The following is a 449,343-nucleotide window of genomic DNA, read 5'->3' as shown; positions in this document are numbered from 1 at the left end:
AATGTTCCATCAGCTGACTCCTTACTGCGCATGCGTAGCGGGTTTGCTAATCTGATAGAATACCTCCAACCAGAAGGTGGCAGCAAACATTTTACTACACCCAGCTACGTCCTGAATTTCACAGTCATTTTAACAATAAACTGAGCGTATATAAGTAAATATAGTGTATTGATATCTGTCATGCTGTTTTTAATGTTATATTGTGAAAGAAGCTGGACGTCAGCAGTAAGAAGGTGGCGGAGGCCATCTTGGTACACCTTGCACTGGTCAGCGCTAAACCTTCAAGCTTTGAAAATGTAACATGAAAGCAGCATGACAGATCTGAAAATAATATGTTTATTTATATACACTCACTTTATTGGTGAAATGACTGTGACATTCAAGACGTAGCTGTGTGTAGTAAGATATCCACTGGTGTTTTATGACTGTAGGTGTTCTGTCAGATTAGCAAACCTGAGCATGCACAGTAAGGATTCAACTACCGTTACCTAATCTGACAGGTGGCTGATTCTGATGGAACAGTGGCGCACCTGTGAATGCCTCCGCTGTGATGGAAGATGAGACTTGTCACCATGTTTTATGTTATACAAATGGGTATAACATGAAAAAGGGTTCCAAAGGTGAACAATGCCATTAAAATAGATGTGTAATTGGGTTCAAAGAAAGAAAGTTAGAGCAGTAGTAAAGTCATACCCCTTAAAGTGGAGGTTCACCCAAAAACCTTTTTTTTTAACATTAGATTGAGGCTCGTTTTGTCAAGGGGAATCTGGTGCTTTTTTTACAATCAAAGCAGTACTTACCGTTTTAGAGAGCGATCTTCTCCGCCGCTTCCGAGTATGGGCTGCGGGACTGGGCGTTCCTACTTGATTGACAGGCTTCCGACAGGCTTCCCTTGGTCACATACATCGCGTCACGATTTTCCGAAAGTAGCCGAACGTCGGTGCGCAGGCGCCGTATAGAGCCGCACCGATGTTCGGCTTCTTTCGGCTACTCGTGACGCGATGTATGCGACCGTCGGAAGCCTGTCGGAAGCCTGTCAATCAAATAGGAACGCCCAGTCCCGCAGCCTATACCCCGAAGCGGCGGAGAAGATCGCTCTCTAAAACGGTAAGTACAGCTTCGATTTTAAAAAAACTACCCGATTCCCCTTGACAAAATGAGCCTCAATCTAATGTTAAAAAAAAAAATTCGGGTGAACTCCCGCTTTAATTAAACAGGCTGGTGCCCGTGCAGGTTTAAGGCAAGACTTGAATGAATGAATGACTTGTATAGTGATACACATGCGAACTGAATCGCCTCTAGGCGCTTTTTGCAGCCAGTGTCTTCCTGGCTGGTGTGGTCATTTACCCCGTAGGATCTCAACACGCTTGGGACACACATATATACTGGGCCAATTTGGACAGGATCCAATTAACCTACCAGCATGTCTTTGGAGTGTGGGAGGAAACCAGAGTACCTGGAGGAAACCCACACAAACACAGGGAGAACATGCAAACTCCAGGCAGATGGTGTCATGGTCGGGATTCAAACCAACAAACCCTTTTGCTGCTAAGTGAAGGTGCGAACCACTACACCATTGTGCTTTACCAACCAACTTGATAAAGAATAACGTTTTTTAACAAGGAACATACATTCCACGTGAATAACTATGCTACCAAGATTAGTGCGTGCTGTAAATTGTCTCCAGCATTGCTCCTTTCCTTTTCTTCTTGCCGGAGGCAGCCATTTAAAGCCCAGGGCCCCAGCAGTAAATGCTAAAGCAGAACTAAACTCGTCAATTTATTGGTTTAAAAAAAAAACAGCTACATTCCTTGAATGCCAGGATTGCTAACAGTCACATTTGCTTGTGTCCTCAACCAAACTGTCAAACCATCAAATGGCTTATGTCATAACTGATCACAGCACCATGGCAGTTGCAGATCAAACAGAAGCAGCTTCCTTGGCTGTAAAGGATAGGATGGTTTAATTCCTCTTTAAGGCTGTCAGCAGATTGGCCTAAAAATCAAGAGCAACTGAGCATGTGCAGAGTAGGGTGAGACAGTGTTTTACTGGATTTTAAACAGTATAGACACTTATTGTTAATGTTATACTTAGATTTACCTGAAAAATTGGCCAGCCTGAAGTGATCTAGCAGGACTTCATTTTCTGACTAAAGTTCCATTGTACAAACATAATGTACTAGTATTCACCGCATACAAGTACAATGTGACAGACTTACCTGAAACGGAGACCTCCAGCGCAGCACTATCATGGCTCTCCCAGGGCTTCCATCGTCACCCAAGTTCCTTCCGGGTTTCATATCTTTGGCCGCTTGAATGGCTGGGCTGTGGTGACGTCACTCCAACTCATGAGCAGCACACAGCACACAGAGCAGGCTGTTAATGTGATGTGAACTGCACATGTGCAGCTCAAATCATGTTACCTGCTGATAGGTAGGAGGTACATTTATGACAGAAGAGACCACTAGGGTCTCTTCCGTTATAAAAACCCCTGCCTGTCAGCAGAATTTAACTATTTAAAGGGGTTGTAAAGGTTTGTTTTTTATTTTCTAAATAGGTTCCTTTAAGCTAGTGGCATTGTTGGTTCACTTACCGTTTCCTTCGATTTCCCTTCTAAATGTTTTTTTTCTTTGTCTGAATTTCTTGCTTCCTGTTTCTCCTCAGTAAACTTCACACCATCATCCGAGCTGTGGTTAGTCAGCCAGAACAGCTTACTGAAGAGGAACAGGAAGTGAGAAATTCAGACAAAGAAAAAAAAACATTTGGAAGGGAAATCGAAGGAAAAGGTAAGTGAACCAACAATGCACTAGCTTAAAGGAACCTATTTAGAAAATAAAAAACAAACCCTTACAGCCCCTTTAACCACTAGCCGACCGCGCACCGCCGTTCTACGTCGGCAGGTCGGCTCGGCTGGGCGAGAGCACGTAGTATAACGTCCTCTCTCTCAGCTGCCACTAGGGGCGCGCGCGCGCCCCGTGCTCGCCCCCGACTGCCGTGCGTGTGCCCGGCGGGCGCGATCGCCGCCGGGCACACGCGATCGCTCGGTACAGAGCGGGGACCGGGAGCTGTGTGTGTAAACACACAGCTCCCGGTTCTGTCAGCGGGGGAAACGCTGATCTTCTGTTCATACAATGTATGAACAGAAGATCAGTGTTTCCCCTAGTGAGGCCACCCCCCCCCCCACAGTAAGAACACACAAGGGACATACTTAACCCCTTCCCCGCCCCCTAGTGTTAACCCCTTCACTGCCAGTGGCATTTTTATAGTATTCCAATGCATTTTTATAGCACTGATCGCTATAAAAATGCCAATGGTCCCAAAAATGTGTCAAAAGTGTCCGAAGTGTCCGCCATAATGTCGCAATACCAAAAAAAAATCGCTGATCGCCGCCATTACTAGTAAAAAAAATATATTAATAAAAATGACATAAAAATACCCCCTATTTTGTAAACGCTATAACTTTTGCGCAAAAACCAATCAATAAACGCTTATTGCGATTTTTTTTTACGAAAAATATGTAGAAGAATACGTATCGGCCTAAACTGAGGAAAAAAAAAGTTTTTTTATATATTTTTGGGGGATATTTTATACAGCAAAAAGTAAAAAATGTTCATTTTTTTCAAAATTGACGCTCTATTTTTGTTTATAGCGCAAAAAATAAAAAACGCAGAGGTGATCAAATAACACCAAAAGAAAGCTCTATTTGTGGGAAAAAAAGGACGCCAATTTTGTTTGGGAGCCACGTCGCACGACCGCGCAATTGTCTGTTAAAGCGACGCAGTCCCGAATCGCAAAAAGTACTCTGGTCTTTGGGCAGCAATATGGTCCGGGGGTTAAGTGGTTAAAGACCAAGCCTCTTTCTGAGATTTGTTGTTTACAAGTTAAAAACATTTTTTTTTTGCTAGAAAATTACTTAGAACCCCCAAACATTATATATTTTTTTTCTAACACCCTAGAGAATAAAATGGCGGTTGTTGCAGTACTTTATGTCACACCGTATTTGCGCAGCGGTCTTACAAGCGCACTTTTTTTTTTAAAAAAAAAATACACTTTTTTTAATAAAAAAATAAGACAACAGTAAAGTTAGCCCAATTTTTTTTATATTGTGAAAGTTAATGTTACGCCGAGTAAATTGATACTCAACATGTCACGCTTCAAAATTGTGCCCGCTCGTGGAATGGCGACAAACTTTTACCCTTAAAAATCTCCATAGGCGAAGTTTAAAAAAATTCTAGAGGTTGCATGTTTACCGAAGAGGTCTAGGGCTAGAATTTTTGCTCTCTACCGATCGCGGTGATACCTCACATGTGTGGTTTGAACACCGTTTTCATATGTGGGCACTGTTCACGTATGCGTTCGCTTCTAAAACACGCGAGCTCAGTGGAACGGGGCGCATTTACATTTTTTTATCATTTATTTTACCTTTTATTTTTTACACTGTTCTGTTTAAAAAAAAAATTGTGTCACTTTTATTACTATTACAAGGAATGTAAACATCCCTAGTAATAGAAAAAAAGCATGACAGGTCCTCTTAAATATGAGATCTGGGGTCAAAAAGACCTCCGATCTTACACTAAAATGCAATAAAAAAAATGTCCCTTTAAGAGCTATGGGTGGAAGTGACGTTTTCACGTCGATCCTGCCCTGCTATGGTATGGAGACGGGTGGGGGCCATCTTCCCCTCACTCATCTCCATACCCAGCCCCCAGAAGGACCCGATCGCCTCCATCACTGCCGTAAGCTCCGGTAAGCGATGGAGGGCACAGGAGAGTGGCGGAGGGGCCCTCTCCCGCCGCCGATAAAAGTGATCTTGCGGCAAATCTTCCGCAGAGACCACCATTGTCGGAAATCGGACCACCTGCTGAAGAGGAAGATACCTGGGTTTTGTGGTATCGCCATATTCGGGAGTAATAGCAGAGTTGTGTTTTGGGGTGTAATTTGTGGTATGCATATGCTGTGTGTGAGAAATAACCTGATAATATGACAATTTTGTGAGAAAAAAAGAAAAAAAAAATCTTGATTTTGCAAAAAAATTGTGGGAAAAAAGGACAACTTCAAAAAACTCACCATGCCTCTTTCTGAATACCTTGGAATGTCTTCTTTCCATAAAGGGGTCATTTGGGGGATATTTGTACTTTTCTGGCATGTTAGGGTCTCAAGAAATGAGATTGGCCGTCAGTACTTCAGGAGTGATCAATTTTCAGATATTGGCGCCATAGTTTGTGGACTCCATAACTTTCACAAAGATCAAATAATATGCACCAATGTGTACTTATTTTTACCAAAGATATGTAGCAGTATACATTTTGGCCAAAATGTATGAAGAAAAATTACTAATTTGCTGAATTTTATAACAGAAACAAAGAAAAATTCATTTTTTTACAGAATTTTCAGTCTTTTTTCTTTTATAGCGCAAAAAAATAAAAAAAAACAACGGTGATTAAATACCACCAAAAGAAAGCTCTATTTGTGTGAAAAAAGGACAAAAATGTCATATGGGTACAATGTTGTATGAGTGATTGTCATTCAAAATGTGAGAGCACCGAATGCTGAAAATTGATCTGGTTATGAAGGGGGTTTAAGTGCCCAAGTGGTTAAAGTGTTTTTTCATTTAAAATAACAAACATGTTATACTTACCTCCACTGTGCAGTTCGTTTTGCACAGAGTGGCCCCGATCCACGTCTTCTGGGATCCCTCGGCGGCTGTCTCTGGTCCTCCCTGCAAGTACTGACCACAGTCATGCGAGATCGCTTGCATGGTGGTGAGTAATTGCACTCACTGTATGACTCGGCCCTGCCCCTTGGTGTGCCGCATCACTGGATGTGATTGACAGCAGCGCCAGCCAATGGCTGTGCTGCTCTCAATCCATCCGCTGTAGCCAATCAGGGGCCAAGCTGAGCGGCGAAGAGGATCTCGGGACCGAGCACGGGACTTTCGACGGGTCAGGTAAGCAAAACGGGGGCTCGGGGGGCGGTATACACTGAAGTTTTTTCACCTTAAAGGAACACTAAAGGCAGATTTTTTTTAAAATAACGAACATGTTATACTTACCTCCACTGTGCATCTCGTTTTGCACAGAGTGTCCCCGAATCCGGTCTTCTGGGGTCCCTAGGCGGCTGTCTCGGCTCCTCCTCGCAAAAGCTTTCCACCTTCATGCAAGCGAGCTCGCATGGTGGAAAGCTTTCGCGAGCTCGCTCCCGTGATACAGCGGCGGGCATAGCCGCCGACTGTATCACTCGGCCCCGCCCCCCGAGGCGCTGCGTCATCCGCTGTGATTGACAGCAGCGCCAGCCAATGGCTGCACTGCTATTAATCCGTCCAGCCTAGCCAATCAACGGCCAGGCTGGAAACCGAAGAGCATCACGTGGACGCATGCGGGACTTTCGAGGGATCAGGTAAGTAAAACAGGGGTTCGGGGGGGCGGTACCGTCGGATGTTTTTTCACCTTAATGCATAGGATGCATTAAGGTGAAAAAACATTTACCTTTACAACCCCTTTAAGCCTTGCAGTGCAGGAGAACTTTTTTGGAGTTAGGATTAAAATGTTTATTAAACATAACAGAATTTAAAGTGACACCAAAAAAAAAAAATGTATTATCCAAAAGTAATCCATACACATGCACTAAATAATGGCAGTGTAAACTATTTTTTATGAAAGTGTAAACATGTTTTCATGAAATGGTTTCTCACTGTGTTTTTCTGCCTCCATGAGCTCCTGAACTTCTCATTTTCCCCAGTTTGGAACGAACAGTGCTTGTTAATTGTGGTCATGTGCACTGCTCTATGCACGCTACAAAAGCCATAGCCTATAATCTCTAATCACATGGGAAAGTGATCACGTTCCTACATACAGTGGGACCATGGACAATAAATGTAGCCATCCTCTAACAGCAAGTTGGACCAAGATCACAAGGGTTTTTTTTATTTATTGTAATCCTTCATCCTATCCAAAAAGCCAACAGATGGGAATTCTGCCAGCACATTCAAGTTATCTTTATAGTTTTCTTTGTCTGACATGGCTAAAAATTCACTTTAATGGCTTTAACTTCAGTGTTTGATAAATACCCCTACAGACCAAGATCGGAGTAAGCAGAATTTCAGCAAGGTCAGGCAAAGCAAAATTGGCTTTGCTTGACCTTTATACTTTTCAGTAGTAGTTTCTATAAAAGTAACAGAATTACAGATTTAACATTGTACTGTATTCACATTTTTGGATACCGGAATGCAATTTAATGTTTAACATTGTACTTCATTTCAGACAAGAAGATATGATGTAACCAAGCTGAGAGGAAACCATAAAGCATACTACCCATAACCCTTTTATATACATATACCTTATAACTAAAGTAGTTTGTTTTTGTTGGTTTGTAACTTCCCTTTACAAAGTTAAAAGGACACAATAGTTACTTAAAAAAAATGTCTACAACTGAGCATTGTTTCTTTTGCTTGCAATTGTTTTTTAACGTATTGTCTTTATAGCGCACAATAAAAACAATGGTGACCATAAAACACAAAAGCACATAAAAAGCTAAACTAAAAAAAACAACATTATCTATGTTACATTTGAATACACATTATCATGCATTGTGCTTTCCTAGTGCTGTGTGGTGTGTAAACAGCCACAACTGATGATCTAGTCCGGCATCAGCCAGACCTTGTTTTGGCTTCACAGAAAGTGTGCTGGCAATGTTTTGTATACGCTGGTAAGATATGTGTTCATTGGTCAAACTGTATTTGTTCATGAGCCCTTAGGGAAGCCTAGGGAATGAGCTGAGGATAAGCTAGTGAATTCCTTAAAGCAGAGTTCCACTCACTTTTACAATTTTATCTTAAAGGAAAGATCACCCCTCCACCACTCGTTTTTGGATAACATTTTTTTTTTCCTTTCTTGCCCTTTCTGAAGTACTGAGTGTACTTTTGTCCTATCTCGCCACGGACCAGGGCATCATTTCCTCCTGCTTCCTTACTGCCTTCTGGGACCTGTGTGTTCCAGAAGACGACGGGGCCATTAAGAAACCGGTTTCCCTGAGTTAGAATGGTGGCGCCTGCATCAGATTCAATGAATTGAATCTGCTGGAACACCGCTTTTTCATTCTATCCTGATTGTCCTATGAGGCTGCATGACCCCTGACTTTCTGTCTGGACAGTGCTGATTTGCCCTGTGCCAGGTCCTCAGACACTTTTTAGGACAATAACTTGCATTTCTCACATTTGAGTCCCATAGACTTTAACCGTGTTCTAAAGTTTGCGTGAACTTTTGGTCTGTTCGCATGTTCTGGATGCGAACCGAACCGGGGGCGGGGTTCGGCTCATCCCTACACAGAATGTATTTTAAAATGACTGTCTTGTATGTACGTTTTTTCAAAGGTTTTGGCATGGCCCAGAGCCTTGTATGACAGTGCTTTGGCCTGGTCATAGGTCGTTTAGGCACCAATTGTAGCTTTGGGAAATTAGGTATGTAATACACAGTTTGTGCATTAACCTCTCCTACACCGAGATTCTGAATGCCATAGACAAATGCATGATGAAAGATCCCAGTACCAAGGTTCTGGCAACAGAGACTCTTGCTTAAAGTGGATGCAAACCCAAAATTTGTTTATCATATGTTATGTTATGTTTATCATAATATGAGGTGATCCACAGTATAACAAGTGAGAAATCCACCCCTCCCCCACATAACACATCCTGGTAATATACAATGACATGTGGATCACCTCATATTATGATAAACATAACATAACATATGATAAACATGTCCAAGCTAGATACAGTCCTGATCAAAAGTTTAAGACCACTTGAAAAATGGCAAAAAATCATATTTTACATTGTTGGGTCTTAACAAGGTTCCAAGTAGAGCTTCAACATGCAACAAGAAGAAATGAGAGTGAGACAAAACATTTTTTGAGCATTCAATTAATTGAAAATAACGAATAAACTGAAACAGGCTGTTTTTCAGCTGATCAAAAGTTTAGGACTACATGTCTTTAGAAAGCCAAATATGTGCAAAGATGTGGATTCATTGTCATTTTCTGTCAGGTAGTCACACGTTGTGATGGCAAAGACAAAAAAACTCTCCCTTTTTGAACATGGTCGGGTTGCTGAACTGCATAAGCAGGGTCTCTCATCAAGACACTGGACGATCCTTGACCCAAATTAAGGCCCTTACTGGTGCTGACTGCAGACCCATAACCATCAGACAGCATCTGAGACTGAAGGGCTTCAAAAACAAAAAACGTCTTCAAAAACCTTGTCTCCTTGAACGCCACAGAACTGCTCGTTTGGACTTTGCAAGAGAGCACCAAACATGGGACATTTAAAGGTGGAAGAAAGTTTTATTCTCTGATGAGAAAAAATGTAACCTTGATGGTCCTGATGGTTTCCAACCTTATTGGCATGACAAGCAGATCCCACCTGAGATGTTTTCTACGCGCCACAGTGGAGGGGGCGCCACAATGGTCTGGGGTGCTTTTTCCTTCAGTGGAACAATGGAGCTTCAGGAAGTGCAGGGGCGTCAAATGTCCAGATGTTGCAGAGAGCATTCCTAATGACTGAGGGCCCTCGTCTGTGTGGTAACGACTGAGTTTTTCAACAGGACAATGCTACAGTACACAATGCCCGCAGGACATGGGACTTCTTCCAGGAGAATAACATCACTCTTTTGGCCCATCCTGCGTGTTTCCCTGATCTAAATCCAATTGAGAACCTTTGGGGATGGATGGCAAGGGAAGTTTACAAAAATGGACAACAGTTCCAGACAGTCGGACCCCGTCGCCGACGCCTGCATCGACCATCTGGAAGGATTAGGTCTGCAGCAACTAATACACAGGCCCACTCATGCCTCAGGTCATACGCTCGATCTCATTTTCAAACAAGATTTGGAAATCGACGTCCTGGAAAATGAGCCACAACCATGGACTGATCACCATGCCATTGAATTCACAATTACCAAAAACGCCCCCCCCCCCCCCCAAAATGATAAAACCGGTGACAACTCACTGGACTAGGTCTCAGAAGAAGCTCCATTCAGAACTCTTCAAAACAACACTAGGGAACAAAATAAAAACAATCCAACAACAGCAAACAGTCACAGAAACACTGGACGCCATCAACAAGGTGCTACTACAGACAGCTGACTTAGTAGCACCAAAACGCAAAACTTGCATCCGGGAAAACAACACCAGCTGGTTTAATGATCAGCTGTCGTTGCTAAAGCAAGAGCGTAGAAGAGCAGAAGCTGCTTGGAAAAGGAGCTCTTCAGAGGAAAACCACACCACTTATAAGATAATAACCAAGAAATACAACAAAGAAATCTTTATGGCCAAAAAAAAAACACTTTTCCAACATCATCGCAAATGCCCTAAACTGCCCTTGCGAACACTTCAAGCTGGTCACTATGAATACTGCTTGTTTAGAGGCCCCCAATTCTGATTCACAAGAATTTTGCAACGAATTATCGGATTATTTCATTTAAAAATTTAAAAAATCTGTGAAAGTATTCAGCAAAATAGAACCGTCACCAACTCCCCCCCCCAAAAAAAATCACAAACCTAATACCCACATAAATCCGCCGCAATCATCAAAATTCACTCTAAAACCCATTTCCATCGATGCCACTAAAAACATCATCGGTACTCTGCGAAACAGCACAGCGCCCAATGATATCATCCCCACTAAACTGCTGAAAGAATGTGTTGATATATTGGCATCAGCTATCATGCAGCTCATAAACCAATCATTCAAGGAGGGCATGGTGCCCACCTTGTTGAAACAAGGTACAATAAAACCAATTTAAAAAAAAAACACCCTCGACCCCAAAGATCCAAACAATCGTCGACCCATAACAGGCCTAAATGTCTTCTGCAAGGTAATGGAGAAAGAAGTTGTATAACAGCTTCAACATCATTTAGACACCCATAAATTACTCGATCCGTTTCAATCAGGTTTCCGTCCGGGTCACGGAACAGAAACGGCACTGCTCAAAATATGGGATGACGCTCTAGAGGCCGCAGACAAAGGAGAATCTTGTCTCCTGATACTGTTGGACCTAAGCGTGGCTTTTGATACTGTAGACCACGGACTCAGCTAGCTGAAGTAGCCAGAGTCGCGGAAAGTGATTTACCCTGGTTCTCCTTCTTCTTGGAAAACCGATCACAAATGGTGAAACTGGGGTGTTTCACTTCTGAAAAACGCACGGTATCATGCGGAGTCCCTCAGGGATCCCCTTTGTCGCCCGTTCTTTTCAATATCTATCTCCGCCCTCTCTTCGAAATCATCAGCAACCAGAAGTTACTTTACCACTCCTATGCAGATGGCACACAACTGTATTTCCGCATCTGCAACAAAAAGGATCATTATCTCGGACTAGAGAAATGCCTTACTTTGATAGATAACTGGATGACAAACAGTTATCTTAAACTCAACGGTTCGAAAACAGAACTTCTCCTGTTTCACGCCAACCGAAAAAATCACCCCGCGACAACCTGGACACCCCCGCCCATTCTGGGTAAAACTATCACCCCTAGCACCAAAGTCAAAAGTCTCAGAGTCATTTTCGACACCAACATGACAATGGATGCACAAATAGGGTCAGTAGTCAGCGGATCGCACCATCTGCTGCGCCTACTACGCAGACTCACCCCCTTTATCCCGAAAGAAGACATTGCAGTCGTGGTGGGAACAATCATTAATTCCAGACTTGACTATGAAAATGCCCTCAACCCCAATCGCATTCTGCGATCCACCAATCAAAACCTACTCCAGATACCCAAAGCCAGATACAAGTCCAAAGGAGATCGAAGATTTGCAGTCCAGGGACCTCGGCTGTGGAACACTCTGCCAACCACCATCCGATTGGAGTTGGACCACTTGGCCTTCAGGAGAAAGATTAAAACCCATCTCTTCTGAGGTCAAAGGGTTTTTCCCAGGGAATGGATACAGCGCCCAGAGGCGATTCAGTTCGCATGAGCTGCGCTATATAAGTTTTTCACTCATTCACTCACAGTAGATGGCCTTCGTGCGGCTGTCTTCACCAGGAGAAATGTTCCCACTCACCTCATGGAAACGCTTGCATCAAGCATGCCGAAATGAATTTTTTAAGTGATCAACAATAACGGCGGAGCTATTCATTACTGAGTTCATGTTTGGAAGTTGGATTTCTGTTTTGGGGGGGTTTAGTTTTTTTTTTTTTTTTTTTTGGAGGTGTGGTCCTAAACTTTTCATCAGCTGAAAAATAGCCTGTTTCAGTTTATTTGTTGTTTTCATTAAATTGAATGCTCAAAAAATGTTTTGTCTCACTCTCATTTCTTCTTGTTGCATGTTGAAGCTCTACTTGGAACCTTGTTAAGATCCAACAATGTAAAATATGATTTTTTGCCATTTTTCAAGTGGTCTTAAACTTTTGATCAGGACTGTACTGTATGTAAATAACCTGTCACTTAAAGCAAGGAGAGAGGAAAGGACTTTGTATTTAGACAGGGTTTTATCTGGAAGTCTGTTAATTTTCACTAAACAATAAAAGAGGATTGCTCAGAGCTGGATTAACTCTGTGTGGCAAGACTGGGCACAGATGATAGGAAATCTTATACTCTATTATTGTGACATAAAAAAAAAAAATTGTGGGTTTACATGTGGATACATTAAAGTGGTTTAATGTATCCTTTCTTTATAACAAAGAAAGGATATTGCTACGCACCCTCTATTATACCCTTCAGGTTTGCACACACCATGGCCCGCATTTTTGGGCCCATTAAAATGCGGGCTTTAATGTGGAGCTTGTAGTGCACTTAACTGGATTTGGACTCTGAAGCCAGCTTAATGCACATTTGTAAAGCACACTATTATGCTTTTTAAATGTGCAGTAATTAGTTTTACTTAAAATAGAAGTACAAGTTCTTAAAAAAAAAAAAAAATTATATATATATATATATAATTTTTTTTTTTTTAAGAACTCGTACTTCTATTTTAAGTAAAACAATAATAATATATATTCACCTAGGTGGATGCAGCATTGGTTCCCTGCTGCTTCTAAGACTGAGAACTTAGCAAGCAAAGACCGCTGATCACTCAACTCTCAATCTTCAGTGTTCCCTGCTCTGCCACTCCAGCGCTCAATAGATAGGCTCTCAATGGATCACTGAGAGGCTGAACATCTGTTGGTCCAGGCATCTGGGTGGATCCCCACATGTCAGAATCTCTTCAGAGCCTGGACTGGCTGAGTGACGTCAGCGGGCTTTAGTCCACTGTCAGCTGAAATCAGGTCACAATAGTGCAGAATGAACTGCATTCCTGTGATCCATAGAGGAAGTAGGTCCAAAAAAGCTTTGGCCATACTTCTCCTTTAAAGCAGGTTTATGGTTATGTGGTATACCATACCATTGCTTTTTTTTAATAATAAATAATTTATTATAACTAACATCTGTGATTTCAGTTCTTGCAATGCAGTATTTTGAGGTGCCCACGAACATGAGATAAGAGGCAAGCAATCTGACTACCAAGAAATTTTTCTTTCTTGCACACTTGAGCTAAAAAATGACAGTTTTACAGGCGTTTGATGTTTTGTTTTTTTGCCTCTAAACGCCCCTCAATTTTAGTGTTTAGAGGCAAAAAAAAACCTCACTTACGAGATCAAGAGAGGAGTGTTTTGGCTGCAAATTGTTAAAACACGTGTAACCGCAGCTAAATGTACCTAAACTCTAGACACGTGTAGTGCTTGAGTGTTTGTTCATTTTCGATGGCCAGAACAAAATGAATATTCTGGTCAATGAAATTATCCTATCCAAGTGCTTATTCACTGTTTAGTGATGGCAGCAACTTACTCTTATCTATACAGTCTAAAGACCTTTTCACAACACATGCAGTCCACTGCAATAAAAATTCTGCATCAAAAATGCATGGACAGTACGTTATATGGTTGGCATAGTTCAAACCAGTGTGGACAGTTCTAGGGCATTCCAGTTCCAGAAAAGTAGTACATGCTGCATTGTTCCTGCACTGAAACACGGAAAAATGCATCAAAAATGCACCGGAATGCACAAGAAAGCATCACAAATGCATCAAAAACATACTGGTCCCCAGTACAATGAAAAAAAAAAAGAAAATAAAAAAGCATCTGGAATGCATCAAAAATGCACCAGAACATGCTAAAAACGCACATGCAGAAGTGAATGCGGCATTTTTGTGGTGTGAACCAGATGCCTTCTCAGGTTGTGCTCCTCACCCATTCAGTCTATGAAGAATAGACCACATGCAGTCCAGTCCACAGTTCACATCAGTGCTGTCAGTTCCAGGGCGTTCCAGAAAAAAAATAGAACATGCTGCATTTTTCTGCTCTGAACTGTACTGGAACGCGGTAAAAAGCATCAAAAATGAACCTAAATGCACCAAAAATGCACATGTCCTTATTTAAAGTGGAGCTCCGGCCACAATTACACTTTTTAAATAAAAATACCCCTATAATACACAAGCTTAATGTATTCTAGTAAAGTTAGTCTGTAAACTGAGGTCTGTTTTGTTAGGTTATTACAGCATTTTGAAAGTTTATAAACTAGCATTAGACCGTGGCCATCTTAAAGGGTCGATAAAGGATTTTTTTTTTAGCTAAATAGCTTCCTTTACCTTACTGCAGTCCTGGTTTCATGTCCTCATTGTTCGTTTTTGCTCTGATGTTGCTGTAATCCTTCTCTGTTCTGAACACTTCCTGGTTGTCTGTTTCCTGATGAAAAAAGTCATGGGAGCTTTCTCTCTGTGGTCACTAATCAAGGAGGTGTGATTACAGTGTGTCTAAACCCCCTCAACACCAATCAGTTTCGTTTTACAAACCATCACTGCTCTGTATTGGCTCTGAGTCTCTGTACATCACACAAGCAGGAAACAGCATGCAAAATCAAAACTGAAACTACAGGTACATTATATGATTGATTTTTATCTATTTTTAATCATTTTTAAAAGCAATCAGTTAACTATTATGTCTCTATACCCTGTAAACAGTCATTTCAGCAAAAAACAAATTTTCCTTTACAACGCCTTTAAGTGTGGGCATATAAAGCCAGACTGTATTACTTCCTGGATATAAGTGACAATGACATTGCCCGTTAGAAGTTGATAACTCAGGGGGGGGGGGGCCGATCGCTGAAAGTAAATAGAGAGAAACGTCAATCAACCGCCGATCACCGAATATAAATGACAATGACATTGCCCGTTAGAAGTTGATAACCCGGGGGGGGGGGGGGGGGTGATTGACGATGGTTGCCGCCGATCGCTGAATATGACATTGCCCATTAAAATTGTTAGGGGGGGGGTTGCTGATCCACGTTGAAGGTAGGTGACATTATAAGTTGATAAGCGTGGGCGGGGGGGGGGGGGTTGGGTGGTTGCCGCTGATCGCTGAATAAAAATTGTCCATTACAACATTAGAAGCCTAAATGGGGTGTTGATGTTTTGGTTACCGCCGATCGCAAAATCAAAAAATGCACCTGAAAAACATCCAAAATGCGCCAAAAATGCACATGCAGAAACGCATCCGTAATGCATCTGGACTGCGTTTCTATGGCATGAACGGGCCCTCAGGCCAGATGTCTTCTCCAGCTTTGCTCCTTGCCCATTCGGTCTATGGAGAATAGACAGCACCAGAGAACATTATTGCTCTGAGGATGTAAACATCATAGGAGGCTGCAACTGTCTGAAGAGGTAAGAAAGCTTCTGAGAGGGGTGGGTGTTTTTATTAAGATTAGGTTAGGGGGCCAGGAAGGTTAGACTTGGGTTTTCACTTTCAAAAGTGCAATCAAAGTGATCCTATCAGGAAAGTGGGAAAATATTCATTTATTTATTACAGCTACTTATATTGCTCTACCAATTTACATAGCACTTTATAAATGATACATTCACATCAGTCCCTGCCCTCAAGGTGCTTACAATCTAAGGTCCAAATTCACATTCATACATACTAGGGCCAATTTAGACAATTACCTATTAGCATGTCTTTGGAGTGCTGCTTGGAAGAAGTGCTAACCACTTAGCCACTGTGCTTCCCACTTCAATTTCTTTAGGTCTTAACAGAATTAGTACAGAAAATAGCAGCACTATACACTCCCTTTATATAATAAAGGTGACTAAAGCAAGCCATATATGAATTAATTTTCTTTCCTTCCCCCAAGGGTGGTAGTAAAGAAAATCACTCAATACCTTCGTCAACCCAGTCAGTGTAGATGGGGGAATGCGTCCCCTGGCGCTATTGTATTCTGTTGGCAGAATACAATTACTGCTAGTGACTATAGCTGCTGGCAGTAAGTGCATAAGTAAAATTGATTGAGTAAAATCAGCCTGCCTATACATAGATTTAAATGTGGCCGGTCCCTGGGGACCCAAACTAATTTTGACCCATGTATGCCCAGCTTAACTTTCTGAATGAGGTCATTAAAATAAATTTTCAACGCACTTCATCGTTTTTTTTTATTTTGTTTTAAAATTTTGGATCAGCTAGTAAGTTACAAACACACATCCACATTATACACTACACAATACTTTGGCACCTTAGTCCATATATTAGAAAGCAACAAACGAAGTATAAAGTATTTTCCAGTAGTAAAATAAAAATTTTAATGCCTGCTTTCTGACTGATATATAGAGTGGTGAATTTCTTTGCTAACCGGCATAAATCCTTGTTATGGAAGTCCAGCTGTGGTTGAATGAAACGTTCCCTGCTGGCGGTTCTTTTTAAATTTGATTATTAATTCACGCTGATCTATCAAGGGGGCTGCTTTGCCACAACTAGGTTTAGAATAACTAAATTCATTAGCAACAGATTTTCCTGAATTCCTCATCTTGAGTATAATAAAAGTGAAAGGTATTCCGTCAATAAATTGTATTTTTTCTAGACAACCATTGGGTCACTGTAGCAGGTGACTAAGGGCCAAATCCTCAAAAGAGATACGACGGAGTAACTGCTGTTACTCCGTCGTATCCCTGGTCCTAACTATGGAACTGATCCACAGAATCAGTTTTCCATAGTTAGGCAGAAGATCCGGCATGTGTAATTGAATTACACTGCCGGATCTTAGGATGCAGTACCGCATCCGCCGCTGGGGGCATTTCGTGTCGAAATGCCGCCTCGGGTATGCAAATTAGCACTTACGGAGATCCACAAAGCTTTTCAGCTTCGTTTTTTCTCCGTAAGTTTTAGTTTGCATACGCAAAATTAGGGCTGCTTTTACAAGGTGTAAAGTTAGTACACCATGTAAAAGCAGACCCTTCTGTCTAGCGACGCGTTTTTTTTTCGAATTTGAATTTTTTTTTCGCGCCGTATCTTTTTTTTTTCACGACGCAACTTTATTGACCCATCGCAATCCACAAAGCCCGGCGTAACGTAATTTCGCGCTATGCACGTCGGGAAAATGACGTCACGAGCATGCGCAGTACGGCCGGTGCGGGAGCGCGCCTCATTTAAATGGGAATCGCCCCCATGAAATGAGGAACGCCTTGCGTTGGCGGAATTTAAGTTACACGGCCAGAAATTTCTAGGTAAGTGCTTTGTGGATCGGGCACTTAGGTAGAAATTTTAAGGCAGTGTAACTTAAATTAGAATTTCGCTGTTACGCCGGGTCTTTGTGGAGTTGGCCCTAAGTGCTTCCACAGAGCCACAAATACAAGCTCCTGCTGCATTGTGCATTTGGATAAAAGGACAATTGTTATATCTTTTAATTATTGGTACAGAGTTGAAATCTATTTAAACAGTCACTGAGTATGTTTCTAACCATGTAAATGTAGCTCTAATTTTTTCCCCTCTCAAACATGGCAATTGCATAAGATGTAGATGTCCAGAATCCTCATTACACCTCCAGGACCAAATGCAGGCATACCCCACTTTTAAGTACACAATGGGTTTATTTACTAAAGCTGCAAAGTGCAAAATCAGGCTCACTTCTGCATAGAAACCAATGAGCTTCTAACCTCAGCATGCTCAATTAAGCTTTGGTAATGAAACCTGGAAACTCATTGGTTTCTATGCAGAAGTGAGCCTGATTTTGCACTTTGCAGCTTTAGTAAATAAACCCCATTGTGTACTTAAAGCGGTTGTAAACCGCATAAAATTTTTTTTTTCAAACCTGCAAGGCAAAAGGCATAATCAGCTAGTATGCACCGCATACTAGCTGATTATGAAATACTTACCTCGGAACGAGGTGAAGAACACTTACCTGGTCTACGCCGAGCGAGATGTCATCTTGCTCCGGCGTGTCTTCCGGGTATCCCCGCTCCAGCGCTGTGATTGGCTGGAGCGGTGATGACGTCACTCCCGCGCGTGCGCGCAGGAGATTTAAAATCGGCAAGGGTCGGCGGCTGCCGGTCCTTTCGCCGTGGATTCCCTCCTGCGCATGCGCCGCTGCAATTGCAGCGGCGCATTGCGAGGGGAATATCTCCTAAACCGTACAGGTTTAGGAGATATTCTTTATACCTACAGGTAAGCCTTATTATAGGCTTACCTGTAGGTAAAAGTCAAAAAGTGGGTTTACAACCACTTTAAAAGAGGTATATGCCTGGTAGTCACTTTTGGATATGTATTGTGTATGTGAGTGAGGGGACTAAATACCATCTGGAAAGCAACTTGATGTCTGCCTCCTAAAATCTGTTAGAGAATGAAGATTCACTGGCAACAAGTTCAACATGTTCAACAGCCCACTTCCTGTCTCTTGTCTGGTCATTAGCTTAGGTTTATGACATCATGTACAGCTCTCTCCCCCCTCTCTCTCTCTCTCTCTCTCTCTCTCGTGAGAGTTTGCCAGGATGGGAGTGGGGATGAGTCATAAGGGGGTCAATGAAAGCTTCAGGGCTGCTGGGCTGGAGGTGTGCCACTGTGTGTGTCTTTGTAAATCCAGGAAGTGAACAGGCAGCAGCTTAAGCTACCCACAGTTAAAGCGGAGGTTCACCCTAAAAACATGTATATACCATTACATTCAGCATACTTCCGACATGTACAGTATGCTGTTTGTTTTTCGCTGTACATACCGTATTATTGTTCTTTTCCACCCGACTTCCGTGTTCTCACACCCGCGGGAGTAGGCGTTCCTATGAAGCAGCGCAATGTCACCTGGGACTTAGCCCACATGATTGACGTGCTTTATAAAAACTTCCCCCCCGGCGGATAAGGCGCGTCACGAGTTTCCTAAAATAGCTGAACTGGGAGTCGGCTCTATACGGCGCCTGCGCATAGACTAGGAGCCGTGTAGAGCTGACTGCGCAAGGCGCCGTATAGAGCCAACTCCCATTTCGGCTTTTTACGGAACTCGTGACGCGTCTTATCCGCCAGGGGAAGTTTTTATCAAGCACGTCAATCATGTGGGCTAAGTCCCAGATGACATTGCGCCGCTGCATAGGAACGCCTTCTCACGTGGGAGTGAGAACCCGGAAGCCGGGTGGAAAAGAACAATAATACGGTATGTACAGCGAAAAAAAAAAAAAAACAGCATACTGTACATGTCGGAAGTATGCTGAATGTATATATATGTTATATACATGTTTTTAGAGTGAACCTCCGCTTTAAACTAGCTGCAGCCAGACTCAGTGGAGGGAGATTTCTGCAGCATATTTGGTAAGTACAGAATCACAGTATGCATAAAATAATATAAAAAAGTGGCTGAAGGGAAGCTTCAGAATGACAAAAAGATTTTATTACAAATTATGTGAGCAGACTGCAGTTCCTCTTTAATGATTCATACTCTGAATGGTGTAGGGTTGTTTTTGGTGTACAGTGTTGGTAACCTTACTTTTTAATATTTTTACAAATGATACAGAGTCAGTTAGGGTCAGAGTTATGCACCTGGGGGGGGGGGGGGGGGGGTGGCTGAAAATATGCATTTATCTTACATACTAGGGAAGTTATAACTGGGGGAGTCAATGGTTGAGAAGGATCTGGGTGTTCTGGGTATTCTGGTAGATCATTAGCTCAATAATGGCACGCAATGCCAAGCTGCAGTTTCCAAAGCGAGCAAAGTCCTTTCTTGTATTAAGAGTGCTGTGGACTGCAGAGAGAGAGAGATATCATTTTGCCCCTGTACAAATCATTAGTAAGACCTCATCTGGAATATGCAGTTCAGTTTTGGGCACCAGTTCATGACAGGGGCTAGTATATAGGAACAATGACCGGTCTCCTCCCCAAGTCAGTCCCATCCCCCTACAGTTAGAACACACATCTAGGGAATACATTTAACCCCTTGATCGCCCCCCCCCCCCACCAGTGACATTTATACAGTAATCAGTGCATTTTTTTATAGCACCGAACGCTGTATAAATGTCAATGCATATAATGGACACACAGAGTGTGGCTCAGACTTGCCCCTGCTCTATCCTCGCCGACTGTGATTGACAGCAGGGGGAGCCAATGGCTTCCCCTGCTGTGTCTCAGCCAATTAGGAGAAAGAGACCTGGGAGAGCCACTGCTCTCATGCAGATCGCTGGATCGGGATTGGGCTAGGGTAACTATTAGGCCGGGTACACACGAACACACATGTACGGTGAAACCGGTCCGTCGGACCGTTTTCACCGTACATGCCTGCCAGAGGGCTTCTGTACGATGGTTGTACACACCATCGTACAGAAGTCCGCGCGTAAACAATACGCGGGGCGTGTCCGCGTCGTCGCCGCGACGATGACGCGGCGATGACGTGGGCGGGCCTGCCATTTAAAGGCTTCCACGCATGCGTCGAAGTCATTCGACGCATGCGAGGGACGGCGGGCGCCTGGACATGTACGGTAGGTCTGTACTGACGACCGTACATGTCCGAGCGGGCAGGATTCCAGCGGACGGTTTTAAAACACGTCCAGGAATATTTGCCCGCTGGGAAAAGGCCCGGCGGGCAAATGTTTGCTGGAATTCGGCCCGCTCGCGCCTACACACGACCGAACATGTATGCTGAAACTGGCCCGCGGACCAGTTTCAGCATACATGTTTGGTCGTGTGTACGGGGCCTTAGGGGGGCTGTGGGGGGAGCTGCACATATAAGGTTTTTTACTTTCATGCATAGAATTCACAAAGGCAAAAAAACTTCACTCTTAACAGCCACTTTAAGCCTAACTTTGATCAGGAAGTAACTACAGATTATAGGGCCTCATAAAAAATGTTGATGGGCCCTGTGACATCCCTAATATTAATATTAACATTAGTAGCTAGATTCAGGTAGGCAGGCTTATCCTTGCGGCGGCGTAGTGTATCGTGTTTACACTACGCCGCCGTAAGTTAGTGAGGCAAGTACATGATTCACAAAGTACTTGCCTGCTAAGTTATGGCAGTGTAGCGTAAATGCGGCGGGCGTAAGCGCGCCTAATTCAAAATAGGCTGAGGGGGCGTGTTTTATGTTAATTTGGGTTGACCTGACGCAGGGCTGGACTGGGACAAAAATGTGGCCCTGGACTTCATCCAGACTGGCCCACTTTGACAGGTCTCTCCCACAGCGGCCGGACAACTCCCGCACCCCCCCCCCCTCTCTCCCCCTTCACTAGCCACTAGCCGTTTTACTTTATTAGAGTAGAACGGCTGGTACTGGTACTCTTATAGGCAGTACCAATGGGGAAGCTAGACATTATTTCTCCCGGGGCAAAGAATCAGTTTGGTGCCCCCCCCCCTTATGGGACAAGATTAGGCAGAAGTGGGAAACTCCCAGGCTGCTGTCACTGAAACCGGCCCACTGAGCCATCGGCCCACCGGGAAACTCCCTGTAGTCCCAATGGCCAGTCCATCCCTGACCTGACGTGATTGACGTTTTTTTGGAACGGCGCATGCACCGTCCGTGTACATATCCCAGTGTGCATTGCGGCTAAGTACGCCGCACTGTCCTATTGGTTTTGACGTGGAAGTAAATGACGTAAATCCCTATTCACGGACGACTTACGCAAACAACGTAAAATTTTCAAATTTCGACGCGGGAACGACGGCCATACTTAACATTACTATTCCAGCTATTTGATAGAATAACTTTAGGCCTGATAATGCGTTACGTAAACGGCGTATCTGTACTGCGTCGGCCCGGCGTACGTTCGTGAATAGGCGTATCTAGTGATTTACATATTCTACGCCGACCGCAATGGAAGCGCCACCTAGCGGTCAGCCTAAAAATTACACTTTAGGATACGACGCTCGTATCTGAGCCTAATTTAAGCGTATCTGGTTACTAGAATACGCTTAAATTAGCGCCGGCGCACATTCAGACTTAGGCTGGCATATCTACTGATATGCCAGCCTAAGTCTTTCTGAATCCACCTATAAGTATTTCTTAATCAAGAACAGATTTTTTCAGAACTACAAATAGCTGTAAGTTTTTAACTGAGGAGACACTCTAGGATTTTTATAGGGTTTATCTCAGTGCTGACCAGGATTTGTAGAAGCTCGAAGGCAGTCGGCTGTGTCCAGTCTTAGACATCTGTCCCTAAGGCCCCTTTCACATTGAGGCGTTTTTCATGCGGTACAGCGCTAAAAATAGCGCTGCTATACCGCATGAAAAATGATGCCCTGTAGTGTTCAATGTGAAAGCCCGAAGGCTTTCACATTGATCAGCGGTGCGCTAGCAGGAGCGCTCCAAAAGTCCTGCTAGCCGCATCTTTACTGCGGTATAGGAGCGGTGTGTTCACCGCTCCTATACTGCGCCTTCCCATTGAAATCAATGGGAAACCGCGGTATTAACCCTTTTTCGGCCGCTAGCGGGGGTTAAAACCTCAACCGCTAGCACCCGAATATCGCGGTAAATACGACGGTATAGCGGCGCTACAAATAGCGCGGCTATACCGTCACCGCGGCTCCACGCCTCAATGTGAAAGAGGTCTAACTTCAGCTAACCATTCTATGTGCACATGCACATATGTGTACGTACGAACAGCGACAGCCACTACCAGCCTATCATTAGTTAAAATAAGCTGAGCGGCTGCTGGTATGAGCATGCCCTGGTCATTCCAGCCACAAGCTGATTCTTTCTGCTGGAATCCCCTGGCTGCATGTAAAGGGTTGTGTGAAAGAAGCAGCTGGGTTAAATAAGTATACATTTTTTATTTTTTAGACAGTTCTCAGTTTTTTTTCTTTTCATCTAGTGGTATTACAATCAAGGCAGCATTGAAGTGAATAGGCAGAACGCTCATTCATGAAGACAACAATTATGAGTCATAGATTATGGCAGTGACGCACATGATCCATTGTACAAAAATATACTGCATATATCCCACATACACCACCCTCCTTGTCAAATGGCTTCTATAAAGCTTCTAGGACTAATGCTTCTAGGATGATGATTAGTATCTTGCAGTGGGAAATGCTGACCTTGAAAATTAGGATTTTTTTTTACTGCTTTTATTATTAATAATGTTCGTATTATTAGCTTGCAGCAAATCAATACCAAAGACTGCACTGTAATATTATACATTCATTGTATCGGACAATTTTACTGTGCCCTGTATGGGACCGGTATTTAAACAAATATGAAAGCATATAATACATAAGAAGAATTTAATACTGGGCTGTGAATAGTGTATTTCGGAATGATAATACTTTGTTTAAAAATTCAGTTTAGTACAAACAGTACTTTCAGCTGAAGAATATCAGTCCTTAGGAAAGGGCTATGTTTAACCACTTGCTTACTGGGCACTTAAACCCCCCTCCTGCCCAGACCAATTTTCAGCTTTCAATGCTCTCACTCTTTGAATGACAATTGCGCGGTCATACAACACTGTACCTAAATTAAATGTTAAAAAAATTAAAAAAGACAGAATAAAAAAAAAAAATACAAAACCGTTTAATATTTTGTTATAAAGTTTTGCAAAGGGTAATTTTCCTCCTTCATTGATGTACGCTGATGAGGCTGCACCAATGGGCTGCACTGAGAGGAGGCACTGGTGGGCACTGAGAGGTGGCACTGAAGGGCATTGATAGGTGGCACTGGTGGGCACTGAGAATTGGCCCTAATAGTTTTCACTGATAGGTGGCACTGATAGCTGGCAGTGATGGGCACTGATAGGTGGCAGTGATGGGCACTGATGGGTGGCAATGATCAGCACTGGTAGGTGAGACTGATAGGCAGCACTACTAGGCGGCACTGATGAGGCACTGACTGGCACCACTGGTGGTCATTGATAGGTGGCACTCGTGGGCATTAATAGGTGGCATTTACTGCACTGGTTGTGTCACGTACCTGATGGTAGAGCCCGATATGGAGGGAACGGCTACTCTTACTGACTCCGGAACCCTTGGTAGTGCAGATAGGGAGCTCAAGAGTGCAAAGTCGCACAAGCGCCTGACAGGAATGCTGGTGCGGGAGCTGAGCTGGACTTCCGGAAACTCTGGAGAAATGTAAGTGGTACAGGTGGTGACTGGAACAGCTGACAAGCTGGAGGTAGAGGTGCAGGAAGCTGGAAGCTGCAGCAGTGGGGAAGGTGTTCTGTAGTACAGGACACAAACAAGTCCAAACATGCCGGGTCATACACAGGCAGACAGATCAGGTACAGATTCGGAGGCGGAGGCAGAGTTGTGGTTCAAGCCAGGTCAGCAACAGGCAGAGAGCAGTCAGGCCAGAGAGAGAAGCAGAAGCATAGTCAAACAAGCCGAGGTCAAAGGCAGGCAGAAATCAGGAACAAGCCAGGTCACAGAAACGGATAGGCAAACAGGTTAAACGGGTAGCAGGTGGGTCTCAGGAACGCTGTAGACCGAACAGCAAGGAGCCCCTTTAAATAGCCCCGTTTAGCGCCAAAAGCCGTCACCGGGCGCTCCCGCGCATGTCTTTTGACTGTTCTTTTCTGCTTCCCATGGCTTAATATCTAGCCTGCTTAGTGCATCCATGTGAGAGCTAACTCATTGACTATTTATACACAGACACCAAATGCAATTTAAAAAGCCACAAATGTGGGGAATTTACCTTTAATAGCCATCGGTGCAGCCTTATCAGTGCAGTCCATCAGTGCAGCGTATTATTGCCCATCAGTGCAGCGTATTATTGCCCATCAGTGCAGCGTATTATTGCCTATCAGTGCAGCGTGTTATTGCCCATCAGTGCCCACCAGTGCAGCATACCAGTGCCCATCAGTGCAGCATACCATTGCCCACCAGTGCTGGGTATCATGCAGCCTCTCGTTGCCCAAAAGTGCACCCTCACCAGTCATCCGTGCTCAGCAATACACCAGGGATGAATCGGGAGGATTGAGCGGCCGGATGACACCGAGCGGGATCTCCCGCTAAAATGAAGCTCGTATATGAATAGCCACGCTGTCAAACGAAGTCCCACCTCCTGGAATCTAATAGACAGTATACTGGTCCAATGCCGGTCCGGAGGTGGGACTTTGTTTGATATCGGCCGGCTATTCATATACAAGCTGTGTCTCAGCGGGAGATCCCTTCTCTGTGTCCTCAGTATGCACGATCCTTCTGACCGTTTCCTGGCTAATCCCCTCTTCCAGAAGCGGGGCAGGCTTTTTTACAGGACATCAGAGCGGCCCAGTCGGCAGGGAACACTCCCTCCGGCAGCTCTGATGACCACAGCGCTTCTGCCAGAAGCGATCAGCCAGGAAACTGTCAGCCTGGCCCGCCCCTGCTCCTCACTTGCAAAATGCGAGCAGGCAAGTGGAATTTTTGAGAGCTGTATATACAGGGCCAGATTCTTAAACGAGATACGACGGCGTATCTCCAAATACGCCGTTGTATCCCTGAGTTGTGCGGTCGTATCTATGCGCCTGATTCTTAGAATCAGTTACGCATAGATCCGACTGGCGTAACTGTGTTACACCGTCGTTTCGTAAATGCATATTTACGCCTGCCGCTAGGTTCACGAACGTACGCCCAGCCGACGCTGTACATTTACGCCGTTTACGTTAGGCTTTTCCCGGCGTATAGTTACCCCTGCTATATGGTGGCGTAAGTGCGGCGTACCAATGTTAAGTATGGCCGTCGTTCCCGCGACGAAATTTGAAAATTTTACGTTGTTTGCGTAACTCGTCCATGAATGGGGCTGGACGTAATTTACGTTAACGTCAAAACCAATACGTCCTTGCAGCGTATTAGGAGCAATGCACACTGGGAGATTTCCACGGACGGCGCATGCGCCTTTTATGAAAAACGTCAATCACGTCGGGTCACACAACATTTACATAAAACACGCCCCCCTGTTCCAAATTTGAATTAGGCGGGCTTGCGCCGGCCGATTTACGCTACGTCGCCGCAACTTACGGAGCAAGTGCTTTGAGAATACAGCACTTGCCCGTCTAAGTTGCGGAGGCGTAACGTAAATCAGATACGTTACGCCCGCACAAAGATACGCGATCGTACGTGAATCTGGCCTAAAGTATACATGTATAAAGTCATTCTCATTTTGAAATGTGGAAACAGAAATTCAGATATTTCACAAGGTGCAATTTTAGCTGTTTGACTTCCCTATTTTACTGTGTTTCCAGCGAAAATCATGTATGAATGGTTTAATATTTATTTTAAAATGCTAGAATACAATCCTTCCTATTTAAAAACTAAGCAGCACAATCTCTCTAAATAGTAATAGTAAGATATTGGTATATTGAAGCATTTCTTGTTATAGCCCTATATTTTTGTATTCAGACTTGCTGGTAGATTAATTGTCTCCTGTCGAAACTGGCACTACTATGTGTATGTATCAATGTGAGTAAAGCTGGCCATAGATGGATTGAATCTCGGCCAGTTCAGCAGGGAGATTCTATCTATCCTTGGGAAGGCTAGTTGTATCGAAATCTCCTCGGGGGTGTATAGAAGAGTTGGTCATGTATCTATAATATATCAACAAGTGGGTTAAAGGGTCACTAAAGGATTTTTTTTTTTTTTAGCTAAATAGCTTCCTTTACCTTACTGCAGTCCTGGTTTCATGTCCTCGTTCGTTTTTGCTTTGATGTTGCTGTAATTCCTCTCTGTTCTGGACACTTCCTGGTTGTCTGTTTCCTGATCACCACAGTACTGGGAGATTTCTCACTGTGGTGACTAATTAAGGAGGTGTGTCTTAAACCCCTCAGCAGCAATCCAGTTTCGGTTTGCAAAACCTTCACTGCTCTCTATTGGCTCTCTGGCTCTGTACATCAGAGAACCAGGAAACAACAGCAAAAACGAAACTAAACTGCAGGCACATTATATGATTGGTTTTTATCTATTTTTAATTATTTTTAAAAGGAATCAGTTAACTATTATGTCTCTATACCCTGTAAACAGTCATTTCAGCAAAAAATTGTTTTTCCTTTAGTGACCCTTTAAAGACCTTAGTAACAACATAAAATGGTAACACCAGTTTTTGATAATAAATAACATCTATACTTACAGATTTAATGAAACTCTTATGCACAACATTTCATAATGTAATACTGTGTCTATTCATAACTGAAGCATAGTAAACTGTGCTTTTGAAAGAACAGGAAGCTGCTTAGCACAGAGCTGTTTAGATATTTCACCCAAAAAAATGATATTATAAAAAATGATAAGAAATATCAAAAACTACTGATACCATCTACTGCTCTACTGACATTGTCCATGTTTTATTAATACATGTTAAAATATTTGATTACATTCATTTATAAAAGTGTGTGTCTATGTAACCTTTGGGGTGCACACCCTAATGCAATAGGCTGCGCACACCTATGACAGCGACGAAAAATGATAAGTAAAACAGCATGTGAATCAGTGGCAGTGCGTCTATAGAGGGCGCAGGAACGCTGCCCCCACTCTCCTGCACCACTCTATCATCAATAGATAGATTCATGCATTGTATAAATCTATCTATTGTCGCCACTGCCGGCCCCTATTTAGGTGTCCGGCCCTTTGTCGGGCATCTCAATTACAGCGGCGGGGGTGTTTTTGGAAGCGCCTGATTAGAGCTGTTGGCTCTAATAGATGTCCTCGTTAGAGCCGTAGGCTCTAATAGGCTTTCACATTGGTAAACAGCAGGCGCAATGTCTGTTTACACAGTGTTGTGTTAGGGAATCAAATAAATTGCTTCCCTAACACTGACCCGCCTGTCAGCCAATCAAGTGCACTGGGTCTGGTTACCTGTCACCTGATAGGTGTCCAATCATAGCAGAAGTGGGGAAGAGGACGGGGGAAGAAATCGAGGACTCGAAGGGAGCGTGGAGGACAGTGCCGTGACCCGAGACAGGTAAGTGCTGGGCGGGGGGCACATTTGCAGCATTTGATGGGGTACATTGGCGGCAATTGATGGGGCAAACTGGCAGCAATTGATGGGGCACACTGGCGGCAATTGATGGGGCACACTGGCAGCAATTGATGGGGTACACTGGCAGTAATTGATGGGGCACACTGGCAGTAATTGATGGGTACACTGGCGGCAATTGATGGGTACACTGGCAGCAATTGATGGGGCACACTGGCGGCAATTGATGGGCACACTGGCGGCAATTGATGGGGCAAAATGGCAGCAATTGATGAGGCACACTGGCAGCAATTGATGAGGCACACTGGCAGCAATTGATAGGTACACTGGCAGCAATTGATGGGGCACGCTGGCAGCATTTGATGGGGCACACTGGCAGCATTTGATAGGGCACACTGGCAGCAATTGATGGGCACAGTGGCGGCAATTGATGGGCACATTGGCAACAATTGATGGTTACAGTAGCTGTGTTTGATGGCACAGTGGTGGCAATTTATGGGTACAGTGGCTTGGTTTGATGGGCACAGTGGCTGCACTTGATGGGCACAGTGGATGCGTTTGATGGGCAAAGTGGCTGTATTTGTTTTTTCTTTCAGTTTGTTTGCGCCCCCCAAAAATTTTGAGCACCAGCCACCACTGATGTAAATGGATTGGGTAATGGATGCTAAACTGGCCCCTAGCATGGGGTAGGTCCTGAGGTGGTCAGACCTGCATCTTGAAAAAGAGAGAGGCACACTGATGATAATAAATGAATATTTGTCCCTTTGTGTATCCAACAGCTACGGTATACAGAGGTAGTGAGGAGAGCACAGTGGGTCTACAGTAGGGTTGCCACCTCATCCCTTTAAAACAGAACACATATGAATTACACAGGTTCTGTGGCTGATTAAGGTGGTAATTAGACTCATTTGGTGCCTTATCTGCATTAAATTAGCCTCAGAACCTGTGTAATTCATATGTGTTCTGTTTTAAAGGGATGAGTTGGCAACCCTAGTCAACAGTGGTCTAGCAGAGGTAAATGGAGCAAGGAAGTACATTCATAATATGTGTATGACATGAACGCCATAAAAAGTATTTTAAGTTGAATTAAATCAATGTCCTGAAACCTCCCTCTCACTGTTGCATGGCTCAGGTCGATGGCACAGACTTGCGTGCAAAAAGTCAGCCCCGGTCCCTGATGGACCATGTGCATGTGCAATTGAGTCCCAAACAAAGGTAAGGTAGAGCGGTACTTATCATGTAGTGGATAAAGGGTATGATGCCAGTTAAGTGCCGATTCCCAGCAGGGCCTGCCAAGCATGAGAAAATATTTGTAGCTTCCAGTCACAGGGGCATGGTCGACAGAGAGAAGAGGAGAAGCCTCTCTACTGCCACTGGTACTCTCCTATGCAATACCATTTATGTTTGTACAAGATCGTTTTCACAGGTTAGAGCAGGGTGAACCTGGGGTCAGCATGCAGCTATGTCTAAAACTACACAAGGGGCTCCCTGACTGCACCCTGAGGGATTCCAAGTCACCTGCAATAGAACAAACAATTTCTCCAGAGCTCAGAAAGGACAGTCATCAGGGATAAACGCACGGTCCATGTTACCTCAGGAACAATGCAATCCCAAGTCACCTGCTCATACTTGAGTCCACAACATTCATATTTGTGACATTACATAGTTACAAAGTTAGTCAGATTGAAAAAAGACACAAGTCCATCCAGTTCAACCATTAAAAAATAAATAAATAAAATAAAAAATATTGTACAATCCCATATACCCAGTTCTATACCCACAGTTGATCCAGAGGAAGGCAAAAAAAAAACAGCAGAGCATGATCCAATTTTTGACAGCAGGGGAAAAAATTCCTTCCTGGTCCCCCGAGAGGCAATCGGATATTCCCCGGATCAACTTTACCTATAAATGTTAGTACCCCGTTATATGTACATTTAGGAAAGTATCCAGACCTTTCTTAACCAATTAAGGACTAGCGCACGACGATATACGTCGACAGAATGGCACGGCTGGGCACAAGGGCGTACATGTACGTCCCCTTTAAGAACCCAGCCGTGGGTCGCGAGCGCGCCGCCATGCTCGCGACCCGATCCAAAGCTCCGTGCCCGCGGGACCCGTGGACCCGATCGCCGCCGGTGTCCTGCAGTCTGTCACAGGAGCTGAATAACAGGGAGAGGTGAGTGTAAACAAACCTTCCCTGTTCTTCTCTGTGGCTTGTCACTGATCGTCTGTTCCCTGTCATAGGGAACGACGATCAGTGACGTCACACATCCAGACATGCCCCCCTACAGTAAGAAACACACAATAGGACACACTTAAGCGCCCCCTAGTGGTTAACCCCTTCACTGCCATTGTCATTTTCACAGTAATCGGTGCATTTTTATAGCACGTTTGGCTGTGAAAATGGCAATGGTCGCAAAAATTTGTCAAAAGTGTCCGATGTGGGGGACTCAACTTCTGACGGTGGGGTGGCTCTAGACATCTAATATATGGGGAGGGGAATGCGCTGGACATCTAATCTTACAGATACAACCGGCCCTTTTGAGGGCGATCATAATGCTGATGCGGCCCACGATAAAACTGAGTTTGACACCCCTGATCTAGATGTAAAGAGTGCCCCCTTGTCCTCAGTGTTGACCGTAAAGTGAATAACTCAACACCAAGTTCACTATATAGACCTCTTATATATTTGTACATGTTGATCATATCCCCCCTTATTCTCCTCTTCTCAAGAGAGAATAATCTTTTCTCATAGCTGAGCTCCTCCATGCCTCTCATCAGTTTGGTTGCCCTTCTCTGCACTTTCTCCAGTTCTCCGATATCCTTTTTGAGAACTGGAGCCCAAAACTGAACTGCATATTCCAGATGAGGTCTTACTAATGATTTGTACAGATGATATCTCCCTCTCTGGAGTCCATACCTCTCTTATACAAGAAAGGACTTTGCTCGCTTTGGAAACCGCAGCTTGGCATTGCATGCCATTATTGAGCTTATGATCTACCAAAACCCCCAACATTAATCCAGTCTGTGGTGAATGAGAAGAATCATATGAGACCTGTAAAGGAGGAGGGTACAAAATATCTCCCTGGAGATGACATAGTTGATAATGTCCATTGAAAGATTAGGTGACCCTCTTTGCAGAGCCTCTGAATCTACTATGGTAGTCTCACCTAATGTAAGCAATATTAATTCTTGACCGTTGTTCTGTAAGAGTTATTTCCCTTTTCTAAAGAGTAAAGAACACTGGGCCAGATTCATGTAGATCAGCGGATCTTTAGATCCGCTAGATCTACGTGTTTTACGATCCGCCGGTGCAATTTAGCGAGGCTAGTGCATGATTCATAAAGCACTTACCTCGCAAATTGCACCGTCGGATCCTAACTCCCCCCGGCGGAATGCACATTCCGCGGCTAGGGGGGGTGTACAATTTAAATCAGGCGCGTTCCCGCGCCGATTTAACTGCGCATGCGCCGCCGGCGAAAAAGCCCAGTGCGCATGCTCCAAATGACGTCGCTAGGACGTCATTGTTTTCGGCGGCTAGGTTACTTACGGCCATCCGTATTCCCGACGTACTTACGCAAACAACGTAACAAATTTAAAACTTGGCGCGGGAACGTCGGCCATACTTAACATTAGCTACCCCTCATATAGCAGGGGTAGATATCCGCCGGAAAAAGCCGAACGCAAACGACGTTGAAAAAGAGCGACGGGCGGGCGTACGGACGTGAATCGGCGGTTCTCCTCATTTGCATATGCGACGTGTAAAAAAAAGCGACGACACCTAGCGGCCGGCGGGAGATTACAGCCTAAGATTCGGATCTAAGGGAGATCTATGCGGAACTGATTCTTATGAATCAGTCGCATAGCTCCGACCGTGGGATCTCACAGATCCGACCGTCGGCTCTCACAGATACGACGGCGGATCAGGAGATCCGCCGTCGTATCTCTTGATGAATCTGCCCCACTGTGTTTTCATGATCTGTCACCACAGTGTGACAAAGGGTGAGCAGTGTAAAGTAGGAAGAAGCCAGGGGCTGGGTCTGTGTCAGACTGGTCATTTTTCACTGAGAGGCCCATTTAGAAAAGCTGCAGTATTTATTTTTCTCAGTTATACTACTGATTTAAAAGACAAAAAAAAATACAGAGGCACATTTACTAAGCATAGAGGTGTGCTGTGTGCCCTCTGCTTGCCCTTATTCATTTTAACGAATGGAAAAAAAATAAAGTGCTGGGAGGAAGAGAGCCCAGTCACATGATATGTCAAGGTGAATGTTGCCCAGCTGTCCTACTATGACAAAGTTCTCTGCATTATTCCGAGTGAACACTCCTATGGACACTACAGGTGCCACCTCAAAGCCCGCCTTGGAATGAATCTAAAATGCAGCATGGAAAAAATACTGTATTGATTATTGAAAAGTGGATCCACTCTTAATTTTAAAAAGACTGAAAAATCTGTGTAAAGCCTCATACACACGATCGGATTTTCTGCAGACAAAGCCTCTGACTTTTGTCCGAAGGGCATTGGCCAAAAACTTGTCTTGCATACAAACGGCACACAATTGTCGGCCAACAAACACGAACGTAGTTACGTACTACGTATTTGTTTAGCTCTTTAGCGCCACCCTTTGGGCACCTTCTGCTAATGTTGTGTTTGGTGAGCATTGCTTCCGAGCATGCGTGTTTGTACTTTGGACGTTTGTTCGACGGACTTGTGTACACACGCTCGGAAAATCCGACAACAGACCGTTGTTCGAGGAAAATTTAAAACTTGCCATCCAACATTTGGCCGCGGAAAATCCGACAATGGTCCGATGGAGCATACAAACGGTCAGATTTTCTGCCAACAGCCTGTCATCACACAATTTCCTCTGGAAAATTTGGTCGTGTGTATGTGGCTTAATACTTGCCACCTGCCTGTCTCCCATAGTTTGCCAAATGCTCCTTAGAAATAACACAGTGGATTTAAACACTGTGCTGATCATAGAGACCAACATTTCTGTACCCTGCTGTATACAAGCTCTTGTTATCAGCCAATCTGCCTTGTCATCATACCAACGTGCACTTGATATGAGTAGGTAGCCATCTATAATTTGTGTGGCAGTGATTGATCTGCTTTTTTGCTACCCTATATTAAAATAAGGCTGGCCATACATGATACAATTTTTTTATTCAATTTTCCTTTAAAGGGGATGTAAAGCCTTGTGTTTTTTTTTCACCTTAATGCATCCTATACTCGGCGGCTATGTATGCCGAGTGTATGACAAGGGAGCGCACCGGCAAGGTAACCCCATCGGGAGAGAGCTTCCCAGAGGGGGTCATCTATTGTGGGGAGGAGCTGCGAGAGGCGCCGTGGGACCCCAGAACAGGAGGATCGGGGCCACTCTGTGCAAAACGAACTGCACAATGGAGGTAAGTATAACATGTTTGTTATTTTTATTTTTTTAAACGTGAACCTTTAGTATCACTTTAACTATGTAGTGCAAGGGCCGGCTTCATTGCATACAAATTTGAAGTGTTTAGGTTTGACCTCATATTATATGGTTTTGGTTAGGGTTGTCCCGATACCGATACCAGTATCGGTATCGGGACCGATACTGAGCATTTGCGGGAGTACCTGTACTCCCGCAAATGCCCTCAATGCCAGATCCGATACTACCCCCCCCCGCGCCGCCGCCGCAATGCCGCCGCATACCGCAACGCCGCCGCCGCCTAGTTAATCAGCGTGCGGGGAACATTACAGCTTTCATTTGAATAGCTGTCTGTTCCCCGCCGCGCCGCGTATAGACACTCCCCCTTGCTCGGGATTGGACGGGTGATCTGTCTATCAAGTGCAGGTCACCCGTCCAATCCCGAGCAAGGGGGAGTGTCTATACGCGGCGCGGCGGGGAACACACAGCTATTCAAATGAAAGCTGTAATGTTCCCCGCACGCTGATTAACTAGGCGGCGGCATCTAGGTATGGGGAGACATGGCTGCATATGTGGGGGGACATGGCTGCATATGTGGGGGGACAAGGCTGCATATGTGGGGGGACATGGCTGCATATGTGGGGGGACATGGCTGCATATGTGGGGGACATGGCTGCATATGTGGGGGACATGGCTGCATCTGTGGGGGACGTGTCTGCATATGTGGGGGACATGTCTGCATCTGTGGGGGGACATGGCTGCATTTGGGGACACATTAAAAAAAAAGTATCGGTATTCGGTATCGGCGAGTACTTGAAAAAAAGTATCGGTACTTGTACTCGGTCCTAAAAAAGTGGTATCGGGACAACCCTAGTTTTGGTAAATCTAAAGGAAAATTGTACAAGACATTTGTATAATGTATGGCCAGCCTAAGGTTGTCATTTAATCTTTACAATGCCCATTTATAAATTACACGTATGATATGATTTGTCCATGCATTCTATAAATAACAGATCAATAAAAAAGCAATGACAGTTCTGTTCCTATAATGTTACTGATGCATTTTTCATTTACAGCAATAATACAATACTACAAAGCAATGATGAGCAACAGCAATGTCTATTTTCTGTTGACATTTATACTGACCAGTACAATAGTGACATAACAATGTTAGCTTGGTTTGCCATTCAAAGTAACCTCAGGTCATAAATTAATTGCAAGATAGAAAACTAGAGGACTGTCAATGTTTCACAGAGGGAAATATAGGATGACTTTTGTTTAGCAAGGAGAAAAATGCTGGATGATGGTCACGTTGCTGGTTGGAGAGCGCCCTCTGCTGTTTTGACGACATTTTAGATACTTATTCTAGCAGTGCTATAATACTGTATAGTTAGTTCCCTAAAACCAAAGTACCTAAAGAATGCACTTAAAGGGGTGTTCCAGTCATTTTTTATGTTTATTAAAAGTTAGCAGCTACAAAAAGTGTAGCTGCTGGCTTTTAATAAACATACACTCGCCTGCTCCACGTTCCAGCGACGCGCCGGCCGTAGGGTGACCACATTTCCAAACTGCCATTCAGGGACACCTTCCCTTCCCAAAAATCAGCTTGTGCTGTAACGAATCACAGCACAGTGATTGGACACAAGAGGCGGGATTTATGATTTCTCCAATCACAAGCAGGGGGCGGGATTGTGCTCCTCCAATCAATCCCAGCCAGGACAAGTACTGTCAGTGAGTAAAGCGGTGATGTGGCGGCCTTTTTTGGGGGGCATCATATTGGCCCGGGGGTGGCTGTGTCAGTTTCATTCCGGGACACTGTATTGTCCTGGAATGAATGTGCACGGGACAGACCTGCAAAATCCGGGACTGTCCCGGGCAATCCGGGACACGTGGTCACCCTAGCCGGCCGGGGCTCCGCTCCTCTCCCCCCCCTCTCCGGCCAGCGTCTTCATTCTAAGTGTGGGCACCCGGCTGTGACAGCTTTCGGCTTCACGGCCGGACACCCACTGCGCATGCGCGAGCGGCGCTGCGCAGTCCGATTGGACAGGCGATCGCCTGGGACCTGTCACGTGTCCCAGGCGATCGCCTACAGGGAGGGGCTGCCAAAAGGCAATCTGACTATTCGCCTTAGCAGCCCCTCGGAGGAAGTGGGACAGGAAGTCCCACTCCTCCTGAAGCCCCCACTCCCCCCCCAAAAAAAATATTACATGCCAAATGTGGCATGTAAGGGGGCGAGGAGTGGATTAAGCGGAAGTTCCACTTTTGGGTGGAACTCCGCTTTAAATGTTATAAAGTTAAATGATTGTATACTCTTTAGTAATTTTAGTTTTGGATAGAGTTTAGAGGGATTACAACACCTGTCAGGTCCTTATTGCTCTCTGAGGATCCACCCTCTCTAGTTGTTCTGGTGATCCCTATCACCAAAAGTGAACATTAAGACCCCTTTCACACTGGAGCGTATTGCAGGCGCTATAGCGTTAAAAATAGCGCCTGCAATACGCCCTTAAAAATCTGTCCCCATTCACCGAGGGGCTTTCACAGTGGAGCGGTGCGCTAGCAGGACGGTAAAAAAAGTCCTGCTAGCCACATCTTTGGAGCGGAGAAGGAGCGGTGTGTTTACCGCTCCTCCTCCACTGGTGCCCATTGAAATCAATGGGACAGCACGGCTATACCGCCCGCAATGCGCTGCTTCACCCTTTCTTGGCCACTAGCGGGGGGGGGGAGGGGGGTAAATGCGCCCCGCTAGCGAACGAAATGCACCGTAAATCCGCCCATAGCGTCGGCGGTAAAAATAGTGGCGTTTTACCGCCAACACTATGGGCGGCACAGTGTGAAAGGGCTTTAAAGGAAAATTCACATTTTGAGAAAAACAAGAATAGAGGGGAAATCTTCTGCTAGGGTTAGAATTTCTGGTGAGAACCAGCGATTTAGGGATCTCCCTCACTTCCTGTTCTAGCTACGTGACAGGAAGTAAAGGGAAATCTCTGCAATGGCACACAAAAACTTAACACTATCCAAAAAAATAAATAATAGTTTTGCCATTATTTCCACTGTAGAGCCTCCCACGAAAAAATCCCCTTCAAGTATATAAAGTATGTATATTTATATATATATATATATATATATATATATATATATATATATATATATATATATATATATATATATATATATATATATATATATATATATATATGGCTTTTTTTCAGGGGGAATGCAGTTCTAGCACCTCCAACACTAAATGTATGTAATGGCAAGGGGTGATGGGGTGTGCTGTGGGGGGGTCGATTGATGATGGCCACTGGGGGATCTACTGTCCCTGGTGGGGGGTCTATTTTTGTGTGGGGGGTTTGTTGCAGCTGGGGAGGTCTATTGTTGCTGGTGAAAGATTTATTGTTGCTGGGACGGGTCCTATATTCCGGGAGGGGGGGCAGTTGTTGCTGGGAGGGATCTACTGTTGAGAGAGAAGTCTATTGTTGTTGAAGGGTCTATTGATGCTGGCTGCTGGGAGATCTGTTGTTGCTGCTGGGGATATATTGTTGCTAGGGTGAAGTTTTGTTGCAGAGAAGGATCTATTGTTGCCAGGAGGTCCATTTTTACTGGCTGCAGGGGATCTATTTAGCTGCTTTTCTTGTTATAATTAAGAAATTCCATACAAATTACTTTGCACTCAGACAGGAGAGTTATTACACTTAGACCCCTTTCACACTGAGGCGTATTTCAGGCATTTTAGTGATAAAAATAGCGCATAAATAACGGCTGAAATACTCCTGCACCAGCATTCTCAATGTGAAAGACCGAGGGCTTTCACACTGAGGCGATGCGCTGGCGGGAGAAGAAAAATCTCCTGCAAGCAGCATCTTTGGAGCGGTGAGAGGATCGGTGTGTTAAAAACAATGGGACACCGCGGTAATACCGCCGGCAATGTGCCTCTGCAGAGGCGCATTGCCGGCGGTATTAACCCTTTTTTGGCCGCTAGCGGGGGTTAATACCGCACTGCTAGCGGCCAAATATCGCCGCAATTCCGACGGTATAGGGCCCCAAAAAATAGCGGCACTATACCGCCACCACACATACTGCCCCAGTGTGAAAGGGGCTTTACTCTCTGAGAAAAAAAATGTAAGCACTCCGTGAGAGTGTTCGCTGCGATTGTCTCACGGAGAGGAAGAACAGGGAAATGCTAATGTAAACAAGCATTTCCCCATTCTTCCCACTGATCACAGCTTCCTGTAATCGGGAGCGGCTATCAGTGTCGTGTCACACATAGCCTATCCCCCCTACAGTTAGAATACATCCCTAGAACAAACTTAACCCTTTCAGCGCCCCCTCTTGGTTAACCCCTTTACTGCCAGTCACATTTACACATTAATAAGTGCATATTTATAGCACTGATCGCTGTGTAAATGTGAATGGTCCCAAAACAGCACCAAAAGTGTCCAAAGTGTCCACCATAAAGTCACAGTCACGATAAAAATCACTGATCGCCGCCATTACTAGTAAAAAATAAAAATAAAAATATTAATAAAAATGCCATAAAACTATCCCCTATTTTGTAGACGCTATAACTTTTGCGCAAACCAATCAATGAATGCTTATTGCGATTTTTTTTCCCACCAAAAATATGTAGAAGAATACGTATCGGCCTAAACTGAGAAGTGTGTCTGCTCTTCTTCTTCCCCCATGGAGATCCTGCCGATGGGCAAGGGGAGCCCGGTAAGCATGGTGGGGTGCGGTGGGCAGAGCGCCGCTACCAGAGGTGTTTGAGAGAAATCGGGCTGCAGCGGAGCCGCACGAATGCTCTCACCTGACAGACTGGAGTTTGACTGTCAGTTTAACAAAAATAAATAAAGTTACACCCAAACACATAAAGATTAGTTTAACAAAAAAAAATAAAGATACACCCAAACACATAAAATCCCCCCAGAAAATGTTTGAGGCCCCCCACACATACACACACGAATGTAAACACATGTGTTGGGGTGCCTACGCATGAAAACGTTGATTGTGATACACATGTTATATATCGCCACATACGCCGGAGTGAGAGCAATGATTCTAACATCGGACCTTCTCCGTAACGCTAAACTTATAGGGGTCTTTTGAAGCATTGCCTATAGAAAATATATACTGAAGTTTGTTGTCATTTCATGGGCGCACATAAATTTAAGGTTTGGCATGTTGGGTATCTATTTACTCGGTGCAACCTCGTCTTTTATACTTTGGGTAATTTATTGCTTTTGTTTGCCCTAAAATTCATGTTAGTGTGTTTTTTACTGAAATTTTGTGGTAATGTCGTGTGACATAAAAAAATTCAACTACCACTATTTTATTCTCTTTATTTATTTATTAAATATATTCTTTGTGGGTTTTGTGTAATCTTCAGGCCTAAAATGATTTTTTAAACATGTGTGCAAAAAATGCAAAAACGGATCTGGGATTTTTTTAATGATTCCCTAGGCCATCTGGGACTCTCCTCCTGATTGGTTAGGGCACATCCACGTGCCATTGGCTCCCACGGCTGTCAATCAAAGTCAGTTGGCAAATCAGGGAAGAGAGGGGAGGGGGTCGGGGCTCTGTGTTGGAATGGATAGATGGAGCTCTAACTTGGCTCGGGTGCCTCCATAGCAAGCTGCTGGTCTATGGGGCACTCATCATGAGGGAGGGGCCAGGAGAGCCGAAGAGGGGCCCGGAAAGAGGAGGATCCAGGCTGCTCTGTGCAAATCCACGGCAACAAGGCAGGTAAGTATAACATGTTTGTTATTTTTTTTTATTTTTTAAAGCAAGACTTTACAATCACTTTAAACTTTTGGAGGAAAAGAAAGTATACAAAAATTTCAAGTTTATTCAAAATAATAGAACTAGACCGAAAATAATTGCAAATTTAATGTGAAAATGAATATAGGATTTTACATTTTGACCATAGATACGCTTTAAACCACTATAAGGGAGAGACTGGATATATACACATCAGACCCTGGCTCCTAAGGAGTTAAATATAGGAGTTAAATATTGATTTTTCCTCATGCACACTGGAAGTTTTTACAGCAGCTGTTTTTGGCTTCAGATGTTTTTTCCTACAGTCAAAAATCTCCCCATCATGTTATCCTATGTGTCCATGCACACGTGTTTTTGGCTGGGGCGTTTTTGGCTTTAAAAACCCCCAAAACTAGTGGGTTCTGAATATATATATATATATATATATATATATATATATAACAGAAAAAAGGGGGTTGTCATCCGGGGCCCTGGGGATCTCTGGGTCCCTGGTAGGGTTGCCACCTCATCCCTTTAAAAAGGAACACATCTGAATTACACAGGTTCTGAGGCTAATTTAATGCAGATAAGGCACCAAGTGAGTTTAATTACCACCTTAATCAGCCACAGAACCTGTGTAATTAATATGTGTTCCTTTTTAAAGGGATGAGGTGGCAACCCTAGTCCCTGGGGACCTCTGGACCTCTAAAAAAAAAAAAAAAAAAAAAAATTGGCCCTTTAATAAAAAAAAATTTAAAAATATATTAAAAGAAATTAATTTATATTTTTTTTATAAAAAATAAATAAAAAAAGGGGGGGTTGCCATCTGGGGCCCTGTGGGCCTCCGGACCTCTTACAGGTGTACTGCCTGTACCCCCCTGATGGCGGCCCTGCTTTGTGTATATATATTTTTTACAATTATTGTCAGTATTTATATATTTCACGGATATTTGTTGGTTTTGATTTCATAATAAAAAAACACAATGAAAAATAGGTGGATTCGTATAAAGGAAATGTTTTGTGTATCGATCCCTCTAGGTGTGAAGAAATATGGGATCACGAGTTTGCTGCAAACTGGGCTAGTGATCATGAGAAAGCACAATCTAAACTGCATTCAAGCAACTCAAATGTAAGTTTGACTTTGCTTTAAATAAAGTTGGTTGATCGATATTTCATTGGATCTCTGTTCCTGTTAGCTGTGGTTGCCCAGCAATGGGAAGGAAGTCTGAGACCCGAGCACTGTGGGTAAATGAAAGTGAGGCTTGGTTTCCAGGAAGCAGCACACAGAGTAACATTGTGGGGAAATGCAGCACCAAGACTGAGAGCAGTGTGAGAGTGATTTACAGTTCAGGCACCGTGTGCTTTCATTGTATGGCCATGTTTGCCATGAAGGAGCGCTGTGGATTTGTGGATATCATTATTAACCCTTGACACCCACTTTTGCAGTGTGCTTGGTGCTCTACTGGTGGTAAGCATGTTCTGTACACATGTTTCTATGTCAGTGCTTTCCTATAGAGTGATCAATAAAGCCTCATTCACATGGGACGATCACATCCATGCCCCGTGCAGGGCTGTGTGTACCGGGACGGGGATGAAAAGGTAACGGCAGTCCCAGAGCTGTTATTTGGGACTAGGGATGAGCTCCGGCGTGTTCGCACACCCCACGTTCAGAGCCCGCCAGGAAGTCGTCACTGCGCTAATCACAGGCAGTGAGACATTTCACGAACTCTGCAGCCGCGCATTGGGACAATGTCTCACTGCCTGTGATTAGTGCGGCACCGCCGACGACTTCCTGGCGAGCTCTGAACGTGGAGTGTGCGAATACGCCGGAGCTCATCCCTATTTGGGACACAGTGGCTGCCATGGACACAGCCTCTGCTCCCCATGTGACACCCATAAGGGTGCAGGTCTATGGTCCTGAACGCACCCGCATGGATGTTACATTAGGAGCAGCGACTGTGTCTGTGCAGCTCCTGCATCCCAATAGACAACATTGAGACTGTGCATCCCCCCGCCAGTAAAACACAGCTCTGCATAGGGCACAGATTAAATCACCCCATGTGAATGAAAGATTCATTTATCCCACTGTCTTAATGGTGTTAATTAACGTGACACTTAACTTTGGTTAAAAAAAAACGATTCCAGTTTGTATTGTGTATCTGACCATACATTACACAATTTTCTTATTCAATTTCCTTTAGATTTATCTTCAATGATGTGGTGCAAGGGCCTGCCTGATTTCATACCAATTGAAGGAGTTTAGGTTTGACCTCATATTAAATGGTTTTGGTAAATTTTAAGGAAAATTGTACAAGTCAATTGAATAACGTATGGCCAGCCGCAAAGGCAAAACATTTTTTTTTAAGTTTTGAATAGAGTAGAGAGGGATTAGAATACTTGTCAGTTTCTATTGCTGTCTTTACCCCCGTAACAGAGATTCACCCTCTTTATTTCTCCTGTATATTGGCTTCATGTACACGGGACATTGTTTAACCTCTCATGAATGATTTAAGCTAGAAACCGACATCTAAAAAGTTCAATTTAGGCATGCTTACATGCCGCGTTTATCTGCGTTTACGTAAGAAAATATATATATATATATATATATATATATATATATATATATATATATATATTTGTTTTTGTTAAAATGAAAAACGTTTGTAAACAAAATGCTGCTAAATGCAAGCTACCACGTTTATAAGCTGTTATAGGCATTTGGCGTTTCACTGTGCCCCATCATATGCAGCCACTGTGCCCCATCACATGCAGCCACTGTGACCCCCTTGCCTGCTCACTTTCTGACTGGCACTTACCCCATCCCACCATCCTGGTGATGGGTCAGGCAGTGGGTGAATATTTTGTGCTTAAAGCGGGGGTTCACCCTAAAAAATTGTTTTTCTTTATCTACCATCCCATCCAGCATACTAGCGTCAGCTATAGTATGTTTTTTTATTTTTTTTCGCTGTATTTACCGTTTAATCCTTTAGTTTCGTTTCAGACTCTGGCGGGGAAATAGGCGTTCCTATGAAGAATGGAACATGATTGACGTCCGGCTATGGCCGTGAAGAGCCGAGTCCTACTCCGGCTATTTTCGGAACGCGTGACGCGCCATAGCCGGACGTCAATCATGTTCCCCTCTTCATAGGAAAGCCTATTCCCCGCTGGAGTCTGAAACGAAACTAAAGGATTAAACGGTAAATACAGCAAAAAAAAAAAAAAAAACATTCTATAGCTGACGCTAGTATGCTGTATGGGATGGTCCATAGATGTTTTTTAGGGTGAACCTCCGCTTTAAAGAGGAACTGCAGTCTGCTCACATAATTTGTAATAAGAACATATTTGCCATTGTGAAGCTTCCCTCCAACCACTTTGCATATTATTTTTTATATACTGTGATTCTGTACTTGCCAAATATGCTGCTGACATCTTCCCCCACTGAGTCTGGCTGCATCCATTTTAACTGTGGGCAGCTGAATCTGCTGCCTGTTCACTTCCTGGATTTACACAGAGGCACACCTCCAGCTCTGCAGCCTTGCATCTCTCATTGGCCATCTTATGACTCCCCCCCCCCCCTGCCCCTCCCCCCTCCTGGCGAACTCTCACGAGAGAGAGCGAGGGAGCTGTGCATGATGTCATAAACCTAGGCTAATGACAAGACAAGAAACAGGAAGTGGGCTGTATAAGGTATTTACTGGCAGAAAAAAAAATGTTTTACTATCTAAAGTTAAAACAACAAGGGCAGAAGATTTAATAGATGGAAAGGTGAAAAATTTACTGGAGTTCCACTTTAAGGTGTTTGGATAGTGAGAACAATATCCTATCATTTTTTACTTTTTTTCAATAAAGTTATTATGGTAATTTCATAGAATGTGAAGAAAGGGAGTGGGGAATTGTTGCCTTTTTTTTAAACTTTATTATGCCACTTCTTTTCTGTTCCTGATCTGGAGTGGTACAAGACAGGGTTTTCCCTTGTCGCGACTTTTATTTGTACTCTGCATTGAGCCCCTGACTTCCAAAATTTGTATCTCCTTTGACATCGCCAAATCAACGACTGCTAATTTATCCCTTAACAGATATTTTATTAACAGTAAGAAAACCTTTAGTCAGTTTACCTTTTTTTTTTTTTTTTTTTTTTTACTTCGAGATGTGTACTCCTGTTTGTCGGGCTGCAAACTGAATCTTAGGAAAACTGAGGCTTTACCCATTAAAGGGTAACTCCACTTTGGTGACAAAAAAATAGTATACAATTGCGACTTAAGTCATATTGTAATTGAATGTTATTAAAAGTAAAATTTCCTTTCAATCTGCAGCCCTGTCATTTTCTGTACAATCCAATATGGCTACCTGGGGGTGTTCTATATACAGAATTACAACCAGACACATCGTTTCCTGCTTGTGCGATTGGCTCACTGATTTCCTCAGAAGTCTACACTAAGATACATGTCAGATATCAGGCATTCCCTGCCACAAAAATCTAATTTTTGGTGAGATGCCCTCAATAGGATATCACTTGTAAAGGGATAAAGACCCTACAATTTTCCTCATTTAGTGCCCTGCAGCTGGTTGATACTTGTTGTAAACCCACTTTTTGTACTTTTTACCTACAGGTAAGCCTATAACAAGGCTTACCTGTAGGTAAGGAGAATATCTCCTAAACCTGCACGGTTTAGGAGATATTCCCCTCGCAATGCGCCGCTGCGCATGCGCAGGGGGGTTCTACGGCGAAAGGACCGGCAGCTGCCGGACCTTGCCGAGATTTAAATGTCCCGCGCGCACGCGCGGGAGTGACGTCATCGCCGCTCCAGCCAATCACAGCGCTGGAGCGGCGATACCCGGAAGACACGCCAAGGCAAGATGAAATCTCGCTCTGCGTAAACCAGGTAAGTGCTATGCACCTCGTTCCGAGGTAAGTATTTCATAATGAGCTAATATGCGGTGCATATTAGCTCATTATGACTTTTCCCTTACAGGAGGAAAAAAAATAAAAAATTTCATGCGGGTTTACAACCGCTTTAAAGCCAAGCTTCACCCTAAAGTGAAACTTCCGCTCATCGTAACCCTTCCTCCCTCCGGTGTCACATTTGGCACCTTTCAGGGGGGAGGGGCCACACAGTCTGCGGGTAGACTGCGGACAGAACGTCAGATCCCGTCCCCCCGTTGTGTTCTGGTAAACTTGTCTCCCAGAACACAGCAGGGACCAGTGAGCACGGTGCAGCGCGACTCGTACATGCGCCGTAGGGAACCGTGCAGTGAAGCCGCAATGCTTCACTTCTGGTTCCCTCACCGAGGATGGTGGTGGGGGCAGCAGAGTGACGAGCGATTGCTTGTCTTCTTCTGCCGACGTCGCTGGACTCCAGGACAGGTAAGTGTCCTAATATTAAAAGTCAGCAGCTGCAGTATTTGTAGCTGCTGGCTTTTAATAATCTTTGTACTGTGGACATCCGCTGTAAGAAGACGCTCCCATTAGATTACCTTTTGTAAGATTGAGGTGATCAGACTCCAGCGGTAGGTGCGTTTTTCAGTGAGTATGCCAGTCTAGAACTGAGTTTTTAAGGGCCTGGTAGCCCACTTTTATTTAAAAGCACAAAAGTTCACAAATACATTAGCAGCCCTCGCAGGGGGGTTCCACCATTACTGTAGCTTGCAAACACAACAGTTTAGCCTCCTGGCTTTCATTCTTGCCATCCGGCTGTTTCAGGCCTTTAGCCTAGGCCTAAGTTCTGTTCCTCAGAACAAACAGTTTCCTAGAGATAAGCTCAAACCTAGCTTTCTCCTGATCAGCGCCTTGCTGCTCAATCACCAAACGACATCTGCCTCCTGCAGACATGCATACTCTAGCTGCACCCATGCAGCGTCTCTGACTCCTCTCAGAGGTTTGGGAATCCACCTGATTCCCAGGAACAGACTTCCTGTCTGTTGGGTGGGGCTCTGAGCCATGTCAGGTCAGAACTAAATAGCCCAAGACACAGCTGTGCAATTAATGTGTCTTTCTCTCCAAAATATGGTGTAAACCAGCAACCTTTTACGTAGCACAGAGTCCCACCATCACACTTTCCACATGGATACAGACAAACCCACAGGGATTTCGTCAGAATTACAAAAGGTAGGAATCTGTAACAACATATGTTAAAATCCTTGCAATATAGATTGATCACCCAGAATGGAATGTTTTCTTTTTTCAACAAAAAGTGGAGTTATCCTTTAACATACCAGCAAGTACTCTTTCTTTATCGTACATCACGGGACACAGAGCAGCATAGCCATTACATATGGGTTATATAGTGTACCTTCAGGTGATGGACACTGGCACTCTCCGACAGGAAGTTCCCTCCCTATATAACCCCCACCCATAGTGGGAGTACCTCAGTTTTTTCGCCAGTGTCTTAGGTGTTGGTGCACGTTGAAGGTTGTGCCTGCAGTTTGTCCTTGGGACCAGGGCCAGCCGACCGGATCCATCCAAGGTGCTTCATAGCCAAAGTGGACGGTACCCGGGCCCCAATTCGTGGATGGGGTTTTGCCTATAATGCCTCTCCTTGGAGGGCTGGACTCTGGGTTCCAGGACTGGGTTTTTTAACCTATGGATACCTGCTGCCAGTAGTGCTGTATAGGTCCAGGTGTGTGGTGTTCCTGACTTGGACCCCGGTCCCTGAAGGTCTATGACCATACCCACGGTGAAGGGGGAAGATTGGGCCTCTTGCGTGAGCAATACCCTGCGGCGTGGAAAGGTAAGCGGGGGGCCTACGGAACTTGGTTTGTCAGTGGGCCCCCCACAGGGGACTCTGGGGTAAAGCCTTTTCTATGCCTCTGTGCATGGGCTAAAAGAGAAACCACAAAGTCTGCATGACTGGATGGCTCAGACACCCAGATATACTGTTCCTCTGGCTGGGCTAATAGGCTGCTGCTGCTGTTACAAGGTGTTTTGCTCCATGAGATGTAAAAAGGGGCATGTCAGGTTTAAAGTACTTACTTCCTGATATCTGTGTGAAGCTTCCAGCAGCTCCTGGGCTCCTCTCCCACATGGTTTCCTGCTTCCTTCAGAGCGGCGTCGGGAGCGCGCGCGCACTGTTATAGACGGCGGGCACGCCAACGATGCGTGGAGGGGGCGGGGGACGCCCGGGGGGTCCCCTCCCCTCTGTACATCAGAGGGGGAAAACTCTATTTAGCCTGTCAGTCTGCTGAAGGCTGTGAAGGGACACGGAGCAGCGATGCTGAGCTGAGCAGGATAGGTTTGCCTATGTTATGCTGACACAGTGACACCTAGTGGCCGTTTTTTTGTACACACCTCACTAAAGAGCTGTTTAAGCTCATATTTTCTCTAGAAAGCCGGTGTACTAAGTAGCAGTCAGAGTACTTGTATTATTAGGTGCTCTCCTAGCCCAGCATTAAGGGAAGCAATATTAGGATGTGATTAAGCCCTTGGGGCACAATATTGTTATCTCTTGTTAGGTTTTGGGAAGTTTAGTTTCTGTCTAACATTACCCTAGCCTAATTTTTTTCCTCATTTATTTAAATGTGTGTTTTTTTCTCCAGCTATTACAGTTAGTTGTATATTAGCGGAGTATCTCAGATTTGTTTATTATGGCTCCTAAGGGTGCAGGGAACGCTAAAAATGCTAAAAGTGCTAAAAAGCCAAAGGGTTCCCCATCGGGCTCGGAGGATATTTCCCAAAATCCAGCTGCCCCTACCTCCCCGGAGGATCCGGAGGTTGCTGCCCTGGGTGAGCCATCGGGGTTGCTAGGTGCTACGGCTGGCCCTATTCAACCAACTCCTTCCTATGTCACGGAAGAGATGTTAGCCTCCACCTTGGGTGGATTTGAGAAAAGGATGGCCGCTTTTATTACGGCCTCTTTATCTGGGAAGAAGCGGGCTAGGTCCCCGTCTCCCAGGTTTGAATCTCCTGAGGAAGATGTCCTTTCCACTGAGGAATTGGAAGATGCAGGAGACCAGGCCGAGGATCACCTGGACCATTTAGGTTCTGAGGATTCTACTATAGAGGAACCTTTTTCAGCTTCTCACGCAGAAAAACTGTGGGTTCAGTCCTTAACGGATATGGTGCGGTCAGCTTTTAAAATGCCTTTGCCTCAGCCTCTGGCTTCCGCTGTGTCCTCATTGGGCTCCCTAAGGGCGCCCCAAGCCAACCTGGTGTTCCCGGTTCATCCTTTGTTAAAGGACCTGATATTTCAGGACTGGGTTAAGCCAGACAGGATTTTTTTGCCTCCTAAAAGGTTCGCAGTTATGTACCCTTTAGAGGAGGAGTTTTCGAAAAAATGGGCTGTCCCCACTGTTGACGCAGCCATATCATGTGTCAATAAAGCTTTAACGTGTCCAGTGGACAATATTCACATGTTCAAAGATCCTGTGGATAAAAGGCTTGAGACCTTACTGAAGGCATCCTTTGCCACAGCAGGGGCAGTGGTCCAGCCAGCCGTAGCTGCCATTGGCGTCTGCCAGGCTTTAAAGGACCAAGCAAAACAGGCCCTAAAGGACCTTCTGGCTCAACAGGCTCAGGACTTGGCCGACCTACCTAGAGCTTTATGTTTCGCGGTAGACGCTATCAAGGATTCAATCCAACAGGCGTCCCGCCTATCCCTGTTTTTGGTTCACATGAGAAGACTACTTTGGTTAAAGAACTGGTCTGCAGAAACCCCCTGCAAAAAGCTCCTTACAGGATTCTCCTTTCAAGGAGAGAGATTGTTTGGAGAAGATCTTGACAAATATATTCAAAAGATCTCTAGTGGTAAGAGCACCCTCTTGCCGGTTAAGAAGAGGTTCCGGGGTCCCTCTTTTAAGCGTCCAAAGGCCACAGGGGCAAGCTGCAGGGAACAAGAGACCGTGGAACCGTAAGCCGGTTAAGGCTGCCCCTAAGGCAGCCTTGTGAAGGGGCGCCCCCACTCTCTCGGGTGGGGGGAAGACTCCGGTTCTTCTCGGAGTTGTGGGGGGCCAAAGTTACCGACCAATGGGTTCTGTCCTCAGTGACTCAGGGGTACAAGCTGGAGTTTCGGGAGTTCCCCCCTCCTCACTTTCAAGCGTCAAGACTTCCAGGCGACCCTCAAAAGCAGGCATCACTTCTGTCTGCCCTAGAGCGACTCCTATCTCAAGGAGTGATTATGGAAGTACCAGCAGGGGAGCAGGGACAAGGGTTTTACTCAAACCTCTTCATTGTCCCGAAGCCAAACGGCGACGTCAGGCCTATACTGGACCTAAAGTCATTAAACCGCTTTTTAAGAGTCCGGTCCTTTTGAATGGAGTCCATTCGTTCGGTGGTGGCCGCCCTTCAAGGAAGGGAGTTCTTGGCCTCCATCGATATAAAGGACGCGTACCTGCACGTTCCGATTTTCCCAGGCCATTACAGGTTTCTGCGTTTTGCCCTAAACTATCGGCATTATCAGTTCGTGGCTCTTCCGTTCGGACTAGCCACGGCCCCTCGGGTTTTTACGAAAATCCTGGCCCCCGTGTTAGCCATCCTAAGGGAACAGGGCATTCTGGTCATGGCCTACTTAGACGATCTTCTGGTAGTCGACCACTCAGCGGCCGGCTTAAATCGGACAGTGTTGCTAGTAGTAAACTGCCTAGAGTCCCTGGGTTGGGTTCTAAACCGGGACAAATCGGCCCTACAGCCCACAAGAAGGTTGGAGTATCTAGGTCTGATTTTTAGATACAAGACGACAACGGATCTTCCTGCCCCAGTCCAGAGTGGACTCGATAAGGGAGTTAATCCAGATAGTCCTAAGCAGCACAAGGCCATCTATACGCCTCTGCATGCGCCTGTTGGGAAAGCTAGTGGCCACCTTCGAGGCAGTGCCCTATGCCCAGATCCATTCTCGGAGGCTACAGAGAGCAATTCTTACGGCCTGGGACAAAAGACTCCAGGCCTTGGATCTTCCCTTCTTTCTTCCCTATGCGGTAAGGCAGAGTCTGTGTTGGTGGCTAGTCACAAAAAATCTTCTGAAAGGAAGATCGTTCAATCCCCCCTCATGGAGGATAGTAACCACGGATGCCAGCCTATCGGGCTGGGGTGCAGTCCTAGACGATTTAACCCTACAGGGGAAATGGTCAAGGGCAGAATCAGCCCTACCCATAAATATCTTAGAGATCCGAGCAGCTCGGTTGGCTCTGTTGGGCTGGACGGAGATTCTGCAGGGCTCCCCAGTAAGGGTACAATCCGACAATGCCACTGCCGTAGCTTATATAAACCATCAGGGCGGCACCAGGAGTCAGGCAGCCCAGAGGGAGGTAGATCGGATCTTTTCATGGGCAGAAGCCCATGTCCCCTGCATCTCCGCTATCTTTATCCCCGGGGTGGACAATTGGCAAGCGGACTTCCTCAGCCGCCAACAGATGTCCCCAGGGGAGTGGTCCCTCCATCCCGAAGTGTTCCAGGACATCTGCCGGAAGTGGGGTACTCCGGAGGTGGACGTTATGGCGTCCAGATTCAATGCCAAAATAGCAAAGTTTGTCTCTCGAACGAGGGATCCATTGGCCTGCGGGACGGATGCCTTGGTGTGCCCTTGGCATCAGTTTGCGCTAATCTATGCCTTCCCTCCAATACGGATGCTACCCCGTCTTCTTCACAGAATTCAAAGGGAACGCAAGCCAGCGATTCTAGTGGCCCCAGCGTGGCCCCGAAGGCCTTGGTACTCCTTGATAAAAAGGATGACGGTAGAGGAGCCTTGGGTCCTCCCTCTACGTCCGGACCTCCTCTCACAAGGGCCATTCTACCATCCTGCCTTACAGGCCCTAAATTTAACGGCCTGGCGGCTGAGTCCCTGATTCTCAGAAACAGAGGCCTTTCAGGGCAGGTCGTTTCCACCCTTATAAGCGCAAGAAAACCAGTTTCCAGGTTAATATACTATAGGGTGTGGAAGGCCTATATTACCTGGTGTGAAACCAGGAAATGGGATCCCCGCAAATATACCATTGGGAGAATCCTGGAGTTTTTACAGTTGGGAGTGGAAAAAGGTTTGGCGGTCAGCACAATCAAGGGGCAGGTGTCTGCCTTGTCGGTCTTCTTCCAGAGACCTTTGGCTGCCCATTCTTTAATGAAATCCTTTTTACAAGGTGTTATTCGGGTGAATCCCCCGATTAAAGCTCCCCTGTATCCTTGGGATCTAAATTTGGTTCTATCGGCCTTGCAAAGGCAGCCCTTTGAGCCCTTGTCCGCGATCCCTTTGGTCCTTTTGACTAGGAAACTAGTGTTTCTGGTGGCCATGGCATCCGCCAGAAGAGTGTCGGAGTTGGCAGCCTTGTCATGTAAGGCACCTTATTTATTACTGCATAGGGACAGGGTCGTTTTGCGGCCGCTTCCGTCCTTCCTGCCTAAGGTGGTATCGAATTTTCACCTTAATCAAGATGTGATTCTTCCATCATTTTTTCCAAAGCCTTCTTCTAAGGAAGAGAGGTTACTGCATTCCTTGGATGTAGTTAGAGCTGTAAAGATTTACTTGGAAGCTACAGCCCAGATTCGTAAGACGGACGTCTTATTCATTCTGCCGGAAGGGCCCAAGAAGGGCCAGGCAGCGTCTAAAGCCACTATTTCTAAGTGGATTAGGCAGACTATTATACAGGCCTATGGCCTGAAGGGGAAGAGTCCACCCTTATCGGTTAAGGCTCATTCCACTAGAGCTATGAGTGCCTCTTGGGCAGCGTATCACCAGGTCTCTATGGCTCAGGTCTGCAGGGCAGCAACCTGGTCATCTGTCCACACATTTGCAAAATGTTATCAAATGGACGTTAGGAGGAACGCTGATTCAGCTTTTGGGCAGGCGGTACTCCGGGCCGCAGTTTAATCTCCTCTTGTCCGGTGGCACCTCCTGTTTGGTTTTTTTCTGGTTGTCTCCCTCCCCTCATGAAGCATTGCTTGAGGACATCCCATATGTAATGGCTATGCTGCTCTGTGTCCCGTGATGTACGATAAAGAAAAAGGGATTTTTATTAACAGCTTACCTGAAAAATCCTTTTCTTGTAGTACATCACGGGACACAGAGCTCCCACCCCTCTTATGGGGAATTTTGGGAGGCATATTGCTTGCTACAAAACTGAGGTACTCCCACTATGGGTGGGGGTTATATAGGGAGGGAACTTCCTGTCGGAGAGTGCCAGTGTCCATCACCTGAAGGTACACTATATAACCCATATGTAATGGCTATGCTGCTCTGTGTCCCGTGATGTACTACAAGAAAAGGATTTTTCAGGTAAGCTGTTAATAAAAATCCCTTTTTTGAACCTGCAATCTTGCTTAACCACTTAAGCCCCGGACCATATTGCTGGTCAAAGACCAGGCCACTTTTTGCGATTCGGCACTGCATCGCTTTAACTGACAATTGCGCGGTCGTGCGACGTGGCTCCCAAACAAAATTGGCGTCCTTTTTATCCCATAAATAGAGCTTTCTTTTGGTGGTATTTGATCACCTCTGCGGTTTTTAGTTTTTGCGCTATAATATAAATTAATATTTTTTACTTTTTGCTATAATAAATATCCCCCAAAAATATATAAAAAAATACATTTTCCTCAGTTTAGGCCGATACGTATTCTTTTACATATTTTTCATAAAAAAATCGCAATAATCGTTTATTGATTGGTTTGCGCAAAAGTTATAGCGTTTAAAATAGGGGATTCAAGGCTTTGTGTGTTATGTTCAGGGCCTTCAAACAACATGGCCCACTGTTCATTAATAACATGGCCATACATTACCACCCCCCCAGGGCACTGAGATCGGCCGATCAGGACTTTGCTGTCATCCCTCTAGTAAGGTTGATTTCGTTCGGTGGCCGATCCTTCAGAGCCAGAGCCGCCTCGCTTTGGAACCTTCTCCCGTTGCCTTTGAGGAAGTCCACTGTTCTTATTACCTTCAGAAAGGCTCTGAAAACCTTCCTCTTTGGGGCAAGTTGATTATGACCACGCCTATTAAACTGACCTGGCCCCTCCTCCCCTCACCCTATGTCCCCCTCACTCCAAACCCCCTTGCTACCGTTTGTTTTTATTGTTGATATTTTATATGGTTTCTCTTTCTTTTATGTACACGAGCCATCAGTTCGTCTACGAAGTCTTTTTTCTTTTTTCTCTTGGATTGCTTTTTGGTCCAGAATAGACCAGCGGACCTCCTTCCAGCGCTTAGACACACCCTTCAGGGTGTATGTGGCGCTGTAAAGAAATATTAAAATCAATCAATTAAAATCAATCAATATAAAAATGCCATTGGCAGGGAAGGGGTTAACACTAGGGGGCGAGGAAGGGGTTAAGTATGTTCCCTGAGTGTGTTCTAACTAAAGGGGGGGGGTGGACTGACTTGGGGAAATGACTGATCGCTGTTCATACATTATATGAACAGACAATCAGGCATTTCTCCCCCTGACAGGACCGGGAGCTGTGTGTTTACACACACACAGCTCCCGTTTCTCGCTCTGTAACAAGTGATCGCGGTTGCCCGGCGGTGATCGCGCCTGCCGGGCACGCACGTCGGTGTCGGGCGAGCGGGCGGTGTGCGCCTCCGGCAGCGTGCGCACGCCCATATTGGCTGCTCGGTGATATGACGTAGATCTACATGATCTCGCCCAGCAGAGCCGACTTCCCGCCATATAACTACGGCGGCTGGTCGGCAAGCAGTTAAAGGGGTTGTAAAGGTAGAATTTTTTTTCCTAAATTGCTTCCTTTACCATAGTGCATTCCTCCTTCACTTACCTTATCCTTAGATTTTGCTTTTAAATGTCCTTATTTCTTCTGAGAAATCCTCACTTCCTGTTCTTCTGTCTGTACTGTAACTCCACACAGTAATGCAAGGCTTTCTCCCTGGTGTGGAGTGTCGCCCCCTCCCTTGGTCTACAGGCGAGTCAGGATGCCCACTAACACACAGCTCTTTTCTCTATCTGCACTGTAGAGTGTCCTGACTCTCCTGTAGCCAGCTTTCCTTAGTAAACATGTATTTGTAGCTGCTGACTTTCAATTAAAGTCTGAAGTTCCCTTTTTAATAACCTTTTAACAAAGTAGAAAACTTTATGGCTTTGTTGGATAGGTGAAATAATTTCTATCTAAAAAAAAAAAGGGACGCGTTTAAAAGCAAAATAGCAAATGAAGTAATTTCCATATAATATGAAATATCTCAGTTGATCTGTACCTTGTTTGTAATGATGTACTTTTTTAATTTGCAGGCATTCAGCGTTCGTAGTTTGGACGGTTGAAAGTACCTTGGAATAAAAATGGCAGAAGACGCAGTACAGAGCATTGAATCCACTTTGTGTGATAAAGTTCTCCAGATTACACTTGGTCATTGTGACTCTTCTGATAATATTAGTGGTGATTCTTGCTCAATTGTGACTCAGGATTTAGGTTGCCAGGAGCATTCATCTGAAGAGTCAAGCAATGCTCTTTGTAATTTAGACTTAGAAGGAGTATTCAGGGATTCATGTAATACAGATGAAGCAAACGGGTTCTTATCAGATGAAGAATCAGCCATTCAGGGACTGTCTTCCCTTCCTGTAGAAAGCAGTATATCCAAAAGAGCTCTCTGTTCAAGATGCAGGTAAGATCTCTTTCCTTGTTTACTTTTCAGTTTTTGACCTCTATTCATGCTATTGATATGGAGTGGAGCTATAATATGAATCTGTCTCCTTAACATAAATTACAAACTGGCACAAACAGGTAACAGAGGGCACTATGCTCAATTTGTGTATTGTGTTCATCTGGGGTTTAGGGTAAAGGCCCTTCATGAGCGTTAGGGAAATGTTATATAGCAGTGCTCTGTTTTGACACTTTCTCTTACTATCTGCTAGTTTGTAATGTCAATTTTAGTGACAGGCTCTGATGTACTAAGGATTTAACGTAGAACTATACACAAAACTTTATTTTTTTATTTTGTATAGAGTAAGGGACGGTTGCAACCCCTGTCAATTTTTTCCGCCGTCTTATTTCCTATTGCAGAGATTTACCTTCACTTCCTGTTCCATAGCCAAACAGGAAGTGAGAGGATATCTCGACAAATTAAGGGAATTCCTTGGAGAGTGTCCCTTTTAGAAGATTTCCCCTCTTACTTTTTTCTTTTACTTTAATGGTAAACAGAACAATTGGAGAGGGCGAGTCTCACTAATGGGGACACAGACAGACAGCAGTAAAACCTGGCAAGTTTTCTAATCCATTTCCACTCAAAAAACGTTTTGCATTTAGTTTATGTGTTAGTACGACTTTAATAAAAATTGTTTAATTGAAAATGTTAGCATGAAAATCGCCACTGTTTAGTCCATGCACCCTAAAAAAACATTTGGAAAGAATTTGATCCTGACAAAGATGTAGTCTTCCCATCAAGGACTGTAGTCTTCCCATCAAGGACTGTACCTATCTCCTAAAACAGGGTTTTCGACGAAATACGGGCGCCAGGTCGCAATTGTGACTTGAATTACCGACCTGACGCCTGGGGAAGGAAGCATAGGCCTGCAAAGCCGCGACCTCAAATACCAGCCAACGCGATTGCGCGGCGGGGGGCCCACGGAGACACAGGATACCCCATCCTGTGTCTCCGTGCACCCCCGCCACGCGATCGCGTCGGGCCGTGTAATTGATACTGTGGCCTTCTGCAGGCCTATGCTTCCTTCTGTGATCTGGCATCATCTTGTGGTGGCCTTTGGTATGACAAGACAACCAGCAATGCTAATGGAGCTTCCCCTGTGTTTTCACTGCCATCTTCTTCCCTCTAATTAGAACCCCCAAACATTTTATTTATATATAATATAATTTTTTTTTTTTTATTATAACACCCTAGAGAATAAAATGGTGGTCGTTGCAATACTTTGTCACACGGTATTTGTGCAGCGGTCTTACAAGCGCACTTTTTTTGGGGGAAAAAATACACTTTTTTAATAATAAAAAAAAAACAACAGTAAAGTTAGCCCAATTTTTATTTTTATTTTGTGAAATATAATATTACGCAAGTAAATTGATACCCAACATGTCATGCTTCAAAATTGTGTCTGCTCATGGAATGGCGACAAACTTTTACCCTTTAAAATCTCCATAGGCAACGTTTAAAAAATTCTACAGGTTTCATGTTTTGAGTTACAGAGGAGGTCTAGAGCTAGAATTATTTCTCACGCTCTACCAATCGCGGCGATATCTCACGTGTGTGGTTTGAACACCGATTTCATATGCGGGCGCTACTCATGTATGCAATTGGTTGAGTGTCACCGGCGCAAAAGGAAATAAATAAATAAATGTGAACCGTGATCTGCTGCAGTACTGTGTGCCCTTAGTGGGGCTCAATAGTGCTCTAAGAAGAAAAATGTTACTGCGCTGATCTAATTATCCAGAGGTATTTAATCTCTGGGAATATGGACATAAGTGAAATATCAGGGCCACAATGTACCCAGTCTTAAGTGTGAATAACCTGAATACAAACAATAAAAAATATAAGAAATATATGAGTCATACAAATGTGACACAGTGATTTCAAACTTAAATCATATATCTAGATCAGTGTGTCAGCATACAATCCCTATGCCACAGTGCTTCTATGAGAAAAATGGCTGTTGCTGCTACTGACCAACCAAATAGTGAAAACAATACGAAAGATATTACAAAAAAAAATATTATATATATGTGTGTGTAAAAACACAATATGCAGTATGCCAACTGCACCGTGAGTTGTCCAATAACCGATATTGGAACAAAATAAAATAAATATCAATAAAAGTGAAATAATTATCAAACAACCATACAAATGTGCAATGTGCTGGCTGCACTTAAAAATAGTCCAAATGACAGGCAATCTTGCTCTTATACAATAGGTTCCAGCAAACACAAGGTTCAATGTTGGTAATGCTGTGTACAGGAAAGTGCCGCTATCTCTTCCACCCGACAAAGATGTGCCACCATCACCAATGGTTAAAATCAACACTCACCAGACCCCAGATATTATTAGGCTCCAAAGTGGTGTCTTTTCTTTGTCGGTCAGTGGGTGTTGCCTCCTTTTCCCTTTTACAAGGTGTCATCAATTCCTCAAAAACAAGGGGCTCATCATGGTGTAGTATATTAAAATATGTATTTATTTAAAAAAGGTAAAAAAATATAACACTTACAATATAAAGTGCCTCTGACCGGCACTGAGTGTCTTTGGCAGTGTCAACCGTTAAAAGCCGCTGACCAGCATTTAAGTGGCGTCCTAAGAGGTGTGCTTGCCCCGCTGTGCTCCGCATGTATTGCTACAAGGGGTCCGTGCGCGCTGGTGTACTGCACCCTCAATGTGTGTGTCCAAACAGCCTCAGGGGATATAGATATATGATTTAAGTTTGAAATCACTGTGTCACATTTGTATGACTCATATATTTCTTATATTTTTTATTGTTTGTATTCAGGTTATTCACACTTAAGATTGGGTACATTGTGGCCCTGATATTTCACTTATGTCCATATTCCCAGAGATTAAATACCTCTGGATAATTGGATCAGCGCAGTAACATTTTTCTTCTTAGAGCTACTCACGTATGCGTTCACTTCTGCTCGCAAGCTCGTCGGGACGGGGCGCGTTTCTGGCTCCTAACCTTTTTAGCTGGCTCCTAGATTCCAAGCAAATTTGTCAGACCCTGTTCTAAAAGCCTCTTGTTTAAGCCTAGTTAGAGTCAAGTGCAGTGAAAGCACTTCATGCACCAAATGTGCTTATCTAAGCCCAAAAGCAAAAATATAATATATTGCAGCATACCAGTCCTTTTTTTTTTTTTTTCAACTGCTGATACTGTAAATAACGCACTTTCTTTTCTTGGTTGGCTACGCTCACTCCTCCCACTTTTTCTACTGAAGAAACCATGGTTGTCACCCAGGTTGGAATTTAAACATACTGGGCCAGATCCACAAAGAAGTTACGCTGGCGTATCTATTGATACGCCACGTAACTTTTAGGTTGCTCCAGCGTATCTTTGTTTTGTATCCACAAAACAAGATACGCCTGAAGCTGGGCTAGATCCGACTGATGTACGTCTTAGTACGCCGTTGGATCTAAGGTGCATATTTACGCTGGCCGCTAGGTGGCGCTTCCGTCGATTTCCGCGTCGAGTATGCAAATTAGCTAGATACGCCAATCCACAAACGTACGTCCGCCGGCGCATTTTTTTACGTCGTTTAGGTAAGGCTTTTTTCGGCGTAACGTTACCCCTGCTCTATGAGGCGTACGCAATGTTAAGTATGGACGCCAGGCCAGCGTTGTTTTTTCTGTCGTGTACGTCGTTTGCGTAAAACGTTCGCGAATAGGGCTTTGCGTAAATTATGTTCACTTCGTCTAGGCATTGAGCGGGCGTAATTTAATTTGAAAATTCGACGTGATACTGAGCATGCACGCCCATGCGCCCTTTCGAAAAAAGCGTCATATACGTGGGGTCAAGCTTATTTTACATAAAACACGCCCCCCCTGTTCATCATTTGAATTCCGCGCCCCTACGCCGAGAGATTTACGCTACGCCGCCGTAACTTAAGAGGCAAGTGCTTTGTGAATACAGCACTTGCCTCTCAAAGTAGCGGTAGCGTAACTACGATACACTACGCCTGCCTAAAATTACGCCGCTGACTGTGGATCTGGCCCACTGTATCTGCCTTTGTTCATCTCTATTTGATTGATGGGACTAGTATTTTACGCAATAAACATAAGGATGTTTGTTCTTTCTTCTAAGCTCACAGGAAGTGACCAAGACAATGCATTTCTAGCTATGTTAACAGGTATTTTCTGTGTTAGCATGAAAAAAAGAAAATGAATGCCACCACCATATATAAGGATTGTTAAGCTACAATATATTACATTTTTCTTTGTGGATTTAGTTACCATTTAAATCAAACTTGCCAGTAGTGAAAAGAGGTAAAAAGATTTTTTTGCTGAAGACAAAAACTAGGGATGCACTGATATATCGGCCTCCAAAAATTATGGGTTCTTGGCGTATCCAGATAGGGAAAAAAAAGTACAGAAAAACATGAGATTTTTTCAGCGATTTTAATGCATTTCATTGGGGAGGTGCGTTTTTGGTAACTGACCAAATATGCACCGAAAATGTGGCAGTGGAAGCACAACCAGTGCGAAGAGATACATTGAATTCAAAGGGATGCATTTTTCTTGAGCTTGCACTTTTTTTTTTACACTAAAGCACTTCAAAAACTATTAATTAAAAAGTTGAATATAATACTTTTAATATATTTTTTAAAAACTGTCCATTTCGGTTTTTGGCAAGGGCATCCTGAATTTTCGGTTTCAGTGCAGAAATTTCATTTTGGTGCACCGCTAGAAAAACAATGCTCTCCAGGCAAGGTATTATAGCTACAAAGAATTTATCAAATACAGCACCCTTATAATGTACCTCACCAAAGATTAAATGCTTCATGTACATTTCTGGGGATACCTACAATTTTACCTTAAAGGATGTTGGTGTTAGTAAAAAAAAAACATATACAAACGAACATGCATCCAGATGACACTTAAGCTGTCTCAAATTGTCTCTATGACCACAGATCAGTCCGCTTGCAGTGGAGAGCAGTGAGTGTCAATCTCTGCACTTCCAGCATCGGCTGGGTAGATCCCAACAATATCTCAACACGTTTTGTCCCAAACATGGGACATTTTTCTTCTTGTCCATTGATAGCGGTCTACTGCCTCAGCTGACTCTGGGTCACAGAAGAATATTGGTACAGTGGAACCTTGGATTACGAGCATAATCCATTTCAGGAGAATGCTTGTAATCCAAAGCACTTGCATATCAAAGCGAGTTTCCCCATAGAAGCCAATGCGGAACTAATTTTTGTTTCCGTTAACTTCTATGGGGAAACTCGCTTTGATATGCGAGTGCTTTGGATTACAAGCATTCTCTTGGAACGGATTATACTCGTAATCCAAGGTTCCACTGTACTAATATTCGTCTGTGACCCAGAGTCAGCTGAGACTATGGCATGCAATACCGCATGTGGCCAGAGGTGGGGGGTGCCAGAGAGCCTCGGAAATATTTGAAAAGGCTCGGGGACAGCTCGGCTGAACTCAGGAAAGGCTCGGGAATTGAATATTTCTGAGTTTTTCCAAGTATTTTTGAACGGGTCTGCTCGGCTCGGGCACCCCCGCACCTCTGACCAAATGCGGTACTGCATGCCCCATTAGCTTGAATTCTGCTCGTTTTGCGAGACAACACTTGCAAAACGAGTCAGAATTAAGAAATAAAAGTCGCCCGTTATTCAAAATGCTTGTTAATTGCGTTACTCGTAAACCATGGTTACACTGTAAATGTAAAAGAGTTTGGCCTACTTCTCTATTTTAAGACCTGTGCAGCAAGAATTGAGATTGTATGATTGAATTGCTGGTGTGTTGTATATACAATAAGGGCTGGTTCACACCACAAAAAACGCACTCCAGATCCGTTCCTGATGTGTTCCTCCATGTGCAATTTTGATGTATTCTGGTGCATTTTTTTAATGCGTTTCCGGATGCATTCTAGATGGGGTTTTTTTTTTGTGCGTTTTTGATGCTTTCCATTGCATTCCGTTCTGTTTTGATGCGTTTTACTGCGTTCCAGTCCAGTGCAGAAAAAATGCAGTGTTCTACTTTATTTTTTATTTTTTCCTGGAACTGGAACGCCCTGAAACTGACCACACTGATGTGAACTATGCCATTAGAATCCATATAACCTACATTCCATGTGTTTTTGATGCAGAAAAAAAAAGCGCACTGAAATGCTTTTTGTACATAGAAATATATAAACCTGAATCTCTTTGTGCTCAACTGATACCACCTGGTGTCATAGGGCCAGATTCACGAAGAATTGCGGCCGTGTAACGTAAGCCGTTTACGTTACACCGCCGCAAGTTTTCAGTGTAAGTGCCTGATCCTCAAAGCACTTACCTGGAAACTTGTGGCGGTGTATCGTAAACTCGTCCGGCGCAAGCCCGCCCAATTCAAATAGGGCGGGCACCATTTTAATTAGGCGCGCTCTTGCGCCGGACATACTGCGCATGCTCCGTTTTGGAATTCCCGCCGTGCTTTGCGCGAAGTGACGTCATTTTTTAGAACGGCGACGTGCGTAGCGTCCATTCGTATTCCCGGACGTCTTACTCCAAAACAAAAAAAATTAGAAATTCGACCCAGGAACGACGGCCATACTTTAACATGGCTCGACTAAAATTAAGCCATGTTAAAGCAGGTGTAAAATTGCGACGGGAAAAAATTACTAGCGACGACGGGAAAAAACGTTGTGGATCGCCGTAAATCCTCATTTGCATACCCAACGCTGGAATATGACGCAAACTCCCCCCAGCGGCGGCTGAAGTATTGCATCCTAAGATCCGACGGTGTAAGTCAATTACACCTGTCGGATCTTGGGGCTATCTATGCGGAAATGATTCTATGAATCAGCCGCATAGATACTCTCAGAGATATGACGGTGTATCAGGAGATATGCCGTCGTATCTCCTCTGTGAATCTGGCCCATAGTTCTTTGTAAGAAACAATAACAATCAGCCAGGAAAATGTAGCAAGCAGCAGAAATGTTTTCTTCATATGTCGCTATGTTAGAACAAGTATGCCGGTAGTGAAATTGAAACCTCTGGGCTGTATTCATATTCCAGATCAATGCAGAATTATCATATCAACTAGCCAGAGTCAAAAATGTCTAGGACAGCGTAGGCTGTCTGGGGTCTATATGGCAGTTCATTTTACCTTTCACACTCAAACCTAATATATAATTAACTTTGAAATGACCTGGTTTGCCTTATATATAAGAGCCTTGCCCCCCTGACATTATTGATTTTAGTGATGTATGTCAGGAGTGATTAAAATATCTACTGCTTATGGTAGCGATTCAAGAACCTAATCTCTGGTTAAACGACACATATAGTACACTGAAATCAATTCAAATTCAATTATAAAAATGTTGAGAATTTTGTCATGCATGTAGGAGCATTATCAGGGCATCTAAAATAGACCACAAGCGACACATAGTGAGTAGAGTAAAAAAGCAAAGCTAGCAGAATATTGGCATGCATTAAAAGGGTATTTACTCAAGAGATAAAACTATAATTCTACAACTTTGCAAAACTCTGGTTTCTCCACATCTGGTGTCTTTGCTCAATTTTACCAACTATGTAACTATGCCCTAAAAGTCTGAAATCAGATGCAATCAGCACAAAAATATAGAAATAGAACCCCACTTCCTTCTTATGCAAGCTGAACACTAAAAGAATAACACAAATTCCAGTAACAAAGATATAACGAAAAAAAGTGCAGCGCAAAATATAAAACTATGAAATTAAATCTAAGCGTGAAACATCACTGTAATTAATAATAATAATCATCAGTGAAGTCCATGTAACAATCAAGTGTGAATAAATAGGCGATAAGCATGTAGCAAGTGAAAGATTCCATAAGAGATGATCCACCAGTGAGAAGATCCACAAAAGGTGACAATCCCTCCACCCAAGGCTCTCTAGGTACTCTCACCTCCAGAAACCGACTCCTGAATTACCAGGTAGTCATAACAAGCAGACAACCAGATCGACCAAATCCTCAAAAGAAATCCTCCTTTATAAAGGTTCCTTTAAAAACTCCTCAGAGACAGCTATTCACCGATGGGGAAAAAACTGATGGGGCCCACACACGATCGGTTCATCCGATGAAAACGTTCCATCGCTCCGTTTTCATCAGACGAACCGATCGTGTGTACAGGGCATTAGTGTTCGTCTAACCTGCCAGGACACAGAGCAACCAAGGACTCTACCAATTAGAGAATTGGAATAAGGACTCTAGAGTTGTTTTGCTTTATGTGAATTTGGGCCCCTTTCACACTGGGGCGGGAGGTGCGATGGCAGTAAATCGCCGTTATTTTTAGCGGCGCATTACCATCGGAATTGTGGCGGTATTCGGCCACTAGCGGTTCTGTTTCATCACCGCTAGCGGCCGAAAAAGGGTTAATACCACCCACAATGCGCTTGAAAGGTGCATTGCAGGCAGTATAGCGGCGGTTTCCCATTGCTTTCAATGGGAAGAAGGTAAACGCACCGCTCCTTCACCGCTTCAAAGATGCGGCTGCTCAGGCTTTCACACTGGAGAAACAGCAGCCGCTGTTTCAGGTCAGTTTGCAGGCGCTATTTTTAGCACAATAGCGCCTACAAACCGCCCCAGTGTGAAAGGGGCCTTAGAGTTCATACATTATTGGGACTGTGGTGCCAAGGGTTAGAACAGTGGTTCTCAACCTGGGGGTTGGGACCCCTCCGGGGGTCGAATAACTATTTGCCAGGGGTCACCAAATCCTGGACTGTCCCTGGAGCCCGCAGCCACCCACTTGGTCTCTTCACAGCCACCCATTCAGTCCACGGCATGGCTGGGGGGCAGAGACTAGAGGTCAGCTGACTGGTGAGGAATGTGAAGTGGGAGGGGCTGGAGGAGACCCCATCTCCTGATTTTGGCATAGGTGTCACTGCTACAAGACACCACAGAGCTGGGGACACAGTGAAGCCGGAGACATAGTGAGTAACACTTCCTGTGATTAGAGTTGCCATTAAAAGTCCCCACTACAGTTCTCAGATCAGCAGATGACCTTAATCAAGAGCACCTAAGTTGGCTGATCAGAACTCCTCCACATCCCCCCCCCCCACCAAGCAGTAAGAGTAAGAAAAAAGGGAGAATACAGTGAAGGGACAAGGAAAAGGGGGGGGGGACAAAGAAAAAAAGGAAAGATTAAGAACAAGAAAAAAGGCTAGAGAAATGAGGAGAAAAAAAAGAAATTAGGATAGAGAGGAATAAAGGGGAAAGAAAGGAGAGCAAAGAGTGGAACATCCTAAAATGTACCATAAGGGGTTTTAATACGGTACGAGTGGAAGGGACTCAGGGAGAGCTAAATGTCTGTGAGTTAGGGGTGCTTGTCTTGCCTTGGGTGCCGACAACCCACGCTACAAAAATGTTACTGTTAAGGGTCCCCACAACTTAAGAAATTTTATCAGGGGGTCTCGGCCCTAGAAAGGTTGAGAACCACTGGGTTAGAAGGAAGAGGTCTGACGGAAGTCTAGTCTTTCCTCTAAACTTTTTGGCCTGTAGCCATAGACCCTGTTCAGGGTTACATTCTGCTGGTTGTATGTTGTTAGATTGGTTTGTCTATTTTCTTAACTGGCTTGGTCGTCAAGCTTATTGACCTTATCTTTTCTTTTGCATGTCACAAATTCTCTGTTGCTGAATACATGTGACATAAATCTGCCAGTAAACAAATCTAACTGGTTCACTTTGCATCAGTGTGCCTTTTAAGTTTCTTTGTTTACAACAGAAATGTCAGAACCCAGAGTGTCAGAGTTGTCGGAGGCCTTGCAAGCTCAAGCCAACCAGTGGGGTACAGAATCTTTGAGCGCCCCTTACGTGAATAGCGCTACACATACCTGAATATAATTTTTTTTTTTATTTATTTTTTTAGTTTGGAGTTTAGTCACTTTAATGCTGCAGGAGGTTTACTAATTCTGACCATAATTATATAGTCCAGTGTTCATCTAAAGTAATAAAGATCAATTTTGTAGAAGCTTGCAAGGCTTACGTTGGTTTCAAATGTTACAGTAGTGCCAGAACCATTGACGTATCTCGGCGTATTGCCTACACATACTGTCAGAATGTTTATACTGAAAAATAAAATTATTGTTTTTATGGAAATATGTAAATCTGTGCTTTGGGAGATATACACTTTTCCTACAATACAAGAAATCAAATTCTTTTATCCGTGCTATTTTGAGGACAAGTAACACAAATAAATATTTAAAATATATATATTTATTAACTAAAGATATAGTGCAAAAATTAAAATCAGGTACAATTCGTGATAAAACAAATAATTGATATACTTCTACAATCAGAGATACATGATGGTTGAATGTTCAGATAATATTTACATTATTTGAGAAGATATATTCACAGTACCAAACTTAAATCATACTTGTATATTTAAAACCTTGTTAACTCTCAGTGAAATAACCTTCCCGTGATTTCCACGGACTCTAGGTAAACCGCTTTTGTCTACATTATGTTATCTCTTCTCAATACCAAACAGATCTCTTGCTTAATACTCCTTATATATGTGTACAGAACAAATGCCATATTGTACACAAGCTCTGCAATGCAGACAAGCTTATTTTAAATTTAGAGAGAATTTATTTTCATAGACATCACCCTAAAAACATAGTACAAATGTCGCTATTTAGCTTTTTAAAGACGAACATAATTTGCGTATGTCGCAAATATAATTATTTCATACTGCAGTTAAAAATAATATAATCCAAATTATTTTTGCCAAGTATATTTAAATGGTTTTAGTTATGTGTATGCGAAAAACCTCCAATTACCTAAATGGTAATAATTAAAATGATATATTACCAGTATTTTAGAGTTCTTTCTGTTTGAGAAGACTTCTTTCAACCCCCTACATCTTTGCGTTCCATCTCTCCTTCCAAAGATGGCGAGATAGCCTTCAGAGATAGAGAGTGAGAGCTGTCCCATCGGCGACCCTCAAAGATCCATCCAAGCTCTCTCCCAGAGATCCAGATCAGATCAAGATCTCCTGTCCTCTGCAATCACTTTTTATCTCCCCAAGAAGTGGGTGTGTATTTCACTATCACGTGACTGACGATGTCACATGACAATATGTTTTGATGGGTGACCATAGCAACTACTTATGCGGCCATTTTGAGTAATGCCACTATTAACCTGTAGGAGCGGTGTTGTATAAGGAATAATTCCTAATTTTAGGGTCGTCCAGTGTCAGTCTTAATTTATCATCCCCTTTGACCTCTGGCTTGGTATAGCACCATAAATTGTTTTATATGTCAAACAAATGACAACAAACCCAGACACTTCGGCAACTTCTCAAATTATGATTTCGATAAGGTTTATGGTCAACACAAATGGTCTGGGAAGTTCCTTTGAACTGATATTGGAATTTAAGCTAAGCAGTCTCTAATACTTTTAAGCTATTATAGGATCTTATACTTGGGACCCTAGTAATGTCTATGTATTAAACTGGTTTATATATATATATATATATATATATATATATATATATATATATATATATATATATATATATATATATATATATATATATATATATATATATATATATATATATATATATATATATAATTAGTACATAGATATACTGTGAAGGTATTATAAATAAACAATTAAGATATATAATCCCACCGTCATTGTGAATAAGCCCCTTTGGTCTCATTGTACAAAGACAATACCAGTTGTTTTGTGTCATGCTGTGCAAGGCCTTTGAATTCATATGAAACCAGAGCTCCTTACCATTCTCTTATCTTATAAGTGTCAAACCCAAAAGGGATATGACCTTAGAGATGGTACAGCCGGACTCCTTACAACCTAAGAACAATGTCTATTCATGCCTAAGGACCTAATTTAAACTTTAACAGGAAAAATGGCTGTCCTTCTGTTCATAATATATATGAATATGGAACACTATGAAAAATATAAAAAATAAAATGTGCGACTTTATATGTATTCTTTTAACCCCAAATGTCCTGACAGTAGTTTTCATTTTTGGATCCAGTTAGCTGTTTACTAACCGAGCACTGCTAATGTTACCTGCTGTCAAAGGGCACTTCTTTTTATAGTTATATTGATTTACATTATGTTGAAAATACAGTGAGACAGAAAATAAATATAATAGTGTCACACATCACTAATACAATCAGTGCATGCTGTGGAATGAAAATGATTTATTGATTTCTATTTTCTACATTAAGGAGAATCATTTCACGCTGCACAAAGGTTACTAATATTAACACTTAGATGATTATCTTGTAACCCGGAACATACAAAATAGGTTCTAAATTTACTAAATGTATGTGCTGACATTACAGTACATATGTGTCCTGATATTGTTAAAGTGGTTTATTATGTATTGTCTTTAATCTGTGACAGTGACATCCACACTCATTTACATAGTGGCATATAACCGCTTCCCTACCGGGGCAATTTAGAAATTTTTCACAAACTGGTAAAATCTTTTTTTTTTTTTTTTGCTGGAAAATTACTTGGAACCCCAAACATTATTCTGTATAGTTAGAAAAAAAAGGTTCCGGAGAATAATATGGTGGCTGTAGCAAATTTTTTTTATATCACACAATATTTCCACAGCTGTTTTTATTAAACTCAAGTTTTCAGGAAGACGTGCACTTAAATTTATTTTAGTGCACACAAACATGATATCCAAGCTCTGTAAAAGTAATCCAGTGACTGTAACGCTGCTCAGACCACTACAGTAAAGCCGATTGCATGCATAAAAAATTATACCAGGATCAAACCTGCAGCTGCAGGCATAATCCTGATATATAACTGCTTGCTCTTGAGGCTGTATATATATGTGTGTGTGTGTGTGTGTGTGTGTGTGTGTGTGTATGGTCTCTGGGCTGGGAATGATTAACGACACATTTATTTTCTCAATTTTCTTTTTCTTGTTTAATATTTTTTTACTGAAATAGTTACAGAACTTGCAGTAGAACTAGTAATGCTTACAAGTATGAAACATGTACAAAATACACATAAAAAAAGTCACAACAATTGAGCATAAAAGCTAACCAGACAAGAAAATGCAATAATGAATCAATTGGTCTCAATTAAAATAAAGAGCAGAGGCACAAAGCCTCCAAATAGAATCTCACATTGCATAAGTCCATAAAAATTGAGATTTTCCTAGCTTGTGACGGAAAATATTAGTTATATGAAGACAGGAGGCGAGTATCTTATGCATTATCTTTCCTTTAATAATGCCCACAGCAGAAATACAACTTTAGTGGATTTTGGTAAAAATAAAAGAACTTTTAAAACAAACTACAAGTCCCAGCAGCCCCTTGGGCCTATCAGCCAATCACGTGGTCCTTGCCAGTATATAAGGGGCTGCCCCTTTAATCACTTCCTCTTTCTTGGAGCGAACTGTCAAAGACTTGAAACCGCGAACTTCAATTCCAACTAGTCTTCCGACCATCAACGATTTGGGTTCGGTGACTCGAGTAAGTAGAGATCCCAACGGGGACAACAAAGGAGATTCCTCCGGAATAGCTCAGCCCGTGGCTCGCGTGTTGCGGTCCTCAGTAACCTGGAACAATATGAGAAAAAAAGACCATGATAGGGTTGGGTCGGGAGGGAAGATACTCGCCTCCTGTCTTCATATAACTAATATTTTCCGTCACAAGCTAGGAAAATCTCAATTTATATATCAGACAGGAGGCTCATATCTTATGCAAGTTCAAAGTCATACATAGATATAGATACAATAACAATCAAACATACATCTAATTAACAACCGAGTTATAGAACCGACATAGATACGTGTTCCTCCGGTCTAAAATAGAATTGGCGGAAAGTGGATTCGGAAGACCAGTCCGCCGCTCTCAGGAGATCCGAAAGCGAACCTCCCGAGGTGATTACCTTCGTGGCCATTGCACCCCTGGAAGAGTGTGCACCGAATCGTGTAACGTCAATCCCAGCCAAACCCATGGTGGATCTAACCCATCTGGCCAGAGTGGCCGAGGAAACCGGCAGGTGTGGGCCGACGTAAGAAATAAGAAGTTGGGATAGAGACGGAGACCGAAGCGGGGCCGTCTGTAATTCATACGTCTGTAAACAACGAACCACGCATAAACGTGGATGTGATGGGAAGAAGGGATAGAATACAGATTGTATCCCTGTCTTTGTTCTACGAACTACTGAAAACTGTACGCCCTGAGGTGAGAATTGGCGTCTGGAAATGTCCAGGGCTCTCACATCGGATATGCGTTTGATGGAGACAAGGCATAAAAGGACTGTGAGCTTGAAGGACAACAGTTTTAGCGGAAGAGCATCATTATCTTCCCATGTAGAAAACATGTTCAATACCCTGGAGACATCCCAGGTGCTTTGATATCTGGGGCGAGGGGGACGTTGGAACCTAACGCCTCGTAGGAGACGACACACCACTGGGTGTTTGCCCACTGGAAGGGAATCTACCGGGGAGTGGTAGGCCGAAATCGCAGAGCGGTACACGTTAATGGAGCTATAAGATCTCCCGGATGCGAAAGAATCTGCCAGGTAGTTAGCCACCATTGCTACAGGTGCGTGAACGGGATCAATTTCCCGTTGATCACACCAACGTACCCAGGTTCCCCAGGCTGATCGGTATGCCGATCTAGTCCCGGGGGCCCAGGCCAGGGCGAGAAGGTCCCTAGCTGTTCGTGAAAGGTCGTAATCTGCGCCTGACACCCCGAAATCAGCCAAGCGAGGAGATGAAGGTTGTGATCCACGATCAGAGGGTGGGGTTCTCCTGCAGGATTGGAGAGGAGGTGAGGGACCCGGGGAAGCAGTCTGGGGAGATCTATGGTCATTCCCAGGAGAAGGGGAAACCACGGTTGTGTTGGCCACCAAGGAGTGATCAGCACAACTGAGGCTTGCAGGTTTGCCACCTGCAATAGGAGTCTGAGGATCATGGAGAAGGGAGGGAACGCATAGTGTGTCCCTCGCGGCCAAGCCTGCCGAAGGGCATCTATTGCCAGGGCTTCGGGGTCCGGCCTCCATCTGTAAAAGCGAGGGAGTTGGCAATTGAGGCGGGATGCGAACAGGTCCACGGAGAGAGGACCCCATAACCGGAACAGAGAAAGGAATACCGTCCGATCCAGTCGCCAATCGCTGGAATCCGTGAGGTATCTGGAATTCCAGTCCGCGATCAAGTTCGAGGCCCCCGGGATGTATTCCGCCAGCGGAACGACGTTGCGTTCCAGGCAGAAGTGCCAGAACTCTTTTGCCAGGTTCGCCAGAGCTTTGGATCTGGAACCTCCTAGGCGGTTGACGTATTGGACTGCGGTCACATTGTCCATCCGCAGCAATACGCAACAATTGGAGGCGTTCGGAAGGAGACTCTTGAGGGCGAAGAAGGCCGCCATGAGTTCCAACGCATTGATATGAAGCAGGGACTCCCCTGCGGACCATGTCCCTCCTATGGTGGATGTTCCGCAGCGAGCCCCCCAGCCGTGTCGACTCACATCCGATTCTATAATATAATCCGGATTGGAGCTGAAGATGGTCTTCCCGTTCCAATCGGTGGCGTGACTCAACCACCAACGCAATTCTATTATCGCTTCTGCATCCAGAGGCACTTCGTCTGCATAGCGAAGACCCTGTCGCAGGTGGAGCGCTTTGAGTCTCTGAAGGGCTCGGTAATGGAGGGGGGCCGGGAAGATGGCCTGAATAGAGGCCGATAAAAGTCCTACTAATCGGGCCAAACCGCGTAAAGATACTCGCCGTTTGTACAATATGGCACGAATCTCCTTGCGGATAGTAGTTAGCTTGGCTTTGGGTAAGCGAAGTAGAGAGTGTTTGGTGTCCACTAAGAACCCCAAAAACTCCATCTCCTGTGAAGGGGTCAAGATGGATTTCTCGTGATTGATTATGAAACCTAGTCCCTGGAGCAGTCTGACGGTCCAGGTGGCATGGGTCATCGCTTGGTGGTGAGATCGGGCCATTATGAGGAGGTCGTCCAGGTATATGATTAACCGGACGCCCCTGCTCCGTAAGGCCGCCACCACCGGCTTCAACAATTTGGTGAAGCACCACGGGGCGGAGGAGAGTCCGAAGGGGAGGCAAGTGAACTGCCACAACCTGTCTCTCCAAAGGAACCGCAGGAGGTGTTGGGAAGCAGGATGAATGGGGACTGTGAGGTAGGCATCCTTCAAGTCCACCTTTACCAGCCAGTCCTCGGGGCGTAACAAGTCTCTCAAATAGTGGATCCCCTCCATCTTGAAATGTCGGTAGACGACATGTTGGTTGAGGGTCCTTAGATTTATGACGGGGCGAAATCCGCCATCCTTTTTTCTTACTAGAAAGAGGTTGCTGAGAAACCCCGGGGAGACAGGGTGAACCTCTATCACGGCCTGTTTGGTAAGAAGGGCCTGAAGTTCTAGGTCTATGAGTGTTGAACTTTTGTTTGAGAATTTGATGGGTTGAGGCATTACATTCATTTCTGGCAAGGAGTACAGTTCTATCTGATATCCTGCCACCGTGTTGAGTATCCAGGCGTCTGCCGTAATCGCAGACCAAGCGTGGATAAAATGTCTCAGCCTTCCCCCCAAGAGAATGTGACAAGGATTCGGGTGTGTGACACTCACCGGTATTGGGTCTTGAGCGGGGGTAGCCTCTCCCTCCGCGTCCTCTCCAGGGTCGTCCGCGAGGTGGAAAGAAGGGGGCTGGTTGCGCCACCGGGATTGGGTAGGATTGTGGAGCCTGGCTGTACTGAGCGGGAGCTCTAAAGTATTGCCTGCCTGCGGAATAGCGACCGGCAGAACGGCCCCTGTTTCTGCCGGCCCTAGGAAAAACCTTGGTTGACCCTGATTTCTTCAGGGATGATTGGGCTTTGTCCAAACTGGTGTATAATCCTACCATCTTATTAATGTCCTTAATAAGTGAATCACCAAAAAGCATACCTTCGGCTGAAGGGCCTGGTTCTGAGTCTGCGAGGTGGGCCAATTGAGGGTCTAACCTCATCAGTATGGAGCGGCGACGCTCCGTGGAGCAGATGGTATTGGCGGAGCCTAGTAGGCACACTGTTCTCTGGGCCCAACCTCTAAGTTGGTCCAGGTCTACAGGGGTCCCCGTGGAGGAGGCCTGTTCGGCAATGTTCAGTATTTTGGTGACTGGGCCAAACAGGTCAAGGATTCTATCCTGAATAGATCGGAAGGATCTTTCAATCCCCTTTTTGGAGTATTTACCTTGCTTGGTAAGGTACCTGAGAAGTACTGGGTCTACCTCTGGGGTGACTACCGTCTTTTTCGGGATACAGGGACGGGGGCACTCCGCCCTCAACTTACTGCGGTTATTCTTATCTACTGACCTACGGGCCCAGTATTGAATATATTGGGCTACCTCCGGGAGGGGGGCCCATTCGCCAGATCGGGGGTGAGAAATCCCTTCTGGGTCGAAGAAGGGTTCTCCCCTGGCGTCTAGGATAATTTTGCCCTGGGTTACAGGGGTGGCATTGTCAGGAGGCGCCATATGCCCACTACCCTCATAATCCGTATCTTCCTCAGACTCATAGGCGTCTGACGCCTCAGATCCTGTGGACGAATCTGATGTGTCCACAAAGGAATCTGGTTTAGTCCGTTTGGCGGACTTCTGCCTCTGCTTTTGCTGCTCCCCGAGGCTCAGGGGTCGGTGAGAGTCTGGTAGGGTAGTGGGTCGGCAGCCCGGGTTGGGTGCTGCCTGGGGCACATTATTTACTTCCCCTGCCGGGGAGTCGTGTGTTGTGGGAACATGTTTGCGCTTGTGTGTCGCTTTGCCCTTTGAGGGCGGTTCACCACGGCCTGGGGGTCCAGGCATGACAGGTGCATTCAATTGTGATACAGGGGCGGAAGCCATGGCTATTTGCACCGAGTGGTTTATTAATTCCTGTATCTGGGCAGCAGTAAGGAAAATAGGGTTCTGGGGGGTAATATTTCCCTCAGTTGGCATGGCAGAGAATTCAGAGCAATCCTCATCAGCCATGATGGTTTCTCAATTAAACTTGAAGTGCAGTTAAGGGAAGAATATATAATTATTTATGCCCTCTAGCAATAATCTTTCCGTGTATCAGTAGATATTGTGGATATCTGACACAGACTAGGCGCTGCAGGGGTTAATTGCTTTGTAGAAGAAAATTATCTCTTTTTATGGGCCGCAGGGGATACTCTAAACGTCCTACCGTACCGCCAGGTCACTCCACACTGGAGCCGTGGCGTACGATAGGAGGATCCCCCGTTCAGGAGAGCGTAATCTCGCGAGATTACGTCTCCTGCATGTTGATAGGTTGGAGCGGAGCTCCGCCGGGCACGCCCCCCGCAGCGCACTGGATGGTGATAGGAGGAAGTGTGACCTGCTCGACACGCCCCCCCCCAGAGACACGAGCAACTGAGGAGAAGCGCGCGGAGCATGTGAGGAGGTAGGGAAAAGGCGCCAAGCTAGAGAAATGGCGCTGCCTGGGAAATAAAAAGGTCTTGGTGGAAAAAAACAACTTAGGTTATTGTTAGCGCTGCAAACAGGTGTCTGAGCGATGGTAAACCTAGCGATTCACTACCTTTCCCAGAACAGTGATGATAAACAGAAATATATGTATTTTATCCTAAAAAGGAGGAAGACATAATATATATATACAATAGACAATATCTAAATAGTCTAGAAGCGTGGAGGGAGCAAGTCCCATCCACGAATCCTAATAATAATACAATCTCTGAATAAAGTAATGTATATCAACTAAAATAGTACTCATTTGAATAATACTTATCTGATTTCTTGCTGTGAGCAGAAAGAAAGAGGAAGTGATTAAAGGGGCAGCCCCTTATATACTGGCAAGGACCACGTGATTGGCTGATAGGCCCAAGGGGCTGCTGGGACTTGTAGTTTGTTTTAAAAGTTCTTTTATTTTTACCAAAATCCACTAAAGTTGTATTTCTGCTGTGGGCATTATTAAAGGAAAGATAATGCATAAGATATGAGCCTCCTGTCTGATATATAATTGGTGATTATAACACCAACAGGTTAGTCAGTGGTGGAAGGCAACAAGTAATATACTCATACTAAACATGCAACAAAAAGAAGAAAGACCACAAAGAGAAAAGAAAGGGAAGAAGAGATCATCAGCTCAGACCAGGTCGCGGTTGCAATCTACAACCTTGACAAAACCTCAAGCATCGGGGCTCAAGGAGAGAAGAGTCAGAGCTGTAAGGTAGAGGGCATGTCAAAAAATCCAATCTCAAGTATCATCCCATAAGTGAATATGGCATTTTTGAAACAAAAGTGTAGAGGGACTTTAAATATGCCAAATAAGAACAAAACCAAAATAAAAATCGATATAAATTGTATTACACATAAAACATTGCTATAGACACAATATTAAAAACATAGATATGCATAAAGAAACTTTGCAATAAATACAAACATATGTAAATCTGATGGGTACTTGTAACTGGTCTACACGTTACGCAGGATCCCCCGCTTCTTAAGGACCATACATATATTGCAAGTATGTTATATACAGAGTTTCTTACTATAGAAATGACACAAAAAAACACAAGTAAATACAAATATACACAATAAACGTATCGTCCAATATAACTGCAAATATAATTAACTGTAAATAAAACAATATAACTGCAACCTCAGTGAGTGGTAGTAAAAGAGGGGTAGAGAGGATGGGAGAATGGAAAAAATAAAATAAATATAAGATCTTTCATAGTTTTTGGCTGTTTACTTCTGCCTCAGAGTTTATGCCTGTGTCTGTCCCTGTGACAGGGACAGACACAGGCACTGATGCCGAGATGTTGCCATGTTGGTTGAAAGAAAAAAAATACGTTTGTTGATTAATAATTTTTCCAGCCAATTCCACTAAGATCTCAAATGGAAAAATGTATACTTAAGTTTGCGTAATTTTCCTTTCCTGGTGCCTACCCATGGCAGCATACCAATGGTTGGTGACTCCGCCCCTAACCAACCTACAGGACCAATTAAAACTCTTCAAAGGAAAGAGTCCCCTCATACACCATTTTTGTAACTAGACTCAAACATTTAAGGATTATATAGAAGGGAGGGTGTATGTTGCCATGGGTAGGCACCAGGAAAGTAAAATTACGGAAAATTATGGATTGAAGGTCTTGGTAAGCCGGAAAAAAAAAGGTATTGGTCGTTGCGCTGGGATTTTTTTTCAGGAGTGTCCAATGGAATTGAATGCGTAAGGGTTTCGCCCAAGTAGAGCATCAGCTTCTAAACCGAGCCCCCCCCCCCCCTGTTGGTCCCACGTAGGCGGGCATTCAAAAGGGCATTTGATTCCCAGGGAAATTGGATGTATCCTCCTGTTTCCCTATGTTTAAGAGGGTAGCCCGGAGATCCCTTCGGCTCTCCCTATATTCCCTGGCAGTTACTGCATGCAGAAGGGCCAGAGCGGAACACTTCAGCGTATCAGCAGCTGCCTCAGCCATAGAATCTAAAGCCAATGTCAATTCCCCCAGTGATTTAATGATATCATCTGGCTGGACCCCGCCCCCCCCCCCCCGTCTCAAGGCAATTTCGAAATTGACAGACCATGCCTTTGTCGTCTTGGAGGCTGAAGCTAAAGCGACTGCTGAATTACGTGCCCCATCAGCTGCCTGATAAACACTTTTGAGGTCGGCATCCATCTTGTGATCCAGCATCTCTTCCAAAGATGCTGCATTCCCTGAGGGGAGTGTCGCACCTTTTGCTAACTTGCTAGCCGAGGTGACCACCAATGGTGAGGAAACAAAAGGCTGTACGTTTGGGCTGGCTGGAGGATATAGCTTGCGAAGATGGATATACGCTAACGGTCCTTCCTCTGCCTTCTGGTCCCCTGAGGGGCCTTGTTCTACTGATGCATCTCCGGTTTCAACCTCACTGCTCCCTGTGTTTGTTTGCTGGGTCTGGGTTTTTGGGGAAACCTCACTTGATGAAAGGGTAGCAGGGTCTTGGGAAAAGCCAAATCATGAAATAAGTCCCTTTTATCAGGCTTAAAAACATGGCTAGGGATTCCTGCTTCTCCTTTCCCTCATCTCTGGCTGTTTCTAGGAAACAGGAATTTCAGACCAATTTTTTGGGAAGTGCATAATTTCCGCAGACCCAGCAGGCTCTGCCTTTGGGGTGGGCAGGACGGAGTGGAGAGGGAGGTTTCCTACCTGAATGACAAAAAAGATCTGCGGCTATGAGGTGGGTAGGCTGAAGAAGAGTGCATTTTCTTCGAGGCACCGTGAGCTTCGGACCTCTTATCCTCCTCTCTGTGTTTTGATTGTTGCTGCGGGCTGTAAGAGAGGAAAGACAGAACACTGTTTTTCCCCCAACAGGATACCCCGGGTGCTCTTTTATTTGAACTTACCTGGTAGTTGCAGCCACTTACCTAGTGGTATGTTGAGGATCTTTTTGTAATACTGGACTGCGGGGAACGGCTGTCAGAAAGGAGAACCAAAGGTAACCTTCTAATCTTTCCTGTGTGTGTGTGTGTGTGTGTGTGTGTGTGTGTGTGTGTGTATTTTTTTTTTTTTACTTAACCAAGATGACAGGGGGAAAAAACGTATACCTATATGCATGTAAACCTAATACGTCTCAACATGTATATACCCATATTCAAACAGGTAACAAAATCTACTCATAGGCATGATACTTGGATAAAAATTACGACACTATTTCTCTGACAAGAAAATTCATAAATATAAATTTACCTTTAACTGGCTTCATAATGGCAAAGTAACCAGTGGGACTCTCCTCTAGCTGTAGGAGATGCTTTTCCTGCGAGTGCAGCTGACATAATGAAGGCATCCAGCTTCATTTATATAGATGTGCTTACTGGGTGAACCAAGATGGCCGCCAACGGCTTCACCCGCTTACCGCGCATACGCCGAATGACGTCACGCCTCCGCGACACTGCTCCGCCTCCGTGGAAGATAAGTCAAACCAAGGCGGCCGCAGGCGAAGCTGCATTGTTAGATGCAAGGGGTGCCAGAATGACAGCCCCATGCATTTTTAAACCGCAGTGCATTTTGGGTGTGGGAACAGCCACAACTACCCGCAATAGTGTGAACCACTCCTAATATCGAACACTTTTGAAAAGTAAAACAATTGTGTACAATGGCGTGCAACAAATCCATGTAAATCTCATATTAGCCTAAAATATATCTAAACCTGAAAACAACTGAATATATTGCAGCTTACAGCCTTTAGATATGCTGCCTGCATTCGTTTTTTATTTTTAGGGGCAGTGCTGGGTGTAGCAAGATAGCGGCGACGGAACGTCACCTCCATTACACATTCTGATGGGTCGCCTAATCTAAGAGTAGATCCTCTTTGCTCGCCTCTATAGCCTTGGAGGACTGGAGTGATGCCATGACGTCCCTTCCGGTCCAGGCTGTAAGTGAATAATATTTTTTTTGTATAGCAAGAAATATATATATATATTTTAATCTTTTGCTTGTAAAGGTAAAGAAGAGATTTGGGGTCTTTTTGACCCCATATAAAAAAGGTTCTGCTGCCCTTATTTCTATTACAAGGGATGTTTACATTCCTTGTAATAGGAATAAAAGGATAAAAAAAAGTAATAAAAGGGACAGTATAAAAATAAAATGTAAAATAAATAATAACAATTTAAAGCTCCCCACCCAGAAGCGATCGTATAAGTCGCAACACACATATGTAAGTGTTGTTCACACCACACGTGTGTGGTATCGCGGCAAACGTTGGAGCAAAACGCTAGCGCTGGGCCTCTGTATCTCTAAACGGGTAACCTGTAAAGGCATTTAAAATGTCTCCTATAGAGATTTTTAAGTACCATAGTTTTCGCCATTCTACAAGCATGCAGAATTTTAAAGAGTGATATATTGGCTATCTATTTACTTGATCACGATCTGATTTTCCATTGGAAAGACATTGGATGGTTTTTACGAAGAAATTCCGCTTAAGCTTGGCTTGCATACACACGGTCACACAAAAGATCTCTGAACTGTCGACCGTCAAGAACGCGGTGACGTACAACACTACGACGAGCCGAGAAAATTAAGTTCAATGCTTCCGAGCTTGCGTCGAATTGTTTCTGAGCATGTGTCAGAATTTTGCGGGTCAAAATTTCTACAGAGGGTTGTATTTTCCGATGTAGGAATTTTTTCTGTCTGAAAATTTTGAGAACCAGCTCTCAATCTTTTGCTGGCGGAAATTCCGACAGCAAAAGTCCGATGGAGCATACACACTGTCGGAATTTCCGTTCAAAAGCTCAAATCGGACTTTTGCTGGCGGAAAATCCGATCGCGTGTACTAGCAAAACAATACTGATTGAAACTTTGTAAACAAAAAGTGCCAGAAATAGTCTGATTGGCAAGTGTATTTTTGTTTTCGTATACGTTTGACCCTGGTTTGACTAAAGTGTTGCTGTTTAACCTGAATTAGCAAATTAAAGAAAAAGGTGACATGTACAGATTCTGGCTATGCTTAGTGCAGCTAAAACAGATCTAATTAAGCTTTCTACTGCCATGCCACAACTTTTATGTTGGGAGAGTACTGCTGGTACATTAATAGTTTTAGCAGCAGCTGCATTTTTGTCTACATTGCAAGCTCTGTTAACTTGCATCCCAGTGGAGCATGGGACCTTCTCAATGAAAGTAGAGGTATGATCAGCAGCTGAGTAGCTAAAAACTATTTAAAGTAAACATTTTTAACCTCTTTTAGTGAACAACATTGCAAATGTGGTCCTGAAACAAAAAGTGTCCTAAAATATACTGTGTACAGCAGTGGCGGCTGGTGCTCAAAATTTTTGGGGGGGCGCAAACAAACGAAAAAAACAAACAAAACAAAATTGCAGCCACTGTGCCCATCAAACGCAGCCACTGTGCCCATCAAACGCAGCCACTGTGCAATGCCATCAAAAGGTAAGTGAACCAACAATGCACTAGCGTTTAAGGAACCTATTTAGAAAATAAAAAACAAACCTTTACAACCCCTTTAAAAACTGGTAAATACATGTGGAGGAGAGAGGTAAAACTCTGTTGCAAGAGGGGGTGAGGTTTATCTCATGGACTGAAAGTGGATGTAAACCCACTCTCATCCTTTCTAAACTACTGCCATAGTGGTTATCTATAAGGATATACATGCCTCCTGCATGTATCTCTACCTGTCAAATGTCTCCTCTCTGTCTGTACTGAGATCCGAAAAACTGCAGATTCTGTGGGTGGGTCTGTTTGGAGCTCAGTGGGTGGAGTCGTGATGTCAGTAGACTCCCCACCCATCTCTACACTCAATCATTTTCTCCTGTGTATTTCTTATACTGAACTTCTGCTATGATCACTAACATCCAGTCAAAACCCAGAAAGGTCACCACATGATTTCAGCATGCCCAATCACGCTGAGGTGTGGAGCCAATCCTGGGAGAGCTGCAGAAGAAAGGAGGAGGGGATCTGAAGTACACAGAATGTCTCGCTCAGGCTCTGCACAAGATATGTAAATCACCTGTCACTCACAGCAAGGGGGGAAATTGTATTTCTCTGTCTGTTTTTATCTCACTGAAAAAAGATAAGAGGACTGCTCAGAGCTGGATTAACTCTTTGTGGCAAGACTGGGCACAGATGACATTAAATCCTATACTGTACAAGGTGCAAGCTTTAATGACATTTTTTTTTTCCGGGTTTACATCCACTTGAAGCAAACATTGATTAAAGATAGCTCCTGCACATGAGATACAGAGTGATCTGTTTGGTTCGCACCGCCTACCTGGCAATCTAAAGCCAAATCTAAAACAACTGTAATAGTGTGTACCAGACTAATAGTTTTTTTTTGGAGCTGCTGTACTAACGATCCAATGTTAGTACATTACATCAATCTCCCCCGCTGAGCAGTTGTGTTCTCACAGGGGGATGCATTCACATGTGCTTGACTGCTGATGGATGACAGGTCTGTGTCTGCCCAGTGGACAGTTGGATGTAAACAGACCGGCTATCCTTTTACACACTCTGATCTGATCCAGCCAGATGGAGGGGAATGTTTATGCTGGAATGAATCTGATCAGTGGTAGCTGGGTGTAAATGGATACAAGTCAGCCAACTGCCCATAGAGGAGAATTGAGGGTCAGGTCCACCTAAAAAATGGACAGGCGGTCCCGCATGATAGGGGCCTGAACGACTGATTGGATGGAGTAGGCGAGTCCTTTTGATTGCATGGTTTTGGTGAATCGGAAGCTGATTTACAGAGAATGTAGGAATGGATTGTGTGGTGTATGGGGACTTTTACACTATTACTTTATTGAGAATTGTTAGATTTTGTGTTTTTGATATATAGTGTCAGGGTTGGATTTACCATTTGACACAGTAGGCTCATTCCTATAGGCAGTAATTATCTCCTGCGGATGAGTGAAATAACCATATAGGGGGTGCAATTCCCTTGTGTCATTTGATAATATTCTTGAAGCCTTGCTGCCCTCTAGGACTGGGGTTGTCCTTAAATTAAATAAAGACAGGACACACTGGCCTACTGCATTATCCCACAATTAAAAAAATATAATAAAAAAATGTAATAAATAAGAACTACTCACAAGCATTAGTAGTATTAGCGCACATCAGGCAACTCTCTGTGGCTAAACATTCCCAGACTGGCAGATGACTCCAGCATTGGGGGAAACCTCACCAGGGTCCCTGCAGGTTGACGCGTTTCAACGGTGTGTCCTTTTTCATCAGAGCCAAAGCCTATATGCTTCTGAGGGAAAGAGGAGGCTTTCCCCTTTATAGTTATTATCTACATGCTTATTTCTATTTTCACTACAAATGTATTTCTTAGATAAGGTTATTTACAATGATATTCTAAGCTAGATAGGATCACTTCCACTATTTACTTTCATGGTTCTAACAGGGTGTTGGCAGGGGTCCCCTGTTTAAAGCTTTTTGACCTTTGTAAATGAATAATGGAGTTATGAAACTGACATGAGGCTTTTCCTAGCTGACCTTGTTTTTCTGGAAGGTGAAATTTTCTGCACAGTTTAGAAATCAATTAGTGGTCTGCGAGTGAAAAAACAGTGGCATATAATAACTCTCTTGTATCATTATTGTTCAATCAGTGACCTTGTACTGTTTTTGTTAAGAGTTCATTAGGGGATCATAACTGAGTGAGCAAGACTATCTAATTTGTTGTGATCGGAGTTGTTATAAACCCGTTAGGTGGAAAATTAGATTGACAACCATTGTAATTCACAACAAACAAGTGTTCTGCATCATTATGTCCTTAAACACTACCTAAGAATGAAACCAGAGCGTAAAGGAGAAGACAAAACCAAATTGTTCAAAAGGAGCTTTTCATTGAGTTTTGAATTGTGGCAGTATTTTGAAATTGTAGAATATGTATGTATATAACCTATTATCAAACTTTTCTCAACACTTGGAGCTAATGTAACAGCATACCAATGAACAAGTATCAGTATAGCCAGAATGGCTTATTTAACCACTTAAGGACAGAAGGTGTTTTTCAGATTCGGCGTTTACAAGACTAAAACTGTTTTTTTTGCTAGAAAATTACTTAAAACCCCCAAACACTATATATATTTTTTTCTAACACCCTAGAGAATAAAATAGTGGTCATTGCAATACTTTTTGTCCCACCGTATTTGCGCAGCGGTCTTACAAGCGCACTTTTTTTGGAAAAAAATCACTTTTTTTGAATTAAAAAATAAGACAACAATAAATTTGGCCCAATTTTTTTTATATATTGTGAAAGATAATGTTACGCCGAGTAAAATGATACCCAACATGTCAGGCTTAAAAATTGCGCCCGCTCGTGGCATGGCGCCAAACTTTTACCCTTAAAAATCTCGATAGGCGACGTTTAAAAATTTCTATAGGTTGCATTTTTTAAGTTACAGAGAAGGTCTAGGGCTAGAATTATTGCTCTCGCTCTAACGATCGCGGCGATACCTCACTTGTGTGATTTGAACACCGTTTTCATATGCAGGCGCTACTCGCGTATGCGTTGGCTTCTGCACGCGAGCTCGTCGGGACGGGGCGCTTTAAAAAAAAAATTTTTTTGTTTTCTTATTTATTTTTATTTTTTTATTACTTTTTACACTGAAAAAAAAAAAAATTTGATCACTTTTATTCCTGTTATAAGGAATGTAAACATCCCTTGTAATAGAAAAAAGCATGACAGGTCCTCTTAAATATGAGATCTGGGGTCAAAAAGACCTCCTATCTCATATTTAGACTAAAATGCAAGAAAAAATAAATAAAAAATTGAAACTGTAATTTTTTCAAATGACAAAAAAAAAATGTTTCTTTAAAGCGGTGTTTCACCCTGCAGAACAACTTTTTAGCATAAAATTAGGCATAGTAGCGCGAGCTACAGTATGCCTGTCTTAATATTTTTTATCCCCGAACTCACTGTGTAATCGTACATAGAAGATTCCGACTGCCCGCGGGGAATGGGCGTTCCTTTCAAGAGGGAGGGTCATTGACGGCCGGCTCTGGCACGTCACGCTCCCCGAAGACAGCCGGAGTAGGTCTCGGCTCTTCACGGCGCCTGCGCACAGACTATGCGCAGGCGCCGTGAAGAGCCAAGTCTATTTCGGCTATTTCCAGGGGAAGCGTGACGCGCCAGAGCCGGCCGTCAATCACCTTCCGTCTGGATTGGAACGCCCATTCCCCGTGGGCAGTCAGAATCTTCTATGTACGATTACACAGTGAGTACGGGGATAAAAAAATTAAGACAGGCATACTGTAGCTCGCGCTACTATGCCTCATTTTATGCTAGAAGAAATTTTTTTTTTTTTTTTTATAGGGTGAACCCCCGCTTTTAAGACGCTGGGCGGGACTGACGTTTTGACGTCCCTTCCACCCAGCAGAGCTATGGGGACGGGTGAAGGACATTTTTCCCTCACTCGCATCCCCAGTCAGCTGCCGAACAGACCCGATCGCCTCCGCCGCTACCGACGGCAACGGTAAGCGGCGGAGGGCGCGGGAGGGGGGGGGCCATCTCCCGCCACCGATAACGGCGATCTCGCGGCGAATCTGCCGCGAAGACCGCTGTTATCGTGTACAGGAGCCTTAGCACTAAAGATGGATACCTCGGTTGTGGCAGCAGCTGCTGCCGTTACCGGGATATCCATCTTTAAAATTACGATGTATATATACAGTGCAGGGTCTGGAAGTGGTTAAGGTGGCCAATTGCAAGTTGTTTTTTTCTCTTTGACTCTCCTCTGAAGAGTGACAACATGGGGGCCTCAAAACAACTCTCAAATGACCTGAAAACAAAGATTGTTTTATATTATGGTTTAGGGGAAGGCTACAAAAAGTTATCGCAGAGATACAAGCTGTCAGTGTCCACTGTGGGGAACATAGTGAGGAAATGGAAGACCACAGGCACAGTTCTTGTTGAGGCCAGAAGTGGCAGGCCACCTCCAAAGACCTACAACATCAACTTGCTGCAGATGGTGTCGCTGTGCATCATTCAACAATTCCGTACACTTTGCACAGGGAGAAGCTGTATGGGAGAGTGAAGTGAAAGAAGCCTTTTCTGCACACACGCCACAAACGGAGTCGCTTGAGGAATGCAAACGCACATTTGGACAAGCCATCTTCATTTTGGAATAAGGTGCTGTGGACTGATGAAACAAAGATTTGAGTTATTTGGTCATAACAAGGGGCATTATACATGGCGGCAAAAGAACACAGCATTCCAAGAAAAGCACTTGCTACCCACAGTAAAATTTGGTGGAGGTTCCATGATGTTGTGGGGCTGTGTGGCCAGTGCCGGTACTGGGAATCTGGTTAAAGTTGAGGGTCTCATTGATTCCACTCAATATCAGCAGATTCTTGAGAATAATGTTGAGGAATCCATCACAAAGTTGAAGTTACGCCGGCGCTGGATATTTCAACAAGACAACGACCCAAAACACTCCTCAAAATCTACTCGGGCATTTATGCAGAGGAACAAGTACAATGTTCTGGAATGGCCATCCCAGTCCCCAGACCTGAATATCATTGAACATCTGTGGGGTGATTTGAAGCAGGCTGTCCATGCTCCGTAACCATCAAACCTAACTGAACTGGAAATGTTTTGTAAGGAGGAATGGTCCAAAATACATTCATCCAGAATCCAGACACTCATTACAGGCTTTAGGAAGCATCTAGAGCAGTGATGGCGAACCTTGGCACCCCAGATGTTTTGGAACTACAGTTCCCATGATGCTCAACTACACTGCAGAGTGCAGGAGCATCATGGGAAATGTAGTTCCAAAACATCTGGGGTGCCAAGGTTCGCCATCACTGATCTAGAGGCTGTTATTTCTGCTAAAGGAGGCTCTACTAAATATTGATGTGATTTTTCTGTTGGGGTGCCCACATTTATGCACCTGTCTAGGTTCATTTTGATGCATATTGCGCTTTTTCTGTTAATCCAATAAACCTAATTTCACTACTGAAATATTATGCTACGTTTCCACTGAGCGGATCGGTTCGGGTCGTTTAGAATGGAACGGGTTTGAATGGTCCGGTCTATTCTGGTGAGCGTTTCCACTGCAAATCGGACCGCCAGGGCCATACAGGTTTTAGAAAAAATGCCTCTCATGATGTCACACTAGTGCGACGAGAAACGTGATGCAGCGTCACTCAGCGTCAGCCAAACAACAACAACAACAATGGAGGTCATTCAGCAGCTCGTCTTTTCTCTGCTAGCCTTTTGGTTCTTTATAGGCAAAATTCATACCGCACTGTATGAGAGAAGGTTGCGAGCGGCAATGAGAAACACAGCCGAAAAGAGAAGAAAACTTTTAGCTTGGATGTGTAGCCGGGAGGAGAAGTATACATTTGTGCTGCTAAGACAAAGACGGCAGCGCTATAGGGTAAGCACAACTGACTGACTTACCTGAAACACACACACACACATACACTGACACACTGAAACACACACTGACCTACACACACACTGACACACACTGACCTATACACACACACACTGACACACACTGACCTATACACACACTGACACACACACACACACTGACCTATACACACACTGACACACACACACTGACAAACCCTGACCTATACACACACTGACACACACACACTGACACACACTGACCTATACACACACACACTGACACACACTGACCTATACACACACTGACACACAGACACACACACACACACACACACACTGACCTATACACACACTGACACACACACACTGACACACACTGACCTATACACACACACACACTGACACACACTGACCTATACACACACTGACACACACACACTGACACACACTGACCTATACACACACTGACACACAGACACACACACTGACCTATACACACACTGACACACACACACACACTGACCTATACACACACTGACACACACACACTGACACACACTGACCTATACACACACACACACTGACACACACTGACCTATACACACACACACTGACACACACACACACACACACTGACCTATACACACACTGACACACACACACACACACTGACCTATACACACACTGACACACACACACTGACACACACTGACCTATACACACACACACACACTGACACACACACACACACACACACACACACACACACACACACACACACACACACACTGACCTATACACACACACTGACACACACACACACACTGACCTATACACACACTGACACACACACACACTGACACACACTGACCTATACACACACTGACACACACACTGACCTATACACACACTGACACACACACTGACCTATACACACACTGACACACACACTGACCTATACACACTGACACACTGCATTTTTTACAGATGCTTCTCCTTTTGGCAAAGCAGCGCCGCCGACCAGTGATTTGGGCATTCCCTCGTGCCAATGAGTGGTGGAATGTGACCGTCCCAGGATTCACCCACAGACAGTGGGTGCAGAATTTAAGGATGTCAGAGGAAACCTTCTCATTCCTTTGTGCCAAGCTACGTCCAGTGATGGAAAAGAAAAGCACCAACTTCAGAGCCTGTTTGCCTGTAAGGAAAAGAATTGCCATTGCACTGTGGAAGCTGGCTACCAACAGTGAATATAGGAGTATAGGTCATCTTTTTGGTGTCAGCAAATCATCAGTGTGCCGGTGTGTGCAGGACTTCTGTAAGGCTGTGTGCACATTGCTAGCTCCTGAAATTGTTCATTTTCCTAACAGGGAAAAGCTCAAAGACATGGCTGAGTACTTTGAGAACAGGTGGGGCCTTCCACAGTGTGTTGGTGCTATTGAAGGCTCACACATACCAATAATAGCACCACAAGAATACCACACTGACTACTTCAACCGAAAAGGCTGGCATTCCATCATCCTCCAGGGAGTAGTGGATGGCAAGGGACTATTCTGGAATGTGAATGTAGGAAAGCCTGGGAGTTTGCATGATGCTCGGGTTCTCCGATTGTCAACATTTTGGGATTGGGTTGGCCAGGGAGGCCTGTATCCTGTTAGCACTAAGAACATTTGTGGGGTGAATGTTGGCTATTATGTGCTTGGGGACTCTGCCTATCCTTTACAAAATTGGCTCCTGAAACCATTTTCTGACAATGGGCGCCTAACAACAGAGCAGCAAATCTACAACAAGAAAACATCCAGGGCACGTGTTGTAGTGGAAAATGCGTTTGGAAGACTAAAGGGTAGATGGAGGTGTCTTATGAAGAGGAATGACAGTGACATTCAACTTACAAAATCCATGGTCCTAACGTGCTGTACTCTTCACAATCTTTGTGAAAGCCATGGAGAAGACTTTGACCAGGATTGGAATACATCTCCAGAAGAGCCAGTACCAGTAATAGCAGCACAGGATATGGAAGAAGAGTGCAGTGAAATACGTCAGGCTCTGATGAGGCACCTTAACGTTAACGTTGTTACCGTGAATAATTAAAATCTTTAATTACTTTTTGCTAAATGCTAAATAAAATCAGACATACTCAGAGAAGTCGTTCTTGTTTTTTATTCCACAAAAAAAATCATCTTCATACATATTTTGTAAAGGCAAAATTTTGATAATGTAGAAACATTGTTTACAATAAAGAGCTTGTAAAGGTTTGTTTTTTATTAAGCTAGTGCAGGGATACGCAATTAGCGGAAATCCAGCTGTTTTGCAGAACTACAAGTCCCATCATGCTTTTGCCTCTGGGTGTCATGCTTGTGACTGTCAGAGTCTTGCTATGCCACATGGGAATCGTAGTTCTGAAACAGTTGGATATCCACTAATTGCATATCCCTAAGCTATTGCATTGTAGTTTTTTTCTTCAATTTCACTTCCAATAAATGTTTTTTTTTTGTTTTCTTTGTATGAATTTCTCACTTCCTGTTCCTCCTTAGTAAGCTGTTCAATAAGCTGTGCTGACTGACTAAACACAGCTCAGATGATGTTGTCAGGTTTACTGAGAAGGAACAGGAAGTGAGAAATTCAGACCAAGAAAAAAAACATCTAAAAAGGAAATTAAAGGAAAAGGTAAACCAAAAATGCCAAGTATATTCGCAATTACATCTACAATGCAAAAATGAGAAGAAATTAAGCGATCGGGGGTGCCCTTTGTTGAAATCCAGGCTCCACCGTCCAAGGGGGGTGATAACGCAAAGGAGGCAGAAGGGAATCAGAGCAGCAGCACAAAGAAAGCCATGTGCAGCAAGGAGCAAATGTGTCCAATCTTGTGTGATCGCTGATGGCTCAAAGGAGCCTATTAAAAAAAAAATCTAACCTTTAAAACCCACTCTATTTTTAAACGTAAACATGGGTACAGGTCCTGTGCTGCATGAAAGGCACTAATGTCTGGGTGGTGACCTGGGTTGACGATTGGCTCCAATCACTTGAACAAGCTGACCAAGGACACCGCGGAAGGTCTGGTTGAAGGTAGCCAACTGCTCCATCTGCTGCCGGGCAATTTCTGCCTCCTGGCGCATAGCTTCCTGTGCATCCTGACGTAGTGCTTGAAACCGCCTCTCAGAAAGGTTATCCATTCTTTCCAGCTGCCTTTCTTCTGCTGCCCGCATATCCTCCATAACTGTGCGCAGATCCAACTGGAACCTTCTCCTTTCACCTGTAATATACAAAAGACCTAAATATTGCTTTTGGTAACATCTGCCAAACCAATACTGTAAGCTCCTTTCTCATCTGCCCCACTAGACTGTACCACACTGATTCACTGCCACACCTCTGTTCCCCCCGCTCATCTGCTACACCAATACACAGCACTGCTCATCTGCCCACTGCTGAACCCCCTTCTCATCTCTTCTACCACTGTACCTCCTGCTAATCCCCCCCTTCTCATCTCTTCCACCACTGTACCTCCTGCACATCTCCCCCACAGCTGATCTCCCCCTCCTCATCTATTCCACCACTGTACCTCCTGCACATCTCCCCCACAGCTGGTCCCCCCCTTCTCATCTCTTCCACCACTGTACCTCATGCACATCTCCCCCACAGCTGATCTCCCCCTTCTTATCTATTCCAACACTGTACCTCCTGCACATCTCCCCCACAGCTGATCTCCCCCTTCTTATCTATTCCAACACTGTACCTCCTGCACATCTGCCCCACTGCTGTTTTAGTTTAAGAAAATGCAGTTAAAAATTACTTTATTATCATCATGTCTTACCATTGTGCCTTGGTGCATTGGGAGTACTCTGTAGTTGGCTACTCTGTGGTTGGCTACTCTGTGGTTGGCTACTCTGTGGTTGGCTTGAGGAAATACTGCTGCTGTTGCTGCTGAAAGACATTGAAGGTCCATCTTCTGATAAGTTTGATGCATCAGTGGAGAGTCCATCAACTGTTTCTGAAAATAAACATATGGTTAGATATTATATTTTAAATGGTAAGCAGAGCGATATCCTATGCCAAGTTTTAAAAAAAAAAAAACTTACCAAAGGGGTCTACCATAGATTCGAGAATTACAGTTGCAGAGTCCAGACCTCCCTCCCTGCCTTGGTTTGCTGGCCGATGACCGTAAATGGCGTCCATGGCGTCGTACCACCTCCAAGCAGTTGGACAGTTTCCACTACGGCTGTTGGCGTCCTTAATTTTTTTATATTGTGCTTTAAGCTTTTTAAGCTTTGCCCTACACTGGCCCGACGTCCGTTCAAATCCCTCGGCTGCCATCCGCTGAGAAATATCTTTATAGACCTTTTCATTTCTCACTGATCCATCAAGCTCACTCTGAATAACGCCATCGCCGATGATTGCTAAGAACGTAGATAGTTCCTCAGATAACCAGACCCTGCTGTTGTTTGCTGGCATCCTTCTCCTTTATATGGACTAATAAGGCGACGTGGTGATTGTTTGGCGCTTTGCTTTGACGTCAGCATTGATGTTTTCTGACCACCAATCAGTGGAAATTACTGTGTGACGCCAGTAGCTCCGCCCTAACCGTACCGTTCCATTTTCTATGGACCCACATGAGAAGCAGGACCCTGAATGGTGCGGTACGGTTCGGTTTTATGGCACGCTTTCATAATGGAAACACCCAAAATAGCGTACCGTACCGAACCGTACCGAACCGATCCGCTCAGTGGAAACGTAGCATTAGTGTCCTTCAGTTATTTGATAGATCAACATGAAATTGCTGATCCAAATATTTATAAATGACAATCATGGAAATTGTCAGGGGTTCCTAAACTTTTTGCATAAAACTGTAATTTATGTTACTGATTGTTTAGGTCACATTAAACTGTGCCGAGGACTCCCATAGACAACCAAACCTATAAAAAAATTATTAACTCATGGTCTTTCTGGAATCAAATAGAGGGCCCCTGCAAAAGATGATTGTTCATGCTTAATGCTGACTCAAGTTGTCACTTTTTTGAAGAGTTATGCCTTTGGGGACAACCTTCACATCCAACAGTTCCAGGTATGTCAGATGCCATGTCCCCCACTTTGCATTGTATCATTTCTCCTATTAGCCACTATATGCTGGGCCCTATAGTGACATAGGGGCCTGTGGAACCACAGAAAGTTTTGATTATTTTTGATATTCAAATATTGGAGCTGCTTTAGTGTACATATCCTTCGTTTCACCTGTGGCTTGTGCACTGTACTGGCTCACTCTTCAGCTTTTTAAAAAATGTTTTCAGTTCTGAGTTCTGACCATGCCTGTTTTTTGTTTTGTTCCTCCTGTGTCATAGGACTGCATAGGGCCTTACCTTCATTTTTTTTTTTTAGATGAGTTTCATTTAGTCTTTAGTGCAGGGGTGTCAAATTCATTTCTTCACATGCCACATCAGCATTGGTTGCTCTCAAAGGGTCAGTTGTATCTGTAAGACTATGTAAATTGCTCCGGGGCTTTTTTTTTTTCTCAGAAAATAGGTGCAGGAACTCAACCCCCCCCAACTGCACTGCATTGAACGGTGGGTGTGGCCAAATTGCGCTAACAGTGGGAGGATCATAAAGGGGCAAGTGTGTTCAGGAGTGTGCTTCGAACAGAGTGTTGTTTCATGGGTGCCTTATGCGCAGAGTTCAGAGGTGCTCCATGTACATTACGCAGAGTTCAGGGGTGCACTACATACCGAGTGCAGGTTTCAGGTGTGTGCTATGTACAGAGTGCAGTTTTGAGAAGTGCCCTATACGCAGACTGCAGAGTTCAGGGGTGTGCTACATACAGAGTGCAGAGTTCAAGACTGCGCTGTTTGCAGGGTTCAGCTCTCTTTCACAGGCTGTCCACATCTCACTTCCACCCCTCCTCGGCTCTGACCTCTGCACCACTCTCCCTTCCCCCCCACCTCTGCACACATCTCCCCCCACACCCTCAACTCTCTCCCCCCACCCCCAAAAGCTTCCTCATATCCCACCTACCCTGCAAAGCTCTAGCACTTCCTGGCAGCGTAGGTGCCTCTCTCCCTCACTTGCAGGGGAGATCATTGGTTGCATCTGTGCACCCGGGCACAGATGGGGAATACAGTGCAACTTACCATGTTATTCTCATCCCACATTGCACCTGCATCTTCCTTGTCCCTGCCACAAGTGCAGGGCAGGCTGGGATTTTAGAGCCACTGAGAAGGAAAGCTGTCTTTGTAAACACAAAAATCTTCTGTGTTTTACAATTGACAGTGGTGAGCGCGGAGAATAGGTCGAGAGCTGGAGGTGCTGAAACAGAGATCTGCCATGTTCCAGATGAAAAAAAGCCCCAGGTGTGATGGCCACATGAAAAAGCTTTGCAGACCAGTTTTGGTCCTCGGGCCTTGTGTTTGACACATGCGCTTTAGTGAGTATACGGTCAACTCGGCTGTCTATATTAAGTAAATCTGTGAAAAGGAATTGGCAATTTAAAATGCATATATGAAGAGCTCTTTAAAAAAAAAAAAAAAAAAAAAAAATATATAGGCTTTTGAATCGATATGCAGATCTTAATTTTTACTGTAAAACATGAGATTGACAGTGCCTCCAGCTTTCCTGTTGGTTATTGAGTCTGCCTATCACTGACCGGGCCACTTTTTGCAATTTGGCACTGCCTCTCTTTAACTGACAATTGCACGGTCGTGCGACTTGGATCCCAAACAAATTTGACATACGTATTTTTTCTACAAACAGAGCTTTCTTTTTGGTGGTATTTGATCACCTCTGCGGTTTTTATTTTTTGCGCTATAAACAAAAATAGAGCGTCAATTTAAAAAAAATATATTTACACACACATCTCCCCGTTCTTTAGCTCCTGTGACCGATCGCGGGACACCGGCAGCGGAACGATGCGCTTGCAACCCCGCGGCTGGGCTCTTAAAGGCAATGTACAGGTACGTACCTGTGCCCAGCCGTACCCTTCTGCCGACGTATATTGGCGTGAAGGGGTCCTTTAAGTGGTTAAGGTAGATATTGGGGCAAAAAAACATATTTCTTTTATTTCGATACAGTAGGTAATTATGTAAATAATGGTAACAAAGATAAATCCGCCCTTTCTGTGTTCCCACCACTGTGAAAACTGTGAGTATATTGGTCACAGCAGACCCAAGGTGTCAACTGGTCGCTCACCACCTCCCCGCTGTTCCTTCCTGGATCTCTGCTTCCTTGATTGGCCTTGATCTGTCACGTTCACTTCAGATGGTTGCGGCACAGCCACGCCCCGACATGTTTCGTCATAAAAGACTTAGTCATGGGATTAATCAATCCCATGACTAAGTCTTTTATGACGAAACATGTCGGTCGTGGCTGTGCGGCAACCATCTGAAGTGAACGTGTGACGGATCAAGGAAGCAGAGATCCAGGATGGAACAGCGGGGAGGTGGTAAAGGACCAGTTGACACCTTGGGTCTGCTGTGACCAATATACTCGGTTTTCGGTTCATCTCTGAATGAGTGTTTGCTGTGCAGTGTATTGCTCTATTTTTTGAGATTCATGTGAATGCTATATTTGAAGATTTAAGTGTGTTATTAAACTGATTTTACGGTATCACGCTTTTTTGAGCACTTCTTTTATTTACATGCAGAGCTTTCTGGCAGTGAATTTTTTGGAACTGGAATTATCTGCTATACCTACCAGTGAGGTCTTTTTGTACACGTTTACACGCCGAACACGAGAGTGTAAGGCAATTTGAGTTGGTGAGTTTTGCATCTGACGGGAGAGGATTCACTGACACCGGGTGTGGTGGAAGATTGGAAGCTATTATTATTTTTTCACAAACCTACTTAAAGCGGTAGTTCACCCACAATCCCATGATGTTACCATCGAGACAGGCATTGTAGCGCGAGCTACAGTATGCCTGTCCCGATTTTTTTAACCCCGTACTCACCTCGTAGTCGTCCATCGTAGATTCCGGCTCCCGCGGGGAATGGGCGTGCCTATGGAGAGGGAGGATGATTGACGGCCGGCCCTGGCACGTCACTCTCCCCGAAGACAGCCGGAGTAGGTCTCGGCTCTTCACGGCGCGTGCGCACAGGCTATGCGCACGCGTCGTGAAGACCAAGCCTATTTCGGCTATTTCCGGAGAAGCGTGACGCGCCAGAGCCGGCCGTCAATCATCCTCCGTCTCCAGAGGCACGCCCATTCCCCGGTATCTTCGATGGACGACTACAAGGTGAGTATGGGGGGAAAAAATTCGGGACAGGCATACTGTAGCTCGCGCTACAGTGCCTGATTTAAAGGTAAAAGATAAAAAAAATTTTTTTTTCCTGTCGATAGGGTGAACCCCCGCTTTAATGTGTTTTATGGACTTATATTTGATTACTATTTAAACACATTTATATATATTTTTTGAAATTTGTGCACATATTCACTTTTGGCACATGGTGATGTTTATGGACATTATTTTTGAATACCTGTGAAAACTTTTTTGTAGGGTTTTAGAATATGTTCTTCATAGTAGGTAATTGGCTCAGGGGCAGAACTCAGGAGGGCAAGAAATTAGAATGGGCAGGTGCACACACATGAAATTGATTCTCAGTGACACTGACACCGATACATCCCCTCCTGAGTCACAGTGACCGTCTCTCTCCATGCAAGGTAGTCCTTTCAGTCCACTCCAGTCCTGCTCCTGACTTGTATTGCTCCTGTCCCACACAAGGCTCTAGTCACCCTGCTCGGCTCCCTTGTACCATGATATCACACAACACGCTCAGGCACCGCCTCTGCCAGACCCCATCCGCACAGCCCGAACACACCTTTACAGGCACTCGGATGGTCTCGCCCGAGCGTTACAGCTATATTTTTTGGCAACCTTTTCCTGTCACTGGCATTTACAGGCAGGAGAGAAGTGCCCATTTTTTATTGGCTGCAGGTGAAAATTCTGACGGTTGGCTCCGCTGCAGGGGAGGGAATTCCAGCAGGTTGACAGCCTCAGCTCTGTTCCTGTGTGCTGTTTGAGGGGGTGTGTCTTTTCCCTCCAATCGGCTCTCAGAACTCTCCTCACTGAGCTCTGCAGAGTGTAATTTCAGTTCACCCCCCCTTTTTTTTTTTTTTTGAACGCTCAGACAAGCTTATAAATTCAGCACTTTGAACAGATGTAGAAAAGACTGCAGATAAACAGATACAACATATGTAGGACAATTTGTTTAATCTCTTGTGTATCAACTCAAGATAGTCCTTTCACTGGATATATGTTTGGATTTATAATCGCTTTAAGTCACCTGTCCCTCTGCTTCCTCCATGGTTCTCAGCATCATCACATCTAATGCCGCGTACACACCATCACTTTATGTGATGAAAAAAATGACGTTTTTAAAAACGTCACTTTAATTGACTGTGTGTGGGGGAAAACGTCGTTTTATGTCTTGTAAAAAACGACCAAAAAAAATTGAAGCATGCTTCAATTTTATGTGTCGTTTTTCAAAAGTGCACTTTTTACTTCACAGAAATTGACCGTGTGTAGCAAAAAACGTCGTTTTGTAAGACGTTTTTTCATCCACGCATGCCCAGAAGCTACTTCAATGGTAAAACGTGGTGGAACGTAACCTCACTTTGCAAGAACATTGTGAGAAAAACGATGGTGTGTAGGCAACTTCGTCTTTGAAAATTGAATTTTCAAAAACGTCATTTTTTACTTCACAGAAAGTGTCGTTTTTTTTTTCATCACATAAAGTGATGGTGTGTACGGGGCATAATGCAGGAGGGTACCTTGTGTTAATCTTAATGATGGCAGGACCTTATCCCGCTGAAGCATTGGGGAGATGACACTGTGGGGACTGGTCTAGCAGCATAGAGAAGTGTAGTAGTAGATAACATTAACCCTTGCAGTGCTGGTCTGGCCCCACTGTAAGGGAGGATTAACAAGGGATGCTTTTTAAGTTTCCTGTAGTCGTGCTTTGAAGCAAAGTTGTAATTTCCTAAGCATTTCAGCTGCCTCCAACTCCATCTCTACCGATCTTTTTTATCATTTTATGCTCAGTTTGACTTTGATGAGGTTTGTGACAAGTTTACTTTTGGCTTCCCAGGTGTCTGATCAGTTGTTGTACATCATTTTCCTGTGTTGTTCGATAAAGCCAAAGGTGGCAGCTATCTACCAACACCTGTATGTGTTTCCAGCTGCTTAAGATTAGCAGTTGGTAGAAATGGATAGACACACATGTTGGCGCAATATGACTTTGTGTTCGAAACATTCTCCTTTTCGTATGTCCCTCTTTAATTTACTTTTCTATCATCCTTCATATTGTTGTCCCAGTGAATATGCACTTTTTAGATTCATGCTTCGGGTACTCCATTTATTTCTTATGTCTGTTTATGTATTGCACCTTGAAAGTACACCAATATCAGGCAAACAATGCATAGTAAGTAATGAAGATACGATTGGTAAAGTCTTCTTAGAAGCAGCTGGTGCTATTTAATCAGATTAGTAGGTGGTCTGCTCCCAGGCATGAGTTCCTGGCTGTCCCTACTATATTATGTATGAGTCTCATTTGCATATAATGGACTGATGCACCATGTAATGCCAAAATAGATTTGCATAGCTTATGCATATTTTAAAGAGTATGACAACTGTGTGGAACGGTATTGTTGTTTTTGTCCCCTGTAGACTATCCTGTAGCATGTCCTGCACATCCGTGTATAGTGGATAGACAGTGGTAAAATTGGATTTATTTTCTCTTCAACTTGGTATTACTCATGATTCAGATAAATTGCTTTTCTTTTCAGAGCATTGGGCTTTAGTCTCCTGCATATGGAATTTTCCAATCCAATGATTTGTCCTTTTTTTTTTTTTTTTTGTACAAGTGGCTTTGGTGTGTTTATAATGTTTCTAAATGTGTTTCTTCTTATGTCTTATACTGAATGTTATTAGGAAGTACAGTAGCTTTTCTATACAGTATAATATACTCTGGAAGGTTCCAGATACAGTACTCTGCATATGACACTGTGATCTCTACATCTGTTAGATATGTGAACCCCATACTGTATCAGTGTGCTCATGTGGTATGACATTTTCATTCTCATGTTATGTGTGCAAACTATTGTATTAATTGCATATCATATATATATATATATATATATATATATATATATATATATATATATATATATATATATATATATATATATATATATATATATATATATATATATATATATATATATATATATATATATATATATATATATATATATATATATATATATATATATATATATATATATATATATATATATTGTTTAGTACTTGTGAGATATTGCATTTTTAAATGTCATATATATTTTTCTCTAGCCAGCAGGTGGAGCTATAGGCTTGTTTTCATATGATTATCAGGCTAATCTTAAAGGGGTTGTAAATCCTTGTGTTTTTTCACCTAAAAGCGAAGCTCCACCCTAAAGTGGAACTTCCGCTCATCGGATTCCTCCCCCCCTCCGGTGCTGCAATTGGCACCTTTCAGGGGGAGGGGGGTGCAAATACCTGTCTAAGACGGGCAATTGCACTCACTTCCGGCATAGACTGCGGGGACCTGCGGGTAGTGCGTCAGTTCCCACCACTCCCCCCGTTGTGTTCTGGGAAACACAGAGGGTGTTATTTACTAAAGGAAAATCCACTTTGCACTGAAAGTGCACTTGGCAGTGCAGTTGCTGTAGATCCGAGGGGGGACATGCAAGGGAAATAAAAAACAGCATTTTAGCTTGCACACGATAAGATGATAAAATCAGCAGAGCTTCCCCCCATTTCAGATCTACCCCTCCGATCTACAGTGACTGCACTTCCAAGTGCACTTGTAGTGCAGAGTGGATTTGCCTTTAGTAAATCAACCCCAGAGCTACCAAAACACAGCGGGGAACAGTGAGGACGGCGCAGTGCGACTCGCGTATGCGCAGTAGGGAATCGGGCTGTGAAGCCTCAACGCTTCACTTTCTGATTCCCTCACTGATGATGGCGGTGGGGGCAGCCGAGAGACGAGCGATTGCTTGTCTTCTGCTGCCGACGTCGCTGGACTCCAGGACAGGTAAGTCTCCGTTTATTAAAAGTCAGAAGCTGCAGTATTTGTAGCTGCTGGCTTTTAATATTTTTTTTTATGTCGAAGCTCCGCTTTTAATGCATCAGGGTGAATATTGGGGTGAATAAACATCTGACACTGACCGCCCCTCTAGCCCCCCCATTTTACTCACCTGAGCCCTTCGTTCCCTCAGCGGAGACATGCTCTTCCTCTCTGCCCGGGGTTTTCAGCTCTTGATTAGATAGATAGCAGTGCAGCCATTGGCTCCCGCTGCTGTCAGGAAGGGGGTACATTCAGGTTAAATTTTATCATCTTGTATAGACCTGGATCGAGGAATGGTAAGGCTGATGCCCTATCAAGGATGCTGTATGAGCCTCTCCAGGAAGAATGTACAAGACATTCTTGATTCTCCTCAAAGAGGGGCATGGGAATGATCCACTTCTCAATCGTCCTCCTAAAGACAATAACCTTGAATATAGGAAAACATAGGAAAATTAAACAGGATTTTTAACCAGTTAAGACCCGTACCAAAATGCAGGTAAAGGACCAAGCCCCTTTTTGCGATTCGGCACTGCGTCACTTTTACTAACAATTGCACGGTAGTGCGACGTGGCTCCCAAACAAAATTGGCGTCCTTTTTTTTCCCCACAAATGGAGCTTTCTTTTGGTGGTATTTGATCACCTCTGCGGTTTTTATTTTTTGCGCTATAAACAAAAATAGAGCGACCATTTAAAAAAAAAAAATGCAATATCTTTTACTTTTTGCTACAATAAATATCCCCCAAAAATATATATAAAAATATATTTTTTTTCCTCAGTTTATGTAGTCTTCTACCTATTTTTGGTAAAAAAAAATTGCAATAAGCGTTTTTTGATTGGTTTGCGCAAAATTTATAGCGTTTACAAAATAGGGCATAGTTTTCATGGATTTTTATAATTTTTTAATTTTTTTACTACTAATGGCGGTGATCAGCGTTTTTTTTTTTTTTTTTTCATGACTGCGACATTATGGCGGACACATCGGACAATTTTGACACATTTTTGGGACCATTGTAATTTTCAAAGCAAAAAATGCTATAAAAATGCATTTACTGTGAAAATGGCAATTGCAGTTTGGGAGTTAACCACTAGGGGGCGCTGAAGGGGTTAAGTATGACTTCATATGTGTTTCTAACTGTAGGGGGTGCTGGACGTGTGACGTCATTGATCGCATTTCCATATATCAGGGAACAGACGATCAATGACAGCGACACAACGAAGAACAGGGAAGGTGTGTTTACACACACCTCTCCCCGTCCTTCAGCTCCGGGGACCGATCATGGGACTCTGGCGGCGATCAGGGTCGGCGGGTCCCGCGGCGCTTCGAACTGGGTTGCGGGCCCGCGACCCATGGCTGGGCTTTTACCAATCACGTACAGGTACGTGATTGTGCCCAGCCGTGCCATTCTGCCGACGTATATCGGCGTTAGGCAGTCCTTAAGTGGTTAAAGTGCAAAAAATTACAAATAATTTATATAAAAAAATATATTTTATTATACAAAATTACATAGCGTAAAAAGATCCATCATATAATAGAGTTTCAAAGATGCATGCAGACAATTCTCTCAACATGTTTCGCCATTCAATTTGGCTTCTTCAGGAGTTTTTTTTGTCAAGCACTACTGTGAATATTGATGGTTACGTCTAAAAAATATATAAACGCATTTCTTAGAGCCACATCAGGAGGAGGACCTTTGAAGATAGGCAGCGTCTAAAGGAGCGTGTGTACACAAGTTTGTCAGGTCAAAAGTCCAAAGTACAAACACGTATGCTCGAAAGCAATGCTCACTAAACACAAAATTAGCAGAAGATGCCCAAAGGGTGGCGCTAAAGAGCTGAAAAACTACGTAGTACGCAACTACGTTCGTGTTTGTTGGCCGATTTTAATTATGTGCCGTTTGTATGCAAGACAAGTTTTTGGCCAACACCCTTCGGACAAAAGTCTGATGCTTTGTCTGCCGAAAATCTGATCGTGTGTACGAGGCTTAAGGATATTTATTCCCTTTTCCACTCTTGCTCACAAGGTTGTGTTCCTTGTAGCCATCACCATTGCGAGGCATGTGTCTGAGCTGGAGGATCTGTTAAGAACCCTTTCTGGTCTTTTACAAGAACAAGGGTGGTGTTGGGCCCTAGTGCCTCCTTCCTTCTAAGGCGGTTTTGGCCTTTAACCTCAACAAAGACATTGTTCTTGAATCCTTCTTTACAGGTCCAGTGCATCAAAAGGAGATCTTCCTTTAAAAATGCATGTAGTTTGTGCTGTGCGTGTCTACCTCTCAACCACTGCTTTTATTGATTCTTTGTCATCCCTGATGACGGTAAGAGCCGGTTCACACTGGGGCGACTTGCGATCCGACTTCATGTCGCCTCAAGTCGTCCCAAGTCGCGCTGTACAGAAAAACAATGGAAGTGAATGGGAGCGGTGTTAATACACACGACTCAAGGCGATCCAACTTCAGAAAAGGTTCCTGTACTACTTCAATCCGACTTGTAGGCGATTTGTACCCATTGATTTCAATGGAAGTCGCCTCCAAGTCTGATCACTGTCTTAACTGAAGCGACTTTCCAGGAAGATAACATACATTTCTCAGGCAAACCTTTCCTGCCCCCCTCCCTCCCCCTCCCTCTCCCTCCCCCAGAGCTGATTGTTGTTTGGCCACTGGAAAGTCTCCTGTCCTGGAGACGACTTCAATTTGTGTTGTAAATCACCCCAGATCGCCCTGTGGTTCATGTTCAAGTCGTGTCGGAGTCGCCTCTGAAAGTTGCGCTGGAAGTCGTGTCGCCCTAGTGTGAACCGACGCTAAAGGGACTTCTTGTTCCACCATTCTTTGGTGGCCCAGACAGATCATCATTTAAGTTTATGGTATTAAGGATTGGGTTCTGGCCTTTTCAGCATCAGGACATTGTTTTCCAGATTTGCAAGGCTGCCATCTGGTCCTTTGGTCACGTTCTTTTGACCAGGTGCTCAAGACTCATCTGATGTCAACTTGGGGCAGATGGTCCTTAATGCGAATCCTTGAGCCACACACCACCTCAAATCCTGCTGTTTTGTGGGCCTGTTAGGCTACGTGTACACCCTGACTGCGGCTGCGGGAAACCGCAAACTGCGGTTTTAATCAAGATTTGACTGTGATTCTGTCACAATTCGCGATTTCCCATAGCCGGTAATCAAAACTTTCCTATTCTTAAATGCGATTCTTGCACGTTCAGGAGAGGGAGGTTTAACCTCATCTAAACGTGGCAGCTCCTAAACTTCGCTAAAAGCCTATGTGTACTGTAACCTGGGGGACAGGTAACGGGTACAAAGCTCCCTGGTATAAGCAGTCTTTCAGGCACAGATACCAAATCCAGTGAAGTGACAAACAGTGCAGTGTTTTTTGTGATGTATACGCAGAGCTTTTTTTCTCAGAAAATAGGTGCAGGAACTCAACCACGACCCCGTTCAGATTTCACAAACAGTAGAAGGGTCTTAAAGAGACATTAAATACCAGGATTGCATTACATACAAAGTGCAGAGTTCAGGGGGTTACACACAGAGTACAGAGCTGTCACTTGTAAACACAGAAACCAGTGATTGTGGTGAGCAGGCACCAAAGGGTCTGAGCCAGAGGTGGTGGAACTGAGTTCCCCCAAGTTCCCCCTGAAAAAAAGCCCTGTATACAAGTCTATATACAGGTGCTGTACAGTGTTTCAAAAACAAATAGGAACAAAAATGGCCAAACAAAAACCCAGCCGTGTCTCGGCACTAACTATACAATATTTACAGATCCTAACTACCAGGCTGAGCAAGCCTACAGCTTGTAAGCTTCCACATACATAACTTTTTTACCAACCTTTTGCTCTCATAGACAGAAGTTGTCAGAGTTTTCCAGGCCAAGAGCAATGGCTGTCTGTCTCAGGTGAATTTAAATTTGCCTGGGTGACATATTGATATATCGTATGGTGTGTAGATAATTAGTTGTTATAATGATGATATAAGTTATGTTCCAGCAGCAACCTGATTCTTCCAGAGCGAGACACTTTATTTTGACTTCCAACACAGAACAAAGTCCAGTACTTGCAACAGATGACAAATATCCAACAGAGTAAATATGACCACGAATACCAGCCTTCAGAGTCCCATCTTTTTTAGACCATTCCTAGACCTGTGCCTTAATATCCATAGATAGAGACAAGACTGACCTCCAGATTAGATTGCCTATACACTGAATGGCTGAGCAATTTGATTGGCTGTCTCCATTGGCTCTTTGATCTACCATCTGTCTATTAGAGTGACAGATAATGACCCCCAGCCGGAAACGGCTGCAGTCATCAACTGCCCTAATTTGCATTCTTGCATATTAACATCAACAAGTCTCCTTTGATATGTGTAATTAGATTAACAGATACTAATGTGGTTTTCACAACTCTAGCACCCTTTTGATGTGTAGAATGGACATGTCCTGGAATGCCTACATCCCTAATTTGTTTTAAGATCAACAAGTCCCCTTTGATATGTGCAATTAGATTATGTGGCCTGTACAATAGACTTGTCCTAGAATGCCCACATGTAACACCATATATACAATGCATACACATATATATTTATATTACAACAGGGAAGAGGACCAAGACCCGAACTGGACCATGGATCAGAGATCTTTAAATGTGTATGAGAGGAGCCTGGGAGATGTATAAACCCCAAACAGGACTTTTCCCAGCTCTCTCTGGTACGCTCTGCTACAGTACATACACATAGGGCTCATATACACTATAACTTCTAAACTTGAGTTAAAGTGGAGTTCCACTCAAAAAAAACAAAAAAAAAAACACAAAAATCCTGTAAAGAAAAAATAAATACAAATTTTACTTACCAGGAATGGTGGTTGCTATGCGGAAGTTCCTAATCTGCCTCTTCCCATACTGCGGCAGGTCTGCTTCCTCGTCCTCCCTGCGTTGTCTTCTGGGGAATGGGGCACGCTGCTTTCTGGGAACTGTGTGTATCCCAGAAAGCAGCTGCCCATTCACAAAAGCGCAGCGAGACTCCCGCATGCTCAGTAGGAAACGGGTCCACTGCCTGTTTCCCTCAGTTAGGATGGCAGTGTCGGCAGCTGCCAGGATCAAGCAATCGGCCTTGGTGGGGCCGACATTGTGGACTCAAGTTTAGGAGCTGCTAGTGTACATAAAGCCTTAGGCCCCTTTCACACTTGTACGACTTTGTCCTGTGACTTGGGACTGCAAAGTCGCATGACAAGTCGTTCCCCATGATTTCCAATGACAACCATTCATATTAGTACGACTTCAAAGTAGTCCCTGCACTTCTTTGGTCCTACTTTAATCCTACTTCAGCCCATTGAATATCACTGCTAGCTGCATACTAGCACATTATGACTTTTATCTTGCAGGGGGAAAAAAAAACATCCGGCAGTATACAACCGCTTTAACCCCCTTCATTTACATGTATGCAGTCGGCTGGCTTCATGCTGCCATAATAAAGCTATTTCCAAAAATTGCTTTGGTTTTTATATTTTTAAGTTTTTTTTTTTTATGTCAAGCACTGGTTTGGTATAGTTATAAAGACAATTTATAGGCATCATGCACAATGGACGTTATAAAAACGCAAGTAGCTTTAGCTGTAGAAAACAATACTTGCACAAAAGCTTATGGTTTAAAAACGCTCATAAATGCCGAATAGTATGTTTTGTTTTTGGCATACTTGGGCCTCATGCACAGTCACTGGACTTTTTTCAAGCACCTTTTTTTGGCTTTAGGGTTTTTTTTTTTTTCTACAGCCAGTAAACTCCCCAGCATGCTATCCTATGTGTTCATGCACATATAGGCTGTTATCAGTGTTTGTTTTTTTGGCAGGGCCATTTTTCAGGCTGGAAAAAAAAATACTGCGTTTTTTTCAGCCGTAAAAACCTGAAAAAAAATCTGGCGTTTTATGAGCGTTTTTTAGGAACTATAATGTTGCTAAAAAAAGCAAAAGGTAAAGAACTTTGAACGTGCCATTCTACAGCTAAAGCTACTGACATTTTTAAAACGTCCAGTGTGCATGAGGAAAAAAAATATAAAAAAATATATATATCCTCTCTTCTCTTTGCTCTTCAGTGACTAACCTTTCTAGTTATTTCACATGTATTCTTGTTAGTAACGTAGACTGCAGAAACATCACTTGCAGTTTTTAAAGTAAACACTTGGTGGAAGTATTGCACTAGCCTGTGCAAATTTCATTCAATATTGTTACTGTATTTCTGGAATGGTCTTTTTTGTTTACCAGTAGATATTTCATGCAGTTCTCCTATAAGTAGCTATTGTCCTAGGAAATTACTTGGGATTTTCTATTAATTAATTCATTTATTATTTGCTTGACCAGCTATGCAATAGCTATCTTAACTAATACCACAGCCTGTAGGCACATTTGAAACCTTTTTTACTTTAAATGCTTATTAAATTTGCACAAATCCTTATAGCTGAGATATTATGAGGAGGCTATAGCCACTTTGCATACACTGGAACTTAAAGTGGAGTGGAACTTCCGCTCATTGTACTTCTCCCCCCCCCCCTTCCCGGGGGGACTCGCATGATACCTGTCTTTCACAGATTTCTTGTTCCCAATGCCGGGAGCCTCAGCCACGGATATTTGCGTCACCGCTCAGGCTCCCTCCTCCTCCCCCGGCCGCCGGGTCAGTAGGAGAGTGGAGAGGAGCGCATGCGCAGTAGTGTTCCCGGCGTGAAGCAGTAAGGCTACACTGCCAGTTCCCTTACTCACAATGGAGACGGTATGCAGCCGACAGCTGATGGAAACAGCTGCATGGCCGACATTGCTGGACTCCAGGACAGGTAAGTGTCCTATTATTAAAAGTCAGCAGCAGGAGATCTCAGGGATTGACAGAGTTAATTTTAGGGAGTGCACTCCCCCCCCCCTGATAATCTTCTCTACTTACTTTCATTCTTCTCTTGGAATAATCTGTGGTCTTAGTCCTCACCCCCCCCCTTTCCTTCACTGGGAGGGGTGAAGGGACGGGGAAATTAAGAGATATTCATAGTTATCTTTCAGACTATGGAAATGTTATCTAGTTGTGTTTTTTGTTTTACCCTTTTTGTTTTCTCTCTTGAATCAGAGCAATAAGCTGTAACAGATTTGCAGACCAGAAGACAATAATTTACTGTCACGTACCTAGTAGACTAGTCCGATCTGCAGATGAAGGCCTCTCTTATGTCGACAGAACGCCTGTTACTGGCAGGATTTTCCTGACATTTACTTTTCTAGAAAGACACTGTTCTGTTCCCACATGAAGGCGAATGAAGGTATAACTCATAATAGCTGTGTGATTTCCTACCTTCGTATCCAAGCAGTGGGGCAGACCGGACCGGCAGATGCTCGGGTTAGATGGATCCAGACTTAGACATGAGGATGAAATCAACGTGGGTTTATTCAATTTAGATAAAGCAATAAACAGTGATACAATACTGTTCTGTAGTAGTGGTATCAATGCTGTCTTGTTTGTGTCTATCCTGAGGCTAACTGCTGGTCAAAAACTGATGCCTTCTCAAGCCCAAAAAATGTGCAGTGTCTAGTCACATAGCCATGAGGCACTGCGATGGCTGCCCCCACGTGATAAGGCCAGCCCTGCTTGAGTCCACGCCCCCCGATGGAAAAAACTTTACTAACAAGGACAGAGGCGTGCGGCATGCAAATTCTGGTCAGCAGATGGCAGCAGTACAAAAGATGCATGAAAACAACATGGTGAAAGAAAGCTTGATAATGCAATATACAAATAACTATGAGGAGAACAGCACAGGCACACTGTATATTACTTATACTGAGATATGGTATACGGTTAGGACTTAAAATGCAGTATGTGCAGCTGCTGGCTTTTAATTTTTGCAGTGGTGGGTGGACTCCGCTTCAAAGGAGTTGTTAAAGCAGAAGGTTTTAAATCTTAATGCATTCCATGCATTAAAATAAACAACCTTCTATGTGTAGCAGCCTCCCTAGCACCGCTAATTACTTACCTGAACCCCATCTCTATCCATGTCCATGAGTGTCTTAGCTGCCCTGGACCCCCCCCCCCCCCCGAGGCTGTTAATTTAAAGTTGGTTAGGCCAATCGGGGGAGAGGGGGCAGGGCCAGGTTGGGGCTCCGTGTCTAAATGGACACACGGAGCTGTGACTCGGCTCGGGTGCCCTCCATAACAAGCTGCTTGCTGTGGGGGCACTTGACAGGTAGGAGGGGCCAGGAGCAGCAAAGAGGCAGCCGAGAAGGATCTGGGCTGCTCTGTGCAAATCCAACAGCACAGAGGAGGCAAGTATAACATGTTTGTTATTTTTATAGGGAAAAAAACAAGTCTTTACAATCACTTTAAATCTGTTAATTTGAAGAATCCACTGGGCTAATTGGGTCCTACATAAAGCTTGTCATCCCTTCCCTGATTTTACAGAGAATACTGTGCTGGGTGTTTGGTGAATTGATGCAAAGTATTGAGCACCAGTTTCCTTGGATTTGTCATGGACCATAACATTTGTTTTAAATACAATAAAACTTGTACCCCATGCAGCTCAATGCCTGAGTAGATTATTGTTTAAATGTTCTTTCTTGAGTTTGCCAGTTGAGTTTTTTTTGGTACATGAAAGATCAGTCTTGTCATGAAAAGCATGGCAAATTATGCAGAATGGTAGGCTAATTCCATAGATCAGGGCTGGACAAATCAGGAGGCAGCAGGCACGGATCTTGAGTTCTATTGAGAACTGTCATTTTTGTTCCTGGTGCCTACATAGAACTCATTCGATTTCCAAAGTCTTAAAATAAATAAGGGTCTCTTTTCAGACAAGGCTCATGGGGGTGAAACTTTTCTTTAGAGGTCATGTATAAATCTTACCTTAGATGAAAGACACAATGTGTTGAATAAATTCTTAACAGATTGGATTTTATACTCGTACTCCTAAAAAGTTTTGTGCTGAGCTAACACTACAGATATTTTTTAATTTTGCTTGATTCTTGTATTGAAAGACCAGTCGTGTAATACAGCAGGCTATGGCCGTCATCTTACTGCTGACTATCCTACCTCTTGTAAGAGGTAGTGCAATCATATAGGATTCATTCCAGGATATTGTAAGTATGGGCATGCAGATTTGTGGCCAGCCTTATCAGAGTTGGTCAGAAAACGAGTAGCTTGTGAAATAGTGCATGACATACTGAGCAATTTAATGTACTGTATGAAAGTACAGACCAATAAATAAGGCTAAAAAATCATTTTCATCTGCTATTCCATGGCATTTTGCTTTAAGTATTCTAAGAAATAGAAAGCCTACATGTTGGGAAACATGAAGAAATAAGTCTAGGGATTTATTCTGCCAAAATGCATCATGACGTGTAGGTAATGATAGAACAATAGTGTGTTTTTGCGACATTCATACAGTTCATACAATGTTGACTGCTGTAGAGTATAATTGTCAGTGTGCGTGTAGTCCGGCCCATACTGTATCAATCTTGAGTCAGAGCTATGTTTAGAGCAGAGGAGGGGCAATTAATTTCCCCAAGGGGCCACATGAGTAACTGGAACTGTTGTGGAGGGTCAAACTTAATTCTTGTCAATATTAGTTTTGGACCTGGAAAGGTCTGTAAGTATGTAAACATATAGAAAACAAACACCTGGCACTAGGAATAATGAGTACAACTGCTCATGAAATGTGTCTTTCAGACAGGCAGTGAGAGGGGGTGGTGGTAAAAATGGATGGCTTTACTGGCTCACCCCCCCAGCCACCCACCTGAACAATCTGTAAAATAACAGCTGGACCAGGGCTCTGCTTTGTGGCAGTGGCATTTTTAACTTGGGTTGCAGAGTTTGACAAGCAGTACTGCATGTCAAGCTCGCTGAGCTCAATGGGGCCATGCTGCAACTGTGTACAATGAATTGCGGAGTGTTAGTGCAGCATTAGAATGTTAAATTGGGCAGTGAGAAGGCGATATAACAACTCCTCATCGCCTGTCAAATACACTTTAAAGTGCACTGTGACTGGAAGGAGAGAACCTGAGATTAGTAGAACAGGGATATCTGCAGATCCTGACCTGGATTAAGGTTTCTGGGGTTTGCAGTGTGCGGGCGCTAACACAGAACTTGGTCGGGTAGGAGAGTGGCAGGAGAGCATCAGGATGTCTCCCAGGCAAAGCTCTCCCACCAGAACCGAGCCTCCCTCTGTTCCAATCAGCTCCTCAGGCTCTCTTCTTCCAGTTCTTGCATCTCTCTAACAGGATATTTTTGGGACTTTTACATTGGGTATTCCATGAGATTGATTTACGGGGCCTGGATAGTGCAAAATATGGTGCAGTTCTGCAAAGAAATCTATCAGCTTCCAGGTTTTTTTTTTTTTTTTGTCAAAGCTTAATTAAACAAGCTGACGTTAGATGCTGATTGGCTACCATGCAGAGCTACACCAGATTTTAAAACCTTTTTAGTTTTAGTTAAATTAACCCCCATATGTTTTTTTTTTCATATACAGATATTTTGATTCTCCAGTTTGGCTGTGTATATGTGTATATATATATATGTGTGTGTGTGTGTGTGTGTGTGTGTGTATATGTATATATATATATATATATATATATATATATATATATATATATATATATATATATATATATATATATATATATATATATATATATATATATATATACATACATACATACATACATACATACATACATACAGTACAGACCAAAAGTTTGGACACACCTTCTCATTCAAAGAGTTTTCTTTATTTTCATGACTATGAAAATTGTAGATTCACACTGAAGGCATCAAAACTATGAATTAACACATGTGGAATTATACATAACAAAAAAGTGTGAAACAACTGAAAATATATTTCATATTCTAGGTTCTTCAAAGTAGCCACCTTTTGCAGCAGACACCTCTCTAGAACTGGTAAGAGGAGACTGTGTGAATCAGGCCTTCATGGTAGAATATCTGCTAGAAAACCACTGCTAAAGAAAGGCAACAAGCAGAAGAGACTTGTTTGGGCTAAAGAACACAAGGAATGGACATTAGACCAGTGGAAATCTGTGCTTTGGTCTGATGAGTCTAAACTTGAGATCTTTGGTTCCAACCCCCGTGTCTTTGTGTGACACAGAAAAGATGAACGGATGGACTCTACATGCCTGGTTCCCACCGTGAAGCATGGAGGAGGAGGTGTGATGGTGTGGGGGTGCTTTGCTGGTGACACTGTTGGGAAATTTATTCAAAATTGAAGGCATACTGAACCAGCATGGCTACCACAGCATCTTGCAGCGGTATGCTATTCCATCCGGTTTGCGTTTTAGTTGGACCATCATTTATTTTTCAACAGGACAATGACCCCAAACACACCTCCAGGCTGTGTAAGGGCTATTTGACCAAGAAGGAGAGTGATGGGGTGCTACCTCTTGAAGCTCATCAAGAGAATGCCAAGAGTGTGCAAAGCAGTAATCAAAGCAAAAGGTGGTGTTACGTACCTGGTTACTAGAGTCTGATGCAGGGTAGCCCCTCTTACGGCTCTGGTTCGCGAGCCACTGAATATGAGAACAGTGGACTCGGAGCACAGAGGGGTAGGAGTGCCGAGGTGGTGAAGAGAAGTCGCAGACGGACGGAACCCTCTTGATAGACGATGCTGAACGCAGGAGCGGAGGATGGGTCAGCGACCCGCACGGAAGCTGCGACTACAGCGGCACAACAGGAGACAGTTTCTATATATTGGTTAGCAGGAACAGACAAGCCGGGTCACAATGGTTAGGCAGGAAGGAGATGGCAGAAGGGTAGTCGGTAATACAAGCAGGTGGATCTGGCAACGGAGAGGTCCAGCAGGCGGATGGTCAGACGGAGCCGGGTCGGGATTGGAGAGGTAGAGTAGTCAGACAAGCCGGGTTCAGAGATCAATCAGGATTTCAGGCAGGTAGGAGAACAACAGGTCTCAGGTAGGGATCCAAAGTCAGAACTGCAGATCAGGCAGCGAAGACACTGTGCTGCTGAGGTGTTTAAATAGGGCAGCCTGCTGTTAATCACTGAAATCAGTCTGCACCATTAACCCTTAGTGGCAGATCCATGACAGGTGGCTACTTTGAAGAACCTAGAATAAAGGTTTGTTAATCTAAAAGACAATTATACTGCATGTTCATAACCTGTATGTCTATAACAGGGGTCTCCAAACGTATTAAACAAAGGGCCTGTTTACTGTCTTTTAGACTGGGAGTAGAAAGGGTCCTAATGTCAGTGGGGACAAAACAATGCCATGTCTTTGGTGTCAGTGGAAGGATTTGTGCCCTTTCATTGCTGTCATTGGGATGAATTCTACCCCTTGATTGGTACCATTGGGCCCCCCTGTTGTGGGTGTCACTGGGAGAAATTGGGTCACATTGTTGACATCATTGGGAAGAACTGTGCCCCATCAATGGTATCATTGGGAGGAACTGCCCAATCATTGGTGTCTGTGAAGGGAATTATTCTCCACTGTTGATATTGGTGGATGAAATAGTGCCCCAAAAGGTCAGATCAAAGCAAGCAAGGGGTTGCAGTTTGAAAACCACTGGTCTATATTAATCCTGTGGACATGCTTACTGGAAGGGAGAGCAATAGACATGACTTCAGTATACCGCTGCTATTTTATTATCCAGTAACCAGCTTGGGGGTGTGTCCTGAATCAGGCTGCAATAAAGCTTGGTACACACTGAGTTTTTCAACCAGCGAGTTGAAGGAAAAAAATAACTGTTGGCTATGTTAGCTATCGTTAGTAGAGCAATCTCCCCAGCTGAGCTGTTGTGTTCTAACAGGGGGGATGCCCCCTTCTGCCAGAAAACTCCAATCAGCGATCTCTGCCATTGGCGGAGAGTGCTGATCGGGGGGCGGCCAGCATCTGGTTTTTCAGCATGCTCGTCTGACAGAACACGGCCAGCTACTGTTGGACTAGCTGACATACACATTGACCGACATTCAACCCATGAGTACAAGGCTTAAAGGTCAAGGATAACAACAAAACCTGGGGAATGCCCAGGGAAAAACCAAGCCTCCTTACCGACCAGCCTGCAGAACAACCAATTAACTTGTCTAACAGTATGCGTTAAAAACTGAGGTTTTGTCCGCACGCATTTGCAAACGAATGCGAGAGCCACAGCAAGGCACCCTGTAATCTGTGGTCCTAACACTAAACAATGAGCGTCCCCACAGTGGAGGCACATGCATTCTCATGGATAGATCAGGGCAGGTGGACTGAAGGGGAGCCACCCCTCCTTTAAAGGTACAGGAGCACACCAAACACCCAGCATATAGCACAATGGCTGCAAAGGTGTTGGTGCACTGCTGGACCAATATGAGCACCACAGGTGAAACATAAACGTGTCCACGGCCCCCCATCTATAGCTGGCAATCGCAGTAAGTGGCATTGGAAGGCTAAAGCAGATAACCACAAAACCTGGGGAATGTCAAGGTTCTCGTTGTGCTTTCTGCTCTGTTCATTTATAAATGCATTGTATGGCAGATTTGTTGTTTTTGTGGATATAGTAATATAGATGTAGTGGATATTCACAACCAGCAAATACTTTACAGCACCTCTAACAAAAGTGTAATATCTTAAGGCTTCATGTACACGGGACGTTGTTCAACTTTTCCTGAACGATTTAACTTGACAGCTAGAAACTGGCGTCTAAAAACGGCCATTTAGCCGCGTTTAAATGCCGCGTTTAGTCATGTTTGCGTCTTGAAACGTGGGATTTTTTTTTGGTCAAAATGAAAAACGTCTGTCTGCCGCATTTAGTTCTTGAAATTTCCTCTAAACACAGCTTCTGAACACCTTTTTTTGGGTTCCAGAAAAAGTGTCTAAACTCAACTGCCTAGAAACGACTAGGAAAAAATGACCCTGTGTACATGGACCGATAAGATAACATAGAGGAGAGTTCAAGAGCAGTTGAAAAAAATGCCCAACTTCTCCTAAACGCCCGTTTACCAGCAGCAGTTTAAATAAGGGCCAACATATATGTTTTAGTCTGAATATTAGGAGAGAGCCCACTAGAAAAAGGGGAAAGCCAGCCAGTGGGACATTGTACTGGTTTACAACCAAGAAGCCTGATTGCCTTACTGTGGACCCAATTAAGGTTCAGGTGTCAGTGCCTTTGGATAACTGTGATAGGACCTGACAATTTTTCCTTAATGATTCTCCCATCCAATTACAGCAATTTTGACAAAAACAATTCACAAATATGTGTTCAACTCCCAAAGGAGCCTCCCTCTACTAGGATCACCTCATTTGCACAGAATAGTTTGTTTTACTGGCTTACCAACCTTTAATATTGTGACTATGAAACTAATGCTGCATACACACCATCACTTCAATTTTCAAAGACAAAGTTGCCTACACACCATCTTTTTTCTCACAATGTTCTAGCAAAGCGAGGTTACGTTCACCACGTTTTTCCATTGAAGCTCGCTTCATAACTAGCTTCTGGGCATGCGCGGGTGTAAAAACGTTTTAAACAAAGTTTTTTGCTACACACGGTCAATTTCTGTGAAGTAAAAAACGACGTTTTGAAAAACGACACATAAAATTGAAGCATGCTTCAATTTTTTTTGTCATTTTTCAGAAGACATAAAACGACGTTTTCCCCCACACACGGTCATTTAAAGTGACGTTTTTAAAAACGTTGTTTTTTTTTTCATCACATAAAGTGATGGTGTGTACGCGGCATAAGCTTGTATTTCTTCTGATAATGGAGTAAATGATGGGTGTTTGATACATGTAAAAGCTGTCCTTGACCTTGTTCAACCTATTGGCACAAGCGTATTGTACCTAATAGTATATCCAGCTGTGTACTTGCCCCAAAGACTTGTGATACAGTTGAAGATGATTTCATCTAGTACTGATTCAAGTCGGTGAATAAACAAACAAATAATTTTTTTATTAGGCTTTACAATGACAAAAATGTTGTACTTTTTTTTTTTTTTTTAAATGCCAATGATGTCATGTCAAATCACAATTAAAAAAAACATTCATCTTGTAACACTTCAGAATGGGAAAAAGTCCTAGAAGGCTAATAAACATCCTTATCGACTAGTTCGTCAATTTAAACTTTTAATTGAGCATCCAAATTAAATTTTTTTATGTCACAATGTAGAGTATAACATTTCCTATCATCTATGCCCAGTCTTGCCACACATAGTTAATCCAGCTCTGAGCAATCCTCTTTTATTGTTCAGTGAAAATTAATAGACTTCCAGATAAAACCCTGTCTAAATAAAAAGTCCATTCCTCTCTCCTTGCTTTGAGTGACAGGTTATTTAAATATCTAGCTTGGACATGTTTATCATATGTTATGTTTATCATAATATGAGGTAATCCACAGTATAAACAGTGAGAAATCCACCCCTCCCCCACATAACACATCCTGGTAATATACAATGAACTGAGAATCACCTCATATTATGATAAACATAACATAACATATGATAAACATGTCCAAGCTAGATATGTAAATAACCTGTCGCTCAAAGCAAGGAGAGAGGAATGGACTTTTTATTTAGACAGGGTTTTATCTGGAAGTCTGTTAATTTTCACTGAACAATAAAAGAGGATTGCTCAGAGCTGGATTAACTCTGTGTGGCAAGACTGGGCACAGATGATAGGAAATCGTATAATCTACATTGAGACATAAAAAATAAAAAAAAATTGGGGTTTACATCCACTTTTAAAACCGTTTTTTTTTTCTAAACGTGCACAGGTTATATCTCTCAATCTACACAAATTAATTATTCATGTGGATACATGAATCATTTTGATAGGTGTTCGATGAATATGTGTTACTCCAAGTACAGGTTAATTAACATCCTTTTATAATCACAATTTGATATCTTTCATAATGTTGCTTAGCTTCTATAACACTTCTTCTTAAACTATATTTATTTCTTTCTTCTAACAAAGTCTCTAAAGCAACAGATGATATAGTCATATTTTTCCCTCTGACCTAAGATGTCATTGATAATCTAAACATTATTTTTCATTTATTTCATGTCAACATATATTCTTACTTTTAATATCATGTGTATTTATAATGCAAGTCAAATTAATACGTGACTTGGTTTGTGAAGATTGGACTTTAGACTGTCTAATGAAGATAATAGTTCAGCTGTGTAAACAAATTCTTCTTAGGGACTCTTCTTGGTCAACACCATCCATTGTTTTTAGGACAGCTAGAGTCAACATTAGTGTCCACTAAAACTACCCCACAATGGGTATATCTCTTCTGAAACCAGTTCAAACTTTTTGTTTGGTGAGAAAGCTACTATCCTTGTTCTAACTCTCAATCTAAGCTTGTAAACATTATAGATAGCTAATCCAATTGTTAGTGTCTTGGACACTTGGAAAACATATGTTAAGGTGTTTTTTTTTCTTTTCTGTAATGTTATCATTTGCAATGGTTCACTTAAATTTTGAGGCCTACTGGACTTTCATATGTCTTCCAGTAAATATTAAATGTATTATTATTATTTGTATCATAACCCACAACAGTTTGAAGTTGCATACGTTATGTAGATTGCTAAACTAAGCACAGTAGTATATGCTCTGAGGTACCTCAGCTTTGCTTAAACAGTATGTTGGAAAAAAAACTAAAAAAAGGCATCGGCACTTGAGACAGAAGGTTCTAGCAATACTGGCCCAGTACCTTCGTCACCGGTTTTAGCTGACGCACCTGTACAGGATGAGCCATTGCTGCTATCAGGAATAGCGGCCACCCCAGTAAGGTTTGGGCCTACATATGTCACTGAAGACACTTTGGCAGTAGGATCGCACATTAATCGCTAAATCCACAAAAGAGGACAAATAGCGAGACAGATTTGCTTCTGTGGTAGATGCTTCACCTGCAGAGGTTGAGAAGTCGAATGGATCAGGGAGATCAGAGGAGCCTTTGCGGGAGATCAGAGGAGCCTTCTGCATCCCAGATTCTGAAATCGCAGGTGCAATGCGATGCTGAAACAGTGCGTTCCGCATTTAAGTTGCCCTCCTTGGAGTTGACTGAATCACCTGTCTCCTCCCTGGGTTCATTAAAATCCCAGCAGGGTGCATGCTCTTTCCTGGTTCACCCATTACTTGAATAGCTAATGTACGCAGACAAGCATTTCTTACCTCCTAAGAAGTTTGATATTCTTTATCCTATGGAAGAGAAGTTTTCCAAGAAATGGAGCCTGCCTTTGGTAGATGCAGCTATTTCTTGTAGAAATAAAAACCTGACCTGCCCGGTGGATAATGAACAAGTGTGTAAAGATCCATCGGAAAATAAATTGGAATCTTTAAAAAAAAAAAAAAATTCCTAATTTCTTTTGGCAGGTTATCAAGCAACAGGTAAAACAGGAGCTAAAGTATTTACAAGCCAAGCCAAATTTGGGAAAATTTACCTAAGGCTTTATGTTTTACAATAGATGCCATGAGAGATTCTGCTCTGCAAGCATCGCACCAGCTGGTGCATATGCGCAGAGTTCTTTTATTAAAGCATTGGCCAGCAGAAGCTCCATGCAAAAAACTTCTGCCTAGTTTCCCCCTCCATGGCCAATGCCTCTTTGGGGACGACCTGGTAAAGTATACAGAAGATATCAAGTGGCAAGAGCACTCTTTTATTTGAGAAGAAGAAAAACAAGCAACCTTGTTTTAAACGTTCTCTTTCCCCTGTTTCGGGAAAACTTGCCTCCAGCCAGTGGCGACAGCTTTTTCAGCCAGCCACAAAGGCCAAAGGAAATCAGGCTCAAGAAGCCGTGGGGTTCATGAGCTAACAAGCAAAGACCCCAAAGCCTCTCTGTGAAGGGGCGCCCCCGCTCAGCCAGGGGGGGGGCGACTTTGTCAGTTTTCAGCGGCATGGCATACAGAAATCCAGGACAAGTGGGTAGTATCCACAGTATCCTCAGGGTACAAACTGGAATTTCGAGAGATCCCATCTTCTTGGTTCCGAAGTTCAGGACTCTCCAAAGATCCACAAAAAAAGAGGATCCTTCTTCAAGGGTTTGGATCACTTGCTGTCTCAGAAGTACCCCCAAAAAAGTGCTAGGTTCAAGTTTTTAATAAAACCTCTTTGTGATCCCAAAACCAAATGGAGACGTCAGACCCATCCCGGATCTAAGATCTCTAAAACGATTTCACTGCCAGTTAGGAGTGGATATGAAATGAACCCTTAGTACCATTAAGTGTCAAATATCAGCTCTATCAGTCTTCTTTCAAAGACCACTGGCATCTCATTCCCTAGTGCGGGCATTCATTCAAGGGGTACTGCGGATCAATCCGACAGTCAAACCTCCCTTGTGCCCATGGAATTTGAATTTAGTATTGTCAGTGTTGCAGAAGCAACCTTTTGAACCATACTCGCCAGATTCCGCTGATCCTTTTAAGCAGGAAATTAGCCTTTTTGATAACTATCTCTTCGATTAGAAGAATATCTGAATAAGCAGTTCTTTCTTCCAAAGAGCCTTATTTAATTTGTCAATAAGACAAAATTGTACTACGACCTGCCTGCCTTTTTACCAATAAGGTGGTGTCTACTTTTTTCAAGATATTGTTCTGCCTTCTTTTTTTTCCGGATCCGCGGACAGCGGAGGAAAAATTATTGCACTCTCTGGTTCTAGTGAGAGCAGTAAAGGTGTATCTGCAAGCAACGCTCAGATACGTAAAACAAATGTTTTGTTTATTTTGCCAGATGGACCCTGGAAGGGCCAAGCGGCATTGAGATCCACCATTTCCAAGTGGATTAGACAAGTAATCAAGCTTATGGTTTAAAGAACAGGACTCCTCCTTTTTCTGTTAAGACGCACCCTACCAGAGCGATAAGTGCTTCATGGGCAGTGCATCACCAGGCTTCGATGACTCGGATCTGTAAAGCTGGAACTTGGTCTTCAGTCCACACATTTTCCAGATTCTATCAAATAGATGTGAAAGGCCATGAGGATACCGCCTTCGGGCAAAGTGTGCTGCAGGCAGCAGTATAGGACTTCTTGTGCGCAAGCGGCCTGCTTGATCTTTGTCTCCCACCCTTCATATTGAGAATTGCTCTGGGACGTCCCATTATGTAATGAATGGCTCTGAGTCCCGTGGTGTACGATAAAGAAAAAGGGATTTGTATAACAGCTTACCTGGAAAATCCTTTTCTTGGAGTACACCACTGGATACAGAGGTCCCCCCCTTCTTATGGGAACCTTATTGCTTGCTACAAAACTGAGGTGCTTCCCTCATGGGAGGGGTTATATGGAGGGGAACTGTCTTCAGTTGGTTGTGCCAGTGTCCAATCACCGCTGGTGACCCTTAACCCATTATGTAATGAATGGCTCTGTGTCCCGTGGGGTACTCCAAGAAAAGGATTTTACAGGTAAGCTGTTATAAAAATCCCTTTTTTTTATTTTATTGTTTAAGCCAGTGAAGACCCTGAGTGTGAAGCAAGTTTTATTGGGGTCCATTTTTGTGTTCATAATGTGTGTGCCTTGAGGACAACTTGTAATATTTTTTAAAGATTTACATCTGTGTTTCTAGTTCATACCTTTCTAGATAGTAACACCATCCTGATCCTGGACTAAGAAACATTGCATGGTAAAGCCAGGATCAGGATGATGGCTCTGAAAACTCTACCTTTACAACAACCAATTTAGTAATGACATCCCTTTATAAGCACAGGTTTACTTTAATACTCTTCACCCTAAACTGTGTTCTGTTTTATGCTTGAAAAACTGTATCTATGTCAGATTTGTAGCCTTGTCTTGCCATTTGAACCAGATAGAAAGCAAATAAATGAAAAGTAAAATCTCTGAACCAAAGTCAGCAGAGCATATAGCAGCTTTTTAGAATTAACGGATTTGTCGATATACTGCAACTTTTCTTTGATTCACCAGTATACAATACACCATCACTGTCACAACAACTGCTGCTTGTTCCAGTAATGCTTCTATTTTTTTCTACCAGTAAAAGGTTTTCTTATATTTTTTGGTATCATTCTGTTGCTTGTAGCATGCTTCATGTCCATTATAACGCCATTGGCAATGTAACAACATTACAACATTATACCTTATTTAAAAAAAAAAAGAACAGTACAGTATAAGGAACAAAAACATATATAAAATGTATTCCAACATGAAAACGACCCCAAACACACCTCCAAGATGACCACTGTCTTGCTAAAGGAGCTAAGGGCCAAGCATGTCTACAGACCTAAACCCTATTGAGCATCTGTGGGGCATCCTTAAATGGAAGGTGGAGGAGTGCAATGTCTCTAACATCCACCAGCTCTGTGATGTCGTCATTGAGGAGTGGAAGAGGACACCAGTGTCAACCTGTGAAGCTCTGGTGAACTCCATGTCCAAGAGGGTTAAGGCAGTGCTGGAAAATAATGGTGACCACACAAAATATTGACACTTTGGGCCCAATTTGGACATTTTCACTTAGGGGTGTACTCACTTTTGTTGCCAGCAGTTTAGAAATTAATGGCTGTGTGTTGCGTTATTTTGAGGGGGCAGCAAATGTACACTGTTATACAAGTCGTACACTCACTACTTTACATTGTAGAAAAGTGTCATTTCTTCAGTGTTGTCCAATGAAAAGATATAATAAAATACTTACAAAAATGTGAGGGGTGTGCTCACTTTTGTGGGATACTGTATTTTTTTACAGGAAACAATGTGTATGTGTTGTTTTTTTTCACAGAGGCCTGTACACTTAATCAGTGGATCAGGAGTGCAGTACCAGGCTCCCGAAGACTCCTTTTCCAGTAGCCAGTTCGTACTGAGGTACTGGTTTTTAGTCAGAGAGCTGGAGGAAATGTCAATAAACTACGAGTGAGATGATTACCGCACTTGTATTCCACTAAGAACTACCGTAAATGTCCATGTGCCAAGGTGGCAATCAGGACTTGTAGTTAATTCATTCATTGAGATTTTAAAAGTGAGAGCAGCCGCAGTGGAGAAGAACCCCCATATGCTGTCACGGAGAGTACGTTCTGGGCTGGATTGTTTAGCTACATGTTACACACTAAATACAGGTGTAATACAGTATGTAATGTGTTGCAAAAGGTGGAGTTGGCCTTTAAGGATTTTTGTAGTCTCCAGGATTGTGTGTAAAATTGACTGGCAGACTCCTGCCTGTCGGGCTAAAGCATTTAAATAGAACGATTACTCACACACACACCCCTGGTATTGGTGCCCCCCTGTGTGCGCACACCTCGCCATGTATTCCTGGCTCCACTTGTTCATCTGCGGGCCCAGGACCGACATTGGCGGGTGCCAGCAGAAGGAGGGAAGGGAAAAGAACGGACACACGTCTGCTCGCCTCCCCTTTATGCTATGACCCAGAAAGGGATGTCTCTGATGTCACTTCCGGGTCAGCCTCTCAGTGTCCCTGGCTAACATAGCTGGAAAGGGATGTATTGCCATGCGATCTGCATTGCAAAACATTCAGTGGAGCCCAGAGGAGACATGCAGGGTCTTTTAGACCTCGTATGTCCCATTTAAAGAGAACCTGTCCCTTATGTTAAGAAAATAAATAATAAAATATAAATATATATTTATTTTGCAAAAAATAGTTACACCCAAGCACATAAAATCCCCCCCCTAAAAAAAAAATGTTGAGGTCTCCCACCCCCGCATATATGCACACACAAACGTAAACGGGGGAGCCGACGCATGAAAAAGTTGATTTGGGATACATGTTACATATCACCCTGCATACCAAAGTGAGAGAGCAATAATACTAGCAACTGACAACTCTAACACTAAACCGATGACCTATAGGGGCTTTTGAAGCATCCCCAATAGAAAATATAGGGTCCTAAAGTTTGTTGCCATATCACGTGCGCACACAAATTTAAGGTTTGCCATGTCCGGTATCTTTTTTTTTTTTTTTTTTTACTTTTTTTAATACTACCACTATTTTATTCTTTAGGGTGTCTGCTTTCTGAAAAAATATATAATGTTTGGGGGTTTTGTTTAATCTTCAGGCGTAATTTTTTAAACGTGTGCAAAAGATGCAAAAACAGCTCTGGCAGCGGAAAGGTTGATGGCTGAGAATTGCTCAGCCCTACTTGATTTTGTTTAGGTTGCAGACAGGAAGTGCTGGTGGTATGTACGGTTTATTCATCGCAGCTGTATCACTTAAGAGGTTCATTGGGGCCAGCTTGACCCAAACATGCTAATGTGGCGCAAAACACCTGAGTTACTCATCGAAGGTTAGAACTGATAGGTTATTATTGGGGCACATTCACACTTGGCATCTCTTTAACACTCATTCTTTAACATAACACATTACCATGCTTTTAGGCACTCTGCATTTAGGCAGACCATTAATATATGTCTGTCCAAACAAGCTGGGATAGAGTTAAATTGGCTATAAAGGCAAACGTTTTTTTTTTTATCTTTAAAGTGGATCTAAACCCTCTATACACCCAGTGAATTGAACAGCCTCTGATGATACACAGAGATGAACCAAATCTCCCTACATAGGTTTTTACATCCATATCTGCTGTCTTCACATTTATATACTGTTTAGAAAGTTCAGATCGTGTTAGGAGATTTTCTCTTCCTGTTTAACACAGAGTGTGATATCTGGGCATGCAGGCAAGATAGCAAATATTGCTGATTGGAGGAAAGACACACACTCCTTCTCCACATAGGCAGATACTCTCAGAGGTGTTTTGTAACAGGGCCAGCTCCCTGCTAATCTATTTATAGCAACCTCCCCTGACAGAAAAGTCAGGCTGCTTTTATCTGATGTGTCCGAGAATTTGCCAGGAGTTATCAGGCTGATAACGGAGAACGGTTCAGGAGGGAGCTAAGGGACTTGGCTCTTTGAAGAGAGATAACAAAATACTGCAGATATGTGCCCAGCTCAAATTTCATGAATCGGGTTTACATCCACTCTATGTATTCTATTACTTATCTGAGCCCCATCTTGATCCAGCGATGTTGCATGAGAGACTCCGCTGTCCGGGACTCCCCTTTCTCCATGGCTGAGACACAGCCATAAGCTCCCGCTGCAGTCAATCAAAGTTAGTCAGCCAATGAGGAGAAAGAGGGGGTGGGGCCGAGCCACAGCTCTGTGTCTGAATTGACACACAGAGCAGAGGCTCAGCTCAGGTTCTCCTATAGTAAGTTGCTTGCTGTATGGGGCACTCGGCAGGATGGAGGGGCCAGGACCTTTGGGTGGGAATTAAAAAATAATGCCTGTCTCCAGGTTAGTGCAATAGATATGTAAATAACCTGTCACTCACAGCAAGGGGGTGGAATGGACTAAGGTTTTTCTCTGTAAATCCATTTTATTTCACTGAACAATAAAAGAGGATTGCTCAGAGCTAATTTAACTCTGTGTGGCAAGACTGGGCACAGATGATAGGAAATCTTACACTGTACATTGTGTAAGGGGTTAGCTCGGTAGCGGGGTGTGTGACCCCTTGGATGGGTTCACCACACACTGAATTTAAACAGACTGGCAGTCGAAGACGGTTGAAAACAACGTTTTCAGTTTATTTTTCCATCTTGCTGGAAAACAATTGCAAGCATCCAAACAGCATAAACAAAATCAAACACAAAATAAACCCTGGCCACTCTGGACATCTACCTTCCTCACAGGAACCTATCTATGGAGTCTGACTCAGCCTAGCGCTGGGCAGACAGTGCTGGTCATACAGCACAAAACAATAGTCTTTTGATTTTTATCACACAGAAAAATCAATCCTCTCCTCACCTCCTCACAAGACTTTCACTACTGCTCTCAGGATGCAGCAAATTAGTGGTAATCCTCTGGGCTACTTATAGAGGCCTCAATTGCCTCATTCTGAACAGCTGAAGTTTTTCAATGGCCTTTAGCCTTTCTCTGGCTACGTTTGTAGCCGATGCCCGATAATGATTGGTGTATTGTCCAAACAAGGCAGAAATGTATCTCCCGTCTGTGACAACACCCACAGATTTTCCTGACTTCCTGTCACAATTGTGACATCAAAAACATTAATATTTTTTCGGGTTTTTATCCACTTTTAGCTTTAAAAATATGTAGATTTTTAATTATTATAATTTTGGCTTGTAAAAAGTAGACCATGCAAGCATCTTGATGAGAATGAATAGGTCATAATCTGCTCCTGTTATATTACAAGCAATGTTTGTCTTTGCCTATTGATTTTGCATTCAGTCTTATGTGTCAGCATAATATTTGTCTTTTAAAAAATCAAAGAAAGAAGCCTGCAATGTTGACTCCTTTGTTTCCTGAATGAAGGTCTGTGCACAAGTCAGAAGTCTGCCACATTTCAAAGTGAGATTTTGTTTGTAAATTGTTATGTTGTGCCCTGTCAAACCTTGTCAGAAATTGTTTGCTACTTTGCAATTCATCAGAAGTGGCCAATTAATAGAGAAGGGAAAATGCAATGTACGTGACATAACTAAAAAAGAGGGCATAACGGCAAACCAAGTGGCTCCACTTTACAAATGTAAATAAGGTGACTACAGAGTAGAGTGAAGAAGATGTGCTCTGACAGGAAAGCATACATTAGATGCGATAAGGTGGCTGCTCGCTCAGGATTTTTCATGCTATACGGCAGAGATGAAAGCATTTTGGTTTTCTCTTTGTGTTACATAATTTATCACCATTGTGCTGTTCCAGTTCACGTACTTTTAACAGTCAGTTTGGGCTTTTTCTTGTCACTCTCATCATATCATCTTCATTCAAGAAGTCACGTGTACAATGAAATGTGAGTTGCAACTTAAATGCATTTAAAGTCTTGGACTAAATTATTATTATACAATAAAAGGTGTTGTGACGCTATGCGAGGTGCGATACATGATCATAGGTACATTTCACCTCGCATACGTTCTATCATGAGAGACTGAACCGGAATCCATTCCGGGTTTTACAGCCTCTGGGCCTGGCTAGGGTTCCGGTCCGGATGTTTGGGTCCACTGGAGTCCACAATCAGCTGGACTTTAAATGTCCAGGAAGAGAGCACAACAGGGCTCTGGCTTGAAACTCAGGAAGGGACCTGAGTGAGGGGAGCGGTGAGTGCTGGACTGAAAAGGTTTGCTTTACTGCATGTTTTGTGGGTGTCAGGGACTAGCCCCACACTGTATAGAGAGGAGATCCTGTTTGTTTAGTTAAGCGCCGGACGGCAAGGATTTAATTTATTGTTTTGTTTATTTTAATCTGCAAACCGTTCATAAATAAAATCTGGCATCCGCCAGACTTAAAAGAAAGTGCCTGCTTGCAGACTATGATTTCAGAAAAGGTGATCCCCACGAGCTAATCCCTCACAGTGTTCATTAAAAAAAAAAGTAGCTTAGCTTTTCAAAGCTGCAGACTACTTAAAGGGTTAGTCCACCCTGAACTAATATTGCAATTTATCCACCACATACTAAGTAATGGGTATTTATAAGCATATTCATTTCATTGGAGAGATCTTGTGCTTAATTAATGTCAGATGGAGATTTTTGGCCCTGTGTAAGCTCTAACTAGAGCAACTGGGAGCTTTCACAGGGCTTCCTTTCTTTTGCTGTATGTAATGTTTTTGTATTTGATGGGTCACTTATTTTGTGTACAAAAGTACATGTTTGTAATACATTAAAATGATTCTAAAGGCAGATTATTTTTTTAATCTTAATGCAGTAAGACAGGGCTCGACAAAATCTGGGCGTCAGGTCGCAATTGCTACTAGAATTAGCGACCTGGTGCCTGGGGAAGGAAGCATAGGCCTGCAGAAGGCCGCAAAGCCGTGGCCTCAATTACCGGCCGGGGCGCCCCGACTCGATCGCGCGGCGGGGGCGCACGGAGACACAGGATACCCCATCTTGTGTCTCCGTGCTCCCCGCCGCGCGATCGCGTCGGGCCGGACGGTAATTGAGGCCGCGACTTTGCGGCCTTCTGCAGGCCTATGCTTCCTTCTGTGATCTGGCGCCAATCTTGTGGTGGCCGTTGGCATGACAAGACTAATGAAGCTTCCCCTGTGTTTTCACTGCCATCTCCTTCCCTCTAATTAGAACATTATGTATATTTTTTATTGTAACACCCTAGAGAACAAAACTACGGTCGTTGCAATACTTTCTGTTACACCGTATTTGCGCAGCGGTCTTACAAGCGCACTTTTTTGGGGAAAAAATACACTTTTTTAATAAAAAAATAAGACACCAGTAAAGTTAGCCCAATTTTTTTTCTATATTGTGAAAGATAATGTTACGCCGAGTAAATTGTTACCCAACATGTCACGCTTCAAAATTGCATCCGCTCGTGGAATGGCGACAAACTTTTACCCTTTGAAAATCTCCATAGGTGACGTTTAAAAAATTCTACAGGTTGCATGTTTTGAGTTACAGAGGAGGTCTAGGGCTATAAATATTTCTCTCGCTCTACCAATAGCGGCGATACCTCACATGTGTGGTTTGAACACCGCTTTCATATGCGGGCACTACTCACGTATGTGTTCGCTTCTGCGCGCGAGCTCGGCGGGACGGGGAGCGTATCTGGCTCCTAACTTTTTTAGCTGGCGCCTAGATTCCAAGCAAATTTATTAAACCCTGCATTAAGATAAAAAACCTTCAATGTGCAACAGCTCTCCTAATACTTATCTGAGACCCACCTCGATCCACGAGTGCCACGTCTGTCTGTGACTCTCCCTCCTGACTGAGTGGCGCCATTGGCACCTGCTGCTGTTAATCAAAGTCAGTTAACCAATCAGAAGAGAGAGGGGACGGAGTGGTGGCGAATGGACACACAGAGCTGCAGCTTGGCTTTCAAGCGGTTTGCTGTTGGGACACTCGACAGGAGGGAGGGGCCAAGATTTCTGGTGAGGGACCCAAGAAAAGTGAATCTGGTGCTCTGTGCAAAACCACTGCACAGACCAGGTAAGTTTAACATGTTTGTTATTTTTAAAGAAAAAACCCAATACGTTAGCATCACTTTAACCTATGGTTCACTCTCTGGGTCTCCTGTTGCATCACTGCACCCCTTCCTGTACCACTCGCCCCAGTTTTTGTATATTACTATGGGGGTTATTTACGAAGAGCAAATCCATTTTGCACTACTATTGCACTTGTAAGTGCGCTTGGAAGTTCAGTCGCTGTAGATTTTAGGGGGACATGCAAGTTAATAAAAAAAAAAAGCATTTTTGCTTGCACATGATTGGATGATAAAATCGGCAGAGCTTCCCCTAATTTCAGATCTTCCTCGCAGATCTACAGTGACTGCACTTCCACGTGCACTTGCAGTGCACTTGTGGTGCAAAGTGGATTTGCCTTTCGTAAATAACCCCCTATGTCTCTAGTTTTTTTAATATTTCTACTTGAACGTGCCTGATTGTCTGGACCAGATAGGACTAGTGCTCTATTAGGGAAGTTATTGTGCTGCTTATATGCTTGCACATTACATGTTATGAAATGGCAGCTGTGGTATTTTTGCGGGAGGGGGGCGGGGGGTTTCAGGTCACCAGCACCCCCCCATTTGGTCGGTCACCCAGTCGCAACACTTACCCCCCGGACGCCAGACGGGCGGCCGGCTAGCTTCCCCTGTGTCTCCTCTCCTTAAGTCTCCTCCCTCCTCCTCCCAGTGCCCAGCGTAGCTTCTCCTTTCGGCCAATGGGGAAATGGGTCTCAGACCTGCTTCTTGGTTGGCCAGGAGGAGAATTAGCATGACAATAGCGAATATTTTCTAGTGTCACACAACTGGGTGGGCTCAGAGCAGCGCTCTGTACCCCGAGCCCACCAGCCTCTGGCTCTAATCACATGCTTAAAACCGCCCCCCCCATTGGAATCTATGCATCCGTCACCCTTCATGTAGAGTAGGGGGACGGACGCATGGATGGGGGGGGGCACCCCTCATGGACGGGCTGCCACTGATGTTATGTCTTACAACTTTTTAATGATATATTGTAAAAAAATGATGTGTTTTTAGACGTTTGAGTTATTCTCCTTTCTTCTTTGGGGTTATGGATAGCACCGTCCACATAGTAATATGTAATTGTCAGTTTATAAGAATGTTTTACATATAGTTATACAGAGAAGGTATCCCAACATGCAATGGTGAATCTAACTCAAAGCAGATACCTTTTCAGGGGGTGGTAGAAAAATTTAATATACCTGTCAGGTCCAGAAACAACAATAAAAACCCAGAATGCCTCACTTCACTCAATACAAGTTTTAATAGAGTTTCACTTTAATTTCTGTATCTGAGCTGTATAAAAAAAAACGTTGTACTTTCTTTAAGGCCAGTAAATGAAGCACTTATTGCAGCAGGGTAATGCTTTGTTTCATATTCAGTTTAATGAGTCACAATGATTGCTTTTCACAACAGGTTTCTTTATCCTTTCATACCACTGGCAGAGCTGCAGTTTGCTTTTATTTCCACAGGCGTTCAAAGAGCATGTATTTAATATATCTGTTTTGTTCAGGTATTCATTTGTAGAAATTATATCTGATCGCTGTATCTTCTTAAAGTAATCACTTTTTGCATTTGTGTTTAATGGCCTCTCTGGTTAAGCTCATAATGCATGACATTGTATGTAGTGTGTACTCTGAATCCGACTTGGTTAATAATGTCGCTTCTTCCCTCTTCAATAAACCTATCCAATTAGCAATGATTATTTTCTTAACCCAGAGGCGCTCAAAGTATGCACATAGGTACAATAAACAAAGATCTACAAGGTCCAAATCAAGCTGGGCCTATGGAGAGTTGAATTGTTTTCTTGTTCCCTAGCTCGGAACATTTCAAGGTTTCTTGTGACGGGGTGCCTTTTTTTTTGTATTTTTAGTCTTTTCTTTGAAATCGATTGCTTGTAAAGGACCACACCAAGCAAACAATTGTCAGCATGAGATTCAACAATATTTAAGAGGACATACTGTGTTGGCTTTCCTATTGTTATGAGAAAATACAGAGACGGACAGGGAATAATCATTTGCTTATATAATACATGGCTTTGTACATATCCCTTGTACGGGACAGAGGGTGCCTATAAATGCTGTTATTATAGACCTTTGTAGGCCATTTTTAAAGCAAGTCTGTCTTTTGGTAGTAAACAGTACTTTTATTTTTTGGGGGATTGCTCTGTGTTATATTGTTATATATTACCATATATACTCGAATATAAGCCGAGGCACCTAATTTTACCACAAAAAAATGGGAAACCGTATTGACTCGAGTATAAGCCTAGGGTGTCCATCTGCGTGCCTCACTGTGTCCATCTGCGTGCCTCACTGTGTCCGTGCCTCACTGTGTCCGTGCCTCACTGTGTCTGTTCCGTGCCTCACTGTGTCCATGACTAGACTGACGTTTAACATTGGAGTCTGAGAATAGGAAGGGGGAATTGGGACTTTAAATGAGGTCTATGAGTATAGCACCTCCATCCCTAGGGACGTAAATGAAAAATGTTGGGTGGGAAAATATTTGAGACTTTGAATGAGGCTGCAGACATGGTGCGGGTAGTAAAAAAACGTACAAATTTAATGGTCACACAATTACAAAACATGTATCAACATCCAGAGATCATGTAAATGAAAAACATACATTTCAAATAAATGACATTACCACATATTGGAACACATAGTATGTGCATATACGGTGGTGGTAGCAGAGATACAACAGTGCTTGGCCAGATGTCACATGATCATCCGCATGGATTGATGAGTGCATAGAGTGAATATACATATGTACAGATGTCAAGATAACAGTATTAGCGAATATGTAAAGGTGAGAAGGACTGGTAAAAGCATATATAAAATATAATCGGATCAATTTAAGTATTGTCATAAAGTATATGTGGCATCCATATTGGCCCGACGCGTTTCGTGTATTTAACACTCTTCAGGGGCGGATGCTTGACTTATCTAAAAATATATAGAGATTAAGATAGAATATATTAAGTAAGTAAAATGTATTATATTTAGCCAGTATAAGATGGAAACAATCTCCACCTAGAGTACTCACATGGAATCTAAAGTAAATGAATGCGTTGTGTATGGAGCCATGGCCAAGAGGGTATGTCCGTCACGGGAGCTGAGGCGGCAGTGGAGCGCACACAAGAAGGGGGCAGCAAGGGACGCCAGTCCTGATGTCACTACGCTGAGCGTGTGTTTTCTCTATCTCAGCTCAGACAGTCAGTAAATATAAGGACAAATCGGGCATTTGGGCAGCCAGCCCAAATATATGGATAGGTATAATAACCTAGTAATGGCGTCCAGGATTCCCGGATATCCAGCAGGAAGGATGGTGTGGTATAGCCTGTTACAGCTCATAGGCAATGGGATACAAGGGGAGGACCTTTATATAGCTGCCTCACAGCTGTGCACGCCAGCGTGCCGTCAGCATCACGTGGGCTGGAAGTACACCATTGGAGGGTGCCGCAGCGGGCAGGAACCGCCCACAGCGTCCACCCTGTAGTCCTGGCAACTCCAGCTGAGATAGAGAAAACACACGCTCAGCGTAGTGACATCAGGACTGGCATCCCTTGCTACCCCCTTCTTATGTGCACTCCACTGCCGCCTCAGCTCCCGTGACGGGCATATCCTCTTGGCCGTGGCTCCATACACACCGCATTCATTTACTTTAGATTCCATGTGAGTACTCTAGGTGGAGATTGTTTCCATCTTATACTGGCTAAATATAATACATTTTACTTACCTACTATATTCTATCTTAATCTCTATATATTTTTAGATAAGTCAAGCATCCGCCCCTGAAGAGTGTTAAATACACGAAACGCATCGGGCCAATATGGATGCCACATATACTTTATGACAATACTTAAATTGATCCGATTATATTTTATATATGCTTTTACCAGTCCTTCTCACCTTTACATATTCGCTAATACTGTTATCTTGACATCTGTACATATGTATATTCACTCTATGCACTCATCAATCCATGCGGATGATCATGTGACATCTGGCCAAGCACTGTTGTATCTCTGCTACCCCCACCGTATATGCACCGTCTATGGAAGGAGTGCCCGGATTTGAAAAATCGGTGCCCCCTGGCCAACAAACTTTGCACACTTTTAGAGGAAGAGTGGCCTCATACATGTGCCAAGTTTGGGGTCCAGGGGACCTACGGCTGACCGGTACCGGGTCCCCAAATCCAGGAGATCAGACGCAAAAAAGGTGACTCAAGTATGTGCTGATAAACTCGGCTTATACTCAAGTATATACGGTTTGATATAAATCAGCCCTCAAAACTTACACTCGCCTGCTCGCATTTTGCGAGTAAAATTTGAGGGCTGGCGAGTGTGGGCTGCCTGGGAGGCGAGCAAGGAGAGGAGAGTCGCAGCTGCAGCTGCTGTCGCCGCCGCCGTCTGGTTGTTCAGAGTGCGGGGAACATTACAGCTTTCAATTCAATAGCTGTGTTCCCCCGCCGCAAGCTTCATATACAGCCCCTCCCCCGTGTCTGGGCACTTTGATAAACAGATCACCCATCCCAAGATTGGATGGGTGATCTGTCTATCAAAGTTTTCCGAACAAGGGGGGGGGGCTGTATATGACGCGTGGCAGGGAACACAGCTATTGAATTGAAAGCTGTAATGTTCCCCACGGTTTGAACAACGCGGTGGTGGCTCTGGCTCCTCTCCTACTCAGCAGAGGTAGGCTGCACTGTGGGGGAACTCTGGCTGTAATGTGGGGGAACTCTGGCTGTAGTGTGGGGGGATTCCTGGCTGCAATGTGGGGGGACTCCTGGCTGCAATGTGGGGGGACTCCTGGCTGCAATGTGGGGGGACTCCTGGCTGCAATGTGGGGGGACTCCTGGCTGCAATGTGGGGGGACTCCTGGCTGCAATGTGGGGGGGCTCCTGGCTGCAATGTGGGGGGCTCCTGGCTGCAATGTGGGGGGACTCCTGGCTGCAATGTGGGGGGACTCCTGGCTGCAATGTGGAGGGACTCCTGGCTGCAATGTGGAGGGACTCCTGGCTGCAATGTGGGGGGGACTCCTGGCTGCAATGTGGGGGGACTCTGGCTCCAATGTGGGGGGACTCTGGCTACAATGTGGGGAACTCCTTCTGCAATGTGGGGGGACTCCTGGCTGCAATGTGGGGGGACTCCTGGCTGCAATGTGGGGGGACTCCTGGCTGCAATGTGGGGGGACTCCTGGCTGCAATGTGGGGGGACTCCTGGCTGCAATGTGGGGGGACTCTGGCTGCAATGTGGGGGAACTCTGGCTGCAATGTGGGGGAACTCTGGCTGCAAAATGGGGACATTTTGCTGCATTGGGGACACATGCTGCATTGGTAGACATGGGCAGGCTGCATTTTTGGGCACAGATAAAGTTGTTGTTGTTAATATTTATTTTTATAACTTAATTCTGCATAAAACATTTAAGTGTCATTTCATGAGATTTATGAGGGCGTGTCTAGGGGTGGGATTAGGGGGCAGGACATGGTAGAGGTTGGGCAGGGCAACTGGTGGCGAGTATGCCTTGAGGCCTGGCTAGTAGCTCAGGACTTGAAATTTTGAGCCCTGATATAAATCATATTTAATCAAACCTATACTGGTCATCGCTCACTGTAATTATCACCTGTGGGATAGTCTTGTTTCCAGCCATAGTAAACTTTGTTGGACATCTTAGCACAGCTAATAAAGTTCTTGTGCCCTAAAAATGTGAAATTTATAAGTGCTAAAGAAGCTTGTCAGCTGTTAGCTTCCTGTGTTCTCTACCTGTGCGGTATTTATTTTTATATATATTATTGTATTTATTATGTTATATTTTATTTTTATCATTTACATTATTCTCAGTGATCTCTAAAGACTTGCATATTTTAATGGAAGATGAGTCATGTTTCTGTAGTCCTGTCCTTTTTCTATTGTTCTAGTCCAGTAGGGTGAGCGAACTTTGTCACCCTTGGACAGAAATTGTGTTACTGGTAAAAAACAAACAAAAACAATTGCCTAAAAGATAAAACCAGTGCAGCTACCACTTCTAAGGACTGGTAAGCTGCAAATTATAACGATATATGTTTGGTTTTTCGCTCTCTTTTATGCTTCCTCCCTCCTCTTCTACTTTTGGCCCCTTTTTGGGGGGAGCAGGTACCTGGTTTTGACAGGTACTGGCTCCCGTTTTTAGTCAGATCACATCGGTCCTCGGATCCCAGCAAACATGCCGGTGCTGGGGACCTGAAGACTGGCGAAGAAGTGTGAGGATGACGCTGGACTCCCAGTCAGTTAAAGGGTCACTAAAGGATTTTTTTTTTTAGCTAAATAGCTTCCTTTACCTTACTGCAGTCCTGGTTTCACGTCCTCATTGTTCGTTTTTGCTCTGATGTTGCTGTAATTCTGCTCTGTTCTGGACACTTCTGGTTGTCTGTTTCCTTTGGACCACAGTACTGGGAGCTTCTAGTTTCGTTTTCAAACCCTCACTTCTCTATGGCTCTATACAGCACAGAGGCAGCATAACATGCAAAAACGAAACTAAAACTAAAGGTACATTATATGATTGTTTTTTATCTATTTTTAATCGTTTTTAAAAGGAATCGGTTAACTATTATGTCTCTAAACCCTGTAAACAGCCATTTGAGCAAAAAAATATGTTCCCTTTACAACTCCTTTAAGTATCCTTTTTTTTTTAAAGTCAGCAGTTACAGTATTTGTAGATGCTAACTTTTATTATTATTATTTTTTTTTTATCAAAATGGCTGAAGAACCGCTTTAATTGTTCAGGACATCTGATCACATTTGGTATATTTGGTGCCTGCAGATGATCAGATTTTAGTAATACCAAATTGGCTACCTAAGACAAAATGTTATTGAAAGTAGTGGGATGCCTGAACAAAAGATAGGTCATTTACTTTTGGAACTGAATTATGACAATTTACCTAAGGCTTTGTCTACATCTGAGCATCGTTTTTTTGCACTAGTAACACGATGCATGTGCATTTTCTATTTTAGCCATATTTTACACGCATTGCTATTGATCTCTGTGTAATGAACATTTGCTGGAATCTGCTTTAAAGATGAAGCAAGCACCTGCAACACACCTAAATCAAACAGATATAAAAAAATGCCAAAAGCCTAGTACACAATGCTTAACATTTTTTTCATTCAACACCGAGGGCTGAGTGATAAACAACTGACAGCTCAGGTCAGAGCTGCTGTTCTAACAATTCATTGTTGGTACAGCAATTTTCCCTGCTGTTCTGTTGTGTTCTGACAGGGGGAGTCCCCCCCCCACCCCCTGCTAGAACACTCCGGTCAGTGCTCTCAGCTATTGGCTGAGAGCACTGATTGGGAGCCAGTCGAAAGACCTTTTTCAGTCATACCTCTTTGACAGAAGCCAACCAGATGGCTGGCTTCTGTTGGACTGGCTACAGTACACACGGGCCGAATGCCACCTTATATTTGGCCCATGTGCATGAGGCTTAAGTCAAGTATTATTTATCCCAGGAACACTGTTGACAATGAATGAATTGCATTTATGATAATTTATCAGTGTTTCCTTAGGTCTGTAAATTTTCACAGATCACTATATACTTTAACCACTTAAGCCCCGGACCTTTAGGCAGCTAAATGCCCAGGCCAGGTTTTGCGATTCGGCACTGCGTCGCTTTAACAGACAATTGCGCGGTCGTGCGACGTGGCTCCCAAACAAAATTGGCATCCTTTTTTGCCCACAAATAGAGCTTTCTTTTGGTGGTATTTGATCACCTCTGCGGTTTTTATTTTTTGCGCTATAAACAAAAATAGAGCGACAATTTTGAAAAAAATTCAATATTTTTTACTTTTTGTTATAATAAATATCGCCCAAAACCATATCTAAAATTTTTTTTCCCCTCAGTTTAGGCCGATACGTATTCTTCGACCTATTTTTAGTAAAACAAATCGCAACAAGCGTTTATCGGTTGGTTTGCGCAAAATTTATAGCGTTTACAAAATAGGGGATAGTTTTATTGCATTTTATTAATTATTTTTTGTTTACTACTAATGGCGGCGATCAGCGATTTTTTTCGTGACTGCGACATTATGGCGGACACTTCGGACAATTTTGACACATTTTTGGGACCATTGTCATTTTCACAGCAAAAAATGCATTTAAATTGCATTGTTTATTGTGAAAATGACAGTTGCAGTTTGGGAGTTAACCACAGGGGGCGCTGTAGGAGTTAGGGTTCACCTAGTGTGTGTTTACAACTGTAGGGGAGTGTGGCTGTAGGACTGATGTCATCGATCGAGTCTCCCTTATATAAGGGATCACTCGATCGATACGCCGCCACAGTGAAGCACGGGGAAGCCGTGTTTACACACGGCTCTCCCCGTTCTTCAGCTCCGGGGAGCGATCGCGACGGAGCGGCTATAAACAAATAGCCGCGCTGTCGTCCCGGATCGCTCCCCGAGGGAACCCGACCGCCGCATGTAGTGGGGGGGGGGGGGTCCCGATCGGACCACCCACCCGCTAGAAGGCAAGGACGTACATGTACGCCCATTTGCCTGTACGTGCCATTCTGTGGACGTACATATACATGCGGCGGTCGGGAAGTGGTTAAAGCAGAGTTCCACCTAAAAGAGGAACTTTCGCTTATCTGATTCCCCCCCCTCTGGTGCCTTCCGGGGGGGGAGCAGGAACCTGATCCTACTTTAGTCAGACCTCACGCGAACTACGTCAGAAGTTTGGCCCCCTCCTCCTTCCCCTGTTGCCGGGCCAGTAAGAGAGGGCAGCGCACTTCGCGCATGTGCAGTAGGGACCCGGCTGTGGGTCATTGCAGGCAGGGCTCGACAAATCCCGGTCGCCATGGCGACTAGAAATAGCGTCCTGGTGACTTGGCCTGGAAGGTGGGCAATCTTGTGAGCTGGCGCCATCTGGTGGTGAGCCGTTGGTATTACAAGTTATTACCACCAGATGTGTGAGCTGGCGCCATCTGGTGGTGGTCGTTGGTATTACAAGTTAAGCATTACAAGTTAAACAGCAATTCTAATGTCATTTTTCACTATTTTCACTGCCATCTTCTTCCCTCTAATTAGAACCCCCAAACATTATATATATTTTTTATCCTAACACCCTAGAGAAAAAAAAAAAGGGGGGATCGTTGCAATACTTTCTGTCACGCCGTATTTGCGCAGCGGTCTTACAAGCGCACTTTTTTGGGAAAAAATTACACTTTTTTTTAAATTAAAGAATAAGACAACAGTAAAGTTATCCCCATTTGTTTTAATATTATGAAAGATAATGTTACGCCGAGTAAATTCATACCCAACATGTCACGCTTCAAAATTGCGTCCGCTCGTGGAATGCCGACAAACTTTTACCCTTTAAAATCTTCATAGGCGACGTTTAAAAAAAAATCTACAGGTTGTATGTTTTGAGTTACAGAGGAGGTCTAGGGCTAGAATTATTGCTCTAGCTCTACCAATCGCGGCGATACCTCACATGTGTGGTTTGAACACCGTGCGGGCGCTGCTCACGTATGTGTTCGGTTCTGCGCGCGTTTTCTGGCTCCTAACTTTTTTAGCTGGCTCCTAGATTCCAAGCAAATTTGTCAAACCCTGATTGCAGGGTTCCCTTACCGGCAATGAGGTGCCAATATCGACATCTGCAGAACTCCATTTTAACTGAAGTTCCTGCCACTATGCTACATTTTTATTAGTAATTATTAGCTGTACCATTGCAGGGTTCCATGGGCAGGACATCAGACAATGCTCAGTGCATTTAATATAAGTTATAATTTGTTTTGGCAGCTGCAGTTTATTAGAAGTGAAATTCCTGTCTTCTGTGATAGTTGTGTGTTTTGCTTTCAATATGATTATTAAAAATTGAATTTACTGTTGGTGAAATAGAATTTCTAAATGGAAAGTATGCTCTCTCTGCAAATGCGATGATTGAAGATCTTTTATATTACTAGGGAAGAACTTCAAATAATATAGTATGAGGCTTACATTTTAGCAAATAAAGTTAATCCCGTATCCTTGTTTAATATTGGCAAAGGAAGACAGTCACAATAAATGAAGGATCTAGTACCCGTTTTTTCTTTCAAGAGGCTCAAAAACAACAAATGATTACAATGTACATTGGGGTGTGCTGTGCAGAAGAAACCAAGTGGACATGTAGCTGGTCATGTATGAGGAAGGCTTTGTTCCACTTGCTGACCATTTGCCGCCATTATCAATGTCACGATCAGGGGTCAGGCTCGAAGACCAATTGCAACAGCAGTTGCAGGACTACCACTGACCAGCAAGATGGGTACACAGGCCTGGCAGATGACACAGGCTCATCTGAGGTGCGGAGTCTAAGTGCTAACCGGTGTTCACCAGAGCTCCTGATGGTGGAGATGGATTTTTCTGCATGTTAGCACCAGGTTGTGGTCCTCAGGATTGCCCCACCAGGAGGTGAGCAAGCCAGGGTTCAGTAGCAAAGGAGCAGGTAAGCATCAAACAGAAACGTGGTCAGTAAACAAGCCAAAAGGTCGATAACGAGTAGTTGCAGGTTGGGATGAGGCAGAAGCGTAATCGAGGAACAAGCCAAGGGTCAATAACGAGCGGTAGAAAATATGTACGGCAGCAGGGAAGGCAGGAGCGAGATACAGGCTGGCGATAGCACAATATTCTGGCAAGGAGGACGTGCAGAGACATGGCTTATATCAGGAAGTTTGTGGGAGGAGCAAAGAGTTCAAGGTTCAGCTGAAATCGAGGTACAATGCAGGGTTGTCTTAAAGGATCTGAAAAGGCACTGTCCAGCATCTCCGATAGCTCAGTGAGAAGGTTCATTGCCAGACACAGCTCTGAGGTCCCAGGTTCAAGTCCAGGTCCTGACAATCAGACTCCAATAAAGATTGTTAGGCTATGGCATGTTTATTTGGTGCTACAATTGTCATAGAAAATGATGCCAGCAAGGCGGCATTTTGACTGAAAGGTATATGGGAAATTGTGTTTTCAACACAGTGTGTTGTAGATACTTTGATGGAGCTGGTCAGAACTGATGGCGCCATACGACATGCACATAAACAATGAGAAGTCTAAACCTTTTCTTTCTACTTCTTACTAGGCCTTCTGCAGTCATTGTTTGCTACTGAACAATAGGTACTACATATGGTAGTAAACTGACAATTTATTTTAACGTCTGTGTTTTGTGTTGGCATTGAAAGGCATTGTCCTCCAAACTTGGTGACCAGATGTGCTGATATGTGGTTAATTCTAGGGAAGATCTAATGAGTTCTGATCCCTGGCTGGTAGCATCTGCATTATGAAATAGGATAAACATCACATTTGGAGTGTTATTCTGAAATGGCCCATCTGGAGAAGAATTATTTGCACATCAATTTATGACATTCTATACTTAAAAAAAGAAGAAAGGATAAAAAAATACTGGGGCTTTCTTTTGTGTTCAGCAGGACCCCATCTCATTGTCTGTCCTTGACATCGATAATTAAAGTAAAGGTAAGTCTCAAAAGGTTGGGCATCTTGCAGAGAGAGGTTATCCCATGCCAGTCTGAAATACAAGAACGCATTGTAATCTTTCACTGCCTGTTTTTCTTGAAACAGTGTCTTTGTCTTTGTGTGGTATATGTGACATCATCCGCCATTCACAGAGTCCTATTAGTGGTGTTTTATAGGATAAGACTCGTACAGCAACCTATTTGTATTGAATATAGAAGAGTCTCTTTGATGTTCTGTCACCCTTTGCGCTCTGGAGTCAGACTTGAATTGCATGGCTAACCTCTCGCCTCCTAAATCTATTATAGGTCAAAGCTTGGATGATTCTTTTTATGAAATACTTGAAACCTGAGTGAGTGTGCTGGACTGTGTTAAGGGTCTATGTAGCAAATAGCAGGCTTCTGATTTCTTCGGGCTATAATTGATTAGCTGGAGCAGTGTGTTTAAAGTGAAGGTTTTTATAGCTGTTCCTCTCACCTAATTATTGTGGCAATTGAAACAATATATTAACTGTTTTTTGTCATTAGTTGATAATCTCAATATTCACGTCTAAGGCTAGACATTAACACTGCTATTAAATCTTGGCCCTGCTGCGCTATTCTGTTACTTTCTAAACATGATCATTTTTATTATTTCAGCATTAGTTTGATTTGTAGACGAATGTTTCAATATATTATTATTATTATTATATATTAACTTCCATGGTAGTGTTTTCCAGATGTAGAAATAAACCTTTGTTTTCTTTGATGAAAATATAGACCTCATGTACTGCATTAAAATGGAGCATTAAAGTGGTACGCATACTGAGATTATATTTAAATAATGCAGATTTGAAACTGATTTGAATTTGAAATGCCTACACAGCCATTTTCTCCCACGTTGTTATACATCAGCTTTTGTTAAATGGTGGATCACGGTCCGGACCATCACCCCGCCAGTCTGCAGCACTAGATCCCCGCTGTACTACCGTAATTTATTGCTAGGACTGCCAGTGTCCTAAAAACCAGAGACGTCACTTGTTTGCCCCGCCCTCTTTAGCAAGTTTCTCCGCCCAGCTCCCACCCCCTGTAGCATGATTCTTTTTCAATCTCCCGCTCTTGCCCCTGCCCTTGCCTGCCTGGCTACAGCAACTTATCCATCTGGTACACTGTTTACTTAGATGGGCTCTACTAATCTACAGGTTCATAACTGAAATTTAGGGATGTGCACTCTGATGAGGGCATTTTCTCTTGATGAGGGTACACTGATGGGGACATCTGCTTTGTGGAGACACCTGCTCTCTGCTGTATGGTTACTGGTCACTCTGATGGGGACACCTGCTCTATAAAGGGCACCCTGATGGAGATTCCCTTCTCTATGGGGGCACTCTGGTGGGGACACCTGATGTAAAGGGGCATGCTGAAGGGTGTTGACTACTGTTGACATGCTATGGAAATTGTACTTTTCACATTTTTGATAGATCTGTAATTGCTACAATCTCTAGTCATAGTTCTTGAGATTCGGACCTCCTTGAATTTGAATTCCCTTGTTATAGATGCTAACTGGTGGGTTAAAGTAGATGTACTCCCAAACTGGATGGCATGTGGTTTGCTAAAGCACTGTGTTTTAAAAGAAATCACCATGTTTTCTCTCCTCCTATTAAAATATTGTTTTCACCTTTCTTCATTCTTGTTTTACACCTCATTGCTGCAGTTCTCCTCTAGCACCTTTTTGTTCTTATCTAGCACCTTCCCGCTTACAACCTCAATTCCAACAAAGTTGGAATTCTGTGTAAAATCTACATAAAAACAACAGAATGCAGTGATTTGCTAATCTAGTTTTATTCACAATTGAGGTTGTATGTAAACTATCTCCAGCAGTGGATGCTTGTCATTGCTCAGGGTGGTGACAATCATGGACTATGCCTGTGCAGTAAGTATCTGCACAGCCACTTGTCATCCTGTCACCTGTACTTCCAGGTGAGATTATAACACAGGTTAGCAACTGGAGATAGGGACAGTGTTGTCATCTCATTAACAGAAAATTCCTGAACAAGGACTTTTATGGATGGATTACCAGGTATTATTTTAATGAATTGGATAGAAGAAGATCCTGGACTGCCGCACTCCTTAAAACGATGTCTTTATTGTAGTAGTGCAATAAAGACAGTGTTTTAAGGCGTGCGGCAGTCAAGGATCTTCTATCAAATGCACCTGTGCATAGCCAGCACCCTTTTGGTTTAGTGGGACGGAAGCAAAGCCAAGGGATCAGCAGTTTTTAGAGCAGTATCATCTCTCACTATTATTTTAATGAAAGCGGTAGACTTAGAAAGTTTGAAAATTAGGTTAACATATCAAAGAGTTTTTAGTGATCTGTTTTTTATCATCTTTAAAGGGGTTGTAAAGGCAGAAGGTTCTTTATCTTAATGCATTCTATGCATTAAGATAAAAAAAAAACTTCTGTGTGTAGCAGCCCCCAATTACCTACCTGAGCTCCTTCTCTATCCAGCAATGTCCATGATTCCCTCTGCCATCCAGTACACTCCTCCTGATTGGCTGAAACAAAGCAGCGGCTCTATTGGCTCCCATGGCTGTCAATCAAAGAGTCTGCCAATCAGGGGGGAGAGGGGGCAGGGCCAGGTTGGGCCCAGTATCTGAATGGATACATGGAGCTCTGACTCGGCTTGGGTGACAACTTGTAGCAAGCTGCTGGCTAAGGGGCACTCAAAGGAGGGAGAGGCCAGGAGCAGCCAAGAGGGACTCGAGAAGACGAGGATCCAGGTTGCTCTGTGCAAAAGCAACTGCACAGTGGAGGTAAGTATAAAATATTAAACGTTATTTAAAAAAAAACAAAAAAAAAAACTAGCCTTTACAATCACTTTAACTACTGAGTAAACAAGTAGCCCTAAACATAAGTATCACCAAGTGAAATGTACTCAAATACAGCATAACTTGTTTTAAGGATGGTAACGGGTCCTCCTTAAAAAGAACCAATGAGAATGGAAATATGGGAGCCTCAATCCAGTGTTAGTATAATTAAATTATGTTAAACAATTGATCATAGATTGGCTTGCGTTGATAATGTGTGTTCCAAGCGGATTTTTTTTTTAACCACTTCAGCCCCGGACCATTTGGGTGGTCAAAAACCAGGCCCCTTTTTGTGATTTGGCACTGCGTCGCTTTAACTGACAATTGCGCGGTCGTGGTTCCCAAACAAAATTTGCCATCCTTTTTCCCCCCCACGAATAGAGCTTTTTTTTGGTGGTATTTGATCACCTCTGCGGTTTTTATTTTTTGGGCTATAAACAAAAATAATGAGACAATTTTGAAAAAAAAAATATTTTTCATTTTTTTGCTATAATAAATATCCCCAAAAAATATAATATATTTTTTTCCATCAGTTTTTAGGCCGGTACACATTATTCTACATATTTTTGGTAAAAAAAAATGCAATCAGCATTTATTGATTGGTTTGTGCAAGAGTTATAACATTTACAAAATAGGGGATCATTTTATGGCATTTTTATTAATATTTTTTTTTTTTACTAGTAATGGTGGCGATCAGTGATTTTTTTTTGTGACTGCGACATTATGGTGGACACTTTTGACACATTTTTGGGACCATTGTCATTTTCACAGCGATTAGAGCTATAAAAATACACTGGTTACTGTGAAAATGACACTAAGCGAGTGAGTGAAAAAACGTATATAGCGCAACACATGCGAACTGAATCGCCTCTGGGCGCTTGGTATCCATTTCTTGGGCCCTCAGAAGAGATGGGTTTTGATCTTCCCTCTGAAAGCCAAGTGGTTTACCTCCAACCGAATGCTGGTTGGTAGAGCGTTCCATTGTCTGGGTCCTTGGACTGCAAATCTTAGTTCTACTTTGGACTTTTGGGAATCTGCAGTAGATTTTGGTTGGTGGATCACAGAACGCGATTGGGATTGTGATTTTTTTCGTTTTTCGCATAGATATTGGGGGGCATCAATTTTATTGATGAAATAATCTGATAATTCATTGCAGAATTCTTGTGAATCAGAATTAGGGGCTTCTAGACAGATTGGGTTCATAGTTTGGGTGACTAGCTTGAAGAGTTCGCGGGGGCGGTTTAGGACATTAGTGATGATAATAGAAAAATTATTTTTTTTGGCAATGAAGATTTCTTAATGGTATTTTTTTGTTATCTTATAAATGGTGTGATTTTCCTCCTGAAGGGCTTCTTTTCCAGGCTGCTTCAGCTCCTCTGCGCTCTTGCTTTAGCAACGACAGCTGGTCGTTAAACCAGCTGGAGTTGTTTTTCTGGATGCACGTTGTGCGTTTTGGCACTACTAAGTCGGCTGACTGTAATAGAGCCTTGTTGATAGCATCGAGCGTTTCTGTGGCTGTTTGATGTTGTTGGATTGTTTTTATTTTGTTCCCTAATGTGTAGTTTTGAATAGTTGTGAATGGAGCTTCTTCTGAGATCTAGTCCAGTGTGTTGTCACCGGTTTTAGTGTTTTTTTTGCGGGGGTATTTTTAGTGATTGTGAATTTAATGGCATGGTGATCTGTCCATGGTTGCGGCTCATTTTCCAGAATATTGATTTCCAAATCTTGTCTGAAAATGAGATCGAGCGTGTGACCAGAGGCATGTGTGGCCCCACCTACTGGTTGCTGCAGACCTAATCTTTCCAAATGGTCAATGCAGGCGTCGGCGACGGGATCCTGTGAGGAGTTGGCCCAAAGGTTGAAATCCCCGAGCAGCAGGAGGTGTTTGATGTTTAGGGTATAGGTGGAAATAAACTCTGTCAATGACATGAGTAGATGCGTTTTTGGGCCCGGTGGTCTATAACACAGTAGTATGTGAACGGTGTCCTGGGGATTTGTTTGCAGTTGCAGAGTGAGGGTTTTCATGAATGGAAGTGGGTTCTAAAGGTCTGGTTTGGTGATTGAGAGGAGTCTTATGGATCACCGCCAGGCCTCCTCCTCTTTTCCCTACTCTGTTTTCTGTTAGAATGTGATAATTCTCTGGCACCAGTTCTCCTAGAATGGTGTTATAGTCGGCTGTAAGCCAGCTTTCTGTGATAAAGAGGCAGTCTAAATCGTTTTGTAGGATGAAATCATGGATTTCTTGTCAGTGTTTTACTGCCGATCTTGTATTGACCAAATCGCATAATATGCGCTTAGGTTGGGGTGAGTACGTGTGATTTTTGACTGTCGATCATCATTTGATTCTTAACAGTTGCTCCTTCCTTAGAGCTTTTTTGGTGACGGCTCGTAATACTGAGGTGAATGGCTTTAGACCTCAAATGATTTCTGCAGAGTATCTCAGATTAGACATAACTGCAGAAAATTCCGGGGGAGGTGATATTGATCGGGGAGGTAATTCAATGATAATGGGTCAGAGGATTTTTCAAGCGGGTTCCCCACCCGCTAAACCATTCCTCCCTGTTTGATCCAGAGGAAGGCGAAAAACCCTTAGCCGTGCTAAGCCAATCTGCAGTGACTGGGGAAAATATTCCTTCCTGATCCCTCACAGGCGATCGGTGAAGCCCTGGATCAAGCACTAAGTAGTAGTAGTCCCTGTATTTGAATGTTGTGGCTGAGGATGGGGGGGTGGGGTGGGGGTATACTTACACCTGAGTACACCAGTGGGAGCACAATTCCCAGCTTTTGGGCTGGGGAAGGGAAGTGGGGGGTACGTCTTGTGAGAGACTCTATTACTGGGGTGTAGTAAGATGGCCGCCGACCGGGACTGGGCTCGAACCGGGGCCTGTGCAAGTGAGTGAAGTCTGGTTGTACGGCGGAGGAGGTTTCTGGGGCACCAAGGGGCGACGGTGGAAGTTGTCCTGGAGCAGGGGGAGCTTAGTGATGTTAGAAGGGGGTTTGTTGGAGGTGCAAGCGCGGCACGCCGCTAGTCCGCTGCTGAAGGCGCGGACTTTACTAGATGCGGTCGCCGCGACTTGCTGCAGAATTGAGCGGGCCGAGGAGGGGTTGAGGATGGTGGAAGCTGAGGTGGAGAGGTGGCAGGGGAGAGTACCGATCACGGCCGGGGTACTGAGGGAATAAAAAGCTGACCGATTTCTTCCCTATGTTGGGCCGCAGCTGCGGCTTATCCTGAAAAGGACGGCCGCATAGTACCCCCAGGGGAGGTGGGAGGTGGAGGTGTGGAGGTGGAATAGGCCTGAGCCACAAGGCCTTACCTTGAAGAAGTTGTGGGAGGAAGAGGGAGGCCAAAGGGGGAGAAAAAGCAGCTGTCCTGGATCCTGGCTGTGGAGAACCCTGCCTGTCTAGTGCTAGGAGCCACACGTCCTACTCCTATGAGCGTGCGCCGATTACTACTAGCACCACTTCTAGCCCTGGAAGTGAGAGCAGACTCGTCCAGCTCATTGGAACGCATGCGTTCACTGGCAGTGAAGGGGTTAACCACTAGGTGGCGCTTTAGGGGTTAAGTGTTCCCTGCATAGTGTTTCTGACTGTAGGGGGATGGGCTCTGTGTCACATGACACTGATTTCCGCTCCGAGTACACGGAGCCGAGGTCAGTGTCATTGTCACTAGTCAGAGCGGTGAAATACTTGTTTACACAAGCCTCTCCCCGCTCTACACCTCCGTACGATGATCCCCACGACGATCGAGTCCGTGGGACCTGCGGTCTGACTCGCGGGCAAGGCGGCAGGGTCGCTCGCGACCACACGGTAGGCATTTAAAGGGCCACGTACAGGTACGTGATTATGCCTGTTCGTGCCATTCTGCCGACGTATCTATACAGTGGGCGGTCCTTAAGCGATTAAAAGTGCAAGCTACAGGACAGCCACCCTAAAGAAGTCAGGGAGAAATGGTTGTAACCGACACCTTTAAAAACACATGGTCATATTCCTATCTTCATGGATTCCCTTTAATCACTTATTCAGTATTTATTGCCATACTGTCTCGGTACTCATTACCCAAAGTTCGCTTAGTATGGGGAATTTTCAAATTGCATGGGCTTTGTCCTGCAGGTGCTTTCTGCAAGGACGTGAGGGAATTCTGTACACTTAGTCAAAGTACTAAATTAGTTAATGTTTCGCATAAGGCGCATATTAGAGTCCTTGTCTACACACGTTTTTTGAACATCATTTTATCTATGCCAAGTGCCTTGTATTTTACATTTCAGGTGCTGACATTTAAGAATATGTGCATCTGTCATAGTGTGATAAAAATTGTATTCTTTCATGATTATAGTGCTGTTTCTGTTCCATTCATTTTTTTTTTTTTTACCTTTAGCCGTCCTCAAAAGGTGTGCCTGTGTCCTTTCTTGCCAGCTCAACCCATTAACGTTTCCATGAGTTTGTACATTGTTCAGCATCCAGCCGAGGTGAGTGAGGGTATGGGAACCTGTCGCATTGTTAAATCTGGTGTTCTGGGAAAAGACTGACTACCACTTCCTGCGCTGGCTAGATGACTCGAGCATTAGGGGATGTACATTATGTTGCCTACTACAGCTTGTGTAATAAAATTATATATATTTTTTCGAATATTCTTGTTTTTGTTTCTCACCAATTGTTATACAGTGTATACGTTTATGTGTATAAAACAGTTATAGTAAATTCCCAGGATCTTTACAGCTCCCTCTTGGCTTACCCTCAACTTATGGCTATATTAGATGAAAAATAAATGGGTAAATAAACAAACTAACAGCCACAAATACCTGCCTAAATCTGTGGTGGCCTGAAGGTTTAGGCCCCACGTCTTCTATTTTGTTCACTACAGAAAAGGAGGGTGTCTTCTTCCTTGCTGTGCAGCAACAGGGAGTGGGGCCCAAGGGGCAGGGAGGCAGGAACGTTTTCTTTTCTGGCCTTAAAAAAGGAAAATAGCTCAGAATTGTCTGCAGTACTGCATTTAAACATTTATATGCATGTGTTCATGGTAGTCTGTTGAAATAGCTAAAAGGAAATCAAGAGGAATTAAGAGTGAAATATAAATACAAGAAGAGAATTATTTACTATACACTGAGAATAAACTAATTTTATAAATACCCCATGAGAACATACAACAAGGCAGTACATCCATCTACTCTCTTAATGTTAGGCAGACCATGGGTTGCAGGAAAAAAAATAGCTCACCAGTGTTGATGGGGGAATTGCTCCAGCGGAGCTATTGTGTGCTGGAAGAACACCATGGGGCAGATTCAGATAGAGATACGACGGCGTATCTCTGAGTTCCGTTGGTCGGATCTATGCGCCTGATTCATAGAATCAGGTTCCGCATAGATCTCCCTAAGATCCGACAGGTGTAAGTGAAACTTACACCGTCGGATCTTGGGCTGCAATATCAGGCCGGCCGCTAGCTGGCGTTTCGTTTTTTTTTTACGCGACGTCGTTTGCGTTCGGCTTTTTTCGGCGTATAGTTACCCCTGCTGTGAGGGGTATCCTATGTTAAGTATGGCCATCGTTCCCGCGCCGAGTTTTACATTTTTTACGTTGTTTGCGTAAGTCGTTCGCGAATACGGATGGACGTAATTTACGTTCACGTCGAAACCAATGACGTCCTAGCGACGTCATTTAGAGCAATGCACGCTGGGAAATTTTACGGACGGCGCATGCGCAGTTCGTTCGGCGCGGGGACGCACCTGATTTAAATGTTACACGCCCCCTAGACGCAGAATTCCGCCGGGGGATTTACGATACGCCGCAACTTTAGAGGCAAGTGCTCTCTGAAAAAAAGCACTTGCCTCAAAAACTTGCGGCGGCGTAACGTAAATCAGATAGGTCAGCAGATCTTTAGATCCGCGTAACCTATCTGAATCTGGCCCAGTGATTACTGCTAGCAGTTATAACTGCTGGCAATAATTGCATGCTAGAAATCTGATAGGCTGGTAGTACAATCGGCCTCCCCATATAAGCAAGACCTCTAGAAACTCCTGTTGCATTTAAAATGTAGGTTCACTTTTCAGAACCAGAATTCACAATGATCTTGGCATTTAAAATGTGAATTCATTTTTTGGAACCAGATTTGACAATGAACATCTTCAAACACAGTCTGTGCAGTGTCAATGAGGGCATCAGTGCCCGCTAAGTGGGCTTACACTTTAAACAAAGAGAGTTGGTTAAAGCTAAGAGGACACTTGATTACTCAATTATTACACGCTAAATCTTTTAGTTAAACAATTTAGAATTCTGTAGAGACTGCTTGGCTCCCATAGCATAACTTGGTCTGATATCTACTTTTCTGGGAATTGTTGTGGGACAATAGAAAGATACATTTGATATAGTTATTCAAGCAGGATTTAAAATACATTTTTGTAATTAAGTTTGATTAAATAACTTATTGGACATCATTTTTAAACTGATGTATATGAGACTCAGAGGATGTTCTCCAAGCTCAGAACACTTTAGCCTGAGAACTTAGTTTGCATCTTTCAGGACAGATTTAACAGCTGTCTAAAGGATTTTGCAATTTAATCTTTTCTCTGATAAGCGAAAGCTCACAGTAAATAGTTTTTATGAGAATGTATATAGGCTGTTGCAAGAAGTTTAATTAGCTACTGGATGCAAGACTGTCATTCCCATCATTGTCATAGTAGATCGAAACCCCTTGAGTGTCTTGTCTTGTCACGCATTTGTTACTGGAAGTCACTGTCCTGATACAACCTTCCGCTTTTCGCTGTCTGCTGGTTTTGTTCTATCACCTGAATAAAAAAATGCTAGAGTGACATTATTTCGAGATATGGTTTGGTTTATGTGTAAACATGTAGCACCACATTGCAGGGATAAAGCAGCATTGGCATGAAAAGCATGCCAACTTGCATCTCTTTGCAAAAACCTCTTTCCTAAACACATCAATGAATCATCAGAGCTCGCAGGAGTTCTCTGGCTCAAAGATGATTTTCTAGAAAGAAGCCATATTGGCTAATGCTAGATTACCACTCTGGGCCTTTGAGTATGTTGTATCCATTTCGCACATGTGGAAATACAAGGACCATTATTTGAACGAGAAACTTGATTCAGAACTACCTTTGATTGTTAACCACAACAACGAGAGAAACTGCTTTTTTTATAATTGCTTCTTTTCTTTATTTTCCAAGTTGCATCACATACATAAAAACAAATAACAATAACAAGAAAAAGTACAAAAAAAAAAAAAAAATACCTACCTACATTGCATTATCCCCCCCATGGGCACCATCGGCCTCCCCCTCCCTCTCCTCCAATTCCCCCCGTCCCACTCACCCCCTACAAGAGGCGGGGAGGAACGCCAGGGAGAGAGAGAGAAAGAGGAGGAGGGGAAAGGAGAGACGAAACCCCCCCTCCTCCCTCGTGACCCCCTAGACCCCATCACCTTATGACCTCCCTACGGCACAAAGAGGAGCTCAATACCACCCTAAAAAAAGGGGATTTTGTGCAGGGCTTAATAGTCCTTAATTTCGTGACTTTAGTGAAAAAAAAAAAAAAAAGGATCTTTGTTTCGTGCCTCATTGACTCCCCATCACCTTATCCCCCCCCCCCCCCTACCATGCGAAGGGGAGAAGTTTCATAACCACCTCAAAAAAGAGGAAAATAAATAAATAAAAAAAAAACACTATTGGGTGTGTCCTCCTTTTCCTTATTAGTGGTCTTTCTTTTGTGACTATAACCTTTCTTTAAAACCCCTGTTCCCATTCTTATGACTCCCAAATAAAATTCCTTAAGGGGAGCCTCTATACTTATCCTCCTATGTTGACTTAATTAATTAATTATTCCCTCCTCTTTAGTGATCCAAATTAGTGCTGTGAAGAGGAAGAAAAAAAAAATTAATAATAAAAAGGTGAAAAATAGGAGGGGGGGGGCCGCGCCTCCCCCCTCCCACCTCCTCCCCCTCCGGTGCCCACAAGGTAGGGAGAAAAAAAATAGGAAAAAAAAAATGTAGAAAAAAACTAAGACAACAAACCGAGAAAAAAAAAAGAAAGTTATTCGCCGCCTTACCCCTCCCCCCCCCCAACCGCCTCCTAGCCTCTCCGCTCCAAACTAATCCTTCCCTATTTCAGGAGAGTAATATATCCACCCTGCCCATATATCCTTAAATTTGTCCTGTTGGTCCTTGACCGTGTGTACCCATCTCTCTGCCTCCATTATCCTCTCTACCTCGATTTTCCATTCCACTATATTGGGGACTTTAGGTTGTTTCCAGTATCTAGGTATCAGTGCCTTCGCTGCATTTAATAGGTGTGGTGTGACACTTCTTTTGTAGAACTTCATGGATGATGGCATCCCATGAAACAGAAAATCCAATGGGGATTGCTCAATAGGCCTTAATGTAAATTTTTTTATCCACGGAGATATCTCCTCCCAAAATCTCCTAATCTTGGGACACTGCCACCATATATGAAGAAATGACCCTCTTTGATTGCACCCCCTCCAGCAGTTGGCATTCCTTAATGGGTAGATCTGAGCCAAACGGGTCGGTGTATGGTACCATCTAGTCAGAAACTTATACGACATCTCCTGTATATATGAACTTATTGAGGACTGGTGTGTTATTTCCATCAACCTATTTGATTGTTCCGCTGTAAATTTAAGGCCCAACTCCCTTTCCCATTCACGCATGTAATATGGGATTGTCTTATCTTGGGCACTCTGGACCATTCTGTGCATCCGAGATAACATATGGCCTGGTTCCAAGCGGTTAACACACCACTCCTCAAAAGTAGTCATGGTGTTTACTGATCTAATTTGGTGTTTCCATTTATTTATTTTTTTTCATATTTAAATCTTTTATTTTATTTTTCTTTTATGGTAAGGTTCACAGAAGGTTAACATATCTTATACAATGGATACATAATCATATAGTTCTTATCACTACACACTTATGATGGGCTAGCAAGTAAACAGGTGGGGATTCAGAAACTTAAGAAGAATAAACCAAAAGCAGTACCTCCCCGGTCCTCTTGCTCTATTCCCAAGCCCGCCTGCCTTTTATCAGTAACTTCTTTTCCCGTTTCCTAATACCACTGTATTGACCTCACACTTCTTCCTCCCCTCTGTTCCCTTGTCCATTCCTATACCCCACCTAACCCCCCCTTAAACCTAGAATCAACATAATCCTCAACAAAACAACAACAAAAAAAAAAAAAAAAGAGAAAACCCCGCCAACCCCCTCCCCTCCTCTCCCTCCCCTACCTCGCCGGAGACGGACGGATCCTCCCTTACTTCAACCCTTCGGCCTCTCCCTTTTCACTTCTACCCAAAAAGGAATCTTCTCTCCCCTATCTATTCCACCAGTAATCTCTTCCCCTCTTCCGTACTCATAAACTGATTCCAACCTGTCCAAGTTTCTACATACTGTTCCCTTTTGTTCCGGGCTGAGAGGATCAGGTCTTCTATAGCTCCAGTCTCTCTCACTCTATTGAGCCATCTCGCAATAGAGGGTGATCTACTGTCTCTCCATTGTAATGTTATTCCATTTCTGGCAGTATTTATCATGTGACATATCACCATCTTTTTGTACTCTCGCACTGGGATTTGTGAGCAATGGAGCAGAAAAAAAGCTGGATCCTCCTGAATCTGGTGCTCCGTAAATTTTTGAACAATTCTCTGGACTTCCTTCCAGTAATCTCTTACTTTTGCACAGGACCAAAATATATGCAGCAAGGTTCCCTGCTCCACACCACATCTCCAACAATACTCTGAGTAGCCTTTAGAAAATTTATGTAATCTTACTGGTGTATAATACCATTGGAACAATAATTTATAATTGGATTCCTGTATTCGCGTAGATATTGAGGAGTTTAGTGCTAAGTGAATTATGTGTTTACGTTGAGTCTGTGAGAAATTTCTCCCCAGATCTCTTTCCCATTTCCCCAGTCCCGGCAACTCAAAATCCTCCTGAGGGGAATTCAATAGTCTATACATCTTTGAACTCACTCTTTGTATTGGTTCCTCCTCGTCGCAGTATTGTTCAAATTTTGTTAGTTGTCGCCGAAAATTAGATGGTTGTCCCAGGGATCTTAAAAAGTTGCTTATTTGAAATGCTTGCCAAAAGGATAACTCATAATTCCCTCCTCTCTTTGTTAGGGCCTCCAATGATGGCCACATACCAGTTTGCAGAAAATGTGATACCTGTACTTTACCCCTTTGTTTTAATTTATTAAAAACTGCTCCTGCTGTACCTGGTATGAAGCCTGGGTTCCCTAATATAGGGAACAGGGGAGAACACTTCGATGAGAATTTTGGATTTTTACATATTTTAGCTGCGATTGACAACGTTGGGCCAATTATGGGATGTTTCTTCATCTTACTTGGCAATAACTTATAACACCAAGGGGCTCTACTTAGTGTTATTGGACAGGTCTGCTGTTCTACCTCAACCCACCTTTTATAGTGTCCGTTTCTACACCAGTCTATCAATCTCGTCAAATGTGCCGCTTCATAATATTTGGCAATATCCGGGGACTGCCATCCCCCCAAAAGACTTGGGTAACCTCATCACCTCTTTCTTAATTCTTGCCTTTTTCCCTGCCCAGATGAATTTCATCAGGAGGGCACTAATTTGCCGTAGGAAGGCCGATGGTATCAATATCGGCAGTGTTTGAAACAAATACGTAATCTTTGGCAAGATGCTCATCTTGACTATATTATTTCTGCCGAACCATGAATGTAGTCCATGTTGCCATTTCTCTAGTAGCATTCTTATTGAAGTAAGAAGAGGTGGAAAATTTATTTTAAAAACTTCTTTTATGTTTGCTGGAATCAGGGTACCCAAGTATTTTAGCGCAGTCTTCCACTTAAAACCAAAGTTTTGTTGTATAATTGACTGTTTCTGGGGTGTCATTGACACACTCATTGCTTCAGATTTTGCTTGGTTTATTTTTAGGTTGGAGAGCTCTCCGAATTTAGCGATTTCTTTGACGAGATTGGGAAGAGATACGTGAGGGTTTGATATAGTAAACAGCAAGTCATCTGCAAATGCGGTTATTTTATGCCTTCTCCCCCCCTATCTGTATACCCTGTATATCCGGATTTTGGCGTATTTTATTTAATAAGGGCTCCAAAGATAGCACAAATAGTAGCGGTGACAGGGGACATCCCTGGCGCGTTCCGTTTGTGATTTGGAAAGTTTTAGAGAACATCCCGTTAACTCTCACTGAGGCACGTGGGTCTGTATAAACACTTCCTATCCACCTTAACATATTCTCCCCCAGGCCCACGTGTCTCAGTACTGAGAACAGGAAATTCCAGCTCACTCTATCAAAAGCCTTCTCGGCATCAGTATTTAGGAACACGCAAGGGATGTCCCCGTCAGTGGCCTCCTGCACCAGATTAAGAACCCTTATTGTACCATCTCTTGCCTCCCGTGTAGGTACGAATCCGACTTGATCCATATCGACTAGCTCGGGTAACCATACTTGGATCCGTCTTGCTAGTAACTTCGTAAAGAGTTTTAAATCGGAGTTTAACAATGAAATCGGCCTATAGCTGCCGCACTCCGCCGGATCTTTCCCATCTTTGGGAATGACTATAATTTGAGCTAGTAATGCGTCCGGCGGGAACCCAGCCGTCTGGCCTACTGCATTGAGAAACTCTGCTAACTGCCCTCTCAGTAGTGTTACAAATTCTTTATAGTATCTTATCGTATAGCCATCCGGTCCCGGGGCTTTCCCTTCCTTCATAGTTTTTAACGTTGCCTCTATTTCTTCTATCGAGATGGGGGTGTCTAAACTGGCCTGAGCTATTGATGGTAACCTAGCTAAGTCCATTGCTGAAAGATATTCTTCTATTTTGGGTGGAGCTACTGGTAGCTGTGCCAAATTATATAGAGAGGAGTAATATCTCCCAAACTCCTCCACTATCTCCTTTGGCGTACGTTTTAATTGTCCCTCCTTCCCCTTGATTTGCGGGACATACGTTTGTTGACTCTTCTCTTTCAATTTCCCAGCTAGTAGTTTACTACACTTGTCTCCAAATTCGTAATTTATTTTCCTTCCCCTTTGTATTATTGCTTTGGTTTCCATTTATTAAACAGGTCTGTCAACTGCCGGTATTTCCATTCCCTCATTGATACCTCCCCCTGCTTTTGTACCAACTCTCTTAAGGGAAGCAGTTCCCCAAATGGGGCCACCTCTGATCAGTTTCCTCCCCACCCCTCAAAACTACCCTTCTCTTCCCCAGGAGGGAACCATGGAAATCCCTCCAAAGGAGTAATAGGCGATATTGGAGGAGCAAACTTTCCCGACTTATTCATTCTATCCCAGATAGATAACGTTGTTGTAGTTAATGGTGACACATATTCCGATAACCCCCTATATACGGTCGGGATCCAGGGTGCTCCCGCCAGATCCCTTCCTGCCAGTGTTTTCTCCAGGGAAACCCATATTTTACCTTTTGAGTCATGTCTCCAGTTCATAATGCGAACCAGGGCCATGGCTCTATAGTAAAGTACCATGTCTGGGAGTCCTACCCCTCCTTCCTTCCTTTGATCTTTTCAAAATATCATATGCCAGCCTGGGATGTTTATCCCCCCAGACAAAAGTCCTAAAAGCTTTCTTTATTTGTTTAAAAAATATTTGTGGGAGAGCTATAGACGAGAGAAACTGCTTAATACTGTGGTAATGAAAAGCCGCAATCTGACAGTGGATGAATGTGAGGGGGGTATCTACATTCACGGGATGGAGTATGACAAAACTGCTCTGGTGGAGGAGATGAAAAGAACATTTGAGAAGTTTCAAACATTACTGTGAACGTTGCCAAAACGGCAACATTTTATTTCTGTCACTCTTCATAGGGAGTGCTCTTTTAAGCGATTTTTATTTATTTTCAATGGCACCAAGTCTGCTCTGAACCTTGCTCTTCAGTGTTCAACCTCCCACCATCTGCTTTTCAACAAGATTGCTGCTATCGTCCCCTTATCTTCAAACAGAATATGGACATCAACACACTGGACAACACACCTTTAACATGGACGGACCACGCTATCAAATTTAAAATAACTACCAACTCTATCCTCCAAAAACTGACATATGCAATAACAACACATTGGACAAAATCACAGAAGAAACTTCACTCGGAACTCTTCAAAACCACACTATCAAATAAAATAATAACGCTCAATCAAAACCATTCAATGGAAGAAACCCTCAACTTCCTTAACAAAGCATTACTACAGACAGCAGACAGAGTGCAGAGCAATCATCCGCAAAAACAATTCGGGCTGGTTTAATGGCGCTCTTACATTGCTGAAGCAAGAACGCAGATGAGCTGAAGGAGCCTGGAGGAGAAACTCAACAAAGGAAAACCACATAAACTACTTACCAAGAAATAACACAAATAAATCTTCAAAGCAAAGAAAGAACACCAATACCATCTCAAAAGCCCTAAACCGCCCCCCGCAAACTTTTCAAACTAGTCGCTCAGAACCCCACCTGTCTAGAGCCTCCGCAAAATGAAACTCAAGAATTCTGCAATGAACTATCTGATTTTTTTTTCTTATTGACAAAATCGAAAACATTTGTGAAATTCAGCAGAAAAAAAACAACCGACCTCATCCAGCCAAAGCAAGAAAAAACATCAATATAAATATGCCTCAATCAACGCTATTCACGCTGCTACCAATCACCATCGACGCCACCAAAAGCATCATCAAATATCTCTGAGACCCTACAGCCCCAAACAACATAATTTCTACAAAACTCTTAAAAAGAATGTTAGAAAATCGTGGCACCCACCATAACACATCTCATAAATCAATCATTCAAAGAAGGTATTGTTCCAATTGCTTTTAAGCAAGGCATAATTAAACTCCTACTAAAGAATCCCATCCTCGACCCCAAAGACCCAAATTGCCACAGACCGATAATCAGCTACGAGTAAGCATCATAGGATGTGAAACATGTCAGCCACCTTTTTCCTTTTGTCCTCTTCTTCTTTTTGACTGCATTGTTTTTGGTTGTTTTTTGAACTTCATTTGCTAAATAAAGACATCGTTTCAAGGAGTGCGGCGGTCCAGGACCTTTTCTATCTAATGCCGCAGACCGATAACAAGCCTTGGCACCATCTCCAAGATCATGGAGAAGCAGTAGTACAACAGCTACAACTCCATCTGGACTCACACAAACTCCTGGACCCACTACAATTGGGTTTCCGCCCCAGGCCACGGGACAGAAACGGCACTGCTGAAAATATGGGATGATGCTCTCGAAGCAGTGGACGAAAGAGGAATTGTGTCTCCTGGTGCTGCTGGACCTAAGTGCAGCTTTCGACACAGTAGACCACTAAATTATACTCACTCGTCTCACAGAAGTAGGTGGAGTCGCAGACTCAGATCTACTATGGTTCGCATCATTCCTAGAAAATCGATCCCAGACAATGAAACTAGGAGCCTTCACGTCAGAAGCCCACACCGTTACATGCGGAGTCCCTCAAGGATCACCCCTGACGCTCGTGCTCTTCAACATCTACCTCCGCCCACTCCTCACAATCATCAGAAAACAAGACCTGCTCTACCACTCCTACGCGGACGACACTCAACTTTATCTTTGCATTACCAACAAAAAAGACCAATATTGCGGATTAGAAAAAAGCCTGTCATTGATAGATAATTGGATGACGGAGAGCTCTCTCAAACTCAATGGATCCAAAACAGAACTTCTTTCTCCACGCAAACTTAAAGACCAATTCTAGGGCGACATCAACTCCTCCCACCATCTTTGGACAAACCATCACCCCAAGCACTAAAGTAAAAAGCCTTGGAGTTATCTTTTGACTCAAACATGACTATGGATGCACAAATAGGATCAGTAGTCAGCGGATCTCACTATCTTCTCCGCTTGCTGCTTAGACTCATCCCCTTCATCCCGGAAGAAGACACAGAAGTAGAATTTGGAACACTAATCAATTCCAGACTCAACTACGCAAACTCCCTTTACCAAAATACCAGATTTCTCGTCTACAAGTCGTCCAGAACACTGCAGCCAGACTGGTAATGGGTAAAAAACCATGGGAACCAATCACCCCGGTCCTGAGGACCCTCCACTGGCTAGCCGTAAAGGATCGGGTGACATTCAAGACCCTCTGCCTCACCCACAAATGCACGCAAGGAAACGCGCCGCAATACTTATGTGAGATAATAAAACGCTACACCCCCGAATCGGGCCCTACGATCAACTAACCAGAACCTCCTCTGCATCCCCAAGTCCCGCTACAAATCTAAAGGAGAATAAAGATTCGCAGTCCAAGGACCATGGCTATGGAACGCTCTACCTACAGACATCTGCATGGAAGAAAACCATCGGGCCTTCAGAAAACAACCTTAAGACCCATCTATTCTGAAGCGTGACTGGACGACGACATTGGATACAGCGCTTGAGGTGATTTTAGTTCACATTTGTAGCGCTATACAAGTTACTCACTCAGGTACTGGATGCCAACCAGACCGCTAGAACCAAACAGAACTTTGTAACTCTGACACAAATCCAACAACTACAGTTTGAAGAATTGCAGTGCTAATGGCATGTGGATGGCAAGTCCGCCGATCTGTCTATTTTATATTCCAGAAAACTATCTGCACTAGTCACCCCCCTTCTCAATATTGTGAGTGTTTCAATTCTTGCGATGAAACTGTACAATAAACAAAACTGGATCACAAAAAAGCCAGATGCTTGTATTTATTAATTTGTCTCATTTTATCAAACTCTTAAACCATCTTTTATTTTTCATGTTTCAAAATATTCCCTTCAGCAGACATGTCAGAACTAGTCGTGGCAGCTTACCCTAAAATATGGCTCCAAAGCTTTTTTGTGCCTTTGTAACACTATGTTAGGATGTTCCATTGGGTCTAATTGATAGGAAGGAAGCAAACTAAACTATCTGATGTAAGTTGTCAAGTTTCAATCTAAATTAAAGCTGGGCAGATTTGTGACCCTTTGGATGTTGTTGAGCCATAATCCCAGGCTTTCAGGTTTTGGTTCTTTAACAGGTGCTGAATGTAATGCTGCGTACACACGATCATTTTTTGTGTTGTAAAAAACGTTTTTTTCAACTTCATCATTAAAACGACGTTACCCACACATAAAAGTGGGTGAACTAAAGCGCTAGCCAACCATGAAAATTAATATATAACCAGTGAAAAAACTTAAACAAAATGCTGCTCAAATCTAAAATGTGCTAACGACAAATAAAAAGTATGAATAAAGGATGATGAGCGCAAATAAAAAACTAACAGTAAATAACAAGACAGTCCATGGGGACTGATAACAATCTATTTGTAAACTAAACCAATGGGCTGTGCATTAAAAGTGAAAGACACCCCAGAATGGAACTAAATCCAATATAAAGTCCAAAACTATAATTTGAGTGAAAAATATTGCTGTGTCAGTGATAAACAAGTCTTCTGCCCTTGGGACATCAATGTGAAGAATCTGGATACACTTCGCTAAGCCTGGGCTCACAGAGCGCTTACCTCCAGTCACTGGGTAATGTGCATCAACGAAATCCTCCAAAGCCTGGGACAGGATCCAAACAGTGGGTAACTCGTATTCCACAGAATCCTCCACGTGCTGATAGAGTCGAGGGACGTTCTCTGTGTCTAATAACGGTACAGGTCCAGGCAAGAGCGAAGTCAACTCAGCAGGATAGCCACACCATATATAAGGAGCAAATATGGAAATAAAAAGCTCTCATAGTGAAGTATGTAAGCACTTTTGTGTTTAATAAAGCTAAAAAATGTGCTTACATCAAGAAAACGGGTAAAAACGCCAAACAGCGGCACTTCCGGTGGGCGGTCAGGGTATCGCGTCACTTCCGGTCACGTCTAACCTTACGCGTCACGTGACTTCATCAGAGGTTACTGCGTGACTATCAGATGCTGTCTTATATAGGTACAAAGAGGAAATGGGTCCGCGGCCATTTTGGATTCCAAAACGCCATTTGACTAAGACTAAAATGCGGCCATTTTGTAGAAGGGCAAAAAAAAGGGAAAGAATTTGATCTAAATTTAAATCAGTGACCGTAAAATTTAGTATGGACCAGAGAATATTAGATTTAAACGAGCAATCGTCTTAAATACATAAATGAAGTGTCAAAATGCCGAAATTTATATTGAATATATAAAACATGTTAAAAACTTGTCAAAGTAAAAATAATAATATGACAAGATTACAGACTACGGACACTTACAATCAATTAATAAAGGTGATTAAACCAATAACTGACGGGATCCAAAGATAAGTGCATAATATATTAATAGTAGTCTGAATTTTAATAACCTTTCAAGATGAAATTTAAAACATTAAGATATTAAAATATAAAATTAATGAATGTATAAATGACCAAATAAGGTACTAGACTAGACTGGAGTGAGTGGTACCCATTACGTTTACATCACAAATAGACACCCCTCAAATCAATTAGTCATACAAATTCATTATAAGTCGAAACATAAAGCTTAAAAACAGCTAAAAATTGCTTAAAAAACAGTTCACGTCGAACTCCACATTTAACCCATTGGGTACTAATGTGTTTAAGGAGTGGATCCACTGAGATTCCTTCTGGCTAATGGTCCTAACCAGATGGGCTCCTCTCCAAGGTTTTTTGAATTTATCTATCCCCCAGAACGATAACTGTTTAGGATCTTTATTATGTTTCTCCGCAAAGTGCCTACTCACGTTGTGCTTAGAGAAGCCATTTTCTATATTGACAACGTGTTCCTTTATTCAAACCATTAGAGCTCTCTTTGTTCTTCCTACATACTGTAAATTACAGGAACACTGCAGAACGTAAACCACCCCTTCAGTATGGCAACTGATGAAGTCATTAATAATATGACATTCATTTGTGTGGGTGGAGATAAACTCAGTTCTTTTCTTTTGAGGACCTTTAGAATGTTTACAGGCATAACAATATTTACAGGGAACAAAACCCTTTGTGTTAAACGTGTAACCACTCTTGGGTGGAGGGTCAACCACATTTTTTACCAAAATGTCTCTTATAGTGGGGGCTCTTTTATACACAATATTAGGTTTTTCTGGCAATATAGATTTTAAATGCCTATCTCCTTTCAAAACATGCCAATGTCTTTTAATTAATTTTTCCACATCCTTATGCTGAATATTGTAATCCAAAGCAATTTTTAGCTGTTTTTAAGCTTTATGTTTCAACTTATAATGAATTTGTATGACTAATTGATTTGAGGGGTGTCTATTTGTGATTTAAACGTAATGGGTAACACTCACTCCAGTCTAGTCTAGTACCTTATTTGGTCATTTATAGATTTTATATTTTAATATCTTAATGTTTTAAATTTCATCTTGAAAGGTTATTAAAATTCAGACTATTAATGTATTGTGCACTTATCTTTAGGATCCCGTCAGTTATTGGTTTAATCACCTTTATTAATTGATTGTAAGTGTCCGTAGTCTGTAATCTTGTCATATTATTATTTTTACTTTGACAAGTTTTTAACATGTTTTATATATTCAATATAAATTTTGGCATTTTGACACTTCATTTATGTATTTAAGACGATTGCTCATTTAAATCTAATATTCTCTGGTCCGTACTAATTTTACGGTCACTGATTTAAATTTAGATCAAATTCTTTCCCTTTTTTTTGACCTTCTACAAAATGGTCGCATTTTAGTCTTGTTCAAATGGCGTTTTGGAATCCAAAATGGCCGCAGACCCATTTCCTCTTTGTACCTATATAAGACAGCATCTGATAGTCACTCAGTAACCTCTGATGAAGTCACGTGACATGACGTAACGCGTAAGGTTAGACGTGACCGGAAGTGACGTGATACCCTGACCGTCCACCGGAAGTGCCGCTGTTTGGCGTTTTTACCCGTTTTCTTGATGTAAGCACATTTTTTAGCTTTATTAAACACAAAAGTGCTTACATACTTCACTATGAGAGCTTTTTATTTCCATATTTGCTCCTGATATATGGTGTGGCTATCCTACTGAGTTGACTTCGCTCTTGCCTGGACCTGTACCGTTATTAGACACAGAGAACGTCCCTCGACTCTATCAGCACATGGAGGATTCTGTGGAATACGAGTTACCCACTGTTTGGATCCTGTCCCAGGCTTTGGAGGATTTCGTTGATGCACATTACCCAGTGACTGGAGGTAAGCGCTCTGTGAGCCCAGGCTTAGCGAAGTGTATCCAGATTCTTCACATTGATGTCCCAAGGGCAGAAGACTTGTTTATCACTGACACAGCAATATTTTTCACTCAAATTATAGTTTTGGACTTTATATTGGATTTAGTTCCATTCTGGGGTGTCTTTCACTTTTAATGCACAGCCCATTGGTTTAGTTTACAAATAGATTGTTATCAGTCCCCATGGACTGTCTTGTTACCCACACATAATCGTTAAAAAAAAATGCTCTAGCAAAGCGCGGTGACGTACAACACGTACAACGGCACTATAAAGGGAAAGTTCCATGCGGATGACCCCACCCTTTGTGCTGCTTTAGCTGATTTTGTGTTGGTAAAAGACGATTCCTGCTTTTCTGTCTGTTAGAGTGTTGAATGTGCATACTCCATTACGAAACGGTAGTTTTACCAGAACGAGCGCTCCCGTCTCATAACTTGCTTCTGACCATGCGCAGGTTTTTCACGTTGTTTAAGCCCACACACTATAATTTTTTACAACACGAAAAATGACATAGTTTAAAACGCCGTTAAAAAATGCAGCATGTTTGAATTTTTTTTTTTTCGTTTTTTCAGAACCCGGAAAAACGACGTGAAGCCCACACACGATCATTTTAAATTACATTTTTAAAAAACGTTGTTTTTTACAATCCGAAAATGATCGTGTGTACGCGGCATTAGGGCTTTGTGGACATTAGTCATCTTGTGTTCCCTTAACAGGTCCTTACTGTTAGATACTGGTGGGACACTCAACTTTGACTAAATTTCCAGCTAGCTGACAATAAATGCTGGGACTTCTCAAACCTGGTTTAGCAGCTTCTGGCTGGTAGGGCGTACTAAGTTTTGTAGCTTAACTGTGATACTTCAAGACCAGTTACTGGAGAGGGCATGGGGGTCCTCAACAGCCAAAAGTTAATCCGTTACTAGTCTAAAACCTGTTGATTTCCCCCTCATTCTTCGTTTGAGTAAATCCGATTGCTGTCTGTATGTCAAATGTGAGCTTTTTTGTATGTGTTCTGCAAGCCAGTTAATATTTGTGATGTTTGGTAGTCCAAAGTGTTAAGTCTTGACTAAAACTTGTCTGCACCACCACAGTCTTGTATATTTGTCGACACCCAGATCACCAAAAAAACATTCCAGATCTATGCTTTGCTGGATTTCTGGGTTACAGAAGAGGGTTACAGAAGAGAACTTCGCCACCCGATAGGTTTGTAGAGCACACCTTTGCAGACACACCTTGCTCAGCATGCATTTGTGAATCATACAAGCTTGAACTCCACAAGAACCAGCATTGTGGCTATTAAAATTTTTTTTTTTTTTATATGACATGTGAGTTGAAGTGCTCCTTGTGCTACTGTTCTCACATTTTATTGATTGTACACATTATACGTAACAGTGTTTAAGCAATTTGGCAGAGAACAACATGGAGCTACCCGGTTATCTTTAACATTCAAACGTGAGAATTGTTCCAACTTAGATTTTTCTTTTTTAATTAATTTGATGGGTTGAGTTATTTAGGATTTCAAAAATTAATAAAGTCTCGAATTTCACACCTGTTTTTTAAAACTGGGAAAATACATTTTTAAATGGGTTGCATGTGCTAAAAGAAAAGCAGCCCAGATCCTCCTTATTTCTGGTCTGTCTTTGGCTCTCCTAGGCTCTCCCTTTTATTGAGTGCCCCCACAGCAAGCAGCTTGCTATAGGGTCACCCAAGCTGAGTCACAGCTCCCTGTGTCCATTCAGACATAAAGCTGCAGCCCGGCCCTACCCCCTCCTTCTCCTGATTGGCTGCTGTGTCTCAGCCAATCAGAAGGAAGAGTCTCGGATGGCCAAGACCCTAGTGGACATCGCTGGACATTGGAATTTGAGTATAGCCTCAAATAACAAGGCCTAAACCTAGGCATAGAAAAGTACCATCATCCAAAAAATAATATAGGAGAAAAGGGAAGGGATGGGAGCGTGAGGACATTTGCTGAGACGGACCAAACATGTACTCCAACCCACAAAGTTTTGTGGTGGACTATCTCTCGGTACTGATACACAGAAAAATAAATCTTTGATAAAAATTTAATAATTTATTATATATAGAAAGACATACATAGATCCATATTTAAAGAGTTTCAAAAAACACTATACAAATACTCAAAGATTTCCCCAAGAGATATCTGTTGATGGAGTTTTTCGCTTAGATTAGCCAGTCCTCTACTAGTTTCACGGTACATAGACCGCTTCATCAGGAGGAATAATCTATAAAACAAATGATCAAGTAAAACACACGAAAACATAATCAAAGAGTTTCAGAAACATAATATATACAGATAGAGCTCAGCAGTAACACTGAGAGGGATTGCTTACCCAACAAGTCAATTGCCAGGTACAGGGCCCAGATGCTCAAAAGGCTTCCCCCATGGCGGACAAGGAGGATAATGCGGAAATAAATCTAAATAGGGGTAGGAATAGATATACATACAGTTGCTCAAGTATTACCCGAAATGGGATTGTATAATGCATCGGGGGGGAAAGGAAAAAGGGGGGGTGTGGGATAAGGGAAATGGTGTGGTGAAGGGAAAGGAGTGCATAATGCCTAATGGTTAGAAAATCATAACCTACCTACTTGGATCTCTTAAAGGATCTATTCAAAAAATATATGTACAACACTCCAGGGGAGAGAGAAAGGGGCATGGCAGGCAGAAAGGGGGAATGCAAGCAGTGAGACCATATATGCGGTATCTCAGATGGTGGTGGCTGGAATATATCGTAATCCTACATCACCAGTGGATAGTTGCAAACCTAAGGTTAGTTATACATGAAGCAAGCGCCTGGTAAGGGGTCCTTCTATCTGTGGCCAAGCTAAAGCCTGTAGGCATCAGACGTGTCTGAAAAAATAGAGCGAATAAAGTGTTAATGCGGGAAGGGGGCAGGAAGTAAACCCACCCAGGTCTGGCCGCAAAGATCCCAGTCCTACCTTTCTCCTGGCTGCAGATCATGACCCCCCCCTGGAGAAAAATGTCTGCCGTGCTCACCAGTGGGCTGAGGCCCGCTAAATGAGTTTCTCAACCCCGAAGCCATATGCACGCCACCTGATGTCATCGGGTCTGGCTCCCCTGCGTTGGGCAACTGTCTTTCTGTTGAACTTTGATTTAAGTTAATAAATGTAGTCCCACAAGCTCTAAGCCCAGGTTCACACTGGGCTGCGGGAATGAAGCCGTGCGAGTTAAGCTGAACTTGCACATTTTCACTCCCGCTGGTAGTCCCGATTTTGGCCGCGATTACGGAGACATCTGTGAAGATTTCTGCAAAATCGCAAAATTGTACAGAAACTACTTTTTGAAATCGGTGCAGTGCCGCAAATGCCGCGTCGCACCGATTAGGACCGTGTCTTTGCCGGGAAATGCCTCCGATTTGACATGCGATTTGACATGTAAAAAATTGCAGCAGTGTGAACCAGGGCTAAAACACAGATTGGACTGGCAGTCTGTAGTCTGTGCTACATTTAGTCAGCGCTGCTCTGTTCCAGGTGCTGCTGGAGCAATATGTTGTTATAGTGAACATAAGGGACTTGCTCCTTTACCTCTGCCATTCAGTAATGCCCTGTACACATCATCAGTTCGTCTGATGAAAACGAACCGATAGATTTTTTCATCAGATATCCAATGAAGCTGACTTTCATCAGTCTTGCCTACACACCATCGGTTAAAAATCCGATCGTGTCCAATGCGGTGACGTAAAACAGACGTGCAGAGAAAAATGAAGTTCAATGCTTCCGAGCATGCGTCGACTTGATTCTGAGCATGCGTTTATTTTTGACTGATGGATTTCCCCACAGGCGATCGTTTTTTAACCATACGAAAAAATTAAAACAGGTTTTTTTCATCAGACGAACCGATCGGGTGTACAGGGCATTAATGTCTTATAGTTTTTGTAACAAATACAAGATATTCTCTCATTTAATGTGGTGGTAATTGTGACCCCTCCTCTCCATCTGTCCAATCCTAAAGTGCCTTGTATTCATAAAAAAAATACTTTTCAGGCCCACTTCTCATTAAAGTAACCTACACCATTACAAAAAATAGACAACAGAATATGGATAAAAAAATGATCAGTGTACATCAGATTGCACATCAATCTTCCCTTCAAGAGGTTGTAAAGGTACAATTTTTGTTTTCCTAAATAGCTTCCTTTACCTTAGTGCAGTCTTCCTTCACTTACCTCATCGTTCGATTTTGCTTTTAAATGTCCTTATTTTTTCTGAGAAATCCTCACTTCCTGTTCTTCTGTCTGTAACTACACACAGTAATGTAAGGCTTTCTCCCTGGTGTGGAGTGTCATGCTCGCCCCCTCTCTTGGACTACAGGAGAGTCAGGATGCCCACTAACGCACAGCTCCTTTCTCTATCTGCAACGTAGAGAGCATCCTGACTCTCCTGTAGTCCAAGGGAGGAGGCGAGCACGACACTCCACACCAAGGAGAAAGCCTTTCATTACTGTGTGGACAATCTGTACATTTAACTTTTTTGAAAAATCAACACAATTCCTACAAAAATCTGGTATAAACTAAAAAAAATTTGAGCATTAAAAGTACACACACTACTCACATTGGTACTGGTGATTGGTTGCTAGGATCGCCTGGCAACCAGTCATATACTGTTAAATGTGAAACGTTAACTCCAGCAGCTCTCGCCCGCCCCGCCCCCATCCAGCCCTGTGATACCGGCTGCTGTCCAGTGAACAGTAGAGTGGCGAAAGCTTAGGAGAAGGACTGGGCTGCCTGTGATCTATCCATTAGTTGCCGGTGACCCCTGTTCTAGCTGGTGTTGGGTGCAGGAGTGCACTTGGCACACCGCTGCGACTAGGTAAGTCTTCGGCACAGGTTATCTGTGGCTTAGTCACAGACTGTGAGCAATGTAAGTCGGCCCCACTTTGTCCCGGCCCTGCCACTGGGGAAATGCCTGGTGTGCCCTATTGACAGTCCGGGCCTGTTTAAATGGTATCTGGAGAAGTAGATTGGCAGAGACTGCAGGGGACTCATGGGACACAACCCTTGCCATATTGGCACCGTATTTGTAGCTGCTGACTTTTAATATTTTATTTTTCAGCGGACATTCACTTAACTGTTTTTTGGGGGACCAAAGGGAATTTAAGATTAATCAGCACATGGACTGACATTTAAATTAAATGTGTACTTTGCTGTTCAGTTACAAAGCTCAGATTCACTTTAATGTGCACCTGTTCCCAAACTATGGACATTATGTATTATATTACGTATTATTATGTTCTCAACAATCCGTACACAAGCTTTAAAACAAGTCCCATAACTCCCTATCTGCTCGTGCTGGTAAAGAAAAATCTCACCCTCCCAATAATAATGCTAGTCTTTTTTTTCCCCCTCCTACCCCCTGGTGCACTTTTATGTTGTAATAATATACTTTCAGGCCTCCCGGTGGCATAATGCCAGATCTTGCACCTGCACAGACAGAGATTTGGTGCCATGTTAGTTTATATATTGTTCTATAAACTGTGGGATATAATGCTTCCTGGGATACTGATGTCACATATTCAGGAGTCATTACTTTCCAACATTTATAGAGAAATATGTATACAGACATGGAAAGTGGAAAGAAATGACTCCTTGAATATGTGACATTTGGTATCCCAGGAGGCTGCAAGAGGAGAGAAAAAACGTAATTCTAGCATAGTCGAGAATGGAGGCAGGGGGTGGGCGTGAGTCAAGGAAAAAAAAGTAACTAAAAAAATGTAAAGAATGGTCAGCTTTTAAAAAAGTTCAGAGGCAAAGATCCTCATTGATCACAAAAAAGACCATAACGTAGGGGTTCTTGCATTAGGGGGGAAATTATTACCATACCGGAACCCAAGAAGATAATTATTACCAAAGTGCAGCCTTACAAAGACAAACAACAATGGTCATATAATAAAAGAAAAAATCATTTAATGTGGATGTAAACCCAAAGTTTTTTTTTTGTTTCGCTGTCACAATGTAGAGTAAAAGATTTCCTATCATCTGTGCCTAGTTATGCCACAAAGAGTAAATCCAGCTCTGAGCAATCCTCTTCTTTTTTTTTTTCAGTGAAAGAAACGGACAAACAGGAGAAACTTTTGTCCGTTCCTCCCCCTTGCTGTGAGTGACAGGTTATTTACATATCTTGTGCACTAGCCTGGAGACGGGCTTTTTTTTTTAAATCCCACCCCCACTCCTTTTCTGAAGTCATGTGGTTACTTTTCTGGATTTTGACTGGATGTTAGTGATCATAGCAGAATTTAGTGTAAGAAATACACAGGACAAATGCATGTTGACAAGGGGAGTCTACTGACATCACGACTCCACCCACCAAACTCAAGACAACAGATCCACCCACAGAATCTGCAGTTTTTCAGTTCTTATAACAGACAGAGGGGAGACTTTTGACTGTTAAGGATACATGTATATCCTTATAGATCAGCACTATGGCAGTAGTTTAGAAAGGATGAGAGTGGGTTTACATCGACTTTAAGTATAGGTCTCAGTGTTTTTCAATTTGTAAAGCAGTGCAATTAAAAGCTAACATATATATTTATTAAAACAACAATTATAATACAAAGCAGAGACTAGATTTGAAGCCCCATTCCAACTTAAATGCTTACTCATATACAAAGATTATTTAAAGGAGAAATCAAGTCCAATGTATAAGGCATACATTTATGAAGTTTTGTAGAGGAGGGCTTTCAGGAGGCAGAGTCGGTACAGGAGTCATTGCTTGCAGGCAGCAGGGTACTATGGAAAATGTAGCTCTTAGAAATCACCAAACAGGGCAGTCGCAAGCACAAGGGACACTTCGCATTCAATGTAAGTACAGTTTCTTGTGCTGATTTATTTTTATAAAAAAAAGTTAAATTTAGGTTAACTGCTTGTCGACCAGCTCACGCTGATATAAGTCGGCAGAATTGCGTGGCTGGGCAGATCGGTGTATATATACACGTTGCCTTTAAGACACAGGATTGTGGGCGCGCGTGCCCGCCTTAAGCTCCGTGAGTGTGGTCGCGGGTCGTCTCACGGAGAAGAAGAAAGGGGAAATGCTAATGTAAACAAGCATTTCTCCATTCTTCCTAGGTGACAGGACACTGATCACAGCTCCCTCTAACCGGGAGCGGTGATCCGTGTCGTGTCACACATAGCCCATCCCCCTACAGTTAGAACACATCCCAAGGACACACTTAACCCCTTCAGTGCCCCCTCCTGGTTAACCCCTTCACTGCCAGTCACATTTACACAGTAATAAGTTCACATTTATAACACTGAGCACTGTGTAAATGTGAATGGTCCCAAAATAGCGCCAAAAGTGTCTAGTGTGTCTGCCATAATGTCGCAGTCACGATAAAAATTGCTGGTCTCTGCCATTACTAGTAAAAAAATATATATATATATTAATACAAATGCCATAAAATGATCCCCTATTTTGTAGTTGCTATAACTTTGGCGCAAACCAGTCAATAAACGCTTATTGCGATTTATTTTTATTTTTTTACCAAAAATATGTAGAAGAATACATATCTGCCTAAACTGAGGAAAACTATATTTTTTATATATTTTTTGGGATATTTATTATAGCAAAAAGTAAAAAATATTGCTTTTTTTTTCAAAATTTACGCTCTTTTTTGTTTATAGCGCAAAAAATAAAAACCGTAGAGGTGATCAAATACCACCAAAAGAAAGCTCTATTCGTGGGAAAAAAAAGGATATAAATTTTGTTTGGGAGCCATGTCGCACGATCTCGCAAATGTCAGTTAAATCGACGCAGTGCCGAATCGCAAAAAGTGCTCTGGTCTTTGGCCAGCCAAATGGTCTGGGGATTAAGTGGTTTAAACCCAAAAACAAACATTTATTATAGTGCAGCTTTCAAATACTAGATGTGGCGGTTGCATTCATTTTCTGTTTAGGCTTTTTTACCCTTTATTTTTCATCTGGTGATCTAGCTATTATGTCTGTTATTTTTCAGCTTCCATTAACAGACCAAGCTGTGAAGCAAAAGTGGAAGATTTTAGACAAAGGGGTTGATTTACTAAAGGCAAATCCACTCTGCACTACAAGTGCATTGGGAAGTGCAATCGCTGTAAATCTGATGGGTAGCTCTGTTGATTTTATCATCCAATCATGTACAAGCAAAAATTCTGTTTTTTATTTTCCTTGCATGTCTACCTCGGATCTACAGTGACTGAACTTCCAAGTGCACTTGTAGTGTAAAGTGAATTTGCCTATAGTAAATGAAGCCCAAAGTGTTTTCTGGAATTCATCTTTAATTTGTTAGTCAAGACCACCTAAATCTACTAGTCCATCTAAAGCCTCATACACACGATCGGACTTCCATCAGACTTTTCTGCAGATTTTTGTCCCAAGGGGCGTTGGCCGTGAACTTGGTATGCATGCACATAGCAGAACATTTTTAACCAACATTCACCAAATCACATGGTTTTTCATTTCTTTACTTGGGCAACTTCTTCTATTGTTGTCTGATGTTTAGCATTGGTTCTGAGCATGCATTTTTGTACTTTGGATTTTAGTCTGATGTACTTGTGTACACACGATTGGATGATCCCACCTAACACATTTGTTGTCGGAAAGTTTGAGAGCATGCACAGCAAACATTTGTCTGTGAAAATTCCGACAACAATTGTCCGATGGAGCATACAGGCGGTCGGATTGTCCGATAAAAGGCGTCCGTCGGACCGTTGTCGGAAAGTCCGATCGTGTGTGTGTGGGCCTTAACAGTATCCTTTCCCCAGATTGGATGGAGGAGTACTGCAGACACCCTTGGACACCAGCATTGTCAGAGTGGAGACATCTTAACCACTTAAGCCCCGGACCAATATGCTGGCTAAAGACCCAAGGGGTTTTTACAGTTCGGGACTGCGTCGCTTTAACAGACAATTGCGCGGTCGTGCGACGTGGCTCCCAAACAAAATTGGCGTCCTTTTTTCCCCACAAATAGAGCTTTCTTTTGGTGGTATTTGATCACCTCTGCGGTTTTTATTTTTTGCGCTATAAACAAAAATAGAGCGACAATTTTGAAAAGAATTCAATATTTTTTACTTTTTGCTATAATAAATATCCCCCAAAAACATATATAACATTTTTTTTTCCTCAGTTTAGACCGATGCGATTTTTTTTACCAAAAATAGGTAGAAGAATACGTAATAATCGTTTATCGGTTGGTTTGTGCAAAATTTATAGCGTTTACAAAATAGGGGATAGTTTTTTATTTTTTTTATTTTTTTTATTTTTTTTACTAGTAATGGCGGCGATCAGCGATTTTTTTCGTGACTGCGACATTATGGCGGACACTTCGGACAATTTTGACACATTTTTGGGACCATTGTCATTTTCACAGCAAAAAATGCATTTAAATTGCATTGTTTATTGTGAAAATGACAGTTGCAGTTTGGGAGTTAAACACAGGGGGCGCTGTAACATTTAGGGATCACTGTGTATGTATTTACTAGTGTAGGGGGGTGTGGCTGTAAGAATGACGTCATCGATCGAGTCTCCCCCATAAAGGGGATCACCCGATCGATGCGCCGCCACAGTGAAGCACGGGGAAGCCGTGTTTACAGGGAGCGATTGTGACGAAGCGGTTATGAACAAATTCGTTGCGCCGTCGTCCCGGATCGCTCCCCCAGCGGACCCGACCTCCGCATGTACCGGGGGGGGGGTCTCGATCGAACCCCCCACCCACGTCTAGCAGAGGACGTACAGGTACGTGATTGTGCCTGTCCGTGCCATTCTGCCGACGTAAATGTACATGAGGAGGTCGGGAAGTGGTTAAAACAGGAAGTGTGGTACTGGCCAGATCACCAAGTGAAGATAAAGGGGAAAAAAGCCTTAAAAAAGGAATGCAGCAATATTTATAATTCATATTTATATTTAAGGATTTGTAAGCGGCAATATATTACATTTTTGTTTCTGGATTTGAATACTGCTTTAACTTTTACATCTAAGAACCACCCTGCTTTATGTTTACATTAGAGGACTGACAGGCTGGCAAATTTCTGCTGAAATAAAGAAATAGGCAAAAAGCTAACAATTAAGTTTCTCTGTCGTGAACTAGGAAGATGAATTTCTCTTTTTTTGTTCATAGCGCAAAAAAATAAAGACCGCAGATGCGATCGAATACCACGAAAAGAAATCTCAATTATTAAAGCAACGCAGTGCCGTATCACAAAAAGTGCTCTGGTCAGGAAGGGGGTAAATCCTTCCGGGGCTGAAATGGTTAACCTCTTCAAAACCAAGCCGTTTTGGACATTTACATTTACATTTTGCACACATTTACAAGTCTGCATTGTTTGATAGACAATTACTTAGAATTAGAGGCCGACCGATATATCCGGCTGATTTTTGTGCAAATTCGGCCGATTACTGACTGCACTCCTCCCTTCCCCACACTCCACTGCCGCTCAGTGTGTGAAACTGATGTTTGTAACTAAATGCAGAGAGAGAGGCGCTGACAGAATTGAGAGGTGATGTCGGGGGTGGGCGGGACCCAGCAGCTGGTTAACACCAGCCAATGGGATGGGATCTGGGCGAGCAGCTATATGTGGCCCCGTCTTCTTTCTTAGGCAGCCCAATCATTGGCTGATGTTTAATAGCTGCAGGGCCTCATCCACCCCAGGTCCCGCTCATCCCCGACATCACTGCTGAATTTTGACAACTGGTCTCTCTGCATTCAGTTACATATAGTGTAATGTAAAAGTGACAAATCAGCTCAGTGTGAAACCTGCCATTGCCAGTCAGTGCCAACCAGTGCTACGTGCCAATCAGCGCCACCTGCACTGTGAGTTATTTTCATGCTGGAATACCTATCCATGACCATCTCACACAAGATTTGACGATATATAGCCCTATCTATCGTCCCTTTTGACACAGTGAAGTTGTCTTGTCCCCTTGGCAGAAAAACACTCCCAAAGCATAATATTTCCACCTCCATGTTTGACGGTGGGGATGATGTTCTTGGGGTCATAGGCAGTATTGGATTGATGCCACAGAGCTTGATTTTGGTCTTATCTGAGCACAACACTTTCACCAAATTCTCTTCTGAATCATTCAGATGTTCATTAGCAAACTGCAGACTTAACTGTACAAGTACTTCCTTGATCAGGGGGACCTTGCGGGCCCTGCAAGATTTCAGTTCTTCACGGCCTAGTGTGTAACCAATTGTTTTCTTGGTGACTATTGTCCCAGCTGCCTTGAGATTATTGATAAGATTCACCTGTGTAGTTCTGGCCTGATTCCTCCCCGTTCTCATGATCAATGAAACTCCATGAGGTGAAATGTTGCATGGAGCCCCAGACAGAGGGAGATGGACAGTTATTTTGTGTTTCTTCCATTTGCAGATATTTGCAGCAACTGTTGCCACCCTTTCATCAAGCTGCTTGGCCATTTTGGTTTTCTAGCCCTTTCCAGCCTTGTGTCTCCCTTTAAGGCCCCATACTCACGAGCAAACATGTCTGCTGAAACTGGCCCGCAGGCCAGTTTCAGCAGACATGTTTGGTCGTGTGTGGGCGCGAGCGGGCCGAATTCCAGCAAACATTTGCCCGCCGGGCCTTTTCCCAGCAGACAAATATTCCTGGACTTGTTTTAAAACAGCCCGCTGGAATTAAGCCCGCTCGGACATGTACGGTCGTCAGTACAGACCTACCGTACATGTCCAGGCGCCCGCCGTCCCTCGCATGCGTCGAATGACTTCGACGCATGCGTGGAAGCATTTTAAAGGCGGGCCGCGCACGTCGCCGCGTCATTGTCGCGGCGACACCGCGTCATCGACGCGGCGACACCGCGGACACGCCCCGCGTATTGTTTACGCGCGGACTTCTGTACGATGGTGTGTACAACCATCGTACAGAAGCCCTCTGGCAGACATGTATGGTGAAAACGGTCCGACGGACCGCTTTCACCATACATGTTTGTCCGTGTGTACCCGGCCTTAGAGAGTGCTTCTAATCTCAGCTTGTTACCTGTATAGAAAACAACTGGGAGCCAGAAATCTTGCTTTTTGATAGGGGATCAAATACTTATTTCACTCATTAAAATGCAAATCTATTTATTTGAAATTTGAATCTTTTTTTTCTGGATATTTTTGTTGTTATTCTGTCTCGCACTGTTAAAATAAACCTACTATTAAAATTATAGACTGATCATTTCTTTGTCAGTGGGCAAATGTACAAAATCAGCAGGGGATCAATTTTTTTTCTCTCACTGTATGTAGGTACTGCCCGGTGAAACCCTTCCCCCGCAATATACAAATAACTTTTCCAGGTTAGGCCTCCAGCTCTTGAACACTGTAGTGGTTAGCTGATGTGCCTGATCAGGAAATGACTGGGCAGATATCTGGGACTATCCCTTTCAGCACTTAGTATCTGCTTGTACCTATCGTCTTTCCCCATTACAAATTTCTTCATTGCATTTATTTTATGCCAGCCAAGATTGCAGGCATATAGCAATCCCATGCAGCAGAGTGCTGGTGATGCACTTTCTCCCCAGCAGGCTTTATTTACATTTTCTGGTAGTGCCCAGTAATCCAACAATTTTGGCAGGGGGTGACCCAAACCATTGGGGACATCACAACTCTTTTGGTCTAACTCTAAATTTCCAATTGTTTACTTCAGGTGTGTCCAAACTTTTTTCAAAGAGGGCCATATTTAAACATGCACAAGGGCCGACCATTTTGCCTGACATTCTTTGTACTATTAAAATTAAATGCAAATGAACTATTTTATGCAAAGTTTATTGCAAATGGCATACTTTTCATTTTGACACATGGGTGACAAATCTAAAGAGTGTTAAATCACTCTGCCTTTCATATCTGAAGGCCAGATGGGAAAAAAAATCCAGGAACCTTAAATATATGTCAGGAACATTGTAAAGTACATATTATTGGTAATAAAGGTTGTCTGTCAACTTTTAAGATAAAAAAATTAGAACAGGAACATAACTCCAAGTATGCATGTTGTGTCCAAGTATATTTATAAATGATTAGACCAACTGACATTTAACTGAGATTTTACAATTTATTCTCAATCTCAATCTCAATTGAAAAAAAAACTTGCCTGCACACTGCTTTGTGTGGTGAAGCGTCCAAGGATAAGCTTGGGTGTGTTATTTGGATATATATATAATAATATTTTGTGGCCCGAACGAATCCTAGAGCGCCGCTCAGGACGAAGGATGAGCTTGGGCGTGTTCACAACACCATGTGCCCGAGCCCATCAGGGAAGCTGACAGTGCGCAGGCACTGAGACATTTCCAATCTCTGCAGTTGCGAAACGTGCCTCAGTGCCTGCGGTTAGCGCTGTCAGCTTCCATGGTGGGCTCGGGCAAGTGGAGTTGTGAACAAGTCCAAGCTCATCTTTAGTCCTGAGTAGAGGTCGACCGATATATTTTTTTTAACTAATCGGCATTCGCCGATTTGTGCTGTAAAAAAAAGCCAATTAAACTTCAGCAGTGCGACTTCCAAAAAGCTTCTGTAATAGAAGTCAATGCAAGTTGCCTGAGAAGTTTCCAGTGGAAGCGACTTCTCCCTCCTGGGCAGCCTGCCAAGTCGGAGAAAAGAATACAATGTTGCTACTTATAAATGAACTGAACTCCGTGTGTAGGAGTTCTCAGTTTAACCATTTAGGTGTCCATTTATGAAGCAGTGAACAGCGGTGATCACACGGATCACCACTGATCACAGCCCATAAACAGTTTATGAAACAGAGATAATCGGGGGAGAAGTGTTTGAATTTGTTCTCCCGCCGATTATCTCCACACACAGAGAATCCTCATAGACTGACGCAGTAACGGCCAGTTTATGAAGCTGTGATCTGAGAGCTTCACTGGTGAGCTGTTCAGAATGAGGCAATTAAGGCCTCTATAATTAATCCAGAGGTTTACTACTGATTGCTGCATCCTGAGGCTTTCTGAGTGAAGGAGAGCAGTGAGCGAAGATACTTCTGAAGAGGTGAGGTGCTGTTGATTTTTCTGTGTGATAAAAATCAAAAAGGGACTATTGTTTTCTGCTGTAGGCTGTGCCAGACTCCATAGATAGGTTCCTGTGTGGTGAAGGTAGACGCCCCAAGTGGCCAGGGTTTATTTTATGTTTGATTTTGTTTATACTGTTTGGATGCTTGCACTTGTTTCCAGCAAGATGGAAGAATAAACCAAAATCTTTGCTTTCAAAGGGTGAAGCGATCTTCTCCGCTTCATAAACAGGCACACAGAGGAGAAAAATAAATTACGTCCAGCCCCATTCACGGACGACTTACGCAAACGACGTAAAATTTCAAAATTTTGACGCGGGAACGACGGCCATACTTAACATTTGCTACGCCACCTAGGGGGCAGCTTTATCTTTACGCCGGCATACCTCTTACAGAAACGGCGTATCTTTACTGCGACGGGCAAGCGTACGTTCGTGAATCGGCATATCTACTCATTTGCATATTCTACGCCGAACTCAATGGAAGCGCCACCTAGCGGCCAGCGGAAATATTGCACCCTAAGATACGACAGCGCAGGTCGTCGTATCTTAGGTAGGTTTAAGTGCATCTCAGTTTGAGCATACACTTAAACATAGGACGGGCTTGGATTCCGAGTTACGTCGGTGTATCTACTGATACGCCGGCGTAACTTTGTGAATCTGGCCCTAAATTTTTTTTGACACTTGTTGCTTACAAGTAAAAATCCTGTATTTTCTGCTAGAAAATCACTTGGAACCCCCAAACATTATATATTTTTTATTAGCAGAGACCCTAGGAAATAAAATAGCGATTGCTGCAATATTTTATGTCACACGGTATTTGCGCAGCTGTCTTTCAAACGCAATTTTTTTGGAAAAAATATGCTTTAACGAAAAAAAAAAAACACTAGATAGTAAAGTTAGTCCATATTTTTTTTTCTGACAAAAGTTTTGATTACCCGTTTTTGTGTACCCGTTTTTGTGTATTAGAATATATATATATATATATATATATATATATATATATATATATATATATATATATATATATATATATATATATATATATATATATATATATATATATATAAAAATTATCTATCTATCTAATATTTTTTAATTGTTTGAATTATACATACAAGTGCACTGATTGGAGGCTTGTTGTGTTTAAATTTAAGACATTTTCTGTATTACTTAGGCCCCTTTCAGACCGGGGCGGGAGCCGCGGTGGCGGTATAACGCTGCTAAAAATAGCGGCGCTATACCACCGGGATTGCCGCGGGAATCAGCCGCTAGCGGTGCGGTATTGACCCCCGCTTGCGGCCGATAAAGGGTTAATACTGCCCGCAATGTGCCTCTATAGAGGAGCATTGCGGGCGGTATTGCCGCGGTTTCCCATTGTTTTCAATGGGAAGGAGCGGTATACATTCCGCTCCTCTCACTGCTTCAAAGATGCTGCTGACAGGAGATTTTTTTGTCTCCCGCCAGCGCATCGCCTCAGTGTGAAAGCCCTCTGGCTTTCACATGGAGTCTGCAGTGAAGGAGTTTTTCAGGTGGGATAGCAGCGCTATTTTTAGTGAAGTACCGCCTGAAAAACTCCTCGATGTGAAAGGGGTCTTAGCAGAGTAATAATGGAACTTCTGCTTTTCCGAATCCCCCCCCCTCCGGTGTCACATTTGGTACCTTTCAGGGTGGAGGGGGAGCAGATGCCTGCGTAATCCCAGGTATTTGCTCCCTCTTCCAGGCATAGATCACTGCGGTGACTGTGGTGATCTACACCACATCTGGTGCCTATTCCGCCCCCAGCTTTTTTCTGGGAGACGCACAGGTCCCAGAAGACAGCAGGGACCAGTGGGATCGCGCAGCGCGACTTGCGCATGCACAGTAGGGAACCAGGAATTGAAGCCGCAAGGCTTCACTTCCTGATTCCCTTACCGAAGATGGTGGCGACAGCACCCGAGGGAGAGACCGGCTTTGGGTGCCAGCATTGCGGGCACCCAGGACAGGTAAGTGTCCATATATTAAAAGTCAACAGCTGCAGTATTTGTAGCTGCTGATTTTTATTTTCCGCAGAACTCTGCTGCTTTCACATTGAACCGTCATTCTAGCGGCGCTATTTGGCTGCTAGCGGGGTTCTTATATCCCAGCTAGCGGCCGATGAAGGGGTTAAATGCTCCCATGTAGCGCCACTGCAGAAGCGTTTTGCAGGCGCTTCGGCGCCATTCATCTCAATGGGCAGGAGTGGTGAAGGAGTGGTATACACCACTCCAAAGATGCTGCTTGCAGGACTTTTTTTTTAACGTCCTGCCAGCGCCACCGCCTCAGTGTGAAAGCACTCGGGCTTTTACACTGAGACTGCAGGGAAGCAGTTTTACAGGCGCTATTTTTTGCAGAAAGGCGCCTGAAAAACGCCCCAGTGTGAAAGGGGTCTAACTGTTAGATTTTATGAGATGAAGGGGCGGGGGAATCGGCCTAACATATCGGCCCCAAAAAATCGGCATCATATATCGGCCGCCGCGATTTCTAAATATCGGCATCGGCCAGAGAAAAACCCATATCGGACGACCTCTAGTCCTGGGCGGCGCTCTGGTGTTTATTGGGGGCCACAAAAGATATTTATATCCAAATTACCAGTGGGGCCGTATTGAAACGAAACACGAGCCGCAATTGGCCTGCGGGCTGGACTTTGGACATGTCCGGTTTACTTGGTTTAGTGGAAGGGTTGGCTGCAACACTGGCTCATCAAACTGTGTTAAATATTTTACTGATTTACAACTGTAAAGTAATATTATTCCACTGTAGCAAACCTGCCCCTCCCTCACTACATTAAAAAAAAAAAAAAAAAAAAATCTGCTTTACAAACTGCTTGTAGACAAACAAACCAAAACCAAAATTGACAAAATCCTTGTTGCTTCCAGTTTCTGACCTCAAAGAGGGGGAGGAACAACAGAAGTTCCTTTAATTCTGCACGGTGCATCCGATGCAACAGGCCCCCTCTTCTACCACCTGTAAAAGTGGCTTGGCAGCTGTATCTGATCACTTTTTCTTTGTAGGAAATCATAGGCAGAAGAAAATGACCAGGATCTGACCCGGACAAGGACGTATTTAAATGAAGAGGAAATAAAACTAGTCATGACAAAAAAACGATCATGCCTCGTACACACAACGGGTTTTCCCATCGGGAAAACTGCCATGAGAGATTTTGACCGGGAAAACCGGCCATGTGTATGCTCCATCGGAGTTTTCCCGACAGAAAAACTGCCGGAAATCACCTGTCTGTTTTCGTTAGTCATGACGTGGTGCACGTGACGCACGCACGCCGAGGGGAGCAGCAGCTCGCGCCACGGATCGGACCCTACGACGGGGGATGGAGGAAGCCGAAGGACTCGAGGGTGCATCGGCGGCGGCAGGAACGGAGCAGAGCGGGAGACTGCGGGGCTGCTAGACCGCCGATCGCTCCCTCCGCGAGGCCGCTCTCCCCCTCCGTTTTAGCCGAGGCCCCCCCTCTCTCCCTCACTCTCCCCACCGCTCTCTGAAGGAGGAGTTGTACCGAGCGGTACTGACGGCGGTGAACAGGTGCTGTTGTCTGCAGAGTCGTATGGTGGGTGCTTATGGCTCTCAGCCCCCCGTGGATCACGGCTCCTCATCAGCTCTTATCGAGCCCAGAAAAACATTGAGGTAATATTTATGCAAACCTTCTTCTTTTTTTCCTATGGAAGTACATCTACAGGATAATTAATCCAGGTGGACAATCGGAAATCGCAGGTAATGGTTAGAACCTTATGTTGTCAGCGTTTGCCACTTAGTTTGTTTTTCTCTCCTCCCTACTCTGTTATTGAAAAGACAATGTAGCAATTTACCCACAGACACCTCAGAGCTGTTTCAGTAAAGAGCAAAGAGTGAACTCACTTGTGGTATCTGGCAAAATGTGTTAAACAGCAGAGGGGTACCAGGAGTGAATGTGGCTTACACAAGCTCTATTTGTCTCTCCTCATACATATTAACACAGGACTCCATGCCTCTATGGGTTGAGAGCCTTACAGACGGCTGACATTCACGCTGGTAGACAAGCATAAAAGCACCAGCCATCTCATAGCACTGTACCTGCCTCCACCAATTAAATTTAAAGCCTGGAAGGGACATGTTTCGCAGCACTGTCTGAAATTTCAGGGGTTGACAAGTAATATTCCCTATATCGCCAGGTCATCTGGAGGCGAACTCAGTGCTGGACGGTGTTTGACTCTCCTGCCCAAGATGCCCAATCGTCTCAGGCCCACAAGCTCTTAGGCAGCATACACTACGGCCCAGGGCGAAGGGTGCTAGATGTCTGAGAGACCCCAGATCTTGCATCTATAAAAACGTCTGCTAAGTACGGGAGGGTTGAGAGGAAGTTATCGACGGCCATCGTATGGCATGCCCCACTACACACTAGGCGCTGACTAAATTATAAAGCAAAGAAAAAAGAAAAGGGAAAAAAGAAGGGGGGTGCAAATGCAACCCATACCATAGGATTGTCGCTGCGCAAAAACCGCAAGGCATCCCGCAGCGGAAAATCCCCAAAATAATTTCAAATCCAAATAGGGAGTGCACAGCCTTTATTACCAAGGACGTGCAACCCTCCCTTTCAAAAACCCGTCTCAGCGCAAGTGGGAGAATCCTCGGTTTATACCTTGTCTCTTTTAATTAATGGTAACACCCGGTGTCAAATACTCACCAAGATTTAATTAATACCCCCAAAATTTTGCAAAATTGCTCCCTTGGGAGTTATAAAAACTATCTTAAAAAAAAAAAAAAAAAAAAAAAGGGGGAAGGGGGAGAAGCTCCTCATCTTTCGATCAAACTGGGGAAACGCATCAGAGCGATAAAGAAAAATATAACATGAATAGATCAACTAGGGGGGCGGCCCCGAAAATACCTAAAGATACCTCCACTACCAGTACGATCAGACACTATATGACGTCGGAAGGAAGTTCTAAGAGTCCAGGACTGATAAAAAAAACGGAAAAAACTGGGACAAATAAAAAGGGAGTAGGGGGGGCAGAAACCCCAAGCGCGGATACCTCAACAGAACTTGATCAGGCAGCCAGCCAAATAGAAGACTCTAGCTTGGACTCTCACATTCCCACAAAGGGGGAAATGGATGCTATGTTAAGGAGGTTGGAGAATGTAATAAGAGAGGAAATCAGCACCCTAAGAACGGATTTATTCCATACGTTAGAACGGGTAGAGGAAGCAGAGAAAAAAATAGAAAAGCAGGATCTTGAACTAAAAGAATTAAAAATCCAACATTTGAACATGAAACAAAACCAGAGGTTACTGCAATACCGCCTAGAAGACCACGAGAACCGTAACAGAAGGCAAAACCTTAGGATACGATCGGTTAAGGAGGAGAGGGGCGAAGACCTGAGGAAAATTCTTAACGATTTGTTCCTCCCCCTCCTAAACAATGGTTCGGAAGGCCCCCTCAAAATAGAAAGGGTACATCGAGTTGGAAAGACAAGGGAGGGAGGAGGAAACTGGCACAGGGACATAATTGCCAGGTTCAGACACTTCGAAGATAAAGAGGAAATCTGGCAAAAACTGAGAAGAAAGCCTCCCTTATCCTATGACGGGACTGAGATCCAGATCTTCACGGACTTGGCCTGGGAAACCCTGTCCAGAAGAAGGCACTTAAAACCCTTATTGGAACAAATGCGGAAATTTAATATAAATTACCAATGGGGCTTCCCGGCTTGCTTGATAGGGTTTAGAGAGGGTATATCAGCCAAATTAACATTCCCTGAGGAATTGGTAGGGTTCTGCCGTAAACTGGATATACCGTTGATTGAGTTACCTGAATGGGTCGAATTGGGATGGGTTGATTAGGGACCAGAAAATAGCGGCACCCCGGGGTGGCCCTGTGAGATTGGCATAGAGGGGGGGAGAGGGGGAGGGGACGGAGGGTGGGTGATCGGAGAGGGGAACAAGTAGGGAGGATCCGTTCCCCCACACATATAAGATCGATCTCCCGGGAAATTCCAGGAGACAATGTTTGGGAGGGGCGCTGAGTGCTACACCTCATCCAAAAGAACCGACGGGTAGGGGATACAGTGGATCCCCACGGTTCAGAGGCGATGCATGGGCCTAGGCAAGGGGGGGGGAGGGGGGGATCGAGGGGTGGTTTTGGAAGGGGAGAGAATATTCTCCCCCTTCAAAATAGGGAGGGAACAGGGAAAATGGCTCCCAGGGGATCTCATAGAAAGTCCAGCAAGCTCACGGAACGATCCAGTAATAGGAAATGACTGAAGTTAAATTTTTATCCTACAATGTAAAGGGTTTAAATTCAGCTGTCAAAAGACTAAAAGTCTTGGCTGAGCTGGAGCACCTCAGAGCGGATGTGGTATTTATCCAAGAATCTCACTTGACCATTGACGCAAACATTAAATTATACTCCCCGGTGTACCCCGTTTGGTTTTATGGAGACTCCATCTCCAAACGAGCAAGGGGTGTGGCTATCGGGTTTACAAGAGGCTTTGGATTTACGCTTGAGGCGAGGCTGACGGACCCCGAAGGGAGATTTTTATTTCTCAAAATAAAGTTCGAAAATGTAATCTATACTCTAGCAAATATATATGCACCAAACGTACACCCAACCCAATACTTAGGTAAAATTTTGGGAAAACTGAATAACTTTGCGGAGGGATATATAATACTGATGGGGGATTTAAACTTTGTATTTAATCCGACAGAAGATAGTACGTTCCGTGGGAAGGTGACAAAAAACGAGCATTTGCAGAGAATCAAACATAAGCTACACGAACGCCAATTAGTGGACGTCTGGCGGATTTTTCATCCAAAAGAACATGACTACACATTTTTCTCCCCTCCCCACGGAACGTACTCTAGAATAGACTACATCCTGGCAGATCATGGGCTGCTAGACTCTATCACAGAGACTGAAATTGGAATCATGACGGTGTCAGACCATGCTCCCATAACAATGAAAATTATATTATCTACACAAAAGAGGCAGCGGCCGGTGTGGCGCCTAGATGATAGCCTGATCCGAGATGAAGGAGGGGTTAGAAGAGTGGAGGCCGAACTAAAACAATTTTTTCATATCAACGATACAGCGGGGATTTCCAGCGCAACCCTTTGGGAGACGCACAAAGCGTATATTAGAGGAATTTTAATTGCCGAGGCCGCTAAAAAAAAAAAAGAAAGGAAAAACAAAGCCAACTCCCTGAGGATAGAGATAGAGACCCTAGAAAGTAAACACAAAGAGCAAAGATTAAAAGAGACCTACCTTAATCTAACCCTGAAAAGAGATGCACTTAAGGAAATCATGGAACAGGAAGCAAGGTACAAACTAAACTGCATCTCCAAGGAGAGGTACTTATGGGGTAATAAACCAAGTAAGCTGTTAGCCAAAATGGCTCAAAAAAAGAAAACTAGGAACTACATTGAAAAAATTAAGGGGAAAAATGGGAACTTGGCTTACGCAACTCCCGAAATCGCAGACAGTTTCAAAAACTATTACGAGGAATTATACACAATAAAACATCCAGGTCTGCAGGAAGGGGAAAGGGAAGAAGAGACTAGAGACTTTCTTGCAAAGGCAGGACTCCCTAGATTAGAGGAGATGGAGAGTTTGGATATGGATCACCCCATAACCGAGGCAGAAATTAAAATAGCACTAAATACCTCCACGGGCGGAAAAAGCCGGGGTCCGGACGGGTTCTCAACCATGTATTATAAGAGATTTAGCAATATATTGATTCCAAGGATGTGCAAATATTTTAATGGACTAGGCTCCGAATTCGAAGCCAGCAGTGAAGCAACAGCGGCCGTGATCACGCTAATATTGAAAGAAGGGAAGGACAGCACTCTCTGTTCGGGATACAGACCTATTTCGCTGTTAAATACAGACATTAAGCTGTTTGCCAAAATCCTTGCAGGTCGCTTGAAGGGGGTTATGCACTCTTTGGTGCACCCCGATCAGGTAGGATTTGTACCCAACAGAGAGGGCAAAGATAATAGCCTAAGGGCAATTCTCCTGCTTCAGTCCATTAGGCAGAATAAATCCCCCGGTCTATTCCTGTCAGTTGACGCTGAGAAAGCTTTTGACAGGGTAGACTGGGGGCTTATGATGAAGACCCTCACTATCATGGGAATAGGGAATAGGATGTCCCGTTGGATTAAAACACTGTACCTCCATCCTACCGCAAAAATTAAAATAAACGGAACGTTATCGGAACCATTCGAAATGAAAAATGGAACAAGGCAGGGGTGCCCCCTATCACCCCTTCTCTTCATACTATCTTTGGAGCCACTATTGGCTACTATCCGTAAGGATCCCGATATCAACGGAGTAGGAGTAGACGGGGAGGAACATAAATTATCGGCCTTCGCCGATGATATTTTATTTTATGTAACCAACCCGATCAAATCCATCTCAAAGCTCTCCAAAGTAATGAAACAATACGGGAATATTTCTAACTTTAAAATAAATATAAATAAATCAGAAATTTTGAATATAAATTTAAATAAAAGAGAGGTAGGATTAGTAAAAGAAGTCTGCGCCTTTCCCTGGACTAAAGAACTAAAGTACCTAGGTATTAAACTAGCCAATACAGTACAGAAGATGTATAAAATAAACTATGTTCCCTTACTAAATGAAATCAAGAACGAATTAAAAAACACGGTAAATAAACCTATATCTTGGATCGGACGTATAAATATGCTGAAGATGGTCGTAGTCCCAAAAATTCTTTATAAATTTTTACTGGTACCAATCGCCCTTCCACAGCAATTTCTGAGCATTCTGAATACCTTGCTACTAAACTATGTATGGAAAAACAAGAAGCATAGAATTTCGCTCTCCACATTAAAACAGGGAAAGCTGCATGGTGGGTTGGGTGTTCCGGACATCAAAAGTTACTATAAAGCGGCGGTCCTATCGCGGGCGGTTGAATGGGCCCGGGACAGGCCAGATAAAAGATGGGTGCAAATTGAGAAGGCGTTAACTAGCAAACACTTGAATAATATTATATGGATCCCTACACAACACAGAGCACTAGATCACAAAACACATGAAATAACAAGACACACATTAAGATTATGGGATAGAACTCAGGCACAACTAGAGGGGAAATTTAATTCCCCACTAATGAATTTAAAAGAAAATCCTTATTTTGCACCTGGGGAAAACAAAATTGGAGGGAATTGGATTAGGAAAGACACAGTGCACTTAGGAGATATTATTAATGACGGAGAGATAATGACCTACGGAGATTTGAAGTCCAAAACGGACTACTGGAATCTCGATAGGTGGCATTATTCTCAGCTGCATCACTTCGTGTGGCACCTCCCCCGCCCATTACGGACGGAGGCGGAGCTCACCCCACTTGAGAGGATCTGCAAATCCAAGAATTCAAAGGGCACGATCACTAAACTCTACGGGATATTGGTCAAGATAGGGTCTCGGGGAGAAACACCCTTCATAGACAAATGGGAAAGAGAGTTAGGTATCACGAGAGGGACAAACACTTTTCAGAGGATTATTCAATTAACTCACTCATCTGCTATAGATGTCCGCACAGCCGAAGCAAATTACAAGTGCCTTTCAGGATGGTATATCACCCCTGATAAAGCTAATAAATTTAAAGCAAGCCAGCCAGCTGAGTGCTGGCGGGGATGCTCTGAAATAGGCACGATGGCCCACTTATGGTGGCTATGCCCAAAAATTCAAAGCTATTGGGACAAAATATTGACCCAAATAAAGGTTATAACGGGGGAGGAGATAAAGAAAGACCCCTGGGTCGTGCTCTTCCACGGCAGTCTTCAAGGGGTAAAAAAATACAAGCAGTCTTTACTACCCCATCTCTTAAACGCAGCGAAGAGACTCAAAAAGTGGCAGGAGAAGGAAAGCCCCCATGTCTGGAACTGGATAGACGAAGTAGAGGAAACGTACAGGTTAGAAGAACTAAGGGACAGTCACCTGGAAAGAAATGGGGAATATAGGGAGAAATGGGCAAAATGGAAGGATTACAAAAAAACATGGAGCTACGCTGAAAGAGTTAGGGTTTGTTAGGAACGGGAAAGGTGTAAGTGGGTATCAACCCACATGCACCTCCCGCTCGCCCTTCTATCGACTACTTTCAGAGGGATATACAAAAATAGTTCCCTTTGCTGAACTTTTCTGGAGATATGTTAGAAGAGAATAGGATGAGATCCCTGGGAGCCATGGGGGGTGGGGAGGGCGTAAATAATTGCAAAAATTATTTTTCTGTCAAATATTATTGGGTTCCGACCAACAGGGCGTTGGGTTAATGCCTTTTTGATCTATTGGTTGGCCGACTAAGAATCCGTAATACTTAAAAAAAAAAAAAAAAAAAATTGCAGAATAAATACCACATATGATGCAAACCACAACTTGAGACGTAAGAAGCATCAAATCATGAGCTGGTCTCTAGAATTTGGTAAATGAAAGCTGAGGTGGTAAAAAAAAAAAAAAAAAGAAAAACTGCCGGAAAAAAAGAGAACCAGCTCTCTTTCCCACCGGGATTCCCGGCGGTCTTTTTCCCGGCAGTTTTCCTATGTGAAAAACTGGAGCATACACACGGCCGGGATTCCCGACCAAAGCTCCACCGCAGTTTTCCTGTCTGGAAAACTTCTTGCGTGTAGGGGGAAAAACTTACGAGCAGGTTTCTTTGTTTTCCCCTCGAGATTCCCGGTGGACTTTTTACCGCCGGGAATCCCGTACGTGTGTACTAGGCTTTATACTGCCAGCAGGACCGGCTTAGGTTTTTACTCAAGTGTTGGGAGCCAAGGAACCTTGAGCACTGTATTATGCATATACCAATTTCATCTTGCAAAGTTGAGTTTTAGTGCCATATCTTCCATCTGAACATCATAGTTTTTGGCCAGTAGTTCATTAAATATCAATGGAAACATGCAGGCAATTTTGTCCGTCTGCATTTAACTCTTGCAGACATTTTAAAAAGGTTATTTATAACAGATTTGTAAAGTCCAGTTTCAAGGCTCCACCTGGGTGTTTAAACGGGACCAGCAACCAGCAGCAGAGGAGGACACAGAGGGCAGCACTTGTGTGAATAGTGCTTTAACTTTATGCTGTACTATGGTTAGCCTTTTATGGTTTGGAAATGTGTCTATTGTGTAAAAAGCATCTTCATAGGCTTTGATTGGCTCAAATTATTGATTTAATTCCTTGGTATTAAATTGTCTGTAGTAAATAGTGTTTGCAATTATGCTGGTGTTAATGTATTCTTTCTGTTGAGATAGCAATTTTTTTTCAGATAGCTGCATGCCACGGGATATTAATTAGGAAGAAAGAAGCTGTTACATTATTTCACTTTTGGGAGGAAACTATGTCAAGAAAGTTATTTTGGCTTGACAACCGCCGGAAAATTATAGCTAAAACACAACTATGCCTTGTATTTAAATAAACATTTTACATTTTACAAGCTGCTTTATTGTTTAACTGTCTGCCAAGTGTGTACTTGTTAAAGGTTTGTTTACTTGCATAATAATTAATCATGTACAAGTTTTTGCAGATTTTCAAGAGTGATAATGACATATAAGTTTAAAGTGAAAATATTCTATAAAAGTGAAACTAAACTGAGCCCAACCAAACAATAAATTGAGTCCAAACAAACCCATTCATGACCAGAACTCATTGAAATATAGATGACACAAGACCCAGATTTATCAGCGTCCATATGTGTTGTGTAGCCTTCTTTTGGGAGGAGGGCCCTCCCCAGATAGGGTATCACGCTAAACCTGTAGGCAAATAAGAGAACCAGAACCTGCACTAAGTGCCTCCACCCAAGACAGGGCCTCTGTGGACAAAAGATTCCCATCCTTGGAATCCTTATGCTAAACAAAGTAATTGGGAGCAGAGGAACTACTGCATCTATCATATAACATTAACCATAAGTACAGAGTTGACAACCGGGCCTATTTTGCCACTTTTCTCATTCATGTAAAAATCACAATTTTTCCCTAGAAAATTAATCAAAACCCCAAACATTATATATATATTTTTTTAGCAGACACCCTAGGGCAGTGGTCGTTAACCCCCTGGCCGTGGCCCACTACCGGGCTGTGGCGCCTCTACAGCCGGGCCGCAGCAGGCAGCATGACATTTTAAGGCGGCAGGTGAGAGCCCGGTGGATCTGACAGGTGGGCTGCGGGCGGATGAGAGAAGCGCGCTGCGAGCAGAGATGACATCTCCCCCCCCCCACCTAACGTCACTGCTCTTTCTCTACAGCGTGCGTAATGTCGTAGCTGCGGCGGGGAGCAGAGAGATGACATCAGCGCTCCAACGCCCTCACTCACAGCATGTTGAATGTCGGAGGTGCGGTGAGGAGCAGAGAGGTTACATTTCTCACCGCCCGCCCTGCATCTCTGTTCTCCCTCACTCAAAGACTACTGAACCAGTGCCACAAATGCAGTGACAATCCACACCTTGTGACACTGGCAGGTGATGTGGCAAGTCGCATTCCTTATCTGGTGACACTGGCAGGTGATGTGGAAAGTGGCATTCCTTATCTGGTGGCAGGCAGTGGACGTGGCAAGTGACATTTCTCATCTGGTGGCAGGCAACATGGCAAGTGACACGCTCATGGCTCCCACTGATTCTGCATTATGGTGAGTTGAACTATTTCATTTATATTACAATTTACTATAAGAAATAATGCGCTTCAATCATTCTGACACCATACCAACCATGGTGCTGTGATGATTGAAGCGCCAACAGCAGAACACCAGCTATTGCCCCAATAAATTGCCCGCAAAAAAAACGCTTACCCCCCGCAAATGCGTACATCCCCCCCCCTCGCTGGGCCTTGGCACAATTTTTTTCCATGCAGCCGGTCCCCGGTGCCAAAAAGGTTGGGGACCATTGCCCTCGCACGGTATTTGCGCAATAATTTTTGAAAATGCCTTTTTTTTGGGGAAAAAAAAAAAAACGGTTTCATGGATTTAAAAATAACAAAACAGTAAAGTTAGCCCAATTTTTTTGTATAATGTGAAATATGATGTTACGCCGAGTAAATAGATACCTAACATGTCACACTTTAATATTGCACGCACTCATGGAATGGCGCCAAACTTCGGTACTTAAAAATCTTCATAAGCGATGCTTTAAATTTTTTTACAGGTTACTATTTTCGAGTTAGAGGAGGTCTAGTGCTATAATTGTTGCACACGCTCTAACGCACGCGACGATACCTCACATGTGGGGTTTGAAAGGGTGTTTACATATGTGGGGTTCACTTTTAAGCGCAAGCTACCGGGGACAGGGGCGTTTAAGTAAAATAATTTTTTTTTTTTTTTTTTTTTTTTTTTTTTTTTTTTTTCACTTTATTTTACATATTTATTTATTTTTGATCACTTTTATTTCCTATTACAAGGAATGTAAACATCCCTTGTAATAGGAATCACTGTGACAGGTCCTCTTTATGGAGAGATGTGGGGTCAATAAGACCCCACATCTCTCCTTCAGGCTTACAAGCATTGGATCGGTGAAAAAAATTCACCGATCTAATGCCGACAGCCGCGATTGCGGCTTTGTTTATTTCCGGGTACCGGGCGTGACATCATAACTTCGCGCCCGGACCTCCGACGGTCATAGAGATGACTGGTGACCATCTAGTCACCAGTCATCTCTATGCTTTCCCAGCAATCGCCGGCCGATTCGCTCTCCGGGCCCCTGATGGCATGGGAGAGCCTGGAGAAGCAGCGGATGGCGGCGGGAGGGGGGGATGTCCCCTCCCGCCGCCTATAAGAATGATCATTTGGTGGAACTGCCACTTTGATCGTTCTTATCGTGCACAGAATCGGCGGCTGAAGACAGATATCACCGCACAAAGCTGAGGACGCCCATAGAGTCCTCGGTCGTCAAGAGGTTAAGTAGGAAAAGATTAAATAATAACAAGCTTTAAATAAGAAAAGATTAATAATAATAGTACATACATCCAATGTACAATATCAGAAAAGGGTCCAACAAGAGCCCTGGTGGAATTGTGCACTTATACTCTGGTATATAATTAATAAAGATACATCCAGCTGCAGCAAAGTTAATTTGTAGGGGGTCCTTAAGGATAATCGTGATGCAGCTTCCATATTTGTGTTCGAGGCCTGAAACAAGATCAGCGGTGATGGGGAGATCCATCAATTTTTTTTCCAACCAGCCTGAAACTCAGATTCTAAAGCCCTGTACACACGACCGGGAATCCTGTTGGGGAAAAAAAAACGTCAGTGTTCCTGACGGGATTCCTGGCAGGATTGACTTGAAAAGCTGTGTATACACACGGTCACACAAAATCCCGCCGTTCTTTTGAATGGCAAGAATGCGGTGATGTCATTGACTACGAAGAGCCGGTGTCTTGTCACGTTCGATGCCATCGCCGCCATCTTGCTACACCCCACACTAACCTCGTATGCTACCGCGCATGCGTCAAAGTGTTATCGAGCATGTGCGGTTTTTCACCCATACAGACGACCGGTTTTCTCGGCAGGAAACACTCTGAGAGAGCAGGGTTCTCTGTTTTCCCGCCGGGATTCCCGTCTGTTTTCGTGACGGAAAAACTGCTAGGTAGCATACACATGGCCGGGATTCCCGGCCAAAAGCTCTCCTGGCAGCTTTTCTGCTGGGAAACCCAATCGTGTGTACGAGGCTTCACTAGCTAAAACTGTGGTGTGTCACTGGAACTCAGTCAGCCTATGTACTCTGCGTCTTAGTCCCTAGTAGTTTATAATCTGTCATGCAACAGGACCTCTACCTGAAATGGCTATCCTGGCTCTAGCATATGCTGGTTAGTGAGCCCTAAGCTAAAACCAACTATAGAGTCCTAGACCAGAAGGGACAGGGTTAACTAAAAAAAAAAGGAGCTGTGTTTAAACTCTATTGCAATATACAGGAAGTCAGCCACTATATACACACAGTAGCACAGACCTAGCTATCTGGCACCGTGTATGTGAGATAATAACAATAGAGATAAACATATAAGCACTTGCCTATTTATCACTGGCCTGAATTTCATATCATGGACAGGACATGTAGCTGAACCTTTCTCTCCACTTCCTGCTTCTGGGGTTTTATGGCTAGTCTCCTACATAATTATACATAACACTGGAATACTAATGGCAGTAACAGTAGAGGGCAGCAGATCCTTACAGTTGGTTAACTGGACTAGCTATGTGACATAATTGTCTATCTATAAACAATTTATATGGTGTTTTTAATACTAACTGTATAAGGCTTTATTTGGTGTAAGTATCTTGTTTGTGTCCATATTTATTATAAGCTTGTTAGTGTTCTTGTTTTATTATAAGATGTGAAATTTACTAAAAAAATTATAGTCTTTTTTTATTTTTTTATTTATATTATTTAACCTTATTTATGCTGACAGTACACATATGTGCGGCCTCACTGGACTGGGATTTCTTCTGTGGGGCCGCATATATGCATATCGGTCTTTGTGCCGGTAGCGTGCCGTACAGCTCCCAGCACAGAAACCGGGGGCTCAGTGGGAGGGAGGCCTGGGTCCCGTACTAGTGATCAGGACCCAGAACTTCAGGTTCAGGGGCCTCTGATTGGCTTTCAAATATTCAGTCACTGTGAAGCCTGCCCTTGTGTTTCTACCTCTGTGAATGGATTGGAAAGATACATTGGGCCAAATCCACAAAAGAGATACGCAGGCGGAACTGCTGTTCAGCCTGCGTATCTCTGTGCCTAACTTTGGAAACGATCCTCAAAAGGATTTTTCCAAAGTTAGGCAGAAGATCTGACATCTGTAAGACACTTACACTGTCAGATCTTAAGATGCAGTACCGCATCCGCCGCTGGGGGCATTTTGAGTCGAAATGCCGCCTAGCGTATGCAAATGAGTACTTAAGCAGATCCACAAAGCTTTTAAGCTTTGTGTTTTCTGCGTAAGTTACGATTTGCTTGCGCAAAATTAGGGCTGGTTTTACAATGTGTAAAGTTAGTACACCATGTAAAACCAGACCTTTTTTTCGATTGCCGCGTTTTTTTTTAATTTTGATTTTTTTTTTCGGTGCGTAACTTTTTTTTTAACCCGTCGCAACTTTATTGTCCCGTCGCAATCCACAAAGCCCGGCGTAAATTACGTTCGCGCGCTGCCCGTCGGGAAAAATGACGTCACACGCATGCGCAGTACGTCCGGCGCGGGAGCGCGCCTAATTTAAATGGGAATCGCTCATTTTAATTAGGAATGCCTTAGGATGCACGGAGTTAAGTTGCACTGCCGCAATTTTCCGGGTAAGTGCTTTGAGGATCGCTACCTAAATTCGGAGAATTGCGGCCGTGTAACTTAACTCTGAAAAGTTAAGTTAGGCAGCTTTTCTGTGGATTTGGCCCTCTGTGTCTCTTTCCTTGCAGGGAGAGATACTTAGACAACCGTGTGAGAAAAATAAATAATAATAATAAAAATAAAAAATACCTAGGTCAAGGTTTGAGGTCAGTCCCCAGGTTAGTCTTTGGGTCGGGCAAAGCTCATAGGCAGTATATTCTGTGTCAGTGAGTTTTAGTGCAAAATGTGCACTATATTGTTTCTGTACTGTACTACGGGTACAAAAAAACAAATAACATTCATATATGTGGTATTGCTGTGATCGTTGGGAGCAGGACTATTTATTTTAGGTTGTTCTTTGGTGGTAGGTTAATAGTGGTAACAAGAAATATACAGTTAAATAAATAAAAATATATGTGTTTTTTTTTTACTATTTAGGGCCAGTTTTCCTCTGATATAAAAAAAAAATCAGGAGATATCCATGACCAATTACCACCAAATTAAATCACAATATGTCCCAAATACAAAATATAATCCACCTGGATGCACACAGTATTTGTGATATGTATGGTTTTACTAACATGTCAAAGTTGAAAAATGATGCTTGGGCATTAACATTTGTTTTTACCCTTAGGCACGAAGGGGTTATGATTCTCTTGTCCTGTGTACAGCTACAGCCTGTTGGGCTCAGCTATCACTGTGCCTCGCTCTCTCTTTTTTTGAAATACACAGCGACAGCTGGAGCTGACAGGTATAAAATATACAAACGCATGGTCATCAGAAAGGCTGTCAATTTTCTTATTAATCTCTCCAAAATGATGGGAGGTTTTCTGTTAAGTTTTCACCAGAACTAGGGTCCCTGTTTGGAAGGTTTTGTCGTTACTCCTAGTGACCACTCAAAATTTTCAACAGTAAAAATAGAAAGAGTAAATCCCCCCTAATTGAGAGATAGACAGCACTCCTTACCACTCTATACATACACGTTAATCTTTTCATCATTATTTGATCAGTTTCATTCATTGGATTAATTTGAAGTTTAAACAACTGTGTTGTGTATATACGTACAGTATGTGTGTGTATGTGTGTGTGTGTATATATATATAGATAGATAGATAGATAGATAGATAGATAGATAGATAGATAGATAGATAGATAGATAGATAGATAGATAGATTAGATATAGATATATAGATTAGGGTTGTCCCGATACAACTTTTTTAGGACCGAGTACAAGTACTGATACTTTTTTTTCAAGTACTCGCCGATACCGAATACCGATACTTTTTTTTAAATGTGTTCCCAAATGCAGCCATGTCCCCCACGAATGCAGCGTTGTCCCCCACACATGCAGCGTTGTCCCCCACATATGCAGCCATGTCCCCCACATATGCAGCCATGTCCCCCACATATGCAGCCATGTCTCACCATACCTAGATGTTGCCGCCTAGTTAATCAGCGTGCAGGGAACCTTACAGCTTTCATTTGAATAGCTGTCTGTTCCCCGCCGCGCCGCGTATAGACTCTCCCCCTTGCTCGGGATTGGACGGGTGATCTGCACATTGATAGACAGATCATCCGTCCAATCCCGAGCAAGGGAGAGTGTCTATACGCGGTGCGGCGGGGAACAGACAGCTATTTAAATGAAAGCTGTAATGTTCCCCGCACGCTGATTAAATAGGCGGCGGGGGCGTTGCGGTATGCGGCGGCATTGCGGCGGGGGGGGGGGTTAGTATCGGATCTGGCATCGGGGGCATTTGCGGGAGTACAAGTACTCCCGCAAATGCTCAGTATCGGTCCCGATACCGATACTGGTATCGGGACAACCCTAATATAGATAGAGAGAGAGAGAGCTGTATGTCTGTCTTGGATCTATTTCTTCCTCCTCCTCTCCGGTCTGCCACAGATGACATCCTCTTTTTGATTGCATAAAATGTCACGTAGTTGATTAAATGTTAAAGCGGAACTCAACTGTATCTGTACCACAAACTGAAAACCCTATTTAATAAACAAAATTATTTTAAAAAAAAAACTCACCCATCCATCTATGTCTCCATACTTTGTTTTTGTGAAATCACTTTGACAAACACCTCCACTCTGTATTTCTAGCTGCAGGAATCTTGAGTAAGGGCAGAAGATTCATATAGTGTTTTCTTCCTGGAATCCACATGGCCTTGGCATAGGCATTTGTACTGTAGGTAGGCAGTATGCTTAGCTGAGAAAGCTGTTTCTCCCCTCCTCCAGATGAGAAAATGGCCATGAACAGAATAGGATATATGACATAATTTTAGATTGGGCCAGAAACCAGGAAGCAATTGAATAGATGTAAAAAAAAAAAAAAAGGTTTAAAGCAAGTGAATATAATATACCTATCTATTTACTATTGCTAGCAGTATACAGATTGAAAATAGTTACTGTAGATGTGAGAGAGTAAAATGAGTTGTAAACCCTTGGCATTCTTTACTGCAGCAGCGCCCCCCTTATACTTACCCAGCACCATAATTCCCCCAATGGGAATGAGCACACCATCTCCGGCTGGTGTCTCATGTCTTGATTGGATAGATTGATAGCAGTGCAGCCATTGGCTCCCACTACAGTTAATCAAGTCCAATGATGGGGGCATCGGTGGGACAGAGCAGAGTCCTGCTGTCTGCTTCTCCGACAGGAGACTCGAGAAGAGGAGCAGCCAGGAGCGCGCCATGAAGTGACCCCAGAAGGGGAGGATCGGGGCCTCTCTGTGCATAACCAACTGTACAGCGGAGGTTAGTATGACATGTTTGTTATTTAAAAAAAAAAAAAAATGAGCCTTTACAACCCCTTTTAATTCTGATTCTTTGCAGTTGATGAACTACTATTTTTTGCACCTAAAGCTAGCCATACAGTGATCGAAATTCAGCCGCTTCAGCAGGGGTTGTCTGCTCAACAGAAATCTATCTTTTGACTTCTGTCGAAGGGTAATGCTAGAAGATTTACATTTTTTTTTGGATCAGTGACTGCAGGGCCCCGCTGTCAGAATACAGTAGCCTGACGGGGGGGGGGGGGGTTCCCCCATCCACCATCCACCATCCACCTTGTTTCTGTGAATGTAGGGATCTATTAGGCAGGTCCATACACGGTTCAAATCGCAGCTGGTTCAGCAGAAACTGGCGAAACATAGACACGATCATCTTGGGTACAACCAGCATTCCAGGTTTTACCTGCGATTATTGCTAGCGGCTACTAAAGCTGCTAGTAACAATAACTGTCATCTCCTAGTAGGGGATGGCTTACCCCGCCCCTCGCTGAGAAACGACAATAGCCCTGCAGGAGGGATTCTCGCATCAACACTGTTTGTGTTAATGGGGGAATCAATCTAATTTCTTTGCTGCAACCCGTGGTTGCAGCAAAGAAATTTGCTTTGTGTATGCCTTTGGTTCCTTTTCGTTCAGCTTGCTGGCTACAAAAAAAAAATAATCATCTATGGCCAGCTTTAGCTAAAAAGGGATGGAGCTTCAGTGGGTCAAATGATAACATTCCTGAATTGTCATTTATATCTTTAGTGACATAAGGCTTGCATTTTTTTTGTAAATGATCTTTCCTTTGATTCACAAAACTAATTTATTCTATTAATTACAGCTAGGCATGAACTTTAATTTCTTCTAAAATTAAGTCATCCAATCATTTCAGCTCCCTTGGTAAAAAAAAAGCCATTGTTTTTTTAAATTTTATTTCAGACAATGATTAGCTAATTAAACATCTTTGTATTGACCTCTACAATTTTCACATAAAATGATAAGTTCATGTACATTGTTAAAGATTTTATAGAAAAACAATATCTTGGTGAACAATCGCAATAAAATTATGCATTGCAGGATAAAAACAACAAAATAAATCAAGGCAAACCACAACAAACACGATAATTTACTTTATAGAATCATTAAAAACTATTTTTGGAAGGTTGTAATCTTACATTTTTGCAATTAAAAGTTGTTTAAAATAGTTGAAGTTGCCTTAAGATGGCCATAGATGAATCTAAATTTGTCTGGTTCAGCACAGACTGGCCAAATTTTGATTCATGTGTGGCCACTGCAGTTGAACAGAAGTTGATCTACCAACTGTTCAGCCTCCCTATTAAACCACCCTGGCGTGTAAAATCTGCTCGATAGTGGCTGCAGTACTGATCTGTGTATTCTGACAGCATGCAAGTCTCTCATTGTCTGAATACAATAGCACAACAAGGAGAATTCCCCCATCCACATTGATTGTGTGGATGGGGAAAATTGGTTCAATTTTATTCGGGCCATACTTCTCCTGTGGGTCACAGGAGTGCACTTAGTTCTGCACTCATGTGACCATATTCAGCTGACAGCGGTATGAAATCAGCTGTCGCCTGACATCACAGAGCCAGTCCAGGCTCTGCAGGGATCTCAATAATTTCAGGATCCACCCAGATGCCCGAGCAACAGCCGGCTTAGCCTTTCAGTGCACCACTGAGAGCCTGAGCCAGCCGCTCCCACCCCTTCAATAGCCCAGGGCTCCAGTGAGTGCTGGAGGGGGAGAGCAGAAAGCAGTGACTTTGTTTGCTCAGTTCTCAGTGTAGAGTCAGTGGGGTACAGCTGTAGCTTGGCTAATTGATGCAGCCATCTAGATGAGTATGCATGTTTGGTTCTTTTCAATATCTCGCACTTTTAATAGGGTGGCAGTGCATGTCCTTTTCCAGTGAAATTACTACAGCGTTGTCACAGTTCTTGCTGCTTTCGCTGCTAAGATATCGCTGCTAGCCCTTTAGGTGAGCCACATGTAACTTTTTAGATTGACACAACTTTGTATCTGCAAGAGATTGGGGAAACTGTTAAAGCCCTGCTAAATCCCTGCCCCCACCTTCAGCACCCTCTAGTGGAATGCATAAGAATGTTTTCACTGCTGCGTTTACGATTAAAGAAGATGTATATTACATTTCTTTTAAGGCTGTTAATATGCTAGCTTACGTTGAAAATACCTGTTTATCACTCTGAGAGGAAAAAACTAAAGGGAATTAGATTAACTTTAAAGATTGATTTCAGATAAGGCATTTTTTACATAGTTACATTGGTCCAGCTTAGACCAATGAAATTTTGCATTTGGGAGGAGCGACGTGCTAATGTCACTGCATTCGCGCAGGTCCCAGAGTGACGGGCTGCATTGCAGTGTAAGTGCAATACAATTTTTTACATTAAAATTACCGTAAGATTTTACACTATGGAAGCCTTTTATTTCTTCATGGGGATCGTGTGGCATTATGTTTCTTTGAGTGGTGGAAACTTACGAAGATGTTGAGGCTGTGACTGTTGCTGTGTTAAACAAAGGTCTAGGCTGGGTATTAAGCCAAAAGCGCTTGTGATCTCCCGTAATAGGAGATCATAGGAAGTCGGTAAGCGGCAGTGTATCTAGTGGTGGGAGTCCTCTCTCTCTTTCATATCACATTCCTTGGGTGCATCGTTCGTCATTTCACATTGACGTTACCACATTGGATGGACTTAATCTATTTGTTGTTCCTTTTCACCCATTCAATCACATATTTAGAAATTAGCGCAACTTATTTATTGGAAAAGTGTATGTTTTATTGTGTGTATTTCACAAGAAGGTGCAACTTGGTTTCACTTATTAATTTGGATCTTGATAGCGCAGTAATTATATTTTGTTGGTACAATTTGCATATGCTATACCTATGGGATCCCTCTAGATGCTGAAAATAGCTATAGTATACATCACTACTCCAGATATCTGCACAGCACTCTTCACCTCATCTAATCAGAGAACACTGCATTCATTAAGAAAATGCAAAACATTCTCTGAACGGGACCATGTTGAGCAGCCGACCACCTATATTTAGAATGCAGCAGAACAGCTGCTCGGCACAGGACCCAGAAGCTAGTAGAGATCACTGGAGTGCCAATGTCTACCTCAATGATTCTAGCTTCTAGGATCCCACAGGTATGGTATATGCATAGCTACAAGGATCCTAATTGGACCAATGTAACTATTTTTCCTTTAAGGTTTGTAAATGATAAATTATGTTCTAGCACAGTACTTTTTTTACTTACCATGCACCGATACAAATAATTACCACAATGGCTCCCACAAGTTGCTGGTCACCTAACCATGCCCAGGGGGTATACATTGCTCTCCCCCCCAGTGGTGCTCAGAGACGGCTACTACTAATGAGACAGCAGTGGCTGGGCATGTGAGCTGTCCCCAGGTGACACCCAGGTTAATCCAGGCATGTGGTTTACCAGGTTTGACCCCAATAACTATATACCGCACAGGGCCAAGCTAAAGGTAGGATGATAGTGTGCATGCAGTCCTTATCCTCTGTATCTAGAGCAGAGACTCAATCTGCCACAACCCTCAGTGGACTTTTGGACTGCCAGATGCTTCCATACCTACCTGTGAGAGTCATTCTGTTCCAAGGAAAATGCAAGTAGACATTTGCACTGACTGCTTATCTGTCTGAGTGTCTCAAACTGTGCTGCCACCTAGTGACCCTGTAGGGAAACTGCTCATAGGCAGCCCTGTTATTACAATCTCTTTATCCTCTGGTGTATATTGGATGTATCTCTTTGTCACTCTGACTCATACATTGCAAGTTTCTACTCTGCCTCTATTCAGTAAAGTTCATGTTAGACATGTTCACATATGATCATTTTAACATTCACAAATCCTGTTACACTACAATATAGTTACATAGTCAAGTTGGAAAACCGCCCATCTAGTTCAACCAATAAAAAATATACAATCCCATATACACAATCATATACCCACAGTTGATCTAGAGGAAGGTGAAAAACCCCAACAAAGCATGATCCAATTTGCTACAGCAGTGGAAAATATTCCTTCCTTATCCCCCGAAATGCAATCGGATATTCCCTAAATCAACTTTACCTATTAATGTTGGTACCCAGTTATATCATGTACAATTGGGAAATAATCCAGGCTTTTTTTAAAGAAATCTACTGAGCTGGTCAGAACCGCCTTTTGATGGAGTCTAGTCCACATTTTCACAGCTCTTTCTGTGAAGAAACTTTTCCGTATTTGGAGATTGAGCCCTGGTTCACACTGGGTACGATTTGGAACGATTTGAGATGCGATTTGACATGTCAAATCGCATCTCAAATCGACGGCAATTGTCGGCAATGGCACTGTCCTAATCAGTGCGACGCCGCATCTGCGATTTCAAAAAGTAGTTCCTGTACTACTTTTTGCGATTTCGGGCCGCGATTTACATTAAATTGCGGCCGAAATCGTGGCAAAATCGCGGCAAAATCGCGGCCGCGAAATCGCGGTAAAATCTCGCATTTTACCGCGATTTTTAATTCGCAGCAGTGTGAACCTAGGCTAAATCTCTTTTCCTGTAGACATAAAGAGTGCCCCCTTGTCCTCTGTGATGACCTTAAAGACCTTAACTCAACACCAAGTTCATTATATGGACCCTTTATGTATTTGTACATGTTGATCATATCCCCCCTTAATCTCCTCTTCTCAAGAGTGAATAAATTCAGTTTCTCTAATAGTGGAGTTCCTTCAGTTCCCTGATATCCTTCTTGAGAACTGGCGCCCAAAACTGAACTGCATATTCCAGATGAGGTCTTAATAATGATTTGTATGCGGGGCAAATTATATCTCTCTCTTAATACAAGAAAGTACTTTGCTCGCTTTAGAAACTGCAGCTTGCATTGCATGCAGTCATTAATTTTATGATCTACCAAAAACCCCAGATCTTTCCCACTATGGATTCCCCCCTGTTGTACCCCCCCCTAGTATGTATGATGCATGCATATTCTTAGCCTCCAAGTGCATAACTTTGCATTCATCAACATTAAAAGTAATTTTCCACATAGTTTCCCCATTAAACAGTGCCTTGAGGTTGGCTTGTAAGTTAGAGACATTCTGTAAGGACGTTATACCACTGCATAGCTTGGTGTCATCTGCAAAGACTGAAATTGTACTTTTAATCCCAGACCCAATATAATTTATAAAGATATTAAAAAGTAAGGGTCCCAACACTGAACCTTGGGATATACCACTTATAACCTTAGACCATTCAGAGTAAGAATCATTAACCACTACTACTCTGAATTCTGTCTTTTAGCCAGCTATCTATCCATTTACAGACTGATCTTTCCAAGCCTGTAGACTTTACCTTACACAATAACTGTGTCAAACGCTTTTGCAAAATCCAAGTATACTATGTCATATATGTCGCATAGCCACCCCTCTGTCCAAGGTTTTGCTTGCCTCCTCCTAAAAAGAAATCTCATTTGTTTGAAAACTTTTGTCTTTCATGAATCCGTGCTGTCTGTTGCTCTAAAAAAAATTCCAGCAAAAATTCATCAATGTGGTCTTTTTAATAAACTCTCCAGTATCTTCTTGACTATAGAGGTTAAACTAACAGGTTTATACTTACTAGTAAAGACTTTGATCCTTTTTTAAATATAAGCACCATTTTGGCCCTACGCCAATCCAGTGGTACTATTCCAGTCATTAAATCGTAACAATGGCTTTGAAATGACAGAGCTCAACTCTTTCAGGATCTGTGGGTGTATGCCATCTGCTCCAGGTGCTTTATGCACCTTTATTCTGTCTGTATTCTACTCCCTCCTCCCTCCTGAAAGGTGTCAAATGTGACACCGGAGGGGGGGAGAGAAGGATTCCAAAAAGTGGAAGTTCCATTTTTGGGTGGAACTCCACTTTAAGTGTTAAGTTTCCAGTATGAGCTTGTTGCTTACAGCTAACATGAAATAAAAAAATATGTTATGGTCACTGATACCCATATGTTCTTTTATATGAACATTGGTAATCAGCTCTGCATGGTTTGAGATTACCAGGTCCAGCAGAGCAACATTCCTAGTCGGGGCCTCAATAATCTGGACCTTAAAATTGTCTTGTAATACCTTTGTAATAGAATATTGTCCAGCGCAAAAGAAAATAATGGGTTACCCAAAATCTAGCTCATCATAGAAAATTGGAAAAAAGTTTACAAAATTCTTGTACAAGGATTTCAGCTTTTAAACCTAGTATTAATGTTTATGTAAACTCAGTTGCTAAAACTTGATCTAAGTTTTAACATGTTAAGGGTCAGTGTTGACAGCCTTTAAGTATTACACGGTACAATAAAAGTTTAACATCAATAACAAGGCTTCTCAAGTAAAAGGTGATTGGCTAGTGAAATCTGTTAAGACTGTTCGGTGATGCCATACACATTCTAGTGGTTTTATCACAGTCTTTGAGGTTCTGCAGTTGCAAACAGTGAACGGTGAGAAGTAAAACAGTTTAATGTTATCGTAAAACAAGGGCCATACCCTTGTTTTATGAAGGGAACAAAGTTGTCAATAGGGTGATGGAACAATAGAAAAATCTTAAATTTTAGAGTTGTCAGAACAGGAGGTGAGGCTAAATTTTCCAATTGGGACACTTGTTCTGCTGGTGTTTTTCTATCACTTGTGTCTCCTGGGTAGGGAGTACTGTAATAGGAACTTCCCAAGACAGGAATAAAATAAACTGACAGAGAATCTAATTATTCCATTCTCTTTTCTAAATTTTTAAAGCTTTGGCTATACATACACTTGTCAAACCGATGTCAAATGCAAGCAGAATGTTATAGCCGCTGGCACTTATTGGGAAACCCCCTTTCCCTCCCCCAAGAGGCTGGTTACACTGAAGTCAATTGATTGACTTTGGTACAACCAGCCTGCCCATAGATGGCCAAATTCATGATTTGTATATGACCGGCTTTAGGGAGAGAGTAGACAAGCAGAAAAGAGAGGGAATACAGGCACGCAGAAGGAGAGAAATAAATAATAAAGGAGCAGTTAAAGAACAACTGAGTAGAACATACAGAAGAGGAATATTAGTTCCTTGTGTGTGTGTGTGTGTGTGTGTGTGTAAAGTAAATTGAATACAAAAGTTCTCTTGTACCACTATCGGGAAACTAGTGCTTTTTGGTAAGATTGATGCAAAATATGAGGGATTTTACAGTTATCAACAAATAACATTTTTAAATGTAGCACTACCCCCGGAGGAGCTGCTTGAGTATATTTGGTTCTGTACTCTGCCTCTTAACCCCAAGAACAGCCCCTCTGGCACACCTGGCAATAATGTTAGGGCAAACACCACCAATGAAAGACACACGGTATAGTAAAACACAGACATAGTCTTTACTGTGAAATTTCTTTGAAATGGTAACAGACAATAGCCATATTGCTGGACAGTAGACAAATATGTATCAAATAATTCAGCTGTAGAATAATGAGTGACAATCAAGAGCAATAAAACTCAACGGTACTGTCTGGCTGCTTTCAGGGTACGCCTCAAGACGAATAACCCTGAGAGCAGAGGTAAACACTTTGACAATCAACACATCACAAAATAACAGATACTGTAATTGATTGACCACCAGTCTACTTGAATAGGGCTTTATGAGTTCAGGCAGGAGGAGAGCAGAGAGGAATGACCCTCTCATATCAGACCTCTCCCTTCTGCCTCCTGACACCACAGGCTCACAAAACCATTTACACTGCACCTAATTCAGTGGTCAATAGCGTACCTTCCAAGTCAGACTAACCCTGTTCATGCACTACATATACTGAGCCCTGGTTATGTACAGGTATGTGTGCCCATCTGGCACCAATAACTTCAGTCCCAGAGAACAAAAAAGCCCTTGAATCTTCAGCTACCCACTTTAGTTGGTGCATTTAGAAATCCTGTTTGGTAGGAGTGATGCAAAGTGTACTGTGTAACTCCTGGAGCAAAAAGAACATTTTACTCCCTGGCAGAGGATGAGTGGATGAGTTGTCTGCATGCAGTGTCTCTGTAAAATGGACAAGTGCCCGCTCACCAATCCTGCGATCAAAGCTCAAGTGAAGTGTCCTGGACAGACAGGTTCTTCAGGTAGCCCGACTGCCTCCCTTACAACTGGATCCCCCTCTCAGGCAGGATATCCCCAACCAGCCCTGGATGCTTGGAAGGAACGGAAAGTCAACTCGGGAGACAGCACCTCTCCCCTGGGTCTAGTTTTCTTTCTTGCCTTGTGGCGTCTGCCTAACTCCCAGTCAGCCTCTGGGTGTTTTCTTCTTTTCCCAGAGCATGCTAGGATCTGCAGTCCTGTGCCCACTGCAGGCTATGGGGCTGCTGGTGATGGGGACTACTTGTCCCATAATACTTTGCTGTTTTTGCAGCTCTGTTTCATTGGCTCCCTCCCCCTGCCAATAAGAAAACAGGGGAGGGAACTGTAAAGAAGGTCTGTGATATTAAGGTGGGGTGGGGTGGTTGCTGATGTAAAGGGAGGGTTCTATGTAAAGAGACTATAATTTAAAGCACTGGGATGTAAGAGACTGCTATATAAGGGAAAACTGTGATTTAAAGGAGTGCGCTGTGATGTAAATGGGGGAATGTGATGTGAAGGGGGAGGCTGTGATGTAAAGGTTATGCTTTGATGTAAAGGGAGAACTCTAATGTAAATGTGCATTACTGTGATTATAAAGGGGTGCTCTTTTATGTAAAAGGAGGCTGTGATGTAAAGTAAAGGGGTGCACTGTAATGTTAATGGGGGACCTTTTAATATTGAGGGATTGCTGAGATATAAAGGTTAGCACTGTGATGCAAAGAGGAGACTATTGTAAAGGGAGCTGTGCTGCCTCCATAGGGCATAGAAAATGCAGTTGTACATGTGTATACAGCCTGTTTGGTTGTTGTTGTTTTTTTTTTTTTTTATCTTTCTGACAAGTTACAAAGAGAGAGACAGCATCAGGGGCGTGAGCTGCATGAGACAAAACCTGTACATACAGAATATTTTTTTTCGTGCAATCCTGTGGGTAAAAAAAACTGACAGCTCTGGTCGGAGACGTTGTACTAACCATGCAAATGTAAGTGCAGTGATCTCCCCCACTGAGCTTTTGTGTTCTGACCGGGGGCTGCTACCCACCAGAACACTCCAATCGGCACACTCTGCCATTGGCTGAGAGCACTGATCGGGAGTCGGTTGGCTGCTGGTTAAAGTCCTCTGTCGGCTGACGTTGCTGATCTAGTCCAAACTCGGGAGAGATCTTGAATTTAATGCTGGGATCCTCCCAGATGCCTGGACCTGCAGCTGGCTCAGCCAGCGTCCCTGAGAACATGAACTAGCTGCACCCATCCCCCCCACAGCCCGGTGCTTCATTGAGTGCTGGAGAGGCAGAGCAGAGGGCTGGTGATTGACAGTCACCAGCTCTCTGCTCACTGAAGATCGAGAACCGAGCGATCAGCAGTCTTTGGTCGTTAAATGCTTGGTCTTAGAGGTGATAGATGCAGCATCAAACCAATGCACCATCCACCTAGGTAGGATTGTTTTTTATTAAAAAAAAAAAAACATACTTCTTTTGTTAAAACATATCAGAGGCGAAGTCTGATTTTAATACAGTAAGCATGGAAATATAGGGAAAAAAACTAGTGTACTGCAAGTGTTTATGAAAAATGTCCTGGATTATTAATGCTAAACATTTTCTAGCATCTTTTCTAAAGCAATGTAAATGTTTACATCTGACCTGTGTTCATGTATAAGTGCCAATAACTCACTCCTTCGCTTAAATGCAGCTTTTGACATTGAGTGAGAAATTAGATGTGAAAAGATAAATAGATGCTCCATTAAGAGGTGATATTAAATGCAGCAATTCTCTTGATCAGAAGTAAACACAGTTCTGACAGTTCATTTCATGTGCCTAGAGGAGACTTGAAGGAGAAGTTAATTATTTCTTATCCGAAACAGGATCAGGCATATGTGTTATTGTCTCCTTTTATGACGTTTTTCTGATTTGTATATTACATATGACAGAATGAATTTCAAGGTGTTTTTGCATTTTGAAGGCTAGCATAAATATTCATTTTAGAGGGTCTGTCCTCCAAAAATATTTCAATTTTTGTTAGATGCTGGACAGTTAACTCTTCCTAGGTTTGTTACGTGGAGTTTAAACTTAATGTATATAAGAAAAACAAAAAGCGGCGCCCTCTAAGCGTAGTATGGAGTTTAATAAGAAGGACAAACGACAACAAATCATATGAGGGGTTACTCACAAAGATACAGGGAATACAGGTATTAAAATACTGGTGTCATCTGAGGCTGGCGTCTGGAGTGCATAGACTCTGCTGGAAAGATCTTCTCACAGGCTTCAGGCAGCGTGATGGTAAATCCACGCAATAGGGGCCGAGGGCGGTGTCTCTGGAGGTCCCTGGATGGTATCACAGCGCTGGTACTGGGGGAGGCAGAAACGCCACATTCGGCGCGGTGGAACGCAGCCGTGGAGCGCAAACAGCTGAGCGTCACTTCCGGGTACAGTCTCAGGGCGGTGCACGCGTTCGAGACATGCGTGTCTCTTCGTCAGGCTCTATGGGGGCCATCTTGGATGAGGGACAGAAGAACAGCTCAGACGGAGCTGATTGGTTAATGCTACAAGACCCGGAAATCAGCTTGACATAGCGGGGAATCGAAAAACGGGGAATCGAAAAACAATCAGGAGATACATTCTAAAGAATCTCACAAGGGACTAATACAAAAGGGCTTAAAGCTACAAATATCAATCAACAGAATTTATAATGTTATAACAAATTAAGGGAAAATTTAATATGTGATTAACAGCAACAGAGTTTCAACACTAGTTTTAGGAGGATAGGTATATGGGGTGGACTACAGAATATCTGTTTAATTGGTACAAGAATTTTTTTTTTGTAATATCTATTTAATTGATACAAAAAAGATTTTTTGGGGATGGATATGAGATGTGCACGACTAACATATGAGTGGATGCGTGGACATATACAAAACTTGCTCATGAATAAATATCAATATATATAAAAAAAACACTGAAAAGTGTGAAAATTAATGGAATATGTAAAAAAGAAAAAAAGAATTACTATAATCCAGACCTGATTTTGAAGAGGTTATGACATCAGAATAAAATATATTGATCAGGAACTATAGTGAATTATCAATTTACAGGGAGATACTACGATAAAAGGAAATACTATTTTATATTGTTAAAAAATGCTCACAATGATAAGAGTGTATATTGTTGTATAATAAAAAGAAGTATATTGTAATAATATTATAAAAAATTATTATAAAAATTAATTAATAAAAATTAATAAAAAGAAGAGTATTATAATAAGATATTAATTTCTAATCCCTCATTCAGGCCTCGAGGCGATAAACAATCTAAGGTGAAAATCCAATAATTTTCCCGTTCGCAAAGTTTTTTGTATCTCTCGGCCTGGGGGAGAAGTCTGGATATGGCCTCTATGACCCAAACACGAAGTTCTGAAGAGGATTGTTGGTGGAGAGCAACCAACAATCCTCTTCAGAACTTCGTGTTTGGGTCATAGAGGCCATATCCAGACTTCTCCCCCAGGCCGAGAGATACAAAAAACTTTGAACGGGAAAATTATTGGATTTTCACCTTAGATTGTTTATCGCCTCGAGGCCTGAATGAGGGATTAGAAATTAATATCTTATTATAATACTCTTCTTTTTATTAATTTTTATTAATTTTTTATAATAATTTTTTATAATATTATTACAATATACTTCTTTTTATTATACAACAATATACACTCTTATCATTGTGAGCATTTTTTAACAATATAAAATAGTATTTCCTTTTATCGTAGTATCTCCCTGTAAATTGATAATTCACTATAGTTCCTGATCAATATATTTTATTCTGATGTCATAACCTCTTCAAAATCAGGTCTGGATTATAGTAATTCTTTTTTTCTTTTTTACATATTCCATTAATTTTCACACTTTTCAGTGTTTTTTTTATATATATTGATATTTATTCATGAGCAAGTTTTGTATATGTCCACGCATCCACTCATATGTTAGTCGTGCACATCTCATATCCATCCCCAAAAAATCTTTTTTGTATCAATTAAATAGATATTACAAAATTGTTTTTCTTGTACCAATTAAACAGATATTCTGTAGTCCACCCCATATACCTATCCTCCTAAAACTAGTGTTGAAACTCTGTTGCTGTTAATCACATATTAAATTTTCCCTTAATTTGTTATAACATTATAAATTCTGTTGATTGATATTTGTAGCTTTAAGCCCTTTTGTATTAGTCCCTTGTGAGATTCTTTAGAATGTATCTCCTTATTGTTTTTCAATTCCCCGTTTTTTGATTCCCCGCTATGTCAAGCTGATTTCCGGGTCTTGTAGCATTAACCAATCAGCTCCGTCTGAGCTGTTCTTCTGTCCCTCATCCAAGATGGCCCCCATAGAGCCTGACGAAGAGACACGCATGTCTCGAACGCGTGCACCGCCCTGAGACTGTACCCGGAAGTGACGCTCAGCTGTTTGCGCTCCACGGCTGCGTTCCACCACGCCGAATGTGGCGTTTCTGCCTCCCCCAGTACCAGCGCTGTGATACCATCCAGGGACCTCCAGAGACACCGCCCTCGGCCCCTATTGTGTGGATTTACCATCACGCTGCCTGAAGCCTGTGAGAAGATCTTTCCAGCAGAGTCTATGCACTCCAGACGCCAGCCTCAGATGACACCAGTATTTTAATACCTGTATTCCCTGTATCTTTGTGAGTAACCCCTCATATGATTTGTTGTCGTTTGTCCTTCTTATTAAACTCCATACTACGCTTAGAGGGCGCCGCTTTTTGTTTTTCTTATTGTTGTTTCAGAATTGCTTCTTCTTGACAGCTGGCAGCCCTCCAAGCAAGAGTGTATATCTAATTTAATACAATTTGTGCTACTGTCCCATGAATTCTTCAATGGACTGAACTTTTATCACAAATAACTTTAATACTTTTTTATTATTATTTTTTAATAATAATTTTTTAATTCTCAATTTTTTTGATTATATTTTTAATAACTCTCTCATGGACAGCTGAATTTGATCACTGCCCCACTCCTAAAATCCTCTCCTTTTTTTATTTTTTAATCTTTCAGCCTTCACATGAGTTTCACCATTCCACTATTCCCCTCCCTATATGTGTATTTCCATCTCCTTCATTTCATTTTGGTGAGCGCTTGATTTTATTTGTTTTTTGTTTAAACTTAATGTATATAACAACCAATACAATTGTAGGATTTGCAATGCATCTTTTTTTTGTAGAGGAGCCTTCAAGATGGGCAAGAACAGATTTTTTTAGAAACACTCAAAAATTAGTCCAAAACATGGTCACTTTTTTGAAAAATATCTCTTGAGCAGAATTATCATTAAAAGAACAACTAAAGGTGGTAAATTTAAATTTTAAGTACAGTTGTATTAATAAATTGTGAATGCATTGGTATGGAGAAATGCTGTATATTCTAAGGACCACTTCACACCAATCGCGTTTCAGACGTGGCTCAGTGCACAGAGATTTGAGCCCATTCATTTAAATTTCACTGCACCGCACCAAAAGTAGTACATGCACTACTTTTGGAAGATCACTGCAGCCACATTGCATTTTACTTCTGCACCATGTGATCCGGTGTAGGCAAACACAGTGCGTTTTGCGACTTGCGTTTGGAGTGTCGTTAAATATCGACACCCACTGCAGATCACAACTGCAGTGCTGTTTGAGTGTGGTGTGGGATTTGTGCACAGAACATGGTTTTCCCATACCGCGTTCTGGTGTGGGCCCTAAGGTAATGAGCTGGTACCTTTTAAGCAATTGGACACTGGAAAAGATTTTGAGGACATGCCCCCTTTGTGTCTCCCTATTACCCTACCCTACTCCATGAGTCCTCAGTTTTGTCACTAGTGTCCTAAGGTAACCGACCTCTTCTTACCAGGGCTGTGGAGTCGGTAGATAAATGTTCCGACTCCGACTCCTCAGTTTTATGTACTTCCGACTCCGACTCCCCGACTCCGACTCCGATGTATTAATATGCAAATGTATTTTATACATTCCTTGAGGGAAAGAAACGCAACCTACCACAGGACTACTGGCTGGGAAGCCAACAGTCTACTGTATTGCACAGTTTAAGCAAAAGACAAACACAATGAAAACAATCAAGTGACTGGATAGTAGCAGCAGGCATAAACATCAGGAACAGGATCTTTACCAGTTCAAAAATACAAACCACATTATTTGGTTGTTTTAGAACAAAAACAAAGCTTATCTATAATGAACCAAAAACAAAATCTGTACAACCTAGAAATGGTTTATATTAATCTTGAAATGTAGTTATAGGCTTAGCAAATGCAAATCAATTCAATGTAGAGTTCTAAGGAAGAGAATTGCCTCTGCCAGATCCTCTTCCATAGAGGCTCTTAAGTCGGACTTTATTATTTTTAGGGCTGAAAATAATCTTTCGACACTGACTTGGATGGGTGGCATTGCAGTAACTATTCTGGCCACATCACTAACGATCTCTGGGTAAACAAGGATGGCTTCTTCAACAGTAAGTTTTGATGAGCGATCATACTTTTCAACTTCTTTTAGTGCTTTATAAAACTCCTGTTGGAATTTTTTTATTTGGACACTTACTGGTTCTCTAACATGCGTTCCCTGTAAAAGCAGAACACATCACTATGGAAAGTATAAGTATTGCAGCTCCTAATTGTGCGTTGCGTGCCATATAGTGAAGCACATGAAAAGCATGCTTCTTCACGGTCACTTAACGTGTTCGTTTTGCGGTTACGTGAGGCACTGCATGCATTGGTCTTTATTCTTACAGTAGAGAAGTCATTAATTATAACTTTTTGTGAATCGGGACATTTAAACGTGCTTTTTTTTTTTTAATTCCAATCTAAATTTAGTAGGAGTCGGTGCATTGTTTGCCGACTCCGACTCTAGGTACCCAAAATTTCCCCCGACTCCGACTCCTCGACTCCGACTCCGACTCCACAGCCCTGCTTCTTACGGAGAAATAATTCTTAGCTTAACTAGTTTATTATTCTATTTTGGATCTTTAACCGCTTCCCGACCACCACACAAGGATATACGTCGATAAAATGTCACGGCTGCGCAAATGGGCGTGTATATACGTCTCCTTTAATTTGCGAGCTGTGTGGTCGCGAGCTCTGTGACCGTGCCCGCGGAACCCGCAGACTCGATGTCTGCTGGTGTCCCGCGATTGGGTCACAGAACTGTAGAACAGGGAGATGTCAGTGTAAACGCAACATATCCACGTCCTTCCCCTGACATGTCACTGATAGTCTATTCCCTGTCATCGGGAAAAGCAATCAGTGACGTGTCAAGGCAAGCCATGCCCCCTAACAGTTAGAAGCACTCCCTAGGTCACACTTAACCCCTTCAGCGCCCCTACAGGTTAACCCCTTCCAAAATGGTGTCTAAAGTGTCCGATGTGTCCGCCATAATGTCGCAGTCGCAATAAAAATCGCTGATCGCCGCCTTTACTAGTAAAAAATAAAAATATATATAAAAATGCCGTAAAACTTTCCCCTATTTTGTAGACACTATTAGCTAGATTCAGGTACGTTCGCGTAACTTTGCGGCGGCGTAGCTTAAGGAATTTAAGCTACGCCGCCGTAAGTTAGTGAGGCAAGTACATGATTCACAATGTACTTGTCTGCTAAGTTACATCGGCGTAGCCTGAATCGGCGGGCGTAAGGGCGCCTAATTCAAATGTGTTTGAGGGGGGCGTGTTTTATGTTAATAGAGCTTGACCTCACGTTTTTTACGTTTCTTGTGAACTGCGCATGCGCCGGGCGCATACTATACCCAGTGTGCATTGCGGCTAAGTACGCCGCACGGGCCTATTGATTTCGACGTGGACGTAAACAACGTAAATCCCGATTCACGGACGACTTACGCAAATGACGTCAAAAAATCGAATTTCGACGCGGGAACGGCGGCCATACTTGACATTACCATTCCAATAGGGCCTAGCTCTAACTTTACGCGGCCTATCTCTTACGCAAACGGCGTAAAAGTACTGCATCGGCCGGGGCGTACGTTCGTGATTCGGCGTATCTCCTCATTTACATATTCTACGCCGACCGCAATGGAATCGCCACCTAGCGGCCATCCAAAATATTGCAATCTAAGATAGGGCGGCGCAAGCCGTCGTATCTTAGATATGTTTAAGCGTATGTCTGTTTGAGCATACGCTTAAACATAAGTCGGCGTAGATTCTGAGTTTGGTCGGCTTATCTACTGATAAGTCGGCCTAACTCTTACTGAATCTATCTATATAACTTTTGTGCAAACCAATAAACGCTTATTGCGTTTTTTGTTTTTTTTTTACCAAAAATATGTAGAAGAATACGTTTCTGCCTAATCTGAGGGGGAAAAAAATGTTATATATATTTTTTATGGGGGATATTTATTATAGCAAAAAGTAAAAAATATTGCATTTTTTTTTTTCAAAATTGTTGCTCTATCTTTGTTTATAGCACAAAAAATTAAAACTGCAGCGGTGATCAAATACCACCAAAAGAACTGATATGTTTTCAAAATGTTCCTTTAATTTTTTTGAGCTGTGTATTTGTTTATTTGAGTACACGTAAGTTGGATTGATCAGTATTCTGTTGAAGTAAAGAGCACAATATAGCACTTACAGGAGTTCTAATAGGTCGTTATTTGATGAGAACATTTGGATATTTACAGGAGATTGAGTTAGTCACTATTGGAAACGGTGTCCTGTGACTAGTCTGTCTGGAAAACCGGCTGACCTTGCAGTGTAGTATAAAGTTTGTCACTCTGTGGTGAAGATGGCTGCAAAGCTTATAAAAAAAAAAAGTGTGGGAACTTTTTGAAGAACCCTTATATGTCCACTTTGTGAGTACCCCACAGGGGAATAACCTCAACCACAATGACGGCGATAAAACCTGAATCTGATTGGTTTCTATGCAGAAGTGAGCCTGATTTTGAACTCTGCAGCTTTAGTAAATAAACCCCAATGTCTCAAACAACTACTGGCTTTACTACAAAAATACCAGCTTCACCTAACTGAAATGCTTACCCTAAAAGAGGCAGGCATAGAAGGTAATGAAGAGAACCCAAAGGCACTGTTCGAGGAGGCCGAGGATGGTTTCTCACCTCAAAGCTTTTATGCTTCTTATGTTACAGCTTCATGCAATATACTTGCCAATTTGGATATGCTCACTTCTGCCGTGTGCAAAAACCTTGTCATTGTCACACTTGAATCTTCTCCTTCTCTCTTTGCCCTGTTGGATACAAAGAGACTTGCTAAATCTAAAAAAATATTCTCTGTTCATAAACAAATGTAATGGGCAATTTATGAGAATTGGGTCAATGCAGAAAATATTTCACCCCTCCAAAAATCATTGCTCATCTCTATTCAGTGGGGAAATTGTTTTCCCAAAGAAATGCTGTTTTCGGTTGTGAATCCAGTCATCTCGATCTTAAAACATCTCGCTGTCCTATGTTCCTCTATTTAAATATTTTGCTGATAGAAAGCTTGAGAGGCTCTTAAAGACTTTCTTTGCTGTTGCAGGCCCAGCTCTGAAATATTCGTCTGCAAAACCACATCTAACTGGACTAGGCTATTGAACAGCCAACATGATCTTTCAGGACTTTACTTTAACCGGTTAACGACCGACTCCTGCACATACATGTCGGTAGAATGTCACAGCTGGGCAGAGTAACTTATATTAATGTCACTTTAAAAGTCCCGCCATGCGGGCGCGTGCGCACCGCTGGCGGTGCACGCGCCCCTTCTGCTAGCTCTGTGGCCGTGCCCACGGGACCTGCGGACTCTGTCTGCCGGTGTCCCACGATTGGGTTAAAGAGCTGCAAAACGGGGAGAGGCAAGTGTAAACAAGCATCTCCCCGTTCTGACTAGTGACAATGTCACTGATCGTCTGCTCCCTCTTATCGGGAGCAGCGATCAGTGACGTTTCACTCGTAGCCATGCCCCCTAACAGTTAGAATCACTCCCTAGGACACACTTAACCCCTTCCTAGCCCCCTAGTGGTTAACTCCTTTACTGCCAGTCACATTTATACAGTATTAAGTGCATATTTATAGCACTGATCGCTGTATAAATGTGAATGGTCCTAAAATCGCGCCAAAAGTGTTGGATGTGTCCGCAGATCCCCGCCTTTACAAGTAGAAAAAAAAAAAAAAAATGCCAAAAAACTACCCCTATTTTGTAGACTTTATAACTTTTGCGCAAACCAATCAATATACACTTATTGCAATTTTTTCTTACCAAAAATATGTAGAAGACTACGTATCGGCCTAAACTGTGGAAAAATTTCTTTTTTTTATAGATTTTTGGGGGATATTTATTATAGCAAAGAGTAAAAAATATAGAATTTTTTTCAAAATTGTCGCTCTATTTTTGTTTATAGCGCAAAAAATAAAAAAACAGCAGAGGTGATCAAATACCACCAAAAGAAAGCTATATTTGTGGGAGAAAAGGGACCTCAATTTTGTTTGGGAGTCACGTCGCACCACTGCGTAATTGTCAGTCAAAGTGACAGTGGCGAATCGCAAATATCTCTGGAAAGTGATAATGACATATGCCTGTCTTTCTGACTGAGGAAGATGTTCCAATCCTTACCAGTTCAAGGGACATGGTCACTAGAGCAAGCCAAGTTCTTTATCAACATCCTGGAGCTCAGGGTAATAAGTTTAGCTCTTCACCACTCGACCCCTCTTCAGGAACACCTAGTCAGGGTGCATTTGCATAACACCACTTCTCTGGCCTATATAAGTCACCGAGCGGAGTTCAGGAGTCATGCAGTCTTGAAGGAAGCAAGCCATATCATCTTATGGACAGAATACCACTGCCCGGTAACCTATGATGTTCACATTTCAGGAGTGAAAAGCTGGCAGGAATATTGCCTCAGCTGCCACCACCTGGACCTTGGAGAATGGGCCCTTCAGCTGATGTCTGCAGCCTGATATGTCATCCTGCTTCTCAGTCTCTGGCTTATAACATGTTGGCTGTTGAATCTCAGATCTTAAAGGGGTTGTAAAGGTTCGTCTTTTATTTTCTAAATAGGTTCCTTTAAGCTAGTGCATTGTTGGTTCACTAACCTTTTTGTTTTGATTTCCCTTCTAAATGTTATTTTTCTTTGTCTGAATTTCTCACTTCCTGTTTATTCTCAGTAAACTTCACACCATAATCCGAGTGGTGTTTAGTCAACCAGAACAGCTTACTGAACATCTTACTGAGGAGGAACAGGAAGTAAGAAATTCAGACAAAGAAAACAAAGAAAACAACATTTAGAAGGGAAATCTAAGTGAACCAACAATGCACTAGCTTAACGGAACCTATTTAGAAAATAAAAAACAAACCTTTACAACCCCTTTAAAGGACAGAGGGTTCTCTGAGTGTCATCCCTACTCTGCTAAAAGCAAGAAACGCCACTTCTAGATCTACTATTGTACCTGGAAATCTTCTTTTGCTTGGTGTGAACACAGGCATTTCAATCCTAGGGAATACTGTACTTTGCATTTTGACCCTCCTACAATCAGAGCTCGACCAGAACTGGACTCTAAGCACTCTGAAAGAACATGTTTCAACCTTGTCCATTCTTTTCCAAAAACCTTTGTCCTCCCTCTTTATTCAAGGTGTACAGTATCTCAGATCAGTCCCCTCTTGCAGCACATTGTGCTTCCTTGGGACCTTCTTCACCTGGTTCTCTCTGCCCTGCAGAAACCTCCTAGATGAGCTCTCCTGCAAAATAGTCTTCTTGTTTGTTATCACCTCTGTCCAAAGCCATCCTTCCTTCCCAATGTTGCCCTGGATGTTTGGATTGTAAGTCTCCCTTGCAATAAAATCAAAAGGTCTCCAGGTGACTGTGGGTGAGAGGCATCTGGCTGAACAGCATTGTTAGCTGAGTGCAGGAAGGTTGATCCACAAAATGATGCTTAATCTGCTGCAAAGTGGTCCGACAGTTTTAGTGAGTGTGCTTCTCTGGTGCTATGTTGATTGATAAAGTGTGACTGTTTGAAAACATACATACTACTTCAGAGAACTTGACAGAAAGCAAGACAGCTGCAGCCATTCTGTTCTGTAAGACTATAGTGGGAGTAATGTAAGGATTTACTCTGATTTTTATATAATTTATATATTTCTTTTTTTGGAAGAGAGAACATGTTTGTGAGATTTAAACTTTCTAAAGTAACAAGACAGCACTATTTTAATGCGTTTTGCTTATCTTCTTCAGACAAAGAATACAGTGCTTTATTGTAGCTTATATCTATTGAAAGTATTTTATTTCAGTTAATTCTGGTTTAGTGTAGACACCAGGGCCCGGATTCAGAAACAAGATACAACGGCGTATTTCCTGATACGCCGTCGTATCTCTGAGTCCGGACGTCGTATCTATGCGCCTGATTCAGAGAATCAGTTACGCATAGATATCCCTAAGATCCAACTGGTGTAAGTGTCTTATACCGTCGTATCTTAGGCTGCATAATCACGCTGGCCGCTAGGTGGCGCTTCCGTATAGTTACGCGAGGAATATGCAAATTAGATATTTACGCCGATTCCGAAATGTACGTCCCGCCCGCGCATTTTTTTACGTTGTTTACGTTGGGCTTTTTTCGGCGTATAGTTACCCCTGCTATATGAGGCGTAGCTAATGTTAAGTATGGTCGTCGTTCCCGCGCCGAGTTTTGAAATTTTACGTCGTTTGCGTAAGTCGTTCGCGAATAGGGCTGGACGTAATTACGTTCACGTCGAAAGCATGACGATTTGCCAACGTCATTTGGAGCATGAGCACTGGGATACGTCCACGGACGGCGCATGCGCCGTTCGTCAAAAACGTGGGGTCACTACTATTTTACATAGTACACGCCCCAACCAGCCTATTTTGAATTAGGCGAGCCTACGCCGGCCCAGTTACACTGCGCCGCCGTAAGTTTCAGCGCACGTTCTATGTGAATACACAACTTGCTGCTCAAACTTACAACGGCGTAGTGTATCTGAGATACGCTACGCCCGCCTAAAGATAGGCGAATCTCTCTGAATCTGGCCTCAGGTAATACTTGGAAACTTGTTTTTTACTCATGCATTTATCATAACAGGTAAGTGAATGTAAACACTAATTTCTATTTAAGTAATCCCTTCCTTTTAAAAAAAATAAAGAATGTTGTACACGTTCATTCATTTGCCTGTGTACTCTTGATTTTCTAGGAAATACTTGGTAATCCTGATATTCAGTTTTGCACGTAGGCAGATCGGTGCTAGCAAGGTCAGTTTGCTCCTCTCAGCTTGCTGATTGGAGCTACAGAATGCAGTGCTTATGCAAGCCATGCATGTAGTTACATGGTCAGCTCCCAGTAGAACCCTCACTATCAAATATCCATCAGCAACATGAATTCAAGGCAGCTTGCGTAGCACAAGAAATGCATTTTTCTCCTGGTTCTGATATCATTTTGCTGATGCCCTCAGTCAGAAAAGGTGCAAGGCAGCAATTTGAGCAGCTCCAAGAATGGGCCATTGACACCAAAAACAGGCTATACAGAAACCACCATTGGATCGTAGGCCTGAGGCCTCTCTAAAAAAAAAGTAGGAGGCCCACACCCAGCCATCTTTGCTGAAAATCTTCCAAAGACCCTGCTATGCTTTGGGGTTTTACTACAGACGCACGATAGAGGGCTCACTGGCTGCCCCATGAGCTTCCGAACCCTGGTAAACATTTTAGCCTGTTTATGCTCTACTTCCTCAACTAATTTTTCAGGACAAGATCCTAGCTGAAGCAAGAAAATGCCAACCTCTATTATGAGAACTACTGCCTCTCCATCTAGCTGGAATGAGATCTGCAAACCTCTCCAGCACAGTGGCCTAAAATACAGCCTCAACCATCTCTAGATTGCGGTTTGTGGAGAATAGATTTTCCTTGTGCAGTTGTCATCTGGGTCCAATTGCTATACCAGCCACCTAATGTGGACTGGTGTCAACCTTTCTTTCTTTGCAGAGGTGTACAAAGCAGGGCTGCCTACTCTCATTGGCCTTGTTTGGAGATCGATAGCCCATAGATGAGGCTTCTGCACCTTGCGTGACATAATTGGTTGTAAGATGGGCTGGCTGGAGGAGATGGTAGCTCTCCAGCTGATAAACGCTTGTTCCTGAATTATGCAGGCCCCTCGCTGCAGGTTCCTTAGTCACAGTTATGAGGGATCTGGCCTCAGAGTATATTGGAGTAAGTCACTATTGTTTTTGATCGAATCGGAAGAGGCAACTAGGGTGAATGCCTCCATTCAGATACTTCAGGTCTCAACATTTTCATTCCTAGGGGTCACAATCTGCGGTAGAATTGAAGACATTGTTGAACTGAACCTAGTCCCCCAAACTAGAATAGGCCAAGACACAGCTGTGGCACAACCTACCCCTTTCCCTCATAGGGAACATCAATCTTCTTAAAATTAAAATGCTGCCCAAATTCACCTATATGTTCAGGAATTCACCTGCTTGGATTCTTAAATTGTTGTTTAGGACTTTCACTCAATTGTTCAGCTCCTTAATTTAAAGAACACAGGCCCCATGTTACAAAATATCCACTCTCACTAGTTCCAGCAGTCTGGGTACTCTGACTATACCAGATCTTACAAGTTTCACATAGCATGGTAAGGATTATGTAACAGCTAAGTAATTTTCGTACGCTTATAAAATTCCCCAAGCTGTCCTGTGAGCTGGAATCCTTGTGTGATCACTTTTCCCACTGCTCATGCAAACACTAGAAACATAATTCTTGGGGTAAGATGCCACCACTTGAAACTCGTCAGCTCACTGGTCTCACTTTGATGCCTGTTTTATGCAATGAGATCGGTCCCTGCCAATGGCAGATACAATAGCTTCCACACACAAACAGTAATCTTCATGAAATCAGATTGTCAATTTTGTTTTCTGTCAGTCAACCTGCTACAATTACAGAGAACATGAGGGCATAGCCATACGATACAGATTAGCAGCAGAGAAAACATACCCTGGTGCTACAAGGTATAAGTGTAAACCACTATGTCACTGTGCTTTAGAAAGTAAGAAAACTAAAATAAACCAGGTGTGTGGAAAGTTCTTTGCCTCTGAAATGGCTTTAGGGTTTTATTGACCAGTGGGTTCTAATGGCTGTGTCAGGATTAGGAATTTCAACACTAGCACATTCTCATGACTGCAACAAGACTGCCATGGACAGACTCCATATTTAGTTATTCCCTAGGTAGTTCTATAAGACCAGGACCTGCCATTTTGTATCTCTATATATCTAGTAGGGTTGTCCCGATACAACTTTTTTTAAGACCGAGTACAAGTACTGATACTTTTTTTTCAAGTACTCGTCGATACCCATTAACAATACTTTTTTTAAATGTCATGTGACAGTTTCTCAAAGCACAATACAGATTAGGTGGCACTGATCTGCAGCACTGATAGAATTAGGTGGCACTGATATGCAGCACGGCTGGCTGGCACTGGCAGATGGCACTGATGGCTGGCTAGCATTGGCAGGTGGCACTAACGGCTGGCAGGTGGCACTGATGGCTAGCTGGCACTGGCAGGTGGCACTGACGGCTGGCACTGGCAGGTGGCACTGATGGCTGGCAGATGGTACTGACGGCAGGCACTGGCAGGTGGCACTGATGGTTGGCAGGCACTGGCAGATGGCACTGATGGTGGGCACTGGCAGATGGCACTGACGGCTGGCGGGCACTGGCAGATGGCACTGACGGCTGGCGGGCACTGGCAGATGGCACTGACGGCTGGCAGGCACTGGCAGATGGCACTGACGGTTGGCGGGCACTGTCAGGTGGCACTGACGGCTGGTGGGCACTGTCAGGTGGCACTGACGGCTGGTGGGCACTGTCAGGTGGCACTGACGGCTGGTGGGCACTGTCAGGTGGCACTGACGGCTGGTGGGCACTGTCAGGTGGCGCTGGTGGGCACTGGCAGGTGGCACTGATGGTTGGCAGGCACTGATAGGTGACATTTATGGGCACTGATGGGAAGGCTGCCTGCAACGCCCATCCTGGTACTCCTTGTATTTGGCCGCATAAAAGCAGCACTATATGGGCTGGGTGTTACAAGATGTCCGCTGATGGCATACTGTGGCCGAGTGCAGGGTGTACCAAGATGGGCGTCACTACCGCAACCGAATGTGACGGCTTTGGTCGCCCTGAACTCTGCAATCCTGCCAGCTCGATGCGCCGCCCGCCGCTCTGCCCACTGACTCCGCCCGCTATCAGCTAAGGCATCGGGAAAATTTGTGCGAGTACAAGTACCTCACACAAATGCTCGGAATCGGGACAGCCCTAATAGCTAGTATTAGAAGGAGTAACTGATTTTCCAAATAACTAATATTTTGGATCTCATGAGAGAATAAACAGATTCCCTCTGATCTAAGAAAACAGACAGTGTGGTGCCTCCAACATGCAATGATATCCATCCTGCTGATTTTCAGTCACCCAGCATGGGGTATTGTTTTGACGGCTGATGTGATAGTTGTTTTTCTGGTCTTTAAGCACAAGCCTATAGAACCTTGTTAGGGAGCCTCAAAAGGGTTCTTGTCAGTAAATCATTAGCAGCAACAGTGCTTTGAAAAAGTATTCACACCCCTTCAAATTTTGTCATGTTACAACCAAAAATTTAAATGTACGGTATATTATTGGGATTTTGTGATAGACCAACAAAAAGTGGCACACAATTGTGAAGTGAAAGGAAAATAATAAACGGTTTTCAACAATTTTTAGAAATAATTATGTAAAAAGTGTGGCATGCATTTGTATTCAGCCCCCTTTCCTCTGATACCCCTAGTATCTAGTGCAGGGATCCTCAAACTACGGCCCTCTAGCTGTTGTAGAACTACACATCCCATGAGGCATTTGAACACACCGACATTCGAAGACCTGACTAGGCATGATGGGAATTGTAGTTCTTGAACAACTGGAGGGCTGTTGTTTGATGACCCATGATCTAGTGGAACCAATTGCCTTCAGAATTCACCTAATTAGTAAATAGAGCCCACCTGTGTGTAATTTAATCTGATGAATAAATACAGCTGTCCTGTAAAGCCCTCCGAGGTTTGTTAGAGAACCTTAGTGAACAAACAGCATCATTAAGACCAAGGAACACACCAGAAAGGTCAGGGATAAAGTTGTGCAACATTTTAAGGCAGGGTTAGATTATAAAAACATATCCCAAGTTGTGCACATTTTACAGAGCACTGTTCAATCCATCATCTGAAAATGGAAAAAGAATGGCACAACTGCAAACCTACCACGACATGGCCGTCCACCTAAACTGACAGGCCGTGCAAGGAGCGCATTCATTTAGAGAATAAGCCAAGAGGTCCATGGTAACTCTGGAGGAGCTGCAGAGATCCACAGCTCAGGTGAGAAGGTGGGAGAATTTGTCCACAGGACAATTTTTAGCTGTGCACTCCATAAATCTGGCCTTTATGGAAGAGTAGCAAGAAGAAAGCCATTGTTGACAGAAAGCCATAATAAAACTTGTTTGCCGTTGGTGAGAAGCCATGTGGGGGACACAGCAAACATGTGGAAGAGGATAGTCTGGTCAGATGAGAAATGAAATTCAACTTTTTGGCCTAAAAGCAAAATGCTATGTGTGGCAGAAAACCAACACTGCACATCACCCTGAACACACCACCCCCCTGTGAAACATGGTGGTGGCAGCATCATGTTGTTGGGATGCTTTTCTTCAGCAGGGACAGGGAAGCTGGTGAGAGTTGATGGGAATACGTAGAAATCTTAGAAGAACACCTGTCAGTCTGCAAAAGACTTGAGGCTGAGACGCAGGTTCACTTTCCAGCAACCAGAGCTGCAAAGTAATGATTTAGCTCCAAGCATATTCATGTGTTAGAATGGCACAGTCAAAGTCCAGACCTAAATCTAATTGAGAATCTGAGGCAAGACTTGAAAATTACTGTTCCCAGACGCTCTCCAGCCAACCGGACAGAGCTTGAGCTATTTTGCAAAGAAGAAGGGGAAAAAAATCTCACTCTCTAGATGTATAAAGCTGGTAGAGACATACCCAAAAAGACTTGCAGCGAAAATGGTTCTCCAAAGTATTGACTCAGTGGGGCTGAATCACTTTTCACATATTTATTTGTAAACAATGTTGAAAACCATTCATCATTCATTTTCCTTTCACTTTACAATTATGTGCCACTTTGTGTTGGTCTATCATATAAAATCCCAATAAAATACATTTACGTTTTTGGATATGTAAAAGTGCTATAAATATAAGAAAATTATTTAAATTGGTGCTTTCCTTCCATCAAAATATTGTATGAAAGAAAGAGAAATCTTTTGTAATAAAAATCTGACTGATTATCAGTTTTTCCTACGGTGCCATTAAAGTCCACCTAAGCCTCTTTCTTTCATACAACATTTACATGATAAAATGTAGAACATTTCAAGGGGTATGAATACTTGTTCAAGGCACTGTAAGTGTTAATTCAGGTCTTCAGGTCTATTCAGATGGCGCCACATTTGTCCATACACCACTGAGCATACCGCATTTGAGACTGTTTCCTTTTGTAATATAATTTTTCATAGACAAAGTCCACCATTTTTAGGTGCTCCTTTGTTTCCAGATTACTTTTCAAAAGTAAAAAGTCATGGGCCCTAAGTGGAAGGACCTGTTTGTAGTAGCTTTGCAAATTCAGTATATTAGTACATCGGACTGCTCTAAAGACGTTGCAACTGTTGAACCTATTGTATAAACTGACACATTGAACATAAAGAAAAGCCATTGGGAACTGCTGACAAATTACATGCCTGGACCTAAGAGAGAGAAATGGACCGGTTAATGGGCAATGTTTTCAATAAGTCAGAAAGAGGGAAGAAATATTAGCAGAACAGAAACGGGGGAAAGAAAACTTGAAACAGGAAAATCAATAGAGCCAACTAGAACAGCGGGAAATATGCTAACAAAACGTGATACAAGAACAAGTCTTCTGGTCAAAACAGAACTCCACAAATACTGTACACAGCGCCCTTCATTCCTTTACAACTAATGGAATTCTGTATTCGTAATGGTCTGCTATAAAATGGCATGAAATATTTGACTTTGCAGCCTGTTTTCCAAACTGTATCTACATCTTTCTTTAGCACAGTAATTGCTTCTAAGGATCACCTACCACTGCCTTTCACAGTGCAAGTCTAAGTGCTGACTTTGAATTTCCACATGACATTTGAATATAGGCAGTTATTAATTCCGCTGAAATAAGCAGTCTCTCCATAAGGAGTTAGGGTGTTTGCAAGGAATATGCCTGCATTATAAAGGGCTAAAATGTACTCACATACTTAATACTTATTTGTAAGTATAGTCACTTGCTGAAAAGTACTTACTAAAATATTAAGTATTAAAGCCATGAAGAGCCCTGTTGGCAGCTGGCGAGTGCTTGATTTCCACTTACAGCACAGAGAACATTTGTACCGGTCTACAGCAGACTTCAAGTAGTCATTTTAATGTGTAGAAGGAATTTGTGCGTTTGTATTAATCCCTAAATTAAAAAGTACATTATGTTTTTTTTTTTTTTGAAAATTCTTTTTATTAGAAAGTACATTATGTTTAATACACCTGGCAGACATTTGCGATGAACAATCAGCTGTTACTGAATGTCCCTATTAAACCTGGCTGTACTGTGTTCCGCCTGGATTTTGTAATTAGCAGTAACCCTAATTACATTTTTACATTTTTCTATAAAAAGCTTCTAATACTAAACAAATGCTGGGGCTCTCTTCTTTCCACTGACTATGATGTTTTCTTACCACCAATAAAGCTAAGGCATTTTTTATTCCCACTGACCAAAAATACTGGGTCATTTTGTTACTTCCACTAGTCACAGTCTGGCCTCCCAACAATCTGATGAATGGTAAAATGGCCATTTGTTTAAAAAGTTTGAGTATCCCTGCCTTAAAATTATTGTAAGGGTTATTTTTTTTTTTTTTAACCACTTCATTATCCGCTTATAGTGAAATGACGTCCGCAGGTGGGATGTCTTATCCTGGGCGGGCGTCATATAACGGCCTCCGCTTCCCGCCGGTATAGGAGGCACCCACGTGCCCGCCACAATGTCCGCCGGCACTCGCAATCACTCCTGACAATGCAGGAACGTGGATCTGTGTGTGTGTAAACAGAGATCCATGTCCTGTCAGGGGAGAGGAGACAGATTGTGTGTTCCTAGTATATAGGAACACAGATTTGTCTCCTCCCCCTGTGAGTCTCATCCCCCTACAGTTAGAAAACACAGTCAGGGAACACATTTAACCCCTTGATCACCCCTAGTGTTAACCCCTTCCATGCTAGTGACATTTATATAGTAATCGGTGGGTATTTATAGCATTGATCGCTATATAAATGTCAATGGTTTCAAAAGAGTGTACGATCTGTCCACCGCAATGTTGCTGCCCAGATAAAAATCGCAGATCGCTGCCTTTACTAGTAAAAAAAAATAATAATAATAAAAAAAATGACATAAATCAATAGCCTTTTCTGTAGGCGCTATAACTTTTGTGCAAACCAATCAATATACGCTTATTGCAATTTTTTTTACCAAAAATATGTAGAAGAATACATATCGTCCTTAACTGAGGAAAAACACCTATGTTTGTGCACCCAGAAGTACTGGATACTGGTTTCCACACACTTCCCTATTAATGAGTCGATGAAAAAACTTACATTAACGTAAACAACACTAGAGGGTATCCCCAGCCCATAAGACACAGTTTTGCTCCCACTGGGGTGTCTAGGATGGCAGGAACCATGTATGGAATACCACAAGTTCCATACACTGACTCAAATGGTATTGACGTGTCTTCCATGTACTCATGTATAATATGTAGAATACATTGTAAACAATTCAACCCAAGCTTATTATACCAGTGTGCCTACTGGTTTGCACTTTGTCATATCTCTGTTTATTTTGTGTTGATAAGACAATAAAAACCTATTGAAACCTAAACTGAGGAAAAAAATAAAGTTTGGGTTATTTATTATAGAAAAAAGTAAAACAATATATTTTTTTTCAATATTGTCACTCTTTTTTTGTTTATAGAGCAATTAAAACAGCAGAGGTGATCAAATACTACCAAAAGGAATCTCTATTTTTGGGAAAAAAAGGACATCAATCTTGTTTGGGTACAACGTAACACAAACAAGATTGTCGGTTAAAGCCGTATCGCAAAGAATTGCCTTGTCAAAGGGGGGGGGGGATTCTTCTGGGGCTGAAGTGGTTAAATAACAAACATGTCATACTTGCCTGCTCTGTGCAAGGGTTTTGCATAGAGTGGCCTTGATCCTCCTTTTCCGGGGTCCCCCAGCGATGCTCCTGGCTCTTCCTCTTTGGCGAGTGCCCTCACGGAAAACCGATTTCCATGGAGGCACCCGTGCGAGCTTGCTTCCAATTCCTGCTGCTGCTTCCATTGACACTCGGCCCCGCCCCCGGCTCCCATGTCATATAATTTTATTAAAAGCAGCAGGAGCCTTGCTGCTATCCTTTTATTCAATAAAGACCGAACACAGTGGTTGGAGCTGCTGGGCTCATGCTCCTCACTGGAACAATCAGATTCAGGTAAGTAAAAGGGGGGCTCTGGGGGGCAGCTGCAGCACAGAAGGTTTTTCACCTAGAATGCATTTAGGTGAAAAAAAACTCAGACTGAACAACACCCTTAAGTCTTTCCTTCCCTTCTTCCCTTTCTGCACTTTCTTTTCTGTACATATGGAAACTTATTTTGTTTTTGCACTTTTTTGTATTCATTTGTGTAGCATCACATGAAAACAATTTAAATTAATTTGAAAATACCTTCATGCTTTTTACCAGAATAATTATTTTAGTGGCTTTAAAGTGTTACTAGACCTAGGAGCCTGCATTCATTGAATCTGGTCTCCCACAGTATACAGAACATTAAAATACAATTATTGTAGTAAATATATAAATGGCTAAATAAGTTTTCTCATCCGCAGTATATAGCAGTCTTGTAACTTCTGAGTGTCTGGTTAAAGCTTGTAGGAGCAGTTTTCATTCTACTCTTGACTGTCCTATGAGGCTGCAGAACCCCCAACCCCTCTGTCTGGACAGTGCTGATTGACCCTGTGCCGATCACAAAAAAAATCATTTTGACGGAGCGATCACGTGGTAAACGGCCACTATCGGCAGCAATTTACCGCGATCCGTGATGTGCCGGGTCTTCTAGACCCAGCGGTCACGGATATTTCCGGGAGCGCGCCCCGCACAGGAGCAAGATTCTGGGAGGACCTCCCAGGGACGTCCTCCCAGAATAACTCGACCGCGCTGTAGACGTATTCTGTCTATAGCGCGGTCGGCATGTGGTTAAGAGACAAAACACTAAATAAAATGTGCACTTTTGATGTGAATTTTACCTGTATTATTTGGTTTCCATATGGATTACAAATTATGCTTTACAGGGACAGATGAGCTGTATGCAAGTACCTGCACAGATGTGCATAAATAATAATCTGTAAAGTTGCTGCACCTGTCAGACTCTCATTGATTTGTAACAGGTTACTGGGCGACGTTGGTTATTCTGCACATTTAAAGTCCTCCTACAGATGTATGGACCTAGTATGTGCCCGTGTGAAAGAATCCTCGGCCCGGATTCAGAAAGGAGATACGCCGTCGTATCTCTGAGTGCGGGCCGTCGTTTCTATGTGACTGATTCAGAGAATCAGTTACGCATAGATTTCCCTAAGATCCGACCGGCGTAAGTGTCTTACACCGTCGTATCTTAGGCTGCATATTTACGCTGGCCGCTAGGTGGCGCTTCCGTATAGTTATGCAATGAATATGCTAATTAGGTATTTACGCCGATTCAGAAACGTACGTCCGACCGGCGCATTTTTTTACGTCGTTTACGTTAGGCTTTTTCCAGCGTAAAGTTACCCCTGCTATATGAGGCGTAGCTAATGTTAAGTATGGACGTCGTTCCCGTGTCGAGTTTTGAAAATTTTACGTTGTTTGCGTAAGTCGTTCGCGAATAGGGCTGTACGTAAGTTACGTTCACGTCTAAAGCAATGATGACTTGCGGCGTAATTTCGAGCATGCGCACTGGGATTTTTTCACGAACGGCGCATGCACCGTTCGTAAAAAATGTCAAATGTGCGGGGTCACAGTTAATATACATAAAACACGGGCTTACGCCGGACCAAATACGTTACGCCGCCGTAACTAAGGGCGCAAGTTCTTTCTGCATACGGAACTTGCACCCTAAGTTACAGCGGCGTACCGTATCTGAGATGCGTTACGCCGCGCCAACATATACTGCAATGTATCCGAATCCGGACCCTCATCTTTAATAAGTTACACTGTGCGTAGGTAAAGTGATTATAGCAGTTTTAGTGCACATGTAGCAAAAGCAGTTTAGAACTGTATATGGTACTATACTTTTTTTTTTTTTTTAATTATCACTAAAGCCCTGTACACACGATCGGATATCTGATTGAATCTGATCCGATAGATTTTTTTGTCGGATATCCGATGAAGCTGACTTTCATCAGTCTTGCCTACATACCATCAGTAAAAAATCAGATCGTGCCAAAACGTGGCTGGGGGCCGCAACCTGGATCCAGTTGCAGCCCAGTCTATCCTCACCACTAGAGGCTCTGGTGAACACCTGCTGGATCTTGGACTCCATGCCCTGGGGAATCTTAGGCTCTATCTCCCTGTGGGATCCCTGTTAGTGCTCCAGTGGACCTGCCTTCCTTAGCCACCCAGTGTTCCTTCCGCAGCAGTCAGCCGTAGGGTCCACTACCTTAGCGGTGCATTCCTGACCCCAACGATGTGCATCTGTCACCTCAGGTGACCTGACAAGTACAATTTGGAGGACAAGCTTCTTAAAAGTGTACTCTCTTTAAGTCAATAGCAGTGTACTAGTTTTTGGCCAAGGAATACATTATATATCTCTTAAACATATGTCTTAGTGGTTGAATAGAGAATTTAGCAGTTTGTCTGGAGTTCAGCTTTACTAGCCATAAGGAATCGTAAACAGGAGGCAGCATGGATATCCTGCATTTAAACGATTTTAATTAAAGCACAACCCAGTTTACAATATTGGGTTTTTGAGAAAAAAAAAGCCTCATGCAATAAGGAATAGGACTATATGCAGTAGCTATAGCAACTAGTCAGATCCATCTTTCCCTGTGTTGACTGCAGTAAACTGTTTCTGTGGGATATTGCTCTGATATCACCTCTACACTCTATACTGCAAAGAATCAATGAACCCACGCCTCTCACCATGTTTTACAGTACAATTTTTGGACTTTTTCTAAGCCAAACCATGGGAAATCTGCTATGAGGAAAAAAAAAATACTGTATTGTCAGCTATCTATAGACTTTAGTAAATTTGCAATAGGATAGTTATTACAATTTATATTTATTTCACTAAAGTGTAAATGATAATCAGTGTTAGGGTTTCTAAACAAAGCAGATTGGACATTTTGGAAGAGATTATACACCGGTATTTGGGGTGTAAGCTAAAACCACAATTTTTTTTACTTTTTTTTTTTTTTTATATAACCATTTAAATGCAAAGAGACCGAAATTTTATAAATTAGGAATACTAGCATGTAGTGTATGAAATGTAATCATGGTGGACAAACTGAATACTAAATAATTTTCAAACTTTGTTTTGATCTGTTTGCCAACGCTATTGATGCCACATAAAAAAGGATATGATCAGTGTTCCCATAGACAACATTTTAGTTCAGTTCCAAAAGACAGGTCTACAGCCAATGTTGTTCCATTATTTGAGTCATTTAAATCTAGAATCTGAAAGCTATAGTCTAGTAAGCATTTATTCTGTTGTTCAAAAATTATTTGCAGGCACTTAAAGTTATGAGATACAAAAAAAAAAATGGTATATGTAGCACTGCACTGCTACTGAGAGCCCGGATGGAGAAATTCATTTTTCCATTGATTGTGGATCACTAATGTATAAGAATAACTCCAAAAGCTGGTTCAGGGCCATACAAGGTCATAAGTATAGATACCCTGCACACACCCAACTAGGGTTCATTGTCAAAATACAAACATCAGACTATTTCGTAGTAAATTAGCCCAATATATTGTCAGGTTGCAGTAAATAACGATATGCACATAAATGAGTAATTAAAGGATTGTCAATTATAGTTCTCTAGACATTATGTTCAATAGGCTATTGCAGCATAGAATGGAGTTATATGCAGCTAAATTAGAAGAAACCTGGTAATCCACAATAATTATACCATTAGAAAACAGTAACCGCAATCATAATCAAAACTGTGATAACTTCTCTGTAAACAGTAGGCTATATCCACTTTTGAATAGCAGAGATGAAAAGTAAGACTCCCTAAAGAGGAATGGACATTTGGCAAAGTTCTTGTGAAGCGGCTATCTGAATGAGCAGACATTACTCCTAATTCTTCAGCCAGCAAGCGTTGGGGCCCTGTCTTTATGGACAGTCCCAGTAAAGTCTGCATCCAGTAAATAATTCTGCTGGTTAGATGGCCAGTCCCTGTGTGCTTAATCTCTGCTAGCAGTAACAAGTTGATGGCAGCAGTGTCCTCTCACTATTCCTAGCAATACAGCAACAGTGGTCTTACTGTTAAGATGTCAGCTCAGTTCTGGATCTGACTGGAGTGACTCTGGTCCTTAGCACATGACCGCAGTCTTTGAGCAGGTTGATATGCACACCTCTGTCTCCAATGCAGCAAAGAGAAAGTTTCTCAGTATTCAGCCTGTTCCCCAGTATTTAGCCAGAGAAAATACAACCATCACTCCTATACCCGAATTGCATTGGGAATTTTAGTCCAATGGTCCATAAACTTCCGTAGTAAAGTTTATTTCCTGAACTTGATCTCCCATGATTCAGTGCTGCCAACAATCAAATCTTTTGAGCTCCGTCTGCTTGTCAGCTGCCCCTGGTGGATGGAGGTGAGGTAGCATTAACCCATTCATCTAAAGTCCATTGGGAGCACAGAGAGCACTGCAGTACAGTGTCCTAAATCGCTCTGTCTCTCTAGCCAAGCACCTGGCTACATATATAATGATATTAAGAGGAATTAATTGTGGGTTTAGGAAATATAGGTTGTAGGGGTCGACCGTTATCGTTTTTTCAGGACCGATGCTGATTTTTCAACTGCCTCTAAGGCCGATATCAGGTGCCAATATTCTGTAGATTTAATGTTTTGTTTTTTACACTGTCCTTTTACATTATTTTTGTATCACTTTTATTGCTGTTACAAGGAATGTAAACATCCCTTGTGACAGTAAAAGGCAGTGACAGGTACTCTTTATGGAGGGATATGGGGTCTATAAGACCCCAAATCCCTCCACTGCATTTAAAAGTAGTCAAAATGCCAAGATCTGTTTTTTTGAATACTTTCTATTTTTTTTTAAACTGGCGCCTTTAGGATGAGAGTAATCCGGAAGTAATGTCATGACATCTGATTGCTTTGTTTGGGTCTCTGGCCAGCCTGCGGACGTGCCAGCTGGTCACTCGGGGCCTCCTGGTCGGACAGGAGACCCGGGCTGAGTGGCAGGAGGGGGGAGTCCCCTCCCATTACTTGTGATAACAGCCGAGCGGCTCCTTAGCCACATCGGTTGTTATTTCAAGAAAGCCAACAGTCCGCTTTAAAGAATAGTACCGGGGTAATGCCTGCAGCTGCAGGCATCACCCTGGTACAACCACTTGAAGCAATATCGGTAAGTTTGTTACCGATATCGATTCTTCAAAAAAAGTGAATATCCGCCACCAATAATCGGTCTACCCCTTATAGGTTGTCCCTACCCTGTCCTAGGAGGTGAGATTAGATCTGAATTTTGTAAATACTGTTAATGCGTTATACTTTGATTTTGCAAAAACATTTTAATACAGTTTCCCAAATCAGCCTGGTACAGATATTGGGCTGTAAGGGTAGACTGTTTTACAATGGGAAGGAGCAGAAGACATAGGAGTCATAAATAGAACATATTTAAATGGTCTAAAGTAAGCATAGTATTCTACAAGGATTGATATTTAGCCCTGTTATTTCAGTGTATTTATTTATGATCTGCTGGGAAATATATAAAGTAGCATTGCCATTTTTGCTAGTGACAGAGCTCTATGAGGAATTATAAAACTTGAAAAAGAAAGTAATATATTATAGAAGAATCCTCATAAAATATCAACGTGTATAGTTAAATGGGAAGTTTAATTCATAAATTCATAGACCAATGGCTAGAAAATATTAAGTTATTATAGCATTCCCCCCTTTTACAATAAATTAAATACAGAACAGTGAACAGAGCATGACAATGGCTTGGGAATAGTGGTGAGAAATAAGCTTAGCAGAACTATTCCATGACAAGCATCAGCTGTACAAGCAATCAAGATATTAATATGTATAAAGAGAGATAAAAGAGAGAGAGAGAGAGAGGTGTAGAAGACATCTGAAATATTTGTTCATCGTGGGCATGATGTTATAAAAAGGCGCATGTATTTATTTATTTTTCATTTAATGAATGAATGTCCCTTTTAACCACTTGCCGACCTGCTGCCGTCATTATACTGCGGCAGGTTTGCACGATCTCACGAACCGTCGTAGTTGTACATCGGCTCCTTTAAGTAGGATAGCAGACACGCGCACTGCGGGGGTTACGATGCTCGTGGCCGACTGTCGTGATGAGAGGCAGAACACTGACGTGTGTGTTTGTGTGTAAACACACACATCCCAGTTATGTGAGGAGAGGCAGATCGTGAATTCCTAATAGCTGGTTAACCACAATAATCAGTGCATTTTTATAGCACTGATCGCTGTATTGTTGTCGCTGGTTTTTAAAAAAGTGTCTGATGTGTCCACCATAAATTTGCAGTCCTAATAAAAATCGCAGATCGCCGACATTACTAGTTAAAAAATAGAAAAAAATGCCATAAATATATCCCCTTTTTTTAGACGTTATAACTTTTGCATATCGACCGAAACTGAGGAAAAAAATTTGCTTTTTAGAAAAAAATAATATTGGGGACATTTATTATAGCAAATAGTTCAAAATATTGTGTTTTTTTTTTTCAAAATTGTCGCTCTTTTTTTCTTTATAGTAGGGCTGCGGAAATGAACGATTAATTCCTCGATTAATTGTTAATTTTTTTGGATCGATGTGCCGATCCGCGGATTGAGCCCATAGGAAAGGCCGCGGCTTCGGCCTAGCTCCGGAGCGGTGGTCATCTTGGTACACCCGGCGGCAGCCTAGGTTGGCAGCGCTCTGACGTCATCATCACCCGCCTCAATTGCTCGTGGATCTGCCTGCTTGTGTAGTGGTAAGCAAGCAGACAATCGTATATACAGTGGGGGAGATGTGGATATTACAGTGGAACAAGATGTGGACATTACAGTGGGGGAGATGTGGACATTACAGTGGGGGAGATGTGGACATTACAGTGGGGGAGATGTGGACATAACAGTGGGGAGATGTGGACATAACAGTGGGGAGATGTGGACATAACAGTGGAAGGAGATGTGGACATTACAGTGGGGGGAGATGTGGACATTACAGTGGGGGAGATGACGACATTACAGTTATAATCGAAATTAGTCGATTAATCAAACACGAAAATTTTAATCAGTAATAGCCCTAGTTTATAGCGCAAAAATCGAGATAAAAGATAATCAAATACCACCAAAAGAAAGCTCTATTTGTGGGGAAAAAAAAGGACATCAGTTTTGTTTGTGTACAGTGTTGCACGACTGTGCAATTGTCAGTTAAAGCAACACTTTGCCGTAGTGTAAAAAATGGCCCGGTCATTGAGCTGCCAAATCTTCCGGGGCTGAAGTGGTTAATGTGAGTCTTAGAGTAAATCACACATATCAACCATGTTGGGTTCTGATCTTTTCTCTCATCTTTCACACAAGACACTCACACACAAAAACTTTAATTTGACATGGACGCACAAAAAAAGCAAAAAACTTAAATTTGTTTAGGAAATCTTCTTTGGAGGGTTGTGTCTTTAAAAAAATCTGTCATAAAAATCAAAACAAATGATGTGGATAAAAAAGAAAAGTAGGTGTGTGTACAAGCAGGGGCGTACCAATAGCGGTGCGGGGGGGGCGGACCGCCCCAGGTACCACACATTGGGGGGTGTCAGTGGCCGAGTTACTTCGCTATATGGGGTGCGCTCCGCACCCGAGTCGGGTCACACTGTCCAATCATCCCAAGGGCATCCCTGCTGGCTCTGGCTGCTCCATTTTACTTTAGGTGTTTTTTAGAACACCTCCATCGCCGCGGCCGCAATGGACTAGTCCAGATCGTCCACTCATTCATTGACTGAATTCCCTCCTGATAGCTCCGCCTCCACCCACCACTGCGGCCTCAGCCTGTGTCTGTCATCTCTCTCCGCTGGGGCGGCTCAGCTGCTGCTATCACACACAGAGACACAGGCAGGATCAGGGATCTAATCCGGACCTCCCAAGTTACTCCCTAGCAGAGGCAGAGTCTGAGAGCCTGAGGCACAACAGTGGTGAGAGGGGGGGGGGGGGGTTGTAAGAAGAAGAGCCTGGAGGAGTGTGTGTCTGTCTGCTCTGCCACCATGTGCTGACCTGATTTGAGGGGGGGGGGGGTGATTGCTGTGTCCACCACCCCCTGCCATGTGTACTAGCACTGTATGTAGCTGACCTGATTGGGGGGGGTGGGGGGGGGTGATTACTGTGTCTGCCACCCCCTGCCATGTGTACTGTGTACTAGCACTGTATGTAGCTGACCTGATTTGGGGGGGGGGGTGATTGCTGTGTCCACCACCCCCTGCCATGTGTACTAGCACTGTATGTAGCTGACCTGATTGGGGGGGGGGTGATTGCTGTGTCCGCCACCCCCTGCCATGTGTACTAGCACTGTATGTAGCTGACCTGATTTGGGGGGGGGGGGGGTGATTACTGTTTCTGCCACCCCCTGCCATGTGTACTAGCACTGTATGTAGCTGACCTGATTGGGGGGGGGTGATTGCTGTGTCCGCCACCCCCTGCCATGTGTACTAGCACTGTATGTAGCTGACCTGATTTGGGGGGGGGTGATTGCTGTGTCCGCCACCCCCTGCCATGTGTACTAGCACTGTATGTAGCTGACCTGATTTGGGGGGGGGGTGATTGCTGTGTCCGCCACCCCCTGCCATGTGTACTAGCACTGTATGTAGCTGACCTGATTTGGGGGGGGGGGTGATTGCTGTGTCCACCACCCCCTGCCATGTGTACTAGCACTGTATGTAGCTGACCTGATTGGGGGGGGGGGTGTGATTACTGTGTCCACCACCCCCTGCCATGTGTACTAGCACTGTATGTAGCTGACCTGATTGGGGGGGGGGTGATTGCTGTGTCCGCCACCCCCTGCCATGTGTACTAGCACTGTATGTAGCTGACCTGATTTGGGGGGGGGGGGTGATTGCTGTGTCCGCCACCCCCTGCCATGTGTACTAGCACTGTATGTAGCTGACCTGATTGGGGGGGGGGTGATTGCTGTGTCCACCACCCCCTGCCATGTGTACTAGCACTGTAGGTAGCTGACCTGATTTGGGGGGGGTGATTACTGTGTCCGCCACCCCCTGCCATGTGTACTAGCACTGTATGTAGCTGACCTGATTTGGGGGGGGGGTGATTGCTGTGTCCGCCACCCCCTGCCATGTGTACTAGCACTGTATGTAGCTGACCTGATTTGGGGGGGGGGTGATTGCTGTGTCCACCACCCCCTGCCATGTGTACTAGCACTGTATGTAGCTGACCTGATTGGGGGGGGGGGTGTGATTACTGTGTCCACCACCCCCTGCCATGTGTACTAGCACTGTATGTAGCTGACCTGATTTGGGGGGGGGGGGGTGATTGCTGTGTCCGCCACCCCCTGCCATGTGTACTAGCACTGTATGTAGCTGACCTGATTGGGGGGGGGTGATTGCTGTGTCCGCCACCCCCTGCCATGTGTACTAGCACTGTATGTAGCTGACCTGATTTTGGGGGGGGGGTGATTACTGTTTCTGCCACCCCCTGCCATGTGTACTAGCACTGTATGTAGCTGACCTGATTGGGGGGGGGTGATTGCTGTGTCCGCCACCCCCTGCCATGTGTACTAGCACTGTATGTAGCTGACCTGATTTGGGGGGGGGGTGATTGCTGTGTCCGCCACCCCCTGCCATGTGTACTAGCACTGTATGTAGCTGACCTGATTGGGGGGGGGGGTGATTGCTGTGTCCACCACCCCCTGCCATGTGTACTAGCACTGTAGGTAGCTGACCTGATTTGGGGGGGGGGGTGATTACTGTGTCCGCCACCCCCTGCCATGTGTACTAGCACTGTATGTAGCTGCCCCAGGGCTGTCTTAATGAGAGGGCACACTGGGCACTGCCCAGGGGCCCCAGTTGCATGGGGGCCCCTGCTTTTTTACCCAAAGCAGCTGTTCCTTGGCCCATGATGCTATTAAGACGGCCCTGATTGGGGGGGGGGTGATTACTGTGTCCGCAACCCCCTGCCATGTGTATAATGTAACACTGTAGCTGACCTGATTGGGAGGGTTGCAGAATGTAGGCATGTGCGACTTACAGTGTGCAGAATTTAGACACGTGCGACTTAGTGTGCAGAATTTAGACACGTGCGATTTACAGTGTGCAGAATGTAGACACGTGCGACTTACAGTGTGCAGAATGTAGACACGTGCGACTTAGTGTGCAGAATGTAGACATGTGCGATTTACAGTGTGCAGAATGTAGACATGTATTATCTGTTCAGTAAATGTTATAAATAATTGAAATAGGTTTAAGTAAGTTAATAACTTATTTTCCAATGTTTTTTTCAGGGTTTTTTCAGGTAAACGTTGGGGGGGGGGGTGCCAGATGTAGGATCCGCCCTGGGTGCCAAATGCTCTAGGTACGCCCCTGTGTACAAGGGTATAAAAGCACTGAAAGATAAACTATGAAGGCAAGCGCTGGGAACTACCATGGGAAAATTGTGTTTGAAATTGCAGGCTGTAGGACTTGATTCTGACTTTAGTACCAAGCAAGTCATTGGCTTGCATTACGCATTAGAACTTGAAACCTATCCATCAAGCTTGTTTTAGATTGCAGTCTCACTTGGTAGTGCATCTAAGGTTAGAGCAGTGTTTTCTCAACTCCAGTCCTCAAGGTGCCCCAACAGGTCATGTTTTCAGGCTCTCCATTGTTTTGCACAGGTGATTAGATCACTTTCACTGCCTTAGTAATTACCACAGCCGTTTCATTTGAGGGAAATCCTGAAAACATGACCTGTTGGGGCGGTTTGAGGACTGGAGTTTAGAAACACTGGGTTAGGCCCCTTTCACACGATCAAACCGTTCAGGTCCGCCTATCAGTTTTGATGACAGACCTGAACGGCCGCTCCATGCAGTCCTATGGAGTGTCGGATGTCAGCCGAGACATGCCCGTTGGCATCCCACCCGATCTGATTCGCCAAAATCAGACGGATGGTGATACATCCCCATCTGTCCATCCGGTGAGATCTGATGAAAACAGGAATGCTGTCCGTTTTCATCAGATCTCCCCATAGGAGACAGCGGCCCTGCACAAGCTCCTCCCCGCTCAGTGAGCAGAGAGGGACTTGTCATCCGCCGGCTCAGCAGAGATCGGCGGAGAGATCTCCCGCTGAGCTGGCAGACTCCGTAGTGAGGAGGGCTTAGTGTGTCAACCTGGAGCCTTCCCCTTTAAAAACCAAGTCGCCAGTGGTAGGTTCAATGCTTTTATCTTCACAGATAATGATTAAAAAGGGTACTTACTTAAAAAAACAAAAAAAAAAACAACTAATTTTAAGCACTATCCTATAGTCTCCCATAGCTGACCCGTTTGTGACAATCTAGTACAGCAGTAAAACCATGCAGATATAATAGATCTCTTATGTGACCTACTACAGCTGAATGGATGGATGCTAATATAAAAAAGCAACATACTGTATATAATAAAAAGTAGTATGAACGAGAACCCTGCGGTACCTTAAAAGTAGAAAATTCACTTAAAATATTTACCTGTATTTTAGATTTTTATGAACCATGTTCACCTCTGTGACATTCTCATAAAAATTCTGATGGTATAATTCACTGAATTTCTGAGAACTATTAAAAAGGAGAATGTAGTTGGATTTATGCCAGTTCCCAGTACAGTCATAATTGAGGGAAGAGAAAGTCTCATTAAACAGGCAGAGCTATTAATTACTACATGTTAATTATGAAGGAACCTAATCACCAAGGGCTTGTTCATTTAGTGAGAAAATGAAAGAAAAGCTGCGTAAAATGAAGCACTTAACTTAAATCTTCCATTCCAGGATACATTTTCTGAAAGCCCAAATACTAGGAAAGCATAATGTAATGCTAAATCATTTTGGGGTTTACAAACCATAAACCAGACAATAAAGACAATATCGCTCACTCAATGACAGATTCCATAAGCCAGCAAAAAAGCAGCAGTTAAAATACGGGGACAGATAAAGTAATGGCTTTGTCATAACTACAGCTGCCGACAGGTCCTAATTTCAACGGACAGTTCCTCGAATTGAGCCTGGAAAAAAATGTCTAACAAGCTGCACAGTGAAATCCTTTAGCAGATTCGATTGTCACAATCTATCTAAAAATAATGATCTTCCATGTAAATACTCTGGAAGCGCAAAATTTTAATATGTCAAAAACATTTTTTATTCCAAGTCAGGTAGACAATGTAAAAATAATTCAATATCCCGTATATACTCGAGTATATACGGTAATTATTAAACGGAGAGATTGCCTCAAATGACCCCCTAATTCTGAAAATGCTGACTGGCTGGCTGTCATCTTGTGGCTTGAATACTTTTTAAGTCACTGACCCTTAACAAGTATACATTTTAGATGTTTTGATTTTGCATACTGCATTATTATTCTAAAATACCTTCCCAATAACCCAAAAACTGGCACTTTTGGGTATGGAGTCACATTTGAGTATCTCCTCCGCCTCCCTACAATGCCACACCTGTGTTACCACTAGACAAGACCAAGTTCTGTCTTGTGTGGGATGGGAAAGGGTATAGAAATAATTAATAATTTCCACATAGAGCAACTGTGCTTAATGGATTGAGTCTTTGAGCTCTCCCTGCTCCTTGTTACCCTGGGAGCAACAACATGTAAGGGTTGATTTACTAAAGGCAAGTAGGCTGTTTACTTTAAGAGAATTGGCATTTTACAAAATACATTTTCCAAAACATACCCAGTCCATACCTACCAACGGTTTGAGATGGGAATGAAGGACAGCTATTAGTGAAAATATGTAGGTATAGGACACACACACTGCCACGCCCCTTAAAGGAGAATTCTACAGAAAAAAACATTGGTTAAACCCACCAGTGAGTTTTTTTTTTTTCACCACTACAATTTACATTGGCATTTGAATTTTAGAAAATGCAGCAATTTAGGAATTGAATGAAAGGTTTAGCACAAGGAAACACTTTTTGAAAGATAAATAATGCATTTGATATATAATACAGATCAGACCAGAATGAGGGACAAATGAGGAGGAATGAGGGATAAGAATGCCTTTGTTCCAAATCAGGGACAGTCCCTTAAAATCAGGGACACTTGGGGGCTATGCCAGTCACAGGCAAGGAAAAAAAAAAAAACACAATTTCTGCTTGCACATGATTGAATGATGGAAGTCAGCAAAGCTTCACCCTATTTACTAAGCTACGGGTAAATTCTGATGGAAAGTGCAAATTACCTTGGAAAGTGAACAGCCTATATTTCTTTATAGTAAATCGGGCTTATAGTATTTAATTTTTGATGTTTGCAGACAGTGGACCTAATCTTACCTTTTATAACTCTGGCCCCTTGCTAATCTGACTTTAGAAGTGAAAGGTCCACTTTGATTGTTAGGCATCCATATATGCACTCATAATTAATTAACAAACTTCCACCCAACCCCCATAACAGTATATATTTGAGCACCCTTAAGAGGGTCAGCATGTTGGTGCTGGAGCACGTTGCAGGGTCTTCTTTCCTTAGTGCTTCTTTCTATAAGTGATTCTTTATACAAGTGATATGCACTTAAAGCTCTGCACTTCAGAGATTCCACCAAGCGTTTATATATAGCAAACTGCACTGGAAAGCACCTCCAGGTGACCCTGTCTCTCTATTCAGTTCTCCTTCCACTTTGTAAAATGCGTTCTCTACCACTCCTTCTGGCACTTGTGTCCTCTCACCTCAAACTCTCTTACCTTCAACCCTCTTCTTCACCCCCCATCTTTTATATATCACCCTGCCTTCTGTCCTCTCCCTATTACTACTCCTACCAACTCTTGCTCATTCTACATCCATATACTGATAAAACCTCCAGGACTCTCACTCTCCTAACCTCTGCTGACATATCACCAAACCCTAGGCCTCCATCACCTGTCTTTGCCTGACATTCCCATCTCCCAACACCCTCTGGCAGCATCCGCAGTCCACAGAACTTAGTCTCTATTCCTCTTCTTCCCAAAACCACCAGCCTTCCCTTCTCCTGTTCCCTCTGGAAGGCACTTATAAAAGTATAAATTGTATTATAAAACAGGTAAATGTTTAAAAACAATTGTAGAACAATATAAATAAAAAAATAATAAGGTACAGCTACTCAATTGCCGCAATTCACAATTGTACTGATAGACATAAGTAAAAAAACAGGTTGTGATTGCAGTAACAACCCTACATGTTTCGGACTCGTATAAGAGGCATACAATTCCTGTTATGGGTACAGTTCCTTCTTCAGGAGTTGAGCATGAGCTGGCTGTTATATTTCTATAGAGAAAATCTATGTAAATGTGACAATACACAGTAATTTTTGATTTTTTGACCTTTAACCAATTAAGTTTTTAGTAAGAAAGTGCTAAGAAAGAGAAAGAAATCGCCACAATCATTTTCGGTGACTTTAACATCCTTGTTAACGCTAACACTTCTATTACTTCTAAACTTCTCAGTCTAACCTCATCTCTTGACCCAAAGCAATTGATACAGGCTCCTACTCACTTCAACTGCAAAACCCTTGACCTTGTCTTCTCTTATTTGTGTACTCCGTGCAACCTCTCCAACAATCCTCTCCCACTATCTGATCACCACTTTATTAATGTTGCTCTCTCCTGTTCTTCCACCTCCTCTCTCTCCAACCACCTAACAGTTACCCGTAGAAACCTTTGCCACCTCAACCCTTCTCTTTCCTACTCTGCTACTGATCACCTCTATGACAAAATCTCACCCCTTTGCTGCCCCAACCTAGCTACACTCATCTACAACAGCTCACTGTCATCCTCCCTAGACAAGCTTGCCCCCTCACTACACGCAGAATCAGGCCCTAAAAAACAGACAGCACCAGAAGTCTCAGGAAACAGAGCCACGTTCTTGAGCGTCTGTGGCATAAGTCTAAGTTCCAGGAAGACTTCAACCAAAATAAATCTGCCCTCCTAATACTATTTATGCCTTCACACTGCCAAACAGACCTATTTTATCACGTACAATAACACATTATCATCCAGTCCCCGTCAACTCTTCAATCTTAACAACCTATGCCCCATCTCCTTACTCCCCTTCTCCAAACTCCTTGAAAGACTGGTCTTCAACTTACTGAACGGCCATCTGACCATAAACAAACTTCTTGATCCCCTTTAATCTGATTTTCGACGGTTTAGTCCACCAAAATGGCACTCATTAAACTCACAAATGACCTACTAATGGCTAAAACCAATGGACACTATTCTGTACTACTACTCCTGGACCTCTCTGCTAGCTTTGACACAGTGTATCACCTCCTCCTCAAAAAAAAAAACTCCACTCCTTTGGTCTCCGCGACTGTACTCTTCGCTGGTTCTCATCCTACCTATCCCACCGCTTTTTCAGTGTCACTTACAACTCTATTTCCTCCTCTCCTCTTTCTTTCTCTGTCGAGTTCCCCCAAAGTTCTGTTCTTGGACCTCTCCCTTTCTCAATCTACACCATCCCCCTGGGTTAGTTGATTGCCTCCCATGGCTTTCAATATCATCTCTAAGCTGATAACGCCCATATCTATCTCTCCATCTTGTCTCCGGGGCAGGGGCGGACTGACAACTCATGGGGCCCCCGGGCAATTGGAGATTATGGGGTCCCTGGGCAATAGGAGATTTTGCGGCCCCCCAGGCTATTGCCACACAGTGTACACACACAGTATACACACACACAGAATACACATACACACACTGAAAAGGTACTGGAGAGGCGGGGCAGCTACAATCCTGAGATTTCTAGACTAAAAGGATGTCGGTAAGAGACATTTCAGGGACAGATGGAAAGAACACAGATTTTGACATACTGTCCCTGGTTTTACTGAGGCTAGCAACCCTGATGGGGCCCCCTAGTGGCATGGGGCCCTCAGGCAGGGCCCGGGTGCCTGAATGGTCAGTCCGCCCCTGCTCCAGGGCTAATGACCCACATGCAGTTAATCAATATCATGGCAGCCACTCTCCGGATTCTTACCTCTCTGTCTAAACTGCTGTATTATACAGTTGGCACAAGTAAAGAATTATGAAAAACTGACAAATTAACACATTGTGGGGACTGTAAAGATGCCAAACATCTATAATGACCAGTCAATGAATATTCTGATATATCTAAAAATATTTTTTTTTTTATGTGAGCTTTTAAATATTAGCTATTTAAAAAGTATTGTACAGCATAACATAAGTATCTTAAATCCTGAAAATATCCCACTACATATATTAGCACCAATTAGATGGCTTATTACATAGAGTACAATAATAGAAATTGCTTTATTACAACTTCAGTGACATGATATAACTGTACATGTGTTTGCAGAACAGATCTGTTTTAAAATGGACATTGATTAAATATGCATCATCACAGGGTGACTGATTGCATCAGTATAAATGTGCCAACGTCCCAGTATAATGGAAAATGGAAACTAATAAGGACTAAAAAAATTAACTTTTGGCGGCACATAGGTAACGAATATAAAAATCTATAGATATTTATTATTATAAAGGTAAATATATAAAAAGATATCTATACTAATAGTACACTGTTACATCAGTATAGGAACCCAACATATTCCACTAACACTTCCAAAACCTTATACTAATACAAATGAGTTCACACCATAGGGATGTATAAACATCAAATCATAAAAAGTAGAAGATAAAGATAAGGTTTTTGTTCTTGAAAGTGGGTCCAGTATGCAGGATATTAGTTCTTGCTTTGCTCAACATCAGGAGCATGGAAATCTAATAGAGGACATACATAAACATAAACAGAGCATCAAAAAAGATGTCAATAGATCACACAATGTTATACATAAAACATCAACATTTACAATTAAAACCGTCAAAGTTGCTGTCCGTGTCGAATGGTCACCGCCAGTCCCGCCCGGCAACACCAATCCCAATTGAACTGCACCCTCACTGTTGGGACATATAAGGGGAATCTAACATAGATATTAGTATGTAGTAGCAGGACACGTCACCTGTGTCGCTGACAAAGCCAGATAATAGTGACGTTAGAGTTCCCAACAAACCAGTCCTCCCAGTGACAGGGCACTGAGTGTGAATATAAGTACTGAGCCGCCAAAAAAGGTTGTGTGTATGTATATACCTGTATATATACAGTGTGTATGTGTGTGTGTGTGTGTGTGTGTGTGTATATATATATATATATATATATATATATATATATATGTGTGTGTTGAATTGATGAACACAAGCCTGAATATCACCATTCAGGCTATATATAAAAATGGCGCTGACCCAGACAGCCAGCTGGGTTTCTATGTGCGGATCTTCAGTAATTTTTTAATCTTCCCATCTATTAAATCTTCTGCCCTTGTTTTTTTAACTTTGGAAAGTAACAATTTTTTTCTACCAGTAAATACCTTATACAGCCTACTTGCTGTTTCTTGTCTGGCCATTAGCCTAGTTTAGGACACAGGGTCGCCATCAGGGGGTATAGGCATTACACCTGTAAGGTGCCCGATGGTCCCCAGGGGCCCGGCTGCCCCCCCCTCCCGTTTTCCTTGTATTTATTTTTTTGCATTACACCTGTAAGGTGCCCGATGGTCCCCAGGGGCCCGGCTGCCCCCCCCTCCCGTTTTCCTTGTATTTATTTTTTTGCATTACACCTGTAAGGGGCCCGGTGGTCCCCAGGGCCCCTTACAGGCTGGCTGGCCCCTTGCCCATTTTTTTTTGCATTACACCTGTAAGGGGCCCAATGGTCCCCAGGGCCCCTTACAGACCTGGCCGACCCCCCTCCTATTTTTTTTTATTATTATTTATTTATTTAATTTTTGCATTACACCTGTAAGGGGCCCCATGGTCCCCAGGGCCCCACGGCTTATTATCTTGTCAGGAGAGAAGAGATTACACTTGTTTTTTTTTCATCAGCACCCCCCCCCCCCTTCGATTCTCTTCTCCAGAGGGGCCCTGCCTAAAGCTGTGTAAGGGGCCCCAAAATGTGTGATGGCTGCCCAATAGGACATCATGCACAGCTCTCTCTCTCTCTCACTCTTGTGAGAGTTTGCCAGGGACGATGAGTCATGAAATGGCTCAAAAGATGATCTGCCATATCATAGAAACTCCACTGCCATATCACACTCCAATGTGCCCCAGTATTCTACTGACTTTAAAAAGGAACCGCAGTCTGCTCACATAATTTGTAATAAAAGCATCTTTGCCATTCTGAAGCTTCCCTCCAACCTCCAACTATTATTTTATATATACTGTGATTCTGTACTTGCTAAATATGCTGCAGAAATCTCTCTCCACTAAGTCTGGCTGTATACATTTTAACTGTAGGCAGCTGAAGCTGCTTCTTGTTCACTTTGTGGATTTACACAGATGCACAGTGGCACATCTCCAGCTCTGCAGCTCTCATTGGCCCTCTTATGACTACCCCCCCTCCCAATCACTGGCAAACTCTCACGATATTGATAGAGAGCGAGCTGTGCATGATGTCATAAGCCTAGGCTTTTTACCAGACAAGAAACAGGAAGTGGGCTGTATAAGGTATTTATAATATATTCATTGACAAAAATGGCTTTAAACTTATGCAATCATTAAGACTATGTGCATGTGGCTTTTAGGTTGTAAATTCATTTGAAATCTGTTTGGAGTAATAGCTTGTCAAAGTCTTCCGCCTCAAATGTTGATGAACCCTGTCAAGAGCAATGTGGGAGAAGCAAGATGGGTCATACAGATATATTAGTCAACTTTGTCTACCTGTTGGTTTTGACAAATCTCCAATGCAAAGTACACATGGTCAATCAATTCTGTGGCAAAACAGGCACTTGCTTTTTATAATATAGACTCTTCCACATTTGCCTTGTAGCATATAAATAATCCCAGTAGTTTCACAATTGACCTAATACTTTGAAGTAAATTGTTTAATAGTATACAGTATGTACAATATTTGCAACTGTCATGTGCAAACATGCCTTTGTGCCTGCTTGGGTCACTCCGCATAGACCCAGTCTATTTTTCATGAATGTAGCCCACCTATGTACTATATTGGGGAACAGTCTTATGAATTCAGACACTTAAGAATCTACTGTTAAAGGGTCACTAAAGGATTTTTTTTTTTAGCTAAATAGCTTCCTTTACCTTACTGCAGTCCTGGTTTCATGTCCTCATTGTTCGTTTTTGCTCTGATGTTGCTGTAATCCATCTCTGTTCTGGACACTTCCAGGTTGTCTGTTTCCTGATGAAAAAAAGTCATGGGATCTTTCTCTCTGTGGTCACTAATCAAGGAGGTGTGATTACTGTGTGTCTAAAACCCCACAGCACCAATCCCTTTCGTTTTACAAACCATCACTGACCTGTATTGGCTCTGTGGCTCTGTGGCTCTGTACATCACATAAGCAGGAAACAGCATGTAAAAACGAAACTGAAACTGTAGGTACATTATATGATTGATTTTTTATCTATTTTTAAAAGGAATCCGTTAAATATTATGTCTCTATACCCTGTAAACAGTAATTTCAGCAAAAAAAAAAAATGTTTCATTTACAACTCCTTTAAGTTCTTTTATTTATTAATCACTTCTTTAATCATATGATGTCTGGTATATCTCAGAATTACTTTTACTGACCTATTTTTTTTTTTTTATAGGATTGTTGTTAAATAACAGGGATTCTCATTTTTTTTTTTTACCTTTGCACGTTTGAATGCTTGTTTGAATAAATTCTTTCTGTACCCTCTGGCAGGGAGTCTACCTTACAATAAATTAGCTTTTTTTTGGAATATATTATCATCCAGAAAGAAGTTTGTTGTTTGGCTGCAAGACATAGTACATTTAGGATTATAATAGTTTATAGTTAAACATTTAAAAAAAAAATCATAAAGTAGTTATAATGTTCGACACGCTTCGAGGCCCATGGATAAGACTGCATTTTATAAGCATTTTTTAATAATAATAATAATAATAACATGTATGTGTATGCATGACTAGTAATGTTGTACATATATGTTCAGTCATATAAATAAATGTATGCAATATATAGAACTTTGTACTAAAATATACGATTATAAACTCTCTTAGAACATGCAACATCCATGTCTCCTGATGAAGCGGATCTGCAAAATGCATGTAGAGATAGAATACCCCACCATTATAGTTGTAAAAAGAGCAATCTTTCTTATTGAACTTCTTGTACTAAGACATCTAGTTGGTGCTGACATAAGTAGTGGGATATTATCAGGAGTTTGTGTGTTTAACAACTTCAGCCCCGGACCATTTTGTTGCTAAAAGACCAGGCCCCTTTTTTGCGATTCGGCACTGCGTCGCTTTAACTGACCATTGCGCGGTTGTGCGACGTGGCTCCCAAACAAAATTGACGTCATTTTTTTCCCCACAAATAGAGCTTTCGTTTGGTGGTATTTGATTACCTCTGCGTTTTTAATTTTTTGCGCTATAAACAAAAATAGAGCGACTATTTTGAAAAAAATGCAATATTTTTTACCTTTTGCTATAATTAATATCCCCCAAAAATATATAAAAAAACTTTTTTTTTCCTCAGTTTAGGCCGATACGTATTCTTGTACATATTTTTGGTATAAAAAAAAAATTGCAATAAGCGTTTATTGATCGGTTTGCACAACAGTTATAGTGTCTACAAAATAGGGGATAGTTTTATGGCATTTTTATTAATATTTTTTCTTTTACTAGTAATGGTGGCGATCAGCGATTTTTATCATCGGACACTTTTGACATCATTTTGGGACTGTTGTCATTTTTACAGCGATCAGTGCTATAAAAATGCACTGATTACTGTGAAAATTACACTGGCCGTGAATGGGTTAACCTGTTGAAGGGGTTAAGTGTGCCCTAGTGAGTGATACTTACTGTGTGGGGGCGTGGCTTGGTGTGTGATGTCACTGATCGTCGTTCCCTATGACAGGGAACAGACAATCAGTGACACTCTCACTAGGAAGAACGGGGAAAGGTTTGTTTACACTTACCTCTCCCCTTCAGCTCTGTGACCTGATCGACACTGGCGGCGATCTGGTCCACGGGTCCCACAGGCGCAGTCACGGAGCTTACGACCGTGTTGCGTGCGACCCACGGCTGGGCTCTTAAAGGGAACGTATCTGTACATCCTTTTTCCCAGCCGTGCTGCTCTGCCGACGATGATAAGCTCACCTTTCATAACATTTTGCATGTTACACCCATATTTAGTAACATTTTACTAATGCAGCAGGCTCTCACACCCCTCCCTGATCTTCCACTGTGAAAGCAGGTGGGGGATCCTTTCCCCACACCCGCTGTCACAATAAAATAAAAAAAGCTAGGCTGTGTGGGGCTCCAATGGTTTGTTGTTGTCAATGCTACAATGTACCCTCATTGTTGATTGGTTTTTCCTGCTCTTTAGTAAGTGTCTGCCCTTACTGGAGGCATGGGCAGACAGCAGCTGTATTGAGTGTCTGCAGGAGCCTGCAAGTGCACCCACTATCTATTAATGCGTGTTTTTTTCTTTCTTTTATTGACAATTATTTTATGTGTTTTCTGTTTTATTATTATTAATAATGTCAGTATTTCATCGCACTTTATGTTGATTGTATGCCATGTCTTTCGTTCACGTGGTGATTATAGATGCTTGACTTCCCCTAACCCCTTTCCTCTGCTGCATCCCAGCCCTTTAAGAAATTCTAAATGGCAGGAGGTGGCTAAGTGGAGGATCTGGGCTGCTCTGTGCAAAACCTTTGCACAGAGCAGAATAAGTAGAACATGTTTGTTATTTTATTGAAAAAAGGGAGGTAGGCTTTGGTATCACTTTATCTTGCAAAAGATACAATCAAAATCTTGTAAACAGTTTAAATCAAGGTTTCTCAACCTTTTTACCTTAGATGAACCCTTGGCAAAAAGTTTGAGATCTCGGGGAACCCCTAAACTAATATTCAGATCTACAGCTCACGTAACATTGGTATAGTTAGTGAGCTGTTGAATAACAAAAATTATTCTTATTAATTACATCAGGGCTTGACAAATTTGCTTGGGATCTAGGAGCCAGCTAAAAAAGTTAGGAGCCAGGAAGACGCCCCGTCCCACCGAGCTTGAGCGAAGAAGCGAACGCATATGTGAGTAGTGCTGCATATGAAAGCGGTGTTCAAACCACACATGTGAGGTATCGCCGCGATTGGTAGAACGAGAGCAATAATTCTAGCCCTAGACCTCCTCTGTAACTCAAAACATGCAACCTGTAGAATGTTTTTGATGTCGCCTATGGAGATTTTAAAGGGTAAAAGTTTTTCACCATTCCACGCGCGGACGCAATTTTGAAGCATGACATGTTGGGTATCAATTTACTCGGCGTAACAGTATCTTTTACAATATAAAAAAAAAATTAGTCTAACTTTACTGGTGTCTTATCTTTTAATTGAAAAAAAGTGTATTTTTTCCCAAAAAAGTGCGCTTGTAAGACCACTGCGCAAATACGGTGTGACAAAGTATTGCAACGACCACCATTTTATTCTCTAGGGTGTTAGAATAAAATATATATTTAAATGTATATATAATGTTTGGGGGTTCTAATTAGAGGGAAGGAGATGGTAGTGAAAACAGACAGGGGAAGCTTCATTAGCATTGCTGGTTGTCTTGTCATACCAACGGCCACCACAAGATGGTGCCAGATCACAGAAGGAAGCATAGGCCTGCAGAAAGCCGCAAAGCCACGGCCTCAATTACCGGCTGGAGCGGCCCGCCAGAAGCATTCGGCGGGGGAGGTGGGGGTGCACGGAGGCACAGGATACTCCAGCTGTGCCGCCCCAGGCCCAGGTCGCTAATTCTAGTCGCAATGGTGAACCCTGAATTACATTAAATAGAATCAATATTAAAACGTACCTATTTAATGTGAAACATGTGCTTGCCTTTTTCTTTCTTTTTTTTTTTTTTTTGAACAGACGTTCATTTCTGGGTTCAACTTAAGTTTTACATGGGGATAGAAGGGCGCATTACATAGGAGCAGGGCACATTATGTAGGAGCAGGGCGCATTACACCAGAGCAGGGCGCATTTCATGGGACCAGGGTGCATTACACGGGAGCAGGGTACATCCCATGGGAGCAGGGCGCATTACGCGGGAGCAGGGCACTTTACATGGGAGCAGGGCACTTTACATGGGAAGAGGGCACCTTACATGAGGGGGAAGTGGGGCATATTGTGGAGCACACAGCTGGACGCATTACATGTGACAGGCTGCAGGGCACACTGTGAGGGACACAACTGGGCTCACTACTGTACCGGATTTCTTTTTTATGCATAGGTGGCTTTTCATCAGTCCTCTAGTGGCACGCTGTTTCCCGGTGGCCCTGTCCATCCCAGATGATGTCATATACAGTACAAGTACCTGGGATGAACAACACTAGCACAGCCACTTCCCTGCCTATCTCTGCATGTATTGGCAGAGGGGATGCGAGCTGCCGGCGAATGACAGGTATGACAGGAATGACATCACCGCGGAATCCTAGGGCTCTGCGGAACCATGTTTGGGAAACATTGGTCTAAATCTTTCTTGTTTCAAGTATAAATACTGTATAACCACATTTATACCAGTTTCTGAAAAAATATTTGTCATTGAGATAAATAGCTTGTGCTCAGAATCAGTTTATTGCTCATTACTATTCCTGGACAGATTAGGTGTAAATGTGAGTCGTCCTCTAAACTAAGTCCAAACTATGTGATGCTGCTGCCAAATGTGAGCAGCTGAATAATTACATTCTGGATGATAAAGGGGGGCCAGGTAAGATCACATGGTGATGTAAGAAATTGCTTTATTAAACGCACTTTAATTTAGAAAATTAAATGAATGGATTCTTGATATTTTTCAGTCTCCCTATGCAGCCACCAATCTGATTTTTAAATATATAGCTTTAAAGGCAACTTTTTCACTTTCAGTGTGTTTTAATCTTCGTGATGGTCTTTTTTCTTTTTTTTTAGACCGCTGTTTGTCAGATAACATTGCTAGACTTTTAAATATTTGTTGGTATTTTATTACAGCATTAATTTCTGTTATTCATTAATATAGGAGAGCAGAGTTCTTCGGACTGTACCCTTACTGGCGGCGTGCCTTCCTGAAGATAAATGCAAAGTATTAATTGGTCGACGTTTTGGTGAAGAACGGTAGGCATCAGTTTAGTGTTTTTTCATTTTTAAAAGATTACTTTTCACTTAAAGCGGTATTAAACCAAAAATTTAATATGATGCATCTTGCCAAGCATTAGATGTGGTGGCAGCATTTGTTTTCTTTTTTTGGGCTGTTTTCACCTGGTAATCTGGGGGAAGGAAGTGTTGGGTGTACTATCAGATTTGAATACACGAGCACATTGAAGCTGACCTCAATCTAATACTTTAAAAGAGAAATCCAGCCTGAACTTTTTAGGCTTTTTGCACTCCTGTGACCCGTTTTCAGTGGAGGGCGGTCTGAAGTCCGCTCTCCGCTGACGTCACTGCCATCAGTCGGGGCAGCGCATCATCATGACTTCCAAGTCGGGATCCGCCAGCTGCCCTGATTGATGGCAGTCTTAGTGAGCCACTGAGACAGCCTCTCCCCACCCCTCCACTGCTCGGCGCTCCAATGAGCGCTGAGAAGTAGAGCAGAAGCCATGCTGACTGTGACAGTATGGCTCTGCTTGGGGAGGAGTGAGAAAGGAGCCATTAGCGGTGTTCGGTGGCTCGGTTCTCGGTGCAGAGACGCCAGGGGACAGCGCCAGCATCAGCCTGATGCTCCATCCATCGAGGTAAGTATGAATAGCAAAAACAAAAAAAAGCCATACTTCTCTTTTATGCTGGGATAAAGGTTTTGCATAATTAAAACTGATCATTGTAAGCACCCCTGTCAGAGTTGAATGGTTTGTCTCATTCCTGTAATTAAGTCAATCTGCAAGAGAGCTTGTTCTTTTGAAAAACAATAGACTTAATGGCCAGCTTACCAGATGAAAATAGAAGAAAGGAAGCCTAAAAACGAAAACAAATGCAGAAATCACATCTATGAATTGGTGAGCTACAATATAATAAAGGTTTGCTTGTGGATAGAATACTGCTTTAACTAGTTAAAGGGGTAGTAAAGTTTTGTTTTTATTTTCTAAATAGGTTCCTTTAAGCTAGTACATTGTTGGTTGACTTACCTTTTCCTTCGATTTCCCTTCTAAATGTTTTTTTTCTTTGTCTGAATTTCTCACTTCCTGTTCCTCCTCAGTAAGCTGTTCAGTAAGCTGTTCTGGCTGACTATCCACCGCTCGGATGATGGTGGCAAGTTTACTGAGGAGGAACAGGAAGTGAGAAATTCAAACAAAGAAAAAAAACATTTAGAAGGGAAATCGAAGGAAAAGGTAAGTGAACCAACAATGCACTAGCTTAAAGGAACCAATTTAGAAAATAAAAAACAAACCTTTACAACCTCTTTAATCATATTATTTCATATTTAATAATAATTTTTTAGTGATACAATGGTCACACAGAGTGGTTAACATTTTTACGTATTCTATTTTTAGTGTTATTGGTGTCATGTCTCTTTGTATACAGCCTTCTTACCGGTTGCCACTCAGCCATAGTACATTCACTGCAGCTAGGGTGGCACAGGCAGGCTCCAACCCAAACATGTACTTCATCTTGCTGAGGGTGCGGCTCCTGGTACTTGCCACTTTGATCATGTGATTTATATGCGATCATATGATCACAATGTTAACAAAGCTGCTATGAATAAAATTAACTCATAACCGCTTTGTTGACATTGTGATCATATGATCGCATATGTCATTTTTATTCCTGTAGTAATGCTGCGATTGGTCCACAGCAATGACATGGTACCTGGGACAATCACAACACCCTGTACAATGTGACAGCTGTGGCCAATCACAGCACAATAGTAATCACATCTGTTATGACTGCAAACCCATTCATGACAGTTCAAAACAGTGATCATCAAAAAATAAATAAATCCCTGATCATCCTCCCAGAGTAGTACAGTGTCACCATAGTGGCATTAAACTACTCTAAAGAAAGTAAAAAAAAAAATAAAAAAAAATATGTAATGCAAAATTGTTGTATTTTCCAGAAACGTGACAAAAGAATTACGACTTCAAAAACTCGCCACACCTCTTATTAAATACCTCAGACTGTCTTCTTTGCAAAAAATTATTATTTTGAGTGCATTTGTACTGTCTTAGCATTTTAAAGGCCTCATGAAATCAGATAGGCCGTCAATACATCAGAATTTATCAATTTTCAAATATACACTATTTTACCATAAGTATTGGGACACATATGAACTTTAATGGCATCCCGGTCTTAGCCTGTAGGGTTCAATATTGAGTTGGTCAAACCTTTGCAACTATAACAGCTTCAACTCTTCTGGGAAGGCTGTCCACAAGGTTTAGGAGTGTGTCTATGCGAACATTTGACCATTCTTCCAGAAGCGCATTTGTGAAGTCAGACACTGATGTGGATTAGAAGGCCTTGCTCGCAGTCTCGGCTCTAATTCATCACAAAGGTGTTCTATTGGGTTGAGATCAGGACTTTGTGCAGGCCAGTCAAGTTTTTCTACCCCAAACTCGCTCATGCATGTCTTTATGGACTTAGTTTTAAGTATAAATCAGTATATCAGAAAGCTTACACCAAATGTATTATGTATAAGTATTTAAGCTGTAATGATCATATATTAGTAGCGGTAATAATAATAATAGTAGTACTCTCTCCGCATAGCAGCAGTTCTGTTATTGGCTCTGTAAGTGAAATGCTTAATACTCTTTTGAACATGACATCTGTGGAGTAGCAAATCAGAAACATTCTAGGTCATCCACTTCTTCCATGGAAATATTATAATAATTTCATCCAGGTTGCATTCTGGGAGGGCTCAATAAAGACGTCTTATATTGCTTGGAATGTAACCAAGACAATATATACAGTAAATAGTTGGTGCAGCATTATCCAGTCTCCAGGTTCTCCAAGTTCTCCAAGTCTGTCCATTGGTAATATACGGATGTCCACATTCAGACTTCTACAGCAACCCTTAAGACCTTATATGCATGGCATGGATGTGTGGCCTATATGCAGGGCCTATATAATTGGAGCAGCATCATCCAGTCTTCAGGTGGGCTGTCATTAATAATTCATGGATGTCACATGCAGTGGTGGCTTGTCCATTAGGGGCGCACTAACCCCCTATTAATGCGTTTAGCTCCCTGATCTACATACAGGGGCATCGGACTATGGATTCACATGGCGGGGGGGGGGTATGAAGCACGTTATTATTTCCAGTGGCTCTAATTGGCCCAAAACGTCAGGCGAGCCTATTGGACTCCTTGCGCCTAGGAGGAGGAGAGGGGAGGCGCACGGCGATAGACCCCGTGCTGGAGATGGACACCAGAGTCGCTGCCCACCACCTAGATGGGGTAAGTTCCAGATCGACCAGCAGACAGGGGTAGTGCTGCCGCCAGCTGCCCGAGGTGGTTGTTTACCGCCCCCCCCCCCCAAAAAAAAAACAGCCGCCCACTGGTCACATGTAGACTTCCAAGAGGGACCACAGAGACCTTATATACATGGCTTAGATGTCACCACAAATAGTTAGGAGTCCATTGAGCAGATGACCACAGTGGAGGCATATACATATAGTCCACTCACATAAACCCAAATTTGTAAAGTAAAGGTTTCATACCAGGTGTAAACGCAAAAGGCCATACATAATGGAAGAATAGGGAAAGCACGATCACTTGATTAAATGGCAGATGAAAGACTGATGTCTAACTGGTTTTGTTGGGTATCCAACTTCGTCAGAGACTGCCTAGTCTCTCTGGGCCAAATTCTCAAAAAGTCTGCGTAACTTAAATTTCAGCAGTTAAGTTACACTGACTTAAAATTTCTACCTAAGTGCCTGATCGTCAAAGCACTTAGGTAGAAATTACACGCTGTGTAACTTAAGTGCCGCCGTCGTAAGGCGGTCCTCCTCTCCTGGGGGCGTTTAAAATTTAAATGAGGCGCGCTCCCGCGCCGGCCGTACTGCGCATGCGTGTGACGTAATTTTCCCGACGTGCAGCGCGCGAACGTAATTAACGCCGGTCGGCTTTGAGAATTTCGACGGGACACTAAAGTTGCGACGGGTGAAAAAAAAAGACGCGCCGGGAAAACAAATAATTATAAAAAAAAATGTCAGCGTCGCTCAGCATGCATTCCTGAGAGGGAGAACTCCATGCCAATTTTCAAAGAAAAAAACGGCATGGGTTCCCCCCCCAGGAGCATACCAGGCCCTTAGGTCTGGTATGGGTTGTAAGGAGACCCCCCCACGCCGAAAAATTGACGTAGGGGGTCCCCCTACAATCCATACCAGACCCGTATCCAAAGCACGCTACCCGGCCGGTCAGGAATGGGAGTGGGGACGAGCGAGCGTCCCCCCCCCCCCCTCCTGAGCCGTGCCAGGCCGCATGCCCTCAACATGGGGGGGTTGGGTGCTCTGGGGCAGGGGGGCGCACTGCGGGCCCCCCCACCCCAGAGCACCCTGTCCCCATGTTGATGAGGACAGGACCTCTTCCCGACAACCCTTGCCATTGGTTGTCGGGGTATGCGGGCGGGGGCTTATCGGAATCTGGGAGTCCCCTTTAATAAGGGGGCCCCCAGATACCGGCCCCCCACCCTAAGTGAATGGATATGGGGTACATCGTACCCCTATCCATTCACCTGGAGGCAAAAAGTAAAATGTAGTAAACACACAACACAAGGCTTTTTAAAATAATTTATTATTCTGCTCCGGATGCCCCCCCTGTCTTCGTTATTAGCTCAATTACCAGGGGGGGCTTCTTCTTCCACTCTCCGGGGGTCTTCTCCGCTCTCCGGGGGGGGGGGTTTCTTCTTCCGCTCTCCGGGGGGGGGCTTCTCCGGACTCCGGGGGGCTTCTTCCATCTTCTCCCTTCTTCCGCTGTTGACTCGGCGAACCCCGGTTCTTCTGCAGCTCTCCGGTGCCTTCTTCTTCAGCGCTGGCTGCCTGCTATGTTTGTGTGTTAGCTCGATTTCAAACAGGCAGCCGGCGCGGTCTTCTGTGACGCCAGGGTCTTCTGGTCTTCTGTTCTTCCGATGTTGCCTCGTCGCCTGTTGTCGCTGTAATGATGGAAGCGCGCCTTGCATCACATTTATATAGGCATCACCGTCCCATCATGCTCCGGCAGGTACCCACGTGGTGGGTGCACGTGGGTAGGCACCCACCACGTGGGTACCTACCGGAGCATGATGGGACGGTGATGCCTATATAAATGTGATGCAAGGCGCGCTTCCATCATTACAGCGACAACAGGCGACGAGGCAACATCGGAAGAACAGAAGACCAGAAGACCCTGGCGTCACAGAAGACCACGCTGGCTGCCTGTTTGAAATCGAGCTAACACACAAACATAGCAGGCAGCCAGCGCTGAAGAAGAAGGCACCGGAGAGCTGCAGAAGAACCGGGGTTCGCCGAGTCAACAGCGGAAGAGGGGAGAAGATGGAAGAAGCCCCCCGGAGTCCGGAGAAGCCCCCCCCGGAGAGCGGAAGAAGAAACCCCCCCCCCGGAGAGCGGAGAAGACCCCCGGAGAGTGGAAGAAGAAGCCCCCCCTGGTAATTGAGCTAATAACGAAGACAGGGGGGGCATCCGGAGCAGAATAATACATTATTTTAAAAAGCCTTGTGTTGTGTGTTTACTACATTTTACTTTTTGCCTCCAGGTGAATGGATAGGGGTACGATGTACCCCATATCCATTCACTTAGGGTGGGGGGCCGGTATCTGGGGGCCCCCTTATTAAAGGGGACTCCCAGATTCCGATAAGCCCCCGCCCGCATACCCCGACAACCAATGGCAAGGGTTGTCGGGAAGAGGTCCTGTCCTCATCAACATGGGGACAGGGTGCTCTGGGGTGGGGGGGCCCGCAGTGCGCCCCCCTGCCCCAGAGCACCCAACCCCCCCATGTTGAGGGCATGCGGCCTGGCACGGCTCAGGAGGGGGGGGGACGCTCGCTCGTCCCCACTCCCATTCCTGACCGGCCGGGTAGCGTGCTTTGGATACGGGTCTGGTATGGATTGTAGGGGGACCCCCTACGTCAATTTTTCGGCGTGGGGGGGGTCTCCTTACAACCCATACCAGACCTAAGGGCCTGGTATGCTCCTGGGGGGGAACCCATGCCGGTTTTGAATTTTAAAATTGCCATGGAGTTCTCCCTCAGGAATGCATACCAAATGCCGTCGCTGGAATGGGCCTTTACAAGGTTTGGCTAACTTTCCACATTATAAAACCAGCCCTAGTTTTGCGCCGGCAAATTCGGAACTTAGGCAGAAATCACAATGCTGAAATGCTTTGAAAATCTGCTTAAGTCCTCATTTGCATACGCAAAGCTGCATTTCAATGAGAAATGCCCCCAGTGGCGGATGCGGTACTGCATCCTAAAATCTGACCGTGTAAGTGTCTTACACATGTCAGATTTTCTGCCTAACTTTGGAAAAAGCCTTTTGAGAATCGTTTCCAAAGTTAGGCACAGGGATACGCAGGCTGAACAGCAGTTAAGTCTGCGTATCTCTTTTGAGAATTTGGCCCTCTGTGTTTAACTGGTATTTTGTGTATGTATAATTTCTTTATTTGTAATAAACATGTGTTATACTGTTGGTTGCATAAGTGTCAGAAAGTAGATATTTATGCTGTAGTAAGGTCTGATATTCAGCTGTAAAGGACTTCAACTTCCAGCATGCATCACATTGTGTTTTCTGAAGTACCTTCTCGGCAACAAGCCAGGCATAGGATTCCATACAACTAAGAAACACATTTGACACTGAACCTTTTTCTACAAAGGTGTGTGATGACCTGGGGTCACTAGAGGTTCAGAATAGTACAGATTTCTGCCCCCCCTGTAGCTCCTGACAAAGCAATGTATTCTTACTTATTAGGTGAGCAGCAGGAGATAAAGCTGCTCAGTTAAAAACATTTTTTTACTGACAATTTGAAAGATTTTAACACAAGAAATATATTCCCCCGTGATATGTTATTACATTGCTGCCATTTAAAAACAAACAAAATGCCTATTTGGTAATGTAAATCATGTTGATAAATGGACTACTTGCCTATCATGGGTTAAGGGTCCCCACCATACTAATAGTAAATATAGCTGTTGTGAAATGGATATCTTATAACCAAAAAGCTTGTTAGTTAAAGGGCGTCCACACAAAACTGGCCCCAGTGCATACAGTATGTGCTTGCATGAACTTGAGCATGTACATTAGACTGTAAGGGCCAGATTCACATAGAACTGCGGAGGCGTAACGTATCGTAGATACGTTACACCACCGCAAGTTTTCATCGCAAGTGCCTGATTCACAAAGCACTTGCGATGAAAACTACGCTGGCGGCCTCCGGCGCAAGGCGGGCCAATTCAAATGGGCGTGTGCAATTTAAATTAGGCGCGCTCCCGCGCCGGACCTACTGCGCATGCTCCGTTTCCTAACTCCCGCCGTGCTTTGCCCGCCGTGACGTCATTTTTTCGAACAGCGACGCGCGTAGCGTACTTCCGTATTCCCGGACGTGTTACGCAAACGACGTTAAATTTTAAATTTCGATGCGGGAACGACGGCCATACTTTAGACAGCAATACGATTGCTGACTAAAGTTAGGGCAGGTCAAATAACTACTAAAATTGCGACGGGAAACTTGACTACGGACGACGTAGCGAACGCGAAAATCCGTCGGGGATCCGCCATAACTGCTAATTTGCATACCCGACGCTGGTTTACGATGCGAACTCCACCCAGCGGCGGCCGCGGTATTGCATCCTAAGATCCGACAGTGTAAAACAATTACACCTGTCGGATCTTATGGATATCTATGCGTAACTGATTCTATGAATCAGTCGCATAGATGGAAACAGAGATACGACGGCGTATCAGGAGAAACGCTGTCGTATCTCTTTGGTGAATCTGGCCCTAAGTGCCTTTTAAGAGCAATTACTGATGTGAATGGACCCTGTACTCAGTAAAATTTACCAGAGATTTACTAACGTAAGTAGGTAAAATAAAACAAAAGAATGCAAAACCTATATCAGTTGCTCATACATATAATTAAAATAAGGAGTTTAAATATTTTTACATGCCAATTTACTTTGCCAAATGGGCTGCTTCTATAAATAATTAACATTTTGGAGCCTGGAAACAACAGACCCAAGAGCAATAGTTAATTATTGGCTGCTTAATTGCTAATTAACAATGTAGGGGTCACCTATTGCCTGAGGTCTTCTGCATGCCTGGAATATTGTGAGACTAATTTGAAAGCGGTTGCTGAGCATTACACACACCATCTTAACCACTTAAGACCCGGACCTTAAGCCCAGGTTCACACTGGGTACGATTTGCTTCGATTTGAGATGCGATTTCACATGTGAAATCGCATCTCAAATCTGCGGCATTTGCCAGCAATTGTTGGCAATGACACCGTCCTAATCGGTGCGACGCCGCATCTGCGGCGCTGCACCGATTTAAAAAAGTAGTTCCTGTACTACTTTTTGCGATTTCGGGCCGCGATTTACATTGACATCTGTGCAGAAACCTGCACAGATGTCTCTTAAATCGCCCTTGAAATCGCGACTGCCAGCGGGAGTGAAGACGTGCGAGTTAAGCTGAACTCGCACGGCTTCACTCCCGCAGCCCAGTGTGAACCAGGGCTTAGGCAGCTAAAGGACCCGGCCAGTTTTTGCGATTCGGCACTGCGTCGCTTTAACTGACAATTGCGCGGTTGTGCGACGTGGCTCCCAAACACATTTTTTTCCCCACAAATAGAGTTTTATTTTGGTGGTATTTGATCACCTCTGCGGTTTTTATTTTTTGCGCTATAAACAAAAATAGAGCGACAATTTTGAAAAAAATGCAATATTTTTTACTTTTTGCTATAAAAAATATCCCACAAAAATATATAAAAAAATATTTTTTTCCTCAGTTTAGGCCGATACGTATTCTGTTTCCTATTTTTGGTAAAAAAATCGCAATAAGCGTTTATCGGTTGGTTTGCGCAAAATTTATAGCGTTTACAAAATAGGGGATAGTTTTATTGCATTTTTATTATTATTTTTTTTACTACTAATGGCGGTGATCAGCGATTTTTTTTGTGTGACTGCGACATTATGGCGAACACTTCGGACAATTTTGACACATTTTGGGACCATTGTCATTTTCACAGCAAAAAATGCATTTAAAATGCATTGTTTACTGTGAAAATGACAATTGCAGTTTTGGAAGTTAACCAGAAGGGGGCGCTGAAGGGGTTATGTATGACCTCATCTGTGTTTCTAACTGTAGGGGGGTGTGGCTGTAGGTCTGACGTCATTGATTGTGGTTCCCACACGATCGATGACGGCGCCACAGTGAAGAACGGGAAAGCTGTGTTTACACACAGCTCTCCCTGTTCTTCAGCTCTGGGGACCGATCGCGGACTCCAGCGGCGATCGGGTCCGCGGGTCCCGCGGTCATGGAGCTTCGGACCAGGTCGCGGGAGCGCGCCAAGGGCGCTTGCCCGCAACCCACGGCTGGGCACCTAAAGAGGACGTACCTGTACGTGCTTGTGCCCAGCCGTGCCATTCTGCCGACGTATATGTGCATGAGGTGGTCCTTAAGTGGTTTAAGTGATTATAGTTTTTGACTAGGAATGGGCTGTATGTTCGAGTCGAACATCAGCTGTTCGGTTGTTTGTAGAACAAACTAACATATGGGGTGTTCGGGGCAAATTTGAGAGCCATGGAGCACCCCACAATGCACTGCGAGATCGCAGTGCACTGATGGCTGCTGATTGGCCAAAGCATGCACCTGACCTGCATGCTTTGGTCTATCACAGTGCAATGTGCTTTGAGAGCCATGATTGGCCAAAGGCAATCCTGACCTCCAGGCTGCATGCTTGGATAAGGGTCTGGAATGGATTTTGGGGGGCCCCACGCCATTTTTTTTTTGGCATGGAGTTCCCCTTAATATCCATACTGTACCAAATATCTGGTATTGACTGGGGGGACCCTACGCCGTTTTTTTTCCCTTGATTTTTTATCTTTATTGCCACGAGCTGGCAATACATTACAGCTGCGAGCAAGTTTTAAATGACATTATTTCCTTTGGAAATGTCATTTAAAAATTTCATTTTTGCTGTGGCACTGATGTGCCAGTTTACAGGCAGATTAAGGGAACCCCCCAGGCATGATATTTAAAGGAATATTTAATTTTTATTGTTTCACTTTAAGCATTATTAAAATCACTGCTCCTGAAAAAACGATTGTTTTAAAAATGTTTTTTTTTTTTTTGCATTGATACGTGTCCCCTAGAGCAGTGGTCATCAACCCTGTCCTCAGGGCCCACTAACAGGCCAGGTTTGCAAGATAACTGAAATACATCACAGGTGAAATCATTTGCTGCTCAGTGATTGCAGTATTCTAGTCTGCATCTCCCCAAGGTAATACATAAAACCTGGCATGTTAGTGGGCCCTGAGGACAGGGTTGATGACCGCTGCCCTAGAGCAGTAACTGTGTCTCCATACACTTTTTATGGCAATAACTTGCATATACGGCTTTAAAATTAGCACTTTTGATTTTTCCTGTTCGTGTCCCATAGACTTTAATAGGGTTTGCGTGTTCGCTAGAACTTTTTGCCTATTAGCGATGTTCTGGTGCAAACAAAACTGGGTGGTGTTCGACCCATCCCTATTTTTGACGCCAGGAAACAAAATGGCTGGTGAAATCCGGAAAGACTTTTTCATTGCACGTGCAAATTAACTGTGCTTTGCATGATAAATGGTTAAATCCTAAAGTATTCCTTCCTCCAAAACTCTATGCAAAGTTTTATCATATGGAAAAGGAATTTCTGAAGAAAATTGTCATTGTAGTGGATAATACATAAACCACTAAGGCGGTGCCAGAAGTTGGGCAGCCCTGGAGGAAGCAAGCCTGATTCTCTCCTGGGCGGACAAACACATCCCTACTCTCTCTGCTATCTACATACCAGGATTGGAAGAGACTTCCTAAATTGCCAACGCATGGACTCAGAAGCGGCCCTTCATCTGGAGTCCTCTGTCAGAAATGGGGAACAGCAGATGTGTATATCACGGCTTCCAGATTTCACAAACTAGAACGGTTTGTGGCCAAGTCCAAAAATTTGTTCATATGTTGCAAGGATTTAAAGTCACGGTGTAGATGTTGTGACACATTGTGGGATATTGCTTTCCATTTGTTTGGAAATTCACTCTTGAACTTTTTTTACATCAATTAGATTCAAAAGACATTTTTTGTGTACTAAATCTCTGCAAGCACAAACATTTTACTTATGATTTTATGGTATATACACATGTGTTATATCGAGTGACATTATACACATTTGATTTGTGATTTAAGCACAATTTGCTTTATTTGTTTTAATTAAATTTATTATATTGTGGCATATTTTAGTTTGAGCATGAAGCGCTTCACTATTTTTTAAATAATGTCTCTCTGTATTGCTTGCTACAAAACTGGAGTCCCATAGAGTAGGTTGGCTTATTTAAGGGTGCACTGAGGGCATTCCCAGGAAACCTTTTGCCAGTGTCCGATTGGCCTAGGGCAGCACCATACAGTATTATTGGATTTTACAGGTAAGTCAAAATCCCAATGTTTCTAAAATCCTTGCAGTATACTAGCTAGATTCAGGTAGGGGCGCGCAACATTAGGCAGGCGTAGCGTATGGCATTTACACTACGTCGCCTAAGTTAGATAGGCAAGTGCTCTATTCACAAAGCACTTGCCTCCTAAGTTACGGCGGCGTAGCGTAAATTGGTTGGCGTAAGCGCGCCTAATTCAAATGAGGATGTGGGGGGCGTGTTTTATGTATATTAACTGTGACCCGATGTGATTGACGGTTTTTACGAACGGCGCATGCGCCATCCGTGTACATATCCCAGTGTGCATTGCTCCAAAGTACGCCGCATTGGTTTCGACGTGAACGTAAATTACGTCCAGCCCTATTCACGAACGACTTACGCAAACGACGTAAAATTTTCAAATTTCGACGCGGGAACGACGGCCATACTTAACATTGACTAGGCCAGCTATTGGATGGAATAACTTTACGCCGGAAAATGCCTTACGTAAACGGCGTATCTTTACTGCGACGGGCGCACGTACGTTCGTGAATCGGCGTATCTAGGCATTTACATATTCTACGCCGAACTCAACGGAAGCGCCACCTAGCGGCCAAAGGAAAAATTGCACCCTAAGATACGACGGTGCAGGCCGTCGTATCTTAGCTAGGTTTAAGTGTATCTCAGTTTGAGCATACACTTAAACTTAGGACGGCGCAGATTACAAGTTAGGTCGGCGTATCTACTGATACGCCGGCCTAACTCTCTCTGAATCTGGCTATACAAGTATATACCAGGCCTAGGTGAGATTGTTTTTCAAGAAAAATAAAATGTAATTTTAAAGCTGAAATCAAGGCGGATTTACAACCACTTTAACTGATTATGACAGGAGAGTTAATTCTTAGGAAATCGGGTTATTATACAATCCATGTTATTCGATCCTTGCAAATAGTTAAAGTGGATGTAAACCCAATTCATGACATTTGAGCTGGGCAGATATATCTGTAGTGTTTTCTTATCTTATGTCCTGTAGCTCTGTTATCAACTTGATAACGTCTGACAAGTGTTCTCAGACACAGGAGAAAAAAAAAAATCAGCAGCCTTTGGGGGGGGGTGTCTTTCCTCCAATCAGCTGTATGCCAATAACCCACTCCCAGTGCTGAACAGGAAGAAAAAAATCTCTAACATGATGATGTAAGAATTCTAAAGAATATAGAAAGGGAAAGATTCCTAATTGGGAATACTGTAGATACATAAAGTAACGTCTCATTGGTACTATACCCCCTACTGCATAGCTAAATTCTCCTCCACTACCTTACCTTTATGCAGGGGTCAATTCCCGGGGAAAAAAGTGTGGGAACTCCCACCCAAGATCCACTCCCCCACCAAAAAAAAAAAAAGATACGCTCATATGCATAATTACTAAACCGCATGTTTTTTTTTTTTTTTTCGATCCACTGTACCTTAGTAATCCTTTGTTACTGGCCGCTTCCTGTATATGGATTCACCGGGTAGTGTGCGGGTATTCCGTCACTTCCTCGATGCCGCAATGTCTCCTGGGAGCTTTTGTCATTGTCCCCAGAAGACATTGCGGAGGTCTGCCGCGAGTTATCGCGGGATTTAGAAAGAACTTTAAGTGACAGTGACTCGAGCTGGGCATCGCCGCTTAGTGAAGGATTGGCTCAGGCGGCTCGGCTCCTCTCGGCTGCTCTAGTCCTGCAAAGGGAACTGCGTTCCTGCTGTGAAAAAAGTGCAGGGACTCCATTCCCACGCGTTCCCGCAGGACTTGAGCCCTGCCTTTATGCTGCCGGAATCGTGGACAGCAGAGCACGCCGTTTTATATATGTGTATATATATTAATAATCCACCTCCCTTTTCTTCAACCTCAATTTGAGTCCATAAAAAAATGAAACGTGCAGAGTGCTTTTTCCACCTTCCAAACAGGCTGCTTACCTCAGATTTTAAAAGGGCTTAGTCGCCATGCAAACTTTCATCTGTCTTTCACCATATTGGAACACCTTTCCTCCAACAGCAGCTCAAAGGAACAAAAAGAACCCCATTGCGCCATATGTCAGCTTACTAAATCAATTTATTAAAACAAAGGGTTCAAATCTTACTCCCCATAATGAATGCACTACATCTAGTGCACATAGAAGTGATTGCTTTGTTTTACAAGGTTAGACTCTGGCTTCAGATACCTATCCAAGATGGCCAACTTCTGGTTCCTGTCAGCGTTATGACGTCATTCAGATATGGCTTCACTCTGATATTGTTTGCTGACAAAATGAAGCAATGCTTTGAGGGTTTATGCTGTGCATTGTCAAGTTTTATTATTTGCTAGTGAGCAATGAAGTGGAACACAAACCATGGGCTAGATTCAGTAAGAAGTTACGTCGGCGTATCTGTTGATACGCTGCGTAACTTCTAGGATGAGCCGGCGTATCTTTTTTCTGTATTCAGAAAGCAAGATACACCGGAATTTTGCTAAGATACGACCGACATAAGTCTCTTACGCCGTCGTATCTTAGGGTGCATATGTACGCTGGCCGGTAGGTGGCGCTTCCGTTGATTTTGGTGTAGAATATGCAAATGAGCAAGATACGCCGATTCAGAAACGTACGTGCGCCCGGCGGATTTTTTTACGCCGTTTACGTAAGGCATTTTCCGGCGTAAGGTTACTCCTGCTATATGAGGCGTATCCAATGTTAAGTATGGACGTCGGCACAGCGTCAAATTTTGCGCCGTTTGCGTAAGTCGTTCGCGAATAGGGCTTTGCGTAATGCGTTCACGTCGAAACCATTGACTATTTGCGACGTGATTGGGAGCATGCGCACTGGGATACGTTCACGGACGGCGCATGCCCCGTTCGTTAGAGACGTCATTTACGTGGGGTCATGTGTTATTTACATAAAACACGCCCACCTCTTCACAATTTGAATTCGGCGCGCTTACGCCCGCAGATTTACGCTACGCCGCCGTAACTTAGGGCGCAGGTTCTTTGTGAATCCAGCTTCTGTATCTGAGATACGCTACGCCCGCACAAAGTTACGGCGGGCTATCTGAATCTAGCCCCATGTGTCTAAGTAATACCACTTCTGTATGCTGTGATGTACTCTAAAGCAGGGCTCAAAATTTGTGGTCGCCTCCTCGGATTTGGCTAGGAGTTTTATGTCCTGTGCGAGCGCCACTCAGACACACACACATTGCGGCCAGTCTCTTCACAGGCTGGCGCGCCGTCCCTTCACATGCTAGCACAGGCTAGCAGCTGATTGGACAAAAGCGCCCGCCCGGGACCCCCCCCTATCCACCTCCCATAGGCCAGTAAAAACGTTACCATGCCGCCCGGGACCGCCTCTTCACCGCCCACTGTCCAATGGAAATGTGCCTCCAACTCCTGCCCGGAACCGCCTCTCACAGCGCTACGATCCTAGACGCCGCCCGGGACCGACCCTCTCTACCTCAGACCGCCCCCCTCCACCTCCCACACATCCAAGGAAGTGCACCATGCAGTAAATGGTATGTTTAAAACAGATGTGCGGTGTGATGTGATGTTCTGGAGGCACAAGGAACCTATTTGCTGGAATGTGGTGGGGGGGGGGGTGTATGGGTAATTGCAGATTAAGACTAAATCATCCCCCAATCCATTATACCTATGCCCCCAATTCTGCCCCCCCTCCCCCAATCTATCATGCTTATGCCTCCAATTCCATCCCCCTCCCCCCATTCTATCGTACCTATTCCTCCAATTCTGCCCCCCCCCATCTATCATACCATATGATAGATGGGGGAAGAATTGGAGACATAGGTATGATAGAATGGGGGCAGGGGGACGGAATTGGAGGCATAGATGTGATAGAATGGGGGCAGGGGGACGGAATTGGAGTTTTTGGGGGGGCGCAAAAAAAAAAATTGCAGCCTCACTGTGCCCATCAAATGCAGCCACTGTGCCATCAATTGTCACCACCGTGCCATGCCATCAAACGCAGCCACTGTGCCATCAATTCGCACCACTGTGCCATGCCATCAAATGCAGTCACTATGCCATCAATTCGCACCACTGTGCCATGCCATCAAATGCAGTGACTGTGCCATCAATTGTCACCACTGTGCCATGCCATGAAATGCAGCCACTGTGCAATCAATTATCATCACTGTGCCATGCCATCAAATGCACTCACTATGCCATCAATTTGCACCACTGTGCCATGCCAAACGCAGTCACTGTGCCATGCCATCAAACGCAGCCACTGTGCCATCAATTGTCACCACTGTGCCATGCCATCAAACGCAGCCACTGTGCCATCAATTGTCACCACTGTGCCATGCCATCAAACGCAGCCACTGTGCCATCAATTGTCACCACTGTGCCATGCCATCAAACGCAGCCACTGTGCCATCAATCATCACCACTGTGCCATGCCATCAAATGCAGTCACTATGCCATCAATTCGCACCACTGTGCCATGCCATCAATTGCAGTCACTGTGCCATGCCATTAAACGCAGCCACTGTGCCATGCCATCAAACACCGCCACTGTGCCATCAATTGTCACCACTGATCATTTACAAGGGCGTGTTTAAGGGGCGGGGCAAGGTAAGGTTTGGGTGGGGCAACAGGTGGCTAGTAACTTTAAGGCCAGGCTAGTAGCTCAGGACTTGAAATTTTGAGGCCTGCTCTAAAGCCTTATACACACGATCGGATTTTCCGCGGACAAATTGTAGGACTTTTGTCTGAAGGGCGTTGGCCAGGAATTTGTCTTGCATACAAACGGCACACAATTGTCGGCCAACAAACAAGAAACAACATGTTTTTTCAGCGCCACCCTTTGGGCAACTTCTGCTGATGTGTTTGGGGAGCATTGCTTCCGAGCATACGTGTTTGTACTTTTGTCCGACGGACTTGTGTACACACGATTGGAAAATCCAGCAACAGACAACTGTCCACGGAAAATTTTAAAGCCTGCCATCCACATTTGTCCGTGGAAAATTCGACAACAATTGTCTGATAGAGCAAAGGGTTTGTACAGGCAAGTGAAAAATTATATTTTTTCATTGCATGAAAGTGTCCTTCCATTTTTTCCAAGAATATTTGCATTATGTTTGGATAATGATGGATCCCATTAAGTCTGGCTTAACATCTTTTAACATGTGCGCACAATATTTCACCATGCACATGTTGGTACAATGTGGTGCCATTATGTTTGGAAAGGCACTCCAAACACAATAATAGAATACACCTCTGAAGCAACTTTTGATGCAACTTTTTTTGCAAGCACTGCAATGCACGGTAAAACACTACTGTGCACTGTGTTTAGGCAGCTCATTCATTTAAATGGTGGGCCAGGGCACCACATAGAAGAACAAACCTGCACTAATGTAGTGCCCAGCTATTTACAATTGTAAAATGATTGGCACATTTCAAGGCAAGGCCAGCCAAACTCATTACTTGTCCTGACCACCTAGCTCAGTCTGAGCATGAAAGTAATAGCCAAGGCTGCCATGAGAGAGTCTCCAGACCTCCAGTCACCTGAACTGTGTTCTAGTAACTTGAATTAATAGCAGCATTTCAGCATCATCCACTTCTTGGGCATGGCTGTCGTGCCCTTTCTGTTTGATTTGTTTCCAGTCGGCTAAGTAATCTGCCCTTGGTCATTCTATTTCTGCAAGGCTGAGAATTATTTTCGAAACTGTGTAAGGAACAGAATAATTTTGCAGCTAATGTGTGAACATTTCACGTTCTTTTTTTGCTGCTTAAATGATTGCAGGCAGACGCTAAACTGTGAAAGTACAGGCAGCATTATGGAACAACATATGTATGCCATTCCTCAGGCAGTCTTTGCCAGGTTTAATAGTGTACCACTGAAAATGTCATTTTGTTTGTGTCTTAATAAGGCATTACAAGGTGAATGCTGCTGAGATACCACACTTTCCCCACTCACTTGGGTTAATTCATGTTTCCTTCAGTCCTTTTATATATTACAAAGCCATAAAAGTTTCAGATTCTACACCGTAGTAAAACAGCAATAGTGTCTGTTAATACTCTAATATTCCTCTATTCCAGACTGAGATTTATATGGCATGACTGTGTTTGTACTATATTGTACTTGAAGCACAGATAAAAGGCCATTTATCAAGGGAATACATTTAGTGCTGAAAAACGCAGGGTTGCGAGGAAACAGAAAATGTTAAACTGCAGGGATTATTTACCAACTGGTGTTATTGGGAACTAAAGTGGAGACCAGCTTGTGTTTGATGGCAATAGCAGCCATATCTCTGGTGTTTGTGATTTTTGTACACACTGCAATATGGTCTAAAATTCGGGATTTTCCTAGTTATCATGACGGAAAATCTGAGTTATATGATGACAGGAGGCGAATATCTTGCATTAATCTTTCTTTTTAATGCTCATAGCAGAAAACATAAACATTTGTTTCTTTACATTTTTGAGAAAAAACTTCATAGAACTACAGTACCCAGATGCCCCATGGACCCCTCCCCCATGTCCTTGACTCTATATAAGGGGCTGTCTGGGTCTCCTCCTCCTCTTTCTTTATGCGACGTTGGTAAATCCAAAATTTCTCGTAACCTTGCCGTAGTAGACAACACGTTCCACTGTGGTCTGGAGATCTGTCCCCGACGCTGGGAGTAGGCCAACCTGGCCTCATCGACAGTAATACCTGGAGGATGCTCCGACGGTCATAACAGTGCTCAACTGGAACAAAAACAAAATAACCGTCATACTGGAACTCCAGAAACTTTTCTTATCTTCCGCATAGGCGTAGACTCCACCCCTCAATAACCTGAAACGAGAAAAGACATCGTGATAGGGTGGGTAGGGTGGGAAGATATTCGCCTCCTGTCATCATATAACTCAGATTTTCCGTCATGATAACTAGGAAAATCCCGAATTATATATCAGACAGGAGGCTTCATATCTTGCATGTTTAAAGCTAACAGACTTAATATGATACATGCAACAATGTTAAAGTACTGAAGAGGAAACATGACTTTGAGGTCGGAAGTAATAGCGACGAAACGTCGTTTCTGACGACCAATCCGCCGCTAGTAGGAGGTCTGAGAGAGAACCGCCCGATGTGACCACCTTAGTAGCCATGGCCCCTCTGGTGGAATGAGCTCCGAAGAGCGAGATGTCGATCCCAGCCATTTCCATGGCCGTTCTCACCCATCTGGCCAATGATGCTGAAGACACTGGTAGGTGGGGTTTCACATAAGAGACCAGTAATTGAGTACAAATGGGCGACCTCAGGGTTGCGGTCCGATGTTCATATTGCTGTAAACATCGCACCACGCAGATGTGTGGGTGGTCAGTGAAAAGGGGATAGAATACTGTCTGTATTCCCGTTTTCGTCCGACGAACCACAGAGAATCTAACTCCTTCTGGCAGGAATTGGCGTCGGGATATGTCAAGAGCTCTAACGTCCGAAACCCTTTTTATGGAAATAAGGCATAAGAGGGTAGAAAGTTTGACAGAAAGTTTCTTCAGAGAGAGGGCCTCATTGTCCCCCCACGAAGTGAAGAGTTGTAGAACCCGAGAGACATCCCAAGTGGATTGATACCTTGGTCGGGGAGGTCGTTTGAATCTCACTCCCCGTAAAAGTCTACAGACCAGAGGGTGTTTACCCACCGGTGCTGCGTCAACCTGACAGTGATAGGCCGATATGGCAGACCTATAGACATTCAGGGAACTGTAGGATCTACCTGTCTCATACGCGTCTGCTAAGTAGTTCACTACCGCTGCTACAGGTGCATGAACGGCATCAATCTGCCGTTGATCACACCAACGAACCCACATGGTCCAGGCAGATCTGTACGCCGACCTAGTCCCGGGGGCCCAGGCCAGGGCGAGGAGATCTCTAGCCGATTGTGAAAAATTGATGTCAGTGGTTCCGAACCCGATACTAACCATGCTAGCAGTGGGAGGTTGCCCTCCAGCAGCAATGGATGGCAACCCTTGGACTCGTTTGATAGGAGCTGAGGTGAGAAGGGAAGCAACCGGGGGTAATCGATTGACATTCCCAGCAGAAGGGGAAACCACGGTTGCGTTGGCCACCAGGGGGTGACCAACACCACCGTCGCCCCTTGGGTCACTACCTGTAGAAGGGTTCTGGTGATCATATTGAACGGAGGGAACGCGTACTGTGTCCCTCTCGTCCAAATTTGACGGAATGCATCGACTGCCAATGCTTCCGGATCCGGCCTCCAGCTGTAAAAACGGAGTAGTTGTCTGTTGAGGCGGGAAGCGAAAAGGTCCGTATGAAAGGGACCCCACATTGTTTGCAATGTCAGGAAGACTGAACGATCCAGTGACCAGTCGCTGGAATCCGTCAGATAACGCGAGTTCCAATCTGCGACTGTGTTGGAAATCCCGGGGAGGTATTCCGCTACCGGAGTGGTATTTATTGACAGACAGAATTGCCAGAATTCTGACGCGATGTCTGCTAATATCTTGGATTTTGTTCCCCCCAAGCGGTTGACATATTGAACCGCTGCTATGTTGTCCATGCGTAAGAGTACGCATTTGTTGGACGTATGTGGAAGAAAACTTTTGATCGCAAAGAATGCTGCCAAAAGTTCCAAAGCATTTATGTGGAGGCGAGTTTCCTCCACTGACCATTTCCCCCCGGTGGTGATTTGTCCGCATCGAGCGCCCCATCCTTGGCGACTCGCATCGGATTCTATGATCACATCTGGGTATGAATTGAAAATTGTTCTGCCGTTCCATTCTACTGCGTGGCGGAGCCACCACAGCAATTCCTCCACTGCGTCCGAGTCTAATGAGACTTCGTCTGCGTATCGCAAGCCCTGGCGCAGATGGAGTGTTTTTAGGCGCTGTAGAGCGCGATAGTGTAAGGGTGCTGGGAAGATTGCCTGAATAGACGCCGATAGAAGGCCTACTATGCGAGCAATCAACCGCAGGGATACCTGTCCTTTGCGCAACGTGGCTCTGATTTCTTTGCGAATCAGAGCTAGTTTCGCCTTCGGTAAGAGGAGCAAAGCCTGTTTGGTGTCTACCAGAAAACCCAAGAATTCCATCTCCTGAGATGGTACCAGAACGGATTTCTTGTAGTTGATAAGGAATCCGAGTTCCCTCAGCAAGGACACCGCCCATTGACTGTGTAGGGTCGCTTGTGTTCTGGAACGTGCCATGATCAGCATGTCGTCCAAGTAGATGATTAGGCGTACCCCCCTGCTCCTCAGAGCAGCTACTACTGGTTTGAGTAGTTTGGTGAAGCACCAGGGGGCTGATGACAATCCGAATGGAAGGCAGGTGAACTGCCACATTCGGTCCCGCCACAGAAATCTTAGGAAAGATTGAGATTGCTTGTGCATAGGGACCGTAAGGTATGCGTCTTTTAGATCTATTTTTATTAGCCAGTCTCCCGGCCACAGGAGGTCTCGTAACAGGTGAATACCTTCCATCTTGAAATGGCGGTATGTCACGTGTTGGTTGAGTTCCCTCAGATTTATGACGGGGCGGTAGCCGCCGTCTTTCTTCTTTACTAGAAAGATGTTGCTGACGAAGCCATTGGAGAGGGGGTCTACCTCCTGAACCGCTCCTTTGGCCAGCAGTTCCTTGAGTTTCTCGTCTATTAATTCTACGTTTTGAGTAGCAAAATGAATAGGAGGGGGTATGACATTCAGTGTTGGGGGAGACACGAACTCTATCCGGTAACCCGTTACCGTCGAGAGGATCCATGCGTCCGCCGAGATCGTGGACCAGGCGTGGGAAAAATACATCAGTCTCCCCCCCACCTGTGTGTGTGGAAGCGTATGTAGAGATAAACTCACCGGTCGGTGGTCTCGATCTGGGGAATCCACGTCCTCCGCGTCCTCTCCAGGGGCGTCCGCGAGGAGGGAAGAAGGGTGGTGGTTGAGCCATCGGCATGGTGTACGGCTGTGGAGCAGGAGCATACTGCTGGTTTGGTCTTGCATAGGGCCTGTACTGAGCCATGCGGCCGGTAGATCGCCCTCTGCCTCTACCGGCCTTGCCAAAAACCTTGCCCGGTTGAGATTTCCGTAGCGAGGTCTGTGCCTTGTCTAGGCTTGAAAATAAGCTGACAAACTTATTTATATTTTTTATTAGGTCATCACCGAATAGAAGGCCATCGGCGGATGGTCCCGGTTCGTTCTCAGCGAGATGGCTTAGTTGGGGGTCCAACTTCATCAATATGGAACGTCGGCGCTCCACTGAGCAGGTCGTGTTGGCAGTGCCCAGCAGGCATATAGCCCGTTGCGCCCAGCCCCTAAGCTGTGTCAGGTCAACAGGTTGGGCTGCTGACGCCGCCTGTTCTGACAAGTTTAAGATTTTGGTGAGCGGACCAAGGAGGTCCAAAATGCGGTCTTGAATGACTTTAAAGGACCGCTCGATGCCTTTTTTGGCGTATTTCCCGGATCTCGTGAGATATTTAAGTAATACCGGGTCTATCTCTGGGGTGATAGCCACCTTGTTTGCCACCTGAGGTCTGGGGCATTCTGCCCGCAATTTATTGCGGTTGCCTCTATCTAAAGACCGTCTGGTCCATAATTCAAGATATTGGGCCACATGAGGTAATGGGGTCCAGTCCCCTGAACGAGGATGTGAAATCTCGTCCGGATTAAACAGGGATTGCCCCTGGGCATCCAATATGGCATTTTGCAACACTTCCGTGTTGGCATCCGCCGTAAACCCCGTCTCCTCTTCCTCACTTATGTCAGAGTCAGAGGTCTCGGCGTTGTCAGACAATTCAGATTCGTCTTCAGACGTGTCAAATGAATTTGGTTTAATGCGCCTAGCGGCTCTTTGCCCTTTTATAATCTCCTTGGGGCCCAAGGGTCGCATGTGGTCTGGCCTGTGTGAGGCCTGGCAGGTCTGGTCAGATCCTGCTTGGGGCACATTATAAACTTCCCCTGCCGGGGAGTCGAGGTGCACTGACAAGTGCTTCAACTTTTGGGATGCCTTGCCCTTAGTAGGGGGGCAGCCCGAGGTGGATGGCACTGGTACCTGGTGTTTTGCATTAGCTGTCAGCGCTGCATGGATTGATTTTGAAATCAGTTCTTGAATTTGAGTTGTGGATAGCAGATGCGTCGCATCCATATCCACTACCTCTTTTGCCAGTCCCTCAGTATTTGCCATTTTACCACTTTTCAATCTTTAAATATATATATTTTGCAATCTTTCTGGAACCAGAGAGCTTGTCAGGGATAAATCACTGACACTCTTCCACTGTTAGTTAATAGGCAGGGCGGGGGGGGTTAGAGCACTCTATTCCCGATTGGCCTAGTCAGGGATAGTGTGTCTAATCCTTGCCCCCAAGTTTAGTAAGGTACCTGACCGAGGTATCTAGCAGCAGCCGTATCGTCCAGCGCTCCCCTGTGCTCTCCGTCCGTACAGTGAGAGTCAGGGGACGGCGCGCTGCTAGAAACTCCTCGGCCGTAATCTCGCGAGATTACGGCCGAGAGCGTTCCGATAGGTCGGCTGACGGTGCAGAGGCGTGTCGAGGACACTCGTCGCTCGGCCACGCCCCCGTGCAGGAGAAAAGCCCGCGAAGCGCGGCTAAGTGAAAGGGGGGGAGGGAAGGTGGATGAGGAGAGGGCCGTGTATTACGGAGCCTGACTAAGCCAGGATGTCAGTCAGGGTAATACACGGCTCGGAATCGCGGGATTCCCGCGGCAACCTGTAATAGAATACCTACTAGATACCAAAATCTACCTTCATTACTCTAAAATACATAAATAAATACATCAATAATAAATCAATATTAAAATCAATAATAATTAAATCAATAATGACAATCAATATGACACAAAGAAAAAGTTGTACTTATCTCTATGCCATGAGCAGAAAGAAAGAGGAGGAGGAGACCCAGACAGCCCCTTATATAGAGTCAAGGACATGGGGGAGGGGTCCATGGGGCATCTGGGTACTGTAGTTCTATGAAGTTTTTTCTCAAAAATGTAAAGAAACAAATGTTTATGTTTTCTGCTATGAGCATTAAAAAGAAAGATTAATGCAAGATATGAAGCCTCCTGTCTGATATATAATTGTAAGTCATTTTATAAATTGTGTTGTATCTACTGCATATAGGCATTTTTGAAATGTTTGACGTGACCTCAGAATAACATCAGAAAACAGAGTTTCAGTAAGAGAAAAAATGTGTAACAGAAAAAAATAATCGTTTAATTGCCTTCTCAAAGTTTAGGCCGCAAGCAATGGCACCATCATCCAAAAATGCAATTTTGTGTCAGTGTAATATAGGTAGGCATATATCACTTTCTTAACAAAATACTATAATAATCTGCACCAGACTTACCAGCTTGTAAACCCAAATTCAAATAAAGTTTCAACAATCTGCATTTTTCTGTATACTGTACATTTGCAAATACTGTATATGTGGAAGCCACAAAAAAAAAAAAATCATGTGGGCCATTAAGCTCAGATACCCATAAGCTCCCTGCCTGCAGACCCCCACAACTACTGGGCCAGGGTTGTGGGGCCTTGTCCTCATCAACATGTTGACAGGGTACTTTGGGGGAAGGTCATAGCAGGTATGTGGCTTGGCATTTTTCTTGAGGGGGAAGGCACATGCTTGCCCTTCACCCTTTCATGGCCTGCAAGGCTTCATGCTTGGATACAAATCTGATATGGATTTTGGGAGGGACTCCCCCTTTTTTTTGGCATGGGTTCCATCATAAAATCCATCCCAGACCTGAAGGGCCTGGCATGGATTTGGGGGTGGAAGGGGGGGGGGGACGGACGCTTGCTTTTTTATTTTGTTGACTTTTGGTCAATCCTATTTCTTGAAAAAAACAGAACTGAATGGAAGGGTTGTAAACAGATGTTGTCCATTTACATCCGTTTGAACAGAACAGTACGGGGACTTGATTAATTAAAAAAAAACAGACCTAAACCACAATGGACATAAACGGATGTTCATCCATTTACATCTGTTAGCTCATAGAGATGCATTGCTGTTCGTTTTTCATCCACAATAGATGAAACACGGACAGATGGAACATATGTAATGATATCATGTACTGGACACATCAAAAGGTGTAGATAGCCGCCATGTTGTTCAGGATTCATACATCAGCCATGACAGTCTTGCAGAACAGTTACACATTGCAGCAGTGATCTTACCCCCCTCCTCCTTTAATTCATTGAATTAATAGACTTAATTTTAGCACAATTCAAAATAGCCGTTATCTCAAATTAGAGACATCAGAAGCCAAATAATCCAACAGTTTCAAGAATGCAATTGGGAGATATGAATAGTAGTATAAAACTATGTGTAAGGGAGGGTCATTATACTGTCATCAATCCCGGACAACCCATGGACACTCCTTGGCCGTTTTATTGGTCAAGGGCATCTGTCACCACCCCTTTGATCCCAGAGAAAAAGGGACATGCCAAAGCAGTTGTCAGTTCTCCTTTACCATCAAATCAGGAATATCTTTTGATAACCGATAACACCTGGCTCATCCATCTCTGATATCTCCCAGGACATTGATTTCAAGTATCCTTCCTCCTCAATTCTGCCTTGTTCCTCTGTTGCTGTATTATGTATTTATTTCTTTGAAACACCTTTTTTTTCTGTAAATAGTTTATTTGCATACATTTTGACCTTTTCATTATTAAAACCCTATTTTGAAAAGTGTTAACCTTGTCCCTAAGCTATTATTGCAAGCTAACCAAGAACCTGCCTCTTGAAGTGTGCTACTGAACAATAAGGCCGCGATTCAGATACATTGTCGTATCTTTGAGCGGGCGTAGCGCATCTCATATGCGCTACTCCGACGTAACATTGAGAGGCAAGTACTGTATTCAGAAAGCACTTGCTCCCAAAGTTACGCCGGCGTATCGTAAATGGGCCGGCGTAAGCCCGCGTAATTTAAAGTAGCAAGGCAGTGGGCGTGTTGTATTGTAATGAAGCGTGACCCTATGTAAATGCATTTCCGATCGAACGGCGCATGCGCGCGCATGCTCAGAATCACATCGCAAATACTCCCTAAGATACGTTGACTCAATACATTCGACGTGAACGTAACTTACGCCCAGCCCCATTCACGTACGACTTACGCAAACGACATAAAATACGTCGCTGTTCCGACGTTTCCGACGTCCATACCTTAACATGACTTACCCCTGCTTTATGAGGGGTAAACTTATGCCGTACATACGCCTTATGTAAACGGCGTAGCTAAATCCAACGCGCACAAGTACGTTCGTGAATCGGCGTATCTAGGTCATTTGCATATTCGACGTAAATCTACAGAAGCGCCCCTTGCGGCCAGCGTAAATATGCACCCAAGATACGACGGTGTAAGGAGACTTACGTCGGTCGTATCTTGCAAAATTCAGGCGTATCTCAGTTCCTGAATTAGTGCATAGATACGACGGCACGCATTTGGACTTACGACGGCGTATCTGGAGATACGCCATCGTAAGTCCTTTCTGAATCCGGGCCTAAATCTCTGAATATAACGGTTTGTTTTCTGCACCAAAATCGCATAGAAAGTAAGTTATATGGTTTTCAATGGCACAGTTCACACCAGTGCTTGCAGTCTAGTGTGTTCCAGTTCCTGATTTTTTTTTTTCCTGCACTGACTATACTAGAACACTGTTAAACACATCAAAAATGCAATGGAATGCATCAAAAACGCACTGAAACACACATGTCCTTATTTAAGGTTAAGAAAAATAAATCCTGTATGGCCTGCCTAAAAGTGGGACTGCACAGACTGAAGAATATACAGATTTATTACCTCTTTGGGTCTGAGGTGTTACCATCACTGATGGTAATATCATTATGTGATGATCACTGTAACAAATTGCCCGCAGTTGTGGTACATGTGAATTTGAGGTGGTTTGTGTAAAGGCGATCTATGGCGTATAAGGGGAATTTGTGGCTTCCCAGATGAAGTTACACAAAACTGCTCATTCTAAGCACAGACCTCAATAGATATAACTCCTTTATATCTACACCTAGTGATATGATTAGCCCTCCCCTCCCCACTTACATCTGTTGAATTTTATATGATCCCGAAGCTGCAATTTTGGTGCAACTATTTGCATACATTCGTTCTCCATCGACATTTTTTATTGCTGGATAATTGGACTTCAGTCAGTTATGTAGGTTGTGGTTTTTATGTGGTAGAGCGACTTATTCTTGCTAAATGAAGGAATAAAAAGGAAATAGATGACTTCTATTTAATTTGAATACCCCATTTGAAGAGTGCCTCCCAGCACTGCATCATTCGCCCTCTATTGAATTGTCTACACATAAATTTACAGAAAACAGAGGCTAAATTTGCAGTGTGGCAACAGTTTTCTTAATGTTAGAGGAACCTTTCATACTCGAGACCCCCAATCATTTATCTACTATGTCGTCATACCCCCATTTCCAGACGAAAACATCACCAGCCATGTTTGGTGCAACAATTACTTTAAATCATGTCCTTTGCATTGATTTACTTTACATATTGATGACTAGGATCAAAACTGTTAAAATAAACACATAAGGATGTTATTATAAAAATGGCAAATCACAAATGCAAAAGCTAGCTACAACTATTGAGAGAACTACTGACAATGTTATTTTCATTTCATCTAACCCATCAAATCGTTATCTCCATTTTGATTTCAAGTAAAGCAGGCAATCCAGTTTATATTGCTAAATGGAAAAGAAATTCCCATTTTAGAGAGTTGTCATAGGCATAGATGTCCCCTTTTGAATATTTCTTTTTATCTCTACCTTTGATGACAAATCAAAAAGTTTTGATTGTTTCTAAAGTGTTAAGTCTCTGCGGCAGTGATCAGCAGGACAAACATAAAAAAGCAAATCTCAGACTGCTAATCACAGACAAAATAAGCTTGACTAATGCTGGCCGTACACTATACGAAAAATCGGACAATAGCGATTTTGAAAAACAACGTTTTCGGAAGGGCTAAAGATAATACCATTATGTAGTGACCAAATTTCGAAAGATAAACGTGTGTGCATCATTTGATGTCATAAGCATATGTACTACTATTATTTTGCGAGAAAGCCACTAACCTTACAAATTTTGTTCATTCAATAAAAATATTTAAAAGTTTTCAATCAATCAGTTTTCAATCAAATTTTTGGGGTTAAAACCGATAGTATTTTATTAGATTTTTCGTATAGTGTATGGCCAGCTTGACTCAATGCAAACCAAAAAAAAATATTTTTTGCCTTTACATTTTAAATTATTTAAAGATCTGATACCATATCCCCGTCATTTGGTTCCCATACGCCCAATTTATGAGCCCCTGGTTAGGAAACCTTGCCTTAATAGCAGAAACTTTACTAAAAATAGCTACACTTCTGTGTTGAATTTGCATTTAGCCCAGGTTTACTGGGTTAGAAATTAGGTAAGTTTAGCTGAACTTGAATGATTTCAACCCAGCAATGCAGTCCGACTTCGGGGGCGATTTGACAGACATCTGTGTGGGTTCCTGCACAGATGTCTATTCAAATCCCTCCCGAAGTTGCGCCGCATCGATTCGGACAGTGCTATTGCTGGCAATATGCATGCCAAGTCGGTCCAATGTGAACGTGGGCTAAAAGTTACTTTTGTTTAGCTGCTTTAATCTGAAAATGCCTAATAATACAACGTTTCAGATTTGGTCTTAAATGTTTGGTTTGGATTTTGCAGGCAGGATCAGATCGGAAGGCAGCGATGTCAGCGAACATGTCCGCTGTCATCTGCCGCTCCATAGAGGAGACTTGAGGATCCAAAAAGGTCCGCCTGAAAAACTGACCAGATCAGACAGCCGTGTGAAAGGACTGCCCATTTTTGCCTGTTTTTAAGCTGCCATCACCCTAACAAAGCAGGGGTGTGCTTTTTGTTTATAGTTTACTTTTAGGTGGAACAAAACCAAAGAAATTCCTGGCTCAACTTGGCACCAACCTGCTAACCAACTGAATTGTCCTGACTAACATTGTATGTTAAAAACTACAGGTTTAGTTTGCACTCATTTGCACATGTGTAAGCTACAGAGCCTCATCAAGGCACCTCAGTATCTGTAGTCCTAACTCTAAATTTTGAGAGCTTCCACAGTCGAAGCACATGCATTATAATGGATAGACAGAGGGCAGGTGAGCCCACCCCTCCTTAAAGGCCAGGGGCACCCTTGGACACCCAGACTTCCAGGCGTAGACAGCCAATTAGAGGCTTGGCCTAAAGAAGGTTCACACTGCCCGTATAGATTTTTTTTTACTGCAGGTAGTAATCGTAGCTAACAACAAAGGGGCGATCCCTTGCATTTTTACAATGCAAGTCACTGTCACCACCCTCCCCCTTTTTTTTTTACTTTAATGGAATGCCACAAAGTGATATTTTATTAGTTTCTATGAATGGCAGCTCAGCTGCATTGCATAAAAACACAGGGTCAAACAAAGACCCGATGAACAAAATGCAGATGTGTAGCATTTTTTCGCACTATGCTACCCCTCTGCTGACACGCATAAGGAAGTACAAGCGGGAAAACCATCATTTTCTGTGTGCCCTTGAGAAGAACTGCATTTTTCTTATGTAGAAAAAAAAGCTCTCCACTGAAGTGTGAACTGGCCCTAAACAAAGATTCTTCTATTTGATAGACATTTTTCTGCTGCTGTAGATATGTTCAAATGTCAGCAGATGGAGGCACCTGAAACTTCTGAAAGGTACTTATTAGGTTTTCTTAATTAAAATATGGATGAGACAGCACAGCAGAGCATTCTCAACTAGGGTTCTTCCAGAGGTTTCTAAGGGTTCCTTAAGCTGGTGCCTGCATTGTTCCAGGGCCAAACCAGTACCATGACACCAATGATCTTTTTAGCTGTCTCAAAGGGTGTAATGCTGATCACAAGTGTAAGGGATCAAATTCCTTCCACTGACCATCCTTGTAATGGGCATATTTGTTACCTACTCCTAATGAATTGTTTTAAGCAGGGGGTTCTGCAAGGCCTAAAAAGGTTAAAGGCTGGTTTTAGATATATTCAGGTGAATGGGGAAGCATCACAAATGCCCTGCACCTACACGCAATGCACTGGGTTTCGCCAAGATTGTCGGAAAAAACGGGAATGGGGCCTGAAAAGCTATTGTCGTGTGTTTTTCATTAAAGTCTATGGGACCAAAAACCTCCAATCGGCCCAAAATAAGCAAATTTACTTTTTTGAGCAACAGGCATTTTGCTAAAGGTGACAAAATGCTTATATGGCAACAGGGGCCAATAGGGAAATTAATGGGATTTTGCTTGTTGAGCGTCTTGGAGCTGCAGATATCAATATAAATCCTACGTTCACAAGTTATGATTTTTTTTTTCTTTAGTTAACAGCAGATGCTTTTGTAGCATTTATAAGCCAGCAAAGCAAAAGCTGGAATTTTCCTTTAACTGCCAGGTCAGTACACCGTACTGACGTACAAAAGTGCCCGCAGGTGGCCAGGTCAGTACGGCGTACGGACCTCATTTCTCCATCTCCTATATATAAGCTTATTGTCACTTCAATGACCATAAGCTTATATCCGAATTGTTCAGCAGACTCTGCTGAACAATTGTCTAACTCTGATCAGCGTATTACAACCCGCTGATCATAGTTATTAACCCCTACCGTCACTCCCCCACCCACGCCGCCGTCTCCCTGTCCCCTGCCTCTCCACCCCTGCCGCACCCTTTCATCTAAAACTGCCCCCCACTCTCCTCTCCTATCCCCTTCACCCACCTTCTCAGCACTAATTACCCCCCCTCCACCCGATCCGACCCCCCCCCCCCCCCGCAAAACCCACTCCCGCAGCTACCATCATTGCGAATATATTGATAAACATTTGTGCAAATACCACAGGGTCTAAACAATCAGTAGCACCTTCTCTCTATTCTAGAGGGCATATGCTTTTATTTGGGGGGTCTTTCACAAATTCTGAAAGCTGTAAGGAAAAAATGTAAACCTTCTGATTTTTTATAGAAATTTGGATATTTACACTTTTGCGTCAGTTCAATTTTCACCATTTCGCAAAAAGGCGCAATGTTACTACTTGCCGGTCGGCTCCCCTGCGCGAGAGCCCATAGCTATACGTCGGCTCTCGTGCAGGCCACTAGGGGCACTGATGTGCGATTGCCGCCGGGCACACGCGATAGCTCGTTTCAGAGAGCGGGGACCGGGAGCTGTGTGTGTAAACACACAGCTCCTGGTCCTGTCAGGGAGAGAAATGCTGATCTTCTGTTCATACAATGTATGAACGGAAGATCAGTCATTTCCCCTAGTGTTAACCCCTTCACTGCCAGTGGCATTTTTATAGTAATCCAATGCATCTTTATAGCACTGGTCGCTATAAAAATGCCAATGGTCCCAAAAATGTGTCAAAAGTGTCCGAAGTGTCCGCCATAATGTCGCAGTACTGAAAAAAATCGCTGATCGCCGCCATTACTAGTAAAATAAAAATATTAATAAAAATGCCATAAAAATACCCCCTATTTTGTAAACGCTATAACTTTTGCGCAAACCAATCAATAAACGCTTATTGCGTTTTTTTTTTTTACGAAAAATATGTCGAAGAATACGTATCGGCCTAAACTGAGGAATTTTTTTTTTAGATATATGGGGGATATTTATTATAGCAAAAAGTAAAAAATATAATTTTTTTTCAAAATTGTCGCTCTGTTTTTGTTTCTACCGCAAAAACAAAAACTCTTTGAGGTGATCAAATACCACCAAAAGAAAGCTCTATTTGTGGGGAAAAAAGGACGCCAATTTTGTTTGGGAGCCACGTCGCACGACTGCGCAATTGTCAGTTAAAGCGACGCAGTGCCGAATCGCAAAAAGTGCTTGGGTCTTTGACCAGCAATATGGTCCGGGGGTTAAGTGGTTAAAAGTTACAAATATTCGTTTTTTATTCACTCAATACAGGTTAAGCTTTTATATTTAGTAGGAATTTTGTCAAATTTGCTGTGTTTTTATTCGCTAATAATGGGTTTAGTGTATTTTTGGCAAATGTATTGGTTTGATAAACATTTGCACAAATACCGCAGGGTCCAAAAAATCAGTAGCATCTTCTTTCTATTCTACTTATCATGTGCTTTCAGAAAATATATGTTCTGTTTTTTTTTTCACTATTTCTGAAAACTATAAGTGAAAAATAAAAAACAAAGGAAAAATTGCAAAAATGGTCTGGCCACCTGAGTGTACAAAATGGAGCACAGAGCAGATCAAACTTTCCTGGGGATTTTAATTTTCAAAAGCATTAACCTTTTCTTACAAAGCATTTTCATATTCATTATTTTACTTTTTGTGTTTAGATATCCAGAGCTTGCAGCTGTCTGCAGGAATCCCGGTACTTTTCTCCTGTATCCTGGAGCTGAAGCAGCTAATTTGGAAGAGCTGTCCCTAGCAGCCGATCAACAGCCACACTCCCTCATCATAATAGATGGCACGTGGAGCCAGGCCAAAGATATATTCTACAAGAATTCCCTTTTCCGACTGCCAAAGCAGGTAAATCAGAACTATTCTCCTATAAAATTAGTGTGTTTGTGTTCCTAAGATGAAATATCTTTTATGTTTATTTATAGTGTAGCCATATTCAAGATTCATGAACAGTTACAAGACAATGACAGACAGTACTGCCGCCTGCTTATACGTCTGTCTGACGGTGTCATAACTCTGCACCTGCGGGTATGATTTTGGAAATATATTTTACAGTGTACTCAAAAGTCAGGCTGCTAAGTTATAGCAGAAAGGGGCACTGACAATTGAGTAGTGCTGTAATTTTTAAATGATGTTTAACCTCCTGTGGACTATGTTCAGCAAAGGAGTGAGATCAAACACTCTTACTGACCCTCCCAGACAATTGCTCACCAATACCATGATTTATGGCATTATAATCAGACTGAACAGAGTCTTGCAGTGGGCATGACATTGAGATGGCAGAAACAAATTGTCAGTATTTATGTATTCATACTCTTCTGGGGTCAGGGTGAGGAATGGCTGTTGGCACTCTTTTGTATTTCATATATTTCTGACCGTGTATCTGTCATCTGCTCTTCTATAAGGACAAACGGCCCTACCTTTTAACCGAATCACAAAATTGTTGTTTATATTCTGTTTTTCTGACAGTTGTTATCTACCTGTAATGCAGCAGATAAAACTTTTATTTGCACAGTCTTGCTCTACTTATCGTATATTGTAATCAGTAAATATTAGACAACATAATAGGGGTTATTTACGAAAGGCAAATCCACAAGTGAAAACTACAAGTGTACTTCAAATTGCAATAAAAGTGCACTTGGAAGTGCAGTTGTTGCAGATCTGAGGGGGACACATAGGCATGCGCACAGGGTGTGCCAGATGTGCCCAGGCACACCCTAATCACCCTGTGCTGCACAGATTCCCCCTGCTGCTCGGCTCAGAGAAAGGGATTCAGGAATCTCTGTCCTCAGCCCCTTTCTCTGTCTCAAGAATGAGATATCGGGGGTCTGTTTAGGGCCCTGATATGTGACCAAAGCCCCCTAATGGTGCTCCTAAAAAATAGTAAAAAAAAAAAAAATGATCGTAAAAAATAATAAAAACAAACTACTGACAACAGTCCCTGCCCACTGACACCATCCACTGTCTACTGACATTACCCTACTGCTATATATATATATATATATATATATATATATATATATATATATATATATATATATATATATATATATATATATATGGGTTAGCTCGGTAGCGGGGTGTGTGACCCCTTGGATGGGTTCACCACACACTGAATTATACAGACTGGCAGTCGAAGACGGTTGAAAACAAAGTTTTTGGTTTATTTTCCATCTTGCTGGAAAACAATTGTAAGCATCCAAACAGCATAAACAAAATTAAACATAAAATAAATCCTAGCCACTCTGGGCGTCTACCTTCCACACAGGAACCTATCTAAGGAGTCTGGCTCAGCCTAGCGCTGGGCAGACAATGCTGGTCATACAGCACAAACAGTAGTCTTTTGAATATTTATAACACAGGAAAAAGTCAATGGTCTCCTCACCTCATCAGGAGACTTTCTGGCACTGCTCTCCTACTCACACAGCCTTAGGAGTGATGCAGCAACCAAGTGGTAACCCTCTGGCTACTTATAAAGGCCTTGATTGCTTCATTCTGAACAGCTGAAGCTTTTCAACGGCCCCTAGCCTTCCTCTGGCTACGTTTGCAGCCGACGCCCGATAACAATCTGTGTATCGTCTAAACAAGGCAGAAATGTATGTCCCATCAGTGACAACACCCACAGATTTACCTGACTTCCTGTCACAATATATATATACGCATGTGTGTTTGAGCTTTGGAGTGCATACCCTAATGTAATAGGCTGTGCACACCTATGGGGGGGACATGCAAGGAAAATAAAAAAACAGAATTTTAGTTTGCACATGATTGGATGATAAAATCAGCAGAACTTCTCCTCATTTCAGATCTACCCCTGAGATTTACAGCAACTGCACTTCCAAGTGCAATTTGCACTTGTAGTGCAAAGTGGACTTGCCTTTTTGTAAATAACCCCCAATGTGACCATTTTTTGCTGTTTTTGGTTACCTGCCGGTAACATCCATAGAATAGCTCTTGACACTTCTGAACAGCTGTTCTTAAAGGAGAAAATAGTCAGAGAGGTTAGTAAACCTTGCCTGATTGCCATTGTGTCTCCCAAGATAATCTGATACGAGTAGTGTCACTCCCCCTTTTTCCATTGCTATAATGAGGAATACTTGTTAGGCCAGATTAAGCTGTTTATAGCAGTAACTAGGCCAAAGATCATTATAAGATGATCGGACGTTGTATGCATGTCGCTCTGTAGGGTTGTCACCTGTCTGGGTTTCAGAATCATGTGTCCGGGTTTCAGTCCACCTGAAACTCAGACACATTATTCGGACTTGGCTGTGGGTCACTGTGCCAAAGCTGTCCTGCCATGGCCATGTTGCGAGATCAGGTATTTTGCAATCCTTTCCTATACATACATCATACGCTCCACACGTATATGTAAACTTTGCACCCCTTTTATGCATATATAGTAATACCCTAGAGTTTTTTCACCTTAATGCATCCAGGTGAAAAAACACCTGTCAGTGATCGGCCCCCTTAGCCCCCCCCCCCCTTTACTTACCTGAGCCATTTCATTCACTTAGTGGAGACATGCTCTCCCTCTCCCAGCTCTTGATTTGATAGATTGATAGCAGCACAGCCATTGGCTCCCGCTGCTGTCAATCCAATCCAATGACGCAGGCACTGGGGGCGGGGCCAAATCTGGCATTCGTGTCTATGAATGCTAACACTGGACTCGCGCGTGCACACGCAAGGAACCCCCCCGGGAGAGCGCTTCTCCTAGGGGGTTTTCTGATGTGGGGAGGAGCCACGTGAACCTCCGGGGGACCCCAGAAGAGGATATTTTTGGCCACTCTGTGCAAAACGTGCTGCACAGTGGAGGTAAGTATGATAGGTTTGTTGTTTAAAAAAATAAAAAACGAGCCTTTACAATCGCTTTAAAGAAATTTAAAAGGTAAAACAGCACCCCTGGTCCCCATTGCACTTACCTCTGTAGTAATGGAAGAGTTTTATTTTATTTATTTATTTTTAATGATTGTGCTGAGATGTATATAAGTCTGTGAGACTTTTACTCATGGCACAACAATCTAAGTATATTTTATGAGTGCAAGAATGCAATTTAACCATGTCCTGTAAGTCCCTCCCATTGTTCATGCAATTTTGCCACACCCACTTTTTGCTGCTGTGCGCCCTACATTACCAATCTCCTTGGGGAACCCAAAAGTGTCCCAGGCCTTTTACAATTCTATAGTGTATACTACAAAAAAAATAGGCTGTGCGCCATTAAAGTGTTTGGGTTTGGCTTAAAGAAAAGGTGGCAACCCTAGTTGAAGGTAGTCTGTGCATTTTGGAATAAAAATATTTAAAGTGTTTGTAAACACTTGCATATGCCCAGTGAAGTGACTAGCCTCAGGTGAAATACAGAGATTAAACAAATCTTTTTACATATGCTGTACCGATTTATCTGCAGTTTTCCAAAGCACACATTTTACACAGCATCTTTTTTTAGGTTTTCTTTTCCTTATTTTTACCTTGTGATCTGGCCAGTAAGTTTGAAAACAGGATCTCTTGCAAATATAGAAGTTTATAGTGTTGAAACAAACCATTTATCACTGGCAGGGGTGCTTACAATGACCCACGTTTATTTATTCATGTAAAACTTGTATCCCAAGATTTGAAGGATTGGTAAGCTGCAATATATTACATTTTTGGTTTGGTGTTTATTAATACGACTTTAAGTAATTCTCTGTAAAGCAGTCCATATAAAAATAAAAGTTGCACAATCTCTTTTAGGGAGCCACAATTTTTGTGTCTTCGGTGACAGGCAGACACCTTCAAGCTGATAGCTTTTGGTGAAAATAAATATATCCCAATCTTTATTTTCTTCTGAATACAGACTCCAATAATATACGTCTTGTTGACCCCTTCACCACTCCCATGTGTATACCTGCCAATATTATACTTCAGGATGTTGTGTTCTGCTAATCTGACTTTGAAACAGCCTTGTACTCAGTTCCCTCATTTGTCCAGCTGATTTCTTTGTATATCATGGCACACTATTAAACAGAGTATCTCATGCCTTTCTAATACATGCAGTGGTTCAAATATCTATATTACATAAGATGCCTGATATGTGTCTTACATGGTGTGCATTATGCCTCATTTACATGCAGTGTTTTTTTTTTCTATTATGCACTCATACCTCTGCCACAAAACTCACACTTTGCTGCACACCTCTACTACAGGCAGTGCCTTATACCTGAACAATAGGTGGATTACGCTAACCTCTGAATAAATAAATTTGTACCTAACCAATTCTATGACTGCCGTGAAAAAATGTATATATTATTGTGAGGAATCCTTGTGAATGCTTCTCCCAGCCTTTGTGGAGTGTTTTAATTGATTGGTTTGTATCCAAAATCAATCCACTCCAATATCTAAATCAGGCCTCGACAATCCCCGGGCACCAGGTCGCAATTGCGACTAGAATTAGTGACCTCGCGCCTGTGGCGGCACAGCTGGGGTACCCTGTCTACATGCGCACCCTCCGGCCGCGCCGACTGGTAATTGAGACCGCGGCCTTCTGCAGTCCTCTTGTGGTGGCCGTTGGTATAACAAAACAACCAGCAATGCTAATGGAGCTTCCCTGCCTGTTTCCATCGCCTTCCCTTTTAAATCGGCGATCAGCGAGTTATAGCGGAACTGCGATATTGCGGCAGACAGACACTAACTGACACTTTTTGGGAACAAATGACACTAATACAGTAATCAGTGCTAAAAATATGCACTGTCACTATAATAATGACACTAGTTGGGAAGGGGTTAACCAGTGTTTTACTGTACTCTGTGAGGTGCTTTTACATCCCTTCCGCCCCCTGTCAGAATGGCGATCTGGTTTGTTTACATAAGAAGATCGCAGTTCTGTGTCTCTGCCTTATGATAGGTTGGTGCCAGCAGATATCGGGTCCCTGGTATCCGCCGATCAGCTTCCGCTGTGTGTAATCACAGATGGAGTGAGCCGCCAACTGCCTGGAAGTGCATGATCACGTATATATATGTACGCCCGGGGCATGATGGTGCGGTAAGGTCATAAGGGGCATTGCCCCCTGGATAATGTCACCCAGTGACTACGTCCTATGCCAATATAAGTAGTGGCGCACCCAGAATTAGAGCGTGAGAGAGTGTCGAGTCAACAGAAGAACAGAGGGATAAGACAGTGGAGAAGATTCGGCAAAAGAGCGAGAAGACAGTGCAGGGAGCATTGTCAAAGTCACACCGACTTGTGTCGGACCAGTTAAGACTGCTTTCATAGAGAAATATTGATTTTTACACGGCATGAGCTTCCAATGTCGGAGTGTTTGTCGTACCAGTGTGAACCCGGCCTTAGGCCCCTTTCACACTTGTGTGACTTGTCCTGCGACTTGGGACTGCAAAGTTACATGGCAAGTCGTTCCCCATGTTTTCCAATGAGTACCATTAATTTCTGTGCGCACCGACTTCAAAGTAGTCTCTGTACAACTTTGGTCCAACTTTGATGCGAGTTGACACAAGTTTACACAGGCCTTCCCTAAAATTGGGATCACAAAATCGCAGTAAAATTGCGCAAATTTGAAGTCGCTGTAGTGTGAAAGGGGCCTTAGGGAGATTTCCTTTTACTTTCCCATCCTGTAGACTCAGCAGGAAGTTCCCCCTTTTATTCTTTTCTGGTGTCAACTCAAACTTTTGGATTTATCCACCCTTTTATTCCTCTCTCAAATGGTGATCGGAACAATTGGAATGAGTGAATCTCTCTAATGGGGACACTGACATCAATAAAAACCTGTTTTACGCTATTACTATATCCACATCCAAAAATGCATTCCTTTAGTTATTATTTAAGTACAAAAGTATAGAAATTCATTTTCTGCATTCACAAATGTACATTTTTTTTTTCAACCCATGATTTCTTGTGCTAAAAGTAGTCTGTCAGCATGGTGTTTTCAGCATAAACTAAGGGTTATTTACAGTTCCATTCACTTTGTAGCTTTAAGTGGTTGGATAGTTGCAAATATTGATGTGCTTACAGCACTTGCTTTCCTTTATAGCATTTTGAAATGAAATTGCACCATGGTGCATCATCCCAAAACATTCTGAAGTCTTGATCATGCATTTTTCAGAACATTTCCATTAACAGTGCCTCTACTGTAATAAGGAGAAAGTATGTTTAATATAAATGCACTCTTTTCTGGCTGGTTTTTGGCTCCCCGGTGAATCAGAGCAAAGAATCTGCTCAGTAATGGATCCATTTTCCAACATATGGCTAAGGAGTATGTAAAACATTACAAGAATGCACATTAAGAGAACACTGTAATTTTACGGTTTGTGATACATTAAGTTTAGTGTGATGGAAATCTCTGATTGTAAGGAAAATAAATAACCTTTGCCGCTTTTAGATACTGTAATATCTCACTATATATTCTGGATACTTAAAACAAAGTAAATGAGTTGGTTTATTCCTCTAAATTTGCAGTAAAGAAAGCTAAAGCTAAATCTTTTGTAATGGGGTATAGAAGGATTAAAACCTTCTATACTGCTGAGAAGTATAGGCTCAGGTATGACCAGCTAATTAACCAATACCTTGCCCCGACCCCCTTAAAAAAAAAAAGGGAAAGGCGTCAACTTTATTGAACTTTCCAAATGTAAAAACGTTATAAATGTACCAAATAACCATTGGCAGTTATACTGTGAGTACCCATAAAACATAAACTCACATAGCCTAAGAGGTCTGTCCTTACCAACAGTATCAGGCAAGCATTAGACTGACCCCAACCTTTTAACTTGAGGTCATAGCCCATAAAGCAGCATCGATTGCTGGCAAAACCACAAATAAAGCTTTGGCAAAACCACAAATAAAGCTTTGGCAAAACATCATAACGGGCAGGTAGATGGGTGGCCAATTCTTGTGAAAGTTTAATCTTCTCAGAACAGGGGTACATGCCACAGCGTAAACTGTTTCTTCCCTGTCACTGCAGGTCTTTGTAGCCAATCGTAACAAAGCCTCCTCTCCCGTATTAGGTTAATGCCCACGGCGGTGCCATGTTTCAAGAAGTCAAGGCTTCCCCTCCTAGAAGGAAGGTTCAAGGGGCCTTCATGGTCATGATACTTGGACCGCCTTGGGAGAGTGTGCATTGCTAAAAACCTTGTATAATATCATAAAGGTCCATTACTCCATTGTTCTAAAGCCTCGTACACACGATCAGTCCATCCGATGAAAACGGTCTGAAGGACAGTTGTCTTAGGTTATCCGATGAAGCTGACTGATGGTCCGTCACGCGTACACACCATAGGTTAAATAACCGATCGTGTCAGAACGCGGTGACGTAAAACACAACAACGTGCTGAAAAAAATGAAGTTCAATGCTTCCAAGCATGTGTCGACTTGATTCTGAGCATGCGCAGGTTTTTAACCGATGGTTTTGCATACTAACGATCGGTTTTGACCCATCGGTTAGCAATCCATCGGTAACATTTTAAAGCAAGTTTGCTTTTTTTTAACCAAAGGTTAAATAACCTATGGGGCCCACACACGATCGGTTTTGACCGATGAAAACGGTCCGTCAGACCGTTCTCATCGGTTTAACCGATCGTGTGTACGTGGCCTAATCCTGCCATGACTCTGAATGAGTTATTAGCTGTTGGTGCATACCTTACTGTTTTCAGATAATTGATGAATACCTTGCCGTTTTCAAGTTCCAAATATAGAAATGACTGTCCTAATGTAAAGTTTTCTTCTGTTCTTCATATGACTTTTTGACTCTTATTTCCTTAAACTTGAGGTAACCTTTGCATTAAATTCTCTTCATTCAACTGAAAAAGCTCATCTCTGTCAAGGAGGTTTTAAATCCACGGAAGCCGGGCACAACTGGGCTATATTTATCTTATTATGTGCTTATATGTCTTGTTGACTTTGTTTGCTGCTCAGTATAGCTGGATACTCAAGAGTTTATTAAATGTAAGGACCTAGCATACTGTTTTTTCTGTCCTAAACGCTAATTTTTATTTTTTATTATGAATCTTTCTAATGTAACCCCTTCTTGTGTGCTCCCAGAGTATACCTGCAGGGCTTGCTGTATGAAAATATTCTAAAAGTTAACCATCATTCCATTATTGTTACACTAAGAAATAATAGCCCCCCAACAATCATTTCCTACAGTCAAGATCTAAAAATGGATAAACATTTTTTATTTTGGCTGGCAATGTGACTAGCTTTTTTTCATGTGTTTTTTATTTAGATTAGCTTGCATTGGGAGCCTGTAGCAAATTAAGCTCAATGCACATTTTTAAAGCATACCAGTGTGGTCAGTGTATTTTATATATATTTATATATAATTATTTCAATAACCAGCCCATTCCTTTTATGAATGAACACAGTGAGGTATCCGTACTGATCACACCTGTCTTCATTCTTAACTGAAGCATAGTAAACCATGTTTACTGCAGGCTGCAAAGAAAGGGACTGGGGAATCTCTGTCCTCCATTTCTTTCTCTGTCTCAAAAGTGAGACATTGGGGATCTGTTTATACCCTTAGACCCCATTCACATCTAGGCGTTTTTACGCCTGTAGCGCTACGCCGCTGCCGCCAGAGGGCTGAAAACAGATGTCCCTCTATGGAGATGGTTCACATCTCCACGCCGAACGCCGGACGCCTGTCGCCTGCCGCGTGAAAAAAGGTCCCGGACCTTTTTTTCAGGCGTCTTCGAGCGTTCGGCTAGGAGATGGCAATCATCTCCATAGAGGGGGCGATCTTGGGGCACATCTAGGCGGACAATACCGGCGTTTTGTCGCCGCAAATCGCGGTACAAAACGCCGCTATTTTTACCGCGATTTGCGGCGACAAAACGCAGCGATTTCGTCCGCCTAGATGTGAATGCAGCCTTAGTATTTCACCAAAGCTCCATAACGGGGGTTCCTAAAAAAAGAAAAATAGTAAAAAAAATCATTACAAAAATTGTAAAAAAAATAGCATTGTAAAAACTAAAATAATAATAAAAATAAAAAACTACTGACACTGTCCACTGCCTTACTGACACCAATCTTTACTCCACTGCTCTGCCGATATACACGTATGTGTATTTGTGCTCTGGGGTGCACACCCTAATTCAATAGGCTGCGCACACCAATGAGAAGCAAAATAGCCACAGTAAGGCCATACCTACTGATGCTTTAGAAATTAACTCCTATGACTTCAGTAAGGAGACTGGCACAGCATAGACAAAGGACAGTTCTCAAAAATAATGCAATCAATACATGTAAAAAAATAGGGTATAATTTAGCTTTTGGTCTGTGCCGACTTGCTTATTTCTTTATTAAAGGGGTGGTTCCCCCTAAAACACATTTCTAACAATAGATTCGTAAGACCCGTTACACTGCGGGTAGGCTGGCTTTTTTTTTTTTTTTTTTTGTACATACCGACATCTCGGCGTTTCGTCCCTTGTCAGTGGGCGTTCCTAGTTGATTGACGTTCCTCGGACGGGCGCATACGTGACGTCACGACTTTCCGAAAGAAGCCGAACGTCGCTGCGCAGGTGCCGTATAGAGCCGACTCTATACGGCGCATGCGCAATGACGTTCGGCTTCTGTCGGAAAGTTGTGACGTCACGTATTCGCCCGTCCGAGGAACGTCAATCAAATAGGAACGCCCACCGCCAAGGGACGAGACGCCGAGATCTCGGTATGTACGAAAAAAAAAAAAAAAAAAGCCAGCCTACCCGCAGTGTAACGGGTCTTACGAATCTATTGTTAGAAATGTGTTTTAGGGGGAACCACCGCTTTAACTTTCTTATGTCTAATACGTTGTACCTATTGTTCAACTTTTAAATAATAGAGATACTCTACTAACTACAGAAATGTAGCAAAAAATACAGAAAATTACTTTCTTCCTTGGTATTACATAATTTGTTTTTCTTAAGGCACTTGAAGACCAGCATGTTAAACCCCCTTCCTCTCCAGGCCATTTTTAAGTTTTCAGCACTGTGACAATTGTGTCATGACACTGGCCCAGATTCAGGTACGACTTGCGCCCGCGCAATCGTGATTTGCCCCGCGTAAGTACGGATTTGCACCCAGGCAAATTTGCGGATGACCCAGAAAACAAGCTAAGCCTGAAATCAGGCATTTCTCAGCTCAGGCAGTTTCTCTGCCCCGGCGCAATTAATGGGCATTTTTGCACAGGGTGCAACTTGCGCTCTCAGTGTTTTCCCTCAGCAAATATGCAAATGAGGAACTAACGCTGATTCAAAAACCTGCGCGGGTGAGGCGCAGTTTGCACACCAAGCGCGCAAGCTGTTTGCCCCGGGCAAACTTGCACATTATAAAAGCAGGGGCAAGTTAGCAACAGATGGCCACAGGTCAGCTGGAGAGCAACTACAGCAGCACCAATACGGACCAGCTGAGCAAGCAGAGCACCCACACTTTCTGGACCTCACATCTGTGTGCCAACATGCCAGGGGCAGCTATGGTTCTAGCAATACTAGAGAGTGAACCAACTCGTAGGAGGGCACGGGAGAGGATATACCGAGTGCGCAGGAACATCTTTGACATGAGTGATATGGAGGTGTATCGCATGTTTAGATTCAGCCCTGAAGTCATCCTGGAATTAGCCACAATCCTGCATGATGACATCACTAGCCAGACACATCGTGGACATGCAGTGGAGCCACTGGTCAAGGTAGTGGCAACCCTGCATTTCCTGGCAAGTGGATCTTTTCAACGCACAGCTGGAATTGTGGCTGGGATGTCACAATCCTCCATGAGCAGGTGTGTGCACCAAGTTGTCCCTGCAATCCTCAGGCGCATGTCACACCAGTTCATCAAACCAACCCAGGAGGACCTGCGGCAGAAGGCAATCACAGATTTCTACCAAATTGCCAGATTCCCACGCACTGTGGGGGCCATTGATTGTACCCATGTGGCACTACGGCCCCCCCGTGAGCTAGAGCATATATACTGTAATAGGAAGCACTGGCATTCCATCAATGTCCAGGTCATAGTGGATGCCCATGGCCTCATATGGCATGTCCATGCCAAACACCCAGGATCCAGCCATGACAGTTTCATCTACCGTCAGAGCAGCATCCCCACCGAATTTGACCAGAACATGTATGGGGACAGCTGGCTGATTGGTAAGTGACATGGGTGTCAGGTATGACTGCCCCCCCCCCCCCTGATGCAGACATCACGAGGGGCACATGCATGACCAACATCCTTCTGTCTTTTCCCTTCCAGGTGACGCGGCATATGCACTGGGACCCCATATGATGACCCCATTCCGGAACCCCCAAGAGAGGAAAGATATAACGAGGCACACGCACGTACCCGTGCAGTGGTGGAGCGCACATTTGGCATCCTTAAGTCCCGTTTCAGATGCCTGGATAAATCCGGGGGGACCCTGTTGTATTCCCCAAACTTTGTGTGCCAGATCATCGGTGCATGTTGTATTCTGCACAACTTTGCTGAGAGAAAGGGCCTGCAGATTGAGCTACGTGATGACCTGACCCCCGAGCCACACAATCCCCCCCCAAGCAACTCTACCTGGTCTACTGAGGGAAGAGCAATCAGGAGTGGTCTCGTGGAACGTCTCTTTGCACGTTAAAAACACACATTAATCATGTCACAAGTAGAATGCACGCGTGCACACCACTGTGTTCCCTAGCACACACACCCCACATGCACCCAAAATTGGATTAGACCCAAGGATACCGCATGGTATTGGGGAGCAGCAACGCCGCGTCAAGGCTCCAATTATGTTGCTGTCCATTCATACACCTTTCACATGACAGAGGGTGACACCCCTTTTCCAGCAGGAGTGACACCCCCCCCCCCCAATCACACACCAGTCACACTGTAGTAAACACTCCTCACCGTGTGTAGGGACTACAAAAAAAAAAAAAAACTTTGAGCATAAACTAAATATAGAAAAGCCCCTAATCTGAGCAAAAAAAAATATCCCCAAAAAAAAATAATATATAAGCATAATCAAAATAAATAGAAAAAGCTCCTTATATAAGCAGCAAGGGATAGGTAAAAAATACAAAAAATAAAAGGAAAATATATATATATTTTTTGGACATCCTTGTGCCAAGGGTGCCCCGGCTCTGGCTTCTCAGTCTGCGTGGTTGAGCCTGTGGTGGGGATGGAGCCTGGGCTGAGGATGGAGCCTGTGGTGGGGATGGAGCATGGGGTGGGGATGGAGGGGGGAGGAGCATCAACCCCTACTTCCTCACTCCTGGCAGGTGGTGCCTGCATGCCCTCCATGGCGTTGGCCAGGTGGGTGAGCACGCTGTTGGTTTGGGCCAACATCCGCAGCTGCCGGGTGGTATTGGTCCTCTGCTGCCGCCGGGTTAATCTCCCCTCCTCCCGCACAGCAGCAGTGTTGGCCTCCACCGCACCTGCCAACCTGCTCACCTCCGCTGTTAGCAAAGCGGTGGCGCCCTGCTGCTCGACCATGCAGGTGACCATGGCTCCACAGTTGGCACTGACTTCCTCCAGGCTTTCGGTATCTCGTTTCCCCCGGTCAGCATGCAGGGTGAGGGCCTGCTGCACAGAGGAGGAGGAGGATGCCAGGCTGTCCGCCACCCGCCTCAAATCTCCCACCATGTCCCCTAGATGGCGGGTCTGCTGGCCCTGTTCCTCCTGCAGACCTTCACGGAGGAGGGAGGGTACACCCCTTGTTTTGTAAAGAACCTTCCTGGGAGGAGAGGCTGGGGCGCGTCCTGAGGGAGAAGAAGGGGAGGGGGCCACACTGGAGGGGGGGACACTGGAGGGGGGGACACTGGAGGGGGGGACACTGGAGGGAGGGACACTGGAGGGGGGACACTGGAGGGAGGGACACTGGAGGGGCTTGCCCTGGAGGGGGATGACGTGATGGTCGGGGTGGTGGTGGGGAGGTCAGGGATGGTGGGATCCTCCTGGAGGAAGACAGAGTCCTCCAGGTTGAGGATAAAGGACTCCTCCTCCACTTCCTCCTCCATAGTTGGCCTATGGCCGCTCTCCTCCTCCACCAACATGCCCAGTATCTCCATGGGGCCTGACTGGACCCCATGCTGATGGGGGGATGGCGTGGGTCGCCCCGCAGCCGATGATGGCCCAGCTTCATCATCAACATCTGTGGATGACACAAAAAAACACATGTTGCTGGAGCAACACACTTGTCACATGTTCCCTTCTACCCACTCACATGTTCCCTTCTACCCCCTTCCATGATACACAGCAAATATGAGAAAAAATACACTTGTTACATGTTCCCTTCTACCCACTCACATGTTCCCTTCTACCCCCTCCCATGATACACAGCAAATATGAGAAAAAAAACTTACCAGTTCCCAAGTCCCCAACAGTGGAGTCATAGCCTGGGACTCCCTCCACCTGCTCCAGCGCTAAACTTTGCGCAATCACCTCCTCCTCCGGATTCAAACGGATTTTGCAGGGTGGTCCTACTCCCGTGCCACTAGTATGCTTCCGGATAAGCACCAGATTATCCCGGACCCTTCGCCGCATATCATTAAGCTTTTTTTGTATGTCCTCCCAGGTCCTCTCCTCATTGCCAAGGGCATTTATGTCCATAGTAATGGCTTCATATATTGCCCTCCTTTGGGCTACGGTGGTGTTTTTCCGCTCTGCACCATAGAGCACTGTAGTATGGCGCGTGAGTGCCGCCAGCATTATATCCATCTCAGCGGAGATCAAATTAGCTTTTCTTTTTTTTTTTTTCTCAGGAGGTGCCATCTCCAAAAAAAAAATGCAAAATTACCTTGCTCAGGGGGGGTGGAACAAGCAGGATGTAATTTTGCACAGGACCTGCGCAGGTCTGCCCCTATTTATTTGCTCAGTGCAAGCAGGTGGGCAGGATTTGCCCAGAAAGTAGGACAGGTGCAGTTGCACACAGGCACACATGGAAGCGTTCGATCTGAGCATGCTCCGTAGAGGATGCGCCGGGCGTAAGCCACTGCTGAGTGGAAAGACCATCATTTGCATAGGGGCACACCCACTTTCACTTGCACAGGCTTGCGCCCTCAATTTTGCCTTACACAGGAGCAAATTACCAGACAAAAGGCATCCTGAATCAGGTGGCAATCTTGACAAATTGCCCTGGCGCAGAGAAATTCAGCTGAGCTGCACAGGTGTAAGTAATGGGCAAATCTACCTGAATCTGGGCCACTGTGTTTAATTAAAACAAATAAGTGTGTTTTATTTGGACTGTGTGAAGGTTATAGCGTTTGCAAACTAAATATATAAACCATGTTGTTCTCATAAACTAGCTCATTTTTTGAAGCACTAAAATGCCAGGACAGTAAAAAAAAAAAAGAGGCATGATGAGTTTTTTTAAAGTTGTATTTTTTTGCCACAATAAAAATGTTTCTTTTTTATAATTGCACCCCAAACATGTTCTCTCCCTTCTGAGTATAGGGATTCCACATGTTTGAGTCTTTTGGGCTTGGATGCATAGGGGGGCCCAAATTTCAAGGAGAACCTTCAGGCTTTCGAGAGGCATACATTACTCATCTGATTCCCTGACTACTTATTAAATTTTGGAGGCTCTGAAGTGCCAAGACAAGAGAAACACCTACCATTGTTTACCAAAAGAAAACCAATCAAATGCATACTCACAAAAGTGCAGGGGTTTACAGAATATAAATGGAAGGATACCAGGAGGTAGAAAGGTTGTACTTTCTACCTCCTGTGATCTTTCCATTTATATGCTGTAAACCCCTGCACTTTTGTAAATATGCATTTAATTGGTTTTCTTTTATTTGAATAAATACCTTTTTACTCAGGTAATGCACCAGGGGCCTGCACCTTCCCTTCTTTTGTTCCTTTCCAAAATCCATGGAGCACCTGTAATGCCGCATACACACGATCGGATTTTCGGACCTTGTATGGTTTGGGAATTCGAAGGAGTTCCGCTCAAGCTTGGCTTGCATACACACTGTCACACAAAAGTTCTTGGAACTTTTCTCCGTTAAGCCCGCGGTGACGTACAACACCAAGATGAGCCGAGAAAATGAAGGTCAATGCTTCCGAGCATGCTGCAAATTGTTTCTCAGAATGCGTCAGAATTTTGCACGTTTGAATTGCTACTGACGATCGGATTTTCCAATAGAAATGTTTTCAGTCTGAAAATTTGAGAACCAGCTCTCATTCTTTTGTTGGCGGAAATTCCGACAGCAAAAGTCCAATGAAGCATACACACGGTCAGAAATTTCCATTCAAAAGCTCACATCGGACTTTTGCTGTCAGAATTTCCGATCGTGTGTACGGGGCATTAGACTTTTAAAGAGCATCTGATTTCATGACTTAGCATTACATTTTTCACACCGCACTGCTGGTTCTTGCCATATGCATTTCATTAGGATGTTCAGTGCTTGGTGACATAGTATACCCTGACTCTATTAGCAGGAACTCCTTATCTGGATCAGAAGTGAACTGATGCTTATCTTGGGTTTATACTCTGAATCTAAATCTGACTCTGTGCCTCCCTGCTGTTTTCATAAGTCATACTTAAAATTTGAAGGGCCTCCTCACTAGTATACATTTTGGACATTATGGTCAGTGGCTGTATTGCTATCTGATGACACACATACTGGTGCTGGTTTGCAATCGGGGCACCAGTTCTGGCTTACAGTGGTACTAGATTATACTGTGCTTGTGATGTCTGGTGATTAGGCTATTGGTGAAAGCTTGCACTGGTAATACTGTACTGGTGTGGCTGGTGATCAGGCTACTGTTGTTAGTGTAGCACTACCCTCGAAGGAGCCGATTGAGTATATTTAGATCTGTACTCTGCCTTTTAACCCCAAGAACAGTCTCAGCCCCACACCTGGCAATAATGTTAGTGCGAACACCACAGTAAAAGGACATAAATTGTGTGTTAAAACTAGGGGGCAATCAAGGGGTTAAAAGTGTGTTCTAACTATATGGGGATAGGACTGATTAGGTGAGAAGACATATTGTTGTTTCGTTGTTCCTACTTAGGAACAAACAACACATCTCCTCTGCCCTAACAGCACAGGGATTTGTGTGTTTCCCCCTGTGCTGGCTCTAGTGCACGCAATGGCGCGTGCCTGGCGGCAATCACGACTGCCGGACACGCGCATTGGGTCCCCCGGCGGCAAGCGCATGCCCTCTGTTGGCTCTTAAAGGGAACCCCGTACCTGTACGGGGTTTCACACAGGAGTGCCATTCTGCCCCTAGGCGTGAGTCGCTCGGGAACCGGCTAAAGTTAAAATAATTCTACTTATTTAGCTTTGACCTCCACTAAATACTGCTTGATGAGAACAAATGTTAAAGTACATTAATGTCCTAATAAATTTGTGATTCTAAGGCCTTGTACACACGGGCAAACATGTCCGCTGAAAACGGTCCGCCGTACCGTTTTCAGCGGACATGCTCGCCCGGAGATTTCTGTATGATGGCTGTACACACCATCATACAGAAATGAGAGACAATCCGCGCGGACAGACAGCGCGGTGACGTGTTCGCGCCGTTGCCATGACGATGACGCGGCGACGTGCACGACGCTGAAAGGTCAATGCTTCCACGCATGCATCAAAGTCATTCGACGCATGCAAGGGATGGCGGCCGCTCGGACATGTACGGTAAGTCTGTACAGACGACCGAACATGTCCGACGGACAGGATTCCAGCGGGCATGTTTCTAAGCAAGTTTAGAAACATTTGTCCGCTCGAAAACGGTCTGGCGGGCAAATGTACGCTGGAATCCTGTCCGATCGGCCGTACACACGACCGAACATGTCTGCTGAAACTGGTCCGCCTGAGAGTTTTACACTAGACAGTCAAAGTGCCTACATGTTGTGAATGAGCTAATAAAGATTAGGGTACTTACATTTTGTTTGTTGTTTTGTATACACATACTGTACTTTCTTATATACACATGAAATACTGTCCAGCAAGACTGTTTTATATGCAGCACAAGTTTACGAGTCTGTGTGTACAGGCCCATAAAATTTAGATCAGTAAAAACAACACCTTAAAGTGATAAGTCTTGTTTAAAAAAAAGACGGCCGAGGCACTCATGGACACCACTGGATAGAGGTGGGGCTCAGGTAAGTATTAGGGGGACCAAAGGGGGACTGCTGCCCACAGAAGGCTTTTTATCTTAATGCATAGGATGCATTAAGATAAAAATAACCTTCTGCCCTTACAAATCACTTTAATGCCTAAAATGTGGCATTTTAGGTGTCCGTGCGATTAATGCCTTAAAAGTTGTGTCTTAGGTGTCCATGCGCAAGAGGCCTTATTCTGAAGAGCTCCCCATTCATGTCATTTAGGAAAGACACCCCTCAACTTTTGTCAGCCTAGGATAAGGGTATAAGAGACACCTTATATGAAGTTTTCCTGGCTGTAAATGTCAACATTGAGGGGATTTACTTTTTTGGCCATCCATTTTCTTACTACATTTGGTTAACCAATGAAAATAATCTGCATTACTCCATTATCATACAAAATTTTATACTTCTGCAGTAAACATAGAAAATACTTCAAAATGAGCAGCAACCGGTACTTAAAATTACTGGTTTGACATCAGGAGTTGGCTTTTAAGAGCTTGCAGATGATAAGGAACACAGTTTTACAGTGGCCTTGAAAAGTGTGATTGCATCCTATCAGTTTAATGTCTGGGTGCTTTTTATCTGTTGTGCCTTATAATATTTTACAGCCAATATGTTAGCTTAGAGAAAGGAATACAATTTTTTTATTCTGGTGGCGATGCAAGCACTGAACGTTTTTTGACCGATTTTAACTATCCTTTTTATTTTTTAGGGTTATAAGGACAATTTAACTTTAGAAGTGCAGAAAATATTTTTTTTTATAGATGTTTTGTAGATTCTCTTTAGTAAGAATTGTCAGATTCAACATTGATATCAATATATACACTATAGTTCTAAAGTTTTTGGAATCACTAAAACTTCTATATTTAAAAAAAAATATGATTTTTTTTATTTTATTTCCATCAAGCTGTCAATAAATTGAAGTTTGACAAAAAATTTTTTTTTTAGATTTGCACAGTTAAACTAAGGACGGCCATCCATGGTTCGAATCTCGGTTGGTTCAGCAGAAAGCAGATTTTCAAACCATTAATGGGCAGGCTGAATGTACTAAATTGATTGATCGATCAACTTGGGTGCAACCAGCCTTTCCTGGATTCCTGCTATATCCGCTAGTGATAATCTATATAATAATAAACAAACCGTGGTTGCAGGAAAGACATTTGCACAGTCTATGGCCGGCCTAAGTTACTTACAATAAAATGTGTACCATCTCTGGCTGATGCCTTGTTTGTTATAATTTTTACTTTTGGTGCCAAACATCTAGTGCTGAGACTTGTAGTTCCAGCTGTAGTGCAGATATCACAGGAGGTCATTCGCTTAGCACCTCCTCCCTTCAGAAAAAAACTTGCATTCTTTTCAGAGAACTCGCAACATTCTGTGATTTAGCCCTGGTTCACACTGGGTACGATTTGGAACGATTTGAGATGCGATTTGACATGTCAAATCGCATCTCAAATCGGCGGCAATTGTCGGCAATGGCACTGTCCTAATCAGTGCGACGCCGCATCTGCGATTTCAAAAAGTAGTTCCTGTACTACTTTTTGTGATTTCGGGCCGCGATTTACATTAAATTGCGGCCGAAATCGCGGCAAAATCGCGGCCGCAAAATCTCGGTAAAATCGCGCATTTTACCGCGATTTTGAATTTTATGAGAAGGTGCTGAACATACTTTCTGTGCTATTTTAATAGATCATTTTATAGCTTCCTACTATACATTCTCAAATATATCTTAATTTTATTTATATAATTTTTCACCATTTAGATCACTTTGCTTATACCATTCACTATTGTGGTTGCAGTTTATTGTATTTTTTGCGCAAAATCACTTTTATATTTATATGTTATTTTTGTGTATTGTAAACACTACTAGATTCTGCTGCATTTTTTCATTTAAGTTTATATTCTGATTAATATTGACACTATTTACCTATAGTAGCACAAAGGCCACTTTACACACAACTTTCTGTGCTACTATATAAGGACAGTGCAGTGGCATTAACCAAAACAGTGTAACCACCAATAATAATAAATATACTTCTTCTAATAAAGCCTCTATAGTGAAATAAGATATCCGTGAAAAGTCTGGTAAATGAAACCATAAATCCTCCTTCTTTGGTCTTCAACCTCTCGAAAACGTGCCAAACTTTAACATTGTGTGTGTCCACCACTTGAGTAAAATTATCCACTCAGCAAGTATATCACCTTACCATTATTTCAGGTCATACCAGTGTTGCCAACACCCCGAAGTAAAATTTAGTGGCAGGATGCCAAAATTTACAAACGGCACCAATTTTTTTTGCTGACAGAAATCATGACGTTTACTGACAGAGCCACATTTTTCTACTGCCACTGCAAACAAAGTACCTAAAATTGCAATTTTCAGTGTTAAACAGTGCAAATATCAATATTTAAACTATAAACATATAACTAGTGCTATCAGCAATGTGTTTAAGTTAATTAAAAGTCAAAAAACATATTTCTCTATTTTTCATTAAGGTCAGGTTAATATTACCCAGCCAGAGTTCTCCCCATACATCAGTCTGCAGGATTCCCCCTTGCAGTGCAAGGGAACTCTGATGTAAAGGGGAATGCTGCAGATGATGATCTAAGGGGAAACTCTGATGTAAGGGGGGCTCTGGTGACCAGAAACCACCTTATATCAAAGTACACTGCATTCCCCTTTACATGAGAGTTCCCACCTACATATGGGTCTACAGCATTTCCCCTTTCATCAGGGTTCACAGAGTTCCCCCTTTGCACTGCCAAGAACTCCAATGTGAGGTGACCAGATATGACCTTCTGCAGAGTGAATACACTAAGGTAAGGGGGGTTTCTGATATAATGGGGATCCTTTACATCCCCAGTTATATCAGACCCCCCCCCCTCTCAGACTGACCTGGCGGCACTGTCACTGACCTCCTCTCAGGTGCACCGTACAGGGCTCAGACAGACGGCTTTAGGTTGGTGACTCTGATTTTATCGAATAGTCTCCTCTCCATATTTCACACATGTCTGACTCCTCCTGTGATCCCCATCCTGGTGGCACCCCACTCTTGATTCTTCTACAGGCTCCACCTCAAAGACTACAGACATGATACAAGACAAGATATGGTGAGAGATTGCAGACATGATACAAGAGATGGTTAGAGGCTGCAGACATGGAACAGGAGGTGGTCAGAAGGTACACAATTCAGGGCTGCAATTTGTGCCACTCAATTGTAGTCTGCCCACTGCCTTTCCTGGCTGAGTGATTTCAGCAAACATTTGCACCGCTCCCTAAGCTAGGTGCCAAGAGTGATGTGAAGTGTCTGACAGGGAGCAGCAAGTCTAATCCCGGCAGCGGGTGGCGTGACTGCATTGTGAGTGACACTTATATCAACAGAGACCTCATTGTGCTTATGATCAGAATTTGTATAATCACCGGCAGGTGCTGTATAGCTCTGTCACTTGGCTGTTGAGTGCTAACTTATGGTTGTTACAGACTGTAATACAGTACAGCCATAACAAAGTCAGCACCCGACAGCCATGTGACATGACACTGTGACAGAGCCATTCAGAACTTTTCCCATGCTTCTCCTTTTAAACAATGCCCACACAGATAAAGGTGATATACTTGAAGAAATTACATTTACAAGTTACATGGTGTATTCATGCTCATAATCTAATTTAACAAAAATGCTGATTTGTCACATGGAAAAGGGAAATGCATCACTTTAAAAGTTTTTTTTTAGAAGGAAACCATTTTTTACCCTAATGCATTCCCTGCATTAAGGTAAAAAATGTTCCAGTATATGTCCCTCTCCCCTCTAAATACTTCCTGAATCTTTACTTGATCCAGCACTGTCCCCATCTGCCATGGCTCTCTTCTGTCTCCTCTTTCACAGGACAGAGAGGCAGCAGCGGGAGCTGGAGTTCACCCACATATTTGCCACCATAGGGAGTATATTCCTTATCGTGGCACATGGAGAAGAGGAGAAACCAAGAGTGCAGGTGGGGGACCTTAGAATAGGAGGATCAGAGTCGATCTGTGCAATGAACAGGAGGATCGGAGTCGCTCTGTGCAATACTTGCTCAGAGTAGCTAAGTATAACACATTTATTATTTTAATTTAACAAAAAAAAGAAAGAAAAAAACACTTTAAATCCATAGAATTAGAATCCTATGTTCCAGATTGGGTGCAATGATTAGAACTTTCTCAGGGAGTGTGGAACCTGTCTTATTTAAACTGTGATGTTACCGTATTTTTCTAAGATTGAAACAGAGGAGTGTTTATTTTTTTGACAATTTTAAAAATGTCAAATTGAATGCAGCTTTCAGTCTGTATCATCTTCCTCCAAGTGTTCCCTGGTCACCCCCTAACCTCTCTACTTCCCCATCCCCTCCTGGTCTAAAACTAGTTGCCATGCTGCCTCCCTTACCCCAAGCCCACTTCTATCTACCTCTCTACATTCCTTTGTAAACCATGATTGGCTGCCATTGGTCTGTGGCCTGCTCCTTCTCTGTATCCTTTACCTCCTGGTCCCATGATTAGTTTACACTCTATCTCCCCACATTACAAGCTCCAGTGAGATGGCATAACTGCCCAAATAATACATATCCAGCTAAAATACTGTCTGATTGGCAATGAACTTTAAGGAAATTCCCTGCCAAGCTTGTTAAAACAATTTGTAACAATTACACTTTTAAACAAGAGACATATTTAGGGAAATGTAATATTCATGAGCTATTCATCAGGAACTAATAGCTGCAACTGATCTTATATTTGATTGCCAACACTGAAAAGCTAGTTCAAGTGATATATTTGCTTATTTCTCACATTAATTAAACCATGCACATATTATTGTGTTTGTCAAAATATAAGCATGCAATGTTTACGAGCAATATCTGTCTTTTTGGAAAAAAAAATCCTTTTTATTAATAAATTGTAGAAAAATGGAAATAGCTGTTAAACTACACATATAGCCAGATTCAGGTAGAGATACGCCGTCGTAACTCTGAATCTGCGCCATCTTATTTTTAAGTGTATTCTCAATCATCGTATTTTAGCTGTCTATTTACGCTGGCCGCTAGGGGCGTGTACGCTGATTTACGCCTAGAATGCGTAAATCACCCAGATACGCCTATTCACGAACGTACGCTGGCCCGTCGCAGTAAAGATACGCCGTTTACGTAAGACGTTTTCAGGCCTAAAGATATTCCACCAAAAAGATGGCGCAGCCAATGTTAAGTATGGACGTCGGAACCGCGTCAAATTTTTAAATTTTTCCGTTGTTTGCGTAAGTCGTCCGTGAATGGGGCTGGGCGTAATTTACGTTCACGTCGAAACCAACAAGTCTTTGCGGCGTAATTTGGAGCATGCGCACTGGGATACGTCCACAGACATCGTATGCACCGTTCGTTAAAAACGTCATTTACGTGGGGTCATGCTTTATTTACATAAAACATGCCCACCTCTTCACAATTTGAATTAGGCGCGCTTATACTGGCACATTTACGCTACGCCGCCGTAACGTAAGGCGCAAGTGCTTTGTAAATACAGCACTTGCCTCTCTAACTTACGGCGGCGTAGCGTATATGAGATACGCTATGCCTGTCTAAAGTTAGGCACGTGTACCTGAATCCAGCTAATAGACTCTGTAATTGAGATGGGCCTAACACCCCCTGGTTTGGTTTGCGGCAAAACTCTCGAACATCGCAAAAGTTCAGACTCAAACCGTGAACCCCATTGAAGTCTATGATACCCGAATTATAAAAATCAAAAGCCCCCATTTTGAAGGTTTATATGGAAGTTATTGGCCATACAAAGGGTATTTAAAAATACATTTAAATTGGCGGAAATACAAAAATAAAAAATAAAACTGCGTGAGTGATCTGCGCTTGTCCCCCCCTTCTTTCCTGGGCTGCATGCCTCGGCGGGATTTTTGCAAATTCGATTGTTCGCTGAAGAGGCGAACAGGTGAAGTTCAGGCTGAATGTTTGCTCGGGTCAAACTGTTTGCACAACTCTTCTCTGTACCATGGTGAACACTATATTTCCACTAGATTAATATCAATAATAAATTGCAAGAAAAAGTGGAGGCTTTTGAGAGAGCAGCCATCTGCAGCAAGAGGGACCAAGGAGAATTGAATCATATTGAGTGGTTAAAAATAGAGTGCTGGGCATTTTCCACTATGCCATTACTGACCTACTCCTGAAAATACTTGATGCCTGGCTACCATGATAATCATTTGGTCTTAAAGTATAACTAAATGAAAAACTTTTTTTATTTTATTTTAGATAAAGCCAGGGAGGGTTATAAACCCTGTCAATTTTTGTATTTGCCATCTTTGCCCCATTGTGGATATTCTTTCTCTTCCTGTCCCATAGCCAAAACAGGAAGTGAGAACAAACCTCATCAAAGTGAGAGAATTTCTGGTTGTCCCCAGGGTCACCAGAACCAGTGGTCCCTTTGGAAGATTTCCCTTATATTTCTGTGCTGGAAACATTCCAAAATTTGGGATTTTCTTCTACTTCCACTTTAGGTGATAAAGGTGAATAGGGGAAATCGAGAGGATAAATGTCCCTAACGGGCAGAGACCGGGATGAAAATCTGACTGGTGTTCTAATTCCCTCTTCACTCTAGGCAAAACTTAAAAAAATGCCTTTAGTTCTACTTTAAAAAATTCTCATTGACCATCCTGAGACAAGTATGCTGATCAGGATTTTTGACTTTATGTGGCCACACTGGAGAAACATTTAAATCAGGGGCGACATAACGCATACAAAGAATGGAAATAATAAATTGGGCTGTATACAGTCACGTACCAAGTGGGGGGTGGTCCGCCCCCGGTGCCACACAATGGGGGGTGTCAGGCCTGCGCCCCCCTCCACGACTGAAGCGGTGACAGCGGGGTGGGTTTATGCAGTGGCGCGGTGACAGGGCAGGTTAGAGCAGGGCTGCAAGGGGTGCGGGGTGACAGATGTGACACCTGTCGGCAGGGTCCCTTTCCAATCCCATTCTCAGGTAGATTAAGTCTCTGAGGTCTGCAAAGGACAATAGTTTACCCCCTCTAGTGATATCCTCTAATGTTTTGGGATCTGGAATAGTAAGGAATTGAGAGAGACGGAGGTTCATCCACAGCAGGGAGGTCGGCAAGAGGGAGTCTGAGGCAGACTTCAGCAAGGCTTGAATACAGTCCCATGCTTTGAGTGTGGCTCGCGTGGTTACCGTCAGGGAAACATGGGTCTCCAAACTCCATGTAATAGAAGGCGCAGGCTTTCATACGACCCAACCCAGCTGTCTCTAAAACTGTGGCGGAGTCCCTATCATTTGCAAGAAGCCACATGCGTGCAAAAACCCCTTGGTTACATATACTTTAAGGACAAATTCACAGTACTATATTTGTGACTCCGAGAAGCATCTGTCAGCATTGTAGAAGATAGGAAAAATCAAATACTTTTTCTATGCATTACTTTTATGCCGCGTACACACAGTTGGAATTTCCCACAACAAATGTTCGATGTGAGCTTGTTGTCGGAAAATTTGACCGTATGTATGCTCAATCGGACATTTGCTGTCGGAATATCCTACAACAAATGTTTGAGAGCTGGTTCTCAATTTTACGATAACAAAAGTTCTTGTCGGAACTTCTGATCGTTTGTAGCCAATTCCGACGCACAAAAATCCTACGCATGCTCGGAATCAATTCGACGCATGCTCGGAATCATTGAACTTAATTTTTCTCGGCTCGTCGTAGTGTTGTACGTGACCGCAATCTTGACATTCGGAATTTCCGACAACATTTGTGTGATCGTGTGTATGCAAGACAAGTTTGAGCGAACACTCCGTTGGAAAAAAATCCACGGTTTTGATGTCAGAATGTCCGATCGTGTGTATGCGGCATAAGTCTTTAGAATTGGGATCAGTTTTTCTGTATTGTGAATGTGTGCAATTGCATAAAATAAAAATGTATGGGAATACATTGCAAATGGAGAAAATGAATTAAAATGAAGAAATCCATGCAAGTTACATAATTTGGTTGAAAAAAGACCATCCAGTTCAACCAATAAAGGGAAAAGTAACAATTATACAATCCTAGATACACAATCCTATACCCACAGTTAATCCACGTGAAGCCAAAAAAAAACAACAAAGCGTGATCCAATTTGCTCGAACAGGGTAAAAAATTCCTTCCTGATCCCCCAAGAGGCAGTCAGATTTTCCATTGATCAACTTTACCTATACATCTATAAATGTACATACATCATGCCAGCCTTTACAGAATTTTCACAGTTGAGTGAATTGTTTAGGTTTTAGCACCCAATGCCCAGATTCACAAAGCACTTACGCCGACGTATAACAAGTTACGCCGACGTAAGTACAAATGTGCGCCGTCGTATCTGTGCGCCAGACCCACAAACTAATATGCACCTAAAAACAGGCTACACCCCGCCGACGTATCTTGCTTACGCCGCTGTAGGGTGGGCGTACATTTAGTCTGGGAGCATGGTGCTGCTCCCATTGATTAGCCATTAAAACGTGCAAATGAGGGAAATACGGCGATTCAGGAACGTGCGTGTGCCCGGCGCATGCTACGTGAGATGCGCGTAAGTTGTACGTCTGGCGTAAAGTTATTCCCCATAATGGAGGTGCAAACCAGCAACAGACATTTTCAGGTCTGCACCAGGGAACACAAGCCGGTGTATTGTGCGTTGGACGTGTGTCTGGCTGGGCGTACGTTATGTTCACGGTGTATGCAGTGATGCGGCGTAGCTTAGGCAGTTGTGCCGGCGTGGTTATGAGCAGTCACGACGCATTCGCAGTTCAAGATACGTACCTGTCTGGCGCTCGGCCCATCATTTGCATGGGGTCACGCCTCATTTGCATGGGGTCATGCCCACTTCCACCTACGCCGGCGTACGCCTTCGAAACCCACGCTGGCGCAGCGTTGGGAGCACTGGCTTGCTGAATGCAATGCTTGCCTCTCTGCGCTGTGTTGGCGTAGCGTACAGTGTTTGCTCTACGGCGGCGTAATGTGCCCCTTGCTCTCTGTGAATCTGGGCCATTGACACTATGATATGATTTGAACCATTTTGTGACATACTTTATTGTAGATGGACTGCTAACTTCTTGTTTTCAAGCAAGAACATATTTGTTCTTTTCAGACTTTTTTGTGGCAGAATTATGGTTTAATGCAGAATCCTAAAGGAATCATATCTCAGAGTCTGGCACTGAATCATTCATGAAATGACTTTCATTTCTGCTCTTTGCACATATCCACATGTAACAGTTAAATATTTACTTTCTCCTCTAAATCCTAATCTATATTTCAACTATGTTATAGCACGTAAATCTTTTTGATAGAATAAAGTCAGTATTATTAATATGTAATTTTCAAAATGGAGAGGAATTTTAAAATCATTCTGTGTGCAATAAGGCTTTATTTATGCCTTTTTATGTTCCAGACATTGTTTCTTTTTAAGCATTTTCATTGCTTTGAGGCTTGTATAATGTTCTTAGCACGACAACCTCTGAATGCTGAAAGCACATTTTCTGTCTGTTGTCATCTGGATATTTATTTAGATGCTGGTAACTTTATATATTAGTACCTGATGCAACGTTGTAATTATTGGTACATACCTTTCCCCTGATTTTACTTATGTTTCTTTACTCTAGTAACATACTGGATTATCTATCTTAACTTCCTGATTTCTTTTAATAGACTTATCTGTTCAATCAATAAACAAAGACCTGGACTTTGTTACCCTTATTAGCACTTTGTGTGGGACAGCATGGCACTGCAATCACATTATAGAACTTAATTCAATCATTTCAATACATTCCTAATAGCTTCTTCTCCGTTATGGCCAGTTTGACTTTCAATTGCTCTTCAATGTATAATGCCAAACGTTCAGAGAAACTGCCTTCTCACAAAAAAGTTTTTGGACTGGAAATTTGAACAAGTGAATACTTTATTTATTTTACCAAGCTAGATCTCAAGGGTTGCTTAACCTCCCTGGCGGTATGATTCTTTCAGAAAAAACATGCTGAAAGCGGTACCATTATTTGCAAGGAAATTTGGCGTTTTATATTGTAGGCCTGTAATTTTTAGAAATAACTCACTTAAATCTGACCAAACAAGAGTCTAATAGGCATCCCGGGTATGACATTTTTTTAAAAACAAAATTATAAATTATAATATAATAAATAATTATAAATAATTATAACAAATAATAATATAATTATAATACAAATTATTCAATAATGTAATCAAATCAAAATCACTGAAATTTGCTCAGTTGCAGAATTGTCGCTGTCATTATTTTTTTTTTTATGACGAATTTCCCCACAAATCGCTATCGCACAATTCTGCAAGTGATTATAATTTATTATCGCAGTTTTTTAGCTGATCTAAAACTATTTTTGACATAAAGGGACACTTTTGGTTGCTATGGACAATCTACAGTTTGCAGGGAGAAAGAAACGTTTTTATTATATAAAATGACATGCATGACACAGGACAGACCACTAGGGACAAGGGGGGTGTGTTTTTTTTACATACAGTACTGTAATCTATAAGATTACAATATACTGTATGTAAAGTGTTTGTTTACTTTTTTGAATTTGGCGCCGTTCTCCGTCCCCGTGCGTCGTAATGTCGCAGGGAACGGAGATCGGCGTCACACAGAGGCACTGTGTGAATCAAGCGAGGTCCCGCTCGCTCACACAGCGCGGTGGCATCGCTGGATCCAGGGACAAGGTAAGTAAACCATGCCTGTGGATCTAGCGAGGCAAGCCCGAGTCTGACTCGGGGTTACCGCTCGCAGCAGGAAAATCTAACCCCGAGTCAGACTCGGGAATACCGCCAGGCAGGTTAAAGTAAACCTGCACTCCATTTTTAACCTTTGTTAGTAAATATGTGATGCCTGCTATTACCTTTAGAGCCGGTTCACACAGGGGCGGCACGACTTCGGGGGCGACTCGGCAAGGCATCCTGAAGATGACTTTAGAGGCGACTTAGAAAATGACTTCTGTATAGAAGTCAATGCAAGTCTCCCCCAAAGTCGTACAAGAACCTTTTTCTAAGTTGCTCCTATTAGAACGGTTCTGGTGAATAGAATGTGACGCGACTTGTCAGGCGGCTGAGTCGCCTGACAAGTCGCCCCAGTGTGAACCGGCTCTTATTCAGCCTCTTCTGAAGCCCTTTGTTGATTCAATTTCACTTATCAGTAGTGTCCATCCATAGAACATTGCTCAGGACTCTGTTTTTATGCAACCTTTTTAGCCACTTACCTCCTTGCTCCCTTGCCGTAAATATTCTAATGAGGAAATTTGCTCTGATGACAAGTGTAAATGGTGGGATTTCACCTTACTTTTGTGTTTCTGTTCACTTTCTGTTATTTCTAAGAGATAGGAAACTGGTTGAATTCTTCCCAATGGGCACACTAACAGCAATGAAAACCTGATCAGGGTTTCTTTAAATACAGGCTACCAGAACCACAGACTTTTCACTGATAATTACTTTCAACCGGAGGCACAGATTTAATTAGTTAAAGTTAACGCTACATGTTTTTACCTGCCTGCAAAATATTGATCGTCGCACACATGTAACAGATTTGAACATACATACATGTTTACACAACAAACATACAGTAGATATATGGCAGTTATGCTGCACACATAGCGGTGTAAGGCTATTATTATACACGTATACAAATATTTATATCAGGTGCAAACATTTGCTTGAAGCTGGAGCAAAAAAATTGATAATATAATTTATCATAATCGGGATGATTTCGAGGGAGGCACTGGGCATTGTTGTTGAAATGTAAAAACCTCACATTCTTCCTGTAACGGGTCCTGGGCATCAAAGGAGTGTAGACTGGCATATGATGGATAGGTTGGGTAGACCAATAGGCACGGAGTTAATTTTTTTAGCCCCATGTTGAGATGCCATGTTGAACTTCCAGTGACCACCAGTATGAGAGACTGAGAGCGATAACACCAAATTTAACACACCTGCTCCCCATTCACACCTGAGACCTTGTAACACTAATGAGTCACATGACACCAAGGAGGGAAAATGGCTAATTGGAGCTGATTTGGACATTTTCACCTAGGAGTGTACTCACTTTTGTTGTCAGCAGTTTAGACATTTATGGCTGTGAGTTGAGTTATTTTGAGGGGACAGAAAATGTACACTGTTATACAAGCGATCGTTCGAGCGAGAGCAATAATTCTAGCTCTAGACCTCCTCTGTAATTTTAAACACGCAACTTGTAGAATTTTTTAAACGTCGCCTATGGAAATTTTAAAGGGTAAAAGTTTGTCGGCATTCCACTAACGGACGCAATTTTGAAGCGTGACATGTTGGGTATCAATTTACTCGGCGTAACATTATCTTTAACAATATAAAAAAAATTGGGATAACTTTACTGTTGTCTTATTTTTTTATTAAAAAAAGTTTATTTTTTCCCCAAAAAAGTGCGCTTGTAAGACCGCTGCGCGAATACGGTGTGACAAAGTATTGCAACGATCGCCATTTTATTCTCTAGGGTGTTAGAATAAAAAAATATACATGATGTTTGGGGGTTCTAATTAGAGGGAAGGAGATGGCAGTGAAAACAGTAAAAAAACACACATTAGAACTGCTGTTTTACTTTTAATGCCAACGGCCACCACCAGATGGCGCCAGGTCACAGAAGGAAGCTTGGGCCTTCACAAGGCTGCAAAGCCACGGCCTAAATTACCGGCCGTCGCAGGCCCCCCATGATCGCGCGCCGGTGGGGGCGCATGGAGACACAGGATCCTGTGCCTCCGTGCTCCCCCACCGCATGATCGTGGCGGGCCCGAGACGGCCAGTAATTAAGGCCACGGTTTTATGGCCTTCTAGGCTGCAAAGCCACGGCCTCAATTACCGGCGGGCGCCAGGTCACAATTTCTTGTCGCAATTGCAACCTGGTGCCCGGGTTTTGTCGAGCCCTGGTGTATATGTATATATATATATATATATATATATATATATATATATATATATATATATATATATATATATATATATATATATATATATATATTTTTTTTTTTTTTAAATGTGATATACCCATTTAAAGTTTTAAGAAATGTTATTAGAATTGACCTTCATAGAAGAGCTTCAACCAGAAAGCCATTCATCAAGGTGGCAATAAAGCCAGATGTTTTGGCGTTACACAAAAAAAGTCAGCAGGTATTCTGGACTTTTGACTCAGCATTTGAAACTTTGTTTTTAACACGCTGCAGTTTGTACTTCGAAAGACTGAATAATAGCTTCAGGCAGCAGTAAAGCATGATGGAGGATTTCTGCTAGCCTTTATTTGCACAAATCGGGTTTCTGTCAAGGCAGCTCTCTTCTCAGTGCTCAGGCTGCTCAGCTGTCGCATAATTGTCATCGCTCATTTATTCCTCAGTGGCTCATTTGGCTTTTATCTGCTCGTCAGTCCCGCCTACAGCCAGCCCCTTCTGGCTATATAAACTGCCTTGTTCAATCCTTTCCTGCCTTCGCCTTGTTAATATATCTGCTGTGTTCCTGTGAGAGACTTTTCCCAGCTGACATCCCTTCTGGTTCCTGATCCTGTTCTTCTGCCACTGACTACGCTGATCTCTGGTTTCCTGATTGCTGGCTTGTCTGACTACCCACCTTGGCTTCTGATCCCTGGCTTATGTTTGACTACATTTACTGATCTTTTCCCTTTAATTTTTTTTACCATTATATTAAAAGGTGTGATTTACTGCATTTCTTTCTCAGTCTGATTCATGGTTCCTGACCGTTTCTCAACATTAATACCCCCTTTACTACAGAGAAATAGCAGGCAGATTGCTGTTTAGACTCTTATTTTTATAGTACCATAAATAAAAATAAAAACTACCCACAGCAAAAAAAGGCAGGGAATTCTGCAACAGATGGTATGGTTCCCATAGAACCCTAATCTCGATACTTCTGAACCATTCTGGAATTACTTGCAAATATGGATGAGCTCCAGCGTGTTCGCATGGTACACGTGCAGAGCCCGCCAGGAAGTCTGCATGGCGCTGCGCTAATCACAGCCAGGGAGGCATTTCCCAATGCTCGGCTGCAGAGATCGGGAAATGTCTCCCTGGCTGTGATTAGCGCAGCACCGTGCAGGCTTCCTGGTGGACTCTGGACGTGTACCATGCGAACACGCTGGAGCTCATCCTTACTTGCAAAGACAGAAGACAGATAAAGTCTGCAGTGGAGCTGGTTCTCCAGAATGTTTGGAACAGCCTACCACACGGGAACCTTTTTTTTTCTATTTACTGCACTTTTATTTTTTATTAATTTATAAAAGTAAGACATTTATTATTTTTTAAAGCATTCCCACTTTACAGCATTTTTTCCCACAAGTTTTACCTGTTTCATTGTACTGTAGATTTAATGATTTTTTTTTTTCTTCAAACAAATCATATCCTCATTAAATTATGTTTTGTATATCTGCCTGTGGTTCATTTTTTAAACCTTTGCATGTAGTTTTCATTCGGATGTATTTAAATTTCGGGGTATTGAGGTTTGAGGTCTAGAAAAACATTGAGACGCACTATGGCAGTATGATACATGCTGAATTCTCCTGTTCATTACATTTGCCTCTGTATTAAATAAAAGCATAATAAAGCATACAGAGGACTTTTTTTTTCAGTTGTGGTGCATTACATAGGCTATGAATAAGCACCGCTACTTCTCAGGTGATCAAGATTAATGAAAGCATTCTTGTGTGCACCCTGAGTTCAATTATATATCACAGCCTGACATTCCAGTGTTGCAAAACCTTTGAAAAATTTGTATAACAATTACCCAAGTGCAGAAGAACAGTTCTGAAAATGATTGCCGTGTAACTACTAAACTTCTCTTCGGTCACATGATAAAATGTATTGTTGTTATGTAGCTTCTGCTGAAGGACTAAGAAAACTTAAATCTAGCTTATGTTAATAAGCTATGAATAAAATGTACAGATGTATTGTATACCAAAAGTCAATATATTTGCCATGAAGCTGCAGTTTTTGGGAGGAATGTTACACATAGCAGATTGTCTGTCTCTAAAGTAATCCTATTGAGAGATGCTTAAACCGGAACTGAGCTATATCTGTGCACCACAAACTGAAAATACTATTTAATTCATTTGTAGTATTCTAAGCAAGCTCACACATTGATCCATGTTTATTTATTTTTTGATTAATTACATAGATCTGCCCAACATCCAATATTTCGGGCTATGGCCATAATTTTGATATGTCTGTCCTCCTTGTATCGGGGTCAAGGATTATCTAGTTGCCTATTTAACAAGTTGAGAACTCATTCTGCTCTTGCCATTGCAAAGACCTAGCATTTGGTACTGGTTGACTTTTTTTCACCAGGTTAGTACTGATAACAAAAGATATTTTAACCCAGAGTGATTGAAAACAAGGGAGACTATATAACCACACTGACTATTATAGTTATCAAAAATATAAATATTTTATTGAATAATCAAAAAACATGGTGGGTGAATAGATATTTATAGGCAGCTAAAAAACAGTATGGTGAAACCTGAACCAAAAGACATATTCCAGGTCTGCACAATCACATACATACCAAGGACAAATAACATAACAGATAACAATTAGACAGAGTCCGGACGTCAGGTGGCTAGGGAGGGATGCTCTTAGACGCGAGTTTCACAACTTGCATTCGGCGCTCTATAAGCATTTATTCCAATCCAATCCAATCCAATCTCACTGCGGGAAATCCTGTATGGCCAGCAAAGCTGTATTAGAGAGAAATAGAGCCACCTCCCAATCCCCCTGGAGGCTCGAGCCAACAAGAAAGGGGGAAGAGGGAAGGGAAGACAGTACTGGCTGCAGCCCAAAGGACTAACTAAATAGGATGTACTCTGCAGGTAATACTAAATTGACATGGGGTGTCAGCTATCTAGAATAATCTCCACTGAAAGTCCATTAAGTATATGGAAACAAACAAGCTGATTTTACTTCCTGGGCTGATATGATCGGAGAGAGAAGTCGTGGCCTACCACGCAGAGTCTTTATTCCATCCCATGACCTGAGGGGCCTAGCTCTGGTTTCCGCTGTGGGACATCCTTTCCAGCACCACTTCAGTCACCTGCCTGTCGGTGTGTGTGTGTGGCAAGCTTCATGTCGGGAGGTTGAGACAGCGGATCCGCTGCACTGGTGTCACTACACAAGTTCCTCTTCGGAGAGCATCGGGGCGGTCTGGTTGTTGGTGAGAGGGCAAATTGCTCAACCTTTATCCATTCTTTGCCACTTTCATTGAGACACTTTGCACATCTTTACTCCAAGAACACTTTATTGCATTATTTGAACACTGTGCTCAGACATTTTTAGCTTTCTTCACTTCAAGGAATATACTGTTTGCACCACACCCAAACGGATTACAGTTAACGAGCTCTGACTAGCCGGTGAAGAACATCAGATGTGCAACTTAGACTTTATTGCCATTACTTATAGACAGGCCCCTATATTACTCTTCTCTAAACCTGCTCTCCCCTCCTAGGATACCGTGTAGGCTGGCCAGGTTCCATTGTCTATAGTGTGGCAGTATATTCAGTTGTGCCTTTCGGAGGAATTATTTTGCTGAGTTGGCGCTGTTGCCTAGAACTCGGATTTATTGCCTCCTCTTGTGACAAGGCCTCCTCTTGATACAAGGATGTCTGAACCCAGAGTGCCAGGTGGGTTGGAAAGTTCACCAGGTTATGGCCGTGCAGATGAGCAGGTAATTCTAAGCAGTCCTCTAGGGGGCTGTGCTACACTAGGATAAGTAGAGACAAGGAGTGAATTTAGGAACAACATGGCCACATAAATGTTTTTCTAAAGTTGTATTATGTATTATGTTACAACTCCACAGATCTACCACCGAGAGTTAATTATGCATTTTCATTTTTTGACTAGCTGATCCAGTTTGGTGGTATTTTGGTTTGGTAGGCATGTTTGGTTCCACTCCTGCATTTCTTTTGTTTTTCCAGTGCTCTTTTTTGCCAGACCAACTATAGGTAGGGGCGGGTTTAGGAGATCACCTGCCCCCTATCTATTGATTAGCACGCCTGTGCTCCTTTTTAGGAGACTTTAAAATACATAGTTAGGACTACAGCACATGGAGTGCCTTGACGTTGGCCTGCAGCTTACTACAGGTATTTGCAAATACATGCAACTAAACCTCTGATTTTAATGCATACAGCTAGACAGATTAATTTTGTTTAGTGCTTTTTTGGTTGGTAACTTTGAGCCTGGCTATTATGGAAACATTTTTTATATTCCACATATATATATATATATATATATATATATATATATATATATATATATATATATATATATATTTATATATTTAATTGCATACTGCTAAAAACGCATCTCATTTAAAGTCCCAAACCCCCCCCCTTTTAAAAATTTGAAGTGGGATTTCTATTTAAAAGTGATTATAAAGGTAAAAATAAATAACATAATTCGCATCTGCTCTGTGCAATGGATTTGCATAGATTAGCATTGATCCTCCTTTTCTTGTGTCCCCTGCTGGCGCTCCTGGCTACCTTCCCCTGCTGAGTGCCCCTATAGCAAGCCCCTTGCTATGGCAGCACTCATACATGCTCATTCCTGAGCCAGCTATGTGCATCCCTTGACACAAAGAGCATAGCTCTGCCCTGCCCCCCGCTCCCTCCTCAATGGCTGTGATTGACAGCAGCAGGAGCCAATGGCACCTGTTGCTGCTTCTCTGTCCCATGAGGAGAGAGTGATCCGCGAGAGCTACTGCTCTTGTACTCATTGCTGGATCAAGATCAGGTAAGTATAAGGGGGTGCATTAAGGTAAAAAAACACTGTTCCTTTGAAATCACGTTGAGCTTTGATGCTTTTGGAATAAAGGCTTATTTTTGCTTTAACTTGTATCCAGAGTTAATTTGTGAGTTTTACTAGTGATATGAAGTTGGGATTGAATTTGTAAAAAATAAAAATGTAGCTGTTTTACAGATGAAAATCATTTTATCAACACGTCTCTGCCGTGAAAAGTGCAGTAATATAAATAACAGGTACCATTTGATCTCTTGTAAATCTTTGTCTGTGAAGTGTAAACTGTGTTCATTTTAATGTTATGTTTCAGCCAAGAAGGCAATTCCAGTGTGCCATTTTAGAAAATAGCATTGCTTACAGCTAATCTCAAAAAAGATTATGGGTTCTGAAGATGTTCTGTGAACTGATCACTGCCTTCATCGCATATTCATTTTTTTTTTTGCCAATAAAACTCCTTGTTGAATTTAAGTCTTCAGAGCTAGGCTCATAGTTTGTATTCTTTCTTCCTTTTCTGTGCAGTTCTCATTAAAGTGAAACTGGTTGCATCTAAATCAGAAAATGACATATTTTATATGATATTGCCTGTTGTGCTGTGCCCTAGAGACTCCCAATTCTATAAAGTCCTGGACTTTGTAAAACTCTTATTTATCAGTATCTTGTGCTTCCCCCCCACTAAAGCCCTTTCATCATGTTCTAGATTCTTTCAATGTTTTTTTTAGGAAGTTATTTTTTTTATGGCAACAAGCATTAATAATTTCTATACACAAAAAAATATATATTTGCACATATGAATAATGTACAACTGAATGATAATTAAAAAAAAAAGCATGAGAATGGATAACACAGTGCAGCATACGGTCCTGGCTCCTTGGGCCTTTGTGACATGTCAAGAATGGAGGTGACTGCTGAGATAATGTATCTCTAGAACATAAGCACAGGAGCTACTTCATTAGTGACTGCTCAATGGCCAAAGTAGTAAAAGGCCTGAGGGAGAAGAAAATGGCAGAGACTGAACTCCAAAAGGAAGCATAGACCTTCCATTGCTGTAGTAGCACAAATCCAGGGGTAAATGTGCCATAAAGTGCAAGTTAGCTGTGCATACTTGCTACATTATGGTAAAAGCTGCCACAACCCCCTCCCAATGGAGTTTCACCTTTAAAAAAGTACCCACTGAAGTGTCTAGCCTCATGTAATACACAGAGATTCTCCTACATAGGTTGTACCTGATTATCTGCAGCCCTCTCTTTTAGAGCCTACACAGATCAAAGTCTATTTCTCAGCAGTAGAAAACAGGGGGCAAGCCGGTGGGTGACTCATTCAGATAGCCGAGAGAAGCACTCTTGGTGCTTTGGGATTGAGGCTGATACACACTACAGAAAGATATGATCTGTTCATTTTTCATGTTAGTTTACAACCACTTTATGACAGACAGCTAGGCAACTATTATTTTTAGGAGTTTGGTATAGCTTTCTCTGTAGTTTCATAGCCTATTGCCGATGATTTTTGTGGCTGGAACTATTTTACTCAAAGTAGTACCCAGGGCTTGCAATATGCTAAATCAATTTGGTGCATTCCCACTGAAATAAAAAAAAATTCTAAATTAAAACAAAAAGTTACTATGGCCTGAAAATGGCTACAGTCAGAACAGTACAATAGTACTAACAGAAGTTGGTAAAGACTACCACTGTAAACATATATTTAGAAGCCACATTCCCCTCTTTTGAGAAATATGGGAAGCACTATTTAACTGCACATGACTGCCTGAATGTCTTAATTAGCTGGAGCCGCGGGTTGCAGACACCTGCTCTATAAGAAAGTGGTATGATTGGACACCTAGTATGCCTACTGCCAAGGAATATAAATACTTGCTGGTAGATTGTGGAAATGTTACTATGGGATGGCATATTTGATGCCTTCACCATGGACATTTAGCTATGCAGTGAGTGCTTCTGAACTTAGTACTGTATGGCAATCGGCATAATATTTGGAATATTATTTGGGGATTAAATTAGATGGACTTCACCTGAATAAAGATTTTTAGCAATAAATTTATCAAAGATTCACTTAAAATTTATCTGGTGAACATTCACCTGAAGATTCAACTGGATTTGCCAATATTTCACTCTGTTTATTATTTGAATGCTATTTGAAATTTTAAAGCAAAGAAGAGGTTATTTTAGTCTTTCTGGTAAAAATTTTGGTTGAATGGAGCAAATCTTGTTAAACAAACGTTATTGTGAAAAAAACTGCATGTCCATTAATGCGCGTATGAGATAATGCACAGGAGCACTCTGAAAGAACTCTTGAAGGTGTATGTTACCGCCAAATGATCAGATTTAAAAATTACGTTGGGCTATTTAAATACTTTTTGATGAACATAGCCTATAGTGTTCATATTTGGTGTCAGCTGCTACATACTTGGTGATCCTTTCAGTTTCCCTTGAAGCATATCTGCATTGGTATGGCCATTTTGCAGCCCTGGGCCTCTTCTAGGTGTCTGTATTGCCTATAGTCACTTTGTTGATGATACACTCCCTCCCTACTGACGCGCCCCATTCCCAGCTTGAGTGGCAGCAATTCTTCCATATTACTGCCTATAGAAGGAAAATAGTTTTCTTGCTCTCTGTACACAAAGCTGATGTCCCTCAAGCTGGGAGGTGACATGTCAGCAGCTTCTCACATGTGGAGTACTGTGTACCAATTGGGAGTAGGATGATTATGTTCTCCCTTTGGTCATCAATGGTAATGAGAAAGAGCTGTTGCCACTCAAGCTGGGAGGAGATGTGAAGTGTTGGCCACTATTTTCCCATTACCACTGCTACCTATAGGAGGGAGGAAGTTGTGGAGTGGGTAAGGAAATGGAGCTAGAACCCTGGAACTCCAGAGGTGTTCCTCAGAACCCTTTATAGCTTGAGTGGCAGCAACTGTTGGCTGGAAGCTGCCAAGCATTTCAAGTACATGCCCCAGCTCTCTATATTAGAGGGAAAAAAAGGGAGCAAGTAGTCAATGAAAAAATATAAAATAAGGTATTTACAATGTTTCAATATTTTCAACTATAAAGCATGTTTAGTAAAAGTGCACGTTTTTAAGTTTTGAGTAAAGTAGGGTATAACTTTATAAATACTTTGATAACTTTATAAATACTTTAATTGTAAGATAGGAAAAGAGCCATGATAAGCTTTAATATGGCTTTGTTGCACTGGACCTATTAACTGAAGGTTTCCTTGTAGCAATGCATATTATGGCCAATTTGAATTTTTTGCCTCTGACCTAAAAATTTGTAAATTTTATGTTTTTTTTTCTTGTTCCACTGCTGTGCTTCTGATTATTATTCTCATATGTGCACATTTTACCATATCTTCTAAATTACTTATTGAAGATCATCTACATCAGGGATCCTCAAACTACGGCCCTCCAGCTGTTGTAGAACTACACATCCCATGAGCCACTGTGACACACTGACATTCACAGACATGGCTAGGCATGATGGGAATTGTAGTTCCTGAACAACTGGAGGGCCATAGTTTGAAGACCCATGATCTACATAATGAAAGGAGAGCATTATCATTTAATTTAAACTATCATGTTCACTTGAAGCAATGTAAATGATAAAAATGAGTGCAAATATTTCAAATGCTAGGTATGAGGTAAGGAAGTGGAGTGTTAAATCCTTAAGGAAAGGTATTTCATCCCCATCTCAGCCTTTTTTGCATATACAAAACGTCCTCCTCTCCCCTATCATTACATGATTTTATTTAGTAAAGCTGAAAGTTTGTTTCGTTTTATATAGGATTAGTCAATAAAACCGTTGCAAAAAAAGTAATACTGAAAACCATTGCAGCTAGTTGTATTTTTGTTTATTGAAGTTAGATAGTGAAAGATGACCTGGATTTGGATTTGCCCCTTTTTAAAGAAAAAGGAAGTAAACTCCTATGATTGGTATCTACCTATAGATAAGCCTATAATAAGGCTTACCTATAGGCAGGCCCGGATTTACTCCCTTTGGCGCCCCAAGGCCGGGTCCTTCAATGCCGCCCCCCCCATCATTACATGGGGGGGGGGGCGATGCGAGGGGGGTGAGCGATTTTTCGCATACAATGACTGGTGTTAGTGCTTCAATCATTCCGGCACCATGGTTGTTATGGTGTCAGGATGATTTAAATGCATTATTTCTATCATTACATTGTAATATAAAATGAAATAGCTCAACTCACCATAAAGCAGAATGAGTGGGAGCCCTGAGCGTGTCACTTGCCACCGTCGCTTGTCACCAGATGGGAATTTCACTTGCCACACTGCCTGCCACCAGATTGGGATGTCACTGGCCATGCTGCCTGCCACCAGATGGGGATGTCACTTGCCAAGCTGCCTGCCACTAGATGGGAATGTCACTTGCCACGCTGCCTGCCACCAGATGGGAATGTCACTTGCCACGCTGCCTGCCACCAGATGGGGATGTCACTTGCCAAGCTGCCTGCCACCAGATGGGAATGTCACTTGCCACGCTGCCTGCCACCAGATGGGAATGTCACTTGCCACGCTGCCTGCCACCAGATGGGGATGTCACTTGCCACGCTGCCTGCCACCAGATGGGGATGTCACTTGCCACGCTGCCTGTCACCAGATGGGAATGTCACTTGCCACACTGCCTGCTAGCAGAATGGGGATGGCCACAGTTACCTGGCTGCCACCCAAAAAGTACCAGTTTGTCACTAAGTGCATGTTAAATCAAGCCCCCCCCAGCATTGCAGAGTACTTGCAGCCAGGTACAACGCTGTTAGCCTCTCCTCTCCCGTGCAAGGAAACTAGCTGCAGGTGAATCGTAAAACAGAGGCACATGAGATGAGAGTGAGGGCGGGCGGACGGTGAGAGGTGACGTCATTCTCTCTTCTGTGTCGCGCAGCCTGTAAGTAAGGGCGGAAGTTGTAACAGCAGTGCAGGCAATGAGAGAATCTCTCTCCGCCACACGGCCTGCACCGATGAAAAATTACTTGTCTCCTGCGCCGCACGGCCCGCACCGCTGAAAAATTACTTGTCTTCTCCTCCGCGCGGCGCCGCCCCTGCACACAGTGCCGCCCCAAGGCCTGGCTTTGTTGGCCTTGTGGGAAATCCGGCCCTGCCTATAGGTACAGTAAATATCTCCTAAATGTCCACCATTTAGGAGATATGTGATGCATACTAGCACATTATAACTTTTAGCTTGCAGGTTTAAAAAAAGAAAAACATGGGGGTTTACTACCGCTTTAGGGAGTGCTGTTTGGGCACGATAACCCTCCAAGAGTCTGCATTAGGATTTTTTAATGCAGCGCTTACCAAATTGTGAAACATTCATGAGAAATTCTGAGAATATTATATGTTTAGAAAAAAATAACTTTGTATTAGATTATCACAATTTGAAAACGTTTAATTATTTTTATAGGTTATAAGAGTACATTTTTGAGCCGCTTAAAGATTCCCTCTTACCAGAAGCAAATCTCTTGTCAAATTTGTTTATTGAAATTTAAAAAGTCAGGAAACAAGTTAAAAAGCGATACAGGAATTTACAGAGAAACAAATCTTGTGCTAAACACTTTCAGCTCTAATGCATGTTGTAAAACTGTATCTTGTTTCTTTTAAATCATTTTTCTTCCTCTAAGTTTTTAAAGTTGTATATGGATCTGACACTTCCTGGGGTGTCAGATACATTTCTGTGCTGGCCACAGCTGCAGTTTTTCTCCTCATTGCTCCTACATCACTGTCATGTTTTACATGGGAGAGCACAGAGTGGGTGAGAGAGTGAAAAGGAATTTCTAAAGGGAAGGCTGTAGTATCTGACCTACTGTATGGATGCTTCACAGGCTTTGTTTACTAGAGTTCAGTGATATGACTATTAAAAAACATGAGTAAATTGATGTGACCTTCATTGTGAAAGCCAATGAGTATACAGCTCATAGAAGCTCATAAAGCTCACCCCCCCCCCCCCCAACACACACACTGGGTTTATGTGGATTTTACTTACAGAGGGAACTACATTATAATGTATTTTTTGGGCTGTTACTTTTTTTGGTTTTCCTTTGACAGCAATAATAAAGAAGTGGCTCTAGCACTTCCAAACTAAAATTAAAACTTTTTTTGCGGTCTGTCCCCATCGACGAAGAGATTTCCTGACGCATTCATGGCAGCACACACACTGGGTTGTGACTCCGCCTCCACAACCTGACAGGATTGGTTAGCTATAAATTTGAAGGGGAGACGCCCTGCACCATTCTCTTTTTTATCCTCACCTGACGGATTGGACGGACACGCAAGTAATGCCTCTTACCGCTCATCGCCCCAGCAGGTTCATGCCTCTCCTGTTTGGAAGTCCCTCCTGTACAGTCTCTAAATGAGCTTTATGGTGGGAACCCCGCTCTGGTGGTCTCAGGGGCTCATGGAAATATCTGGCACATTTGTAGCAAGCTTTAAAGAAGCTTCAATTCTCGCAGTGACCCCCACTTTCCTCCTCTTCCTCTCCATTATGTACTGTCATGAATGTATTGTTTTCTAAGGCATTTACCATCAATTCATATTGCGGCAGTGTGCTATGGCACCCCCATACTGTCCGGGTCACCCCCACTATGTTTACTTCTGCCATGCAGTGTCTGTATTTATATCTGGTACCTTTTTGCATCAGCTCTCGCCGAGCCTTGTAAAGCATTTACCATCAAGGGTATTTATATTGGTATCTTTGTGTTGGATCAGCTCTCTCGGCGGTGTGCTGTGGCACCCCCATACTGTCTGGGTCACCACCACTTATGTTTACTTCTGCCATACAGTGTTTGTTTTTATATCCGGTACCTTTTTGCATCAGCTCTCGCTGAGTCTTGTGGTTCCTCTGGCACCCCCATATTGTGTCATCACCACCGCGTCCTCCACGCCGGTCTGCGCATGCGCGCAGCACAACGATGACGCCGCCTGTCCCCTCTGCCCTCTTCCAAGATGGCGCCGGACGAGCGGGACGCTTCCGCATGCGCGAACGCGTCATCCGCGCCGCGACGGCAGCGGCGAATTTAAAAAAAAATAAAAAAATAAAAAAAATAAAAAATAAAAAACGTAGTCCTACGGCGGTGACTGGAAGCTGTCGTTTTGCTGCTCTGCCTTGTGAAGAATAGTAAATGTTGGTACACTGATGTCCCAGCCCAGCTGGCCCAAATGTATTTTACAGCCTAAATAAATAAATAAAGGGAAGTTTAAATGTATGAAGGGGAAAAAATATATATAAATAATTATTTAAAAAAAAAATAAAAAAAAAATAAATAAATAAAAAGAATAATAAAAAATATAACTTTCTAATACTTAATGAATAAATAAAATTCATTGGGGGGGGGGGGACATATTTAACGTCTCGCCCTTTCTCTCCTTTCCCTATTTTTTCTGGGCTGTCTCTTCTATCTTCTCATGGGGGTCACTGCCCTCGCAGACCACCATTAACTACTAGGTATAGAGGCGGTCCAGTAGGTGGTAAGTAGAGAAGAGACAAAAGAGAGCCTGACCACCAACGCTACTTTTTGGTAGCCCCATCGGGTCACAAGACGCAAGTTCACGGCAGACGGGATCAAGCCATGCTTCCGGCAGGTCACGCAGAAGTCGCTCAAGGTCGCCTCTCGCTATCATCACTCATAGCATAGCCGTTTGCATCACAGCCGCTCCCGTCATAGTTGGTTTCACCGCAGACGATCACCTTCATCCCACCATGAACGGAGCTATTATACCCGCCCCATGGCAAACGCTTGCTGAGTATGCGGGGCTCCAGTCTTGCCAGATAATCGGCTTACCGCCTTTGCTTCAACAAAGCAACCAAGGAGAAGGAATGGGATGCCAGAGGGGTTTCACCGGCCATTACGCTCAGGCTTCAGAGACCCTCTCGGAGATAGAGGGGCGCCAGCCGGCGTCCAGCTCCCTCTTCTGTCACAACGCGCCTACGGCCGATTCATTTTTAATGCAACTCGCTAGGCACATTATCCTACTGATTGAGGATGCAGTTACCTTCCGGGACGTACTCGGTCGTAAAATCGATCTAGAGCTGAGGGAAGCTTACTCCACAGCAGGAGGTGTTTGTAGGCCGGCTATCACCACGGCTGTAGTAGCTAAAGCCATCACTACAGGGGCGGCTAACGTTGAGAAGTCCATTCCAGAAGGGGCCGACCAGGAGAAAGTAATTTTTTCCCTGCAGAAAATAAAGTTGGCAGGTGACTTCATGACAGGAGCCTCAGTCGGGACGCAGCATCATGGTCGAACTGGTGCAAATTCCATATGTCGGCTCAGATCTTTTGGCGCAAAGCTGGGCTCAGCCATCTCCAAGTACCGGAGGAACATTTGGGCTAATTCCCTCCGATAGGAGACCGAAGCCCCAGAGGGGCCCCGTTTACAGGTGTAATCTTCCTGACAAGTACAGGGATGTAGGATCCCTACCGTTCCGACAGAAAGCTCTAGAGGGACCGGAGGAATACTCGACCCTCCTTCTCGAGGGTACAGAAAGCCAAGGCCATCACATCTGGGGAACAGCAGAAGTCCCTTTGAGGGTTCGCCCGCCCACCTAATCAGGTGGGCGCCAGGCTCAAGGGATTCGTTCAAATATGATCAAGTCATATAATAGACCCATGGACACTGTCCACTACCAAGACCGGTCACAGACGGAGGTTCAGGGGCACATTGCCGGAGAACACATTCCAGCCTACCAGAGTACCGTCTTCCCCAGACAAAAGAAGGTTACCTCTACAATATGTAACAGAACTGTCGCAAAGGGGGCAATAATAGAGGTACCTCCGCACCAAAGGGGAGGGAGTTTTATTCCTCCTTATTTCAAAAAAAGGAAACAGGGGACCTGCGTCCAGTCCTGGACCTAGGTAGGCTCAACAAGAAGATCAAAATGGAAGGTGGAAAGCCTTCACATCCCGATTCATCCCGCCTTCCAGGAGTTCCTTTGGTTCTCTATTAATCAGTCTCATTTCCATTTTCGGTGCCTCCCATTCGGCATCTCCTCGGCACTCAGAACATTCCCCAAAGTTCTCTTACCCCTGATTGCACTTCTCAGGGAGAAGGGGTTGCGGGTGCATCATTATTTGGATGACATCCTACTCCTGGCGGAAAATCAAGGGACACTGACTAAGTCATCATCGGAAGATATTGCTCACGGTCCTGCAAGACTTTGGTTGGCTAGTCAACTTGGAAAGAAAAGGGGGGCAGTCCCCAGCCCAGCGTAAACCATGGTTTTCTAGGAGCAGAATTGACTACCAGGCTGAACCAGGTACAATTCCCTCAAGAGAGGCTGAAGCCCTTAGGACAGAAGATGCAGAATCTGCTATCATCCAGACGCCTACAGGCCAGAACCTTCCTCAGTATTTTGGGGTCCATGTCTGTGACCATACCCGTAGTACAGTGGTCCCATTGGCATGCGGGTCTTACAAGACTCCTTTTTAAGGCAGTGGAGTGAAACGTCAATGCTCCAGACCATTCACATTCAAAGCAATCAGTGTGGCAGCGGACGCATCCGTCCAACCTCGGAATGTTCAGACCGATAGTTCCCCCAAGTCCAGAAGCAGCAGCATCGGATGCCAGCCAGCAGGAATGGAGAGCACATTATCCGGACCAGGTAGCTCAAGGCCAGTGGCACTTTCGAACCCAGGGCATAGGGTCAAATATTTTAGCGCTCAGGGCAGCCTCTCAAGTCCTCAGGACCTTTGCGACTCTTCTAAGAGGAGAGGAGTGCCCTTATCAGGATGGACAACAAGGTGACGGTGCCATATATCTACAGACAGGGAGGCACCAGGAGTCGGACGCTTCTGGAGGAAGTTCGCCCCATGTTGTAGTGGGCACAAGTGCACCTGCTAGATCTGAGGGCAGTGTATGTCTCGGCAGCACAGAATTTGTTGGCCGACTACCTAAGCTGAGAGACACCTTAAGCATTGAGTGGTCCCTGAACCAACAGGTACTCTCCATCATTATGAAAGTTGGAGAGTACCAGAAATCGACCTAGCGACCACGCCGGAAGACTTCAAGTGCCGGGGGTTCCTGTCCAGAGCCCACTTTCCACTAGTGGAAGGAGCAGAATGCCTAGTCCACCCATGGAACTTCGAGCTGGGGTACATTTTCCCTCCAGCTCCTCTAATCACGAGACCCCTGTCCCGACTTCGGAGGTCCTCAGCAATGGTTTTGCAGTAATTCCGTTCCGGCCAAGGAGGCCATGGGTTACGACCCTGCTACAACTCAGTACGCAGCCGCCAATTCATCTTCCAGTAACCAGGGATCTCCTATATCAACCAGTCAGGACTTAACAAGGGCTGAGCTCGGGTACCCTGAGGGTGCAATTATCCGCCCGTTCAGCCAAAACGGGTGCTAGTTGGGTTCTTCATCCTCTGGTCACTCAATTCCTCAGAGCCTACGTAAAGATCAGGCACCTGAGAGGACAGTCTTTCCAACATGGGACCTACCAGAGGTACTCGAGGCCCTGTCCAATCCACCCTTTTCCGTTCAACTTAATCTCACTGTGGAACCCGACTCTGAAGATGGCTTTCCTTACCTCAGCTAAAGGGGTGTCGGAGAATCAAACCCTTCGGCTACGGATCCCTATTTAATGTTCTTCCTGGCAGAGTGGTACTGAAGCCTTCAGACCAATTTAGTCTAGAGGTAGCTTCCTCCTTTCATCATATCCAGGACATCGTTCTTCCATCTTTTTCTAATGGGAGGGGTGAGACCCATGCCTTGAATGTCAAGTCTACCATCTCCAGCTACCTCACAGCTACATCTCACCTGAGGAGGAAGGATTCTCTCCTGATTATCCCACACGGGAACAGACTAGGTCAGGTAGCTACCTCCTATACCATTTCCTCTGGATTAGTTAAAGCTATCAGGGAGACCTATTCCATCCAGAAACTACGGCTCCGGAGGGCATTAGGGCTCATTCGATAGAGGCAGTGGCCACTTCATGGGCAGCATATTGCGGATTTCACCAAAGACCATATGCAGAGCAACAACTTGGTCTTCCCGACACACCTTCATTTCTCACTACAGAGTGAATTCTGCTCACCTGGATACTGCCGACTTCGGCAGATCTGTTGTTGGAACCAATTTCTCAGCGCTATAAAGAATAAATATTACTGTTTTCTTGCACCCTCCCGACTGGCGAGTTATTTCCCAGTGTGTGTGCTGCCATGAATGCGTCAGGAAAACGGAAAATTGTATACTCACCTTTCCGTAATTTTCCTTTCCTGACGCATCTTCATGGCAGCACACAGATGCCCACCCAACTGTTTTGTTTAGTGATGATATATACAGAGAATGGTGCAGGGCGTCTCCCCTTCAAATTTATAGCTAACCAATCCTGTCAGGTTGTGGAGGCGGAGTCACAACCCAGTGTGTGTGCTGCCATGAAGATGCGTCAGGAAAGGAAAATTACGGAAAGGTGAGTATACAATTTTCCGTTTTCTTTCACTTCTTATGTCACTGACCACACAGGAATTACGAGCAAATCTCTCCACTGGGAATACAAGAAGCTATAGAAACCTGACAGATCTTCTTTTTTTTTTTTCAAAACAAAAGAAAAGTTTTGCTGGAGTTTTTAAACTATCAAATATTACATCAACTTTTTTTTCTCTGTGTCTGCACATTTTCTCGTGTTTCTTTTTTATTCCACGCTTCTGCCAGAGCAGAACATTTTCTTTTTTAGCCTAGAAAATTGTATTTATCAATTCCCTAAACTATAATCTTTTACTTTTGGTGTAGTATAAATGGTGTGGGAATTAATGCATTGTTCACTTGTCAGCTTGTTACCAACCTAATATACAGTGGCCTGTCAAGCAAGAAGTGCTTAAAGTTACGTTCTAAACCTTTGAAGTCAAATTAAAGTTCAGAGGTGCCGAAAATGCTGAATTCTACAAGTTAAAAGTTCTGGCAAAAGCAGACACGGGCATAAAAGAACATGAAAAATCCTTTCTGCTGGGGAAAGAAAAAGCTATTATATTATTGTAGCTTTACGGCTTTGAAATATGGGACATCTTTCCCTTGGTCAAAGGGAGGCAATGTTGACGCTAGCTGGGAAATTAACCACCGCTGGCAGAAGAAAGTAAGATTCATCTGAGCAACTAAGCAATTTGAAAACATCTAGAGCACATTTTAGATTGAAGTAAAAATATCAACAAATGCAGTTACAAGGTTGACAGTGTGAAATTGCCAACAGTAAAAGAACTTTTATCTTCACAGAACCAAATGGTTTCCCGACATATGCCCAGGGAAATAGTATTTTATGTATCTGCGAACTATATATAAGTTAAGAGAAATACAAGTCAATGCATTTCTATGTTTCCATTTATTCTTTAAAACTAAAAGGGTTATTTATTTAATTAGTTATGAAGTACATAGCCAGGGCCAGGCAAAGTTGTGTGTCACATTTTTTTCCGAAACCTTATTATAGTGCTCCTGGCTGCCATCCACCATTAAAAAGAAAAACCTAAGAACATTTAAAAAAACAGGTTGAAGAATACACTGTGCTGGTGCAATGGTAGGTTTTTAGACTAATATTTCATAATATGGAGAAGGCTGCGGAGCGAGAGCTAGATCTGAAGGCCAGTAATGCATTATAACTCCTGCCTGTTTTTCACACCTCTGCCTAGTACCATCCTTTTTATAGTATAGGAGCCTGACATCAGCATGTAGCAGATGAAGTGGAGAGAGGTGGACGCTGTTCAGTATCTACACTAATTAAGAATCAGTGCTATGTACACTAAACCAGAATGAATGCCATGTGACAGTTCAAACTGTGTATTTCTACCACAGTCAAACTGGTTCCATTTAACCTAAGGCTCTTTTCACGTGGAGCAGTGTCCACTCCAATCAGCAGGGAATCTGTGAGCAGATCCCCTGCTGATCGGAGCCAAAGGGGGTTGATGTCAAATCTGGTTCTGTTTAGTTTCTGCCCAGCGGACATGGACAGACCCCTTTCAGCTCTATTAGCAGCCAGGTGTAAACAGACTCTGCTGTCTGTTTACACCAGGCTTCCTCTGATCTGGTGCACAAAAACGGAAAAGGACGCCATCCATTTGCATTATTTTTTCAGGACCTAGACAGACCCTGAAGTAGGAGGGTGTAAATAGACACATGTCCATTTACATCTGCCTGTCCATAGGGCTCCATGGATCTTTCCGATCAGATCTGCCTGAAAAACTGACAGGTGAACCTGATTGGAATGCCTGTGTGAAGGGGGCCTAAGACACGGTGAAGCCTCTATGAAGTTTTTTGTTGTTAAAGTGATTGTAAACCATAACCTTGTAAAACAATCCATTCAGTTTAAAACAGAAATGTAAGGCAAAACATTTGTGTCTAGATATAATTTTTTTTTTTTTTTATAAATACATATTTTTTTTCCCTTTTATATCAGTGGCCACATACCCTCTGTTCAAGAGCTGGGGAGGAGGAAGAGCAGCACTCTGATTGAAAGGCTGTGCGGGGAGAAGGGGGTTTGAGAGCAAGTCTGATCCTTATGCCGCGTACACACCATCACTTTATGTGATGAAAAAAAACGACGTTTTAAATCATGAAATAAAACGAAGTTTTTGAAACTTCATTTTCAAAAACGACGTTGCCTACACACGATCGTTTTTTCAAAATGCTCTAGCAAAGCGCGGTTACGTTCAGCACTCTTTTCCATTGAAGCTAGCTTCATAACTTGCTTCTGAGCATGCGCGGGTTTAAAAACGTCGTTTTGCCCACACACTATCATTTTAATTGACACAAAAAACTATGTTTTGAAAAACGACACAAAAAATTAAAGCTTCAATTTTTTTTGTCGTTTTTCACAAGACATAAAACAACGTTTTTCCCCACACATGGTCATTTTAATTGACGTTTTTCAAAACATTGTTTTTTTTCATCACATAAAGTGATGGTGTGTACGCGGCATTAGAGGAGTGCAGGCCAAGTTTCCAGCATAGCTAAAGAACTGACCTCAGAATGTTCTCCTGCATATTGTGATCAGTTTGTGATAGGAAAGCAGAGCAACTGACAGGAATACCAGGGATTTTGCACAAAGGAAGCAATACAAAGAGAAGAGGATACATTTTCATACAAGTACATGGTACAGCGGACACATATTGGGAATATGAAATGTTGGGGTTACATTTTCTTTAAAGTTGCGATCTTACATTTTTAAGGGTTTCCATTTTACCATATCGACTTCTTGCTGCCAGATGGGCAATGTACTACAAATATGTTGTAGGTTTTTGTTTAAAAACATTTTTTATTGAAGTCATACATGAGAGATATAGAAAACATATACAATATCACATTGCAAAGCTAGTACAACAGCATATAGGCTGGCAATGTTTCCAGATAAGTACTACTCATTAACAACAAATCATAAAAAATGCCATATAGAAACAACTACAAATCATAAAAAAATACCATACCACACGAGCAAAAGAAAATATGTAAGTGAGATATAAAAGTAGTACTAGATAAGAGAAATCGCATGTAGGAATATATAATCATATAGGCCTGAGTTTTAGAGGCCAGTAGGAATTCGATTAACCTCTATATCTAGGTTGGGAGTAAGAGTAAATGGGTTCAGTCATAAGAAGATTACTATTCCCTGACTCAAGGATGGGTACAAAAATCCCATTTCATGTGAAAAAATCCACATGAAGTCATGGAAAGTATGAAAAAGTCTCTCCATAAGTTTCAGATATTCCATTCTAAACAAGACTTGTGACCATTTTAAAGCTTTTTTTTGCAACCAAATTAAAGCTATATTGCCCACTGGACACCACTAAATGAAGTAGGGGAAGAAGTATTTTATAGTTTTGCATATGAGGTGCATCATTATGCAGAAGTTTGACTTTTGCTGTAAGAATCCTGTAGGTTACTAGGGTTGTTATCTTATGACGTTATCCTCTTTCTTAACCACTTCCCGCCCGGCCTATAGCCGATTTACGTCCGGGAAGTGGTTATGAAATCCTGACAGGACGTTCTAGAACGTCCTGCAGGATTTCATGCCGCGCGCGCCCGTGGGGGCGCGCACCGCGGCGATCGGTGATGCGGGGTGTCAGTCTGACACCCTGCATCTCCGATCTCAGTAAAGAGCCTCCGGCGGAGACTCTTTACCACGTGATCAGCCGTGTCCAACCACGGCTGATCACGATGTAAACAGGAAGAGCCGTTGATGGCTCTTCCTCACTCGCGTCTGACAGACGCGAGTAGAGGAGAGCCGATCGGCGGCTCTCCTGACAGGGGGGGTTCGCGCTGATTGTTTATCAGCGCAGCCCCCCCTCGGATCGCCACACTGGACCACCAGGGATGCCCACCCTGGAGCACCAGGGTGGGCAAAAAAAAAAAAAAAAAGCCTGCAAAAAAAAAAAAAAAAGTCTAAAAAATAAATAAAAAAAAAAGCATTAAAAAAAATAAAAAAGATGCCAGTCAGTGCCCACAAATGGGCACTGACTGGCAACCTGGCAAAAATCAGTGCTGCCACCCCAGTGTCCATCAGCGCCACCCCACAGTGCCCATCCATGCCCAGTGCCCACCTATCAGTGCCCATCTGTGCCACCCATGAGTGCCCATCAGTGCCGCCCATGAGTGCCCATCTGTGCCGCCTATGAGTGCCCAGTGCCGCCCATGAGTGCCCATCAGTGCCGCCCATGAGTGCCCATCAGTGCCGCCTATGTGTGCCCATCAGTGCCGCCTATGTGTGCCCATCAGTGCCGCCTATGTGTGCCCATCAGTGCCGCCTATGTGTGCCCATCAGTGCCGCCTATGCATGCCCATCAGTGTCGCATACCAGCGCCGCCAATCAGTGCCACCTCATCTGTGCCCGTCAGTACTACCTCATCGATGTCCATCGGTGCCCATTAGTGCCGCCATATCAGTGCCCGTAATTGAAAGAGAAAACTTATTTACAAAAAAATTAACAGAAAAAAATAAAAACGTAATTTTTTTTCCAAATTTTCAGCCTTTTTTTAGTTGTTGCGCAAAAAAAAAAAAAATCGCAGAGGTGATCAAATACCACCAAAAGAAAGCTCTATTTGTGGGGAAAAAAGGACGCCAATTTTGTTTGGGTACAGTGTAGCATGACCGCGCAATTGCCATTCAAAGTGCGACAGTGCTGAAAGCTGAAAATTGGCTTGGGCGGGAAGCTGCGTAAGTACCTGGTATGGAAGTGGTTAATGTCACTTGCCTGGTTGATTCAGCCAGTCCTACTTCTCCTTTGTGTAAACTGACCAAGGCAAGCACAGAAACAGATCTGTACTTCAATGGTTAGCTTGCATCCAGACTTGCTGTATGGGGATACAGGTTGCCGTGCTGATATCTCCTGGTAGTCGGTTTCCCTGCAATGTCCCCCTGCCAGCCTTGCTTTGTTCATTGACCGAGGCTCCAGCTGGAGCCTTGCTGTCAAACCACAACTGCAGTTTGTAGGCGTAGAAGGCATAGCCTTCTTTAACGCAGCACACACAGATGGGGAACGTAGTAGAATTGATGTAATCAAGTGCCCACCCCTTGCCAACTTGAAAACAAAAGGTGTGGTCAATGTAATCAAGCCGTAAGACATGATAAAAAGAAAAAGGATTATATTTTTTAAGGCATACTATGATATTCCCCACATGATACATGCTTATTTACTGTCATAAGTTGTGTGTACATCTAAATTAAATATTCTAAATTTAAAATAGCTTTCCATTTAGACAAACCCTGCAATGCAGCAGTTGACTATGTTTACACAACCTTGCCTACTAGCAGCATTTCCTGAGAAGTTCATGATGCTGATCGATGATAAAAATCCATGATAAGCAGTCAAACACTTGCACCATTGGCATAGGAGAAATTATTCTGTAAGGATAGCCATCTAATATTACTATCTACCACATGATATCGGTTATCTTCGAGGGATTGATTTTCAATCATAATTGCTGTTGGGTATTTAAAGTTCTGAGAAAAGTTTGTAAATCCTTAGAAAATATCTAGATTTCTGTAAAGATGACTCTTGGAATGTGATCTGATCTGTATCAAAGTGGCCTATTCAGAAAAAGATTTCAACACTATGACTAATGCCACAATCCATTTTTCAGCATGAAAAAAACATAGTTTTTCAAAAACGTTATTTAAAATGATCGTGTGTGGGCTTCACATCATTTTTCAGGTTCTGAAAAAATAATTTTTTTTTTCGAACATGCATTTTTTAACGTAATTTTTCGGGTTGTAAAAAATGATCGTGTGTGGGCTAAAATGATGAAAAAAAAACGCGCATGCTCAGAAGCAAGTTATGAGACGGGAGCGCTCATTCTGGTAAAACTACCGTTTATAATGGAGTAAGCACATTCATCACGCTGTAACAGACAAAAAAGCGTGAATCGTCTTTTACTAACACGGAATCAGCTAAAGCAGCCCAAAGGCGAATGGAACTTCCCCTTTATAGTGCCGTTGTACGTGTTGTACGTCACCGCGCTTTGCTAGATCACTTTTTTTAAACGATGGTGTGTAGGCAACATCGTTTTAATGATCAAGTTGGGAAAACTTGTTTTTTCAACATGCTGAAAAACAACGTTTTTTTTCCATGCTGAAAAATGATCGTGTGTATGCGGCTTAAGAATTTGTCTGTCAGCAAATGCATGGACATTTTAGCTTCTGGAGATGAATTGTTCTGGCAATGTTCATTTGTGAACTGCCGTTCATAAGAAAGATTTTTCAACAAACATTTGATTCAAAATCATCTTATTTCAGACTGCTATCTAACATCTTTTCATAGGCTTTGGCTTGATGGCCTCTTAATGGTCTTGAAACTGAAATATAGACAGATGTTAAAGATACAAACCGATTTAGATATGCATTAGTTAATCATTAAATGTATGTTTTTAAATTCAGCTAGTATAAGTACCTAAATTTGACTTGGTATTAACCTTTTCCAATCCCCAATACACAAGCAATCAGACTGTTATGCCTCGTACACATGATCGGAATTTCCGATGAAAAAAGTCAGATGGAACTTTTTCATTGGATATTCCGACCGTGTGCATGCCCCATCTGACTTTTTCTGTTGGAAATTCCGACGGAATTACAAAGAGAACATGTTCGGAAATTCCGTTCGTCTGTATGGAACTCCGACAGAGAAAAAAACACGCATGCTCAGAAACAAGTCGCGCATGATCGGAAGCATTGAACTTATTTTTTCTAGGCTCATCGTAGTGTTGTACGTTGCCTCGTTTTTGACGGTTGGAATTTGGTGTGTTCGTGTGTATGCAAGACAGCTTGAGCGGAATTCCGTCAAAAAATCCGGTAGGAGTTTGATGCCGACGGAAAAACCGAACGTGTGTATGGGGCATAAGAGTCAGGGCCAAGACTGGGAGTCAATCAGATGCACTACAAACAAGTGTGTTGACAAGGAACATGCTAATATAGTAGGATATAGCAGGTAAAGCAGCAGGAAATCCTTCTCATAAGTAGCTGCTCTTATACTACCTTGTCAGAATTTCAAAGAAGTCTACAGGGCTTGTGTTTGTGTTACTCGGCAGGGAAACAGAGGCAGATGAGCCTCATAGGAGTCTATGAGGATTCAATTGTGAAGGTGCACACAGGACTTGCAGTGTTGGATGTCAACAAACACAGGAGGATATGGGTATTGGATCTCAGTAAGTATGCATCTGCAGAGTCAAAGGGTAGAAATGGTTACAGTAGGGCATCAGAGATGTGCTTAAATAAAAGGTGCATGTCATGCGGCTGGGGGTGGGTGGCAGGTAAGCTCACCAGCTCAACCTGCACTGCCACCCTCCCACCACCAGAGGGTGTCCGCTCCCCTTCTCCTAGCACCACTACTCCCTTCCACTACTCCCTTCCTCTACTCCCTTCCCTCTCCCAGAAGTGGCAGGCAGCACCAAACACTCTCCCCTGGTCTGTGATGACTGGTCCATGGTGTCGGGGAGGCTGGGGACCGCTGGTTTATAAGTTCATTAAATATAAAGTGCAAAGTTTACTCTCTGTTTCAGAGCTACTAGTATCTTTCACAACTATGTATGCAAATAACCCAATATTGCAAAAATTTAACATAATCTGAGAAATTTGGCCAATTGCTCCATGGAAGCTGCCATGTTTGATGAAAATAACAGTTAATCATTTTCTTTTGTGGTGTGGAACCATTCCATGTGTTTTGGATACTGTTCTTCCTTATGCTATGCCGATATTTGTCTAAAATCTTAACTTATTCATTTATGAATTGAATGGAAAGTTATTTACATATTAAATTCATCAACTTTTTGTTAAATAGAATTAAACTTTTTTATGGTGTATTCATCTGATGATAAGCCAGAGTGGAATTTATTGGCCTTAAAAAAAAGATTACAATTGACTTTATGGAGAGTTCATCTGCTTTCTGACACCACAAAAGTGAGTACACCCCTCACATTTTTGATTTTTTATATTTTATTATATCTTTTCATGTGACAACACTGAATAAATTACACTTTGCTACAATGTAAATTAGTGAGTGTACAGCTTGTATAACAGTGTACATTTTCTGTTCCCTCAAAATAAGTGAAAATGTCCAAATTGGGCGAAAATTATCTGTTTTCCCTCTCTGGTGTCACGTGACTCGTTAGTGTTACAAGGTCTCGGGTATGAATGGGGAGCAGGTGTGTCAAATTTGGTGTTATCACTTTCACTTTCTCATACTGGTCACTGGAAGTTCAACATGGCACCTTATGGCAAAGAACTCTGAGGATCTGAAAAAAAAAGAATTGTTGCTCTACATAAGGATAGCCTAAGCTACAAGGAGATTGCCAAAACCCTGAAACTGAGCTGCAGCACAGTGGCCAAGACCATACAGCAGTTTAACAGGACAGGTTCCACTCAGAACAGGCCTCGCCATGGTTGACCAAAGAAGTTAACTGAGTGCACATGCTCAGCGTCATATCCAAAGGTTGTCTTTGAGAAATAGACGTATGAGTGCTGCCAGCATTGCTGCAGAGTTTGAAGGGGGGGGGCTGTCAATGCTCAGACAACATGCCACACACTGCTTCAAATCAGTCTGAATGGCTGTCATCCCAGAAAGAAGCCTCTTCTAAAGAAACAGTTTGCGGAAGACAAGCAGACTAAGGGCATGGAGTACTGAAACCATATCTGTGGTCTGATGAGACCAAGATAAACGTATTTGGTTCAGATAGTGTCAAGCATGTGTGGCGGCAACCAAGTGAGGAGTACAAGGAAAAAAGTGTCTTGCCTACAGTCAAACAATGATGGTTGAAGTGCCATGGTCTAGGGCTGCCGGAACTAGGGAGCTACAGTTCATTGAGGGAATCATGAATGCCAACATGTGCTGTGACATACTGAAGCAGAGCATGATCCCCTCCCTTTGGAGACTGAAGGTAAAGGTGATGGACTGGCCAAAGCATGTCTCCAGACCTAAACCCCATTGAGCATCTGTGGGGCATCCTCAAACAGAAGGTGGAGGAGCGCAAGGTCTCTAACATCAACCAGCTCCATGATGTCGTCATGGAGGAGTGGAAGAGGACGCCACCAGTGGCAACCTTTGAAGCTCCGGTGAACTCCATGCTAGAAAATAGCCAATTTGGACATTTTCACTTAGGGGTGTACTCACTTTGGTTGCCAGCAGTTTGGACCAGGGGTCCTCAAACTATGGCCCTCCAGTTGTTCAGGAACTACAATTCCCATCATGAATAGTCATGTCTGTGAATGTCAGAGTTTTACAATGCCTCATGAGACTTGTAATTCCGCAACAGCTGGAGGGCCATAGTTTGAGGATCCCTGGTTTAGACATTAATGGCTGTGTGTTGGGTTATTTTGAGGGGACAGCAAATTTACATTGTTATGCAATCTGTACACTCACTACTTTACATTGTAACAAAGTGTAATTTCTTTAGTGTTGTAACATGAAAAGATTTAATAAAATATTTACAAAAATGTGAGGGGCGTACTCACTTTTGTGAGATACTGTACATATGTTTTGTAAGAGTGTAGCATGTAACGTATACGCAGACTTTAAATGTTGCATGTAGTAATAATACCTTCATTAAGCAGTTGGTTCAATTAATTGCATTTAATGCGTGAGAATTTTCTGGCCCTGTGACAGACATGTGCATTAATATTGGCACAATGTATTGCTCTATTCACTCCAGGCTGTTGTTAAACAGCTGTTACTGTTGGCTCATGCATTACTGGGGAAACAATGAATCCTCAACCCAGAGGTCACTGATTGGTCCAGTAGTGATGAGTTACAGTAGAATTCTCAGAGGCACTGCTGGGTTCCATAATGTGTTTGCTATGTTGTGTGGTATTATGATGAAACCGCTTGTATTTGGGAAGTGATATTCATGGTGTATTAGAAACAGATGGTCAACAAAATCAAACTTGAACCTAATGGAAAACTTTCTGCTATAGCTGTATATCTGATTGTGTGCCATCAAAACTTGTTGAATATAGTGTTTTTTTTTACTTTCTATTACGCTTGCCAAAATGAAGAAAAAAAACCAAAAAAAAACATAAAATATACACAAAATACTTTGTCACAGAGCTGACACTGCCCGTGATTTATATGAGATTTAAAACACTTTTATATGCTTAAGTTTCAAGTAATGGAGAACTTTCCATTAGACCATTTATCATGATTAAGTAAGGGAGTTCAGATGATGTTATACCCCATTTATATCAAAATCTCAGCCAGCAGGCATGGAGGTTGTTTGATAAGGTCCCTCAAATGGGTTTAAAAAAGATAATAAATTAATTTGTCTATATCCCTACAGAGGGAAAATAGGCACATTCATTTATTACCTCTGACACCTTTCTGCATCTCCTAGATCACTCATAAGCAATACGGTGAGCCCAGGATCCCTTTTATTAACACAATCTTTTTAAATCTAATTTTGGCAGTGTCTTTCAAACAACATTATACAGTTGTGATCATAAGTTTGTGATTTCTTAGCCATTTTTCAGAGAATATGAATGATAACACAAAACATTTCTTTGAATCATGATTCGTGTTTGGCTGAAGCTATTTTATTATCAATCACCTGTGTTTACGCTTTTTAAATTATAATGATAACTGAAACTACCCAAATGACCCTGATCAAAAGTTTACATACCCTGGTGATTTTTGCCTGATAACATGCACACAGGTTGACACAAAGGGGTTTGAATGGCTATTAAAGGTAACCATCCTCACCTGTGATCTGTTTGCTTGTAATTAGTGTGTGTATAAAAGGTCAATGAGTTTCTGGACTCCTGACAGACCCTTGCATCTTTCATCCAATGCTGCACTGGCATTTCTGGATTCTGAGTCATGGCAAAAGCAAAAGAATTGTCAAAGGATCTTCAGGAAAAGGTCGTTGTGTATAAAACAGGAAAGGGATATAAAAAGGACATCACAGGAATTGAGAATGCCAATCAGCAGTGTTCAAACTCTAATCAAGAAGTGAAAAATGAGGGGTTCTGTTGAAACCAAACCACGGTCAGGTAGACCAACTAAACTTTCAGTCACAACTGCCAGGAAAATTGTTTGAAATGCAAAGAAAAACCCACAAACAACTTCAGGTGAAATACAGGACTCTCTGAAAACATGTGGTGGCTCTTGAAGAAAGATGGGCTGCATGGTCAAGTCGCCAAAAGAAAGCCATTACTATACAAATGCCACAAAGTATCTCGCTTACAATATGCCAAACACAGAGACAAGTTTAAACCTTTTGGCACATGGTTATTTGGAGTGATGAGACCTAAATTGCGCTTTTTGGCCACAACCATAAATGCTTTGTTTGGAGAGGAGTCAACATGGCCTATGATGAAAGGTACACCATCCCTACTGCAAAAAACAGAGATGGATCGCTGATGTTTTGGGAATGTGTGAGCTGCAAAACACACAGAAAATTTGGTGAAAATTGATGTCAAGATGAATGCAGTATGTTATCAAAAAATACTGAAGGAATATTTGCATTCATCAGCCAGGAAGCTGCGCATGTAACGTACCTGTCATTGGCTACAGCAGAATAAAGTAAAGGTTCTGCAGTGGCCATCTCAGTCTCCTGGCCTCAATATATATCATTGAGCCACTTTGGGGAGATCTTAAACGTGCAGTTCATGCAAGACAGCACAAGAATTTACAGGAACTGGAGGCTTTTTGCCAAGAGGAATGGGCAGCTTTACTATCTGAGAAGATAAAGAGCCTCATCCACAAATACCACAAAATATTTCAAGCTGTCATTGATGTTAAAATGGACAATATATGGTATTAAGAACTGGGGTATCTAGAGTCATTTGGGTAGTTTTTTTGTGATTATGATTTAAAAAGATAAAACACAGTTGATTGAGAATAAATGGCTTCAGCCAAACACTAACCATGAGTACCTCATATTGGTCACTGGAAATTCAATATGGCACCTCATGGCAAAGAACACTGAGGATCTGAAAAAAATTATTGTTGCTCTACAAAAGATAGCCTAGGCTACAAGGAGATTGCCAAAACTCTGAAACTGAGCTGCAGCACGGTGGCCAAGACCACACAGCAGTTTAACAGGATAGGTTCCACTCAGAACAGGCCTTGCCATGGTTGACAAAAGAAGTTGACTGAGTGCACATGCTCAGCGTCATATCCAAAGGTTGTCTTTGAGAAATGGACGTATGAGTGCTGCCAGCATTTCTGCAGAGGTTGAAAGAGTGGGGGGCCTGTCAGTGGTTAGACCAAACGCTGCACACTGCATCAAATTGGTCTGCATGGCTGTCATCCCAGAAATAAGCCTCTTCTAAAGATGATGCACAAGAAAGCCCACAGTTTGCAGACCAAGGACGTGGATTACTGGAACCATATCTGTGGTCTGATGATACCAAGATAAACTTATTGGTTCATATGGTGGCAACCAGGTGAGGAGAAGTGTGTCTTGCCTACAGTTAAGCATAGTCGTGAGAGTGTCATTGTCTGGGTCTGGGGCTGGGGAGCTACAGTTCATTAAGGGAGCCATGAATGCCAAAATTTACTGTGACATACTGAAGCAGAGCGTAATCCCCTCCCTTCGGAAACTGGGCCACAGGGCAGTATTCCAACATGATAATGACCCCAAACACACCTCCAAGACAACCACTGCCTTGCAAAAGAAGCTGAAGGTAAAGGTGATTGACTGGCCAAACATGTCTCCTGATCTAAACCCTATTGAGCATCTGTGGGGCATCCTCAAACGGAAGGTGGAGGAGTGCAAGGTCTCTAACATCCACCAGCTCTGTGATGTTGTCATGGAGGTGTGGAAAGAGCACTCCAGTGGCAATCTGTGAAGCTCTGGTAAACACCATGCCCAAGAGGGTTAAGGCAGTGATGGAAAATAATGGTGGCCACACAAAATATTGATACTTTGGGCCCAATTTGGACATTTTCATTTAGGAGTGTACTCACTTTTGTTGCCAGTGGTTTAGAAATTAATGGCTACGTAGAGTTATTTTGAGGGGACAGCAAATTTACACTACTTTACATTGTAGAAAAGTGTAATTTCTTTGATGTTGTCACATGAAAAGATATATATATATGACATTTAACATGTATGCTACATGATATTAAATTGGATATAATCCTAGGAACAAGGAACAGTTAGAAAAAATGGAAGTGCTTTAAGAGCATATTAAACAAAGTTATTATACAGTGCATGCCAATGGGTAATACATATAAAAGAACTAAGATTAAACCTGAATGGCTAAACTATAATTTAAAAATAAATATGAAAGTGAAAGAAAAGACTGAGGGGTCATTGTCGGCATTCCATCACTACAAAGAATATAATAAGAAGTTTAAGGGCGGCTAAAATAGACAACGAAAGGCACATAGAGGAGAGTAAAAAAAATCCCAGGAAATGTTATAAATATATTCACAGTAAGAAAGTGAGGCCAGAGCATATTGGCCCTATAAGAGATGATGAAAGGAATTTGGTTACAAAAGACAACAAGAAAGCAATGGTTTTAAATGTATTTTTTCCCTCAGTTTTCACAAAGGAAAAGGGAAGGATATAGTAACCAAGACTGTAATGTTAATAACGCAATTACAGAATGTATCCTTGTGGCTAACAGAAGCCAGTGTCAGAAATCGATTTGAAAAACTTTAACATAATTAAATCACCAGGGCCAGTCCTTAAAGTGGTTGTAAGCTCTCCCCCTTTGACTTTATTACATAAAAAACGTAATGATCACTGCCTGTAGATGTCTCTTTACTTGCTCAGTGTTGTTGTAAATCGCACTGTTATTTATAATGACGTCACCGGCGCATGCGCATTTCTCCAGTGATTCGTGGCACGCTCTCTGTGTCCATTGACAGGATGCTATGTATGTAACTTACACTCTCTACGGCACAGCACTCAAATCCCACAAGACTGCAGAGTCACAAAGCTTCCTCCTACACCCCATGTGACTATGTTACATCACACGGAGTGTAAACCTAGGCATTGGACTGCATACTGCAGTGTTATCAGCCGCAGCTGATAACATTGACACAGGCAAGCATTACAAGATTGGCACAAGTAAATACTGTGGAGTAAAACAAGTCGGCTATGAGCAGTAAAGCAGGGTGCCATAGAAACGTTGGATCGAGAAGGAGGCTTGGTTAACAGTACAGGACTGGCTACATGAAAGGGCGGAAATACACTCTACTGTGGACTTGGAAAACAATACTTAAGATGGTGCTGCCTTACATGATTTTTTTGTGATATTACATTTTTTTTTTTTTTTAAATAACAAACATACTATATTTGCCTCCACTGTGCAGTTAGTTTTTCACAGAGTGGCCCAGATCGTCCCCTTCTGAGGTCCCACGGCAGCTCTCGCGGCTCCTCCTAGCATTAGATAACCCCCTCTGGGAAACTCTCTCCATCAGTTAAAAAAACGATCGTGTCAGAACGTGGTGATGTAAAACACAACGACGTGCTGAAAAAAATGAAGTTCAATGGTTCCAAGCATGCGTCGACTTGATTCTGAGCATGCGTGGATTTTTAACCGATGGATGTGCCTACAAACGATCCTTTTTTTTTCTATCAGTTATCTATCCATCGGTTAAATTTAAAACAAGATTGTTTTTTTCAACCTATGGATAAATAACTGATGGGGCCCACACACGATCGGCTTGGTCCGATGAAAACGGTCCATCAGACCGTTCTCATCGGTTTGTCCTATCGTGTGTACGTGGCATTAGAAGAAACCTTAAACTGTGTAGAGGGTTCTTTACTGTAGGAGCGGTTGGGATGAAGAATTCTCTTCCACAGGCAGTGGTTTCAGTGGGGAGCCGACAGGTCCCGCGGGCATGGGCAAGGTGGGAATTTCAAAGTGACATATATATACTTTACTTTGCCCAGCCGTGTTATTCTGCCAATGTATATGTGCAGGAGCCGGTCAGGAACTGGTTAAAGTGACGCAGTGCTGTATCGCAAAAAATGGCCCGGTCAGGAGGGGGGTAGAGCCCCTTCCGGGACTTAAGTTTTTAAAACAGGCCTGGGTTATTTCCTAAATGTACATAATATAACTTGGTACTGACATTTATAAGTAACATTGTTCCAGGTAAAATCCAATTGCCTCTCGGGGGATCAGGAAGGAATTTTTTCTTCTGCTGTAGCAAATTGGAGCAGGCTTTGCTGGGGTTTTTCACCTTCCTCTGGATCTACTGTGGGTGAGGGATTGTGTATATGGGATTGTAATTTTTTTTCCTGGTTGAACAAGATGGTCTATTATTCAGCCTAACTATGTCCTTCACTTGTCAGGATGTTGTGAATGGGTTTTTCTTTACCACCGAGAGAGGATTCTGCGATCATCAACCACTGTTGTTTTCCATGGATGTCCGGGCCTTTTTATGTTGCTGAGCTCTCCAGTGCGTTCTTCTTTCCTCAGAATGTACTGTTGATTTGGCCAGTCCTAATGTTGCTGCTATCGCTCTGATGGATTTGTTTAATTTTTGAAGCCTTACAATGTCCTATTTCACTTGTATGGACATCTCTTTTGAACGCATAATGTAGGTTCACAGCAATAGATTCTAAAAGGAAATACCACACTTAGAATCAACTCCAGATCTTTTACCTGCTTAATTGATAAAGAAATAATGGAGTAGCCCACACCTGGCCATGAAAAAGCTTTTGATTTAGTTGTCCAATTACTTTTGGTCCCTTGAAAAAGAGGGGGTGCTTATTCTTAAGAGCTGTAATTCCTAAACCCTTCTTCTGATTTGAATGTACATATCCTCATCCTTGCAATAAAGTAAGACGATGTTAACAAATCAACTCCAAAGAATAAGCTTAGGACAAAGATATGAGTAGGTGCCAAACAACAGCCCCTCTTTGGGAACCTTAGCCGTTGATTCTTTCTCAAACCAAGACTTGTTACTGGTGGTCTGCAGCCTATTATTAGGTTGTTATGAAACCTAATTTTATGTTTCTGTTAACAGTTGAGTATAACTGTTGCTTCCCACCTCAATGGAACAGAGTTGCTGCTGACTTTCATAAAGTTCAGATGTTTATTCCAGTCTTAAGATTGACAAGTGCTATGTTCTGTGAGAAAATAAATATGAGGGATAACATACATCAGGCTTCAGCCATCACAAGGATTTTGCAATCCGTGTTAGAGTAAAGAAATGTAAATGTCAAAAATAGTTAAGAGAATAATTCATCTGGGTTTGCTGCTTCCTAGTTTTAAAGAGATTTTTTTTATGTTGACTTGATCATAAATTCATTCATTTCCAAGGTAAATAAACTGATGCCAGTTTTCCCCCCAAAAAATAGGAAATAATTCTGAATAAACACAGTGGAATAGAAGAAATGCATGGAAAAGCAATGTTTCAGCGGAAGAATAGGCACACATCCATCTATTAATCATAAGGCTGTCAATACTGGCAATCTGAATTTCATCTTAAAAGTAAAGCTGTAATTTATTGTATTTTATATTTGTCTCTTTTGCCTTAGAATTATGTTTTCCCCCTATACTTTAAACTCTGTATCAGAAACCACTACTCTCCTATTCAGGAAACTGGCCCTTGCCTATGTGCTGAGAAATCATAGTACTTTTTTCAGAGTAATGGTCCTTTGTCTCTACTGAAGGTGTTCCTATTATGTAGTGCCCACTTCAGGGACTGATACAGATGACATCCTCCGCTACCAGCTCTCTGCTTGTAAGTCTATCACTAGCAATATCATATGGCCTTTCCACACCTATATGAGCACCCTGCCTGTTGCAGTTGTGCATTGTCCCCTAATCAGAAGGTCATGACAATGCACCTTCCTCAGTCTGCGCAGAGCCCCACTGATGCATTTTTTCAGAGCAGATTACTCAAAACGGCATCCTAGGAACCCTTTTTGCAATTCAAAAACGAGTATCTTGAACTATATACTTAAGTTATTAATACCTGGCAATATGATGTGATCTAATTCTGTTGTATTTGTGCCTGGAGTTAAGTTTCACAAATATATTAAAGATTATAATAAATAACTATTTGCCTTCAGGCTGATGAGCCAAGTCCATACAAAAATGCTTTGAGCAAATGATAAAGTTTTATAGCTTTGTTAGACGACGACCAGACCAGAGGGATGATTTGGAAATATCTTGGTCTAAAGATGTCATTAACATAGCTGATAAGCATTTTCAGTTTAAATTTCTCTACCAGCTTTATTATACCATTGTCCAGTTATAAAAAATTGGTCTTATTACCATAGCTGTGTGTCGGAGATGTTCTACAGTTGTGTGAAAAAGTATTTGCCCCCTTTCAGATTTTTTTATTGTTTTGCATATTTGTCAAACTTAAATGACTCAGATCATCAAACAAATTCGAATATTACACAAAGACAACTCAAGTAAATACAAACTGCAGTTTTTAAATGATGGTTTCCTTTTTTAAGGCACAAAAGCTGTCCAAACCTCTGTGAATGGAGGAAAAGCTTGAGTCACAAGTTCTACACCCTCCAATAACAGAACACTTTGCATTCTGGGAAAGAATACTACCGTATATGTATTTTATGAATGGAGGGGCTGGGTGAGTGATGTAACTTTCACACACACACAGCACTGTTGTTAGCAGTGGTAGTAGATCAGCGATATGGGGAGGACCCAGTGCAATTGGTGCTGCATAGAAAAAAAAAAATTAACAAAACTTTAGTGTCAAAGCAATCTACAAGAACAAGGGCTATTATTTTATCTCTGTCTGGGCTCCTGTGCATTCATAAAGCATGCAGAAAGTAAGTAGGTATGTAAACCCAGCAGGTTATGGTGTGGAGAATAATCTTATTTAGTAAGCATTAAAAAAATACTACTAACTAATTGACCCGGACACACCAAATTACCACACCCCAAATGACATCTGATGGGTTACATACAGGAAAACCCAGGCATACATGCATTTTCCTTTTCATATTTTTATGTGATTGTTGGTTGAAAACCTTTGATTCTCTAGTATACAACATAGTTACGATTGTAATTCTATATTAGCTGTAAAATCAAAGAGAATGGTGTAATTAAAAAAATATATACAACATAGTATATATATATACGCTGACTTGAAGCTTTTTTTCTATGCATACAAGGTACATTGTTGGCACAGGCCAGCTATGTCATATATGATTTACATTACATTGTATTGACAGCTGCAGCTTGAAATACATTACAGAAGCATAACTCAGCCTGCTTGGTACCTACATTTTTAACTAGGTATTGCTACCACCCATTCCCTTTTACTGGTTATTTGGGAACCCTTGCTTGTGATGCAGGAGAGCCTTTCCCAAGCACACCCACTGTAGACACCTTGCTGCTTTTTATATACAGAAAGGGCTAGATTCAGGTAGGGGGACGTAAATTTGTGCGGGCGTAGCGTATGTTATTTACGCTACGCCGCTGCAATTTAGAGAGGCAAGTGCAGTATTCACAAAGCACTTGCTCCGTAAGTTGCGGCGGCGTAGCGTAAATCTGCCGGCGTAAGCGCGCCAAATTCAAATTGTCAAGAGGTGGGTGTGTTTTATGTAAATAAAACATGACCCCACGTAAATGACGTTTCTCACGAACGGCGCATGCGCCGGCCGTGAACGTATCCCAGTGTGCATGCTCCTAATCACATCGCAAATAGTCAATACTTTCGATGTGAACGTAATTTACGCAAAGCCCTATTTGCGAACGACTTACGCAAACGACGTAACATTTTCAAAATTCGACGCGGGAACGACGTCCATACTTAACATTTGCTATGCCTCATATAGCAGGAGTAACGTTACGCCGGAAAAAGCCTTACGCAAACGACGTAAAAAAAATCCCCCGGGCGCATGTACGTTTCTGAATCGGCGTATCCCGCTCATTTGCATATTCTACTCTGAAATCGACAGAAGCGCCACCTAGCGGCCAGCATAAATATGCACCCTAAGATACGACGGCGTAGGAGACTTACGCCGCTCGTATCTTAGCCTAATTTAAGCGTATCTGGTTTCCAGAATACTCTTAAATTTACGACGGCGTATATTCAGAGTTACGATGGCGTATCTACTGATACGCCGGCGTAACTGTCTCTGAATCTAGCCCAAAGTCTTTTGTAAAATAGGAATCTTGCTATGAAGAAATTTATGACAGTCATCAATCATTCACACCAGCCATTGTGTGTGATTACTAATACAGAAAGGGGAGAGAGAGAGGAAGGACAACAGAAATGTCTTTAACCACTTGCCGACCAGCTCACATGCATATACATCGACAAAGTGTTTAGTTCCCGTGAAATGTTATACCCGTATGCCGACTCCTTTTAAGAGCCATAGCAAGTGGGGGACCCGATGCGCGTCGCCACAGGCGTGATTGCCACCAGCGATCGCAAGCACCAATGCCAGAACGGGTATTTGTGTGTGTAAACACACAAATCCTCATTCTGACAGCTCAGTGATCCGGCGGGCACTCGTCCCCCTCCTTCCCCTCCGAGGTATGCCATTTCAGAATGGTTTTAGAAAGACGGTTTACTACTACTACTACTGTATATTGTGTATTGCCTGTGAGGTGACTAGGCGACTACTTGTGAATACCAGCAGATCAGATTGCATAAACAGCCAAATGAACTAAAGGAAGGACACCCTTCCTGCAATGCAGGAATCTTTTGGATTTGTTTATCTGTAGCAAAAGCCAACGAATGCAAAGCTAATGCAGGGCATTCTCATTAAAAAAGCGCAGAATGCTCTGCCTTAAGAGGAGTATGAAAGCATCCTGTATTAAATGTTGTTTGTAAAAAAAATTATGTTCTACTAGTTGAAAATAATATAAAAGCACAGTTTATTAATGTGTAAATGTTAAAAAAAAGTTACAGTTCACCACAAAAAGTAACTGCACCCCCTTAGGAATTCAGAAAAAAAAAAAACTTATTAATGCATTTTCTATATGCTACAGGAGCTGCTCTCTGAGTTGCTTGCTGTACATTGCTGCTTATCTTATTTTTAATTGTAACTGCATTTACTATTTGGACTAAAAAAATTAGTTTTCCAGAAAATTCCCTCTTAAAATTGGGGTGCGTGTTATACGACGGTGCGCGTTATACGCCGATAAAGACGGTATATACATTTTTTTTTTACAAAATTGTCACTCTTTTTTGTTTATAGCACAAAAAATTCAAACTGCAGAGGTGATCAAATACCACCAAAAGAAAACTCTACTTGTGGAAAAAAAGGGACATACATTTTCTTTAAAAAAAAAAAGGCTTTGCAATTGTCAGTTAAAGCAACGCAGTGCCGTATCACAAAAAAATGCCTGGTCATTAAGGGGGGAAATCTTCCGGGGCTGAAGTGGTCAAAAAGAAGCATAGCCAAAGCTTTTTAGCTGCTTCTCCTATGGATCACGGGAGTGCAGTTCGTTCTGCACTCCTGTGACCTGTTTTCAGCGAAAGCGGCTGAAGTCAGACTGGGTTCAGACCCTAAAACGATCCAAACCATAAGGTTGGTATCCACCCAGATGCCTGACCCCTCCACAGGCCAGCTCTCCAATCAGTGGCGGCTGGTGCTCAAATTTTTTGGGGGGCTCAAACTGAAAAATTCTGGGAAAAAAACATCAATTGTGGCCTCACTGTGCCCATCGATTGCAGCCACTGTGCCCATCGATTGCAGCCACTGTGCCATCAAACGCAGCCACTGTGCCATCAAATGCTGCCACTGTGCCCATTGATGGGGCAGCGGTTGACGACGGCGAGCTGTGTTCTCCATGCATCTTCTCCCATCCTCTCCTTCTGTCCTCTCCGACTGATAGGTATCCAATCACAGCGCCTGTCGTTTCAGCTAATCAGGCTGATTGGCGGAGACGGGGTTCAGTGTTAGACAAGCAAATGAACATTCACTTTCCTAACACACCTGGGTGGACTGCGAGCGCCAAGCATGGCGCTCACAGTTCACCTATTTTGAAGCCTATTAGAGCCTATGGCTCTAATCAGGTTCTTCAAAACACGCTGCTATGCATGAATCTATCCATTGGTCATAGAGGGGGTGGCTGGAGAGAGGGGGCGGCACCCGTACGCCCTTATGGATGCACTGCCACTGGCTCCAGTGAACACTGGATGGGCAGAGCAGAGAGCCAGAGACTGGCAGTCATCCGCTCTCTGCAGCCTGAAGACCAGGAGCTGAACCATCAGTGGTCTTAGAGCTGGCGGGGACATATGTAGTATACATTATTTTTTTTGTGAAACCCCTACTTCTAGGGAATTCTGTGCTAAGAAGATATACTAACAATGCAAAAGCCTAATGTCATTTAAAACTTTCCTTTGTATTTACGGTGAAAGATAAGAACCAGCATTGCTAAATTACAGTATCTTGCTTTATGCATTTTGTTCTTGGAAAAATCCCTGGGAACACATTGCTGAAGCTTTTTTTTTACTTGATGTGGTGTTTGGCAGTCAGGCAAGAGGCTTTGTAATGCAGGTTGCTCATTGTATTCATATTCAAACAGTATGTAACACACTTTAAGTGGTGGTGTTTCTGCCAAGTGGAAGATCAATTTACCTTTATATTTCTTTGAATTCCATTCATAATGAAATTGAACCTCGTGAAAATCTGGGCGGCTATGGTGTGTAAGTTGTGACTTTGTTTTCTACAATGCCTCAGTACTCTGTTTTAGTGCTTTGCTATTCCTTCATCTCTGTGAAAACTGCACATGCCACACATCGCATCAAGCTCACAGCTTTGCAGTATCAATAATTAACATAATTGTTATGACTCATAATATTCTGCAAGGGAACAATTAGCACATCTCTCTCCTCTAGCAGGTGCAGAAATGATCGTTAGGCTTTCAGTGAGCACATGTCCGCGTATGGACAGACAATTCCCGAATCCTTGCTGAGAATTTATTTTCTCCATATTTTAAAATAACTTTGCACACCTGTCTCTTTGTACTATTGTTTATAATATATGAGCATTTGCGTCTTCATTTGATAAATATCTAAATGAATTGTTCTCTCTGAATTCGATAACATGTGTTTTAGGGATCTGATTGATTTTTTAAACAGATGCTGAGGTTGAATAAAGGTTCTCAGTGGGTGTAATATGTCTGAAGGCATGCACTCATTTGCAGTAGGTTTTTAAATGATATGACTGCGTTAAAAAGACACTGTCTTTGAAAAAGACACTCCTATGCTATACATGGAACGATTCACAAGCAAATTAAATCACCTGCATCTAGCTTATTTGCAAAAAAAAAGAGGACCAGTCTAAACACTTCTATAGAAAGCGTGAAACAATTGAAACTTTTCGTGGTAGGTTATTTTGATCCATTTGATTAAAATTTACAAAAATCGGCATGTCTATGTCCATCATAAAAAGTACCTACAGAGAGTTAGTTGGCCTTCGACTGCGATATTGCATTTGTGCATACTCCTGAGAGCAGAAGAGGGAGAATGGCAGGTTTTGGCATTTTTACACTACCTACTCCTCAGGCCCAACACTGGGGAGGCCAAGGGCCAGATCCACGAAGCAGTTACGCTGGAGTATCTATTGATACGCCGCAAAACTGCTAGTTTGCTCCGGCGTATCTTTGTTTTGTATCCACAAAACAAGATGCGCCTGAAGCTGGGCTAGATCCGACTGGCGTACGTCTTAGTACGCCGTCGGATCTAAGGTGCACATTTCCGCTGGCCGATAGGTGGCGTTTCCGTCGATTTCCGCATCGAGAATGCAAATTAGCTAGATACGGCGATCCTCGAACGAACGTACGTCCGGCCCGCGCATTTTTTTACGTCGTTTCCGTAAGGCTTTTTTCGGCGTATAGTTACCCCTCTATATGGGGCAGGGGGGGTGTCGGCGGTAAAGCACAGCTATTTTCAGTGGCACTTTACCGTCGTTTTAGCTACGCTTTTCAGTCGCTAGAGGGGCGCATTTAACCCCTGCTAGAGACTGAAAAAGTGTTAAAAGGGTCACTGCCGAAGCGATTTGCAGGCGCTTCGGCAGTGCTGGCCATTGATTTCAATGGCAGGGGAGTTTTAGGAGTGGCGTATTCACCCCTCCCGCAACGCCTCAAAGATGCTGCTTATAGGACTTTTTTCCCATCCTGCAAACGCACCTCTCCAGTGTGAAAGCACTCGGCCTTTCACACTGGAGTGGCAGGGGAGGTGTTATTCAGGCGCTTTTACAGGCACTATTTTTAGCCCTTTAGTGCCTGAAAAAGGCCTCAGTGTGAAAGTTGCCTTAAAGTGAATGTAAACTCAAATTGTTTCTTTTTTTGCTGGCACAATTTAGAGTATAAGATTTCCTATCATCTGTGCCCAGTCTTGCCACACAGAGTTAATCCAGCTCTGAGCAATCCTCTTTTATTGTTCAGTGAGATAAATCTTGACAAACAGAGAAAAACTTTGTCAAATCCTCCCCCTTGCTTTGAGTGACAGTTTATATACATGTCTCATGCACTAGTCTGAGACAGGCATTATTTTTTAATTCCCACCCCCACTTCTTTTCTAAAGTCATATGGTTACTTTTCTGGATTCTGACTGGATGTTGGTGATTAGAGGCAGAACTTAGTGTAAGGAATACACAGGAGAAAATGCATGTTGACAAGGGGAGTGTAGAGGTGGGCGGGAAGTCTACTGACATCACGACTCCACCCACCGAGCTCCAGACAACAGATCCACCCACAGAATCTGCAGTTTTTCAGTTCTTATAACAGACAGAAGGGGAGACATTTGACAGGTAAGGATACATGCAGGAGGCATGTAAATCCTTATAGATCAGCACTATGGTAGTAGTTTAGAAAGGATGAGAGTGGGTTTATATCCACTTTAAACACACATCCTGTGCCCTCTTTACAAGCGGTAACAACTTGGTTGTAATTTGACTGGCTCCTCTGCCTGCCCTCTGTCCTGTGCTATTCTGTCTCCTACTCTCCGCTGTTCACTGATGACAGCAGGGGAGGCAGGATGGGAAGAAGAGCCACTAGCAGTAGGAGGCAGGGTCGGTGGCGTAGGCCTGTTCTCGGTCTACCTGTCACCTAATCGCGATCGACAGCTTGCCGACCCTCGACTTAGAGCTTGTTGAGAATCGGTGGTAACGTAAAAAACACAACGACGTGCTGAAAAAAATGAAGTTCAATGCTTCCAAGCATGCGTCGACTTGATTCAGAGAATGCGTGGATTTTTAACCGATGGTTGTGCCTACCAACGATTGTTTTTGACCTATCGGTTAGGAATCCATCGGTTAAATTTAAAGCAAGTTTGCTTTTTTTAACCGATGGTTAAATAACCTATGGGGCCCACACATGCTCGGTTTTGACCGATGAAAACGGTCCATCAGACCGTTGTCCTCTGTTTAACCTATCATGTGTACAAGGCCTTAGTGTCGTTAAAAGGATACTCAAAAAAGACAAGATGTCGACTCTGTTGAACCCGATGACTCCTATCCTGGGCAATCCAGAGTTTGAAATGGTTCTAAAGGATAAAAGTTTTATGATCTTAAAATGACAGGGAAAAAGTAGACAATCAAGTAATGTCTAGAGAAGAATTGGACTGTGAGTTTGGAAAAAGTTTAGATTTCTTCAGGAGAATGCATTCAAATGCATTTCTTAGATCAATTTCTATGCGAACAAGAGAAAAAGCTTTACCGTCTAAGTTTGAAAACCTATGTTTAAAAGGAGAGTCAGTGAGACATGCAATATCGACATTGTATACCATGGTGATCGAGTTGAAGGCCCCACAGAACATTGGTTGTATACAGGCATGGGAGAGAGAGATGGGGGTCACTTTTTCAGAAGCACAAAAAAATAGGAAATGTAGGTTTACACATAAGGTGTCAATAGCAGCCAGGTATCAAGAAGGAAGCTATAAGATTCTGAGCAGGTGGTATAGAACTCCAGAAGTACTGAAGCATATATATCCACAGGTCTCCAACCTTTGTTGGCGATGTCAAGGGTCTGTGGGCATGATGATGCACATTTTTTGGGAATGTTCAGAAATAAAGAATTTTTGGGAAATGGTTTCAGAAACAATAGAAGAAATGATTGATGTGTCACTTGGAGATAATCCAGCTGCCTTCCTGCTCTTTGATCTCCCTCTCTCGACGGAAAAATATAAAAACTCATTGCTGAGACATCTGCTGTCGACGGCAAAAGCATGCATTCCAGCTCTCTAGAAAAGTAATGTGTCTCCAAGTAAAGCACAATGGATGGCAAAAATTTTAGAAGTACAATTAATGGAAAATCTTACTATGAGTATGAAAGAGCAGAAAGACAAGTATCGGCAGATTTGGGCTCCCTACGTTGCATACAGGGAGCGGGTAGGGTGAGGGGATGAGAGAGGAAACCAACAGGAAGGGAAGATTTGAGGGAGAGGAGGGGAGGGGGAAGGAGAGGGGAGAGGAAAGGGAAATTCAATTTTTTTTTCTTAACTATTCTAAGATTAAACCGATATTTTCGGTTTATTTCTTCTTTGGGGGGGAGAGGAGTATGTAATGGAATCGCTAGAGGCATAGCCAAATCATAAGGATAGAATTAAAATAACATAAGTTTAAAGATAAAGTAGAAATAGGGGATAAGGAGAAACTAAAAGTGTTTAAGAGTAAAATAAGCAGAATGTAAGCATAAGATGGTTTATCTGTAAAGATGTATTATGATTATCCCTGTAAAAAACATTTTTAACCACTTCCCGACGGCCGTACAACTATATACGGCCGCAGGGTGGTTCTACTATTTCTTTGGGGCACCGTGTTTTCACGTCCGCCCTTTTCCGCGTTCCCCGTGCGCGCTCCCGAGCGCGCAGCGGGGAACTTATGTGCTGGCCGTGTCCCTTGGACACAGCCAATCACAGATCGCCGTGAACGGCCAATCGGAGTGGCCGTTTGCTAGGCGATCTGTGCGGCCAATGAGAGATGATCTCATATGTTTACATATGAGATCATTTCTCATTGCCGGCTCTCGCAGACAGCGGTGCTGTCAGGGAGAGAGGAGACCGATATGTGTCTCTTGTACATAGGGACACAGATCGGTCACCTCCCCCAGTCACCCCCCTTCCCCCACAGTTAGAACACTATATAGGGAATACATTTAACCCCTTCCTCACCCCCTAGTGTTAACCCCTTCCCTGCCAGTCACATTTATACAGTAATTAGTGCATATTTATAGCACTGATCGCAGTATAAATGTGAATGGTGCCAAAAATGTGTCAAAAGTGTCCGATGTGTCTGCCATAATGTCGCAGTCGCAATAAAAATCGCAGATCGCCGCCATTACTAGTAAAAAAAATTAATAAAAAATAATAATTCTGTCCCTTATTTTGTAGGCGCTATAACTTTTGCGCAAACCAGTCGCTTATTGTGATTTTTTTTTTTTTTACTAAAAATATGTAGAATACGTATCGGCCTAGACTGAGGATAAAAAAAAAAATTAAAAAATAAATTGAGCTATTTATTATAGCAACAAGTAAAAAATATATATATATATTTTTTCAAAATTGTCGCTCTATTTTTGTTTATAGCGCAAAAAATAAAAACCGCAGAGGTGACCAAATACCACCAAAAGAAAGCTCTATTTGTGGGAAAAAAAGAACGTCAATTTTGTTTGGGAGCCACGTCGCACGACCGCGCAATTGTCAGTTAAAGCGACGCAGTGCCAGAAGCTGAAATTTCGCCTGGGCACGAAGGGGGTTTATGTGCCCAGTAAGCAAGTGGTTAAACAGTACTGTCTGGCATATTCAAGGCTTTGGATATCTTTTTATAACCTTTTCCATCTTTGTAAAGTTTCATTACCTTGTTACGCAGGTCTTTTGACTTTTCTTTTCTACCTCCTCGTGGCTCAGTGTCTAGTCTGCTTGGTGCATCCATGTGAGAGCTAACAGACTCATTGACTAATTATACACAAACACTAATTGTGATTTAAAAAGCCACAAATGTGGGAAATTAACCTTTAATTTACATTTTAAACTGTGTGCCAACTTCTGTGTCTGTACCAAGGCCAAACATTCCAGGGCATTTAGACTTTTTATAAGGGCCATTTGGGTGATTTCTGTTATTATGATTGAAAAAGGATCCAGAAAATGTGATAATAAATGGCTTCATGTGATTGCTATCCTTAAATAAAAGACAATTTTTTGTCATGATCAGTCATATTTTTAATATTAACCACTTCAGTGGGGGATATCTGAATGATGCCTGCAGCTACAGGTATCATTAACCACTTAAGGACCGCCTCATGTACATATACGTCAGCAGAATGGCACAGGCAGGCACATCAACGTATATATACGTGCCCTGCTTGACGTGGGTCGGGGGTCCGATCGGGACCCCCCCCCCGGTACATGCGGCGGTCCCCGTGGCTTCAGGAGCGATCCGGGACGACGGCGCGGCTATTCGTTTATAGCCGCTCCGTCGCGATCGCTCCCCGGAGCTGAAGAACGGGGAGAGCCGTGTGTAAACACGGCTTCCCCGTGCTTCACTGTGTCGGCGCATCGATCGCGTCATCCTATTTATAGGGAAGACACGATCGATGACGTCATTCCTACAGCCACACCCCCCTACACTAGTAAACACATATACAGTGATCCCTAAATGTTACAGCGCCCCCTGTGTTTAACTCCCAAACTGCAACTGTCATTTTCACAATAAAGAATGCAATTTAAATGCATTTTTTGCTGTGAAAATGACAATTGTCCCAAAAATGTGTCAAAATTGTCCGAAGTGTCCGCCATAATGTCGCAGTCACGAAAAAAATTGCTGATCGCCGCCATTAGTAGTAAAAAAAAAACAAAAAAAAAAAAAAAACTATCCCCTATTTTGTAAACACTATAAATTTTGCGCAAACCAACCGATAAACGATTATTGCGATTTTTTTTTACCAAAAATAGGTAGAAGAATACGTATCGGCCTAAACTGAGGGAAAAAAAAATGTTATATATGTTTTTGGGGGATATTTATTATAGCAAAAAGTAAAAAATATTGCATTTTTTTCAAAATTGTCGCTCTATTTTTGTTTATAGCGCAAAAAATAAAAACCGCAGAGGTGATCAAATACCACCAAAAGAAAGCTCTATTTGTGGGGAAAAAAAGACGCCAATTTTGTTTGGGAGCCACGTCGCACGACGGCGCAATTGTCTGTTAAAGCGACGCAGTCCCGAACTGTAAAAACCCCTTGGGTCTTTAGGCAGCATTTTGGTCCGGGGCTTAAGTGGTTAAGACATCCTTCTTTTCAGGCGGCGATTCTGCACACCATAAGAATGGTCATAGCGGCGGTTCCACCGCTTGATCGTTCTTATAGATGGCGGGAGGGGACATCCCCCCTCCCGCCCCATCCGGTTCTTCTCTGGGCTCTCCCGTGCCATCGGAGGCCCGGGGAATGAATTGGCCACCGCCGAATGAAGAGCATAGAGATTTCCAGTGACCAGATGGTCATTGGTCATTTCTATGACCGTCGGAGACCCGGGCGTGGCGTGATGACATCACGCCTGGGTACCCGGAAGTAAACAAAGCCGCAATTGCGGCTGAAAGCATGAGATCTCATGCTTTCCAGTTTGGAGGGGAGATGTGGGGTCTTATTGACCCCGCATTTCTCCATAAAGAGGACCTGTCACACACTATTCCTATTACAAGGGATGTTTTGTATTCCTTGTAATAGGAATAAAAGTGATAAAAAAAAATGTAAAATAAAATATATATATATTTTCAAATGCCCCTGTCCCCAGTAGCTCGCGCTCAGAAGCAAACGCGCACCTAAGTCCCGCCCACATATGTAAACGCCATTCAAACCATACATGTGAGGTATCACCGCGTGCGTTAGAGCAAGAGCAATAATTCTAGCACTAGACCTCCTCTGTAACTCTAAACTGGTAACCTGTAAAAAAAATTGTGTCGTCTATATATACAGTACAGACCAGTACAGACCAAAAGTTTGGACACACCTTCTCATTCAAAGAGTTTTCTTTATTTTCATGACTATGAAAATTGTAGATTCACACTGAAGGCATCAAAACTATGAATTAACACATGTGGAATTATACATAACAAAAAAGTGTGAAACAACTGAAAATATATTTCATATTCTAGGTTCTTCAAAGTAGCCACCTTTTGCAGCAGACACATCTCTAGAACTGTTAAGAGGAGACTGTGTGAATCAGGCCTTCATGGTAGTATATCTGCTAGGAAACCACTGCTAAAGAAAGGCAACAAGCAGACGAGACTTGTTTGGGCTAAAGAACACAAGGAATGGACCAGTGGAAATGTGTGCTTTGGTCTGATGAGTCCAAACTTGAGATCTTTGGTTCGACGCGACGCAGAAAAGGTGAACGGATGGACTCTACATGCCTGGTTCCCACCGTGAAGCATGGAGGAGGAGGTGTGATGGTGTGGGGGTGCTTTGCTGGTGACACTGTTGGGGATTTAATCAAAATTGAAGGCATACTGAACCAGCATGGCTACCACAGCATCTTGCAGCGGCATGCTATTCCATCCGGTTTGCGTTTAGTTGGACCATCCTTTATTTTTCAACAGGACAATGACCCCAAACACACCTCCAGGCTGTGTAAGGGCTATTTGACCAAGAAGGAGAGTGTTGGGGTGCTGCGCCAGGTGACTACCTCTTGAAGCTCATCAAGAGAATGCCAAGAGTGTGCCAAGCAGTAATCAATGCAAAAGGTGGCTACTTTGAAGAACCTAGCATATGAAATATATTTTCAGTTGTTTCACACTTTTTTGTTATGTATAATTCCACATGTGTTAATTCATAGTTTTGATGCCTTCAGTGTGAATCTACAATTTTCATAGTCATGAAAATAAAGAAAACTCTTTGAATGAGAAGGTGTGTCCAAACTTTTGGTCTGTACTGTGTGTGTGTGTATATATATATATATATATATATATATATATATATATATATATACATATAATGTTTGGGGGTTCTGAGTAATTTTCTAGCAACAAAATAGGATTTTTACATGAAGGAGAGAAGTGCCAGAATAGGTGCGGTATGGAAGTGGTTAATGCCAAAATTTCACAATTTCTGCCAGGGTATGCAAACTTTTGAGCACAACTGTAAATAGAAAGTGGCTGCAAAGTCTGGCTTTCCATTTTGCTTCTACTTCCTGAAACATCCATCACTTCCATATTTGTGCTAGCTGCACTCCCATGGCCATCAATTTCAAGATATATTTTGGATGATTTTCATATCAATTGAAGTCAGTTTGGGACCTGCATTGTTCTTGCTTTTATTCCTCTGTACAAATTGATGTGAATGAATGGTAAATGCAGCTCTAACTAGGCCAAACAGCTTTTGTGCACAGGCATTTGTTATTATCAAAATTGCTTTTCTATCCATAGTTAATAAAAATGCAAAAGCAAGCAAAAAATGGCTCAGAAAAACTAAAAAATGTCAGCTGAATGAACCTGAAAGCATGCTGCTTTTCCCCATCTACTGTGATTTACATACGCATTAGAATTGGCGTATACAGGGTTTTGAGATCAGTTCGGGCTTTTGTATACTGACTTTGTATTTTGCATTTGCAGTGTGATAAATTCTGCAGCGTTCAGTGTTTGTGATTGACCTACTTTGAGTTCCTTTGGGGCCAGTTGGTCCTTTGGAGATTCTTATTTTTGCTCCAAAAGCCCCTTAATCACAAAGAACAGCAAATCTGACTCAACTCCTACATTTGTACTTGGAATGGCAAATGAAAAGCAACTCAAATGCTTGTACTGTATTTGGAAAAGACACATGCATTAGCCCAAAAGTTTTAAAATGCATTGTTTAGCAAATGCATTGTTTTGAAATACAGTGTATTTATTCAGGTCATAAGGTTAAGATTTGAAATTATAAATCGAAAGTACTTTTGCTTAGTATCAAATAAATGCGACAAAAAAATTATTTTATCAGTGATAGCTGCACTCAATATATATCCACATAAATACATCAACCAATACAAGCAAAATCGTGTTGCGCTATCCAAATAAAGTGCAAGTGCATAAGTGCAAACAAATGTCATCCAATAAGGTAATAGAACAATGCAATACTTGAAAACAAAAAAAATCTATAGTTAACATGTGCAAATAAATATATATAAAAAAGGCCACAGGAAATCCATCATGGAGAGAAATTTGCTTAGTGCCAAAAGTCTATAAGTAAATATATATGTTGCCAAATTCCAGTGTATATGTAAATATACAGCACCCCACCCCGGGGGTGCACACCCCACTCACAAGCCGCTTACTAGCAGGTAAGACCTCAAGGATGGAGATCTGGCTGCACTCTTGGGAGAGATCCCACAGGGATGGATGGATAACATGATCCAAACCTCAGGAGAAAGGTTTCCAAACAGCCAGGGCAGTCCATACATAAAACTCTGTAAAGGACAAAGGCAAAGAAGGAACTCATAGTGTAGTAGTTTAAAAAAAAAAGTACCGTATTTAATAAGGTTAAAACTACTTACAATAAACAGGTATGAAATGGCATGTATGACGTCTCCGCTGTAGCTCCATCTGATACGTTTCGTCCAATAGAATGTCATCGAGGGGTAATGGAGTAACTTAAGATTAAGGTTAAGATTTGAGATTAGCCTACGCTTTGATTTTATTCCTTTATACAAGTTGGTGTGAATGTATAGTAATTACACAGCAGTTAATTGACACACCATATATCCTTAGTGCAAATTTGTGAAGCCGTGCACCAGTTTATGAGTCTTTATCCTATTTGGACATAATACTCTCACATAGAGGTGGGCTAAGGGCTGTGGCCCAGATTCACAAAACGGATACGATGGCGTATCTCCTGATACGCCGTCGTATCTCTGTTTTAGGGTCTTCCTTACTATGCGACTGATTCATAGAATCAGTTACGCATAGTTAGCCCTAAGATCCGACAGGTGTAATTGAATTACACTGTCGGATCTTAGGATGCAATACCTCGGCCGCCGCTGGGGGGAGTTTGCGTCGTAAACCAGCGTTGGGTATGCAAATTAGTAGTTACGGCGATCCACAACGGTTTTCCGCGTTCGCTACGTCGCTGCTAGTCTAGTTTCCCGTAGCAAAGTTAGTCGTCGTTTTTGCTGCCCTAACTTTACACAGCCCACGTATGTGCTGTATAAAGTATGGCCGTCGTTCCCGCGTCGAAATTTGAAAATTTTTTGTTCTTGCGTAAGACGTCCGGGAATACGAAAGTACACTACACACGTCGCCGTTCGAAAAAATGACGTCACTTCGCGCAAAGCACGGCGGGAATTTCAAAACGGAGCATGCGCAGTAGGTCCGGCGCGGGAGCGCGCCTAATTTAAATGGCACACGCCCCTTTGAATTACGCGGGCTTATGCCGGAGGCCGCCAGCGTAAGTTTTCATGCAAGTGCTTTGAGAATCAGGCACTTGCGATGAAAACTTGCGGCGGTGTAACGTATCTACGATACGTTACGCCGCCGCAATTCTACGTGAATCTGGGCCTGTGTTTGCATTAGTGGCACATTCCTTACCTGTGCTGCTACTGCATGTAAATGTGTCAGAGTAACAGGATACCTAACAGCATTTCAGGAGTGCTGTTTCACAAACTGTTTCTGTTTAACCTTTCTTTACCCCAACCATAAATTAAAGTTATTACAAACCAATTTAGAGTAATTACATACCATGTTCAAGCAAATTGGGGAGCTGTAACACTACCCAGTGCAATCCTTTTACTGTGCGCCCCTTCCAGTTCCCAGATTTGCTCTTGTTTATCTGCACAAGTCAGAGTGAACCCAGAAGTGCTTACCTCTGAGCACTTCGTGGTTCAGATACAATACTGTACAAGCATATCGAGGACTGTGTCTTTAATCTACTGAGACTACAGAGAGAAGAGACATCAGGGGGTGCTTGATCTGTGTGTAAAAAATGTTCTATAATAAAAAAAACATGAAAAGACCCCCCTACGTACCCATATACACATATACATATATATATAAACAAATAAGTACAAACTGTACATAAATGCCTATTACTCCTTAGATACCCCCACACAAGCCAGGGGTAGAAGAATACTTTTAGGGTTGTCATTGTAGTTTAACTTAAAAAAATCAATGACCTGCATTATTTATTTATTTTTAATAGTACCCTTTTATTAAGTAATCTGAGTTTACTGTGTATGTATATGTATGCAGGAGCAACATGCAGTATAAAGTCATGGTTCACATGTTTGGTTAAAGAGATTAAGAACTGTATGTAAAGCATATGTGGAAGAGTCTTTGGCATGGAAGTAAAGTCCAAACTTTTTGTAGGAAGGATGCTAAATTATGATTTAAGGTCCAAAACAAGTTTTGGAGTCAACCTGTATAGAGTCAGAATCAAAGAAAGTGAATTCTGGGCTCCACAAACCATGTCTATTAAAAGTATGACATTTTCAAAAAATAGTAGAAGAAATTAAGGAATATTGGATTTGGGAAGCTTTTGTTCTGTAATTGTTTAAAAATTGTACCTTCAAAAAAACGTACCTATTTGATAGACAGACATATAGTTTGAAATTCAGGTTCTTTGTCAGTAGAGTTGGCTGTGTACCTGTAAAGTGGATGACCCCTTACAAACATGTTACTTAGTTATGATTTTTATTTTCTTTGGAGAGATTTGTTTACTTTTGTGTAAACTTTTGTACTTAATTTCTAACAATTTTTATGATTCACATGACTCCTTCTGCTATTGCTGTGTGCAGTGATCAAGACTAATGAATAGTATGTTGGGATTCACAGTTGTAACTGGGTGCATGGTTCACGAGCCCCTGGAGTTGCCAGTGTTACATATGGCACATATATTTAGCACACTATATTTCATTCCGATTCCCAGCAGTATTCCTCTTGGAAAGTAAAACATGCAAGCTCTTAAGCTGTCACTATACATTACAGATAGGCTGCAGGGAAGGTGTGATTTATTTATATTGGTAATGTAAATTTCAGTAGTATGCTTTACACCATGAGATTTAATGTCACACACATTTTTGTTTCTGAAGTGTACATTTTAATAATACATAGACATCTTTAATTCATTACATGCATTTCACTTTATATGTAAACAAACCACACTTTGTGTAGTGTTAAGAGAGTTTCTAATTAGTCTATTGTGCTTTGAATAAAATCTGTAATCAAGGTTGAAGAAATAGATTTTTGTTAACCTTGAGTTTCTGCTCATCTTTCACTGTTAATAGCTGTAACAGAAAAACGCCACTATATAACGATAGTAAATTGCCATGGGAGTGACTTATATTCTGAATTAGCATGGTCACGGGTCAATACCAGCAGCTCTCTGAATTTTCTAATTCACAAACCTTATTATTTATTATGGACTTTTCTAGGTTTTCTTTTACATATCTATGTGGACTTGATCACCTTAAAGTGAACTGAAAAAGTGAAGATTTGCTATAGCAAACATTAAGAAATGTTAACTGTGTTCAAACAGTACCTTGTCAAATGTATCTTTTTTTTCTATACTCAGTCTTGAAAAATAGGGTAATTGCAGGTATATATTGGTGCTTAAAGCGGAGTTCCACCCAAAAGTGGAACTTCTGCTTTAAGCACTTCTCACCCCCTTACATGCCACATTTGGCATGTAATTTTTTTGGGGAGAGAGTGAGGGCTTCGGTAGGAGTGGGACTTCCTGTCCCACTTCCTCCTTCCGCCCAGGGACCGCCCTGGCGACTTCTCTTCTCGCCTTAGGTAGCCCCTCCCTTTAAGCAATCTCCAGGGACACGTGAAAGGTCCCAGGAGATCACCTGTCCACTCATAGAGCGCAGCGCAACTCGCGCATGCGCAGTGAAAGCCCGGCCGTGAAGCCGAAAGCTGTCAAGGCTGGGTGCCCACACTATGAATGGAGGCGCCAGCCGGAGAGGGGGGGAGAGGAGTGGAGCTCCGGGCGGCTGCGTCTCTGGACCATGGAGCAGGTAAGTGTCTGTTTATTAAAAGTCAGCAGCTACACTTTTTGTAGCTGCTGACTTTTAATAAACACTAAAAGGCTGGAACTCCCCTTTAACCACTTGCTTACTGGGCACATATACCCCCTTCCTGCCCAGGCGAAATTTCAGCTTTCAGCACTGTCACATTTTCAATGACAATTGCGCGGTTGTGCGATGTGGCTCCCAAACAAAATTGACATCCTTTTTTTCCCACAAATAGTTTTCTTTTGGTGGTATTTGATCACCTGCGGTTTTTATTTTTTGCGATATAAACAAAAATAAAGTGACAATTTTGAAAAAAAAAAAAAGAATTTCTTTACTTTTTGCTATAATAAATATCCAATTAAAAATAAATTAAAAATTATTTTCTCAGTTTAGGCCGATACGTATTCTTCTACATATTTTTGGTAAAAAAATTGGTTTGCGCAAAAGTTATAGCGCCTGCAAAATAGGGGATAGAATTATGACATTTTTTTTTTATAATTTTTTTTTTTACTAGTAATGGCGGCAATCTGCGATTTTTGTCTCAACTGTGATATTAAGGCGGACACATCGAACACTTTTGACAAATTTTTGGGACCATTCACATTTATACAGCAAACAATAATATAAATATGCACTGAATTACTGTATAAATGTGACTGGCAGAGAAGGGGTTAACACTAGGGGGCGAGGAAGGGGTTAATGTGTGCATAGTGTTTGGTTAGCCCTATATACAAGGGACACACCATCGGTCTCCTCTACCTGACAGGACATGGATCTCTGTGTTTACACACAGAGAGCCATGTCCCTGTCTCTGTTACTGCCGATCGCGGGTGCCTGGCGGACATCGCGGCCGCTAGGCACGGGCATCAGAACCTGAGTGACGCGGCGTGCGCGCGTGCCGCCGGCGGCGTTTGCATGCCCCCCAGTGGCTGGAGGCCGTATATAGACGGCCTCCCGGCAATTAACATCCACATTGCGGCCGTAAAAAATCGTCTGGCCGGCGGGAAGTGGTTAAGCACTGATGTACCTATAGCACCATAGCTGTATATTTGCAGTGTGACATTTAAAACTACGGCTTCTGACTTTCTGTCTCAGGAGATCTGAGGTGAGGTTTAATGTCACCATTCTCCTTGCTGGAAGCTCTAGCATAAGAAAGCAAAACCCTGTCTCCGTCAAGATGGTCCTCTCTACACAGACACAGTGTAAACACAGCATGGTAAGTGCGTATTGGGGAAAAGATGAGCTGCAGGGTGCCCACAGCTAATATTGGTGACTAGTCCTTTAGAGGGCAAGGAATTATTTACTAATATTATACGTGGTCTCCCTGCAGCTGTTGCCCATAACTAATTTGTTTTCCCTTTTTTTGGGCATGACTGCCAGAATCCAGTTTCTCTTTAAAGTGGTTCTAAACCTCTGAAATTAAAAATTAACAAAGCATATCCCTCTATAGTGTGTACTAGCTTCGATCTAAAGCACTTGGTGTAGTTGCTATGCCGACACGACAGAAACCCAGGGGATGCCCCCCAGTATACAGCAGGTCATTGACAGCCTCAGCTATGCATGTTTCCCTATAAGACTGTGTAGAGGAGGGTGTGTTCATTCCCTTCACTTAGGTCTCAGATAAAACTCAACTCAATGCTCTATGCTGTGCAGTGTGTGGCATCAGCTCCCTGCCTTCTAGAGCTGAGATATGCTGTGTAAAATGTATGCTTTAGGAGCACAAAGGGAGATACGCAAATACAGTATCTCACAAAAGTGAGTACATCCCTAAGTGAAAATGTCCAAATTGGGCCCAAAGTGTCAATATTTTGAGTGGCCACCATTATTTTCCAGCCGCGTCTTAACCCTCTTGGGCATGGTGTTCACCAGAGCTTTACATGTTGCCACTGGAGTCCTCTTCCATTCCTCCATGATGACATCACAAAGCTGGTGGATTTTAGAGTAATACGTTTATTTTGGTCTCATCAGACCTCAGGACATGGTTCCAGTAATTCGTGTCCTTCGTCTGCTTGTCTTCAGCAAACTGTTTGTAGGCTTTCTTGTGCATCATCTTTAAAAGAGGCTTCCTTCTGGGACGACAGCCATGCAGACCAATTTGATGCAGTGTGCGGTGTATGGTCTGAGCACTGACAGGCTGATCCCCAACCCCTTCAACCTCTGCAGCAATGCTGGCATCACTCGTACGTCTATTTCCCAAAGACAGCCTCTGGATATGATACTGAGCATGTACACGCAACTTCTTTGGTCGACCATGGCGAGGCTTGTTCTGAGTGGAACCTCTGCTGTTAAACCACTGTAGAGTCTTGGCCACCATGCTGCAGCTCAGTTTGAGGCCTCGTACACACGACAGAGTTTCTCAGCAGAATTCAGCGAGAAACTCGGTCAGAGCCGAATTCATCCCTGAACTCGCCGAGGAACTCGATGTGTTTGGCACGTCGAGTTCCTCGGCCGTGTGTACGAGGCCTCAGGGTCTTGGCAATCTTATTATAGCCTAGGCAATCTTTATGTAGAGAAACAATTCTTTTTTTCAGATCCTCAGAGAGTTCTTTGCTATGAGGTGCCACGTTGAACTTCTAGTGACCAGTATGAGAGAGTGAAGCCTCGTACACACTACCTGTTTTCCCGGCAGGAAAACTGCCAGGAGAGCATTTGGCCGGGAATCCCGGCCGTGTGTATGCTCCCTATCAGTTTTCCCATCAGGAAAGCAGCCGAAAATCCAGACGGGGAAAATGGAGAACCTTGCTCTCTATTTTCTCATTGGGTTTCCCAGCAGTGTTTCCTGCCAAGAAAAACGTCCGTCTGTATGCTTACCTGTTCCAGGTAAACCCGCGCATGATCGATAAGAGTTCGACGCATGCGCGGTGGCATACTAGTTTAGTGTGGGGTGTAGCAAGATGGCGGCGACGGCATCGAATGTGACGAGCGCCGGCTTGTCGTAGTCGATGATGTCACCACGTTCTTGCAATTCAAAAGAATGGTGGTTCTTTTGAATGGCCGTCTGTATGCACGGCAAGCTTGCCAGGAATCCCATCAGGAAAACCAACGTTTTTTTTCCTGACCGGATTCCCGGCCGTGTGTACATGGCCTGAGAGAAATAACACCAAATTTAACACACCTGCTCTTCATTCACACCTTAGACCTTGTAATACTAATGAGTCACATGACTCCGGGAAGTGAAAATTTCTAATTTGGCCCAATTTGGACATTTTCACTTAGGGGTGTACTCACTTTTGTGTTGAGTTATTTTGAGGGGACAGCAAATTTACACTGTTTTACAAGTCGTACTTTTACTAATTTAAATTGTAGCAAAGTGTAATTTCTTCAGTGTTGTCACATGAAAAAATATAATAAAATATTTACAAAAATGTGAGGGGTGTACTCACTTTTGGGAGATACTGTATATATACTGTAGTATTTGTTACATCTTTGTATGTATATTGTGTATGGATAATATTATTAAAAGGGCACTTTATAGTCAGTCTGTACAGCAACTAATTAGAGTCACTTGGATGCACTCATTTGGAAAGCATGACGCACTTTCATTTTGCATATCCTGTAGTATTGCACTGTTGTATGATAACTATATGATGACCATTTTGATACAGTAAGTGCAGCACCATTTTTCTTGTTTCCTTAAAACTCCTACATTCACACTATAATACCAAAAGTATTGGGATGCCTGCCTTTACACGCACATACACTTTAATGGCATCCCTGTCTTAGTCCATAGGGTACAATAGTGAGTTGGCCCACCCTTTGCAGCTTTTACAGCTTCAAATCTTCTGGGAAGGATGTCCACAAGGTTTAGGAGTTTGTCTATGGGAATGTTTGACCATTTTTCCAGAAGCACATTTGTGAGGTCAGGCACTGATGTGGACGAGAAGCCCTTTCTCGCAGTCTCCGCTTTTATTCATCTCAGAGGCATTATATCAGGTTGAGGCCAGGACTCTGGGCAGGCCAGTTAAGTTCCTCCACCGCAAACTCGTTCAATCATGTCTTTATGGACTTTGCTTGGTGCACAGTCATGTTGGAACAAGAAGGAGTCATCCTCAAACTGTTCCCACAAAGTTGAGAGCATGAAATTGTCCAAAATGTCTTGGTATGCTGGCGCCTTAAGAGTTCCCTTCACTGGAACTAAGGGGCCAAACCTCCTAAAAACAACCCCACACCATAATCCCCCCTCCACCAAATGATTTGGACCAATGCACAATGCAAGGTCCATAAAGACATGGATGAGTTTGGGGTAGAGGAACTTCACTGCCTTGCACAGAGTCCTGACCTCAACCTGATAAAACACCTTTGGCATTAATTAGAAGAGACTGCAAGCCAGGCCCTCATCAGTGCCTGACCTCACAAATGCGCTTTTGGAAGAATGGTCAAACATTCCCATACACATTTCTAAACCTTGTGGTTGGCCTTACCAGAAGAGTTGAAGCTATTATAGCTGCAGGGTGGGCCAACTCAATATTGAACCCTACGGACTAAGACTAAAATGCCATTAACCACTTAAGGACCGGACCAATATGCTACTAAATGACCCAAGGGGTTTTTACAATTCGGCACTGCGTCGCTTTAACAGACAATTGCGCGGTCGTGCGATGTGGCTCCCAAACAAAATTGGCGTCCTTTTTTCCCACAAATAGAGCTTTCTTTTGGTGGTATTTGATCACCTCTGCGGTTTTTATTTTTTGCGCTATAAACAAAAATAGAGCGACAATTTTGAAAAAAATGAAATATTTTTTACTTTTTGCTATAATAAATATCCCCCAAAATATATAAAAAAACATTTTTCCTCAGTTTAGGCCGATACGTATTCTTCTACCTATTTTTGGTAAAAAAAAATCGCAATAAGCGTTTATCGGTTGGTTTGCGCAAAATTTATAGCGTTTACAAAATAGGGGATAGTTTTATTGCATTTTTATAATTTTTTTTTTTTTTTACTACTTATAGCGGCGATCAGCGATTTTTTTCGTGACTGCGACATTATGGCAGACACTTCGGACAATTTTGACACATTTTTGGGACCATTGTCATTTTCACAGCAAAAAATGCATTTAAATTGCATTGTTTATTGTGAAAATGACAGTTGCAGTTTGGGAGTTAACCACAGGGGGCGCTGAAGGAGTTTCGTTTAACCTAGTGTGTGTTTACAACTGTAGGGGGGTGTGGCTGTAGGTCTGACGTCATCGATCGTGTCTCCCCATAAAAGGGATCACACGAACGATGCAGCCGCCACGGTGAATAACGGGGAAGCCGTGTTTACACACGGCTCTCCCCGTTCTTCAGCTCCGGGGACCGATCGCCGCACTCCAGCGGCGATCGGGTCCGTGGGACCCGCGGTCCCGGAGCTTCGGACCGGGTCGCGGGACCGCGCCCACGACCCACGGCTGGGTACTAGTACAGGACGTACCTGTACGTACATGTGCCCAGCCGTGCCATTCTGACGACGTATATGTGCAGGAGGCGGTCCTTAAGTGGTTAAAGTTCATGTGCATGTAAAGGCAGGTCTGCTAATACTTTTGGTAATATAGTGTATGTGCTGGCACCTTGTTGTGTCTGCTCTTCTATCTGAAGTGTTAGTTGCTGTTGTTTTAGGACCACTGGTTTGATTCTAACCATAGGATCACTGTACCATTCCCATAAACAGTCTACAGAAATATTTAGAGGACACATCTATTCTGCTTAATACTCATGTTTTTACATTCAAAGACCCAAGGTCATCTATTCTAACCCTAGGATCAGCCATACTGTTTCAATAATGCACCTGTCATTTTACAGGCTGTAAATTCGAAACTCTTTTTCTTGTTGACCTATGTGGCTCTTTAAAACATTTACAATATAATTATAAACATGCCTAGTATACTGTAAGTCTATCTGTATCTTTGAAAGCAATGCATTCTGTTAGTCTTTATAGCTGTGTGCACCATAGCTGACCAGTTCAGGTAGTGAAGAAATTACACCCTATAATGACAATATCAAATATTGAATGAAAGCTTTCATAACCACGTAACACTCTGTAATTTAATGATATGATTTTATTACAGAGTATTTTTTCATGTGCCACTTTTTTCTGTTAAAATGTTCTTTTCTACTTGGTGTTTTTTTATATTCTATATTTTCTGCTACTGCATAATATGACTTTGGCACCACTGACAGCCCTATCGGAATAAACTTCTTCCATATTTAAACAATGACTATAAGCAGAAGTGTAATCTATTGCCCACTGAGTCACTGGAAGCCAAGCACTCAGTATCTCCACAGGGAAGACACAAGGCAGCCTACAGAACTAAAAACGGATTAAGAAAATACATCAGGGCATGGTTTTAAGGCAAGATAAAATATACATAATGAGATGAATCATGAGAAGTTCAAAGAAAAATCAGATGGTCAGAAGGCCATCCATTGTTATAATATTTCCTTATAGACTAAGCTTATTTACTCCTTTGGTTATTTGTGCCAGTGAATTTCGAACTGTGTTTATATTAATCCTATTACCAGTGCGCCCTCTGTGACATGGCGATGATGCAAGGAAACAGCTTTGTTTATTTACTGTGGTGCTGTAACCATGATCTGAATGGAGAACTGAGCTTGACTGCCTTACGTCTTATGAACTGAGCCGAATTAGTCACGACCCAGTGTGAGACAGAATTATAACGATATTAATGTAAATTTCTATAGCTAAAATTACTGCCAGATTATAAAAAAAACTATAACATCTCAAATAAAATGTAATGACTGTTAGTACTGTAGTACTAAATGTAAAAAATAGGTAAAGTCAATTATTATTATTATACAGGATTTATTTAGCGCTTTGCGCAGCGCTTTACAACATCAGGGAAGTCAGTACAATTACAATACAATTCAATACAGGAGGAATCAGAGGGCCCTGCTTGTTACAGCTTACAATCTAGAAGGGAGGGTCAAGTGGGGAAAAAAAAGGGTAGCAGCTGTGGGGGTGATCAGATGGACAAGATGAAAATACAGTTGTTATTTGTGGGTAGGTAGGATAGGCTTCTCTGAAAAGAAGGGTTTTCAGGGATCGTCTAAAAGCTAATAGAGTAAGACATAAATGGACAGGTTGGGGTAAGGAGTTCCATAGCTTTGGAGAGGCTCTGGAAAAGTCCTGGAGGCGAGCGTGGGAGAAAGTGATGAGAGAGCTAGAGAGCAGGAGGTCTTGCGAAGAACTAAGAGAACGATTAGGTTGGTTGCATGCTCCTTGAGGGCAGGGACTGATGTGAATGTACATTATACACTTGCCGGCCACTTTGTTAGGTATACCTTCCTAGTACCAGGTTGGACCCCCTTTGCCTTCAAAACAGCACTTAAAGCGGTAGTAAACAAATGCTCCTTCTTGAGAAAGCTTCCCTTAACATTCTACATTATTTCCCCCTTTGGATGTTTCCTACTTTGATTCCATGTTGTTTCTAAATCAGGTGTTCTACTTTTCCCTGTCAGACAAGGTTTTGCTGTGTGCCAGGGCTATGTAGATTTCAAAGTTAGATGGACAGAAGTGCTAGTAATTTGGAAGAAAACATCTAATGTATATGTTTTATTTTTTTATTATTTATTTTCTTAGCAGTTTGCCAATCTTTAAGTCTTTGATAACTACTATTTAAACCCGATTTACATATACATTCTTACATTTTCAATATATATTTTTATATATATTAGGGCTGTTACTGATTAAATTTTTCGTGTTCGATTAATTGATTTATTTTTAATCGATTAATCGACTAATTTCGATTAATTATAACGCACATACAGATCCAACTACCGTATTTATCGGGGTATAGCGCGCTCCCGCGTATAGCGCGCTCCCTTGTATAGCGCGCACCCCTAAAGTTGCCCGAATTCCTGTGGAAAAAAGATGTTTTGTACTTACAGTTTTGGTGTCTTGCGCGGCGTCCATCGGCGGCCTCGTCGGGTCCGGCGTCCGTCTGCGGCTTCGGGTGTCCTCTTCGTCGGGTCCGGCGTCCTTCTGCGGCGTCCTCGTGTCCTCCCGGCTCGTTTCCCGCGCCGAGTTTGAATACTGCGCTGACATATACCGAGCGCAGTACACTCGTGTATTGTCGGGCAGGCTCGGCAACTCTCGCGCTGACGTCCTGTACGCTTAGGACGTCAGTGCGAGAGGCGCCGAGACTGCCCGAAGATACACGAGTGTACTGCGCTCGGTATATGCCGGCGCAGTATTCAAACTCGTGGCGGGAAAGCGGCTATCGGCGTATACCGCGCACCCACGATTTTGCCCTGATTTTCAGGGCAAAATAGTGCGTGGTATACGCCGATAAATACAGTACTTTTAGCTGATCTCCATGCAGACTGATTCCCAGTGCAGCTACCAACAACTGGAAAAATGGATAGCAGGATACAAAAAACACACAAAGGCAGCGCTCGATGGGAATAGCATTAAAACTTTCTTCAAGTAGGTAACAAAATAAATATTTCACTGGAGATAAAATCGATGTAGCTACATAAACAGTAACAATGGTGCGAGTAATACCAAACGGTAGCAAAAGCAGTCATGAAAACATGTAGCTAAGTATGATACTGGTATAAAAATATGTACAACGATACCACTGCTGAATCCAGATGAGGAGGGGCTAACATCAGTTCATCGGCATTTAGATGTCCCATGAAGGGAACTATCACAACTCCCAGTGGATGGTTGAAGATTCCCAGGTTTATAGAGGGAAGTGTAACAGCCCTTGCGTGTGGCAGATAGTAAGGTCCCGCCAGCATGCAGATATAAAGGCACAGCAAAGGAGCCCTTCAGATGGACACGGCAAGCCCCGCCGGTGTCCGTGACATCACCGGATCTCCGACGCAACTCCCTGAAGACCCGGAAGCCGGCGGAGAGGTGAGTACCGATCAAAAGAATTTTGATCAATCAAAAAAATGAACGCTTAATCAAGGAATTAATGGTTAATTTCCACAGCCCTAATATATATATATATATATATATATATATCATAGTTCTACACATGATATGACTGTATTTTTTATCTTAGGTTTACTGGTCCTTTCTGTAAATAATATTTCTAAATTATTGAACTGTTAGTTGATAAAAATACCCAAGCAGGAAGTCTCTTTCGAACACTGTACATAAAAAAAAAAACAACTTTATAGAGAGAAAGGGGATCCATTGTCTTTGTAGAATTGCGCATAAAAAAAGATAATCTAAAAAAGTTATTGTTTTTAGCCCTCACACATGTTTATGAAATGTGATTGATATTTATATCTTGACTGCTTGCAAGGAAGAACAGGTCGATCGAGGTTAATCCTTGTTTTAATGGTATTATACTGAAAGTGATATTTGGCCACTCTTGGAAGCACATTCTGTAGGGATTATGATTAAATATTATATTGGGCTCCTTTTCATTTATTAAAAAGAAGACAGAAATTAGTAGAGATATAAAAATGTACCGCATTTCTGTTGGCACTGTGAATGTTTAATAAAACAATTGTAGAGCAAAAAGTTTCTTACATTAAATTAAATTAGATTCAGCTATTGTAGAGAAGAGTTATACATCTTTAGAAGTTTTATCCGTCTTCTTTTTCAGAAACAAATAACTCAATATCTGTTATACTGTAAAAATGGCCTTTGTGAAACCTTGATTTAATACATTTAATTGCTTGGGCTATGGTAGTTCTTGAGAGGTGACTGTATCTATCCAACTGGCACAAGAAAGCACTGAAAGTACTTAGGCTAAGGCTTGTTGTCTTTTTTCTCCTACAGGTGCAGTTAAAAACCACTGTATCAAGTCAGTATGTCATTCGAACTCAGCCTACTAACACTTGTCTATCAACTCTGGAATGTGCTGCTATTGCCTTATCAATAATGGAAAAAAACACTGCAATTCAAGAGGTGGGTAGTAAAGTGGGCTTGCCATACAACATTAAAGACATGTTTGCTTGTTAATATTACATTTTATTTCACTTTCATTTGTATTTTTTTTTTAAAGCAGAGTTCAATTAACTTCCACTTTTCCGGTTCCTCCCCCCTTCCGGTGTCACATTTGGCACCTTTCAGGGGGGAGGGGGAGCAGATACCTGTCTAATACAGGTATTTACTCCCACTTCCAGCGATAGATTGTTGCAGATTCCGCTGCGATCTTCGACATGTCCGGCCCCTCCTCTGTCCTCTCCACTGTCTTCTGGGAGACACACAGGTCCCAGAAGACAGCAGGGACTAGTGAGGACGCACAGCTGTCATGATATAGCCATTCATAACAGTTAAAAGCGTTGCTGGTACAATGATCTTCACTGCAGTAGGGAACCAGGCTGTAAAGCTATAAGGCTTCACTGAAGATGCCGGCAACTGCACCCCGGGAGCCGAGGGACAGTTCGGGTGAGCGCATTGCGGGTGCCCTGGACAGGTAAGTGTCCTAATATTCAGCAGCTGCAGTATTTGTAGCTGCTGACTTAAAAAAAAAAAGAATTTGGCAGAACTCTAAGCAATGCAGTTGATGCACCGTTTTGCTATTAAACTCCATTCCTATGACATTCCACAGTGGAACCTCGGATCACGAGCATAATCCGTTCCAGGAGAATACTCGTAATCCAAAGTACTCACATATCAAAGCGAGTTTCCACATTGAAGTCAATGGAAACAAAAATAATTTGTTCTGCATTGACTTCAATGGCATGTAATACCGCATGCAGGCAGAGGTGGGTGGGTGCCGGAGAGCCTCGGAAATGACCGGAAAGGCCTGAGGACACCTCGGGAACTGAGTTTTTTTGTGCCTTTCCGTGTCTTATTTGAGCATTTCCTAACGGCACTGATCGGCTGTGATTGGCGCCGTTCGGCTATGTTCGGCTCTAGCGCCCCCCACCTCAGGCCAAACGCGGTACTGCACACCACTCACAAACCGAGTTAGGATTTTTTCAAATACAGTACTCGTATTGCGAAACGCTCATTAACCACGTTACTCGCAATCCGTGGTTGCACTGTATATTATACATACCACATGTACCACACATGGCCGATGATCCTGAAAGCATTCCTGCGGATCACGGTACTCAGGGACCGGTGATTATGTGATTGTCATGCGATCACAATGTCAACTAAGTTGTTATGAATCAATATGATTCATAACTGCTTTGCTTCTTTTACTAGTTAGCTGTGATTGGCCCACAGCTATCACATGGTACCTGGGCCAATTACAGCACCCTGTACCATGTGATTAGCTGTAGCCAGTCACAGATAACTAGTATTCACAGCTGTCATGATATAGCCATTCATAACAGTTAAAAGCGTTGCTGGTACAATGATCTTCACTCCAGATAAGTGCATAATATAGCAATGCCTGGAATATTTCTTTGACTAACTGCTAATCTAGGCAGTTGTGTGCAGTGACGTAAGCAAGGGATCATCAGCAGTCACATTGTTTCATTTAAAAAAGGACTATAGAAAAAAAAAATCTAAAAAAAATCTGCTGGGATACAAATAGTCAAATCTCAGGAGTTGTATGTCATCTCATGCATCACTGCTTGTTCTTTGCAATTTACAATTTCATTGAAGCCAGGAAGTATAGCTTTCTCAATTTTTACTACACTCTGACAGGAGACTTACCAAGACTCTAAGCTATCCTGTCATTTGTCTGCCCCTTCATTCCCCTTGCCATTTCACAGAATGTGTTGTATTCTGGGATTCTATTCAAAAAATACAAAGCGTTCTGTGAATGGCCAAGGGGAGAGAAGGGGCTAACAAAGATGGCTTGTGAATAGGAGAGCCACTAGTCTGCAGTTGGAGGGTTGAAAGTATAAAGAAAGCTATACTTTTCAGCTTCAATTTAACCACTTAAGTTCCGCCTTATAGTAATTTTACTGCTACAAGGTGGCACCTGTGCGCCAGATCATGTGTATATATACGTGATCCAACACTTCCTGGGTTGGGGGCGCGCAATAGTTACACACAGCGGAGGCCAATCGGTGGGCAAACGGTACCCGCCGATCATTAGGCAGAGAGACTGAACTATGTAAACAAGGCAGATCACCGTTCTAACAAGAGGGAAGGGATGGAATAACTTCCATCTATTACCATAGTAAAAGTACCTCCCACAGTGTAGTAAGACACTGGCTAGGCACACAGTTAACTCTTTGATCACCTCTGATGTTAGCCCCTTCCCTGCCAGTGTCATTTTACAGTGACAGTGCATATTGTTTAGCACTAATCACTATATTAGTGACACTGGTCCCCAAAAAGTGTCAGAATGTCCGGTGAAATTTCGCAGGCCCGCTATTAGTCGCTAATCACCACCATTACTAAAAAAAAAAAAATATATCCCATAGTTTGTAGACACTATTTTTTCACAAACCATCACTATTATTGGGATTTTGTTTACCAAAAATATGCATCAGAATATATATTGACCTAAAATTATGAAGAAATTACATTTTTCTATTGAATGGGTTCTATAGCAAGTTTTTTTGTTGTCTGTATTTTTTCATTTATAGCGCAGTTGGGTACAGCATTGCATGACCGTGCAATTGTCAGTTCAAATAATGCCGTGCCATATTACAAAAAAATGGCCTGGTCATGAAGGGGGGGGGGGGTGGACGATGTCCCAGAGGTCAAGTATTTAAATTGTATAAAAAAAGGCAGTGAGTTAGGAGGTGGCATATACCACATTACACTGAATAAAAGGAAACAAAAACGTTTCAATTTTTGTGGAGTCCTTCTTAAAATATATCACAATGTTTTCTCTTCATAGGTCTGTACCTAAGACACGTTATGTTTTTTGACCAATTTTGGCTAAAAAAAAATTCTCTCAGGGAAAAAACTTGCATAACATCTCAAGTGTCCTCAAACAGTCTTGTATTGCAGAGGAAGAGACGCCTGACTTAGATCACGTCTGTTACTAACTGCTAATTATTGAGAGCAGTGGGCCTAATTCTGTTGCTAATTGGACTGCACAGTCATATTTAGACACCCTGCTGTAACAAGAAAGGGGAGATAAGACTCTGAATATGGTGGATGTCAGTACAATGTTTCCCTGACTGCATATTTATTTATTTACAATATATTACCAAAAGTATTGGGACACCTGCCTTTACACGCACATGAACTTTAGTGGCATCCCAGTCTTAGTCCGTAGGGTTCAATATTGAGTTGGCCCATCCTTTGCAGCTATAACCGCTTCAACACTTCTGAGAATGCTGTCTACAACGTTTAGGAGTGTGTCTATGGGAATGCTTGACCATTCTTCAAGTAGCACATTTGTGAGGTCAGACACTAATGTAGACGAGAAGGCCTGGCTCGCAGTCTCCACTCTAATTCATCCCAAAGGTGTTCTGTCAGTTTGGGGTCAGGACTCTGTGCAAGCCAGTCAAGTTCCTTCACCCCAAACTCACTTATCCATGTCTTTATGGACCTCCTTTCTGCAGTGGTTCGCAGTCATGTTGAAACAGAAAAGGGGCCATCCCCAAACTTTTCCCACAAAGTTGGGAGCATTGAATTCTCCAAAATGTCTTTAAGAGTTCCCTTTAGTGGAATTGAGGGTAAAGCCCAACACCTAAATAACAACTCTGCACCATAACCCCCTCCTGATTTGGACCAGTGCACAAAACAAGGTCCATAAAGACATTGATGAGCAAGTTTGGTGCAGGAACTTGACTGGCCTGCATAGAGTCCTGACCTTAACACCTATGGCTTGAATTAGGGCGGAGACTGCAAGCTAGGCCCTCTCGTCCACAAATTTGCTTATGGAAGAATGGTCAAACATTCCCATAGACACACGCCTAAACCTTGTGGACAGCCTTCCCAGAAGAGTTGAAGCTGCAAACGGTGGGCCAACTCACTATTGAACCCTACAAACTAAGACGCCATTAAAGTTCTTGTGCGTATAAAGGCAGGTGTCCCAATACTTTTGGTAATATAGTGTATGTATAGAAACTTTGCTTTTCTCTTTTGTCATTTCACAATATTCTCTATGCTCACAACAAGGGATCAAAAATGTGTTCTTGCTGTTAGGAAACATAGACAATCACATAGTCATTATTTCAGTCACTTTAATAGGTTAGAATTTATGATGAAGAAGCCCCCCGCTAAAAGCCACAAGGTGAAATGTACTTTTGAAAGTTTAGTTTAGGGAGGACCAGGGTTAAATAACTTGTTTTGTGCAGAGAAAAGGAAATCACAAGATGATACTTTCAATGACAGTAAAAGTACCGATCTGGTGGTTGACTTTTTTTTTTTTTTTTTTTTATAATTTTACAGTACAAGTACCTCTGGGCCAAAAACCTTGACACCATTTACCAGCATATCTGAAAAGGGCATGTAGATCCTCCATAAAATTAAAGTTTTATGGCTGAAGGGACACACAATTAAAAAAAATATATTTTTACTATCCTCAGCTGTCTACTGTAAGACAGAACAAGTTATGGAATGTTGACAATGTAGTGATAAGAGTAGAAATGGCGGTAATTGTCCTGGGAAATATGGGATCACAGAGCAGTAGCTCAGGATGAACGTACAGTCTTGAACAGTAGGAGACAAAAGCGGGATCTGCAGAAATTCAGAGTTGGCAATTTATCTTTAAGCTATTTCCTGTATTGATTTATTTCTTCCTATTATAATTTATTTGGCAGACGATTCTCCGTCCTCTCCAAGCTCTATGCTCCTTCCAACTACAGCACGGTGCTCAGATTCATCACAGCAAGGAACATCTACTTAAAAGTGGCCAGTATAAGAAGCCAATACCAAAGAATAAGAGGAAACTAAAGAGGATGGAGCTTCTAGTTAACAACATTAAAATTTAGCTTTTCTTATAATATATACTGGTTCTGGTGAATCGTTAAGAAACCTCAATTTTTTTTAACATATGTCAATGGTCTCCAGAATATTATTTTGTTATAAAACTTCTTACCTCAAACTACAAATTCAGTTTTAGGTTAATAAGAGCGGTCTTAGTGTAAAGTTATTTTTTCCTATGCAATTAAACTTTATAGATGTTGAAAAAAAAAAAAACATTAAAATACCTGTTTTGCAGAAAAGGCTTCCCTGGGTTTCCATGGTTAGTGTCCACATGAAAAAACTGTCAAAGGGTCGTTCCCATAAAAAGGCACTAGTCTGTGTAGAAATAGGGGACCATAGTTACTGATTGGCTGTTTCTGAACATCTGGTCCCTTATCTCTTTATGGCATATTACTTGACCAATATTTGAGACTTGGCGCCTTTTCCTTAAGAGTAGGGATGAGCCAAACACCCCCCGTTCTGTTCGCACCAGAACCTGCAAACAGACCAAAAGTTTGTGTGAACTTTAGAACCCCGTTAAAGTCTATGAGACTAGAACGTTTGAAATCTAAAGTGCTAATTCTAAAGGCTAATATACAAGTTATAGTCCTAAAAAGTGTTTGGGGACTCGGGTCCTGCTCCAGGGAATATGTATTAATGAAAAAAAAAAACGTTTAAAAAACTGAAATTTTTTCGGGAGCAGTGATTTTAATAATGCTTAAAGTAAAACATTAAAAGTGAAATATTCCTTTAAATTTCGTACCTGGGGGGGGGGGGGTGTATTGTATGCCTGTGAAGTAGCGCTTGTTTCCCGTGCTTAGAACTGTCCCTGCACAAAATGTAATTTCTGAAGGAAAAAAAGTAATTTAAAACAGCAATACAGAGAAAAGTCCTTGATTAAAAAAAAAATGTGTAGGGGTCCACCCAAATTCAATTACCAGGCCCTTCAGGTCTGATATGGATATTAAGGGGAACCCTGCGTCAAATAAAAAAAAATTACATGGGGTTCCCCCCAAATATCCATACCAAACCCTTCAGGTCTGGTATGGATTTTAAAGGGAACTCCTCCTCAAATAAAAAAAATGGCGTGGAGTTCCCCCCAAAAATCCATACCAGACCCTTTATCTGAGCACGCAACCTGGCAGGCCACAGGAATAGAGAGGGGGACGAGAGAGTACCCCCCCTCCTGAACCGTACCAGGCCACATGCCCTTAACATGGGGAGGATGCTTTGGGGGTTTGTGACCCCTCAAAGCACCATGACCCCATGTTGATGGGGACAAGGGCCTCATCCCCACAACGCTTGCCCGGGGGTTGTGGGGGTCTGCGGGCGGGGAAGCTTATCGGAATCTGGAAGACCCCCTGGAGTGCCCCTTAATATCCATAACAGACCTGAAGGGCCTGGTAATTGAATTTGGGGGGGACCCCCACGCATTTTAATTATTTTTTATCAATGACTTTCAATGCCCTTTCTCTATATTGCCGGGAGCAGACAATTCATTATAGCCACAAGTGGTTTGAAATTACTTTTTTTCCTTCAGAAATTACGCTTTTCAAATTTGCCGCGAACACACCAAATTGTTCGATGTTCGGCGAACGGGCGAACAGGCAATGTTCGAGTCAAACATGAGTTCGACTCAAACTCAAGGCTCATACCTACTTAAGAGAGCTGAGAGATTCAGCCTCTTTTGACATACCTAAATTTAACAAAGTGGGAGAGGAATGAGGGGGGGAACAGGTTGTTGTGTTTTGCTGTAGGACTGCTTTAATATTTTATTCATGGTTACTTTATGCCATGTTTTTACATACGACGTATATAGTTTGTATTTTAACATATTTTTTTCCATTGATTGATATACATAATAAATGCATTTTTTGTTCCCTTCTTAACAGCGTGTTTCATATTCACATATTAGTTAAAATATGTTATTTTCAAAAATGTTTATTTTCTGAGAAGACCCCACTAAAGTGCATTTAATATCCAGGCCTAAGGGAACTGTACTGCAAAATTGCTCTTTAGGTTTTCATTGTCTCCTTTCAGTCAATAAACAATGCCTCTTATTGGTTGGCCAAGCCTTTTCCCTTATTTATTTTATTTCCTCTCATTTCTGTCTCATGTTTCATTGCTCTGTTTCAGTCAATGTCACATAAGAAACAAAAATGGGGCAGGTGTGCTTGTATGTTTAAGCCTGGCTGCCAGTGGGATGTGTGTAATCAACAAGGGGAAATATATTGCGCTAAGGAAATAAATTGAAAAAAATGAATGAAAACTGATAGATGAAATTAATGATAAATAAATTAAATCAATAAATCAAGCTGCAACACCTAAAAAAAACATGTCATATACATGTGACAAATAGAAAAAACAAGAGGGGATAGGTTGCGCTAAAAAAATCAAAACAACCTGACCGTTGTGTATAAAAGTAAGAAAATTGTGAAAAAAAATGAAAAAAATTGATTCAATATATATTCAATATATATGAAAATAAAAAATGATATTAAATATGTTAGTCCCTCTAAGTGATAGAGACAAATAACATAACCTCTTGAACAATTAGATTGAGTTCAAACATCAATAAGTGAATAAAATTGTCCAATTTCAAAAAATCCCAACAGTGAAAACGTGAATACAATCCACCGCTGATTCAAATGCAAGTTGATTGAAAAGAGAAATTCCTCAAGGTTAGACCAGGGAAAAAGGTAAGTAATTGCTCCTACCAAAAGAAAAAAGTGTAATTGAAGGCCTACAATACACCTCCCAGCGCCAACACTGAAAAAACTATTGCAAAATCCAATAACAGATCTCCGCAGATGACAGAACAATCTGTATATTACGGTAATGGGAGCAGCTGTTTAAAAAAATGAAGACATAATAAAAATGATCAAAATTAAGAGAGCATAAATGCACAGATATTAAAATCACAAACAGCGCTGATGGTGACAGTTCTAGTGTAGATGCACAAGGCACCACGTCTACACTCCAATGTTGCGTGAAGGAAATCAGTGAGGTATAGGCAAAAAGTTCCAAATAGAAGTGTGGTCCACTTTAAGAAAGGACAGATAGTAAGCACCTTCCACCCGAACTCCTCTAGAGACACCACGTGGGACACAATAAGCCCCCTCTGGGGTACACACTCACCAGAAAGTAAATAATACAGGGCGATGTATGTGTAACTCCAAACTGATAATCAGCCTTCAAGCAGGGTAATCAAACACATCTGTATAGGAGCTCCAAATTAAACCAGGAAAAAAGACAAAGAAAGTGCCATAGCATAATTCCGTTTTTAATGGATCAAAAATAGTAGCCCACAGATGCAAAAACCCCTTCAACCATTGAACGTACAATAAAAGTATTTTAAAGCCACGCCCTGATGCGTTTCGCCATAGGACTTCGACAGAGGGCGCCCTCTGTCGAAGTCCTATGACGAAACGCGTCAGGGCGTGGCTTCTCACGACGCTCAGGAAGTGACGTTTGCGCTCCACCAGTGCCTCGGCTGGAACCGGAAGTTGATAGTCTCTGTGAGACTGAACCAGGACCAGTGCGACGCTTTACCTACCATCCAGGATTTGGTGATTATGCGCTTTTAAAATACTTTTATTGTACGTTCAATGGTTGAAGGGGTTTTTGCATCTGTGGGCTACTATTTTTGATCCATTAAAAACGGAATTATGCTATGGCACTTTCTTTGTCTTTTTTCCTGGTTTAATTTGGAGCTCCTATACAGATGTGTTTGATTACCCTGCTTGAAGGCTGATTATCAGTTTGGAGTTACACATACATCGCCCTGTATTATTTACTTTCTGGTGAGTGTGTACCCCAGAGGGGGCTTATTGTGTCCCACGTGGTGTCTCTAGAGGAGTTCGGGTGGAAGGTGCTTACTATCTGTCCTTTCTTAAAGTGGACCACACTTCTATTTGGAACTTTTTGCCTATACCTCACTGATTTCCTTCACGCAACATTGGAGTGTAGACGTGGTGCCTTGTGCATCTACACTAGAACTGTCACCATCAGCGCTGTTTGTGATTTTAATATCTGTGCATTTATGCTCTCTTAATTTTGATCATTTTTATAATTGCTCCTACCAGATCAGTTGGACCCCCTGTTAGATGGGGTCAAGTAGGCATGAAATCCTCCCAATCCGATGATGGGAAATCACAGGGGCTGCAAGCTGCTCCACTTCCAGCCGATCCTCACCAAGTTCACACAGGTAGCTATCTCTTCGGAGCGATCCGCTCTTAGGACTCCGCATCCCAAAGGGAACCACAGAGGAAAAAGAAACCGGAGGATTGAGATAGTGAAGTATCGTAAAACTTGGATTTATTAAAAAAATGTGTAACACATACACAGAAAACAATTTAAAAATGCCGGCAAAAAATATTCTAAAACAAACGTACACCCGTGCTTTCGGGGGCATGTTAACGTGGTGACGTCAGTGCGTGGCTCCGCCCTGACATGTTTCATCATATATGATGTTATCAAAGGGCACGGGCGACGCACTGAATGTTCACCTCTCATATACACACGGAGGAGCAACCAAGCCTCACTCTCGTGTAGCGGCAACCAATGAGATTCAGCCGCATTTTCACTCTCCTCATAAACATAAGAAACGTTGAGAACATTTAAGAGCGGGGGACGGAGACACCAGAAGTATCATATTAAGGACTGGACACTGGGACACAGATAGACTTGGTCTGGTTAACACAGGATATTTCTAACTTCCTCAAAGGTCATCCTCCCCAATCTCCAATCTTCAAAACTTTATTTACAATATCCAACCACAATATAGCTGCCTATCACCATATATGTAAATAATTAGCACATTACATACAAGCAGATACCGCATTTAATGTATTCATAATATAAAGCGGTGGTGGAATTTAAAGGTGGGATGTGTGTTACTGAGTGTCGAACATATGATGCAAAGGTTTCTATTGTCAGGTTTTTTCAGGTGAGGGAGAAATTTGAGTGTTGGTCACCATTGCAATAATTTGAAATATCTCTTGCCAGTAAACAAGGAGGACTGGGCATTCCCATAGAATATGCATGATGCCACCTGCTTGACCGCAATTCCTCCTACATAGGTGGAATGTTTGCTTGGAAACTGACGCTAGCTTAGCGGGCATTAAATACTATCTTAGGGAGATTTTTTTAGTTTGTTCCCATAGTGCGGAGCAGCTTGTAGATTTGTAGATATGCTGATGGCCAATAAATGTGGCTTTCATGTCTGTCTTACATACTGTAGTAGAAAGGGTTTGGATTTTACAAAGGTCTTTTTTGAGTTGAAGGTAGAGTAAATAAGTGAAATACCTTTTTGGCTAGAGTTTGTGTTGGTGAGAAAATACCACACCGAGCTAGGTATTGCATATAAGGAGTTAGCTTGTTTGGAGATACAATGTTTCAACCGGAGATAGGTGAGCAGTGTGGTGGGCGTTAGTTGGAGGTTTGTTAAATTTAAAGGCATAGTCCACCTTTTGAAAAAAAAATTGTAACACATCAGCACTGATAAAATAAAATCTAAAATGTGCATTCATTAAATCATTGCACTCAGGCCTGCAGAGCATTGCATCCAAGATCAGTGCATTGCAAATGTAATGCACAGGCTCCTGCCCCTAGCTTTAAGTTCATATATGCCTTGATAGGTTTGCAGTTGTGCCATACTATTTCCATTTTTGGATGATGAATTAAATAGTGCTCCATAAGATGTTCAAAGCTTGGAATATTGTTTTATAACCTAACCCTGCTTTAAACTTCTCCACAACTTTATCACTGACCTGTCTGGTAATTTCATTGGCCTTCATGATGCTGTTTGTTCACTAAGGTTCTCTAAAAAAAACTTCAGAGGGTTTCACAGAACAGCTGTATTGATACTGAGATTAAATTACACACATGCTGACTATATTTACTAATTAGGTTACTTCTGAAGGCAATTGGTACCACTAGATTTTAGTTGGGGGTATCGGAGTAAAGGGGGCTGAATGCAAATGCACGCCACACTTTTCAGATATTTATTTGTAAAACATTTTGAAAACCATTTATCATTGTCCTTCCACTTCACAATTATGTGCCTCTTGTGTTGGTCTATCACAAAAAAACTCAATAAAATACATTTAAATTTTTGGTTGTAACATGACAAAATGTGGAATATTTCAAGGGGTATGAACACTTTAAATGATACTCACCTAACTGACAGTCCTTAGCGATCAACGGTCATGTAATTGCTCTGTTTTCGATCTAAGAGCTGGCAGGGGAATGGTGCAGTATCAGATTGGTGTTGCAGCCACATAGGTAAGAATGAAGGTGTTTGTTTGTTTGTTTGTTTTTAAATCCCACACTTCTCTTTTTTGCACTCCTACTGCTCTCCACAATAAAAAAAAATGGCAATTCACGACCCCACCCTTTACCACTATTCTAGCCTAGGCAAAAACGACATGTGCCTTCTCCCACAGGCTCCTGGCGTAGGGATGAGCTCCCAGCAATCCTCAGTTTTGCTAGTGTGCTTAGGTGTACAGATGCAGCACTCCTTTTTTTTTCTCTATGAGGAGCAAAACCTTTTCTCTTTTTTTATTGTTTCCATACTTACCTGTTACATGATGATTTTTCTTTCAAGTCTGTAGCTGTTCATAGCTACTGTGGCTATAGGGTTCATTTGGAATGTTGAGTCTGTGCCTTTTTGGCTTGCAGCACTGGGAGTCTCTGCCTTTTCCAGGAGGGTTGCCCCAGACTTAATCGGTATTGTTTAAGTTCTGCCTCCCAAGGTGTGCAGTTCTGGGCTGCACTGCTTTCATTCACAGGCCATGTTGGGTTTTCATACTTTAAAATTAGTGTTGCTCACGAATATTCGCATTGCGAATATTCGTTACGAATATGGCATATTCGAATATTCGCGAATAACTCGAATTTCGCGGCCAAAATTCGCTATTCCGAATATTCATATTTTTTCAAATTTATTTTTAAAACAGATCACATCCTATCGACGTCTAAAAGCATTGCTGGTATGATTAGAGACCCTGGGCCGAGTAGCTAAGCTGAGGCGATCCTTTTATGTTGCCGAATATTCGCAATCGCGAATATTCGATTTGCGAATATTCGCGAATACTTTCTCCGCCCTTCTTTTGCATCAGAGCCAATCAGAGTTCTCCTACCACAGTTGTCAAAATTTCGCAATCAATTTCGCATTCGCATTAGCGAAATTTCGATAAAATATCACGAATATTCGCGAATACTTTCTCCGCCCTTCTTTTGCATCAGAGCCAATCAGAGTTCTCCTACCACAGTTGTCAAAATTTCGCAATCAATTTCGCATTCGCATTAGCGAAATTTCGCAAAAAAATGTTTTTGATAAAATATCACGAATATTCGATTTTAGCGAATATTTCACGAATATTCGTCTATATATTCGTGATATATCGCGAAATCGAATATGGCGTATTCCGCTCAACACTATTTAAAATTTACGCCAATTTTTTTCTGCATTGTTGCTTCTACGTGGGTCTGGGGGGTCTTTTGTAAGTGAACCCCCTCAATACCATCTGGACCTACTATGCAGGTATGCACCATTTAAGTCTCTTGGCATGCAGCCACTGACACAGGAAGGTTCTCCTGTGCTCCTTGCCCCCTCCAGGCATACAGGCACAATGATCCTTGGATGTTTTGATTATTGTTGGAGGAGATCACTTGAAGTTCATATGAAGACTGGGAAATGGCAATGTGGCATGGCCAAGACATCCGCCCATAACCCTTATAGGGTCCCAATGCTACTTTGATGTATATGAGAGTGCACCCACAGAGACCCCAGTGGACAGTAGGCCCAGACACCTTACACATGGAGATGCAGGAGATCTGGTTGACCTATGTACAAAATCACTCTAGACTTTTCAACACACGCAGGTCACTATGCTAAGGTAAGCTTTCTGGACACAGGGAATGCACTTATATTTTATATTGGATTGGTATACACTGATTTTAACTCTATATTTGGTATAATATTCAACACAAATCCTTTTTGCTGGCTTTTTAGTAATGAATGAGAACATATGTAAGGTAGAAGAATCTTTTTTCACTTCATGCCAGCTAAAGCATTTCTTCTAGTATTACTGCCTATCCCTGCCTCACCTACAAAATCTTTCGAAACAAGAGGCAGACAGTCAAGGTATAAAGACAAACTAAACCGATTTCAAATAAGAAACACCAAGATAGACATGTGCGCTTACACTGCTGCTCCTTGTGCCCCTGTATGCAGGTGTTTGGCACTCAGTGTGCCCTCTTACATTGATGGTCAGTGTGCCTACTTACAGTGGGGATCGAAAGTTTGGGCACCCCAGGTAAAAATTTGTATTAATGTGCATAACGAAGCCAAGGAAAGATGGAAAAATCTCCAAAAGGCATCAAATTACAGATTAGACATTCTTATAATATGTCAAAAAAAGATAGATTTTATTTGCATCATTTACACTTTCAAAATGACAGAAAACAAAAAATGGCGTCTGCAAAAGTTTGGGCACCCTGCAGAGTTAATATCTTGCACTGCCCCCATTGGCAAATATCACAGCTTGTAAATGCTTTTTGTAGCCAGCCAAGAGTCTTTCAATTCTTGTTTGAGGTATCTTTGCCCATTCTTCCTTACAAAAGTCTTCCAGTTCTTTGAGATTTCTGGGCTGTCTGTCACACACTGCTCTTTTAAGGTCTATCTGTGCTGCCCCAATAGGGGCATAGAATATGAGATGCATAGCCTCAGTTAATATTAGCATTGTTATATAGATTAGAGTTTATATAGTGTGGTTTGCCTACTATTTTCTCATAGCTAAATCTATGTGTTATCCTATGCTGCCATCTAGTGGCCTTTGTTGCAATGCACATGTTTTATGTGATTCTTTGAGTTACCACATATTTTCACTGTATGTATGCCCCTCCCTGCTTCCTGTGTGGCGTACTTCCTGTGTCATCTCTTCAGCCAGCAAGCCACATGTAGAAGGACACTTATGTACTCTGCTCAGTAGGTAGGAAAGGCATCATCTTTTGACCGCACAATACTATCACCATTCATCTGCTGTTCCTGTTATCTGCTGTAACCCCTAAAGTTTAAAGAATAAACACCTCTTTTGAATGAAACGGTATTGACGAGTTCAGCTGTCTGACAAGGATTGTCCGCAGTGAGTATATCTGCTTATACAGGCCAGGCATAGAGGTCTCAGCAAGGGATATATCGCTATCACAACAATCGGAGTCAGAATAGTCAAAAGATGCATAGAATTCTTACAGCCTGCTGGGTATATGTGTGTGCCTAATCTGCAATCAAGCTCAGTGCCAGCCGCCATCTTGTGTAAGCACATGGTCGCACAAGCTTACTGCGCTTCATGTGAATGTTGAAAGCGGTTTCTCTAATTGAACTGTGTTACCCCACCTGTCTAAGCTGCTGTTCGTCTTCTTAAAGAGACAGTACCATTTTTTACAAAACCGTGAGAAATGTCTAGACAAGGCTCTGAACACTCTTTTACGGCTGAACCAACGCAGATTCATCATGCCTCTGAACCCGCAGACGTACAGGGAGCAGACTCTGCAGATATTGCTGAACAGAGTGTAAGACCCAAGCGTACAATAAAACCAATACAGAAACTCAGAGAAAACTATGAATACACTAGAGATAAGTTCTCCAGCAAGCTATCAGACTTCTGGGACAGAACTTCACACTGCATGTCAGTTTTGCCACACTTTAATGATCAACCGGCTGAACTAGGAGATTCTATAGTTCGCCTATCTGCTGCGTATGAACTCTACCAACGGCTGTCTGCAAAATACACTGCTTTCTTGCAAGACTGTTATATAGAGGACTCTTCAGCAGAACTGACCAAGACTGATGCACTGAACCAACAAAGGGATCTCTTAGTGCAAAATGCTCAGTGTAAGGCAGAACTCCGCATTGCTCAACTGCAAGAGACCAGATCTCACAGATCAACATCAACCAAGCACACTGCACGTTCTTCTAGATCCTCTCGCTCCAGAAGTTCAACATTAAGCGACAAGCTAATAGAGGCCCGCGCTGAGGCTGAATCCAAAAAAGCGCAAAGCTCCCTTGCTAAGAAAGAAGCAGAGATGAAGGCCCAAAGCAAAGCTCTTGAAGCCCAGAGCAAAACTCGCCAAGCAGAGATGGAAGCCCAAAGCAAAGCTCTTGAAGCCCAGAGCAAAACTCGCCAAGCAGAGATGGAAGCCCAGAGCAAAACTCGCCAAGCAGAGATGGAAGCCCAAATAAAGATTCTGCAAATAGAGAAAGAGGAAGCAGGTGCGCTAGCAAGGCTGAAAGTCCTTGAACAAGCAATGGGTCAAAGTACTAATTCAGACTGTCTTATCCCAGCAGAACTGGAAGACCCAATTGATCGCACCAGTGATTATGTGCTAAAGCATAATGTTTACAAAGATACAGAGTCATCTCCTGTACCTCCTACTAACAACACTGTTCTGACTCTCAACTCAGGGACCTCCCAGCTCCAAATGCCTGAGTCTCCTCAAGTCCACAACGCAAGAGCATCTACGCAGCAAACCACATCAACTCCTGCCATCAACAAGGTGACTTCCAGCGACAAGCCGCAGCTCCAGCCACAGCCAGCAGAAGCCTTAAAGACTACACCAAAGTTAAGCGCTCATGCAACATCATTTCATCCTGGTAAACCTCACCCTTCTTCACCAGAGAACTTTCACACCCAAGGGGTTCCACAGATTACTTTGGAACCAAAGAGTGAGAGATCAGACTTGAATGACTTAGCCAGCTATATGGCGCGCCGTGAGCTCATTATCACCAGCCTCTCAAGGTTTGATGACTGTCCAGAGAGCTACAGGGCCTGGAGATCAACCTTCAAGGCTGCTATTGCTAATTTCAACCTTACTAGCAAGGACGAACTTGATTTGCTCATAAGGTGGCTGGGGCCAGAATCTGCAAATCGTGTTAAAAGACTGAGGACAGTACATGTTGACCACCCAGATGCAGGTCTTGTTGCCACATGGGCAAGACTTGAGCAAGCCTATGGTAGCTCAGAAGCCATAGAAAGCGCTCTATTCAAGAGACTGCAAAACTTCCCAAAAATAGGGAACAAAGACTATCGCAAGCTCCAAGATCTAAGTGACCTCCTCATGGAGTTAGAGTTGGCAAAGACAGACCCACGTCTACCTGGTCTAAGCTTCCTGGACACTGCTCATGGTGTCAATCCAGTGGTGTCTAAACTGCCATACGGCCTGCAGGAGAGATGGGCGCAGCAGGGCTCAAGGTACAAAAGAGACTATAACGTATCCTTTCCTCCATTCTCATATTTTTGCAGGTTCATCAGTGAACAAGCCTGGATGAGAAATGATCCCAGCTTCAGTGAACCCAACTTGCCTGCTTCATCACCATCTCCAAGGTATGACAACACAGCAGCTAAACACAGAGACTTTCATAGAGCAATATCTGTTAAAAGGACAGACATCTCACCACCCGTATCCTCTCATGCATACCAGAGTGATTCGGGTGATAAAGATCCTAATCTTCAGTGCCCTATTCACAAGAAGCCTCACCCTCTTAAGAAATGCCGAGAGCTGAGAGCAAAGACTTTACAAGAGCGCAGGGAGATTCTCCAGAAACTTGGAGTATGCTACAGGTGCTGTGCTTCTTATAGTCATTTTGCCAAGGACTGTAAAGTTGTCATCAAGTGCACAGAATGCAGCAGCGAAAGACATGTGACAGCTATGCATCCTACCCCACTTACAGACAGCCCACAGCAGCTACCTACCTCCACCCCTCTCTCAAATCATGGCGGGGAGCAACGAAGCCACGCTCTAGCCCAGGAGAATGTTTCTTCTTCATGCACAGAAGTCTGTGGAGAAGGTTTAGATCACAAGTGCTGTGCCAAGATATGCCTTGTTAAGGTATACCCAGAGGGTCAACCTGAAAAAGCTGCCAGGATGTATGCCATAATAGATGAACAGAGCAACAGATCCCTGGTCAAGCCTAAATTCTTTGAGATCTTTGGCATTGAGGGTCATGCCACACCGTATACTCTCAGAACCTGTTCTGGTCGCGTAGAGACTTTCGGCAGAAGGGTCGATGGGTTCATGGTGTCTCATATCGAAGGGAAAGAGGGCATACTCCTACCAACATTAGTCGAGTGTGACCAGATACCAGACGAAAGAGAAGAGATTCCTACTCCAGAGGCTGCATATCACCATCCTCACTTAAGGCACCTTGCTAATGAGATTCCCGCAATGGACATGAATGCTGAAATCTTAGTCTTGCTAGGAAGAGACATTCTTAGAGTACATAAGGTACGTGAGCAGTGTGATGGACCTGAGGATGCCCCTTATGCACAAAGACTTGATCTAGGCTGGGTAATAGTGGGCGATGTATGCTTGGATAGAATATGTACATCATCTGAGATCCACTCCTTCAAAACTTACATGTTAGGAAATGGACGTGCATCCCACTTCAAAGAGTGCCCCCACCATTATGAAATAAAGGAGAAGCCTCTTGACATCATCCAAGTACCTGATGTCACTCCTATCCTTTGTGATGACAACCTAGGTACCACAGTGTTTTGTACCACAAGTGACGACAACAAAATAGCCTTGTCAGTTGAAGACAGAGAGTTCATCAAAATAATGGACAAAGAATTCTTCAAGGATGAGTCTAACAGCTGGGTTGCACCATTGCCTCTTCGTGCTGCAAAGGTCAAACTGCCAAACAATCGGGAACAGGCTTTATCCAGATTCAACTCACTTCAACGAACACTAAAGAACAGGCCTGAAATGAAGGACCATTTCATTACCTTTATGAAGAGGATCTTTGACAATGAGCATGCTGAGCCAGCTCCACCTCTTCAAATACACGATGAGTGCTGGTACCTACCCTTCTTCGGAGTGTACCATCTACGTAAGCCAAAACAAATTAGGGTAGTGTTCGACTCCAGTGCCAAACATCAGGGCGTATCCCTGAATGATCTTCTCACTGGTCCTAACCTTACCAACAACCTTGTAGGTGTACTCATGAGGTTCAGAAGAGAGCCAGTTGCCATAACTGCGGACATTGAACAAATGTTTCATTGCTTTATTGTACGAGAAGACCATAGGAACTTCCTAAGGTTTCTGTGGCACCGTGACAACAACATGAACAATGAGATGATTGAATACCGCATGAAGGTTCATGTTTTCGGAAATAGCCCCTCACCTGCCGTCGCAACATACGGTTTACGAAGGACTGCTCTTGACGGAGAACAGGAGTATGGTGCAGATGCTCGACATTTCGTCAAGAGAGATTTCTATGTGGGCGATGGACTTAAATCTTTACCTACAGCGGAAGAAGCCATAGACCTGCTCCAAAGGACACAAGTTATGCTTTCTGAGGCTAACCTCAGACTACACAAGATTGCCTCAAACAGTGTTGCTGTTATGAAAGCCTTTCAACCTGGCGATCATGCCACAGGGTTTAAAGACTTAAATCTGGGGATGGACATGCCACCTGTGCAGAGAAGTCTGGGCCTACGGTGGGACTTATTAAAGGACAGCTTCGGCTTTCAAGTCAGCTCTGCAGACAAACCATTTACCAGGCGTGGAGTTCTGTCAGTGGTGAACAGCCTATACGATCCAGTGGGATTTGTGGCTCCCATCACCATACAAGGTAAATCCATACTTAGACAGCTCTCAGAGACTATCAAAGATTGGGATGCCCCACTACCAATAGACAAACTTTCAAGGTGGGAGTCCTGGAAACAGTCGTTACATGCCTTAGATGGAATCCGTATACCACGCTGCTACACTCCGACTTCCCTTGCTACCAGTCGGAGGAAAGAGCTGCACATCTTCTCAGATGCATCTACTGAGGCCATAGCGGCTGTTGCCTACCTCAAGGTAAGGGATTCAGCTAATCTGACCCATGTAGGGTTTCTGTTTGGGAAAGCTAAGTTAGCGCCCAAGCCTGAACACACAATTCCTAGGCTTGAACTTTGTGGGACTGTGCTAGCTGTAGAGATTGCAGATTTCATACTGCGTGAGCTAGACATTCAGATAGATGACATCAAATTCTACACAGACAGCAAGGTTGTTCTGGGCTACATATACAACCAGACTAAACGTTTCTATGTCTATGTCAGCAACCGTGTAGAAAGAATAAGAAAATCATCTAAACCTGAACAATGGCATTATGTTCCATCTGAAATTAATCCTGCAGATCATGGCACCAGGCCAGTGTCTGCGAGTGCCTTCGTAAATTCTTCTTGGTTAACAGGTCCTGAATTCTTGTTGGCTGATCCAGAAGAAACCACGGCTGACGTCTTCAGTCTTCTAGAACCCGACAAAGATCCAGAGGTTCGTCCTGAAGTTAAAACCCTTGTCACCAGAACTGAACAAAGACGTGCCTTGGGCTGTCAACGCTTTGAACGTTTCTCCAAGTGGACAAGGCTGGTACGCACCACCGCAAGGTTAGTTCATATTGCACACTGCTTTCACACGAAGCTCACAGATGCTCACTGTCAAGGTTGGCACATGTGCCAAAAGCTTCTTTCTGCAAAAGACATTGCTGAAGCTGAACTGATCATAATACGCAGTGTACAACAGGATGTCTTTGGCTCAGAAATCAGACGTATCCGTGACAAGGGGGACATTCCAAAAAACAGTCCAATTGCTAACCTGAACCCATTCATTGACAATGATGGCACGTTAAGGGTTGGTGGACGCCTAAACAAGGCTAATTTCAGTGAGCAAGAACAGAATCCTCTCATTATACCTGCTCGCCATCACATCACCACTTTGCTCATACGGCACTACCATGAAAGGGTGAAACACCAAGGTAGACACTTCACAGAGGGAGCCATAAGAGTTGCAGGCCTCTGGATTATAGGGACTGTAAAGACTTTCATCAGACCTATCATGGAACTCATTTTGCTCTTGCCGTTTGGAGACTGAACTTACTTGGGTATGCTGTTGGATCCTACCTGCGACTTCGAGAAGGAAGTATCTGGAACTTTAGTTGTCACAACTTGAAGCCTTATATTATAGATGTTGTTGCATTATATGCATGTTGTCCATTATGTCTTTCAGGTTTTCAAGACATCAAGCAAATTGCGCTGTTGTTTATTTGCATAACTACCGTTGTATTATGTAAATAGTGGCATTATCATGCCAGACGGGGAGTGTGCTGCCCTATTAGGGGCATAGAATATGAGATGCATAGCCTCAGTTAATATTAGCATTGTTATATAGATTAGAGTTTATATAGTGTGGTTTGCCTACTATTTTCTCATAGCTAAATCTATGTGTTATCCTATGCTGCCATCTAGTGGCCTTTGTTGCAATGCACATGTTTTATGTGATTCTTTGAGTTACCACATATTTTCACTGTATGTATGCCCCTCCCTGCTTCCTGTGTGGAGTACTTCCTGTGTCATCTCTTCAGCCAGCAAGCCACATGTAGAAGGACACTTATGTACTCTGCTCAGTAGGTAGGAAAGGCATCATCTTTTGACCGCACAATACTATCACCATTCATCTGCTGTTCCTGTTATCTGCTGTAACCCCTGAAGTTTAAAGAATAAACACCTCTTTTGAATGAAACGGTATTGACGAGTTCAGCTGTCTGACAAGGATTGTCCGCAGTGAGTATATCTGCTTATACAGGCCAGGCATAGAGGTCTCAGCAAGGGATATATCGCTATCACAACAATCGGAGTCAGAATACTATCCATAGATTTTCAATTATGTTGAGGTCAGGAGATTGTGAAGGCCATGGCAAAACCTTCAGTTTACGCCTCTTGATGTAATCCCTTGTGGATTTTGAGGTGTGCTTAGGATCATTATCCATTTGTAGAAGCCATCATCTCTTTAAATTCAGCTTTTCCACAGATGGCATCAAGTTACCATCCAAAATTTGCTGAAATTTTATTAAATCCATTTTTCCTTCTACTCGTGAAATGTTCCCTGTGCCACTGGCTGCAATACAACCCCAAAGCATGATTGATCCACCCCCATGCTTAACAGTTGGACAGAGGTTCTTTTCATTAAATTCTGTGCCCTTTCTTCTCCAAACGTACCTTTGCTCATTCCGGCCAAAATGCATCAAGCTTGTCTATATGTTCATTTGCAAAGTTCAAACACTTTTTGGTGAGGACGTAGAAGAAGTTTTCTTCTGATGACTCTTCCATGAAGACCATATTTGTACAAGTATCTCTTTATAGTGGAATAGTGTACCACAACTCCAGTGTCTGCCAGATCTTCCTGGAGGGATCGTGCAGTCAAACGTGGGTTTTGAATTGCTTTTCTCACAATCCTGCAAGCTGTTCTGTCTGATATTTTTCATGGTCTTCCAGATCTTGCTTTAACTTCCACTGTTCCTGATGACTGCCATTTCTTAATTACATTCCGAACACAGGATATTGACATCTGAAAACGCTTTGCTATCTTCTTATAGCCTTCTCCAGCTTTGTGAGCGTCAACTATTTTCAGTTTCAGTTTTCTAGACAACTGCTTGGAAGAACCCATGGTGCTGATTGTTGGGGCAAGGTCAGATGAGTCTGGGCATTTAAAACCTTTGAGATTGACATCACCTGGTCTTCCCAGACGATGATTGAGAACAATCCATGACACTGGCAGGTCTCGGCTTTGCAAAGGGGGCAGTGCACGCTATAAATTCTGTAGGGTGCCCAAACGTTTGCAGACGCCATTTTTTTGTTTTCTGTAATTTTGAAAGTGTAAATGATGGAAATAAAATCTAACTTTTTTTGACATATTATAAGAATGTCTAATCTATAATTTGATGCCTTTTGGAGATTTTTCCATCTTTCCTTGGCTTCGTTATGCACATTAATACAAATTTTTACCTGGGGTGCCCAAACTTTCGATCACCACTGTACACTGGTTGTCAGAGCTCAGTGTGTCCCCTTACATTGGTGGTTCATGCACCTGCTTACATTGGTGTTCAGTGTGTTTACCTAAATTGGTAAATTGGTAATCAATGCTCACGCTCACTGTGTTCTCTTACATTTGGGGTCATGGCTCAGTGTGCACATTACATTAGTGGTCCATGTTTCCCCTACATGAGTGGTGAGTTCTTAGGGTGTTCTACATTGGCGGTCAGTGATTAGTGTATCTCTTTACATTGGTGGTCAGTGTGTCCTTTTACATTGGCAGTCAGTGTGTTCCCCAAAATGGATAATCATTGCTCACTCTGCACCCATATATATAGTTTAACCGTCAGGGCCGATCCTAGGGTCACAGGCGCCTGGGTGCAGAAATATTTCTGGCACCCCCACATGGGTGTTGTCATTTTACTAACTCCTCCCCTTTACACATGTTTCTATGGCAAAGACTCAACCACAGAAATGCTCCCCCACAAAGTCTTCATTACCCTGGGATCCTTACATGATCTCTTAGCAATAAACAAAATACAGGAAGAGAAGCAGAGTACTTTATTGGGACCTGGAGGGGGGCCTCTCTGATGAACACAGAAAGGGCTTCTGTTAGGTCTTAGAAAGACCCCCAGACATACTACAGACATGATACAGGAGATGGTCAGAGACTGCAGACATAATACAGGAAATGGTCAGAGACTGCAGACATGTTACAGGAGACAGTCAGAGACTGCAGACATGGTACAAAAGATGATCAGAGACTGCAGACATAGTACAGGAGACAGTCAGAGACTACAGGAGATGATCAGAGACTGCAGACATGATATAGGAGATGGTCAGAGACTGCAGACATACTGTAGTACAGGAGATGGTCAGAGACTGCAGACATAGTACAGGAGATGGTCAGAGACTGCAGACATGATATAGGAGATGGTCAGAGACTGCAGACAATAGTACTGAAGATGGTCCATTAGACCCCTTTCACACTGGAGGGTTTTTTCAGGTACTTTAACGTTTAAAAATAGCGCCTGAAAAAAAGCCTCATCTGCAATCCCAGTGTGAGAGCCCGGGTGCTTTCACACTGGAGTGGTGCGCTTGTGGGAAGTCCAAAAATTTCCTGCAAGTACCTTCTTTGAGGCACTTTCATTTGTGTACACACATCGGCACCCCCACCTCCCCCATGGCAAAGCACCCTGCCTAGGATCGGCCCTGTCAACAGTATATTTAGCTGTTTGCCTGGAGTCCAGCTTTAAGGCAGCACATTGCTCATAGCAGCTGTTTGTATCTAAATGTTCAGTATTAAAAAGTGTTGGAGACCAATGTTTACCCCTGCCAAAAAAAGTGATAAACAAATCCTGGGTAATGGGATAACCACGCACAATTGATATGAATTTATGTTTCCATTGCGCTCTGTCCCTACAGTTTAATTGTCCTTTGTCACGGCAGGTGCTCACACTGAGATATTTAGCAGTTTTGCTTGAGCAATTCTGTTTATGTATTGTTATTTGTTGACTATTTGCTCCCTTGCATTATGTTTTAGTATATGCTTTTTATTTCAAGTTATGTTGCTGACTAAGACTTTGATGTTGGTTTAATTAGCTTCATCTCAGAGAAGTGCCATTAGTGATTGTAAAATACCCAATCTGTGTCATTATCTGTTGCACTTATCATCTCTGTGCAGATGGTGCCGAGTTATATATATTTTTAAATGATACTCACAGTTTATAACTTTTTTTCTAGCACATTTTTGTTTTATTCCAGACATATATTTTTTTTTTCAAATTTCCTTGTTTAGCTTCCAGGTCATTTAACATTAAACCTATATAGATCAAATCTCAACATGCCTGTGTGATGTATGGGTTCTTTAGACCTTTATACAATCTATTTAATAAAAATAAAGAATAACTAAGTTAATCTAGCAAAAATCTTAAAGATAGAGTACTGTCAATGGAAATCATCATCTGATATTACCAGGATGCTTTGTTATCTGGACATTTGGATGCATGTCTTTCAATACGCATATTTTTCTAAGTATATCCAAGCCCCAAAAATATTGCTTATTTCCTAACACCAAACCCAATCTTAACACTGAACCATATCTTTCCCAAAACTAAAGGTTACATTTGTTTTCCCCTAAAATAAAAAAAGAGGCTATACTTGGGCAAGGATTTTGCACAGAGCTGCCCCTTACTTCTCTACGATATTCAATCAGCACTTTTCACTGTAGATGGACTTTTTTCTAATTTGTGGAGCTATTCACTTACTGTATTTTTTGGCGTATAACACTCACTTTTTTCCCCTGAAAATAGAGGGTAAACTGTGCCTGCGTGTTATACGCAGGGGGCTGTTGAACGTTTTTTTCCCTGAAAAGTCCCTCTTAAAGTTAGGGTGCGTGTTATACGCTGATAAATACGGTATATAATTTTAACGGTTTGTGCTTTGAATGTGGGATATTATACACATGAATTTATTTTATTGATTTTGTTATTGTTATCTGATTGTATTTTATTTTAAGATTATGGGCCAGATTCCCGTACATCCTGCGTTGGCGTCGCGTAAGCTATTTACACTACGCCGCCACTACTTACAGGAGCAAGTGCCGTATTCTTCAAGCACTTGCTTCGTAATTTGCGGCGGCGTAGTGTAAATGGCCCGCCGTATGGCCACGTAATTCAAAGGGGGCGGCTTGTATTCATATTAAGCGTGCCCCCGCGCTGATCGAACTGCGCATGCGCTGGGCGGAAAAATAGCCCAGTGCGCATGCTCCAGCTCATGACGGAAAACGTCAATGACGCTGACGTGAGCGTCCTTGACGTAAAGTCGTATTCGCGGACGACTTAGTAAACCGACGAGAAAAGACGACGCTGATCCGACGCCATACTTAACATGGCATACGGCGGACTGGCATAAGGTTACCCCTCATATAGCAGGGGTAACCTTACGCTTACAGAAACTACGTAAACGACGACTACACAACGCAAATTTGTCCAGGAATTGGCGTATCAGGCTCATTTGCATAGTCAAATGAGAACTGAACGTAAACGCCACCTAGCGGCCGGCGTCGCATTACATCTAAGATCCGACGGTGTAAGTGACTTACACCTGTCGGATCTTGGCCGTATCTATGCGAAAATGATTCTAGGAATCGCTCGCATAGATACCCGGGCTCAGAAACAGAGATACGACGGTGTTTAATGAGATACACCGTCGTAACTCTTCTGAGAATCTGGCCCTATGTATACATTTTTGACACAATTTTATTCTTTACTGCACTTATGCTGATACAAAAATATTTAAAGCGGAAGTGCAGCAGGTTTTATGTTTGTATACTTTTTGAAGTCTTCAATCACTGAGTGCTGCTTCTGAACACTTTTTAATTTTTTTTATTTCACTGGTTATTATCACCTACCGTAGATTTATTTGTTGTTATATAGATATTTTGGTTACCTTATTACAAGATATCTGAATCTTAGAAATTCCTGTGAAGGATTATTTAGAATTTTATTAAGTTACAATGACTTGCTTAGCAATTAAAGTTTCTGTCAAGGTTCTTTTTTACCCATGTCCTGCTGTGGAGATTTCATTCTCTTTGTTTTTTTAGATGCAACAAAAAGTGAGAAAGTCTCTCTAAATTGAATAGCATTCACATCTTGAGCTGGGCATGAATATATGTTGTTTTTTCGATCAGCCAGCAGGCTGATTGAAAAAAACTGATTGGATGCCCCGATCCATAAAAGCGAGGTGGACAGAGAAATCCTACCCGCTGTTTTATGCAAGACAACTCCGCTGTCAGAATACATTGACAATCAGCTGCAGCGACAATCGAACAAAATGTTTCCAACAAGCCTGTTCATGAGAAGTTGATCATTAGATTGACTTTTAAGAAATGGAAACAGCCAAAGATGGATCAAAATTTGTTCGATCCATCGGTGATCAGCTTTAGGGAACTGTCTCTTTCACCTTATTAGTTTTCTAATGAAAATTCTAAAGTGTTACATTAACAATAGTCACCATAGAGAGGGAAATCGACCCAGCAGGAACATGGTAAAAAAGGAATATAAAAAACCTGACTGGGGTTCTAATCTATATAACCCAAAAAAAACTAATAGCTACCTTTTGAAAATTCACACTTACCTCATTGCTGACAACAGTTTTAGTGCTAAAATAACATTAACATTCTCCTGCCAAAATTGACCAAAGTGCTATCAGTGCTAAAAGGTAACATTCTTAAAAGAGTGCCCGAAAAGTCACTTGCAAAAGTTTAAACACCAATACTTTTTTATTGAAACAAAGTGAGAACTTTTGTGTCTTTTGCCCAGGCATCCAGACATTACCTTCTTTGTTAAAGTGGGTGTGATGTTTAGTGACACATTGGGGGATTTGTAATTTATTGGTAGTGCAAAAAAGTGAGTTTACGCCACACCAGAGGTGTGTTTTCAGGGCTTTTTCTGCCCACTTTTATTTAAACAAAAGAAAAGTTCACAAATGATTATCTTCCCATGAAGGGGGTTCTTACCATCAATACAACAACTTTACTGTTCACGCCTCATACACTGGTCCTCCAGACCATCTAACACACATTCCCAGTGCTTGTGCACAAAACACTGCACCTCTGTCAGCTTGGCTTCTTATCTTGCAGCTACCTGATGCTCCATCTCTCACAGGCTCAGGACTTTGTCTGTCCTGACCTGGACAGTATGGTGTGATGTGCACCTCTGACTACTCTTTTTACACGCTGACCTCCTTGGGAGGGTGGGGCCGTGGTATCCCTGAGCTCTAACCCTGTCTCTAACATGAAGCCAGCAACACACTTGTGCCATTAGTGTGCTTGTTTCCTGGAAAACCTGGCCCAGACTAACATATTATACACTGGCATGGTCTTGCCCCGGGGGGGGGGGGGGGGTGAAGCACTACAAAGCTGAACAATGGAAATTAATACAGCCACTATATATAAGAACTGGTAATCTATAATATATTACAGTTTTGTTTTTTGGTTTAGTTATACTTTAACCAATTGACCACTAGAAGGTTTAACTCCTTCATGACCAGGGCATCTTATTGCGTGGTCATGCAACATTGTAACATTGTACACGAATAACATTTAAATATTTATTTCTTCACACAAATAGAGCTTTCTTTTGGTGGTATTTGATCACCTCTGTGTTTTTTTATTTTTTATTGTATAAACAAAAAATACATATTTTCTACTTTCTTATATAAATATATCTAAAAAAAAAATCTTCTTAAATTTAGGGCAAAATATATTTTGCTAAAAATAATATTTTTTATATTTTAATAATATGTTTATATATATATATATATATATATATATATATATATATATATATATATAATATATATATATATATATATATATATATATATATATATATATACAGTTGTGTTCAAAATTGTTCAACCCCCCAATGCTGTAAAGGGTTTTAGGGAATTTAGTGTACATTTGTAATTGTATTCAGAATGAAATCCTACAAGGACTTCTTAAAGAACCATATGCAACTAAAATGACATCAATTGGTTTTGTAATACAGTAGTAAATGTTTATTTTGTGAATTCTTCATTTACAAAATTATTCAACCCCTTAAAGACTACCACTCTGAAGAACAGAGGTTCATTGAAGTGTATTCAATCAGGTATTGAAAACACCTGCGGATGTCAGGGAGCAGCAATAAAGCCTAATAAGCATTAATTAGGCAGCTTTAAAATGACTGTGATACTCAGCTCCTTCTAGACATTTACTGGTGTGGTTACAAACATGGTGAAGTCAAGAGAATGGTCCAGGAAGACAAGAGAAGAGGTGACTACTCTTCACAGGAAGGGCAATGGCTATAAGAAGATTGCAAAGATGTTAAACATACCAAAAGACACCATAGGAAGCATCATTCGCAAATTCAAGGCTAAGGGCACTGTTGAAACGCTACCTGGTCGTGGCAGAAAGAAGATGCTGACTTCGACTGCTGAGCGCTACCTGAAGCGTAGAGTGGAGAAAAGTCCCCGTGTGACTGCTGAGGAACTGAGAAAAGATTTGTCAGATGTGGGTACTGAAGTTTCTGCTCAGACAATACGGCGCACACTGCGTAATGAAGGCCTCCATGCCAGAACTCCCAGGCGCACCCCCTTGCTGTCTCCAAAGAATAAGAAGAGTCGACTGCAGTATGCCAAAAGTCATGTGGACAAACCACAGAAGTTTTGGGATTGTGTTCTGTGGACTGATGAAACTGTTTGGGCCCATGGATCAACGCTATGTTTGGAGGAGGAAGAACAAGGCCTATGATGAAAAGAACACCTTGCCTACTGTGAAGCATGGTAGGGGTTCAATCATGCTTTGGGGCTGTTTTGCTTCTGCAGATACAGGGAAGCTTCAGCGTGTGCAAGGTACCATGAATTCTCTTCAGTACCAGGAGATATTGGATGACAATGTGATGCAGTCTGTCACAAACCTGAGGCTTGGGAGACGTTGGACCTTTCAACAGGACAATGATGCCAAGCATACCTCCAAGTCCACTAGAGCATGGTTGCAGATTAAAGGCTGGAACATTTTGGAGTGGCCATCGCAGTCACCAGACCTAAATCCGATTGAGAACCTCTGGTGGGACTTAAAGAAAGCAGTTGCAGTGCGCAAGCCTAAGAATGTGACTGAACTGGAGGCTTTTGCCCATGACGAATGGGCGAAGATACCCGTAGATCGCTGCAAGACACTTGTGTCAAGCTATGCTTCACGTTTAAAAGCTGTTATAACTGTAAAAGGATGTTGTACTAAGTACTAAGATTGAATGTCACTTGGGGGTTGAATAAAACTGATAATGATGTGAGCACAGAAAAGACATTTGTGGTTATTTCATTATAAATGTTATGTTATATTTGTCTGACCTACACGTGCCTCTTTGATTTAATTGTAAGCAGGATGACTGAATGATCAAAATCAATGTCAAACTGGCCAAAACAATCAATTTCAGTGGGGGTTGAATAATTTTGAACACAACTGTATATATATATATCGGTTTGTGGGAAAGTTATAGCGACTACAAACTATGGTAAAGATGCTGGATTTTCCGCACCTCTGAGGCTATACAGGTAACAGCGGTGATCAGTGACTTATAGTAGGACTGTGATAGGGGGTGGGAAATCTGGCACTAACTGACTATCTGGGAGGGTCACTAACTGACACTAACAATGCTAGTGACACTAATACAGTGATCAGGCATAATACTGTGCACTGACACTGTACTAATGACACTGGCTGGGAAGGAATTAACATCTAGGGGCAATCAAGGGATTAACTCTATGTCTAACAATGTGTAATATGTGCTGCTTTTACTTTACTATCTGGCTGTTTTTTTTCCTTACTTTGTATTTTTGTAAACACAGAACTCTGTGTGTGATTGGACACAGCCAATTAGCTGTTTGAGCTGCCAAACTTGTGCTGTGTCCAATCACAAACCCAGATGAAAGCCGATCACATACATGTACGTGATTGTACCTGCCACCCCCTTGCAGTATATGTACTGTGAGTGGTCGGCAGGTGGTTAATCTTTGCTAACCTAATGTTAGGAAACTACTATTATTATTTTTTTCTTATTATGATTTTTTAATGTGCCAAATTATTTTGTGGTGCTGCAATCAGTGCTACAAATTATGGTATATAGATTATGCAAACACATAAACTATTGTCAATGTCAAGTACAGTACATACAGTTTATAGCAAATTTTGTACAGCAAAAACAGAAAAAAGTATAAGAAAAAATCCAACCAATATGAGACTACAGGCTTCACATGCATGGTCTTGGAATTCTAAATCAGCACAGGTAAGTGATATGATGTGATGCAATGAAGCACAGAGGCCTTTGTTCCAGCTTTGTGTTGCTTTTAGACATCTTTAAACTGCTGTAACTACTGCATAAGTGCAAATAAATTCCATTGCTAAGCTAAGGAAAGTGTATGTTTTATGCCACATACACACGATCGGTTCATCCGAGGAAAACGGACCAATGGATTTTTTCATCAGATTTCCGATGAAGCTGACTTTCACCAGTCTTGCCTACACAGCATCAGTTAAAAATCCGATCGTGTCCAACGCGGTGACGTAAAACACATGCAGAGAAAAATGAAGTTCAATGCTTCTGAGTCGACTTGATTCTGAGCATGCATGGATTTTTGACCGATGGATTTCCCCACAGACGATCGTTTTTTTCTATCCGTTTTTTAACCATCAGAACATTTTAAAACAGGTTCTATTTTTTTTCACCGATGGGGAAAAAAAACAATGGGGCCCACATACAATCTGTTCGTCCGATGAAAACGGTCCATCGGACCGTTTTCATCAGATGAACCGATCGTGTGTACAGGGCATTAGTGTTGCTTTGAATCGCGTTGTTACATCGATTTGTTTTTAAAGGACGTGTAGATGAGCCCTTGTATTTGCAAGTCTAATGCATAAAAACTAGATTCAAAGAACATTAGAGAGGCTTACTCTATTGGTCAATAATTAATTATTTTGAATTAATGCATAGCCACCTGAACATGCATTTGCAATGCGCTCCTGCTGCCAAAGCACATATACATTCCTGTCTGACCTGCAAAGCTATATCTTTCTATGAACTGCAAAAATAGTAACTGGAGTCTGATTAGTTGTTATGAGAAGGATCTCCATGATACAAAATTGACAAAGTTAGGTAGCCATGTCACCCATATGTTGGAAGCATGCCTCTGCCTCAACTTGGTAACTATTGGTTAACTACAGTGGCAGATACATTGTTCCCTACTGATCCACAGCTGCTAGCACTGGTCTGTCTAAACAACAGTTTCTGCTTTCATTATCTCGTTACAGTACATCATGGGACACAGAGCCAGTAATTACTACTTGGGTTATAGGCCACCTTCAGGTGATGGACACTGGCATCATCAAGACAGGAAGTCCCCTCCCTTATATTACCTCTCCAACATGGGTAGTGTCTCAGTTTTTTCACCAGTGTCTAAGGTGTTGGTCACGGTTAACATGATGCTCCTCAGAAGGGCCCTAGTCAGGGCCAGGGAGCTATACAATTGGATCCATTCATAAAAAAAAAGGCAAAAGTGTATGGTACCCAAGCCTCGATACCGAAGAATGAGGTTTTGCCTATAACATTTCTCTTTGGAGAGCTGGTATCCAGCGCCTTGGTCAAATTGCTATACCACAGGTTGCTCTGGTGGTGTGCTGTACAGGTCCAAGGCAGTGGACCCTAATAAATTAAAGGGGACCCTGTCCTTGAAGGTCTGGCATGACCCCAAGCCTGCCGTGTTGGGTGAAGATTGGTTCACTGTGCTAATCCCAGTAGTACCCTGTGACGGGAATGGTGAGTGAAGAAGATCTCTTGTGGACTTCTTTTTATAATTAGTTGATTTCCTGCCTGTGTTTTTTTCTCCTACCACTAAAGAGTGTGCAGCAGCATACCTGGTGTCAGCATCCCATGCCTGCCTTAAAGGTCTGTCAGCAGCGTTTGCGGAGGAGTTCTGCCTTTACTCTCAGTCAGCTACCTAAAGAGGGGGGGAGAGTTTGGGGTTCCACCAGCAGATGAGACTACCCCCCCCCCGAGATCCTCGAGCAGAGGCATAGCACTCTACAGCCCCATTCATTAGCAATAATCAGTGCATGGAGCTCAGATAGACTAGGGCTGGGCTTCCAACACCTCTGTGACATTTGTTATTTTCCTATTGGCAGCCTAATTTACAAATACAATGTAATAAAGGTAAACTGCTGTTATTATATCAAGACATACAATATCTAAATTTTACATTCATTCTAAAGACAATAACATATTTTTTTTTTTATACTACACACTTCTTTCTAAATGGGTACCTCACTGCAAATTCCAATTATTTCCTTATCATGCAGTTTAATGCTATATTCTCTTTAGACTACTACCTAAATAACGTTCTGCTACCCACATATCCTGACTTCTTCCTGCCTCATCTAATACTTTAATTAGGTTAAAGCTATCTTACTCTAATCCATTGCACTAGTCATCTTTGTTTTCTCAGATTCCAAAGTCTAATAACTTAAGAAGTAATATTCTCTGGTTTAGAGAACACCATGCAAGCAAATAATCTTTTTAAGTAATTGAACTGCTTATAAAGTACATCCAATAAGTAAAATCATGCCAGAGTGCCTCTTCTTTCAGCTATTGTGTTTGTTTCTTTGGGGATTAGGTTTTAGAGTCGATGGCATTTGAAGATACTTTGTAACCTTCTCAGAATGTCCTCACTAAAAAACTGATCAATAGTAGTAACAATAAGCATATTTTATCATATGCAGTCTGGTCATTTGAAGATAATAAAAAGGATCTGGTACAGAAGTGAACTTTCTTGATTTTAGTTACATTTAGAAAGAAAGCTGAATATTCTAATATCAGCTTTTAATAACTGTTGTAAAAAGTAATTTCTAGACTTGCATACAGTATCTCACAAAAGTGAGTACACCCCTCACATTTTTGTAAATATTTTATTATATCTTTTCATGTGACAACACTGAAGAATTGCCACTTTGCTACAATGTAAAGTAGTGAGTGTACAGCTTGTATAACAGTGTAAATGTGCTGTTCCCTTTAAAATGACTCAACACACAACCATTAATCTCTAAACCACTGGCAACAAAAGTGAGTACACCACTAAATGAAAATGTCTAAATTGGGCCCAAAGTGCCAATATTTTGTGTGGTCACCATTATTTTCCAGCACTGCCTTAACCCTCTTGGGCATGGAGTTCACCAGAGCTTCACAGGTTGCCACTGGAGTCCTCTTCCTCTCCTCCATTGAGACATCACAGAGCTGGTATATGTTAGAGACCTTGCAAACCTCCACCTTCCATTTGAGGATGCCCCACAGATGCTCAATAGGGTTTAGGTCTGAAAACATGTTTGGCCAGTCCATCACCTTTACTCTCAGCTTCTTTTGCAAGACCGTGGTCGTCTTGGAGGTGTGTTTGTGGTTGTTGAAATACTGCCCTGTGGCCCAGTCTCCAAAGAGAGGGGATCATGCTCTGTTTCAGTATGTCACACTACATGGTGGCATTCATTTTCCCCTCAATGAACTGTAGCTCCCCAGCAAACTGTTTGTGCACTTTCTTGTGCATCATCTTTAGAAGAAGCTTCCTTCTGAGACGACGGCCATGCAGACCAATTTGATGTAGTGTGTGACATATGGTCTGAGCACTGACAGGCTGACCCCCACCCCTTCAACTTCTGCAGCAATGCTGGCCGCACTCATATACCTATTTCCCAAACCCAACCTCTGGATTTGACACTAAGCATGTCCCCCTAACTTCTTTGATTGACCATGACGAGGCCTGTTCTGAGTGGAACTTGTCCTGTTAAACCGCTGTGTGGTCTTGGCCACCGTGCTGCAGCTCAGTTTCAGGGTCTTGGCAATCTTCTAATAGCCTGGCCATCTTTATGTAGAGCAGCAATTCTTTTTTTTTTTTCCGATCCTTGGAGAGTTCTATGCCATGTTGAACTTCCAGTGACCAGTGTGAGATGAGCGATAACACAACATTTAACACACCTGCTCCCTATTCACACCCAAGACCTTGTAACACTAACGAGTCACATGACAGCGGGGAGAAAAAGTGGCTAATTGGGCACAATTTGGACATTTTCACTTAGGGGTATACTCACTTTTGTTGCCAGCGGTTTAGACATTAATTGCTGTGTGTTGAGTTATTTTGAAGGGACAAAAAATGTACACTGTTATACAAGCTGTACACTCACTACTTTACATTGTAGCAAAGTTTCATTTCTTCAGGGTCACATGAAAAGATATATTAACCTCTTCCCACACAGACTTCAAGATAACCAAATTAATGCTTTACTTAAAGAAGAACAAAGAACATAAGCAAACAGTGACACTCTATTTTCAGATCCCTGCAGTATCAGCAACAGTATTAAGGCTTTAGAGAAAGTTAGGCTGCAACATCAAATAGACCTGTGTGAGCACACGGCAAGGGGGACTCTTTCAACAGAACATATACATTGAAAGGCCCTCTTGCTAAACCTCACCCAGCTCCTTGCCTCTATACAATACAATATAAAGTAGTAGAACTGGTCAAAGCAGTAGAGCTGATTACTCGGTCAACGAGCAATGCAACGAATATAGTGAATATACAACTCTTAATAGATAACCCTAGTGTATTATATCTATAGCTAATTAGGATGGCCTGGCGTCCCAGGCCAAACTTCAGTATGGTCTCCTACTAACAGTCCGTGCACTTATTCGTTGGCATGCAATGGCACGCAAAGAACAACTTATAGTCCAAAAGGGTAATAGTAAACTTTTAAAAGGTTCCTGGATCGTCAAACCATACAGATGGAAGTCAACAATCCGCCCTTCTGCAAGACCAACTGTACTTTCAGGCAAATGCCTGTCTCACCCAACCAGTTCGGGCCTTGTGCTTCCACGGCACACGGTTCGGTCGGTCAGCAGTTTCCGGTCCTCAGACAGGTCACAGGGTTACTGGGATCTCGTCTGATGACTCCGGCAGAAACTCCGTCCTTCTCAAAGCCACTCTGCCCCGGCATATGTAGGCCTCAACTGTGGCCTACTCCCTGTGGAGACACTCCTCGCAGTGTCCTCCTGGGTTGAAGAGGCGGTCCCGAGAGAGCGTGCCAAACACGTTCTCTCCCTTAAATTACCTCCCTTAGCAGGCGGTGCGGAAGGCAAAGCATCTTGGGGTGGCCCAGCTGCTCTCTGGGTAATGTAGTTCATTACAGGCCAGGGCAAATGGAGTCTCTTCTCCTTCTGAGCTCAATCCCCCAACATTCACTGCGGTACCAGGATGAATTGTAAACAGGTGGCTCTAACCCAACTCTTCCACAGGAGGGAGCTGAGATCCTTCACGATCAGCAAAGGTAGTCTTTAGTATCACATCAGAAAGGGCGATACCCCGCTACAGATAAAAAGCCGATGGGGCCCACACACAATCGGTTCGTCCGATGAAAACGGTCCATCGTTCCGCTTTCATCAGATGAACCGATCGTCTGTACAGGGCTTAACGTTAGCCCAGTTTTTTTATATAATGTGAAAGATGATGTTAAACCAAGTAAATAGATACCAAACATGTCACGCTTTATTATTGCACGCACTCGTGGAATGGCAACAAACGACGGTACCTAAAAATCTATATATGCGACACTTTAATTTTTTTTTACGGTTATCATATTAGAGTTACAGAGGAGGTCTAGGACTAGAATTATTGCTCTTGCTCTGACGATCGCGGCGATACCTCACGTGTGATTTTAACACCGTTTACATATGCCGGCGCGACTTCCGTTTTCTTTGCTGCGCGAGCTCGCAGGGACAGGGGCGCTTTAACATTTTTATATTTTTTTTCTTATTTTTTGTATTCCTTTTTATATTATTAAATTGTGTTTTTTTTTATTTATTTGATCACTTTTATTGCTGTCACAAGGAATGTAAACATCCCTTGTGACAGTAATAGGTAGTGACAGGTACTCTTTATGGAGAGATGCCCAATCCTTCCTTTGCACTTCAAAGTATTCAGATCACCGAAATTGGTGATTATGAATACTGTATATATTTTTTTAAATCCTGCACCATTGGCAGCTGAGTAAACCGGGAGTGACGTTGTGACATCGCTTCCGTGTTTACAGTCAGGAGATTGGAACAAAGCCGTTTACGAAGCCTCCATTTTATGAAATCCCATATGCAAATGATTAACCATTTAGGCATACGTTACAAAGGTGATACCGGGGCAGCATTGGCGCCCAAAGGCCATATATAAGGATGGCAGATGAATTAGGGCTTTGCTGTCTGATCTGCAGCTTTCCCCTGTATCCTGTTCCTGTGCCTGCCTTTGATCTGTCTGTGACACAGCATCCTGACTACTGTGATTCTCTCCACTCCTGACCCCGGCTTGCTTTAAATTGTTTCTTCTTTATCTGCTTGATTCCCCGTTGTCAAACCTCTGCCTGAACTTTGACCATTATTTACTCTGATGTACCTGATATTCCATGTATAACCTGGCTTGTCTGACTCTGCACCAGTCTCCTCCACTTGCTGCAGCCTCTTTGTACCTGCATCCGCAGTACTACGGCACCTGCAACCTACCTGCTTCTACAGCACCACTGCATCCACAATGTGCCTGCATCCACAGCCATAGCCTGCAGCTCTATTACTGCTGCCGACTGCTTCACCTGCTCACCTCCTATGGAGAACATTGCAGGCACTCCTGCCTCACCATGCTCTCGCGCCCGCTATTGCAAACTCAGTGGTCCTTGAATCGGGGCTTTACGAGAGGCCTTCCTCTGCTTGTCAGGCTCTACCTGAAGGTACGTGACAGCGGTTAACCCTGTTGCTTGTGCACCTTTTTTTTACCACACCTTTTCCTTTCTCTCAACTTTACAACTTTCCAACTTTTGGATATAGCACTCTGTGAACAGCCAGCTTCTTTAGCAATTACTGTTGTGACTTACCCTCTTTGTGGAAGGTGTCAATGACTGCCTTCTGTACAACTGTCAAGCCAGCAATCTCCCCCAATGATTGTGTAACCTACTGAACCAGACTGAGAGACCATTTAAAGGCTCAGGAAACAATATATTTACAATATTCTAATTTTCTCATATACTAAATCTTGGATTTTTACTAGCTGCAAGCCATTATCATGAAAATTAAAAGAAAGAAATGCTTGAAATATATCACTGTGTGTAATGAATCCATATAATATACGAGTTTCACTTTTTGAATTTAATTACTGAAATAAATGAACTTTTTGATGATATTCTACAAGACCTGGCCCGGACTGCCTTTTAACACTTTGACAGGGCACCACATTGTCACATAACCCCCCTCCTTTTATTTTGCACTGGAGGGAGAAACACACCAATTCCTCATTTTGGCACCTCTTATGAGGGGTCAGACCTGTCTGACGTTATTTTTTTTTTGTAAAGGGGAACCCTACCCAATGCCTCCTTTGGTGTCCCTTTCTATTCCTCACTGACACTCTGCTTTGGCCTTTACTGAAACCTTCCCGCATCTATTTTTGGGTGTGCTTCCATAAACATTTAAGCCCTGTACACACGATCGGATATCTGATGGAATCGAATCCGATGGATTTTTTCATTGACTTTCATCAGTCTTGCCTACACACCATCGGTTAAAAATCCCCCTGTGTCCAACGCGGTGACGTAAAACACTACGGCGTGCTGAGAAAAATTAAGTTCAATGCTTCCGAGCATGCGTCGACTTGATTCTGAGCATGCATGGATTTTTGACCGATGGACTTCCCCACAGACGTTTTTTTCTATCGTTTTTTTATCCATAGGAAAAATTTAAAACAGGTTCTATTTTTTTTTTACCGATGGAGAAAAAAAACATGGGGCCCACACACGATCAGTTCGTCCAATGAAAACAGTCCATCGGTCCGTTTTCATCAGACAAATCGTTCATGTGTACAGGGCTTAATTCTGAAACCTGCCCAGGGTCCTTATATCTCCCCCAGAACTAGTGTCCCAGGACTGTAGGGGGCCTACTTCTTTGGCATCTGTCAGGGAACCACCCCCTTACCCACTGTATCAGCCTCAGCCATCTGTCTTTTAGGGTTACCAACCCCTTTCCAATTACTCTTGGTACATAAACTGCCAGCAATTAACATCACCTTATTCGGTTTATGCCAGTTTTGTGTCAGAAAAATGACATTTTTCAACACATCGTTTCAGATTGCTGATTCCAATCTCTTTAACTACTTTTGAGTCCTCATGTAACCAATAGCTCTGACTTGTCCAACAGTGCACTGGAGTGCCTTTCATACACAGCACTACTAGGGAGAAACCTTGTAATGGTCACCACCGTTTACGACCTTCCATCAACCCACGACAGCTTATCGACACTCCACAATCAGGCAAACGAACACGACCCATAAGAATTCCCCCCAGACACGAGACACACAGCTCTGTTCTGGTTTCAAATGTAAGACAACTTTAATGGCTAGCTCTCAAGTTTATATACAGTTTAAGCATGAAAGGAACAATCAAACTCTCCACCCACACCTCACACCCTGGGGGGGCTTCAGTACACCTTCAGATGGCTAATTGCTAAACATTCCAGACATCTCAGTGCCGGGCTATAATTATCATGATCTAATCGCTCCACCTGAGAAGTCACATTCCTTCATTAACATAATTCAAACAAAACACCATCACACAATGATTGCTTCTCAATCCACATCTTTAGACAGACATTTTGTCTCTGCATACAGCTTGACAGAAAGGTATTCACACCTCTGAGCATTAATAGGCTTTAAGCAGTGTTATCACACAATGAAAGGCCTTTCAAGAGCCAGCCACATTTAACATGTCAACAGTCTACACAGAGAGATGAGTCATAGAATAAACCAACACTTTGCAATATGAGCTATCAGTTATGTCCCCTGTCCTGTAATTTAGGATATCATTTCTCAGTCACCCTATGGCCCTATCGGACATAAGGTGACCCTAGACATAAGACTCCTTGATGACACCGGTACAGGTACCCCTCATCCTTCCAAAGTCTCTGTTTGTCCCGGGTCATTCCGTTACAAACCTCAAAATGAATTGTGAGACAACTTTCAACATTATCAGTAAACATTGCATCAATTGATTCCAATATCAACCACCTTTGTCCAGTATAGCTTGTAATACCCAGGTCTAATTAGCTGTACTGCACAGTACCAGCTCATCTGACTGCGGAGACAGCAAGGTATATACTGGCTGTACATTCCAGCACTCTAATATTTCTCGCAAGCCTCATACACACGGCTGGTTTTCCCAACAGGAAAACTGCGAGGAGAGCTTTTGGGCTTTTCTCAGTATTGCGATTAGCCTCCACAGCACCGCATCTGCCAAAGGAGACACAAAGAGACCAAGGGGCTCAATAACATCAGTCACTTTTCACGTGTCATTTTAAACCACATCTCAATGCAATACCACATTTTCACCACTCTGTACTGGTGGTGCTTCAATAACCTCATAAGACTTCGCATTTTCAGCCTCAGCCGGCTGCATTAACCCATTATTCTTCTGAACATTTTCAGTGTTAGCAGGCTGTACCAACATAGGCGCAGGTTTGACCCCTGCCTCCCCACTGTATAGGGCACTACACAGAGGCAAGCCTCTCAAGAGTATTCTCAGTGGGCCCACTAACTGGGGTCACTCCAACATCACAATGGACAGTCTTATAACCAGTCCTTTTCCACATTGCAGTAGCAGTCCCAGCAACTTTTTCAGTACAGACAGTTTTACTCACCACAGTAGTAGATGTTGCCATCTTCATTTGCACGAGTCGCTTCAGGAACTAGTCTTCTGCTGCACTTTTCCTGGTGCATTTCCCCATATGGCCACTGGATGAAACAACAGTTGTTCTCCTAGGCATTTTCAGGCATCCTAGCCCTTTTTGTGGGGATGCTGAGCCACCTCCTTGCTGCAGTTCCGCTATCCAGGTGATAACTTTCCTCTTGTTGCCATGGGAGACCACACTGTCCCAGCAGAACTTTTCTAGCATTCTCCAACTGGCTGTACCCTCTTCTCTCAAACCCACTTGCCACAACCCTTTACAGGCACACTTCATGATCCACAGGTCTCACGATTGACTTTAACATTGATGCTACAGGCAACAACCACCATCTTCCCTGGTAAAAACAACAATCTTCTCTCTCCTCACACAGAAGAATGGCTTGCTTTCCTCCTTCGCTTGCTCTAATTCAGCCAGATGTAGAAGTTCACAGCATTCTCAAAAACAGGCTGACTCTCTTGTCTGTTTGGGGCTTGCTTGGGCAAAATCCCCTCCATCCATATCAGTCTTTCTCTAATTTCAACATAAATCGCATTGTTTTTGCGTTTTGACCGCAAAACAAAGACAGTGGATTCTTAACACAGTTTCTTTGCACAGATCATAAAAATGTTTTTGGCGGGCTGTCTCTTTAGGAGCTGCCGTGCATAATACACATTTCTTATGCAGGCACACATCCTGATGCACACATTGCAGAGCACAAACAGTTTCTGGCAAACTCACTGTTTTGGCATTATGAGGATGCGGTATGCTATCGCTCTGCCCGCATCCGAGCCCCAACTATGAAAATGTGAGGGTTGTTTAGCTCAAAAGTAGTGCTCACCAGTGAGTTCAGGCCATGCCAGATATGTCTTTTCAGGGAATGTTTACAGCAACCCGCTTCCCTTGCAGGGATTTTCTCCATCAACACAACATTCAGTAATGTACAGCCTCCTGACTCTTTAGCAACACCATTACTCAGACTCAGGCCTCTGTCCTGTCCTAGACATGCACACCTCTCTGGCTGCTCTCTTGCAACCACACACACAGGCTCCTTGGGAGGGTGGAACCCAGAACCCTAGTTCTGATTACCCTAAGAACCCAGCACATGCATGCACCATCAGTGTGTCTGTTCTCAACAAAACCTGGCCCACGTTGCATTTTAACACAATGACAAGGCACCACACCGTCACATTAGATATATAAATGAAAGAAGTAATTGTGTTGGTTGCTATGGGCATTATTTAATTATTCTAATTGCTCAAAGAGAGCTTGGCACATAGCTTAGTGAGGGACCTGTAGCTTATTTCCTATAATGTGATCCCTGGCATGATATGTCAAAGGCTCAATTTACCTGAGGTATTGAACAGGTCAAGGCTCAGGCCTTTTACAGCAGATTAATGGGCTTTAAAGCAGATGTGACAGTCTCCATCCATCTCTATGGATGAATGAAACTGTCATTTAGACACATTGTGGGTTAACACCGGTTCATTTATCAGCAGGCTGAGAATGCACAGGAAAGTGTTCCTGGGCATGCCAATGCCTGTTTCTGTGTTAACCCTGATGCATCTTAAGGGCAGCTTCATTCCTTCAAAGAGATGAATGGAGACAGTCACACCACATTGAAAATTACATATGAAGATTGCCATTGTTGATGTCCTTCTAAAAATGCTACTCATCAGACTGTCTCATTGATCCTTTTGTTTAAATAATATGAGTCACTCACCCAGAAGAAATATCAAGACTATAAGTTCTCACTTCACCTGCCACATGCCTATTTTAGGTTCATGACACAATGCATTGAAGCAGAAAACAGCCAGGCCACAGGGTTTTTCCAAAAATCCCCCTATGCAATTCTATAGCCTCTGAGTAGTACATACTAGTGCTTCTTCTTTTTTCTCCTTTTTTAAATGATGCACCTCCTCCCATTACACCTGCAGCTGTTTGTAGGTAGGTAGTGGTTAATACTGTCTGAGCTGGGAAGTTGAGAGTTAATTGTGTTTACTGGCTTTTTTCTTAGTGGGTTTTCCTGGGGTCTGACCCGCCAGTCCTGTGTCCTATAAAAGACACGTAGGCTCTCGAGCCACCTGGAGGGTTGCTGTTTAGCTAGTTTGGCTCTAATTGGTCCAGCCTGGCCAGACTCATCCCCTGCTGCTACCAGATTCTGAATTTCCAGTGATGTATTGAAGTCGGAGTTCACATTGCTCAGGAGGACTGCTGGGGCTTGCAGTTCCTCCTGAATAAGCCAACCATGGACTTTGCAAAGATGGACTCTTTCATATGCAGGTACGCTGGAGCAGTCACAAGCCTGAGTTAGGGATTAGGAACATTAGGGAAATGTTTGTTACTTTATTTTGGACTGTTGTTTGTCTTTGTCACCATGTTAATTTATTTAAGTAAAGCTTTTGAATCTTTGCCTCTGCCTGATCTGAAGGTACTCAAGGGGTGCAATGCAGGTAACCGGCACATAGTGTTGCAGCTCGAATCACTAAGTGCATTGGGGTATGAAGACAGTGGTACAAGAGTTAATACAGTGTGAAGATAGAAGTAGTTACCATGGGTAATGAAGGTTTCTCTAGATGCCTTTGGCTAAGTGTATACATGTGTCAGGTGAGATAGACTCTGGCAGCGAGGGAGATGTTGTAACACTCTTTCGACAGTGATCTGTCTCCCCATAGCAACGGGAGCAGATCTGCACCACCAGGGTCGTTACCTGTACACAGGTATGGCGAAGAAAAAAAGTTAAGTGAAGTGCACGATTGGAGTCCATGCTAGGTGCGCAGCTGGACCCCATACTGTTCCTGGGAGTGAGGCAGCTGTGATATGCACAAGTAATGCACAAGTAACTGTGGTGATGTTTAGTATATTGAGAGACTTTAATCAAGTTTGTTAAAGTAAAGGTATGCTGTATATGCTGTATATAAGGCAGTGGTCCTGTACAAAGTGATTAGCGTAGCCCAGAATAAGCCAACCTGGGGTAGGTCTCTTATGTGAACCTTGTTTGGCTTCCAACGAGGAGGCGATCACAGAGGGTGTGATGACCACGATATGTCACCTGACCCACATGGTAAAGTTGGGGGGGATGTCTCCTCAAAAACTGCTGCCCCCTCATTCCTCCTCCACCCAGATGTTGGCAAAATAGTAAAACCTCAAGTGTTTTTTCACAGAATAGACAGGCAACTCCCATGTCCCACTTCAATGCCTGGTTCCTCAGCCACCTATTGTTGGGCTAAGGAATTGTCTACAGTATGTTTGGGTTAGGAGATTGTGCATATTACTATTGTGATAGTAAAGTTCCCTGTCCTGGTAAGGGTCGCCCAGGATTCTCAAATAGGCAGGTTGAGGGGCTCCATGGTTATTTAATGTGGAGGAATCTGTTTGGTCAGTTTCCTCCAAAGTTTATAAAATCCACTTGGGGACCTGGAGCCCGGAGATTCTATAGTGACATGGGTGGGATGGAATCTCCAATCCTGGGAACGGGTTTTGGAAACAGCCAGGAGTCTGGCTGGTTGATTGAACAGGTGGTTCTTGGGCTTATAGTAGAGTCAGGACCAGTGTTCTGGACTCCACCCTCCCGAGGAGTCCAGGCAAGCAAGGGAGAAGCATGCATGTCTGCATGGTATAGACAGAGGACCCAAAGCTGTGGGCTGAGCAGCACAGAAGCTGAGAGCACAGAGAAAGGTACAGTGATTTGTACAGGTACTTTGGTACGTGGCCAAGAGGGCTGAAGTGTAAGCCTAAGGGGCTGTATTACTGAAGAGAGCCAGGTGGCTCGGCATTTTCGGTTGATTATTTCTTTATTGCTGTAGCTACTTGAAACCCCCTGTGTGGGAAATTCTGGATGGACGTTTTTCTTTCTTTTAATAAAAGTGGGTCAACAAACCCTTAAAAAGCACAACTGGTGTGGACTCTGCTCACTGGTATGCTCTACCCAGATGCTAAATAACCCCAACATTACACTATGTATATATGAACCATGACTGAGTCACTATTTGCATAGTTGCTGCAGGAGAGCTCCAAGTATTGCTGCAGTAGCAGATCACATATACATTTACTTTAATATATTTTTTGAGAGATTCACTTTGCTACTTGCCAGTTGCCACACTAGTCGAAAGACGATAACAAGAAAACGTTTTGTATAGATTTTAAATGTAAGCATTATAGAATAAAACTTTTTGGTATATTTCACAAACTTATGGGGAATTCTAGCACATACGTAGTTTTGAATTTTATCGGAGCTACCATAATGTGATAAATGTTGACAACTAAATAAAGCAATGATATAAAGTAATTTATACATAAATTACCCAAATGTATTGCTACAGTGTCTGCGGCTTTATGACTTGCCATGGTTGTCACTGCCTCAACTGACCTCTTCCATCTGTTAGCAAGAAATATTTTGGCACTATAAATGTCACCAAATTGATTCTTTATTGATTTGTGAGAGTTTACACACCATTAACCAACAGAAGCATTGAGTTTATGTCTTTTTCTGGTTAGTAGCTTTCAATGAATAACCCATAAAGTGCTTGGCTCCAGCTACACACCCACCATTATGCAGGAGTAATATAAACCAATACATGGGTCCCTTTCCGGATGAGTCATAGCAATCCTAATTCCTTCTGAAATGTGCATCCTAATCGCATGGTGGAGAGGATAAAATAAAACTGTTAATTATTAAGGACACTCTCTTTAATTCATAAAAAAATCCAAATGTTAAATATTTTGTGAATTCATAAAGATACAAACTTTTTGTATTAAAGACACAACTAACCAATTTACATTATACTAAAAAATGTGTTGTTAAAATACATGTATGCTAGCCGCATGAATGCATCAAATAGCAAGGAAGACAACTAATTTAAATGATAATGCATACTGCATTATGTAGGTATGCATCCTAAAGGCAAAGGCACAACTATTGTATGGTTTTGGCACTGACGCCTTGTTTATTTAATGGCCCACCCAGGAATGCTGAAGCTTTTTTGTATTTTTGTCTGTGAGACCTTGTTTGATGGCAATTGAAATGCATGCAGTGTGTTCCACTTCTTCTTTCAACCTGCCAGATTGTAAAAAAAGTATTCCTTTTATTTAGGATGATAAGTTTTGTCTTCTATCTGTCTACCTCCTTTCAGCCTAAGTTCATGGTTAGTGGCCTTGGTATGAATGGGCATACAATCTACATCCAAGTGACTATCAACTGCATAGCAACCACCTTATATAGTAGACAGGATTCCATCACTGAACTCATACTCTTGGTCAACAAAGGTTCTATTGATGCTCATTGAATACTTTTAGCTTATTGACAGACAATCCATATAAGCTCCATAATTTATTGAAATTTTACAAAAAAATTCCAAGGTTCCCTTTTGGTTTTAGCTACCTCGTATTAAAACTGACATGAAAGAAAGGGGAAGGCTTAGGAATAGATTAACATACCAGATCTTTCCCGTTTATTGTTTGAAGATTATGCCCAGTTTCTTCAAAATCATTAAATACTGCATATAGTCATTAACCCTTAGTAAGAACTTGAGGCAGACCTTTCATACAAATGTACTGTTAATGGACATCAGGTTTTGTATTTTCTCTAAACTATGTTAGTATACAGGTTGTAGCAGCTGGGGAAAATTTATGAAACAAATCATAGGTTGTCAGAGACTTTAAAGATAATAACAAGCAGTTGGGATGTCCATAATTAAAAGAACAAAGCTACTGCTACTAGTTTGGGTGCTCTTACAGGTCCATATGCATCCGTTAGTTGTATTCTGTAATTTCACATATATGAAGCCTTTACAAATTGAGCAATCAATTCAGCGAATCAAAGTGCCATTAGACTTTGCTGTTTGCCGTGGATGAGGGATAATTCAGCCAATTACACTACAGCCATCAAGGTGGGTGAGATATCATGGTAAAAATGTATGTACGATGTACATTTACTATCACCACCTTTTAAGAGAAAGCTAGATAAAATCAACTCTCTCCTGTTATTATCCCAACCCCAACCTGCCTGCTCAAGCAAAATTGCCATACAACCAACTACAGTATGTACATATTGCTCAGTGATCTTTTATGGTCTTATCAATTGGTGCATCGTTCTTTCTGACACTTTTTTGGCCAGGTGCCCCCATGATCACTCCTCGGAGTATATTTTTGTCTATACCCCCTCTCTTGGCAAACTGATCTCTTCTTTTTGGCCTCAGATACCATCTCAATGTTAATGAGACCCAGGTCCACTCCTGACCTTTCTCTGTCCTATCTTTTGAATCTTTCAACTCTTCCTTTGACCTACACCTGTCCTGATCACTCAATTTCATCAATAAATGCATGGCTACACGATTTCTCTAGAGTAGCCCCCTTTGCCTAGGATTCTCTTTCTTGTTTTATTAGGTCATCTGCCTTTATAATCTTCAGATTGTTTTTAGTATTTCCCCACATCTTTGCTTGTAAGCTCATAGTAAAAGAGTCTCCCCTTCTTCTTCAGTGTGTGCTTTCAGCACACAACATTGGATCTCCATGGACACATAAGCAGCGGCTAAGATTATGACCCCTGCCCTGCCAACGCATATATGCATTACAGGTTTCATTTAATGCTTCCTGGCTATATCCAGGTAGTAATATGGTGAGGGAATCTTCTGCGTTGGCCAAGTGAATAAATGGAGAAGCCAACAATAGGGGAGTGTTATGTGAATAACGTGTAAGATAATGTGTAAATGAATTAAAATGCTGCTCAAATCTATGTGAATACAAATCACTATGAATGTGGTAAAATAAAATAAGGTTGATGAGCGCAATCGCAATTACACATATTGTGTCAGATATAATCACTGTGAAGCAGTGTATGTGACTTTTAATGTGTCCCAAAAAAATGGATACAATCTGTGGAATCCAACGCTGTGTCCACAAACTCAATATATGGACAAAAATAGATTCAAAAACCATATAAAATTAATGCATGACTGTGGCCAATACAAAAAGTAGCAGTGCAAATACATAAATCCAGATCACTGAGTGCTGATAAAATCCAAATAACTGTATGATCAATGAAATCACATCATATGCAACAGTCCATGATATAATAACTTGGATTAAAAAAAGAAGAGAGAGTTTCAAATGCAGGTCTTCCTGGTGGATGGGCTCACAGAGCTCTTCCCTTAAAGCAGGGTTATAATTTCCAAACTCAGGCTGTAGTGGGCTTCAGTAAAATGGAGGCTCCCAAACGGATCAGATGGTGAGCAGACCAGACCAGAACAAAGAAGAAATGCCCATAGTGAAGTATGCAGGGACAAAACCAATTTAATAAAAAGTATATATGCGCTTACATGCATAAAATTTAAAACCAGCTGAGATAAATAGCATCCAAACGGACTGGGGGACGGACTCATACCACTTCCGGTCACGTGGGCTGTTTCTGATGCGTGTCGTCACTTCACGTGACTTCATCAGAGGAAGTCTGGTCTGGTCTGCTCACCATCTGATCCATTTGGGAGCCTCCATTTTACTGAAGCCCACTACAGCCTGAGTTTGGAAATTTGTACACAGAAGCCACCACTTGCCTGAGTGGCTGAAATTCAGCCATTTAAAGCTTTTAAGTTATAACCCTGCTTCAAGGTAAGCGCTCTGTGAGCCCATCCACCAGGAAGACCTGCATTTGAAACTTTCTCTTCTTTTTTTTAATCCAAGTTAATATATCATGGACTGTTGCATATGATGTGATTTCATTGATCATACAGTTATTTGGATTTTATCAGCAGTCAGTGATCTGGATTTATGTATTTGCACTGCTACTTTTTGTATTGGCCACAGTCATTGTTTCAGCACGCATAAGTTTTATATGGTTTTTGAATCTATTTCTGTCCATATATTGAGTTTGTGGATACAGTGTTGGATTCCACAGATTGTATACAAAAAGAAGATACGCCGGCGCAGCTTTGAATTTACGCGGCGTATCTTTGGATACGCCAGCGTAAATCTTTGCTGAATCTGGCCCTATTAGTCCAAGATTATTCTACATAGAGAGGAAAGATTCGACATTATAGAGAGGAAAGATTCGACATTATAGAGAGAAAAGATTTGACATGGAGAGAAAAGATCGCTGCTGGAATTGGGTGGGGGAAGTAAAATAAAAATAATGATGATGATGAATGTTATTGGCTAATTGTAACCAAAGAGGAGGAGCAGTAAAATAGCTAGAACTAACTTGACAATTCAACATGAACGACGAAGATTCGACAAAGCATCGAAAAACGTTGAATCTGTCATTGAAGGCTTATGGTGTCTGTTGATAGTTCTAAGAAGATTCGACGGAGCAGCTAAACTATATGACGCTGCAATCATACATTTCCGGTCAAATGCTCGGCCCATAGGCTATAGAAAAATTATATTGTTGGTTGACTAGTAATAATAATTAATAAATATAATTATTACTAGTCAGACAACATTAGAATTCTACTATAGCTTGTAGGCGGAACATTCGACCGGAAAAATATGATTGAAGTGTCGTACAGTTTCGCTGCTCCGTCGAATCTTCTTTGAACATTCGACAGATGGTCAGACACCATAAGCCTTCAATGACAGATTCAACCTTAATTCGTTTTCGGACAAATGCAATTTCCAACGAAAAACAAAATAAATAAAAACGAATTTCAGGAGTAACTAAATAAATTTATTTTTCGGACGAAACGAAAATCCGAAACAAAATATTTGTGCACATGTCTAATACAGAAAGCAGATAAAAAGATACAAACACTGGCCCAGATTCAAAAAGCAATTGCGTCTGCGTAACCATAGTTACGCAGCGCAATTGCTTACTTGCGCCGGCTTTTCGAATGCTCCTGATTCAGGAACCTCGTTACGCCGACTGCAGCCTAAGATATGACTAGCATAATGCCGCGTACAGACGGTCGTTTTTTGCGATGAAAAAAAAACGACGTTTGATGTGATGAAAAAAACGACGTTTTTGAAACTTCATTTTCAAAAACGATGTAGCATACAGACCATCGTTTTTTGCAAAATCTCTAGCAATGCGCGCTGACGTCCATCACGTACGACGGGACTATAAAGGGTAATTTGCATGCGGAAGACGCCCTCTTTTGCTGATATCGTGTTGCTGCGTGTTAGTAAAAGTTTGGTGAGAGACGATTCGTGCTTTTCAGTGGTTGTGCTTAAAATTTCGTTTTCTGTCGTACAGTTTGTGTATTTGTAGTCGGATCTGTGATACAGTGCTTGTATTTAGGACGTATTTGTTTTGCAAGTGCGTTCTTGTGTGCACGTTGCTGTTTTGCAGGTCGTTCTTCAGAGGCCTTTCTGTACTTCAGGGCAGAATTTTTAGTCCGATCTGATTTGACGACCGTTTTCTAGCCATGTTGCGGGTACGTTCTCGTCGCCGAGATCGTGCTGTGCATGTTGTTATGATGTGTGCTGCATCCCGGCTCCGGTCCTTGAGGAGGAGGAGAAGGACTTTGTGGGCCAAGAACTGGTTTCTTTGCAGGGACCAGTTCTCTCATATGCCTCTGCTGCGGGAGATCCAAGAAAATAACCCTGATGATTTCAGGAATTTTCTTCGGATGTCTGACCCCGTATTCCAGCAGCTTTTGGCTTCGGTGTCGCCATATATCACCAGGCAGGACACCAATATGCGGGAAGCCATAACTGCTGAGCAGCGGCTAGTTGCTACGTTGCGATACCTTGCAACAGGGAGAAGTCTGCAGGACTTGAAGTTCTCGACGGGCATCTCCCCCCAGTCTCTGGGCGTCATAATCCCGGAGACGTGTTCTGCCATAATCCAGGTTTTGCAGGAGGACTATATTAAGGTAAGTTCTGTCCTTTAAATGCATAGACTATGTTTCTTCTTTTGTTTTTTAAACAGTCCCTAATTAACCTTTTTTTAATAATATGCTGGTAATGTTACCTTTGTCTCCATGCATGTATATTTTTTTTTTTTTTGGGTCCTACATGCATTTTTTATCTAGCCCACATGTCCATTTTGGGTTATTTTGTTAGTGGCAAACCCACCTAGCTTAGTCCCTATATCCCCCTTGATTTTTTTTCTCCATTGTAGTGCACGACCAACCCCCCCCCCCCCCAATGTTATTTTTGTAACTGTCTATTTGTATTAATTTGATGTTAAACCATCATTTTTTGGAGGTCACAAACTGATCTTGGGGGGGGGCCCCCATCACACTTTTATGTTAATTTTTCTTACCATGAGAGGGTGTGATTAATCTGCTTAGTGATCCCTTAATATTGTTGTTTTTACAATAATACCTGAACTAATATTTTTTATTTTTAGGATCCAATAATCTTTGCTGATATTCTGTTAGTAATGTACTATCTTAAAAAAAAAATTCTGCTTTATTTACAGTTCCCCACAACACCACAGGAATGGCAGACTGTGGCAGCGGACTTCTCTCAGCGATGGAATTTTCCAAACTGTGGAGGAGCTATTGATGGCAAGCACGTCCGCATCGTGCCACCACCCCATTCTGGATCCCATTATTTCAACTACAAAGGGTTCCACAGTGTCGTACTGATGGCGGTGGTGTCTGCCAATTATGACTTTCTCTATGTTGATGTGGGGAAAAATGGGCGGATGTCAGACGGCGGGGTCTTTGCCGAGACCGAGTTTGCCCAACGGCTTCAGGCGGAGGACCTTGCATTGCCACGTGCGGAGGATAATGAAGAGGGGCTGCCCTTTGTTTTTATTGGTGATGAGGCATTTGCCTTGGGTCCCCACCTCATGAGGCCATTTCCCCAACGTGCCCTCACCCATGAGAGGAGGGTCTTTAATTATAGGCTGGCCAGAGCCCGAAGAGTGGTGGAAAATGCGTTTGGCATTATGGTCAGTCGATTTCGCTTGTTTTTAACCGCCATAAACATGGCAGAATATAAGTGGAACAATATTATTTTATGTTGTTGTATATTACATAACTTTCTACGAAGACATTCTTCAAATTATTTGACATTATTGCCTGATGAGGGAGTTGATGTCCCAGAGGCGGCCCATGAGGCAGGCCATCCAGGCTTGGCCCCCCGAAACGCACGTGCAGTGCGCCAGGCATATGTTGACTATTTTATGGGTAGGGGGGCCATTCCAATGCCTGATCTTTGGTGAATGAACATAATAAATATTTTATGCAAGAAACATTGTATTTTTTGTTCTTATTGTTTTGAATGTTTGTGTATTTTCTTTGTCTCCTAGGTTATCATAGTTGCATGTGTTTTGGATGGACTAAATATCCTTCCTCGTTCTATGTTCCCAGCCTAAATTTCACTTTTTTTTAGGTTTAATGTCATCATTGATCTAAAATAACAAGCCACAAATATATTGATCTGCATAATTTTTATTTTACATATTTTGTGAAACCAAATTTTCAGTCTCACATGTGTTTTTTGGTTGGTCGAACAAGTAAAATCACATATTATTTTTTTATTTTTTTTTTTATTTTTTTGATCAGTAAACATAGAAAATCTTTTTTTTCATTTTTTTGTATTTTTTTGATCAATCAACATATATAAAATCTTTTTTTTCATTTTTTTTTTTTTTTTTTGATCAATCAACATATATAAAATCTTTTTTTTCATTTTTTTGTATTTTTTTGATCAATCAACATATATAAAATCTTTTTTTTTCATTTTTTTGTATTTTTTTGATCAATCAACATATATAAAATCTTTTTTTTTATTTTTTTGTATTTTTTTGTAATTCAAGAATGAGATGAAATAATTTTTTTTTTTTTGTTTTTGGTTTTTTTCACACCCTACCCAAAACATCCAGTAAATTTTTCAACTGGACCTCAACACTTTTTGCATTTTTGATTATTTTCCGGGCTGCTATCTGTAGGTCTTCATTTTTTTCCCGGCAGGACCAAATTTCGGCAATGAGGAGCTGGGCAGTGTCCCTGTCAATTGAGGAGCCAGCACGAGTTGCTCCTGAAATGTGCAAGCAAACCATGTATTACAAATATGTTTCTCCTACATCTACATTACCTGGGTATCTTTTGAATATGATACTTTACCAGATGTGGTGGCAGGTTCACATTCATCAAGATCCCTCGGGGGTGTGGCTTGTGAACTTGCGTCCTGCCTTGATGCTTCCTTTCGCCCTACGAGATTGAAGAAAGGGAAAACACAATGGAAAAATTTTAGATGAAACTTTAGCTCACAATTTTCAAACAAATAAATCCCTATGTGTATAAATCCTCTGCTGAGTACACTGTCCTTTTTGTGCATATTTTATATCCAAATTATTAAGATCTAATTAGGTAAACATGTACATAAATGTTTACAAATTGATGTCACATTAAACCCAATAAATTTATTGTAACTGGAATATTTGGGAACACAGGAAATGGTCGTATGAGTCGTCGTTCGTTATAACATAAATCAGACAAATACGTTTTTATTTGTGGCTGATACAGTGATTGCACTACAATTTGTCCATGTGAAATAGGCATGTTGCAAATTATCGGGAATCTCGTCGTTTTATATTAGTTAAATTAACGAATGAACGACAACACATACGACAATTTTTAGTGCCCACACAAATACATTTCAACCTGAATGGAAAAGCACATGGCACAAAGAACAAACACCTAAAATTAGGGAACATAAAATTCACTTACTTTTTGCTCGAATCAATCTTTTTATTGCCCGAAGTTGCTCTGGCTCTCTTTTTTTCAGGTCTGACCACCTCTTTCTTATTTGTTCTCTTGACCTGCGTTCACCAAATTTCAGCCGGAGCCTTCTGATTACTTTATCAGTAATGTCCGCCTTAACCTTATTGGGGTGCAGGTAAGGCCCGTGCTTCCCATCATAATCTTCATTAGTGAAGATGGTGACCATCTCTACCATCTCCTGGAATGCCATGTTTTTGGCCTTGTACCTCCGCCTGGATCTTCCTGTTGCCTGGGCCTGGCCTACCTCATGTCTTGAGCCTGACATTTTTTGCTGCTTGTCTTCCAACACCATAAATCACACCCACAAAAAAAGAACGAGAAAGGGGCGTGTAAAGGACGAGACGGAACGTCAGGGGCGGGGTATCGTGCGTTGCGTCACACGTGCGCAGTGTTTAAAGGGATCCGACGTCATTGAAAGCGACGTATACAGTCTGAAGAAAAAGGCGGAAGTAAACGATCGTGAAATACGACGGTACGTAACTCTATTTTTGACATTTCTATTACTGAAGAGTGGATCAGTTTGTGGGCTAGATGATATGGTGTAAAACAGGGAAATGCAATTCTCGGACCTCCAGCTGGTGCGGAACTACAAGTCCCATGATGCATAGTGAAACTCTGACAGCCACAAGCATGACACCCAGAGACAGAGGCATGATGGGACTTGTAGTTTTGCAACAGCTGTAGGTCCACTAATTGCAGATCCCTGGGGTAAAAGCTTGTTGTAGTAGTAGTGGCTTTACTGACACTTTGTTTTTTATTTAATTTTTACATACAGAAATTATGGACCCCTTCAAGGAGCCAGAATTTTTCACGGAGTTTATACAACGCTGGAAAGAACTTCCTGTGCTCTGGCAAACAAAAAGCAAAATCAACAAAAACAAAGATGCCAGGAAGCAAGCACTGGAGACCCTGCTTGCATTTGTTAGCCCAAGGCTCCCACACGCAACTACTGACACGGTCAAAAACAAAATTAATTCGATTAGGGGCACCTACAGGACCCAACGGTCACAAGTCCTGGCCTCTATGAGATCTGGAGCTGCAGCTGACAGCATCTACAAACCCAACCTGTGGTACTATGGTCAGATGCAGTTCATTGATGACCAGCTCGAAACACGGGCATCCGTGTCTACCCTTCCCCCAAGGAATCAGTCCAGTCTTCCCGGCAGCCAAGAGCAGGCTACATCTGATGAAGATCTAGACTTCATGGAGGACACAGATTGTGACCCATCGAGCCAGGTATTGCATTTTAATACTAATTAATGAAATGCAAAGTATAATAATGATTAGAAATGTAGGTTAGAAGTGGTGTAAAATTTAGCTGAGTTGTCAAAACATTGGTAAAATAGCAATAGCCAATACGGCCAAAACAGAATGGGGACAAGATACATAAATGCAGAGGTCATAATGATTGTGGGTAATTTTATGTTACGCCATTAGGGGGGTAAACGCTAGACACCTGGAAGGGGTCACAGATATCTAACAAACTTTGTGTTCATTAACATTTTTTCTACTTTTTTTTAACTAAACAGACATTCCTAGCTTTGAGAAACGCACCCTACTTAGCAGGTTCAGTCAGCATCAACCCCCCCCCCCACACAACTCCAGGGGGCAAATATCTGAAGCTGGGTAAGGGGCAACATAATTAGGGATGGCGGGCCTCATTTAAATCTATTTCCGCATTCACTTCGCATATGTCATGATTTGTAAAATGTGTGTGATTAATGAAGCCAAAAAATTAAATAATATCCTTTTTTTTGTAGACACACACAGAGCAAAGCCAGGAGGAGGCAGGCCCCACAGGGAGCCAGGGTGAGGCAGAGGCCACTCGGAGCCAGGAGGTGGCAGGCCCAACAAGGAGACAGGGTGAGGCAGAGGCCACTCGGAGCCAGGAGGTGGCAGGCCCCAGTGGGATACAGGAGTCACGCAGGCGGGATTGCATCTCCCAGATCCCTCCTTTTCGCGCTCCAGGAAAAAGAACAAGGAGACTGATGCAAATGGAGGAGGAGACCCAGGCCATTCTCCGTCAAGCAGCTGCGGCCATCAGAGAACAACCATCTGAGGAAGAGGGATTCGCAGCGCTCATCGCAGCCAAGCTACAAAATCTAGAGCGGGCCCAGCGTGTGCGCTGCGAATATATCATATTCAAGGCCATAAGCATGGCCTCACTGGGCAACCTACATGAAAATATAGATCTTGGGCTGATTCCCACTCCTGTGCTTTCTGCTCTTCCTGCTCATTCTCCTGCTCCTGATCCTTCTCCTGCTCCTTCTCCTACTCCTGCTCCTTCTCCTACTCCTGCTCCTTCTCCTGCTCCTGATCCTTCTCCTCCTCTTCCTGAGCCTGCTCTGGTTCCTGCCACAAACTTGGCTCATGAAACCCAGCCCCCGAGGAGGCAGACTGCAGGGAAGGCTGCAGGGAAGGCTGCAGGGAAGGCTGCAGGGAAGGCTGCAGGGAAGGCTGCAGGGAAGCCTGCAGGGAAGCCTGCAGGGAAGCCTCAACCAAAGAGGAAGAAGTGAGGAGATGGTGCCCCTAATCCCAAAACATTGGCATTGCCAGCCTGGATTATTTGCTTGCTGGACCCTTGCCTTGCAAAATCCAAGCAGGGTCTCCTTTACTTTATTCCGGGCTTTTTTTTTTTTTGGTTTATATGTTTTGGTTTGACAGATGTGTTTAAGTTTATTTTATTTATTTTATACATGAATAAATGTATTTGTTTGTTTCTGAAAAAAGTTCACATGTGTTTTTTTGAAACATATATAGAGATCATTAGTGAGGAGGCAAACACATTTCACCAAAAAAAAAAAAAAAAAAAAATTAACAAGGGACAACAACCTCCTTGTGGGTAATTTGCATAATAAGATATTATGTTGTTGTGGTGACTTCACACACTCCAAAATAACAAACATTAAACATGGTATTCATTTGCTCAAATACATTAAACAACCCAAAATAAAAAAGGGACATGGAGATGTGCATAAACCAAAAAAAAAGAAAATTAACAAAAATAATTCAAAAACAAAAAAGGTTGTCAGAACTATGTAACAAGATGAGCCACAACAAACTAGGGTTTTAGTGTAGCATTTAAATGCATTGTGTCAAATGCTGCGCAGTCTTTTCTTCATTACTATTAAAACGAACGAATGTGCTGAAGCCATTCTGGACAGTAGATTTACCACAACAAGCGCTCCCGTCTCAGAAATTGCTTCTGAGCAGGCGCGGGTTTAAAACGTCGTTTTCAACGTCGTTTTGCCCACACACTATCATTTTAATTGACACAGAAAACGACGTTTTGAAAAACGACACAAAAAATTCGAGCATGTTCGAATTTTTTTTTGGTCGTTTTTCTCAAGACATAAATCGACGTTTTCCCCACACACGGTCATTTGAAATGACGTTTTTCAAAACGTCGTTTTTTTTCATCGCAAAAAACGACCGTCTGTACGCGGCATAAGGCTCTTATGCCAGTCATATCGTAGGCTGCATTCTTACGATGGCCGCTAGGGGGTGTTCCCGTAGTGGTCAGCGTATAGTATGCAAATTGCATACTAACGCCGATTCACAACCCTGCGTACGCAGTTTACGTTGTTTGCGTACGTCGGTTTTTTCGTAAGGCTGCCCCTGCTATTAGCAGGGGCAGCCAATGCTACGTATACCCATCGTTCCCGCGTTGCGTTTTTGAAAAATTGCGTTGTTTGCGTAAGTGAATCGTGAATGGCGCTGGACGCCATTCACGTTCACTTTGAAGCAAATTACGTCCTTGCAACGTCATTTACCGCAATGCACGTCGGGAAAGTTTCCCGACAGAGCATGCGCACTACGCACACCCCCTACGGGATCATTTAAATTGCGCGCTCTTACGCCGGGCATTTTTCAGGAGCGCCCACGCAATTTACGGAGCTACTGCTCCGTGAATCAAGCGTAGAGCAGGAAATTTACGGAGGCGCAGCGGCAAAACGGTGCGCTGCGCTTCCGTAAAAAATGGGCAAAGCTACCTGAATCTACCCCACTAGCTGCAAGATAAACACCCTAGTAACTCTGTGCATCATTTTCTTTTCTTTTTGTCTGCAGCAGTTTACAGGCAACACAGGTTAAAGGAAACTGAGGGAAACTAAATCTCCATAGTGTAGTAATTCAAATAAAACACATTTATTTAATAGTAGTAACTCACATGAAATTTCACAGTAGTCAGCATCTACTGTATCTATTCATGAACTTTCGGCCGCATCCTTTCTTATGAGTGTTTAATGGAGGAGATTGGAGGAGTCTAAGGAGAGTTTATCTACCCAGAAGCAACATCAGTTTACTTGATCCCTCGCCATTTCCATATACCGCTACTCTATGGGTGGGATATTACACAGAGAGGATTTCTTAATGGTCTGCAGTGACCAGAAGCACCATAAGACCTGCTGGGGTCTTTCTTTAAGGTGAGAGGCTGGGGCACACCTGTGGTGGATCACGGATGTTGGTGGAGGAGATATTTACCACATATTAATTTGAAGCAGGGCCGCCATCAGGGGGGGTACAGGCATTACACCTGTATGGGGGCCGGCCGCCCCCTTTTTTTTTCGTTTGACCCCCCCACCTTTAGAAACTCGCGGCAGGAGAGAGAAGAGAAGACTTGACTTGCTTTTGTTTTGTTCGTCAGCTTATTATCTTGCGGCAGGAGAGAGAAGAGAGATGACACTTTCGTTACCACAACCCCCCCCCCCCGCTTATCATCTCGCAGCAGGAGAGAGGAAGTTCTCTGCTCCAGGGGGGGCCCTGCCTAAAGCTGTGTAAGGGGCCCCAAAATTTGTGATGGCTGCCCTGATTTGAAGTTCACCTTTATTTCATTTGAAATATTTCACTTTATTTTGGAACATCCGTCATTGGACTTTGAGATTATTTTGCACAATTCGCACATTGCTCTTTTGCACTTTATATATATATATATATATATATATTACTGGTTTTGTGGACTATTGGACTATTGAAGTTACACTTTTTTATTTATTGCACATGTAATTTGCACTTTATATTTGTCATTTTTATTTGCTATTTTATTTGAGTGAGCGCCGCTTATACATTTACCTTAGTCTTGATCTATGTACTTTGTATATGCTATTTTTAATATATATAATAAATTCTGTGTTTTTATACTTCCTGCTAGCCTTATGATGTACCTAATTTTATGGAGCATCGCTTTTTGTTTCTCTGTCCTCTTTTGATTGTTTTTTATTGATATACTAATGCAAAAAACATAAAATGACCGCCTGAGACATATATTTCAGTGCAATATCAAAAGTCCTGAAGACTTTTGCACAGTATGGAATATGTATTAGCAATATCTACATTTTAAATATCAACCCAATATAAAAATCAGGGGCTGCATGTGAGGTCCGTTAATCCATCTGGTTCCCAAGCAGTGATATACAATATTAAAACTGTAAATACTGTGAACTTTGGGCAAGGTTGTAAAATAGTTCCTCGTACATCATATGAATTGCAGTATATTTGATACTTATTTGACAGTATAAACAGTATATATCCATGCTACAGTCAACAATCCTGACTTTCACTTCAGATAAAACTCTTCTCTGCCAAGAAATCCTTAGTAGCATACAGTATTTATTGCTTTCTGTTCAGATCTGTATTTAAGAGACACTGTTACGATACATTTATCCTAATGACAGTGGGCCAGATTCACAAAGAGATACGACGGTGTATCTCCTGATACGCCGTTGTATCTCTGACTTACACTGGTCTTATCTATGCGCTTGATTCATATAATCAGTTATGCATAGATATGGCTAAGATCCGACAGGTGTAACTGTGTTACACCGTCGGATCTTATTTGTAATTTAAAAATGGCGCGGGGGGCATTCCCGCTAATTTACGTTGAATAATATGTAAATCGCTGAGTATAGCCGTCGTTCCCGCGTCGCTTTTGAATTTTTTTACGTCGTTTGCATAAATCGTTCTGTAATACGGATGGACGCCGTTTACGTAAGCGTCAAAACCACTGATGTCCTAGTGACATCAGTGGGAGCAATGTACGCCGGGTAAATTCACGGCCTGCGCATGCTCATTTAAATCGGCGCGGGGACGCGCCTGATTTAAATAGTACACTCCCCCTAGCCGCGTAATTTGAATTCCGCCGGGGGATTTGCGATATGCCGCCGCAAGTTTGGAGGTAAGTGGTTTGTGAATTACCCACTTGCCTCTCAAACTTGCGGCAGGGTATCTTAAATCAGATAGATCACGCGGATCTAAAGATCCGCTGATCTACGTGAATCTGGCCCAGTGTCTTTAAAATACATGTATTATACTTACCATCACCGCTTCTGTTAGATAAAAATCTTTTAGAGTTATAGGCAATGCTAGGATCTTCCTGCTGCCCCCTGGTGGAAAGTCTCCAATCATCAGAAAGTGCACTTGTTTCTAAGATGTGAAATGATTCTACAGAGGCAGTCAGACAAAATAACATTGCATTGCTGATGGTGAGTCACAATTTGGGTCTGCTATGTGCCATGAGCAGAGGATTGAGTTTCCCTACCCTGGGAGAGCACAGGGCAAGAAATGTCTTCCCAAAAGACTTCTAAAGATAATGAAAGCATGTACGGGCCCTTTAGCACTAACATGTGTTAATGCACATTATGTGACTTGGTGCATTGTGGTGCTTTTGATTCTGGATAGTACTCCAATGCACCTTGTAAATGGCCATTCATTGCAGTGCAGCAATGCACTAATGTGTGTTGCCCCACCAGAAATGGTACAGACATACAGTATCTCATGAAAGTGAGTACACCCCTCACATTTTTGTAAATATTTTATTATATCTTTTCATGTGACAACACTGAAGAAATTACACTTTGCTGCAATGTAAAGTAGTGAGTGTACAGCTTGTATAACAGTGTAAATTTGCTGTCCCCTCAATATAACTCAACACTTATCCATTTATGTCTAAATCACTGGCAATAAAAGTGAGTACACTCCTAAATGAAAATGTCCAAATTGGGGCCAAAGTGTCAATATTTGGTGTTTATTTACCAGCACTGCCTTAACCCTCTTGGGCATGGAGTTCTCCAGAGCTTCACAGGTTGCCACTGGAGTCCTCTTGGGAAGTGAGCGACAAAAAAATTAATTTCCTAGATCTGGAGATAATAAAAGAAGGCCAAAGATTGGAGACGCAAACATATTTTAAACCAGTTGGTAGGACAGCTACCTTGCATTAGATAGTTGCCATTATACACCATGGCTGGATAACATACTGAAGGGTCAACTAATCAGATTAAGAAGAAATTGTACTGAAAAATACGTATTTCTCAAACAAGCTGAATTTATGGAGGAAGGTTCATACAAAAGGGTTATCGCCATGGATTCATTGAACAAAAGATCAAAGATGTTACTCTTCTTGATAGAGAAAAAATGATTCAGGATTCAATGAAAAATGTGGAGCAGAAAAATATTGTGCCACTAGTTATGAACTTCAATATCCAACATAAGCAGATAGAGAGGATATGTAAAAAATATTGGCGCATTATAAGAGCTGATCGACATCCTGTTACTATTTTACCTGAGAAATCAAGATTTACATATCGGAGAGCTCCGACTCTCAGAGATTGCCAAAAATGTATTAGATCCTGGAACTACAAAACAATAAATGTATTTGAAGGAAAGGGTTAATACCCATGCAAAAGCTGCTATACATGCAGACACATGAAAGAAAGAAAAAATAAGAAATTGAGTTTTAAATCTACTTCAACCACAAAGGAATATTTTATTGAGGATTTTATTTCATGTAGTACTGGTTTATCTTTTAGAATGCCCTGCCACATATAAAGGGGCAGATCCACAAAGAAATTACGCCGGCGTATCTACTGATACGCCGGCGTACTTTCAAATTTCCCGCGTCGTATCTTTGTTTTGAATCCTCAAAACAAGATACGATGGCATCTGGGTTAGATCCGACAGGCGTACGTCTTTGTACGCATTCGGATCTTAGATGCAATTCTTCGGCGTCCGCTGGGTGGCGTTCCCATCGTATTTCGTGTCGAGTATGCAAATTAGCTATTTCCGACGATCAACGAACGTACGAGCGGCCGTCGCATTCTTTTACGTCGTTTCCGTTCGGCTTTTTTCGGCATATAGTTAAAGCTGCTATTTGGTGGCGTACGCAATGTTAAGTATGGCCTTCGTTCCCGCGTCAAATTTATTTTATTTTGTTTGCGTAAGTCATCCGTGAATGGGGCTGGACGTAATTTACGTCCACGTCAAAACAATGACGTCCTTGCAACGTCATTTAGCGCAATGCACGGCGGGAAATTTAGGGACGGCACATGCGCAGTTCGTTCGGCGCTTCATTTAAATGAAACACGCCCCCTACTCGCCGATTTGAATTACGCGTCGTTACGCCGTGAGAGATACACTACGCCGCCGTAACTTACGACACAAATTCTTTCTGGATTGAAAGCTTTGAAAAGTAAGTTACAGCAGCGTAGCGTATCTCACATATGCTGCGCCCATGCAATTGTACGTGAATCTGCCCCAAAAAGTGGATTTACTAAGCATAGTCTTTCGAGACATTATGCACAGCATCATAATAGGGATCCTTCCTCTCTGATGGTATGTGAGATCAGAGCTTTTTTTCTCAGAAAATAGGTGCAGGAACTCAACCACGACCCCGTTCAGATTTCACAAACAGTAGAAGGGTATTAAAGGGGCATTAAATACCAGGATTGCATTACATACAGAGTGCAGAGTTCAGGGGGGTTACATACAGAGTGCAGAGCTGTCACTTGTAAACACAAAAAACAGACTTCTGTGTTTACAAGTGATTGTGGTGAGCAGGCACCAAAGGGTCTGAGCCAAAGGTGGTGGAACTGAGTTCCCCCAAGTTCCCCCTGAAAAAAAGCCCTGTGTGAGATAGAAAATTATAAACCTCATTGGAGGGTGGATGATACAATTATTAAATTAAGTCAGTCAGAATACCGTTGAACACACAAATTATTGACCTTGGCACCGTTAGGACATAACGTGGAGTTTGACATGAACTTTTTTATATCTAATTTCTTTTTTTTTTTTTTTATTGTCATTTTATAATAGATTTCCCAGATCTGGACATAATAAAAGAAAGGGGAAGATTTGTTACTGTTGAAAATTATTTTGGCACATTTTGGACTGCTTATTTGTAATTTTTTTTGCACGTTATGTAGTTTTTGCACAGTTAATGGAGGACTCATTCCTATTATTTTCTCATTGTTGTATTTTTATGAAGAGTGTCCTCTGGAATTATTGTGCTTTATTGATCATAGATTAGTGATTATTAATTAAGTAAGCACCACATTTTTCTACTTGTTTACTGATTCTAGTGTGTGAACACCTCCTGATGTTTGCAGCTACTGACTAGCTTCTACATGATTTGTTTATGGTTTGCGCATTAGAATTTTCACATACATTTATTATGGTGGCAGCTTTCCAATGATATAAAAGCGTTCAGATCAGTAGTCTTAAAATGATTAATCATCTTAAACCGATCTCCGTCCTTAGAAATTTTTAAATTACTCCAAGTGAGTGTAATATTCTTAGTATTAGCATTGAGTTTCTTCATAAAAATTTCAAGGCCAGACTTCTCTCCCTTAACACACCATAACAAGATCATCAATATATCTCTGGTAACAAGTAAGTTCCAGGGGTCATTTCTTGAACACAAATTCTTCCTCCCAGTATACCATATAAAGATTGGCCACACTGGGAGCAAACAGTGCTCCCATTGCAACTCCTCTTGTTTGGAGATAGAATTGTCTGTTATACCAAAAATAATTCCTTGATAAACAGAAACTCAAGCTACTAAAACAAAAATTCTTATGTTTTCTAGAGAGGTCAGACGAAGAAAAGGCCCATTGTACTGAAGACAAAACATGGTCTGGAGCTTTTTTGGGGCATTTGTCATGCATAGGGCAGCTCATTCAAATGAATGAGAAAAAGAAAGGTGCCACTAAGTGCAGGGTGCAAAATTTAATGAAGTGCAGAAAGGGTTAAAAGCACTTACAAGATCGTTGAGTGTTAAAAAGCATGATAAAATCAGGAGTCCTCATATGTGGCATGTGTCCATCCTCGGCACAGTGGTAAAGAGCAGTTCAGAGCCGTCCAGCAGCTGTAAAGCGTTCTCGTACGTGCTTCAGAGAGGAGGCAGCAGGGAAGCCTGTGTTCTGTGTTCACTGCGGGACACACAAGGCTGATGGCGTCAGTGGGGAGAAAGAGGCGGTAACGTGTTTCGGAGCATGTGCTGCTTCTTCCTCAGTGGTCTGACGCTGATGGCCTACAGGAAGCAAAAGGAACTTGGGGCAACAGCAGGATCAAAGGTTAACAATACATCTATAATCTAAGGATATGAAAATAGAAGATATCGTTAACGATTTTAAGTAGGGGAAACCTTAAAAATTATGTTTTTTTCAAACAAAAAAATGCTGGATTAATACTTTAGGCTCTCTGTATTATGAAAGAGGTCCAAGATGTACAGGTGTATATGTGATGTTTGTTCCTGTACTTCACATATAGACTTTTAGGTCCAACATTGAAGGTCTTTTACTGTTGGCTATGTTTTAAGCTAGCCATAAACCATAAATGGCTCAGTTTTTTTCATTCAGCCCGCTGATTTGAGGTGGATGGGGAAATCCCCATCTCTGTGTCCGACTCCCCTACTGTCAGCAGTACTGTTCATGAAAAGTCGACCAATAGATTGACTTCTTATGAACATGAATATACATGATACCTGAATTAAAATTTGACTAGGGTTACATTTGGACATAATGTGAGTATATACCAAGTGTAAGTGTATATGTTCACTTATATATTGTTGTATAATTTTTGTGTTTAACCGCTTGCCGCCCGCCGGACGCAGATATATGTCTGCAGCATGGCACGGGCAGGCAAAATGACGTATATATATATGTCCCTTTTAAAAAGCGGTTGTTGTGGGCGTGCGTGTCGCAATCTCCGTGAGCCAGCCCGCGGGTCTCACGGACTCGATCGCTACGGGCATAGTCGTGATCGTCTAACGGAGAGATAGAACGGTGAGTGTAGTAGTGTAAACACAACATCTTCCCATTCTGCCTAGTGACACTGTCACTGATCGTGTTCCCTGTCATCGGGAACACGATTAGTGACATGTCACAGCAAGCCACATCCCCCTACAGTAAGAATCACTCCTTAGGGAACACTTAACCCCTACAGCGCCACCTAGTGGTTAACCCCTTCACTGCCAGTGTCATTTTCACAGTAATCAGTGCATTTTTATAGCACTGGTCGCTGTAAAAACTACAATGGTCCCAAAAATGTGTCAAAAGTGTCCGATATGTCCATCATATGTCGCAGTCACGATAAAAATCGCTGATGGCCATCATTACTACAAAAAAAAAAAATATTAATAAAAATGCCATAAAACTATCACCTATTTTGTAGACACTATGGCCCAGATTCTCGTACATCGGCGTATCTTTGAGCGGGCGTAACGTATCCGATTTACGTTACGCCTCCGCAACTTAGACGGGCAAGTGCACTATTATCAAAGCACTTGCTCCATAAGTTGCGGCGGCGTAGCGTAAATAGGCCGGCGTAAGCCCGCCTAATTCAAATTTGGAAGATGTGGGCGTGTGTTATGTAAATGTTATGTGACCCCACGTAAATGACGCTTTTTACGAACGGCGCATGCGCCGTCCGTGGACATATCCCAGTGTGCATTGCTCCAAAGTATGCCACAAGGACGTATTGGTTTCGACGTGAACGTAAATTACATCCAGCGCCATTCAGGGACAAATTACGCAAACATAATATTTTCAAAATTCCACGCGGGAACGACGTCCATACTTAACATTGGTACGCCGCATGTACGCCTCATATAGCAGGGGTAACTTTACGCCGGGAAAAGCCTAACGTAAACGGCGTATCTGTACTGCGTCGGCCGGGCGTACGTTCGTGAATTCGCGTATCTAGCTGATTTACATTTTTCAATGCGTAAATCAGCGCACACGCCCCCTAGCGGCCAGCGTAAATATGCAGTTAAGATCCGACGGCATAAGAGACTTACGCCGGTCGGATCGAATACAAATCTATGCGTAACTGATTCTAAGAATCAGGCACATAGATACGACCGCTCAGACTCAGGTATCTCCTTTGAGAATCTGGGCCTATAAATTTTGCGCAAACCAATCAATAAATGCTTATTGCGATTTTTTACCAAAAATATGTAGAAGAATACGCATCGGCCTAAACTGAGAAAAAAAAATGTTTTTGTATATCTTTTTTTGGGATGTTTATTATAGCAAAAAGTAAAAAATATTGTTTTTTTTTCAAAATTATCGCTCTATTTTTGTTTATAGCTCAAAAAATAAAAACCGCAAAGGTGATCAAATACCACCAAAAGAAAGCTCTATTTATGGGAAAAAAAATTGCTTGGGAGCCACGTCGCACGACCGCGCAATTGTCAGTTAAAGCAACACAGTGCCGAATCGCAAAAAGTGGCCCGGTCATTTAGCAACAAAAGTGGTTAAGTATAATATATTTGCTTATGTTTGTTATCATCCGACAGCACCTTCTCTCCTGGACTGTGTTGTTTCTTGGGTTTTCAATGTGATTACCAGGGATGTGGTGCGCTTATCCATTACCCTATTCATTTGCAACGGTATAATCCACTATTCTCAATGGGGGGTGTTGGAAAGCGCAATATGGTTAATATCAGACATTTATGGATTTACTCTCTGGCTATCACTGGGCCTTTTTGCCTGCTGAGGGTCGTCTTGGAGCACCAGGCAAATCAGGTTACAAAGCAGGGTGTTTACAAAAAGGGATTGCAAATGGGAATTCATCTCCTGAAGGATGTTCTTGCATAGGCCTCCTGATGAGAATCATCTCAAATCTCCTGGTGAGGTGAAAATTAAAATTACCAATTTCCTGACTTGCAGCAATATCAAAGTAACCAGATGTGGACTGAAATGTTGACCTGGGTCAAGGCAGAGTAATGATGCCCCCTTGTGGAAGACAGTAACATACGTCCTGGTGATTTGGAAGGACAACCCCTTATAGCTTCTCATTGCACAGAGGACTACACGGGTAGGCAGAGGGTGTTTTTGTGGGTTGTGTTTGTGAGTGCTTTAAAATGTGAGGGCCAACGATGAAGCCCCCCTCATTCTCCTGGAGCCCAGCCAACATACAGGACACTGAGGAATGATTTATGTAATCTATCATCTCTGCTCTTTTGTTTTATATGCTCTGTATTAGGCTTCATGCACACTGGCTGTTAAAATAAGGCCCCGTACACACGAGGGGATCTCCGCTGGAAACGGTCCGCCGGACCGTTTCCAGCGGAGATTCCTCCTCCGGATTTGGATCCGATGGCTTGTACTCACCATCGAATCAAAATCCGCGCGGAATTCATCCGCGGTGACGTGCGCGACGCTGGAATGTAAGTACTTCTGTAGTGGATGTGATAAAAATAGTCAAACTAAGATAATGAAATGCCTATTTCAATGCACAAACACATGCTTCATATCACATATGATCATATATATATATATATATAACGTATGCAAATAGGTTATTGATTGCTATAGGAATAATCACATATAATCGTAATGCATAATTTACCCCTTTGCTAATATAATGTTGTATTTCAGAGATGCATCACATGGTTTATCAGAACAGGAACTCAGTCTGCAAAACAACTATTTTAGGACAGCGAAAAGTCCCTAAGAACCACAGAACCAGACAGATGCCAGACGCCAGGACGTCACAAGAATAATATTACATATTAATGAGAATGTTGAATATTAATGAATATTAATGAGCATGATCGTGTGTTCGGTCATGTGCTTTTGAATGCACTTGTAAACCATATAAAAGACACGGCTTGCAATAAAAAAAGCAGAAGTAACGGTCTTCACCCTGAGACACAAGTCTGAGTGTAGATTATTTACTTTAGTTTGGACAAACGCTTCTTATCTAATCTGGCTCAGGAAACAGATACCAAACACTCCGGGCATTTGGCTCGGGTCCAAGACAATTGGCGCCCAACGTGGGGCCTTCGGGCTTCCTGATTCGGGCCAAGCCGATCGAGAGGGGACCGGGACGGAGACCAATGCGGACGGGTGCAGAGACTGATCACCTCTGAGAACGGTAAGACACTTTTAATTTTGTCTACTGTTCATCCCGCCCGTGGTTGGTTAGTTCCTGTTCCTGTGTCGGCTTGCCCTCGATCAGCAAAGCAGGCAGATAATATAGCTTGCCCGAGGGTCATTTATAAGGACCTGCATAATTGGTATCTGCAGCCTGTATTTTGTTTCCTGTTGTTTTTGTTTTGTTCTGTCAAGCTTGTGACGGCTGTTGGGAATAAGGGGATTAATTATATAGTCACGGATGAAAATTGACGTGGTCAAACTCCTCCTGGGGGAATAAATAATTGTGCTGTGAAGCACGGATGACCAGGAGGGGGCGTCAGGAGAACGCATAGTTGCGTGGGGATCCCGTGAGGACTAATAATCCTATATTTCACTGCGGTTGTCACATATCTTGGTGTTTTGTTATATGTGCTGGCCTCTGATGTTTGGATGAGACAGGCAGAAAGGAATAGAGTCACAGATGCGATAACTGGCTGTGATAACGTGGTCAAACTTCTCTCAGGGTTGTTGTAAGGTATACCTGAGAAGGTGCGCACAGCTCAGGGTATCAGGTACTGCACAGGTGTGCACAAAGGTGTGCAGGGAAAATCCTGTGACGTTGTTCTGAGGTCTCATCTTTTAATCACATGAGCCAGGGATGTCATGTCCTGAATGTGTCTGTGGGCTACTGTTAGGAATTCATTCAGAGGGTTGGGGGTTGGTGAAAGTGATAACCCCAGGATACAGGGAAGAAATTCTTGGCCTGAAACCTTTGTTGGTAGATTTTCCAGATGTGTTGGTGTTCAGATTAAACGTGCACTACCCAGTCAGAATTGTAGTCGGTGCATCATTACCAGCAATAGAAGGTGAAGCTAGAGAGAGGGGATACTTACCTATTAGGTGTCCACTCCAGCCAGAACAGCCAGAAAAGTGTGAGGAGGATGAAAAGGACAGAATCAACAGTTTGGGTTTGCCTCTGGGACACGTAAATGACATTTAAAGGAACGCACTGTATTTAACTGCTGTATTGTTTAAGCTCGTCTGTCTGCAGCAGGCTGACACTTTCGATTTCAAAAAAAAAAAAGGAGAAAGTGTACTTTTAAAAAGAGGAAGTGACAGCGCAGAAAGATCTCAAAAGAGCACGCAGCCAAAACTTCAAACTTGTGTCCTAGACAGCCTTGTAATACAAAATCCAGAGATCTGAACGTGTATTGAACGTGTATCCCTCCATTAGATAGCAATGGGGCAGAAGTTAGAAAAGCCGAGGGAAGGCAGCTTAGCTTACAGCTTGGTTTTAGAGAGGGAGGGAAAAACAGCAGTTAAGAGGATAAATGAACTTGCAAAAGTATGTGACATCAACATGCACATGGGTGGGAGGTTGCAGGCAGAAGAATGGCGGGTGTTGTTAAAACGGAAAAAAGGTCTATTGTCTGATCATGGCTTATTAGCTACAGCTGAAGCCTGGTACAGAGTATCGCAAGCTGTCCAAGTAGAGGGGTGGTCGGAGCAAGAGACAAATCAACATGGATATATTGTATATGTGTATCATAAACCAGAATGTACATTTGAGTCTGGACGGCCACCACCCTATAATGGCGTCCGAGCACAGGACAGGAAACCCTGCCCCTCAGCAACCGCCCCCTCGCTTGATCCTCCCACCAGACACCGTCCCAATGTACCACCTCCTTCAGCACCCATGGCACCTCCCAAGGGCAGTGGCCATCTTGCAACACCCAACACTGGTGACACAGGAAGACTCCCTATGACTGCTTCCTGTGACGGCCATATTGGTACACCCATACCTATATGCCCAGTGTTAGATCAGACCGAAGCATATTACAAGGAAGGTGTTAACCCATTAATGATGTTAGAAGATGATGAGGATGAGGCAGAGGAAAGCAGTGATAGTCACTGCCACTCACCTGAGCACCAAGAAGTGTCAGTGACCAAGGGGGGCGTCGCTCCAACTGGTACCACTCCCAGTTCAGCCAGTCATGAAGGCCAGGACCCAGCTCAGATTATAGTGTCTGGAGGCCTGTCGGATGTGAACACCAGGACAACTACACTTCCATACCAGGGCCATGAACCAGTACATCCCCCCCTTCAGTCACCTCACAGGGCGCTGCAGGAATTCTGTATAGAATCTGACCAAGTGACATCCTCACATCCCCATCCCACTTCCACAGCAGCACGGCCTACATCCGCAGGCCTGTGGGGAGCAGCGCAAACAACCAGGGTTGGTGATAGGTTCTCACTCCCATTGTATTCCCCTCCTCATTCACAACCGTTCTCTGAGGACACGGCGAATGTCTCAGGAGGACCCACAGGTGATTCACATGACACCATATGGTATGCCCCCCCCCCACAAAACAGGGGACTACCTCTCCAACCACCACAACAGGGAAATTACTGGAGACTTCCACCCAGTGGGTCACAACCTCGCATACCAAGGGGGGAAATGCCGCCTGCACCACTAGGCGCACCCCTGATGTATGTGACCTTTAGCCCTCAACAAGCATCATCCCTTGTAACCAGTCTACCAGATCCTGAAAAACAGCCCATGCCATTTTACAGAAGAGTTGCCCAGATCCAGAAGGCATACTCCTGTGCCTGGCGGGACCTGGTAAGTCTCTGTGAAATCAAAGCAGGGGATGCTTACTGGCCAGTAATGCTAAGGTGTTTCAAGGTGGACAGTGGCATCCCTGACAATACATATGGTTCGGGATGTGAGTTTGTGACGCAGTTACAACAGTGGGCACGTGACCGCCTGGCAGACCAAGCAACAAACATCCAAGACATTACACAAGATAAGGCTGAATCAGTTGAGAAATTCCATACTAGGATGTTACAGGTGTTCACCGATTTGGGATTCAGCACACAAAACAAGGCACATACGCAGATGCTATCCTCTGCATTTGTAACAGGCCTCAGGGACACAATCCGGAAAGGCCTGCTACTATCTCGGCCAGAGTACAGAGTGTTACCTCTTGACACTCTACTACTGGTAGCAAAGGGCAGAGTCCTCACAGGGTAATAGGAAGGCAGTCCCTCTCATGTTGGCTTCTGACACACCATACCCGCCACCACAAACACGAAACCCGCGAGCCTGCTGTTACAACTGTGGGAAGCCAGGACATTTTCGGAGACAATGCCGAAGCCCGTGGAGACCCGATCGAAGACAGCCCGATCATGGGGACCTAAGAAGAGGAGATGCTCAACACCAAGGACAAAACGTCCAGGGGAATCCCAACTCAGCATCCAATGATTGGCCTGATCCTCCTCTGTTTGGCCATATGGATCCATAGGAATTCGGCAAGCCTGTGTCATACACTCCAACCATGATCGCAACACACAAAGATTCAGGGGGACCTCTAGCCAAGATAACACTCAGCATCGAGGGCCGGCCCACTCAGTTCATTTGCGACACAGGTGCTGCCCGGTCCGTCATTCGAACGAAAGAATTACCCGATATCTCCTTCCTATCTGAAAATGACATCACATGCGTTGGAGTGGATGGAACACCCCGAAAAAGTCCTCTAACCCGCCCCCTACAAGTTGGCAACATCCCTGACCTGCTAACAAGATTTGTGGTTTCCGACACCTGTCCCTTGAACTTACTAGGGGCTGACGTCTTATCCAGACTCCAGGCCTCAATCTCCTTCCAACCTGATGGTGGTATCCGAGTAACCTCACCACTGACTGATGAAGACACGTCAGCATTATGCTCCATTCCGCTCTTGCTGTCCCTAAACGTAGAAGACAAGACTGGAATTCCGGAAGAGGTTTTAACCCGAATACCTTCCTGCCTGTGGTCTACAGGCCCAGAAGACATTGGTCATCTAAAAGTCCCGCCTGTCATGGTCAGAATGAAGCCTGGTGCCCCTTTCCCCAGAAAACCCCAATACCCCCTCAAGCCCTCCGTGTCAGCAGCAATCACTCGCCAGATAGAGGCCCTCCTCCAGAATGGGGCTCTTATACCCTGCACAAGCCCCTGCAACACCCCACTCTTCCCAGTCAAGAAGAAAACCCCAAAAGGAGAACCTGTGAAATATCGCATGGTGCAGGACCTGCGAGCAGTGAATGAAGCCACCATACTGGAGACACCCATCGTACCCAACCCACACACCTTGCTGGCAGGAATACCACCCACGGCCAAGTACTTTACTGTGGTGGACCTAGCGAACGCCTACTTCAGTGTCCCCCTAGACCCGCGTTGTCAATTCTTATTCAGTTTCATCCACGAAAGGAAAAGCTACACCTGGACTGTAATGCCGCAAGGTGCCCAGAACTCCCCGTCCCAATTCTCCAAGGCAATGAAATTCATTCTGGACACATGGATCAAACTCCACCCAGACGTTGTGCTTCTCGAATATGTGGATGACCTCTTGCTTTGCGCAGATACCCAAGATGAGGCTGCCACCCACTCTGAAGACCTTCTTTGTTACCTGGCTGAACAAGGCTGTAAAGCATCAAAACAGAAGATCCAGTGGTGCAAGCAAACAGTGGTCTTCCTTGGACATTGTATCTCACAAGGCGTAAGACATCTTACTCAAGAACGAATAGCTGTGATCAAAGCAATTCCGGTGCCAGTTGGCCACAAGTCTCTCCATGCTTTTCTGGGCCTAATATCTTATTGTCGTTCATGGATTCCAGAAGCATCTCTGCTAATGCAACCACTCTATGATGCTCTAAAGACTGATCCTTTCACTCTGCCACCAGAGGCCCTTACAAACTTTGAAATTCTGAAACAGATCCTGTCGTCGGCCCCTGCCCTTGGCATACCAGACTATGAAAAGAGCTTCAAGCTATTTGTCTCAGAGAGAGAAGGACACGCCACAGGAGTACTGGCCCAATCTTGTGACAACAGACTTAGCCCTATCGGGTACTATTCCTGTCGATTGGATCCAGTAGCTAGGGGGGCACCCTCCTGCCTCAGAGCTGTTTTCGCAGCCCAAGCCCTTCTGGACAAAACTGCAGATCTCGTGCTGGGCCACCTCCTCATCCTTCTAGCTCCGCATGACATATCAGCCGTGCTAAACCAAGTACAACCAAAACATATGTCAGCAGCAAGACATCTCAGACTACAATGCACTTTGCTCCTCCCGGACAATATCACCCTCCTCAGATGTAACACTCTCAACCCGTCCACTCTGCTCCCGCTTTTCGAGGGGGGAAACGACCCTCACGATATCTCTCACGACTGTCTTGAAATCATGAAGATGGAAACTACACACCTGCCAACAGTTAGCAGAGTGCCTCTGGACGACCCTGACCTGACTATCTATGTTGATGGATCAAGATATGCAGATCATGAAGGGAGGTACCACACCGGATATGCTGTCACTACCAGAGACACAATCCTCCATGCCTCTGCATTGCCCCCCTCTAAGTCCGCACAAGAAGCAGAACTTCAGGCCCTAATCATGGCATGCAAGCTGGCGGAAGGGAAGAAGGCTAACATTTATACGGACTCAAGATACGCTCTTGGAGTGGCCTGTGACTATGGTGTCCTGTGGAAGAATAGGGGTTTTCTGACAGCAGTGGGTACACCTATAAAACACAGCGCAGCAGTCAGGGACCTGATTGATGCTCTGCTACTTCCTACCCAAGTGGCAGTTCTCAAGGTAAAGGCACATGGCAGACTGAACACTCAAGAAGCACAAGGTAATCACTTGGCGGACACTGCAGCAAAACATGCCGCGAAAGGTGTGAGAGAAGTTGTACGCAGAGTGGACGTCCAAAACATTCCAACACAAGAGACAGTACAAAGCCACCATGATCTTGCAGAACCCTCCTGTGGATTGGGCACGCTTGAAGGAAATGCAAGAGGCAGCAAGTGAGGAGGAAAAAGGAACATGGACGAAGAAGGGAGCCATATTGAAGGATGGACTCATGGAAGTGAATAAGAGACCATGTTTACCACGGTCTATGTTCCCAGCTGTGGTGCAGTGGGCTCATGGTGCTTCTCACCTGTCGAAGACCTTGATGAATTCTTTGATCAATAAATACTACCTGGCCCCAGGAATTACCCCACTTACCAACAACTTCTGTAAGTCATGCGTCATCTGTGCCAAGTGCAACCCAGGCAGAACGGAAAAGACACCCATGAAACATCTAGCTAAAGCTCAATATCCCTTTCAACGAATACAGATTGATCATATTCAGATGCCGAAGAGTGGCCGGTATGAATACGCTCTAGTAATCGTTGATATGTTCAGTTCCTGGCCCGAAGCGTTCCCTGTGACCAACATGACAGCGAAGACCACAGCCAAGAAGCTTCTAACGGAAATAGTGTGCAGATATGGTGTCCCAGAGGTCATAGAGAGTGATCAGGGGCCGGCTTTCACGGCCTCGTTAACCAAAGAAATATGGACAGCCCTAGGGGTCACACTTGCTTTCCACACCCCGTATCACCCTCAGAGCAGTGGGAAGGTAGAAAGATTGAATGGCACAATAAAATCCCGAATGTTGAAAATGTCTCAGGAGACAGGGATGAGCTGGCCAGACAGTCTACCCATCGCCCTGTTCAGTGTGAGATACACTCCTAAAGAGAGCCATGGTTTATCACCTTATGAAATACTGTTTGGTTCAGCCCCGAGATTAGGGTGTTATTATCCACAACAGTTACAGTTACAATCCGATGTATTAACTGATTATGTGACTGCTTTGTCTCGTGAATTAACCTGAATCCATGCAAAGGTTTTCTCTTCCATTCCAGATCCTGAGTTAGATACAGGAACACACAAGCTGGTCCCCGGTGATTGGGTTCTGGTGAAGAAATTTGTGCGAAAACACCCTCTTGAACCAAGATATGACGGTCCCTTCCAGGTCCTCCTAATAACAGCTACATCTGTGAAAGTTGCAGGGAAGAATACCTGGATACACGCCTCCCACTGCAAGAAGGTCACCATACCCAAGGAAACGGATAAAGATAAATCATGATCATATATATCCTTTGTCTGTGTGGGTTGACTGGGGCACAGCATGCAGCCATTACTAAGAAAGATGGGAAGGTCATTTTTTGGTATAATTCATCTGATACCCATATAGCCACGTTTGACTTCCACCCGTGTAAGATACTCCCATGTCCTGAGCATAACAGCAGGTCAGAACGGTATAAAAAAGGTGACGGAGAGGGATATATATGTGTCACTAAAGGGTCATGGGGAAAAAATTGTGACAATTGGGGAGCAGCAGCTTGGAACACAGGGACACCCTGGGGATATAACCCTCTGCCAGCCTATGACAGTAAAGACAGCCAGGGGGAGCCCTTGCTAACCCGTCTTACCCTCACCAAGCCAGGGCCCAGTATGACACTTGTCCTAAACATACGGAATCCGAGCCCATCCGATAAGGGAGAGTATGTGTTGGGGTGGTGGTTCGGAGGTGGTCACTGGGGTCATAGAGGGTCTTTCCGTCTAGAAGATATGTACAACAACAATGAATGGCAGCCAATCAAGAACCTGCCGCCCCCCACCAAACCCCTTAAAGCCCCATGTACAGACCCTGGAGGACATGGTTGCAATAGCAGATCCTACCTTCAAGGATACAATGGAGGTTGAGACCGGCCTTTCAGAAATCAATCTCTGGCTAGAATGGATGAGATATAGCGCCAGCAGACATAATAAAACCAACTGCTATGTCTGTGGTAGTGCTAGGCCACATTTGGGTACAGTCCCATTAGTTATACCTAAAAAAGAGGAAGAGTGCTTCCTAAGCCTCTACGCTAACATTTCCACCAACCAATTAACATGTGAAAAATGGAAAAAGGAATATCCCATAGACACCAGTGCTTCAATACCTAAGATAGCTATCACCTTATACCCTGGAAACTACACTTGTTATGCTCACCATGAAGGGAGGGGTAAAAACCTAGGTAACTTCTCCAAAGGTTACTGTGCTTCTTACAGTCATGTCCCGGCCAACTTAATACAGAATCAAAGTCAATCCTTGGGGATGTGTATTGGATATGTGGAGACATGCAAGTGAGGACCAGATTGGAAGGACAATGGAGGGGAGAATGTGCCCTTGCAAAGGCCATCATGCCTCTGCACATCCTAACCCTAACGGAAGGTACTCACAACACACAGGGTAAGAGGACAAAAAGGGAAGCCCTTCCGGGAAGTTTTGACCCTCATGTATATTTAGATGCCATTGGAGTTCCGAGGGGGGTCCCTGATGAATTCAAGGCCCGAGACCAGGTAAAAGCAGGTTTAGAGGCCCTAATCCCCATAATAACTGTTAGCAAAAATGTAGACTGGATAAATTATATATATTACAATCAGCAAAGGTTTGTCAATTACACGAGAGACGCATTCCAGGGAATAGCCGAACAGTTGGAGGCCGACTCTCAAATGACTTTCCAGAACCGGATGGCTCTGGATATGATATTTGCAGAGAAAGGAGGGGTTTGTACTGTGATAGACAAGATGACCAGCACCACTTGCTGTACCTATATTCCAGACAACACCGGCCCGAATGGCCAAGTCACTGTAGCCCTTAAAAAGTTGAAGAATCTGTCAGTTGAGCTAAAGAAAAATTCAGGCATCACAGATCCATGGGACCAATACTTCAGTTGGATGAACGGGTGGCAGAGAATTTTAACCCAAATAGGAATAACCATACTAATCTTTCTATTTCTCCTCGCTCTGATAATTTGTCCCTTGTTTAAAGAAATGTATAGAGAAAGCAGTAGAACAAGGAATCCCTACGTTCGTGAACCAAGACATAGGGCTCGAGGAAGATGAGTACGAAGAACCGCACATTCCACTACAGACATTCCCAGTCTCACATCATGAATAGGCAGGATGACAGGGACAGATAGGGTAGGAGCCTTGAGGCCGCGACCTGGGTCCAGCTGCAGCGAAAGCCATCCTCACCACTAGAGGCTCTGGGGAAAACCTGCTGGACCTTAGACTCCGCGCGCCTTGGGGTGGGGAAACTTAGACTAAAACAGGGACAGATTAAAATAGATTAAAATAGACATTTCAAGGGGGGTGCTGTAGTGGATGTGATAAAAATAGTCAAACTAAGATAATGAAATGCCTATTTCAATGCACAAACACATGCTTCATATCACATATGATCATATATATATATAACGTATGCAAATAGGTTATTGATTGCTATAGGAATAATCACATATAATCGTAATGCATAATTTACCCCTTTGCTAATATAATGTTGTATTTCAGAGATGCATCACATGGTTTATCAGAACAGGAACTCAGTCTGCAAAACAACTATTTTAGGACAGCGAAAAGTCCCTAAGAACCACAGAACCAGACAGATGCCAGACGCCAGGACGTCACAAGAATAATATTACATATTAATGAGAATGTTGAATATTAATGAATATTAATGAGCATGATCGTGTGTTCGGTCATGTGCTTTTGAATGCACTTGTAAACCATATAAAAGACACGGCTTGCAATAAAAAAAGCAGAAGTAACGGTCTTCACCCTGAGACACAAGTCTGAGTGTAGATTATTTACTTTAGTTTGGACAAACGCTTCTTATCTAATCTGGCTCAGGAAACAGATACCAAACACTCCGGGCATTTGGCTCGGGTCCAAGACACTTCCACGCATGCGTCGAATCATTACGACGCATGCGAGGGAGGGGAGGGGACGGATTGATCCGGTGAGTCTGTACAGATCACCGGATCAATCCGCTGAACCCGATTCAAGCGGATAAATTTCTTAGCATGCTAAGAAATTTATATCCGCTTGAAATCGATCGGCCCGAGAAATCTCCGCGGATAAATATACGCTAGGCCGTACAGACGACCGGATTTATCCGCTGGAACTGATCCGCGGATCAATCCCAGCGGATAGATCCGGTCGTGTGTACGAGGCCTTAACGTTATAAAAATGGCAGTAGCTTTGCAGTGAGTTTTTCAACGTTTTTGCAATAGCGTTTTTTTTGCGTTTATTAGTGTTTTTTTTATTCTTCAATGGATCAAAAATGTAAAAAAAATGCTGGTGAGCTGCGTTTTTTAGTGTTCTTTGACGGTAGAGTTTTTACAGGTGAAAACAGCTCCCAGAACCCACTAGTTTTTTTTTTAAAGCCAAGAAACACCCCAGCCAAAAACTGCTGATAACAGCCTATGTGTGCATGGACACATAGGATAACATGATATTCTCTGCCATTATTTAGGGCTGTCTTAATGAGAGGGCACACCTGGGCACTGCCCAGGGGCCCCAGCTGCATGGGGGGCCCCTGCACTTTACCCAAAGCAGCTGTTTCTTGAGCCCACGCTGCCCCGAAATTGGGGGCCCCATGATGGCACTGAGAGTGATAGATACACAGGGGAAGCAGTCTGCCTCCTACCTACTTGATGTCTGTTTACCTGCACTGTCATCGTTGTAGGGGCCCCAGAGGATTTCTTTGCCCAGGGGCCCGTGATGCTTTTAAGACGGCCCTGCCGTTATTACCTTTTGTACCCCCTTTAGAATGTAAACTCTACGAGCAGGGCCCTCCTGTACCTTTTGTATTGAACTGTACTGTAATTGTGCTGTCCCCCCCCCCTATACATTGTAAAGCGCTGCGTTATCTGTTGGCGCTATATAAATTGTGTATAATAATAATAATATTGACTGTAGAAAAAACTATCTGAAGCCAAAAACAGTGTGCATGAGGTCTTACTATTCTTAGATTTTATGTTAGTGCTCTAGCTTTTGTGTAAATAAACAAGACGGTTGCTTCTTTGAGCATTGTGTTTATTTTTATAGCTAAACACGTTATCATATCAACACCATTAAGATTATCAGAGCTTCGATGAACTAGCTATCGTATTTATTGGCTTACAACACACACAGGCGTATAATGCGCACCCTAACTTTAAGGCTTCGTACACACGACGGGACATGTCCGATGAAAACGGTCCGTGGACCGTTTTCATCGGACATGTCCGCTGGCGGATTTTGGTCTGATGGCTGTACACACCATCAGACCAAATTTCCTGCGGACAGCGAACGCGGTGACGTGGCCGCGCCGTCGCCGCGATGATGATGCGGCGACCCTGGAAGGTCAATGCTTCCACGCATGCGTCGAATCACTTCGACGCATGCGAGGGCTTTCGGCCGAGGTGAGTCGTACAGACGACCGAACATGTCCACGGAAACTGGTCCGCGGACCAGTTTCAGCAGACATGTTTGGTCGTGAGTACGGGGCCTAAGAGGGAAGTTTCAGGAAAAAATCTTTCCACGGCCCCCTACGTATAACACGCAGGCACAGTAGGCCAGATTCACGTAGAATCGCGGCGGCGTAACGTATCGTATATACGTTACACCGCCGCAAGTTTTCATCGCAAGTGCCTGATTCACCAAGCACTTGTGTGAAAACTTACGCCGGCGGCCTCCGGCGTAAGCCCGCGTAATTCAAAGGGGCGTGTGTCATTTAAATTAGGTGCGCTCCCGCGCCGGACCTACTGCGCATGCTCCGTTTTGAAATTCCCGCCGTGCTTTACGCAAAGTGTCGTCATTTTTTCAAACGGCGACTTGCGTAGCGTACTTTCGTATTCCCGGACATCTTATGCAATAATTTTTTTTTTGAAATTCGACGCGGGAACAACGGCCATACTTTAACATGGGCTGTGTAAAGTTAGGGCAGGTAAAATGACAACTAACTTTGCGACGGGAAACTAGACTAGCAACGACGTAACGAACGCGAAAAACCGTTGTGGATCGCCGTAAAACCTAATTTGCATACCCGACGCTGGAATACGATGCAAACTCCACCCAGCGGCGGCCGAGGTACTGCATCCTAAGATCCGACGGTGTAAGACAATTACACCTGTCGGATCTAAGGGCTATCTATGCGTAACTGATTCTATGAACGCCGTCGTATCTCTTCAGTGAATCTGGCCCAGTATACCCTCTATTTTCAGGGTAAAAAAGTGAGTGTTAAGCGCCAATAAATACAGTAACTATAGGAACAGACAAAATAATACATATTCATAATACAAGTAGGGGGGATCCAAAAAAAACACACCTAATTCATTTCAGGGGAAAATATATATATATATTTTTAAAGAAAATAACCTATGCTTTATTTTTTTTAATTTCCCAAAGTTTTTATACATTTGCCAACATGTCACCTCTCCATTCTTTTTCAGTGCACTTTGAAATTAAATTAAAGTTTCTGTGCCAGGCATTTTATAGACTACATTATTAATTTCCATAGACAGACAGAAATTAGGGCATACTACAAAAAGACTAAAAATAATTCTCTCACCATTCTTTAAAAACAGATGAATGTGCTGAACATTAACCAAACATAAACTTTGATGCTTGAATGTGTCTAATGTAAGAATCAACTTTCTATTTGTGTGCTGCACGACGTTGACCTTTTTCTTTTTGTTCCTCTGATGTCAAGGAGGGATTCTGCCTTATAATCTATCACTGTCAGCCTGTAGATAATACCCATCAGCATATAACATATTAGAAACATTTTTCCTTGTGACTCCTTCTTGCCTAACCTGATGACACAACCAGCTAATGTATAGTACTTTGCATTAACATTAATAAGATTTCTCAGTCTACCTGACAACTGTTGCTGCTGTCATGTAATTTCATTTGATATATAGCATCATGGTTTCAAAAGGGCATTCTTCTCTTTCTCCTTGACATTTTGTGGAGATAATTATAAGAGTTATAGGCAGAAAAGAGGCCACGGAAAGTGAAGCAGAATTTCTGGCAATATCTTTCAGAGTGTCAATGCAATATTCTTTTCCAGAAAAGTAAACTAAGAAACAGTAATATATTATGAAATATGCTGCAAATCTACGTATAACCAAAACCTTTATTTCCTGACAGACTCCATGGCAGCATACGTATGGGTTAACTCCGCCTCCACTCCTCCCCTATAGGAACCCACTTGCATAAATCTTTGCTCTCAGCCAGAGGCCGTGTTCCTTTTTTGTCCTCCTCCTAAGGATTGGTTTGGTTATTTGACTGCCTGATGGTTTTTTCCTCGCCGAGATCAGGACCGGCCCTCGGCGACTACTGGAAAGACAGGTCACGATACTCTGATAAGCCTTAGCTACTAAAAAGGTATGGAGTGGGCCAGATAGCTTAGCTACTAGCGGGTGGCCCTATCTGCCCCAAGTACGGCGTTATCAGCCTACCTGGTCCGGTTTGATCGTGGAAGCAGGATTGAATTGCAGATCTGTGTTCATGCCGCATGCAGTGATATATACTTTTATATTACATATTCCATTGCAGCAGTCTGTGTGTTTTGTGTTTACCTGTTTTCTTCCCTGGCTCTAGTATCTTCCAGTCTATGGCAGTTGGAGTGCATTGTCGTTCCAAGCCGTTGCCTTCTCTTCTGGCCAGGCATCCCAGGGTTACTCCTACCCAGGGGCTCAGCGCATGGGCGCTGGGGGCAGTGGTGGCGTCATTTCAGTGGAGAAATTCAATCAGTGGTTAGTTCTGTTGATGTTGGGATTTCTCTGTACGCAGCTTGTAGCAGTTTCTCTAAATGCTGTGTGCAATAATCATAGATATATGCTCTGCACTAAAAACATGGAAAAGTTCCCCACTGGGTTTTATTAGCAGCAAAAATAGACAAATATCTATTGTAAAAAAAATATTGTTTTATTGACTAGAAAAAATTCAATTTCTACAAAAGAGTGTAAAATATGAGCTCTGGTTAATACATATACTGCAGGGTAGCCAACATCGATGGTGACATTATACATATAGGGACAATGTGTTACAAGTTACTTTACACCATAGGATGCATGAGAATACCCCTGGGTGTATACAGGGGTATTCTCATGCATCCTATAAAGTCACCATCAATTATGGCTACCTGAGTTCAAGCCTGAGGGCTTTCACACTGGAGCGGTGCGCTGGCAGGACTCTCAAAAAAGTCCTGCTAGCCGCATCTTTGAGGTGCTGTAGGAGTGGTGTATACACCGCTCCTGCAGTGCCTCTTCCCATTGCAATCAATGGGCAGGGGCCCATAGATTGCACCGCCTCTGCAGCAGAACTTTGCTGGCGGTTTTAACCCTTTTCTGGATGCTAGCAGGGGTTAAAAGCGCCCGCTAGCGGCTGAATAGCGCCGCAAAAACGACAATAAAGCACCACTAATAATAGCGGTGCTTTACCTCCTTACCGCCTTAGGCCCCGTACACACGGGAGGATTTATCCGCGGATATGGTCCAGCGGACCGTTTCCACGGATAAATCCTCTCAAGGATTTGCGCGGATTTTGATGCGATGGAGTGTACTCACCATCGAATCGAAATCCGCGCCGAAATCCTCTGGCGATGACGTGTCGCGCCGTCGCCGCGATGATGACGTGCGCGACGCAGTCATATAAGGAATTCCACGCATGCGTCGAATCATTACGATGCATGCGGGGGATCCCTTTGGACGGATTGATCTGGTGAGTCTGTACAGACCAGCGGATCAATCCGTTGGGATGGATTCCAGCGGATAGATTTGAAGACATGTCTTCAAATATTTATCTGCTGGAAATCCATCGCATGGGAGAAAAATCCGCGGAAACAGATCCGCTGGATTGTACACACCATAGAATCAATCCGCTGAAACCCATTCGCTGGGATTTTTCAGCGGATGGATTCTATCGTGCGTATGGGGCCTTAGTGTTTTTCCATGATTTGCTCTGGACTAATGCCCTTGTATGCTGTCTGTGTGATTCTACTATGATTTGATTGATTTTGATCAAAGTTGCACTCTAAATCATGCGACTTTTGGGTTGCAATAGTGAAGACGTAGCTTAAGAGAGAGTGTTCTATTCTCCTCATTCCTAACAGAACTAGGGGACATAATTTTGGATGAATGGAGCAAGGTCGTGAGATATACCTCCCTTCTGAGCAAGCATGTCGCTTTTCCTTGGAAGATGCAGTGAATAGCCCAAAAATCAGCCTGGGCTCTTGTGACCATGTTGAAAAGGATAAAAATGTGTATGGAGAATATGGATGCAGTATTTAAGAGCAGTATCAGAAACTGTGGTTTAGGAGCCAGAGCTGGTGTCGGTTTCCATAGTGAGGCTCCAATTGACATCATCTGCATAGTGGCGCGGGCTATGCTCTTGTCAGTTACAACAAGTGAATGCTATGGCTGGAGCCCGGGTTTTTGAATCCCGCCTCTAACAGGAGTAGTATAGCATTCCTTTTGAAGAAGCTTTATCTTTTGGCAAGCTGGATAGCACCGTAACCTGGGCCACAGTTGGAAAGCTGTGGTCCTGCCTCAGGACCTGTGCCTGATCAGCCGGAAGACGACAGTCTAGAGAACAAAGTTCGGAGCGTATGAGAGTCGCACATTTTTACAGACCAGGTCGGGATTATAGGAGTAGGAAGAGATAGTGTGGAGACCAGATTTCCCTTCAGAATTTGGCTAAAAGCTTGAACTCGGGTATCCAAGAAGCTACTGAGGGCCTATTGGGACATGCATGGTCCATCAGAAATCCTCCTGATCTTAGTTTAACTTCAATGGACTTTACCTCACTATGAGATAAAGGGAACATATACTCATGCTTTACATAAGTCACTGGTGTTGCAAAGTGCTGCCGTGCCAGTCTCTGAATGTGAGAGATTTCAGAGGAACAGCTTGCAGAGGCCGGTTTTGGACCTCATGCACCTGAGACAATTATCAGCAAGGAGAAGTGCAAGGTGGAAACATTGTCCCTGATTCATAGGGGGTCCAGACAGGTGACTGGCTTGTTTCCAATAAACCTAAGATGCTTACTTTCATGTGCCCATTGTAGAAGATTTCTGCAAGTTCCTTCGGCTCACTGTAGGTCAAGACCATCTACAGCTCCAGCCATTCAGGCTTTCAACATCACCCTGTGTATCTCCAGGGTCTAATTGGTTGTGATGGTCTTTATCAAAACAAGGAAAATACGCCTGCATAGTTACGTGGATGTCCTTCTCCTACTGTCCCCAAAAAAGAGCTCAGGAGCATTGAAAAGACCTGAGCTCTGGGCAGCTGGAGCCCAGAGCTCCTCAGGTCTTTTCAATGCTTCTCAAATTTGGAAAGAAGTCACCTGGAGCCCACTCAGTCTTCTGTGTGCCTCGGGGGTCAGTTCAATATAATCAAGAAGAGGACCATTGCCATGACTCTGGATCCCAATGTTCTGAAACAGAATATTCCTGGCCCTGTCTTCTTCCCACCTGCACACCTTTCAGCGTCTAAAATGATTGCCAATATGGTGTCTACAGATACGAGGGTCAAGTGGAAGCTAGAGAAGGCCGCCCATCCGGAAGGGTTTTCTCCTGCAGTGGGAGTTAGGAAGCAGAATACAGGCCTTTCACCATATAACGAAGGGAGCATCAGTGCTCTTAGGTTAGTCAACACTACGGTGGTCTCTTACGTTAAAAGGCAAAGGGGACTCACAGCCTGCTCCCTATTACAAGGAGTGGTCTTGGGCTCAGGAGAATCAAGCCTACATCTCAGTGGCTTTTGTCCCCAGAGTCCAAAATATTCTAACAGACTTTCTTTCCAGAGTCCAATTGACAACAACAATTAGGGGCAGATCCACAAAGCGAGTACGCCGGCGTATCTACTGATACGCCGGCGTACTTTCAAATTTCCTGCGTCGTATCTTTGTTTTTAAACCTCAAAACAAGATACGACGGCATCTGGGTTAGATCCGACAGGCGTACATCTTCGTACGCCTTCGGATCTAAGATGCAATTCTTCGGCGTCCGCTGGGTGCCGTTCCCGTCGTAATACGCGTAGAGTATGCAAATTAGCTATTTCCGACGATCCACGAACGTACGAGTGGCCGTCGCATTCTTTTACGTCGTCTCTAGTCGGCTTTTTCCAGCGTATAGTTAAAGCTGCTGTTTCGTGGCGTATAGTTAAACCTGCTATGTTAAGTATGGCCGTCGTTCCCGCGTTTAATTTAAAAAATGTTTTTCGTTTGCATAAGTCGTCCGTGAATTGGGATGGACGTAATTTACGTCCACATCAAAACAATAATGTCCTTGCAACGTCATTTAGCGCAATGCACAACGGGAAATTTAGGGATGGCGCATGCGCAGTTCGTTCAGCACGGGGACTCGTTTCATTTAAATGAAACACGCCCCCCTATTCGCCGATTTGAATTAGGCGCCGATACGCCGCGAGAGATACACTACACTGCCGTAACTTACGGCGCAAATTCTTTGTGGATTCAAAGCTAAAAAAAGTAAGTTACAGCCACCCCAATAATGTTATATTTATAGTTTTGATGACCAATGTTGTTGTAAAATATTTCTATTACCTGTGGTGATGTAAGGCTTTGTTTATGAAATTGTTTGCATTTTGTATCTGCTGACAGCCCATGCAGAACAACAGGGAGTGGTCAGTGACTTCTTTGTGCTGAATCTCCTGTGTATAGCCACTGATATGCCCACCCACAGCCACATTACATATTTAGGCCATGTAAGAAGAGTTAATAAGTGGGTGGGACCATGGATGGTTTGTTTCCTGAGTCCCTGTCCTAATGCCTGTACCGTATTACCATTCTGCAGCCAGAGA

The 449,343-nt window shown here is 42.9% G+C and overlaps 1 protein-coding gene across 1 annotated transcript; it reads left to right on the top strand.

Moving 5' to 3' along the window:
* Nucleotides 1-40,488: 40,488 nt before the first annotated feature.
* On the top strand, nt 40,489-371,138 carry DTWD2 (DTW domain containing 2). Its single transcript, XM_040343967.1, has 7 exons — nt 40,489-40,763; nt 53,444-53,814; nt 141,256-141,346; nt 242,809-242,903; nt 274,660-274,852; nt 365,881-366,009; nt 370,734-371,138. Exons 2-7 carry the CDS (start codon nt 53,492-53,494, stop codon nt 370,902-370,904), a joined length of 1,002 nt encoding a protein of 333 aa, XP_040199901.1. The 5' UTR covers nt 40,489-40,763; nt 53,444-53,491; the 3' UTR covers nt 370,905-371,138.
* The last annotated feature ends 78,205 nt before the right edge of the window (nt 371,139-449,343 follow it).

The sequence above is a fragment of the Rana temporaria genome, chromosome 1, assembly GCF_905171775.1.
Source record: "Rana temporaria chromosome 1, aRanTem1.1, whole genome shotgun sequence".
Taxonomy (NCBI): domain Eukaryota; kingdom Metazoa; phylum Chordata; class Amphibia; order Anura; family Ranidae; genus Rana; species Rana temporaria.
Note: the sequence above shows the minus strand (reverse complement) of the source record. Positions and strands in the feature narration are given on the sequence as shown.

Bases quoted from the DNA above. Each gene is read 5' to 3' on its own strand.
- DTWD2 (XM_040343967.1), top strand. From the start codon at position 53,492: ATGGCAGAAGACGCAGTACAGAGCATTGAATCCACTTTGTGTGATAAA. The intron at 242,904-274,659 runs GTAGGCATCAGT...TTTTGTGTTTAG, and splicing joins CGACGTTTTGGTGAAGAACG to ATATCCAGAGCTTGCAGCTG. The intron at 274,853-365,880 runs GTAAATCAGAAC...TTTCTCCTACAG, and splicing joins TTTTCCGACTGCCAAAGCAG to GTGCAGTTAAAAACCACTGT.